The sequence below is a fragment of the Heterodontus francisci genome, chromosome 35 (genome assembly GCF_036365525.1).
Source record: "Heterodontus francisci isolate sHetFra1 chromosome 35, sHetFra1.hap1, whole genome shotgun sequence".
In the NCBI taxonomy this organism is placed as follows: domain Eukaryota; kingdom Metazoa; phylum Chordata; class Chondrichthyes; order Heterodontiformes; family Heterodontidae; genus Heterodontus; species Heterodontus francisci.
Genome location: NC_090405.1, coordinates 51,992,077 through 52,568,792, shown reverse-complemented (window position 1 = coordinate 52,568,792; position 576,716 = coordinate 51,992,077). Strand labels below are relative to the sequence as shown.

The 576,716-nt window shown below is 44.8% G+C and overlaps 13 protein-coding genes across 29 annotated transcripts; 11 read left to right on the top strand and 2 right to left on the bottom strand.

The window, feature by feature from the left end:
• The first annotated feature begins 31,546 nt into the window (after positions 1 to 31,546).
• furina (furin (paired basic amino acid cleaving enzyme) a) lies at positions 31,547 to 150,961 on the top strand. The gene is made up of 15 exons (XM_068015604.1): positions 31,547 to 32,168; positions 93,189 to 93,287; positions 118,252 to 118,347; positions 120,102 to 120,230; positions 120,984 to 121,060; positions 122,505 to 122,593; positions 124,829 to 125,001; positions 125,248 to 125,460; positions 128,022 to 128,122; positions 129,004 to 129,107; positions 133,212 to 133,329; positions 136,396 to 136,575; positions 138,146 to 138,270; positions 138,927 to 139,052; positions 144,424 to 150,961. Exons 1-15 carry the CDS (start codon positions 31,998 to 32,000, stop codon positions 144,990 to 144,992), a joined length of 2,370 nt encoding a protein of 789 aa, XP_067871705.1. The 5' UTR covers positions 31,547 to 31,997; the 3' UTR covers positions 144,993 to 150,961.
• Positions 150,962 to 191,836: 40,875 nt separating this feature from the next.
• On the top strand, positions 191,837 to 262,518 carry fes (FES proto-oncogene, tyrosine kinase). Its single transcript, XM_068015603.1, has 19 exons — positions 191,837 to 192,315; positions 223,759 to 224,000; positions 226,150 to 226,323; positions 230,561 to 230,657; positions 231,369 to 231,552; positions 240,291 to 240,428; positions 240,977 to 241,096; positions 241,335 to 241,457; positions 243,671 to 243,857; positions 246,930 to 247,007; positions 247,871 to 248,080; positions 248,967 to 249,089; positions 249,703 to 249,756; positions 250,678 to 250,796; positions 253,003 to 253,097; positions 253,829 to 253,952; positions 257,659 to 257,816; positions 259,014 to 259,136; positions 260,427 to 262,518. Exons 2-19 carry the CDS (start codon positions 223,776 to 223,778, stop codon positions 260,567 to 260,569), a joined length of 2,475 nt encoding a protein of 824 aa, XP_067871704.1. The 5' UTR covers positions 191,837 to 192,315; positions 223,759 to 223,775; the 3' UTR covers positions 260,570 to 262,518.
• A 1,278-nt stretch (positions 262,519 to 263,796) lies between these two features.
• man2a2 (mannosidase, alpha, class 2A, member 2) lies at positions 263,797 to 308,309 on the top strand. Of its 6 annotated transcripts, none has more exons than XM_068015597.1 (22): positions 263,797 to 265,730; positions 274,454 to 274,708; positions 278,085 to 278,229; positions 279,041 to 279,212; positions 279,716 to 279,843; positions 280,756 to 280,929; positions 281,219 to 281,405; positions 283,609 to 283,786; positions 284,737 to 284,939; positions 287,606 to 287,788; positions 288,269 to 288,383; positions 289,504 to 289,571; positions 289,953 to 290,118; positions 290,955 to 291,191; positions 291,645 to 291,767; positions 292,767 to 292,881; positions 296,807 to 296,940; positions 299,013 to 299,154; positions 299,994 to 300,127; positions 303,756 to 303,950; positions 305,080 to 305,190; positions 305,923 to 308,309. In XM_068015597.1, exons 1-22 carry the CDS (start codon positions 265,524 to 265,526, stop codon positions 306,070 to 306,072), a joined length of 3,522 nt encoding a protein of 1,173 aa, XP_067871698.1. In that variant the 5' UTR covers positions 263,797 to 265,523; the 3' UTR covers positions 306,073 to 308,309. The 6 variants fall into 6 exon arrangements, with proteins under 6 accessions (XP_067871698.1, XP_067871697.1, XP_067871703.1 ...); XM_068015596.1 differs by having other exon boundaries at positions 274,451 to 274,708; XM_068015602.1 differs by lacking the exon at positions 274,454 to 274,708.
• Positions 308,310 to 316,041: 7,732 nt separating this feature from the next.
• LOC137350702 (protein shisa-like-1a) lies at positions 316,042 to 322,526 on the top strand. 2 transcript variants are annotated; one of them, XM_068015594.1, is made up of 4 exons: positions 316,042 to 316,191; positions 317,749 to 317,855; positions 318,884 to 319,091; positions 321,592 to 322,526. In XM_068015594.1, exons 2-4 carry the CDS (start codon positions 317,798 to 317,800, stop codon positions 321,758 to 321,760), a joined length of 435 nt encoding a protein of 144 aa, XP_067871695.1. In that variant the 5' UTR covers positions 316,042 to 316,191; positions 317,749 to 317,797; the 3' UTR covers positions 321,761 to 322,526. The 2 variants fall into 2 exon arrangements, with proteins under 2 accessions (XP_067871695.1, XP_067871696.1); XM_068015595.1 differs by having other exon boundaries at positions 316,042 to 316,350.
• Positions 322,527 to 329,493: 6,967 nt separating this feature from the next.
• On the top strand, positions 329,494 to 358,189 carry LOC137350701 (protein unc-45 homolog A-like). The gene is made up of 20 exons (XM_068015593.1): positions 329,494 to 329,568; positions 330,586 to 330,744; positions 330,877 to 330,913; positions 331,391 to 331,566; positions 332,733 to 332,825; positions 333,441 to 333,608; positions 333,865 to 334,033; positions 334,350 to 334,520; positions 340,001 to 340,172; positions 341,496 to 341,796; positions 342,550 to 342,644; positions 346,719 to 346,860; positions 347,583 to 347,723; positions 348,805 to 348,932; positions 351,348 to 351,414; positions 352,463 to 352,576; positions 353,023 to 353,138; positions 353,846 to 353,963; positions 354,954 to 355,109; positions 356,821 to 358,189. The coding sequence occupies exons 1-20, from the start codon at positions 329,557 to 329,559 to the stop codon at positions 357,091 to 357,093; spliced, it is 2,808 nt and encodes a 935-aa protein (XP_067871694.1). The 5' UTR covers positions 329,494 to 329,556; the 3' UTR covers positions 357,094 to 358,189.
• Positions 358,190 to 359,690: 1,501 nt separating this feature from the next.
• On the top strand, positions 359,691 to 379,563 carry rccd1 (RCC1 domain-containing like). Its single transcript, XM_068015587.1, has 8 exons — positions 359,691 to 360,027; positions 364,391 to 364,624; positions 366,759 to 366,912; positions 368,353 to 368,474; positions 369,732 to 369,851; positions 371,546 to 371,725; positions 373,248 to 373,277; positions 373,750 to 379,563. Exons 1-8 carry the CDS (start codon positions 359,763 to 359,765, stop codon positions 373,896 to 373,898), a joined length of 1,254 nt encoding a protein of 417 aa, XP_067871688.1. The 5' UTR covers positions 359,691 to 359,762; the 3' UTR covers positions 373,899 to 379,563.
• On the bottom strand, positions 377,896 to 393,505 carry LOC137350700 (calcium and integrin-binding protein 1-like). Of its 3 annotated transcripts, none has more exons than XM_068015591.1 (8): positions 393,421 to 393,505; positions 386,234 to 386,401; positions 385,312 to 385,346; positions 384,307 to 384,406; positions 383,640 to 383,793; positions 382,700 to 382,818; positions 378,949 to 379,037; positions 377,896 to 378,216 (listed from the first exon to the last, which is right to left on the bottom strand). In XM_068015591.1, the coding sequence occupies exons 2-8, from the start codon at positions 386,282 to 386,284 to the stop codon at positions 378,195 to 378,197; spliced, it is 570 nt and encodes a 189-aa protein (XP_067871692.1). In that variant the 5' UTR covers positions 386,285 to 386,401; positions 393,421 to 393,505; the 3' UTR covers positions 377,896 to 378,194. The 3 variants fall into 3 exon arrangements, with proteins under 3 accessions (XP_067871692.1, XP_067871691.1, XP_067871693.1); XM_068015590.1 differs by having other exon boundaries at positions 393,406 to 393,471; XM_068015592.1 differs by lacking the exon at positions 393,421 to 393,505 and adding an exon at positions 389,719 to 389,860.
• A 2,561-nt stretch (positions 393,506 to 396,066) lies between these two features.
• Positions 396,067 to 398,999, bottom strand: gdpgp1 (GDP-D-glucose phosphorylase 1). Its single transcript, XM_068015588.1, has one exon. The coding sequence runs from the start codon at positions 398,981 to 398,983 to the stop codon at positions 397,847 to 397,849; it is 1,137 nt and encodes a 378-aa protein (XP_067871689.1). The 5' UTR covers positions 398,984 to 398,999; the 3' UTR covers positions 396,067 to 397,846.
• Positions 399,000 to 400,202: 1,203 nt separating this feature from the next.
• LOC137350697 (tubulin polyglutamylase TTLL13-like) lies at positions 400,203 to 452,704 on the top strand. Of its 4 annotated transcripts, none has more exons than XM_068015584.1 (16): positions 400,203 to 400,576; positions 406,842 to 407,147; positions 415,210 to 415,250; positions 416,251 to 416,369; positions 417,036 to 417,166; positions 418,486 to 418,615; positions 419,140 to 419,283; positions 421,204 to 421,289; positions 422,779 to 423,004; positions 424,177 to 424,358; positions 427,477 to 427,665; positions 428,494 to 428,674; positions 434,545 to 434,739; positions 442,653 to 443,040; positions 445,635 to 445,893; positions 451,859 to 452,704. In XM_068015584.1, exons 1-16 carry the CDS (start codon positions 400,476 to 400,478, stop codon positions 451,869 to 451,871), a joined length of 2,691 nt encoding a protein of 896 aa, XP_067871685.1. In that variant the 5' UTR covers positions 400,203 to 400,475; the 3' UTR covers positions 451,872 to 452,704. The 4 variants fall into 4 exon arrangements, with proteins under 4 accessions (XP_067871685.1, XP_067871684.1, XP_067871687.1 ...); XM_068015583.1 differs by having other exon boundaries at positions 418,459 to 418,615; XM_068015585.1 differs by lacking the exon at positions 400,203 to 400,576 and adding an exon at positions 404,929 to 404,994 and having other exon boundaries at positions 418,459 to 418,615.
• Positions 452,705 to 459,224: 6,520 nt separating this feature from the next.
• On the top strand, positions 459,225 to 463,964 carry ngrn (neugrin, neurite outgrowth associated). The gene is made up of 3 exons (XM_068015582.1): positions 459,225 to 459,415; positions 461,568 to 461,678; positions 462,324 to 463,964. The coding sequence occupies exons 1-3, from the start codon at positions 459,264 to 459,266 to the stop codon at positions 462,982 to 462,984; spliced, it is 924 nt and encodes a 307-aa protein (XP_067871683.1). The 5' UTR covers positions 459,225 to 459,263; the 3' UTR covers positions 462,985 to 463,964.
• A 2,765-nt stretch (positions 463,965 to 466,729) lies between these two features.
• Positions 466,730 to 470,352, top strand: hddc3 (HD domain containing 3). 2 transcript variants are annotated; one of them, XM_068015167.1, is made up of 4 exons: positions 466,731 to 466,876; positions 468,496 to 468,551; positions 469,092 to 469,332; positions 470,072 to 470,352. In XM_068015167.1, exons 1-4 carry the CDS (start codon positions 466,765 to 466,767, stop codon positions 470,203 to 470,205), a joined length of 543 nt encoding a protein of 180 aa, XP_067871268.1. In that variant the 5' UTR covers positions 466,731 to 466,764; the 3' UTR covers positions 470,206 to 470,352. The 2 variants fall into 2 exon arrangements, with proteins under 2 accessions (XP_067871269.1, XP_067871268.1); XM_068015168.1 differs by lacking the exon at positions 468,496 to 468,551 and having other exon boundaries at positions 466,730 to 466,876; positions 469,096 to 469,332.
• Positions 470,353 to 473,061: 2,709 nt separating this feature from the next.
• Positions 473,062 to 508,951, top strand: vps33b (VPS33B late endosome and lysosome associated). Its single transcript, XM_068015581.1, has 23 exons — positions 473,062 to 473,175; positions 474,715 to 474,795; positions 476,911 to 476,972; positions 477,399 to 477,448; positions 478,376 to 478,443; positions 479,660 to 479,705; positions 482,200 to 482,294; positions 482,940 to 483,044; positions 484,118 to 484,214; positions 484,898 to 484,975; positions 485,673 to 485,746; positions 487,890 to 487,976; positions 489,055 to 489,145; positions 490,945 to 491,019; positions 492,468 to 492,532; positions 493,340 to 493,394; positions 496,104 to 496,150; positions 502,190 to 502,322; positions 503,570 to 503,643; positions 504,294 to 504,395; positions 505,009 to 505,084; positions 505,550 to 505,666; positions 506,677 to 508,951. Exons 1-23 carry the CDS (start codon positions 473,086 to 473,088, stop codon positions 506,754 to 506,756), a joined length of 1,848 nt encoding a protein of 615 aa, XP_067871682.1. The 5' UTR covers positions 473,062 to 473,085; the 3' UTR covers positions 506,757 to 508,951.
• Positions 508,952 to 511,041: 2,090 nt separating this feature from the next.
• Positions 511,042 to 552,260, top strand: prc1b (protein regulator of cytokinesis 1b). Of its 5 annotated transcripts, XM_068015578.1 has the most exons (16): positions 511,042 to 511,339; positions 530,133 to 530,265; positions 531,059 to 531,181; positions 531,290 to 531,523; positions 532,474 to 532,644; positions 534,200 to 534,349; positions 535,931 to 536,078; positions 537,410 to 537,546; positions 538,681 to 538,776; positions 539,949 to 540,095; positions 543,054 to 543,164; positions 543,799 to 543,909; positions 545,058 to 545,169; positions 545,990 to 546,039; positions 548,725 to 548,729; positions 549,204 to 552,260. In XM_068015578.1, exons 1-16 carry the CDS (start codon positions 511,326 to 511,328, stop codon positions 549,346 to 549,348), a joined length of 1,887 nt encoding a protein of 628 aa, XP_067871679.1. In that variant the 5' UTR covers positions 511,042 to 511,325; the 3' UTR covers positions 549,349 to 552,260. The 5 variants fall into 5 exon arrangements, with proteins under 5 accessions (XP_067871679.1, XP_067871675.1, XP_067871676.1 ...); XM_068015574.1 differs by lacking the exons at positions 545,990 to 546,039; positions 548,725 to 548,729 and having other exon boundaries at positions 511,042 to 511,164; positions 511,245 to 511,339; positions 545,058 to 545,243; XM_068015575.1 differs by lacking the exon at positions 548,725 to 548,729 and having other exon boundaries at positions 545,058 to 545,243; positions 545,990 to 546,043; positions 549,204 to 549,284.
• Positions 552,261 to 576,716: the final 24,456 nt, after the last annotated feature.

Sequence of the window (576,716 nt, the reverse complement as noted above, 5' to 3'; positions counted from 1 at the left end):
AAAGGTCTGGGAGATCTAACCCATTGCAACTGGGAGGAGTTTGGGACTTTTAACCGCAAAGGATTTCACCATCAAAAAGGACCGTGTAACTTATAAGTGTGGTGTTTTAATAAGCAAAGAAAATACCTTTCTTTGTAATTTGGGGTGTCAACTACTTACAAAGTACTTTTGCGAGTACTATGGCGAGGACTGGCTGCTTAATATACAAGGATATAAAGTGTTCAGAAAAGATAGAGAAGGATTAAAAAGGAAATGGTTTGGCAATCCTGATTAGGGAAGACATTGCAGTGCTGGAAAGGGAGGAAGTCCTTGAAGGGGCAAAGACACAATCCATTTGGTTAGAGTTGAGGAGTAAAAAGGGTATGACCAGGTTACTAGGGGTATTCTATAGGCTTCCAAATAGTGAGAGATATAGAGCAGCAAATCTGGAGGAAAATCAAAGTGATGTGCAAGAACTATCGAGTGGTGATATCGGGGGACTTTAATTACCCAAATATCGATGGGGATAATTTTAGAATAAAGGGTAAGGAGGGGGAGGGATTTCTAAAATGTGTTCAGGAGAATTTCCTTGATCAGTATCTTCTCAGCCCCACTCGGAAGGAGGCATTGCTGGATCTGGTGCTGGGAAATGAGGTGGGCCAAGTGGATCAAGTGTCTGTGGGGAAAGACTTGGGTAAGAGTTATCGTGTATCATAAGGTTTAGACTAGTAATGCAGAAAAGCAAGGAACAAAATAAGGTAGAATGTCTAAATTGTGTTACGGTCAAGTGAGGAAGGGTCAAAGGGCTTCTCTCTTTTCCCTCCCCTTGTTTGACCACAACAGATTTAATTCTTTTTTAAAGTGGATATACTGGCCAATTGGACAAGTTCTCTTGAGTTAACAAAGAAAGAAGTTAACTTTTTGTACTTAAATCAATCTAATAAAATAATAAACAATGCTCCAACTTTCACTCAAACACAAACTAGAGGTTTACACACACAAATAGGTTACAGAGTGGGGAAAGGTAGATTGATTGAGCTAGAGTCCATTTTTTAAAAAGGTATACAGTCTGTGGAGTTTGATGATTCTGCTGACTTCTAGCTGAATTCAGTGGTCCTGCAGCTTTTAGTTTGAAGAGATAGATGACTGGTTCGGTTAGTCTCTTGGAGTTAGCGATGTGGATGATTTCCTCCAATGGGGTTTCTGATCGTTGCCAATCGACCAACGAAAATTATCATTCAACAAAACACATTGATGTATCACTTCCCCACCACGCAAAAGGAAATGTGACGACAGGAACATTTCATTATGAGGCCACAAGTTAAAAAGAAACTGTACACACACACTCATCAGTCTCACTGTCAAAGACATACTTCAGTTTTTTTTCCCGGATGGTTCTGTGCTGAGCTAAACCCTAGATAAAGTGTCAACTGTCACATTATTTTTCTTTTTTTTATTCATTCATGGGATGTAGGCGTCGCTGGCCAGGCCAGCATTTATTGCCCATCCCTAATTGCCCTTGAGAAGGTGGTGGTGTGCTGCCTTCTTGAACCGCTGCAGTCCATGTGGAGTAGGTACACCCACAGTGCTGTTAGGAAGGGAGTTCCAGGATTTTCACCCAGCAACAGTGAAAGAACAGGGATTATAGTTCCAAGGCAGGATGGTATGTGGCTTGGAGGGGAACTTGCAGGTGATGGTGTTCCCATGCATCTGCTGCCCTTGTTCTTCTAGTTGGTAGAGATCACGGGTTTGGAAGGTGCTGTCTAAGGAGCCTTGGTGCGTTGCTGCAGTGCATCTTGTAGATGGTACACACTGCTGCCACTGTGCGTCGGTGGTGGAGGGAGTGAATGTTTGTGGATGGTGTGCCAATCGAGCAGGCTGCTTTGTCCTGGATGGTGTCGAGCTTCTTGAGTGCTGTTGGAGCTACACCCATCCAGGCAAGTGGACAGTATTCCATCACACTCCTGACTTGTGCCTTGTAGATGGTGGACAGGCTTTGGGGAGTCAGGAGGTGAGTTACTCACTGCAGAATTCCCAACCTCTGACCTGCTGTTGTAGCCACGGTATTTATATGGCTACTCCAGTTCAGTTTCTGGTCAATGGTAACCTCCAGGATGTTGATAGTGGGGGATTCAGCGATGGTAATGCCATTGAATGTCAAGGGGAGATGGTTAGATTCTCTCTTGTTGGAGATGGTCATTGCCTGGCACTTGTGTGGCGTGAATGTTACTTGCCACTTATCAGCCCAAGCCTGGATGTTGTCCAGGTGTTACTGTATATGGACACAGGCTGCACTGCTGATAATCTTTAGGTGGTAAGGTTGTAGAAGCCAACGAAAAAGCCTTGCATAATGGGTTTTAAATTTCTCTATAAAGGTCAAAGGACTGTGGTCAGTAGAAGCTACAGTCTCTCTATATCCATTTTCAACATGTACCTCAAAATTTTTGAGAGCCAGCAACAGACCCAGGGCTTCCTTCTCCACGGTAGAGTATCTCCTTTGATGTTTGTTTAATTTTTGTGGGGAAATACCCAACTGGTCTCTCAATACCTAACTCATCATCTTGGAGCAGGATGACACCTACCCCCAGGTCACTCACATCCATTGGCACATTAAACGGTTTGTTAAAGTTTGGAGCTGCCAGCACTGGTTTGTTGGTTAAGATGCCTTTCAGCCTCTCGAACGTCGCTTGGCACCTCCCTGACCACACTGCCTTTGCTTTTTTCTGTAACAAGTCAGTCAGCGGGGCGGCTATAGCGCTGAGGTTTGGGACAAACAATGCGGTAAAACCCCACACATTCCCAAAAATCACATTATTTCCTGTTTGGTTGTGGGGAATGGGAAAATCTATCAGTGCCAGTACCTTGTTTCTCATAGAAACATATAAACATAGAAAATTGGAGCAGGAGTAGGCCATTCAGCCCTTCGGGCCTGCTCCGCCATTCAAATAAGATCTTGGCTGATCGTCTAATTCAGCACCCTGTTCCTGCTTTCTCCCCATATCACTTGATCCCTTTGGCATTCAGAAATACACTGCCTGAAGATGTGGTGGAGGCAGGAACACTCACAACATTCAAGAAGTATTTAGATGAACACTTGAAACGCCATAACATACAAGGCTATGGGCCAAGTGCGGGGAAATGGGATTAGGTGCAGGTCGGCGCAGGCACGTTGGGCTGAAGGGTCTGTTTCTTTGCTGTAAATCTCTATGACTATGACTCTCTATGACTCTAAATATATCTATCTCCTTCTTGAATATATTTAATGACTTGGCCTCCACTGCCTTCTACAGTAGGGAATTCCACAGGTTCACCACCCTCTGAGGGAAGAAATTTCTCCTCATCTCAGTTCTAAATGGCATACCCTTTATCCTGAGACTGTGACCCCTGGTTCTGGACTCCCCAGCCATCGGGAACATCCTCCCTGCATCTAGCCTGTTTAGTCCTGTTAGAATTTTATAGGTTTCTATGAGATCCCCTCTCATTCTTCTAAACTCTAGTGAATACAGGCATAATCGACCCAATCTCTCCTTATATGTCAATCCTGCCATCCCAGGAATCAGCCTAGTAAATCTTCTTTGCACTCCCTCCATGGCAAGAATATCCTTCCTCAGATAAGGAGACCAAAACTGCACACAATACTCTAGATGTGGTCTCACCAAGGCCCCGTATAACTGCAGTACTCAAATCCTCTTACAATGAAGGCCAACATACCATTCGCCTTCCTAATTGCTTGCTGCACCTGAATGCTTGTTTTCAGCGACTGGTGTACAAGGACTCCCAGGTCTTGTTGCACCTCCCCCTTCCCCAATCTATCACCATTCAGATAATCTGCCTTTCTGTTTTTACAACCAAAGTGGATAACCTCACATTTATCCAAGTTATACTGCATCTGCCATGCATTGCTCACTCACCCAACTTGTCCAAATCACATTGAACCCTCTTTGCATCCTCCCCAAGTGAAAGCTCACTTTCCCCCCCAACTTTGTGTCATCTGCAAACTTGGAAATGTTACATTTAGTTCCCTCACCCAAGTCATTAATATATACCATGAATAGCTGGGGCCCAAGCACTGATCCCTGCAGTACCCCACTAGTCACTGCCTCCCTCCTGGAAAAAGACCCGTTTATTCCTACTCTCTGTTTCCTGTCTGTCAACCAATTCTCAATCCATGCCAGTATATTACCCCCAATCTCATGTGCTTTAATTTTCCACACTAACCTCTTATGTGGGACCTTATCAAAAGCTTTCTGAAAGTCCAAATACACCACATCCACTGGCTCTCCATTATCTATCCTACTAGTTACATCCTCTGAGCAGCACTTGCCCCGACCCACAATATTCTTGAGTAGGTTACTTGAGCTTTAGTGAAATCGCTCTTTGCAAGATTTCCCATGAGGTCAGCCGACTGTAACCTTCAGAAGAGGGCTTCTAACTGGTCTAGGTGTCCCCCCCCCCCCCCCCCCAAAGGTATCACTGTACACTAACAGATCATCTAGCTACACTACACAGATGGGCAGGCCAGCCACTACCTGGTTCATCAGCCTTTGGGAAGATGGCTGGGGTATTTCTTAATCCAAAGCGCACCACCCAGCACTGGAATAAGCCATCTCGGGGGACGAAAGCCAAGATCACTTTAGCTTGGGGGGGTTAAGGGAACCTGCCACTACTGCTTTTAACAAGTATATTTTGGTTAAGTAGGTGGCGTTTCCTATTCGATCTATACAGTCTTCCAGGTGGGGAATTGGGTAGGAATCAGCTCTGGTCACTGCATTAATCTTTCTGTAATCTTGTTGAGCCATTGGGCTTGGGCATCAGCATAACTGGGGAACTCCAACTGCTCTGACTGGGCTCAATCAGCTTGTGCAGCATATATTGAATTTCCTCCCGAACTTGGGTCAGTTTCCCGGGACCTAGGCGATAGGGATTTTGTTTTATGGGAGAGGCCTCTCCTACATCCACATAGTCTAGAGTTAGGTTTGTGCACCCTGGTTTGTCCCTGCAGATCCCTTTAAATGCTGTGAGCAGCCTTGTTTGGTCTCCTCTCTGTTCCACATTTAAATAGTAGAGTACGGTGTCTAACCCCTAACATTTCAGTGTTAGCTAATCGGAGGGTAGGGGGTTCAATTTGGGAATCCTCCAGGCCTCCCTCTAACTTGTCCTCACTGTCCCTTTCATTCTCCTCTTTCCTGACTGCCTGGCAGACATAGGAGCATAGGAGCAGGTGTAGGCCATTCAGCCCTGTGCTTGTTTGTCACCTTCCCAACTATGATACCCTTTTAATATATTGATGTGGCACAGCCTTTGCTTTTTCCTACAGTGTCAATTATATAATTCACCTGGCTAATTCTCTTTACTACTCTGTATGGGCCACTGAACCAAGCTTTTAGTGGTTCTCCTTGTATTGGTAATAGCACTGACACATGGTCTCTGGGCTGAAATGTTCTGGCCTTGACATTTTTATCTGCCTGCCTTTTCATAGCTGTTTGGGAGATTTTTAGGTGTGCCTGAGCCACCGCACAAGCTCTTGTGAGCTCTTTTAAGAACATGGAGATGTAATCTATCAGGGAAGGTTCATCCCTGTGTCCCAAAAACCTCTCCTTGATTAGTTTTAGAGGACCTCTCACCTTGTGTTCATAAACTAATTCAAAGGGACTAAAGCCAGTGGACTCATTGGGTGAGTCCCTGGTAGCAAACAAAAGAAATCCCAGTCCTTTATCCCAGTCATGAGGGTCAGAGCAGTATGCCCTGATCATTGTCTTTAGGGTCTGATGGTACCGCTCCAAAGCCCCTTGTGACTGTGGGTGGTAGCTTGAGGACTTTAGCTGAGTTATGCCCAGATTACCCATGACCTTTTGAAAAATACTGGACATAAAATTCGTGCCCTGATCCGACTGGATCTCAGCAGGCAGCCCATATTGGGTGAAGAATTGGGTTAGCCTGCCCACCACTACCTTGGCGGAGATAGTTCTTAGAAAGACAGCCTCTGGAAATTGGGTAGTCCCATCCATAATGGTGAGAAGGTACTGGTAGCGCCCTTTTGTTTTCGGCAGGGGCCCCACACAATCTAGCAGCACTCTGCTTAATGGTTCCCCAAAAGCCAGAATGGGAATTAGGGGTGCAGGTTTTATTACAGGTTGAGGCTTCCCCCACAACTTGGCAAGTGTGGCAAGTCTTACAGAACTCCACCACGTCCTTGTGAAGCTGTGGCCAGTGGAAATGCTGTCTAATGCGGGCTTGGGTTTCCCTGATACCGATGTGTCCAGTCATTGGAATCTCGTGAGCTATTCTCAATATTTCCCTCTGGTACCTAACGAGGGAAATAGAGATGATGATGAAACCAAAAAAGAGGGTGTATGATGCATGTCAGGTGAACTCATCGGGTGAGAGCCAGACCATACACAATAATTTGAGACGGGAGGTGAAGAGGAAAATAAGACTGGCAAAGAGAGAATATGAAAATATAATGGCAGTCAACATAAAAGGGAATCTAATGATCTTCTACCGGTATGTAATAGTAAGCGAGTAGTAAGAGGAGGAGTGGGACCTATTAGGGACAGAGGGCAACATATGCTTAGAGGTGCAGGGCAAGGCTAATATACTTAGAGTACATTGTATTAGTGTTCACTAATGAAATGGAGGCTGACAAAATATCAGGAGAAGCAGAGAGAGTAGAGTCGATTGATAGGATAAAAATTGAGTTGGGGGAGGTATTAAAAAGGATGGCAATGCTTAGGGTAGATAAGTCACCTAGTCCAGATGGTTTGCATCCCAGGTTGCTAAAGGAAGTGGGGGTGGAGATAGCGGAAGGGCTTGCCCTAATCTTCCGATCTTCCCTGGATATGTGGCAGGTGCCAGAAGATTGGAGAGTGGAAAATGTGACATCCTTATTCAAGAAAGGGTGTAAGGACATTCCCAGCAACTACAGGCCAGTTAGTTTAAAATCAGTGGTGGGTAAGGTTTTAGAAACAATAATCAGGGAAAATATCAACAGACACTTCGAGAGGTTTGAGTTAATGAAGGATAGCCAGCACAGATTTGTAAAAGGCAGATCATGCTTGACTAATCTAATTGAATTTTTTGATGAAGTAACAGAGCAGGTTGATGAAGAGAATGTGGTGCATGTTGTTTATATGGATTTTAAAAAAGCATTTTATAAGGTACTGCATAAAAGGCTGGTTAACAAAACTGAAGCTCATGGAATAGGAGGGTCAGTGTCCAACTGGATAAAACGTCAGCTTATAGACAGAAAACAGCGAGTCGTAGTAAAGGGTTGCTTTTCAGACTGGAGGATGGAGACAGTGGTGTTCACCAAGGGTCAGTGCTGGGACCACTGCTTTTTTTGTTATACATAAATAACTTGGATCTTGGAATACAGAGTAGGATCTCAAAACTTGCTGATGACACCAAACTTGGAGGTGCAGCAAACAGTGAGGATGATATGAACTGCCTGCAACAGGACATAGATAGGCTAGCAGGATGGACAGACAGGTGGTAGATGGAATTTAATACTGACAAGTGTGAGGTGATGCATTTTGGCAGAAGAAGTGAGGAGAGGCAATGTAAACTTAATGGCACAATTCTAAAGAGTGTGCAGGAACAGAGGGACCTGGGGGTGCATGTGCATCAATCTTTGAAGTTGGCAGGACATATTGAGTGTGTGGTTAGCAAAGCATATGGGATCTTGGGCTTCATAAATAGAGGCATTGAGTACAAAAGCAGGGAAGTTATGCTAAACTTCTGTAAAGCTCTGGTTAGGCCAGAATGATTCCAGCGATGGAGTGTTTTAGTTGCAAGGTTAGGTTGGAAAAGATAGGTTTGTTCTCCTTAGAACAAAGGAGATTGTGGAGAGATTTAATAGACGTGTACAAGATTATGACAGGGTTAGACAAGGAGTAACTGTTCCCATTAACAAATGGTACAAGGACTTGGGGACACAGATTGAAAGTTTTGGGCAAAAGATGCAGGGGGAATATGAGGAAGCACTTTTTTACGCAGTGGGTAGTAATGACCTGGAACTTGCTGCCCACAAGGGTGATGGAAGTGGAGACAATCAGTGACTTGAAGAGGAAGTTGGATTGCCACCTTAGAGAAATAGACTTGCAGGGCTACAGGGATCGAGTGGGGGAGTGGGACTGACTACATAGTTCCATGGAGAGCTGGTGGGCTGAATGGCCTCCTTCTGTGCTGTAAATGAGTCCATGACTCTATGACTCTATTTAGTTAGTTGGGGATTTTTAGTCTAGTTGTTGTAATAAAAGTTTTAAAACATGATGTCTTGTCAGTTATGAAGATAGATTGGACAAGTTAGGACTGTTTTCCTTGGGGAAGAGAAGGCTGAGAGATGATTTGATAGAGATATTCAAAATCATGAGGGGTCTGGACAGAGTAGATAGAGAGAAACTGTTCCCACTCGTGCAATGATTCGAGAAGAAGAGGGCACAGATTTAAAGTAATGGGCAAGAGAAGCAAAAGTGACATGAGGAAAAACTTTTTCACGCAGCGAGTGTTTGAGGTCTGGAATGTACTGCCTGAGAACGTGGTGGAGGGAGGTTCAAAAAAAACATTTAAAAGAGAATGAGTTAGTAACCTGAAAAAGAAGAATGTGCAGGGTTACAGAGAGAAGAGAGGGGAATGGAACCAAGTGAATTGCTCTTTCGGATAGCCGGTGCGGACTCGATGGGCTGAAGGGCCTCCTCCTGCACTGTAACAATTCTGTGATTCATGTAATTCTTGAAATTGGTTTGGAAGTTCATATCTCATATTTTTTACGTCAATGGTCTCACTGAGGTTGTAAAACTAGTGAGAGCCAGTTCCCATTGAACGAGGGGAGCCAATCCACCAGGAGAGGCTGGAGATTCCTGGAAGCAAACCTGAGAAAAGAATTGCAGGGGCATTTAAAAAAAAGTCCTTCTTTTCATTTTCTTTGGACACTTTATTAATTATAAAAATATTGTAAATGAGCTTAAAAACTGTATTTTCATTGACAGTGGAGACTAATCCAAATGGTAACAAAGTTCATATTCAATTGGCTGTGACAGGCAGTGACCCGAAGCATGGGCCAATGGCAGGAGTGTACAGGCGGAGTGAGAGCTCATAAGAAACTGCCACGATACGCCCAATCAGAATGGGCAACACTGAGTCCTTGTACCCGAGGGAGAGTGAGGGTGTATGGAACCTGTACCCCAGTGGGAGTCAGTGTGTGTGGAACCCGTACCTCAGTGAGAGTCAGTGTGTGTGGGACAGGTACCCCAGTGAGAGTCAGTGTGTGTGAGACAGGTACCCCAGTGGGAGTCAGTGTGTGTGGAACCTGTACCCCAGTGAGAGTCAGTGTGTGTGGAACCTGTACCCCAGTGAGAGTCAGTGTGTGTGGAACCCGTACCCCAGTGGGAGACAGTGTGTGTGGAACCCGTACCCCAGTGAGAGTCAGTGTGTGTGGAACCCGTACCCCAGTGAGAGTCAGTGTGTGTGGAACCCGTACCCCAGTGAGAGTCAGTGTGTGTGGAACCCGTACCCCAGTGAGAGTCAGTGTGTGTGGAACCCGTACCCCAGTGAGAGTCAGTGTGTGTGGAACCTGTACCCCAGTGAGAGTCAGTGTGTGTGGAACCCGTACCCCAGTGAGAGTCAGTGTGTGTGGGACCCCTACCCCAGTGAGAGTCAGTGTGTGTGGAACCCGTACCCCAGTGAGAGTCAGTGTGTTTGGAACCCGTACCCCAGTGGGAGTCAGTGTATGTGGGACCCGTACCCCAGTGAGAGTCAGTGTGTGTGGAACCCGTACCCCAGTGAGAGTCAGTGTGTGTGGAACCCGTACCCCAGTGAGAGTCAGTGTGTGTGGAACCCGTACCCCAGTGAGAGTCAGTGTGTGTGGAACCCGTACCCCAGTGAGAGTCAGTGTGTGTGGAACCCGTACCCCAATGAGAGTCAGTGTGTGTGGAACCCGTACCCCAGTGGGAGACAGTGTGTGTGGAACCCGTACCCCAGTGAGAGTCAGTGTGTGTGGAACCCGTACCCCAGTGGGAGTCAGTGTGTGTGGAACCCGTACCCCAGTGAGAGTCAGTGTGTGTGGAACCCGTACCCCAGTGGGAGTCAGTTTGTTTGGAACCCGTACCCCAGTGAGAGTCAGTGTGTGTGGAACCCGTACCCCAGTGAGAGTCAGTGTGTGTGGAACCCGTACCCCAGTGGGAGACAGTATGTGTGGAACCCGTACTCCAGTGGGAGACAGTGTGTGTGGAACCCGTACCCCAGTGGGAGACAGTGTGTGTGGAACCCGTACCCCAGTGAGAGTCAGTGTGTGTGGAACCCGTACCCCAGTGGGAGTCAGTTTGTTTGGAACCCGTACCCCAGTGGGAGACAGTATGTGTGGAACCCGTACTCCAGTGGGAGACAGTGTGTGTGGAACCCGTACCCCAGTGGGAGACAGTGTGTGTGGAACCCGTACCCCAGTGAGAGTCAGTGTGTGTGGAACCCGTACCCCAGTGGGAGTCAGTTTGTTTGGAACCCGTACCCCAGTGAGAGTCAGTGTGTGTGGAACCCGTACCCCAGTGGGAGACAGTATGTGTGGAACGCGTACTCCAGTGGGAGACAGTGTGTGTGGAACCCGTACCCCAGTGAGAGTCAGTGTGTGTGGAACCCGTACCCCAGTGAGAGTCAGTGTGTGTGGAACCTGTACTCCAGTGGGTGTCAGTCTGTGTGTGTGGAACCCGTACCCCAGTGAGAGTCAGTGTGTGTAGAATCCGTACCCCAGTGAGAGTCAGTGCGTGTGGAACCCGTATCCCAGTGAGAGTCAGTGTGTGTGGAACCCGTACCCCAGTGAGAGTCAATGTGTGTGGAACCCGTACCCCAGTGAGAGTCAGTGTGTGTGGAACCCGTACCCCAGTGAGAGTCAGTGTGTGTGGAACCTGTACCCCAGTGAGAGTCAGTGTGTGTGGAACCAGTACCCGAGTGAGAGTCAGTGTGTGTGGAACCCGTACCCCAGTGAGAGTCAGTGTGTGTGCAACCCGTATCCCAGTGAGAGTCAGTGTGTGTGGAACCCGCACCCCAGTGAGAGTCAGTGTGTGTGGAACCTGTACCCCAGTGAGAGTCACTGTGTGTGGAACCCGTATCCAAGGGAGAGTCAGTGTGTTTGGAACCCGTACCCCAGTGAGAGTCAGTGTGTGTGGAACCCGTACACCAGTGAGAGTCAGTGTGTGTGGAACCCATACCCCAGTGAGAGTCAGTGTGTGTGGAACCCGTACCCCAGTGAGAGTCAGTGTGTGTGGAATCCGTACCCCAGTGAGAGTCAGTGTGTGTGGAACCCGTACCCCAGTGGGAGACAGTGTGTGTGGAACCTGTACCCCAGTGGGAGTCAGTGTTTGTGGAACCCGTACCCCAATGAGAGTCAGTGTGTGTGGAACCCATACCCCAGTGGGAGACAGTGTGTGTGGAACCCGTACCCCAGTGGGAGACAGTGTGTGTGGAATCCATACCCCAGTGGGAGACAGTGTGTGTGGAACCCGTACCCCAGTGAGAGTCAGTGTGTGTGGAACCCGTACCCCAGTGGGAGACAGTGTGTGTGGAACCCGTACCCCAGTGAGAGTCAGTGTGTGTGGAACCTGTACTCCAGTGGGTGTCAGTCTGTGTGTGTGGAACCCGTACCCCAGTGAGAGTCAGTGTGTGTGGAACCCGTACCCCAATGAGACTCAGTGTGTGTGGAGCCCGTATCACAGTGAGTGTCAGTTTGTTTGGAACCCGTACCCCAGTGAGAGTCAGTGTGTGTGGAACCCGTACCCCAGTGAGAGTCAGTGTGTGTGGGACCCGTACCCCAGTGAGAGTCAGTGTGTATGGAACCTGTACCCCAGTGGGAGTCAGTGTGTGTGGAACCTGTACCCCAGTGAGAGTCAGTATGTGTGGGACCCGTACCTCAGTGAGAGTCAGTGTGTGTGGACAGGTACCCCAGTGAGAGTCAGTATGTGTGGAACCCGTACCCCAGTGAGAGTCAGTGTGTGTGGAACCTGTACCCCAGTGAGAGTCAGTGTGTGTGGAACCCGTACCCCAGTGAGAGTCAGTTTGTGTGGAACCTGTACCCCAGTGAGAGTCAGTTTGTTTGGAACCCGTACCCCAATGAGACTCAGTGTGTGTGGAACCCGTACCCCAGTGAGAGTCAGTTTGTTTGGAACCCGTACCTCAGTGAGAGTCAGTGTGTGTGGAACCCGTACCCCAGTGAGAGTCAGTGTGTGTGGAATCCGCACCTCAGTGAGAGTCAGTGTGTGTGGAACCCGTACCCCAGTGAGAGTCAGTGTGTGTGGAACCCGTACCCCAGTGAGAGTCAGTGTGTGTGGAACCCGAAAACCCAGTGAGAGTCAGTGTGTGTGGAACCCGTACCCCAGTGAGAGTCAGTGTGTGTGGAACCTGTACCCCAGTGAGAGTCAGTGTGTGTGGAACCCGTACCCCAGTGAGAGTCAGTGTGTGTGGAACCCATACCCCAGTGAGAGTCAGTGTGTGTGGAACCCGTACCCCAGTGAGAGTCAGTGTGTGTGGAACCCGTACCCCAGTGAGAGTCAGTGTGTGTGGAACCCGTACCCCAGTGAGAGTCAGTGTGTGTGGAACCCGAAAACCCAGTGAGAGTCAGTGTGTGTGGAACCCGTACCCCAGTGAGAGTCAGTGTGTGTGGAACCTGTACCCCAGTGAGAGTCAATGTGTGTGGAACCCGTACCCCAGTGAGAGTCAGTGTGTGTGGAACCCGAAAACCCAGTGAGAGTCAGTGTGTGTGGAACCCGTACCCCAGTGAGAGTCAGTGTGTGTGGAACCTGTACCCCAGTGAGAGTCAATGTGTGTGGAACCCGTACCCCAGTGAGAGTCAATGTGTGTGGAACCCGTACCCCAGTGAGAGTCAGTGTGTGTGGAACCCGTACCCCAGTGGGAGACAGTGTGTGTGGAACCCGTACCCCAGTGGGAGTCAGTGTGTGTGGAACCCGTACCCCAGTGAGAGTCAATGTGTGTGGAACCCGTACCCCAGTGAGAGTCAGTGTGTGTGGAACCTGTACCCCAGTGAGAGTCAGTGTGTGTGCAACCCGTATCCCAGTGAGAGTTAGTGTGTGTGGAACCTGTACCCCAGTGAGAGTCACTGTGTGTGGAACCCGCACCCCAGTGAGAGTCAGTGTGTGTGGAACCTGTACCCCAGTGAGAGTCACTGTGTGTGGAACCCGTATCCAAGGGAGAGTCAGTGTGTTTGGAACCCGTACCCCAGTGAGAGTCAGTGTGTGTGGAACCCGTACACCAGTGAGAGTCAGTGTGTGTGGAACCCGTACCCCAGTGAGAGTCAGTGTGTGTGGAACCCGTACCCCAGTGAGAGTCAGTGTGTGTGGAATCCGTACCCCAGTGAGAGTCAGTGTGTGTGGAACCCGTACCCCAGTGAGAGACAGTGTGTGTGGAACCTGTACCCCAGTGGGAGTCAGTGTTTGTGGAACCCGTAACCCAATGAGAGTCAGTGTGTGTGGAACCCGTACCCCAGTGGGAGACAGTGTGTGTGGAACCCGTACCCCAGTGGGAGACAGTGTGTGTGGAACCCATACCCCAGTGGGAGACAGTGTGTGTGGAACCCGTACCCCAGTGAGAGTCAGTGTGTGTGGAACCCGTACCCCAGTGGGAGACAGTGTGTGTGGAACCCGTACCCCAGTGAGAGTCAGTGTGTGTGGAACCTGTACTCCAGTGGGTGTCAGTCTGTGTGTGTGGAACCCGTATCACAGTGAGAGTCAGTTTGTTTGGAACCCGTACCCCAGTGAGAGTCAGTGTGTGTGGAACCCGTACCCCAGTGAGAGTCAGTGTGTGTGGGACCCGTACCCCAGTGAGAGTCAGTGTGTATGGAACCTGTACCCCAGTGAGAGTCAGTATGTGTGGGACAGGTACCCAGTGGGAGTCAGTGTGTGTGGAACCTGTACCCCAGTGAGAGTCAGTGTGTATGGAACCTGTACCCCAGTGAGAGTCAGTGTGTATGGAACCTGTACCCCAGTGAGAGTCAGTGTGTATGGAACCTGTACCCCAGTGAGAGTCAGTGTGTGTGGGACCCGTACCTCAGTGAGAGTCAGTGTGTGTGGACAGGTACCCCAGTGGGAGTCAGTGTGTGTGGGACAGGTACCCCAGTGGGAGTCAGTGTGTGTGGAAGCAGTACCCTAGTGAGAGTCAGTATGTGTGGAACCCGTACCCCAGTGAGAGTCAGCGTGTGTGGAACCTGTACCCCAGTGAGAGTCAGTGTGTGTGGAACCCGTACCCCAGTGGGAGTCAGTGTGTGTGGAACCTGTACCCCAGTGAGAGTCAGTGTGTGTGGAACCCGTACCCCAGTGAGAGTCAGTTTGTTTGGAACCCGTACCCCAGTGAGAGTCAGTGTGTGTGGAACCCGTACCCCAGTGAGAGTCAGTGTGTGTGGAACCCGTATCACAGTGAGAGTCAGTTTGTTTGGAACCCGTACCCCAGTGAGAGTCAGTGTGTGGAACCCGTACCCCAGTGGGAGACCGTGTGTGTGGAACCCGTACCCCAGTGAGAGTCAGTGTGTGTGGAACCCGTTCCCCAGTGGGAGACAGTGTGTGTGGAACCCGTAGCCCAGTGAGAGTCAGTGTGTGTGGAACCCGTACCCCAGTGAGAGTCAGTGTGTGTGGAACCCGTAGCCCAGTGGGATTCAGTGTGTGTGGGACCCGTACCCCAGTGAGAGTCAGTGTGTGTGGAACCCGTACCCCAGTGAGAGTCAGTGTGTGTGGGACCCGTACCCCAGTGAGAGTCAGTGTGTGTGGAACCCGTTCCCCAGTGGGAGACAGTGTGTGTGGAACCCGTAGCCCAGTGAGAGTCAGTGTGTGTGGAACCCGTACCCCAGTGAGAGTCAGTGTGTGTGGAACCTGTACCCCAGTGGGAGTCAGTGTGTGTGGGACCCGTACCCCAGTGAGAGTCAGTGTGTGTGGAACCCGTTCCCCAGTGGGAGACAGTGTGTGTGGAACCCGTAGCCCAGTGAGAGTCAGTGTGTGTGGAACCCGTACCCCAGTGAGAGTCAGTGTGTGTGGAACCCGTAGCCCAGTGGGATTCAGTGTGTGTGGGACCCGTACCCCAGTGAGAGTCAGTGTGTGTGGAACCCGTACCCCAGTGAGAGTCAGTGTGTGTGGAACCCGTACCCCAGTGGGAGTCAGTATGTGTGGGACCCGTACCCCAGTGAGAGTCAGTGTGTGTGGGACCCGTACCCCAGTGAGAGTCAGTGTGTGTGGAACCCGTACCCCAGTGAGAGTCAGTGTGTGTGGAACCCGTACCCCAGTGAGAGTCAGTGTGTGTGGAACCCTTACCCCAGTGAGAGTGAGTGTGTGTGGAACCCGTACCTCAGTGGGAGTCAGTCTGTGTGGAACCCGTACCCCAGTGAGAGCCAGTGTGTGTGGAACCCGTACCCCAGTGAGAGTCAGTCTGTGTTGAACCCGTACCCCAGTGAGAGCCAGTGTGTGTGGAACCCGTACCCCAGTGGGAGACAGTGTGTGTGGAACCCGTACCCCAGTGAGAGTCAGTCTGTGTTGAACCCGTACCCCAGTGAGAGTCAGTGTGTGTTGAACCCGTACCTCAGTGAGAGACAGTGTGTTTGGAACCTGTAGCCAGTGAATGTCAGTATGTGTTGAACCCGTACCCCAGTGAGAGTCAGTGTGTGTTGAACCCGTACCCCAGTGAGAGTCAGTGTGTGTGGAACCTGTAGCCAGTGAATGTCAGTATGTGTTGAACCCGTACCCCAGTGAGAGTCAGTGTGTGTTGAACCCGTACCCCAGTGAGAGTCAGTGTGTTTGGAACCTGTAGCCAGTGAATGTCAGTATGTGTTGAACCCGTACCCCAGTGAGAGTCAGTATGTGTGGAACCCGTACCCCAGTGGGAGACAGTGTGTGTGGAACCCGTACCCCAGTGAGAGTCAGTCTGTGTTGAACCCGTACCCCAGTGAGAGTCAGTGTGTGTTGAACCCGTACCCCAGTGAGAGTCAGTGTGTGTGGAACCTGTAGCCAGTGAATGTCAGTATGTGTTGAACCCGTACCCCAGTGAGAGTCAGTGTGTGTTGAACCCGTACCCCAGTGAGAGTCAGTGTGTTTGGAACCTGTAGCCAGTGAATGTCAGTATGTGTTGAACCCGTACCCCAGTGAGAGTCAGTATGTGTGGAACCCGTACCCCAGTGGGAGACAGTGTGTGTGGAACCCGTACCCCAGTGAGAGTCAGTCTGTGTTGAACCCGTACCCCAGTGAGAGTCAGTGTGTGTTGAACCCGTACCCCAGTGGGAGTCAGTGTGTGTGGAACCCGTACCCCAGTGAGAGTCAGTCTGTGTTGAACCCGTACCCCAGTGAGAGTCAGTGTGTGTGGAACCCATTTCCCCAGTGAGAGTCAGTGTGTGTGGAACCCATTACCCCAGTGAGAGTCAGTGTGTGTGGAACCCGTACCCCAGTGAGAGTCAGTGTGTGTGGAACCCGTACCCCAGTGAGAGTCAGTGTGTGTGGAACCCGTACCCCAGTGAGAGTCAGTGTGTGTGGAACCCTTACCCCAGTGCGAGTCAGTGTGTGTGGAACCTGTACCCCAGTGAGAGTCAGTGTGTGTGGAACCCGTACCCCAGTGAGAGTCAGTGTGTGTGGAACCCGTACCCCAGTGGGAGTCAGTGTGTGTGGAACCCGTACCACAGTGAGAGTCAGTGTGTGTGGAACCCATTTCCCCAGTGAGAGTCAGTGTGTGTGGAACCCATTACCCCAGTGAGAGTCAGTGTGTGTGGAACCCGTACCCCAGTGAGAGTCAGTGTGTGTGGAACCCGTACCCCAGTGAGAGTCAGTGTGTGTGGAACCCTTACCCCAGTGCGAGTCAGTGTGTGTGGAACCTGTACCCCAGTGAGAGTCAGTGTGTGTGGAACCCTTACCCCAGTGAGAGTCAGTGTGTGTAGAACCTGTACCCCAGTGAGAGTCAGTGTGTGTGGAACCTGTACCACAGTGAGAGTCAATGTGTGTGGAACCCATTACCCCAGTGAGAGTCAGTGTGTGTGGAACCCGTACCCCAGTGAGAGTCAGTGTGTGTGGAACCCGTACCCCAGTGAGAGTCAGTGTGTGTGGAACCCTTACCCCAGTGCGAGTCAGTGTGTGTGGAACCTGTACCCCAGTGAGAGTCAGTGTGTGTGGAACCCTTACCCCAGTGAGAGTCAGTGTGTGTAGAACCTGTACCCCAGTGAGAGTCAGTGTGTGTGGAACCTGTAGCCAGTGAATGTCAGTATGTGTTGAACCCGTACCCCAGTGAGAGTCAGTGTGTGTTGAACCCGTACCCCAGTGAGAGTCAGTGTGTTTGGAACCTGTAGCCAGTGAATGTCAGTATGTGTTGAACCCGTACCCCAGTGAGAGTCAGTATGTGTGGAACCCGTACCCCAGTGGGAGACAGTGTGTGTGGAACCCGTACCCCAGTGAGAGTCAGTCTGTGTTGAACCCGTACCCCAGTGAGAGTCAGTGTGTGTTGAACCCGTACCCCAGTGGGAGTCAGTGTGTGTGGAACCCGTACCCCAGTGAGAGTCAGTCTGTGTTGAACCCGTACCCCAGTGAGAGTCAGTGTGTGTGGAACCCATTTCCCCAGTGAGAGTCAGTGTGTGTGGAACCCATTACCCCAGTGAGAGTCAGTGTGTGTGGAACCCGTACCCCAGTGAGAGTCAGTGTGTGTGGAACCCGTACCCCAGTGAGAGTCAGTGTGTGTGGAACCCGTACCCCAGTGAGAGTCAGTGTGTGTGGAACCCTTACCCCAGTGCGAGTCAGTGTGTGTGGAACCTGTACCCCAGTGAGAGTCAGTGTGTGTGGAACCCGTACCCCAGTGAGAGTCAGTGTGTGTGGAACCCGTACCCCAGTGGGAGTCAGTGTGTGTGGAACCCGTACCACAGTGAGAGTCAGTGTGTGTGGAACCCATTTCCCCAGTGAGAGTCAGTGTGTGTGGAACCCATTACCCCAGTGAGAGTCAGTGTGTGTGGAACCCGTACCCCAGTGAGAGTCAGTGTGTGTGGAACCCGTACCCCAGTGAGAGTCAGTGTGTGTGGAACCCTTACCCCAGTGCGAGTCAGTGTGTGTGGAACCTGTACCCCAGTGAGAGTCAGTGTGTGTGGAACCCTTACCCCAGTGAGAGTCAGTGTGTGTAGAACCTGTACCCCAGTGAGAGTCAGTGTGTGTGGAACCTGTACCACAGTGAGAGTCAATGTGTGTGGAACCCATTACCCCAGTGAGAGTCAGTGTGTGTGGAACCCGTACCCCAGTGAGAGTCAGTGTGTGTGGAACCCGTACCCCAGTGAGAGTCAGTGTGTGTGGAACCCTTACCCCAGTGCGAGTCAGTGTGTGTGGAACCTGTACCCCAGTGAGAGTCAGTGTGTGTGGAACCCTTACCCCAGTGAGAGTCAGTGTGTGTAGAACCTGTACCCCAGTGAGAGTCAGTGTGTGTGGAACCTGTACCACAGTGAGAGTCAATGTGTGTGGAACCCATTACCCCAGTGAGAGTCAGTGTGTGTGGATCCTGTACCCCAGTGAGAGTCAGTGTGTGTGGAACCCTTACCCCAGTGAGAGTCAGTCTGTGTGGAACCCGTACCCCAGTGAGAGTCAGTGTGTGTGGAACCTGTACTCCAGTGAGAATCAGTGTGTGTGGGACCTGTACCCCAGTGAGAGTCAGTGTGTGTGGAACCTGTACCCCAGTGAGAGTCAGTGTGTGTGGAACCCTTACCCCAGTGAGAGTCAGTGTTTGTGGAACCCGTACCCCAGTGAGAGTCAGTGTGTGTGGATCCTGTACCCCAGTGAGAGTCAGTGTGTGTGGAACCCTTACCCCAGTGAGAGTCAGTCTGTGTGGAACCCGTACCCCAGTGAGAGTCAGTGTGTGTGGAACCTGTACTCCAGTGAGAATCAGTGTGTGTGGGACCTGTACCCCAGTGAGAGTCAGTGTGTGTGGAACCTGTACCCCAGTGAGAGTCAGTGTGTGTGGAACCCTTACCCCAGTGAGAGTCAGTGTGTGTAGAACCTGTACCCCAGTGAGAGTCAGTGTGTGTGGAACCTGTACCCCAGTGAGAGTCAATGTGTGTGGAACCCATTACCCCAGTGAGAGTCAGTGTGTGTGGAACCCGTACCCCAGTGAGAGTCAGTGTGTGTGGATCCTGTACCCCAGTGAGAGTCAGTGTGTGTGGAACCCTTACCCCAGTGAGAGTCAGTCTGTGTGGAACCCGTACCCCAGTGAGAGTCAGTGTGTGTGGAACCTGTAGCCCAGTGAGAGTCAGTGTGTGTGGAACCTGTACCCCAGTGAGAGTCAGTGTGTGTGGAACCCGTACCCCAGTGAGAGTCAGTGTGTGTGGAACCTGTACCCCAGTGAGAGTCAGTGTGTGTGGAACCCGTACCCCAGTGAGAGTCAGTGTGTGTGGAACCTGTACCCCAGTGAGAGTCAGTGTGTGTGGAACCCGTACCCCAGTGAGAGTCAGTGTGTGTGGAACCTGTACCCCAGTGAGAGTCAGTGTGTGTGGAACCTGTACCCCAGTGAGAGTCAGTGTGTGTGGAACCTGTACCCCAGTGAGAGTCAGTGTGTGTGGAACCTGTACCATCATCTTTAGTCAAGGAAGGTAGAAAAAACTGGGGGAAATCCGTTTATAACAATCAGAAAAACCAACAAAGGAAATTCGTGCTGCAGAAGAAACCAACATGGCAGGAAGTTTGGTGACAGAATACTTTTTACCTTTTCCAGCGAACCCAGCGTGACCACAGTGTATTTTCCAGAACAGTGATAAGACATCCAGATTAGTTGCTGACACACAGTTAGGCGTCAACTTGTCCTGTGCTGATGTCAGGGCTGCCAAAACCACACAGTGTAGCAGCTGAGAGCTAAGACCATTAGAAATAGGAGCAGGAGTCAGCAACATTACCCTTCAAACCTGCTCTGTCATTCAATAAGATTATAGCTGATCTTCTACCTCAACTCCACGTTTCTGCCCAAGCCCTGAATCCCTTGATTCCCTTGTTTCCCAAAAATGTATTGTGTTCTGACTTGAATTGAGTATTCACAACTCGCTGGTTCGAGAATTCCAAAGATTCACAACCCTCTGAGAGAGGAAATTTCTCCTCATCTCAGTCCGAAATGACCAACCCCTTGTTCTGAGATTTAGTCCTAGACTCTCCAGCCAGAGGGAAACAGTTTCTCAGCATCTACCATGTCAAGCCAATTCATTTCAATGAGATCGCCTCTCATTCTTCTAAATTCTCGGGTATATACGTCTAATCTGCTCAATTTCTGTTTGAAAGCTGATGTAAACACCCTCTGTCAAATTTCTCTTGACCTCCTGAAGCATCAAGCTGAAGAAGATAGATTGAGGGTTGGTGCAAGGACGCACCCTTGTTTTATGCCACTGGAGATAGGGAAGTTGTCAGAGAGTGCTCCATTCAGTTTTACTTGACCTTTCTGTTCTACACGCAGCTGTCGGAGTATCTCCAGGAATTTAGGTGGGCAACCCAGTCTAGATTGTATTTCCCACAGTCCATCCCAGCTGATGGTATCAAAGGCCTTTGTGAGGCCCATGGAGGAAACATATAGGCCCATGTTCTGTTCCCTGGCAGTCTTTTTAATCTACGATGACTCTCATTGCTTACAAAGACCACAGAAGTGCACATCTTGGAACTTCTTTCTGCTGATGATTGTGCCCTTGTGGCCCACACACAGGAAGCACTACAGCTCATTGTGAACCGCTTCTCAGAAGCAGCAAAGGCATTCAGCCTTACCATCTGTCTGAAGAAAACAGAAGTGCTGTTCCAACCCCCACCCCGTGAAAATTACAACCCCCCCACCCTCACCAACACAGATCAATATTGATGACCAAAGTCTCAACACCGTTCATCAATTCACATATCTGGGCAGCGTTATATCAAATGACACCTCCAGCAGTAAAGACATTGACAACCATTTGTCCAAAGCCAACAGCTCTTTTGGTCACCTCTCTAAATGAGTCTCGAAAAATCACTCCTTGCACATTTCCATGAAAATGCAAGGATACAGAGCTGTTATTATCACCACCCTCTTGTACGGCTCCGAATCCTGGGTCCTGTACAATAAACAAATTAAGCTACTTGAACACTTCCATCAGTCCTGCTTGTGTTCCATCGTGAATATCAAATGGCAGGACTACATCACTAATATTGAAGTCCTTGGAAGAACGAATTTCCCCAGCAATGAGAACATTCTCCTACAATGACAGCTGTGCTGGACAGGACATGTCTCACGAATGGAGGACACCAGAATGCCAATAGCAATGCTGTACGGAGAACCGTGCCCGGGGAAGCGGAATCGAGGCGCTCTGTGAAAACTTTTCAAGGACCAGCTGAAGAAACGGCTTTCCTTGGCTGACAATGAACAATGGGAGCAGGAAGCTGCTGACAGGAATGACTGACGTTCAAAGATCAGGAATGCTACACGCAGGTTTGGGTGCTTAAGACGTGAAGCTGTAGGTGAGAAAGGTCAAAAACGGAAGGAAGCTGCTTCTGCTTGGGTTCCCCCAGATTAAGAATTCCTGTGCCGCAAATGGTCAAGGGCCTGCAGATCTAGAATTGGACTGGTTAGCCACCAGTAAGTGTGCCAGCAGCCAGAGAGCCGAATCCCCCCTTGATCTTCGTCTGCAAAGAAATAGCCATTGCTCAATCTCTCTCCATAGGACAACCCCATCGTCCCAGGAATCAATCTAGTGAACCTTTTTTGCACTCTATCTAAGGCAAGTATATTCTTCCTTGGGTAAGATTAGATGAGATTTTCAATCCAGCCCAGTTTTGAAGTGGGTTCCCTGCCAATACCTCAACTTCAACAGCTCTCTCTTCCTTTTAACTTTAATTCTGAGAAGGACAAGAGCAGGCGATGTCGTGGGAACATCATCATCTCCTGCTTGCTCTCCAGGTCAGGCCCCACCTCAGCCAATGCGCTGTCAAGGTGGTGCTGGGTTTTCTCCTTGAGGGGATGGTGCTGCAGCCATGCAGTTACTTTCAGATACTGACCCAGTAAGAATGAAGGAATGGTAATGTACGTCCAAGTTAGGGGGTGATTTTAAAATTCTCATTCTCGTGTTCAAATCTCTCCATGGCCTCAACTCTCCCTGTCTCTCTCACCTCCTCCAGGCCTATAACTCTCTGAGATCTCTGCACTCCTCCAATTCTGGCCTCTTGAGCATCCCCGATTTTAATCGCTCCACCATTGGTGGCCGTGCCTTCAGCTGTCTGGGCCCTAAGCTCTGGAATTCCCCCCCCTAAACCTCTCCATCTCTCTACCTCTCTCTCTTCCTTTTAGCCCTACCTGAAAACCTACCTCTAACCAAGCTTTTCGTCACTGATCCTAAAATCTCTATCTTTGGCTCAGAGTCAATTTTTGTCTGATTGCGCTCCTGTGAAGCACCTTGGGATGCTTACTACGTTAAAGGTGCTATATAAATGCAAGCTGTATTTGCTGATTTGGTAGTTGAGCCCATGTGTAAATGTAGTTCTGGGAGTCAGTGTGGAGGTGAAGTGGAATAGGGGAGCAGAGGGGCAATGAAAACCAGGATGTAATTCAATTCCCCTTTCCAATTGTATCCTTAATACTTGGATTTGATATAATTAGTTTCAGTCTAACAGTAGATGTGAGAGGAATCTGGGAGTGGATACCTGGATCTGATTCAGGTCACTATCCAGGAACTCCTTCTGCAAAGCCCCCACAGTTCAATAGCCTAACAATACCCACAAGGAAAGTACGGTCATTCCCGTGGGGGGCTGTCGGACTCTCCTCAAATCTCCTATCAGGCGAAGGAGGGTGATACGTGAACTGGGTTTTGGGGTGTGGGTGAACTCTGTATGACCCGGTGCAGTTGATGAGCCTAAACAGCATCTCACCACCCAACACCCAGGCTGGTGGGAGAAAGGCAAAGTATTGTTCACCTAAAGATTAAGAGCACTCCCTTGGTGCTCATTGGCAAAGTGGGGCGCTTGGCCATAAGGACCAGATACTCTGTTTAAGTGACATTGGTTGACGGATAATTACTGGCCAGAACGTCAGGGAGAGCTCCCCTGCTCTTCCTTGGATATTGCCATGTGATCTTTTACATCCACCTGAGAGGGCAGACGGGGCCTCGATTTAGCAGGCTGAAATGGGCAGACACATGGCCATTATATTTCATGCAGAAGAGTGTGCAGAATGCATTTTGGGAGATATAGTGAGGCTGTACTATAAACTAAATTGTGCCATGTTAAAGGGGGTGTAAGAACAGAGCGATCTGGCAGGGGGGTGGGGGGGGGTGCAGGGGATGGAGTTTCACATACGCAAATCTTTAAAGGTGGCAGCACAAGTTGATAAAGCTTACAGGATCTTTGGCTTTATAGAGTCATACAGCACTGAAACAGGCCCTTCGGCCCACCGAGTCTGTGCCAACCAACAACCACCCATTTATACAAATCCTACATTAATCCCATATTCCCTACCACATCCCCACCATTCTCCTACCTACACTAGGGGCAATTTACAATGGCCAATTTACCTATCAACCTACAAATCTTTGGCAGTGGGAGGAAACCAGAGCACCCGGCGAAAACCCACGCAGTCACAGGGAGAACTTGCAAACTCCACACAGGCAGTACCCAGAACCGAACCTGGGTCCCTGGAGCTGTGAGGCTGCGGTGCTAACCACTGCGCCACTGTGCCGCCCCTATATTTTGGAGCACTGAGCCGTGTAGCCAGCAGGATATTTATAAATAGAGACATCAAGTACAAAAGCAAAGAAGTTATGCTAAACCTTTATAGAACACTGATTAGGCTCCAATCCAGAACACTGCAGAGAAATAACAGCTCCTGTTAAAATGTGAAGACACTAACATTGGTCAGATATCATGAGCAAGCTTTACAGTCAAAAGGGTAACTTCTGATAATACGAAAGAACATGCATCATTAACAGTGTCGTTTGCACCCACAGGATGTCATAAAGCACTTTACAGCCAGTGAGGTATTTTTAAGTTCCAGTTACTGTTGTAATGTAGGAAATGCAGCAGCCAATTTGTGCACAGCAAGATCCAAAAAAGAGCAATGAGACAAAGAATCATTACAGGTCTGTGCAATGAACAGGGTAGCTATGCCCAGGCTTGCACATAGAAATCTAAAACGACATCAACACCAACTTGGCTGGAAAACTCGTTTTCTTTCTGCTTCTCTTTCCACAGATGCTGCCAGACCTGCTGAGTGGCATTTCTTGTTTTTATTTCAGATTTCCAGCATCCGCAGTATTTTGCTTTTATTACATGGAAAACCTATTTGTTTGTTCTTGTGATGAAATCAGTCTTTTTAAATGAAAATTTCATTATCAATGAAACAAGCCTCTGAATCAGTTGCATGGTTTAAAGTGCTGATTCATACACAGCTTTGGGGTCTGGGCATGGAATTCCCTGCCTGTGCCTCTCTACCTCACTACCTCTCTCTCCTCTTTTAAGACACTCCTTATAACCAACCTCTGACCAAGCTTTTGGTCACCTGTCCTAATATCTCCTTAGGTGTCTCCGTGTCTAATTTTGTTTATCATAGAATCACAGAATTGTTACAGTGCAGAAGGAGGCCATTCGGCCCATCGTGTCCGCACTGGCTCTCCAAAAGAGCAACTCCCTCAGTTCCATTCCCCCGCCTTCTCCCCGTAACCCTGCACATTCTTCCTTTTCATATAATTATCTAATTCCCTTTCTGAATGCTTCAATTGCCTCCACCATGTTCTCAGGCAGCGCATTCCAGACCTTAACCACTTGCTGCGTGAAAAAGTTTTTCCTCATGTCACTTTTGCTTCTCTTACCAAATATTTAAATCTGTGCCCTCTCGTTCTCGATCCTTTCATGAGTGGGAACAGTTTCTCTCTATCTACTCTGTCCAGACCCCTCATGATTTTGAAAACCTCTAACAAATCACCTCTCAGCCTTCTCTTCTCCAAGGAGAACAGTCCTAACTTCGCCAATCTATCTTCATAACTGAAATTCCTCATCCCTGGAACCATTCTCATTAATCTTTTCTGTACTCTCTCCAATGCCCTCACGTCTTTCCTAAAGTGCGGTGCCCAGAACTAGACACAATACTCCAGCTGAGGCCGAACTAGTGTCGTATACAAGTTCAACATAACTTCCTTGCTCTTGTACTCTATGCCCCTATTAATAAAGCTCAGGATACTTACTGTATGCTTTATTGACCACGCTCTCAACCTGTCCTGCATCTTTAATGACTTATGCACGTATACACCTAGGTTCCTCTGCTCCTGCACCCCCTTTAGAATTGTACCCTTTATTTTATATTGTCTCTCCATGTTCTTCCTATCAAAATGAATCACTTCACATTTCTCTGCATTGAACTTCATCTGCCACCTGTCTGCCCATTCCACCAACTTGTCTTTGTCCTTTTGAAGTTCTACACTATCCTCCTCACAGTTCACAATCATAGAGTCATAGAGTCATACAGCATAGAAACAGGCCCTTCAGCCCACCGTGTCCATGCCGACCATAATGCCTATCTATACTAATCCCACCTTCCTGCATTAATTCCATATCCCTCTATCCCTTGCTCATTCAAGTACCTGTCCAGATGCCTCTCAAATGTTGCCACTGTTCCGGCCTCCACCAATGCTTCCAAGTTTCGTATTGGGGATGTTTATAATGCCCCTGTGAGGCACCTTGGGATGTTTTAATACATTAAAGGTGCTATATAAATATAAGTTGTTGTTGTCTGATTATTGACTGAGGGTATGTAAACATCTTGGGGTAGCTGCACCAACAAAGGTTGTTCCTTGCAAACCCTGTAAAAATACACTTCTACATATTATATTAATTTATGTTGTCATTGCTTTGTCATTGTAATGTTTTCTGGCTTCCATCTCAGTGTTCGATGTCCGTCATTAACCACTTTGCTATGCACCTTCATTTGTCTTCAAAACTTGACATCAAAAGTTTCTTTTTGAATTCATCCAAAGCTCTGCTACCTCTGCCCTAACTCACACCAAGTCCCATTTAGCATCAGCCTCTGTGCTTGCTGACTTACAGTGGCTTCTGGCTGGAAATATCCCAGTGTTAAAACTCTCTTGTTTTCAAATCCCTCCATTGCCTTGTCACTCCCTATCTCTATCTCTCCTCCAGCCCCACAACCCTCCGAGATATCTCTGCTCCTCTATTTCTTACACATCCCTGATTTTAATCATTCCACTATTGACGGCAAGGCCTTCAGCCCCAAGCTCTGCAATTTCCTCCCTAAACCTCTCCGTCTCTCTACCTCGCTTTCCTCCTTTAAGATGCTCCTTAAAACCTATTTCTTTGACCAGTACAGTGTAACATCAAAGAAACTGATCCTGAATCTTAGGAAAAGAATGCTTAGGTGCTACATTTTGTCATCTGTGTTAAATGCCTCGGAGACATAGACAACAAACAAAGAGACTGTTGATAAGCTGAATGCATTTGAGATGTGGACAATTGGGAGAATGTTCAGCCTATCAGACAGTAAGAATAATGAGGATAATAAAAGCAAAATACTGCAGATGCTGGAAATTTGAAATAAAAACAAGAAATGCTGGAAATACTCAGCAGGTCTGGCAGCATCTGTGGAGAGAGAAGCAGAGTTAACGTTTCAGGTCAGTGACACTTCTTCAGAACTGGCAACTATTAGAAATGTGAAAGGTTATAAGCAAATAAAGCAGGGGTGGGGCAAGAGATAACAAAGGAGAAGGTGTAGATAGGACGAGGTCACAGAGAATAACCGACCAGAAGGTTATGGAGTAAAGGCAAACAATATGTTAATGGTGTGTTGCAAGACAAAGCATTCGTACAGATAGGGTGTTAACGGACTGAAAACTGAACAGCCACAAGAACAAACTAAGAAAAAATAAAATAAACACAAAAAAAAATAACTAAAAATAAAAGTAAAATGGGGGGCCCGTCATGCTCTGAAATGATTGAACTCAATGTTCAGTCTGGCAGGCTGTAGTGTGCCTAATCAGTAAATGAGATGCTGTTCCTCAAGCTTGCGTTGATGTTCACTGGAACACTGCAGCAATCCCAGGACAGAGATGTGAGCATGAGAGCGGGGGGGAGTGTTGAAATGGCAAGCAACCAGAATCTCGGGGTCATGCTTTCAGACTGAGCAGAGGTGTTCCGCAAAGTGGTCACCCAGTCTGCATTTGGTCTCCCCAATGTAGAGGAGACCACATTGTGAGCAGCGAATACAGTATACTACATTGAAAGAAGTACAAGTAAATCACTGCTTCACCTGAAAGGAGTGTTTGGGGCCTGGGATAGTGAGGAGAGAGGAGGTAAATGGGCAGGTGTTACACCTCCTGCGATTGCAGGGGAAGGTGCCATGGGAAGGGGATGAGGTGGTGGGGGTAATGGAGGAGTGGACCAGGGTGTCATGGAGGGAACGATCCCTTCGGAATGCTGACAGGGGACGGGAGGGGAAGATGCGTTTGGTAGTGGCATCACGCTGGAGGTGGCGGAAATTGCGGAGGATGATCCTTTGGATATGGAGGCTGATGGGGTGGAAAGTGAGGACAAGGGGAACCCTGTCGCGGTTCTGGGAGGGAGGGGAAGGGGTGAGGGTAGAGGTGCGGGAAATGGGCCGGACACGGTTGAGGGCCCTGTCAACCACAGTGGGGGGAATCCTCGGTTGAGGAAAAAGGAGGCCATATCAGAAACACTGTCATGGAAGGTAGCATCATCAGAGCAGATGCGTCGGAGACGGAGAAACTGGGAGAATGGAATGGAGTCCTTACAGGAGGTAGGGTGTGACGAAGTATAGTCAAGGTTGCTGTGGGAGTCGGTGGGCTTATAATGAATATTATTAGACAGCCTATTCCCAGAGATGGAGACAGAGAAGTCGAGGAAGGGAAGTGTCAGAGATGGACCATGTAAAGGTGAGAGAAGGGTGGAAATTGGAAGCAAAGTTGATAAAGTTTTCCAGTTCGGGGCGGGAGCAGGAAACTGCACCGATACAGTCATCAAGGTACCGGAAAAAGAGTTGGGGGTGGGGGCCTGAGTAGGACTGGAACAAGGAATGTTCGACATATCCCACAAATAGACAGGCAGAACCAGGACCCATGCGGGTACCCATAGCGACACCGTTTACTTGAAGGAAGTGCGTGGAGTTGAAGGAGAAGTTGTTCAATGTGAGAACAAGTTCAGCCAGGCGGAGGAGGGTGGTGGTGGATGGGGACTGGTTGGGCCTCTGTTCCAGGAAGAAGCGGAGAGCCCTCAAACCATCCTGGTGGGGGATGGAGGTGTAGAGCGATTGGACATCCATAGTGAAGAGGAGGCGGTTGGGGCCAGGAAACTGGAAATTGTCAAAATGACGTAGGGCGTCAGAAAAGTCACGGATGTAGGTGGGAAGAGACTGGACCAGCGGAGAAAAGATAGAGTCAAGATAGGAAGAAATAAGTTCAGTGGGGCAGGAACAGGCTGAAACAATGGATCTGCCGGGACAGTCCCGTTTGTGGATTTTGGGAAGGAGGTAGAAGCGGGCTGTCCAGAGTTGTGGGACTATGAGATTGGAAGCTGTAGAGGGAAGATCTCCAGAGGAGATGAGGTCAGTGACAGTCCTGTGGACAGTAGCTTGATGTTCGGTGGTGGGGTCATGGTCCAGAGGGAGGTAGGAAGAAGTGTCTGAAAGTTGGTGCTCAGCCTCTGCAAGGTAGACAACACAGCACCACCCTTGTCTGCAGGTTTGATGACCAAGTCGGGGTTAGACCTGAGAGAATGGAGTGCCTCAAGTTCAAAGGGGGACAGGTTAGAGTGAGTGAGGGGGGGAAGAGAAATTGAGATGACCAATGTCTCGCCGACAGTTTTCAATTAAGAGATCGAGAGCGGGTAAGAGGCCAGGGGGTGGGGTCCAAGTAGAGGGAGAATGCTGGAGGCGGGTGAATGGGTCTGCTGGTTGGGGGGAGGACTCCTGGTCAAAGAAGTGAGCCCGGAGGCGGAGGCGATGGAAGAAGAGCTCAACATCATGCCAAGCGCAAAATTCAATGAAGTGGGGGCGTAAGGGGATAAAACTGAGGCCTTTGCTGAGTACAGAACGTTCAGCGTCAGAGAGGGGGAGGTCAGAGGGTATAGTGAATACACGGCAAGGGGTCAGATCAGAAGGGGTGGGGTCAGAGGGAAGTGAAGGGGAAGAAAGATCTGGAGGGGTATTAGTCCCCATCAGCTGCTGGAGCTTGCGCTCCTTAACACCTGAAAGGAAGAAAAAAAGTTTTTTGTTAATGCGTCGGATGAGACGAAGGATAAAATGAAACTGCGGCGTAGAACAGCTTTGAGATAAGATGAGGCGGTGCTGCTGTAGAGAGAGGTTCAGTGTGTACATGTGGTGGCGCATAGCACTGAGTGTGGATCTCAGGATGCGGCGAGAGTAGCAGTCCGAGGAACGTTATATTTCTCGGAGATATCTGTAGTCCTGGGTGGATTCAAAGCATGATGGGTGAAATGGCAGTTGGAATCCACGTGGAATAAGTTGGAGCCGGAGACAGTCACTGAGGAAGGAGATGTGGTAGACACCAGGACGGAAATAGAATAAAGAGGAAGTGCTCAGAATGGTTGGGGAAAAGAAGAAATTAGTGCATAACATCGAAGAGAGAAAGATACAATATTTTGGTCACATCATTAGAGCAAAGACAAGAATTTTGGAAGGAAAGAGCGACGGGAAATGTAGGAGAGGGAAGCAGAGAAAAAAATAGATGGTGGATATAATGGGATGGATGCAGTCGACCTATGCAGAATGTCTCAGGGCAGCACAGGACAGACAGAGGTGGAGATTCATGGCAGTCAACCTTCTGGGGAGAAGATGACACCAATGAACGAATGAATTGCACCAAAAAAACCAAAGACTTTAAAGGAACCTTAACTAATCAAATTAAGGTGACTTTTCCAGAGGTGATGATGCACTCCAGACTCCCTGGTCGCAAAAGGCCTCAAGTGTACCAGCGGACACTGCGTGCTCTCTCTGCAGGGACACCCGGGTGTAGCCGGGGAACAGAGGTATTAGGCTGAATGACCTCCTTAAACATGGCATGGACTCAATGGACAGAATGGCCTCCTTCTGTGCCATAAATGACTCTATGAGCCAATGACCACCTGCTGCCTGGACCTGTTGATGGCCACCTTGGCCAGGCCCAGGAGCAGTGTTATGGATTTATAAGCCTCTCTATGTTTCTGAAAGATTTGATGTAATGCTCTATCTTACAAGCCTTTTTATTCAGTTATGTTGATTTAAAATATGTTGTTCTTTTATAGAAAAGTCAATTATTTAATTGCGTTTGGTGATAAATCTCATTCCTGTCATTTCCACCGATGATGTTGTTATGCAGGCGAACGTTGAGATACAACAATAACCTACATTCATATAGCACCTGGTAAAACATGCCAAGGCACGTCACAGCAACATTATCAAACAAAATTTGATACTGAGTCACATAAGGCAATATCAGGACAGGCGGCCAAGCCCATGGACCAAGGGGTAGGTTTAAGGAGTCTTAAAGGAGGAAAGAGAGCTACAGAGATGGAGTGGTTTGGGGAGTTCCAGAGCTTAGGGCCCAGGCAACTGAAGGCATGGCCGTCAATGGTGAAGCGATGGAAATCGGGGATGCACGCAAGAGGCCAGAATTGGAGGAGCAGAGTGCTCTTGGGGGCTTGTGGGGCTGGAGGAGGTGACAGAGATAGGGGGGACATTTGAAAACAAGGATGAAAATTAAAAAATTGAGGCAGTGCCGGACCAGGAGCCAACGTAGGTTAGCAAGCACAGTGGGTGATAGATGAATGGGACTCAGAGCAAGTCAGGATAGAGGGTGGCACAGTTTCTGATGCGCTCAGAGTTTAGTCACTGTCTTGTTAAACCTCATTTCATATTGAGATATGACAGTTCTGTTTAAATGATATAATTATCCCGTTCGTCATGACAGCCCTGCTCTTGACCTCAGTGATGGTGAGTTAGTGTCAGTGTGGGTGGGAGGGGGGGAAATGAGGAGGAATTGTGGCCATGGCTCTGACGTCATCGGGGAAGGCGGGAAGACACACGTCACAGCGACACGCGCAGGGGCGGGGCCAGAGAGGCGCAGGCGTCACCTGACAGTTTTGAAGGGGTGGGGAAAGTGGGCGTGGCGAGCGGAGGGAAAGAGGCGGGGTTGGCGGGGATGGGCGGAGCCAGAGGGACGCCGGCGTCACCAGACTGTTTTGAAGGTGGGGAGAGTGGGCGTGGCGAGCGGGGGGAAAGGGGCGGGGTTTGGCGGGGATGGGCGGAGCCAGAGGGACGCCGGCGTCACCAGACTGTCTTGAAGGTGGGGAGAGTGGGCGTGGCGAGCGGGGGGAAAGAGGCGGGGTTTGGCGGGGATGGGCGGAGCCAGAGGGACGCCGGCGTCACCAGACTGTCTTGAAGGAGTGGCGAGCGGGGGGAAAGAGGCGGGGTTGGGCGGATGGATTTGTTTTCCTCCTCCCCGGTGCGCGCGGCTGCAGCGGTTCGGTGGTACGCGCATGCGCCGTTGCCGGGCGGGAGCGGCGAGGAGGAGCAGGAGTAGGCGGCGCCGTGCGCGGGGCGGGAGCTGGGGACGGGGATTGTTCGCTGAGCTCTGGGGGTGGGGGGGGAAAGCGGAGGGCAGTGAGAGCCGGGCGGCCTGCACACGCTCACTCAGCCCCCACGCACCATGGACAGCCGGCACCGCCGCTGAGGGAGCAACTCGGGACACCCGCGCTTCATTCTGTTTTACCTCACGGTTCCTCCCGGGTGAGGGGCGGAAGCGAGCGAGCATCCTTTCTATTATTTTGGGGGAGGTGGGGGTCGCCGCCGAGAGCGGGTGAGGGCCGGTCTTGCCCCCCCCCCCCTCCGCCCCCCCAAATCCCTGGACGGAGGGACACCCGGAGTCTGGCGGCGACCGAGCCCGGGGCCCTGAGGCGGCGGCAGCGGCGGGGAGCGGAGCCCGGGGGGACTGAAGCGGACGGGGCGGGACTCGTTGAGCAGAAGTGGCCGGAGCGTTGACCAGCTGACCATTGCAGTCAGTCCAGAGCGGCCAGGGGATGGAGTGGGGGCTGAAGGCTGTCCTGTCCTCCTGGATCCTCATGGCGCTTTGCGCCGCTTCCCCGGCCCCGCCGAAAGTTTACAGCAACACCTGGGCGGTGCGGATCTCCGGGGGGCAGCAGGCGGCCGACAGGGTGGCCGCAGAGCACGGCTTCACCAACCTGGGAAAGGTGAGCAACCCCTGCATTCAAATCGTTGCACACACCCTTTAAAAAGTTAGTCTTCATGGGGATGGGGGGGGGGGGAAGTGCATGCAACTTTATTTTACAACAAATCCGCAGCGCAGCAAGTTCAGATTCCCTAAAAACTTCAATCCTTGTCTCATTGTCCTGACGATATTGCGATTGAAACGATTAAAAGATGCAAGGGCCCCTCTTCAGAGGGAAATTTGATCAGTTTTTTGGTGACATTTCTGTTCAGAAACAGTATTTTCAGGACCGAAATGTCTCCTTTCCCCCATCGGAGCGGTCCACTCACTTCTCTATTTACCTGTACCCTTAAATATACCCCATGCTACAAACAGAATGCATGATAACTTTTAAAGTGGACTTTAATAAACATTTGTAAAATCTAAAATTAAAGAAGGGGGAAAGGACAAGGGAATGGAACTAACAGTGAGCCCTCTCTACAGAGATCTGACAGAAGTGATTGGCTTCTCTCTGCTGTAAAATTAAACCTGATTCTGTTTCGAGTACTCACTTGTAATGCATTCTGTATTATAATAACCCTTTGTATGAAATCTTGTTTTAGTCTCTCCCAATTTGTTTGTTTCTAATTGCATATAATTTGGTTATGGAAATAATTATCCCCGAGTATGCGTTACATTTCTCTGCTTATCTATAAGATCAAGCTAAGTATTTACTACATAATGTCGTGCTTGCAGTAGCCTTTATGCCATCACGAGTCTTTATCATTGAGTCCTGGGGCTCTAATTTGTGTTCTGCATCGTAGGTTGTCGCAGCCCTTTCTCTTATTACTGTGTAGTTCCATAATGTGGGCAAAAAAAATTGTTCCAACTGTCTGTGTGCTTTTGTCCAATATTCTTCAACACATTCTCACTTGGTATTGGAGAAATTAAGGTTTCTGTGAGCGGATGAGTTATAGTTGAATTGAACAAGTGGCTTCCCTCACTACTTTTATGTATAATCCATAATTTTTACTTGTAGGTTCAAATTTTTTTGAATGTTATAGTGGGCTGTTGCAGTAGATTTAGGAGGGTGAAAAATAGTGGAGGCTTAATTTTAAATGCCAGACTCCCTGTGTGTCTGAACAGGTTTTGGGATGAGCCTTGCTCCTCAGTTGGGTCTCTACCTGGCTACTAATTTGGAGTATGGATCTTGTTTAGTAACAAAATAAGCCCTTTTCTTTGATTTTGACTCCCTTTATCACTGTATTTTACCATCATATCAAATCTGTATAGACAATGTTGTTGCACACTTTGCTGCCGTATGTTGCCACTTATTCCTATCTTGTAAAACGAGTGTGGAGCAAACTAGCATTCCTGGAACTCAACAGAATCATGTTTCTGAGACCACAGGACGACGAGTTTCATGCTAATGTACATGAGCTACAGACTTCTAGATGTTAACCAATGGTTTAATACACCTGAGTTCAGAATTATGTTGCAGTTAGTTTCATATTTTGTCTTTAGCTCAGTGATATCTTTGAGTGGGATATGTGAAGTGATGTGTAAGAGCTTTAACTGTTCAAGTTTTATTAAATTAATTTTTAACTTTCCTCGTGAACTTTCTTGTATTCTAAAATGTGTGCACTGGTTTCTAGCATATCCTTAAATTAAAGGTAGTAATGATCTGCACTGTCTACATGCGCTCCTGTTACCTGTGCCAGTTTGGTAGAATTTAATAAAATCTTTACTAGTTGATATGTAGAAATTGGGAAGTAGATTTTTTTCTGAACTAGAAGAGTAGTTTTCTAATGTCAATTCACTTTGTGTTACCTACTATTGCTCGTGAATTTAATAATGTTTGTTGTTTGAAAATGGAAACATTGGAATATTTAGAAATGCTCAAAAGTCCTGGTGAGTTAACTGTCTGCTTGTGATCGAGTGGGGTGGTTTATTCATGTAGTGTGCTGCAGAGTTTCTGTTCCTGTAAATTGTATATTCCTGACTACGGCTGTTTTGTTTGGAGAGGCTGAGGACATCGTATTCCTGCTCCTATTTCTTATGTTCCTATCCACAATTCCGCAGGGGACAGTGGTGGGGTGGGTGGGGGAGGAGATTCACATGAACAATCCTGGGATACTCTTCCATACCATTTGAGCTTCACATTTGGTGAGATGCAGCAGTAGGTTGTCTGCGATTGTCAGGCAGAGAAAAGTGCAGTGTGGGAAGCAGTGAATGCAATTATTGTAAAGTTAGTAAAATAAATGGAAGGTTCAGGTGACAAGTTAAACTGCATGAGTATTGCTTTTTCTTTTAATATTCTCATAAGGAGCCTGGGAAAGTATTATTCATGGTGACTCGCAATCTCTGTGTGCTGCATTAGCTGGTAAAAACCGGTCGAGAGACCTGTTTGAAGTCAAATCTGTAATAAAAGAGGGGAGCGAATCTACTTCCGTGGGGTTAATGTTGGGTAGAAGCATGATGGAAGCTCATGAAAGCCTCGAAAATGTATGTCCGTTGTGACATTGGGTCCTTCATATTGTCAGTTGCTATCAGCAGCAGGAACTCTGCGTCAAATGGCACTCCTGACATTTTAGTTTGATGTCAGCACTCCTTGAGTGAAATAGTTTTTTGACTTCACTAAGGACTATTCATACAGTAATTTTGTATGGTGGGTTGAAACATATTAATCATACTTCCTCCTGCATCAATAGTCACACTGCATTGGGGGTAGAGATACTGTTGCAGCAGAAGTGTTTACTGTTTAATGGTATAGTTCTGTACCGTGATCTTCACATGATACACCCTAAGGAAATCTTTTTGTCATGCTATTGAGTCACTTCTGTATAATGTAAACGGAGTAACTTTCATAAGTGAGCCTGATGAAAAATTCACATTTAATGTTGCCCCAGGCTATGTTTGACCTTTTCATGGAACATGACAATCAGCTGCAGTGGTTTGATTTTATACAGTTGGGAACAAGATAGGCCATTGAACCCCTCAAGCCTGTTTCGCATACAGTGAGATCATGGCTGATCTGCATCTTAGCTCCATACCCCTTAAATCCCATAAAAGGCAGAAGCAGGAGCTGCAGTTATTTTTGCGAAGATTAAAATGCCATGTGATTTTAATGGATAGCATTTTTTTTGGTGTGTAAAAGTCTGAGTACCTTTCTCCCTTTGACTCTGAATTGCAGTGTTTAGGATATGGTGCCGAGAAACCGTTCAGTAACTCACCCAAGTCGCCATGTCTTTTTCACCCGTGAGCTTTGATAGCAATTTGATAGTGAGAAAATCATTTCAGATCAGCGAATGGAACACTGCAATTGCATTTGAGACCTTACTGGTTTATTTATCCATATACGTGCCTCTTGATCTATTTATTCATTGGATCATTATGGAAATCCTGTTGTCTTGATACGCTTTGTAGTGTCCAATTTAACAGCTGAACAACCCTTGAACCCAAACCCAATGTTAGCATTGTCCAAAACTGTAGGATGGAGAGTAAATGGAACAGATCTCCAGTTAAATTTTGTAACCTTTGGATTGAAATATCTGAAGGAATGTGCTTTTTATTATGTAAGGAAATGTGGCATCCAATTTGTGCACAGCAAGGTCCCACAAATAGCAGAGATAAATGACCAGATAATCTATTTGTGATTTTGAGTGAAATTTTGGTCAGGACACCAGGAGAGCTCCCCTGCTTTTCATACAGTGGCATGCAAATTTTAGCATGCACCTGTGAGGTTTAACATCTCACATTTTGGGGTACAGTATGAATAATTGAGATATCACCTGGTAAGTGTAATGTGTGGGAGGAACAGGTACTTTAGTTTAGTGGTTCCCAAGCTAATCACTACTGGAATTCTCTAGATGTCACATTGTGGACTAATTGCTACAGATTGATTGCTATGATTAGGCCGCAGATGCTTCTGTCCATGACCGTATTGATAGGAGTGAGCCCCGCACAGTCCTTGTGGAGACGTTGAGGATACCCTCCATCGTGTTGTGTGGCACTACCACCGTGCTAAATGGGATAGATTTCGAACAGATCTAGCAATGCAAAACTGGGCATCCACGAGGTGCTGTGGGCCATCAGCAGCAGAATTGTACTCAACCACAATCTGTAACCTCATGGCACGGCATATCCCCCACTCTACCGTTGCCATCACGCTGGGAGGCCAACCCTGGTTCAATGAAGAGTGCAGGAGGGCATGCCAGGAGCAGCACCAGGCATACCTCAAAATGAGGTGTCAACCTGGTGAAGCTACAACCCAGGACTACTTGCGTGCTAAACTGCATAAGCAGCATGCAATAGACAGAACTAAGCAATCCTATAAGCAACCGATAAGATCTAAGCTCTGCGGTCCTGCCATGTCCAGCCGTGAATGGTGGTGGACAATTAAACAACTAACTGGAGGAATAAAAACAAGAAATGCTGGAAATACTCGGCAGGTCTGGCAGTATCTGTGGAGTGAGAAGTAGAGTTAACGTTTCAGATCAGTGGTCCTTCATCAGAACTGGCAAATATTAGAAATGTAATAGGTTTTAAGCAAGTAAAGCGGGGGTGGGGCAAGAGATAAGAAAAGAGAAGGTGTTGAAAGGGCAAGGTCACAGAGAATAACTGACCAGAAGGTCATGGAGCAAAAGCAACCAGTATGTTAATGGTAACTGGAGGAGATGGCTCTACAAATATCCCCATCCTCAATGATGGGGGAGCCCAGCACATCAGTGCAAAATATAAGGCAGAAGCAGTTGCAACAATCTTAAGCCAGAAGTGCCGAGTTGATGATCCATCTCCTGAAGTCCCCAGCATCACAGATGCCAGACTTCAGCCAATTCGATTCACTCCGCTTGATATCAAGAAACGACTGAAGGCACTGGATACTGCAAAGACTATGGGCCCTAACAATATTCCAACAATAGTACTGAAGACCTGTGCTCCAGAACTTGCCGCGCCCCTAGCCAAGCTGTTCCAGTACAGCTACAACACTGGCATCTAACTGGCAATGTGGAAAATTGCCCAGGTATGTCCTGTACACAAAAAGCAGGACAAGTCCAACCCAGCTAATTACCACCCCCTCAGTCTACTCTCAATCATCAATAAAGTGATGGAAGATGTCATCAACAGTGCTGTCAAGCGGCACTTGCTTAGCAATAAACCTGCTCGGTGACGCTCAGTTTGGGTTCTGCCAGGGCCACTTAGCTCCTGACCTCATTACAGTCTTGGTTCTAACATGGACAAAAGAGCTGAACTCGGCGAGGTGATAGTGACTGCCCTTGATATCAAGGCAACAATTGACCAAGAATGGCATCAAGGAGCCCTAGCAAAACAGGAAACGGGGGGAAAACTCTCCACTGGTTGGAGTCATACCTAGCGCAAAGGAAGATGGTTGTGGTTGTTGGAGGCCAATCATCTCAGCCCCAGGACATCACTAGAGGAGTTCCTCAGGGTTGTATTCTAGGCCCAACAATCTTTAGCTGCTTCATCAATGACCTTCCTTCAATCATAATATCCAGGCTTGGGCTGTTAAGTGGCAAGTAACATTCGTACCACACGAGTGCCAGGCAATGACCATCTCCAACAAGAGAAAATCTAATCATTTCCCCTTGACATTCAATGGCATTACGATTGCTGAATCCCCCACTATCAACATTCTGAGGATTACCATTGACCAGAAACTGAACTGGAGTAGCCACATAAATACCGTGGCTACAAGAGCAGGTCAGAGGCAAGGAATCCTGCGGCGAGTATTTCACCACCTGACTCCCCAAAGCCAGTCCACCATCTGCAAGGCGTGTGATGGAATACACTCCACTTGCCTGGATGGGTGCAGCTCCAACAACACTCAAGCAGCTCGACACCATCCAGGACGAAGCAGCCCGCTTGATTGGCACCCCATCCACAAACATTCACTATCTCCACCACCGACACACAGTGGCAGCAGTGTGTACCATCTACAAGATGCACTGCAGCAACACACCAAGGCTGCTTAGACAGCACCTTCCAAACCCGTCACCTTTGCCAACTAGAAGGACAAGGGCAGCAGATGCATGGGAACACCACCACCTGAAAGTTCCCCTCCAAGCCACACACCATCCTTCACTGTCGCTGGGTTAAAATCCTGGAACTCCCTTCCTAACAGCATTGTGGGTGTACCTACCCCACATGGACTGCAGTGGTTCAAGAAAGCAGCTCACCACCACCTTCTCGAGGGCAATTAGGGATGGGCAATAAATACTGGCATAGCCAGTGATGCCCACATCCCATGAATGAATAAAAAAAGGTCAGCAATTCTGTTGTATTATGCGACTAACAATGGTAGAAGGTAAACTAGATGGCCCTTGGTCTTTTCTAGTTAGCAATTCTTATGTTCCTGTACCTGAAACATGGCCCTTCTGACAGTACAGCACTCTTTGATACACTACCCTAAATTGTCAACCTAGGTTATGTCCACCAAATCTTTGGAGTTGGGCTTGAATCCATGATTCTGACCCAAGAGAGTGCTGCTATTGAGCCAGGACTGATGCATGAAAACTCCAAATTATAAAAAAAACTGTATGTATAAAGTACATGTTGAGAACAGGACATTTGTGCAAAATTGGCCTCTTTATCTCAGGAACCAGACCTCCTGCTTTCATAGGTTATAAGTTAATCAGTTATTGCATTTTTTTGTATACTCCACTGGCCTCTAATCAGTGGGTGTCCTCTACCAGAAAAAATCAATTTCAAGTTTAAATATTTAAATAGCATCTTCAAGATGTCTTGGATTGTGTACGGTACCATGGTGGGGAACACTTGTGTAAACTTTAAAACGTTGCTTGGATTTTATTTGCCATCTCCCAAATCTGCAAAAAAAAACTGACTGACCACTGTTGAAATTCTTGGATTAAACAAAGCCTGCACTCATTTCCTAAAACTTCAGGCGTGGTTCTGAGTAAAAACAATTACCGTTTACCAGGAAAGAGATGTGGTGAGGTTGAAGTGGTTGGTTTGTAAATGTGTGTTGTCACGTAGTGGTGCGGCTTAAAGCAGCACTTGTTTGAATACTTTTTCTGTGTTTGAAGAGAGTTCATCTTTCGGCTGACTGAAAAAAACCTTTACTAAAGACAGGGACTAAAGTCTAAAGATCAAATACTTGTAAAATTTAAATTGTGATCTGGAAAAAGTAGTATTTAGGATTTTTAAAAAGGCTTCTTGGCCCATGGACCCAAACCTCTAAGATATAATCTGTTAACCAAATATGTCTCCAATTTCAGTAGCATTCACTGTCTTTATTGCCAGGGTAATTTTGCAGCAATAGGTGGTTTTTATGTGTAATAACTGATTCCGATTCAATACTGTTGCAGTCCAGGTTTGTGATTTAAAGTGCTCCAATTCTGGAAATGGTGAATATAAGTAAGCAAGCTTGTAATTGAGTGAAACATTGGAACTTATACAATCCTGAAACTTGACTCTCCATTTATAGTAAGTATAGGGGTGAATGTCAGACAGAAGGAGTATTAATGTGAAGTTTATGTTTATATTAGCTTTTGGAGGTCATTGATACCACCCACCACCGCTTTACAGGATCGTGACATGATTTAGTATTTATTTGTCACTAGGTTAATTTAGCAGATTGGTATTAGCAAGCAACAAGAAAATCGTATTCAGTTAGATTTTACATTGTCTCAACTCATCACCTCGCATAGCACACAGCTGCCCCCGTGACAGGCTGATAACCAGCAGTACTTTACCCTAATTCAAAATGCTTTCTCCAGATGTAACCCAAGTTTGAAAGGACGAACTCCAATTATGTTGCTGGTTTTCTAAATACAAGTGGAAATGTAATATTCATCTATTTTCTACACTCCTGATGTATTGGAATTTTCATAAGAAAAAGCCTTCTGCAAGATAGTTTTTGTTTGCCGTCATTGAATTTTCTTAAGTTATGATTTTAAAAATGTCATAGTTATTCCTGTGCTAAGGTTATTGCCGTGTGGGAATGTAATTTTAAGGATACGAGTGTTGTATCTAATAGTACTATTTTCTTCCAATCACTGCAGTTATTTCTTGCCTAAGAGAAATAAGTGTGAAAATTAGTTTGCTTGCATAGCCAAAGGACAGTAACCTTTTGGTTTCCTTTTACACATTTCAAAAATGTGGTAATTTGGTTTTCTTACAATAACCACGTGTACGTTACATTTTTACTGTTACAGTAAAATTTCACACTAGTGTTAAAACAACTGAGGCAGTGTTAGCGTTGCATTATCACTACAGAAGAATCAACGCTGCAAATGACCTTTGTCATTCCCCATCACATATTGGGTTAGAATGTCATGGTATTCTGCTGCTTTGTAGTGAGACACTGCATAGCGTTCTAATATTTGCATTTGTTTGTGTTATGTTGAAACTTTGTCTTGAGGATTTACACTGCTTACATTGCTTCCAGATGTTATGGGGAAAATATCAAACAATGAATTCACGGAATAGTTCTTCAATTCTTCCTTCCCCCATCCCCGATCCTGTACTGGAAATGTGCCGATTCACCCTGAGGTTTAATTCCACAGATCCTGGCAGTCCATTTATTTCACCCAAGCAATTATTGTTCATGTAAGCCTGTGCTTTTGGAAGCAGGAGGCATTACTGCTGGTAATCCTGTCCTCACCAGCATTTCCAGCAGGGAACTCTGGGTCTATCACTTCCCCCACCCACCCCAGTCCATGATCCAGGGATGTTAAAGCCAATTGTAGCACCCCGCTGTTTCAGCAGCTGAGCAAGTAGTTCAGTACAGACTAGGGATTGAATTTGGGACTGCCCTAGATTTTACAGATCTACTAATTATCTTTAGCAGCTGAGCCATTGAGGAGTCAAATCGGGCTGGTACTGTAAATTGGTGACTAACATCACAACATAGTGCTCAAGATTGTTGGATATTTTGGGAAAAAAATTACTATTGGGAGTGGAGAGTACTCTGCACCACCCATAAATTGGCATGAAAAAACTAGAAAAATTGTTCGGAGGGATTTGGATAAATACAACATTTCACAGGTAGACAGTGTAGTACTTCATGTTTGCACAGTTTGTCTGGCTCTGCTCGAAGAAAATTAGAGAACCATTGGGTGGCAGTATGTTGGAATGTGCCAGATTTTTTTTAGTCAATGTTTGTGTGACACTTTCTCCAGAATAAATACTGACTTTAATCAACTTTTTGACTCCTGGAAGTTTCAATAGTTTCAAAATTTAGCAACTTTGACTTTTACTTGATGATTTAGTACGTTACTCCGAGTGAAGCCAACATAAGAGGGAGATTGTGTGGAAGAAGGGATTGTGATAGAAACATAGAAAATAGGAACAGGAGTAGTCCATTCGGCCCTTTGTGCTTGCACTGCCGTTCAATACGATCATGGCTGATCGTCCAAACTCAGTACCCTGTTCCCGCTTTCTCCCGGTATCCCTTGATTGCTTTAGCCCCAAGAGCTATAGAAACATCGAAGCAGGAGTAGGCCATTCGACCCTTCGAGCTTTCTCCGCCATTCATTATGCTCGTGGCTGATCATCCAACTCCGTAACCTGTTCCTGCTTTCGCCCCATACCCTTTGATCCCTTTAGATCCAAGAGCTATATCTAACTCCCTCTTGAAAACATTCAGTGTTTCGACCTCAACTGCTTTCTGTGGTAGCGAATTCCACAGGCTCACCACTCTCTGGGTGAAGAAATTTCTCCATCTCAGTCTTGAAAGGTTTACCCCGTATCCTTAGACTGTGACCCCTGGTTCTGGACTCTCCCGTCATTGGGAACATCCTGCATCTACCCTGTCAAGTCCTGTTAGAATTTTATAGGTTTCTATGAGATCCCCCTCACTCTTCTGAACACCAGCGAATATAATCCTAACCGACTCGATCTCTCCTCATATGTCAGTCCCGCCATCCCAGGAATCAGTCTGGTAAATCTGCGCTGCACTCCCTCTATAGGAAGACCATCCTTGCTCAGATAAGGAGACCAAAACTGAACGCTATATTCCAACTATATCTAACTCTTCCTTGAATATACTTAATGATTTGGTCTCGGCTGCTTTCTGTGGTAGAGAATTCCACAGGTTCGCCACTCTCTGGGTGAAGAAATCCTTCCTCATCTCAGTCCTAAATGACTTACCCCTTTTCCTTAGATTGTGACCCCTTGTCCTGGACTACCCTGCCATCGGGAACATCCTTCCTGCATCTAGTCTGTCTAGTCCTGTGAGAATTTTGTAGGTTTCGATGAGATCCCCTCTCGTGACTGGGAAATAACAGTCTGGTTTTATTCAAAATTAATTCCTATTTGTGCAATGAAAGTTGGTGGACAGTTTTATTCAAATTGGTCATGGTAGTTGTTCATATTTCCAACCTCACTGACAACTGCACACTCGTCTAGCAGGAACTGCTGCAAAGCTATTGGGAATGAATATTGCATTTTGAGCTATGAAACATTTGAGTGAAGTACTGGTGGAAGCAATTGTAGGAGATGAATAAGGATCATGCAAAACCTTTTATTGGCACAACATTAAAGTGTTATTAACTTAACTTTTCCCTTGAGCATTTTGGTACATAGAAACATAGGAGCAGGAGTAGAATATTAAGCCCATCGAGCCTGCTCCGCCATTCACTTCGAACTTGGCTGATCATCTACCTCAACGCCACTTTCCCGCGCTATCCCCATATCCCTTGATGTCATTAGTATCCAGATATTTAGCGATTTTCTGTTTTGAACATGCTCAATGAGCTTCCACAGCCCTCTGAGTGAAGAAATTCCTCCTCATCTCAGTCTTTATGTAACAACACTAGAATCTCTGTCTGCTCAGACTGGTTCAAATGACTACCATCAGGAAGTACTGCAGAAAATGTTTCCTAAAGGATGGTTATTGGGATTAAATAATTATGGAAATGAAAACAGGGCAGTGAATAATTTTTTACAAGGTTAAACAATATCGGTCTTCAAAATCTTCAACTGTCAGTTTAGAAAGAGTTAGGAACTGGAGACTAATGCATTTCAATTTACCCAACGTAGGGCAATTGAAATGGGATATCGCTGAGGTTTCATTTCCCACAGTGTAATTATTAATTTGAATTACCTATTCATTTTGTGCTAACGGTTTAAATTCCAGCTAGCCTGCATGTTGACAATGACTTGACTGTTCAGCTGTCCGCACTAGTAACATTGAGGGCTTTTTCCTTCTCCAATTTTGAAGGGATTTGGAGAGCTAGAACTTTTGCATACTGTATTACTTGCAAAAAAGTCTTCCACTTTGAGTATTTTTCCATTCTCTGTCAACGGGACAGAAATCCAATCTTCGTGATCAGCAATGCATGATGTCAGTATGCCATATGAGTGTACCTTGCATTGTATTTAGATCTGCATTAGAATTGGAAAACAGCTGTTCTGATGTGCATACTGTATCTGTGTAATCAAACCTTGTTATGAAGCTGAGGTAGCTGGATCCTGTTTGGAACAAGTGTTCAACAATTGGTGTCGACTTGAGTTACAGATTTGTTACTGAAATGTATAGTTCTTTGGAAGTCAGTACTGCATTATCAATTGAATTTTTAATTTCCAAATCTTGTGAAATAGTTTCTAATTAGTATATTTTTAAACTAGCTTTTAATAATGTCTCTGAATATTGAAGATTATTCTAGGCATCTTCTGTGCATTGTCTTTAGTGTTAGTGAATACTACAGACTACTTTGTTGCACTTCTGTATTCTTTTAGCTCAAGTGACATGCAACCGTTGTGGTGGGCCCAAGATGATACATCAAATTTTGAAGTATTTGTGCTGTTAGTTATTTTATTAAAAATCATTCAAAACTGGATCCTTGTGGAATTGACTGATGTATTCCTTTCTTGTCTAAAGGATTTCACCTGCATGTGATGAACATGTCCCAACTTAGCCTGTTGCATTATATGTGAAATGTGTTAGGGTAACTCGTGGCATTACTAAGCAAGACCAGAATTCCATTTGTTTACATTATTTAGTGGGTTAAATGCCTTTTGTTATTGGTGTTCCCAATGCTAGTGCAGTGGGAAACCACATCAATTGAAACAGTAACTTAATCTTCAAATTACTCACAAAATGTTTAAATCTTTTTTCTTTGTATCAGGAGAAATACTGCAGTTTCTTTAATACTAAGGTATTTGTGTGGCTGAACTATAATCTGCAGTAGATAGACTTGTTGGTCCATATAATTGTGGTGAAAGTTAAGTCCGTATGTATTTAGAATTATAGAGTCAGAGAGATACAGCACTGAAACAGGCCCTTCGGCCCACTGAGTCTGTGCCAACTAGCAACCACCCATTTTGACTAATCCTACATTAATCCCATATTCCCTACCACATCCCCACCATTCTCCTACCACCTACCCTACACTAGGGGCAATTTACAATGGCCAATGTACCTATCAACCTGCAAGTCTTTGGCTGTGGGAGGAAACCGGAGCACCTGGCGGAAACCCACACAGTCACAAAGAGAACATGCAAACTCCGCACAGGCAATACCCAGAACTGAACCTGGGTCGCTGGAGCTGTGAGGCTGCGGTGCTAACCACTGTGTCGCCTTGTAATTGTAATTTTTTTTAAAAAATATAGTTTTATATCAGGGATTCAACTGAAATTTTCTACTGCATAGAATTTTACAGCTCAGAAACAGGCAATTTGGCTCACACAAGAAATAGCAGTAGGCCATTTGGCCCCTCGAACCTGCTCTGCCATTCAATAAGACCATGGCTGATCTGATTGTGGCCTTAACCTCACTTTCCTGTCTGCCCTCCCCCCCCCCCCCCCCCCCCCTCAATAACCCTTGACTCCCTTGCAGATCAAAAATCTGTCTAAACCAGCCCTGAATATATTGAATGACCCAGTCACCACTGCTCTATGGGGTAAAGAAGTCCAGAGAGTAATGACCTTCTGAGTGAAGAAATTCCTCCTCACTAGTCTTAAATGGGAGGCCCCATAGTTCCTGATTCCCCCACAAGGGTCAACATCATTTCAGCATCTACTTTCTCAAGCCCCCTGCGAATCTTGTATGTTTCAATAAGGTTACCTCTTGTTCTTAAGTCCAATGAATATAGGCCCAACCTGCTCAACCTTTCCTCATAAGACAGCTCCTTTATCCCAGGAATCAGTGTAGTGAACCTCTGAACTACTCCTAATGCAATTATATCCCTCCTTTAAATAAGGAGACCAAAACTGTATGCAGTACTCTAGGTGTAGTCTCACCAATGCCCTGTACAGCTGTAGCAAGACTTCCCCACTTGATGTTCAGAGACTTGGATGTTCTTGTACAAAGAATGCAGAAAGTTAACATGCAGGTATAGAAAGCAATAAGGAAGGCAAATAGCATGTTGACCTTTAGAAGGGTCACTGACCCGAAACGTTAACTCTGCTTCTCTTTTCACAGGTGCTGCCAGACCTGCTGAGTGGTTCCAGCATTTCCTGTTTTTATTTCAGATTTCCAGCATCCGCAGTATTTTGCTTTTAATTTATTACTAGGGGATTGGAGTACAGGAATAAGGAAGTATTGCTACAATTGTACAGGTTTTTGGTGAAAACAAATCTGGAGTACAGTTTTGGTCTCCACGTTTAAGAAAGGATATACTTGCATTGGAGGCGGTACAGTGGAGGTTCACTAGATTGGTCCCTGGGATGCGAGGGTTGTCCTGTGATGAGAGGCTAAGTAAATTAGGCCTGAATTCTCTGGAGTTTAGAAGAATGAGGGGTGATCTCATTGAAACATACAAGATTTTGAAGGGGCTGGATAGGGTAGGCACTGAGAGATTCTAAAACACGGGGGCACAGTCTCAGGGTAGGGGACTGATCATTTAGGACTGATGAGAAATTACTTCACTCGGAGGGTTATGAATCTTTGGAATTCTCTACCCCAGAGGGTTGTGGATGCTCCATCGTTGAATACAATTAAGGCTGGATAGACAGATTTTTGGTGTCAGGGAATAAAGGGAAATGGCGGAGCAGGCTCGATGGGCCATATAGTCTACTCCTCCTAATTCTTGTGTTCTTGTGTTATACTTCATCTCCTTTGCAATAAAGGCCAACATTCCATTTGCCTTCCTGATTACTTGTAACTGCATGCTGAGTTTTTATGTTTTATGTATGAGGGCACTGGTATTTATGTTCCACGAGTCTCCTCCCTTCTTGCTTCTCATCTGTATATCTTTGCATTCCTTTCTGCTTCATGCACTTATCTAGCTTCCCCTTAAATACATCTAAACTAATCATCATAATTAGTCTGTGTGGTAATGAGTTTGGCATTCTTGTCACACTTCATAATGAAGTTTCTCCCTGAATTCCTTATTAGATTTATTAGTACCTATCTTATATTTATGCCCCTAATGATTCATTTTCTAATGCTTTAAACTTTAGTAAATATAACTGATCAGTTGGCAGAATAATTATTTTAGTTTCTTGGAGATGTGGTTTTTCTGGTCTCCATTATTAAGTTCTGTTCTATATACATTTCTGTTAAAAGTTTTGATTTTGTTGGCAGCTTATGTATGAATTTTGTTCTGTTGAATTAAACCAAAGACCTGCGTGCGTGCTTGGGTAGAGGTAAAAGAGCCTATGTTACTATTTGAAGAAGAGCAGGGGTGTTCTGGTGTCCTGGCCTGCATTTGCCTCTGCCCAAAACCAAATCTGATTATTCATCTCATTGCTATTTGTGGGACCTTGCTATACAAAATTGGCTGCCACATTAGCTTCAGTAACAATAGTAAATACTCTTGAGAAAGTAATCAATGAGCTGTAAAACACTTTGTGATACCCTGAAATTGATAGGTGCTATATAATCAAACTTCATAGCTTTCTTGGAAATTTGGTATCTGAAGTGGCAGCTTGTCAGAAAGGTAGAGCAATAATTATGGGGGACTTTAACTACATATAGACTGGAAAAATCAGATGGGTGGAGGTAGCCTAGGTGAGTAAGTACATAGAATGTTTTTGGGATAATTTCTTGGAAAAATACATTCTGGAGCCAACCAGAGAGCAGGCTATACTAGACCTGGTATTGTGCAACGAGATAGGATTAATTAATGACCTCATAGTTAAGGCGCCCCTAGGTAGCAGCGATCATAATTGAATTTTACATTCAGTTTGAGGGAGAGAAGAGTGGGTCCAAGCCTAGTATTTTAAACTTAAATAAGAGCAGTTATGAGGGCATGAAAGCAGAGCTAGCTAAAGTGGACTGGCAAATCAGGTTAAGGGGTAGGTCAATAGAGATACAGTGGCAGACATTTATGGGGATATTTCAGAATGCACAGAATAGATACATTTCAACGAGAAAGAAAAATTTCAAGGGCGGGACCTGCCATCCGTGGTTAACTGAAACAGTCAAAGATAGTATCAAACTTAAAGAAAAAGACTATAATTGCGCAAAGGTGGGAGGCAGGTCAGAAGATTGGACAGGATATAAAAAAAACAGCAAAGAATGACAAAGATTGATAAGGATGGTAAAATTAGAGTACGAGAGAAAGCTAACTAGAAATATAAAGACAGATAGTAAGAGTTTCTATAGATATTTAAAAAGAGTTAACAAAGTGAGCATTGGTCCTATAGAAAGTGACTGGGGAATTAATAATGGATAATAAGGAGATGGCAGATGAATTGAAAAGATATTCTGCATCGGTCTTCACTACTGAGGATACAGGTAACATCCCAGTATTAGCTGTAAGTCAGGAAATGGAAGGGAGGGAGGTACTCAAGAAAATTACAATCACCAGGGAAGTGGTACTGAACAAATTGTTGGAGCTGCGGGCTGACAAGTCCCCGAGTCCTAATGGACTTCATCCAAGGGTGTTAAAAGAAGTGGCTAGTGAGATAGTTGAAACATTAGTTTTAATTTTCCAAAATTTCCTAGTTTCAAAGAAGGTTCCGCTAGATTGAAAAATAGCGAATGTAACTCCTTTATTCAAAAAGGGAGACAGAAAGCTGGAAACTACAGGCCAGTTAATTTAATCTGTCTTAGGGAAAATGTTAGAAGCTATTAAAGACGTTATAGCAGGGCATTAGAAAAGTTCAAGGTAATCAGGCAGTCAATGTAGTTTTGTGAAGGGGAAATCATGTTTAACCAAATTATTGGAGTTCTTTGAGGGAGTTACATATGCTGTGGTTAAAGGGGAACCGGTGGATGTACTGTACTTGTATTTCCAGAAGGAATTTGATAAGGTGCCACATCAAAGGTTATTGCAGAAAATAAAAGCTCATGGTGTAGGGGGTAACATATTGACATGGATAGAAGATTGGCTAGCTAACAGAAAGCACAGTAGGCATAAATGGGTCATTTTCTGGTTGGCAAGATGTAACGAGTGATGTGCCACAGGAATCTGTGCTGGGGCCTCAACTTTTTACGACTTATATAAATGGCTTGGATAAAGGGACCAACGGTCTGGTTGTTAAATTTGCTGATGACACAAAGATAGGTAGGAAAGTAACTTGTGAAGAGGATGTAAAGGGGCTACAAAGAGATATAAATAGGTTAAGTGAGTGGGCAAAGACCTGGCAAATCGAGTATAATGTGGGAAAATGTGAAATTGTCCAGGTTGGCAGGAAGAATAAAAAAGCATATTATCTAAATGGTGAGAGATTGCATAGCAATGAGATGCAGAGGGATCTGGGTGTCCTAGTGCATGAATCGCAAAAGGTTAGTATGCGTTTACAACACGTAATTAGGAAAGCTAATAGAATGTTATCGTTTATCGGGTGGGGAATTGAGTACAAAAGTCGGGAGGTTATGCTTCAGCTATACAGGGCATTGGTGAGATCACATCTGGAGTACCGTGTACAATACTGGTCTCCTTATTTAAGGAAGGATGTAAACGCATTGGAGGCAGAACAGAGAAGGTTTATTTGACTAATACCTGGAATGGCCGGGCTGTCTTGCGAGGAAAGATTGGACAGGCTAGGCTTATATTTGCTGGAATTTAGAAGAGTAAGAGGCGACTTGATTGAAACATATAAGATCCTGAGGGGTCTTGACAGGGTGGATGTGGAAAGGATGTTTCCCCTTGTTGGAGAATCTAGATCTAGGGGTCACTGTTTAAAAATAAGGGGTCGCCCGTTTAAGACAGATGAGAAATTATTTCTCTCTGTGGGTCGTGAGTCTTTGGAATTCTCTTCCTCAAAGGCCGGTGGGATCAGAGTCTTTGAATATTTTTAAGGCAGAGGTAGATAGATTCTTGATGAGCAAGGGGGTGGAAGGTTATCGGGGTCGGTGGAAATATGGAGTAATCAGTTCAGCCATGAACGTATTGAATGGCGGAGCAGGCTCGAAGGGCTGAGTGACCTCCTACTCCTAATTTGTATGTTCGTATGAAAATGGCTTTTCTTTGTTAATAAAGTACATTTGCTGGATGAGGGCATAGTCTATTAACCAACCACTAGCCATTTGTATCAATTTGTCAGGCTGCTTAGAATATATTTATGCTGGCATCGAAGATGCAAATAATTCCTGAGCTGTGGCTAGACTTTGTGTTGCATGTTGATTACTTAGATGTTGCCAAACTTGTCAACATGTATACATCTGTAGGTAGGAAAGACTGGGAGGTTAAGGAGTTCCATGCTTTCCAAAAATGAGGAAATAATGAAGTGGGTCTTGATTTCAACAGAGCTAGGGCAAATGCATTTGAAGCTTAGGAAGAACAAGAGAAAAGCTCAGAGGAGTAATGACTATACTAATGATTTAAAACTGAGATGATAATGTCACAACAAGATCATTGACTACAATATGCTATTGAATAAAATGTGCACTGTGCAGAAGTCCTGTTGCTGCTCTTGGCTTCTTGCTGTTTTATTGCTGCAGGAATTTGGAATGTATAGACTTGATTATCAATATCTAGGCTTGTGATAAAATTAAAATACTAGTATTGGCATTGATTTTATGTTAATATATTAAAATTGAAAAGCCAAGGTGAAGGTCGAGCCCATGGTGTAGGAGCTACTAAGATCAAAGAAAAGTAAGAGATGTTTGTAAATTGAGAAATGCTGGTTAGGTACACCAAGCTTGAATTTTAAAAGCTTGAAGACCACTGAAGGAGGACATAGAAATTCATGGTTTGGGTTCTGGTAAGGAGTGAACATTGTATTGTATGTACTTTGATCTAAAGTGTATTACAAACAAGAAGTTCACGGTTTGCTTTCCGTTACCCTGCAACTTCCATGGTCTCTTATTCACATTAACAGTACCTATCTGCTTCAACATGCAGAATCCCTTCTGAACAACCTTACTGTAAACTCAGTTAAACTTGAGGTAATTCTGGAAGTAGCTTGTTCTTTGGTGCCCTGATCTTGCTTTTCCACTGTACATGGCTTTGATGTGTGAAAGGCTTTTGCCTTCTTAATTGATGGTATCAGAGCAGAGCCTAATTTTCAATATCTGACTCTGCAGCCTTTTAAAGCATGTTCTACAACTTGTGTCCTCATTTATTTTCCAGACCTGTGCTTGGCTTCATTTTAAATAGAAGCTAAACTAGTCTTTCCCAGGAATGTCTAGTTTGTATGTTACCCAAAATACAATTTTAATAACGTTGGATAAAGTTGCTAAAGTAAGAGTAACATTCTGTTGCAATTTATTTTAAATTTTTCCATGATAGGTGTAAGATACCCATGTGGATTACTTGCTGAACCCCTAGCTGTGCCTCTGGTTGTGAAATAATTAAAGCTTGATGCTTGGTTATGTCTCTGTCATGCAAGAATGGAAGGTCACATCATTCAGGCATGACCATTTGTGTGTGTTCATTTTCTACTTTTTACCTTCCTGTTCCTTCCCCTCTCTCTCTCCTCCCCTCCCCTCAGTCACTTTAAAAAAACACACTTGAGTAAGTTAGCTACCATAAGACTGTGCAGTATTTCTTACTGTTAATGTCTCGTACTCTTAAAAGCATAATCTAGCTGTCACAGATGAACGCATTTGGAGATGAAAGCTTATACTTCATTTTCTGTTTGAATAGGTACTGCAATTGTCACTGCTAAGTTAAAGGAGTATACGTTGACTATAGCTGTGATGGCTCACAGCAGCCAGAGTTCCACATTTGCATTTCAGATAGTAATGAGGGGTGAGGGAAATAATCTATTGCTTGCATAAAAAGAGCAGTACATCAACACTGTCACACAGAATACTTTGGAGAATGAGGCCTGGTGGGTAATATGTTAACCTAATGGATTATGCAGTGAAGTAGTAGGAAGTGCATTTTCCCATACTTGCTCACAGGTTTCATGGGGAAAGGGCCAGGGAATGGGACTAGTTGAGTTGTTCTTGCAGTGAGTCGGCATGGACATGATGGGCCAAATATTAAAATTCTTGTGCTCATCAAGGTCAATGTTGACCGTACTGGAGAATGGTACTCTTTCCATTTCAGGCACCTGGTGTTGGCAACAAATGCTCACTTCAAGGTTAGGTATTGCATAGCAAAGGCAGAGAGTAAAGTATATATTTTCCCAACAGTGTGCCTCAGCTCCTCCCTCAGAAGGTCAACCATGGGCGGCGCAGTGGTTAGCACCACAGCCTCACAGCTCCAGCGACCCGGGTTCAATTCTGGGTACTGCCTGTGTGGAGTTTGCAAGTTCTCCCTGTGTCTGCGTGGGTTTTCTCCGGGTGCTCCGGTTTCCTCCCACATGCCAAAGACTTGCAGGTTGATAGGTAAATTGGCCATTATAAATTGCCCCTAGTATAGGTAGGTGGTAGGGAAATATAGGGACAGGTGGGGATGTGGTAGAAATATGGAATTAGTGTAGGATTAGTATAATTGGGTGGTTGATGGTCGGCACAGACTCGGTGGGCCGAAGGGCCTGTTTCAGTGCTGTATCTCTAAACTAAACTAAACATGACTGCAACAGTGTGACATTCTTTTCATTTTCCATACCAACCATCCTGTGGCATTTCAGTGAGATTGGTGGTGCCAAGAAGGGGGCAGTTTTATGCTGTAGGCCCATTTTCACTCTGGACTGGACTAAGACTACCCAAACTCACATACAGACCTTACAGCCAACAGACAAAGGAGACTTCTATCTTCGAGCCATCATGTCATTTATACAGCACCAGGTAGTTAATGGTTTTGCTTTACTGTTTACCTTTTGAGTATGCTACTTGTGAAAGAAGAGAGATGAAATCCTACCATGATAAATATGTGCATAAAGTGCCTCAGTGAATTCAGGTACTTAAAAGTCTAAGTGACTTGTATGGTATTTGGTGTGAAAACACTTCCCATAAAATATTCTAAAACTCTAAGGAACCACCACTGAAAATGAGTGTTCCTGGTGTGAAGTACAACTCCTTTTGAGAATTGAGATACTGCTAAATTTTAATGCTGCTAGATGGACTATGCGAGCAAGGTTACTTTATTATAAATCTTAATTGTTTTTGTATTTCTATTTGAGGGAAATGGATATTTAAAGTTAATTGAGTAGATTCCTCTTTTTAAAAAAAAAATCCAGTTCAAAAGTATGAGCAAAAATATTTTAAATGGAGTTTTAGTTGTCAGTTATCCATTGGTGCAAATTTACCCCTAAATGTAGAGCTGATGTACTGCCTGGCTCTGGAACAGAGTGACAGGAGCTTCTTTGAATGCCATCTCACTCACTTTGCTGGGCTGTAAACCAGAATTTACAAGTTTGGCGTTGCTGTGAAGGAAACTGCTTCATGCTGCTGAATGTATAGTCAATGCACAAGTATCTTCTAAAACTGGGACTAAAATATAATCAAAAAGATCACATTTGCTAGTGTCACACATGCATTTTTAGCCAATGGAATTAAACTTGAATTTGAAACCTCCTAAATTGGGGATGGCAGTGAGAAAGACGGAGAGTGCAGCAGCAGCTTGGAGTTTATTGTATTAATTTGAAATTCATAAATGCCAGAGAACTGAGGTGATGTGTATTATACTAGCTATTTATTCCAGTGCCATAAAACATTTGGTTAAATTGAAGTCAATTAGCCGAACCCATAAATATGTTAAATCAGCCATTTATTTTAGAGCATTTGACATTTAATGCTGTTCGTTGAATGAATTACTATCCAGTCACCTCAACTTCTAAAGCCGCATCAAATTTGTTATTTAGTTTAACTTTATAATCTTTCCTGAATACTGAATTTTTCAGGAACTATATGATCTTAAATACCAAAAAAAGTAATGGATTTGCTAAACTTCATGTAGGCTTAGAATGTTTGAGTGCAGCATTTGCTCCTCTTCAAATACGTTCTTTGTTTCTCTGTATGGCCAAGATTAGATGCAGAATTTAGCTGACAGGAAATTGTTGCTGCTCTCCCAAGAGCTTCAGTGCAGGTTAAAAGCCGAACCCACAGATCAACCCATGGTTTTTATTCTTTCCATTCCAAGGTAATAGTATTACCAGTCAGAAAAATTCTTAAAACCCAATATTGAAGTGCAAGTAATGTTTTTCAATTTGGTTGTAGTTTTGTACTCTTTGTATATGAATGTTCAACTTAAATGTGCTGAAGTTACATACCTGCAGCCAGCTTTCAGGTTCTGTGATTCCTCTTGTCAGAATTCCAATGATTATGTAACTTCGATTATGTAACTTGCTTCGAATTGGACTTTGGCAATTGAGCTTGTAGTCCAAAAAAGTGCTTTTGGAACTGAATTGTCAACCAGACAGCATGTCTCCTTTTTAAGACTTTGAGCTCGAGGATGTCTTTTAACACTTACAAAATCCAGCCTACTCTATGAACCCAGATATCTCTGAACACAGTTTTCTTTGCCTGCACCATTCCTGTGGGTACCTACCAAAGATGGGTCAGCTTTCGAAAGGATTGAATTTTGCACTGTAGGTGACATTGTTTGCATCCAACAAATCATCATCTTTAACGTTACATAAATTTGAAGTGGAAGCAATTTGTCTTATGTCATTTACACGTTAGTCATAAACTGGCATTTCACTAATGGTTTACTTGAGCACTCTTTTTGATTATACTGTTGACCATAGTTCCATTGTTTTAAAAGAATAGAATTTCCCTGATTAGTTTCATGGGGAGGAGTGGCTGGCAATCAACCTTCCATGAGACCTGTTCCATCATGGACTCCCTTTTTGAACCAAAATTATTTAGTAACCTGACGTTTTGTTTAAAAACGCTCTGTTCCTGTCCTTTATTTCACTACATTTGTACTGTAGGCTCACTTTATAGATCTATCAAGTTAAGGTTATTAAAATGAACATTTGAATTTGTTTTAAATTTCCATTTGTGACCTCCAAGGGGGAGCATCATCCCTGTTGTCTTGCACAGTGACTGTTCTTCTTTCTCCCATTCTACTTTTCTTCCTCTGAGTCCCCATATTGATCCATCCAATTCCGTGCCTATAGATGAAGGTGTTCTCTTTCAGGATTGTGTAATTTGGTATTGTATCAAGGGAATAAACCAGGATTTGATTTTTGGCCCGTGCTGAGTTGATTGTGGTAATAGCCTAGAGAAGAGAAAGCACTTTCATTTATAAAGCATTTTCACATCTTCAGGATCGGTCTCTTATATGGGGGAGCAGACTTGATTGGCCATATGGCCTACTCCTACTTTTTATGGTTCTTATGTCCCAAAACGTTTCACAGCTATTAAATTGTGTTTTGAAATTTAATTTCTGTTATGTAGGGTAATGTTTTTTAATTCATTCATGGATGTTGGTGTCACTGGCAAGGCCAGCAATTATTGCCCATCCCTAATTGCCCTTGAGACTCTACTTGTAGCAAGGTCCCACAAGCAGGTCTTACAAGCCATGACTAACCAGGTTAATCTCCTTTGGTTGAGGGCTTAAGTATTGACCAGGACTCTGGGAGAACTCTCAAATCTTCAAATAGTGCTCAGATGTTTTATATCTACCTTAAATGCAGATTTAACGTCCCACCTCAAAGATGGCACCTCTGATACTGCATTGAAATGTCATCATCTGTTATGTGCTCAAGTTCAGCTGTGGGGCTTGAACCCATGAATTTCTGACTCAGGTAAGTGTGTTACCATCGAGTCAAGCTAAGAATTGAGGTACTATAGCTCGGTCAGCAGAAGTGACGGAGTACCATTTTGCCATTTAAAAAAAAAAAAACCTGGTTGAGAAAAACATGAAGAAACAGTACCTACTCTATAAATCAGAAGTGGCTGCCAGTTGTCATATTAATCCATTACGTTTTTTGGCAGTTTTAACAGAGCGTGCCACCTTTGTTGGAGTAACTAAAAAACTTTTTTCTGTGACCATTGGGGGAATGTGAATGTTAGCTGATCTAGTTGTTTAGTCGTGAAGAACTTAAGTATTGCTGAAAATAGAGACATGTTGTCGAAGCTTTTCGTCTTGCACTCATCATGACAATCTGCAAGAATAATCAATGTAAGGGAAAACCACAACTTGTACTGCATGCGAAGAGAGTGCTGATTGGTTGGCAAGTGAACTCTGGTAGAGGCGTTGCCACGGCGAATGCACCATTTTATGGTGACTGACAGTTAACTGCCAAGCTTTGTTTAAAATTTAAACCAGGCAGCTTGACTCAGATTGATCAAGGCATTGCCCTGAGGAATGAACCAGTGAATGACTGTCTCTTATTTTGTTCAGCTAAAACAGACGCAATGTGTGCACATATTCTTTCTGTCTGCAAAGAACAGGGCCCTGCGTATTAATATATGTAGCTTCCAGTACGTGCAAATGCGCCACACTGCGAGCCTTAATGACTGTCTTAAATTGGTTGTCAGCGTAATTCTTAGTACATTGTGGATTATTTAGCAAATGTCCAATTGCGGAACCACAGCTAATGTTGGACACTGTGTTTTGAGTTTTGTAAGTATGGGCTGGTTGGGTATGGCCTGTATGTCCCAAAGACTGGCGGATAGTTTCAAACAATATGTCCCTTCTGCTGTTCACAATGGGCAAGGTACGGACCAGGGCTCGCAGTGTGGCGCATTTGCACATATTGGAAGCCACATACATTAATACAGAGGGCCCTGTTCTTTGCAGACAGAATATGTATAAACATTGCGTCTGTTTCAGCTGAACAAAGTAAGTGACTGCCATTTGCTGATTCATTCCTCAGGGCAATGCCTTGACCAATCAGAGTCAAGCTGTCTGGTTTAAATTTTAAACAAAGCTTGGTAGTTAACTGTCAGTCACTATAAACAGGGTGCATTCGCCAAGGCAACGCCTCTACCAATCAGCACCCTCCATGTGCAGTATAAGTTGTTTTCCCTTACGTTGGTTATTCTTGCGACTGTCCTGATGAGTGCAGTGTTAGCTGATCTATGCTAATTTATTTCAAATAACTTGCAAGTCTAAAAAGAGTTTTGTGAATAAGTAGAATTTGACTTACTAAATTGTTTTAAACAGTATACTTCAGAGAAACTTTTTCGGATAAATAAAAGCAAAATACTGCAGACGCTGAAAGTCTGAAATAAAAACAAAAAGTGCTGGAAATACTCAGCAGGTCTGGCAGAAACTGTGGAGAGGGAAGCAAAGTTAATGTTTCAGGTCTGTGACCTTTCATCAGAACTGGCAAAGATTAGAAAAGAATTAAGTTTTAAGCAAGTGAAGGGAGAGCAAAGGAGGTGGTGTTTGATAGCGCAGGAGAGATTAAATAACAAAGCTGTCCTGGGACAAAGGCAAAGAGTGTGCTAATGCTTGTGGTAAAAGACAAAGCATTAGACCAGAGAGACTGTTAATAGCAGAACAATGAGCAGCTCTGACTACATGAAAAGCAGGCACATGGTAATAAAATATTAAAAAAACAGTCATGCTCTGAAGTTATTGAATTCAGTGTTCAGTCTGCAAGGCTGTAGAGTGCCTAATTGAAAGATCAGGTGCTGCTCCTCGAGCTTGCGTTGATGTTCACTGGAACACTGGAGCAGGCCAAAGACAGAAATGTTGGCTTGAGAGCAGGGAGGAATGTTGAAATGGCAAGCAACCGGAAGCTTGGGGTCATACTTTTGACTGAGCGGAGGTATTCCGCAAAGCGGTCACCCAATCTGCATTTGGTCTCCCCAATGCAGAGGAGACCACATTGTGAACAGCAAATACAGTATACTAAATTGAAAGAAGTACAAGTAAATCGCTGCTTCACCTGAAAGGAGTGTTTGGGGCCTGGGATAATGAGAAGAAAGGAGGTAAAAGGGCAGGTATTACACCTGCGATTGCATGGGAAGGGGACAAGGTGTTGGGGGTGATGGAGGAGTGGGCCAGGTGTTGCGGAGGGGACGAGCCCTTCGGAATGCTGACGGAAGGGGTGGGGAAGATGCGTTTGGAGGTGGTGGAAATGGCGGAGGGTGATCCTATGGATTTGGAGGCTGGTGTGTTGGAACGTGAGGACAAGGGGAACCCTGTCACGGTTCTGGGAGGGAGGGGAAGGGGTGAGGACAAATATGCGGGAAATGGGCCAGACATGGTTGAGGGCCCTGTCAACCACAGTGGGGGGGATTTCTTCAGTTGAGGAAAAAGGAAGACATGTCAGAAGCACAGTTGTGGAAAGTTGCATCATCAGAGCAGAAGGGCGTGAGACGTGTAGTCGAGGTAGCTGTGGGAGTCGGGCTTATAATGAAGATTAGTATTCAGCCTATCTCCAGAGATGGAGACAGAGAAGTCGAGGAAGGGAAGTGTCGGAGATGGACCATGTAAAGGTGAGAGAAGGGTGGAAGTTTGAAGAAAAGTTGATAAAGTTTTCCAGTTCTGGGCGGGAGCAGGAAACAGCACCAATATAGTCATCAATGTACCGGGGGGGAAAAGTTGGGGGAGGGGGCTGAGCTGAACTGGAACAAGGAATGTTCGACATATTCCACAAAAAGACAGGCATAACTAGGATCCAAAGCAACACTCTTTACTTGAAGGAAGTGAGTGGAGTTGGAGAAGTTGTTCAATTTGAGAACAAGTTCAGCCAGGCGGAGGAGGGTGGTGGTGGATGGGGACTGGTTGGGCCTCTGTTCAAGGAAGAAGCAGAGTGTCCTCAAACTGTCCTGGTGGGGGATGGAGGTGTACAGAGATTGGATGACCATAGTAAAGAGGAGGCGGTTGGGGCCAGGAAACTGGAAATTGTCAAAATGACGTAGGGCGTCAGAAGAGTCACGGATGTAGGTGGGAAGAGACTGGACCAGGGGAGAAAAGATATTCAAAATAGGAAGAAATAAGTTCAGTGGGGCAGGAACAGGCTGAAACAATGGGTCTACCAGGACAGTCCTGGATTTTAGTAAGGAGGTAGAAGCAGATGTTTTGTTTGTTTAAAATGTGCATTTAAACAAACTTGGGAATTGCCTCTAGTTTTTTTTTCCTGTCTTGAACTAGTTTTGTGGCATCAAAGCATGTATAAGCATTTACTTCTAAAGCTTAATCTAACATTCTCAGGTTGGGGTGGACTGGGAAGAATGGTAGGTGTTGTCTAAGTTACAACAAATAAGCAGAATACTCTGAAATTGCCTGTCAGTATTAACTAGATGTATCTGAAGTATTAAGCTAACTTCTATTGGTGGAAGAGACATGAGAAGTCTTCGATAATTACAAGGAATTCATTTAACTTTATTCAGTTGCATGGAGTAACAAACATGCAATAGCGTGCTAAATGAATGGATCTTTAATTTGCTTACCTAAAAACATTAATACGCATTGATGCTAAAACAGTATAGGAAAATTGTCAGTTGGGTAAATATGCTTTAGTGTTGTGCCAATACACTACTTGTGTCCTGCTGTTGAGTAATCACCTCAAATTGCTTGACCATTACCACTGCCAGACGTAGGCCTGTAAATATCAGCATTTTTCTCACTGTTCGATACAGCAAAATGCTCTCCAGTGACAACTCTAGTTTGGCAGGGTGAATCTATAAATGAGCTCCACTGCTGGTGGTGGTTCAAGTGGGCATACTAGTCTGAAAATTTCACATGCTTATTTTGGTTTAAATAAATCAGTGACAACACCTCACTTAAATAGTATATTTTGCTCAGGCTGTAACTGAAAATTATAGGATTTCAGTATGAATAAATTTTATAATTAAGGCTTCAGTACCAATTTATACAAAGCTCCCGGTTACAGCTATGTTCCATGTTGTGCACTCTGATCAGGCAGCTGACTTGACAGTTTATATCAAGCAAATGTAAGGACTTTCCAAGGATTACGTTGAATGTGAAAGATGAGTTAAGCATACTTCTGTATAATTTTCCTTATTTAAGATGACCTAATGATAAATGGGATGACTGTTATTTGTTCTGCATTATTTGCCTTCAGCAATTGTTCATGGATCCAGTGATCAGACCCTCCTCATTCTTCCACCCCGATAACTCTATCCCATTTTTTTTTTACACCTAGCTTCTCGCCTGCTGCAGCCTCTCTACCCCGATACATGTGGATCCTGCTATCCCATTTGACCATTTCTTTAGGCCTGGCTCATTTCCTTCCAGGCCTTGGCAAGGGGTCTTCCATTACATAATAAATCTTCTGTTGCATAGTATACTATTCCTGTTGTTACCACAGCAGTGTATCTTCTGACCAACTATGAACAACACCATGGGAGATGGCCTTTGAATAGTCTAGCCCCTTTTTTGAGATTAAGAAGCTTGGAACAAGTCACACTGGACATATTGACCCTATTTGCATGTAGCAGAGCACCTTTTTTCATAGAGAAGTGAGGAAAGGATTGCATGGTGCAGTTAAAATTGCGTTAGAATTATGATACTGTGGATTATGATTGTGGATCAATCTATATTATAATTTTTTATACCACCACCTCCATTATTGTGTGGACCTGGCTATCATTATTAATGTGGAAAACTAGAACTGTTTCACTGCTGGTTGTCATAGCAGCTGGAATTACAACTGCCTGCCGCAGATGCTTCTGTCCATGACAGTATTGGTAGGAGTGACCACCGCACAGTACTTGTGGAGCCGAAGTCCCGCCTTCACATTGAGGATACCGTCCATTGTGTTGTGTGGCACTATCACCGTGCTAAATGGGATAAATTTCGAACAGATCGAGCAATGCAAAACTGGACATCCGTGAGGTGCTGTGGGCCATGAGCAGCAGCAGAATTGTACTCAACCACAATCTGTAACCTCGTAGCCTGGCATATCCCCAACTCTACCATTACCATCAAGCCAGGAGACCAACCCTGGTTCAATGAAGAGTGCAGGAGGGCATGCAGGAGCAGCACCAGGCATATCTCAAAATGAGGTGTCAACCTGATGAAGCTACAACCCAGGATTACTTGCATGCCAAACTGCGTAAGCAGCATGCGATAGAGCTAAGCAATCCCATAACCAACGGATCAGATCTAAGCTCTGCAGTCCTGCCACATCCAGCCGTGAATGGTGGTGGACAGTTAAACAACTAACTAGAGGAGGTGGCTCCACAAATATCCCCATCCTCAATGATGGGGGAGCCCAGCACATCAGAGCGAAAGATAAGGCTGAAGCATTTGCAACTATCTTCAGCCAGAAGTGCATAGTTGTTGATCCATCTCAGCCTCCTCCTGAAGTCCTCCAGCATCACAGATGCCAGACTTCAGCCAATTCGATTCACTCCGCGTGATATCAAGAAACGACTGAAGGCACTGGATACTGCAAAAGCTTTGGGCCCTGACAATATTCCAGCAATAGTGCTGCAGGCCTGTGCTCCAGAACTTGCCGCGCCCCTAGCCAAGCTGTTCCAGTACAGCTACAACACTGGTATCTACACTGCTATGTGGAAAATTGCCCAGGTGTGTCCTGTACACAAAAAGCAGGACAAGTCCAACCCGGCCAATTACCGCCCCATCAGCCTACTCTCAATCATCAGTAAAGTGATGGAAGGTGTCATCAACAGTGCCATCAAGAGGCACTTTCTTAGCAATGACCTGCTCAGTGACGCTCAGTTTGGGTTCCGCCAGGGCCACTCAGCTCCTGACCTCATTATAGCCTTGGTTCAAACATGGACAAAAGAGCTGAACTCGAGGTGAGGTGAGAGTGACTGCCCTTGACATCAAGGCAGCATTTGACCGAGTATGGCATCAAGGAGCCCTAGCAAAACTGAGGTCAATGGGAATCAGGGGGAAAACCCTCCGCTGGCTGGAGTCATACCTAGCGCAAAGGAAGATGGTTGTGGTTGTTGGAGGTCAATCATCTCAGCTCCAGGACATCACTGCAGAAGTTCCTCAGGGTAGTGTCCTAGGCCCAACCATCTTCAGCTGCTTCATCAATGACTTTCCTTCAATCATAAGGTCATAAGTGGGGATGTTCGCTGATTGCACAATGTTCAGCACCATTCATGACTCCTCAGAGACTGAAGCAGTCCGTGTAGAAATGCAGCAAGACCTGGACAATATCCAGGCTTGGGTTGATAAGTGGCAAGTAACATTCGTGCCACACAAGTGCCAGGCAATGACAATCTCCAACAAGAGAGAATCTAACCATCTCCCCTTGACATTCAACGGCATTACCGTTGCTGAATCCCCCACTATCAACATCCTAGGCGCTACCATTGACCAGAAACTGAACTGGAGTAGCCATATAAATACCATGGCTACAAGAGCAGGTCAGAGGCTAGGAATCCTGAGGCAAGTAACTCGCCTCCTGACTCCCCAAACCCTGTCCACCATCTACAAGGCACAAGTCAGGAGTGTGATGGAATACTCTCCACTTGCCTGGATGGGTGCAGCTCCAACAACACTCAAGAAACTCGACATCATCCAGGACAAAGCAGCCCGCTTGATTGGCACACCATCGACAGACATTCACTCCCTCCACCACCGACGCACAGTAGCAGCAGTGTGTACCATCTACAAGGTGCAATGCACCAAGGCTCCTTAGACAGCACCTTCCAAACCCGCAACCTCTACCAACTGGAAGGACAAGGGCAGTAAATATATGGGAGCACCACCACCTGCAAGTTCCCCTCCAAGTCACACACCATCCTGACTTGGAACTATATCGCCGTTCCTTCATTGTCGCTGGGTCAAAATCCTGGAACTCCCTTCCTAACAGCACTGTGGGTGTACCTACCCCAAATGGACTGCAGCGGTTCAAGAAGGCAGCTTACCACCACCTTCTCAAGGGCAATTAGGGATGGGCAATAAATGCTGGCCGAGCCAGTGACGCCCACATCCCATGAATGAATAAAATAAAAATGAAAACAAAACTATTTTTTGTTCATTTTTTTCTTCATGGGATGTGTGGATCATCATGGAGTTAGATATAAAAGCTATTCTGTTCCTAAATATTTTAAGCAGTGCTTCTCGGAACACAGGGAAGAACAAGCATTTTAATTATTCCGCCATGCCATTGCTTTGAACTCCAAGTTCAATTATCTTTTCGGTTTTAGAACTTGGCAGCCTTCATTAAAGAAGTCCATCTTAATGGAGAATAATCAGCATAAGCTTCTTTGGAGCTGTCTTAAAAATTTTCATGCAAGTCTATTTGGAATCTTTTCTCTTTTTCATTAAATATTCGCTTTATTAAATCTTTGGCACAACTGAGAATCCCACACTGAATAATAATGTGTTGATGCTGCAAAGTGTTCGCAACTTTCTTAGAAAGCTCCTATCAGCCTTGTATTTTGCACAGTGGATGATTCCTGTACCCCTCGATCTGTAGTTTCATTCTGGATCTTGAATTGCCTTTTGTCTAAGAGTCTGTTCAGCCGCTATTGTAATAGTTTTTTTTTGCCAGATGCATATATTCTAGCTATGAAGCGCTTGGAATAATTTATTGATGACTTCTATTTAACCTTCAGCAAAGATACATGAGTAATTTATTATTGCTTAATATTATCATTACAGCATTTAGCACATTGAAAACATATTGCCCTTTCCTTCCTATGTTTCAAAAGCTGTCTGGTTTCAAATGACCCATGGAGACAAGAGATTAACCTTTCCACATGCTGCGTGAATTATTTTCACCAAAAGGCATGTGTTTGCTTGCAAGCCTTGTGAAGGAATTGTTAGACAAATAGTAGTACAGTGGACTTTCCCTTTGAACTATAAAAGGATTAGCCACTGTACATTATCTCAACACCTGTAACTTTGTTTTTATTGAGAAACCTTGGTGAATGGCCAAGGCCCATAATAATGCAGGACACCAATGAGGTTGAAGCAGGAGAGTTGAAAGATAAACACTGGTGACTGGATGGTAGAAAACATGTGTTTTTTAGAAGGCTGTAAATTGTACGGAGAGGGGAAGACTGGAAGCATGGTTGAAATCAACACTCTAGTCTGTTTACCAGTTGGAGTTGCGGAAGAAATCCAGTATTCTTTTGTGATGACTGATGAAAATAAATTCTCAAAGCATCTGTTGCACAAGCAAAATTCCATAGCTGAAATATTTCAGAAGCTTTAGCTGTGGTGTCCAGTATCGCTCACTGCAGAATGATTCATTAATATTATTTCTTTTAATCTAGAGCTGTGGATACTGCATTAATTAGAATTCACCAAGAATTGAAAGCTTGCTAGAATGAAAAGCATTCTAGCACTTATTACATCACTCCAATGCCATCACACACGCATTGGAAATGCACAGGCTGTCATATAGAAAAATGTAGCAGTTCTTTCATGCACAGCAAGATCCCAAATTGTGTCTTTGAACAAGAAGTTTTCAGGACGAGATGCCTGCATATTTGTATGAAATTTTAAAATCCTTGCTTGAGTTCAGAGTCCATGCACTATATAATTTTATGAATTGTTTTGTGCTTTGTGCTGCCCTATGACAAGTATGGAAATATTTTTATTGGTTTATTCTACAGTATTTCTGTAGGTATATTACAAGTATTGGTCTTTGATCTGTATTGGTGACGAGAGTTGGCAGAGGCTAATTATGCTGTCTGTTGCACACTCCTTGCCAGTAAAGAAAAGCTGCATTTTGTGCACAAGTCCTCCTTGCCAGCATCTGAAAGTTTAATTTTAGTAGACAAGCCCACTGTTCTCTTGCCTAACTAAGATCAAATCCCTGTGGATTTCTCAATAGCTTTGGAGGTTCTTAAGTATGGTGCTGGGTTTTCATGTGGAAAACACCCAACTGACCTTAAAAAAAAAAATGTTCAAAATTATATATTAAACAGTTGAAAGCAGTGCTAGAGCTGGTATTGCCTTTCTGTGACATTCTGAGACTTGTGTTGATACAAAGCCAATACTGCATCATACTAATCGAACTGTGTGATATAACTCAGCTGTAACCTGCAGTTAAAACCTTTTTTTAATACAGATGTTTGATTTCTGTTCCAGTTAATGCACTTGCTATCCAAATGAAATATTTTCCTACCCACACCAACCCTTTTCTCCCCTTATTCCCCCACCCCTGCCTAGCAGCTAATATTTCCCTCCTCCTTTCCCATCCCTTTTCATGCTGCTGAGGTCTATTCTGGAACATGTGGACTGAATCTGACATGATGGTACCAAGTTACATCTCGTGCAAGACAGCATAAAGCCTACGCGAAACTTTAATCAAGCACAAATTCATGCAGGTTACAAATGGATCCTAATTCCCGAAGATATATGATAGGTGGTGCTGCTTAAATGCAGGATATTCCTTTGCACTGAGGCCTGCAGCAAGGTGGTGCCTCATCAGCTTGTTACTTCTCTCTCTACAAGAAGTCCTTTTAATTAGCTCACTAAGTAATATTAAGACCCCTTTTTAATAAGGTTAATTTGGTGCTAAGTCAGACTCCCCTCTGCCTGGGTTTCAATATCAAAGATATTGTGTGCTAATTAGTGCACACACCAGCAGGTGAGTGCCCTTCCTGTAACCTGACTGCCATTATTTGAAAAATAATGAAAAAGCTGCAGATTAATTTTTCCTGTTGGATTACATTAGTTCAACCGTTAATTATTTATGATTAGCACATTTTCAGTTACTGGAAAGGATTAAAGCTGCCATATTTCTTAGTAAATTTGAACTGCGATAACTGGTTATAATAGTTCAAAAGTGACAAGATTAGGCATTTAAATTTTTGGTTTGGTATTTTATTACTGCTTTTAAATTTAAGAATAATCAGTTATTTTTTCGAATGTATCGACATAGCTTAATATTGGCCGGTATGCATGCAGTACAGGATGCAGTGTACCAAGATGCACTGCAGCAATGAACCAAGGCTACTCAGGCAGCACCTTCCGAACCTGCAACCTCTACCACCTAGAAGGACAAGCGCAGCAGATGCATAGGAACCTGCAAGTTCCCCTCCAAGCCACACACCATCCCGACTTGGAACTATGTAGCCGTTCCTTCACTGTCACTGGGTCAAAGTCCTGGAACTCTCTCCCCAACAGCACCATGGGTGTATCTACCCCATGTGGACTGCAGCGGTTCAAGAAGGTAGCTCACCACCATCTTCTCAAGGGCATTATTTAGGGATGGGCAATAAATGCTGGCCTAGCCAGTGACGCCCATGAATGAATAAAAGAAAGGATATAATGGAGCTGCCTGTCTAGGGAATCTACTATAATGATGAATTAAGGAGTAACATAGAGGAACCTGAGTGGGTGGTAGAGCAGAAGAATGATAAAATATACTTCTGGTCACATGTTGAAGCTCGCAGTTGCAGGATATTTATAAGAGATACTTTATTTTGCAGTCCCAAATTTCTGATCAATCCAACAAATACTTTGGTGCTAAATATAAAAAGTCAATTGCTTTCCTTTTCAAGTTTGTTCATTTGTTTGAATCAACACTATTTTCCACTTGCTATCAGTTAAGCATTGGTTGTAACTGGTAAGTGTTTTATTTTTTCATGGGATGTGGGTGTTGCTGGCAAGGCCAGCATTTGTTGCCCATTCCTAATTGCCCTTGAGAAGGTGATGTTGAGCTACCGTCTTGAACCGCTACAGTCCATCTGGTGTGGGTGCACCCATAGTGCTGTTAGAGTTCCAGGATTTTGATCCAGCGACAGTGAAGGAATGGTGATATATTTCTAAGTCAGGATGGTGTGTGACTTGGAGGGGAGTTCTAGTGATTTCCCTTTGGGAATTTTTTTGTATGGACCCATATGAGTGATCATCACTGTAGAATTTTAAAGATCTTCATATCTTGCCTTTTTGTGTGGTTGTCATTTTTTAAATTGAATTTTCGAGTATACATTATGATGCATGTTTGAAACTGTTCATTTTGCCTGCAGGAGAATATTTAATTAGATTTCTTGATGAGGCTGTGCAGTACTGTAGCTGTTTGTTTAAGGCTTGAAACAGTTTGTTTAGTTGCAGGGTCTAGAGTTTATTTGAGCTGAGGGAGTAAGGAGGCAATGTTTAACTAATGTGACTGAGTATTTGTTAAGCTGTACTGTACGTAATTTTTCTAATTTGGAAAAAATTCTCACCATGAAATGGCTTGTTTTTCAATTGGAACTTCTCCCTGGCATTTGAGTCCTGGGTGTGAAAACAGATGCTCTGTTGTCAAATCTTGGCTTCCACTTGTAATGTTTCCCCTTGCTTTTGCTGAACGGAAAGGCGCTTTCAAATTTGGCAAATCTAGTTCGATTTAGTTGAAAAGCCATCCATGTCAGAAAGCAACAATATTAACATGTAGGAGTGACTGTCCCAAAAATACTTGAATCACCTGTAAACATGAGCATAACCACTGGGGAGGAGAAATGAAGGAAACAGTTTCCTGTCCCAGGAATTTCTCAGGCATCATTTATGCCGGTCTTTCCTCTTTCTCTCCTCCTGCCTCCAAAATCTTTATATATGATTGTGCCTCACATTGTGAGATCTCGTTCTTAAGTGTTGCTTTCAAGTGCAACCATATAATTAAATCAGTGTATCCAAGGGCTAAAAACAAAGTAAGCCCATGTGCAGGGAAAGAGGGCAGAAAACACAGTATCTGAAGTAGAATTTAATTCAAACCATATTGAATAATTTGATCATTCACAAACATTGGACCAGTTTCTTTCACTGATATTGACATGACCCCATTTGACACAACTTGCTTATGATCCAGAGGAGAATTGGGTACCCCTCGACCAAAGACAGATAAGTTCTGATGAAAGGTCATCGACCTGAAACGTTAACTGTTTCTCTGTCCATTGATGCTGCCAGACCTGCTGAGTATTTCCAGCATTTTCTGTCTTTATTTCAGATTTCCAGCATCCACAGTATTTTGCTCTTGTATCAGTATCTTCCTTCTTGACCTATCTTTCTTCCCTTATTCTGTTTCCCCTGAAGGTGGTAATTCTTTTGGAGAACAGTTCCAGGAGTGCCAAGAGCCTCCAGTACCTTGCTGGAATTCGCATTCTTCATGTTTAATGCTTAGGTGTTGCTTTTCACCTGGGAGTGTCAATGGGCTACTCCAGGAAAGTGGGAAGGAGAGAGAGATGATAAAGGTATATAACTGTGCTCCTGTTATCACACAGTATCCACACAAATAACTGGCATTTATATAGGCATCTTTAATGTAGAAAACCATCCCCAGGTGTTCACAGAAGCAAAACCCAGACAAAAATGAATGCCAAGCCAAGGGAGAAGTGAGTGGGAGGGATGACTAAAAGCTTGGTCAAGGAGGTGGGTTTTAAGGAAGGTATAAAGGAGGAGAGGAATGTGGCAAGGTGGAGAAGTTTCTTCCTGAAGGGAATTGTAGAAGAGGCATAGATGACTGAAGGCATGGTCACCAATGTTGGGTTGAAGGAAGTGGGTATGTAGGACAGGTCAGAGTCAGGAACAGTCCTTGGAGGGTTTAAGGCCTGAGATAGCTGAGAGGGTGGGAAGAGCTCATTGAAGGGATTTGAACACAACAATGAGAATTTTAAATTGGGATTCGTTGGGGGATTGGGAGCCAGTGTAGGTCAGTGAGGACAGGGGTGATGGGTAGGTGAGTCCTTGGTATGGAATGGGGTGGGCAAAACAGTTTTAGGAGAAGTTTATGGAGAGTCGAGGATGAGAGGCAGACCAGGAATATTCAAATCTGGAGGTGGTAAAGGCGTGGATGATACAGGGTTGGAGGTGGGTGATGTTCCAGAAATGCAAGTAAGAGTTCTTTGTGATCGAGAGGATATGGGCTCAGAAGCTTTGGTGTCGAATAGAAGGCCAAGGTTGAAACGAGACAGTAGAAGACTTTCTGTGAGCATGGGTCCTCTGAATCAGAGACCGAAACCCTGGCTGATCGTAATTCTGCTAGTTTCCCTTTAGAATGAGAGAGGCATTGAGGCCAACTAATAATTTTACTGCACTGCTACAAAAGTGTTCTATTGAAATGTTAAAAAAAAAAAGCTTACTGTGCAGAGAAAGTAAATGATGAGTGTTCAGTGCTTTTGGACATCCTGAGCATTTATTAAAATGCTACATATATGCCAGTTCATGTGTTCTTCCTTTTCCCTCCTGCCCTTGTTTCTTCCTTTTTACTCTTTCCTTCCCTAATTTTCTTGTCATTCTTTCTCTTCGCTGCACCCCCCTCCCCCAAACCAGTTAGACAAGCTGCCAAATGCAGTAACCTAATTGCATTTAAAATCTTGTGAAATATACTCTTTATAACAAAAAATAGTCTTGCTGCTCCTTGCTTAAGTTGAATGATTAGATCCTTTCAGCCAGGGTTCAAAAAGCCATCTTGTAGCTGCTCATAGGACAAAGGAGCAGGAGTAGGTCTATGACTCTATTCAGCCCGTTGAACATGCTCTGTCATTCAATTAGATCATGGCTGATCAATGCCACTTTCCCGTGCTATTTCCATTTCCCTTGATGTCATTGGTATCCAGATAGCTATTGATTTCTGTCTTGAACATGCTCAATGATTGAGCTTCCACAGCCTTCTGGGGTAGAGAATTCCAAAGATTCACCACCCTCTGAGTAAAGAAATTCTTCCTCATCTGAGTTTTAAATAGCCTACCCCTTATTCTGAGACTCTGTCCCCTGATTCTAGACTCACCAGCCAGGGGAACATTCTATCTACATCCACCTTGTCACACCCTGTAAGAATTTTCTAAGTTTCAATAAGATCACCTCTCATTCTTTCTTTGAAACTCTAGAGAATGCAGGACCAGTTTCCTCAGTCTCTCCTCATAAGACAGTCTCGCCATCCCAGGGATTAGTCTGGTGAATCTCCGATGCACTCCCTCTATGGCAAGCATATCCTTCCTTAGATGAGATGACCAAAACTCTATACAATACTCCAAGTGTGGTCTCACCAAGGCTGTATACAATTGCAGCAAGACTCCTGTACTCAAAACCCCTTGTGATGAAGGTGAACATAGCCTTTGCCTTCCCAATTGCTTGCTACACCTGCATGCTAGCTTTTAGTGACTCATGAACAAGGACACCCAGGTTCCTTTGGACATCAACACTTACCAACCTTTTACCATTTAAGAAATGCTCTTTCTGATTTTCTACCGAAGTGGATAACTTGGCATTTATTCACATTAATATTCCATCTGCCATATTCTTGCCCATTCACTTAACCTGTCCAAGTCCCCTTGAAGCCTCCTTGCATCCTCCTCACAACTTACATTCCCACCTAGTATTGTGTCATTTGAGATAATGAATGCATTGGTGGTTATCTTTCAAAATTCTATAGATTCTGGAAAGGTTCCTGCAGACTGGAAAGTAGCAAATGTAACCTTGCTATTTAAGAAAGGAGGGAGAGAGAAAACGGAGAACTACAGACTCAAATTTGGAAATATTATATTTGGTCTTTACAGCCAAATCATTTATATAGATTGTGAACAGCTGTGACCCAAGCACTGATCCTTGCAGTACCCCACCAGTAACAGCCTGCAATGCTGAGAATGACCCATTTATGCCTACTCCTTGCTTTCTGTGTGTGAACCTATTCTCGATCCATACCAGTGTATTATCCCCAATCCCATGTACTCTAATCTTGTTTACTAACCTCCTGTATGGGACCTTATCAAAGCCTTCTGAAAATCCAGATACACCACATCCACTGGTTCTCCTTTACCCATGCTACAAGTAACATCCTCAAAAAACTCCAACAGGTTTGTCAAGCATAATTTCTCTTTCATTAATCCATGTTGACTCTGCCCAATCATATTATTTTCTAAGTGTCTAGTTATCACTTCCTTTATAATAGATTCTAACATTTTCCCAACTAACGTCAAACTAACAGGTCCGTAGTTCTCCGTTTTCTCTCTCCCTCCTTTCTTAAATAGCGGGGTTACATTTGCTACTTTCCAGTCTGCAGGAACCTTTCCAGAACCTATAGAATTTTGAAAGATAACCACCAATGCATCCATTATCTCTATAGCCACCTCCTTCAACACTCTGGGCTGTAGCTCATCTGGTCTAGGGGATTTATCAACCAACGATCCAGTTAATTTTCCGAGTACTACCTCTTTATTAATACTAATTTCTTTCAGTTCCTCATTTTCACAAGTCCCTTGGTTCCTAGTATTTCTAGGAGATTTTCTGTATCTTCCTCTGTGAAGACAGACACAAAGTAATTGTTTAGTTTCTTCGCCATTTCCCTGTTCTCCATTATAAATTCTGTCTCTGCCTGTAATGGTCCCACATTTGTCGTTGTTAATTTTTTTTCTTTTTGCATACCTAAAGAAGCTTATAAATGAACCATCCTTTGGAGATTTATGTTTACAAAACAAATTTTTTAGCCGCTGTAAGCTTTGTATAGTTTGTCAAGCTTCAGTGGAAGACTAACAAAGCAAATAATCTTATTACCACACCACTGACTTTATTCATTTATTTTTTTAGTTAGAGATACAGCACTGAAACAGGCCCACCGAGCCTGTGCTGACCAACAACCACCCATTTATACTAATCCTACATTAACCCCATATTCCCCACCACATCCACACCTTTCTCCTACCACCTACCTACACTATGGTCAATTTACCTATCAACCTGCAAGTCTTTGGCTGTGGGAGGAAACCGGAGCGCTCGGCAGAAACCCACGCGGTTACAGGGAGAACTTGCAAACTCCGCACAGGCAGTATCCAGAACTGAACCTGGGTCGCTGGAGCTGTGAGGCTGCGGTGCTAACCACTGTGCCGCCCACTTGCATTAAAGAAAATCACTGATGGGTCCCTTAAGTTTGACCCTACTTAAAAATCTGAGTAGACTGCCATAGTATCCTTGCTTCCCCCTTAAATTAAAATGTTATTAATTCCTAACAGACTGCCTTCAAAGAGACAAAATACATTATCTTGGACACTGGTCACGCATGCCATTAGTTTGACTGTAGATGACAAGTCGATGACCAAATCCCTCTGATTCTCCCCTTTGTTATCTTGCATATATTTACACCAAAAATGGGATTAAACAAAAGATGAGAGGGAAATCCATGATAGAATAATCACCCCTGGACACACTCCAATCTCTTTACGTTTGATACCATCTCTGTTAAATGTTAAACCTCGCAGCTTGTCCATCATGTGCTTTAACTAAACTGTTAGGTGGTTTCAAGGACAGGGCTGTTATTTGATAGCTAAGCACTGTCATTTATTTTTTTTTCCTGAAGGTGTTAGCAGAGATGCTATAAATCACTGTTTCATGTATATATTTTTAAATGGGAACATGCCGTGGGGCATTAAACAAAAAGAAACAGTAGGCTTTTAGATAGATTGAAACCGGCGTATGCAATAACTGGGGAAAATAAATACAGTTCTACTGTATGTGTGCCTGTGATTGGATATTTCCTACCCTTGCAGGAACATTCAGTTCCTAGAGTTCAAGGCTTGGAATGTTTATCCACAGTTTGTACAAAGAGAAAAAACCCTGTGCGCACGACTGTTGGTTACCATGGTATTTGGAGTTCAAGGGACACTGGAGGTCCTTGCACTGAGATTCAGGATTGAGGCCTGAAATTGTCCATGAAAATATCAGATTAACCATGCTACTATTGCATTAATAGGATGCCTGCATGTGGTTTGTATTTTAGGGCAGTGTTGTCAAGAAGAAATCACTGATTAGCCACAGGTGTAGCTATGGCATCATTTTAGCCACATAGACTAATATTCGTGGAAAACACCCTGTGTTCAATATTGGTAAAAGTACTTTATTTGCTATTTTATTTAATCATAAATTTATTTAACAAGCTTCTGCCAGCATTCAGTGAAAAACTTGGCAGCCTTTCTCTTTTGAAGTTTGAATTCTGGCATGAATTTATCAGACACAATGCATCTTAGTGCAGCTTCTAGATACTTGTCCCGCAGTTGCTATTATACTTGGACTCCGTAAGATTGATTGTTGTGAATGTTGACTTGCACGACAAGACACGCTATCCAGAATGGGGTTCGATGTTGCTTTACCTTGGCTAAGACTTACCCTGTTGGAGCTGCTAGTTATTGATTTGATTTTCTTCTGACCTGGAGTAGTTATTCTGCTTGATTTGAGCTGACCACGATAACCAATCCCCTCGCCATTACAGTGTTGCTGAAATCTGGTGTTTTTATCCACATTACACCATTTTTGCAGATAAATAAGCAGTAAGCAAGGAAGAAAACAATAATTAAAAAAAAACATGTATTAGTATTGAGTGTGCCAAAGGCAGGTATATGGAGTTAGGCCGCAGTTCAGCCATGATCTCCTTGAATGGTGGGACAGGCTCGAGGGGCTGAATGGCCTACTCCTGTTCCTATCTTCCTATGTACTTATTTTATATTTACTAATTAAAAATGCAATTAGCCACATCCGCATTCCCAATTAGCCACATGTGTTTTCTGTACACTATATGTTAGCAAGAGTGGGACAAATGTTAAATATTTTTTGTAATACTCTTGGGTGAACCATGTGTGTACAACATTACTTTAACATTGGTGTGCTAGAATGGACGGTCAGACTGGCAACAAACTGATGGGAGTTTTCCCTGTGTAGTTTGAAAAGTAAACTAATTCTGAAGCTTAATTCATATTGTGCATATCGCCTCCAAAAATATAAGTATTTTTAAATACATACTCTTTACCCTTGCTGGATGAATGGATTCTATTATGGGTCAACTTTTTGGTACTCCCAAAGGATGCACCTTTTTTTTTGGTCAATTTTTTCCCCTTCTATTCCTACCTATCCATCGCGTTCTCAGATAAGGAGACTACTAGCCTCTTGGACCATGCTTTCAGCACCTCCCCTAACTGCTCATGTAGTTTGAACTTGATGTCCATTAACAATCCTGTAACTTGCTTTGGGAAATTTTACCATGTGAAGGGTGCTGTATAAATGGAAGAGGGCTGGTTGGTGCCCACATTGGTGTTTGGAGTTGCATTGCTATATTATTAGTTATCTCCTTTTAGGTCATCTTTTCATGGAGCAACCCTTGTTACTTGCTGCCCAACAGAACAACTAAGATCGAAAATTTCCTACGACGATCTATTTCTTATCTGTATTTTTCTTTAAAAATATTTTGTCTAGAATTATGTCTTGAGTGTTTTACTGCTACTGATTTTGGGTGCCACATCACTGCCTTTTCTCCTAAATCTTCGGGGTTTTGAAACCCAACCTTGGGATCACCTAATTAATTCTCGATTTACCTCATTCTCTCCCCTGCTCTTTTCAGCTTCTGTGCCATGCAATGTTGACCCTAGCCCTTTACCTGGATTTCTCAGTTTTTAAAAATGCATACATGTGGTCTTCCTCAGTGAATTTAAAAGCTAAAGCTTTTTTTATATTAACGTTGTAATTTGTTTGCAAAATCATGAGGGGTCTGGACAGAGTAGATAGGGAGAAACTGTTCCCACTCCTGAAATGATAGAGAACAAGAGGGCGCAGATTTAAAGTAATTGGCAAAAGAAGCAAAAGTGACATGAGGAAAAACTCTTTCACGCAGAAAGTGGTTCAGGCCTCTAATGCGCTGCTTGAGAGTGTGGTGGAGGCAGGTTCAATTAAAGCATTCAAAAGGGAATTAGACAGTTATATGAAAAGGAAGAATGTGCAGGGTTACGGGGAGAAGGCGGGGCAATGGCACTAGGTGAATTGCTCATTCAGAGAGCCGTGTGGACATGATGGATCTAATGGGCTCCTTCTGCGCTGTAACAATTCTGTCATTCTATTAATTCACTTTCTTTCAGCAGCATCCTTTCTAGCAATGCCTTTCACTTACAATAGCCATCTCAGCTGTTTCTATTGTAACTCGTGATTCACAATTTTAGTACCTAAGTTTCATGAAAAGCATTTTTTGGCAGCCTTTTCCGAGTACTCCTGGCCAATGTTATACTGCATCTGTTTTAAGTTCCTATATTGCAATATTTATCTCTTTGCTGTTTCAGTAGTCCTGATAAATAGCAGAGTGCACTAGAGTCACTAGATAACAATTGTGAATGGGAACTCTCATCAATGTGGTGTTTTTCTTAAAAGCTCCTCTTTGCCCTCTTTTCACCCTGGAGCTGGGGAAAATTATAATACTGATTCCCCAGCCGAGATCATCTAACTCAGCACAGAACAACAATTGAATCTGGAACTTCTGTGGTTTGTGTGGCTCATCTACTCACTGGATAAACTCGCAGACCTACTGAAGGAGTCTGAGTATTTACTGGAATACCAATTCTACAACTCTGACTAATCTCACTTTTGCATTGTTCTGGAAAGAAACTTGCACAGTTAGCATTAGGGTTATAAAGGGTTTTGACATCATGGTTTCATTAGGAGTCAACTAAATATTTCCATGTATTTATTCTTGGGTATTCAAATTAATTTTTGTAACATTCCCAGAAACACTTGTACATTTTGGTGTAGGAAACTCTGCTGATAGCATTGCCTGGCCAAGGAAAACTGGATTCTCTCTGCTTTTCTAACCTTGCGTTCAGATCCTATCTACAGCACACGTGTTGATCACAGAATTGTTACAACATAGAAGGAGGTAATTTGCCCCATTGTGTCTGCGCTGGTTCTTCAAAGGAGCAATTCATTTAGTACCTTTCCCTTGCCTACTCCCTGTAACCCTGCACATTCTTCCTTTTCAGTTAACTATCCAATTCCCTTTTGAAGGCCTTGATTGAACCTGCCTCCACCCCACCTTCAGGCAGTGCATTCCAGATTGCTGTGTGAAAAGGTTTTTCCTCATGTTGCCATTGCTTTTTTTGCCAATTAACTTTAAATCTGTGCCCCCTCATTCTTTATCCTTTCAGGAGTTTTTCCCTATCTACTCTGTCCAGACCCCTCATGATTTTGAATTCCTCTGTCAAATCTCCTCTCTGCCTTCTCCAAGGAAAACGTTGAGGTGAAGGACCAAGTGTGATAGTGACTTAGAGGTTCCAACTGAAAGTTTGGTTCTTGAGACCAATCCAAACAAGCTTCCTACTTTGGGTAGATCTGTGAATGTCTCTGCTTTTATTGTGCTACTGTACTTGGATGCCAGAGCAGGCCAGGTGCACTAAATTGGTATCGATAGGCATTATGGTCAGCATGGACATGGTGGGCCGAAGGGCCTGTTTCTATGCTGTACGACTGTATGACTCTGATACCAAATTGGTTTTGGGCAAGGGCAGGGAAATGGGCTTGAGTGGATATTTCTTTCAGAAACCCAGCACAAGCACCAAGAATCAAATCTCTGCGATAAAATATAATCTCATTACTGGCCATTCTGTCTTCATTTCACCCTCTGCAGTGAATTTCTAGGCTTAGCCAAGGCTGTCTGGAAATATATAGCTTCTCCAAAAGGAGGGAAATCTAAGGGAATTTAAACCCAGCCTCACTTTTCAGCACTTCCTACTGCCCAATTTTTATTTTATTCGTTCTTGGGGATGATGTGGGTGTTGCTGGCTAGGCCAGCATTTATTGCCCATCCCAAATTGCCCTTGAGAAGGTGGTGCTAAGCTGCCTTCTTGAACCGCTGCAGCCCAGGTGGGGTAGGTACACCCACAGTGCTGTTGGGAAGGGAGTTCCAGAATTTTGACACAGTGACAGTGAAGAAACGGCGATATAGTTCCAAGTCAGAATGGTGTGTGGCTTGGAGGGGAACTTGCAGGTGATGGTGTTCCCATGCATCTGCTGCCCTTGTACTTCTAGGTGGTAGGGGTTGTGGGTTTGAAAGGTGCTTCAGAGCATCTGGTAGATGGTATACACTGCTGCAACTGTACATCTGTGGTGGAGTGAGTAAATGTTGAAGGTAGTGGATGGGGTGCCTTTGAAATAGCTCCTTTGTCCTGGATGTTGTTGAGATTCTAGAATGTTGTTGGAGCTGCACCCATCCAGGCAAGTAGAGAATATTCCATCACACTCTTGACTTGTGCCTTGTAGACGGTAGATAGGCAATGGGGAGTTAGAAAGGTGGGTCACTCGCCACAGAATTCCCAGCCTCTGACCTCTTGTAGCTACAGCATTTATGTGACTGGTATAGTTCCGTTTCTGGTCAAAGGAGCCCCCCCCCCCCCCCCCCTCCAACCAAGGATGTTGATAGTGGGGAATTCAGCGATGGTGATACCATTGAGTGTCGAGGGGAGATATTTGGATTGTCTCTTGTTTGAGATGGTCATTGCCCAGCACTTGTGTGGCGTGAATGTTACTTGCCACTTATCAGCCTGAGCCTGAATGTTATCCAGGCCTTGCTTCATATGGATGTTGGCTGCTTCAGTATCTGTGGAGCCATAAATGGTGCTGAACGTTGCGCAATCATCAGCGGAAATCCCCACTTCTGATCTTATTATGGAGGGAAAGTCATTGATGAAGCAATTGAAGATGGTTGGGCCTAGACTACCCTGAGGAACTCCTGCAGTGATGTCCTGGGACTGAGATAACTGACCTCCAACAACCACAACCATCTTCCTTTGTGTTAGGTATTACTGCAACCAGTGGAGAATTTTCCCCCTGATTCCCATTGACTCCAGTTTTGCTAGGGCTCCTTGAAGACATACTCTGCCAAATGCTGCCTTGATGTCAAAAACAGTCACTCTCGCCTCACCTCTGGAGTTCAGCTCTTTTGTCCATGTTTGAACCAAAGTTGTAATGAGGTCAGGAGCTGAGTGGCCCTGACGGAACCCAAACTGAGCATCAGTGCGCATGTTATTGCTGAGCAAGTGCCACTTAATAGCACTGTTGACAACCCCTTCCAATGCTAGAGTAATGGGAGCTAGAGAATAGATCGTATTCCTTTTTGGAATTGGTGAATGTCATGAAAACCAGGGAATGGAGAGAAAAAAAGAAACTGGAGAAGTAGAAGAAAATAGACCATTTCTGGGCTGGGCACTGGTGACAAAATCAGTCAGGAATGGTGTACTACCTCCACGCTTTCTATTTGGAAGAATTAGGAAAGAGACATCATTGATTCTGGGTTATCACTGTTGTAGCTTAAATATTCAACTATAATAAATATCTACAAAAGGGGAAAAATGTTTGTGGTACAATTTAGAATTTTAGAACCTGAGGCTAGTAAGATTTTATTGCCTCCTAAACTAAAAACATAGACCACTGAATTGTGCTCTGGGTGAAAGATAGGTTGTATTGAAATGCAACTTCAGATGCCAGAGCTAATTTCTGTTTGGACTGTAACGTTTTTGAAGAGTGTGTTGTGCAACTCATATGGCCACATGCCTGCATGTTAACTTAAAGATGTGTCAACACCAGCCTACCCAGGGTGATTGAGACAGTAAACATGAACCACAGTGCTTTGCAGAATGTGCACTGTGTGCTATTTGTTTTCTTTTTAACATGACTTTGACCCAAACCTTGAATGTGCTAATGGAAAATGGATAGTTTTTTTAACTGTGGCTCCGGTGAGCTAAAACTGATGCTTTTGAAAAGACTAGCACTATCTGATTTTAACAAGGGCGGGGAGGGGCGGTAGGTGAGTAAAATGCAAAATACACATCTGAATTAGACAGAAATGTACAAATCCGAGAGTTTCTGAAAAGGGAATATTTTCTTATAATATTGGGGCTGTTAGATGTTATTTCCATAATATACACACAACTCTGTAGTTGGGAAATCTTAGATCTGCTGCATTGCGCATGTTAAATCTACAGTACAAGACACATACTTAAATTGTCTGTTTGTTAGTCAGATTTTTTCAGTATCAGCATAGGTATTGGGGGAAGTTGGCTGAATGTAAGGGAATTCAATTCTCACACACAAACTGAAGCAGTACCAATAGTTATCATGTTGAGAAATAACACGAGTTAGAAATATGCTTTACTACATTAAAGAAGCTATATAAATGCAAGTTGTTGGCCCGATTTTTTAAAAAAAAGCAAACCCTGGGTACTTGAAGTGAAAACCAAAAATGCTGAAAATACACATCAGATCAGTAAGCGGCCGTAATGAGAGAGACACTGGTTAATGCTCTGGGTGAGTCTTTCATCCAGGTCAATAAACATCCACGCTTGAAATGTTCTTAGATGTTGCTATACATTTTCAGCGCTTTCTGAATTTGACTGATTTTCTTTGCTCAGAAAACACTCTACATAGAAATTTTTTTTTTAATGAGCAGGGGTGCAGGTGGGGGGTGAATTTGGTTGTCACTACTAACTTTAGCCACTCTCTCTTCCAGGCTCGCAGCTCCTGCAGTCAGAGTTAAACAGCACAGAAACAGGCCCTTTGGCCCATTGTGTCCGTGCCAGCCATCAAGCGCCTATCTATTCTAATCCCATTTTCCAGCACTTGGCCTGTAGCCTTATATGCTATGGCATTTCAAGTGCTCATCTCTCAACATTTAAGAAGTATTTAGGGTTCCTGCCTCTACCACCTCTTCAGGTAGTGTGTTCCAGATTTCAGCCACCCTCTGGGTGAAAAATTCTTTCCTCAAATCTCCTCTAAACCTCCTGCCCCTTAGCTTAAATCTATGCCCCCTGGTTATTGACACCTCCACTAAGGAAAAATGTTTCTTCCTATCTACCCTATCAATGCCCCTCCATAATTTTGTATACCTCAATCATATCTCCCCTCAGCCTTCTCTGCTCTAAGGAAAACAGCCCTAGCCTTTTCAGTCTCTCTTCATATGCTGCAGCCCAGGCAACATCCTGGTGAATCTCCTCTGCACCCTCTCCAGTGCAGTCACATCCTTCCGATAGTGTGGTGACCAGAACTGTACACAGTACTCCAGCTGTGGCCTAACTAGCGTTTTATACAGCTCCATCATAACCTCCCTGCTCTTATATTCTATGCCGCGGCTAATAAAGGCATATATCCCTTATGCCTTCCTAACCACCTTATCTACCTGTGCTGCTGGCTTCAGTGATCTATGGACAAGTGCACCAAGGTTCCTCTGACCTTCTGTATTCCTAAGGTCCTACCCTCCATTGTATGTTCCTTTGCCTTGTTCGTCCTCCCAAAATGCATCACCTCTCACTTCTCAGGATTAAATTCCATTTGCCACTGCTCTGCCCATCTTACCAGCCCATCTATATCGTCCTGTAATCTAAGGCTTTCCTTCTCACCATTTACTACAACACCAATTTTCGTGTCATCTGCGAAGTTACTGATCATACCTCCTATATTCATGTCTAAATCATTAATTTACTACTACAAAAGCAGTATCTTTTCTCTACTACCCACCAACTAACCTTTCCCACAGTCTAGAGATTAGATGAAAAGACTTTTTTTTTAAATGTTCGTGCAGTGACGCAACCATGCTACAACATTGAAACCAAAAGACTGACGTCTAATCTTGAGGCATGTACCAGTTGAGTGTAGGTAAGTGGTGTGTGCAGTTTTGCAAGCTTTTGAAGCAAAACGAAGTGTAGGGGTTGGGACGTGAATTCTGAGAAGAGGGGCAGTTCACTCAAAAGAAATGGGCACTTGATTGAGCAAATTAACGTTTATCTGTTTTTGTAATGCTAAACTAGATTTATCTGTACAGAAACCCAACTGCCATGGTTGGGGCCAGTGACTCTACAAAATGTTCACTTCCCGTACCAACAAACGTTTTAACAATTTTTCTTCCAAAGAGCAGAAATAGAAAAGGTTAATGACTTCGCTGAAGTTTTTTTTTTAGTACCAATGAGCTTGGATAGTGACTTGTTCAACTTTGTAATTCATTAAAAAAAATTGTACAAGATGCTGTGCCTATTTATTCAGCCTCGATCCTGAGCTTAAACTCTACAATTTTTCATTTTAAGTGACGATTCACAATCCTCCCTTTATTTTACTTGTGGTACAGTTTGACAGTGGCATGATTGCTCTCTATAATCATCTATAATCCAAGTTACAAGACTAATAATTAATGTGTTGTAGGGTTTTGTGAATCCTACACAGGAAGCATACACTATGGATACTAATGGGTATTGTGCTTTTCTGGATAAAATTGTGATTTTGTTTTTTGCAAATTGAAGAAATCACGGCTCAGGTCAACAAGGATAGGTTAAAAGAAGGAAATACTGAGTAAAATTGAGTAATAGTTAGATGAGGTCAAAGTTGGATTTTCTATGTCAGATCATGCCCCCAAGGGGTAGAGTGAGGGTGCGAAGGAATTCATTGTGGGTTTAGGGGTTGGGAGAATAGCATTAGAGAAGGTAGAGTGGGCTATAAAAGTGTTGGATAGAAAGAGCAAGAATTTATATTGTATTTTGTCACTGAAATGTCTTTATTAGCAGCTTTCAGGGCTTTTTTTCCATTTATGCCATGTGCGTGTAGCTAATTAAAATCAGTGGGCAGAATAAGCAATTGTAGTGCCTTTATTCTCTCCAACATTGGGCTGCATGGCGATAATTGTGTCTCGTTCTGACTGAGCAAAGGTAGACTGATCCAAGGTCTTTAATACTTATAGTCACTTAATGCTAAATTAGATCTGACATAATGTACTGCTGGCTGTGTTCAGGGAAATGTGAGTGGATTACTGATATTGTATAGGCATTGTAAATTTGCAATCCTTGTATTGCAGGTTTTTAAAGACCCGTTTATGCTGGAATAAGCAGCTGCTCCATTTCAAAGTGTCCAAGTATTAGCAAGATTCATTTAATGCCACATGTTTCCTAATACGTGCAGACATGTGTCTGGAAACGAAGAGTTACACGTTTTCACATCTACAAAGAAAATTAGAGGAAATTTTCCATCTACAATATAATTCAATGTTTTATAGTTTCATAAGTACAGTGATAGAATGTCTAGGGGGTATGGAAAGCTGAGAACATAAGATACTGCATCTCTGCCGACTTGTATATTAATCTTAAAAAGTGCAGTGCATTCCTACTTCCTCACCATACCCCCCCACCTCATGAGAACTTTTATCCATAGAATGTAGGAAATTATGTTTTATATAATGTCCCATGTAGAAGAAGGCACAGTGTTACTGGAGGACTTCCAGTCTAAATGAGAAAACATATGAGTCCTTGGCATGATGCCCAAATTACTCCTTGCCTTGTTGGGGCAGCTGCTAAAGTAGATTGATGTACATTGGAAATTAATAACACCACTTACTAATGCCTCACTGTTCTTCCTTCTGTTCCCATCTTTCCCTGTCTTTCCCTCCCCCTTTCCAGTCACTCCTGTAGAGTTGCCCTTAATTAGGCCAGTATCCCTTTTGATCTTGGAATAGCAAGTCTGCCGCAACTTTCCGCATTCATGGCATTTTCAGTTTCATTACCCCTAGAATAAGGTGCGATTCTCAAATAAACGTAATGGTGCACTTCAGCTTGTTCAGCCTCTCCATGAATTTAAGCACCTTGGGCTGTTTATGCCTAACTGAGTTAGAGGAGTATATTGCAGCTAAGCCTGACATCCAAATATTTATTTTTTATTTATTTATATATGCTGATATTGCTTGATGTCAACACACACTTCCTTCTGTGGTTACTGGATAGTGATCATGAGCAGGAGCTCTGACTGAGTTCCTCCCAGAGACCAATTGCAGCACCATGCACCATCATACCCGAGATCAGAAGACTGTCAAACAAGGATTTGAACCTTGGACCATCTTAATGCGTGCACTGAGCTATGAGGCAAGCTTACAAGATTTATTATGAGTTTTGCTCTGCTTGAAGAATGAATCTCACTCAAATGACACTAGGGTATTACACTCAGCTTCAGGATAATGAAGAACTTGCATTATATAGGACCTTTCACAACTTCAGGACATCTCTAAGTGGGAGGTGTTGGGGAAGGGCCGAGGAAGAATTACAGGAAATATGGTTTTCAACATCCTGAAATTGGTGTTTTTTTAGTGGGAACATAATTGAGACAAGAGCCTAAATTCACTGAAGTACTTTCACATGTAAAATTCAGGAGATAGACTTCACCTAGTGGAATGAATGTGTATTAAGCTGATGCATTCACAAAAATGTCAGATTTCTGATTCAAGAGGGAATGCAGAAAAGTATGTCTTATGGTTAGACAGAAGGAAGACTAAAGTTATCTGGACCTGAACAGTGCACCAAAAAGCTTGTGTGGAGTGGTGCAGTGAATTAATTGGGGATGGGTGGATCTTTCTTGGTCTTAACTTTTTATTTCTTGCATTGAACAGCAAAATAATGGCTAAGTCAGCCACTTGGCATTTGGTGTCAAGTTGTCATTTAAAAAAAAATCTAGTTCTTCCTGGGTTGTATCTTGTTAAATAAACTTGGATGAAGGGCTGAGGCCCATAGTACAGATTTAAAAAGAGGTGAGATGCAGAGAAACTAGTTGGCTGATGGCAAGCTTGAGTGTTAACCTGTGGAGCAATGGAAGATTGATAAAGACCTTGAGAGAGAATGAATTAGTGTGTGCTGGTGGAGAGAGCACTGTTTAATGTTAGTGTTGGAACAGCTTGGGAATTAAAAGTTGTAATCTGGTGCATAGTCAGTGAACTCTCATATAATTTTACTGTACAGTTACATTGACAGTCCAATGGCACCCATTTAAATGTTCTGGGTGATTGTGAATCTTGCTCCTCGTTGGTGAGTGCTATGTAAATATTCCCTGAAAGAACAGTGCAGCTGAAGCAGCCTGATAGTGATAAGCAAAGACCACAGTTACGTATCTTATGCGATTGGGATAATGGAGAAGGCCTTGTGGAATGTGTTTATAATGGATCAAAGGAAGCATTTGACGTCTGACTGACATTGAACTCATTACTTTGGCTCTGGTTGTGTGCTGCTCCTGTAGATGCTGACCCTTTAAAACAGCTTGAAACTGATACAAAAACAGACCAAGTGAAATAACAACATTTATTTTGGGATAGTGAAGGCAACTCAGTCATTTGGAACTCCAAATCTTAATCTTCAATGCGGTTTCCAAAAGGGCAGGAATCAGTAAAACAGAACTAGCACTAACTTAGCAAACCCCATCAGAGGCCACAGAATAGTCGGTGTGAAAAATACTAAGCAATGGGGAGTGCCATTCTTCAGTTGAAGGTGAGGGATTTTGACTCTTGGACAGTGTCAAGAGCTTTGGCTTATATCTAACCATGCTACCTGATCTGGTGTTTAGTGCAGGCATTAACTATGTGCCCAAAGTGGAAAGTGTCCATTTCCTAAGAGTAAACTGTCTCCTCTTCATATAATTCACAAGTGTTTTCATTTACAATAAAACCTGTTAATTCAAGCTCTGAGATACTAATCATCTAGATGCTCTGAGCTGCAGCAGTGGTATTTTACTGCAGGCAAGAGCCATAGGTATGGCTGTTATTACAAACACACAGCTATCTTTTCAAGAAAGCTAATAGGCGGCCAAGTACAATGTCTCATATTTCAGAAATTTCTTGAGCCTTTAATCTTCTAAAGCAGCAATTGCAACACTTCACCTTGCATTTGGAATACTATTGTATGAATGCATTGTATGAATTGTAAACAAGTTAGACAAACTTCTGACAAGACGTCAGCCTCTGAATCAGAAGTTCAGTGTTTCAAGTCCCACTCTAGGAAATAGAACATAAAATCTAGGCTGACAACCCAGTACAGTACTGAGGGAGTGCTGCGCTGTCAGAGACTTTCAGGTGAGACGGTAAGCTGAAGCTATATCTGCCCCCTCAGATGAATGTAAAAGATCCCATGGCACTATTGGAGGAAGAGCAGGGGAGTTCGTCCTGGTGTCCCGACCAATATTTATCCCTTAACCAACATCACTGAAACATTTGATCTGGTCATTATTACATTGCTGTTTGTGCTAATGGCACACAGTGGCTGCATTACTTTATGGTACTGTAAAGCATGTCCAGAGGTGGTGAAAGGTGCTATATAAATGCAAGTTTAATTTTTGATAGTTTTACCCAATTCTACTGCACTTTAATTTCATTCATTCTCTTTCATTCTTTGTCTCTGTCACTCTGTTGCAGTAGTAGTAGTAGTACTATAGTCATTGGTCCTGAGCTTTCCCCCCTCATTCTGCACTCGCATGTTTTTCTATCCTACACAACTTCCTTTTCCTTGCATACTCACTGTTTTAGAAACCAAGGTTCATTTCAGTGTGTCCTTTTCTAACTCATTCTTTTCCAGAGCCTTAAAACTTTCTTTCCACAGTTATCTTGCTGCCATTTGTAGTGTCATGTTAGCTTAATTGGTTCCACGTTTCTGAGCCAGAAGACCAAGTCTCACTCGAGGTTGACACTTTTGGGTAACTCTGAGGAAGTTCTGCATCGTCGGATGTGTTGGGTTGGATGAGATGTTTATCTGAAGCCCCATTTGCCTGCCCCACATGGATGTTAAAGATGCCATGGTCCTATTGGAAGAGAAACCTGGAATTCTTCATAGCCAGCATTCTTCCCTTTCCTGAGTTACATGCTGAGAATCTGAGAAGTGATTCCTTTTTCCTCAGTATTTGTTGTAAAAGCTTGGCATCTGTTAGTTCCACAAAAAGACATATTAACATTTCAAATGGTAACCCTACGTCTGAATTGTTATTGTTGATTGAGCAGTGCAGTTCCGGAATTTTCTTTGTCTTTTTCTACTATATAATTGCTTTTACAGGTGCCTTGCTATATTCGGTCCCATTCCATTTATTTTATGTTTTATAATCTTAATGTAATCCTGAACTATCTTACCATTATAAACTCATGAGGTTTTAAAGACTATGGGCCCTGACCACATTCCCGCAATAGTACTGAGGACCTGTGCTGCAGAACTTGCTACGCCCCTAGCCAAGCTGTTCCAGTACAGCTACATCACTGGCATCTATCCAGCGATGTGGAAAATTGCCCAGGTATGTCCTGTACACAAAAAACAGGACAAGTCCAAACCAGCCAATTACCGCCCCATCAGTCTACTCTCAATCATCAGTAAAGTGATGGAAGGTGTCATCGACAGTGCTATCAAGCGGCACTTGCTCAGCAATAACCTGTTCAGTGACGCTCAGTTTGGGTTCCGCCAGGGCCACTCAGCTCCTGACCTCATTACAGTCTTGGTTCTCAAACATGGACAAAAGAGCTGTACTCGAGGTGAGGTGAGAGTGACTGCCCTTGACATCAAGGCAGCATTTGACCGCGTATGGCATCAAGGAGCCCTAGCAAAACTGAAGTCGATGGGAATTGGGGAGAAAACTCTCCGCTGGTGGGAGCCATACCTAGCGCAAAGGAAGATGGTTGTGGTTGTTGGAGGTCAATCATCTCAGCTCCAGGACATCACTGCAGCAGTTCCTCAGGGTAGTGTTCTAGGCCCAACCATCTTCAGCTACTTCATCAATGACCTTCCTTCAATCATAAGGTCAGAAGTGGGGATGTTCGCTGATTGCACAATGTTCAGCACCATTCGTGACTCCTTAGATACTGAAGCAGTCTATGCAGAAATGCAGCAAGACCTGGACAATATCCAGACTTGCGCTGATAAGTGGCAAGTAACATTTGCGGCACACAAGTGCCAGGCAATGACCATCTCCAACAAGGGAGAATCTAACTATCTCCCCTTGACATTCAATGGCATTACCATCGCTGAATCCCCCACTATCAACATCCTGGGGGTTACTATTGTCCAGAAACTGAACTGGAGTAGCCATATAAATACCGTGGCTACAAGGAAGGGCAGTTCAGAGGCTCGGAATCCTACGACGTGTAACTCACCTCCTGACTCCCCAAAGCCTGTCCACCATCTACAAGGCACAAGTCAGTGATGGAATACTGTCCACTTGCCTGGATGGGTGCAGCTCCAACAGCACTCAAGAAGCTCGACACCATCCAGGACACAGCAGCCTGCTTGATTGGCACTCCATCCACAAACATTCACTCCCTCCACCACCGATGCACAGTGGCAGCAGTGTGTACCATCTACAAGATGCACTGTAGCATGCACCAAGGCTCTTTAGACAGCACCTTACAAACCCATGACCTCTACCACCTAGATGGACAAGGGCAGCAGATGCATGGGAACACCAACACCTGCAAATTCCCTTCCAGCTATACACCATCCTGACTTGGAACTATATCGCCGTTCCTTCACTGTCGCTGGGTTAAAATCCTGGAACTCCCTTCCTAACAGCATTGTGGGTGTACCTACCCCACATGGACTGCAGCGGTTCAAGAAGGCAGCTCACTACCACCTTCTCAAGGGCAATTAGGGATGGGCAGTAAATGCTGGCCTAGCCTGCGACGCCCACATCCCCATGAATGAATTTAAAAAATAATTGCTAACCGGTAGGTAAATTAATTGACACAAGTTATACAGAAAATAGTAATGTAATTAATCAAAGGTCAAATTGTCTCCTTACTCTTACTCCTGGTTATGTTTTTGACTAAAACTGTAAGCTGTTCGTTAAATTTGCCAACTAGATGCTGAATTTGGAACCTTTTGTAATCTGACATTGGCGAAGATGGTTTGAATTAATGGCTGATTAAAGTAGATCCATAGCTGCAATAGATTTCACAATGGTGGTAGGATAAAGTGTATGTAAAATTGTGTCACGCAGAGTTCATGAAATCTCTTTCACCATAGTGGTTTTATTTGGATTTTCATTTTAAGACTTGTGTGTGGCTTCATTACAACAATGTTGCCATTCTCGATTGACAGTCAGCAGTGCAAGCAAGGCAGGTTTGCTAATTGCTTGTGTAGAAACAAATCAAACAGGCCTGGATCCTATTATAAATATCACATTTGTGTGTGACATGCAGGTGTACTTTTGTACTGCACTGTCATCATAATGTACATGAGACGTGGCATCTTTGTTCTGTTAAACTAGTGTACATGAGTACAATAGTTTGGGTGTTATGGGAACACCAGGAAATTTGAGTCCTCTAAATATTGCTCTCGGCAGGATATTTTGAACTTGATTATTTGTGTAATGCACGACGCATTCTGTATGCTATCATTTGGTAGAATGCAAAGTGGGACTGTTCTCCCCTCACCTTTCCATCTAAAATTAGAATAGATTTAAGAAAACTACTGATATATTTATTATGAATTGCAAAGAAATTGCTTTTACACTGTGCCTGTCATCCTCAGTAAATCCCAAAGCACTTCAGCCAAAGAATTACTTCTAAGGTGTAGTCACTGTTCTTGGGGTAGGTAAACACATCAACTAAATGACTATTTAATCAATTTTGAGGATACTAACTGTAGAATTAATTTTGGAAGAACACTGGGAGAATTTCCATACTCCCCTTCAAAAGGTTCTGTGGGGTCTTTGGCGTTCACCTGATCAGGTGAACAGGCCTCAATTTAATGTCTCATTTGAATGACGATACTATTCCCTTAGTACTGTACTGAAGTGCCAGCCTAGATTTTGAATTCTAGGCCTGGCTTGAAGCCGCCACCTGGAGGGAAAACGTCTACCACTGAGGTTTTTTTTTATTTGTTTGTGGGATGTGGGTGTTGCTGGCTAGGCCACCGTTTATTGCCCATCCTTAATTGCCCTTGACTGGCTTGCTAGGCTATTTCAGAGGGCAGTTAAGAGTCAACCACATTGCTTTGGGTCTGGAGTCACATGTAGCACATGTAGACCAGACCAGGTAAGGACAGCAGATTCCTTCCCTGAAGGACATTAATGAACCAGATGGGTTTTTACAACAATCGACAATCGTTTCATGATCACCATTAGACTAGCTTTTAATTCCAGATTTATTAATTGAATTCAAATTTCACTATCTGCCATTGTGGGTTTCGAACCCATGTCCCCAAAGCCTTAGCTCTGGATTACTAGACCAATGACATTACCACTATTCCACCGCCTCCCCAAGTCTATTCCTTATTTATAGGAATGTTAGTTTTTCCTAAATGGATAATCTAGTCAGCTGTTAAGCTGTGTAGCACTTCAATGTAACACTTGATTCTTGATGACGGATGGAGGCTGTAGTGGGGTCTAAACTTGAGGAAAAGTTCCTCTTGTTCTAAAATGGAATTTTACACTCCAGTATTGGGTACAAATCCAATTTGGTTTGGGAATGAAAGCATTAAATCCTAGCATTTTTGCATCAAATAGTTGCAGAAAAATAGTGACAATGGGTAATGTTAAATAATACACAGTAAATGGATGGCGGTGAATCAATTATAAGAGCAGACTCCATTAATCTCAACTCCTCAATGACCATTTTGTAATCTACCTTTACTCCACAAATGCCTCAACACATTACACATTTCACAAAGGTTGCTGATTATATGCGGTTCATCTAAGTATGGAGTTCTATAGGAATTCATAATTTTTCAACCAAGCCTAAGCTTAGTATCTTTTGGCATTTACTTCAACTGCAAAATTACTGTAAATTAAAACTTGGTGTTGAAAAAGCTTCCAGATTTTCAGATCTGTTTCTAAAATTCAGCATCTCTTGCTGACAGCACTGAGAATTTGCTGGTGTTAGAACTCTCTCTGAAGTCCTTCAGTGTATAAACAGCTCACTCTAGCATTTCAGCAGTTATCTGTTAACATTTTACAGCATCCATTTAAAATGCTAGGATTTATCCACCACTTCAAATTATACATTTTGAAACCTGAAGCTATTTGCACACCTATGTGTTTTAAAAAAAAAATGCTAAAGCTACTGAGCTGAATGGAGCTTTACTGAAAAATGGGAGTGAATATGAAAAAAATCCACATTTGGTTTAGGGAACTGAGCAGTACTAGCAATCGTTGCGGAAAGGACTGGTTATATAGAACACTGAATGTGAGGTAGTCATCCAAATGAGGACCTCAGCTAATGTCTGCTCCTGGAGTTAGTTGCCCATAAACCCCTTTATCAGACAATTGCCTTGTAAACAACTGCTCCATTTCTTGCCTAGCCTATGTTGATTTCTGGTCTGGTAGTGCCTCAATTTAAAAATTCTCATCCTTGTTTTCGAATCTCCCTATGGTTTCGCCCTTCCCTATCTCTGTAATTTCCTCCAGCCCTATAAACCTCCGAAACAAAAACAAAAAATGCTGGAAGAGCTCAGCAGGTCTGGCAGCATCTGTGGAGAGAGAAGCAAAGTTAACATTTCAGGTCTGTGACCTTTCATCAGAACTGGCAAAGGTTAGAAAAGAATTAGGTTATAAGCAAGTGAAGGGAAGGGGGTGGGGAAGAGAACAAAGGGGAAGGTGTTTGATAGGGCAGAGGATGATTAAATAACAAAGCTGTCCTGGGACAAGACAAAGCGTGTGTTAATGCTTGTAGTGAAAGGCAAAGCATTAGTCCAGAGAGACTGTTAATAGTGGAATAATGAGCAGCTACATGACTACATGACGAGCATGGTTAAAAAATAAAATGTTTAAAAAAAGGCCAGTCATGCCCCACTAGAAACCTCTGACCTCTGCTCCTCCAATTCTGGTTGCTTGCACATGCCTGATTTTAATCCCTCCACCACTGATAGCTGTGACTTCAGATGCTTAAGGCCTAAGCTCTGGAATTCCTTCCCTAAACTTTGCTATCTATCTCTCCTTTAAGGCACTCCTGAAAATCTACCACTTTGTCCAAGCTTTTGGTTACCTGTGATAATATCTCTCTGGGACTGGGTGTCAAATAATGGTTTGATCATGCTGCTGTGAAGTGTCTTTGGTTGTTTTACTATATTAAAGGTGCTGTATAAATACAAGTTGTTGCTATTCCATTTAAAAAAAAATAAATAATTTGTCGTTGCTTCATTGCATTTGTTGTGATGCAAAATGGCATCTTAAAAGAAGTCGTAACTGCTGATCACACATACCATTGATCCTGCTTGCATCCAAGTTCAATGCCTACCACCTCCTGTTTTTTATAAAGCTGAGATTTGCACAGCTATGTCATTCAAGTCTGTCAAATCTTGTTAATTTGGAGTGAAACACTCTCTCCTATTAGATGAAAAAATGTAGAGTGCTCTGGTCCAAACATGCCTTGAAAACTGTCTAGTTTTGGTTGAGGCACTGGAGACAGTCGAGGGCTGGAGGCAGTGCAGAGAAGAGCCATGAGGCTGATTTCCCAGTACTGTGTCAGAGCTATAAAAGACTAGAGTAACATGGGCTTTTCATCCTTGAGAGGAGGCAATCTTAGAGGGATATAAGATATTTGAAGGGAATGGAGAAGGTATGTAATTAAATTGAAAATAGATCAGGGATCAGATGTGCAGATTAATCAAAGCAAATTTTGGATTGATGTTGGGAAAGTAATTGCCATGTTTGTATGGAAAAGACTTCCAGGAAACGAGTACAGGGTAAAAAACCTGGAATGTTTTATGAAACAATCCTGCTGGAATGGGGAGATTTAGGATCTCTCAATGAACTAAGGTGGGCTGAAGAGCTTTCATCTGTAATTATTTTGTGAAAATTGTGACCAGAATTCTCTGTCCTTTTTTGAGAAGTAAAAAACAGGTACAGCTCCTACAGTTTGGCCTAACTCCTTGATATTGACATCTCTGCATTCTTGCACAGATTGAACTCTTATCCCTTACTGCAGAATTTCCATCTCGTGTCTATTCTCAACTATACACATAAATACACTTAATTACAAAGATACTCATTACATTTCTCAACTTTCAGATGAATATAACTCGCTTTTGCCAACAAACGGACTCAACTATGCTAAAGAAGACAGAATTCCAACAAGGTCACGTTTGTGTGTTGTGTGCCAAACAAATTCCTGCAAGTTGCATCATAGCATCAGCTGTAAGAATATTGCCCAGTAAGAGTATTCAGGATGTCGACACCTTTTTTGGAAAAATGATAATTCAATGTTGATTTGGTCAACGTTATCAATAATTTAAGGTTTTCTGAATGCTTTAGAGTTCAATGCTAGTGCTGGTAAGTGCTGTTAAACTGTAAAAATGATTTCATCACTGATGGGCTGAGTAATCGTTCAGTCGCTTCAAAGATGAAGTATTGGAGTCAGCTGCAGGCAGTAACAGGACATTGTGTTTGATATCGTTATGTATCATTTACACCCACAAACAAGTGCTTCTGATCTCAGGAGAAGCACTTAGAACAAGATAAAACCAGAATGTTTAGTTGGCAGTTGGAGTTTATTTAGCCCATCATCCATGTATGGTACTAAGTTGGAGCCCCTAAACAAGTTAGCCAATTAATTGGATGTAATTTATGTTGTAAATCTTATTCAAATGACAAATTCTGGTATCACGAAACCCTGCTCCATCAACACCCCCCCCCCCTTCCCCACAACTGCCTTTTTCCTTAAGAAGGTGAGTCATGCTGGCATAAGGTACCATGCATTCTCATTATCTTCTGGTATCTCACTGAAATGACCATTCTTCACTGGGAAATGCTGGACCATCAGACAAGTTGGTGAATTCTTTCCTATTGCTGTGCGTTATATTCAGGCATCTTGTATATAGTTGCATTCCATTTGTTAACACTGCATAGGCAACACGGTGCATGTGCAATTTTCAGAGGGCTTTGACTGGATGTACACAAGCTAGGGACCTCAAGGGCAATCAGTTGTCGCTGGCACAATTGGGAGGGCTTTTAATAGGCAGGGGCCTGGACAATGTGTGACGGCAAGCTAGTTTACCACGAAATTTGTCATACGCAAGTCTGGCTATTGCTCAACATGCACACTTCTACTTTTCTAGATGGGATCACTGGATAATCAAAAGCAGGAATCCTACCTGATCTTGAATTTTCTTCCCCCCCCGCACCCCCCCATAGCCCAAGGCTACTAGGGCAAACTACTGCCCCAGCTGGCATCTATTAACTCTGCACTAACTTGAATTTAACCTAAAACCTTTTGATCTGTGTGGCTGTATTACAGCACACAGTTACCAATTTAACGATCAAAGGAAGCCTGCCAATGTAAACTTGTTGAAATGCTTAATTGGATATCATGAAACATGCCTCCTTTTTGTGTTTTTTTTTTAAAGCAACATTTGATGCTTGTTTGAGTTTACTTTCCCGTTCATAAACTGATCAACTAGGAAAATATTTGACGTATCCAGAAGTTCCACTGGTTCCATGCTGACTCCTGCCTGTTTTATACCCTCCAACATACGCCCAGCTATTTTTACAGGAGCTGATTGGCTGCATATGTACCCTGGGAGGGGAAAAGTCCCTTTTTGGAAGTGAGTCCATCAGGTCCCTAATGGGCCTCAAGAGTAAGGGCACAAAGCCATGCACATTAGAAGTTCCAAGTTCAATTCCAAATCTGTGTTGTGAGCTGATTACAAATGGCAAAGTGGTGGGATATTGGGGGTTGTTTGGCAGTTACAATTGGCCTTTGTGCTTTTCACCTATGGAGGGTAACAGTTCAGGGTTTGATTTGGTTACAGGTGAGGATCGAATGAAGATCAGCTGTGATTCTCTTCGTAGTCAAATAGTCTGCTGCCAAAACTCACGTAAAAATGGCTCCAGAGCAACATACCCTGTATTGTAATAGTCACTCACTCTGCCAAGAAGAAAGAAAAGTTTGCCATAAAATTAAGACTCTATTCTAAAATTATCCTATTGTATTTGTAATTTGAAGAATCTTATTCATGAACATTTGGAAAATGTGTAATTTTAAAATTGAAACTTTCGGTGCTGCAAGTTGGATTTGAACATTGCAGGTTTGTTTTGGAGACTTATCTTCATTGCGCTGCAGCCATTTGTAGCATCCGTATTGCTGCCCTTACAAAGATCAACTCACTCAGCAGAGGCGATGTCTTCAGTAACAACTTGCATTTACATAGCACCACTAATGTAATAAAACATGCCAAGGTTCTTCACAGGAGCATTATAAAATAAAATATGACACAGGAGAGAGAGGTGGGGAAGTCTAGGGAGGGAATTCCAGAGATTATGGCAGTTGAAGGCACGGCTGTCAGTAGTGGACCGATTACAATTAGGAAAGCTCAAGAGACCAGAATTAGGAGTGCAGAGATCCTGGAGGGTTGTGGAGCTGGAGGAGATTAAGTATTGCTCAATACTATACAAAAATACAAATTTTCTCTGCTTCAAACTTTTGTTTGACTTAATGAACATGAGAAAACTTGGCTTTTTATAGGTAATATTTTGGTTTAAGATTAATGAGTCTTTATTTTGTTTCTGCTCTGCAGATTTTTGATGATTACTACCATTTCCGGCATCGAGGATTGGTGAAACGATCATTGAACAAACACACACATCATCAGAATAAACTGCAACAGAGCCCTCGGGTACATAGGAGACCAGGCTTGAATTCATATTTTCCTTGCCTTAAATTGGCCTTTTAGTTTGGATGCTATAGCTCTTAAATTTGTCATTTCTAATAACCTGAGAAATGGCTTCTGTTTAAAGATTGTGTTCCCAAGTTAAATGTAAGGACAATAATACATTTGTGTACATGTTTGCATAAGCAGTATTGTAAATAGAATCTCAGTAACACATCCAGATGTGCAATTTATAGGTTCTGTACTTCCAAAGTTGGATTGCATCTAGAGGGAATAATTTTAAGCTGTATAACACAAGGATGAAATGCTGGTGGTGACAGACCTATTGCTGTTGGTGGGAACAGCTTGAGATGAATTAAGAGTCTCACGTAAGGAAGTGTGTTCATAATTGGAAATGTGATTTCCTGAGCGAGTAGATTATTCCTCCTATTGTATTTTGAGCACATCTGTGTTTCAGGTTCTTCACACCTCTGGTTTGGGAACTAGTCCTGGATCAGTTAAAGGTCTGACTTTTTGGTGTACTGAACTGAATTTGTTTGCTCTAATGTTTCCAGACTAGTTTAGGTATTTGTGACTTGCTGTAATTCTGAACCTGCAGTCAATGTTCATAGTAAGCTTTTGTCATGCAGGCCCCCACCTGCCAAGAATGAGGCACATTCATTTCATCACATGGACATTAAATTTCAAGTTGTTGCAGGGAAGATGATGAGGCATGTTACAAGTGGTTGCCAGGCCCCCTGGCCGGAAAGACATTTTTGCATATTAGCAGACAATATTGGAGCAAAAGAGCTATCCCCTGCTGCCATACAATACGCAGAAAAGACCTGATCAAATCAGTTTCTTCAGGTGACCACCCTGCTGGCCAACCTGGGGAGTTTTAAATTGTAGAGACAGTGTTTGAACTGGCAGAAAGCTGTTTGCTCCTGGATTGAAAGACCCTCTCCTCTCCTGTCTGCTCCCATCTCTTTCTCACGGAACTCCAAAATCCATTGAAGACACATGAACCCCAAGAGAGAAAAGTCTCCTACAGTAAACAAGGTTTAAGGAGAATATTGGGCCCCAACAAAAAGCAAGATCTACTTACAAGCAAGAACTATACAGTGAGCGTGCAGACCCGTAACCAAAAACTCTTCAAATATTGCCTCAAACCTTTCCACTTTATTTCTTCTCTTTTCTGTCTCTATTTGCATGTGTGTATCGCGTATGCATGCTAGCGTGGTCGTGTCATGTATCCGTAGGCGTTAACTGAATTAGAGTTTCTAACTTTAAGTTTTAATAAAATTTCACCTTTCTTCTTTAACCCTAAGAAAGTTTGTTTGTGCTTGTTTCTTTACCTTATAATTGGAAAGTGGTGAACAAGGGTTCACCAAGGAGAAGCTAAAAACACTGTTTAAAAAAATAAAATAAAATAAAACCCTGTTACAGTAAGACCAGGTGAAGGCTGAGAGGGACCCCTAGACACCTTTCTCACCTGGTCATAACACTTTACAGAAGAAACAAAAATCAACCTGGGAATACATGTGAACTTAGAGTGTTTGTTTCCTTTGGGTGGAAGCAGTATTGAGTGCCTGGGAGTGCGAGCATACAAGAAACTCTCCTTCCACTCCCATGCTAATTCTTTGGATTCCATTCGGAATTAAGAAAAAAACTTGAAACTGCTATTCTAGTAGCTCCAGTTATTATACTCCTGACGCCTCAGTGTGCTGTAGTAGTCTCTAAAGCTCATTCCCTTCAACTTGTGTTCTGCTTTCACAGCATTGTGGTTATAATGGAGGAATTTGAGGCTGAATTATACTTGTGCATTTCAGCTTCTGGTCATGGCTTTGTGGATCACACTATCCCCATATCCCCTTATGTCATTTGTTTATCATAAGATCATAAGAACTAGGAGCAGGAGTAGGCCGTCCGGCCCCTCGAGCCTGCTCCGCCATTCAATAAGATCATGGCTGATCTTTTCGTGGACTCAGATCCACTTACCCGCGCTCCCACCGTATCCCTTAATTCCTTTATTGTTCAAAAAGATATCTACCTTAGCTTTAAAGATGTTTACTGAAGAAGCGTCAACTACTTCACTGGGCAAGGAATTCCATAGATTAACAACCCTCTGGGTGAAGAAGTTCCTTCTTAATTCAGTCCTAAATCTGCTCCCTCTAATCTTGAGGCTATACCCTCTTGTCCTAGCTTCACCTGCCAGGGGAAACATCCTCTTTACTTGTATCTTATCTATTCCCTTCATGATTTTATATGTTTCTGTAAGATCCCCCCCCTCATTCTTCTGAACTCCAATGAATATAATCCCAATCTACTCGGTCTCTCCTCATAAGCCAACCCCCTCAACTCCGGAATCAACCTAGTGAACCACCTCTGCACCCTCTCCAGTGCCAGTATATCCTTTCTCAAGTAAGGAGACCAAAACTGCACACAGTACTCCAGGTGTGGCCTCACCAGTACCTTATAGAGCTGCAACATAACCTCTCTGCTTTTAAACTCAATCCCTTTAGCAATGAAGGACAAAATTCCATTTGCCTTCCTAATTACTTGCTGTACCTGCAGACCAACCTTCTGCGATTCATGCACAAGGACACCCAAGTCCCTCTGCATAGCAGCATGCTGCAACTTTTTACCATTCAAGTAATAATCCTTTTTACTGTTACTCCTACCGAAATGAATGACTTCACATTTATTAACATTGTATTCCATCTGCCAAACCTTTGCCCACTCACTCAATGTATCTGTTACTCTGCAAAGTTTCACAGTCATCTGCACACTTTGCTCTGCCACTCATCTTAGTGTCATCTGCAAACTTTGACACCCTACACGTGGACCCCAACTCCAAATCATCTATATAAATTGTAAATAATTGCGGTCCCAACACCGATCCCTGAGGCACACCACTAGTGACTGATTGCCAGCCAGAATAGCACTCATTTATCCCCACTCTCTGCTTCCTGTTAGTCAACCAATCCTCTATCCATGCTAATACTTTATCCCTAACTCCATGCATCCTTATCTTATGCAGCAGCCTCTTGTGCAGCACCTTGTCGAAGGCCTTTTGGAAATCTAGGTACACCACATCCACTGGGTCCCCATTGTCCACCTTGCTCGTAATGTCATCATAGAATTCCAAAAGATTTGTCAAGCATGACCTGCCCTTCATGAACCCATGCTGCGTCTGCCCAATGGGACAATTTCTATCGAGATACCCTGCTATTTCTTCCTTGATAATAGACTCAAGCATCTTCCCCACTACAGAGGTTAAGCTAACCGGTCTATAATTCCCCATTTTTTGTCTACCTCCCTTTTTAAACAGTGGCGTCACATCTGCAGTTTTCCAATCAGCTGGGACTACCCCAGAGTCCAGTGAATTTTGGAAAATTACCGCCAGTGCACCTGCTATTTCTCCCGCCATCTCATTTAGTACCCTGGGATGCATTCCATCAGGGCCAGGAGACTTATCAATCCTTAGCTCCATTAGCTTGCCCAACACTACCTCTTCCGTAATAATGATTGTTTCCAGGTCCTCACCTACGTTCGTCTCTTTGTCAATTACTGGCATGTTATTAATGTCCTCCACTGTGAAGACCGATACAAAATACCTGTTCAATGCCTCGGCCATTTCATCATATCCCATAACTAAATTCCCCTTCTCATCCTCTAAAGGACCAACGTTTACTTTAGCCGCTCTTTTTCGTTCTATATATTTATAGAAACGTTTGCTATCAGTCTTTATATTCTGTGCTAGTTTTTACTCATGTTCTATCTTACTTTTATTGATAGCTCTTTTTGTAGCTTTCTGTTGACCTTTAAAGTTTTCCCAATCTTCTAGTTTCATGCTGCTTTTGGCCACTTTGTATGCTTTCTCTTTCAATTTGATAGCCTCCCTTATTTCCTTAGACACCCATGGCAGATTGCCCCTTTTCTTCCAGTCCTTCCTTTTCACTGGAATATACTTTTGCTGAGCACTTTGAAAAATTGCTTTGAAAGTCCTCCTCTGCTCGTCAACTGTCCCACCGTAAAATCTTTGTTTCCAGTCCACTTTAGCCAAGTCCTCCCTCATTCTATTGTAGTCCCCCTTGTTCAAGCACAGGACCCTGGTATTGGATTTTATCTTCATACTCTCCATCTGTATTCTAAATTCAACCATACTGTGATCACTCCTTCCAAGAGGATCCCTAACTATGAGGTCATTAATTATTCCTGTCTCATTACACAGGACTAGATCTAGGATAGCTTGCTCCCTCGTCGGTTCCATTACATACTGTTCAAGAAAACTATCACGGATACACTCAACGAACTCCTCCTCAAGGCTACCCTGACTGAGCTGGTTCGACCAATCTACATGTAGATTAAAATCCCCCATGGTAATTGCCGTACCATTTTTACAGGCCTTAAACAGTGTTCAAATCACACGCAGCTTCCACAGTGCGGACTGCGACACCGACCACTCCCTGGTGTGCAGCAAGGTTAGACTCAGACCAAAGAAGTTGCATCATTCCAAGCAGAAGGGCCACCCGCGCATCAACACGAGCAGAATTTCTCACCCACAGCTGTTACAAAAATTTCTAAATTCACTTGTAACAGCCCTTCAAAACACTCCCACAGGGGATGCTGAGACCAAGTGGGCCCACATCAGAGACGCCATCTATGAGTCAGCTTTGACCACCTACGGCAAACGTGCGAAGAGAAATGCAGACTGGTTTCAATCTCATAATGAAGAGCTGGAACCTGTCATAGCCGCTAAGCGCATTGCACTTTTGAACTACAAGAAAGCCCCCAGCGATTTAACATCCGCAGCACTTAAAGCAGCCAGAAGTACTGCACAAAGAACAGCTAGGCGTTGCGCAAACGACTACTGGCAACACCTATGCAGCCATATTCAGCTGGCCTCAGACACCGGAAACATCAGAGGAATGTATGATGGCATGAAGAGAGCTCTTGGGCCAACCATCAAGAAGATCACCCCCCTCAAATCTAAATCGGGGGACATAATCACTGACCAACGCAAACAGATGGACCGCTGGGTTGAGCACTACCTAGAACTGTACTCCAGGGAGAATGCTGTCACTGAGACTGCCCTCAATGCAGCCCAGCCTCTACCAGTCATGGATGAGCTGGACATACAGCCAACCAAATCGGAACTCAGTGATGCCATTGATTCCCTAGCCAGCGGAAAAGCCCCTGGGAAGGACAGCATTACCCCTGAAATAATCAAGAGTGCCAAGCCTGCTATACTCTCAGCACTACATGAACTGCTATGCCTGTGCTGGGACGAGGGAGCAGTACCCCAGGACATGCGCGATGCCAACATCATCACCCTCTATAAAAACAAAGGTGACCGCGGTGACTGCAACAACTACCGTGGAATCTCCCTGCTCAGCATAGTGGGGAAAGTCTTTGCTCGAGTCGCTCTGAACAGGCTCCAGAAGCTGGCCGAGCACGTCTACCCTGAGGCACAGTGTGGCTTTCGTGCAGAGAGATCGACTATTGACATGCTGTTCTCCCTTCGTCAGATACAGGAGAAATGCCGTGAACAACAGATGCCTCTCTACATTGCTTTCATTGATCTCACCAAAGCCTTTGACCTCGTCAGCAGACGTGGTCTCTTCAGACTACTAGAAAAGATCGGATGTCCACCAAAGCTACTAAGTATCATCACCTCATTCCATGACAATATGAAAGGCACAATTCAACATGGTGGCTCCTCATCAGAGCCCTTTCCTATCCTGAGTGGTGTGAAACAGGGCTGTGTTCTCGCACCCACACTTTTTGGGATTTTCTTCTCCCTGCTGCTTTCACATGCGTTCAAATCCTCTGAAGAAGGAATTTTCCTCCACACAAGATCAGGGGGCAGGTTGTTCAACCTTGCCCGTCTAAGAGCGAAGTCCAAAGTACGGAAAGTCCTCATCAGAGAACTCCTCTTTGCTGACGATGCTGCTTTAACATCTCACACTGAAGAATGCCTGCAGAGTCTCATCGACAGGTTTGCGTCTGCCTGCAATGAATTTGGCCTAACCATCAGCCTCAAGAAAACTAACATCATGGGGCAGGATGTCAGAAATGCTCCATCCATCAATATTGGCGACCACGCTCTGGAAGTGGTTCAAGAGTTCACCTACCTAGGCTCAACTATCACCAGTAACCTGTCTCTAGATGCAGAAATCAACAAGCGCATGGGTAAGGCTTCCACTGCTATGTCCAGACTGGCCAAGAGAGTGTGGGAAAATGGCGCACTGACACGGAACACAAAAGTCCGAGTGTATCAGGCCTGTGTCCTCAGTACCTTGCTCTACGGCAGCGAGGCCTGGACAACGTATGCCAGCCAAGAGCGACGTCTCAATTCATTCCATCTTCGCTGCCTTCGGAGAATACTTGGCATCAGGTGGCAGGACTATATCTCCAACACAGAAGTCCTTGAAGCGGCCAACATCCCCAGCTTATACACACTACTGAGTCAGCGGCGCTTGAGATGGCTTGGCCATGTGAGCCGCATGGAAGATGGCAGGATCCCCAAAGACACATTGTACAGCGAGCTCGCCACTGGTATCAGACCCACCGGCCGTCCATGTCTCCGTTATAAAGACGTCTGCAAACGCGACATGAAATCGTGTGACATTGATCACAAGTCGTGGGAGTCAGTTGCCAGCATTCGCCAGAGCTGGCGGGCAGCCATAAAGACAGGGCTAAATTGTGGCGAGTCGAAGAGACTTAGTAGTTGGCAGGAAAAAAGACAGAGGCGCAAGGGGAGAGCCAACTGTGCAACAGCCCCAACAAACAAATTTCTCTGCAGCACCTGTGGAAGAGCCTGTCACTCCAGAATTGGCCTTTATAGCCACTCCAGGCGCTGCTTCACAAACCACTGACCACCTCCAGGCGCGTATCCATTGTCTCTCGAGATAAGGAGGCCCAAAAGAAAAGAGTTATTTCTTTGTTTGCCCGCCCCAATGTGATATTATTTGGTGGCCTATAGACTACGCCTATCAATGACTTTTTCTTCTTAGAGTTTCTAATTTCCACCCAAATGGATTCAACCTCATTCTCCATAGAACCTATATCATCTCTCAGCACCCGCCCTGATGTCGTCCTTGAGTATCAGAGCTACACCACCTCCCTTACCTTCCTGTCTGTCCTTCCGAATAGTCTGGTACCCCTGGATATTTAACTCCCAGTCGTGACCAACCTGTAACCATGTCTCCGTAATGGCTACCAAATCATATTTATTCGCGATTATTTGTGCCGTTTACTCATCAACCTTGTTACGAATGCTACGAGCATTCATGTCAAGTGCCTTTATGCTAGCTTTCTTACCCTCATGATTCCCAACATCTCTAATAATAAATCCTGAGTTAACCTTCCTTTCTGCTTCTTTTATAGTCTGCCTTGAACTTAAACCCTCCTGCACACATGTTAGCCTGCTGCTTACCTTTTTATTTATCATCATACTCCCTGTCGTTTTCCCTTTCCCTTCCCCCCGAGTCACTAGTTTAAAGTCCTAGAGGCCACCCTATTTATCCGTTTCGCTAGAACACTGGTTCCAGATCGGTTCAGGTGGAGACCTGAATCGGTACAGATCCTCCCCGGTTCCAAACCTGATGCCAATGCCCCATGAAATGGAACCCCTCTTTCCCACACCACTCCCTTAGCCATGTGTTTACTTCCCTAATATTCTTATCCCTAAGCCAATTTGCACATGGCTTGGGCAGTAATCCGGAGATTATGACCCTCGAGGACCTGTTCCTTAATTTCGCTCCTAGTGCTTTATAATCCCCAAACAGGTCCTCCATCCTAGCCTTGCCTATGTTGTTAGTCCCAACGTGGACCACAACAACTGGATCCTCCCCCTCCAGCTCCAATATCCTTTCAAGCCGGTCAGAGATGTCCTGCACCCTGGCACTGGGCAGGCAACGCACCATGCGGGACTCCCGATCCGGCTTGCAAAGGATACTATCTATCCCCCTAATTATAGAATCTCCTATAACTACCACTTGTCTTTTTGCTCCCCCCTCTTGAATGGCCTTCTGCACCATGGTGCCATGGTCAGTTGGCTCATCCTCCCCGCAGCCCTTTTCCTCATCCACACGGGGAGCAAGTATCTCGTACCTGTTGGATAAGGTCAAAGGCTGATGCTCCTCCACTCCTGAACTCAGGATCCCCCTACCTGCCTCACTTGCAATCACACCCTGTTGTCCCTGATCACTAACTGAATTTGAATTACTTAATCTACCAGGTGTGACTGCCTCCTGAAACAAAACGTCCAGGTAACTGCCCAAATATATAAGTTTTTACTTACCCAGCAGTCCCCTGGTCCACTGAAACAAACGGTAATCTACTTTAAGATTAAACTGACTTCCCAGCTGGTCACTCGCTCGCACTGTCTCTGCTTCTGAAAAAGCTGCTGCACATAAAAAAAATTTTTTAAAAAATTTGTCAATCTCTGCTTTAAACATACTCTATGACTGAGCTTCTACAGCCCTCTGGGTAGAGAATTCCAAAGATTCACAACCCTCCTGAGTAAAGAAATTTCTCCTCATCTCTGTCCTAAGTGGCTTCCCCCTTATTTTGAAATTGTGTCCCCTGGTTCCAGACATCCCAACCAGAGGAAACATCTTACCTGCATCTACCCTGTCTATCCCTTTAAGTATGTTGTAGGTTTCAATGAATTCACCTCTCATTCTTCGAAACTCTCGAATACAGGCCCAATTTCCCAATCTCTCTTCATAAGACAGTCCCGCCATCCCGGGAACAATTCTGGTGAATATTCATTGCACTCCCTCTATGGCAATAATATCCTTCCTTAGGTAAGGGGACCAAAACTGCGCATAGTACTCCAGGTGCGGTCTAACCAAGATTCTGTAGCATTGAAGTAAGACTTCACTACTCCTGTATTCAAATCCTCTTGCGATAAAGGCTAACGTACCATTAGCCTTCCTAATTGCTTGCTGCACCTGCATGTTAGCTTTCAGTGACTTATTGACAAGGACACCCAGGTCCCTTTGTACATCTGCACTTTTCTAATCTCACATCATTTAAGAAATACCCTGCACATCTGTTCCTCCTACCAAAGTGGATAATCTCTCATTTTTCCACATCTTGCCCACTCACTAAATCTGTCAGTCCCCTTGAAGCCGCTTTGCATCTTGCTCACAACACACATTCCCACCTAGTTTTGTGTCATCCGTGAACTTAGAAATACTACATTTGGTCCCCACATCCAAATCATTGATATGTATTGTGAACAGCTGGGGCCCAAGCACTGATCCCTGTGGTACCCCACTAGTCACAGCCTGTCAACATGAGAGACCCATTTATTCCTACTCCCTGCTTTCTGCCTGTTAACCAATCATTAATCCATGCCAGTATTACCAGTGTATACGCAATTTAATTTTAAATGGAGGTAGCATGGCTGGCAGTGCAGTGTTTCCAATCTTAGGTGCAGAGCTGGTGACTGAGCAGGACTGCAAATCCGAATACACTCTGCTTGGGTGGTTTTGGAAGCAGTCACTTTAACCATCTATATCTTCGTGGAATTGAGAATATCGTGATGGATGTTCTTAGGGGCATAACTGACAAGTATAGACTTTTGTAATGTTCCAGTTGTTTAGAATATTGATGAGTGCAGCTGAACTTTTTAATGCGTTTTGAGAGAAAAAATGCCCATTTCAAAATTGGCCCATGTCTTGTACTTTTTTTTTTTGATAGCATATCTCACAGGTGTACAAAGTGTTCAATGATGATTCTTTGAAGCCTCCCAATATTCCAGTATGTAAATATGGTATAACAGCCCAAGAAGACTTCGAAGTTCCCAGGTTCGATTATTGGTCTGCAGTGATCCCAGCAGATATAGCTGTTGGATGCTACAGATTGTTGGTGCTCAGTTAGTGAGAGGCGGAGTAGGAATTAGCTAGGAGTCCCACTACTGCTCACTACCTTGATGTAAAGTGTGAGATCGGTATAGCCTGTTTGAGACTCCCTCCAAAGTGGCATAGCCTGTCAACACTTCCCGATGAAGAATTGCCGTTTGGATGAGGTACTGGAGGGCAACCTTTGAAGCTGTATCCCAGGAGGAGTTGGTGCTTTGAGAAAGTTCCCTGAAAATTTACTGTTTTATTTTTTAAAATTATGCTTTTGGTATTTAGCAATAATTGATGGCATTATTTAGTATCTCTATTCAATTAGATGGGGAGGGTAATAAACCAATCAAGGAAATAAATAGTACAGGGACCTGAGTTGAAATTCGATTAACAAAGGCAGTGGGTTTATTTCCTTTGGTGTAAGCCAACAGGATGCAGCTGGCAGAGGCAAACAATACATGCAAAACATTAGACCTGGGATTTGCGCAATATTCCCACGCAAAGAGGGCAAAGCATGCCAGTTGCTTTGTTTTGTTCCACAGATGTCTGCTTTGATAAAAATGAAAGAGGTTTATGTTTACTGTATATTCTATAACCTTTAGTCTTTTCAGCATCATGTATTCTCTCTTTTAATTAAGAAAAGCAGGTAAGCTGACTTCCTTCTTGCTCACTTAGAGCATACAGGTGGAGCTGGGTGTAACTGCAGCTCCCTTCTCAGATGAGGGAATGTCTATTTTAGCAGTATGTGATGTAAAGACTGCATTAGTGACAGTCATCATTGGGAGTATTACAAAAGCTGCTTACAACAGGCACTTAACTTTTCTTCCCTTGAAATATTTTGGGCTGAAGTATTGCTTAATTCTCCCAACGTGGAGGGTTGCCAACTCGACATGTATTCCTGGAAGTTTCAATCACGTGACCTCATCTCTGATAGCCTTACCCAGACAAACAGCCTTTTTCAAACTATCCCCAGTGTATTCGTTATAAAAATATTAAAATTTTGAAAGAAAATCAAAAGAACACTATTTTTAATGCCCCTGTGATGTTTCTCCTGAGCTATTCACAGGTGTGTCCAGGAGATTAGTCTTCAATTCCTGGAAACTCCCAAAGAATTCTGCAGGGTTGCTAACCGTACAACCTTTGGCCTCCTTGTCTTGAGAGACAATGGGTAAGCGCCTGGAGGTGGTCAGTGGTTTGTGAAGCAGCGCCTGGAGTGGCTCTAAAGGCCAATTCTAGTGTGACTGACTCTTCCACAGGTGCTGCAGATAAAATTGGTTGTCGGGGCTGTTACACAGTTGGCTCTCCCCTTACGCATCTGTCTTTTTTCCTGCCAACTGCTAAGTCTCTTAGACTCGCCACACTTTAGCCCCGCCTTTATGGCTGTCCGCCAGCTCTGGCGATCACTGGCAACTGACTCCCACGACTTGTGGTAAACGTCTCAGGACTTCATGTCGCTTTTGCAGACGTCTTTAAAGCGGAGACATGGACGGCCAGTGGGTCTGATAACAGTGATGAGCTCGCTGTACAATGTGTCCTTGGGGATCCTGCCATCTTCCATGCGGCTCACATGGCCAAGCAATCTCGAGGGCCGCTGGCTCAGTAGGGTGTATATGCTGGGGATGTTGGCCACCTCGAGGACTTCTGCTTTGGAGATACGGTCCTGCCACCTGATGCCAAGGATTCTCCGGAGACAGCGAAGATGGAATGAATTGAGACGTCGCTCTTGGCTGACCTACATTGTCCAGGCTTCGCCGCCATAGAGCAAGGTACTGAGGACACAGGCTTGATACATTTGGACTTTTGTGTTCCGTGTCAGTGCGCCATTTTCCCACACTCTCTTGGCCAGTCTGGACATAGCAGCGGATGCCTTACCCATGCGCTTGTTGCTTTCTGCATCGAGAGACAGGTCACTGGTGATAGTTGAGCATAGGTAGGTGAACTCTTGAACCACTTCCAGAGCGTGGTCGCCGATATTTATGGATGGAGCATTTCTGACGTCCTGTCCCATGATTTTCTTGAGGCTGATGGTTAGGCCAAATTCGTTGCAGGCAGCCGCAATCCTGTCTGAGTCTCTACAGACACTCTTAAGTATGAGATGTTAATGCAGCATCGTCAGCAAAGAGGAGTTCCCTAATGAGGTACTTCCGTACTTTGGTCTTTGCTCTTAGAAGGGCAACGTTGAAAAACCTGCCGTCTGATCTTGTGTGGAGGAAAATTCCTCCTTCTAAAGACTTGAACGCATGTGAGAGCAGCAGGGAGAAGAAGATCCCAAACAGTGTAGGTGCGAGAACACAGCCCTGTTTCACGCCACTCAGGGTAGGAAAGGGGTCTGATGAGGCGCCGCTATGCTGAATTGTGCCTTTCATATTGTCATGGAATGAGGTGATGATGCTTAGTAGCTTTGGTGGACATCCGATCTTTGCTAGTAGTCTGAAGAGACCGCGTCTGCTGACGAGGTCAAAGGCTTTGGTGAGATCAATGAAAGCAACGTAGAGGGGCATCTGTTGTTCGCGGCATTTCTCCTGTAGCTGGCGAATGGAGAACAGCATGTCAATGGTGGATCTCTGCTCGAAAGCCACACTGTGCCTCAGGGTAGACATGCTCAGCCAGCTTCTGGAGTCTGTTTAAAACGACTCGAGTGAAGACTTTCCCCACTATGCTGAGCATGGAGATTCCACGGTAGTTGTTGCAGTCACCGCGGTCACCCTTGTTCTTATAGAGGGTGATGATATTGGCATCGCACATGTCCTGTGGTACTGCTCCCTCATCCCAGCACAGGCAAAGCAGTTCATGGATTGCTGAGAGTATAGCAGGCTTGGCACTCTTGATTATTTCAGGGGTAATGCCGTCCTTCCCAGGAGCTTTTCCACTGGCTAGAGAATCAATGGCATCACTGAGTTCCGATTTTGTTGGCTGTTAGTCCAGCTCATCCATGACTGGCAGAGACTGGGCTGCATTGACAAAAGTTTCCCTGTTGTACAGTTCTAGGTAGTGCTCCACCCAGCAGTCCATTTGTTTGCGTTGGTCAGTGATCATGTTCTCTGATTTAGATTTGAGGAGGGCGATCTTCCTGATGGTTGGCCCAAAAGCTCTCTTAATGCTATAATTCCTCTGATGTTTCTGGTGTCGGAGGCCAGCTGTATACGACTGCATAGGTGTTGCCAGGAGTCATTCGCGCAGCGCCTGGCTGTTATTTGTGCAGCGCTTCTGGCTACTTTGAGTGCTACGGATGTTAACTCGCTGGGGGCTTTCTTGTAGTTCAACAGTGCAATGCGCTTAGTGGCTATGACAGGTTCCAGCTCTTCAAAGTGATATTGAAACCAGTCTGCACTCTGCTTCACACATTTGCCATAGGTGGTCATTGCTGAGTCATAGATGGTGTCTCTGATGTGGGCCCACTTGGTCTCTGCATCCCCTGTAGGAGTGTTTTGAAGGGCTTTTTCAAGTGAATTTAGAAACTTATGTAACAGAATTTCTCATCCACAGCTGTTAGTGTTGATGCGCGGGCGGCCCTTCTGCTTGGAGTGATGCAGCTTCTTTCGTTTGAGTGTAACCTTGCTGCACACCAGGGAGTGGTCAGTGTCACAGTTCGCACTGTGGACGCTGCGTGTGATTTGAACGCTGTTTAAAGAGGCTCGCCTTGTGTCGATGAGGTCCAGCTGGTGCCAACGAAGTGATCTTGGGTGCCTCCATGAAACCTGGTGACAGGGTTTAGTATGAAAGAACGAGTTGGTGATGCAGAGGTTGTGAAATGCACACAACTTCAGCAGTCTCTGTCCATTCTCATTCATCCTTCCAATGCCATAGCGCCCAAGACAGGAGGGCCATATATACAGTTTTAAACAGCTATTTTGTTAAAGTATGGGTGAAATTGTGCAATCCATCTCCAAAGGAGACTCTGGGTTTATTTTGACCAAAAGTTCAAAGCAACTGCTAAATGGGTGCTGTGCTAACAAGATACACCGGTTTGAAAGTCTGGATTTAGCATACAACATTGGTCCTAATTGCTTATTATCATAATTTGAACTTGCTTGGAGGTGTTAAACCAGACACCTGCAGATTTGGCACTCAAGTGAAGCAGTATATATTGAATCCTTGCAAACACTTTCACTGAAGATGTGGAGTACACGGCAAGATACAGGATGCCTCAGGGACAGGGGGAGAGGATGTGACGCTGGCAGTCCTGCTGGAGGAGGCCTAGAGGAGAAGGGATGTCCTGTATCTGCCTATGGAAAGGATACCAACTTTCCCTCCTGTGCCCCTCTCCTGCAGTAGTTGGTGCTGCTCTGCCTGGCCTTCTCCTACTCCTCGTCCAGACCAAGGAGTCTCCAAGCCAGATGCCCATGACCAGGCCCTCCTTTTCTCCTGGAATAGCATAACATTTACTCTTTAGGTGACATTCTTGGGGAATTTCCAGAATAGATGTTGCTAGATTGCCGATGTCTTGACAAAGTGTCCCAGAAAATCTCCCAATGTGTTTCAGAGCTCCTGTTCACGGCTCCAGCAGCAAGTGAACATGAAAGGTTGAGTATCCTTTTAAGTAGTGCTTGGAATCCATCAATGCCTTGTTTACTCCCAAACAGCTGGTCAGTGTTGAGAGAGGGCATTAGGACAGTGCTGGCTACCAAAATGCTGTATAGCCTCCTCAATGAGCAGTTGCAGGCATTTTAAGTTGTAATAACCCCCTTAATCAACTTCTGGGCTTCTTAGTGCAAGCTTCATTCCTTTACCAAAATAGCAGCTCATGCTAAAAGCTGGCTAAACCAGTGCTTCAGCTAAAGACTCTAAAGACTGAGGATCTTTAGCACCTGAACGCACTGCCAAAAATCGCTCCCTCTGTCTCTTGTGAAGCAAACACCACAGCAATGATCAGCAGGATTGTGGACACTTTGTGTTTTCTTTCCATTCCTGGACGCTAATCTGAAGCTGTCAGTCGTGCCCTAACCCTTTTTGTTCTTTGAGAGTTAACCTGTCGATCTGTATTATGGCAAAAATGCAATGTAAGAATCTGTTTGGTTTCTTGTTATTAAAAGCAAGTTTGCATTCCAGCTCAATTGGGAAGGACATGCGAAGGAGACTTTCCTATCTTCGATGCAAATGTTTTTATTTTGACTGCAGAGTGCAGAATACACTTTGCAAAGAGATTGCTTGCAATTCTCTCAAAACGATCGGTCCCTTGTTATCTCTTCATGCTGATAAAGGACTCACTTGTAGACTTAACCACCACTGATGCTCCATTTGCAATAGCAATTAAAGCCAAAATAAAGAGTGATTTGTCTGTTTCTCCCTGCTAACACTTGAATTAAAGAAAACCTATAATGGGTTTACCAAGGTTGGAGACAAGTTGGTGGAGATAAAAGGAAAGGAACAAATTTGGAAATAAAAACAGGGCATATGCTGTCTCAGTACCCAGCAGAGAGGACATTTCAGGTTGGACTCTTAACAAATTACATGGGATCCCAGATTTAATAGAAGGGCCCGAAAAGTTGGAGCTTGCAACAAGATGGTTAAGGTAAACTAAATCACTGGGCTGAGGACAGGGGGGAATCTCAGCTCTGTCTTTCAAAAGCTTTCCATTTTCAAATAAAGAAAAATTGAAAATTGGTATAATAAAAGGATGTTGACCAGAAGTGATTTTTAATGCTGCGGTTTTCTGAAATTTGTGCAAGATTTTGTAACTTGTCCTTGTGTGCCAGGTGCCCTATTTGTGCAGCATTTCTCCATTCTGAAATACCAGAGTATTGCTATTTTCTAACTATCATCTTGAAAGCTTATTGCAGATGAAATCTGGGCCTTGGAGAGAATGGGATCCATGCTAGTGCTTCCAATATCTCCTTTTTCCTTAAGTAAGCAATAGCTCTCACCTCACCCACCATGGTTGACAGAGCCCTTGACCCTGTCCATTCCATTTCACACACTTCTCTCACTCGTTACCCTCCATCCCGGAGCCGTAATAGGGTTCCCCTTGTCCTCACCTTCCACCCCACCAGTCTCCTTATTCAACAAATAATCCTCTGCCATTTCCACCACCACCAGCTGGATGCCACCACCAAACATATCTTCACATCCCTTCCTCTTTAGCATTCCGAAGGGTCTGTTCCCTCCACGACACCTTGGTCCACTCCTCAATCACCCCAAACGTGCTCTCCCTTTCTTATGGCACCTTTCTATGCAAGCGCAGGAAATGAAACACTTGCCCTTTTATTTCCTACCCCCACCATCCAAGCCTCCCAACACTCCTTCCAATTGTAATTTTTTCAATTTAGTATCCAGACTGTGGTCCTGATAATGCAGAGAATGCACACAGTGATCGCCTACATCATCAGTGCGTCCGAACATTTGCCAGCTTGCCAGTATGGGTGTGTGCAGTGATGTCGCCACTTGATGTCAGATGTAATGACATTCCAGTGTTGCCTCACCCCTCGATGGCCATGATCGCCCCCAACAGTGCCCTGCACCCTCCCGCGATCGCCGCCTCAATCCTTCCATACAGTTTCCCGTTCACTCCTACGATTGCTGCTTCCCTTCGCCACTCCCTCTTGCGCCTGACTGCTCACTGGTCCATCCCGCCACACTCAACTGCCTGCCACTCACTTCCCACCATGCTGCTCTTCCCCCACCCCACTGCTGCTTCTCCAGGCGGGGAGGGTGAGCAGACAGGCGTGGTAGAGTGGCGGGATGGAGTGGCGAGCAGTCGGGAGTGCTAGGATGAAGCAGCGAGAAGGCTATCGTGGGAGTGAGCGTGAAACTGTGGCAATTGAGGGATGAGGGGGTTTGGGTTTAATTAGTTATTACTGCCAGATGCCTGAGACGTCGCAGACAATGATATTTCAGTGGATGAGGCTGCATTTGAGTATGTGCCAGTACTGCACCACCTAGTGGTTGCGTTGTCAGCAAACGCAGCCTTTAGTATATTGTATTCACTGCACATGATGTGGTCATTTCTACAATGGGAGACCAAACGCAGACTGGGTGACCATTTTTTGGAACACCTCTATTCAGTCCACAAGCGTGACCCTGAGCTTCCAGTTGTCTGTCATTTTAATTCTCCACCTTGCTCCCACTCTGATCTTTCTCTTGGCCTGCTGTAGTGATCTGATGAAGCTCAATGTGAGCTTGAGGTAAAGCACCTCACCTTTTGACAGGGCACTTTACTGTCTTCTGGACTCAACATTTAATTCAACAATTTTAGATCATAACCTCTGCCCTCATTTTGTTTTGTTTCATTGCTGCCTTTTCTTTGCTTTAGGACGGCTGCTACTCAGGATCCTGCCATTCACACCTTTAGATATATCTTTTGTTTCTTTACTTGTCCCATTACCACTCCCTTTGGCCTTGCACCATTAAACTTTTTATCGTTTAATTTCTCTTGCCCTCCACCCTATCACAGACCTTCCTTTTTGTTCTTCTTCCCACCCTCCCCACTTTCACTTGCTCAAAACCTATTATATTTCTAACATTTCCCAATTCTGAAGAAGATCATTGACCTGAAATGTTAGCTCTGTTTCTCTCTCCACAGATGCTGCTTGACCTGAGTATTTCCAGCACTTCCTGTTTTTATTTCCGATTTCCAGCAACTGCAGTATTTTGCTCTGGTATTGGGAGGGTTGGGGATGGAGAGGGGCCAGGAAGGAAAGAGCCCCAATGCACAAGGCTGATTGGAAAATGAGAAGTATACTATAGAAGGGTCAGCAATAGCAAGGCAGGGTTCGGCCCAGCTAACTACCTGACTCATAATGCAGTTTGTTCTTGCTAAGGTCTGACAGGTACATGATGAGCTAAAGGCTGCCTGCTGTGGTGTAAACATTTTGGATTACAATGAAATGCAAAATGGGTGGATGATGCCATTTCTTTAGCACAAGCGGAATGAACTTCAGAGTTTAATTCACACTTCCTCTCCCCTTTCCCTCCCCCATCCCCAGGCAGCTGTTACACAGGACATGATCAAATGCTGAGAGATCTGAGTTGATGGATGACAAATCATCCCACTGCTTTCCAATTCTGGGGACAGATGTTGGAATTTTGAATTTCACTGCAGCTTAAAATAGATTTTACTGTGCATGATCATTAAAGCATTGAAATTGATTCACTAGGGCTGTAAACTCATTTCTATCTATTATGGGAATGAGCTTAGTTGTGCAGGAACCATGGGATCATGCTATGGTGCTTTAAATGAGATGACAGTGAAAAAAAAATAATGCCATGATATTTGACTTTTATTAATAGCTGGATCATTCCACTCGAGTGCTCCTATCTTACCCAGCCACTTGCTATCTGCTGTATTCCAGCCAATATCTTCAAATATGTTTTCTTCATTCCTTCTGCTTTTGTTGAACTGCATAAGTATTTATGAAGTTGTAATTGTGAGCTGAAATTCTTAAACAACTAAGAGAACTTTGAAGAATTTCCATAAACAGTTAGACTTAGTTTGAGGGATTCCACCTCCAGTCCGAACCCAGATGCAAGCATGTGTTTTCTCTTTTATAAAAAAAAAAATGGGATTGTGTCCATATGTGAAACGAGCCTGATCATGCACAACCTTTAACTGTGACAGCCAAAAACTGTACTTTGGCACTCTGCTTTTCATTCCTCAACATTGCTAGGACTTCCATCAAGCACAGGTGTTTATCCATCTCAAAATAGAACGCTCGTCCCACCTCCTCATCCTCACTCCCAAGATAGGTCGTACTGACAGCTGGCATTAGGCAGCTTTTATGTTTGAGTTTGGTGAGACTTGTGTTTGAGAAGTCTGGCAGCAATAGCACATTGCATGCAATGTGAAAAAACCTTGGGAGTTGCAAGGTAGGGTGGAGGCGAGTGAGTCATCTGACTTGAGATGGGATTGATGATGAGTAATGCAGTTTGAGTTACAAGCTCTTTATGGCATGTCATCTCCGTGATGCTACATGTGACTGGCTGCTTTGAATAAAACTGATATTTCTACTTGTGGAATAAAGGGACAGATGAAAAACGTATTAATTTAGTTTTATGCAATACAGATAAAATTATTTCTATCGTACATTGCTCATAAGCTTAAATACTAACTTTTCTGGTAAGAAATATGAGGGAGTAGTAAATCAATTAATGCTAAAATTTGAATGGAGTGTCTTGTGCTGAATTGCTGGGAAATAATGCAAAAGATGAGTGAAGGAAAAAAGCAATAGGAATAGAACTCTTTAGTGCCAAATTTCTTCTTCCCCTGCGCCCCCCCCCCACCCCTCCCGATATTTACATAAGAAATAGGAGCAGGAGTAGGCCATTCGGCCCCTCAAGCCTGCCCTGCCATTCAATGAGATCATGGCTGATCTGCCTCAGAACTCAACTCCTCTTTCGTGCCAGCTTCTCATAGCCCTCAACTTCCCGATATTTCAAAAATCTATCTACCTCCTCTTTAAATATGTTCAGTGATCTAGCCTCTGCAACTCCCTGGGGTGTAGAGAATTCCAGACATTCACTACCCTCTGTGGGAAGAAATTCATCACGTCTCAGTTTTAAATGAGCGTCCCCTTATTCTGTAACTATGTCCCCTAATTCGAGATTCCCCCACTAGTGGCAATATCTTTTCAATATCTACCCTGTCAAGCCCCCTCAGAATCTTGTACGTTTCAATAAGATCACCCCTGATTCTTCTAAACTCTAATGAATAACGGCCTAACCTGTTTAGCATTCTTGATGAGTTAAACCCTTCATCCCAGGAATCAGCCTCGTGAATCTCTTTTGAGGGCGGCACAGTGGCGCAGTGGTTAGCACTGCAGCCTCACAGCTCCAGGGACCCGGGTTCGATTCCGGGTACTGCCTGTGTGGAGTTTGCAAGTTCTCCCTGTGTCTGCGTGGGTTTTCTCCGGGTGCTCCGGTTTCCTCCCACAAGCCAAAAGACTTGCAGGTTGATGGGTAAATTGGCCATTATAAATTGTCACTAGTATAGGTAGGTGGTAAGGAAATATAGGGACAGGTGGGGATGTTTGGTAGGAATAGGGGATTAGTGTAGGATTAGTATAAATGGGTGGTTGATGTTCGGCACAGACTCGGTGGGCCGAATGGCCTGTTTCAGTGCTGTATCTCTAATCTAAACTGCCTCCAATGCCAGTATATTCTTCCTTGAATATGGGGACCAAAACTGTACTCTAGGTGCGGCCTCACCAACACCCTGTACAGTTGTAACAAGACTTCTCTATTTTTAAACTCCAACCCCCTAGCAATGAAGGCCAAAATTCTATTTGCATTCTTAATTACTTGCCGAACCTGCATGCTAACTTTTTGTGTTTCATACACAAGAACACCCAGATTCCTCTGTGCTGCACCTTTTTTGGATTTTCTCTCCATTTAAATAATCTGCCTTTTGATTCTTCCTACCAAAGTGCATGACTTCACACTTTCCGACAAACTCTATCTTCCAAGTTTTTGCCCACTCACTCAACCTATCTATATCCGCTTGCAGATTCTTTGTCCTCATCACAACATGCCCTCCTACCTATTTTTATATCATCAGCAAATTTGGATATATTACACTCTGCCTCCTCCTCCAAGTCATTAATATAGATAGTAAATAATTGAGGCCCTGGGACTGATCCTTGTGGCACTCCACTAGTTACATCTTTCCAACCTGAAAAAGACCCATTAATCCTGACTCTCTGTCTTCTGTGTGTTAACCAATCCTCAATCCATTTTTTTATTTGTCTAATTCTTAAACTGTTTTTTGATCAGGTGGAGAGTTGTGATTTTTGTGTCTTTGTTCAGCCAACTTAGAATATAAGGGTGGCTCCTGTGAATTCATAAGTTTTTTTTCTCAAGAATGCCTTCTCGGGCAAGCAGTGATGTACTTGGCTGGGTACGAAAGTGTTCACTGACAATACTTACTAACCTTGTGGTCTGGGCTTCTTGGGTTGGCCTCCAAGCAAATTTAACTGGAACTATTCACAGATGCAGTTGTACCCTCTTCTGTAGCATGTCATCAGAATGATGTGATTGGAAGGGTGGCTGCTGTGATTTAACCTGATCTTCCTACCTGTCAAATATTGGGAAATAACGAGATGGAAAACCTAATGATTTAGTTTTCATGTGACACAGATAAAATGACTACACGTTTTCCACTGTATATTGCTGATCAACTTAAATACTGGTTTTTCTGATGAGAACAGGCAATCGCTCTAACATAGTGACTTTGTCATATTTATTCCTTTGGTGAGAATGTCGAAGCATGTAGGCAGCCAATCTTCTGCTAGTGCTGTGTGGTTTGCTAGTGCTGTTGAGGGTGTTTTAAACTAATTTGGCAGGGGGATGGGATACAGAGTGGAGGTAGAGTAGGGGGTGATGCACAGACAAATATAGAAGAGAAACTGAGTCAGTCTGGAAGGCAAAGCAAATATAGACCTGTTAAGACCAGTGAAAAATGCAAGACTGGATTGCATCTATTTTAATGCAAGGAGTCTTACTAGTAAGGCAGATGAATTGAGGGCATTGATTAGCACATGGGAATATGATATTGCTATCACAGACATGGTTGAGGGAGGGGCAGGGCTGGCAGCTCAATATTCCAGGGTGTAGAATCTTCAGGCGTGACAGGGGAGTGGGTGAAAGAGGAGGTGGCATTGCACTGTTGATCAAGGAGTCAATTCCTGCAGTAAGGAGGGATGATATCGTAGAAGGTTCCTCAAATGAGGCCATATGGGTAGAACTTAAAAACAAAAAGGGGGCTATCACTTAGCTGGGAGTGTACTACAGGCCTCCGAACAGTCAGGAAGAGGTCGAGGAGCAGATATGTAGGCAAATCTCAGAGGTGTAAAAATAATAGGGGATTTCAACTTCCCCAATATCAACTGGGATAGTCTTAGTGTAAAAGGCTTAAAGGGGGCAGAATTCTCAAAATGCATACAGGAGAGCTTTTTGAGCCAGTACGTAGAAAGTCCTACAAGAGAAGGGGCAGTACTGGACCTAATCCTAGGGAAAGAAGCCGGACAAGTGGTAGAAGTGTCAGTGGGGGAGCATTTTGGGGATAGTGACCTCTGTAAGATTTAAGGTAGTTATGGAAAAGGACAAAGATGAATTGGAAATAAAAGTACTGAATTGAGGGAAGGCAGATTTCAATATCATAAAACAGGATCTGGCCAAAGTGGACTGGGAGCAGCTACTTGTAGGAAAGTGGGAGTCATTCAAAGATGAAACAGTGAAGGGTCAGAGCCAACATGTAACCGTTAAGATGAAGGGTAAAACCAACAAGTCCAGGGAACCCTGGAGGTCAAGGGATATAGAGGATTGGATAAGGAAAAAAAAAAGGAGGCTTATGGCAGATTCAGAGCACTGAAAACAGCAGAGGCACAAGAGGAGTATAGAAAGTGTCGGGGGGTTGCTTTAAAAAGTAATTAGGAAAGCGAAGAGGGAACATGAATAAACACTGGAGGGCGAGATAAAAGAAAATCCTACGGCGTTTTATAAGTATATTAAGGGTAAGAGGATAACCAGGGAAAGAGTAGGGCCTATTAGGGACCAAAGTGGCAATCTGTGTGTGGAGCCAGAGGAAATTACTTTTCATCTGAGTTCACTATGGAGAAGGACAATGTAGGTGTAGAGATCAGGGAGGGAGATTGTGATATACTTGAACAAATTAGCATTGAAAGGGAGGAAGTATTAGCTGTTTTTGTTTATTTGTTTAGAGATACAGCACTGAAACAGGCCCTTTGGCCCACCGAGTCTGTGCCGACCAACAACCACCCATCTATACTAATCCTACATTAATCCCATATTCCCTACCACATCCCCACCATTCTCCTACCACCTACCTACACTAGGTGCAATTTTGATGGCCAATTTACCTATCAACCTGCAAGTCTTGGCTGTGGGAGGAAACCGGAGCACCTGGCGGGAACCCACGCAGGCACAGGGAGAACTTGCAAACTCCGCACAGGCAGTACCCAGAACTGAACCCGGGTCGCTGGAGCTGTGAGGCTGCGGTGCTAACCACTGCGCCACTGTGCCACTTAAAGGTGGATAAATCTCCAGGTCCAAATGAGATGTATCCCAGGCTGTTATGTGAGGCAAGGGAGGGGATAGCAGGGGCTCTGACACAAATTTTCAAATCCTCTCTGGCCACAGGAGAAGTACCAGAGGATTGAAGGACAGTGAATGTGGTACCATTATTCAAGAAGGGTAGTAGGGATAAACCAGGTAAGTACAGGCCGGTGAGTGTAACATCAGTGGTTGGGAAACTATTGGAAAAAATTCTGAGGGACAGGATTAATCTCCACTTGGAGAGGCAGTGATGGTCAGCATGGCTTTGTCAGGGGGAGATCGTGTCTGTCTAACTTGATTGAATTTTTCTAGGTGGTGACTAGATGTGTAGATGAGGGTAAAGCAGTTGATGTAGTCTACATGGATTTCGGTAAGGGTTTTGATAAGGTCCGGCATGGGAGATTGGTTAAGAAGGTAAGAGCCCATGGGGTCCAGGGCAATTTGGCAAAGTGGATCCAAAATTGGCTTAGTGGCGGGAGGCAGGGGGTGATGGTCGAGGGTTGTTTTTGCGAGTGGTAGCCGGTGACCAGTGGTATACCACAGGGCTCGGTGCTGGAACCCCTGCTGTTTGTAGTGTACATTAATGATTTAGACGTGAATATAAAAGATATGATCAGTATGTTCGTAGATGACACGAAAATTGGTGGTGTCGTAAATAGTGAGGAGGAAAGCCTTGGATTACAGGACGATATAGATGGGCTGGTAAGATGGGCAGAGCAGTGTCAAATGGAATTTAATCCTGAGAAATGTGAGGTGATGCATTTTGGGAGGACTAACAAGGCAATGGAATATACAGTGGATAGTAGGACCCTATGAAGTACAGAGGGTCAGAGGGACCTTGGTGTACTTGTCCATAGATCACTGAAGGCAGCAGCACAGGTAGATAAGGTGGTTAGGAAGGCATATGGGATACTTACCTTTATTAGCGGAGGCATAGAATATAAGAGCAGGGAGGTTATGATGGCGCTGTATAAAACCCTAGTTAGGCCACAGCTGGAGTACTGTGTACAGTTCTGGTCACCACACTATAGGAAGGATGTGATTGCACTGGTGAGGGTGCAGAGGAGATTCACCAGGATGTTGCCTGAGCTGGAGCATTTCAGCTATGAAAAGAGACTGAAAAGGCTAGGGTTGTTTCCTTAGAGCAGAGAAGGCTGAGGGGGGACATGATTGAGGTATACAGAATTATGAGGGGCATTGATAGGTTAGATAGGAAGAAACATTTTCCCTTAGCGAAGGGGTCAATAACCAGGAGGCATAGATTTAAGGTAAGGGGCAGGAGGTTTGGAGGGAATTTGAGGAAAAATATTTTCACCCAGAGAGTGAATTTGGAACACACTGCCTGAAGAGGTGGTAGAGGCAGGAACCCTCACAACATTTAAGAAGTATTTAGATGAGTGCTTGAAACACCATCGCATACAAGGTTACGGGCCAATGCTGGAAAATGGGATTAGAATAGTTAGGTGCTTGGTGGCTGGCACGGACACGATGGGCCAAAGGGCCTGTTTCTGTGCTGTGTAACTCTGACTATGACCAACAGTGAAAATCTGAATAGAAACCAAACAGAGCAGTTTCTTCCATTCCTCAGCTTCACAGTTCATTGCATTATTAAATTAATGCAGAGTGAGGAGTGATCGCAGGTAGTAATGTTAGGAAGTTTCAGGATACCAATCATTTGAGACTCTTTTTTTGTGGTTTGATATTGTCTAAAACCCTCAATCATGGCCTGGGTGGACAGCGTGCCTAACTGGTGGCTGCCTTTCTGAGGTCTGGTAGTTAAGGCTAAACTGACTTGGGCTGAAATTGTGTCTCGAGTGAAAAATGAGTGTCAGCCCCTTAATATTTGTAGTGATCTGGAAAGGAGATGTGAAATGCTGCTTTTCCATTGGCCCAACAAATCTTGAATCATTTTTATAAAAAAAAATACATTGTTTTTAAATTTGTCAGACATGGTTGGAGTGCTTTAAACAGAATGTAAAATCTGTCACTATTTCCTTCCTCTTGAATTTGTATACTAGTTGGTTTCATTAATTTGTTTAAACAGAATTGGTTATATCTTTATAGATGCATAGTTTATTTGATTTCCTCCTAAGATGCAATTTTATTTTTGGAAATAGGTCAAATGGCTGGAACAACAAGTAATTAAGAAAAGGACGAAGCGGGATATATACATAGAACCAAATGACCCCAAATTTCCGGTGCAGTGGTATCTGGTAAGTAATTTCTGCTGCACCAGTGCATTGGAATGGAAAGGTGCAGATTCTTCCCTGTGATTCCCCACATTCAGAGATCCTTTGCACACACTGGTGTAGGCTGCCCATATCTGAAACTGCAGGAGGAAGTAAGGAAATCAGACTGTTTTTTAAAAAAAAAAACAAAAGAGCACTGACAACTTTGAAACCGTTAGAAGGGAAGGACAGCAAATGAGTGAGAGAGCTTTTTTTAAAAAATCTTCATTGCATTTAAGCGAAGTGAATTTTGGTACGTAAATTGAATCCAAGCCCCAACCCATCACATGTAACACTGCAGCTTTCTTCGAAGATTTTGTGGACTTGTGTTTATTGGGAAGAGTATCCTTTTTACTACTAAACATCTTGGTAACTAACCTTAAAATTATAACTAGGCTGTTCAGGGGTGGTGTCAGAACTGTTTCACACAAAGGGGAGTGGAAATTTGAACCCGTGTCCCCAGGGCGTTAGCCTGGGCCTCTGGATTACTAGTCCAGTGACATTACCATGATGCCACCATCTTCTCACCCATCTGTTGAGGCATGTGGTGTCATCACTCAAATTTTAAAACTTGAGATTGATCATTTTCTTTAGGCGAGGGTGTTGAGAGTTTTAGAACCAAGGCATGCAGATGGTGCTCAGACGCAGATCAGCCATGATCTAATTGAATGCAGCACAGGCTGAATGCCCTACTCTTGCTTCTGTGTTCCTATAACTGGAACACTTCAGCCACGCAGCATTCGTAGCGATGTGTTTTGCATTGCATTTTTGTCCTGGATTCATGAATCTCGTGAGCTTTGAAGTCCTGAGAAACAGCTATCAGCAACTGAAAGTAATTTTTAATTGCCTGTATAAGTTAGTTTTCCCCCCCCCCCCCCCACCCCCAGGTCCCACCTTTCCCATATTAACGTGTATGGTACGAAGAATTCAGCAAAACTTGAACTTGTAAATAGTTTTCCAGTTCAGACAGACCCAGCAGGAGTGCATTTGGTAAGGTCTGGTGTGATTTTAAGCACGTGTGGGTCTGTTTTATACATAGTGTGCCCGATTGACTATATGGTACGTCTTGGTGTCTCTGAGCATTTTCAGACATGCCCTATACAGGCATCCTGGGGTGCCAAATGTCTGTCTGTTTTTTCCCTTGATTTACTTCAACCAAATAGTGTTTTTTATGAGGTTTTAAAATTTGTTTTGAAAGAAACACACAGAATCTGTTCTTTGTTTGGCCATTAACTTCATTGAAATACACTACCTGCATGAGGTGGACTAGGTAATGACAGAAGTGACATTTTCAAGTCATTTCACCTGTCATGTGCCTAGGATGGTATCGGTCAGTTTTATGCATTGTCAGTAATAAATTCGCTGATCCACTAAGTAAATATTGTGCATTAATTAAATTGCAGGTTTGCACCTATTCAGTGTGATCAGATATTAATCTGCTGTGTTGTACTACTTAGTGTGGCTAATAAAGCAGCACACTGTGCTAAAGTGCTTACATTCCAGATAAATCATTAGCTACTTGTGTTTATATAGCACCTTTCATGTAAGAAAATGTCCTAAAGAACTTTCCAAAGGAATCTGAGGACTCGCAGCAAGAAGTGGGAGCAAAGTTAGGGGAGGTGGCAAGGCGAAGGCAAAAGGGATGTATTAATTTCATATTGTCAACTCAAAGCAGGGATTCATCTTCATATTTACTAAAGCAGGGAAGCTCACTGTTGGTGTGTTTTTCTATTTTCTAGCGTAACACAAATAGTCATGACCTGAATGTACAAGATGCCTGGAAGCAGGGTTACACCGGGAAGGGTGTTGTAGTCTCTATTCTGGATGATGGAATTGAGAAGAGTCACCCAGACCTGTCAGCTAATTATGTAAGTAAATCTATTTATCATCTTTGGCTGATATCAGGGACCCAAACTAACAATATCGAACCTATTCTTGAGAAAGGAATGCTAATTAGCAAGGCTCCTGGTTTTCAGGGGAAAAAAATGGTGGGAAAAGTATCATAGAATCTCGTAAGAAAAGCTGCGTTTAACTTTGCAAACCCAGTGAATAATTCTTCAATGGGTAGCCCTACCCACTTCCCACCAAAAAAAATATAAGTTCAAAGCTTGCATGGGATCGTTGGCTCTCCAGAAATTCTGACCTCAGGATCCTCTTGACATTTAATGGACCTGCTCCAGAGCATATCACATCATTCAAGTCCAAGCAGCTGAACAGGTTGGGGAAGATCCCATCTGCTCAGTCTACATGGAGTCAAATGTTTCACTTGTAAAGTTGATGTCCAATTTCATGTTGAAACAAAAATAGTTAAACATTGAATAAAAATCCTTTCCCTAGCCTTGATTTTCCTCTCCCCTTAAACATGAAAAGCTCCAATGATGTATTCTTAACTTCCAGACCTGGGCAAGAGAGTGTAGAGGAAAGATGAGTTTAAATACCAGTGTCTGACATTTGTCTGCTTGAACACCTTTCAGTTCTGTTGATATCACTCCATATTCAGTAATTTTGACAGTGTGCTAGCAGGAGTCAACCAAGATTCCATCTTTCGTTCTTGCTGGAGGCTACTGTTTGGTAGTACACAGGGAAGAGGGAACTAAAGCAGTGTTTTCTTCCTGTTCCAGGATCCAGGTGCCAGTTATGATGTGAACAATAATGACCCAGATCCTCAGCCTCGGTACACACAGCTGAATGATAACCGGTAGGTCGCTGCAGTGAAGGATCTGCTGCAGGATGAACTGAGGGGTTTTTACTTCAGCTGCTGGCTGCATCTCAGTATACCAATCGTTTCCAAGCGTTTCCCTGTGGGGATGCCAGTGTCCGTTGATGCGCCCCTGTCCCAATTTCCAAACGATACTAGCTACCCACAGGATAGCGGTGCTATTATTATTTTAGGAAGGACGTGAAGGTATTTTAGAGGGTGCAGGAAAGGTAAGGAAAAAGCAAAGAGAGCAACATTTATCAGTTGGGAGGGTCTCTGCTTGAGGACCAATCTCCTGCCGCTTAGCACAATATAAGCAGCATGAGGAAAGGCGGACAGTTCAGTGTTGAAAATAAACTGACTTCTGAAAAGAAAGCTACTGAAATTTGTCTTGTTTTTGTCTTAATTGGTACTTGTCCCGAAGGACTTTACGATTGGGCAACAATGAATTAATGTTGTCACTGGAATTTTAGTAAACCTCATTTTCTCTCTGAATGAAAAGCACCAAACAGCACAATTATAGATTCTGCCCTTTGGGTTTAGTCTGGAAAAAGCATTTTGGTAATACTGCAATTAAGTACCAGGGATTGATTGAGGACATTGGAGAGAGTACAGAAAAGATTCACGAGAATGGTTCCAGGGATGAGGAATTTCAGTTATGAAGATAAATTGGAGAAGTTGGGACTGTTTTCCTTGGAGAAGAGAAGGCTGAGAGGTGATTTGATAGAGATATTCAAAATCATGAGGGGTCTGGATTGTGTAGAGAGAGAGAAACTGTTCCCAGTCGTAAAAGGATCGAGAACGAGAGGGCACAGATTTAAAGTATTTGGTAAGAGAAGCAAAAGTGACATGAGGAAAAACATTTTCACGCAGCAAGTGGTTAAGGTCTGGAATGCACTGCTTGAGAACGTGGTGGAGGCAGGTTCAATGGAAGCATTCAAAAGGGAATTAGATAGTTATATGAAAAGGAAGAATGTGCAGGGTTACAGGGAGAAGGCAGGCGAATGGAACTGAGGGAGTTGCTCTTTCAGAGAGCTGGTGCAGACATGATGGGCTGAATGGCCTTCTGCGCTGAACAATTCTGTGATTGCAAGTTTGTCATTGGTGGTTGAAGGCTCGGCGATGTGTACAAACTTCTTGTTGCAACAACCTAGGTAACAGAGGGATTTATTTCAGGTGGGGGCAAGTCTGATAAATTATTCTGACCTTCCCAGCACATCTGCGTAACGAGATTTCGTTGACATTGATTATTCCAAAGGAATCCGTGAGTTGGATTCATATTTTAACCAATGGCCCCTATGTGAGCGCAGTTTACGGAGATGGGAATGAAATGCATTGGAGGAGGTGGGGGTGTGAAAATGTAATTATAAAAAATTGTTTTCTTGTACAACAGTTTAAACAATGAAGAATTTGTAGTGATCTCATGTTTGCTATTTCTTCACAGACATGGAACACGGTGTGCTGGTGAGGTGGCAGCTGCTGCCAACAATGGGATTTGTGGTGTGGGGGTGGCGTATAATGCCAGAATTGGAGGTATGTATCAACTGTGTTTCTTTCCTCCACCAATAATTGCCTGCACTCCCAAGCTACTGAATATGCTTATTCTCGCTGTGATATGATTCTATTAATGATGAGAGTCCATTTGGGCCTATATTAACAAATGTGAGCAGACTATTTGGGGCATCGTTACTAGATCTGATCCCATTCATGACCCACTGATCAGAAGCAAGAACCCTGAGTGATTTTTTTTTTTTAATTTGCCCACCAGACACACACTAGTCTAAAGCCAGTGAGGTCAATTGTAATGACTAAATCCTGGTTGAGATCTGCTGACTCAGCACTGGAGACTGAACCAGGGAATTTCTTTGCTGTATCATGGGAAGTGCATTCACCTGCTTAAGCCCATGGGAGTTATAGGTTTGTCCTGTCAGATGCCTTTTAGTGTTTGTTGAGGTAATCACTTAGGCTGTGTTTTAAGAGGTGCACTGGGTAAGTCAGTGTTAGAGTGTTAGTGTAATTATTCCCCCCCCCCCCCCATTCCTATGTGACATGCCATTCCTTAAGTTCAGTGTGAATTTTTATTTATGTGCTGCCTTGCTTTCTGTTTCTCTCAAAGGATTTGTGAATGCCATCTTGAAAAACCTATAGTGAAGAATATCATCTTCCAGGACATGCATGTTTACCCCAGGGCAATAAATTTCTCACCTGAGCAATGTTGAGTGGGAGACATTAAGCCAAAGGAATGACATGAGAGAGTCCTGTGTGGGCAGTCTTTGCTGCCCAGCTACTCGGGGATATTGATGGCCTGGAGCAGGATTGAGTGCTCACCATCTTGACTACACCAAGGTCAAGTGGATAGAAAGGGGAATAAACAAGTGGTGGGGGGGTGGGGTGGGGGAACCTGCTCAAAATATCCCTGTAAAAATGGTAGACGTTATTAACTCTTCATGGCAGTTTCATGTAGGCTGCTGTACAAAGCTGAAGTTATTGTCCTCCCACAGCAGCATGTTGCTATGAATTATCTACTAGTAGGCAGCAAGGTTGTCTTTCAGTTGTGGAAAACTTGTCTAATGAGGATAGAAAGCCTTTATATTAGCTGATGCCAATGGTAATTGTAGCGCATTTGTGAGTCATCAGAGGAATAAAATGTTCTGCTCTATTTTCCTGCCGTGATTTTGTTTTGTATTATCCAACGGTAATTAGTTTAATAGAAAACACCATAATGCATGTTGGAATTTTTTTTAAGGCTAAGTATCTACTTCCAGTTTGTTTTCCCTCCCTTCCCCTCCTCTCCTTGCTGGAGTCAGTACCTTGGGCACCAGTCTGCCTCTGGAATGTTGCCCAAAAGGTTGCTGTTTAGGTATGAGCCTTGTCAGTGAGTGTCAATGTGCCACTTAAACCATGAAGGGTAATACAGTTGAATCCAATCTTTGCACGGCACTTCCTATAGGAAAGTGGATATCATCCAGGAGCAAAAACTATCAATTTTTAAAAAAATTATTCTTTCTTTCTTTCCCTCCTCTCCTCCCACCCACCCCCCATTGACGATATTAGTGGTCGAATGCTTAATGTATTTGTTGTACATTCTTTTGTCCACTGTTTTAATTTAGACGCTAACCAATGCTCCCTGTAATTTGTTTTGAGCCTGCGGGTGATTTCTTTTAACTGTGCCATCCCTTTGAATTTTTTGTGTAGCTATGCACGCATGGTAATTTAAATGGGCCAACATGCCTGCGGCCTGCACTAGGATGTTCAGGTTGCTGTGCAGTCGTGCAGCTTTGAGGGAATGTTGATGTTAACCAGTTTATTAAGAATTAATTCCTCTACTAACCTTGTGGACAAAGGAATGTGGTAAACGACCAGGTTTGAAATCTCAGGCCTTCAAAGGTTTTTTTTTTAAAAAGCTGTTTAAATTTAACTGGATGCTTAAAGTGTTTCCCTCGCCACCACTACTGTATTTTTACAATTGATCATATCAGTAAACGTTCCTCACATTTTGCAGAGTGTGCTGGCAGACTCTTCGACTGTGGAGGCTACATCCCCAGCCTTGTCATGCAAAATTTTTACATGTGTTTCCAGCAAGATGCCAGGACAGAAGAGCAGAAATTCTAGTTTCTCTATCCCCTCTCTTATATGTGTTCTGTTCTGTACTGCTCCTGCCCCTCTGGTAGTTTGTCAGCCATGTTTTGAATCTGGGCTGCCTTGTGGCTCATTCCCAAACTGGGCAGTCCCGCCATTTTAACTTGTATATTTTCTTGGATTCTGAAGGCGTGCGGATGCTAGATGGACAGGTGACTGATGCTGTGGAAGCTCAATCCCTCAGTATGTACCCTCAGCATATTGACATCTACAGTGCCAGCTGGGGTCCAGAAGATGATGGAAAGACAGTGGATGGGCCTGCTAAACTAGCACAGGCAGCATTTTTGAAAGGCATTTCTCAGGTAACGTAACTATTATTTGTTCATGTTGTGCACAATATGTTATTTATAGTGGAATATGCATTTCTGCATAAACTAGTTTGGCCAAATGACCTGTTTCTATGTCGTAAATTCTAGGCAGGGGGTTGGCTAAAATGCATTTCTGATAAAGGTGCAGAGAAACAATGTCTCACAAAATTATACAATTACATTTTGTTTAACATTTCACAAGATGTATGGTGTTTACTTGTTTTTGTGAAATATTTACAGGGACGTGGTCATCTAGGCTCAATATTTGTGTGGGCTTCTGGAAATGGTGGCCGGGAGCATGACAGCTGTAACTGTGATGGATACACAAACAGTATCTACACCCTTTCAATCAGCAGCACGACACAGAATGGGAATGTGCCGTGGTACAGCGAGGCATGCTCCTCAACACTTGCTACTACGTACAGCAGTGGAGGTCAATTTGAAAAACAGATTGTAAGTAGCTGTTGCTGTGTTCAAATCTTATTGTTGGCTAAAGTTCTAAACTTTATTTGTATACTTGTTTCAGTTATTGACGCAATGATGTAAGAATAATTTATGTCCATTTTCAAAATGTTGCCTTAAAAATTTCTTTCTTTAATTGGGTAAATCCCTAATAACAGTGTTGCCTGAAATATTCTTCACATGCAGGTTTTACATAACATTATGAAAGTGACTATTAAGCTGATTCAGTCACAACATTTAAGAGGTTACTTCCCTCTTAAAAATATTAAAGGGCATGCAGTAAGATCAGGAAAATGAGATTAAAATGCACAGCTGAATGAAGCACACTTAACCCTAATAGAATTTAAGCACCGAAAAGAAACTGTCGTTTTATGAAATATACAACGGTGCATCCTAAGGTAGGATAATCATTGCTAAGTTAGCTTAGCTCACTCAGGGTTAGGAAAGAGAAGCAAATTCAAATAAGGTTGCAGTTACATTGGACTGGCAGTAATGGACAAGGTCAGGTAGAATAATATTGTGGGAAAGGATCATTTGGGCTTTGCAACCTACCCATTCAAACCTGAAGGGGTTGTCTTGTGAGGAAAGGTTGAGCAAGTTGGCCCTATACTGATTGTTTACATAAGATTCTGAGGGGACTTGACAGGGTAGATGCTGAGAGGATGTTTCCCCTTGTGGTTGAGTCTAGAACTAGAGGGCACAGTTTCAGAATAAGGGCTCGCCCATTTAAGATGGAGATGAGGAATTTCTTTTCTGAGCATTGTTAATCTTTGGAATTCTCTATCCTAGAGAGTAGTGGAGTGTGGATCATTAAATATATTCAAGGCTGAGCTAAATCTTTTTTTTTTTATCTACAAGGAAGTCCAGGGTTATTGGGGCAGGCAGGAAAGTGGAGTTAAGGCCACAATCAGATCAACCATAATCTTATTGAATGGCAGAGCAGCCTCGAAGGGCCGAATGGCCTACTCCTATTTCTTATGTTCTCCCCATTAGTCTTAACATTCTGTGAGTAATAGCTATATCCTCTTTTCTAACAGTCAAATAGATATAGTTTTTTTTTAACCCTGCCCTGGCTCTCTACCACTACCCTTGCTGGTAATCTGTTCCACAATTCTATCACTATCTCTTTTGTTTAAAAAAGGGCCTAAATATTCTATTTTATTTTGACATGCTTAACTTCCTTGACTTTTCACTGCCATACTAATCAATACTGAAAGTATGAAGAATTTTTTTGTTTTTCTTGAAAATATGGTGTTTTCAAATTTCCAGTGACCCAATGCCCAGTGTATAAAGGTTCCTTCCAATGTAATAACGATGCTCTCATGAACTCGGTCAGTTCAGTTCAGATCTTATTCAATGTCCAGTGAAATGGGCAGCAGTTAAGGTGCTACAGTTGATTTTCAGGTTTCTTAGGGAGGGTAAAAATTGGCCAGGATTCCCACTCTGGATTGCTATCTGGTGATTCATGCTGATGTCCGGTGAAGACTGGATCAAGTTTGGTTGCAATACATATCAAATAGCCTGTTGAAACTCAATTTTGCGCTGATTTTTATAAAATAGCCTCATTGGGCAGGTACCAGAGGATGGCTACTGCCTATGATTCCTTGCCCAACTAGAATCTCTGTCTTCTAGTGAGGGAGGAAATCATAAGCACTACTTTTAAATCTTTCACACCCAACAAAGCCAGTTTCTTCAAAATGAGACAAAATCCATTAAAAGCTGTGGTGGCTATGGAATGAGAAAACTTTGATCTCTTTCCACTCCATCCTGTGTAAGCCTCTCATATGTTGCTAGTTAATACCAGCTGGTGTGTAACAAGCCTTGGTACAAACTGCCTTTATGTTTCGAGTCAACTTAAATGTTGGTGGAGGGAAGACACTGTATAAGTATGTGGGGATGGTGGCATAGTGGTAATGTCACTGCTAGTAATCCAGAGGCCTAGACTAATGCCCTGGTAACAGTGGTTCAAATCCCATGATGGCAGCTGGTGGAATTTAAATTCAATTAATAAATTCAATTAATAAAAATCTGGAATTGAAAGCTAGTCTCAGTAATGGTGCCATTAAACTTTGATCGGTTATTGTAAAAACCTATCTGGTCCCTGTCTTTTAGGGAAGGAAATCTGCTGTCCTTACCTGGTCTGGCCTGTATGTGACTCCAGGCCCACAGCAATGTGATTGACTCTTACCTGCCCTCCGAAATGGCCTAGCAAGCAACTCAGTTGTCAAGGGCAATTAGAAATAAGCAAAAAAAGGCTGGCCTTGCCAGAAACACCCACGTCTCATGAAAGAATAAAAATGATTAATACTATATCGTGCATTTTTGTGATCAGAACACAAAACTCCGAGACTGAAGTAGAAGACTATTTAATGTTTCAGATTGCAACCCTTCAACTGATCTTTTGCTGACAGACCTGTTGTGCATTTCCAGCATTTTCTGTGTCTTTTCCCATGCTCCCAGGACTTGGTGCCAGATTCTAGCTCCTCTTTGTGATGTTTGCATGTTTGGTGGTTCAGTTACCTCATAACAGCTGTTCCTTTATTTCTCTCTAGGTTACCACTGATCTCAGGCAGAAATGTACAGAGTCGCATACTGGAACTTCTGCCTCTGCTCCTCTCGCTGCCGGAATCATTGCCCTTGCACTGGAGGCAAAGTATGTATCACACTGCAACCTCTCGCACAGCTGTTGGCATAACGTTTTTGTGGCATGATGCTACTTAAAGTTTTAATAAATATGGTATTTAAGTTGTAGCTATTTTCTATCAAAACTGAATCAGTTGTGGCTTAATTGTCAAAGTATGAGCTGTAGTAGTAAGACTTTTTTCTTGCCCCACCCCTGTCCCTGTTCCTCAATTTTCTCCCCTTCTTTCTGAGAGGTTCTTGGATATTGCTGGGACGTAGTTATTTGGGTATCATTCAGTTTGTCGTTCTTCACATAAGACTAGACAGAGTGTTGGCAGGTTCTGGGATCAAGAAAATATCAGTTGAGGCCAATTCTGTCTCTATCTGACATGCACCTTTTAGCAGACGTCACTGGGTACCCATCAGGAATCCAAACCGTAGCTTTTATTTTCCCTCACCCCTCTTTAGAGTTTTCCCCCCTCTATCTAAAGCTCGCAAGAATCAGGCCAATGGTAGCAACCCAGTTAATTTCATGATTACCTTGTCTGCTCCCTTAATAAACTTAAGATTAAATCTGATATATTTGATCTAAATTGCTCAGTGCATTTGGCTACTGAGCTATAGAGAGAACGTCAGAGTTTAAATTTCTGCAGATGTTATTTTCGTACAAGATTAGTTGGGATTGTTGAGGATGAGCAGAATTGCAGTGTAACTTGAAGGTCTATACTGCTGGACCCAATTAAATAAAAACTAATCTGCATTGGTTTTGCCGTCCTTTGCAATTAAAAACAGTTTTTAATCTGAGACAGAAGCATGGTAAACTAACATTCCCTGTTGTAAACTGCATGCCAAATAACTAGTGATGCTGAAAATCTAATTTTGTTCGTTCATTTTTTTTCCTTCCTTCTCTAGTAAAAATCTGACCTGGCGAGACATGCAGCACCTTGTGGTACGAACATCCAAACCTTCCCATCTTTCCACTAACGACTGGATTACAAATGGTGTTGGTCGCAAAGGTAACAGAAGCTGTCTGATTTGTCTGCTTATTTCTCATGGTGAGACTCATTGATTTGATTAGAGATACAGCACTGAAACAGGCCCTTCGGCCCACCGAGTCTGTGCCGAACATCAACCACCCATTTATACTAATCCTACACTAATCCCATATTTCCCTACCACCTAGTGACAATTTATAATGGCCAATTTACCTATCAACCTGCAAGTCTTTTGGCTTGTGGGAGGAAACCGGAGCACCCGGAGGAAACCCACGCAGACACAGGGAGAACTTGCAAACTCCACACAGGCAGTACCCGGAATCGAACCCGGGTCCCTGGAGCTGTGAGGCTGCGGTGCTAACCACTGCGCCTCACTTCATCTGGAAATAAAAGAAAAATGAGGGGCAAAAAAAATGCCATTCAACTCAGTGAAGCTGATCCTTGTAGTCCCCTAACTTTCCTATCACCGCAACCACTGCAACTTATACAATTATACTTATTTCTGCCTCTATTATTCAGTCTGGCAGGTTATTCCATGTAGTTGACAATGAGTAAAGAAGTTCTTCCTGATGCCTGTTTGAAAGTTACAAATAGCCCCATACTCTACAATGGGGGAGCCCAGCACATCAGTGCAAAAGACAAGGCCGAAGCATTTGCATCCATCTTCAGCCGGAAGTGTCAAGTGGATGATCCATCTCGGCCTCCTGCTGAAGTCCCAAGCATCACAGATGCCAGTCTTCAGCAAATTCGATTCACTCCACGTGATATCAAGAAATGGTTGAAGGCACTGGATGCTGCAAAGGCCAAGGGCCCTGACAACATCCCAGCTGTAACATTAAAGACCTGTGCTGCAGAACTTGGCCCCTAGCCAAGCTGTTCGAGTATCGCTACAACACTGTCACCTACCCGACAATGTGGAAAATTGCCCAGGTATATCTTGTACACAAAAAGCAGGACAAATCCAACCCAGCCAATTACTGCCCATCAGTCTACTGTCGATCATCAGCAAAGTGATGGAAGGTGTCGTCGACAGTGCTATCAAGTGGCACTTGTTTAGCAGTAACCTGCTCACTGATGCTCAGTTTGGGTACCGCCAGGGCCACTCAGCTCCTGACCTCATTACAGCCTTGATCCAAACATGGGAAAAAACGTTGAACTCCAGGGGTGAGGTGAGAGTGATTGCCCTTGACATCAAGGCATCATTTGACCGAGTGTGGTGTCAAGGAGCCCTAGCAAAACTGGAGTCAATGAGAATTGGGGGAAACTCTCCACTGATTAAAGCCATACCTAACACAAAGGAAGATGGTTGTGGTTGTTGGAGGTCAGTCATCACAGACTCAGGACATCACTGCAGGAGTTCCTCAGGGTAGTGTTCTAGGCCCAACCATCTTCAGCTGCTTCATCAATGACCTTTGTCATAAGGTCACAGGTGGGCATGTTCACTGTGCAATGTTCAGCACCATTCGCGACTCCTCAGATACTGAGGCAGTCCGTGTCCATATGCAGCAAGACCTGGACAATATTCAGATTTGGGCTGATAAGTGGCAAGTAACATTCGCGCCACACAAGTGCCAGGCAATGACCATCTCCAACACGAGAGAATACAACCATCTCCACTTGATATTCAATGGCATTATCATCGCTGAATCCCCCACTATCAACATCTTGGAGGCTACCATTGATCAGAAACTGATCTGGACTAGCCATATAAATACTGTGGCTACAAAAGCAGGTCAGAGGCTGCTGTTATGACCAGGTGAGAAAGGGGTCTAGGAGTTCCCTTTCTGCCTTGTCTGGTTTAACCGTAACAGGGTTTAATTTTTAAAAACACCATGTTTTTAGCCTCCCCTCAGTGCATCCTTGTTCATTGCTTTCCAATTGTAAGGCAAAGAAATCAGACAGGTTTTCTTAGATTTAAACAAGAAAGGTGGAAGTGTATTAATCTTAAACTCTAATTCGGTTAATGACTACAAATATGTGACGTGACCACGCTAGCATGCGTACGCAATAAACACACGCAGATAACAACAGAAGTAGAAAGTATAAAGGGGAAAAGTTTGAGGCAATATCTGGGTCTTATCTACAGTCCTTTGAATTCGATGTGGAGTCTTTAGTTGCCGGTAAGTCTTGCCATTTCGTTGGGGCCCAGTGCACGCTTTAAAATTTGTTTTGATGTAGGAGTCTTTTCTCTCTTGATGTTTAAATGACTTCAGTGGATCCGGAGGTTAGTGAAAGAGAGCCAGACAGGAGAGAGGCTCTTGTTCCAAATTCAGTTGCAATCTGCAGTCTGTCTTCAAACTGTCCTGTGAGCACAATTCAAAATTCCAAGTTGACCAGCAGGTTGATCATGTGACTAACCCCTTATTTGGGAACAGCTGCTTCTGGGGTTTGTGGATTTCAAAGCTCTCGGTAGGGGGTAGTGTAGTGTTGTCTCTTACACCAACAATATGTGGATCACCATTGCCCAGACCAATCTCTGTTAATTGAATCACTGAGCAGTTCCCATTGTCTTTTCCTAGGCGACTGTCTCTTAGAATGCACATTTTTTTCAGCCACTGCTGATCTTTATAAACAAGTCATCTCTCCACTCTAGCAACAGTTTAAAATTAATGTTCATGTGACAAAATTAATATGCCTCATGCTTGGCAGATGGAGGTCTTCATGACGCTGGGAATTCTGCGGCGAGTAACTCATCTCCTGACTCCCCAAAGCCTGTCCGCCATGTACAAATCACAAGTCAGGGGTGTGATGGAATACTCTCCACTTGTCTGAATGAGTGCACTCCAACAACACTCAGGAAGCTCAACACCATCCAGGACAAAGCAGCCCATTGGTAACCCATCCACCACCTTCAACATTCATTCCCTCCACCACCGACGCACAGTGGCAGTACTGTGTACTATCTACAAGATGCACTGCAGCAACTCACGAAGGCTCCTTCAACAGCACCTTCCAAACCTGCGACCTCTACCGCCTAGAAGGACAAGGGCAGCGGATGCAAGGGAACACCACCAACCTCAAGTTCCCCCCACCCCAAGCCACACACCATCCTTCACTGTCGCTGGGTCAAAATCCTGGAACTCCCTTCCTAACAGCACTGTGGCTGTACCTACAGCACATGGGCTGTAGTGGTTCAAGAAAGCAGCTCACCGTCACCTTCTCAAGGGCGATAGGATGGGCAATAAATGCTGGCCTAGCCAGCGACACCCACATCCTATGAAAGAATAAAAAACAAATTTAAATATTCTGTTCTGGTTCTGTTTTCCTGGCTTAATTTGAAGAAATGTTCTGCTTTTTCTATTTAATCAATATTTTGATGAGGTTGTCCATAACTGTCTTGTGTAATCTTTTCCTATGGCTCCTATGAGAAGCCTGTAGGTTCAGTAGATGCTTTTTGTGTGCTCTTTGCCTGCTGGGCAATCTTGCCTCCATGTGTTGATATTCTGTCTCATATGTTTATCATGAGCTTTGGAACTCCCTCGCTAAGTCTTTCTGTCCCTCCACCACCACCTTTTAAGACGGTCCTTAAAACCTACCTCTTTGACCAGGCTTTTGGTCACCTGTCCTCATCTCCTATGTGGCTCGATGTCAAATTTTGTTGGATAATTGCTCCATTAAAGCACTTTAGGATGTTTTATTATGTTAACGGTGCTATATAAATGCAAGTTGTTGTTTTGCCTTCACACACTAGAAAATTAAAAAGAGAAAGCATTTGAACAAAATAGCAGTTAGAAAAAAACGTTTCCTTAAACGATGTGTATTAGGATGTCACAAACGGGATGAGAGATTTGATGGGCGTCCTGTCCTTTACCTAACCCCTCAGCACTTTCCATTCCTTTACCAGAGCTGGAGACAAAGTCTCAACTTGAATCTTTTCGAATTGTCAGACAGTAAAGGATCGCTACATTTTCGACTGATTTTTTTCGCCCCTTTTTTCCTTTACTCTGCACCCCCTTTCTCTTTGCGACCCCCCCCCCCGGCCAATGTTTTGCAGTTGTGCTATGGATTGGCTTTCATAGTATTACAAAAAGCCTGAAACAATCTTATTGTCAACTCAACTATCAGAAAACTAGACAGGAATATTGCCATGATCTATGTTACTGATGTATTTCCCTGTTCTCATAGTCAGTCACTCGTATGGGTATGGGCTACTGGATGCTGGAGCTATGGTTGCATTAGCTAAGAACTGGACAAGCCTTGGAGATCAACGGAAATGTGTCATTGTTATCACCTCCGAACCAAAGTAAGTAGAGATTCTTTGGTCTGGATTTTCCTGATAAATATGCAGACAGAATTCTACCATAATTTGACATTATTTGCCTTTACTCATAGGAACGATGAAAATATGGATTGCAATATGCCTTAAGTGGGATGTTTGTGAATAAACTTCTGCTATGATTGTGAAAGATTCTTCCCCTCCCTTTTCCACCAATTGTCTCTTCCCTATCCTGAAAACATGGATTCCTGCTAGGGGTGTGGTTTCTCTAGTGTTGGGTGTTCCCCAGTTCTTCTGCCTAGTGAAACTTGACAGTCAGTATCAACAGGATATCTTGGAGGATATCCCAGCTATGCCCAACCTTGTCCATGCCTGATGTCTACACACACACTCTTTCCATCAGGGTCACAGGATAGCAACCAGACACAGAGTGTCCTATTTAGGTTTTATGTGTCTGTGGCTAGCTGTACTAGTTATGCTGAATCAGGGATTGAATAGTTTTTTGTGGTGACAGGGTGTCTGACAGATTAGTTGCCACAGGACTGTGGTTGTTGGTATAGTAGCAGGATTAAAAGTTTGTTTGTATGTGTTTGGGTGTGTGTGTATGATTTGGCTGATAACCTAATTCTGATGAAGGGACAATTGTCTATTACCTGTGTGAATAGTGAGACCTTTGCAATAGATCTGCCACAATTATTTGTGCTTCTACCAAACAACCTTTATTCAGGGATATTATAAAAAAGAAACCCTCAGCACTAACTTCAATCAGTTTATCGTTTCTCTATTGAGATGCACTTTTCCCAGAAGTGTTTTGACGATTTTACTAGCTTATACTGCTCATTTTAAAGTATTCTGTCTAGAGTATTTGAATATAATCCTTGAATTCTACTGCATTAATATGGAAAAGGGAAAAATGTCAGTACTTTTTTAAAAGTCAGTCAGCTACAATAAGTGAACCACAAAGCCGAGCAAGATCTCAGATTTGATACTCAGTCTGTGCTGTATTAGGTGATCTCAGACAGGCAGCAGTAGGGGTGCTAAAATCATCTTAAGTCTCTCAAATTAGAGAGGGATAATTGGCCAGGATTCCTGTTGCTGATGGTTATTTAGCATTACCCTACCGAGAGGGTGCAGACTTAGTGTGCCAAGTTTACATTGGCAGTTTCCATTATAAAGACAAACTCATAATGGAAATATAAAAATAGTGCAGCATGTATAATAGGGACAAAATTATATGTGTGCCTTGGTCCAATTATTTCCTGGACTCTCATCCTATTTCACCTGAAGCCTGTGGTTCATCTTGATTCCCTACGTGCAGCACCATGAGAGGTTGACGCATAACCTAACTCTTGTGTGAAATCATAAACCCAGCCTTTTTTGTTTGAGGTTCCGTGTCTGCTATTTAAAGAATACCAGTATTAATGATTGTTAAATAGCAAAAGTAATTTCGCAAGCTAAATTGTTTATACAGTAATATCTCAGTGCAGTTTCTAGGTAGGCGTGTACATGCATGCAGTATGTGGAACGTGAGATGCAGTAGCAACCAATAATGTCTTAGTACCTGTGATAATGGATAATCTAATCAGTATCATTTTCATTAAAAATGCATTAAGCCAATTTGCAGTATCTGATAGTGAGTTCCTGGTGTCTTGGCAGTTGGAACAGTAGATTATATTCATTACAGCATGATGTCAATTGAAGCAACATGTGAATAATGTCAAAATATCCTCTTGAGAATTCAGTGTAATGGGAATTTGTTGACTGTGTTTGTAGCGCAGCTGTAAAAATAGGACAGAAAATTTTAAGTAAACTGCCTGTTTTATACTACACATTTTTGTATTAACTCAAGCAATGCAGTATAACTCGGGAGTAAAGTTGTTTGAATCATACTTTGGCAGGGAGGGGTGGTTGAAAAAGCCTTCAGCTTCACATCATCTGGTATCGCTGCTTTGCACTGATTGTAAACTTACAACTTCGTTAACATTGAGAGTTCGAAATAAAGAACTTGCTGTTCTGTCAGGCCTGCTGGTTTCTGTAATCTAACTGTGGTTTGAGCAGAAGTGATAATGTATCACATGCTTTCAACAGTGATTTGGGAAATGCAGTTTACTTCATGTTACGTGGAAATGTGTTTGCTTGTATATTTTATCACTAATGGCTTTCTTGGAATCTCCACTGACCAGATGTTCTGACTTGCTGATCAAAAAGTTACCATCTGTATGTACTGTTTCATCCTTGAGGTGAAGAATATATGGCCAGCACCCCTGGTGTGCAGAATTCTTAACTATAAAACTTATTGCTTGGACAAGTGGCTTGTTGTGGTTGTCGCTCTGCCCAGGTCTCGCTGTTAGCATTCTTCTACCCTTTGTCTTTATGCTTTCCACATTGACTGTTCTTTCCTGCCTGCCCACTAAATGTGCTACTACTGTACTTGCTGTCTGCATGTTGGTGACTGCTACCTGTCTCCCGGACATTACATAAAAATGCAGTATGCCAGCTCCAAGTTATATTAAACACAGTAAGTGAAGAAAAGACTTGTGTTGTCCTAGCATATCTCTCAAATGATCCAAAGCACTTCATGTATGAGTTGATTGTTTAAGCCAGTTTGCACACAGCAAGGGATGCATGTCAAGCTAATCTGTTTCTTCTGAGGAGGATCTGGGGTATTTGGACTAAGACACTCCCTGCTGTTCTCCAAATAATATGGGATCATTTAATAGTCAGTTGAACCACCAGAGCAGGCAGGCAGGATCTTATTCTATCAGCTCATCTCTGACAGTATATTCTCCCCAATAAAACTCTAGTCAGCTAGCCTAGGTTATATGTTCTAGTCCTAGATGGGGTTTGAAACTAGACAGTTTGATTTTAAGGCAAAAGTTCTACCAGCTAGGACAATCTGAAATATGCAGGATTCAACCTGGAATTTGCGCTACAACGGATCACTAACCCTGGAAATGCTGTATGAGGCTCTGGGCCCCAACTGACTGATCTTGTTTATACTCTGCATGCTGATGGATGATTTAAATGGATATCATGATACTTCAATTCAGCTCAGGAATTTCTACAGTTCTGATGTGCAACTTATCCTTTTAGGGATATTGGTAACCACTTAGAGATACGGAAAGGGGTTGATGCGTGCCTTGGAAGTGCAAATTTTATCCAGTCCTTGGAGCATGTGCAGGCAAGAATCACGCTATCATACAACCGGCGTGGAGACTTGGCTATATACCTCACCAGTCCCATGGGGACAAGGTCAACTCTGTTGGCACCAAGGTATGATGTTGCTAATCACTCGGTGAAATCTGTAGCTCAAAAGAGGTGAGAGAGTGCGCAAAAATTACGAATTATAAATATCCTGTGAATAATGGAAACAGCTCTCAACATGCTGTTTTTTTTAGTTTAAGCACCTTTGTGTTTGAGACCATTTTGTTCATTTGTATCCAGCAGAGAGGAGTTTGAAGTTCAATGTGTTGCATTATGTAGCTGAGGGGGTGGCTGGATGACCCGCTTCCTCCTCTTGCATCCCCAAACCGGGTCAATTAAAGCTCTATGGAAGATAACGGAGTGGGTGAGAATGATGTATCTGTTGAGGATGAACCATGAGAAATCTAGTCCCTAATCCCTGATTCACTGCTGGTGGTCGGCACATATATAGTTGTAAGCCAGTCACCTGGAACGTGCTCCATCCTATCTGACTGGGGTAACCATCGGAGCTTTGATGGCACAACCAAAAGTGATCAGACACAGTCACAGCAATGCACACTAGTACCACTCCAACTCGATCTCCACAGCCACTCTAAAGCTCACTCATTGTTGTGATGTGTACCTCGCCTCATTTTACTAAATTCTGTATACTGTGAGTATGTCACTGAGTTGTACGCAAAGAGCAATGCAGTTTAAAGGTAAGTGATTGTACTGGTATTGAGTCTGTGCAATTGTAAAGAATTCTGAAGGAGTCCTGCTAGTGAAACTTGCTTTTATAAAAATGTCACTAAATAATGGGCTGGTTTTCACTTCAGCAAATGCAGATCTTTTACAAGCTCTGAATATTGCTGGGACATTTCTGTAAAAACTCCATACACAAACATTGCTTAATTGAAACAAATAATCAGAGCAATGCAGTTATTTAGGCACTTTAAAATATAAGAAATTTTAACCTTCCCAGAGTTGAAGGTGAGCTGAATCATCCTGTTTATAGGAAGTTTACCTTTAGGGGAGGTGGTTGGGGAGGGCTATTCTAATACATGGGATTCACATGATTAAGGAGTTTCTGACCTATATCCCATTTTGTCCGACTAAATGGAGCGTGTTATTGGACCTACCACTGCAGGGGTAATCTGAGAGTCTTTATCTCCAACAATGTTTTGTGCAGAGAGTAAACTTGAATCTACTTGTTTATGTGAAGCTCATGATTTAACTGCTGTGGCATTTGGTCTCTGGTATGAGGGACAATGAATTACAGTCCTTCATTCTTACCTTCTAGACTTTCAAGGACAGAAGGAGGACAGAGCACTACCCTAAATGTCATCATCTTGGAGTTCGATTTCAGGAGATCATAATTAAATCCCTGTCCATCACTCAGCAAATAGAGCATAGACTTTACCATTTGTATGTAGAATGCTGTTTTTGCATGATTAGCACTAAAATTGGGAAGGGATATTAAGCATTGCATTGTGCACTTTCAGAAATGAAGTAATGTGTGTGTACAATTACTTAAAAATCCTTTTATTTCTTTTGGGGCAGAGACAAAAGGAAATAATGGCATCAATTTTTCTTAGTATTTTGGGATGGAAGAACCATTGAGCTTTGTACTAATTTACAATTGTGTTTTTATCTGCTGCAGGCAGCGTGACTACTCATCTGAGGGATTTACTGACTGGGCATTTATGACTACACATTCCTGGGATGAAAAACCCTCAGGAGATTGGGTTCTGGAATTGGAGAATACGTCTGGTGCAAATAATTATGGTTTGTGTTTCCAAATTTGGCATTAAGTACCTAGTCTGAAACCCCGTTCCCCCAACGGTCATGTGTGAATCATAGAAATTACACTGCAGAAGGAGGCTGTTGTGCTTGTTGGAGCTACTGCTGTAATGCCTTTTCTCTGCTTTTTCCCCATATCCTTGAATATTTTTGAATATGTAGTTCGCGTTTAGATAATCTTGTTTCTGCCTCTTGTAGTAAATTTCATGTCCTAACAATGCTCCATTTGAAAACATTTCTTCAGTTACCTCCATCATTCACCTAGTGCTGGTCTTCATCTATGACCCCATGTTACTGATTCACCAACCTGCAGAAAGAGTCTTTTCCAGGTTTATGTGCTCAAAAACCTTCATAATTTTCAAAACTGGATCCAGATTTAAAAAGGTAGAATAATGGCAGGTGTATCCCTTCATAGAAAATTTATTAAAGGGCCACACCCTAACTGGTCTCTCCTCCTCCCACTTGCTGTCTTCCAAATGCTGATTCAATCTTTTTCATATTCCCAAAAAATTAGTGTCTTTAATTCTCTCATATAATCGTAGCTTTATTACAGTCCAGATTGTCGTTTAACATGCATGCTTCTAGCAATGTGTAGCAGATATTTGTAATACAGAAACTTTGTGCATTTATTATCTATTCAGGTACCCTGAGACAGTTTACACTGGTTCTGTACGGGACGGCACCAGATGACCACAGGCGGCAGAAATTGACCAACATCACGAGACCCACCAATTGCAAGACGCTGAACTCTCAGCAAGTGTGCGCGGGTGAGTAAGCAACAAATAAAAAGCAGGGGTTTGAATTTAACAAGAGGAATAAAGCTTTTTGTCTCAGAGCGCCCTCTACAAGCAGGAACCGGAAAATATTGACAAATATGTATCAAGAAATCCTTAAGTTCCCCTACCACTGCCCCAAACCCTCCAAAAAACCAGCATTACAGAGAGTAATTCATGGATGTTTTTTATGCTGTTAAATGTTTAACAAGTTAAATAATTCTGACTCTAGGAGTGAACAGTTCCATATTTAGTTTGATTGAGTTTGACTGTTGGCTTTTTCAAAGTGTCAAAAATTAAATGACTAATGAATATAAAATCTTTCAAATTAATTTTATGAAATTGACATAAATTTGACAGAGCTTAGTGAAGTCTTTCTGTAAAGTTATTGGCCTGAATGACTAGTGGTAACCTTCAGAAGTTAGTAGATGCTTATAATGGCACTTCACTTACATTTGCTGCCTAGTATGAGTTTTTTTTTTCTGTTTTTTTTACAAATGATGCGTTGAGCCCCAGTAGATAAAAGATCATCTTGCAGCATTATTGGTTTATCTTACAGGCTGACCATTTGGTGCTAATTCTTCCCATGTAAAGGGCCATTGTGTGCTTGTTGTAAAAAGCCATGGGTAAAGTTTAGTGGAGTGATTGGGGGCGAGGGGAACAGATAAAAAGGAATAAAATGACCACTTATTAATAAACTCTAATTTGAAGTTATTCCCGGTACAGGTCTGAAATAGTTACAAGTGTTCTACCTTAAAAGTGCCTGTATCGGCATTTGTGCTAACTGTGTTAAATTGCTACTTTCATCCCATAAAGAGTACTGTCATACTTAACTAAGATTAGAAACCAACACATCAGCTTATATTATTATGCTAGCCTTGCAGTCATTGCCATGTTATGGTGAGTATAAGCAATGATATAGTGAAACAAACTGTTCAGTCAATTTATTGTTTTACCTTTTAGAATTTTTCTTTTAACGAAACCTAGGTGAAAGACTACAGTTCATAATGCTGAGCATAATGACTTGACAAAGACTTAAGAAAAGGATGGAAAATAAGGTCCGTTGGGAATCGATAATTCCAACTTTGGAAAGAGAGGAAGGGAAGGGTGATGTAAGTGGGAAGTACTTTCCAGGGATCAGACAGCTGTGAGAGTAGGAAGAGTGTTGTCGGATGCAGTATTGGCAGCTTAGGAAAAGCTAGTCAGGAAAGTTCAGGCGAGTGATGACCAGCGTAGTAATTGACTAGAGAGACAGACGGACAAGAAAAGTTGCACCTGGATGTGAAGGGTGATTGGAGGCTGTGGTATAGAATAAAGTCAAGTCAACACAGTGCAGTAATTAGCTCGTGTTTTTGCGGGGCTGAGTGGGTTGGTGCCCAACTCCGTTTGATTCTTTTTTTTTCATTATGGCTTTTGCTTTGCAACATATTTTAAAATTTTCCCTGACTAGAGGTTCTCTCTTTGAGTAAATCTCTTCAGCTTTGCAGCACATCAGTCAGAAGGGGAAGCAGTTCTTTGTGCTCTCAAAGTGAACTTTGATTGTACACTTTGCAGTAAAGTGATAAATTTCTCCATGACCTGTCACTGTTCTCTCAGGGATACGTTGGCACTATGTTTGCTGACCACAGACGTGATGTGTTGAGAGCTCCTCAGATTCGAATGACTTGTAACCAATGTTATGACCAAATACCAGCATGTTTGCTGATTAATTTGTAAAGAAAGGGAGAAGGGGTTGTGTTTACAGGCACACAGACCTCTATGCCCTATTTTTTGAAATATAGGTTGATATGTTTAAAATCTTAAACTTTTAGCTTCTTTACGGCTTAATGGGTGAACGCAGATTGTTCAGATCACAAGGTCCAGGTTCAGTCCATCATGGTCTGTGTTCAGTCAGCTGCTGTTAGCTGGACAGTATCAGGGATGCTACAATTGAGGTCCACATCTCTGGTCTGGGGAGGGGAAAAATTGGGCAGGACTCCCACCCTTGGTTAATCTCCAGTGACTCTCACTGTGTGGGCATTGTGTGAAGACATACCTGGTTGAGTTCAGCTGAAGTTCCCTACATGGTTGAATAACCTGTGAGAATTCACTAAGTGCTCACATGAATGAATGGCTCCTAGGGCAAGATACCAGTAGGGCCTGTGTTTTGCTGAATTTTAGCAATTGAGGTAAACACCTGGATTTTATCACAAGAAAATAATTGGGGAAAATGCTTTGAAAAACTTCAAAGTTTGTCTTCATGCACCCTGCTAAGCATTTTAAAAGGCTTCTGTCTACTGATCAGGTTGCAGGTACAGCCAGTTCTGTTCAGTAAATTCATCGTTCATAGTCTGCTTGCTAAATGGAAGCAATGCCTCAGCTTTGTTTTGAGTTGAATTTTAAAACACTCAAGTTATCTGCTTTTAGATCCATTTTACATAATTTTCAGTGAAAAAGGAGTCTGTTGTTTTGATCTTTTGAGCCGTGTTTCAACGGGGAACATTTTAATAGGTGATTTTAAAAGAAGTTTGTGGGTTTCTTTGAAGTTCACAGGTATATTTTCTCATTTTTAATTTGTCTTTTAGGAATTTTTTTTATAACCTGTTTCGCATTCTTACCTTTTTTCCTACTTGTAATTTTAAAAAGAGAGTAGATTCATAGAAACACCTCTCCTTATTCTATGATTTCTTGTAAAAGGGAAAAGCTCTGTGAATGTGGGAAATCTGGAATGAAAGCACGCAATACAGTTACTGTTTGCTTAGCGAAGACAGCTGATGACTTCAGGTGCAGAGCCTGTATCAGAAGTTCTGAAAAAGGGCGTCCGCCTAAAATCTTATCCTTCCTTCCTTCCTTTCTCTCTCTCGCTCTCGTATACATATATATAAAATATTTAATGGGCACTGTAAATATTTCTAGTGTGTTTTTTTTTTATTTCATGCCTCTTTAAGGTCAGTACTTTAAAAAAAAAAATAAAATGCTGCTTTGTAATTGGTTATGTCCAGCTTCATTTATTTTTAATTATTGCCCATTTGATACTAAAATGATATTTGTCCTGGTTTGTAGCTGGTGCTCTAGCAGCGCATTTGCAAATTTAGAACGAGCTGCATATGCTGTTATCAAGCTAATTTAGTACACCATTGTATTTCTTGCTCGTGCTCATAGTTCCCAGTAAGTTCACATAACCTGTTGTTTTATTCCAGGACTATTGTGCACAGTGTAATTTTCTGCCCCAAAGGTGGAGATGCATTTCAGTTGGTCTACCCTTTTAGGGCCACTAAGTCCAATTGTAGTGAATAAGCACAAACTGAGTTTAATTGCAGTTGACTGGGGAGTTCTTGTAAATGATGAGGTTAGAAGAAAATAATGTTAAATGAACACTTTTATACCTTGAAGTGTGACATCTGAAATGTGATTGATCTCAAAACATATATCGACAGATTTGTATCTTTAAGAAGAGGGTATACTTAAGTCAGTACACTTTAACATACCAATACACTGCTTGTTGGATGCTCCTTATGTTTTCTTGCAGTTTTTCTTGGATTTCATGTCTGAGAACTGCTCTCGGTGCCCTTTGCTTCCAGTGGTCTGGAGTTTGCCTTTACCTACCCAATATCCAAGTAATTTTTAATGAGCCCAGGGTTGAAGCAGAAAACACTCAATAATTATATCATATGCACTCATCATCTAGGTCAACTTTGGAAGGTGATAAAATAAACACCTCACTGTACAGCTTGGATTCAAAATAACCACAGCAACTTGAATTTATACAGTGTTTCACAGAGGCATAATCAGTCAAAGATTGATGCTGAGACAAGCAAGGAAATTTTAGGAGAACTGACCAAAACTTGGTGAGGGATGAGTTTTAAGGAGGTGAGAGGGGGGGGGGGGGGGAAGAGGCGAAGGGGGTGAATTATAACGCAATGGTCCTAGAGGGCTGAAGGCATAGATGCCAGAGGTGAGGTAAAGGGAAGAGGCAATGCACAAATGCCACAGAGTCAGGAATAGAGAGCTTGTGGATGGGATGGAGGAGGTAGGAAATTTGAGTGCTGGGGGCAACACCGTTCAAGGAAACAAACTTATTAGCCAATTTAACCAATAAATGGATGTGAATGGAAGCAATGAAAAATGATTTATAACTATCCCCATTGGAAGATAGGACATAACGAGCAGTTTCAAAATGATAGATAAAATGTTGGCTTCTATCTCAAGGGGTTGGAATTTAAAGTGAGACGTCCAGAGTCTTGGTCAGATCCTGTTTGAAGTACCAAACCTCAGGAAAGATATTGTCCTTGGAAAAGGGTACAGCACATTCGCCAGAACGATACATATTTAAAGAATAAAATTATATGGGGAGGTTGAATAAACTTGGCTTGTATTCTTTTGAGCTTAGAATATTAAGGTGTGATCTAATAGAGGTGTTTAAACTAGTTTCTCTGTATTGACCCTAGTGAATCTCTTTCCTCGGGGGTGGGGTGGGGGGGATCCAGAACAAGAAGGCATAATCTTAAAATTAAGCTATTTAGTTGTGAAATTAGGAAATAATTCTTCAAAGGATGGTGAAAATCTGAAATTCACTCCAAAAGACTGGATGCTAGAACAATTGGAGCTTTTAATACTGAGATCTAGAATTTTGTTAGGTAAAGGTGTCTAGCTATATGGAAGAAAGGCAAAAAATAGTTTTGGATGGACTACGCAATGTGAATATGATATGCAAAATGTACTTTTCAGAAAATAACTGGGAGAAATTAAACACATTAATAAAGCATTTATATACAAATAAAAACAGTAAGGCTTGAATTGAAATGGTCTTGCCCCATTCCGAAGCTTCTGACTAGATGTAATATCAATAATAAATGTATCTAAATGAGTTGCGCCTGAACTTGGCTTTTAACCCTGTCTCGTGACAAAGAAATAAGCCAGTGCCATAATGAACGTTCGACTAAAATGCTTCATTATTGTTGCTCCTAATTCATCACCTGAAACTCCATTCTGCTGCTTCACCAGTGCTTCATCCTCACATTATACAGCTCAAATGTTCTCTGCTGACTCAACCCAAGTTTGAAAGGACAAAACCTCTCACTGTTATAGTTTATCATTCAAGTGAACACAGTAAAAATGGTTATGAAGCTTTGTTTAAAATACTGTGCAGACTCCTCAGACCTTTTCAGCCTTTAGTCTGTTAAACCAATATTAATTACACCAACTGTAAGTGAGCCCTTAGATCCTGTTTTATAATTAAATTCAATCTAGTCTTAAATAATGGGGAATATTTGTTATCTTGGCTGAATCTCTTTGCCTTGTCTGTCTGGAGCCTCACTAGCTGAAAAGTTGTCAGTATTGAAATTGTTCCTGAAGTATTTGTTTCTCTCCTATTCTGTTTTCTCAGAATGCAAAGACATGTTTTTTCTGCATCAACAAAGCTGCGTGGAAAAATGTCCGCCTGGCTTTTACAAAGGACTCATCGATGGTCCCATGGAAAACGACATTGAATCTCCTCAAGTTTTGGCCTGCCTTCCTTGTCATGCTTCCTGCCGCACGTGCAACGGGTTTACAGCCTATCGCTGCCTTTCCTGCCTCCCTCATTCACACTACAATGAAATTGAGTTGAGCTGCTCACCGCAGATGCAAGTCAGCAGGGAATCTCCCCTGGAGAATGAGGAAGTTGTTGAACCGCTGACTGAATCACATGTACCAATATGGTTTGCGTTGACCATCTGTGCCTTCATTATAATGGTATTTTTTATAATATTTATAGTTCTTCAGGTCAGATCAGGATTCCAGTTCAGCAAAGTGAAAGTCTACACTCTACAAAACGGGAAAGGGATTATATCTTACAAAGGAATTTCTGACACCTGGAAGGACGGGGATTTATCCGAATCGGATTGTGAAGAATTTGATGTTGAGGGCCAAAGTGAGAGAACGGCATTTATAAAGAAAATACAAAGTGTCCTCTAATATTCCTCTTTCAAATGTTCCATCCCGTTGCTAATGAAGGGTTATCTGTGTCTCATTTTCATGGACTTCAGGGAAAAGTGTCTTTAGGGGACAAGAAATCCACGCACGCATTTGTATGTGGACGGTGGGTGTTTGAAATGATGTTGGACACGCTCCCTTATAGCTAAACTGTTGACAATACTGGAAATTGGGCATTTTTCACAGCTGTTAACTAGGGTAGGTTGGTGACTTTAGCTCCCAGCAAAACCTGATCAGGGCATAGAATGGTAAAGTGGAATAGAATTTTTTTTACAAATCAATATTATACAGCAAAATTGGTAATTACGGAAATTTTAAGACTCCCAAAATTGACAAGAATGTTATTGTCTGGATAAATTGAAGTCAATTAATTTTGACAAATTTGAAATTGCATTTAGAAGACTTTCCGAAAGTTATTTTAATCACAGCATGATGGAAGAGAGCAGAAGCTTAACTGATATTTGGTACAGTGTCACAACCAGTTTTTGAGTAGTAGAAATAGTTTGTTTCAAGGGGTACCATTTTTGCACTTTAAATTTAAAAAGAAATTCCATCCCTTAAAATACTCAGTGAACGGTAGCTGAAGTTTGAATTAAATTTTAAAATATTTCTCTCAATTAATTCCTTTGACTCGGGTGAATCACCTGCCAATGTGGGGCTGAGGAATTCAGGCCAGTAAGCGCTCAGATTCAAACCCTAGTCTGTGCTGAGTTACGGTACTAATTGTAGTGGTTACGGCTTATTGCTCCTGGGAAGCTTAGGAGAGAAGCTTGGGGTCCTCCTGCTCCTGCTGAAAGTGCGCATGTAGACATCTGAGTCAAGTTTGGGCTTGGCATAGTGACCTGCATGGCCAACTAACCTGATACACTTCCTATTGAAGTTCAGATGTGAAGATTAGCACTTGGGTGCAGTACCATCAGGCTGATAACACCTGTGGAACCATCACCCAGCAACGTCAGGAGAGGAGGGGAGTAAGAAAAATCAGTTTGTTGGCAAGAACTTCACCTTCCAGAGCAGATTGGAATCCAGCAATTTTGGGGCAAATGAAATAATCAGATGTTTAAGAGGAACCGCATGAATTTGTTTTACACATGATGTGAACAATTCATTTGTAACCCAGTTGTTTGAGCTATGGAGTTCCCAACAGGGAACCAGTGATTTATATACTTACAGACCTGGGGTTCAAATCAATGCTTGACTGGGGCAAAGGTGGTCACTGTCTGCTAGGCAAAGTGACCTGTCCTGAATAGAATGAGGCCCAAAGCACAACCTTCCCACTGAATTGGTGATCTCACCTGGAGAGGCCAGAGGCTGGTACAGGAAATGGAAAAATATCATCCAAGTGCAGTGGGAAGCGCTTCTGAAGTTCGTGCTTCGGTATGTTGTTTGGCTAAAGAAGAGAGGCCTTGCCTGACCCAACTTAGGAAATCATTTAATTCCCAAGCAGTAATACGCCACTTTGGGCGCAAAAGATGCCCTCTGAGTAGTATAAATATTTATTGCACATCACATTACTTATTGAGGTGTTGATGCAGCTCACCTCGCTAGCACTTTATATAGTTGCTGGAACTCCTGCTCCTATTTAACACAGCACCATTTTCAAATAGTGTCTCCCAGTTATTTTAATTGAAGGAATTCGGTGCATACTGTATATTATTGGTCAGGGAAATCTGATGAGGGAATGCTGTTGCAGCTGTTCAATGAAGCAAATCAATGCGAGCAGCCTGAAATTGGGCATTAAATGTGATTTAATCTTGAGATTCACATTTTCTTAATGTAGTCTGCAGTCAGTGTGGTATTCAAGATTTGTAGATACAAATGTAATTTTGTTGAACTGTGTTTCTAAATATGCACCAAGTTTAAAGGAGGGGAATTGTTTCGGTATCTCGGCATTTTAAGAGAAATATAACTGGGGCATGGGTAATGGGTTAGATAATGTCCTTTTACTTCTGGCAGCTGAGCTCTAATCTAGCCCAGTCTGGTGGGATGGGAGTTTCCTTTCTAGTTGTAAGGGCCATATTTGAAATGAGTTGGGTCACTCAAATTAATTCCAAGTGGGCACCAAAGTGCCCTTAATTTGGCAGTAAATTGGCAATCTCATTCAAAGTTGACAGGGTGGCTGGTGTGGGAAATAAGGGGAAATGTTTCACTGTGTAGGCAACACTGTTCTGGAGCTGAGTCCCATTGAAGAGACAACGTAGAGGAATCGTTACTTTGTTTCTAACCCATGCTGTACCTGCCCTCAGCGTGTTGGATGCTGGCAAAGACTTGTCTAAAATGGAAAGTGTTCATTTCCGAGCGCCACCATTCCTCCCCATTATGAATGTGAACTTCATAAGAACATGCCTGCTGATGCGTGATTCTGGACACAAGCAGTCACAAAACGCACAGTGGCGCAGTGGTTAGCACCGCAGCCTCACAGCTCCAGCGACCCGGGTTCAATTCTGGGTACTGCCTGTGTGGAGTTTGCAAGTTCTCCCCGTGTCTGCGTGGGTTTCTTCCGGGTGCTCCAGTTTCCTCCCACATGCCAAAGACTTGCAGGGTGATAGGTAAATTGGCCATTATAAATTGCCCCTAGTATAGGTAGGTGGTAGGGAAATATAGGGATGTGGTAGGAATATGGAATTAGGGTGGGATTAGTATAAATGGGTGGTTGATGGTCGGCACAGACTCGGTGGGCCGAAGGGCCTGTTTCACTGCCGTATCTCTAAACTAAAAACTAATCTAAACTAAACTAAAACCTTGGACAGGGTTCCTTCTGAACAGTTTTATAGTTTCTACAATCTGGTCAGTGCTGCTACCTCAGTTAATCCTTAGAGAGTTGATTATTAGCTTTCCCCTTTTACCATTCATGCCTCCTGACTGGCAATAACATTTGTGGCTGTTAGCTGTGAAAAATGTTTATCTTCTCTGCTGTATGTCTGTAAGAAAATACAATGAGCACAAAACATCATTGGGGTGGGTGGGATGTCTTTTTCTTCAAGTGGGGGTATTAAACTGAAATGGGAGTTCAGGACTTTGGGGCAGAAAAACCTTCAGACCATTGAATCCCTCTCAGGGCGATTCACTGATGACATCAAGATTTCCTTCAATGCAGCAAGGCAACTGACTCAGAAAAATAGTTTTAACATTTCATTATTCTTGATTTATAATGCATCAACAATTATGGATAAAGATGTTAAGCATTCAACATCTGAAAGTAAAGCTTCAGGACTAGTCAGGGAATAATGCTCATAGAACTTGTTCTTTCTGCTATAGATGTGTATTTTCCTAATCCATGCCTAGTCGAATGATCCATTGCTCTATATTTGAAAGTGGACAACTAATCCTTTTTATTCCCAATCAGTTTGTCACAGGCTTATGTAGCACACCTACACTACAAGGAAAAAAAATTCAAAGTTAAACCAATGCATCAATGCTATGCCATGCTCTCTCAATGCATCACCTCAGATTGCTTCCACCACTACCCCAGCCAGTGACAACCTTTTTCCATTTAGCACTTCATCCTAGTGTTGCAACAATGCTTTCCCTAGAACACCCAAGTCTGGAAGGACAGAATCTCTGTTTAATGCTCAGGTAGGTGGGCTTTTTCCTCTCATGGTTCAAGTGGGACCTATCTATCAAAATTTCGCACACTTGCTGTTGTACTTCGCAGAAATTCTAGTGGGAAAATTATGCTTTACACAACTTCATATTACCCATATTGTGTTATCACAGTGTAAATGCTGAATTACTGGTTTCACCTGAATTAACAGAGCAGACTTGCCAAGTCTGGAGATTTTGGTGGAGGGGTTAGGATGGAATACATTTTTGCGTTCAGCCAAAATTGAAAGTAGAATATATTGCCAGTGACATAGTAGAATTTAGGTTAATTTTAAACACCCAAAATGCTCCTTTTAACCAGGATGTAGAAGTTTGGGGAGAATTTAATGTTGGAGGGGATTTAATTTTGTTCTGCAGGATAACTTGCTGAATGGGAGTGATGTCTTCAGTGAAGCATTGTGCTTTTATCACAGCCTTGCACATAGTTCTAACAAGCCAAACAAATTGGGCCTCATTTGAAATCTACCATTACCCCTGAGCTGTGTGGTAGAAACCCTGTCCTTGATTACAACATTCTTTTTGATTGACCTAAGCCAGAGCAGCAGTTAGGGTGCTACATTTGACCTCACTACCCCTGCATCAGAGATGCTGAAAAACCTGCCACCGTTCCTGCTCCTGAATATTTCCCATCACACCTGCTGGAAAGAGCATGTGTGGGAATGTCTGGTAAGGGTGGATCTAAAGTTGGCTGTGATGTTGTCTACAGTTGAATAGACTGCTGACTTTTCTTGGCTTTCATATGGAGAAGGGCTGCTTAGATGAGGTATAGCAGGACAAACCAACCCCATTAAGAATTGACACATTCAAGAGCTGAGGGGAGAAAAATTACCATGGGAACAAAAAAGTCACTCTCTGACATTTTGTGCAAAGCATGTTGATCAGTTGGGGTTTTAAATATTTGAGGTTTTCAGATGAAATGATTAGAATCTGCAGTATCAGTCAATTGGGCCTCTGGTATGGAAGTTACAGTCCAATCTCTATACCCCTGAGGGTGTCCTGTATAGTGTTACCAGCCTTGCTAATACAGTTCCTGACTGTGTTATCTATTGACTTTGCACTATATGCACAATATTCTTTCATTTTATTATGAATCTCGAGCACTAAAACAGTGTTGTAAAAGCATTGCTGAAATCCTAATTGTTAAGCAGTGCTGGTTCAGTCTGGCTTCTTTGAACTTGTGTAAAGTGATGGCACCATGTGACTTTTATTTTAATAAAGCAATATGATTGTGGGCCTTAGGTGGGGGGGAGGTATATGATTGTCAATCAATGAATTCAAGAAAAGTAATTGTAAATAATTGTAATATATATATTATAAACCATGATTTAATAATATGCAACCTCTTAATGTGTAAAGGAATTGAGCAGTACGTATGCGTCCATCAGGGAAATCTTGAGTTGAGTTGATTATCCCGGTGCTTTGTTGGATGATTAGAGAAAAACGACTTTGCCTACTCTGTTACTTTGTTTTTGCAGTGCATTGTGGGATACTTGGTGGGATGGCAGGCAAGGGACACAGAGCTGCACCTAAAATGGTGTTGGAATTGCAACAGTCTCCTCATGTGTGGGTGATCTATGAATCCTTGTACAGGTATCGACACCCAAGTTCCATTCCTACCTGTGTTGCACCCGAGCACTTGGTTTGGTGCTGTTTCTCTTTCCTGAAAGGCATGACTGTTTTCCAGATGATATGTTGTGCTCTGGACTGGGAAAGAAGGGAATAATCTTGCCTTTTGCGCCACAAAAGGTGACCAATTTAGACACACTGATCCGTTCCGTCCATTCCCAACACACCTTTTTTCACTGAATATTAAACCGCTCCAAGTTCCCATGTTTGTCAACGCACTTTAAACTAAGTGACTTTTTTGACGAACCCCTGGATGGTTTACCCTGCAAATCACTGCTCTGTGGTATTTGTTCCAGCTTCTTGTGTTCCGACACCTACCATGTTGAAACACAAACCAAAATCTTTGTTTGGAAGGGTTGAGGAAGTAGCTGGTGAAATAGCTTAATACTGTTCTGGGTGGGTTTTTTTAATAAGTTATTGGCGCACTAGCATATACAACATATTGAGGATGAAGAGATCAATCTGGTCATTTTGACCCTTTTGCACAACTCTTAATGGTGAAACTTTATTGTGCAAAAACTATAAATGATTAGTTGTAGCTACCCCAGAGTACCAGGGGCACTCTAATTGACTTGTTGGCAATGTGTAGGTAGACATTAGTTTTATGCATTTCCGGTGATCAATCAGTGACAAGCTTTATCCTAACTAGGTGAATACCAAGTGGCAGAACTTTTTGCACATTTTGTTGGAGATTAAGTGTAGTTGTAGTTCATAATAAATGACGACACTTCAGTGGCTTATGTTCTCCTCTTCCCCTCACAATGTGTAGTTGCATTGCACTAATATATTTTATCATTCCAAATCTTGTCTTAAGCATTATCCATTCACAAAGTCAAGTCTTTAATTGAAAGTGCTTCTTAAGAGACTCTCCCAAGGGCTCGGAGGGTGAAGGTATTCTGCAAGGTAGCAGTGAGCCATAGGTTTCCACGTTTGATTCTCAATCTGTGCTGAGCCATTAATTTCAGGCAAGTTGGAACTACAGTTGGCCTCTGCACCTGAAGATGGGATTGGTGAAATTAGAAGAGGAAACCAGAGTTCCTTGTGCTGATTTGCTATCCAGTGACTTCTGTTGTAAAGTGCACATATGAATGAAGATCTAGGAGCACATCAAGCTATATTATGGTGCCTGCCCTGGTGAAATAGCCCATCAACACACTTTGCCTAAGCTTGCACCTGAAGACACTTGTCAAGAGACTGGAAGACAGCTAGCACCCATGGAACTATTCCCTTGTGTGAGTCAAGTCTTTGGGAGAGATAGAGAGAAAAATTAGGGAGGAGGTGGGCGATAGAAGAGAAATGTGCAGCACCCAAAACCATTCAGACATTAAATTGAAAGGGCTACATTAACTCAGTTGCAGTCTTATTCCACAGTGCAATGCACTAAAACACAAGAGATGCTTGCTGTGATGTGAAGTCCAAATGCTATAATGCTGATATTGTGGATGATTTACTAAGATAAGTGAATAAACATATTTTTGTACAATATTATATAGTGCACAGTAATTTTCTTGTAATATAAAAGTTGCTTAAAACAAATTACTCTTATTATTTAATGGATGTGGAAATATTGTCATAGATCTACTTAAAGAAATTAAAGACAGTTTCAAAGCAAAACAATGTTGTCTTTTCTTTCTAACGCGACAAAAGTCTAATCGTTTTAGGCAGATGTTTTAAGTCTTTTTAGATGTACCTACTGTGTATTAATTCTGGATTTGCAATGAATATTGCAGTTACAACTGTACTTCTTTGGCCTCCTTATCTCGAGAGACAATGGATAAGCGCCTGGAGGTGGTCAGTGGTTTGTGAAGCAAGGCCTGGAGTGGCTATAAAGGCCAGTTCTAGAGTGACAGGCTCTTCCACAGGTGCTGCAGAGAAATTTGTTTGTCGGGGCTGTTACACAGTTGGCTCTCCCCTTGCGCCTCTGTACTAGTTTGGTCTAAAGATCTAGTGTTGCAAGTGATCATTGCAGTGATCTTAGGGTTGGGTTGTGTCACTCTTTGGCGTGCAGGGAGTGTTTTTTTTAAGAGAAGGCTGTGAACAGAGGGAGGTAGACAGCCAACTTCTTAAATATAAAATAAAAACAAGAAATGCTGGAAATAATTAACAAGTCTGGCAGCATCTGTGGAGAGAGAAGCAGAGTTAACATTTCAGGTCAGTGACGCATCACCCGAATTGGCAAATGTTCGAAACATAATAGGTTTTAAGCAAATAAAGCAGGGGTGGGACAAAAGGGAAGGACAGAGGGTCACAGAGAATAACTGACCAGGAGGTCATTGAGCAAAGGCAAACGGTACGTTAATGGTGTGCTGAAAGACAAAGCCTTAGTGCAGCAAGGGTGTTAATTGCCAGAAAAATGAACCGCCTTGGTCCAAAGCACGAACATGAAAAAAAGGTGGGTAGGCACATGGTAAAAAAGTGAATGATGAAACAAACTAAAATGAAAACTTAAAAATATAAAGGGGAGCATGTCATGCTCTGAAATTACTGAACTCAATGTTCAGTCTCACATGCCTAATCAGTAAATGCGATGCAGTTCCTCAAACTTGCGCTGATGTTCACTGGAACACTGCAGCAAGCCCAGGACAGATATGTGGGCATGAAAGCAGGGGGTGGGCTGTTGAAATGGTCAGCAACCGGAAGCTCGCGGTCATGCTTTTGGACTGAGCAGAGGTGTTCCGCAACGCGGTCACCCAATCTTCATTTGTTCTCCCAATGCAGAGGAGACCACGTTGTCAGCAGCGAATACAGTATACTAAATTGAAATAAGTACAAGTAAATTGCTGCTTCACCTGAAAAGAGTGTTTGGGGCATTGGATAGTGAGGAGAGAGGAGGTAAAAGGGCAGGTATTACACCTGCAATTGCATGGGAAGGGGACGAGGTGTTGGGGGTAATGAAGGAGTGGATCAGGGTGTCATGGAGGGAATGAAACCTTCGGAATGCGGAGGGGAGGGGAAGATGCGTTTGTTAGTGGCATCACGCTGGACATGGCGGAGGATGATCCTTTGGATGTGGAGGCTGCGAGGGTGGAAAGTGAGGACAAGGGGAACCCTGTCGGGGTTCTGGGAGGGAGGGGAAGGGGTGAGGGTAGAGGTGCGGGAAATGGCCCGGACATAGTTGAGGGTCCTGTCAACCACAGTGGGGGGGAATCTTTGGTTGAGGAAAAAGGAAGACATATCAGAAGCGCTGTCGTGGAAGGTTGCATCATCAGAGCAGATGTGTCAGAGACGGAGAAACTGGGAGAATGGAATGGAGTCCCTACAGGAGGCAGGGTGTGAAGAAGTGTAGTCGAGGTAGCTGTGGGAGTAAGTGGGCTCATAATGAATATTAGTAGACAGCCTATTCCCAGCGATGGAGACAGAAGTCGAGGAAGGGAAGTGTCGAAGATGGACCATGTAAAGGTGAGAGAAGGGTGGAAATTGGAAGCAACTTTGATCAAGTTTTCCAGTTCAGGGCGGGAGCAGGAAACCGTACCGATACAATCATCAGTGTACAAGAAAAAGAGTTGGGGGAGGGGGCCTGAGTCAGATTGGAACAAGGGATGTTCACATTCGGGAGCTCTGTTCTTAATGATGGTATTAGCGCAGTAGAGAGAGATGACCTAAGTTCAGGAGACCAGGATGGAGAAGCAGTTTGGGTAGAGATGAGAAATCATAAAGGTAGGAAGTCACTTGTGGGAGTGGTGTACAGGCCACTTAACATTAGCCACACTGTAGGACAGGGTATAAAGGAAGAAATAATGGCAGCTTGTCAGAAAGGTGCAGCGATAATTATGGGGGATTTTCACCTACATATAGACTGGAAAAATCAGATGGGCAGATGTAGCCTAGATGAGTACATCAAATGTTTTCAGGATAATTTCTTGGAACTATATTTTCTGGAGTCAACCAGAGAGCAGGCCATACTAGACCTGGTATTGTGCAACGAGATGGGATTAATTAATGACCTCATAGCTAAGGCACCCCTAGGTAGCAGCGATCATATGATTGAATTTTACATTCAGTTTGAGGGAGAGAAGAGTGGGTCCAAGTATCTTAAACTTAAATAAAGGAAATTATGAGGGTATGAAAGCAGAGCTAGCTAAAGTGAACTGGCAAATCAGGTTAAGGGATAGGTCAATAGAGATGCAATGGCAGACATTTAAGGGGATATTTCAGAATACACAGAATAGATACATTTCAATGAGAAAGAAAAATTCCAAGGCTGGGACCCGCCATCTGTGGTTAACTAAAACAGTTAAAGATAGTGTCAAACTTAAAGAAAAAGCCTATAATTGCACAAAGATGGGAGGCAGGGCAGAAGATTGAACAGAATATAAAAAACAGCAAAGAATGACTAAAAGATTGGTAAAGAAGGTAACGGAGTATGAGAGAAAGCTAGCTAGAAATATAAAGACAGATAGTAAGAGTTTGTATAGATATTTTAAAAAGAAAAGAGTTAAAGTGAGTGTTGGTCCTCTAGAAAGTGAGTCTGGGGAATTAATGATGGATAATAAGGAGATGGCAGATGAATTGAACAGATATTTTGCATCGGTCTTCACTACTGAGGATACAAGTAACATCCCAGTATTAGCTGTAAGTCAGGAAATGGAAGGGAGGGAGGAACTCAAGAAAATTACAATCACCAGGGAAGTGGTACTGAACAAATTGTTGGAGCTGCGGGCTGACAAGATATTGATGGACTTAATCCTAGGGTGTTAAAAGAAATGGCTAGTGAGATAGTTGATGCATTAGTTTTAATATTCCAAAATTCCCTAGATTTGGGGAAGGTTCCGCTAGATTGGAAAATAGCGAATGTAACTCCTTTATTCAAAAAGGGAGGGAGACAGAAAGCAGGAAACTACAGGCCAGTTAATTTAATATCTGTCTTGGGGAAAATATTAGAAGCTATTACTAAAGATGTTATAACAGGGCATTTAGAAAAATTCAAGGTAATCAGGCAGAGTCAACTAGTTTTGTGAAAGGAAAATCATGTTTAACCAATTTATTGGGGTTCTTTGAGGGAGTTACATGTGCTGTGGATAAAGGGGAACCGGATGTATTGTACTTAGATTTCCAGAAGGAATTTGATAAGATGCCACAGCAAAGGTTTTTGCAGAAAATAAGAGCTCATGGTGTAGGGAGTAACATATTGGCATGGATAGAAGATTGGCTAGCTAACAGGAAAAAGAGTAGGCATAAATGGGTCATTTTTTGGTTGGCAAGATGTAACAGGTGGTGTGCCACCGGAATCTGTGCTGGGACCTCAACTTTTTACAATTTATATAAATGACTTAAATGAAGGGACCGAAGTTCTGGTTGCTAAATTTGCTGATGAGATAAAGATAAGAAAGTAACTTGAGAAGAGGATGTCAGGAGGCTACAAAGGGATATAGATATGTTACGTGAATGGACAAAAATCTGGCAAATGGAGTATAATGTGGGAAAGTGTGAAATTGTCCACTTCGGCAGGAAGAATAAAAAAGCATATTATCTCAATGGTGAGAGATTGCAGAGCTCTGAGATGCAGAGGGATCTGGGTGTTTTAGCATGAATCACAAAAGGTGAGTATGCAGGTACAGCAAGTAATTCGGAAAGCTAATAGAATGTTATCGTTTATCACAAGGGGAATTGAATACAAAAGTAGGGAGGTTATGCTTCAGCTATACAGGGCATTGGTGAGGGCACATCTGGAGTAGTGTGTACAGTATTGGTCTCTTTATTTAAGGAAGGATGTAAATGCGTTGGAGGCAGAACAGAGAAGGTTTACTAGACTAATAGCTGGAATGGGCAGGCTGTCTTACGAGGAATGATTGGACAGGCTAGGCTTGTATCCACTGGAATTTAGAAGAGTAAGAGGCGACTTGATTGAAACATATAAGATCCTGAGGGGTCTTAACAGGGTGGATGTGGAAAGGATGTTTTCCCCTTGTGAGAGAATCTAGAATTAGAGATCACCCATTTAAGACAGAGATGAGAAAAATTTTCAGTCAGAACGTCGTGACTCTTCGGAATTCTCTTCCTCAAAAGGTGGTGGAAGCAGAGTCTTTGAATATTTTTAAGGCCGAAATAGATAGATTCTTGATAACATAGAATTAGGAGCAGGAGTAGGCCCTTCGAGCCTGCTCCACCATTCATTATGATCATGGCTGATCGTCCAACTCAGTAGCCTGTTCCCGATTTCACCCCATACCCTTTGATCTCTTTAGACCAAAGAGCTATATCTAACTCCTTCTTGAAAACGTACAATGTTTTGGCCTCAACTGCTTTCTGTGGTAGTGAATTCCACAGGCTCACCACTCTCTGGGTGAAGAAATTTCTCCTCATCTCAGTCCTGAAAGGTTTACCCCGTATCCTTAGACTATAACCCCTGGTTCTGGACTCCCCCACCATCGGGAACATACTTCCTGCATCTACCCTGTCAAGTCCTGTTAGAATTTTATAGGTTTCTATGAGATCCCCCTCACTCTTCTGAACTCCAGCGAATATAATCCTAACTGACTCAATCTCTCCTCATACGTCAGTCCCGCCATCCCAGGAATCAGTCTGGTAAACCTTCGCTACACTCCCTCAAAAGCAAGAACATCCTTCCTCAGATAAGGAGACCAAAACTGCACACAATATTCCAGTTGTGGCCTCACCAAGGCCCTGTATAATTGCAGCAAGACATCCCTGCTCCTGTACTCGAATCCGCTCTCGCTATGAAGGCCAACATACCATTTGCCTTTTTTGCCGCCTGTTGCACCTGCATGCTTACCTTCAGCGACTGGTGTACGAGAACACCCAGGTCTCGCTGCATATTCCCCTCTCTGTTTATAGCAGTTCAGATAATCTGCCTTCCTGTTTTTGCTACCAAAATGGATAACCTCACATTTATCCACATTATACTGCATCTGCCATGCATTAACTCACTCAACTTGTCCAAATCACACTGAAGCCTCTCTGCATCCTCCTCACAACTCACCCTCCCATCCAGTTTTGTGTCGTCTGCAAATTTGGAGATATTACATTTAGTTCCCTCATCTAAATCATATATGTATACTGTGAATAGCTGGGGTCCTAGCACCAATCCCTGCGGTACCCCACCAGTCACTGCCTGCCATTCGGAAAAAGACCCATTTATCCCTACTCTTTGTTTCCTGTCCGCCAACCAATTTTCTATCCATCGCAATACACTACCCCCAATCACATGCGCTTTAATTTTACATGTTAATCTCATTTTCGACTTTGTCGAAAGCCTTCTGAAAGTCCAAATAAACCACATCCACTGGCTCCCCCTCATCAACTCTGCTAGTTACATCCTCAAAGAATTCTAGTAGATTTGTCAAGCATGATTTCCCTTTCGTAAATCCATGCTGCCTCGGCCCGATTCTACCACTCTTCTCTGAGTGCTCTGCTATAAAATCTTTGATAATGGACGGAGAATTTTCCCCACTACCGACGTCAGGCTGATTGGTCTATAATTCCCTGCTTTCTCTCTACCTCCCTTTTTAAATAGTGGGGTTACATTAGCTACCCTCCAATCTGTAGGAACTGTTCCAGAGTCTATAGAATCTTGGAAGATGACCACCAATGCATCCACTATTTCTAGGGCCACTTCCTTAAGTACTCTGGGATGCAGGTTATCAGGCCCTGGGGATTTATTGACCTTCAATCCCATCAATTTCCCCAACACCATTTCTCTACTAATGCTGATTTCTTTCAGTTCCTCTCTCTCACTAAGCCCTGTGTTTCCCAACATTTCTGGTATGATAGTTGTGTCCTCCTTTGTGAAGACAGAACCAAAGTATCTATTCAGTTGGTCAGCCATTTCTTTGTTCCCCGTAATAAATTCCCCTGTTTCTGACTGTAAGGGACCTACATTTGTCTTCAATCTTTTTCTCTTCACATACCTATAGAAACGTTTAGTCAGTTTTTTATGTTCCCCGCAAGCTTGCTCTCGTACTCTATTTTCCCCTTCTTAATCAATCCCTTGGTCCTCCTGTGAAATCTAAACTGCTCCCAATCCTCAGGTCTGTTGTTTTTCCTGGCAAATTTATATGCCTCTTCCTTGGATCTAATGCTAATTTCCCTTGTAAGCCATGATTTGGCTACCTTTCCTGTTTTACTTTTGTGCCAGACAGGGATAAAGAATTGTTGCAGTTCATCCATGAGCTCTTTAAATGTTTGCCATTGCCTTTCCACCGTCATCCCTTTAAGTAACGTTTCCCAATCCATCATGGCCAACTCGCACCTTATACCTTCGTAGTTTCCTTTACGAAGATTCAGGACCCTTGTCTCAGAATCAACTGCGTCACTCTCCATCTTGAAGAATTCTATCATATTATTGTCGCTTGTCCCCAAGTGGTCTCGCACCACTAGATTGTCAATTATTCCTCTATCATTACACAATACCCAGTCTAGGATGGCCTGTTCTCCAGTTGGTTCCTCAACATATTGGTCCAGAAAACCATCCCGGATACACTCCAAGAATTCCTCCTGTACGGTATTGAGACTAATTTGATTTGCCCAATCTATATGCAGATTAAAGTCACCCATAATTACAGATGTTCCTTTATCGCATGCATTTCTAATTTCCTGTTTAATGTCATTCCCAACATCACCATTACAGTTTGGGGGTCTATATACAACCCCCACTAATGTTTTTTGCCCCTTAGCATTTCTCAACTCTACCCATACAGATTCCACATCGTCAGAGCTAATATTCTTCCCTCACCATTGTGTTAATTTCCTCTTTAACCAGCAATGCAATTCCACCACCTTTTGCTTTTTGTCTGTCCTTCCTAATTACTGATAATCCCTGGATGTTCATTTCCCATCCCTGGTCATTTTTGCAGCCATGTCTCCATAATCCCAACTATATCATACCCGTTTACATCTATTTGCGTGATTAATTCATCCACTTTATTGCGAATGCTCCACGCGTTAAGGGACAAAGCCTTAAGGCTTGTCTTTTTAACATTATTTGTCCCCTTCGCACTATTTTTCACTGTGGCCCTGTTTTATTTTGGCTCTTGATTTCTCTGCCTATCACTTTTCCCCTTACTGTCTTTTGTTCTTGTCTTTGATTTCCCCCCTCCCTCTGACTCCTTGCAAAGGTTCCCATCCCCCTGTCATTTTAGTTTAAACCCTCCCCAACCACCCTAACAAATACTCCCCCTAGGATGGGGATGGAAGGTTATCGGGGGTAGATGGAAATGTGGAGTAATCTGTTCAGCCATGAACTTATTGAATGGCAGAGCAGGTTTGAAGGGTCGAGTGGCCTACTCCTGCTCCTAATTCGTATGTAGGTATTCACAGAATCACAGAGAATCACAGAATAATACAGTGCAGAAGAGGCTCTTCGGCCCATCGAGTCTGCACTGGTGCATTAAAGACACCAGACCTGTCTACCGAATCCCATTTACCAGCAAGAACAAAGAACAGTACAGCACAGGAACAGGCCATTCGGCCCTCCAAGCCTGCGCCGATCTTGATGCCTGCCTAAGCTAAAACCTTCTGCATTTCCGGAGACCGTAACCCTCTATTCCCATCATATTCATGTATTTGTCAAGATGCCTCTTAAACGTCATTATCGTACCTGCTTCCACCGCCTCCCCCGGCAGCAAGTTCCAGGCACTCACCACCCTCTGTGTAAAGAACTTGCCTCGCACATCCCCTCTAAACTTTGCCCCTCGCACCTTAAACCTATGTCCCCTAGTAACTGACTCTTCCACCCTGGGAAAAAGCTTCTGACTATCCACTCTGTCCATGCCGCTCATAACTTTGTAAACCCCTATCATGTCACCCCTCCACCTCCGTCGTTCCAGTGAAAACAATCCGAGTTTATCCAACCTCTCCTCATAGCTAATGCCCTCCAGACCAGGCAACATCCTGGTAAACCTCTTCTGTACCCTTTCCAAAGCCTCCACGTCCTTCTGGTAGTGTGGCGACCAGAATTGCACGCAATATTCTAAGTGTGGCCTAACTAAAGTTCTGTACAGTTGCAGCATGACTTGCCAATTTTTATACTCTATGCCCCGACCGGTGAAGGCAAGCATGCCGTATGCCTTCTTGACTACCTTATCCACCTGCGTTGCCACTTTCAGTGACCTGTGGACCTGTACGCCCAGATCTCTCTGCCTGTCAATACTCCTAAGGGTTCTGCCATTTACTGTATACTTCCCACCTGCATTAGATCTTCCAAAATGCATTACCTCACATTTGTCCGGATTAAACTCCATCTGCCATTTCTCCGCCCAAGTCTCCAACCGATTGATATCCTGCTGTATCCTCTGACAATCCTCATCACTATCTGCAACTCCACCAACCTTTGTGTCATCCGCAAACTTACTAATCAGACCAGCTACATTTTGCTCCAAATCATTTATATATACTACAAAGAGCAAAGGTCCCAGCACTGATCCCTGCGGAACACCACTAGTCACAGCTCTCCATTCAGAAAAGCACCCTTCCACTGCTACCCTCTGTCTTCTATGACAGAGCCAGTTCTGTATCCATCTTGCCAGCTCACCTCTGATCCCATGTGACTTCACCTTTTGTATCACTCTGCCATGCGGGACCTTGTCAAAGGCTTTACTAAAGTCCATATAGACAACGTCCACCGCCCTTCCTTCATCAATCATCTTTGTCACTTCCTCAAAAAACTCAATCAAATTAGTGAGACACGACCTCCCCTTCACAAAACCATGCTGTCTCTCACTAATATGTTAGTTTGTTTCCGAATGGGAGTAAATCCTGTCCCGAAGAATCCTCTCTAATAATTTCCCTACCATTGACGTAAGGCTCACCGGCCTATAATTTCCTGGATTATCCTTGCTACCCTTCTTAAACAAAGGAACAACATTGGCTATTCTCCAGTCCTCTGGGACTTCACCTGTAGCCAATGAGGATGCAAAGATTTCTGTCAAGGCCCCAACAATTTCTTCCCTTGCCTCCCTTAGTATTCTGAGGTAGATACCATCAGGCCCTGGGGACTTATCTACCTTAATGCTTTGCAAGACACCCAACACCACCTCCTTTTTGACAATGAGATGACTGAGACTATCTACACTCCCTTCCCTAGGCTCATCATCCACCAAGTCCTTCTCTTTGGTGAATACTGATGCAAAATACTCATTTAGTACCTCGCCCATTTCCTCTGGCTCCACACATAGATTCCCTTCTCTGTCCTTGAGCGGGCCAACCCTTTCCCTAATTACCCTCTTGCTCTTTATATATGTATAAAAAGCCTTGGGATTATCCTTAATCCTGTTTGCCAATGACTTTTCATGACCCCTTTTAGCCTTCCTGACTCCTTGCTTAAGTTCCTTTCTACTGTCTTTATATTCCTCAAGGGATTCGTCTGTTCCTAGTCTTCCAGCCCTTACGAATGCTTCCTTTTTCTTTTTGACTCGGCTCACAATATCCAAGGTTCCCGAAACTTGCCAAACTTATCCTTCTTCCTCACAGGAAGATGCTGGTCATGGATTCTAATCAACAGACATTTGAAAGACTCCCACATGTCAGATGTTGATTTACCCTCAAACAGCCGCCCCCAATCTAAATTCTTCAGTTCCTGCCTAATATTGTTATAATTAGCCTTCCCCCAATTTAGCACCTTCACCCGAGGACTACTCTTATCCTTATCCACAAGTACCTTAAAACTTATGGAATTATGGTCACTGTTCCCGAAATGCTCCCCTACTGAAACTTCGACCACCTGGCCGGGCTCATTCCCCAATACCAGGTCCAGTACGGCCCCATCCCTAGTTGGACTATCTCCATATTGTTTCAAGAAGCCCTCTTGGATGCTCCTTACAAATTCTACCCCATCTAAGCCCCTCGCACTAAGTGAGTCCCAGTCAATATAGGGGAAGTTAAAATCACCCACCACTACAACCCTGTTACCTTTACATCTTTCCAAAATCTGTCTACATATCTGCTCCTCTACCTCCCGCTGGCTGTTGGGAGGCCTGTAGAAAACCCCCAACATCGTGACTGCACCCTTCCTATTCCTGAGCTCCACCCATATTGCCTCGCTGCACAACCCCTCCGAGGTGTCCTCCCGCAGTACAGCTGTGATATTCTCCTTAACAAGTAATGCAACTCCCTCACCCCTTTTACATCCCCCTCTATCCTGCCTGAAGCTTCTAAATCCTGGAACATTTAGCTGCCAATCCTGTCCTTCCCTCAACCAAGTCTCTGTAATAGCAACATCATAGTTCCAAGTACTAATCTAAGCTCTAAGTTCATCTGCCTTACCTGTTATACTTCTCGCACTGAAACAAATGCACTTCAGACCACCAATACTAACAATAAGGGACCCAGCACAGATCCCTGTGGTACGCCACTGGACACTGGCTTCCAGTCACTAAAACAGCCGCCTGTCATCACTCTCTGTCTCCTGCAGCTAAGCCAATTTTGAATTCACCATATCAAGTTACCCTGTATCCCATGTGCATTTGCTTTCTTGATAAGTCTCCCATGTGGGACCTTGTCAAAGGCTTTGCTGAAATCCATATAAACTACATCAACTGCACTACCCTCATCTACACACCTGGTCACATGCTCAAAAAATTCAATCAAATTTGTCAGGCATGACCTCCCTCTGACAAAGCCATGCTGACTATTCCTAATCAAATTTTGCCTCCAAGTGGAGATAGATTCTCTCCTTCAGAATTTTCTCCAATAGTTTCCCTACCACTGACATGAGACTCACTGGTCTGTAGTTCCCTGGCTTATCTCTACAACCTTTCTTAAATAGTGGGACCACATTAGCTGTTCTCCAGTCCTCTGGCACCTCCCCCGTGGCCAGAGAGGAATTAAAAATTTGGGTCAGAGCCCCTGCAATCTCCACCCTTGCCTCCCACAGCATCCTGGGACACAAATCGTCTAGACCTGGAGATTTGTCCACTTTTAAGCCTTCCAAAATCATGAGGGGTCGGAACAGAGCAGATGGAGAAAAACTGTTCCCATTCGTGAACGGATTGAAAATGAGCAGACACAGATTTAAAGTATTTGGTAAGGGAAGCAAAAGTGACATGAGGAAAAACCTTTTCATGCAGCGAGTGGTTAAGGTCTGGAATGCGCTTCCTGAGAACGTGGTGGAGGCAGGTTCAATTGAAGCATTCACAAGGAAATTAGACTGTTGTATAAAAAGGAAGAATGTTCAGGGTTATGGGGAGAAGGGAATGCTCTTTCAGAGAGCCAGTGCAAACACACTGGGCCAAATGGCCTCCTGCACTGTAATTTTTATTTAGAGATACAGCCCTGAAACAGGCCCTTCGGCCCACCCATTTTATACTAATCCTACATTAACCCCATATTCCCTACCACATCCCCACCATTCTCCTACCTACCCAGCGTCTGCAGTATTTTGCTTTTATTAACTTCTTAACTATTCTCTTCTGTGTTTGGAATTTTGCCTGGAAGTAGTTGAAAAGCCTTTAACCTGGCAATGTGAATTACTGCCCGAGTTCAAACAAAATTTCAATAAGTACCAGGGATTGAGAAAAGGCTGGTTCCTGAACAGATGTAAGTTTTATCTTTGGTTAAGCCTAACCACGTGGATAGGAAGAAAGCTGATGTACAGATTAGCATGATCTAATCGAGTGATGGAACAGGTTTGATGGACTGAATGGCCTACTCCTGGTCCTCTAATTAATTACTTGCTGAAATTACAGTAGTCACAAAAGAACTTTGGGAATGGCAGGAAGCCCAGAACCCTTCCTTCTCGTATCCCTTTTACCTCCAGAACTAATTGAACTAATTTAAATTAGTTCTTGAATCTATTTATACTGTCTGCGCAAATGGCTAACATTGGCAATTTATATATACATATTTAACATGCCTCTCACTAATGACTGCGTTGTAACCGAGATATTGCACGTGCATCTTGGAAGATGAGGAATTATATTTCTTATTTCTCCTTGGGAGTGAACGTGCTGAGAATTGTTGAGCATTTCTGCACCATCTGTAGACGGATGGGTCCTGACTGAATATTTATTTAAATGTGTTTTTCATTCTAACAGTTCATACTGTACCCTGCTGACTCACTCCGTGGAGTCCAGTAAAGATCGGTCATGTTATCACGGGTCATGTGGAACCCATGTGTCGGCATGACCTTTCAGGAAATTGACAGGAGCGCGGGAAAGTCGGAATAAATTAGATAGTCCTTTTGGAGGAGGAGCTAGCACTTAGTGGACATGATGGGCTGAATGACCTGTGCTGAAATTTCCATTAGTTGACTTGTGCATTGGCTGGTTCATATCCAGTAATAAAAACCACAGATGTTCAACCTGTGGCTTCTGTTCTGGAACTATAGCCCTTGAAGCCCAGGCAAGTTAATCCCATCTGTTCTCATTTTATTTGCTGCTTTGTCCCATTCTTGAAATTCATGAGCCTGGACTTTTGGAAAGGGTTGTTTTGAGTGCTGTTGACCATACGAATTAGGAGCAAAAGTAGGCCATTCGGCCCCTCAAGCCTACTCTGCCATTCAATAAGATCATGGCTGATCTATATCTCCTAAACGATGGCTAGAATGTAGTTAGAATGTCAGTAACCATCCTTCGCATCTCGGGTAGTGTAGATTTTTGCCTTTGCAAGTTGTGGCAAAATTCCTTTGATGGTTGGCATGGGGTAGTGAGATCTTTTCAGAGCTTTATTTAGATCCTTTGGGTCGATGCATACTCTCAGCTTTCCGGGTTGTTCCATTGCTACTATGCTGCTAATCCATTCTGTAGGGGTTGTCACTTTTTTGATGACTCCCTTTTCCAGCTCTTCTATCTTGTCTTTCAGGCTGACCTTGAGGGCAGTTGGAATCTTCCTCGGCAGATGCTGTATTGGTCTTACCCTCTCATCTACTTCGAGATGATATTGTCCAGGAAGACATCCTAAACCTGTAAACACATCGTTGTACTCCTCCAGGATCTGTTCTGTCAATGGTTTATTTTTATTTATTTATTTTTTTTATTTTGAGATACAGCACTGAAACAGGCCCTTCGACCCACCGAGTCTGTGCCGACCAACAACCACCCATTTATACTAACCCTACAGTAATCCCATATTCCCTATCACCTCCCTACACTAGGGGCAATTTTACAACAGCCAATTTACCTATCACCTGCAAATCTTTTGGCTGTGGGAGGAAACTGGAGCACCCGGCGAAAACCCACGCGGTCACAGGGAGAACTTGCAAACCCCGCACAGGCAGTACCCAGAATCGAACCCGGGTCACTGGAGGTGTGAGGCTGCGGTGCTCGCCACTGTGCCGCCCATTTTTTAGTTTAGTGTGCTGTGACACGTTGCAAATCTCTTTTTGCAAGCTTTAGACTTGCTCCGGCTGAAATAAGTGGCTTTTGCTTGCTGTCTATGATCTGCAACTCCAGATCTTCATTCTTGTCATTGCAATGGACTCTCAGAGTAACTTGTCCTCTCGGCATTAGCATGGTGCCATCATATAGCCTCAACCTTACTTTCAAGGTCTTCGTTTTTGGATCGCCATGTTGAGCCACTTTGCACAGGTCTGTGAAGGCCATGATGTTGCATGATGCAACTTTATGTTGACTTGATATTCTCCTTCTGCAGTCATCATTCCAACAGTCACAAACATTTATCACCTATCGACCTGACTGAACCAACTTGTTGTATGTTGTATAGCGATTCATCAGAATCTTCAGCTGACATCTCTCCAGTGGCCATCTGTACCTGCTTGTTGTGTTTCCATCTAGTCAAACACTTGTGTGCAGAATGATTCAGCTTCTCGCAGTGAGAACACTGCTTTCCCCATGCTGGACAAGCCTTCTTTTCCTGTGCGTGATGTCCTGTACAGTATTTGCATCCTGCCCTTTGTCCATGATCTTTCTGCCCTTTTGGTCTGGAATGTCTATCATCATAATGCAAGGCCTGGTCTGTTTTGCTGTGAATATGGTCTAGCTGCTGATTTACAACCTCAGCACTTCTGCGCATGTCGATCGCTTTCCTGACTGTCAGTTTCTCCTCTCTCAGTAGACGTGCTCTCACTGTGGGTTCTCTTATATCTAATACAATCCTGTCTTTAATTAGATCATCTTTTAGTTGCACAAATTCACAGGATTCTGCGAGCTGTATTAATGCAGTTACATATTGATCAATGGATTTTTTTCACCTTGGGCCCTAATGCTGAACACATACCATTCATAGGTTACGTTCACTTGGGGTTCAAAGTGTGCCTTCAAGGCTTTCAAAATTTCTACTGTCTTATTTTGCTCTTCAGAGAAATTTAGGGTGGAATGCACTTTGTAACAGTCTCTCCCCAACAGTGACAAAAGTGTTGGTAATTGCAGCTGCTGTGGTTTGTTAATTCAATCTGTCACCATTTTGTAATTTTGCCATTGCGAGTGGAAGAACCGCCTGTTCTGCTTCATATCACCTTTCATTTGACCAGCGCAAGCAGAGGAAAATTTGCAGCCATTGTCTTACCCTGTGCTTTCAGCTCTTTCTTTGTTCCTTTTAGAACATAAGTAAATAAATTCTAAATCTGCACAAGATCTGTTGGTATCAGGAACTTGAGATATCTGCAGATTAATGGGAGCATGGATTTAAACTTTCATTGTGATCAGGGCACATGCAATAATAGTAACCCAAGGAATATCCTGCTGACACACTTGCAAAGCGGTGACAAACTTGGAGAAGCCAAAAGTTGTCACAAAAAACTAGTTCTGGTAGAGGTGTGTAATAATATGCTTTTACCTCTGTGTGTCACTGTTGCTGAATTTAAAGTGCTGCTCTTTGCTTTAATGATGTTGCTGAATTGGTTTATTGGCAAAACAGTCGTGATTCTGTCCCAGCCAACATTCCTCCCACCATTATAAGTATATAAGAGCAAAATACTGCAGATGCTGGAACTCTGAAATGAGAATAAAAGTGCTGGAAATACTCAGCAGGTCTGGCGGCATCTGTACGGAGAGGAACAGAGTTAACGTTTCAGGTCTGTGACCCGTCATCAGAACTGACAGAAGTTAGAAATGTAACGGTCTTTGAACAGGTGAAAGGGGGGATGAGGGAAGAAGAACAATAAGGAAGGACTGTGATAGGACAGGGGAGTGGGGGTTGGTGAGATTAAATGACAGATATCATGGAATAGAATGTAAATGGAGTGCTAAATAGCTATAGCAAAAGTCAAAGCATGAGTTTGGGAGAGTGTTAATGGCAGAATAATGAACAGCTCTGCCCGAAAGAAAAAACATGAAAAATACATTTTAAGACTAGCACATAGTTAATAAATAAATTTAAAACAGAATATGTATATAAAAATAATAAACAAAAAAAATTGGAGCTCATGGTCTGAAATTATTGAACTCAATGTTCAGTCCGGCAGGCTGTAGTGTGCCTAATCGAAAAACGAGATGCTGTTCCTCGAGCTTGCATTGATGTTCACTGGAACACTGCAGCAATCCCAGGACAGAGATGTGAGCATGAGGGCAGGGAGAATTCAAATGGCAAGCAAGCAGAAACTCGGGGTCATGCTTGCGGACCAAGTGGAGGTGTTCCACAAAGCGGTCACCCAATCTGCGTTTGGTCTTCACATTGTGAGTAGTGAATACAGTATACTAAATTGAAAGAAGTACAAGTAAATCGCTGCTTCACCTGAAAGGAGTGTTTGGGGCCTGGGATAGTGAGGAGAGAGGAGGTAAAATGGGCAGGTATTACACCTCCTGCGATTGCAGGGGAAGGTGACGTGGGAAGGGGACGGGATGCCAGCGATAATGGAGGAGTGGAGCAGGGTGTCACGGAGGGAACGATCCCTTCGGAATGCTGATGAGGGGAGGGCAAAATGTGTTTGGTAGTGGCATCACGCTGGATGTGACGGAAATGACGGAGGATGATCAAAGAACAGTACAGCACAGGAACAGGCCATTCGGCCTTCCAAGCCTGCGCTGATCTTGATGCCTACCGAAACTAACACCTTCTGCACTTCCGGAGACCGTATCCCTCTATTCCCTTCCTATTCATGTATTTGTCAAGATGTCTCTTAAACGTCGCTATCGTATCTGCTTCCACCACCTCCCCTGGCAGCAAGTTCCAGGCACTCACCACCCTCTGTGTAAAGAACTTGCCTCGCACATCCCCTCTAAACTTTGCCCCTCGCACCTTAAACCTATGTCCCCTAGTAACTGACTCTTCCACCCTGGGGAAAAAGCTTCTGACTATCCACTCTGTCCATGCCGCTCATAACTTTGTAAACCTCTATCATGTCGCCCCTCCACCTCCGTCGTTCCAGTGAAAACCATCCGCGTTTCTCCAACCTCCCCTCATAGCTAATGCCCTCCAGACCAGGCAACATCCTGGCAAACCTCCTCTGTACCCTCTCCAAAGCCTCCACGTCATTCTGGCAGTGGGGCGACCAGAATTGCACGCAATATTCTAAGTGTCCTTTGGATATGGAGGCTGACGGGGTGGAAAGTGAGGACAAGGGGAACCCTGTCACGGTTCTGGGAGGGAGGGGAAGGGGTGAGGGTATAGGTGTGGAAAATGGGTTGGACACGGTCGAGGCCCCTGTCAACCACAGTGGGGGGGAATCCTCGGTTGAGGAAAAAGGAAGACATATCAGAAGCACCGTCATGGAAGGTAGCATCATCAGAGCAGATGCATCGGAGACGGAGAAACTGGGAGAATGGAATGGAGTCCTTACAGGAGGCAGAGTGTGAAGAAATGTAGTCGCGGTAGCTGTGGGAGTCGGTGGGCTTATAATGGATATTAGTGGACAACCTATCCCCAGAGATGGAGACAGCGAAGTTGAGGAAGGGAAGGGAAGTGTCAGAGATGGACCATGTAAAGGTGAGAGAAGGGTGGAAATTGGAAGCAAAGTTGATAAAGTTTTCCAGTTCAGGGCGGGAGCAGGAAACGGCACCGACACAATCATCAATGCACCGGAAAAAGAGTTTGGGGAGGGGGCCTGAGTAGGACTGGAACAAAGAATGCTCAACATATCCCACAAAAAGACAGGCATAACAAGGACCCATGCGGGTACCCACAGCGACACCTTTTACTTGAAGGAAGTGAGTGGAGTTGAAGGAGAAGTTGTTCAATGTGAGAACAAGTTCAGCCAGGCGGAGGAAGGTGATGGTGGATGGGGACTGGTTGGGTCTCTGTTCAAGGAGGAAGCAGAGAGCCCTCAAACCATCCTGGGAGAGGATGGAGGTAGGAAGAAGTGTCTGAGAGCTGGCATTCAGCCTCTGCAAGGTGGAGGTCGGTACGCCAGACAACAACAGCACCACCCTTGTCTGCAGGTTTGATCACAATGTCGGGGTTAGACCTGAGAGAACGGAGTGCAGCGAGTTCAGAGGGAAACGGTGAGTGAGGGGGGCAGAGAAATTGAGATGGCTGATGTCTCGCTGATAGTTTTCAATTAAAAAATCAAGAGTGGGTAAGAGGCCAGAGGGAGGGGTCCAGGTGGAGGGAGAGTACTGGAGACAGGTGAATGGGTCTGTTGGTCGGGGGGAGGCCTCCTGGCCAAACAAGTGAGCTGGGAGGCGGAGGCAACGGAAGAAAAGCTCAACATCATGTCGAGGGCAAAATTAATTGAGGTGGGGGCGTAAGGGGATAAAAATTAGTCATTTGCTAAGTCCCTCTGAACTTGCAGCACTGCATTCTCTCAGGTCTAACCCCGACATTGTGATCAAACCTGCAGACAAGGGTGGTGCTGTTGTTGTCTAGTGTACCAACCTCTACCTTGCAGAGGCTGAGCGCCAACTCTCAGACACTTCTTCCTACCTCCCTCTGGACCATGACCCCACCACCGAATATCAAGCTAATGTCCAGAGGACTATCATTGACCTCATCTCCTCCGGTGATCTTCCCTACAGCTTCCAACCTCATAGTCCTGCAACCCTGGACAGCCCGCTTCTACCTCCTTCCCAAAATCCACAAACTGGACTGTCCCGGCAGACCCATTGTTTCAGCCTGTTCCTGCCCCACTGAACTTATTTCCTCCTATCTTCTATTTTTTCTCCCCTTGTCCAGTCTCTTCCCACCTACATCCGTGACTCCTCTGACACCCGATGTCATTTCGACATCCTCCACATGCAGAAGATCATCCTCTGCCATTTCTGTCACCTCCAGCGTGATGCCACTACCAAACACATCTTCCCTTCCCCGCCCCATCAGCATTCCGAAGGGACCATTCCCTCTGTGACGCCCTGCTCCATTCCTCCATCACTCCCAATGACTCTTCTCTTTCCCACGGCACCTTTCCCTGCAATCGCAGGAGGTGTAATACCTGCCCTTTTACCTCCTCTCTCTCTCCTCACCATCCAAGGCCCCAAACACTCCTTTCAGGTGAAGTAGCGATTTACTTGTACTTCCTTCAATTTAGTATACTGTATTCGCTGCTCACAGTGTGTCTCCTCTGTATTGGGTGACCGCTTTGCTGAACAGCTCCGCTCAGTCCGCAAGCATGATCCTGAACTTCCAGTTGCTTGCCATTTTAACTCACCATCTTGTTTTCATGCTCACATTTCTGTCCTGGGATTGCTGCAGTGTTCCAGTGAACGTCAACACAAGCTCGAGGAACAGCATCTCATTTACTGATTAGGCACACTACAGCCTGCCGGACTGAACATTGAGTTCAATAATTTCAGAGCATGAGCCCTATTATTTTTGTTTATCTTTTTAAAATTTTTTTATCATTTATTTTTTACACCATGTGCTAGTCTTAAATGTACAGAGCTGTTCATTATTCTGCCATTAGCTCTCTCTCTCTGGACTCGTGCGTTGTCTTTTGCTACAGCTATTTAGCACTCCATTTGCATTCTGTTCCATGATATCTGTCATTTAATCTCCCCTGGCCCCCACCCCCGTTCTATCACAGTCCTTCCTTCCTTGTTCTTCTTCCTCCCCTCCCCCCTTTCACTTGCTCAAAGCCTGTTACATTTCTAACTTTTGCCAGTTCTGATGAAGGGTCACAGACCTGAAACGTTAACTCTGTTTCTCTCTACACAGATGCTGCCAGATCTGCTGAGTATTTCTGGCACTTTCTGTTCTCACAAGTGACTATTCTGGCTGTCAGTCTCATTGCTGTTTTGTAGGATGTTTCTGGCACTTCAAACTAGTTAAGATCCGCTTTGAGAATTTTTGCGACAGCAATGTCATTGTGACTGAATCTTTAAGCTGTTCGGGTGGTTACTGTGCAACTGTGCTGTTTGCGTTTAAATCTGAAAGGTGCTAAAATTGAAAGGCTATTTGATTCAAGTCGATTTACGTTTTATAGTTTTACTAAAGAAATTGCATTTATGCAACATCTTTCAAGTCCTCAGGAAATCTCAAAGGGCTTCACAGCTAGTGCATCATTTTTGAAGTGCAGTCACTCTCCGTAGGCAAGTGCAGCAGCCAGTTACGCATAGCAAGGTCCCACAAACAGTAAATGGGGATGAATCACCAGTTAATTTGTTTAGGTGGTGTGGGTTGAGGGAAGAGTGTTGGTTAGGAGACTGGAGCCATTTGGAATATGTGCCATGGAATCTTTTATACTCACCTGAACAAGGAACAGGGTTCTTCATTTAACATCTCACTTGGAAAACAGTAGGTTGGGCATGCAGTAGTATGCTGCATGTTGAAATATCCTATTCACAATTCACAAAGTACAACAAGATCCTCGTCACCAGACCTTTTTAAAGCCATCCTCCAGACAGACAGAATTGGCCTGGCTGCAGCTGTTTACTGTAGTACATTTACCCGGGGGATAGGGAGGATAATTCAAAAGTTCTTTGCACCACCCGAAGCTGGTATGTTACAGTGTTACTGAAGACGTGACTGATCTGGTGGATAGAGGAAGTGCGGTGGATGCAGTGTAAATGCACTTCAGAGAGCCTTCAGAAAGATACCACATGAGAGTATTGGAGAAGGTTTAAGAGGTATAGAATTAGAGGGGGTGGGGATAGCAAATTGTGTTTTAAAAACTGCTTCGAAGGGAGAACATTATTTTTTCAAGAGTTGTCTGTTCACTGTTACATCAATGATTTAGATTATAGGCTTAGAGGAAGCGGTGTCCAAATTTGCAAAACTTAATTAGGCATAGTAAATAATTGAGGACCAAAAGAAGCTGATATAAGATGGTAGAATTGGTTAATAAAGTGGCAGATGGAATTAAATGCGAGTTAGTACATTTTGGTAAAACAAAAGTAATTATATTTGAAATCGAAAAATTGGCAACGTGGAAGAAGAGATTAATTTGATGTTAAAGTTCACAAGACTTTAAAAGAAGTAGATAAGGCCATTAAAAAAAAGTGATAGAATTCTGGATTTATGAAAAGCAACACAGAATAAAAAGTTGAGATGCAATGGTGAAAAATATATAAAACCTTGATGAGACCTGAGTTTGAGCACAGTGAGCTCAGTGTAGGAAGGAAGTTGATGCAAGTGACAGGATAAAGTGTAAATTTGTTTAAGATCCCATCTGATATGAAAGAGAGAATTGTGTAAAAGTAGCACTATTTTCATTAGAACAGTGGAGGGTTGAGATAAAGAACAAAGAACAGTACAACACAGGAACAGGCCATTCGGCCCTCCAAGCCTGCGCCAATCTTGATGCCTGCCTATGCTAAAACCACCTGCATTTCTGGGGACCGTATCCCCCTCTTCCCATCCTATTCATGTATTTGTCAAGATGCCTCTTAAACGTCATTATCGTACCTGCTTCCACCACCTCCCCCGGCAGCAAGTTCCAGGCACTCACCACCCTCTGTGTAAAGAACTTGCCTCGCACATCCCCTCTAAACTTTGCCCCTCGCACCTTAAACCTATGTCCCCTAGTAACTGACTCTTCCACCCTGGGAAAAAGCTTCTGACTATCCACTCTGTCCATGCCACTCATAACTTTGTAAACCCCTATCATGTCACCCCTCCACCTCCGTCGTTCCAGTGAAAACAATCTGAGTTTATCCAACCTCTCCTCATAGCTAATGCCCTCCAGACCAGGCAACATCCTGGTAAACCTCTTCTGTACCCTCTCCAAAGCCTCCACGTCCTTCTGGTAGTGTGGCGACCAGAATTGCACGCAATATTCTAAGTGTGGCCTAACTAAAGTTCTGTACAGCTGCAACATGACTTGCCAATTTTTATACTCTATGCCCCGACCGATGAAGGCAAGCATGCCGTATGCCTTCTTGAATACCTTATCCACCTGCGTTGCCACTTTCAGTGACCTGTGGACCAGTACGCCCAGATCTCTCTGCCTGTCAATACTCCTAAGGGTTCTGCCATTTACTGTATACTTGCCACCTGCATTAGGTCTTCCAAAATGCATTACCTCACATTTGTCCGGATTAAACTCCATCTGCCATTTCTCCGCCCAAGTCTCCAACCGATCTATATCCTGCTGCATCCTCTGACAATCCTCATCACTGTCCGCAACTCCACCAACCTTTGTGTCGTCCGCAAACTTACTAATCAGACCAGCTACATTTTCCTCCAAATCATTTATATATATTACAAAGAGCAAAGGTCCCAGCACTGATCCCTGCGGAACACCACTAGTCACATCCCTCCATTCAGAAAAGCACCCTTCCACTGCTACCCTCTGTCTTCTATGACCGAGCCAGTTCTGTATCCATCTTGCCAGCTCACCTCTGATCCCGTGTGACTTCACCTTTTGTACCAGTCTGCCATGCGGGACCTTGTCAAAGGCTTTACTGAAGTCCATATAGATAACATCCACTGCCCTTCCTTCATCAATCATCTTTGTCACTTCCTCAAAAAACTCAATCAAATTAGTGAGACACGACCTCCCCTTCACAAAACCATGCTGTGTCTCGCTAATAAGTTCATTTGTTTCCAAATGGGAATAAATCCTGTCCCGAAGAATCCTCTCTAATAATTTCCCTACCAATGATCTCATGCTTAAAATTATGAAGGGATGAGACAGAGTAGATGGTAGCAGACTTACTTATCCAGTGATTGAGTGGTCTCGAATGGCGAGACTTCGCTATGAAGTTAAATATAAGATTTAGGACAGAAAATAGGAAAGATTTTTCTTAGGATTATGAAGCTGTGGAATGCACTACTACTGTTGGGTATACAGAATTGCATGCCATCACTTCTCTCCCTGCTCCTGCACTGTTACTTCTGGTGTTCCCCCAAAGATCTATCCTTGGCCCCCTCTTATTTCTCATCCACATGCCCCATCATCCTAAAAGACAATGTCAAGTTCCATGCATATGCGGATGATGCTCGGCTCTACCTCACCACCTCCATCCCTCTCCCTGGGAACTGCCTGCGGCTGAACCATACAGGTCGCAACCTCTGTGTCACATTTGACCTCTGAGCTTCTGGCCACGTTGCTGCCCTCACTAACACGACCTATTTCCACCTCTGTAACATTGTCGGACTCTACCCCTGCCTCAGCTTATCTGCTAAAACCCCCGTCCACATCTTTGTTACCTCTAGACTAGACTATTGCAATGCTCTCCAGGACTGCCTCCCATCTACCACCTTCCATAAACATCCAAACCTACTGCCCTTAACCTCACTCTCACCAAGTCCTGTTCACCATCACCATGAAGTACATTGGCTCATGGTTCAGCAACACTTTGATTTGAAAATTATTACCCACCTCCTGCCGACTCTGTAACCTCCTCCAGCCCTATAACACTCTTGTGCGCACTTTGAATTCTGACCTTTTGTGCATCCCCAGTTTTAAATGTTCTGCCATTGGCGGACGTGTCTTCGACAACTGAGGCCAAAGCTCTGGAGTTCCCTCCCTAAACTTCTCCTCCACTCTTCCCTCCTTAAACCGTATCCCTTTGACCAAGCTTTTGGTCACATGTCCTCTCTCCTTATGTGGCTCATTTCAAATTTTGTTTGATAACACTTCCGTGAAGTAGCTTGGGACATTTTACTACTTTAGAGGAGCTATATAAATGTAAATTGTTGTTGAAGCAGTGACCACATCTATCCATTGAGGTTAGATAGCTATTGAAAGAAAGAGGGATAAAGGGAAATGAGGACCAGAGCAGTCACATGGCCCAGTATTGCCCGAGTGGTGGACAAACAACTGGCTGGGCTGAAAGGCTTGTTTTGTGTTGTAATTTCTATAATTCTGGTGCTTTTATAGGCTCTAGAGGACAGCTCTGCTCAAATAGAGACCTCCAATTCCCATCCGCTACTCTTCCCATTTATTTCAGGTGACACAGCTTGTGTTGGAAACCGTAGATCAACAATTTGCATCCTTGCCCAGCAGGGAATCTGGCTCCATGGTTCTGCTTCCAAACAGCGAGCTGACTGCAACCATCACAAAGTGGGGGCCTCTGATTCCATGACGACAGTTATTGTAAGCTTGCATTTGCAAGTGCAGCGGACACCAGATGACTTGTCAGCTTGGCTCAGTTGGTAGCATTCAAACATGAGTCAGATGTCTTATGTTCAAGCCCCACTTTAGGATCTGAGCATGTAATCCAGTCTGACACTCCAGTAGGGTACTGAGTGAGTGCTACGTCATTGGAAGTACTGTTTTTCATTTTTTTTTTTAAAAACGCCCAGGGCAAGCAAACTCCTTTGGGTGGACATTGAAAGAACAAATTGCATTACGAGAAGAGAAGCAAAAAGTGGTTCAACCAGTGCCCTATACAACATTCAGACAACAGCAGCAAAATAATGGATAAACTGCCATTAATCTCAATGCTATATTTGGGATCTTGGTATATGCAAGTTGGTTGTAATGTTAGTTCCATAACAATGACTGCACTTCAAAAAAAAAATTAATTGCTTTGTAAAGTGCTTTGAGACACGATGTAATTTGCTAGATAATTGCAAATTCTTGTTTTCTCCCTAAATCAAAGCAGCATAAATGTCAGGCTTTAGTGACTCCTTCCCTAAAGGAAGAATGCTTTATGGATCTAAACTCACTTCCTCATGCTTTTGTATCATTTCTGAAAGCAGCTAGTCAGAGATCTGCTGACCCTATTGATTAAAGGAAAACACCAGTATTTTGTTTGTATCTCAAAGTTAAGCGGACAAAGGTTAATTTTAATGAGTTTCTCTTTTATTAAAACTTTTTGTAAATTTGCACGGTGAATTGTTTGTTTGCTAAGCTTCAACAATACAACTACAAAAGGCAACATTCACTCAATCTTTTCATTGTTACTGTCTTTGTAACCAGTGCAAAACGTCTATTGCTATTTACCTCATCGAAATGCAAAAATGCAAGCTGGTTGTACTCCAGTTTCCCGTCTATTTTGACCTTGGCACTGTCCTAGTTGCATTTTTTGGAGACTGAGTCAATGCAGCAAGTTACAGCCAACTAAATATTTGACACTTCATCTTGTTGTCTAAATTTATTTATGTTCCAAACACAGTTACACCATCTCACACACTCTAACCCTCCTTCCATTATCCTATTGGCATGCAATGAACACTCTTGAGGAGTGCACCAGGGCATGAGACAATCGCCCCTCCCTTCCCCACAGCACCTTTCCATGCAGGTGCACTAACTTCCCTTTTACCTGCTATCTCCTCACCGTCCAAGGCACCAAACACTCCTCGCAGGTGAAAGAGATTTGCATGAATTTCTTTCAATTTAGCCTACTGTATTCGCTGCTCACAATGCGGTCTGCTGTACGCTGGGGAGACCAAATGCTGATTGGCTGAACGTTTTGTGGAACATTCAATCCACAAGCCTCAACCCAGCTTCCAGTCACCTGTCATTTTAACTCTCCACCTTACTCTCAAGTTGACCTCTCTGTCCTCAGCCTCCTGCAGTGTTCCATGAAGCTCAAAGTAAGAACACAAGCCGACAAGAAACGGGAGCAGCAGTAGACCATGTGACCTGTCGAGCCTGCTCCGCCATTCAGTACGATCGTGGCTGATCTTAAGCTTCAACACCACTTTCCCGCTCACTCACCATAATCCCTTGATCCCCTGACAGAACAAAACTCTGTCTATCCCAACCTTAAATATATTCAACGATGAAGCATCCCCAACCCTCTAGAGTAGAGAATTCCAAAGATTCACAGCCCTTTGAGTGAAGTAATTTCTCCTCATCTCAGTCCTGAATGATTGACCCCTTATCCTGGGACTGTGTCCCCGTGTTTTAGATTCTCCGACCAGCGGAAACAATCTCTCAGTGTCTACCCTATTAAGCCCTTTCAGAATCTTGTATGATTCAATGGGATCACCTCTCAATCTTCTAAACTCCAGAGAATACAGGCTCAATTTACTCAGCCTCTCATCACAGGACAACCCCCTCATCCCAGGGACCAATCTACTGAACCTTTGCTGTACCGCCTCCAAAGCAAATATATTCTTCCTTTAGAGACCAAAGCTGCACAAAGTGCCCCAAATGTGGTCTCACCAAAACCCTGTACAATTGTTTTTATTCCTGTACTCCAATCACCTTGCAATAAAGGCCAACATGCCATTTGCGTTCCTAATAGCCTGCTGTACCTACATGTTAACTTTCTGCATTTCTTGTACAAGCACACCCAAATATCTCTGAACATCAACACTTACAAGTTTCACACCTTTTAAAAAATATTCTGCTTTTCTATTCTTACAACCAAAATGAATAACTTCACACTTCCCAACATTATACTCCATCTGCCATCTTGTTGCCCACTCACTTAACCTGTCTATATCTCTTTGCAGCCTCTCTGTGTCCTTCCACAGCTTACCTTTCCACCTACCTTTGTATCATCAGCAAACTTAGATACATTACTCTCTGTCTCTAAATCCAAGTCATTAATATAGAGTGTAAATAGCTGAGGCCCCAGCACTGATCCTTGCGGCACTCCACTTGAAAATGTGCCAACTTGAAAATGCCCCATTTATGCCCACTCTCTGCTTCCTTTCTGTTAACCAATCCTCTATCCATGCTAATGTATTACCCCCTACACCATGAGCCCTTATCTTGCCGATTAACCTTTAGTGTGGCACTTTTATCGAATGCCTTTTGGAAATCCAGATATACTACATCCACAGGTCCCCCTTTATCCACCCGACTAGCTACATCCTCAAAAAACTCCAATAAATTTGTCAAACAGGATTTCCCTTTAGTAAAACCATGTTGACTTGTTCTAATCATACTGTGCTTTTCTAAGTGCAATGTTAAGACCTCCTTAATAATAGATTCCAGCATTTTCCCAATGACATGTTAGGCTAACTGGCCTGTAGTTCCCTGTTTTCTCTCTCCCTCCTTTCTTGAAAAGTGGCGTAATATTTGCCAACTTCCAATCTGATGGGACCATTCCTGAATCTAAGGAATTTTGGAAAATCATAGATAGTGGATCCACTATCTCTGCAGCTATGTCTTTTAGAACCCTAGGGTGTAAATCGGCAGGTCCTGGGGGGTTGTTGGCCTTTAGTCTCTTAGATTTCTCCAAGTAAGCTCCAGGAGCAGCTCCCCATCTTTGGTTTAGGCACTTTACAGACTTCCAGACTCAAAACTGAGTTCAACAATTTCAGACCGTAATCTCTGACTCCATTTTCTTTTTCTTTGCATGTTTCATTTTTACTCTCGTTCTTCTCGTTTTTACATTCGGACGGCAGCTGTTCTTCATTCTGACATTCACGTCATCTCTAAACACATCATCTGTTTCTTGTTCTATTGTTCTCTTGACCCTGCACCACCAACTCTTGTCATTTAACCTTTCCCGTCTTCCGCCCTATCACAAACCTTCCCTTTTGTTCCTTCACTCTCCACTTGTTTAAAATCTATTACATTTTTAACTTTTCCCAGTTCTGTTGAAAGGTCATCAACCTGAAACGTTAACTCTGTTCTGTGATATATTGAGGTCTGTGTTGAACAAATAGCTGTCTGGGAGGGGCATTATTTTATAATGCTGTACTACTATATTATTTCTGCAATTTATTAAACTTGCAAACAAAGCCTCCTTATTCGAAGCACAAAAGCAAAATACTGCGGATGCTGGAAATCTGAAACAAAAACAGAAAATGCTGGAAATACTCAACAGGTCAGGCAGCATCCGTGGGGAGAAGCAGAAAGGTCACTGACCTGAAACTTTAACTCTGTTTTCAAGTTCTGGTGAAAGGTCACAGATTTTGGGGTGGCACAGTGATTAGCACCGCAGCCTCACAGCTCCAGCGACCTGGGTTCAATTCTGGGTACTGCCTGTGTGGAGTTTGCAAGTTTTCCCTGTGTCTGCGTGGGTTTCCTCTGGGTGCTCCGGTTTCCTCCCACATGCCAAAGACTTGCAGGTTGATAGGTAAATTGGCCATTATAAATTACCCCTAGGATAGGTAGGTGGTAGGGAAATATAGGGACAGGTGGGGATGTGGTAGGAATATGGAATTAGTATAGGATTAGTATAAATGGGTGGTTGATGGTCGGCACAGACTCGGTGGGCCGAAGGGCCTGTTTCAGTGCTGTATCTCTATAAAAAAAAAAATTTCCCCTCTCATTTGTTAGCTCCAAGTTTCCCTCATCGTTATGTCCTGCCTGCTAGCACTACCTGCAGAGGTCAACATTACCCAATACAGAGAAGCGCAATCAAAAAAAACCCATAATCTTATAAGGGTGAGGTGCAAAGGTAGTTCCAATTGAATTGTGGTTGGTAGCCCAGTTTGGTCTTGACCACAGTTCAAGTAGGTTTCTATTTTGACCACCAGTCAGGCCTGAGTTAGCTGTCAGTTCGAGGCAGTAGACTCAGTATAGTTTTAAGCTTCAGCTCTTCAGGATAAGGGACAAAATCACCATTCAGTGATTCATTCTACAAAATCCATGTGTGAATGTGGGCAACAAGACCAGATTCACCAGTGCCACTGCCCAGGACTTGTTTATAATTGTCTAGGCTACCCGTTGTAAATGGGGTACTTGATTGAGATACCAGAGGATGGCTGATGTCTGTAGGAATGGACTTTCAGGAGGGAATGGGGTAACCGTGGCTCACTGAAGTACGGTTCTGACTCTTATCAACTACTAAGTTATATTGAAGTGTCTGCTTAGCTCAGCTGATAACATCCTTGCCTCTGATTCAGTAGATTATGGGCCATGTCGTAACAAAAGACAGCGATTCAGAAAACTGGTGCATCAACCCAGAGGCCACAAGGGACCTATCACAAAATGAATTTCTGCTGGGATCAACCTGTGTATTCAGCGAATGTATCATCTGCCCAGCTTGGAAAGTGAATGTTCTCAACCTCGTTGTTTTCAACATTATTGTTATCCAGCTGAAGGATTTTGACCCAACAACAATTTACTTGGAACTTCTTTTCTCTCGTGTTCCCAAAGTTCTGTTCTAAACACAATGCTTCCCTCCTGTATGTGCTGGAACCAAGACTTTATCAGTCATCTCCTACTCTAACTCCTTTCCTAGCCAATCGTATAACTAGGGTTGCAGATAGGACTTTAAACTAATTAGTGGGGGGAGGGTTCAATTGAAGGGAAGTTTAAAAATCAAAAAGAAACGAGAGCGCAGAGGTGCAGGGTAGTAAAGAAGTAAACGGTAAACAAAGTGTGACAGGAAGGGGCAGAAAATATAAGCAGAAGAGTGCAGCAGAAATTAGAACCAGAATGAGTAATAATGGCAAAAAGTCAAAGCTTAAGGCTCTTTATCTGAATGTAGGCAGCATTTGTAACAAGATAGATGAGTTGATGGCACAAACAGAAAGAAATGAATATGACTTGATAGCAATTATAGGTTGCAGGGTGACCAAAACTGGGAACTCAATATTCAAGGATATTCGACGTTCTGGAAAAATAGGCGAAAAGGAAGTGAGGTAGCTTCGTTAATAAAGGAAGGTATCAGTGCAGTGGTGAGTAGTGATATAGGTGCAGTAGATTGTGATGTGGAATCAGTTTCGGTGGAAATAAGGAATAGCAAGGGGAAGAAGTTATGGGTGGGAGTCGTCCATAGGTCCCTGAAGAGTTGTCTCACTGTAGGACAAAGTATAAATCGGGAAATAATGGAGGCGTGTAAGAAGGGCGCTACAATTGTCACTGGGTGATTTTAATCTGCATATTGACTGGACAAATCAGATTGGCAGAGGTAACAAGGAAGACGAATTTGTAGAGTGCATCAGGGATTGTTACTTCGAGCGATACATTGCAGAACCTACCCAGGAACAGGCTATTTTAGATCTAGTAATGTGTAATGAGGTAGGATTAATAAGAGATCTCGTAGTTAAGGGTCACAACATGATAGAATTTCAAATTCAGTTTGAGGGCGAGTGACTCGGATCCCAAACCAGTGTCCTCAAGTTAAACAAGGGCAATTACAGAGGTATGAAGAAAGAGTTGTCTAAAGCGGGCTGGGTAAATAGACTAAAGGGAAGGTCAGTGGATGAGCAGTGGCAGACATTGAAGCAGATATTTCATAACACTCAGCAAAAACTTATCCCGGTCAAAAAGAAGGATTCGATGAGAAGGATGAACCACCCGTGGTTAACAAAGGTGGTCAAGGAGAGTATCCAATCAAAAACTAAGGCATACAAAGCGGTGAAAACTAGTGGTAGGCCAGAGGATTGGGAATTTTTTAGGAACCAGCAGCAGATGACTAAAAAGTTAATAAAGAGGAAGAAAATTGATGATGAAAGTAACTTGGCAAGAAATATAAAAACAAACAGCAAGAGCTTCGACGAGTATATAAAAAGAAAGAGAATAGCTAAAGTGAGTGTGGGACCCTTGGAGGATGTGACTGGAGAATTGATAACGGGGAACAGGGAAATGGCACATAATTTAAGCCAATATTTTGCATCGGTCTTCACGGTGGAGGACACTATAAACATCCCACAGATATCAGATAAGCAAGGAGCTAATGGGAGGAAAGATCTTGTAACAGTCTCTATCACGAGGGACAAAGTATTTGACAAACTAATGGGACTAAAGGCAGACAAGTCGCCAGGACCTGATGGCCTACATCCAAGGGTTTTAAAGGAAGTGGCTGCAGAGATAGTGGAGGCATTGGTTGAAACATTCCAGAACTTACTGGATTCCGGGAGGGTCCCAGCGGATGGGAAAACCGCTAATGATCGCCCCTGTTCAAGAAGGGAAGGAGACAAAAAGCAGGAAACTATAGGCCAGTCAGCCTAACATCGGTCATTGGGAAAATGCTAGAGTCCATTATTAAGTAAGAAATAGCAGGACATTTAGAAAAGCTTAATGCAATCAAACAGAATCAACATGGTTTTGTGAAAGGGAAATCATGTTTGACATTTTCTGGAGTTCTTTGAGGATATAACAAGCAGAGTTAATAAAGGGGAACCGGTAGATGTAGTGTATTTAGATTTCCAAAAGGCATTCGATAAGGTGCCACATAAAAGATTATTGCACAAGTTAGGAGTTCACGGTATTGGGGGTAATGTATCAGCATGGATTGAGGATTGGTTAACTCACAGAAGACAGAGGGTCAGGATTAATGGGTCTTTTTCAGGTTGGAAAGATGTAACTAGTGGAGTGCCACAAGGATCAGTCCCAGGGCCTCAATTATTTACTATCTATATTAATGACTTGGAGGAGGGAGCAGAGTGTAATATATCCAAATTTGCTGATGATACAAAAATAGGTAGGAGGGCATGTTGTGATGAGGACAAAGAATCTGCAAGCGGATATAGATAGGTTGAGTGAGTGGGCAAAAAATTGGCAGATGGAATTTAATGTAGGAAAGTGTGAGGTCATGCACTTTGACAGGAAGAATCAAAAGGCAGATTATTATTTAAATGGAGAGAAAATCCAAAAAAGTGCAGCACAGAGGGATCTGGGTGTTCTTGTGTATGAAACACAAAAAGTTAGCATGCAGGTTCGGCAAGTAATTAAGAAGGCAAATGGAATTTTGGCCTTTATTGCTAAGGGGATTGGAGTTTAAAAATAGAGAAGTCTTGTTACAACTGTACAGGATGTTGGTGAGGCCACACCTGGAGTACTGTGTACAGTTTTGGTCCCCGTATTTAAGAAAGGATATTCTGGCATTGGAGGCAGTTCAAAAGAGATTCACTAGGCTGATTCCTGGGATGAAGGGGTTGACCTATCAAGAACGGCTAAACAGGTTAAGCCTTTATTCATTAGAGTGTAGAAGAATGAGGGGTGATTTTATTGAGACGTACAAGTGGGTTTGACAGGGCAGATGTTGAGAAGATGTTTCCACTAATGGGGGAATCTCAAACTAGGGGACATAGTTACAGAATAAGGGGACACTCATTTAACAGTGAGAGGCGAAGGAATTTCTTCTGTCAGAGGGTAGTGAATGTCTGGAATTCTCTACCCCAGAGAGTTGCAGAGGCTAGATCACTGAAAGTATTTAAAGAGGAGGTAGATCGATTTTTGAAATCTCGGGGAGTTGAGGGCTATGAGGAGCTGGCACGAAAGAGGAGTTGAGGTCTGGGGCAGATCAGCCATGATCTTATTGAATGGCGGGGCAGGTTTGAGGGGCCGAATGGCCTACTCCTCCTATTTCTTATGTTTAAAACCACCTTCTTCCTTCCTCAGTCTTCCGTTCTCCTACAGTCTCCAGGATTGGCTGTCCCTTACCCACTATGTCAGGAACAACTTTTACGACTTTAAAGGCACTATATAAATATAATGTCCCAAGGCACTTCACAGGAGCTTTGTAAAACAAAATGCCACTGAGCCACATAAGAGAATATTAAATCAGATGGCCAAAAGTTTGGTCAAAGAGGTAGGTCTTAAGGATTGTCTTAATGGAGGAAAGTGAGGTGGAGAGGTTTTGGGAGGGAATTCCAGAGCTTGGGGCCCAGGCAACTGAAGGCACGGCCACCAATGGTGGAACGATTAAAATCAGGGATGCTCAAAAGGCCGGAATTAGATGTGCAGATATTTTGGAGGGTTGTGGGGTTGGAGGAGATTACAGAGATAGTGAGGGACGAGGCCATGGAGGGATTTGAAAACGAGGATGAAAGTTTTAAAATCAAAACATTGCTTGAATAGGAGCCAGTGTAGGTCAGCGGGCACAGTGTTGAGAGGGGAACATGACTTGATGCAAGTCAAAACCCGGCAGCAGAGTTTTGGATGTCCTCAAGTTTACAGAGAGTAGAATGTGGGCGACCAGCTAGGAGTGCATTGGAATAGCCGAGTCTAGAGGCAACGAAGGCATGAATGAGGGTTTCAGCAGCAGATGAGCTGAGACAGGGGCGAAGTTGGGCAATGTTACAGAGACGGAGATAGGCAGTCTTAATAATGGTGTGAATATGAGGTCAGAAGCTCATCTCGGGGTTAAATGTGACAGGGAGGGTTGCGAACACACTGGCTTAATCTCAGACTGTTGCCAGGGAGAGGAATGGAGTCAGTAGCTAGGGAACGGAGTTTGTAGCAGGGATTGAAAAGGGATCCTGTATGTTGGATAAGCAGTCTGATAGTTTACTAACAGTGGAGGGGTCGAGAGAGGTGGTGGTGGTGAGGTAGAGCTGGGTGTCATCAGTATACATGTGAAAATTAGTACTGTGCTTTCAGATGATGTGTGAGCACATAGATGAGAAATAGGAGGGGGCCAAGGATAGATCCTTTGGGAATACCAGAGGTTAAAGTGCAGCAGTGGGAAAAGAAACCATTGCAACTGTTTCTCTAGTTACAATTAGATAGATAAGAATGGAACCAGACGAGAGCAGTCCCACCCAACTGGACGACAGTGGAGAGGTGTTGGAGGAGGATGGTGTGGTCAACCATGTCAAAGGCTGCAGACAGGTCAAAAAAGACGAGGGGGGAACATTTACCTTTGTCACAGTCACACAGGATGTCATTGTGACTTTGCTAAGAGCTGTTTCGGTCCTGTGGCAGGGACAGAAACCTGATTGAAGGGATTCAAACATGGAGTTCTGGGAAATATGGGAATGGATTTGGGAGGTGACAACATGTCCAAGGACTTTGGGGAGGAAAGGGGAGGTTGGAGATGGGACCATAGTTTGCAAGGGCGGAGGGGTCAAGAGTCGGTTTTTTGAGGAGAGGGGGCGATGACAACAGATTTAAAGGAGAGAGGGGCAACACCTGAAGAGAGAGAATTGTTTACAATATCAGTTAACATGGAGACTCTGAGGGGAAGTTGGGTGGTCAGTAGTTTAGTGGGATTAGGATTGAGGGAATAGGCGGTGGGTCTCATGGATAAGGTGAGCTCAGAGAGGGCACAAGGGGAGATAGAGAAACTGGAGAAACATGTGAGTTCAGAGCTAGGGTAGGGGGGACCATTGTAGGAAGTTGGGCCAGGTGGACTAGTGGAAGGGAGCGAAGCTGCAGAGACAGCCAATCGGATTGTCTCAATCTTAGTGACACAGAAGTTCATGAGCTCCTCGCACTTATTGCTGGAGATGAGGGTGGAGGGGACAGGAAAGAGGGGTTTAAGAAGATGGTTTGCAGTAGAGAAAAGAAGCCAGGGGTTATCTTTGCACATCCTGGTTTAACTTGTTGTCTCTCCCCCTCCTCAACCTTGGTGTCTTGAACTATAATCCTTGACCTTTCACCTAGGTTTCTGAACATTAAAGAGTTTTAATCAGCTGAATTAAATAGAGAACCATAGAATCATAGAAAAAATTACAGCACAGAAGGAGGCCATTCAGCCCGTCGTATCTGCGCCGGCTGTAAAAACTAGCCGCCCAATCTAATCCCACCTTCCAGCACCTGGTCCATAGCCTTGCTGGTTACAGCACTTCAGGTACATGTCCAGGTATCTTTTCAATGTGTTGAGGGTTTCTGCCTCCACCACCATTCCTGGCAGTGAATTCCAGACACCCACCACCCTCTGGGTGAAAAGGTTTCTCCTCATGTCCCCTCTAATCCTTCTACCAATCACCTTAAATCTGTGCCCCCTGGTAATTGACCTCTCCACTAGGGGAAACAGGTCCTTCCTGTCTACTCTATCTAGGCCCCTCATAATTTTGTACACCTCAATTAAGTCACCCCTTAGCCTCCTCTGTTCTAAGGAAAACAACCCTAGCCGATCCAAAATTCCTGATAGCTGCAACTTTCGAGCTCTGGCAACATTCTTGTAAATCTCCTCTGTACTCTCTCTACAGCAATTATGTTCTTCCTGTAATGTGGTGACCAGAACTGTACGCAATACTCCAACTGTAGCCTAACCAGTTTTTTGTACCGTTCCAGCGTTACATCCCTGCTTTTGTATTCTATACCTCGGCCAATAAAGGAAAGCATTCCATATGCCTTCTTCACCACTCTATCTACCTGTCCTGCCACCTTCAGGGACCCATGGACATGCACTCCAAGGTCTCACTTCTTCTACCCCTCTCAATATCCTCCACTTTTCCGGATTGAATTCCATTTGCCACTTTTTCACCCACTCAACCAAACCATTGATATCTTTCTGGAGTCTATGGCTATCCTCTTCACTGTCAACTACATGGCCAATTTTTGTATCTTCAGCAAATTTCCCAATTATGCCTCCCACATTTAAGTCCAAATCATTAATATATACCACAAACAGCAAGGACCCAACACTGAGCCCTGTGAAACACCAATGGAAACAGCTTTCAATTCGCAACAACATCTGACTACCACCCTTTGTTTCCTGGCCCTTAGCCAATTTTGGATCCAACCTGCCACATTCCCCTGTATCCCATGGGCTTTCATTCTACTGACCAGTCTGCCATGTGGGACCTTGTCAAATGCCTTAAAGTCCATGTAGAAAACATCCACTGCACTACTCTCATCAATCCTCCTTGTTACTTCCTCAAAAAACTCAATTGTTAGTAAGACATGACCTTCCCTTCACAAATCCATGCTGACTATCCCTGATTAATCCGTGCCTTTCTAAGTGGCAGTTTATCCTGTCCTCAGAATTGATTCTAACAATTTACCCACCACCGAGGTCAGACTGACCGGCCTATAATTATTTCGCCTATCCATCGCACCCTTTTTAAACAACGGTACAACATTCACAGACTTCCAATCGTCTGGTACCTTGCCTGTATCTAGTGAGGATTTGAAGATGATCCTCAGCACATCCGTTATTTCCTCCTTGGCTTCCATTAACAACCTGGGATGCAATCCATCCGGTCCTGGTGATTTATCCACTTTCAAGGATGTCAGACCCTCTAGTACTTCCTCTCTCATTGTGCTGATCATATCTAATATTTCACACTCCTCCTCTTTAACTGCAATGTCTGCATCAACCCTCTCCTTTGTGAAGACAGAGACAAAAACTTTAAGAACCTTGCCCACACCTTCTGCGTCCACACATTAGTTCCCTTGTACATCTCTGATAACCCCTGCCCTTTCCTTAGTTATCCTCTTGCTCTTAATGTATAGAAGAATGAGAAGTTTAAAAGAGCAAAGGGTTCAAATATGTTGAAAGTTCTCTTTTTGAATTGCTATTGTACATGAATAGCACAGTGGAAAGTTGGGAACATGTACAAGGATCTACATCTTTCACAAGCTTGAAACCATTGATTTAACTCTATAGAAGTGGTCTGTAAACTTCTCATGGCTAAAGGTTAGATCCAACTGCACCAGCCTGGCACACTGCTGATGTTACAGAGAGAGAATTACAGAGAATTTACAGCTCAGAAATAGGCTTTATGTTTTTTCACAAGGTGAGCCTTCACCCATCCCTTTTGTATCCTTTTCTCCCAAATATATTTATCAGATTTTCCCCGAAAAGCAGCTATGCTGTTTGCTGAAGTACTCCTTGTAATGAATTCCACATTTTCACCACTCTGTGATAAGAAGTTTCTCCTGAATTGCCCATTGGATGTATTGGTGGTTATCTCATATTTATGACCCCCTAGTTTTGATCTTCCCATAAGTGGAAAGTTCAATCCATTTGTGTTTTTGCATGATCCCATTGACAGCAGCTTGGAAAGGGAACAATAATTCAGCAGGACCAGTCACTAGTCTGAGCAACTCAGGTGAACGTGGGACATGATTGATGATGCTGAGAATGTTGAGTCTCTATCGTTACAACCCAGCTCAGTACCCTCTGCTTTTCCTACTCTCGCCTTCTATGTCTCTCATTCCAGGGTCAGTGACTGTGCTTTAAGCCATAGTTCTCAGTTCTCTGAAATTCCCTTCCTTAAACCCCTTCCCCTTAATGCATCTCTCTCAACCTTCAAAGGCCTCTTCTAAGTCTGTCTTCGACTGTCCCTTTGGACTTTTTATGACCTAACAGCTACTTGTCATCTTTGGCCTCCTTATCTCGAGAGACAATGGGTAAGCGCCTGGAGGTGGTCAGTGGTGTGTGGAGCAGCGCCTGGAGTGGCTATAAAGGCCAATTCTAGAGTGACAGGCTCTTCCACAGGTGTTGCAGAGAAATTTGTTTGTCGGGGCTGTTACACAGTTGGCTCTCTCCTTGCGCTTTTGTCTTTTTTCCTGCCAACTGCTAAGTCTCTTCGACTCGCCACACTTTAGCCCCGTCTTTATGACTGCCCGCCAGCTCTGGCAAACGCTGGCAACTGACTCCCACGACTTGTGATCAATGTCACACGATTTCATGTCACGTTTGCAGATGTCATTGAAGCGGAGACATGGACGGCCGGTGGGTCTGGTACCAGTGGCGAGCTCGCTGTACAATGTGTCTTTGGGGATCCTGCCATCTTCCATGCGGCTCACATGGCCAAGTCATCTCAAGCGCCGCTGACTCAGTAGTGTGTATAAGCTGGTGATGTTGGCCGCCTCGAGGACTTGTGTGTTGGAGATACGTTCCTGCCACCTGATGCCAAGTATTCTCCGGAGGCAGCGAAGATGGAATGAATTGAGACGTCGCTCTTGGCTGATATACGTTGTCCAGGCCTCGCTGCCATAGAGCAAGGTACTGAGGACACAGGCTTGATACATTCGGACTTTTGTGTTCCGTGTCAGTGCGCCATTTTCCCACACTCTCTTGGCCAGTCTGGACATAGCAGTGTAAGCCTTTCCCATGCGCTTGTTGATTTCTGCATCTAGAGACAGGTTACTGGTGATAGTTGAGCCTAGGTAGGTGAACTCTTGAACCACTTCCAGAGCGTGGTCGCCAATATTGATGGATGGAGCATTTCTGACGTCCTGCCCCATAATGTTCGTTTTCTTGAGGCTGATGGTTAGGCCAAATTCATTGCAGGCAGCCGCGAACCTGTCGATGAGACCTTGCAGGCACTCTTCAGTGTGAGATGTTAAAGCAGCATCGTCAGCAAAGAGGAGTTCCCTGATGAGGACTTTCCGTACTTTGGTTGAACAACCTGCCCCCTGATCTTGTGTGGAGGAAAATTCCTTCTTCAGAAGACTTGAACACATGTGAAAGCAGCAGGGAGAAGAAAATCCCCAAAAGTGTGCGTGCGAGAACACAGCCCTGTTTCACGCCACTCAGGATAGGAAAGGGCTCTGATGAGGAGCCACCATGTTGAACTGTGCCTTTCATATTGTCATGGAATGAGGTGATGATACTTAGTAGCTTTGGTGGACATCCGATCTTTTCTAGTAGGCACCAGCTAGACCTCATCATCACAAGGCGAGCCTCCTTAAACAGTGTTCAAATCACACGCAGCTTCCACAGTGCGGACTGCGACACCGACCACTCCCTGGTGTGCAGCAAGGTTAGACTCAGACCAAAGAAGTTGCATCATTCCAAGCAGAAGGGCCACCCGCGCATCAACACGAGCAGAATTTCTCACCCACAGCTGTTACAAAAATTTCTAAATTCACTTGTAACAGCCCTTCAAAACACTCCCACAGGGGATGCTGAGACCAAGTGGGCCCACATCAGAGACACCATCTATGAGTCAGCTTTGACCACCTACGGCAAAAGTGCGAAGAGAAATGCAGACTGGTTTCAATCTCATAATGAAGAGCTGGAGCCTGTCATAGCCGCTAAGCGCATTGCACTGCTGAACTACAAGAAAGCCCCCAGCGATTTAACATCCGCAGCACTTAAAGCAGCCAGAAGCACTGCGCAAAGAACAGCCAGGTGCTGCGCAAACAACTACTGGCAACACCTATGCAGTCATATTCAGCTGGCCTCAGACACCGGAAACATCAGAGGAATGTATGATGGCATGAAGAGAGCTTTTGGGCCAACCATCAAGAAGATCGCCCCCCTCAAATCTAAATCAGGGGACATAATCACTGAGCAACGCAAGCAAATGGACCGCTGGGTTGAGCACTACCTAGAACTGTACTCCAGGGAGAATGTTGTCACTGAGACTGCCCTCAACGCAGCCCAGCCTCTACCAGTCATGGATGAGCTGGACTAACAGCCAACAAAATTGAAACTCAGTGATGCCATTGATTCTCTAGCCAGCGGAAAAGCCCCTGGGAAGGACAGCATTACCCCTGAAATAATCAAGAGTGCCAAGCCTGCTATACTCTCAGCACTACATGAACTGCTATGCCTGTGCTGGGATGAGGGAGCCATACCACAGGACATGCTCGATGCCAATATCATCACCCTCTATAAAAACAAAGGTGACCGCGGTGACTGCAACAACTACCGTGGAATCTCCCTGCTCAGCATAGTGGGGAAAGTCTTTGCTCGAGTCGCTTTAAACAGGCTCCAGAAGCTGGCCGAGCGCGTCTACCCTGAGGCACAGTGTGGCTTTCGTGCAGAGAGATCGACCATTGACATGCTGTTCTCCCTTCGTCAGATACAGGAGAAATGCCATGAACAACAGATGCCCCTCTACATTGCTTTCATTGATCTCACCAAAGTCTTTGACCTCGTCAGCAGACGTGGTCTCTTCAGACTTGTTATACAAATAGCTTTATCCCTACCTCACTCGCCCACATTGAATTAGACAGTAGTCGTGGCCCAGTCTGCCTACTCCATTAGATAACGGCTTAACTCAATGCTAATCTTCAGGTGTTTTCCTTCTTTTGATGTCTTCAGCCCAGCATAGTGCAATCGCTCACATTTCAGATCAGGTTCACAGACTGGCATCCTCACTCTGCCACACACACACACACACAGCCCCTGAGCAATCTCTCTTCATGTTTATATTTAAATGCTGCATGCAATGGACTTCTGTCCCTTTCTTTGTGCAGAAACATCGCCTACCCAATTGAAGTTAGCATGAGGAACAAACATATACATACACCGCCAATTTTCATATGTGGGGAATAGAAGGGATGAGTTACAAGTGTACCGAAAGTACACCGAGCTAAAAATTGTTTGCTCAAATAACAATCCGCATCTTAAAAACTAACTCATAGTGTGAACACTTTGCGAATTTTAATCTGAAAATACAAGTATTATTACGAGTTTTGTCTGCTGTTGCTCACAGTCTGCAGCTCGCTTGTGATCAGTTATTACAATGAAGCCACTTGATGTGGTCTGCCCATTTATAGTTACTGTTTTAGTAGCTGAACTGGAGAAATGGTGCAGACACCACAAAAGGTCAGCGAGAGCTGAATTGCAGATAACAAGCTCCTAGCTTTGGAATAGAAAAGGGGTGGTCAAAATCACCAAAAAAAAAACGCAACAGGAAATGACCACTAAAAAATAAATAAACCCACCACCGACAGAGGTGAGAACACATGCTCTCGACTTTTGTATATGGAATAGAAATAATGTCAAACGGAAAAAAAAAACTTCTATCAAGCATTTTGGATGTTAAATATCTTTTACCACTGCAGTGTGGTGAATGATATTGATTTTGCAGATGTTTTGGACTGCTCAGGTTTTTTAAAAAAAAGAGGTTTTCCAAAAAATAAAATAGAAATTCCACACAGATTGTGGGCCAATTGTTGCTCCCTCTTTTTCAACGTCCGTCTAAAAGTCTGCACAAAACATCAATTTTAAAAAAAAATGAACGTGTGTTGATAGCCAGCAGCTCGAGGGTTAAACAAAACGCATTGAGGTTGGTTTGAAATTCACACTTTGCCAGCGAGAGGAAGGAAACTCAGGGAGTGAGCGTGAGATGAAGAAAGTGCCTATTGCGTGAAACTGAAAGGAGAAAAAAGGAACAGCAAAGAACAAAGTGAAAAACGACAAGCTTTGGAGGCACCGGAGAGAATATTCCAGAGTTTGAAGGTGAAAATGGTAACTGGTTAGGAGGAAGAATCATCACCAGGGTTTGCAGAGAAACTCACAAGAGCTGCTGTCTCATCAGTTTCATCATTCTGGAGTTTAATATCAGTTTGAACGAAGCTTCGACTTGGAACCGGACCGTTTCCTAAAACATATTGGAATTCACCAAACTACTTCAGGAAGAACCCAAACCAGAGCAAAGAAAGAGTTCCTATTCAAGCCTCAGGAATCCATTTCCGGTAACTCCATACTCTATTAACAATTATAATGTAGAAAAGCCGTCAGTCAGTGAACAATAAGTAATGGGAAGGCAGGGCAAAGTGGCTAGATGTGAATTTGTAATCCTTTTTATTTTCCCTGATGTAATCCTGGGCGTTTGGACTTGCTAAAGTTTCGGATGTCCTGTAAAACGCAATTATGCAATTTTTAACTGCTTGGAACCAAAAACTCTGCTTAAGAAAACAAGTATTAATTAAATTACAGTGGGAGGCAGAAGGCTATGGTTTAATTTCTTGGGAAGACAGTCAGGAAACATATGCCTGGTGCTGGGATTAATTAGAGATATTTATATTACCAGGAAGATTAGGTGTGTTGATGGAGCTTTTTTACATTCTGTCTTAATCGAATTTTGATATAATTTCTTCTGAGAAGGGATGTATCGCAGACTGTATACCTGGATACAACGATCTAATTCACCAGGTGTTGTAGCATTTCACTATGACACCTGCATAAAGTGCCACAGTGGGTGTGTAAGAAATTTGCACACTATTTGAAGTAAAAAGCAAGGTGTTCACCTGGTGTCTGGGCCTACATTTACCCCCCAGCTAATGCCACAAAAGGCAGATCAATTGGTCATTTGTCTCATTCGGGTTGTTGGAAGCTTTCTCTATGTAAAATGGCTGCTGCATTTGCCTACAAAAAAAGAAGATACTTCAGAAATATTCCGGCACAGACATGATGGGCCGAAGGGCCTGTTTCTGTGCTCTGTGACTCTATTCCATCACAACTGAAGCACTTTACCATGGCACAGATGTGAAAAGCATTGTATACATTTACATTTGTTCTTTTTACACTGTAGTGAAATACTGATGATTTCAGGCCTGCCACTGGGTGCTGAACTTAAAGAGATGAATTAAGACAATTACATGAGAAGGGTATCACGTAATATTAAAGTATGCTGTTTTCCGTGCATTATTCCCCACCTTCTGTTGCTGCAGTTTCTGGCAGCCTGCCATCTTGTGAGATGATGGTTTGCATCTTGATGGTCAACTCGGTGCTGAACATGGTTGGTGTGACTCGGGGGCCCCATTCTGGCATGGCAGTCTCTGCCACCTTTGCTGCAGGTCTCTGCTTTCTCTGGGTCCTCTTCTCAGCCAGCTGAGCTTTCCATTGCTCCTCACCTCTTCCGATGCCCCCTCCGAACAGAGTCTGTGTCGATGTCTGCCTTCTTCATATCTCACTTGCAGTTGTAGCAGAGATATGGGTGCCCGGCAGGTGGAATTGTGACCCTTGGCCAGTTCACCGTACAGAAGCTCTTTGGGTATATGGCCAAGAACATGGCTGAGCCAGCACAGATGTTGTTGTCTTAGTAATGAGTGTATACTGATAGAATTAGCAATCTCCAGGACCTCTGAGATGACCCTGTCTCACCAAGGAATGCTGAGAATACATCTGATACAGCGAAGGTGGAATGATTCAGCTGTTTCTCTTGCCTATGTTGTTCGTGTCTTAATATGTTAAATCATCCTTATGCTGTACAAAACCTGTTGTTTCATCGATTTTGCACATTTATTCAAACCCTAATCAAAAATGCACAGCAAGTTGTCCCTGGGTAAGAATATTGCTGGACAGACGAGGCAGATTGTGATATAAAAAATCCTCTGGATCATTTCAAGCTCTTCCTTGCAGAGCACTTCAGGGCAGTACTGTGGGAGTGCAGCACTATCGGAGATGCCCTCTTTCAGAGGAAACCTTAAGCCAATTCCCGGCAGCCCTCCTGAGTGGGCTCAAAAGATCCCACAACAATATTTGAAGAAGGGTATGACAGTTCTCCCAAAGTTCTGGTCAGAATTAGCACCGCAGCCTCACAGCTCCAGCGACCCGGGTTCAATTCTGGGTACTGCCTGTGTGGAGTTTGCAAGTTCTCCCTGTGTCTGCGTGGGTTTGCTCCGGGTGCTCCGGTTTCCTCCCACAAGCCAAAAGACTTGCAGGTTGGTAGGTAAATTGGCTATTATAAATTGCCCCTAGTATAGGTAGGTGGTAGGGAAATATAGGGACAGGTGGGGATGTGGTAGGAATATGGGATTAGTGTAGGATTAGTATAAATGTGTGGTTGATGGTCGGCACAGACTCGGTGGGACGAAGGGCCTGTTTCAGTGCTGTATCTCTAAACTACACTAAAATGTATCCCCCAACCAACACCTAAAACAGATTATCCAGTCATTTATCTCACTGCTGTTTGTGGAAGCTTGCTGTGCACAATTTTGCTGCTGCATTTCCTACGTTACAGTAGTGACTATACTTGAAAAATACTTTATCAGCTGTGAGTGCTTTGAACCGTCCTGAGGATGTGGAAGGTGCTATCATTTTGCTAATAAATTTAGTTTCTTCCTTTTACCAACTCCCATTATCTGAACAGCCCCCTTGAAGATAGACAAGACCTTTGTTTTCTTTCATTCTTTTCATGGGATGTGGGTGTCGCTGGCTAGGCCAGCATTTACTGCCCATCCCGGATTGCCCTTGAGAAGGTGGTGGTGAGCTGCTATCTTGAACCGCTACAGTCCATGTGGGGTAGGTACACCCACAGTGCTGTTAGGAAGGGAGTTCCAGGATCTTGACCCAGCAACAGTGAAGCAATAGTTCCAAGTCAGGATGGTGTGTGACTTGGAGGAGAACTATCAGGCAGTGGTGTTCCCATGCATCTGCTGCCCTTGGCCTTCTAGGTGGTAGAGGTCGCGGGTTTGGAAGGTGCTGTGGAAGGAGACTTAGTGATTTGCTGCAATGCATCTTGTAGATGGTACACACTGCTGCCACTGTGCGTCAGTGGTGGAGGGAGTGAATGTTGAAGGTGGTGGATGGGATGCCAATCAAGCAGGCTGCTTTGTCCTGGATGGTGTTGAGCCTCTTGAGTGTTGTTGGAGCTGCACTCATCCAGGCAAGTGGAGAGTATTCCATCACACTCCTGACTTGTGCCTTGTAGATGGTGGACAGGCTTTGGGGAGTCAGGAGGTGAGTTACTTGCCACAGAATTCCCAGCCTCTGACCTGCTCTTGTAGCCACAATATTTATGTGGCTGGTCCAGTTCAGTTTCTGGTCAATGATGACCCCCAGGATGTTGATAGTGGGGGATTCAGTGATGGTAATGCCACTGAACAGCAAGGGGAGATGGTTAGATTCTCTCTTGTTAGAGATGGTCATTGCCCACACTCGTGTGGCACAAATGTTACTTGCCACTTACTAGCCCAAGCCTGGATGTTGTCCAGGTCTTGCTGCATCTGGACACAGGTTACTTCAGTATCTGAGGAGTCGCGAATGGTGCTGAACATTGTGCAATCATCAGCAAACAGCTCCACCTCTGACCTTATGATGGAGGGAAGGTCATTGATGAAGCAGCTGAAGATGGTTGGGCCTAGGACACTACCCTGAGGAACTCCTGCAGTGATGTCCTGGAGCTCAGATGATTGACCTCCAACAACCACAACCATCTTCCTTTGCACTCGGTATGACTCCAACCAGCGGAGAGTTTTCCCCAATTCCCATTGACTCCAGTTTTGCTAGGGCTCCTTGATGCCATATTCAGTCAAATTCTGCCTTGATGTCAAGGGCAGTCACTCTCACCTCAACTCAGTTCAGCCCTTTTGTCCATATTTGAACCAAGACTGTAATGAGGTCTGGAGCTGAGTGGCCCTGGCGGAACCCAAACTGAGCGTCACTGAGCAGGTTATTGCTAAGCAAGTGCCCCTTGATGGCACTGTCGATGACACCTTCCATCACTTTACTGATGATTGAGAGTAGACTGACGGGGCGGTAATTGGCCGGGTTGGACTTGTCCTGCTTTTTGTGTACAGGACATACCTGGGCAATTTTCCACATTGCCGGGTAGATGCCAGTGTTGTAGCTGTACTGGAACAGCTTGGCTAGGGGCGCAGCAAGTTCTGGAGCACAGGTCTTCAATACTATTGCCAGAATATTGTCAGGGCCCGTAGCCTTTGCAATATCCAGTGCCTTCAGTCGTTTCTTGATATCACATGGAGTGAATCAAATTGGCTGAAGTTTGGCATCTTTGATGCTGGGGACCTCAGGAGGAGGCCGAGATGGATCATCAACTCGGCACTTCTGGCTGAGGATGGATGCAAAAACTTCAGCCTTATCTTGTGCACTGATGTGCTGGGCTCCCCCATCATTGAGGATGGGGATATTTGTGGAGCCACCTCCTCCAGTTAGTTGTTTAATTGTCCACCACTATTCACGACTGGATGTGGCAGGACTGCAGAGCTTAGATCTGATCTGTTGGTTATGGGGTCGCTTAGCTCTGTCTATTGCATGCTGTTTGGAACACAAGTAGTCCTGGGTTGTAGCTTCACCAGGTTGATACCTCATTTTGAGGTGTGCCTGGTGCTGCTCCTGGCATGCCCTCCTGCAGCCTTCATTGAACCAGGGTTGGTCTCCTGGCTTGATGGTAATGGTAGAGTGGGGGATATGCCGGGCCATGAGGTTACAGATTGTGGTTGAGTACAATTCTGCTGCTGCTGATGGCCCACAGCGCCTCATGGATGCCCTGATTTGAGTTGCTAGATCTGTTCGAAATCTATCCCATTTAGCACGGTGGTAGTGCCACAGAACACCATGATGGAGGGTATCCTCAATGTGAAGACAGGACTTCATCTCCAAAGGGACTGTGTGATGGTCACTCCTACCCATACTGTCATGGACAGATGCAGCTACAACAGGCAGACTGGTGAGGACGAGGTCAAGTATGTTTTTCCCTCTTGTTGGTTCCCTCACCAGCTGCTGCAGACCCAATCCAGCAGCTATGTCCTTTAGGACTCAGCCAGCAGTGGTGCTGACGAGCCACTCTTGGACATTGAAGTCCCCCTCCCAGAGCGACCTCTGATGCCATGAGATTTCATGGGGTCCAGAGTCGATGTTGAGGATTCCCCCAGGGCAACTCCCTCCCGACTGTATACCACTGTGCCACCACCTCTGGTGGGTCTGTCCTACCGGTGGGACAGGACATACCTGGGATGGTGATGGCGGTCATCACCTTGCCTGTAAGGTGATGTGAGTATGACTATGTCAGGCTGTTGTTGACTAGTCTGTGGGGCAGCTCTCCCAGATGTTAGTAAGGAGGACTTTGTAGGGGCAACAGGGCTGGGTTTGTCGTTTCCGGTGCCTAGGTCAATGCCGGGTGGTCCGTCCAGTTCCATTCCAGTGATTTGATACAACTGACTAGATTTCAGAGGGCAGTTAAAAGTTATGGGTCTGGAGTCACATGTAGGCCAGATCAGGTAAGGACAGCAGATTTCCTTCCCTAAAGGACCCTTAGTGAACCAGATGGGTTTTTACAACAATTGACAATGACTAGATTTTAATTCCAGATTTATTAATTGAATTCAAATTTCACCATCTGCCGTGGTGGGATTCGAACCCATGTCCTCAGAGCATTAGCCTGGGCCTCAGGTTACTATTCTAGTGATGTTACCACGATGCCACCGCCTCCCCTTCTCATCCAATGGATGGTGCCTCTGACAATGTACTGCATGGGAGTGCCAGTCTAGGTTATGTACATGATTCCTGAAGCAGGCCTTGAACCACAATTTTGGTTTCTGAGTCTAACATGCTATCAGCTGAGCCATTGTTACTCCAGTGATTGAAAATTAAAAATAATGTAAATGTGGCAGCAACAGTAACCAGAAGATGATCAATTTCCACTCGGCTTGTTCTGTGAATGGACTGGTTTTAAGTCTAAAATTAACTAACTTTCAGTCCGCACATTTATCTTGGTCTGAGCCAAACCATTTCAAATCAGTTGAAACCTTGCAGAAGTGTTGTGTTTGCTGAATGTGTGCAACGTATTAAAGTATTTCCAATGGAGTAAAGACAATGTGGGAGTATGAAGCAAGACAAGAAGAGTTCAACTGGTCAACCCAGCAAATTCCACACACCACCTACAACCTGCCCCATTGCGGAGCCTGTCCCACCCATTAAATTTGTAGGTGGCAGATTTTGGATTTGCTGGGCTCAAACACACTTCTTGGCAATATTGATGAGTCCAAACAAATATGAGAAAGTGTCCTGGAGTGGCTGTCAGATTCCCATCCTTACTCCCTTGCAGTTCCTTTATTTACTGCCTCCACCTTGCCGAACCTGTACTGTAGGACATATCTCAACTTCTGTCCATTTCCTCCCGTGCCTCCTAAGCTCCAGATACTGAATTCGACACACTCCCCCTCCTCCCTACATCCTCACTGTTGAAATTAAGCTTCATTGCACCATCTCCTACTTATACTCATTCTTTCCCATTGCATTAATTCCTCGGTTTCCTGAGGGTTGGACACAGAAGTTTGCGGGTTCAAGTTCTGTTTAAGAACATAAGAAACAGGAGCAGGAATAAGTCACTCAATAAGATCAAGGCTGATCTACCTCAACTCCACCTTCTCACACTGTCCCCATATCCTTTGATTCCCTTGGTACCCAAAAATCTGTCAATCTCTATCTTGAATATACTCCATGACTGAGCACTTACATCCCTCCGGATAGAGAATTCCAAAGATTCACGCTCGTCTGAGTGAAGAAATTTCATCTCCGTCCTAAATGTCTGACCCCCTATTCTGAGACTGTGCCCCCTACTTCTAGACACTCCAGCCAGGAGAAACAGCCTATCAGCATCTACCCTGTGAAACACCTTCAGAATTTTGTTTCATTCCGATCCAAACATAATGTAGGCTCACACTGCAGTGCGGTACTGAGGGAGGTGCTGTCCTGCCGGTCAGTCTTGAACCAGGTTTGAAGCTCATGCCTTTAGTTTCGTGCTTCTCTCTCTACTCTGGTGAGCAGAGGTTAAACATCGTCGTGCAGTATTTGAATATAAAAACAGGAACTATCCTTCATGCTTTACCTCAAACAACATCACCAGTAAATTGCAGATTAATCAGTAATTATGATTGGAGCATTGCAGAATTTGCATTTTGTCTGCTGACAAAACAGTGAGTGCACGTCACAGCTCATCCCTGTTTTCCTTTAAAGTGCCTCTCTCTCAAATCCTGTTTCCCCCTTGAAACTCATTAGGTTAGATTTTTGTTCTCTTTATTGCTTGCGTGGATTTGGATTCTGCAATCTTGTAAATGTTGCAATCTCTTAAGGAACTGAAATTTGCTGAATTCTATTAAAAACCTCTAATTGCCATTGAGCAATGTGGTATTTACTTTAGATTTCATTACCTCCCCCTTTCATTTGCAGCAGATACTATGTCACAAACAGGGGTTCAGGTACTGTGTCACAAACAGGGGTTCAGGTACTGTGTCACAAACAGTTGTTCAGGTACTGTATCACAAACAGGGGTTCAGGTACTGTGTCACAAACAGGGGTTCAGGTACTGTGTCACAAACAGGGGTTCAGGTACTATATCACAAACAGGGGTTCAGGTACTGTGTCACAAACAGGGGTTCAGGTACTGTGTCACAAACAGGGGTTTCAGGTACTATATCACAAACAGGGGTTCAGGTACTATATCACAAACAGGGGTTCAGGTACTATATCACAAACAGGGGTTTCAGGTACTATATCACAAACAGGGGTTCAGGTACTATATCACAAACAGGGGTTCAGGTACTATATCACAAACAGGGGTTCAGGTACTATATCACAAACAGGGGTTTCAGGTACTATATCACAAACAGGGGTTCAGGTACTATATCACAAACGGGGGTTCAGGTACTATATCACAAACAGGGGTTCAGGTACTATATCACAAACAGGGGTTCAGGTACTATATCACAAACAGGGGTTTCAGGTACTGTGTCACAAACAGGGGTTCAGGTACTATATCACAAACAGGGGTTCAGGTACTATATCACAAACAGGGGTTCAGGTACTATATCACAAACAGGGGTTCAGGTACTATATCACAAACAGGGGTTTCAGGTACTGTGTCACAAACAGGGGTTCAGGTACTATATCACAAACAGGGGTTCAGGTACTATATCACAAACAGGGGTTCAGGTACTATATCACAAACAGGGGTTTCAGGTACTGTGTCACAAACAGGGGTTCAGGTACTATGTCACAAACGGGGGTTCAGGTACTATATCACAAACAGGGGTTCAGGTACTATATCACAAACAGGGGTTCAGGTACTATGTCACAAACGGGGGTTCAGGTACTATATCACAAACAGGGGTTCAGGTACTATATCACAAACAGGGTTCAGGTACTATATCACAAACAGGGGTTCAGGTACTATATCACAAACAGAGGTTCAGGTACTATATCACAAACAGGGGTTCAGGTACTATGTCACAAACAGGGGTTCAGGTACTGTGTCACAAACAGGGGTTCAGGTACTGTGTCACAAACAGGGGTTCAGGTACTGTGTCACAAACAGGGGTTCAGGTACTGTGTCACAAACAGTTGTTCAGGTACTATGTCACAAACAGTTGTTCAGGTACTATATCACAAACAGGGGTTCAGGTACTATGTCACAAACAGGGGTTCAGGTACTGTGTCACAAACAGGGGTTCAGGTACTGTGTCACAAACAGGGGTTCAGGTACTGTGTCACAAACAGTTGTTCAGGTACTGTGTCACAAACAGTTGTTCAGGTACTGTGTCACAAACAGTTGTTCAGGTACTATGTCACAAACAGGGGTTCAGGTACTGTGTCACAAACAGGGGTTCAGGTACTGTGTCACAAACAGGGGTTCAGGTACTATATCACAAACAGGGGTTCAGGTACTATATCACAAACAGGGGTTCAGGTACTGTGTCACAAACAGGGGTTTCAGGTACTATATCACAAACAGGGGTTCAGGTACTATATCACAAACGGGGGTTCAGGTACTATATCACAAACAGGGGTTCAGGTACTATATCACAAACAGGGGTTCAGGTACTGTGTCACAAACAGGGGTTCAGGTACTGTGTCACAAACAGGGGTTCAGGTACTGTGTCACAAACAGTTGTTCAGGTACTGTGTCACAAACAGTTGTTCAGGTACTGTGTCACAAACAGTTGTTCAGGTACTATGTCACAAACAGGGGTTCAGGTACTGTGTCACAAACAGGGGTTCAGGTACTGTGTCACAAACAGGGGTTCAGGTACTATATCACAAACAGGGGTTCAGGTACTATATCACAAACAGGGGTTCAGGTACTGTGTCACAAACAGGGGTTTCAGGTACTATATCACAAACAGGGGTTCAGGTACTATATCACAAACGGGGGTTCAGGTACTATATCACAAACAGGGGTTCAGGTACTATATCACAAACAGGGGTTCAGGTACTATATCACAAACGGGGGTTCAGGTACTATATCACAAACGGGGGTTCAGGTACTATATCACAAACGGGGGTTCAGGTACTATATCACAAACAGGGGTTCAGGTACTATGTCACAAACAGGGGTTCAGGTACTAAATCACAAACAGGGGTTCAGGTACTAAATCACAAACAGGGGTTCAGGTACTAAATCACAAACAGGGGTTTCAGGTACTATATCACAAACAGGGGTTCAGGTACTGTGTCACAAACGGGGGTTCAGGTACTGTGTCACAAACGGGGGTTCAGGTACTATATCACAAACGGGGGTTCAGGTACTATATCACAAACAGGGGTTCAGGTACTATGTCACAAACAGGGGTTCAGGTACTAAATCACAAACAGGGGTTCAGGTACTATGTCACAAACAGGGGTTCAGGTACTAAATCACAAACAGGGGTTCAGGTACTAAATCACAAACAGGGGTTCAGGTACTATGTCACAAACAGGGTTTCAGGTACTGTGTCACAAACAGGGGTTCAGGTACTATATCACAAACAGGGGTTCAGGTACTATATCACAAACAGGGTTTCAGGTACTATATCACAAACAGGGTTTCAGGTACTATATCACAAACAGGGGTTCAGGTACTATATCACAAACAGGGGTTCAGGTACTATATCACAAACAGGGTTTCAGGTACTATATCACAAACAGGGGTTCAGGTACTATATCACAAACAGGGGTTCAGGTACTATGTCACAAACAGGGGTTCAGGTACTAAATCACAAACAGGGGTTCAGGTACTGTGTCACAAACAGGGGTTCAGGTACTATATCACAAACAGGGTTTCAGGTACTGTGTCACAAACAGGGGTTCAGGTACTGTGTCACAAACAGGGGTTCAGGTACTGTGTCACAAACAGGGGTTCAGGTACTATATCACAAACAGGGGTTCAGGTACTATATCACAAACAGGGTTTCAGGTACTGTGTCACAAACAGGGGTTCAGGTACTGTGTCACAAACAGGGGTTCAGGTACTGTGTCACAAACAGGGGTTCAGGTACTATATCACAAACAGGGGTTCAGGTACTATGTCACAAACAGGGGTTCAGGTACTAAATCACAAACAGGGGTTCAGGTACTATGTCACAAACAGGGGTTCAGGTACTGTGTCACAAACAGGGGTTCAGGTACTATATCACAAACAGGACTTCAGGTACTATATCACAAACGGGGGTTCAGGTACTATATCACAAACGGGGGTTCAGGTACTATATCACAAACAGGGCTTCAGGTACTGTGTCACAAACAGGGGTTCAGGTACTGTGTCACAAACAGGGGTTCAGGTACTGTGTCACAAACAGGGGTTCAGGTACTATATCACAAACAGGGGTTCAGGTACTGTATCACAAACAGGGGTTCAGGTACTGTGTCACAAACAGTTGTTCAGGTACTATGTCACAAACAGGGGTTCAGGTACTATATCACAAACGGGGGTTCAGGTACTATATCACAAACAGGGCTTCAGGTACTGTGTCACAAACAGGGGTTCAGGTACTGTGTCACAAACAGGGGTTCAGGTACTATATCACAAACAGGGGTTCAGGTACTATATCACAAACAGGGGTTCAGGTACTGTGTCACAAACAGAGGTTCAGGTACTATATCACAAACAGGGGTTCAGGTACTATATCACAAACGGGGGTTCAGGTACTATATCACAAACAGGGCTTCAGGTACTGTGTCACAAACAGGGGTTCAGGTACTGTGTCACAAACAGGGGTTCAGGTACTATATCACAAACAGGGCTTCAGGTACTATATCACAAACGGGGGTTCAGGTACTATATCACAAACGGGGGTTCAGGTACTATATCACAAACAGGGCTTCAGGTACTGTGTCACAAACAGGGGTTCAGGTACTGTGTCACAAACAGGGGTTCAGGTACTGTGTCACAAACAGGGGTTCAGGTACTATATCACAAACAGGGGTTCAGGTACTGTATCACAAACAGGGGTTCAGGTATTGTGTCACAAACAGGGGTTCAGGTACTGTATCACAAACAGGGGTTCAGGTACTATATCACAAACAGGGGTTCAGGTACTATATCACAAACAGGGTTTCAGGTACTGTGTCACAAACAGGGGTTCAGGTACTGTGTCACAAACAGGGGTTCAGGTACTGTGTCACAAACAGGGGTTCAGGTACTATATCACAAACAGGGGTTCAGGTACTATGTCACAAACAGGGGTTCAGGTACTAAATCACAAACAGGGGTTCAGGTACTATGTCACAAACAGGGGTTCAGGTACTGTGTCACAAACAGGGGTTCAGGTACTATATCACAAACAGGACTTCAGGTACTATATCACAAACGGGGGTTCAGGTACTATATCACAAACGGGGGTTCAGGTACTATATCACAAACAGGGCTTCAGGTACTGTGTCACAAACAGGGGTTCAGGTACTGTGTCACAAACAGGGGTTCAGGTACTGTGTCACAAACAGGGGTTCAGGTACTATATCACAAACAGGGGTTCAGGTACTGTATCACAAACAGGGGTTCAGGTACTGTGTCACAAACAGTTGTTCAGGTACTATGTCACAAACAGGGGTTCAGGTACTATATCACAAACGGGGGTTCAGGTACTATATCACAAACAGGGCTTCAGGTACTGTGTCACAAACAGGGGTTCAGGTACTGTGTCACAAACAGGGGTTCAGGTACTATATCACAAACAGGGGTTCAGGTACTATATCACAAACAGGGGTTCAGGTACTGTGTCACAAACAGAGGTTCAGGTACTATATCACAAACAGGGGTTCAGGTACTATATCACAAACGGGGGTTCAGGTACTATATCACAAACAGGGCTTCAGGTACTGTGTCACAAACAGGGGTTCAGGTACTGTGTCACAAACAGGGGTTCAGGTACTATATCACAAACAGGGCTTCAGGTACTATATCACAAACGGGGGTTCAGGTACTATATCACAAACGGGGGTTCAGGTACTATATCACAAACAGGGCTTCAGGTACTGTGTCACAAACAGGGGTTCAGGTACTGTGTCACAAACAGGGGTTCAGGTACTGTGTCACAAACAGGGGTTCAGGTACTATATCACAAACAGGGGTTCAGGTACTGTATCACAAACAGGGGTTCAGGTATTGTGTCACAAACAGGGGTTCAGGTACTGTGTCACAAACAGTTGTTCAGGTACTATGTCACAAACAGGGGTTCAGGTACTATATCACAAACGGGGGTTCAGGTACTATATCACAAACAGGGCTTCAGGTACTGTGTCACAAACAGGGGTTCAGGTACTATATCACAAACAGGGGTTCAGGTACTATATCACAAACAGGGGTTCAGGTACTATATCACAAACAGGGGTTCAGGTACTATATCACAAACAGGGGTTCAGGTACTGTGTCACAAACAGGGGTTCAGGTACTGTGTCACAAACAGGGGTTCAGGTACTAAATCACAAACAGGGGTTCAGGTACTGTGTCACAAACAGGGGTTCAGGTACTGTGTCACAAACAGGGGTTCAGGTACTATATCACAAACAGGGGTTCAGGTACTATATCACAAACAGGGGTTCAGGTACTATATCACAAACAGGGGTTCAGGTACTGTGTCACAAACAGGGGTTCAGGTACTATGTCACAAACAGGGGTTCAGGTACTATATCACAAACGGGGGTTCAGGTACTATATCACAAACAGGGCTTCAGGTACTGTGTCACAAACAGGGGTTCAGGTACTATATCACAAACAGGGGTTCAGGTACTATATCACAAACAGGGGTTCAGGTACTATATCACAAACAGGGGTTCAGGTACTGTGTCACAAACAGGGGTTCAGGTACTGTGTCACAAACAGGGGTTCAGGTACTAAATCACAAACAGGGGTTCAGGTACTGTGTCACAAACAGGGGTTCAGGTACTGTGTCACAAACAGGGGTTCAGGTACTATATCACAAACAGGGGTTCAGGTACTATATCACAAACAGGGGTTCAGGTACTATATCACAAACAGGGGTTCAGGTACTGTGTCACAAACAGGGGTTCAGGTACTGTGTCACAAACAGGGGTTCAGGTACTGTGTCACAAACAGGGGTTCAGGTACTATATCACAAACAGGGGTTCAGGTACTATATCACAAACAGGGGTTCAGGTACTATATCACAAACAGGGGTTCAGGTACTATATCACAAACAGGGGTTCAGGTACTATATCACAAACAGGGGTTCAGGTACTATATCACAAACAGGGGTTCAGGTACTATATCACAAACAGGGGTTCAGGTACTGTGTCACAAACAGAGGTTCAGGTACTATATCACAAACAGGGGTTCAGGTACTATATCACAAACAGGGGTTCAATGTCTGTCCGCCTGCCATCAATTTGGGTTCATCATTACCCACCTCTGTTTCCGTGCACTGGTTTGTCGGTGGTTTAGGGGACATCCCTCTGGGATATATTGAAATAGTCTTTTGAAACTGCTGTGTTTTAGTTGGTTTGAGCACTTTTATACTTCACAACTGAAAGAATTTTGCTCTGAATCACAAAGATAAATCCATTTGGGTTTTCAATATACTAACTAAAAGCCATCACTTCTCAAAAGCTACTCACCAGTTGTTCCAACTTCCCCCATAGTTCCCATTAACTTCCTACCCTCTCCAACTCCCATTCACTCCCTATCCCATTCACTCACTACCCTCTCCGAATGCCATTCACTCCCTACCCCTCCAAATCCCATTCACTCCCTATCCCCAGAATCCCATTCACTCCCTACCTCTCCAAATCCCATTCACTCCCTATCCCCAGAATCCCATTCACTCCCTACCCCCTCTGAATCCCATTCACTCCCTACCCCTCCAAATCCCATTCACTCCCTATCCCCAGAATCCCATTCACTCCCTACCCCCTCTGAATCCCGTTCACTCCCTACCATCTCCGAATCCGATTCACTCCCTATCCCCTCCGAATCCCATTCACTCCCTATCCCCTCCGAATCCCATTCACTCACTACCCCCTCCGAATCCCATTCACTCACTGCCCCCTCCGAATCCCATTCACGCACGACCCCCTCCGAACCCCATTCAATCACGACCCCCTCCGAACCCCATTCAATCACGACCCCCTCCGAATCCCATTCACTCACGACCCCCTCCGAACCCCATTCACTCACGACCCCCTCCGAACCCCATTAACTCACGACCCCCTCCGAACCCCATTAACTCACGACCCCCTCCGAACCGTATTCACGCATGACCCCCTCGGAACCCCATTAACTCACGACCCCCTCCGAACCCCATTAACTCACGACCCCCTCGGAACCCCATTCACTCACGACCCCATCCGAGCCCCATTCACTCACGACCCCCTTCGAACCCCATTCACTCACTACCCCCTCCGAACCCCATTCACTCACTTCCCCCTCCAAACCCCATTCACAGTCACTGTACATCCTGCATTTCTCCCACTTCATCCTGGAATTGTGGACCAACCACTTACCCCCCTCTCCCCCACCACCACCACCAGGACTGGGTGGGGTCACAATGTCGGGATGGATCGGGGAACACAATGTCGGGATGGATCGGGGAACACAATGTCGGGATGGATCGGGGAACACAATGTCGGGATGGATCGGGGAACACAATGTCGGGATGGATCGGGGAACACAATGTCGGCCATTCTTATCCCAGTATGTGGTTGATTTTCAATATTTCTGCTTTGCAAAGCTAGATGCTGAGTGGGTGCACTGCATGCAGGTGCTTGTTAGAAACCCCTCCTATCTATGTGCCTGCATCAACCCTTTGAAGTGACAAAGAGCACCCTCGGGGTGGCAGGTCAGTGAATGAACACACAGGAAGTTGAGTAAAATGGATCTGTCACAGTGTAACTGCCATACGATCTGATAGTGAGACTGTTGTCTTTTACCAAGTATAAAAAGGAGGTGGGAGTTGGGGGTCAGGTGGGGAAGGTCAGATTCCTGTTTTGAGTCTTGATGATTGTTTTGCTCTTCCTTCATTGCAAACCTGAGTTACTACTAAAGAAAAGAAAGACTTGCATTAATGTAGCGCCTTTCATGTCCTCACCACGTCCCAAAGCTCTTCACAGACAATTAAGTATTTTTGATGTGTAGTCACAGTTGTAATGTAGGAAACGTGGCAGCCAATGTATGCACAGCAAGCTCCCACAAACAGCAGTGTGATGATGAGCAGATGATCTATTTTTTTGGTGGTGACTCATTCATCGTCGGTGATCACTGGGTCCAGATCAGAGATTCTGTTTCATACCAGTGCAGAGCTGAAGGATTCCTGGTGTCTCTCCTGCCCCCGTGCCCCTGCCCCCATGCCCCTCCCCCTGGAAGCAACATCGAATGAGATCTCTTTCCAGGAAACAGGAACTGTCGTTCTAGCTATTAACCTTTCTCATTTATATGTTCCAAAGTGTTGAAACTACGCCGTGTGAGGTTAAAAGGATTGACATTGCCAAATGACTCTGATTCCTGAGGGTTGCGCGGTCCATTGTCATCATTTACATGCGTGTGTGCATTTACAGACTTGCATGTTCATGTCTGTTTGCGTGTATGGCTGTGTATGCATTTGTGTGCTTGTACCAGTTTGTGTGTGCAAGCATGTGCGTGTGTTTTGTCCCTCCCTTTGTTCTGTCTCTTTCTAAATGCTGCTCTGCAATCTTTTTCAGTGTTGAAAGAAGGTGCACACCTGTAGCCTCAGCCTGTTTGTTCTCACTCTGGATGCTGACTGACCTGCTGAGCAATTGCAGCCTTTTCCCTTTCTGCTACTCGTTTTAATTTCCGTTCCCTGGCGCTTGAACCTTTCACTCTGGTGAACAAATTACTTGGAATCAATTCACTTCACAATCACTTGACTGCACTGAAATGAAATTCCCTCTGTGTCTTTTCTTCCCACAACAGGAACAGTTACAGCCTTGCATATCCAACTGGCAGCATTTTTTTTTTGTGTAAGGGAGTATTAAGCTTCACATTCCTGACTACAGGGGCTGCTTATGAGCTTGCACCATCCAGCTCCTACTTGCCAAATGAAGAATTCCACATTAATGATAGAAGGCAGCTGTTAAACAGGAGCAGGTTGGGGAGGTTTGTGGTGAGGAAGGAGAGATTTGACCAGGATGCAGACAGCTGGCTGGGTGCTTCATGTCTGAGCTATGGACTGTACTGCTGGACAACACCAGATGGTTAGGGATTACCAGGACTGCCATGCAAACTGCAGGAATTGAAGATTAATCTCCTGGAGAGAAATAAATACAGACATGAAACAAAATTGTGTTTTCTCAGCTTCTCTGAACACTTTAGTTTTATTACTTAGGAGGATGTTGGAAATGGGATTCGAAAGGCTCTTTGAGCCACAGTCAAGATTAATCCAATCAGGTAACAGAGTTTCGTCTCTTTCCAATTGGCCGTGGAGAGGTGATCCACCTGGAGCAAGGACCAATGGCAGGAGGTGGGGGGTGGGGTGGCTCAAGCTAAGAGGTCATGTGATGAAGCCTCCAGGTGGAGTGGGCAACCCTGTCATGTGGCCAATCTTAAATTGTTACTCAACTGTTGGAAGCCCATCTAGCTTTCCTGATTTACCCCGGTTCTAAACTTTCTGGGAGGAGCTGGAATCTCGGGCCCTACCTGCATATCAGAGAACCATGAACATGATTGTCTGCCATGTCCTAATGTGCATTGAAAGGGTTACGTCTATTTTGTCGTTTTCTGGTTCACAGATGTTGCAAATAGCCACACTTTAAACTTGGAAAAGCTCGAACTTTTCAATTATTTATTCAGTCACCATGCTGCCTGCTGTAGGACTGGTGAAACTGGTTTTCTACTGCTATCACATGACTCTCCAGTGTAGCCGTGAAGTGGCCCCACTGGAACATTTACACATAACAAGTAGTTCCTAGCTAATTAGTTCCTAGCACTTTACAGATAGTATAACAATGTATAACAGAAGGTGTGTGAGCTTCTTCCTCACCAACAGATACTCCGAAAATGACCTTCTTGATGTTGACCTTGAGATAAATCATTAAATGGGTAAAGGGTTTTCAGCCCATTGTGTCCATCCCTTCCTATGTACAGCTTCACTGCCACGGCCCCCACTGAACCTCATTGACTTTAAGATTTGGTGGTGGGGGGGTGGGGGGATCCTCTGTTCACCTTTCTCCAGCTTCAGCGACCCTGAAGCCAGTTGCAGTTACTCCTCCCCCATTCCCTCACCCCCTTACTCTGCCCCACTGTAGTTCTGGCTCGGAGCAGCAAGCTCATCACCCACCTTGAAGAAGAAACAGAATGACTTGTGTTTCTATAGCGTCTTTCACCACTCCAGGACATCCCAAAGTGAAGCCGATCCAGTATATCACTCTTGTGAGAAACGCAGCAGCCAAATTGTGCACAGAAAGATCCCACAAACAGCAATGAGACAAATAACCGAATCATCTGTTTTTTTTCTTTAGTGATGTTGATTGAGGAGCACCAGGGAGAACTCTCCTGCTCTTCAAATAATGCAGCGGGATCTTGTATGTCTCCCTGAGAGAGTAGACAGGGCCTAAAGGCGGACATCTCATCTGAAAGACAGCACCTCCGGCGATGCAGCACTCCCTCAGCATTGGCACTGTGAGTGTCAACCTGGGTAGTGGGGTCAAGAATTTGGGCTGGGAAGTTGAAACCACTTGAAAAGCCGAGAGTGCTACTGACAACCAAGGCTGGCACCTAACAGAAAAGGAGGAGGGGAGGAAGGGCGAGGCAGAGAGAGTCACGAGCAACAGCAACCAGGCAGCACCATGCTCTGCAGGATGGTGCTCCAGCCAAGTGGTCTCCCTCTGGTTCATTAAAAGACCGGGCGATGCACTCACCCATTGAGCCATTGTGGAAACCTTTCCTTTTTGTGAGTATACGATAAGGCAGTGAAACTAATGCAGCAACAAAACTGAGATGATATCTCACATCCTGTGGCCAAAAGTTTCTTGGTACCTGCGAGTTGTGACTTGCAGTTAGTCACAAACGGAGACACTGGGACAACGTTTAGACTGAGAGGGTAAGCAGCTTCGACTCTGTGTATGTTTTCAGGTGTGACCTTATGTTCAGATCAGCTGCTCTCTGAGCTAATGCCCAGCGGCCACTATTATTTAGAAAAGGGCATCCGGCCTTACCTGATCCCATCTTCAGCTGGCACCTGTCTTACATAGCTGAGGTCACTGGATAAAGGTAGTGCTAGAGATACAGAAATAGTAAGGGAAGTCATTTTACAAAAATAATTGTTCCAGCCAGGTGGGGAGGGGGTCTCAGGCTCCCCTCTCACCCTTCCTCTTGTTTGACCATAACAGGGTTTAGTCCTTTTTAAAAACAGTGGTTATGCTGACCACCTCAGTGAGTGTGCTTCCTTTTTCCTCTAATGCGATTGCAAAAAAAAACTATCAGACAGGCTTTCTTAAGTTTAAACAAGAAAGAGGTAAGTTTATTACACTTTACACTCTAGCCAGATTTAAAATACTAAAAATACACTACACATTCACATAAGAGTCTTACACACACACACAAATAGATTACAGAGAGAATAGATTTGGTTGGCGGATTAAAGTCCAGAATAAATAGGATATAAATATAGTCTGTAAATCCAGCAGTCCTCGGCTGAAACTGTACTCTTGAAGTCCTCGCTGGTCAAAGTGCACTGTGGTTGGCTTGCTTTGCTCAGAGTTCCTGAAGGCAGAATTGGTGGTTGAGTCTCTTCCCCCATTTGCTGGCTGTAGCAGTCTGTAGGCTTGGAGGGTACCCCAGTCACAGCCGGTTCTTTTCTTGAAACTTTCTGGGGAGAAAGAGACACACAGGGGGAGCAGCTGCCATCTTCGCTGCTGTGTCCTCAGTTACTGTCTGATTGCTGTCTGTGTCACAAAACTTTAATTTCTTCAGAGCTGAATGGGCAGTCACATGGTTCTATCAATCTCCTTTGTTTCCGGTGAAGTTTTTTCTGGAATCTTCTAATGAAATTCAAGGTGCTACACACCCCAGGGTGTCCATCCACACATAGAGGGGGATTGTCTCTTTTAAAGTCAATGGGTGAGCCTGTTCTTGACAGCCATCCTAATAAAACCATTCTAGGTAATTCAATCACTTAGGACAAGCCATTGTCCTGGCTGAGCTTCTGTTAGACATTTTGTCTCCAGTCCAATCTCCTGGTATTTCAAATGTAAATTGCAGTGGCCATCTTGGCTGCTAGCTTTTAAAAAAGTTAACTTGTAGGATTTTTTCCATTAGCAGTCTAAGGTAAGTTTTCGACCAATGAACTTAATATGCCCCATTTTGCATAAAGGTTTTTTCCAGATACCACCATACCACACAGAATGAAATGCAATGATGGGAGCATTTCATGAAAAGGTTGGAAAAGAGAAAGAGGAAATCACACATTCGTTCTCACTCACTCCCAAGTTCACTCATGAATCTTGGAATTGTTGCAGCTGGTTTTTCTCTGCAACAGCAAGCTGTTTTAATTTCCTTTTTTCTTGGAGTTTGTCTGGGATGGTTATGTGTTGTCAAATAGTATCAATTTGCAATACCCTGGGGATGTGCATCTGAATAAACATATGGTTGTTGGTGAAGCTTGGAGTCTGCAAATTTCCATGATTGTCTAAGGCAAGTTCTCCTGTATGTACAAGATTTAACCCCTCAACTGCTGTTTTTGCAACGCATGGCTTTAACCATTCAGGTTCCAGTATCTAGATAATTTTTCTCCTTAGAGGGGTAGTGGGTAATGAATTGATTTTAAGCCCTGGTGAGGGGTCTGAGATTTCCTCTGGGCCCTCGTTCTTGCTGGAGTCTGAATTGAAATTGTTGGGTTTGATTAACTTTGGGCTTGGGCCCTGTTCATTGGGTTCTTTAGTGGGTAGATCCACCCTGACCTCACTTTAGTTTTCTGGGGATTCACATAAGTACGGTTTACTTTAGGGCATTTGTGTTTCCCCTTTCCCTTCACTGTGGGGATGATCTCTTTGCCAATCTCCCCCATGTCGTCTGGGGCATTCCTGCTCACAGGTAGCTGTCCAGCTTTCACTGCACTCTCCGTGGCACTTTGACTAGGTGAGGCATCACTCTCACTGTTGATTTGCCCTTTTGGGAACTTTCCTTGTCCCTGCAGGATTCTGTAAATGCTGTTAGCAGCCTTGGTAGAGAGCTTCTTTGGCCTGCATTTATGTAGGAGGGTGTGGGGTCAAATATTTCAAACATTTCAGGGTTGGCTAACCGGACAGTAGAGGGTTCCATTTGGGAATCCCCCAGGCTCTCCTTTAACCTGTTCTCACTGCCTTTTTCGTCCCCTCCCTCCCTAACTGTCTGACAGACCTGTGCTTGTCTGTTTTTGGCAGGGGACCCACACAATCCACCAGCCCTCTGCTGAATGGTCCCCCAAAAGCTGGTATGGGAATGAGGGGTGCAGGTTTTGCTGCAGCTTGGGGTTTTCCCTCAACCTGGCATGTGTGGCTAGTTTTACAGTACTCCACCACATCTTTGTGGAGTTTTGGCCAGTCAAAATGCTGTCTTATGTGGCTTTGCTTTTTTGTACACCGACATGTCCAGCTCGTGTAAGCTCGTGGGCCATTCTTAATATTTCTCTACGGTATCTCAGCGGTACCACTATCTGGTGAACCACTGTCCACGCTTTGTCTGTAAGTCTGTGAGGAGGTCTCCACTTCCTCATCAGCACCTCATTCTTTACATAGTAGCAATCAGGGACTTGCTCTGCTAACGTCTTTAACACTGGGTCGGCTTGCTGAGCCTCAACTAGGGAAGATTTGTTTAACCCATCCTTTGAGTCCTCTAACTTCCCAAAGAACATTTCAGACAACCAGACAGTGTGGTCATCTGTCCGCAGTGCCAATTCGGCCTCCTCTGAGGGAGCTTGTTTGGTCATGGACCACACAGTCAGGGGAAATGCTGGGGATCGTCTCCTGCAACCGCCCCGTCTCTCTGACGACCTTCAGTCTCTCTGCCACTACTGGGGAAGCTACCACCTTCGCCCCCACCAGACCATTACCCCGCTCACAGGCAAACTAGGGTCAACCCCCCGGTCCTGAAACTAGGTCACACTCCAGGTGTACCCGATACAAAGGTATGAGCATACACCACTCTCCGATACCATTCACTATCTCCCTAGCATTCATTGCACTCTCTGGGGGAAAGGAGAAGGGATTGGGTTGCCCCTGTATCCCTGAGCATGACTGTGGATTTGCTTGCCTCATTCGAGGTATGGGGTCACTTTTCCTTGGGATACAAAATCCTGATAACCTGCAGGGATTTTGTTAAAGTTTCCTGCACCTACAGCAGTAAGTTTACTGGGTCTTACTGCTGCTGCAGTTAAAGCCACAGCCTGCTCTGCTGTGCTTTCCATCAGGGCCCCTTCTCCTGCACTGGTCTAGTGTGCCCTGATTAATCCTACAGTTTTTCCCTGTAATTCCCAGCAGTCAGCTCAAAGGTGACCTGCCTTGTTACAGTGAAACACACAGGTCTTCAGGAATAACTCCTGCACTCAGCACCTTTTTGTTTTGGCTTGGGGAGGGCCCCGTGTGTCCAGCTTTCCATTCTCACCCAGGGCTCTTTGGGCTCCTGTCACCCTCCCACCCACCTTTTATCCTTTTCTGTTTTGTGGGGGTGACTAGGGAAGGGTTTCCCTTGAGGTAAGGACTTGTGTACAAGGTTAAATTCATCAGCCAGAACTGCGGCCTGCCTGCCTATTTGAACCTTTAGTTCCCCTGTGTGGGTTTTAATAAAAAGGGGAAGTGAGTTTTCAGATTCCTCGAGAAGGATTACCTCTCTGAGGTTTTCATATGTGGGCTGTACCTTAAGTGCCTGTGTCCATTGGTCAAAAGCAAGCTGCTTAACTCTTTCAAACTCGTGGTAAGTTTGGTCAGGCTGCTTCCAGAGGGTTCAGAATTTCTGGCGGTACACTTCCAGGACTAGCTCATAAATCCCAAGGATAGCATTTTTAGTCAACTCATAATCTGATGAACTTTCATCTGGCAGCAGGGAATAAACCTGATGGGCTTTTCCTGTTACCTTGCTTTGTAACAACAGGGTCCAGCTCTCGGGCCGGCCATTTCAACTGTCTTGCAAACTTTTCAAAAGTCACGAAAAATGCTTCCTTAACTTCCTTAATTAACTTTAGAATCAACTGGGAGAACTTTGAGAGCTCAGCCCACGGCCCTGAGCTAAGGCTAGCGTCCTCAGTAGCCATGCTTCCACTGTGGGTACAGTGTCGCCCCCTAGTTAATTCAAGCTGTCTTAGCTCTCTTCTTCCTTCTTCTCTCTTTTTCTCTGTCTTCCCTCTCTCATTCCCTTGCCTTTTCCCTCTCTCTTTCCCTATCTTCCCTCTCTCGTTCCCTCACCTTTTCCCTCTCTTTTTCCCTGTCTTCCCTCTCTCGTTCCCTCACCTTTTCCCTATCTTCCCTCTCTCGTCCCCTCACCTTTTCCCTCTCTTTTTCCCTGTCTTCCCTCTCTCGTTCCCTCGCCTTTTCCCTCTCTTTTTCCCTGTCTTCCCTCTGGAATTCCAATTCAAGTTTCCTCTGTTCTAATGTATGGCCGGCACAGTGGCGCAGTGGTTAGCACTGCAGCCTCACAGCTCCAGGGACCCGGGTTCGATTCTGGGTACTGGAGTATGCGGAGTTTGCAAGTTCTCCCTGTGTCTGCGTGGGTTTTCGCCGGGTGCTCCGGTTTCCTCCCACATCCAAAGACTTGCAGGTGATAGGTAAATTGGCTGTTGTAAATTGCCCCTAGTGTAGAGGGGTGATGGGGAATATGGGGTTACTGTCGGGTTAGTATAAATGGGTGGTTGTTGGTCGGCACAGACTCGGTGGGCCTGTTTCAGTGCTGTATCTCTAAATAAATAAATAATTGTATTTTAGCTAACATTACCCTGTCTGTTTCTGACTCTAACCTTGTTTCTGAATCTTCAAGTTCGAGTGAAAAATGGTTGGCCACAAGTCTTAGGATTTCGGATTTCTTAGCTTTTGCACGGAAAGTGATCCCAAACTGCCCAGCTACATTCCTCAACTCTTCAATACGTAGGGCCTTTAACTTATCCCAAGTTACTACATCCTGGCTTAGGAAGATACTGGCCTTGTATGTGGATCTGTTAGTATTCCAGCAGTGAAAACCACAAGAAAAGCTATACTGAAAGTTTTTTTTGATCGAGTTCAATTTGGTTTCCCACTTCCATTTTCTCGTTTGTCTTTGGGTTACGATCATGGACTAACAGCCCCCAAATTTCCGTTATGACCAGGTGAGGAGGGGGTCTCAGGCTCCACTCTCACCCTTCCTCTTGTTTGACCGTAACAGGGTTTAGTCCTTTTTAAAAAAACAGTGGTTATGCTGACCACCTCAGTGAGTGTGCTTCCTTTTTCCTCTAATGCGATTGCAAAAAAAAACTATCAGACAGGCTTTCTTAAGTTTAAACAAGAAAGAGGTGAGTTTATTACACTTTACACTCTAATCGGATCTAAAATACTAAAAATACACTATACATTCACATGAGAGTCTCACACACATACAAATAGATTACAGAGAAAATAGATTTGGTGGTTGGGTTAAAGTCCAGAATAAATGGAACTTAAATACAGTCTGTAAATCCAGTAGTCCTCGGCTGAAGCTGCATTACTGAAGTCCTCGCTGGTCAAAGTGCACTTTGGTTGGCTTGCTTTGCTCAGAGTTCCTGAAGGCAGAATTGGTTGTTGATTCTCTTCCCCTGGTTGCTGGCTGTAGAAGTCTGTAGGCTTGGAGGGTCCCCTAGTCACAGCCAGTTCCTTTCTCGATAATTTCTGGGGAGAAAGAGACACACAGGGGGAGCAGCTGCCATCTTCGCTGCTGTATCCTCAGTTACTGTCTGTCACAAAACTTTAGCTTCTTCAGAGATGAGCTGGCAGTCACATGGTTCTATCAATCCCCTCGACAGGAGCGAGAGTAACAGGGTAGTGGTTATGGGGGACTTTAACTTTCCAAATATTGACTGGAAATACTATAGTTCGAGTACTTTAGATGGGTCTGTTCTTGTCCAGTGTGTGCAGGAGGGTTTTCTGACACAGTATGTGGACAGGCCAACCAGGGGCGATGCCACATTGGATTTGGTACTGGGTAATGAACCCGGCCAGGTGTTCGATTTAGATGTAGGTGAGCACTTTGGCGATAGTGATCACAATTCGGTTAGGTTTACCTTAGCGATGGGCAGGGACAGGTATATACCGCAGGGCAAGAATTATAGCTGGGGGAAAGGAAATTATGACGCGATTAGGCAAGATTTAGGATGTGTAGGATGGGGAAGGAAACTGCAGGGGATGGGCACAAACGAAATGTGGAGCTTATTCAAGGAGCAGCTAATGCGTGTCCTTGATAAGTATGTACCTGTCAGGCAGGGAGGAAGTTGTCGAGCAAGGGAGCCATGGTTTACTCAAGAAGTTGAAGCGCTTGTCAAGAGGAAGAGGGCGGCTTATGTTAGGATGAGACGTGAAGGCTCAGTTAGGGCGCTTGAGAGTTACAAGCTAGCCAGGAAGGATCTAAAGGGAGGGCTAAGAAGAGCAAGGAGAGGACACGAGAAGTCATTGGCGGATAGGATCAAAGAAAACCCTAAGGCTTTCTATAGGTATATCAGGAATAAACGAATGATAAGAGTTAGAACAGGGCCAATCAAGGATAGTAGTGGGAAGTTGTGTGCGGAATCAGAGGAGATAGGGGAAGCGTTAAATGAATATTTTTCGTCAGTATTTACAGTAGAGAAAGAAAATGTTGCCGAGGAGAATACTGAGATTCAGGCTACTAGGCTAGATGGGATTGAGATTCACAAGGAGGAGGTGTTAGCAATTTTGGAAAGAGTGAAAATAGATAAGTCCCCTGGGCCAGATGGGATTTATCCTAGGATTCTCTGGGAAGCCAGGGAGGAGATTGCAGAGCCGTTGTTGTTGATCTTCAAGTCGTCATTGTCGACAGGAGTAGTGCCGGAGGACTGGAGGATAGCAAATGTTGTCCCCTTGTTCAAGAAGGGGAGTAGAGACAGCCCTGGTAATTATAGACCTGTGAGCCTTACTTCGGTTGTGGGTAAAATGTTGGAAAAGGTTATAAGAGACAGGATTTATAATCATCTTGAAAAGAATAAGTTCATTTGCGATAGTCAGCACGGTTTTGTGAAAGGTAGGTCGTGCCTCACAAACCTTATTGAGTTTTTCGAGAAGGTGACCAAACAGGTGGATGAGGGTAAAGCCGTGGATGTGGTGTATATGGATTTCAGTAAGGCGTTTGATAAGGTTCCCCACGGTAGGCTATTGCAGAAAATACGCAAGTATGGGGTTGAAGGTGATTTAGAGCTTTGGATCAGAAATTGGCTAGCTGAAAGAAGACAGAGGGTGGTGGTTGATGGCAAATCTTCATCCTGGAGTTTAGTTACTAGTGGTGTACCGCAAGGTTCTGTTTTGGGGCCACTGCTGTTTGTCATTTTTATAAACGACCTGGATGAGGGTGTAGAAGGGTGGGTTAGTAAATTTGCGGATGACACGAAGGTCGGTGGAGTTGTGGATAGTGTCGAAGGGTGTTGTAGGGTACAGAGGGACATAGATAGGCTGCAGAGCTGGGCTGAGAGATGGCAAATGGAGTTTAATGCGGAGAAGTGTGAGGTGATTCACTTTGGAAGGAGTAACAGCAATGCAGAGTACTGGGCTAATGGGAAGATTCTTGGTAGTGTAGATGAGCAGAGAGATCTTGGTATCCAGGTACATAAATCCCTGAAAGTTGCTACCCAGGTTAATAGGGCTGTTAAGAAGGCATATGGTGTGTTAGCCTTTATTAGTAGGGGGATCGAGTTTCAGAGCCACGGGGTCATGATGCAGCTGTACAAAACTCTGGTGAGGCCGCACCTGGAGTATTGCGTGCAGTTCTGGTCACCGCATTATAGGAAGGATGTCGAAGCTTTGGAAAGGGTGCAGAGGAGATTTACTAGGATGTTGCCTGGTATGGAAGGAAGGTCTTACGAGGAAAGGCTGAGGGACTTGGGGTTGTTTTCGTTAGAGAGAAGGAGGAGGAGAGGTGACTTAATAGAGACATACAAGATAATCAGAGGGTTAGATAGGGTGGATAGTGAGAGTCTTTTTCCTCGGATGAGGATGGCAAACACGAGGGGACATAGCTTTAAGTTGAGGGGTGAAAGATATAGGACAGATGTCAGAGGTAGTTTCTTTACGCAGAGAGTAGTAGGGGCGTGGAACGCCCTGCCTGCAACAGTAGTAGACTCGCCAACTTTAAGGGCATTTAAGTGGTCATTGGATAGACATATGGAAGTAAATGGAATAGTGTAGGTCAGATGATCGGCGCAACATCGAGGGCCGAAGGGCCTGTACTGCGCTGTATATTCTAATTCTAATTCTAAAATTCTTTGTTTCCAATGAATTTTTTTTTTGGAATCTTCGAATGAAATGCAAATTGCTACACACCCCAGGGTGTCCAGCCACACTTGGAGGGGGGTTGGCTCTTTCAAAGTTAATGGGTGGGGATGGCCTCGACAGCCGTGCTAATAAAGCCATTCTAGATAATTCAATCACTTAGGGCAAGCCATTGTCCTGGCTGGGTTTCTGTTAGACTTTTTGTCTCCAGTCCAGTCTCCTAGTATTTCAAATGTAAATTGCAGTGGCCATCTTGGCTGCTAGTTTTTTAAAAAGTTAACTTGTAGGATTTTTTTCCATGAACAGTCTAAGGTAAAATTTGAGCTGATGAAATTAATATGTCCCATTTGGCATTTGGGTTTTCCTGAGATAAATCATGATCTGTAGTTAAATCTTATTGTTGTGTGGCTTTAATTCGAACAGGACAATGCCATTGTAAAGCTTAACTAAAACCAGTCTTTCACATGCTTACATTTAGATTCACTTTATCACTAAATTAGAGACCCTCGTTTTGGAAACATGGCACCTTGTATCTCTTGTGATCAGCCGTGGCTGAGTCAGTAGTCACTCACACCTCTGAGTCAGGAGGTTAGGAGTTCAAGTCCCACTCTGGAAACTTGAGCACAAAAATCCAGCCTGACACACAAGCGCAGTACGGAGGGAGTGCTGCACTGTCGGAGGGTCAGTACGGAGGGAGTGCTGCACTGTCCGAGGGTCAGTACTGAGGGACTGCTGCACTGTCGGAGGGTCAGTACTGAGGGAGCGCTGCACTGTCGGAGGGTCAGTACTGAGGGAGTGCCGCACTGTCGGAGGGTCAGTACTGAGGGAGTGCTGCACTGTCGGAGGGTCAGTACTGAGGGAGTGCTGCACTGTCGGAGGGTCAGTACTGAGGGAGTGCTGCACTGTCGGAGGGTCAGTACTGAGGGAGTGCCGCACTGTCGGAGGGTCAGTACTGAGGGAGTGCTGCACTGTCGGAGGGTCAGTACTGAGGGACGCTGCACTGTCGGAGGGTCAGTACTGAGGGAATGCTGCACGGAGGAAGTGTCAGCTTTCGGATAAGACATTGAACAGAGTCCTGTCTGCCCCCTCAGGTGGATGTAAAGATCCCTTGGCCAATATTTTGAAGAAGAGCAGGGGAGTTATCCCTGGTGTCCAAGGCCCAATATTTTTCCCTCAAACAACATCATTAAAACAGATTATCTGATCATTATCACATTGCTGTTTGTGGGATCTTGCTGTGTGCAAATTGGCTGCTGCATTTCCTAAATTATAACAGTGACTACACTTTGAAAGCGCTTTGTTGATTGTAAAGCACTTTGGGACATGCAGAGGTTGTGAAAGGTGCTTTAGAAATTCAAGTATTTTTCATTCCCTGGTGTAAGTTGACACGTCATTAAAATTATATTCTCATCACTTCCTCTTGAGGTTCCTTAAATTTAGATTTTTGTTAGTTCTGCAAACGTGAAGGGTGTAACTGGCTTTCAGCGCTAGGGAGCTAGTTAGAAACTTCCCGCAGCCAGCTGGTTTAATTTCCACTTTCTCCTCTGTTGTCCTGAAGGCAGTTTGAGGAACCGGGTTCCCGAGCACTTCGCCCTCAGTACCTCACAGACATGGCCATTCTTCACATAGGAGTGCAGCTGGGGATTCTAATCTGACTATTCCCACCTGGAGGGCATCGCGCCACGTCCGATCCTGGTGTGGCATCCACACACGTTTCAGCAGGGCAATTACTGACATATGAAGGTAGAAAAAAACCAAGGACAATGTCGGAACTTTCAGATGTAGGAAAATGGGCGGGCTGTCTTACGAGGAAAGATTGGACAGGCTAGGCTTGTATCCGCTGGAATTTAGAAGAGTAAGAGGTGACTTGATTGAAACATATAAGATCCTGAGGGGTCTTGACAGGGTGGATGTGGAAAGGATGTTTCCCCTTGTGGGAGAATCTAGAACTAGGGGTCACTGTTTAAAAATAAGGGGTCGCCCGTTTAAGACAGAGATAAGGAGAAATATTTTCTGAGGGTCGTGAGTCTTTGGAATTCTCTTCCTCAAAAGGCAGTGGAAGCAGAGTCTTTGAAGATTTTAAAGGCAGAGGTAGATAGATTCTTGATAAGCAAGGGGGTGAAAGGTTATCGGGGGTAGGCGGGAATGTGGAGGAATCAGTTCAGCCATGAACTTATAGAATGGCGGAGCAGGCTGGAAGGGCCGAATGGCCTACTCCTGCTCCTAATTCGTATGTCTGTTTGCTCAGCTGAGGTCAGTGACTTTATTATACATTCCTGCCTGGTTTTACATTACTGTGTGAGATTTCCAAAACAGATGGGGGAATGAGAGAGAGAGAGAGAGAAAATTATCACTCTCCCCCCTTCCCAATGAATCTGGGAATCTATAAATCGTTACCAACACTGCAAGTGTTAGTAGAGCTGCCCACTCTTAATTTTGGTTGATTTGAATGTACAGTGTTTGGAGAGACCAGTGCCCTCTATCTGATCATCCCTCCATACTCCTCTGTCTCCAGGTGCACTGCCTATTCTCTCTTCAAGTTGCTGATATTCTCAGTCCTCCCTGCCTCCCTGAGCTGTACATTGTGAACATTCACAACCTCTGAGAAAAAGAGTTGAATTAAGATTAGCTTTTCATCCTTCTGGCTTCAAAGTTTAAGGTTCCTGAATCTCACCATTCTGTCTCATCACTTTGCCCAACTATCCAATCTTTCTCCTCCGGGACATCAATCTCTCTGCCCTTTGAGAATAGAAACCCCTGAAAGAATTGTCATGTGTATCCGACACCTTTCTTGAGTTCAGGATGTCCCATGGCCTTTTACAACCAAAGACATTTTTTTTTTGGTGCAGCTACTGTTGTAATGTAGGTAACGCAGATGTCAATTTCTGCACAGCAAGCTCCCACGAACAGCAATGTGATAATGATGTGATAATCTGTTTCTAGTTTTTAAAATTCTTTTATGGGATGTGTGCGTCGCTGGCCAGGCCAGCATTTATTGCCCATCCCTAATTGCCCTTGAGAAGGTGGTGGTGAGCTGCCTTCTTGAACCGCTGCAGTCCATGTGGGGTAGGTACACCCACAGTGCTGTTAGGAAGGGAGTTCCAGGATTTTGACCCAGTGACAGTGAAGGAACGGCGATATAGTTCCAAGTCAGGATGGCGTGTGTCTTGGAGGGGAACTTGCAGGTGGTGGCGTTCCCATGTATTTGCTGTCCTTGTCCTTCTAGTTGGTAGAGGTCATGGGTTTGTAAGGTGCTGTCTAAGGAGGCTTGGTGAGTTGCTGCAGTGCATCTTGTAGGTGGTACACACTGTGCATCGGTGGTGGAGGGAGTGAATGTTTGTAGATGGGGTGCCAATCAAGCGGGTTGCTTTGTCCTGGATGATGTCGAGCTTCTTGAGTGTTGTTGGAGCTGCACCCATCCAGGCAAGTGGAGAGTATTCCATCACACTCCTGACTTGTGCCTTGTAGATGGTGGACAGGCTTTGGGGAGTCAGGAGGTGAGTTACCTGCCTCCGGATTCCTAGCCTCTGACCTGCTCTTGTAGCCATGGTATTTATATGGCTACTCCAGTTCAGTTTCTGGTCAATGATGACCCCCAGGATGTTGATAGTGGGGGATTCAGCGATGGTAATGCCATTGAATGTCAAGGGAAGATGGTTAGATTCTCTCTTGTTTGAGATAGTAATTGCTTGACACTTGTGTGATGCGAATGTTACTTGCCATTTAACAGCCCAAGCCTGGATATTGTCCAGGTCTTGCTGCATTTCTACACGGACTGCTTCAGTATCTGAGGAACCGTGAATGGTGCTGAACATTGTGCAATCATCAACGATGGGAGGCCAATCTAAATATTTAAATTTATTAAAATGCATGAATTAAATACTTTCCCGTTCCGCCGTCTGTCCCGCCCTGATATTGTAGTTGGTGGCCAGCACTCCTGCGCCTTCTCGATGCGGGACACTGGTGGGGAGGGGGGAGCAGGTGAGTATTTCAGTGGGGGAATGGAGGAGCGGGGTCAGACTAATGTGATTGGCGGAGGCGATGGTGGGAAGGGGTAAAGTTAAAAGTTTGTGAACTTTGGGGCGGGGGGATGGTCAGGTACATAAGGTAAGTATTTTGGAGGTGGGGGAAGAGGGCAAGGAATGATTGTGTGGTTATTGGGGGAAAGGGGTGGGAGAGGGGCTAGAAACATGTATGTAATGTTTTTCAATAATTTTATTGAACTATCCCTTTAAAACTTTAAGATTGTAATGATGGGGCTTGAGGCCCTTTAAAGATGGCGCCTGCGCAGTGGTGCTGGATGCCCCCGCCAGGGTCGGACCACCCACCCCCTGCGCATCACCGTGGGGAGTGGGGTAGTTGGGGGGAGGGGGTGGGGTCTGCCTTGGCCATGTATTTGAGCCGCAGCGTTTAATATTGCGGCAGCTCCGCGGAGTAAATCCCGCACGTGCGCGCCCCACCATCTTTGAAGCTCGCGACCGAGATCGGCGGCAAGCTTGTAAAACGCAGCCCGGAGTGTCAGCCTGGATTGTTTTGTGCTGTAAACCCGGAGTGTGGAATTAAACCCACAAACTTCTGACTCAGAGTGAGAGTGCTGGCTGCTGAGTGACAGCTGACACTCTGGAGGTAGAAGCTGATCAGCAGGTTGGCTGGGCTCGTGTTCAGCTGAGCTCCTGAGAGTGGAGGCCTTGTGTTGTGGTGTCAGCTGCTCTTCGATCATTCCTGTCTCCCTAAGCTGTGTTTTGCTTCCTCCTCTGTGTCAGGTCCAGCTCCTCGGGCAATGGGTTTCAGCACTGACCTCTGGTGCCCCCAGGGCCACAACATGCTGTTGCGTTTACAAGATTCAGAGCTGCGGCTGATGGAAATGATGAAGAAGTGGTTGACCAATCGAGTCAGGAGCGACAAGGAATACTCCGGGTTACTTCACCAAATGTTCTCTTACGTGGAGAAACAGGAGAGCAGTCAGCCGGCTGGAGGGCTCGATTACATCAGTCAGATCAACAAGGTAGGAACCCCCTGGCCCAGGGTTTCAAAGACTTTCTCTCATTTGCTGCTGTAACTGCGCTCTGGCTCTGTGCACTGCCCATTGTTGGACTGAGTCAAGAAGACCACAAACAGTGGGTAGCACTCTAACCTCTGAGTCAGAAGGTTGAGGGTTTGATTCCCACTCCCCTGTTTTTGAGCATTAAAATCCAGGCTGACACTCCAGTGCAGTACTGAGGGAGTGCTGCACTGTCTGACGTGCTGTCTTCATGGTGAAACATTAAACTGAGGTCTCGTCCTCCCTCTCAGTTGGACGTCAGAGATCCCGTAGAATGATGTGATCAAGGGAAGGGGAGTTCTCTCCCGTGTCCTGGCCGATAATTATCTCTCTATCAACGTCACTAAAACAGATGATCTGGTCATTTAAGGTGGTGAAAATACGCAGGTCACTTTCACCTGATTTCCTGCACTGTCTCGGCATTTCACAATAAACCAGTATGGGATTAGATACAGAGTAAAGCTCCCTCTACACTGTCCCCGTCAAACACTCCCAGGACAGGTACAGCACGGGATTAGATACAGAGTAAAGTTCCCTCTACACTGTCCCCATCAAACACTCCCAGGACAGGTACAGCACAGGGTTAGATACAGAGTAAAGCTCCCTCTACAAAAATAAAACGGGGTTAGATACAGAGTAAAGTTCCCTCTACACTGTCCCCGTCAAACTCTCCCAGGACAGGTACAGCACGGGGGTTAGATACAGAGTAAAGCTCCCTCTACACTGTCCTCATCAAATACTCCCAGGACACGTACAGCATAGGGTAGATACAGAGTAAAGCTCCCTCTACACTGTCCCCATCAAAAAAAAAAAAAACAGGATTAGATACAGAGTAAAGTTCCCTCTACACTGTCCCCATCAAACACTCCCAGGACAGGTACAGTACAGGGTTAGATACAGAGTAAAGCTCCCTCTACACTGTCCCCATCAAACACTCCCAGGACAGGTACAGCACAGGGTTAGATACAGAGTAAAGCTCCCTCTACAAAAATAAAACGGGGTTAGATACAGAGTAAAGCTCCCTCTACACTGTCCCCGTCAAACACTCCCAGGACAGGTACAGTACAGGGTTAGATACAGAGTAAAGCTCCCTCTACACTGTCCCCGTCAAACACTCCCAGGACAGGTACAGTACAGGGTTAGATACAGAGTAAAGCTCCCTCTACACTGTCCCCATCAAACACTCCCAGGACAGGTACAGTACAGGGTTAGATACAGAGTAAAGCTCCCTCTACACTGTCCCCATCAAACACTCCCAGGACAGGTACAGTACAGGGTTAGATACAGAGTAAAGCTCCCTCTACACTGTCCCCATCAAACACTCCCAGGACAGGTACAGCACAGGGTTAGATACAGAGTAAAGCTCCCTCTACAAAAATAAAACGGGGTTAGATACAGAGTAAAGCTCCCTCTACACTGTCCCCGTCAAACACTCCCAGGACAGGTACAGTACAGGGTTAGATACAGAGTAAAGCTCCCTCTACACTGTCCCCGTCAAACACTCCCAGGACAGGTACAGTACAGGGTTAGATACAGAGTAAAGCTCCCTCTACACTGTCCCCATCAAACACTCCCAGGACAGGTACAGTACAGGGTTAGATACAGAGTAAAGCTCCCTCTACACTGTCCCCATCAAACACTCCCAGGACAGGTACAGCACAGGGTTAGATACAGAGTAAAGCTCCCTCTACAAAAATAAAACGGGGTTAGATACAGAGTAAAGCTCCCTCTACACTGTCCCCGTCAAACACTCCCAGGACAGGTACAGTACAGGGTTAGATACAGAGTAAAGCTCCCTCTACACTGTCCCCGTCAAACACTCCCAGGACAGGTACAGTACAGGGTTAGATACAGAGTAAAGCTCCCTCTACACTGTCCCCATCAAACACTCCCAGGACAGGTACAGTACAGGGTTAGATACAGAGTAAAGCTCCCTCTACACTGTCCCCATCAAACTATTCGTAAGCTTTGCTTTACTTCGTTCTGTTTCTTTCTTGTGGTGATTTTCAATGATGCTGCCTCTGTTAAATATTCTCACTGCTTGTTCTGCAGAGAGAGAGAGAATGTGGTGTGAGTGTCACTCATGTTAAAAATGGCTTGTGTGTTCTTTCAGTCCTGGTCAATGATTGTAAATCAGACGGAGGTTTTGAGTCGGGTGATGCGGAAACATTCGGAGGATCTGAACTCGGGGCCTATTAATAAACTGACACTGCTAATCCGTGATAAACAGCTGCTGAAGAAGAGTTACAGTGAGCAGTGGCAGCAGATCAACCAGGAGGTGATAAAGGTAAGGAGGCAGGGGATGCACCTTCAATATGTTCGAAAAATCCATCCAGAAAACCTTCCCTTTTCTTTCACATGTCTTTAAACATTCGGAGTAGTTTCCTTGTCTTTTTTCCTCACAAATTTTCTCTTCAACCATCCTTTTCCTGAAAGCGTTTGACCCCTTGATTCGGGTGTTTGGTTTTGCTTGGGTTTGTCTTGGTTGTATATAATCCCCCATATGCCCTCTTGGTTATGTTACAACCAGGCGAGAAAGGGGTCTAGGGTTGCCTTTCAGCCTTCACCTGGTCTTACTGTAACAGGGTTTTATTTTTTTAAACGGTGGTTTTAGCTCCTCCTTGGTGAATCCTTGTTCGCCGTTTTCCAATTAGTTGGTAAAGAAACCAGCACAAACAGGCTTTCTTTGGTTTAAAGGAGAAAGGTGAAATTTTAATTAAACTTAAACTCTAATTCGGTTAAAGCCTGTGGATACACACCGTGCCCCACGATAGCATGCATACACGATACACACATGCAAATAGAGACAGAAAAGAGCAGAAGAAAAATAAAGTGGAAAGGTTTGAGGCAATATCTGAAAAGTTTTTGTTACAGTCTTCAAGCTCACTGTAGAGTCCGTCTTTGTAGGTGGATCTTGCTTTTTATTGGGGCCCAGTATTCTTCTTAAATCTTGTTCACTGTCGGAGACTTTTCTCTCTGGTGGTTCATGTGTCTTCAGTTGGTTTCTGGAGTTCCGAGAGAAAGAGATGGGAGCAGACAGGAGAGGCTGTGGTGAGACCAGCCAGGAGAGGTCTTTTCAATCCAGGAGCAAACAGCTTTCTGCCACTTCAAACACTGTCTCGACAATTTAAAACTCCCCAAGTTAGCCAGCTGGGTGGTCACATGACCGACTGGTTTGAGCAGGTCTGTTTGTGGATTGTATTGAAGCAGGGGAAAGCTCCTTTGTTCCAACACTGTCTGCTAATATGCAAACATTTCTTTCCAGCCAGGGGCCTGGCGACCCCTTGTAACAGGCCTTCTCTTCTTCCCAGCAACAATTTGAAATTTAATGTCCATGTGGCAAAATTAGTGTGTCTCATTCTTGGCAGGTAGGGGCTGCACGACAGTTACATAACAACACCATTAGCTAACAAAAATCTACCGATCTCAGCTTTGAAATTTATAATTAACACTCAGTCTCAACAACTTTTGGGGGAGAGATTTCTAGATTTGCTCTACCCTTTGTGCCATGTTTCCTGACATCACCCCTGAGTGGCCTGGCTCTAATTTTAAAGTTAATGCCTCCTTGTTCTGGACTATCCCATCAGAGGAACAAGTTACTCTCTATCAACCCCATTAACTCCTTTAATTATCTTAAAGACCAACAAATACGACACACAACTTGGAGGCTTGACTTCCCACAAAGCCCGTACAGCTCTGGACCTTTACCCAGTCAGCCACCGTAGGGTGATCTGCTTTTGTTCAGGACTGGACAATGCCTGGCCTAGGTCACATCTCAACTTGTGGAGAAATAGTGAAACATTAATGTTTTCAATGTCAGTCAGAGTTCCAACTATTTTCTGCACTTTTGTTGCCTGGTTCCTTGGCCGCGTTGGTGTTTACACTTTGTCTTTCGTTACCAGGGTAGGTACCCAAGCTGGGAAATTCCTGTTGGCGGGGGGGACGGGGGCATGTTGGTTGGAAGGAGTTGGGTAGGGGGAGTCAGGGGAAAGAGTGAGGTTTGTCCCCTTCATCGACAGACGTAGAGTGAAGCGGAAACCCTGCCTGCACAAGGAGAGCATGTTCCAAAATTAGGAGGTGAGCCCGACAATTGCAAAGGGGGATTAAATAGTGGGAATCTTTAACAATCCCGCCAAGCTACAGGGACAGGCAGATTGCCCGTTGATTTAACATCTCATCTCAAGGACAGACCAGAGCTGCTGTCTCTCAGTGCTATGATTGGGTCATGTGCTCAGGTTTGGAGCTTTGACTTTCTGACTCACTGATATTGACCTGGGGGCCAAAGAAAAACCCCTGTCACTTCACCAGGGTAACAGGAGAGTCACCAACTCTGCCTGGATGTATTCCTAGAGGTTTTATCACAACTCCTCCCCCCGCTCCCCCCAAATACATGCCATTGGCTGTCCAACATGTCCAATCCCATTGCACCCCTCCTTCCTTTATTCACGCCATTGGCTGCCCGACACGCCCATCCTCACTCACTGTGCTCCGCCTTCCCACTGTCATTGGTACGTAATCAAGGCGGCACAGTGGCGCAGTGGTTAGCACCGCAGCCTCACAGCTCCAGCGACCCGGGTTCGATTCCGGGTACTGCCTGTGTGGAGTTTGCAAGTTCTCCCTGTGTCTGCGTGGGTTTCCTCCGGGTGCTCCGGTTTCCTCCCACATGCCAAAAAGACTTGCAGGTTGATAGGTAAATTGGCCATTAGAAATTGCCCCTAGTATAGGTAGCTGGCAGGGGAATATAGGGACAGGTGAGGATGTGGTAGGAATATGGGATTAGTTTAGGATTAGTATAAATGGGTGGTTAATGGTTGGCACAGACTCGGTGGGCCGAAGGGCCTGTTTCAGTGCTGTATATCTAAATCTAAAACATTTAAAAAACATAATTTTCTTTCTTGGAGCTATGATCTTTTCCCCTGGGTTTGCTCACAGCAGTGTGCTGGAGATTATTCTGTAATTCCTGGAGACTCCAGGGCAATCCTGGTGGCTTGGTAACCCCCACTCACCAGCCCTACCTTGTTCAAACTCAACAGCTGTCTCTCCCGATGTCTGTGCAGGTAAATGCATGTGCTGGATGAGCAGCTCCACTTGCCCCATGATCCATGGTTCTTTGCCTTGATTCTGACCTAACTCCCTCCCTTAGCCTTCCCAACTCTCTCAGTGCTGCTACTCTCTTCATTGAGAAAAGAGTTTTGCTGCTCGTCGACTGTTAACAGCTTTATTAAGTGCACCAGGAAACTTTGAATCTGGGCGGGTGATTGAGCAGACAGACCCACCTTGTGCTACACACTGTGCCTGAAGAAAGTGACAATGTGTAGTGGCTATAGTTACGGCGGCAAACAAAAGGACTTTGTTGTTGCCGACCTCTGTAATCTCACTGGGCTTGGCCGCCAGAGGATTTCATAGCTACCGAATTCAGGCAAAGATCCACTATGGCCAACAGACCCTGCAGGAGGAACCTTGTGGCTTGTTCAGGCTGCACAGACTCTACCCGCCCATCTACACTCTCCCCTATCACTGACTCTACCCACCCATTTAATCACCCACACCCCATCTACACTCTCCCCTATCACTGACTCTACCCACCCATTTAATCACCCACAGCCCATGTACACTCTCCCCTATCACTGACCCTACACACCCATTTAATCCCCTCCCACAGCCCATGTACACTCTCCCCTATCACTGACTCTACCCACCCATTTAATCACCCACAGCCCATGTACACTCTCCCCTATCACTGACCCTACACACCCATTTAATCCCCTCCCACAGCCCATGTACACTCTCCCCTATCACTGACTCTACACACCCATTTAATCCCCTCCCACAGCCCATGTACACTCTCCCCTATCACTGACTCTACCCACCCATTTAATCACCCACAGCCCATGTACACTCTCCCCTATCACTGACCCTACACACCCATTTAATCCCCTCCCACAGCCCATGTACACTCTCCCCTATCACTGACTCTACACACCCATTTAATCCCCTCCCACAGCCCATGTACACTCTCCCCTATCACTGACCCTACACACCCATTTAATCCCCTCCCACAGCCCATGTACACTCTCCCCTATCACTGACTCTACCCACCCATTTAATCCCCTCCCACAGCCCCTGTACACTCTCCTCCTCCAATCTTACTCTGTTCCTTTCCAGCTAATGGATGCAGCCTCATTTATTGTTCTTTGCTTCCCACGTCCCTGCTGTGTCAAAATGAAGGCCCAGTACTCTTTCTCCTACTCTTAACTTTCCTTTGATGTGAACTCCTCACCTCTCTCAGTCCTCCATCCCCTACATTCCACATCCCTTTAAGTCTCATTCTGTAACTACAGCTTCAATGCATTTCATCTTCCATGTCTTTTCAACTTGGGTGGTGTTCTCACTGAGGATCTTCGCCTTTCACCAGTGTCTCTCAGTAAAGTTAGTTTGTCTGGAATGGCTGAGTTTGGGAATCCTCAAGACAACACTTGGCTTTGTGTATTCTTGTGCTTAAACCAAACTGCTGTGATTTACAGAACACGCAGAGTGAAATTGAGAAACTTAAATCGCAGTACCGGCAGCAAGCCAAGGAGATGAACTCAGCAAAGCGGAAGTTTCAGGAGGCCAGTAGAGGTGAGTGCGACAGCTAAGAGGCAGAGTTAGAGGAAAAAGCACGATACGCCAGGCAGGTAAACATCACAGGACACAGCACCGGAAACTCCCAACGTTAAATCATTCACACCCGCGGGACATTGCTCCTTAAAACCTACCTCTTTAACCAAGCTTTTGGTCAGCTGACCTGATATCTCCTTTTGTGGCTTGGTGTCAGATTTCTTTTGATAATGCCGCTGTGAAACATCTGGGTACGTTTCACTGTGTTAAAGGCGCTATATAAATGCAAGTTATCTTTGTCCTTCAAGGGACATATTTATGAAAAATTGCTTGCTGGTCCTGCAGGATGGCAAACCCGAATTGAAGATGCCGATCTCCTCTTGTCTGAGGTTTGCGAGGGTCCTTTTGAAAGTTGAGGTTCAACTGACTCAACCCCATTTAAAATTGCCTCTATGTTGATGATCCTCACACACTGTTGCATTGATGAAGTGGTGTGGGAAATGATAAATTATCATGTTGGTGTCGTCATGCTATGTTCTTTCTGGGCTGGTCTTGACACTGACATTCAGGGTGTGTGGGTGGGGTGGATTTCACGTGCCTGCTCCCCAACCTGTGGCCGATTGGAAACACTGATTGAGCAAGACTCCCCCACGTTAATATCCCTCATCTTAACGAGCTCAACAATTACATACAAATATTTCTCTGATTGTGTGTGCTTCTTTTTAAATCCAGACAAAGATCGGGACAGAATGAGAGATAAATATGTGAAAGCCACCATGAAGATGCACCTGCTGCACAATCAGTACGTACTGTCTGTCAGAGCAGCAGAGGTTCATCACCAGCATTATTACCAGCAGGGATTGCCAGGACTGCTGGACACTCTGCAGGAGCTACACGAGGAGATGGTTTATATCCTGTAAGTACATTGTCTCATTCCCCCATGCGGGTCACCCGTTTGGGTTCATTGGGAAAAGGAGGAGTTCAGCTTCAGATTCCAAACTAAAGAATCCAACACCTTACAGCTGAGGGGGAGAAATGTTTCTGTTCAATGAGAGAGAGATTGCAGCAAGGAAAAATTTCCATTTCAGACAGCCTCTAACCCCATCAAACACTCCCAGGACAGGGACAGCACGGGGGTTAGATACAGAGTAAAGCTCCCTCTACACTGTCCCCATCAAACACTCTCAGGACAGGGACAGCACAGGGGTTAGATACAGAGTAAAGCTCCCTCTACACTGTCCCCATCAAACACTCCCAGGACAGGGACAGCACGGGGTTAGATACAGAGTAAAGCTCCCTCTACACTGTCCCCATCAAACACTCCCAGGACAGGGACAGCACGGGGTTAGATACAGAGTAAAGCTCCCTCTACACTGTCCCCATCAAACACTCCCAGGACAGGGACAGCACAGGGGTTAGATACAGAGTAAAGCTCCCTCTACACTGTCCCCATCAAACACTCCCAGGACAGGTACAGCACAGGGGTTAGATACAGAGTAAAGCTCCCTCTACACTGTCCCCATCAAACACTCCCAGGACAGGGACAGCAGGGGGGTTAGATACAGAGTAAAGCTCCCTCTACACTGTCCCCATCAAACACTCCCAGGACAGGGACAGCACGGGGGTTAGATACAGAGTAAAGCTCCCTCTGCACTGTCCCCATCAAACACTCCCAGGACAGGGACAGCACAGGGGTTAGATACAGAGTAAAGCTCCCTCTACACTGTCCCCATCAAACACTCCCAGGACAGGGACAGCACGGGGGTTAGATACAGAGTAAAGCTCCCTCTACACTGTCCCCATCAAACACTCCCAGGACAGGGACAGCACGGGGGTTAGATACAGAGTAAAGCTCCCTCTACACTGTCCCCATCAAACACTCCCAGGACAGGCACAGCACGGAGTTAGATACAGAGTAATGAGAAAAGAGTGTGTAATATGAGTTAGAGTAGGGGAGAGTGTGGTGAATCTGACTACCAGTGTGGGTTGGAAGATGGACGTGTAGGACAGTAGGTTTGGAAAGTTTGAGGGACTCGAAGGTAACATTCTGAGAAGCGCTGACCATGTCGAATCTATTTTCGAGTTGCTCTCGTCTTGTGCGTTATTTCCTGTTCATCTGTGGGTTTTAAGTTTGACCCGCTCCCTGTTGTTTTCTCCGTTTGTTTGGAGGTGGCTTTCATGAGATTAATTTGAAGTTGTGTAAAAGCATTTCTTTGTGTTCGATGTTAGTGTCTAGTCGTTGCAGTTATTTCTCTGTCTGCTTCGTTTCCTTTACTGTTTACAACCTGTGGCATTTTCAAAGTTGTTAAGTTCTTCTACTCGGACATTGGGACAGTCAATTCTCAGCGTGTCCTTTTGCACTGATAGTCAGTGCATCTTCAATTAGACAAACATTGGGGGAGAACCTAAATGCAAACTCACATTTTCTCAAATAACCTGAAAAGATAACATGAAAAAAGCTTTGAAAATTATACTGTGCTGATCTCAGCCAGTGTGCTACCGGTGTACATAGTTCAGGAAGGGCCCAGGTCCCAGTCTGTGCTGGATTAATTAATTTCATTGGGTCTGATTTCACTCTTAAAATAATCATTTCCTCTGCAGAAGATAAACTCCTGATAGATGAGAGACAGATTCATACTTTTACACAAGTCACTGAAACACAGTCAATCGAAAGTTAATCCAGGGCCACATGTCATTTTCCATTTTGAATCTTCCCAGTATGGAGTCCCACCAACTGGGAGCACCTTTTGGAAATTATGCATGCTCCCCCCATGCATGTGGGTGATTTTCCAGTGAGTGAGGGCCTGTGCTGGGGGCGTGTGATCTGCAAACCTAGCTTTGAGCCTTAAAGGTGTGAGCTTTATGCAGCTTACTGAGAGTGTGTTGCTGCTTGCTCGGTGCATTTTTAAATGCTCCTGACTAAACTGCTAATTATAATGAACCCAACAGAGCTCCCTCTGCTGCACCACTGTGACATTTTTCCAAATCCCATACCAGCCATCCCATCATTCAGATCCAGTTTGTGCCCTTGGCCCGTGCTCCTTGGAAATTGGATTGAGACTGGCTCTCATTAGTGTTTCTGGGCTTGGGAGAAGGTGGGAAGGGTTAAGGAGAGTGGGGGGTAGTGTGCTTGTTGGGTGCGTGTCTGTGTGTGTGAGTATGTGTGTCTGTGTGTCTGTGTGCACGTGTGCATGTGTGTGTCTGTGTGTCTTGGAGGATTATGTATATATGTGAGTGTAGGTGTGTGTGTGTGTTAGAAGATGATGTGTATATGAGTGTGTGTGTTGAAGGATTATGTATATATGAGAGTGTGTGTGTCTGTGTGTGTTCTAAGATTATGTGTATATGAGAGTATGTGCCTGTGTGTGTGTGTGTGTCTGTCTGTTGTGTGTCTGTGTGTGTTGTGTGTCTGTTGTGTGGTGTGTGTTGTGTGTCTGTTGTGTGGTGTGTGTTGTGTGTCTGTTGTGTGTTGTGTGTCTGTTGTGTGTGTGTTTGTGTGTTGTGCATCTGTGTGTGTTGTGTGTGTGTGTCTGTTGTGTGTTGTGTGTCTGTTGTGTGGTATGTGTTGTGTGTCTGTTGTGTGTGTGTTGTGTGTCTGTGTGTGTGTTGTGTGTCTGTGTGTGTCTGTTGTGTGTGTGTGTTTTGTGTGTGTCCGTTGTGTGTGTGTTGTGTATCTATGCCTGTGTGTGTCTGTGTCTGTGTGTTGTGTGTCTGTGTGTGTTGTGTGTCTGTGTGTGTTGTGTGTCTGTGTGTGTTGTGTGTCTCTGTGTGTGTGTCTGTGTGTGTTGTGTGTCTCTGTGTGTGTGTCTGAGTGTTGTGTGTCTGTGTGTGTGTCTGAGTGTTGTGTGTCTGTGTGTGTGTCTGTGTGTTGTGTGTCTGTTCATGTGTGTGTCTGTTGTGCCTGTGTGTGTCTGTGTGTGTTGTATGTCTGTGTGTGTGTGTGTGTTGTATGTCTGTGTGTGTGTGTTGTATGTCTGTGTGTGTGTGTTGTATGTCTGTGTGTGTGTTGTATGTCTGTGTGTGTGTTTTGTCTGTGTGTGTGTTTTGTCTGTGTGTGTGTTGTGTGTCTGTGTGTGTGTTTTGTCTGTGTGTGTGTGTTGTGTGTCTGTGTGTGTGTTTTGTCTGTGTGTGTGTGTTGTGTGTCTGTGTGTGTGTTTTGTCTGTGTGTGTGTGTTGTGTGTCTGTGTGTGTGGTGTGTGTCTGTGTGTGTGCTGTGTGTCTGTGTGTGTGCTGTGTGTCTGTGTGTGTTGTGTGTTGTATGTCTGTGTGTGTGTTGTGTCTGTGTGTGCTGTGTGTGTGTCTGTGTGTCTGTGTGTGTGTTGTGTGTGTGTGTTGTGTTTCTGTGTGTGTGTTGTGTTTCTGTGTGTGTGTTGTGTTTCTGTGTGTGTGTTGTGTTTCTGTGTGTGTGTTGTGTGTCTGTGTGTGTGTTGTGTGTTTGTGTGTGTGTTGTGTGTTGTGTGTCTGTGTGTGTGTGTTTGTTGTGTCTGTGTGTGTTGTGTGTCTGTGTCTGTGTCTGTGTGTTGTGTGGCTGTGTGTGTTGTGTCTGTGTCTGTGTCTGTGTGTGTTGTGTGCTGTGTGTTGTGTGTCTGTGTCTGTGTGTGTTGTGTGTCTGTGTTGTGCGTCTGTGTATGTTGTGTGTCTGTGTGTGTCTGTGTGTGTCTGTGTGTGTCTGTGTGTGTCTGTTGTGTGTCTGTGTGTTGTGTGTCTGTTGTGTCTGTGTGTGTGTCTGTTGTGTCTGTGTGTGTCTGTGTGTGTCTGTGTGTGTCTGTTGTGTGTCTGTGTGTTGTGTGTCTGTGTGTTGTGTGTCTGTTGTGTCTGTGTGTGTGTCTGTGTGTCTGTGTGTGTTGTGTGTCTGTGTGTGTTGTGTGTCTGTGTGTGTTTTATGTCTGTGTGTTGTGTGTTGTCTGTGTGTTGTGTGTGTGTTGTATGTCTGTGTGTGTGTTGTATGTCTGTGTGTGTGTTGTGTGTCTGTGTGTGTCTGTGTGTGTCTGTGTGTGTCTGTGTGTGTCTGTTGTGTGTCTGTTGTGTGTCTGTGTGTGTCTGTTGTGTGTCTGTGTCTGTGTGTGTTGTGTGTTGTGTGTCTGTGTTGTGCGTCTGTGTATGTTGTGTGTCTGTGTGTGTCTGTGTGTGTCTGTGTGTGTCTGTTGTGTGTCTGTGTGTGTGGTGTGTGTCTGTGTGTGTGCTGTGTGTCTGTGTGTGTGCTGTGTGTCTGTGTGTGTTGTGTGTTGTATGTCTGTGTGTGTGTTGTGTCTGTGTGTGCTGTGTGTGTGTCTGTGTGTCTGTGTGTGTGTTGTGTGTGTGTGTTGTGTTTCTGTGTGTGTGTTGTGTTTCTGTGTGTGTGTCTGTGTGTCTGTGTGTCTGTTGTGTCTGTGTGTCTGTTGTGTCTGTGTGTGGTTGTGTGTCTGTGTGTGGTTGTGTGTGTGTTGTGTGTCTGTGTGTGTTGTGTGTCTGTGTGTGTTGTGTGTCTGTGTGTGTTGTATGTCTGTGTGTTGTGTGTTGTGTGTGTATTGTGTGTTGTGTGTGTGTTGTATGTCTGTGTGTGTGTTGTATGTCTGTGTGTGTGTTGTATGTCTGTGTGTGTGTTGTATGTCTGTGTGTGTGTCTGTGTGTGTGTTGTGTGTCTGTGTGTGTTGTGTGTTGTGTCTGTGTGTGCTGTGTGTGTGTCTGTGTGTGCTGTGTGTGTGTTGTGTGTCTGTGTGTGTGTTGTGCGTCTGTGTGTCTGTGTGTGTGTTCTGTGTCTGTGTGTGTTGTGTGTCTGTGTGTGTTGTGTGTCTGTGTGTGTTGTGTGTTGTGTCTGTGTGTGCTGTGTGTGTGTCTGTGTGTGCTGTGTGTGTGTTGTGTGTCTGTGTGTGTGTTGTGCGTCTGTGTGTCTGTGTGTGTGTTCTGTGTCTGTGTGTGTTGTGTGTCTGTGTCTGTGTCTGTGTGTTGTGTGGCTGTGTGTGTTGTGTGGCTGTGTGTGTTGTGTCTGTGTGTGTTGTGTCTGTGTGTGTTGTGTGTCTGTGTGTGTTGTGTGTCTGTGTGTGTTGTGTGTCTGTGTGTGTTGTGTGTTGTATGTCTGTGTGTGTGTTGTGTCTGTGTGTGCTGTGTGTGTGTCTGTGTGTCTGTGTGTGTGTTGTGTGTGTGTGTTGTGTGTGTGTGTTGTGTGTCTGTGTGTGTCTGTGTGTGTCTGTGTGTGTCTGTGTGTGTCTGTTGTGTGTCTGTGTGTGTCTGTTGTGTGTCTGTGTCTGTGTGTGTTGTGTGTTGTGTGTCTGTGTTGTGCGTCTGTGTCTGTTGTGTGTCTGTGTGTTGTGTGTCTGTTGTGTGTCTGTGTGTGGTTGTGTGTCTGTGTGTGGTTGTGTGTGTGTTGTGTGTCTGTGTGTGTTGTGTGTCTGTGTGTGTTGTGTGTCTGTGTGTGTATTGTGTGTTGTGTGTGTATTGTGTGTTGTGTGTGTGTTGTATGTCTGTGTGTGTGTTGTATGTCTGTGTGTGTGTTGTATGTCTGTGTGTGTGTTGTATGTCTGTGTGTGTGTTGTATGTCTGTGTGTGTGTCTGTGTGTGTGTTGTGTGTCTGTGTGTGTTGTGTGTTGTGTCTGTGTGTGCTGTGTGTGTGTCTGTGTGTGCTGTGTGTGTGTTGTGTGTCTGTGTGTGTGTTGTGCGTCTGTGTGTCTGTGTGTGTGTTCTGTGTCTGTGTGTGTTGTGTGTCTGTGTGTGTTGTGTGTTGTGTCTGTGTGTGCTGTGTGTGTGTCTGTGTGTGCTGTGTGTGTGTTGTGTGTCTGTGTGTGTGTTGTGCGTCTGTGTGTCTGTGTGTGTGTTCTGTGTCTGTGTGTGTTGTGTGTCTGTGTCTGTGTCTGTGTGTTGTGTGGCTGTGTGTGTTGTGTGGCTGTGTGTGTTGTGTGGCTGTGTGTGTTGTGTCTGTGTGTGTTGTGTGTTGTGTGTCTGTGTGTGTTGTGTGTTGTATGTCTGTGTGTGTGTTGTGTCTGTGTGTGCTGTGTGTGTGTCTGTGTGTCTGTGTGTGTGTGTGTTGTGTGTCTGTGTGTGTGTTGTGTGTCTGTGTGTGTGTTGTGTGTCTGTGTGTGTTGTGTCTGTGTGTGTTGTGTGTCTGTGTCTGTGTCTGTGTGTTGTGTGGCTGTGTGTGTTGTGTCTGTGTGTGTTGTGTGTCTGTGTCTGTGTCTGTGTGTGTTGTGTGTCTGTGTTGTGCGTCTGTGTATGTTGTGTGTCTGTGTGTGTCTGTTGTGTGTCTGTGTGTTGTGTGTCTGTTGTGTCTGTGTGTGTGTCTGTGTGTCTGTGTGTCTGTGTGTGTCTGTGTGTGTCTGTGTGTGTCTGTTGTGTGTCTGTGTGTTGTGTGTCTGTTGTGTGTCTGTGTGTCTGTGTCTGTGTGTGTCTGTGTCTGTGTGTGTTGTGTGTCTGTGTGTCTGTGTCTGTGTGTGTTGTGTGTCTGTGTGTGTTGTGTGTCTGTGTGTGTTGTGTGTCTGTGTGTGTTGTGTGTCTGTGTGTGTTGTATGTCTGTGTGTTGTGTGTTGTCTGTGTGTTGTGTGTTGTGTGTGTGTTGTATGTCTGTGTGTGTGTTGTGTGTCTGTGTGTGTCTGTGTGTGTCTGTGTGTGTCTGTGTGTGTCTGTGTGTGTCTGTGTGTGTCTGTTGTGTGTCTGTGTGTTGTGTGTCTGTGTCTGTGTCTGTGTGTGTTGTGTGTCTGTGTTGTGCGTCTGTGTATGTTGTGTGTCTGTGTGTGTCTGTGTGTGTCTGTGTGTGTCTGTGTGTGTCTGTGTGTTGTGTGTCTGTGTGTTGTGTGTCTGTGTGTTGTGTGTCTGTTGTGTCTGTGTGTGTGTCTGTGTGTGTGTTGTGTGTGTGTTGTGTGTCTGTGTGTGTTGTGTGTCTGTGTGTGTTGTGTGTCTGTGTGTGTTGTGTGTCTGTGTGTTGTGTGTTGTGTGTGTGTGTTGTATGTCTGTGTGTGTGTTGTATGTCTGTGTGTGTGTCTGTGTGTGTGTTGTGTGTCTGTGTGTGTTGTGTGTCGTATGTCTGTGTGTGTGTTGTGTCTGTGTGTGTTGTGTCTGTGTGTGCTGTGTCTGTGTTGTGTGTCTGTGTGTGCTGTGTGTGTGTTGTGTGTCTGTGTGTGCTGTGTGTGTGTTGTGTGTCTGTGTGTGTGTTGTGTGTCTGTGTGTCTGTGTGTGTGTTCTGTGTCTGTGTGTGTTGTGTGTCTGTGTCTGTGTCTGTGTGTTGTGTGGCTGTGTGTGTTGTGTGGCTGTGTGTGTTGTGTCTGTGTGTGTTGTGTCTGTGTGTGTTGTGTGTCTGTGTGTGTTGTGTGTCTGTGTGTGTTGTGTGTCTGTGTCTGTGTGTCTGTGTCTGTGTGTTGTCTGTGTGTGTTGTGTGTCTGTGTCTGTGTCTGTGTGTGTTGTGCGTCTGTGTATGTTGTGCGTCTGTTGTCTGTGTGTGTCTGTTGTGTGTCTGTTGTGTGTCTGTGTGTTGTGTGTCTGTTGTGTGTCTGTGTGTTGTGTGTCTGTTGTGTCTGTGTGTGTCTGTGTGTGTTGTGTGTGTCTGTTGTGTGTCTGTGTCTGTGTTTGTGTGTCTGTGTGTGTGTGTTTGTGTGTTTGTGTGTGTTGTGTCTAAATGTTGTGTCTGTGTGTGTGTTGTGTGTCTGTTGTGTGTCTGTGTGTGTGTGTTGTCTGTGTGTTGTGTGTCTGTTGTGTGTCTGTGTGTGTGTGTTGTCTGTGTGTTGTGTGTCTGTTGTGTGTCTGTGTGTGTGTGTTGTCTGTGTGTTGTGTGTCTGTTGTGTGTCTGTGTGTGTGTGTTGTCTGTGTGTTGTGTGTCTGTGTGTGTTGTGTGTGTGTCTGTTGTGTGTGTGTGTTTTGTGTGTGTCTGTTGTGTGTGTGTTGTGTATCTATGCCTGTGTGTGTTGTGTGTCTGTGTGTGTTGTGTGTCTGTGTGCGCTGTGTGTGTTGTGTGTCTGTGTGTCTGTGTCTGAACTTGTGCTGCCTCTCGTACTGAGCAGGATTACCACTGCAACAACACATCATCAGTCGTGTAAAATTACCCAGTCTCACGATGGTCTAACCCCAGCTCACATTCCCTATTAGTGGGTGAACAATCCAAAGTAGAGTGAGTCCTGATGATAGGAAGAGCTGACACCGAAAGATCATGAAGTGCCCTTGTGATGAGCACTTGACTCCCACAAGCTAGTTATCCCTGCGGTATCTTTTCTGACAGTTCCTGCTTAAAACCCAAGGACTATGAGGCCGCTTGATTGAGATGTGGGAGATTTCGACAACACCGGGGGAACACACAGTCCATTCAGCATCAGCACCTTAGATGGAGACAGGAGTAAGAGCAAAAATATGTTGAATGCTGATCATCAAGAGTCTGATCCAGTTAACTGGCAAATCATCACACAAGGGGTGGAAATATATGTTGGTTGATGACACTAAGCTGACAAGTATCACGTCAGCCGCCTGTTATACATCTCCCCGTCCAAATATTCAGATCTGTTGGAGCCAGTGGAACTGAATATCAGGAGTGGAGAATTTCTACGCACGATTTTGGTGAGGACCCAGACTTCAGTGGGTCACCTGTCGGTTTTGGGGGGAGGTTGGGGGATTTGGCAGTTTGAACCCTGGTGGAATATCTTTGATTGGGGGGCAGCGCACTTACTGCATTCTCCTCATCTGTTGCCTTTGTTTCCACAGTAAAGAGATTTTGCAGGAATATCAGGAGATCACCAGTCTGATACAGGAGGAAGTGGTGAGCATTCACCGGGAGATCAGTGACGCCATAGAGGCCATTGACCCACACAAAGAGTACGAGAGCTTCATCGAGCAAAACAGGTCTGAGCTTCCAGCGCATACAACTTTCAGTCCTCACATCTCTGTTGCTCCACCGTTTTGATAGGGCTGCAGTATCTTGTTCCCAATATTTACAGCAATGTTTGTGCAGTGAAATTGGGGCTATTCAATAGTTTTCTCCCTCCTCTCCTGCTTGCTGGGTGCACTAGTCAGTCCCTGTCCAGTACTTTGCTCAATGGCCACACTTCACATGTCAGCCCGGCCAGTTATTGTTGGGGCTATTCAACCATAGAGCTCATCATAGCTGAGCCCAGTGTCCAGACGTGGGGTCACTGTGAGCAAGAACCCTGGCTGACTTCCGCCTCTCCCCAAATCCAGCTCTGCTGGGACACCGTTACTACCCCCGTTAAAGCCCCCGCATCTAACTCTGCAATGATCAGGGTTTGATAGCAGCACCTTCCTGGCCTGAATGTTTTGACACTGCACCTGGGAAGGGCTCTGCAAGTGTGTTCCACCTGAAACTCCCAAACAAGGCCTGTTGTTGCTCTGTCCCACTGTGAATCTGTTTAATTCTTTGCCCTAATGGACAGGTCAGTGGCCGAGCCCCCTCCAGTCGTGACCTTTGACACTAGCCTGCTGGAAGACTTGGATAACCTGCAGGTGGGAGAGTTAGAGCTCAACGATCTGACCATTGAGTCAGTGCAACACAGGTGAGTTACACATCTCCAGACTACTGTGTGTTAGTTAGTGTGTGTGTCTGTGTGCACGTGTTAGTGTTGGTGCATGTGTGGGAACACGTGTGTGCATATTTGCATGTGCCTGTGAACTTGTGTATGTGCACATACTCGTGCACTTGTAATAAAGTGGGATGTCTGGACTGTGAGAGTGGGACTATTTCCTTATATTCCTGGTAGATATTGTACAGATTCATGTTATTTATTGCCCTAGTCTAACATCCATTGAGGAAGAGTTGCAATCTCTGACAGAGATCATTGACAACCGACAGACAACTATCAGACAGATCTCCACAGAAATAACAGCAGAGGAACAGTCGAGTGGCTGCAAGTCACGGTGAGAAAATCCAATAGGCTGACAATGCAACCACTAGGTGGTGCAGTGCTGGCACATGCGCAAATGCAGCCTCATCCACTGAAATGTCACTGTCTGCGATGTCTCAGGCAGCTGCCAGGATTAAAGATGGCGCTGCTCAATTTATCACAAAAAACAAATTAAACCCAAACACCTCACCCCTCAATGCTGCGATCGCGCCTCCATCCCACTCCCAACAGTATCCTGCTCCCTTCCATCCCCATCTGCTCGCTGCTCACTCCCTGCCTCACCACTCAGCCGCTCGCTCCTCACCTCCTCCGCCCCCCCAGCCGCTCGCTCCCCACCTCCTCCGCCCCCCCAGCCACTCGCTCCCCACCTCCCCCATTCAGCCACTCACTTCCCACTTCCCCCCTACCCCTAGCCGCTCACTCCCTGCGTTCCCCCATCACCCCTCGGTGGTTCGTTCCCTGCCCCGGCTAAGGGAGGAAGGGGGAACGAGTGGTTGGGGAGGAGCAGTGGAGGTGGAGAGCGAGTGGCTGAAGCTGGGGGAGAGGTAGGGAGCTAGTGGCTGAGTGGAGGAGGTGGGGAGCGAGTGGCTGAAGGTCGGGGGAGGTGGGGAGTGAGTGGCTGAGGATCGGTGGGAGGTGGGGAACAAGTGGCTGGGGGGGTGGTGGAGGTGGGGAGCGTGTGACTGGGGGTGGGGGGAGGTAGGGAGCGAGTGGCTGAGTGGGGGAGGTGGGGAATGAGTGGCTGAGGGTGAGGAGGTGGGGAGCGAGTGGCTGAGTAGAGGAGGTGGGGAACGAGTGGCTGAGTAGAGGAGGTGGGGAGCGAGTGGCTGAGTGGAGGAGTGAACAGCCGAAGCAAGGTACTGTTGGCGGGGAATGGAGGTGCCGATTGCAGACATTGAGGGATGAAGCAACAATGTCATTACATCTGGCGTCATTGCTTGGTGACATCAGTGCACTCATGCACAGATTCCTACTGGCAAGCTGGCAAACGTTCAGACGCACTGATGATGTTGGCAATCACTTTGCACATGATGTGCGTTGTCAGGAGACACTCTGAATCCAGTAATACTGACCAAAGCTCACCATCTCTTCTAGAATTAGAACACAGCCTAGTCTCAGAGTGAAAAGTCTCTTTTGACATTTTTTAACAGGCTTTTGTGAGTTTCATGATAACAGATCTTTGAGAAATAGGAAAAGACCATTAGGTACAGCAAGGTTTTCCCTTTCTGTAGATGAACTCCACCTACTCACCATCCAGTAATCCCATTGGCACCATCTGTCTTTTGTCTCTCATTCTCTCTCTCCTACTTTCTATCTGTCTTTCTCTCTCATTTTCCCACTCACCCTCATTCCTTGTTGTTTTATTCTCTTGCTCTCTCACCGCCACAGGTCTGCTCTCCACTCACCCTGTAGCCAGTCGCTAGGAAGCCCCGGAGATTATTGCTGTCTCTCCAATATTCCTGTCTAGCCTCTCCCCATCCCTGCCCACACTCTCTCATTGGACAAGCCACTGATGGAGATTGTCAGTTTTGTGATATGAGGAACGATGCTGAGACTGGCCAAACTCATTTCACATGGGGCCAGTATATATTCAGCTGGCAGAGTCTCACCACATCATCCTGCTCTACTTTCAAAAGACTGGCCTGAGAGGGAGAAAGTCAGTGTGCTCATTCGCTGTGCCACCCATCTCTACACCACGTCTTGATATGTCTCTTGCGAGAGGCTGTCCTGTGAGGAGAGATTGAGTAGAATGGACCTTTACTGCCTGGAGTTTAGAAGAATGAGAGGTGATCACATTGAAACATATGAAATTCTTAGAGGGTTTGACAGGGTAGATGTTGGGAGGCTGCTTCCCCTGACTGGAGAGTCCAGAACACGGGGACACAGTCTCAGGATAAGGGACTGATCATTTAGGACTGAGATGGGGAGATATTTCCTCACTCAGAGGGTTGTGAATCTTTGGAATTCTCTACCCCAGAGGGTTGTGGATGCTCCATCATTGAGTATATTCAAGATAGAGATTGATAGATTTTTGGACACTGAGGAGATATGAGGATTGGGTGGGAAGGTGGCATTATGGTGAAAGACCGTCCATGATCATATTGAATGGCGGAGCAGGCTCCAAAGGCCATGTGGCCTTCCTCTGCTCCTAGTCTCCTAGTTCTTATGTTCTAGTGTTGGCTGTGTCTCTTTCTCACTAAATGCTTTCGATCTGTTCCCTTGCAGTGTTTACATCTTCAGCAAGAAATGTGCCTTGGAGGAGAGCCGACAGCAGGTCCAGGTGTTACTGTGCAATAAGGGGAGGCTGGAGGCGCAGCGGCTGCTCCTGGTACAGAAGCTGAAGCAGCTGGGAGATAAGGAGCCCCCGCCAGCCCTGTACTTAGAGGAGGACAGATATTCCAACAACTCAGTCGTGAGTCTGGTCAACACAGAAAGAAAGAGCTTGTGTTTCCTCGCAGCAACTTATAGTGCCGTGAGCAAGTCTCAAAACACTTCACAGCCAATCAGTTACTTGTGAAGTGGTGCAAGTTTGTCCTTTTCAAGTTTGTTCAGCTGGAATTCTGACTGAGCAAAGCAGGAAATGCCAGGAAGCTGTGACAGGCCGTTCAGCGTCTGAAAAGAGAAAAGTATCGGGTGTTGTAGAGAAAATGTTCACACTTGTGGAGATACTCCTTAAAAACTGACCTCAGACCAAGCTTTTGGTCGTCTGTCCTAATATCTCAGCGTCCCGTTTTGTCTGATTAACGCTCCCATGAAGCGCCTTGGATGTTTTACTACATTAAAGGCGCTATAGCAATGCAAGTTGTTGTGTTTGTTGAAACCGGATCTGAGAGGTTATAATTATCAGGAAAAGCTGAACAGGCTGGGGCTTTTTTCTCCTGAAAAGAGAAGACTGAAAAGTGAGCCTGATAGGGTAGATGAAGAGAAAATATTCCCATTTGTTGGGGAGACTACCGGACCATAAATAATACAGTGTCCAATAAATCCAATCGGGAATTCAGGAGAATCTTCGCTACCCGGAGAGTGGTGAGAATGTGGATGAGGTGAATAGTATAGATGCATATAAAGGGGAAGCTGGATAAACATCCAAGGCAGAAAGGAAAAGGAGGATATTTGATAAGATGTGATAAAGAGGGGTGGAAAGCGGCTCATGTAGAGCATAAACACTGGCAAGGACCAGTTGGGCCGAATGGCCTGTTTCTGTGCTGTAAGTACTATGCAATCCATGAAGACCCTTTCTTGGGACTGCTGAAGGGGCTACACACTAAAGGGGTTATTTTACAGCCTATACTGAGGAGTCTCTCCATCAGGACACATCAGAAATTCTTCTCCCTGGCGCCTATACCAGGAAAAACAACAGCCCTGAGGATTGGGAGCAGTTTAGAATTCAGTAAAGGAGGACCAAGGGATTGATTAAGAAGGGGAAAATAGAGTACGAGAGCAAGCTTGCGGGGAACATAAAAACTGACTGTAAAAGTTTCTATAGGTATGTGAAGAAAAAAAGATTGGTGAAGACAAATGTCAGAAACAGGGGAATTTATTATGGGGAATAAAGAAATGGCTGACCAACTGAATAGATACTTTGGTTCTGTCTTCACAAAGGAGGACACAAATATCATACCAGAAACGTTGGGGAACACAGGGCTTAGTGAGAGAGGGGAACTGAAAGAAATCAGTATTGGTAGAGAAATGGTGTTGGGGAAATTGATGGGATTGAAGGCCAATAAATCCCCAGGGCCTGAAGGCCTGCGTCCCAGAGTACTTAAGGAAGTGTCCCTAGAAATAGTGGATGCATTGGTGGTTATCTTCCAAGATTCTATAGACTCTGGAACAGTTCCTACAGATTGGAGGGTAGCTAATGTAACCCCACTATTTAAAAAGGGAGGTAGAGAAAAAGCAGGGAATTATAGACCAGTCGGCCTGACGTCGGTCGTGGAGAAAATTCTAAAGTCCAGTATCAAAGATTTTATAGCAGAGCACTTGGAGAAAAGTGGTAGAATCGGGCAGAGTCAGCATGGATTTACGAAAGGGAAATCATGCTCGACAAATGTAATAGAATTCTTCGAGGATGTAATTAGTAGAGTTGATGAAGGGGAGCCAGTGGATGTGGTTTATTTGGACTTTCAGAAGGCTTTCGACAAAGTCCCACATAAGAGATTAGCATGTAAAATTAAAGCACATGGGATTGGGGGTAGTGTATTGCGAAGGATAGAAAATTGATTGGCGGACAGGAAACAAAGAGTAGGGATAAATGGGTCTTTTTCCGAATGCCAGGCAGTGACTAGTGGGGTACTGCAGGGATCGGTGCTAGGACCCCAGCTATTCACAATATATATTAATGATTTAGATGAGGGAACTAAATGTAATATCTCAAATTTGCAGATGACACAAAACTGGGTGGGAGGGTAAGTTGTGAGGAGGATGCAGAGAGGCTTCAGGGTGATTTGGACAAGTTGAGTGAGTGGGCTAATGCATGACAGATGCAGTATAATTTGGACAAATGTGAGGTTATCCACTTTGGTAGCAAAAACAGGAAGGCAGATTATTATCTGAACGGCTATAAACTGAGAGGGGGGAATATGCAGCGAGACCTGGGTGTTCTCGTACACCAGTCGCTGAAGGTAAGCATGCAGGTGAAACAGGTGGTAAAAAAGGCAAATGGTATGTTGGCCTTCATAGCGAGAGGATTCGAGTACAGGAACAGGGATGTCTTGCTGCAATTATACAGGACCTTGGTGAGGCCACACCTGGATTATTGTGTGCAGTTTTGTTCTCCTTATCTGAGGAAGGATATTCTTGCTACAGAGGGAGTGCAGCGAAGGTTTACTAGACCGATTCCTGGGATGGTGGGACTGACGTATGAGGAGAGTTTGAGTCAGTTAGGATTATATTCGCTGGAGTTCAGAAGAGTGACGGGGGGATCTCGTAGAAACCTATAAAATTCTAACAGGACTTAACAGGGTAGATGCAGGAAGGATGTTCCCGATGGTGGGGGAGTCCAGAACCAGGGGTCATTGTCTAAGGATACAGGGTAAACCTTTCAGGACTGAGATAAGGAGAAATTTCTTCACCCAGGGAGTGGTGAGCCTGTGGAATTCGCTACCACAGAAAGCAGTTGAGGCCAAAACATTGTATGTTTTCAAGAAGGAGTTAGATATAGCTCTTGGATCTAAAGGGATCAAAGGGCATGGGGCGAAATCGGGAACAGGTTACTGAGTTGGATGATCAGTCATGATCATAATGAATGGCAGAGCAAGCTCGAAGAGCTGAATGGCCTACTCCTGCTCCTATTTTCTATGTTTCTATGATCATCCGACAATGTGGCTGGAAAACAGCGAATGGCACTGGCCATATTTCCAACACTCCAACCCATCCTAGGACCCTGAACCATTTAACCTGCTGTTCATCTTTACAGAACCTGCTGCGTCTTTCCAACATTTGCCAGTTTTGATTCTGCTCTAAACTGTTTATCTTCCTTTGAAAGGGGAAAGATAGTGTCAGAACCTTAACCTTGGAAACACTGAAGACTCATTTCTCCGGACTCTTCAAACCCAAGTTTAGTGTAAGTGGCATCTTCTCCTGAATTCCGAACATAAGATTCTTGATAGGTCTTTTTGAGGTAAAGGTACTCGGGTGACAGAACCAAGACAGATAGATACGAATAGAGATCAGCCATGAGCTAATTGAACAGCAGAACAGGCTCGAAGGGCTGAATGGCCTCTTCCGTTCCTATAAGCCGAAATGGGTTGATCATGAACAGAATCGAGCTGCTCAACTGCCCAAATGAGCCACCAAACAGTCTGTTGTGTTTGGAAATTCTCTTATACTCAAACACATTGAGCTAAGATTCAATCAAACCAAAGACTCTCGCTGTGAACAAGATAAGTCCACCCTCCTGGCCACGGAAAAATCTCTCAGCATCCCAGGAGAGACTTGGGATCTTATCCCACCTCCCAACCCGACTCCCCAGGGATATGACCCCCATCTCCCAACCGAACTCCCCAGGGATATGAACATCTCCCAACCCAACTCCGCAGGGATATGACCCCATCTCCCAACCCGACTCCCCAGGGATATGAACTCAACTCCCAACCCAACCCCCCAGGATACTACCTGACCTCCCAACCCAACTTCCTAGCTCGGGAGTGTTGGGGCCAGTTGTTACAACTCCAACTGCTTCATAATTCCTCAAGTTAATTATCCTATTGGAATGGAGGGAGTTTATTCCAATCTCTAACTTTGCACTAAGAATATGTTATAAACTTTAATCCTCTGCTGGATTCCCTACTGACTTCCATAATCCCAAAGACAGCTTCTTCAGAACTACATTTGTAAGAAACTCTTAAGGATTGAAGCCTGGGGTATTGAGGCCATCACTGCCCATCGAGTAAGTGATTCTGACGAGATATATCCTCCTCATTCCAGCTCCCTCCCCTCCTGCCAATTGTACCAGCCGTGCAGAAGCCTCTGTGCCAGCAGACCTGGTATCACGGTGCCATTCCCCGGATGGAAACCCAGCAACTCCTGATCAACGAGGGGGACTTCCTTGTGCGTGAGAGCCAGAACAAGGGGGAGTATGTTCTGTCCGTGATGTCTGCAGGACAGTGCCGCCATTTCATCATTCAACATGTAGATGTAAGTACGAGAGGCAGTGTGCGGCAGCAAGGGCAGTGTTCTAGAAATTTCCCCCAGGACTCTTATTCCCTGCAGCTGATGTTAAGTGATTGCTTGAGTAGTGCTGAATGATGAGTAGTTCCAAGGTAGAAGAGTTCAAATTGGCATCAGTATTCCTGGATAAGAGGAAAGAATCAGTGGTGACAGGAGTTGGGACTGTGGTCCTTCTATAGTGATCCCTCCCCTTGCCACTGGGCGTGGCCATCAGCTGAGGGCAGTGGTCATACTCGGATGTGATGCCTCTAGGGTAGAATAGCCTGTTGAGGTGTACAGTGTAGGCTCACACATGAAGGTTGGCCACCTGGGTATTTGTGGATCAGTGAGCCAGCAAGAGTCAGCACCTTCCTAAAGGGAAGATTGGAAAAACGAAGGGTGAGGTTTTGAACGGGGCACCTGTAGACTGAACCCCAACACAACTCCGTACCTTCGGGAATGGAGAGAGAGAAAGCAGTGAACAAAGCTGTTTCCATAGTTATGTCGTCAGTAGGTGGAGTCATTACTCTGTCTCTCCTGTGAAACATTGTCACATGCAATATGCCATGTACAATGAGCAAGGTACACCATGTTGTGTATGCTACACTATGTATACTGAACACAATGAATACAACTTGTGTTAACGTGCAATTCTAGAAATGATGACATGGAAACATGGCATTCACACCAGTCAGTGTTAGTGTTTATTTTTCAGACTGTAATGAAAAGATGATTACTATATTTTTTATATGAGTTAAGACAAACTATGGAAAATTGGTTGCCAGTTTCAAGTAATGGTGTGTGTTGGTAAAAGCTGAGCTTGGAATTGTGTGAATCCCGTTCTGTTCCTCACTTCACTGCTGTTTCTCAACAGTCCCAGTATCGATTTGATGGTGAGAGTTTTCCCACAATCCCTCTCCTCATCGACAACCTCTTGAAAACCGGACAACCTGTCACCAAGAAAACTGGAGCCATCCTGATCAAACCAATTGTTAAGGTACACTTTACCATCTCCTACCAATGATAACCTCACCAAGATCTCTCTCTCACTCTTCTCATTTACTCTGGATCTCTTGCTTTCTCTCATTTAATCTATTTCTTGCTCTGAATTTCTCTTTCTCATTCCTCTCCCTCTCTCCCTCGCGATTTTTGTCTCTGTCTTTTGCTCCCTGAACCCTTCTATCTCTCTTTCTCCCACTAAATCTATTTCTTACTCTTTCTGTCTCTCACCTCAGAAAACTAAAGCACGCAGTAATGTACCATGCCAATTATAACCCTTTAGGGAATTCCCACATTGAATGAGGAGGTAAAGAAACTGTCTGGTGTGGCAGCAAGCCAAACATAGAAAATGTTTCCTGGTTCGAATGACTTTGAAAAGTTAATTGATCTCAGTTTGGACTAATGGTGCTGGGTTGGAGGCTATCGTGCTCCTGCATTAGGAATAAGAAAAATCAGACAGTGGCCCTACTCCTAACCACTGTCTAGTTACTGTGGATATCAGGCAAACTGTGATGGTTTCTGCAGTCGAATAGTTTGAAGACACCTGGGTGAAGCACTGGGACAGCTGCTGGGGCCTTTAAACTGTACTGACGCTGTGCATTTCTTTATAGGACAAGTGGGTACTAGACCATGAAGATGTCTTAATAGGAGATCGAATTGGTCGGGTAAGTGCCTGGGAGCTGCCTGAATGCCTGATAACATTTACACAGAGTATCACTCCACTACCTCCCACCCCACACCATATTGTATAAAATTGGTAGCTGGGTCTACCTCTCCCAAAAAGCTCAGCTGCAAAAACAGAGCTGTACAGACTAGGAAGGACCCAATGATGGCTTCTGCAGTTGAAGTGCCTGCTGGTGCTCACTGTCCAGGCTCTCTCATTACTACTTGGGTAAGGAGAGCTGTTGGTGTGTGTGCAACTGCATACTTTGTCCTTCCATCCCCTCTCCTTCCCAATACCCCAGAGATTCACTGTCAACTTGAGCTCATCTCAAACTCTGCTGCCTGTGTCCAAACTCGCACCAAGTCCCGTTCACCCATCACCCCTGTGCTCTCTGATCTACACTGCCTCCCGGTCTGGCAATGCCTCAATATTAAAAGTCTCATCCTTCTTTTCAAATCCCTCCATGGCCTCATCGCTCCCTATCTCTGGAACCTCCTCTAGCCCTCCGAGATCTCTGCGCTCCGCCAATTCTTGCCTCTTGTGCATCCCCCCGCGATTCCCATCGCTTCACCACAGGCGGTCATGCCTTCAGCTGCCTGGGCCCCAAGCTCTGGAATTCCCTCCCTAAATCTCTCCACCTCTCTCTCATCCTCAAAGATGCTCCTTAAAACCTACCACTGAGTACCAAGTTTCCCCACCTGTCAAAATATCTCTCCATGTGGCTTTTGTGTCCAATTTTGTCATGATGTTGGTGTGAAGTGCCTTGGGATGTTTTACTGCATTACAGGTGCTATATAAATGCAAGTTCTTCTTGGTGAAGTAGGTTCTGCTGTATCTGGAGGTATCTGTCGGGTTGAGCATGGTGGGGAGGGGTGAGGGTTTGGTGACTTTTACCCATCTTTCCTAATCCTTCTGGTCACAGGGTAACTTTGGCGAAGTGTTCAGTGGGAGAATGAAAAATGACAACACTCTAGTGGCTGTGAAGATGTGCCGTGAAAATCTGCCGGCTGATCAGAAGAATAAGTTCCTTATGGAGGCCAGGTCAGTGCTGCAGGCAATACATGTGGTCTCTGATCCCTGCTTTATCAGCTAAGTAATAATCTGTACAACCAGTGTAACACACAGTGAAAAGGCTGGGCAAACCAACTCCCAACTGACCCTTAGCATGGTGTAATTATCAAGGCCGGTCCAGGAGTGCCCTATTGGTGATGTTCTAATGCTGTTTAAATAACATATCTAATATAAGTAACATATTGGAACGGGAATTGCCATCGCTGTGTGTCTGTCACCAACAATCTGGTGTTTTACAGAAGATTGGGTTCGACAATCCACAGGACTGTATTGCAGTCTGGCAATGGGAGTGACCATTGGTGTCCATTGCTGGGAGTGACCATTCATTGGTGTCAAGTGCTGGGAATCACCATTCATTGGTGTCCAGCAATAAGAGTGACCATTCATTGGTGTCCATTGCTGGGAGTGACCATTCATTGGTGTCCATTGCTGGGAGTGACTATTCATTGGTGTCAAGTGCTGGGAATCACCATTCATTGGTGTCCAGCAATAAGAGTGACCATTCATTGGTGTCCATTGCTGGGAGTGACCACTCATTGGTGTCAAGTGCTGGGAGTGACCATTCATTGGTGTCCATTGCTGGGAGTGACCACTCATTGGTGTCCATTGCTGGGAGTGACCATTCATTGGTGTCCATTGCTGGGAGTGACCATTCATTGGTGTCCATTGCTGGGAGTGACCATTCATTGGTGTCAAGTGCTGGGAATCACCATTCATTGGTGTCCAGCAATAAGAGTGACCACTCATTGGTGTCCATTGCTGGGAGTGACCACTCATTGGTGTCCATTGCTGGGAGTGACCATTCATTGGTGTCCATTGCTGGGAGTGACCATTCATTGGTGTCAAGTGCTGGGAATCACCATTCATTGGTGTCCAGCAATAAGAGTGACCATTCATTGGTGTCCATTGCTGGGAGTGACCATTCATTGGTGTCAAGTGCTGGGAATCACCATTCATTGGTGTCCAGCAATAAGAGTGACCATTCATTGGTGTCCATTGCTGGGAGTGACCATTCATTGGTGTCCAGTGCTGGGAGTCATCATTCATTGGTGTCCAACAATGGAAGTGACCATTCATTGGTGTCCAGTGTTGAGAGTGACCATGCATTGGTGTCCAGCAATGGGGGTGACTATTCCTTGATGTCCAGTGCTGGGAGTGACCACTCATTGGTGTCCAGTGCTGGGAGTGACGATCCATTGGTGTCCAGTGCTGGGAGTGATCACACATTGGTGTCCAGTGCTGGGAGTGACCATTCATTGGTGTCAAACAATGGGAGTGACCATTCATTGGTGTCCAGTGCTGGGAGTGACCATTCATTGGTGTCCAACAATGGGAGTGATAATTCATTGGTGTCCAGCAATGGGAGTGACTACTCATTGGTGTCCAGTGCTGGGAGTGACCACTCATTGATGTCCAGCAAGGGAATGACCACGCATTGGTGTCCAGTGCTGAGAGTGACCACTCATTGGTGTCCAGCAATGGGAGTGACCATTCATTGGTGTCCAGCAATGGGAGTGACCACTCATTGGTGTCCAGTGCTGGGAGTGACCACTCATTGATGGCCAACAATGGGAGTGACCACTCATTGGTGTCAAGTGCTGTGAGTCACCATTCATTGATGTCCAACAATGGGAGTGACCACTCTGGTGTCCAGTGCTGGGAGTCACCATTCATTGGTGACCAGCAATAAAAGTGACCACTCATTGGTGTCCAGTGCTGGGAGTGACCGCTCATTGGTGTCCCTAAATCATGTGAGCAATTGGGGCTGTTTTCACAGACTGGAATAGATTATGCGGTGATATGTTAGAGGAAGTTACAATGATAATGGGATGGGACCGAGCTAAGAGAAACAGTCAGTTTCCAGTGACTGAGGGGTCTAGAACAAGACCAGACATTTAGGACAGAGAGTATGAGAAACGTAGTACGCAGGGGTGTGGAATTAGTGATTGAAGCAGAGACATATTGAAGAATAGATCAAATAGGTGATTGAGGGAAGGGGGAATGAAGGAATATTGGAACAGAGCAGACACACTGGATTCGGAATGGTGCTCCTGTGAGAGGATAAACACAATATGGCTGGCCAGGCAGGCTTGTTTCTGTATTGTAAACTGCCTGTGACAGGTCGGCTGTTCAAGAAAAGGACGATATCTTAACATTCTTTCTGGGTTTTTTTCAGAATCCTGAAGCAATATGATCATCCGAACATTGTCAGACTGATTGGAGTCTGCACTCAGAAACAGCCAATTTACATTGTCATGGAGTTGGTACAAGGTGAGGGAGTCGAGCACTAAGGCACTGACGGCGAGAGGAGTTAAGTGGAGCCGAAAGAAAGTCATTTAACCTTTCAAACCCTTTTCCAACCACAAATCATCCACAATCTGTTCCATCGTCAACTCTGTACAAAAACACTAGTAGAGACCGGGGCTGAATAGACACTTTCTGTGCAGTAGACTCGATGTAATCTCTTTAGGATTGGCAGTTTTGCTCACCTCCTACCTCCAAATCAAAAGGTTGTGGGGGTCAAACCCCTCTCCAGGACTTGAGCCCATGATTTTGGCTGATAACTCGGTGTTGAGAGAGTGCTGTGTTGTCGTTCGGGTTAGGTGTTAAACATGAGGCTCTGTCTACTTGTTCCAGTAAATGTTTGCGGTCTTGTAGCATTATTCGCAGATGATCAGGGCAATTTCCCAGTGGCCTGACTGTTAAATCACTGTTAAACATCATCAATTGCTGCAAGACTTCAAATCACTGCTAAACATTATCAAATCATTAATTCAAAAGCAAAATGCTGGAAATCTGAAATTAAAACAGAAAGTGCTGGAAATACTCAGCAGGTCTGGCAGCAGCTGTGGAGAGAGGAACAGTTAATGTTTCAGGTCGATGACCCTTCGCCAGAACTGTAAGATGTTAGAGATGTAACAGTTTCAGATCTCTGCTGTATTCTATCAAATCGTTCATACTTCAAGAAACAAGCCTTTACACTTGTTACTTTCCCAATTCAGGAGGGGATTTCTTGACATATTTACGCAACGAAGCAAATCATCTTAGCACCAAGGACTTGATAAAGATGGCGGAGAATGCTGCTGCAGGGATGGCCTATTTGGAAAGCAAACACTGCATCCACAGGTTAGTAGAGGACAGCTTGCGGGAACCGGTCTAACCATACAATAGTCATGGGGTCATGCATTGGGTTGATTGTTGGTTTGCTTGTCACTGTGCCTGGTTCCCGCTTCTTGGTTGCCAAATTCGTCCTTTCCCACTCCTGAAGATGATGATGGAGGAGGTTGGTGGATAGAGAGTAGATTCATGGCAGCTAGGTACCCTCCAGTACGTTCCCCATAACGGCCATTATTCATCTATGAGCTTTGACTCTCAAGTGTTTGCTAGCTGTTCGACTACGCTGAACTTCATAATTGACACCAATTCTCACCCAACTGCGGCCACTGGCTCTCAAACATAACTGGAAATTTAGGCAGATCCTCTCCACGATATCCCTAGCCCGGGACACTGAGGTCAACTGGAGTTCACCTGCAGCCACTCCTGTGGTGACCAGCTAAACTGGAGTTCTTTTTTGCTTTTATTTTATTAACTTGGAGTTCTGTTCACAGCTCTAGTCTCCATGTTATGAAAAGGGGATACAGGCTTTGGAAATAGTGCAAAAAACATTTATGGGAATGATAGTAGAACTGGGAGTTTATAACTAGTTGGAAAGATTGAACAAACTGGGGCTCTTTTCTCTCAAAAAATAGAAGGCTGCAGGGTGACCTGATAGAGGTGTTTAAGACTATGAAAGGGTTTGATAGGATAGATGTAGAGAAAATGTTTCCATTTGTGGGAGAGACCAAAACTAGGGTCCATAAATATAAGATAGTCACTCATAAATCCAGTCGGGATTTCAGGAAAAACGTCTTTCCCCAGAGAGTGGTGAGAATGTGGAACTCGCTACCACAGGGAGTGGTTGAGGTGAATAGCAGAGATGTCTTTAAGGGGAAGCTGGATAAACACATGAGGGAGAAAGGAATGGAAGGTTATGTTGATAGGGTGAGATGAAGAGGGAGTGGGAGGAGGCTCATGTGGAGTATAAACATGGATTAGTTGGGCCGAATGGCCTGTTTCTGTGCTGTACATTTGTATGACTCAACTCAGACTGGGAATTAAACCTGTGAATGTCCTGCCCTGTCCAGTTCAGCCACTCGCTGTGAAGGTGCACTTTAGTCTAATTTCTCACTTCATCTGCAACACATTGGGAATGAGGTCGCTATTTGTAGGCAAATAGAGGCAGGAAAGGGATGGAACAGTCAAACTGAGACATCACCAAGGGAATGACCTCAAGTCAATGATCGTGGTCTGTCTGCAGGCTCTATTCTCGCCTCAGTATGGGGGCACAGAGAGTGGAGAGTAGAACTGAGGATTATACCATGAAATAACAAATGCCTGAGGATTTTTTTTATTGTGTTTGGAATCACATTTATTGTCATGCTCACTTAGGTGAGGGATATTAGGTTTTGCAATAGAACACTGTTCTAATGAAGATTCCTTAACCTTGCTGAGTTTATTTTTGGTCGATTCCTGGGTGACAGCCAATAACATGAAACAATTTGGTTCTAAGCTGCAGTCTCAGAGGCTGCAGGATGGGCTGGGATGGGAAATGCTAGAATGTCACATTGACAGAGTAGAGGGATTCTTAATCTGCATTACCTCAGCACCAGGCTAACTCTTCAGTGCAGTACTGAGGGAGTGCTGCATTGTTGAAGGTGCCATCTTTCAGATGAGATGTAAAACTGAGGCCCTCACTCTTGGGTGGATGTAAAAGATCCCACAACACTATTTCGAAGAAGAGCAGGGGAGTTCTCCCTGGTGTCCTGGCCAATATTTATCCCTCAATCAAATCACAAAAACAATTCTTCACTATGGACGTCCAATCTCTCTACACCTCCATCCCCCACCAGGACAGTTTAAGGGCTCTCCACTTCTTCCTTGAACAGAGGCCCAACCAGTCCCCATCCACCACCACCCTCCTCCGCCAGGCTGAACTTGTTCTCACATTGAACAACTTCTCCTTCAACTCCACTCACTTCCTTCAAGTAAAAGGTGTTGCTATGGGGACCTGCATGGGTCCTAGTTATGCCTGTCGCTTTGTGGGATATGTCAAACACTCCTTGTTCCAGTCCTACTCAGGCCCCCTCCTCCAACTCTTTTTCTGGTACATTGATGACTGTATCGGTGCCGTTTCCTGCTCCCGCCCAGAACTAGAAAACGTTATCAACTTTGCTTCTAATTTCCACCCTTCTCTCACCTTCACATGGTCCATCTCCGACACTTCCCTTCCATTCCTCGACTTCTCTGTCTCCATCTCCGGGGATAGGCTGTCTACTAATATTCATTATAAGCCCAACAGCTACCTCGACTACACTTCTTCACACCCTGCCTCCTGTAAGGACTCCATTCCATTCTCCCAGTTTCTCCGTCTCCGACACATCTGCTCTGATGATGCAATCTTCCATGACGGTGCTTCCGATATGTCTTCCTTTTTCCTCAACCGAGGATTACCCCCACTGTGGTCGACAGAGCCCTCAACTGTGTCCGGCCCATTTCCCGCACCTCTACCCTCACCCCTTCCCCTTCCTCCCAGAACCGTGACAGGGTTCCCCTTGTCCTCACTTTCCACCCCATCAGCCTCCACATCCAAAGGATCATCCTCCGCCATTTCCGCCACCTCCAGCCTGATGCCACTACCAAACGCATCTTCCCCTCCCTTCCCCTGTCAGCTTTCCGAAGGGACCATTCCCTCCACGACACCCTGGTCCACTCCTCCATTACTCCCACCACCTTGTCCCCTTCCTACGGCACCTTCCCCTGCAATCGCAGGAGGTGTAATACCTGACCATTTACCACCTCTCTCCTCACTATCCCAGGCCCCAGACACTCCTTTCAGGTGAAGCAGCGATTTACTTGTACGTCTTTCAATGTAGTATACTGTATTCACTGCTCACAGTGTGGTCTCCTCTACATCGGGAGACCAAATGCAGATTGGGTGACCGCTTTGCGCAACACCTCCGCTCAGTCTAAAAACATGACCCCGAGCTTCCTGTTGTTTGCCATTTCAACACTCCCCCCTGCTCTCTTGCTCACATCTCTGTCCTGGGATTGCTGCAGTGTTCCAACGAACATCAACACAAGCTCGAGGAACCACACCTGAATTTACCGATGAGGCATGCTACAGCCTGCCAGACTGAACATTGAGTTCAATAATTTCAGAGCATGATTGACCTCCCCTTTTTCATTTTTAGTTTTACTTTTTTATTTCATTTTATTTTAGTTTATTTCATCATTCAATTTTTTTTGCCATGTGCCTGCCCACTGTTTTTTCCATGTTTTTCCTTGTGGCTAGGGCTTTCATTATTCTGTCATTTAACACCCTCTCTGCACTAACGCTTTCTCTTTCAGCACACCATTAACACACCCTTTACCTTTGCCCCATGACCTTCTGGTCAGTTATTCTCTGTGATCCTCTGTCCTATCAACACCTTCCCTTTTGTTATCTCTTGCCCCATCCCCACTTTATTTGCTTAAAACCTATTACATTTCTAACCTTTACCAGTTCTGATGACGGGTCACTGACCTGAAACGTTAACTTTCCTTCTCTCTCCACAGATGCTGCCAGACCTGCTGAGTATTTTCCAGCACTTTTTATTTTTATTTCAGATTTCCAGCATCTGCAGTATTTTGCTTTTGTTATCACAAAAACAGGTGTGGTCCTTTATTTAAGTGGTGTTTGTGGAATCTTGCTTTGCACAAACTGAAAAGGAAGTTGATTTAAATTATGTTACAGAGATCTGGCAGCCCGTAACTGCCTGGTGTCTGAGAAGAATGTTCTGAAGATCAGTGACTTTGGGATGTCTCGTGAAGAAGAGGACGGGGTCTACTCCTCTACTGGAGGAATGAAACAAATTCCTATCAAATGGACGGCACCTGAGGCACTCAATTATGGTATGTCTTGGGTTTCATGGTTGAGCAAAACTTGGACTAATTTATTTTAACACATATTTAATAAGTGTGAGTATTACTGAGTCAACCTGCCGCTGCAGTGAGTCTTCGCAAATTGATCAACCATACTAAATGCTAGAATTGAGATTGATCTTATCTGCATACACGCTGATCAGCAGTGAGCACTGATCAGGACCACTGGCTGATTTCTTTATCTCTTCCTCTCGCTAGAGGCACTGAGGCTGACTGACTAACTCAGCCCGGACCAGGGATCAACCCTGGGACCCTTTGTGTGACTCAATGCTACCCTAAAACCATGATGTTTATTCAGCTCAAATTGAAAAGTTAGGGCAGACCAGCAGCATTCTTTTTTACACATTGTTTCCCGTTATTTATTCATGTTTTGGGATAGGAAACATTTACACTCTGGGAGCGTAGGTCCTGACTTCGCACAATAGTTCAAAATGAGTGACATCAAATCAATTTCACATCTTATCCCATTTTTATTTCCGTTAAAATCAATGGGGTGGGGAGAACGGGTTGTAAAACCAAATGCCAACTCGCGATAACCGGTTTTCGCTGTCACACAGCGTCAAGAGACAAGTGTGCTGTTTTCTTATTTGTCAAGTCCCCCAATTAAAGTTTGTTTTGGTTAAATTAATCCAGTAACTACTGGGAACCGGCAGGTGAAGGAGCTCATAGTTTCTCTCGATCTACCCTATGTTGTTCTGGTGGGATGGTCCGAAACAAGGAGGCATAACTTTAACATTCGAGTCAGGCCATTCAGGAGTGATGTCAGGAAGCACTTCTTCGCACAAAGGGGAGTGGAAATCTGGAACTCTCTCCCCCCACAAAAAGCTGTTCAGGCTGGAGGTCAATGGAAAATTTCAAACCTGAGATTGATAGATTTTTTGTTGGGTAAGGATATTAAGGGTTAAAGAACCAAAGGCAGTTACAGATCAGCCACGACCTCATTGAATGGTAGAACAGGCTCAAGGGGCTGAATGGCCTCCTCCCATTCCTGTATTCCCAGGTCAGTCAGCATCTGCAGGAGTAAAGGACACTTCATCTTTCTGGTGTAAACCTTTGATCAAAATCGATGAAAGATCTTGACCGCAAAGTATGAATGCTGTTCTGATGCGAACTGACCCTCTTTTTAAACTCTGACTCTGTTCATTTACTGAGTTGATTATATCACAGGGAGGTACACAACGGAGAGTGACATCTGGAGTTACGGTGTGCTGCTGTGGGAGACTTTCACTCTGGGTTCAACCCCTTACCCAACAATGACAAATCAGCAAACTCGAGAGGAGGTTGAACAAGGTGAGAGAATTAACACCAGAGAATCTTGAAGCAATAAGAACATGTCAAAAAAAAACGTTGGTCCCTTTTTCATAAACAACTCCACCTACTCACCTTTTCATTCTGTCCTTTCTGAGGTTTGATGGGACAGTGTAGAGGGAGCTTTACTCTGTATCTAACCCCATACTGTCCCTGTCCTGGGAGTGTTTGATGGGACAGTGTAGAGGGAGCTTTACTCTGTATCTAACCCCATACTGTCCCTGTCCTGGGAGTGTTTGATGGGACAGTGTAGAGGGAGCTTTACTCTGTATCTAACCCCATACTGTCCCTGTCCTGGGAGTGTTTGATGGGACAGTGTAGAGGGAGCTTTACTCTGTATCTAACCCCATACTGTCCCTGTCCTGGGAGTGTTTGATGGGACAGTGTAGAGGGAGCTTTACTCTGTATCTAATCCCCGTTTTTTTTATCTAACCCCCGTGCTATACCTGTCCTGGGAGTGTTTGATGGGGACAGTGTAGAGGGAGCTTTACTCTGTATCTAACCCCATACTGTCCCTGTCCTGGGAGTGTTTGATGGGACAGTGTAGAGGGAGCTTTACTCTGTATCTAACCCCATGCTGTCCCTGTCCTGGGAGTGTTTGATGGGACAGTGTAGAGGGAGCTTTACTCTATATCTAACCCCATGCTGTCCCTTTACACAGAGAGTGGTGGGTGCGTGGAATGCACTGCCAGCGGTGGTAGTGGAAGCAGATACATTAGAGGCATTTAAGCGACTCTTGGATAGGTATATGGATGATAGTAGAATGAAGGGTAGGTAGTTACTTAGATCTTAGAGTAGGTTAAAGGTTCGGTACAACGTCGTGGGCCGAAGGGCCTGTACTGTGCTGTACTGTTCTATGTTCTATATATCTAACCCCCATGCTTTTCCTGTCCTGGGAGTGTTTGATGGGGACAGTGTAGAGGGAGCTTTACTCTGTATCTAACCCCCGTGCTGTACCTGTCCTGGGAGTGTTTGATGGGACAGTGTAGAGGGAGCTTTACTCTGTATCTAACCCCCCTGCTGTACCTGTCCCGGGAGTGATTGATGGGAACAGTGTGAAGCCCAAAATGGGAAGTATTCCATTTTTCGTCATTAACAGTGAGGAATGTTACCTCCTAATGTAACACATGGAGGATGTTCATGTGGATAAGGTAATGCTGAGTTTGCAGAACCAAGCTCCAGAAACAGCACCTTTAGGAGAGAAGGAAAAATATTGCCAGCAGGTGGGGAAATCCACAGCTGATTTGTGAATTTATTTGTTCCTCGTCATAGGCTATCGACTCAGTACTCCTGATTCCTGTCCGGAGGAGATTTACAGTATAATGTGCCACTGCTGGCAGTACGATCCGAAAAAACGGCCAAGTTTCAGCACAGTTCACCAGGAGCTCGTGTCGATTAGGAAAAGATGGAGATGAAAGTGGAAATGACTGCTCATCTGAACAGTCACCCCAACCCCATCAGTGTGAATATTCTGTTACAGAGATTAAGAGAGCTGGGAGTAACACCAAATGTTTATCTTAGTGTATTAGGGATTAAAGCCTGGCTCGGGTATAAAATTAAAACCTGACCTGGGTACGACCCAACAACAACCAACCCGAACACGAACCCGACCTGGGCTGAGTCCTTTTTAAATGCCCGACCCGAAAATAACAAACATATTTTTGAAACAGAAAAACATCATAGACTAAAACAAAAACAAAACAAAACAGAACAGTTCTGCCCGACCCAACCTGAGCCCGAATGCTGGACGCCGAATACAGAGCTGACCCAACCCGAACCCGCCACATGTGGTCAGGTTCGGGTTTGGTAGCCAGGCTTTATTTGGTATGGGTGATAAATGCTGGCTCGCTAGCTGTACCCACATTCAAAGAAAAAAGAAATAAAATAATTCCAAAGAGTTTTTTTTTTAATGTAGATCAGCCAGGTGAGCAACTTTCTGTTGTTGATACACAGTAAAGCTCCTTTTACACTGTTCCAACAGTAAGCTGCTGTCTCTACTTCAGAATAGTCTCCCTACTGCACCAACACGACATTTTCCCATATCCAGCAGGAACTAGAATGAAGCTGTCTGCACTTATCTCACAAAGGGTCCTTAACAAACTGGGGGGGGTGGGGGGGGGGTGGAGTTGCTCAGTGTATGCCCAGTTGACCTTGGAGTGAGACCAAGAGGCTTTCTGTCACCAATGGACGCTGCATAACATTGTCTCATAAACCGTGGGATTGAAATTACCAATGACATCAAAACAAATCTCTTCACAAGTGCCTCCCTTTCCCAGTGTGGGAAGGCTCCATTTAAAGAACCAATTAAAAATACATTATCTTTTTGAGGACTGTATAGTCATTTTGTTCCCACTGCTTACGAGGAAAATTGGGTCATTCCATTGGCCCAAGCGAACTAGAAGAGACTTCATTTCCGTCGGGCATTCTATCTCTTGCCCCTTTGTCCAACCAGTGATCTCTGCTCCTTGCTGGGAAGGTACAGGCAAACGGATCCCTATCTGTTACCTCACCTGAGTAGTCACCAGCCTCCATGCTGAAAAGCTATTCAACTGCAGAGGGATATCACTGCTGAGCCCAACCCTGTCCTCAACCCAGAGCATTGACTTGCAGTAGGAATCACTGGATTAGTGATCCAGTGGCTGAGCCTGGAAACATTTTTTATTAACCTTTCCTTAACCTGATGGGTGCTGAGGCCCATTATAGCATCCCGATTGCTGCATCAGCTGCTAAGACAACACGGACTGCGATTGAACTCGGGGTCTTCCTGTTTTGTGAGGTTTATCTGCTCACTGTCACTGAAGGTGCCCTTTGGGTCGTGTACAGGCCACATTATTAATAATGTATAACCATTGTATAACCTGCCTGCACAATCCTCCTGTACATGTTAACAGATGTTGAATCGTTATCTTGGGGTTAATTATCCTCGATTTTAGAACTGTACACTTCAGGGATGTCAAAACTGTGGCCGAGACCAATTCTGACTCTTGAGCTCTAGAAACCCAGCCCGAGCAGCTTTCTTTAATTTGCGTTTAGATTTCTTCTTGATTCATCCTGTTTGAATTTTACAGTGCTGGAGCTTTGAAAAAGGCCTGTTTTTAGTTTTTTTTTAATCACATGTTCAATCTTAAAATCAGAACACCAGGATCTGTTAGAATCAGTAACAGATTAATGAGAATATTGATTGAAACTTTACATGTGGCTTTCTAATGCTCTATTGTATGCACCCAGGTGGGTCAGTATGATAGAAACCTCAAACGCTCCCACCATACTGTATTCTACTGTGAAAATGAACCACAGAAATGTTAATCTATGAAGTACAATACTCTGCTATGTAATAAAGCTTAAACTGGAGTCCTACACGTTATTAGCTTATATGTTGCGATGATGTACCGTAGTAGAGAATGTAATAGAGACCCAATTAATTACCTTGTGCTGTAGAATAGTGTATAGTGCAATTAAGAATTGAGTTGTAGACATATATATTGTTAGCCTCTCCCTCAGACTAGTTGTGCTGATAATATGGACTGGATTGGGAGTCTCCACTTCAGAAAATAGATACACTTGGGAAGCCCATTCAGCCCATCCATTAGAAAAATGCTGCAGTTCCCCTATCACATTCAGCTCAAGAAGAGCTAGGACATCTCCCAGTGTCCTGACAAACAGTTCTCTCTCAACCAATACCACCATAAAATAAACCATACCTCATCACTGTTTGTGAGAGATCGCTGGGTGCAAAATGTCTGCATTGTTTGCCTAAAATGACTTCAAAAAGTAATTTACTGTCCGTGAAGTGCTTTAGATAGTGTATTGTCATGCAGGGCTCCACCCGCCAAGAATGAGGCTCACTAATTTCGCCACATAAGCATTGATTTTTAGACTGTTACTGGAGTAAAGAAAGAACCTGCTTTTTAAAAGAAAAACAACACCAGATCCTTGGCTGGAGAGACATTTTTTGTACCTACTAGCAGACTGTGTTGGAACAAAGGAACCACTCCCTGCTCCAATTTAATCCACAGTGGACTTTTGATTACCAGATGTTGAAGGTGGAGGAGCTCGCATTCCAGGTTGACTGCTAAGATGGCTGAATACACAAACGGATGCAGTCACACCCGCCCCCAGTCACATGACTAACCTGATGGACAACCTGAGTTTTTTGAATTTGAACACAGAAAGCTCTTTGCTGCTGGACTGAGAACATCTCTCTCCTGTCTGCTCTCATCTCTTTCTCACGGAACTGAAGACCCATTGAAGACACATGAGCCCCAAGAGAAAAAAGTCTCCTACAGTGAACAAGGTTTAAGAAGAATACTGGGCCCCAACGAAAAGCAAGATCCACCTACAAACAAGGACTCTACAACGAGCTCGAAGCACAGTAACAAAAACCCCTCTTCAAAGATTGCCTCAAACCTCTCTCTTTTTCTTCTCTTTTCAGTCTCTATTTGCATGTGTGTATCGCGTATGCATGCTAGCGTAGGGTGCGGTGTGTATCCGTAGGCATTAACCGAATTAGAGTTTAAGTTTTAATAAATTTCACTTTTCTTCTTTAAACCTAAGAAGCCCTGTTTGTGCTTATTTCTTTGCCATATAATTGGAAAGCAGTGATCAAGGATTCACCAAGGGGGAGCTCAAAACAGTGTGTTTAAAAACAAAACCCTGTTACAATAAGACCAGGTGAAGGCTGAGAAAGACCCCGAGACACCTTTCTCACCTGGTCGTAACAGTATTCACATTACAAGTTGGTGTGGCAACGAAGCAGTTTAGATTTTACACTAACGCTAAACTTCTGGAGTGTAAATTGAGTATCAAAACCCAAAGTAACTCTAAAGTGATGCCGAGCAAGACTATTGCCCACAGCGCCTCACTCTGCTTGTCAGATTGGCTGTGACACCAGTTTCAGGCTACTTTTATACTACAACTATGGGAGCAATCAGAAGCAAAACACTCAGTTCATCTGGAGTGTTAATATATCTGGAGGATATATTTAAAAATCTTATGTCTACATGCACTTCCTGAATTGCCATTTTGCAATATAAATTCTTATGTTCGTACTATAATGGAAATTACAGCACTGAAACAGGCCCTTCGGCCCACTGAGTCTGTGCCAACCATTAACCACCCATTTAAACTAATCCTACACTAATCCCATATTCCTACCACATCCTCACCTGTCCCTATATTCCCCTACCACCTACCTATACTAGGGGCAATTTATAATGGCCAATTTACCTATCAACCTGCAAGTCTTTTGGCTGTGGGAGGAAACCGGAGCACCCGGAGGAAACCCACGCAGACACAGGGAGATCTTGCAAACTCCACACAGGCAGTACCCAGAATTGAAACCGGGTCGCTGGAGCTGTGAGGCTGCGGTGCTAACCACTGCGATCCTAAGTTCCTGTGTGCATTGCTACGGGAGATTGACTGGTATATATGGGAGCTGCACGTGGCTCAGTGGGTAGCACTTTTGTTTCTGAGGCGGAAGGTCGTAGATTCAGAGACTTGAGCAGAACATCTAGGCTAATCTAGGTTCTCAGTGCAGTATTGAGGGGGTTCTGCACTGTCGGAGGTGCCGTCTTTTGAATGAGACGTTAAACCGAAGCCCTGTCTGTCTGCCAGGTGGATGTAAGAGATCCCACGGCACTATTATCGAAGAAGAGCAGGGGGGTTCTACTAGGTGTCCTGTCCAATATTTATCTCTCAATTAACACCACAAAAAACAGATTATCTGGTCATTTTATTGTCAGTCCCTCGAAACGAGGATGACTAGTCTGCTAGGCTTTGTGATTTGTGTGCTCTCTGGTGAGTCAGCAGCCCTCATTGCTGCTTGTGGAAGCTTGATGTGTGGATCCTGGCTGCTACGTTTCCTACGTTACCCTTCAAAATTTCTTCATTGGTTGTGGTGTGTTGAGACCTCCAGTGGTTATGAAAGGTGCTATATAAATGTAAGTCTTGACATTATTTAAAAAAAAATTATCTGGTCATTTGTCACATGGCTGTTATGGGATCTTGCTGTGCGTAAATTGGCTGCTTCGTTTCCTATAGTTACTGCACTTCAAAAAGTACCCCCAGTGGCTGTAGGGCACTTTGGGATGTCCTGAGGAGGGCTGTGGGAGGCCTGTTCCTCCAAGCCGTTAGGGGCGCTGTGCCGGGCCCATCGAGTGCGCACAGCGCCGGTCCCCGATGAGTGCGCACTCTCGGTGCCGGGCTCTGCCGAATGCGCAGTCACAGCGCCGGTCCCCGATGAGTGCGCAGTCTCGGTGCCGGCTGGAGGAGGGTGCAGTGGTTGCTGCGCTCCCAGCTGCAGTTCCCCGAGGCCGGCCGCTGTGACAGGAGGTGGGCCATGTCCCTGTCCCTGCGAGGCCCGCGGGCGGGATGCGGCCGCTGAAGCCGACCCCGAGGGGCAGCAGCGGCGGCGGCGGGAGCGCGGGATCCCGGGACACCCGCAGGATGAAGCTCAAGAAGCAGGTGACGGTTTGCGGCGGCGCCATTTTCTGCGTGGCCGTGTTCTCGCTTTACCTGATGCTGGACCGGGTGCAGCACGAACCGGATCGGCGGCAGAGCGGAGTCAGCTTCCCCCGGGTAAGAGCAGCACTGACCCGGAAGTCCACCCGGTGAGCCCCTTCCCCCCGGCCCCCCTCTCCCCCAGTAAACCCCCCTCTCCCCCAAAGCCCAGCCAGTAACCCGGGACAGACTCAGCAGCAACAGTGTGCATTCATTCTCATTCTGTGCAGTTGAACTCTTGAGTAACGTGCATTCATTTAAACATTAAAACACAATATCATCTTTCAGCCAATATGAAACCTCCACTGTTAATCTTTTATGTAGTGAGTTATTGTGATTTGCAATACACTGCCTGAAAGAATTTTTGGAAACCGATTCAATGGTAACTTTCAAAAGAGAATTGGATAAATATTTGACGGAAAATTTTGCAGGGCTGTGGAGAAAGAGCAGGGATTAATATAGCTCCAATATAGCAGAGATGTGATGGGCTGAATGGCTTCCTGGGCTGTATCATTCATATGTTGCAATATATATATATTTACTGTGTGTATGTGTGTGTTTATAATGCAAAATATTTGTTTTAATGCAATATTAAACAGCTAAAATCTAATATTCTGTGTATATTGCCTGTTTTAGTATATGTATAATCAGTTGTAATTTCTTATCTATTGACCCAAAACTGCAAATTGTGCAATGCAACATAATTCATGAGATAAAAGCAATTCTCTTTCCTCAAGTTTTCATTTGTGACGCTGTGGATCAAGGAAAGGATTTCCCCACCCTGTTTATTTTCCCTTTTATCCCTTCTTTCCCTGAAGGTGCTGGTTTGCAGTGGGATGCATACCTTCCTGTGTCTCTCTCAAGTGCTTGTGCTTCAGTGAGCCTGGATGGGGGAGTGGAAGTGGACTCTGTTCGAGTCTGGAGGGTATTGTATTTGAGTCCCGTCCTGCTTCTGACACAAATTTCCAACAAAGAGAGATTGCTGCAGGCAAGAACATTGGCTCCTTTTACTCCTCAACCTAGGGATGCTGTAAACAATTAATAACTCTGCCTGTGACATCTGACACATCCCAAAGATTGAATCTGTCTGTGACTCAGTGCCTCATTATGTGGACCATTTATTCTTGGACCCCCTACTCTAAATTTTTAAACCAATCAGTGACACTGTATTGACAGAAGAGTTCATCCCTCACTGTTGCAGGGATACAGTCACTAGCAGGTGAATAGATCTTCTGGTACAGAATATCTTTTACATAAATACAATGGAATTCTTTGATAGTTCATAGAAATTTATTCTTATCAAATATATGTTACCTGCAATTTGTCAATTCTGCTCTGTGCATCCAGTGCTATTCATTGCACTGTAATAGTGCATAAGGAGTCTCGACTCTCCAGCTATCAGCTTTTCTTGGTCAGTTTTCTCCCCTCTTCCTCCCTGAAGTCCCTGGATCTTGCTGTGGTGCGGTTTTGGGACCACTGGCAGTCATCCTATACCTTGTCTAAGTGACCACTCAGTGTGTGAGCTGATAGCATGTGTCAGCATACTGTTTGAGCGGGGGATGTTACAACTTGCAGGCGTTGCTGGATAACTCAGGCTAGTTTGTTGCCCCTGCTCCCTGCAAGTGTGCTGAGGTTAGTTGTAGTGCCAGGTTGATGCATCACAGCCCAGGGATTGAATCTAGAGCATTCTAGCCCATATGGCTTCGTGCTGCATTAGGCGTCCCTTTATTCGTCAGGCAGTTGGGTATTTATGCTGATGCCCAGTATTATATTCCAGGCTCAGCATTTGATTATCCTGGTGCTCAACTTAATGAATTCTTCTCTCATGGGTGCAGCATTCACCCTCGACTGTCACCATCCCTTTTCAGAATAGCTTTCCATAATTAAAAAGTCTGCGTGTGACTTTGATGTGTAATCATACAGTGCAGATTTTTTAAAAATAACAACTCGCTGGGGGGGAAATAATGGGCCAGGTAGAGAAATGACTGCCCTTCACACTGCCATTTATCCACCCAAATTGACCATGGAGTGAAACTTGTCAGTCAGCTGAAATGCATCTCTAGCATCTGATGTACTATTTAAAACACTCTAGGACACTGTGGCTTGTATTGACCTTCCTCCTATCAGAACAGCTATTGGATTTACCTCCCCAGGGATGCTTGTCTGACTTTTGTGTTATTTTTGGAAGCTAACTGATTGTGTCCTCAAATGTGTTGCCCACTTATTGAATCATACGATAATACATTACTAAAGGATGCCCATCATGCCTGTTTGAAAGAGCAATACAGTTATCTGAAAAGCTGAGCTGAAGGGCCAAAGCCCACAGTGCAGAGGATCATTAAAAGTGGAAGCTCAGAATGGATGAAAATAGTGGCGGGGGGTGGGGGGAGGAGAGCTGAAGGGAGGTTTTGAACCACAAAGCCAATGAGCCAATACAGCATGCAGGGACATTTGGAGTACAGCAGGTATGAGGGAGGAATGGATAGAGGATACTGATCATGCTGTGGATTGTCATGTGTTAGGGTCATTGAAGGTGAGTTGCCATCACATATGAGTCATTGAGATTTTCTGTTCCCATCAGTGCAGAAACCTGTGAATAATGACTGTACAGTCCAGGTGTAGGGCTGGTGGGCTCCCCTGATTAAAACCATGCCTTTCATTTTACGTTTGTTTTTTGAGCTGCAGTTCCTTATTCTGGAAGCAGCTGTTGGTTTCTGTGCCAATTGTAGTCTGTTACCATGTGTCAGCGAATGACACTTTGGTCAACAATTTATTTCAAGGTCTTAACAATATCAAGATCCTGGAATGGTTTTACTGAGAAGAGTGATTAAACAATATTCAGTGGCAGGGTGACTATTTCTAAGACTCGCAAACAGCTAATCAATTAAGTGTCAGATCTTTCGAAATGCATGTGGAAATTTTTCATTTTAAGGTGGATGATTTATTGCAAAAACTGTGTTGTCATGAACGTTTCTGCAGGCAAAAAAATATTTTTCTTCAGGATTATTTTCTAGCATTAGTGTGAAAATAGCCTTCTGAGAAGAAATTTAATTTGTAGTTGGGAGAAAGGAGGAGAGAGTCTGTGAGAGGAAAATAGGTAAATCCGGACTGGGGAGCCTTGGTGAGTATGTGAAGACAAGGGAGGATGGCACAGAAGAAATAGTCCCTTAATTTTAAAGAAACACGACAAAACAAAATCTGTGTTGGATCAGTGAGGTGGTCAGATGGTATTGAGGGCGGCAGTGTTATATAATGTAATGCACGGTATATTCTGCTGAGGTGGACCTCTGTCCCTTTGAGGCCAGAGAATCTAATTGCTGGTAAGTAAACAGAACCTCAGGGCAGTCAGAGTTTAATTGTTGCATGCTGTGAAGTAAACTGCAAATTGAGAAATGCTTTTAAATTTCAGGTGCCAGGTCGGGAGCACCCAACATTACATTTTTTTTAATTCATTCATGGGATGTGGGCGTCGCTGGCCAGGCCAGCATTTAGTGCCCATCCCTAATTGCCCTTGAGAAGGTGGTGGTGAGCTGCCTTCTTGAACCGCTGCAGTCCATTTGGGGTAGGTACACCCACAGTGCTGTTAGGAAGGGAGTTCCAGGATTTTGACCCAGCGACAGTGAAGGAATGGCGATATAGTTCCAAGTCAGGATGGTGTGTGACTTGGAGGGGAATTTGCAGGTGGTGGTGTTCCCAAGCATTTGCTGCCCTTGTCCTTCTAGTTGGTAGAGGTCGCGGGTTCGGAAGGTGCTGTCTAAGGAGCCTTGGTACATTGCTGCAGTGCATCTTGTAGATGGTACACACTGCTGCCACTGTGCGTCGGTGGTGGAGGGAGTGAATGTTTGTGGATGGGGTGCCAATCAAGCGGGTTGCTTTGTCCTGGAAGGTGTCGAGCTTCTTGAGTGTTGTTGGAGCTGCAACCATCCAGGCAAGCGAAGAGTATTCCTTCACACTCCTGACTTGTGCCTTGTAGATGATGGACAGGCTTTGGGGAGTCAGGTGGTGAGTTACACACCACAGGATTCCTAGCCTCTGACCTGCTCTTGTAGCCACGGTATTTATATGACTACTCCAGTTCAGTTTCTGGTCAATGGTAGCCCCTAGGATGTTTATAGTGGGGGATTCAGCGATGGTAATGCCGTTGAATATCAAGGGGAGATGGTTAGATTCTCTCTCGTTGGAGACGGTCATTGCCTGGTACTTAAGGGCAAGTAACATTCGCGCCACACATCAGCCCAAGCCTGGATATTGTCCAGGTCTTGCTGCATTTCTACACAGACTGCTTCAGTCTCTGAGGAGTCATGAATGGTGCTGAACATTGTGCAATCATCAGCGAACATCCCCACTTCTGACCTTATGATTGAAGGAAGGTCATTGATGAAGCAGCTTAAGATGATTGGACCTAGGACACTACCCTGAGGAACTCCTGCAGTGATGTCCTGGAGCTCAGATGGTTGACCTCCAACAACCGCAACCATCTTCCTTTGTGCTGGGTATGACTCCAGCCGGCGGATAGTTTTCCCCCTGATTCCCATTGACCTCAGTTTTGCTAGGGCTCCTTGATGCCATACTCGGTCAAGTGCTGCCTTGATGTCAAGGGCAGTCACTCTCACCTCACCTCTTGAGTTCAGCTCTTTTGTCCATATTTGAACCAAGGCTGTAATGAGGTCATAGAACATAGAACATAGAACATAGAAAAATACAGCACAGAACAGGCCCTTCGGCCCACGATGTTGTGCCGATCCTTTGTCCTCTGTCAAGGACAATTTAATCTATACCCCATCATTCTCCTTTATCCATATACCTATCTAAAAGCCGTTTGAAAGTCCCTAAAGTTTCTGACTCAACAACTTCCCCAGGCAAGGCATTCCATGCCCCGACCACTCTCTGGGTAAAGAACCTTCCCCTGACATCCCCCTTATATCTCCCACCCTTCACCTTAAATTTATGACCCCTTGTAACGCTTTGCTCCACCCGGGGAAAAAGTTTCTGACTGTCTACCCTATCTATTCCCCTGATCATCTTATAAACCTCTATCATGTCACCCCTCATCCTTCTCCGTTCTAATGAGAAGAGGCCTAGAATGTTCAGCCTTTCCTCGTAAGACTTATTCTCCATTCCAGGCAACATCCTGGTAAATCTCCTCTGCACCCTCTCCAAGGCTTCCACATCCTTCCTAAAATGAGGCGACCAGAACTGCACACAGTACTCCAAATGAGGCCTTACCAAGGTCCTGTACAGCTGCATCATCACCTCACGGCTCTTAAATTCAATCCCTCTGCTAATGAACGCTAACACCCCATGTGCCTTCTTCACAGCCCTATCCACTTGAGTTGCAACTTTCAACGATCTATGCACATAGACCCCAAGGTCTCTCTGCTCCTCCACATGCCCAAGAACCCTACCGTTAACCCAGTATTTTGCATTCGTGTTTGTCCTTCCAAAATGGACGACCTCACACTTTTCAGGGTTAAACTCCATCTGCCACTTTTCAGCCCAGCACTGCAACCTATCCAAGTCCCTTTGCAGACGACAATAGCCCTCCTCGGTATCCACAACTCCACCAACCTTTGTATCATCTGCAAATTTACTGACCCACCCTTCGACTTCCTCATCCAAGTCGTTAATAAAAATCACAAACAGGAGAGGACCCAGAACTGATCCCTGTGGCACGCCACTGGTAACTGGGCTCCAGGCTGAGTATTTACCATGTAAGACCACTCTCTGCCTTCTATCAGTTAGCCAATTCTTAATCCAACTGGCCACATTCCCCACTATCCCATGCCTCCTGACTTTCTCCATAAGTCTACCATGGGGGACCTTATCAAATGCCTTACTAAAATCCATGTACACCACATCCACTGGTTTACCCTCATCCACTTGCTTGGTCACCTGCTCAAAGAATTCAATCAGGCTTGTGAGGCAAGACCTACCCCTCACAAAACCGTGCTGACTGTCCCGAATCAAGCAGTGTCTTTCCAGATGCTCAGAAATCCTATCCCTCAGCACCTTTTCCATCAACTTGCCTACCACCGAAGTAAGACTAACTGGCCTGTAATTCCCAGGGTTGTTCCTATTCCCTTTCTTGAACAGGGGCACAACATTTGCCACCCTCCAATCACCTGGTACCACCCCCGTCAACAGAGAAGATGAAAAGATCATTGCCAGCGGCTCTGCAATTTCATCCCTTGCTTCCCATAACATCCTTGGATATACCCCGTCAGGCCCGGGAGACTTGTCTATCTTCAAGTTATTCAAAAACCCCAACACATCTTCCCTCCTAACGAGCACTTCCTCGAGCTTACCAGTCTGTTTCACACCGTCCTCTTCAGTAATACACCCCTTCTCATTCGTAAATACCGAAGAGAAGTACTCATTCAAAACCTCACTTATCTCAGGAGCTGAGTGGCCCTGGCGGAACCCAAACTGAGCGTCACTGAGCAGGTTATTGCTAAGCAAGTGCCGCTTGATGGCACTGTTGATGACACCTTCCATCACTTTACTGATGATTGAGAGTAGGCTGATGGGGTGGTAATTGGCTGGGTTGGACTTGTCCTGCTTTTTGTGTACAGGAAATACCTGGGCAATTTTCCACATTGCCGGGTAGATGCCAGTGTTGTAGCTGTACTGGAACAGCTTGGCTAGGGGTGCGGCAAGTTCTGGAGCACAGGTCTTCAGTCGTTTCTTGATATCACGAGGAGTGAATCGAATTGGCTGAAGTCTGGCATCTGTGATGCTGGGGACTTCAGGAGGAGGCTGAGATGGATCATCAACTCGGCACTTCTGGCTGAAGATTGTTGCAAATGCTTCAGCCTTATCTTTCGCACTGATGTGCTGGGCTCCCCCATCATTGAGGATGGGGATATTTGTGGAGCCACCTCCTCCAGTTAGTTGTTTAATTGTCCACCACCATTCATGGCTGGATGTGGCAGGACTGCAGAGCTTAGATCTGATCCGTTGGTTATGGGATCGCTTAGCTCTGTCTATCGCTTACGCAGTTTGGCACGCAGATAGTCCTGTGTTGTAGCTTCACCAGGTTGACACCTCATTTTGAGGTATGCCTGGTGCTGCTCCTGGCATGCCCTCCTGCACTCTTCATTGAACCAGGGTTGGTCCCCTGGCTTGATGGTAATGATAGAGTGGGGGATATGCCGGGCCATGAGGTTGCAGATTGTGGTTGAGTACAATTCTGCTGCTGCTGATGGCCCACAGCACCTCATGGGTGCCCAGTTTTGCATTGCTAGATCTGTTCGAAATCTATCCCATTTAGCACGGTGGTAGTATCACACAACACGATGGAGAGTATCCTCAATGTGAAGGCGGGACTTCGTCTCCACAAGGACTGTGCGGTGGCCACTCCTACCAATACTGTCATTGTCAGATGCATCAGCGGCAGGCAGATTGGTGAGGACGGGGTCAAGTATGTTTTTCCCTCTTGGTTTCATCAACACCTGCCGCAGACCCAGTCTAGCAACTATGTCCTTTAGGACCCGGCCAGCTCGGTCAGTAGTGATGCTACCGAGCCATTCTTGGTGATGGACATTGAAGTCCCCCACCCAGAGTACATTTTGTGCCCTCACCACCCTCAGTGCTTCCTCCAAGTGCTGTTCAACATGGAGGAGTACTGACTCATCAGCTGAGGGAGGGCGGTAGGTGGTAATCAGCAGGAGGTTTCCTTGTCCGTGTTTGATCTGGTGCCATGAGACTTCATGGGGTCCAGAGTCGATGTTGAGGACTCCCAGGGCAACTCCCTCCCTACTGTATACTACTGTGCCACCACCTCTGGGTTGTCCTGCCGGTGGGACAGGACATACCCGGGGATGGTGATGGCAGTGTCTGGGGCATTGTCTGTAAGGTATGATTCCGTGAGTATAACTATGTCAGGCTGTTGCTTGACTAGTCTGTGGGACAGCTCTCCCAACTTTGGCACAAGCCCCCAGATGTTAGTAAGGAGGACTTTGCAGGGTCGACAGGACTGGGTTTGCCGTTGTCATTTCTGGTCCCTAGGTCGATGCCGGGTGGTCCGTCCGGTTTCATTCCTTTTTATTGACTTTGTAGCGGTTAGATACAACTGAGTGGCTTGCTAGGCCATTTCAGAGGACATGCAAGAGTCAACCATATTGCTGTGGGTCTGGAGTCACATGTAGGCCAGACCAGGTAAGGACAGCAGATTTCTTTCCCTAAAGGACATTAGGGAACCAGATGGGATTTTACAACAATCGACAATGGTTTCATGACCTTCATTAGACTAGCTTTTAATTCCAGATTTATTAATTGAGTTCAAATTCCACCTTCTGCTGTGGTGGGATTCGAACCCATGTCCCCAGAGAAATACCCTGGGTCTCTGGGTTACTAATCCAGTGACAATACCACTACGCCACCACCTCCTTTAAGAAAAAGATCATTTGGCTTTTTCTTTAAAAATAGATCATTTTAGATCCATAACATAGTGCAGAATCTTGTTTGAGGGTAAAACGCTTGGTGACAGACTATCTTTTCTGCTCTTTACATTAAGCATTAGATCTGTGCTTGTGTGCTGAGGCTTGCATAGAGCTCGATTGCCAGCCAGAGAATACTGTGCAGCCAGCAGTATATCTTGGATTTGTGGACTTTGCATTGTTTTGATCAGGTACAACTATCAACCTGGTGGAGCTATTTTGGGTAGTTGTACCGCAGGTTATTTTGAGCCAATCTGCCTGGCAGAAATTTAAGAAGGTAAAGCTGATAAATTCCTGACCAATGTGACATTTTCTCTCCCCTTGTAATATTTCCTCTCTTCCCTTTTTGTTTTCCCAAAGCAGAGTCAAATCTCAGTGCTGCAGAATCGCATTGAGCAGTTGGAGCAGCTTTTGGAAGAAAACCATCAGATAATCAGCCACATCAAGGACTCTGTGCTAGAGCTGACGGAGAATGCAGGTGGTCTTCCAGGCCTGCTCGCCTACCAGGCAAATGGCTCTTGGGCTTTTCCCACAGATAATCACCCAACCTTCCTCTCTGTGTCTCCGCAAGATTGTCAGTTTGCCCTTGGGAATAAAGGGCAAAAAACAGACCTGCAGGTAGGGAAACGGATCAAATGCTGATCCAACATATTTCTGCTGAATTGTATCTGCTAATCTGCATGGATCAATGACGCCATCTTTTATCTAAAGCCTTTTTGACGTGATCAGATTCTGATTGTGAGCAGGCGATTTAATTTAAAACTGACAGCCTTCAACGTGACTGCAGCTTATTATCCAGGTTCCATAATCTCTTCGGATTCCTTCCACTCCTCCACCTCCTTCCCAGCCCCACTCTCTTGGGGCCTCTCCTGAAGGGTCTGACTAATGCTGCCGTAAAGTTATCTGGTTCAGTTGCCCACATGCTCCTGGCAACCAGCCATTCTTCCATTGTGCTGATGAAATGGTGAATGTGAACTTTGTAATTATGGCAGGAAAGCAAATTGTTGGAAATGTGCAGCGGGTGCTTTAATGTTTTGAGTGGAGCCCTGAAACACCAACCTAACATAGTTGGTGCACTGTAATGAAGGTGATGGGTTCAAGCCCCATTCCAGTAAGTGGAAACAATCTAGCCACATTACAGTGCAATACTGAGGGAGCAGGGCACTGTCAGTGGTGCCGTCTTTCAAATGAGACATTAAGCTGAGGCCCTGTCTACATTTTCAATTACACGTAAAAGATCCCATGGCACAACTTTCAGAGTAGGGGTTATGTTCTCCCAGCCAACATTTATCCCCTGACCAACACTGCCAAAGAAGATTATGTCTGTGGGCCCCTGCTGTGTGCTATATGGCTGCCCTGTTTGCCTACATCAGTGACTACAGTTCAAAATTGGTTGCAAAACACTTGGAGGATGTGGAAGATTATGTATAAATGCAAGTTCCTTCTTATCTGGATGACTGTGAAAGCGCTCCCATTGCCTTCCAAGACCAATACAAATAAAAATCGCCTTCTCCAAAGGTAGCCTGCATTTTCTGCCTTCCAGCTGTGATAGTTTGGGCTGTTTTTCTAGTGCCTCCTTCCCCAGGTAAAATGTTTTTGAAGTACAGCACACTGTTATTTGTCCAGAAATACAGATTCCCTGTTCAGCAGTGGGCCAGCTCTGGTTACTGAGATGTAATGTTCCAACATTGGAAACAGTACATATGATGGCAAATGCTGTAAAACTAGTTATTTTTTTGCTAATTTTTAATGAGACTGCTGGTATTGCAAATACAGGAAGTTAAGGAGCACCAGACTGACTCCTAATGTCGAAGGACTGGGTTATGGTGGGGAGAAACATGGGATTTTGTGCCTTGGAAGGCAATAAATGAGTAGTAGCTGTCAGTGTTCCCTCTAATTTCTCTTTGCTTGTTTATTGTAGTGCTTGGTCCCTTTAAGATTGCTATGCAGCCATGCATGCTTGCATGTTAAATCCAACCATTTGTTGTGAGGGATCTGTTTGTACCCTGCACGCTAAGTTCTGGATTGCTGCTCCGCCCTGCAACCGTGCAGCTTGGAGGGAGCATTGGTGCAGGAAAGGAAAATTCTAAATGCAAGTACAAATTAAGGGGGCACAGGTTCAAATCAGCAAAAGACAAATTTAAGACTGATGTTTCTCACACAAGTGATCAATATGTGAAGTGGGCCTGCAGGTAAAGGAGACAAAGAACATGGGCTAAATAAAGCAGCCGTCTCTCCTGAGACCTCTGTCACTGAGGACAAGCAGCAATGTCACAGGAACGCCATTCATCATCACTGCCCATATCCGGGCAGTCGCTCCGTAAGGCGATTGTGACAGCACCATGACCACAAGGACTGCAGAGGTCCAAGGAGATGGCCCACCACCACCACCACCTCATAGCTGCAATAAAAATGGCCTTGCCAGCATCCCGCTCCCCAAGAACAGATCTGTTTTTTTAAAAAAAGGAAACAATAGCTAGATTTGTTTTGGAGGTACTGTTAGTTCTTTCTGGATGCGTGAGCACTTTCTTGATCCATTTTGTAATGATGTGAACACATTGTACCCATATCAGCAGTTACAGTAAGAGTCAACCAAATAACTTTCTCTATTGCTTAGGTACTTTGTAAATAGGCACTGATGTAGAAGAAAGTGACCTTGATAGCTCAGCACTCGGAAGGGACACAGAACAGTTTGTTGCTTGTTTGTAACCTGATCATATGATTCAAGTGATGTAATTCCTGTACTACTGGACCTTGGGATCTGTTATGTATTTCCTCTGGATTCTGGTGTTGTGAAGTCTGGTCTTCTGTGTTTGAAAGAGGCGACTTGATTGAAACATATAAGATCCTGAGGGGTCTTGACAGGGTGCGTGTGGAAAGGATGTTTCCCCTTGTGGGAGAATCTAGAACTAGGGGTCACTGTTTTAAAAATAAGGGGTCGCCCGTTTAAGACAGAGATGAGGAGAAATTTTTTCTCTCAGTGGGTTGTGAGTCTTTGGAATTCTCTTCCTTAAGTGTCTTTGAATATTTTGAAGGCAGAGGTAGATAGATTCTTGATAAGCAATGGGGTGGGGGGGGGGGGGGGGTGGGGGTGGAAGGTGGAAGGTTATCGGAAGTAGGTGGAAATGTGGAGTAATCAGTTCAGCCATTAACTTACTGAATGGCGGAGCAGGCTCGAAGGGCCGAGTGGCCTACTCCTCCTAATTCATATGTTTGTATGTACCTATGTTCATATGTAAATTCTGCATTGTGTAGCATATCTGTGTTTACTTAACCATGTAGTTTGCATGATGTTGGTGGCAGAGAGATTTAAAAATAAAAACCATAAACCCAGAGCATCTGAAATAAAAGCAGACAATTCTGTAAATTCACAAGATGTTCATTGATGTAACCAGTTCTGGTGAGGTTCTGCACCTGAAACATTACCCTGCCTCTTCTCATTCTGGTGCTGAAAATCAGTTTTAATTTCCAGCATTTTCTTGAATGTGCGATTTATTCATTAAGGACAAGCTCGAGATGAGACTAATAACCCAGTGTCCATGAACGTGTCCTTTGGGGGACGCAAACTTCAAAACTACTGAACATTTTCATTTTAAATTGTAATTACTGTTGCCTTCAGGATGCTGCTTTTATTCAGAATTATCCCTCAGTGCAAACTTACAAGATGCACTCAAAATAAACAAAGTAATGAAAGCAGTGTTCAGAGGGTGTATAATCAGTGCTGATAATTGGGATTAATGTACTAACTCAGTAACCAGATCCTTCTGGACTGTGTGGTTTGAGGCTAGAATGAATGATGGGACCCATAGTTCTGTGGTCGACTGGTCATTGTTTTCAAGTTGTGGGAAGCCCCACGCTTGACCACCCATATTTTTATGAACACTGGCAAGTGCCTTGGGTTACCGATTAATTGTGAATAATATCTTCAGGCTGCAATCTGAAATGTGGCTACAGACTGCAGTCTTGGTAAATCCCTGCTGTTTTGCTCTGATAGATGCTGGATGTTTACTCACTCTTAAAGTTTGATAACTTGGATGGTGGCGCTTGGAAGCAGGGCTTTGAGATCACATACGATGAGCATGAGTGGGACAACGACCCATTGCAGGTGTATGTGGTGCCCCATTCCCACAACGATCCAGGTGAGAGGAACACTGGGAGCTGATGCTATTTGGGGCTGGAGGGGAAAATGGGGTTCAGGAGTTGGCCAATGTTAATTCTGTGAATTTGCTTTTTTTTTATTCATTTCTGTACATAAGCAGCATATCTGCTGGCTTTATAAAAGCATTGTCTGGCCTGAGTAACCGTTTAATTCTTTTTATTTAGAGTCATGATTGCTGAGAGTTTGGCTTGTGACCAGTTTAATGAGGGATTGTAAATGTTGCAGTCAGCTGGTAGCTGTTTTTTACATTGGCTTTAGTTCTCCTATTTTGTCAGTCTTGTCAAGATGCTAGCAACACCAGCCTAGACTTGCTACTTGCACGAGCAGTGGTCAGAGACACCTGTTTCCTTTTAACTCCCTCTTGAGTGAGGGGTCGTGGGTTCAAGCCCCCAATCCAGGACTTGAGCACAATCTCAGCAGACACTCTAGTGCAGTATGAGGAAGTGCTATACTGCTTATCTTTCAGATGAGATATTAAACTGAGGTCCTCTCTGCTTGTTTTGTTGGGTCTGGTGGATATTAGATATCTCATAGCACTGTTTGTTGGAGGGGGTGGGGGTAAAGCAGTCAGTTCAGGTGTCTGGTCCCTCAACCAACATGAGAGATTAACTGGTCATTCACCTTGTTTGTGGGACCTTGCTGTTTGCAGGTTGGCTGCTAAGTGCATCGATTTCGTGATATTGACTGCACTCTTGGGTAATTGTATGTAAAGTACTCAGGATTGTTTGAGAAATGTGAAAAGGTGCTATGCATTGAGACCCCTGACTGTTGTAACTCTTGCTTCTGTCCAGGCTGGATAAAGACATTTGACAAATATTACCAGGAGCAGACACAGCATATTTTGAATAACATGCTGGTGAAACTGCAGGAGGACCCAAGGCGTCGCTTTATCTGGGCAGAGATCTCCTTCTTCTCCAAATGGTGGGACAACATTGACACTCAGAGAAGGGCTGCTGTCCGCAGGTACACTGAGACAAGAGGATTCGCTTAAAATTTATTCTCGAGTGAAGACACTGACTTGTGCTAGGAGGCCCCAGTCACCCTCCCACCATACTGTACCCAATAAGCAATCATCAAGCCAAGGCACTGAGTGCTGGCAGGCTATTGACCTGTGGAACAAACCAGCCTGATTCTGTCTTTTCCTGGTTCATGTACTTGTTCCAGCAGAGGATGCTGGAGACTGGTCAGATTTATTTTTCAGTTTTCCTCCCTCTCCCTCCCCCTCCCTTGTTAAAGGGCACTGGGACTATTTGTAGCCAGAATTAATTCAGCAGAAGCATTTGGCATATTGTCACCTCACTAAAGTGAAATGAGAGGTTGATGGTGTTTAACCTCGACAACTAGCTTTGCTGTAGGCTACCATTAGTTTACTTGTGCAGCTCTTCAGTTAGAGCTTGAGTTTAATGTGTGCAGTGACTGATTTATTAGTATTTAGTTGAATGTGTGTTGTTTGGTTTGGTCATCAGGCTGGCAGCTAATGGTCAGTTGGAGTTTGTGACAGGAGGCTGGGTAATGACAGATGAGGCCAACTCGCACTATTTTGCGATGATTGACCAGCTAATTGAAGGACATCAATGGATAGAGAAAAATATTGGTAAGTGTCCACACTGACGAGCTGCAAAGTTGATGTAGAGATGCTTTATGGATTTGAGAGATTTTTTGGTGTGTGTTTTGTGTGTTCATGAAGGTACAGGATATTAATCCTAAAATGGAATGTTTCCCCATTGTCAACATTAAACTTTGTATAAGGTATTGCCCATGCTAACACCAAAAGCTCTCTCTACGCTGTTCCATCAAACACTTCCAGGGCACGTGCAGCACGGGGTTAGATACAGAGTAAAGCTCCCTCTACACTGTCCGATCAAACAATTCCAGGGAAGGTACAGCATGGGTTAAATACAGGGTAAAGCTCACTCTACATTGCCACAACATTTGATGCCTTATATATGTAATATTTGCCATATCCTACATCAGTTGCCTTTTGGCTTTTTGAGTTAGTAGGTTGCCAGTTCAGGGGTACCTTTGTGCCTATGGTTACAGTCCTTTTGTGTGAGAACTTTGCAGATCAGGTTGGATTGGAACCCAGGTCCCAGAGATTAAAGATCACCAAGTTCCCCTTGAATTGAGAAGTTACTGAAACTGCGCAGTCAAATTGCCTACCAGCACTCATTTATAAAGCTCACGTAAAGGAGGTCTGGATGTTGGAGGGCACCTGTGGAACTATACTCACCATCTGTAGCAGAGGAGGAGAGCGTATTTGGTGGGGGAGTGGAGAGAAGGCGATAACTAATTTCTAAAATACATTTGAAATTCCAAATTTACATTGCTGTAGACTGAGGTCAGACATCTGAATGTATTTAGGAGCATTAAAGATTTGTTAATGACATTGTATTTTTGCCCCCTAATGGGACATGCAACATAGTGCCCTTGTTACTCACTGTGTAGGTTATATTTCTTTTGATGTGATCTTTGCCCTATTGTGTGTTCCTACTTCGCATATCTACAGGAGTGATTCCAAAATCGGGCTGGGCAATCGATCCTTTCGGACACAGCTCAACCATGTCCTATCTGCTCAAACGATCCAACCTGACCAGTATGCTGATTCAGAGAGTGCATTACTCCATCAAAAAACACTTTGCAGCCACCAAAAATCTGGAATTCATGTGGAGACAGACCTGGGGTAGGTGAGAGCAGCCCTGCAAGGAATTCCTGTGAATGTTGAAAACCTGAAATAGACACAGAAACTGCTGGAAATGCATACTGCGACTGTAGCTTCTGAAAAAGGAGCTATTTCTCTTCCAGGTGCTGATCTGGTCTATGCATTTCCAACATTCTCCACTTTGCTTTGTCTCTGTGAAGTCGCACATTTGTGGGAGTGGTAATTAACTATTAGTGGGAGTCCTTAACAAATCCATAATGATTTCTGACTAAAATGAGTATTTTGCTTTGCTCCCCACATCTTGTTCTAGACACTGACTCGAGCACAGATATCTTCTGTCATTTAATGCCATTCTACAGTTACGATGTGCCTCATACCTGTGGGCCTGACCCTAAAATCTGCTGCCAGTTCGACTTCAGGCGCCTCCCTGGGGGCCGCATCAGCTGTCCATGGAAAGTCCCACCTAAAGCAATAACCAGTGTCAATGTAGCAGAGAGGTAGGAGCTGACCACGTGGACCTCTGTACTGATTTCTCTCTCTCATTTGTTTTCTCTTTGAGGGGTATGCTTAACTCATCCTCACAAGTCAGCCTTTTCTAATATATGTTTCTCAGCATCATTTGAGCTGTACCTGCTCGCCATTCATGTCTGTGAACACTATTCTGTTAATTTTAACTTGGCTTGCAGTTGCTTCTTGGTGGATGAGCTTAGATGGGTGGAATAGTTTCATTGTACCTGTGTTGTGCAATCTCCATTATGGGAAGTCTGGGTTCATTTTGAAATTGTTTGTGTTCTGTTGTTGAGTTTCCTTAGGTGTTGGTTGATACGTCATTGCATTAGGAAGTTCTTTATGTGATCAACTTGTGGAACAAACATCATAGGGGCAGGAAGGGTTGGTATCGAAGGTAAAAGTCCTTGCAATAATTTGAGAGCCATTTGGATGATGTGATGGAATGTCTGTATATTCTTGGTGGAATAGTCTGCTTTGTTGTATCTATCTCGTGCAGTCTTGCCCAGTTTTCACACTTGCCAACAGGGATCATTGGAATACAAACTGAAGTGGAAACTCTGTTTGATTATTTTTTTTCCCTTTAACTCCACCCAGAGTCATTGAGGCCAATTGTAGAATTCTGCTATCCTGGTTGAGATCAGCTAACTCTACACAGATCAGTCGAATGTGGGATCTTCCTGTCCTAAGTTCATTGGGAGGTGTGTTTTTGTGTATTCCTAGTTTTGTTTTGCTGGTGACATGCTTGATGTGGAAGTCGATCTCCTGTGACACCACAAGGGGAGTCGAGAACAAATATCTTCCAGTATCCAGTCCTGGGCTCCACACAATAGGAACTTAAGGCTTTAGAGAGTGTGTAGCTCAGATTCACTAGGATACAGCCTGGTATGAGAGAATACAAACTTGGAAGTTTTGAAAAATTGTAGCTTGACAGCAGTGCATATTATGGAACAATATAATAGTGTTTCAAAAAATTGTAAAAGGGTAGGACTGGGTAGATAGAAGCAGACTATTTCCAGTTTTGAGGGTTCCAGGACAAGGAGATATTGATAAAAAGATTAACTTTAAGACATTAGCAAGGGACACTTCCTTACAGAGAGTTGTGAGGCTGTGAAATTCACCTAGAATTAATGACTGAGGCAAAAACTGTCAATGTTAAACATTATATTGGTTAGGTGGATGAAGGAAAAGAGGTTGTGGGGATATAGGAACAGTGTGGATAAATGTGATTAGAATTGTTTGCCCACGAGGAGGGTAAAGGCAGACATGACTGGTTGGGTTGAATGGCCTGTTCTGTGTCGTAACTTCTCTATATCTATGCAAATGACGTAAGGTTAGCGAGCAAGGGTAATTAGGACCAGGCCATGCAGATGTAATTCAGACCCCATTTTAATTAAATGTCTTGGATTCTGTCCTCTATATATGTTCCCATTGTAAATTTCTATGTTCAGTCATGAAATAGCCTGTCTAAATTTGTCCAATTTAATTACTTACTTCTAACACTGGACACACTACAGTACCTTCACTGATGGGAGATGTTTACAGTGTGACATTTATTTTTTATTTTTTTTTATTTATAGATACAGCACTGAAACAGGCCCTTCGGCCCACCGAGTCTGTGCTGACCATCAACCACCCATTTATACTAATCCCATATTCCTACCACATCCCCTCCTGTCCCTATATTTGCCTACCACCTACCTATACTATGGGCAATTTATAAAAGCCAATTTACCCATCAACCTGCAAGTCTTTGGCATGTGGGAGGAAACCGGAGCACCCGGAGGAAACCCACGCAGACACGGAGAACTTGCAAACTCCACACAGGCAGGACCCAGAATTGAACCCGGGTCGCTGGAGCTGTGAGGCTGCGGTGCTAACCACTGCGCCACTGCGTAAATATAGGAATTTATAATGGGAAAAATTGACTCGACGTCGGTACATATAAATATATGTATCTGTCTGCTTGTTTTGATTTATTTACCAAGATTCCATATTCATTGTTTTGATATCCCAACTCTTATTAATGTTTCCGTTTTCCTGATAGCAAGTTTCCTTCTCTACGAGGAAAAACCTAGTTGATTGATAGAGTCTAATTTGCTTGTTGCTGATGACAAGCCAGGCTTGCTCTTGCCTTCCTTCCATATCTGTTTAGTTCTCTCTCACGATAGATTCTTGTCTCTCTCCTCTCAGGGCAAATTTACTCTTGGATCAATATCGGAAAAAGTCCAAGCTGTACAAGAGCAAAGTGGTTCTGATCCCTGTAGGAGATGATTTTCGTTATGACAATGCCCTGGAGTGGGACCAGCAGTTCCAGAATTATGCAAAACTTTTCGACTACATGAACTCTCACCCAGAGCTTCATGTACGGGTAAGTACTCTGTGTCGAGGTAAAATCTGGCTGTCCGGATTCCAATGGTTCAGTAGCAAAGTCTCTGAGCTGTACAGACCAAGAAGATCTCTGCTTTCATCCACAGTCTGTGCTGAGCTAGCTGGCTAAGTTAGTGGTTGAGGAAACATTAATTCCATATCCCTCTATGCCTTGCTCATTCAAGTACCTGTCCAGATGCCTCTTAAATGTCGCTACTGTTCCTGCCTCCACCACCTTCTCTGGCAGCTCATTCCAGATACCCACTATTCTGTGTGTGAAAAATTTACCCCTTTGATCCCCTTTAAACCTCCTCCCTCTCACCTTAAATCTATGCCCTCTAGTTTTAGTCACCCCTACCATGGGAAGCAGACTCTGGCTATCTCATAATTTTATATACCTCTATCATGTTCCCTTTCAGCCTCCTTTGCTCCAGGGAAAACAGACTCAGTCTATCCAATCTCTCTTTATAATTCAAGCCCTCCAAACCAGGCAACATCCTTGTGAATCTTTTCTGCACCTTCTCTAGCTTAATCACATCTTTCCTGTAGTGTGGCGACCAGAACTGCACACAGTACTCCAAATGCGGCCTAACCAACGTTATGTACAACTGTAACATGACGTCCCAACTCTTGTACTCAATAGCTCGGCCAATGAAGGCAAGCATGCCATACGGTGGATTGCAGTGTCCTCTGGGTTAGGCAAGGGAAATTGCTGGGATATTCTCTGCTGACAGCCTTTTGGAGAGAGACCTGGAAATGTGTGGGCACTGGGTGAGACCAAATCATGATAGCTGGGAAGGTACTGGAGGGCACCTGTGAAAAAACACCCAAGTAGGAAGTAAGTGCCTTGGTGGGTGGGAGAAAAACATTCGAGGGGGAAGGAAGCTGTGCATTCAGTATCTAGGTCTTCTCTCCTCACGCTGCACTGGATGTCCATTTGTTTGTTTTCAGGTGCAATTTGGAACACTGTCTGAGTACTTTGATGCCGTTTATAAGAAGTATGGTGTCAGCCCTGGTAGCAAGCCTCCGTCCTACCCAGTCCTCAGTGGGGACTTCTTCACCTACGCTGACCGTGAGGACCATTATTGGAGTGGATATTTTACCTCCCGGCCTTTCTATAAGAACTTGGATAGAGTGCTGGAATCGCACCTCAGGTAAGGAGCCTCCAGTTCGTTTGAGAAAGGGCTGTATTGTAAGAGGTTTTGTACCTGGAGTCTTCACATTTTATCTTAATTGGAGAGAAATAAGTAAGTCTTGAGAAAAATGCTACAATGAAAGTATAAAAGGGACAGTAGCAACATGGATATGAAATTGGCTGAGTGACAGGAAACAAAGTAGTGGTTATGGATGTTTTTTGGGTTGGAGGAAGGTTTGTAGTGCAGTTCCCCACGGATCAGTGTTGGGACCCTTGCTTTTACCTGGTGTACAGGGCACAATTTCAAAGTTTGCAGATGATATGAAACTTGGAAGCATTGTGAACTGTGAGGAGGATAGTGTAGAACTTCAAAAGGACATAGACAAGTTGGTGGAATGGGCGGACAGGTGGCAGATGAAGTTCAAAGAGAAATGTGAAGTGATTCATTTTGCTGGAGAGAACGTGGAGAGACAATATAAAATAAAGGGTACAATTCTAAAGAGGGGTGCAGGAGCAGACGGACCTAGGTGTATAAGTCATTGAAGGTGGCAGGACAAGTTGAGAGAGTGGTTAATAAAGCATACAGTATCCTGGGCTTTATTAATAGGGACATAGAGTACAAGAGCAAGGAAGTTATGCTGAACTTGTATAAGATACTAGTTCGGCCTCAACTGGAGTATTGCGTCCAATTCTGGGAGCTACACTTTAGGAAAGACGTGAGGGCATTGGAGAGAGTACAGAAAAGATTCACGAGAATGGTTCCAGGGTTTAGGAATTTCAGTTATGAAGATAGATTGGAGAAGTTAGGACTGTTTTCCTTGGAGAAGAGAAGGCTGAGAGGTGATTTGATAGAGGTATTCAAAATCATGAGGGGTCTGGACAGAGTAGATAGAAACTGTTCCCACTCGTGAAAGGATCGAAAATGAGAGGGCACAGATTTAAAGTATTTATTAAGAGAAGCAAAAGTGACATGAGGAAAAACGCAGCAAGTGGATAAGGTCTGGAATGCGCTGCCTGAGAACGTGGTGGAGGCAGGTTCAATTGAAGCATTTAAAAGGGAATTAGACAGTTATATGAAAAGGAAGAAAGTGAAGGGTTTTGGGGAGAAGGCAGGGGAATAGAACTGAGGGAGTTGCTCTTTGAGTGCCAGTGCAGAAATGATGGGCCGAATGGCCACCTTCTACGCTGTAACGATTCTGTGAAAAGAATAGGGAGAGGCAATGTATACTTAATGGCACAGTTCTAAAGAGTGCAGGAGCAGAGGGACCTGGGGTGCATGTGCATAGATCTTTGAAGGTGGCAGAACATATTGAGAGAGTGGTTAGTAAAGAATATGGAATCTTGGGCTTCATAAATAGTGGCATTGAGTACAAAAGCAGTAAATTTATGCTGAATCTTTATAAAGCTCTGGTTAGGCCCCAACTAGTGTATTGCATCCAGTTCTGGTCACCACACTTTAGGAAGGATGTGAGGGTCCTTGAGATGGTGCAGAGGAAATTTACCAGAATGGTTCCAGGGATGGAGGATTTTAATTACAAGGTTAGCTTGGAAAAGCTGGGGTTCTACTTGGAACAAAGGAGATTGAGGGGAGATTTAATAGAAGTTTACAAGACTATTCTTCTTTCTTTTGGGCCTCCTTATCTCGAGAGACAATGGATACGCGCCTGGAGGTGGTCAGTGGTTTGTACAGGCTTAGGTAAGATATACAAGGAAATATTGTTCCCATTAACTAATGGTGCAAGGACTTGGGGACCCAGATTGAAAGTTTTGGGCAAAAGATGCAGGGGGAATATGAGGAAGCACTTCTAAGCAGCAGGTGGTAATGACCTGGAACTCGCTGCCCACAAGGGTGATAGAAGTGGAGACAATCAATGACTTGAAGAGGAAGTTGGATGGCCACCTTAGAGAAATAGACTTGCAGGGCCACGGGGATCGAGCGGATAAGTGGGACTGACTGCGTAGCTTGGTGGAGAGCCGGTATGGACTCGATGGGCCAAATGGCATCCTGTGCCGTAAATCACTCTATAAGCAAGTCTTGGGGAAAGAGAGCAAAGGCAGAATCGAAACCGAGGACACTGAAGAATAGATGTGGAATAATAGAGAAAGTTAATTGAAGAGGGAGAGTCATTTTTTTTTTTGTTAAATGAACAACAGCACAGGAGTTTGGGCACTTGTTTAGGAATAATGCCAAGGCTGTAGAAAGGGTGCGGGAGAGACGTACCAGGGAGAGTTTTCTTTTTAGTTGAGAGACCAGAGAAACTTGGGCTTCCAGTAGAGCAGTGAAGGTTAGGAAGGGATCTAGTAGAGATGTTCAAAATTGTGAGGAGTTTCAATTAAGTAAATCAGGGAAAAACAATTTCCGCTGTTTGGTTAGTCAGTAATTGGAGGACAGCAATTTAAGATCATCCAAAGAATGAAAGGTTAGCATTTTTTTTATGCAGAGGACTGTAGAATGGTGGAAGAGTAACTTTTAAAACAGAAAGTGGCTTAAATATGTTACAAAGAAAGCTGTCAGAGGGTAAAATCAGGACAGAATAAGTGATTGGGATTACACTCTGAGTTGACACAAGTACAAAGAGTTGAATGACTTCCTTCTGTAAAATTGTCAGATCAACAAGTGTGCATTGGTATTTTTATTGAATGACCCTTGCTGGCCTTCTGTAAAAACCTGTCATTTTATTGTAGAGCAGCTGAGATCCTCTACAGCTTGGCCCTGAATCACGCTCGACGCTCCAGTGCAGACAGTAAATACCCGATTTCTGACTATAGCTCATTAACTGAAGCTCGCCGGAACATCGGCCTGTTCCAGCACCACGATGCCATCACTGGCACCTCAAAAGAAGTGGTGGTCGTTGACTATGGGATCCGGTACGTGTTGCTATGAGGCTGTGTGAACTTAAATAAATTCCCAATTGGTATCAGTTAATTATCATTATTTGGGTCAGTCATCGCTGTACTTTAAGCCTAACTACCAAGAAATCCACACAATTAGGCGTGGAGTATGAACATGGGCAGGTTTGCAAGAGCTGAGGATTGAGGACCCCTAAGTTTGAGATCAATGCACCCAGTGCACTTGTACTTTCATCAGATCCCATTCCTATTTCCTAGCCGAGGAGCAAACTCTGCTGCTTTGCTTTTAGTGTTTATTTTCATGGAAATGTTTCTGTTGCCGATTTGTGCAATAGTTGGCCTGGTTTGTGAAGACGACTGAAGTCTTATTTCAGCAGTTTAAAGCTGCCAAGTAAACCCAGAGGGTTTTATATACCGTTCCTGTTCTTCATGCTAAGCACAAGGCTTTGAGGATATGATAGGATGCTGTATAAACGTTAAACTTTTATTTCTTTTCAGGCTCTTTCACTCCCTTATGAATTTGAAACGAGTGATAATTAATGCAGCTCACTTCTTAATACTCCAGGACAAGAGCAACTACAGATATGACCAGTCTTCACTTTTTCTGCAGATGGTAAATTAACTTTTGGTGTTTATTAAATATAATACCGCCGTTAAAAGCAAAGCTAAAATGAGCACCTATTTACAGAGCCAGAAGTGAGAGGGGGGGAAATTCATCCTTCAGCCAATATCTTATCCACTCCCAGGCTGAGTGCGACACCCCAGAAATCATTGTTGGATTCAGCAATTCAATGCAAATTGGTCCAAATGGCATTCCAGATTCAATCTCTGGTCTGCACTGATCTCATCTGGGTTGCCATTGCAGTTGGCTATGGAGGGGAAATAAAGTCAGCAAGAATTAGTCATCCTTTTATTCCTGCTGGAAAGCATGTGTGTGCAGACATGAGGTGAAACACGAGAGTGCTCCTGTAGCAGTAGACTGTACCTCAAAAGGTAGACAATGGGAAGGACTTTATGGGGAGGAATGAAGGGAGTTTGTATCAATTGCTTGCACCAAATACTATAAAACTACCACTGTTGGTGCTAATGCAATACAGAAATGGTTGTAAACCATGTCGTTTTAAAAAATTTTATATTAATATTTTCCCCCTTAACTTCCTCCTCCATGGGACAAGTGTTTTTTCTGTTTCTTGTGTCCTTGAGGAGGCAGGTGAATTGGTTGCAGCTCTGTTATCCCCAGGCCCTCTTTTACCCTGGAGGATCGACAGACCAACCTTTGTCTCTGACATTAGATTGGATTTGTCATTCTACTCACATTTGCTGCCTTAACGGTTGGTGCTGCAGTCAAACTCACCTGGCAGCAGATTTTCGTTGAGTCTTCTGGTCTACCGTCAGATCATGTCGTTCCTAAGCCGTCCAGCCATTGTGTCAACTGGAACTCGGTGAGTCTGAGCACTGACGTCCATGCTTTACATCTGCTTACTTTTCAAAAGAGCACAGCCCTCTTGTGCACACACCATTAAGCAGGCTTCCATTCAGAGGCAACTGGCATGGAGCCCGGGTCTGCAGTGGTGTGCAGACAAGTGAAAGTGGTATATGTATGTGTCTCTCCTGAAATCCGACCTGGAGTCTGCCACAGTGTACAAGTGCAGTAGTACTACTTTAAGCTATAACTAGCAATTAAGTTAGATTTGCCCTATTTGTGAATTATAAAGTCGCTATTTTAATTTCAGGATGACAAACGGCAAAATCATGATGCGTTACCAGAGAAAATGGTGATAAAGCTGGAGTCTCTTCCCAGGTATAACTTTTTTTTAAAGTCACAGTCACAGAATTGTTCCAGCAGAGAAGGAGGCCATTCAGCTTATCATGTCTGCAGCAGCTCTCCAAATGAGCAGTTCACTTAGTGCTATTCCCCCCGCCTTCTCCCCGTAACCCTGCACATTCATTCTTTTCAGGTAACTATAATTCCCTTTTGAATGCCTCGATTCAACCTGCCTCCAGCACGCTCTCAGGCAGTGCATTCCAGACCTTCACCACTTGCTGCGTGAAAAAGATTTTCCTCATGTTGCCATTGGATCTTTTGCCAATTACCGTAAATCTCTGCCCTCTTGATGTTAAGCCAGTGTGGGCTTGTTTTTGTATGTAAGACTTTATAACACCTTGTATGTTGTTTTCCCAGGTATGTGGTCGTATTTAACCCCATTGAGCAAGAGCGTCCCTCTGTAATCTCTGTTCTTGCTACCTCACCTCAGGCCAGGGTTACATTAATTGATGGAAACAATCTGCCCACGCAGATCAGCGCTGTGTGGAAATCACCGACGGACATGGTAACTGACATATACCAGGTACTGAATAGAATTCTGGGTCACGTGGATTTGAATCCAATTGTGTGTTGACACAAGAATTTCAGTAAATTGTAATGGTTGGTATGAGAAATGTTCATGTGTCCACTTGGACATAGAAGTACGGCTGTTGATTCTGTCCTTCCGAACTTGGTTTTGAGATTTTGTGTTGGCACTACTACAGCGGACTACTGGTTATAGCGTCAGCTTGGCCACTCTTACTGTTGTCAGAGTTGTGAGTTTGAGCATGTAATTTAGGCTGATGCAGTTCAGCACTGAAGGAATGCAACATTACATTATCAAGGAATCCTTCAACTGAGACCCGCTCTGCCTGTTCAGATGAATCTTAAAGATCCCGTGGCAGCACTTGCAGAAGAGCAGGAGGTTTTCCTAAAGGCCTGACCAATATTCATCCTGCAACCAACAGCAGTGTAAACTGATTAACTCATTATTTATCTCTGGTCTTTGTGGAGTCTTGCTCTGTGTAAATTACCAATATAATTATGCACCAGAAGCAATTACTTGTCTGAGGAGAGCTTTGGGATGTACTGGGGACATAATACATTATAAAAATGCAAGCTCATTCTATGAGCCTGTCAGTGGTGGTGATCAGCAGCCAAAGTTAATCTATGCCCTAAGTATGTTCCTTTTACTTCTCACTTCATGAACCTGACCTACTGGTATCAATGCACTAAATCTAATGACATCTCTGGTTATTTGCACTGTGGAGTGTAAGCACAATTCATGCAAGTACGGTGAATTGAACCCCTTTATTCAGTATAACACGATTCTTTTATCAAACAGTCTCTACTATACATCTATTCTCTCTTTCACCACAGATCTCCTTTGTCACTCGACTCTCTGCCTTGGGACTTGCTGTGTTCCAGTTGACCGAGTCACTTACCTACCGAGCGTCAGTGAAATCCAATGTGATCATCTATCTCCGCAACAGAGATGTGACTGTAAATAAGAAGGAGCCATTCAGCGTGAAGATCCTGGAGTCTTCGACTGATGACTTCTTCATCGAAAATCAACACATGCAAGTGTGGTTTAATGGAGTGACAGGACTAATGGAGGTAGGAATGCCGAACATCACTGGCACCCAGTTGTATGCAAGTCCTCCTTGTATGCCAACATGTTTGTAGAAAGTAACTGAACTACCCTTGTTCGGTCCATTTTACTTGGTTTAAGAAACTCTGGCAACCTGTGCTGCAAGCTTTATTATTATTATTCCCTGCATCTCAAAGTTATAGTGGTTGTACATAGAACAGCTTGTGTAGCAAAACTTGGCTGATAAAATAGGAAGTAACAGGTTTATACAGTTGCAAGTTGCAGATGGATCTGGGGTGAGAGTAGGATTGAGTCTTTGTATAATTTGTAATTTTACGTTTAGAACTCGATGCACATTTTCAGTGACGATTAATCCTGGTACATTTTATTCCCTTTGTTTCTGATGTTGGTCAGGTAGAATGTAACCACATTGGTTTGATTGCCTCCTATTTTGCTCAGTAACGCTATTAACTTTTTAGACCATCAAGCGGAAAGACGACCAGCAGAAGCAGAAAGTGCGGATGGAGTTCATGTGGTACGGGACACGGCCATTTAAGGATAAGAGTGGGGCCTATCTCTTCCTACCTGATGGTGAAGCTAAAGTATGGAGCTTTATAACAGCAGCTTTCAAACTCTTGTGGGGGTTGGGGTGGGAGGAGGCTTGCACACTTGGGAAGCCTTGCACATGTTGGCACACTCCCAAGACATCCCTATCCTAATGTCTAAGCCACACTGCTCACTACCCAAAGCAGAATGTTGCTGTCATTGCAGGAAACAATTTTTTATTTCATACAAAAGTGTTAGTAATTGAACAGTTACAGGAATGTTATACCCATTGAACAGAAAGCTGCTGACATGTGGATCCCTAGGGCTCTCCTCGTGGACCCATAGAGTCTTGTTTAAAAATCTGTAAGTCCTACTTCTGACTGACTTGTGGCCCAGAATAATGAAGGCACTTGGTAACATAAACTGTATCCGTGTAAACATTTATGCCCTTCTTGCTGGGAATACAAGATCTGGAATTGTGGAAAAGAAAAATCCTGTTGCTTCCTTAATATATTTTCAAAACTAGAGCATTGAAGTATAAAGTGTGTGCGTTACTGCATCACTTGTAGTTTTGTAACTCATAAGCAGTATGTTTATAAGTCTCTGTGGCATATAAACCATAAAGGTTCCCCCCCCCCAGCCCATGTGCTGTAAACTCACTGGGCTCAGCAGTGGCCTGGCTTAGAGGCCAGGGATCCTATTGCTGCCTGCTGTACTGCCCAATGGAAAGTGTGCACCAGCTGTGTTGCCCCTCACAGTTGAATAGCCTCTGATACTTGCTGTCCGGTCTCGTTCCTGATTCATGAGCAAGCTACTGCAATTGTGCGCCAACAAGTGAACCCTTTTGTCAAGGGGAGGAGCTCAAAGAAAATGTGAATGGTTCCCCTCCCTTTTGTTTAGGGAAAGGGGAAGTTACAGCCCTGTGCTGGACAATAACGTTTAGGGACGGAGAATAGTACAAAGGATAGTGCAAAGTATTACACTTTATTGTAGTGTGGTTCAGATCTGGTCTAATTTGTTGTACTAAATGGCTGCACATGTTTGTCTGTTTTCAGGCTTACATTTCCAAACAGTCTGCAATCACTCGCATTACCAAAGGTCCATTGTTCTCTGAAGTTATCAGTTTCTATCAGCACTTCCACCAGATAGTGCGCCTCAACAATCTGCCAGGTAACAGCAGCTTTCTTTGCTCTTAGCAACACTCTTGTAAAATTTCCCTAGGGTGCGCTGGGAGGAGGAGCCGTAGACACTGAGCAGGAGATGACTGAATGCACTGTCTGAGAGACTTTTGGAGGAGAGGAGAGTACTACAGAGGCAAGGAGATTTCGGAAGAGAATTTCCAAGTGCAGGTGTGACATGGTTGGACCGACACCAATAGAGCTGTGGGGAAAGTGGGGTATGTACAATAAGCTAGAGTAGGAGCAATGGTGGATGGTGCGAAGATCCATTGTGAACAGTGAACCATAGAAAGATTACGGCACAGAAGGAGGCCATTCAGCCCATTGTGTCTGCGCTAGCCGAAAAATCTAGCCACCCAATTTAATCCCACTTTCCAGCACCTGGTCCATAGCCTTGCAGGTTACTGCACTTCAGGTACATGTCCAGATACCTTTTAAATGAGTTGAGGGTTTCTGCCTCCACCACTATTCCTGGCAGTGAATTCCAGACACCCACCACCCTCTGGGTGAAAAAGTTTTTCCTCATGTCCCCTCTAATCCTTCTACCAAGCACCTTAAATCTGTGCTCCCTGGTAATTGACCCCTCCGCTAGGGGAAACAGGTCCTTCCTGTCTACTCTATCTAGGCCCCTCATAATTTTGTACACCTCTCAGCCACCCCTCAGCCTCTTCTGTTCTAAGGAAAACAACTCCAGCCGATCCAATCTTTCCTCATATCTGCAACTTTCTAGCCCTGGCAATGTTCTTGTAAATCTCCTCTGTACTCTATCCAGAGCAATTATGTCCTTCCTGTAATGTGGTGACCAGAACTGTACGTAATACTCCAGCTGTGTTTTATACAGTTCCAGCATTACATCCCTGCTTTTGTATTCTATACCTCAGCCAATAAAGGAAAGCAGTGAAAAGGTTTGAGTTCAGTATTTAAAGCAGATGTGTTCAAGGACAGCAAAGTTAGTGAGGATGGGCTTTGAACATGACTGAGAGCCATACAAGAGCTCTGTACCATTTGTCAGATAATCAGTAGCAGGCTCACATCACCTTTCTCTATTTGATTTGTGGCAATGTGCTGTGTGTCTTACTGACTTCTACACTTTTGATAATTAAAGCATGATTAGAGCTGCAATTTGGAAGTCTGCAAAACAACAGTGGCTGTCGGGTGTGAGGTACATGGTGCTGTATGCATGCAAATTGTTTCTTTCTCACCAGTCATGAGTGAGATTGTTGCACTGAGCAGGCAACTTTACTGCAATGAGAACAGAAAGTGTCGGAAATACTCAGCAGGTCTGGCAGCATCTGTGGAGAGAGAAACAGAGTTAACACTTCAGGTCTGCAACCCTTCATCAGATCAACTTTACTGTTGTGCACCGTCCAAAACTTTCATACTGAGTCAGCCATGGTTCAGTGGATAGCATTCTCTCCTGATTCAGAAGCTTGTGGGTTTGAATCCCACTACGGGGGTTTGAGCACAAAATCCAGGCTGATATTCCCAATGCAATACTGAGGGAGTGCTACACTGTCTGAGGGACCGCCTTTCGGATGTGACACTAAACGGAAGCCCCGTCCACTTTCTCAGGTGGATGTTATATGTCCTATAGCACTATTTCAAAGAAAAGCAGGGGATTTCTCCTATATGTCCTGGCCAATATTTATCCCTCAAGCAGCATTACTAAAAACACATTATCACATTGCTGTTGTGGGAGCTTGCTGTGTGCAAATTAGCTGCAATGCCTACATTGCAAGAGTGGCTACACTTAATGGTACTTCATCAGCTATAAAGCACTTTAGGATGATCTGTAGTCATGCAAGGTGCTATAGAAATGCAAGTCTTCCTTTCTATTTTGTTCGGTTGAAGGAATAAATGAAAAATGAAAAGCGTGATCACAGACGATCAGGCCCTGGGTGCTTGCCCTATTCATTGGGTGGCACTGCCCTTGCCAGTCGCCAGTAATGCTGACTCCTGGCGTAGATGAAATGGTTGCTGGTTGGTTTCAGGAAACACTCTGGGGAAATTCTTCCCTGGGTCCTGAAGACCACTGAGCAAGTTCCAGGATTATCAATGACAAATTACTGATGTAATTGACTAAACCCTTTGTCCTCCAATTCCTCCCTCCCCTCCCCGCACCACCATTTCTCGGTATTGTTGGGAGCGTTAAACCATGCAACAGCGCAGAAGTCCATCTCTGTATATTGGGTTAGTTTCAAAGGTTACAAACTTAATACCACACTAGTGGTTAGCACATAGTCCATTATTAAGCACCAAATTACAGTCACTATTAGATGGCAGGAAACACCACTGCTAATTTGCAGCAAGGTTCCACAAGCAGCAAATAAGGCAAATGACCAGTTAGTATGTTTTTGTGGTATCGGTTGTTGGCCACAACATCAGGAGAGCTCTTTGCTCTGTCAGTAGTGCTACGGCATCTTCATTTAACAGACAGATTGGGCCTTAATGTCTCATCCGAAAGATGGTGTCTCCAGCTTTGTAGCATTGGTGTCCGTCCAGGTTATGTGCTTGCATACTGGATTAGGCTTGAAATGTGCACTGACTAGTGAGAGGGCTGCCATTGAACACTGTCATTCAGATATAAATAAATATATAAAGATAAATCAAGGAACTGTGGTTAGGCAATGTTAGCCTTGATCTTTTAAAAACCTGTAGTTTGTCAGAGGAAAGGTAGACTGAGGGAGCTGAGTTCTGCTGTTGTGGGAGAGAATGGGTTGAGGTAGGCAATGGAGCGATGAATAGTCAACATTGTGAGGTTGTCGAGAGGAGGAAGTGTGTGTAGGATGGCGGGTTTGGGAGGCACAGGAGAGGCTGACGCATTCTGTCCCAAAGCTTTGGCACTTGAACAGACAATACATCCTCTTACATTGTAATCAGTATCCTCTACATCATCTTTGTCAACATTATAGCATTTGTTTGAGGTAATACTGTGACAGGACTGTTTGACCTTGCATTTAAATCTGGGCCTTGCATAGTGTATGTATATATTCTTTGTCCCCCCGGCTATAATTTAACCTCTCCTCTCCTGAAGATGCGTACATTTATGTATATTTTACGTGGGTATATGTGTAAAATGTGCATTCTTTTGGCATGAGATTCTGGCAATGCAACATTTATTGCCTCTCCTTAATTGCCTTGGCTTGCTGCGCTATGTCAGAGTGTGTTGTGCAGGACCCCTGGAGTCATGTGGAGACCATGCCTGTTAGGGCAGCAAATTCCCTTCCTAAAGGACACGATGAGCCATTTGTGTTTTAAATGTGACCTGGCATTTTTCATGGTCGTTTTTCAATTGCTAGATTCCTTGAATTTTGTTTCACAACTCAAGTTTATTAATCCAAAACCATAACCTCAGCACTGGTATACCCATCACTGCTTAACTTGATCTGTCTTCGCTTTAATATCTCTGTGTAGCCCTTCTACAGGGTGCACTGAATAGTGACGATGTGTAGAAGGGGGCAGTTTTAGTGCCATTGTTGGCATCAGGAGGTGGGAATTGCTAAGGGTGAAAATCACCGAGCACGAGTGAAGGTGGATATATAAAACTAGCACATTTCTTGGGTACTGTCATCGCAGTCAGTATGTTTTAATATGAAGATCCACTTCCCCTACTGTTCACAGCAAGATAATTTGGGCGGGAAGCTGATTCAAGCAGTCTATTTTAGACCAAGAAAAAGGTATTGCTTGTTTGAAAGTGGTCTCACTAGCTTTCCTCCCGTTCCCCCAGTGGGTAAATGAAGTATCTGATCTCATCACCAGATCAGCAAGTCTTGCTCCAAGACTCTGCTGAGTTAGCTGATGTCCTCCGGCATTGCAATAGAGCCAAAGAACAAAGAATGATTCCAGTGAATGACTCCTAATATGTTCCATTAAATGCGACTCAGTGATAACCTGCTTGTGCACTCTTGTTCTGACAGGAGTTGAGGGGCTTTCTTTGGATGTTTCCATTGTTGTTGACATTCACGATCAGGTCAACCGGGAGCTGGCAATGCGGCTGTCCACCAATATTGAAAGCGGAGACACATTCTTCACTGACCTGAATGGGTTTCAGGTAACACAGTCCAAAATTACTTCACAGAAAATTGTAGGTTCCCTTCCTTGCTTTGAAAAGCTGAGTTGTTTGTGTGACGTGACAAGACGAGAGGATATTGTACTCTAGCCTTGAACTCGATCCTAGGGTTATACTCCAGTGCAGTGTCCTTCAGAGGGTACATTAAACTGGGATTCAACCTGCCTGTTACTGTCATTCAGGTGGATGTTAATAATCCTGTTACATTATTTCAAGAGCAGGGAGTTCTCTTGCGGTCCTGGCCAACATTAACCAGTAATACCAAAAACAGATTAACTCGTCGCTCATGTTGTGTATTTACATATCACTGCTGTACTTCAATAGTATTTCATTGTGTAAAACATTTTAAGACATTGTTATAAAGAACAAAGGTGTTGTATTTCCCGTAAATTGCCTACTTCCCATTTTATGTCCTTTTTTGTATATTAGGCATAAATCCATTTTTATGTCATAATTTCAAAATATGTTTTTTTAAAATGCATTGACTCCATCTGGTGGGCATTAGTGGATACATTTACTGGCATCATTTATGACCTTGAAACAATTTTTTTTTACATCGTAGCACATGTCTGTATATGTCTTTAAGAAGTACACAGTGCCATATTGTCATTTATGCAACTGTTGGATAAAAGTTTTTTCCTATGTAGGATTGTGCTTCAATGTTTCAATATTTTTCTTAATCTTTTAGTTGGTTAAGAATTAAAATTATATTGTTGACTAAAAATGTTTGGAATTTACTCAGTTCTGTAGCTGACCACATATATTTGGGGTGGGGGAGGGACTCTTTAGAACATTATCCTTACATTGTTATGTGTAAAATATTTTATAAATTATTTTCTAGTGGATCTTTCATGGGGTCAAAATCAATACAAACATTAGAAATAGGAACAGGAGTAGACCATACGGCCCCTCGAGCCTGCTGTGCCATTCATACGATCATGACTGATTTTCTGCCTCAACTGCACTTTCCCGCCTGTTCCCCATATCCTTTGATTCCTGGAGAGATCAAAAATCTACCGATGACAGCCTTGAATATATTCAACAGTGCAGCATCCTCAATCCTCTGGGGTAGAGAATTCCAAAGATTCACAACCCTTTGAGTGAACAGATTTCTCATCTCAGTCCTGAATAATTGACCTCTTATCCTGAGACTGTGCCCCTGTGTTTTAGATTCCCCAGCTTGGGGAAACAATCTCTCAGCTTCTACCCTATCCAGCCCCTTCAGAATCTTGTATGTTTCAATGAGATCCCCTATCATTCTTCTAAACTCCAGAGAATATAGACCCAATTTACTCAGCCTTTCATCATTGGACAACCCCCTCATTCCAGGAACTAATCTAGTGAACCTTCATTGTTCTGCCTCCAGGGCAAGTATATCCTTCCTTGAGTGGGGGAGTCCACAGATGTAATCAGTTCCTATATTAAATTCATGCAGTTTTCTACTTATATTTTTCCAACATCAATTCCTCTGTCTACATTTGTAATGGAAATGGACAATGTAAACTAAAGGCCTGCTCGGGTCTGCAAATGGGACCCGATCCAAGCCCAACAGAACCCCTTGCGAGCCCGCGCCCAACCCGACCCGACCATCAGCTGACTTGCCTTCCATTTTTCACTTTCTTCCTTACCTGCACAAGTTTAAAATAACTAACAAAACCACCTTTAAAGTCTAAAAAGTAAATTAACATTAGAGTCACTTAGCTGAAGTTGTGAAGGAGCGTGTCCAATCCGGCCCAGCCCGAATGCCGGACCCGGACGTACGATCCAACCTGAACCCGACACATGTCGTGTCCCTTCGGGTTCTCCTGACAGTGCTGTTGCGGTGCTTTCACTAGAGGGTACGCAAGTGCAAATTGACAAGTTTGCATAAGTTGCTTTGCAAGAGGCCAAGAGTCAGTAATTAAATTAGGTATGCTTCACTGTAATAGTGTATAACATTTTTAGTGGGGGTATTTGATCCTGGAAAATGTATTGTAGTTTTTAAATGAGAAAGTCTTTGTGCAGCAGTCTGGATCGATCTACATGCTTCTGTACCTTTTTGTTGTTTTTCGTAGATTCAACCTAGAAAATATTTTCAGAAATTGCCACTTCAGGCCAACTTCTATCCGATGTCAGCCATGGCCTACATTCAGGATGATCATTTCCGCTTGACGTTGCACAGTGCACAATCTCTGGGTGTGTCGAGCTTAGGCACTGGTAAGTGACCTGTCTATATGCTAAATGATTTACTGTTGGTACCTGCTGCAGTAATTGTTCCCCCAAAGCCATAACAACAAAAGAATGTGAGCTCTACACCTCTAATGCTGCCCTCTTGAGTGGGACTAGCAGCAGCCCAAGCATTACCTGAGGGTCACAGAATTTTCCATTCTCCTCATTACTCTCATCACACTTGGGGAAGATTGGTAATTACACTTTGCAGTCCTACGATATTACAGTTTAGACAGTGTCAAGACAATTACATATTTTGGGTTTTTTTTTGCTGTATGTTTTGGACAGGGAGTAGGGGTGAAACAAACTGGCACATTTTGGGGAGAGGTGACCCGTTATCGTTCCTTCTAACTTGGCTCATGTAACCAGCGTGTAGCTTCACTCTACAGACTAGGCAGGCTGAGGATTCCATCCATTTTCTACATTGAGTTGGCTGATCTCAGCCTGGGTTGGGAGCAGCAGTGCTGCTGGGAAAAGAATTGTTGTAAAATGTTCCAGGCTTCCTGCCCTTGGTTGCTATCCAGTGCCTCTGTCCTGGGAGTGCATGTGCGAGTGTATATTGAGTGAGGGTCGGGTTGGTCTCGATTAGGAAATCCTCCGTGCCCGCTGAGACCTGCTAACTAGGCTTATGCATGAATAATAACCACTAGGGGTGTTAGCAGAGAGTCACCAGCACTGTAAATCCACTGGAGAAGATTGCCAACAAGCCCCACTCCCCTGAGGGGGAAAGAAATTAACAGAAAAAACATGCAAACTTCACTAAACACTGAGCTATTTCATTCACTTCTGTTAAACACTGAGCATCTTTCTTCCCTTTTCATTCCCAGGTCAGTTGGAGGTTATTCTGGATCGCCGTCTCATGCAGGATGATAACCGTGGCTTGGGACAGGGGCTGAAGGACAATAAAGTGACCTGCAACAGATTCCGTATCTTGCTGGAGAAGAGGGCGACATCAAACAAAGTATTTAATTGTTTTTAAACCCACTTCGTTCAACCTTCTCCGTACGTGGTCTGTTGGCTTAATGTGTACTAGAGGAGGTAGACTTTTAAGTTTTTATAGCAAGTGTTTTCTCTCAGTAGCGGTGTGGTTAAAGGCGCCAGCAGATGTGATGCTTGACCCTTAAAACTTGAGATCTCCGGTTCAGCTGATCTCAGCTGGGGACCTCAATGTCCCTGGGCTAGGGAAGGAAGGGGATAGCAACTGGGTCCTCCATCCTGTTGTCCAGTGACTCCCTCTGGAAAGTGTGTATGACAAGTGAGGACTGAATTGGGCTCAGCTGTCATGTTTGCTCTGGTCAAATAGTCTGCCTGCCCTCACTGAGTGTAAGTACTTGGGCGATTTTGGATAGCCAATGTAGTCTGTGGAACTGTACTGCATCAAAAATTGACACCTCCAGCGGAGGATATTGGTGAGGGGGGAATAAGGAAGAATAGAATTGGACCGATTGTCTGGAATTCTCTGTCTGTCTCTCTCTCTCTCTCTCTCACCTCTCTTCCTGTCACTACTTTCCAATTTAGAGAATAAGTAGCAAGTGTCTGCAGGTGTGAAGCAAAGGTTGAACATGACACATTTGACTTCCTTTTCACATCACGCTATAGAAAGAAGGAAAGACTCATATTAATATAACGCCTTTCATGACTTCAGAATGTCCTAAATTGCTGTACAGCTAATTAAATCCTTTTGAAGTATCGTCACTGTTATAATGCAGGAAAGTGTGCACATGTATATCAGCAGGTGTGCATGCCTGGGTTTATGTACACATCAATAGATGTGTCAGATGAAATGGTCTACAAGATGAAGCGTTGCATTGTCCAGTCACTTTGTTGGAGAGTGGACATGTGTCTTTTGCCCTGTCACTGAGACCTAGATGAAGGGCCCTTGCCTATTGTATGTGCAAGCTGAATCAAGTAGAGAAGGAATGGTTAGGTGATGGCAAGCTGAAGACTAAGGGAAGTGAGGAATTCTACAGTTTTTAGGGCGGCGCAGTGGCTAGCACCGCAGCCTCACAGCTCCAGCGACCCGGGTTCGATTCTGGGTACTGCCTGTGTGGAGTTTGCATGTTCTCCCTGTGACTGTGTGGGTTTCTGCCGGGTGCTCCGGTTTCCTCCCACAGCCAAAAAGACTTGCAGGTTGATAGGTAAATTGGCCATTGTAAATTGCCCCTAGTATAGGTAGGTGGTAGGGGAATTGAGGGAAGGTGGGAATATGGGATTAATGTAGGATTAGTATAAATGGGTGTTGATGGTCCACACAGACTCGGTGGGCCGAAGGGCCTGGTTCAGTGCTGTATCTCTAACTAAATAGAATAAAAGAAACACTGGAACGGAATGAGTTAGGAGTTGGAGACTATATAAGTAGGATGCATTTCTTGTTTTTGTTTCAGATTTCCAGCATCCGCAGTATTTTGCTTTTATTTATATAAGTAGGATGGTTGGGGCGGGAGCAGTGTTTTGATAGAACTGCCTGTTCCCCAAACCTTCCCAGATAACAGGTCTGGGATTAGGAACCTGGGATTACAGACACAAATTGCAAGTACTCCATAGTGTGAAACATCTGGGTGTCTGTGGGTCTACACAGTGAAGGGTCAGTGTTTGTGTTTGTGTGTGTGTGTGTGTGTGTGTATATACACATTGTATAATTAATGCAGTGTCTGTGGGATGTGAAAAGCTATACTTGCCCATTTGCTGTACTGCATTCCTTCATGTTCATCGTTTTCTTCATTCCCATTGCTCCTCTTCAGCACATTGGCTTTCTGTCAAGGCTGCACTCCATGTTACAGGCACTCGCAGCCTCCATCTTTTCCCGGACCAGCACCCATGAGGTAACCTTTAGAGCGGGGGCTGGGTCAAAGTGTAATGTGTAAATTAACTTTGACCTCCTCCGTGCTGTGAGTCATAGCTGCAGTGTGAGATATAGCTGGTAGCTGTTTGTCTGTCTGTCTCTCTGTTTGCAAGCGCTGTAATCTGTCTTGTTTCAGTGTCAAACCAGCAGTTTGCCTTTTCCTCCCTGGGCTAGGGAGGGCAATCGGCCAGGGATCCATTCCCCGATTGCTGTCCAATGATAGTTGCTGAAGAGTTGGATGTCTGAAAATCTGGTAATGACAGCAGTGGGGTTGGCTGTGATCCAGATGAGAGAATTTATTGACACTGTCACTGTGGGTTCACACTTCTGAAGATTCTAAGGTACCAGAGAGCTACTACTGACCCTGAAACTGTACCCCAATTATCAGCCATTCAGGAGAGATAAAACTGGCACAAAATAAACACCTCATGGTACAATATTTATAACTCCCAAGCTGTATGTATGTGTTGCCCCAGTACAAACTGCTTTTTGCCCCCCCTCTGACCCTCCGCAGAACTGCTGCCCCATGTGTCTCTGGGTCATGTGACCGCACCAGCTGAAATCCAAGCGGGGAAACTGCGAAAGGACAGAACAGTGTTTTAGGGTAGGTCTGTGATGGTGTAAAGTCACTGCTCAGTTTATGGCCCAGAGTGAGTATATACATTTGTGCTATAGGTAAGCAAATGCAGGAGGCAGTCTCCGATTGTTCTGTGCCATGGTGCAGTGCCCAGTGACGACAAATCTGCTCCTATTATCTGCTGCGCAGTTTGCTAGAAACTGGGCAATAATGATAGTCAGGATCCACACCACGCCATCTCGCTTCTATTTGAGAATGTCCTGTCTGCAGGAGAGTTCCAGACTAGTAAATACTCCATTCTCCATGGTTGGAACTGGCTCGTGTTCTCCTCTGGGGTTTATTTTGTTCAAAAGTTGATAATTAGCTCCCCCTGATGGTTTAGTAGGTAACTCCAGTGACCAACACAGCACTGAGGCGCACAGTCTAGTACGGTCCTGTGCTATGTTTAGCTATTTTCAGTTTGTGTGGTGCTTGGGCCCACTACAGTTAGCTCTCTGTCCTCCTGAGCTAGGAAAAGGGGAAAAAATCAGCCAAAGCTTCTGCTCCTGGACCCCTACCCAGTGAGTACTGTGTATGGATGTCGAATTGAAGGCAAGATCAGGCTCGGCTATGATGGGCACATCTAATGTCTTTCTGCACTCACTGTGAAGACTTTGGGTGTCCAAACTATGCCCTGTGAACCATGTTGTGGCCCATCAGTCTTAGGCAATCCAGCCATAAAGGTCTGGGTGATTCCTCCCTAATTCTGTTTGTTTCTTTCTTGCTGTTTTGCCCTGTTTGAAACTGGTGGACCTGGAGCATCAGAAATGGCTGTTCTTGATGCTATTCCCTCATTGACAGATAAATCTGAAACCAGAATGCTAACATCTCTTAGTATCAGCAGCTTGCATGTCTAGGAATTGATGGGGACTGGGATTTAAACTTTGTAAGTGGTCTCCCAGGGCACTCTGGTTTGTACGCAGACGTCACTGGGAAACGAAAGCTTAGACCTGGGGTCGTGCTCAGATGGCCCAAGTAGATTAGTGAACCATGGAGCTAATAACCCATCACATTGGGGTGCTCAGGAATGTTACACTGTTTGTGTTCGTTTCTCTTCAACAGCTCCTTGCCTAACTGGATGAACTGTGAGATCCGTAGCAGACTGATAGGTTTTTATTTCTGTTCCTGAAGGTGCAGGACAGCAGGCCTGTGAGCTTTCCCTCTTTGCTCAGTCACATGACCTCGATGCACGTGAACCAAGAGGTCCTGGCGATGCCCATTACTCCACGTCAGCAGAATGTTCCACCCATGAGACCCTGGCGTCCGCTTTCGATTCCCGTACCATGTGACTTCCACATCCTGAATATGAGAACTCTTCAGTCTGAGGTGAGAGGGGATGGTGAGAAAACAATGCAGATCAGTGCTGCCGGTCGCTTAACTTCATTGCTACACCACACCACTGCACAGAGTACCGACACACTTCCCATTGCTTGACCAGCCTGAGCTGCACTGTCCATCGGGGTATTGGCTTACAATGTTACCGGGAGTCGAGTGGGAAGAAGGCTAGCCTCCTGGTGGCAGGTCCAGGTCTCAGACTGGCCACAGAGCCCTGCCAGAGTGCATTACTGAGTCTGCCACAGAGGGATCGCTTGGTTCTTGCAGCCTCCTTTGTCCTCTGGAAGCTGCTTCAAACCTAAAGCAGTTCAGTAAACCTTCCCCTCTCCTGCGGAGGGTAATTAGTCGCTTCTCATTAGACAACTTGACAGTTGAGGGTTTTTAAAAAAAATTCATTCAGGGGATATGAGTGTCGCTGGCAAGGGCAGCATTGATTGTCCATCCCTAATTGCTCATGACTGAGTGGTTTGCTAGGCCATTTCAGAGGGCAGTTAAGAGTCAACCATATTGCTGTGGGTCTGGAGTGGCATATAGTTCAGACCAGGTAAGCATGGCAGATTTTCCTCCTTTAAAGGGCATTAGTGAACCAGATGGGTGTTTACAGTAATCCAGTAGTTACATGGTCACCATTACTGATACTAGCAGCTTTTTATACCAAATTTGTTTAGTAACTGAATTTAAATTCCCCAGCTGCTGTCATGGGATTTGAACTCAAGTCTCTAGATCGTTAGTCCAGGCCTCTGAATTATTCGTCCAGTGACATATCCACTGTGCTACAAATAAAGCCAAATACTGCAGATGCTGGGAATCTGAAATAGAAACACAAAATGCTGGAAATACTCAGGTCAGGCAGCATTTGTGGGGAGAGAAAAAGTTAAGATTTCCAGTCAATAACCTTTCACGAGAACTGGATTGGAGGGGTGAAGCTTCAGCTTTTTACCTTCCACAGTCCCGTTCACGTTAAGTGCCAAATGCTCGATATATGGGTGTGCATTCTCTAGTCAACTCCTGCATCAGTGGAGCTAAAACAATGTCATTATCGTGCAGCAGCTCTCAGGCTATTCTGTATCGAAATGCAGCTCAGTTGCTGAATGGTCCCCTCTCTCATTTTATGCTACAGATGGTTTCAGTCCCTGGCTTAGAGATGGCGCTAATTCTTCATCGGAAAGGGTTTGACTGTGGCCTGGAGGCCAAGAACCTAGGCTTCAATTGCACTACCACCCAGGGCAAGGTATGAAATGCAGGAAGATCTGACACTGGACTTAAAATAATTAAACACAGCTTTAGATGGTTGTTTATATATGACATTGGTTTGTCAAGGTGACAAACTGTCTAAATAGGTGAATTGATGTGCGGGATCAGTGTAACTCTTGAGGTGTCCAGAGCCTGGGGCATTGTATGTTTACTATGAATGCAAATATCTTCAAGAAATAGTGTTACACAATTGCCTGTTTGTATAAGGTTGATCACCTTTTAATGAACAGCGGTAATGTAATCTTTCTGTATTTGGTTCACATGGAAGATGAGGGTTCTCCCAGGAACTCACTTGGCATGGCTTCTCTAGCACTAACTAGGGAAGGATTATCCAGGGGTTCCTGCTCCTGAGTGTTGATCGTTGATTCCCTGTGCCTGAAATGCATCTGTATGGATTTTATCTTAAAGACAGGATTGGGCTATTCTGCATAACTTTACATGGTCGAATAGTGCCTGAGTGCTCATGTCTAGGCCTGTACGTGATGCTCGAGGGTGGGTGATCGTACCTGCTCTTGTACAGTTTGACAGACTATCAGGAGAGAAGGAGGGAGAATTTTTTTTAATATATATCCTGCCATGCAATTTATCAAAACTCACTTGACACATTTGTCAGGTTCATGAAACCAGGAGATAACACTGTCTGGATGCTTGACTTGAAGGAAATGTTGATTGCAACCTAACTTGGTTCTTCGCTCTCTTTCTGTTCCAGTTATCATTGGACAATCTATTCCAGGGTTTGGATATCAGGAGTGTGCAGCCGATGTCTCTGTCTCTTCTGTATCCCACCGAGCCCTTCAACAGCAGCCTCGTCTCCATGCGACCGATGGAGATTTCCACATTCCGTATTCGGCTGGTTTGAATGACTTCCCAACGATGCTTTCTCACGGAGCTAGGAGTTGAGATAGCAGCCAGTTAGCAATAGGAACTGTGGCTGTTCAATCCACAAACCCCAGGGGGTGGGGGGGAGGAAATGTGGGGCAGTCATGGTCAGCGCTGAGAAATGTGGAATTGAGGACAAATCTATTCGAGTCCGAGTGTGTAATTCATGGACTTCAAGTTGCGTGTGTAGCAAAGGCACAGCAACACCACCCCAACCAATGCACTTTTTAAAGAAAAAAGAAACTCTAGATACAATTTGTGCATATACCACTACAGTGTATGTGAATTTATCACTTTTATAAACCGCCCTGATTTAATTGTTAATTCATCACCTTAAAAGCAAGGAAGTAGACACCTTGGAATCTGAAAGGCGAAGGGCGGGGAGTTTGCACGTGACGCGGAGGCACAAAAACCGAGCGTGCAAGAACGGAGACGAGTGTGATTGTAACACTATGGTACACAAGCATTGAAGCAGTCTGTGTACACAAAATCATTGTGTTCAAATCTGCAAGCCAAGCCGAGCAGGCAAAGGGATCCAGTGTTCTGATCTGACTGGTGCATAGTTAGTGTGTTAGTGTATTCCTAAAAATTGCGGCATGGCTGGCAATGGAATTCTCAATGAAGAGTCATAACACTTGAAAGTGAGGCAGGGTAGTCTTTGCCAAGTACTTTTTCTGTTACAGATGGATTTAACGGCAACTGAACCTGGACTCCATGTAAACCAGGGACTGTTGCTTTCTGGTACGTTTTATATAAATAACTTGGAGCCGACTCAGTGGGCAGTTGACATTTAGTTACCAGATTGTGATAGGACTTGTCTTGCTAACAATAATCGAACCTGCAACCATACTAAACATTTGAACACCCTGCCTTCATTCATACACATCTCTTAGGGTATTTGTGCAATAACCTGTAGTTTGGCTGTCTGTCCAGACCTTGAGGTGCTGGGAGGAGTCAGCTTGAAATGAGGATGTCACAATATTTACATCGCAGCATCAGACCCGCAGAAACCTGATTGGAGATTAAACAAAACGCTAAGTACACAGCAGGTCTGATTGGGGGAAAATACAGGTCATTGTTCTGGGAAGTTTATGCCACCTCTATCAAAGTTCTCCCCTGAAACATTCCTTTTGGATATTGAAGGAGCCACTGTGTGTTTTCAGCATTTCTGTGTCCGATGTTCAGCATTCATAGCTCTTCTGATGCAGTGCAATCCGATTCATTTAACTTGTAATCAACAGAAACAGTTACCTTCTCACATTTCTGAAGGTTTCCTCCTTTTTTTTAAAAAGGAGGAAGTTAGCTGCTTTTGGAGATAAATTTAGTTTTCTTAAAAAGGATGTTAATGGCAACATTGGAGTATTTGAATAACTGGCTATTGGGAATTCCTGTTATAAAATGAGCAAAATCCCATGTGAAAGTTTTGGAAACCCTGGAATAATTAGGCCTGAAATTGAAATGGCTGTAACTAAGTTGAACTTTTTTTAAATTGTAAATTTATCATGTTCTGAGTAATATATCAAGTGTCAAAGCAAACCTATGTGGATTATTGAAATTACTGCAACAGCACAGCATCTTTTGTAAAACAAGAGCTCTTTCAGTGTACTGTTATCACAACCAGTCTGACCACTGGGATTTCACTGAAGTTTAACAGTGATGTGTGTGCAATTTTCATGTGCCTACTTGAACTGTGGAAAAATACCAGTGAGGCAGTTATAGATTATGTACTTCCAAATATTTAGGAAAAGCATTTTGGTATAACGTTGGGGTGAGGCACAGGGTTACCAGTCTGTCATGAATAGTGGGTGCAGCGTGCAGGTATAAACTAAAAACGTACAAGTATTTATTGACTTGTGTGTTGCTATTATGGTATGTACTAGATATACAAGCGATTGCAGACTATTTGGTATTGTCAGCTGTTCCTATTGTGACATCCTTAGTTTTAGGGGTTATTTTATTTTTAAAAAATCTAGGACTGTAGTTAGACTCCATGGTTACATCTTCTCTCCATATACTTCCTCATATCTATACCTGTAACAGCTCCACTGATCCTGACAGGATCAGACTAGCGTATTTTCTGTGGCCTACAATGTTGCCTGAATTTGGAGAATGATCACTTTTCAGATATCAGAATGTCAGTTCTGGAGGGGGAGAAAAACACAGCTGCTGTAAATTCTAAACTCAACGAGTCCTCAAATAAAACATTAAAGAAAATCAGCTCTGTCGTGCATTGTAAGCTTCCATTCTGTGTGCACATAGGTTTGGAGATCATGCAAGCGGCAGTTTGAATAACTAAATCAAATTAACTGCGGATGCGAGAAACAGAAAGTGCTGGAAATATTCAGGTCAGGATGCAGCAGTGGAGAGAGAAACGATTAATCACTCATAGAACTTGAAACGTTAAAGACCTGAAATGTTGATGCTTTCTCTTCCATAGATGCTGCCTTGATTTGAAGGTTCTTGCTGCACAGTCGTCTATACCAGTCATTTTTTTCTCTCTTTTTTGCCACACGGGACATAAAAGGCCTGAGCCCCATCCTCAGCCTGTGCTGCATTAGTTAAGGTCAAGCAGGGCCCAGCAATTGGTCACTTTACCCCCATGATTGGGAGGGAGGTGGAAATCAGCTAGGTTTCCTGCTTGTCTCACTGTCCTATTGAAATGCGCATCTGTGTGTTGGATCAGGATAGGGGTTGAATTTCGCTGTAATACCTCCAATATTCACTGATCATGATGAGTGGATACGTACATAGGGGCTAAATTTGGAATGAGCATGAATCTAGCAATATTGTATTTACTGGTGAATATCCAGCTGGCATAAACTTGCAGACTGCTTTATCATTTAAAATTGTCACTCAGATACTGGTGAAGATTGATTTTTAATATGTTCACAGTAAGCAAGCCAATAGCCAGTCTGGTGCCAGATTTATATTTATGGATTTTGCCTGAAAATATTTCTCCGCATTGAGCTGATTGCCAGCTTCCTGTTCTTAATAATGCCTTACAGTGATTTATTGGGCAATATGGACAGTAATTTAATCAACTGAATGCCAGAACACAGATTCCCCACACAAAATTAAAAACAAAACATCAGCATTGTGTTGATTTGTACTTTACCTGTCAGCCCTGTGTCAACGCTGATGTATTAGCTGAAATTTACATCTATCTCATGCTGGTTCAGCTGCACGTTCACTGCATAGAGATGAGCAGCAGCAACCCTGGGCGCTGATAATCCTGATCAGTGGCCCCCATGGAGATCCTAGCTCAACATATACCAGCCATTAAACTGGGACTGTACTGCTTATTCTGCGTGGCCCTGTGTAATGATAAACAGTGATGCCAGTGTTTTGCAACAACTGATCAAACACTAATGATTTTCACTGGAAGAGAATTTAACCCTTTGTAATCTAATTTGGAAAGATTCTCAAAGGAATCTACACTCAATGCTAACTCCTCTCTCCATTAATGCCTGACCTATTGTTTCCTCCAGGGTTTTCTGTTGTCTTACTCCTGAATGTTTCCTTGCATGTTCCTCCCACATTCCATAATGCTTATTTACCCTTGGTGTGATTTTTTTTTCCATAATCCCAGCAGCTGCTTCCACCCACCACTTTCTGTCTGAATTTACACTTCTGAGCATTTTCTACAAGGTATTTATCCAGCCCCTTTTAAAAAAAAAGCTGAGACATTCCCGAGACATGCCAGCATGTTTGGCTGCTCCTCACAAAAGCTTTCAACCCAGAATGCATTCTGTGCTTTTTCTTTAATCACAACGGTCTTCTCAATTGTAGCTCTCCATGCTTTTTGTTTGAATGGGAGCAGGAACTCGGGCTGATAAATTTTCCCCTCTCAACACAGGAACATTTTTTAAATATTCATTCACGGGATGAGGAAATCAATGGCAAGGCCAGCATCTATTGCCCATCCCTAGTTTGTCTTGAGGAGGTGGTGATGAGCTGTCTACTTGAATCACTCTAGTCTGTGTGGTGCAGGTGCACCCACCGTGCTGCTCGGGAGGGCATTCCAGGAAATTGACGTGGTGCCAGTGAAGGAACAGTAATATAGTTCCAAGTGAGGATGGGGTGTGATTTTGGGGGAGCTTGCTGTATATCTTTCATCAATTACTATTTCTCTCTCCACTGTGCGCTATTACTGACCAAGGAAAGACTCCACATCCCTTGCCTCTAGTGACTGATCTCAGTATTTTTAGGGGATTTCACAGTTGATTAGTTTATGGAGGGGACAAATCTACCTGGGTTACCAATCCTGATTCCTATCCAGGAATTTGGGTGCGAGCTGAGGACAATAAGGAGAAACTTTCCAGTGGCTGAAGGAGTAATAACCAGAGGAGAGATTGATGGTGATTGACAAAGGAACCAGAGGGAACATGAGGAATTATTTTTAACACAGTGAGTTGTTCAGAACGGAGGGTGAGGATAGAAAGCTGAAAACTATAACTATATTTTTAGAGTTATGATCTGAAAGCACTGTCTGAAAGGGTGGTGGGAGGTGGTGGCATAGTGGTATTGTCACTGGACTAGTAACCCAGAGACCCAGCGTATTGCTCTGGGGACATGGGTTCAAATCCCACCACAGCAGAGAGTGGAATTTGAATTCAATTAATAAATCTGGAATTAAAAAAAAAGCTAGTGATGGCCATGAAACCATTGTCGATTGTTGTAAGAGCCCATCTGGTTCACTCATGTCTTTTAGGGAAGGAAATCTGCTGTCCTTACCTGGGCTGGCCTACATGTGACTCCAGACCCACAGCAATGTGGTTAACTCTTACATGCCCTCTGAAATGGCCTAGCAAGCCACAGTTGTATCTAACTGCTACAAAGTCAATAAAAAGGAATGAAACAAGACGGACCACCCGGCATCAACCGAGGCACCGGAAACGACGACAGCAAACCCAGCCCTGTTGACCCTGCAAAGTCCTCCTTACGAACATCTGGGGGCTTGTGCCAAAGTTGGGAGAGCTGTCACACAGACTAGTCAAGCAACAACCTGATATAGTCATACTCATAGAATCATACCTTACAGACAATGTCCCAGACTCTGCCATCACCATCCCCGGGTATGTCCTGTCCCACCGGCAGGTCAGACCCACCAGAGGTGGTGGCACAGTGGTATACAGTAGGGAGGGAGTTGCCCTGGGAATCCTCAACATTGACTCTGGACCTCATGAAGTCTCATAGCATCAGATCAAACATGGATAAGGAAACCTCCTGCTGATTACCACCTACTGCCCTCCCTCAGCTGATGAGTCATGTTGAACATCATTTGGAGGGAGCGCTGAGGGTGGTGAGGGACTTCAATGTCCACCACCAAGAGTGGCTTGGTAGCACCACTACTGACCGAGCTGGCCGAGTCCTAAAGGACACAGCTGCTAGACTGGGTCTGCGGCAGGTGGTGAGGGAACCAACGAGGGAAAAACATACTTGACCTTGTCCTCACCAATCTGCCTGCTGCAGATACTTCTGTCTATGACCATATTGGTAGGAGTGACCACCGCACAGTCCTTGTGGAGACGAGGTCCCGCCTTAACATTGAGGATACCCTCCATCATGTTGTGTGGCACTACCACCGTGCTAAATGGGATAGATTTTGAACAGATCTAGCAATGCAAAACTGAGCATCCATGAGGTGCTGTGGGCCATCAGCAGCAGCAGAATTGTACTCAACCACAATCTGTAACCTCATGGCCCAGCATATCCCCCATTCTACCATTACCGTCAAGCCAGGACACCAACCCTGGTTCAATGAAGTGTGCAGGAGGGCATGCCAGGAGCAGCACCAGGCATACCTCAAAATGAGGTGTCAACCTGGTGAAGCTACAAGACAGGACTATCTGCGTGCCAAACTGCATAAGCAGAATGCGATAGACAGAGCTAGGCGATCCCATAACCAACGGATCAGATCTAAGCTCTGCAGTCCTGCGACTTCCAGCCGTGAATGGTGGTGGACAATTAAACAACTAACTGGAGGAGGTGGCTCCGCAAACATCCCCATCCTCAATGCTGGGGGAACCCAGCACATCAGTGCGAAAGATAAGGCAGAAGCATTTGCAACAATCTTCAGCCAGAAGTGCCGAGTTGATGATCCATCTCTGCCTCCTCCTGAAGTCCCCAGCATCACAGATGCCAGACTTCAGTCAATTTGACTCACTCCGCGTGATATCAAGAAATGACTGAAGGCAATGGATACAGCAAAGGCTATGGGTCCTGACAATATTCTGAAGACCTGTGCTCCAGAACTTGCTGCACATCGTGCCAGGTTGTTCCAGTACAGCTACAACACTGGCATCTACCCAGAAATGTGGAAAATTGCCCAGGTATGTCCTGTGCACAAAAAGCAGGACATGTCCAACCCGACCAATTACCGCCCCATCAGCCTACTCTCAATCATCAGCAAAGTGATGGAAGGTGTCATCAACAGTGCCATCAAGTGGCACTTGCTTAGCAATAACCTGCTTAGTGACGCTCAGTTTGTGTTCCGCCAGGGCCACTCAGCTCCTGACCTCATTTCAGCCTTGGTTCAAACATGGACAAAAGAGCTGAACTCGAGGTTAGGTGAGAGTGACTGCCCTTGACATCAAGGCAGCATTTGACCGAGTATGGCATCAAGGAGCCTGAGCAAAACTGAAGTCAATGGGAATCAGGTGGAAAACCCTCTGCTGGCTAGAGTCATTAAAATATACAAACTGGGTGGTTTTATTTTAATAAAAAAAAGTCAACAGATGAAACTCTCCGCCGAACAAAGGCGGTTGAGGGGTAGTGGTTGTGGTTGTTGGAGGTCAATCATTTGAGCTCCAGGACATCACTGCAGGAGTTCCTCAGGGTAGTGTCCTAGGCCCAACCATCTTCAGCTTCTTCATCAATGACCTTCCTTCAATCATAAGGTCAGAAGTGGGGATGTTCGCTGATAATTGCCCAATGTTCAGCACCATTCATGACTCCTCAGAGACTGAAGCAGTCTGTGTAGAAATGCAGCAAGACCTGGACAATATCCAGGCTTGGGCTGATAAATGGCAAGTAACATTTGTGCCACACAAGTGCCAGGCAATGACCATCTCCAACAAGAGAGAATCTAACCATCTCCCCTTGACATTCAATGGCATATCATTGCTGATTCCCACACTATCAACATCCTAGGGGCTACCATTGACCAGAAACTGAACTGGAGTAGCCATATAAATACTGTGGCTACAAGAGCAGGTAAGAGGCTAGGAATCCTGCAGCGAGGAACTCACCACCTGACTCCCCAAAGCCCGTCTACCATCTACAAGGCACAAATCAGGACTGTGATGGAATACTCTCCACTTGCCTGGATGGCTGCAGCTCCAACAACACTCAAGAAGCTCGACACCTTCCAGGACAAAGCAGCCCGCTTGATTGGCACCCTATCTACAAACATTCACTCCCTCCACCACCAATACAGAGTGGCGGCAGTGTGTACCATCTACAAGATGCACTGCAGCAACGCACCAAGGCTACTCAGGCAGCACCTTCCAAACCCGCGACCTCTACCAACTAGAAGGACAAGGGCAGCAAATGCGTCAGGACACCACCACCTGCAAGTTCCCCTCCAAGCCACACACCATCCTGACTTGGAACTATATTGCTGTTCCTTCACTGTCGCTGGGTCAAAATCCTGGAACTCCCTTCCTAACAGCACTGTGGGTGTACCTACCCCAAATGGACTGCAGCGGTTCAAGAAGGCAGCTCACCACCACCTTCTCAAGGGCAATTAGGGATGGGCAATAAATGCTGGCCTGGCCAGCGACACCCACATCCTGTGAATGCATAAAAAAAAGGTGTAAGAATTTGAAAATTGCTACACTGGAAATATCTGAAACAGAAAAGACAGGTTAATGTCCCTTAGAAAACTTAAATAATGTGTTAACTCATTAAAATGGTAAACTGAGCAATTTCACACAAAAATGTTAATGTATTATTTACTTGTCCCACCGGGTGAGGTTCGCTCATTTTTTCATAATATGGTGACATTCCTTTTGAGCCCCATTGTTAACCCTCCCTCCACCTGCTGTAACATTAACCCTGTGTTCACCATATAGTGAGCACCTGATGATACCCGAGGCTGGATGGAGACTGTCCCTTTGTAGTTTGTCGGAAGCAAGTCTGGGAGTGAATTAAACGATGGTGCAGTGATTTTGCACGGTTCTGTGTATTTTTTTCAGGGGAGGGGGAAATCTAGAGTTGATTTTTTTTTTAAACAAGAATTTTTTTTTAAACAGCGTTCTATATTGAAATTTAAAGGTACTTGATTCCTTGATGTGTTCACATGTGCTGCACATAAGCTACAACCAGGCCAGGATGAAACTTGAACGCTTAGTTTCCTGACCAATTTCTGCTCAAGTTATATTTTAAATATAAACTTAATTTAAATAATAACTTAGCACTCTGAAATATCTCAAGTGCGTTAATGGTTTGTTTGCTTGTCATGTAGGAAAAATGCACAGTGCAGTGTGATACTGATCTGCATAGACTGCCTCAGACACATGGGCAGTACAATTAGCCTCAGGAACTTTGAGCTCAGAGTGGGAAATATCGCCCAGGGTCCCTGCTCCTGATTGCTGTCCGGTGAGCTCCCTTCCTTTGCTGGAAAGTGTGGGTGTTTGAAAGTCAGGTGAGGACTGCCATGGCTGAATGAACTGCTGCGACAGGATGATATGCGGAGAAAGGCGTCAACGGGCTGGGGGTGATTGATTCCCCTGAAGCTGGGGGTGGGGGGTGGGGGGGGGGGGGGGGTGGTGAAGTTGATGGGGAGATGGTGGCTCAGCAACTTTTGTTTTAAGATGAGTTCTCATGTTCGAGCTGAAGGCAGTTAAAAATAAGCTGTGTGAGGTTTAATTAGAGGCTAGCTCAATATTTCCATTGCATGACAGTTGTCTGTCTCCTTAATGCTCGCGATGCAACAATTACTGACACAGAACGAGCCGTAAGGGACAGCAAGTTTGTGCCAGAATCTTAAAAGGGTTGTTTTCAGATGCTGAAATAAATTTATTTAATGATCACAATTAATCCAGATAAGTGAGGGGGTTGAGGAGTGGTGTGGAGGGCAAAGCCAACAACATAGCACCAAACAGGGGAATAAAAATATATACTTTTAGGAAATTCACCCGCCACACCTGGGCCAGGAGTGTGGCAGTACATTTACACCTTATCCAGACACATCTTTTGTCCCATTACCACTAGCTTTGGCTTTGTACCATGAAACCTTTTGTCATTTAACCTTCTGCCCTTCACCCTGTCACGGACCTTCCTTTTTGTTATAATAAAAGCAAAATATTGCAGATGCTGGAATTCTGAAATAAAAACAAAGTGCTGGAAATACTGTGACCTTCCCTTTTGTCCTTCTCCCCCACCCCCGCCACTTTCACTTGTTCAAAACCTGTTACATTTCTAACTTCTCAGTTCTGATGTCGGGTCACTGACCTGAAACGTTAGTTCTGTTTCTCTCTCCACAGATGCTGCCAGACTTGCTGTGTATTTCCAGCACCTGCTGTTTTTTGTTGCAAGTTTCCAGCATCCGCAGTATTTTGCTTTTGTGTTGACGTTGCTGGGGCTGGGCTGTGATACCCCTGCAGTCGAATAGCATTTGCCACTGTGAAAGGGACGCCGAGAAAGGACAAGGCTGCCGTGGATTTATCGATTTATTCCCTCTGAGTCTGCCTTTACATGAATTCGGTTCAATATTAGTTCAGTGACTGTGGAATGTTGACATGGGAGGAAGTTGTTTTGGAATATTTCAATTCAATGTAAAATGACAAGCCTTGAAATAACTGGACACTCGGGAGTACAGTTGCTGTGACAGCTGACTGATGGCTGCCAAGGGACTGAATCAATTACATGGAAAGAATTTTCAGAACACGCCCACCGGGGAAGGTGGGGTGTCTCCAAACCAAACAACCAAAGCACCGCCCAGTCTCAGTGCAGGAAGCATTTTAAAATGTACCCAGCCAAATCAGAGAGAAATGTAAAGATCTGGACCGAAGCAACAAATTGAAACAAGTTGCACAGAGGCTCAGGGAGCAGGAATCGTGCAGAGCTGCAGAATTGGGAATTGCAACCTGCTCAGGTGAGGATGCGTGTGTAACAAGAGTTGTTGCCATCTGCCGAACGGGAATCTTTAGTTATGTGTCAGCTTAAACTGCAGCACAAACAGACCCTGCGAGCAAAGGATTTACCGACCGGATTGAACAGAGCTCCAGTGGCTGAGTGAATTTACCTGAAGCAGGTAAGGTCGACCTCGAGAAAGGACAAGGCTGCAGCTGATTTGATATTTTTTTTTCCTCCTCGGTGAATTTCTCGACTGTTTTTTTTAACATGAATTGGGTGAACTTCGCTTATTATTCATTCAGCGAATATCGACACGGCAGGAAACTGAGTGTGCTTTTTAAATATTTAGATCCAGTGTGAAATCATGGTCCCTTAACTGAATTTTTTAAAAAGTTGTTATAATTCCGCTGTAGTTACAGTCTGTTGCGAAACCGCCCGGGAAACCTCAGTCTAAATCTCCACTCCTCGTGCAGTGACTCCGCTGGATGATGCAGCTGTGATGCTCCTGCAGTCGAATAGCATCGACCACTCGCTGGCTCTTTTGTGATGATTGGCCACTTCAGGCAGGTCTCTCTGTAATCTTTAAATCCCACGTTCTTCTGCGAACTAAAACAGATAACTTCTTCAAAAGATCCAAGCGCACAACTGTTACATTCCACCTCACCCCGTTCTGATTAATTTACACTTTGGGGGAATAAAAATAATTCATTAATTTTCACTGTTGTGGCCTTGCTAGAAATTTCTTATTGCTGCTGGTTGGCGCCAGGGATTTCTCCAGCAGCCGATTCTGAAATTAACTCCGTTACACTGGGAGTTGCACTCAGTCTCTGAATAATTTTATTGAGATGCAGGTCATAACGGCAGAGAAGGAGGCCATTCGGCCCCCGTCGAGCCCCTGCTGGCTCTCGGTAGAGCAATCCAATCAGTTCGATTTCCCCGGCTCTATCCCCATTGCCCTGCAAGTTTATTTCGCACAAGTGCCCATCCAATTTCCTCTTGAAATCATTCATCGTCTCCGCATCCACCACCCTCACAGCAATTTCATTTTTTAAGATCTTAAGCTGTAACATTTCGTCATCGTTTTTAAACTTAAATAATGAGAGATTCAGTCGACTCGTGGGTCCTGTTAGATATCTAAAGGATAGTAAAAATCTTGTTACTGTACACACTTCTTGTCAACTGTTCCCATCAAACATGTCAGCCTCCCACCAATGGAGATGCTACAGCGCTACCACTGGTGAGGAGCTGTAATTGCGGCGTGACATGTTTACATAAGTAGTTTCCATGATAAATATTGATGTAAGAATTTACAATAGAAACAATAAAAAAAAAGTATGATTTTAAAATGGGGACTGAATTGTATCTACATGCCCTGGTCTAATGATCTACAGACTGCACGGTTTTGACTGCTCCCAAGTGCAACATTGTGAGAGCTCAACCAACTATATATTAAAATTATGACTGGTCTGGAGTGTAGAATGTCCAGACTCTATACTGTGTATGGAGGATCCATTGTAAATTACTCCTTTTCACTGAGACATTGGACTGGAAATAAATAGTGTGCTTTGTTTTCAAGTGCTAGTTGCCGTCCTTTAGGATGACAGTTAGAGGCTGTGGATGCTACAATGTCACTCTTCAACCAACTCCAGGTTGTACTGCTGCTCTGTGAGTTACTGGCAACAGGTATGTAAAGAAAGAAATTGCAGTTATATGGCACTTTAATGACCTTAGAACATCCCAAAATATTTTACAGCCAATTAAGTACTTTTTGAAGTGTAGTCACCATTGTAATGTTAGAAGTGTGACAGCAATTTGCAAGCAGCAACAATGTGTTAAATGATCAGATTATCTGTTTTAGTGATGTTGATTGAAGGATAAGTATTGGCTAGTGTTGTAATCCAGAAAGCCAGTTGGTGAAGGATAGAACGGAATTCAATTTTTACACACTTTTGTATTTATTTACAGAGTTGCACAATGCAAGCATATGCCTCCTAACGCAGAAATCACAGTTTCAGTCTGTGTCTATTTATTAGGGGATTCAAGTGCCTGGTTAATGCCCACCACCTGCATACAATAGTGCCATGGGATCTTTTATGTGCCCCTGAGGTCCTGGATTAATGTCTCATGCAAGAGGCAGCACCTCTGACAGGGCAGTAGTCCCTCAGTATATTGCACTGGGAGTATCAGTCTAGATTATAGGTTCAAGCCTCTAGTGTGGGACTTACCACTTCCCTGATTTAAAGGTGAGAAGGCTGAGCCTCAGGTGACACTGTCCTAGTCCACATCACCGTTGAGTAACTGATGCTGGGAAGTTGGTGTGGGAAGTGAGTGAGGACAAGATAGGGCTCATTAGTGATACCCTTGGCGGGTCAAAAAGCTGTCGACACTTGCTGTCTAAACTAATGGGATTGAAAATAAGCACTTGAGTTAAATACTAGAGCTGGACTGTACTCCAGCTGTAGCCTGTGCATGCAGAAGTGAAAGGGAGGATATAGACAAGGCAAAAAAAAGAACAAAATGAAGCTTTACAACTAATTATTTGTGCATAATCTACATCAAACTGCATCTGCCACCTATTGGCCCATTTTCCGAAAATATTCAGATTTTTCTGAATCTGGCAGTATTGTTGCCCTGAGTCATCATTGAGCTGTTACTTGATTAATATGAAGCCACAGCACACAATGACCTGACAGTAACCTCTCGATGTCCAGCTTCTGCTTCTAAGTACAGGATCTGTGAGCCGTACCTGGATGCTGCAAAACTGTATCACTCCGGATTCCACTGTCCGAGACTCAATGAAGAGCAGGCACGCACTTACTGCTGTTGGCAGAGCAACCAAACCCTGAAATATTGCTGCAATGAGTCTGAATTTCAGAGCACAATGAAAATCAACCAGACTACGTCCACAAGGAACTCTCTGTACGTATAAGCATGGAACTTATCAAGGTGCAAATGCTGGCTGTTTCAGAGGTGAGGGGGTAATAGTGTGGGTTAGCAGGACTTCTATCTAGCTATTGTCGGCTTTGTAGGGGGGCCTTTAGTGCAGGGACAACTACAAGGCCTCAAGCTCCCCCAGTGGCCCAGTTAAAAGGAAAATAGCTGTTCAATTGAGTCATAGGAACATAGAACATAGAACAGTACAGCACAGTCCAGGCCCTTCAGCCCACGATGTTGTGCCGAACCTTTAACCTGCTCTAAGATCAAACTACCTACAAACTCTTTATTCTACTATCATCCATGTACCTATCCAAGAGTCGTTTAAATGTCCCTAATGTATCTGCTTCCAGTACCACCGCTGGCAGCGCATTCCACGCACCCACCACTCTCTGTGTAAAGAACCTACCTCTGACATCTCCCCGAAACCTTCCTCCAATCACCTTAAAATTATGCCCCCTGGTGATAGCCCTTTCCACCCTGGGAAAAAGTCTCTGACTATCCACTCTATCTATGCCTCTCATCATCTTGTACCCCTCTATCAAGTTACCTCTCATCCTTCTTCGCTCCAATGAGAAAAGCCCTAGCTCCCTCAACCTTTCTTCGTAAGACATGCCCTCCAGTCCAGGCAGCATCCTGGTAAATCTCCTGTGCACCCTCTCTAAAGCCTCCACATCCTTCCTATAATGAGGCGACCAGAACTGAACACAATATTCCAAGTGTGGTCTAACCAGGGCTTTATAGAGCTGCAGCATAACCTCGCGGCTCTTAAACTCAATCCCCCTGTTAATGAAAGCCAACACACCATACGCCTTCTTAACAACCCTATCAACTTAGGTGGCAACTTTGAGCGATCTATGGACATGGACCCCAAGATCCCTCTGTTCCTCCACACTACCAAGAATCATGTCTTTAAGCCTGTATTCTGCATTCAAATTCAACCTTCCAAAATGAATCACTTCAACCTTTTCCAGGTTGAACTCCATCTGCCACTTCTCAGCCCAGCTCTGCATCCTGTCAATGTCCCGTTGCAACCTACAACAGCCTTCCACACTATCCACAACTCCAGCAGTCTTCGTGTCATCGGCAAACTTGCTAACCCAGCCTTCCACTTCCTCATCCAAGTCATTTATAAAAATCACAAAGAGCAGAGGTCCCAGAACAGATACCTGCGGAACACCACTGGTCACCGAGCTCCAGGCTGAATATTTTCCATCTACTACCACCCTCTGTCTTCTATGGGCCAGCCAATTCTGTATCCAGACAGCCAACTTTCCCTGTATCCCATGCCTCCTTACTTTCTGAATGAGCCTACCATGGGGAACTAGGAAGGCGAAGATTAGCAGCATGGGGTAGAAAGTTGGTGAGTTGGCAGATCTCAAGGTGTAACAACTGGTCTCAGAAGCCCTGAGATGGGGCAGGGGTTAGGGTGGAATTCAGCCAATGTTCCTGCTTCTGTTTGCTACACAGTAACCCCCAGTTGGAAGATGCACGTGTTTATGGACATAGGACTGACAGTCTGTCCATAACCCTGGGGCAAAGACAAATAAACGTCTTGCCTTTAATGCCATGGAAGATGTTAGCTAACTAAACACATACATCAGAGGAGCAATGACCATTGCATCAAATAGATGAGCCATGCTAGGAAAGGTTGCTTTATTGCTGTTTGATTCTGTGATTGAGATTGGGTCAGAGAAATTTTCTTTTTTTTAATTCATTCTCAGGGATGTGGGCGTCGCTGGCCAGGCCAGCATTTACTGCCCATCCCTAATTGCCCTTGAGAAGGTGGTGGTGAGCTGCCTTCTTGAACCACTGCAGTCCATGTGGCGTGGGTACACCCACAGTGCTGTTAGGAAGGGAGTTCCAGGAATTTGACCCAATGACAGTGAAGGAACGGCGATATAGTTCCAAGTCAGGATGGTGTGTGACTTGGAGGGGAACTTGCAGGTGGTGGTGTTCCCATGTATTTGCTGCCCTTGTCCTTCTAGGTGGTAGAGGTCAGGGGTTTGGAACATGCTGTCTAAGGAGCCTTGGTGCATTGCTGCAGTGCATCTTGTAGATGGTACACACTGCTGCCACTGTGTGTTGGTGGTGGAGGGAGTGAATGTTTGTAGATGGGGTGCCAATCAAGCGGGTTGCTTTGTCCTGGATGGTGTCGAGCTTTTTGAGTGTTGTTGGAGCTGCACCCATCCAGGCAAGTGGAGAGTATTCCATCACGCTCCTGACTTGTGCCTTGTAGATGGTGGAATTGGTAGTTCTGATGAAAGAACGCTGACCTCAAACACAGATGCTGCCAGACCTGCTGAGTAGTTCCAGCATTTCTTGTTTTTATTTCAGATTTCCAGCATGTGCAGTATTTTGCTTTTATATATATTATAAATGATCTGCTCTTGTAGCCACGGTATTTACATGGCTCCTCCTGTCCTGCAGTTACTTCCTTTGTTAGTCACTAATCACTGGTCTGTTGCTTTTTCCATCCCCCCAGAAATTACGGATCGAGGTCTGCAGTCTTTGTGTACGGCCTCTGTGTTGTGACCCTTTTGTTGACGGACCTGCTTCATTACTACACGCTAGACAGACACAACCTCTGGCGAGATCGGGCTTCCTGTTGTCAGTCTGGATTCCATGAAAACCAGGATCAGGCACAACCCTGAGGCGAGGGTCATCAAGCTGGGTCAAAGGTCATTGCTGGGTCAATGGTCATCAGGTGGCTTGGCAGTTCCTGCTAGTTAACGATCCTCTCATTGCTGGACGTGAATGGACAGCAGGTTATGTGCTGCCTTTTGCATCAGTGGAAATGCAGGCATCCAGTTGGTCTTAAGAGAGACAGGCTGGGTTAGCAGCTCATTATTACGATCATGACTCTAGTCGCCCTCTCGGGTCGTTTTAAAAGATCCCGTGGAACTATTTGAAGGTGAGCAGTGGAGTTCTCCCTGGTGTCTGAGGGCCAATATATACATACCTTAATCAATATCATTAAAAAACAGACGATCTAGTCACTATCACATTGCTGTTTGTAGGAGCTTGCTGTGTGTAAATTGACTGCTGTGTTTCCCACATTACAACAGTGACTACATTTCACAGAGTATTTAATTGGCTGTGATATGCTTTGGGACACCCTGCGATTGTGGAAGACACTAAAGAAATAGGAGTTTTTCATTCTCTTCATGTCTCAGGCTTCAGGCTACCCCATGAGCAATGCCACAGGACAGCAGCAATTTTTAATAGGATAAGATCACACGGGGTGCACTTGTATCCAGGTAACTGTTGTATGGCTCAGTTCAGACAAGACAAATTAAACAGATTTCTTTCAGAAGGTGACATTTTGGAGTCCGTTTGTGAATCATTTAAGATGTGATACCTGGGGGAACGAAACGTGCTCTGGGGAGAAACAGGTGACTTTAGACCTTTGGTTTCCAAAGCTCTCCACCACTGGCAGGTAGTTCCTCACCTCATGTCTGGGTCTGTTGTACACTAATTGATCGAGATTGATTGCTGTGATTAGTCAATAACTCCATTATCGTTGTGTCATGTGACTCCCAGGATGGTAGGGGTGGAACCAGATGGGTCATGACCTTTCGTTGTCCAGTGATTCCTGTGTTCCTATGTCCACTGTTTACTCTGCTTCAGACTTTGATTCTCACCATCCAGCTGCTCTGGATGGTTTGTAATTCTGTGACAGGTCTCCCAGGTTGTATTCATGCCTTGTTGACTCTAGACTTGACTATTCCAACGCACTCCTGGCTGGGCTCCAAAACTCTGCTACCCGTGTCTTAACTCACACCAAGTCCCATTCCCCTATCACCCCTGTGCTCGCTGACCTACATTGGCTCCCGGTCAAGCAATGCTTTGATTTTAAAATTCTCATCCTTGTTTTCAAATCCCTCCATGGCCTCACCCCTCTCGATCTCTGTAATCTCCTCCAGCCCCACAACCCTCAGATATCTGCGCTTTTCTAATTCGGGCCTCTTGCGCATCCCGGATTTTAATCGCTCCACCATTGATAGCTGTGCCTTCGGTTGCCTCGGCCCTAAGCTCTGGAATTCCCTCCCTACACCTCAGTTTCCTCCTTAAAGACACTGCTTAAAACCTACCCCTTTGACCAAGCTTTTGGTGATCTGACCGCATATCTCCTTTTGTGGTTCCGTGTCATACTTTGTTTGATAATGCTCCTGTTAAGCACCTTTGGATGTTTTATTACATTAAAGGCGTGATATAAATTATTATTCCACATGGAAGAGTAGTTGTTGGGTATAGACAGCAGCTGAGTGGGGGAGTTATGTCCCCTGGTGTTGCCTATCAAAAACTGACACTTTCTGATGATCTAACCCCAAAGGTTCTGTGTGATAACGTTCCACTGGTGCTCACAGTACCTGGCCCCAATCGCCACTCTTCCTGTTGACCCTGATCATCTCCTCTCATTTGGCATACACTTTCCAATAGGAATCATTAGATAGCAATCAGGAACATGGGACCCCGGCTGACTGTTTCTGCCCCTCACCTGCTCAGGGACACTGAAGCAGCTGGTACTGACCCCACCCCTTCCTCCTTCCCCCTCCCCGCCCAACTGCTGTGCCCACTGAGATTGGGTATCGGACCTGGAGCTTCTGGTCTATGTTACTGAGTGTTTGGGGCCACACACTCACCCACTGAGCCACCTCAGAACACGTGTCTTTCATTAAATTAGAAGCTCAGTCTTTGTTTTTTAAGATCTGTGTGAACATGGTGACAGACTCAGGACATTCCCCTGGTATTTTTCAGACTGTAAAGAGAAACACACTTTAGTTATTCTGAGCTGTAGTTTAGTGGGTAACGCACTCTGAGTGAGAAGGTTTAAGACCCACACGAAAGATTTGAGCAGAAATATTCAGGCTGACAACCCCCCCTCCCCACCCCAGTGCAGCGCTGAGGGAGTGCTGCGCTGTCAGAGATGCCGTCTTCCAAAGGAAACATTAAACCGAGGCACCATCTGCCCTCTCAAGTGAATGTAAAAGAACCCATGGCACTATTTCAAAGAAGAGCAGCCACCATCTATCCCTACAAACAGATTATTTGGTCATGAAGATATTGCTGCTCTGGGATCATGCTGTGTGCAAATTTACTGCCACATTTTATACGTTACAACAGTGACATTTCAAAAGTGACGATAAAGCACTCTGAGACATCCTGAGGTTTTAAAAGGCACAGTGGCGCAGTGGTTAGCACCGCAGCCTCACTGCTCCAGCGACCCGGGTTCAATTCCGGGTACTGCCTGTGTGGAGTTTGCAAGTTCTCCCTGTGTCTGCGTGGGTTTCCTCCGGGTGCTCCGGTTTCCTCCCACAAGCCAAAAGACTTGCAGGTTGGTAGGTAAATTGGCCATTACAAATTGCCCCTAGTATAGGTAGGTGGTAGGGAAATATAGGGACAGGTGGGGATGTGGTAGGAATATGGAATTAGTGTAGGATTAGTATAAATGGGTGGTTGATGGTCGGCACAGACTCGGTGGGCCGAAGGGCCTGTTTCAGTGCTGTATCTCTAAACTAAACGATAGAAATGCCCGTCGTCTTTTCTTCAACTCAGAATTCTTTTTTGCTCCACAGGACAGGGACAAACAGCTTTCTGTGTCTTCCGTACTCTGAATTGGTTATTTCACATATATCCATAAAAGTTACTTAATTCATACACCACCCTGTTACATCAAAGCCTCTCAGCACCTCATGCATGACTTCCTTCTGAAATGTTTTTTTCTGGGGTTTTTTTTTATAGCAAAATGCAACAACCATTGTACAGCAGCAGAATCCCACTGACCAGCACTGAGATCAATCACTGGCAGTCTCTTTTTGATGGTTTTGGCAACAGATGATCAGTATTGGCTAGGACACTGGGAGAATCCCTGCTCTTCTTTGGATAGTCCTGTGGGCACTATAACCTCTACTCAAACCCCAGAATAAGGCAGTCAGTACCTCAAGTTTAACATCAGAACTGAAATCCAACATCCTGGACAGAGTGGCACTCCCTCAGTACTGCACAGGATTACGCCAGCAGAGCTCAAACTCAAATTCACAAACTGAGCACCGAAGGGGTTAAGAGTGCCACAAAACTGAGCCAAACCAACACCAACTCTTCAAATATACATTCTGTAAATTTCGTGATGATTATGGAGGTAGAATTACCACTTTGCTGTTACAGATAATAGAATAAAATGTGATTTATGATACACTTTGTGTCACTTCAGGGTCTGTGCAACCCAGTAGTTAACAACAGCAATGGGTATTTATTTATTTACCTGATTTTTTTTTTAATTTCCTGAATCAGTGGAAAGGGCACCTCTGGTTGTTTAATCACTTACAGGATAAACCTTGCCCTGGAGCAGAAGTACAGAGACAAGCGGTGAAGATTATTCCATCAGTGAGGGAAAACTGGATATGTACACGAGGGAGAAAGGAGTAGAAGGATCTGTTGATAATGTTAAATGAAGTAGGATTGGAGGAAGCTTGTGTGCCACATAAACATTAGCATAGAGCCACACGGCCTGTTTCTATGCTGTAAATTGCATTTGATTGTATGAAAATTAATTAGGGATGCATCAGAATGTTGGATTGTTTACTTAGGAAAGAGGAGAGTTTAAGGAAAGTTAACTGACAGTTTTCCAATGTTGAACCAGGTAAAGACTTCTTACCATGATGAATGGTTCAATTCCCAAGAGTAACAAGTTAAAAATAAGCAGGTTAGGAGTACGATGGGAGATTATACGACCATACGAATTTAGAGCAGAAGTAGGCCATTCGGCCCTCGAGCCTGCTCCACCATTCAATAAGATCATGGCTGATCTGTTTGTGTCTCGAATTCCACACTCCCATCTACCACTGATAATCTTTGATTCCCTTGCCTAACAAGAATCTATCTACTTCAGCCTTAAAAATATTCAATGACCCCCGCCTCCACCACCTTCCAAAGTTGCACAACCCTCAGAGAAAAAATTTCTCTTAATCTCTGTCCTAAAAGGTTGACCCCTAATTTTAAAACAGTGTCCCCTAGTTCTGGACTCACCCACAAGAGGAAACATCCTTTCCACATCCTCCCTGTCAAGACCGTTCAGGATCTTATAAACTTCTATCAAGTCTCCCCTAACTCTTCTAAACTCCTGTGAAAACAAGCCCAGTCTGTCCAATCTTTTCTCATAAGACAACCCGCTCATTCCAGGTATCAATCTAGTAAACCTCCTCTGAACTGCCTCCAACGCATTTACATTCTTCCTTAAATAAGGAGACCAAAACTGCACATGGTATTCGTGATTTGGTCTCACCAATGTCCTGTATAACTGAAGCATAACATCCTTACTTTTATTTTCAATTCCTCTCGTAATAAAGGATAGCATTCCATTAGCCTTCTTTATTACTTACTGTACCTGCATACTAACTTTTTGTGACTCATGCACTAGAGCACCTAGATCCCTCTGCATCTCGGAATTCTGCAGTCGTTCTCTGTTTTTAAGTAATACTCTGCTTTTTTATTCTTCCTGCCAAAGTGAACAACTTCACATTTTCCCACATTATTTTTTTTTTAATTTCCAAAATATACTTTATTCATAAAAATCTGTAAAAATTACATTTCCAGTTTCTAACAGCACCAAGTCAAAAAATACAAACAGTGCAAAGGAGGTCCGTTTGTTTCATTACAATCATGAGTTGCCTCACAACCCTTCCATTTCACATTTGTCATGCCATTAACATTTTTACATTTAACAGCAAATGAAAATTTTTCCGATACAGTTCGAGGGGTTTCCCATGGATCCAGCCCCTCAGTTCAGCTTGGTGGGGGAACCTTACACTGTGGTCTTTCCCCATTGAGCCTTTGCTGTGGCTGCCCCAAGCTTTAGTGTGTCCCTCAGCACGTAGTCCTGGACCTTGGAATGTGCCAGTCTGCAACACTCGGTCGTGGACAACTCTTTGCACTGGAAGACCAGCAAGTTTCGGGCAGACCAAAGGGCGTCTTTCACCGAATTGATAGTCCTCCATTAGCAGTTGATGTTTGTCTCTGTGTGTGTCCCTGGGAACAGCCCGTAGAGCACAGACTCCTGTGTTACAGAGCTGCTTGGGATGAACCTCGACAAAAACCACTGTATCTCTTTCCACACCTGCTTTGCAAAGACATTCCAGGAGGAGGTGGGCAACCGTCTCTTCCCCACCACAGCCACCGCGGGGGCATTGCGCGGAGGGGGCGAGACTTCGGGCGTGCAGGAAGGATCTGACGGGGAGGGCTCTTCTCACCACCAGCCAAACTACATCTTGGCGCTTGTTTCAAAGTTCTGGTGATGAGGCATTCCGCCAAATGACTTTGGCGCTCTGCTCGGGGAACCATCCGACAGGATCCACCCTCTCCTTTTCCCGTAGGGCCTTGAGGACATTCCGTGCAGACCACCGCCTGATGGATCAGTGGTCAAAGGTGTTTTCCCGCAGAAACTGCTCCACGAAGGATAGGTGGTACGGCACGGTCCAGCTGCATGGAGCGTTCCACGGCAAAGTGACCAGGCCCATCCTTCGCAACACCGGGGACAGATAGAACCTCAGCACGTAGTGACACGTGGAGTTTGCGTACTGGAGGTCTACACACAGCTTGATGCAGCCGCACACGAAGGTGGTCATCAGGATTAGGGCAATGTTGGGTACGTTTTTTCCGCCCTTATCCAGAGGTTTGAACATCGTGTCCCTCCGGACCCGGTCCATTTTAGATCCCCAGATGAAGCGGAAAATGGCTCGGGTGACCGCCACAGCGCAGGAGTGGGGTATCTGCCAGATTTTTGCCCACTCACTCAACCTATCTATATCGGTCTGCAACCTCCTTATGTCCTCCTCACAACATACTTTCCTACTTATCTTTGCGTCATCTGCAAATTTAGCTATCATGCCATCGCTCCCCTCATCTAAGTCATTGATATAAATTGTAAAAAGTTTCGGCCCAGCACAGACCCCTGCGGGACTCCTCTTGTCACATCCTGCCAATCAGAAAAGGACCCATTTATGAATACTGTCTGTTTTCTGCCAGCCAGCCAATCTTCTATCCATGCTAATATGTTACCCCTATACCATGAGCTATTTTGCACCATAACCTTTTATGTGGCACTTTGTGAAATGCCTTCTGGAAATCCAAGTACAGTATGTCAACGAGCTCCCCTTTATCCACAGCGCATGTTATTCCTTCAAAGAACTCCAATAAATTGGTTCGACATGATTTCCCTTGCACAAAACCATGCTATTCCCGATTACCTTGAGTTTTTCTAAGTGCCCAGTTATAGCCTCTTTAATGATCGGTTCTAACACCTTCCCCCGCAAACTAACTGGCCTATAGTTACCTGTTTTCTGCCTCCCCCTTCTTGAATAAAGGGGTCTGATGGAACCTTTCCAGAATCTAGCAAATTTTGAAAAATTAACACCTACGCATCTACTACCTCATTAGCCAGGATGAAGTCCATCAGGACCTGGGGACGTATCAGCCTGCAGCTCCATCAGATTGGTCAGTGTTTGTAATTTCACTCTTCCTTCTACCTCCCAATTTACAGCTGTTACTGGAATGTTTTTGTATCCTCTAAGGTGAAGAAAGAAGCAAAGTATTTGTTCATTTCATCTGCCATTTCCTTCAGGGTTGGGTGCAGGGTGGGAGGGGAACTTTTATGCTCAATTGGTGAAAGTTTTGCGGAAGGCCACTGAAACAGACAGAGTGGCCAAGCGATGCTTTCCATCCCCATTCACGTGAAGAGTCCAGAATCGATAGAACTGTATTGCATTGTCCTGAAGGCTGGAGATAAACCTGAAATTAAAAAGGCAGTTTATAGCAAGTCAGATTCCTTACCAGATATTGGTGCCACAGAACAGCCCCACTGATTGCAGTGCAGCAGTGAGAAGACTCAGTGTGATAGCAATCAATCAATAGATCTTTTTCCAGACATATACTTTATTATAACATTTGTAAAGGCACAATACAATGCAAGGGTGGCAATACATAAAAGTGCAATATAGATCAATTGATTAAATACAGAATGGCCCTTTAGGGTACCTCACTCTACTTGCAATGTAGCTATAGTTACATTGCGTTTTAATATTTTCTTTTGCACACAGCCTGAGGGGTTTAATACTGGTTCAGTCCCTGGGTGTACTAAGGTGGGAGAACCCAACAGTACAAATAACGAATAGGCAATTTCAACAGAAACTTTCTCTGGGTTTTCCCTTCAATGAATGCAGTTGTATTCCTGAGCTAAACCACAAAGGTCACAATGGTGCAGAAAGGTTTTGCAAACAATGTTTAATCATTAGATAAATCCGCACTCATGCCAATGCATTCCAGATCCATGCAGTCCCAGCCCCGCCCCCTGCCGTTGATTGACAGCAGCTGGAGCGCGCGACGCGGTGACATCATCGGCCCGCGACAACTGAACCTCGGCCCGGCCGCAGTTACCAGGGTAACCGGGGTGAAGATGGCGGAGATGGTGAGAGGGGGTTTGGGTTTGTGGTGGGAGAGGAGGGTCTGGGAGTTGGATAGAGGGTGAGAAGGAGCTGAAGGTCGGTCAGTGTGTGTGAGAGGCCCAGAAGCTGCGGCAAGGGTGGTGCAGTGGTAATGTGTAATTCAGAGGACTGGGTTAATACCCTGGGGATAGGGGTTCAAATCCCACTACAGCAGCTGGTGGAATTCAAATTCAATTAATTAAAACAAACCTCAGGTCTCAGTAATGGCGAAACAGAGAAGGAAATCTGCTGTTCTTACCTGGTCTGGCCTACATGTGACTCCAGACCCGCCCTGCCTTCTGAAACGGCCTAGCAAACCACTCAGTTGTACCATCCCGCTGCAGAAAAGTCAATGGACTGCAGCCGGTTCAGGAAGGCAGATCACCACAACCTTGTCGTGGGAAATTAGGGATGGACAATAAATTCTGGCTTTGCCAGCGAGGCCCACATCCCATGAAAAAAAACTTTTATTCCTGATTCCTCAGCACCAAACCTATCCCGCCCTGAGTCAGCATCTGGGTTCAAGTCCTGCTCCGTATATATCAGTCCCCTAGTGTCCGCATAAAACACTCCCAGTGCAGGTACAGCATGGGATTAGATGCAGAGTAAAGCTCCCTCTACACTGTCCCCATCAAACACACTCAGGGCAGGTACAGCATAGGATTAGATGCAGAGTAAAGCTGCCTCTACACTGTCCCCATCAAATACTCCCAGTGCAGGTACAGCATAGGATTAGATAGAGAGTAAAGCTCCCTCTACACTGTCCCCATCAAACACACTCAGGGCAGGTATAGAACGGTTTAAATATAGAGCAAAGCTCTCTTTACATTGTTCTAATAATATGCCACATTCCCAACTCAGTAAGGTGCACCAATGTGGCACCAGCTAGCTTTTTGACCTCTCTGAGTAAGGTTACTAATTTAGTGTGAAATCAGGAGCAACTAATGCCCATGTGGAGCTGGATTGGAACTGCCCAATTTCTCATCATTTTCTTGTCATAGGCCAGTGTGGCACTGCTGCGGGAAGATGGCAACAAACATTTTAAATTGGGAGACTATGAGATGGCTTTGTCCTGCTATACACAAGCCATCGAGCTTTCCCAGGACCTATCAGAGGGCATAATCCTTCACCGCAATAGAGCAGCCTGCTACCTCAAACTGGTGAGTAAAAACAAAATGACCAGAATTTCACAGGTTACCTTTTGAAAAATTGTAAGTTGAGTAATTGTAGTTAGTAATGACTGTGTGTTTAATTAACACTGATTTTTGAATGTTTTTTCCATTATTTATTAGGAGGAGTACTCAAAAGCTGAAGCTGATGCCTCGAAAGGTGAATAATAAGAAATATCTGTGACTTGTGTGTATAAAACATCAGTGCTCAGTGACGCAAAGTTCACTTGGCTGGGAGTCCATGCTGTCCTAGAATGTTTTAACCTCGGATAGTCTGAATACACTGTGTGTGTGTGTGTGTGTGTGTGTGTGTGTGTGTGTCTCTCTGTGTCTGTTGTGTGTACGCGAGAATGCGAGAGAGTGCTGTTGTGCAGCCCGGTATGTGAGGCTGATGGAGTGTGCAGGTGTCACCATGCGAACAAAGTACTGGACCAGAAGCGACTGCAGTGAACCTGGCCAGTCCTAAAAATGTCCATCACTCAAATTCTCTCTTGAATCATTCTACACTTGTGCCCCTCTGGACAGCGGATTTGACCTGTCATTGCCCCTTGTCTAAGGTAGTTAAATCTCTCTGTGTAGATCCGCATCAACTCTCAGGATTTTTGTTCCCTGGCAATGATTGTCCTTTTGTTCTCAGTGATTGAGGCGGATGGGAAGGATGTGAAGGCCCTGTTCCGCAGGAGCCAGGCCTGGCAGGAGCTAGGGAGACTGGATCAAGCATTCGCTGATATCCAGAGATGTGCTGCTCTGGAACCAAAGAACAAAGTCTTTCAGGAATCGCTACGGCAAATTGCAACAAAGGTTCAGGAGAAGGTAAAGGGCAGATGGGGAGGAGGGAGGAGCCATATTAGGTGGTGGGGGAGAGCATTAGGAGAAGGAGTCAAATCAGAAGGGAGAAGGGGCTAGATTGGCAGGGGAGAGAAGTGTGTGCTGATGTAAGATTTTGAATATGTTAGTGAGGATGCAGATCTGGGATTTGCTGTGTATTCCTTTTTAAACCTGCCCTTGTAGATTGCCAGTATCACATGGTATACAGATTGACTTTGGCTTCTTTAAAATGTACAGATTGTTTAACCCTTACAAGATAGCTTACCGTATGTAATCAGTAATGCTGCCATGAAACTATCATCGATTGTCGTCAAAATCCATCTGGTTCACTAATGCCCTTTAGGGAAGGAAATCTGCTGTCCTTACCAGGTCTGGCCTACACGTGACTCCAGACCTATAGCAATGTGGTTGACTCTTAAAATGCCCTCTGAAATGGCCTAGCAAGCCACTCAGTTCAAGGGCAATTAGGGATGGGCCTGCCAGCAACGCCCACATCCCATGAAAGAATAAAAAAGGATCACTGGGATTCCGTATCTGTAACACACTATTAGATTAGATTAGATTAGAGATACAGCACTGAAACAGGCCCTTCGGCCCACCGAGTCTGTGCCGAACATCAACCACCCATTTATACTAATCCTACACTAATCCCATATTCCTACCAAACATCCCCACCTGTTCCTATATTTCCCTACCACCTACCTATACTAGTGACAATTTATAATGGCCAATTTACCTATCAACCTGCAAGTCTTTTGGCTTGTGGGAGGAAACCGGAGCACCCGGAGAAAACCCACGCAGACACAGGGAGAACTTGCAAACTCCACACAGGCAGTACCTGGAATCGAACCCGGGTCCCTGGAGCTGTGAGGCTGCGGTGCTAACCACTGCGCCACTGTGTGAGTCTATCATTCCAAACTTGGGCTGTGTTTGGAGGAGTTCTTGGGGCTGTTCATGAGGCATATCGCTCAATATTGAAATGTCAATTAAAAAAAAAAATCCCCTAAAATTATTGAAATTGTACCAATAATCAAAGATATAAATATCACCTGGGACTGTATCATTGCTGCTGAGCTTTAGTCTGGTGATGTGTTCTTTTTATTCCCAGTGTAATGTCCTCACTGTGCTAAGTCCCTATCTCTCTATTCCAGGTCCGACTTCAGTCTTCCATTGATGCCCAAGTGGAGCAGATGTTTAACATCCTCTTGGATCCTGGCGAGAAAGACTCTGACAAAAAACAAAAGGTCTAAGATTTCCTAAAAGTATTCTGGTTCGAGACAATGTTCTGACATTAAGATGGTGCTGCAGGTAGTGAGTGCCTGGGTCAGGGACATCTGCCCCTGGGTTTGCAGTACGGTGTAATGCTGGGGCTATAATATTTTCATACTGCTTTCACTTTGAACTGTGGAGAAACAGCCAACAATGCATTTATCGATTCTGCTCCTCCATGTGTGAGTTGCATCTGGAGAGAGCATAATGAGTTGTGTAGCATTATTTAAATGACCAGATAGTTATTGGCAATGTTGACAGAGGGATAAATTCCAGCTGGATACAGGGAAAACTCCCCTGCTTTTCTCTAGTGCCATGGTATCTTTTACTGCCTTCTTGAGAAGGCAGGTTTAACGTCTCGACTGAAAGACTGCTCCTCTGACAGTGCAGCACTCGCTCATAGTACTGCATTGGGAGTGTCATTGCAGTTTATGTGATCAACTCCTGGCATGTCTCTGAGGTAACAGCGTTACAAACTGGGCCACAGCTGGAATTTAAATTTTAAACAAAGTACATTTTTGAGTGAGAATTTCTCTTTCTTCCAATTCCAAATTGAAGTGATGGTTTTTAATATTTTCTTTCCCCTGCAGGCTGTTCAGAATCTGATTGTTCTTGCTCGGGAAGACGCAGGAGCTGAAAGGATTTTTCGCAGCGATGGAGTGCGTCTCCTCCAGAAAATGCTGGACACTGAGAATGTGGACATTGTGCTGGCTTCACTGCGGACTCTGGTGGGGTTGTGTTCAGGCCACCAGTCCCGGGTTAGTCAGGCAGAGAAAGATTGGAAAGATAAGAAACTACCCTTAATTCTTTTTAAATAATAAATTGTCTGTGACGCTGGAATCTTGCTCCACAAAGCCACCTTCTGGCTAGAGACTCCATCTTAGTTGACATAGCAAAATTGAATTGGAAAATGTTGATACAAGAGCTTGATGAGAAATCGTACAACTTGCATTTATACAGCACCTTGGTGTTTCTCTAAAAGCCTGTGTTTAAAGCTTTGATTCCTGTTTGCAGGCGATGGTGATTTTGCATACAATAGGAATGGACAGGTTTTGTCGTGTGATGGGCAGTGATAAGGAGCAGGTTTCCCTGGCAGCGTGCAATGTCCTGCAAGGCATGTTCGATTCACTGAAAGGTGGAATAAAAAGTGATATTCGAGGGAAAGAGGAGGCACTGGTTCTCGGTGAGTGGTAAATGTAACAGCGATTTGACTCTATGGGGCAATGATTTCCCATTCTTTATAACCAGAGTTTCACTGTCACTATCTGTTTTCTGCAGTGAAAATACTCTTTTATTTTAGGTTACCTGCATTGTCTTTTAGAAAGGGGTCCCCAAGAGTTCGTTGGTTTGGGGGTTCCCTTGAGAGTATTGTTAGTTACACGGGGTCCAACATGGAAATGTTTGACCATTACTGCTTTGAATATTCCAGTTCTCCAGCATTATAAAGAGTTAATTAAGCTTCGTATTTAGGTAACTAATGATTATTTGCTGATCTTTAGAACCCATGAAAGAGTTGAAGATCATGGTCCACCAGCTGATAGAGATGATGATTCAGCACCAGGTTTCCACCCATGGCAGAGAGAATTCCATAAACCTCCTGATTAAGAATGTTCCACGGAAATCCTTACGGGACCCCAACAACTCCATGACGATCTGGGTAATCGATCAGGGTAAGGTAGAATTTGAAGGAGTTGGGTGCCTGCATGGTTTAGTGTGTGTCAGCGAAGCCAGTTTTTTTTAAATACTCCTTCATGGCTGGCAAGGCCAGCATTTATCGCCCATCCCTAATTTAACTTGAGAACTGAGTGGCTTGCTCGGCCATTTCAGAGGGAGGTGAAGAGTCGACCATATTGCTGTGGGTCCAGAGTCACATGTAGGCCAGACCAAGTAAAAATGACAGATTTCCTTTCCTAAAGGTGAACTGAATGGATTTTTACAACAATCCAGTAGTTACACGGTCAACATTACTGATACTAGCTTTTTATTCCAGATTTATTTAATTAACTGATTTTAAGTTCCTTAGCTGTTGTGGTGGGATTTGCACTCATGACTCTGGATTACTGGTCCAGTAACATAACCAGGATGCTACTCTTCCCCTGTTTTGCAGGGCTGATCAGATACAAAGTTTAAACTCATGTTGCTGTTAATTCCCAAATTTCTGGAGCCTCGGACACTAACTGATACTGGTGTTCTGATTTAGGATTTATTTACCAACGCAGCAACAATGTTAAGAGCAGCTCTTTAAAAACCTCCAGCTCTCCAAGACTCAAATGGGTCAAAGCAGTAAGTGAGAAAGCAATGGGAACAGAATTGAAATAAAAACAGCAAATGCTGGAACTACTCAGCAGATCAGGCTGTATCTCTGAAGAGAGAATCAGGTCCATGACGTTTCATCAGAATAGAACTGGGCTACCTGTGTTTTGAAGAGCTGACTATCTGGTCTCATTGGCAGCTTATGGAGACATCTAGCCTACCACTATAAGAAAACAAAAATATAGAAACTTTGAGAAGTTGTGTGCGGGGGTGGGAGATAAAGAACTAGTGACCAGAGGTTTAAGAAATAAACCTGCAATTTCTGTAGATCTGGCTGTAGTGAGGTGGGAGATTACCAGAGGGAGGAGATTACTGTATTTAGACAGCATTTAATATTTATTGTAGAAATCTAGCACTAGGGACCACATAGTGAAGTGTATCATAATTTAGTAAGGATTTAATAAGTATTTATTTTATATCAATTAACTAATTAGTGATGGAAATGTCAGTTAGAGGGGTGAAGTGCTTCACCTGTGAGATGTGGGAGGTCCGTGACGCTTCCAGCGTTCCAGGCGACTACATCTGCAGGAAGTGTACCCAGTTGCAGCTCCTCACAGACCGCATGGATCGGGTGGAGCGGCAACTGGATGCACTTAGGAGCATGCAGGTGGCAGAAAGTGTCATAGACAGGAGTTTTAGAGAAGTGGTTACACCCAAAGTGCAGGCAGATAGATGGGTGACCGCTAGAAGGGGCAGGCAGTCAGTGCAGGAATCCCCTGTGACTATCCCCCTCTCTAACAAGTATACCGTTTTGGATACTGTTGGTGGGGGATGGCCTATCCGGGGAAAACAGCAGCAGCCAGAGCAGTGGCACCACGGTTGGCACTGTTGTTCAGCAGGGAGGGACAAAGCGCAGAAGAGCAATAGTTATAGGGGACTCTATAGTCAGGGGCACAGATAGGCACTTCTGTGGACGTGAAAGAGACTCCAGGAAGGTATGTTGCCTCCCTGGTGCCAGGGTCAAGGATGTCTCTGAACGGACAGAGGGCATTCTGAAGGGGGAGGGTGAACAGCCAGAGGTTGTGGTACACATCAGTACCAATGACATAGGCAGGAAGAGTGATGAGGTCCTGCAGGGGGAGTTTAGGGAGTTAGGTAGTAAGTTTTAAAAAAACAGGACCTCTAGGGTTGTAATCTCTGGATTACTCCCTGTGCCACGTGCCAGTGAGGCTAGAAATAGGAAGATAGTGCAGCTAAACACGTGGCTGAGCAGCTGGTGTAGAAGGGAGGGTTTCAGATATCTGGACCATTGGGCTCTCTTCAGGGACAGATGGGACCTGTACAAGAAGGACGGGTTGCATCTAAACTAGAGGGGCACAAATATCCTGGCTGCAAGGTTTGGGTTTAAACTAGTGTGGCAGGGGGGTGGGAACCAGAGCAGTAGGACAGCTAGTGAAGTAAATGAGGAGGACATAGTAAATAAGGCCAGTAGGACTAAGAGGAAGAGCAGGCAGGGAGATGTTGCTGAGCACAGCGGGACTGGTGGTCTGAAGTGCATTTGTTTCAATGCAAGAAGTATAACAGGTAAGGCAGATAAACTTAGAGCTTGGATTAGTACTTGGAAATATGATGTTGCTATTACAGAGACTTGGTTGAAGGAAGGGCAGGATTGGCAGCTAAATGTTCCAAGCTTTAGAACTTCAGGCGGGATAGAGGGGGATGTAAAAGGGGTGGGGGAGTTGCATTACTGGTTAAGGAGAATATCACAGCTGTACTGCGGGAGGACACCTCAGAGGAGTCATGCAGTGGAGCTCAGGAATAGGAAGGGTGCAGTCATGATGTTGGGGGTTTACTACAGGTCTCCCAACAGCCAGCGGGAGGTAGAGGAGCAGGTATGTAGACAGATTTTGGAAAGATGTAAAGGTAACAGGCTTGTAGTGGTTGGTGATTTTAATTTCCCCAATATTGACTGGGACTCACTTAGTGCTAGGGGCTTGGATGGGGCAGAATTTGTGAGGAGCATCCAAGAGGGCTTCTTGAAACAATATGTAGATAGTCCAACTAGGGATGGGGCCATTCTGGACCTGGTATTGGGGAATGAGCCCAGCCAGGTGGTCGAAGTTTCAGTGGGGGAGCATTTCGGGAGCAGTGACCATAATTCCATAAGTTTTAAGGTACTTGTGGATAAGGATAAGAGTAGTCCTCGGGTGAAAGTGCTAAATTGGGAGAAGGCTAATTATAACAATATTAGGCAGGAACTGAAGAATTTAGATTGGGGGCGGCTGTTTGAGGGTAAATCAACATCTGACATGTGGGAGTCTTTTCAAACGTCAGCTGATTAGAATCCAGGACCAGCATGTTCCTGTGAGGAAGAAAGACAAGTTTGGCAAGTTTCGGGAAGCTTGGATAACACGGGATATTGTGAGCCTAGTCAAAAAGAAAAAGGAAGCATTTGTAAGGGCTGGAAGGCTAGGAACAGATGAAGCACTTGAGGAATATAAAGACAGTAGGAAGGAACTTAAGCAAGGAGTTAGGAGGGCTGAAAGGGGTCATGAAAAGTCATTGGCAAACAGGATTAAGGAAAATCCCAAGGCTTTTTATACATATATAAAGAGCAAGAGGGTAACCAGGGAAAGGGTTGGCCCACTCAAGGACAGAGATGGGAATCTATGCGTGGAGCCAGAGGAAATGGGCGAGGTGCTAAATGAGTACTTTGCATCAGTATTACCAAGGAGAAGGACTTGGTGGATGATGAGCCGAGGGAAGGGAGTGTAGATAGTCTCAGTCATCTCATTATCAAAAAGGAGGAGGTGTTGGGTGTCTTGCAAAGCATTAAGGTAGCTACGTCCCCAGGGCCTGATGGGATCTACCCTAGAATACTGAGGGAGGCAAGGGAAGAAATTGCTGGGGCCTTGACAGAAATCTTTGCATCCTCATTGGCTACAGGTGAGGTCCCAGAGGACTGGAGAATAGCCAATGTTGTTCCTTTGTTTAAGAAGAGTGGCAAGGATAATCCAGGAAATTATAGGCCGGTGAGCCTTACGTCAGTGGTAGGGAAATTATTAGAGAGGATTCTTCGGGACAGGGTTTACTCCCATTTGGAAACAAACAAACTTATTAGTGAGAGACAGCATGGTTTTGTGAAGGGGAGGTCATGTCTTACTGATTTGATTGAGTTTTTTGAGGAAGTGACGAAGATGATTGATGAGGGAAGGGCAGTGGATGTTGTCTATATGGACTTTAGTAAAGCCTTTGACAAGGTCCCGCATGGCAGACTGGTGCAAAAGGTGAAGTCACACAGGATCAGAGGTGAGCTGGCAAGATGGATACAGAACTGGCTCAGTCACAGAAGACAGAGGGTAACAGTGGATGGGTGTTTTTCTGAATGGAGGGATGTGACTAGTGGTGTTCCGCAGGGATCAGTGCTGGGACCTTTGCTGTTTGTAGTATGTATAAATGATTTGGAGGAAAATGTAGCTGGTCTGATTAGTAAGTTTGCGGACGACACAAAGGTTGGTGGAGTTGCGGATAATGATGAGGATTGTCAGAGGATGCAGCAGGATATAGATCAGTTGGAGACTTGGGCGGAGAAATGGCAGATAGAGTTTAATCCGGACAAGTGTGAGGTAATGCATTTTGGAAGGTCTAATGCAGGTGGGAAGTATACAGTAAATGGCAGAACCCTTAGGAGTATTGACAGGCAGAGAGATTTGGGCGTACAGGTCTACAGGTCACTGAAAGTGGCAATGCAGGTGGATAAGGTAGTCAAGAAGGTATACGGCATGCTTGCTTTCATCGGTCGGGGCATAGAGTATAAAAATTGGCAAGTCATGCTGCAGCTGTACAGAACCTTAGTTAGGCCACTCTTAGAATATTGCGTGCAATTCTGGTCGCCACGCTACCAGCAGGACGTGGAGGCTTTGGAGAGGGTACAGAAGAGGTTTACCAGGATGTTGCCTGGTCTGGAGGGCATTAGCTATGAGGAGAGGTTGGAAAAACTCTGATTGTTTTCACTGGAACGACGGAGGTGGAGGGGCAACATGATAGAGGTTTACAAAGTTATGAGCGGCATGGACAGAGTGGATAGTCAGAAGCTTTTTCCCAGGGTGGAAGAGTCAGTTACTAGGGGACATAGGTTTAAGGTGTGAGGGGCAAAGTTTAGAGGGGATGTGCGAGGCAAGTTTTTTTACACAGAGGGTGGTGAGTGCCTGGAACTTGCTGCCAGGGGAGGTGGTGGAAGCAGATACGATAGCGACGTTTAAGAGACATCTTGACAAATATATGAATAGGAAGGGAATAGAGGGATATGGGCCCCGGAAGTGCAGAAGGTGTTAGTTTCGGCAGGCATCAAGATCGGCGCAGGCTTGGAGGGCCGAATGGCCTGTTCCTGTGCTGTACTGTTCTTTGTTCTTTGAATTTACTGAGTTGGTAGAGAGCATCATCTAGTCTTCATAGAGGAGCTGGCCTAGTCTGATGACCCATTTCTAATACCCATTCAATCCAGTAGAGGTGTGAGTGCTTTGAGAAATTCTCTACTACCTACAAGATCAGGGTCTGCCTATCTCTCCGTGTGCCTCTTTCCGAGACACAAACTCTTAGTGTGGTTATTCAGCCACTTTCACATTGATGCAATGTGGGCATAATTACTGTGTCCCGAAATCACTCCTAGATGGAGTGCCAAGGAATAGGAGAGGCTTTCTGGGAGGTGGAGAATTCACCATGGTTTGGATTCATTGTGAGTGCTGTAAATTCAGTCATATAGAATTTACAGCACAGAAACCAGTCATTCAGTGTAACAAGTCTTATGTTAGTGTTTATGCTCCACATGATGCTCCTCCTCCGCTGCTTTATCTCACCCTATCAACATATCTAATCATCGTCTGTCTGTGCCTATCAGGAATGAAGAAGATACTAGAAGTGGCTGGCACAGTTTCGGAAATTCCCAACAGCCTTTCAGTAACGGACAGTGGTCGGATGAGCATGTCAGTGCTGCTGAACAAACTCTACGACGATCTCAAATGTGATGCAGAGCGAGAAGCCTTTCACACACTCTGTGAGGATTATGTCAGGTAGGGAGCTGGAATATGAAGGTCCAGTTTGCAAATCCTGGACTGTGCTGAGTTAGCTGACCTTAGCTGGAACTGCAATGTGTACACAATAATCGCACTTAGAAACACATTTTCTTTGTCTAATTCTGTGAGCCAGCCCATCATGGAGAATAATCAGCCATGGTTCCCACTTCCAATCTATCCAGTAGCTCTTGCTGGAAGAGAAATATGTCTAATTATTCATTCAGCCTTCACAGTTGAACACTCGTATTCAAATACCTCTGTGACCTTTCCCTTGCACAAAGGGATCTGGGTGTCCTTGTTCATGAGTCACTAAAAGCTAGAATGCAGATTCAGCAAGCAATTAAGAAGACAAATGCTATGTTGGCCTTCATCGCTAGGGGATTTGAATACAGGAGTAAAGAAGTCTTGCTGCAATTCTACAGAGCGTTGGTGAGACCGCACCTTGAGTATTGTGTACAGTTTTGGCCTCCTCATCTAGGGAAAGATATGCTTGCCATAGAGGGTGTGCAACGGAGGTTCACCAGACTTAATCCCTGGGATGACGGGATTGTTTTATGAGGAGAGATTGAGGAAACTGGGTCTGTATTCTCTAGAGTTTCAGAAAATGAGGAGATCTTATTGAAACTTACAAAATTCTTACAGGGTATGACAGGGTGGATATGGATAGGATGTTTTTCCTGGCTGGTGAGTCTAGAGCCAGGGGACATAGTCTCAGAATAAGGGGTAGGCCATTTAAAACTGAGATGAGGAAGAATTTCTTCACTCAGAGGGTAGTGAATCTTTGGAATTCTGTACCCCAGAAGGCTGTGGAAGCTCAATCATTGAGCATGTTCAAGACAGAAATCGATAGATATCTGGATATTAATGACATCAGGGGATATGGGGATAGCATGAGAAAGTGGTAGATGATCAGCCATGATCTAATTGAATGGTGGGGCAGACTCGGCAGGCTGAATGGCCTACTCTTGTTCCTATGTTCCCTATTTCTGTAACCTCCCCCCGGCCAACAACCCTCCGAGATCTCTACGCTTCTCCAATTCAGGCCTCTTGCACATCCTTGATTTTAATCGCACCACCATTGGAGGCTGTGCTTTTAGCTGTTGAGGCTCTAGGTTCTGGAATTCCCTCCCTAAACCTCTCCAAATTTCTATCTCCTTTAAGACTCCCCTTAAAACCTACCTTTCTGAACAAGCTAATTGGTCACCTGTTCTAATATCTCCTCAGTTTTGGTAACAGGAGATTCTGACATGGAACAAAGCAGAAATTGCAGAATAATGCAATTTTAAAAAAAAACTGCAGCTGGAATTTCTTTCTGTGCAGGGACCGCTTTGAGTCTTCAGGAATGGACGGAAAGCTGCAGGCCATCCAGACTGTGTCCACTCTGCTGCAGGGACCCTCGGAGGTTGGAAACCGGGTGCTGGAGATGAGCGGGATCTTGGAGTGTATGATAGCGTTATGCAGCTCAGAGCGGGAAATCGACCAGATGGTTGCTGTGGAAGCGCTAATCCACGCTGCAGGCAAGTCGAAGCGGGCCTCGTTCATCACTGCGAATGGGGTGACCCTGCTGAAGGACATCTACAAAAGGAATGAAAGTGATCAAATCAAGATTCGGGCTCTGGTGGTAGGTTTTGACTACTTCATTGGGTGAAAGCTGAGGGAAGTGGTCAGCAAACTTTGCAAAAGTTTTATAGACAGCCAAGCAGCCCATCTCGTTTCATTTCCAATTCCCAAAGTGGCCTGGAGGCGGTGAGGTTAAAAAATGTGATTTTGTTGCCTCCCCACTCCAGCTTCCTCCAAGCAGCTTACGGTTTTGAGATCCATTGAGTCTGATGAGTTAGCTAATCTCTTCCAGGTTGAAAGGATAGGTGCCTCAGTGCCCCTGGATTAGGGAGGGGAGCTCTGTCCAGGATTGTTATTCCGGTTCAAGTTACAGCACCCACTGCTGAAATTTTGCATGTCTGGGTGTCAGATTTGATTATGATGCCCCTTGTAGTTGAATAACTGCCAAGACTCAATGTCTGGGTTCATTCTTGAGCAAAGGCTGCTTGCTCTAAATGCTTTACTCTAATGATCCAATACCATCAGGAGAGTGTAAGGGACCGACTTGGTAGGAAATAATATTTGTTAAAAATGTCGAGGAAATACTTCGAACTTAAAGTACTGCCCCCATCTCAAAACCTCTCTTCTCCTTTGACCTATCTGATTGTTAAAGGGACCGTAATAAACTTTACTGAGCTTTTCTACATAAAGGACACTTTGATTCCAGCCCCACCATCTCATAGGTACTGTACAAACATTTACTATCCTGCTTTCTGTTGTGGAGGTTGAGCCTGTGTAATGTGACTCCTTCCCTTGATCTGCATCTCTCTTTCAGGGACTGTGCAAGGTGGGGTCTGCAGGTGGAACGGACTACAGCATGAAGCAGTTTGCTGAAGGTTCGACTTGTAAACTAGCGAAGCAATGCCGCAGGTGAGTTGGGTTCTGATATTTGTGATGCTGTGACTGCAGTTGTGATGCTGTGTGCCGATTGCAGGTGCTAGTGAGCATAGGAATAGGAGGATTGATCGATTGAACATGTGGCTGGAGAATTGGTTTAAGAGGGAGGACATCAGATTTCTGAGGCATTGGGACCTTTTCTGGGGCAGGTGGGTCCTATACAAGATGAACAGGCCACACCTTAACAAGACCAGAACTAACATCCTCGTAGGGAGATTTACTAGTGCTGTTGGGGAGGGTTTAAACTAGCTTGGCAGGGGGATGGGAACCTGAGGGGTAGCTCAAATTGGAAGGAACTAAAGCTGGTAACAGAAGGTAGAAAAGTGGCAGGTGAAACAAAGGCGAACATCAACTAGACTTAAAATGCAGAATGTCAAGAAGACAAGGTTAAGGGCACTCTACCTGAATGCACACAGCATTTGCAACAAGGTAGATGATTTCAAGGCCCAAATAGAGGTAAATGGGTATGATCTAATTGCCATAACAGAAAAGTGGCTGCAGGGTGACCAAGACCGGGAACTGAATATTCAAGGATATTTGACATTTCGGAAGGACAGGCAAAAAGGAAAAGGAGGTGGTGTGGCGCTAATAATCAGGGATGGGATCAGTACATTAGTAAGGGGGAGATCTCAGATCGGAAGAACAAAATGTGGAATCTGTTTTGGTAGAGCGAAGAAACAGCAAGGGGCAGCAAACATTGGTAGGAGTTGTTTGTAGGCCACCAAACAGCAGTGGTAGTGTGGGGCAAGGCATTAATCAGGAGATTAGAGAACCATGTGGCATGGGTAATACAGTAATCATAGGTGAGTGAAATCTACATATAAACTGGGTAAACCTAATGAGCACTAATGCTGTGGAGGACGAGTTTCTGGAGTGTGTTAGGGATGGTTTTCTAGAGCAGTATGTTGAGGAACCGACCAGAGAACAGGCTATTTTAGATCTAATATTATGTAATGAGAAAGGGCTAATTAATCTTGTTGTAAAAGAACTTTTAGGGATGAGTGACCATAATATGTAGAATTTTACATTATGTTTGAAAGTGAGGTATTTCAATCTGAAGCCAGAGTATTAAATTTGAACAAAGGAAATTATGAAGGTATAATGGGCAAATTGGCTGAGATGGATTGGGAAAATACATTAAAAAGTATGACAGTACATAGGCAATGGATAGTCTTTAAAGAAATATTATATAGTTTACAGTGACGATACATTCCTTCAAGGCACAAAAACCCCAAAAGTAATGGCAGTCAACTGTGGATAACAAAGGAAGTTAAGGATTGTATAAGATTAAAAGAAAAGGCCTAGAAAGTTGCCAAAAAAGTAGTAAACCTGAGGATTGGAGGATTTTAGAATACAGCAAAGGAGAACGAAGAAACTGATAAAGGGAGAAGAGAATATGAATGTAAGCAAGCAAAAAACATAAAAGTGGACTGTAAAAGCTTGTATAGGTACGCAAAAAGGAAACGTTTGGCTAAGACAAATGTGGGTCAATTACAGGCATAGTCAAGAGAATTTATAATGGGGAATAGAGAAATGGCAGATAAACTAAATGATTACTTTGTGTCTGTCTTCACTGAGGAAGATACAAGAAATCTCCCAGAATTAGAGATCCAAGGGATTAAGGGGAATGAGGAATTGAAGGAAATTAGTATTAGTAAGAAGGTTGTATTGGAGAAATTAATGGGGCTGAAGGTTGTTAAGTCCCCAGGACCTGATATTCTACATCCCAGAGTGTTGAAAGAGATAGCTATGGAGATAGTGAATGCATTGATGATCATCTTCCAAAATTCTATAGATTCTGGAGTGGTTCCTGCAGATTGGAAGGTTAGAAATGTCACCCCACTATTTAAGAAGGGAGCAAGAGAGAAAACAGGGAATTAGAGACCTGTTAGCCTTACATCAGTCATTGGGAAAATGCTAGAATCTATTCTAAAGGATGTGATAAATGGTCACTTGGATAATAATCTGATTGGGCATAGTCAGCATGGATTTCTGAATGGGAAATCATGTTTGATGAACCTGTTGGAGTTTTTTGAGGATATTACGAACAGAATTGATAAAGGGGAGTTGGTGGATGTGGTATACTTGGATTTTCAAAAGGCCTTTGATAAAGTCTCCCACAGGAGGTTGGTTAGCAAAATTAAAGCACATGGGATAGGAGGGAATTTACTGGCATGGATTAAGGATTACTCAAGAGGCAGAAAGCAGAGAGTAGGAATAAACGGGTCATTCTTGCGTTGGCAGGCTGTGACTAATGGGGTACCGCAGGGATCAGTGTTTGGACTCCAGCTGTTCACAATATATCAATGATTCGGATGTGGGGACCAAATATAGCATTTCCAGGTTCGTGGATGACACAAAACTTGGTGGGAATGTGTGTTGTGAGGAAGGTGCAAAGCAGCTTCAAGGTGATTTGAAAAGACTTGGTGGATGACCAAGAATGTGGCAGATGGAATATAATATGGAAAAATGTGAGGTTATCCACTTTGGTAGGAGGAATAGATGTGCAGAGTATTTCTTAAATGGTAAGAGATTAGAAAGTGTAGATGTACAAAGGGACCTGGGTTTCCTTGTCAATAAGTCACTGAAAGCTAACATGCAGGTTCAGCAAGCGATTAAGAAGGCTAATGGTACGTTATCTTTTATCACAAGTGGATTTGAATACAGGAGTAGTGAAGTCTTGCTTCAATTGTATAGAACCTTGGTTTGACCTCACTTGGAGTAGTGTGTAGTTTTGGTCCCCTTACCTGAGGAAGCATATTATTGCCATAGAGGGAGTGCAACGAAGGTTCACCAGACTTGTTCCTGGGATGGTGGGACTGTTCTTTGAAGAGAGATTGGGGAAACTGGGCCTGTATTCTCTAGAGTTTTGAAGAATGAGAGGTGATCTCATTGAAACCTACAAAATACTTAAAGGGAGAGACAGGGTAGATGCAGGTAAGATGTTTCGGGGACACAATTTCAAAATAAGGGGAAAGCCGTTGAGGACAGAGATGAGGAAAAATGTCTTTACTCAGAGGATTGTGAATCTTTGGAATTCTCTATCCCAGAGGGCTGTGGAAGCTCAGTCATTGAGTATGTTTAAAGCAGAGATTGACAGATTTCTAAATACAAATGACATAAGCGGATATGAGGATAGTGTGGGAAAAAGACATTGAAGTGGATGATCAGCCATGATCGTATTGAATGGCGGAGCAGGCTCGATGGGCTGAATGGCCTACTCCTGCTCCTATGTTCCTAGATCAACAGAGCATGGGTCCTGTACCTTTTTAATTGGAGGTGGAGAAAGAAGAATTGCTTGGAGAAAGAATAATAATTATTCAGTAGTTCTAATTTGAATGATATATTATTCATGCTGGTTGAGCTGTGGGACACTGGGGAATAGAACTTCATATTTTAGGCACATATTAGGTACAGATTAAAGCTCTCTCTGACTGCCCTAACAGTGTGCCTGAGTTCCAACCTCAGAGGAGCATCATCTCCTGCATCAGTGCAGCATTTCTGCATTTCCTATACCACCTATGCTATGGAACCTCTCAGTGAGATTGCGAATTATGGACAGTTTTGTGTTGTACTTGCATAACTACTGGGAATTGGATTTTGTGGACCCACCAGTCTGTGCATGTGAAAACCCCCATGGCCTTTTGGTGCATTCAAGTGTGTGTTCGTATTCATGAGGTTGTGTCCTCACCAAATCACACTGCCCCCAACTCCGAGCAGCATTTTTACTGGCCGTAGAAAGATGGACAGCAGTTTGGTCTTAAAAGATTACATAGTGTTGCATGCAGTCTACAACACAAACAGCTGGTCCATGCTGGTGTTTATGCTCCACATGAGCTTCCTCCCACCCCTATTCATCTCACCCTATCAGCATATCCTTCCATTCCTTTCCCTTTTGTGTTTATCTAGCTTCCCCTTCAATATGTTTATACTATTCACCTCATCCACTCCCTATGGTAGTGAGTTCCACATTCTCACCATTCTCTGGGTATAAATGAAGATGCACCGGGGCTCATTTTGATCACACTGCTGTTCTACTCTCGCCAGGTGGCTATGCAATGACTCGATTCAGGCCAGCACACGACGCTGGGCGATGGAGGGACTGGCTTATCTGACCTTCGATGCTGATGTGAAGGAGGAGTTTGTGGACGACCAACCTGCAGTGCAGGCTATGTTTGAGCTGGCAAAGGTAAACAGCCAACTAAATGAGCGATAAAGTGAAAAGCAGAAGCCATGCGTGGTTGATGGTCCGTATTCCAGCCTGCAGCCGCACCATTTGAATTGTTGCAGCAACTGTGACGCTTCCACCCTTTTGAGGTGCTTTACATGTTTGGCTTTCCGTGTAGTTTACAGAGATAGTGTTCAAGTCCGCCACTGACCTTTGTGGGTAAAAACGCTGCACTGCCCAAAAGTTCCCAGGTTTGATCCCTAGTCTGTGCCAAGTTAATCAGCTAGGGCAGTAGTACGGACTGTTATTAGTCTGTTAGTCCTTGTGATTGGGAAGAGAAAAACCGGCCAGCATTCCCACTCCTGATTGTTTTCTGAAAAGCAGATGGATGGGTGTGTGCGCATGTGCGTGTATGAAGTGAGGACAGGATTGGGCATAGCTGTGATACACTGCACAATCAAACAGACTGTAGATGCTCACTGCTTTGGCTGAAAGGGACCAACTGGGTGAAACGGTGGAAGCTGCTGGTGCCTGCTGTGGAACTGAATCCTAGCAGGAGGAATCCTCTTAGGAGAGGATGTGGTTGAAGCACAAGCTGTACTAATTACCTACCTGGGTTGTTTGAGATTGAAAAGCTAATATTTTTATCTTCTGATTTGTAATGAGATGACTGATCAGTGTTTACTGATCTTCCTTCCTTCCCGTTTTGTGTACAATGATCTCTTCCTTTTGTCCCCCGCCAGTTGGAAGATAAAACCGCTCTCTTTGCAGTTGCCTCGACCCTCGTAAACTGCACGAACAGCTACGATAAGGAGACGCCCGATCCACAGCTTCTGGAACTGGCCAAGTACGCTAAGCAGCATGTTCCAGAGGAGCACCCCAAGGTACAATACAGTTTCTCCCCATGTTTAGAAGGAAGGACATCTTGTTGTGCCCATGAGCCTTACAGACCTGCAAAGTTCCAGATTTGGTCCACCAGTCTATGTTGAGTTAGCTGGGACACTATTATTGGGCCTCAGTGCTGGTCGGGATGGGGCGAAGAAATAATCATCCACGCTTCCTGTTCCTGATTTGCTGACTCCTGTGAGAAGTTAATTTGTGAGGAGGTAGGCATAAATCTGATTGCACTCAGTTGTGACTTTCCTCCGCTGTCATCAGGTAGCCTGTTGACTCACTGTCTCAGGTTTACCCATGTAGAGAGCAGCTGGGGTTGTAAACCCATCCCACAGCACAGAACACGGGCCCTTTTTGTCCATCAGATCTGGGCAGCTGATTTTCTCTGTGGCTTACCCAGATTAATCCCACTCCCTACACCCTTTAAAATCCCCTCTAGTGTAATCTAGGGCAATTGGGGATGGGCAACAAATGCTGGCCTTGCCAGTGACGCTCACATCCCATGAAAGAATGAAAAAAATGCACTATCCTGCTCACTTGCTGTACCTTTTCAGTATTCTTTATTTTTTCAAACTAAATAACTCCTTTTATAAAAGTAAAATTATAGAAATGGAGGGGGCATTTCAGTCCTCGGGCTTGTTCCACAATTCAATTAGATCATGGCTGATCTCCTCAACTCCATTTACCTGACTTTATTCCATATCCTTTAATATCTGTACCGAACAAAAATCTCTCAATCTCAGTCTTGAAAATTTCAGTTGACTTCCAGCATCCACAGCCTACGGGGGAGAAAATTCCAGATGTCAGCCTCTGTGTGAAGAAGTACTTTCTGATTTCAGGTCATTGTCAGTGGTTTCTGGCAGACTTTCTCATTCTAACCACCCCACAAGCTAAAAGACATTATTTTTCAATGTGATCCTCAGTTCTTTTTGTTAAGACCATAGCTTTGTGCCCTGTAGTTACCGTCCCAGTGAAACAGTTTCAATGTTATGTGTTTTTTTTTTAAAAATCCAGGTTGCTAAGAGAACGGAAAAATGATTTGGTGCTAAGGTGACATTTTCTGAATTGCAGGATAAACCCAAGTATGTAGGAAAACGGATCGGGAAACTGCTAAAGGCAGGGGTGGTGTCAGCACTGGTGTGTATGACAAAGAAGGAGAGTCCGGCCCTGACAGATTCGTGCAAGGAGATGATTGCTCGGTATGTGTGTGGTTGCTACAATGGCATTAATCAAACAATTGTTGCATAGGAAGTGTTTCACATATAGTGACTTCCCCAGTGCCATGACCTGTTACTTTGTGGGCCAACATAGCAGCTGTATTGTGCACAGCAGGATGCCACAAACAACTACAAGTTTGAGGGAGGATACCAGAAGGACTTCCTGCTCTTCAAATAGTGCCATGGAATCTTGCGTCTACCTGAACCACTGCAATAGACAGCCAGGGCCTCAGTCTAACGTTTCATTCAAAGGATGGCACCTTTAACTCCCTCAGCACTGCATAGGAGGCTCACTCAAGTCCTGGAGTGGGGCTTGAACCCACAAAGAAAGAAAGACGATACTTCCGACAGTGCAGAGCTCCCTTAGTAATGCGCTGAATTACACCAGTCTCTGGAGTGGGGCCTGACCTTACAACCTTATGGCTGAAAGGTGAAAGTGCTACCAAACTCATGTGCAACACAACCAAACTGGAGCCATTGTTTACTGGCTTTACCTACCAACCTGGTTTATTGCTAGGAGTTGAGATTGCTCTCACTCAGCAACAAATAACTGATCAAGCTGGTGGTCCTGTGGGTAGGATGATCTTGGCTGAACAAGCAGCCAACTGTAGTCTTGTGTTAACCAAACACCTGGTCCCTAAGCATTACCTTTGCCAATACACGGCCAAGATGTTTAGGCTGGGGGCAGACTGTGCATTCCGAAAGCAGCAAGCAGACACTAATTATCAAGATTTCTCAGTAGATTGATTTGAGAACTCATAGACTTGGTTAAAGGATTAACTCAAGCTGTTTGTTAAAATTATGGCCGCGTTTGCACATGCGCAAATACAGGCTCTTCAGCTGGAACATCAGTGTCTGTGACGTTCAGGCAGCTGCCAGGATTAAAGATGGCGCTGCTCAATTTATCACAGGAAATGCTTATGGCTAGATTGTTGGAGCAAACTAACCATACATCAAGCTGGATGGAAGCCCAGTAATATGCTATGTAATCCTCAGATCCATTTAATATTTCAGTAATCCTATTATATACAAAAGGAATTTTATGCTTGAATTTCCATTGGAAAATAGTGAATTGTCACCCCGATTGAAAATCGGGCAGAGTATAAAATATGCTGCCAGTTCGTTGTGATTTGTTTATATGATTGAGCAGGACTGATTTCACCCGAACGCAGCTACTAGCTCTGCCCCCCCCCCCCCCCCACTGGCCACTTCACCCCCTCAGCAACTCGTTTTCTCCCCCTTCTCTTCCTCACTAGCCGCTTTCTCCCCCACCCCCGTCAGCCGCTCACTCCAGACCTCGCTGCTCCCCCCCACTTCCCTGGCCGATTATTCCCCGCTCGCGCCACCCCTTTCTCCAGTCGGTCGGTTGGTTGCTCCCCGCACCCCCCCCCCCCCCCCCCGCTGCAGCCACTAGTTATAGGCTGTGCCACTTCCCTCCTCTCAGCCACTTGCTGCCACGTTTGATCAGTCTCCACGCACCGCCTGAAGAAGCAAGGCGGGCCGCAAGGACTGACGTAGAAGCGAGTGGCCGAGAGGAAGGAAGCAGCTCGGCCTGGAGCTAGCGGCTGGAGGGGGCGCGGGGAAGCAGAGAGCAAGCGGCAGGACAGCAGGGTGGCACGAAGTGAGGAACAATCGGCCAGGGGAGTGGGGAGGGGAGCAGCGAGATCTGGAGTGAGCGGTTGAGGGGAGGAAGTGCCGAGGCCTGGAGCGAGTTGCCACGGAGGGAGAGCTGCTAGTGGGGTGGGAGTGAGTGATGGGGATTGAGCTCCAGCCGCAAAGTCTCGCATTCAGCCACTTCCTCCAGCTGAGTGGGGGGATGGATACCCGATGATGCTTTAGCGCGCATGCGCAAAGATGGACCAGGTGCAGATACGCGATGACGTTGGCGCTGCGCGATGACATCATCCTGCGCACACGCCACTTAGTCTTGGCAAGGCGTAGCTGCGCATGTGTGCATCTTGGCGCACTCTGATGACGTCAGTGGGCCAATGCATTGTCAAGAATCACTTTGTAAAATTATACAGGAATTTAACTCTTTTGCCTCCTACCCTTCCCAAGGCTCAGTCTATAATGTACTACCAGTATGGTACTGAACAGATAGTCATTTATGGTACAGAAGAAGATGCCCCACATTTAATTCTTGGTTCGTGATGCTGCCACTAAGGGTGCTAATGTAGGAGCAGCTATTAGTGCTTGCAAGTCGATCTCAACATTACCAACTCCAAGCAACGTTTGGATGGTGTGCTGGTGTCCAGCGCTGGAGAGTTTTGGTCCTTTTCAGTCACTTGCAACCAAGTTAAACATAGTCTTGCTACTGCGTTACTTGGCAGTCCTGTAACAGAGAGCGGAAGCAGGGTAATACTGAACTGAGAGCTTTGTACCCTTTCTGTATTTCAGAGTGTTCCTGGCTCTGGTAGAGGCCCCAGAGGATCGTGGAATCGTGGTAGCTCAGGGTGGAGGGAAGGTGAGTGCGGCAGTGAGCATGTTAGCTCCTCATGATTTTTCCACATCAGTGGGCCATGTGATTCTTGTTTCATTATAAAAGTGCATTATAGCTGTTGTGGGATCTGGACTGGAGACAGTGGTGAGAAGACAGTGCAGATATCTGAGAACAGTTAGTATCTGGAGCTATTCGTTTGTCCTTCTGAAAGTACTGACTGGTGCTGGGATACAATGCCATGGGTAGAACAGTCACTCAAGTTCCCATTCTTTTTGACAATGTGTCCCCAAGTGAAGGCCATCACCCGAAGATCTGATCCTACTGACCCACAGCACTCTCACACTCTTCCTTCCAGTAGGGGTGGAAGGATAATCGGAAATAACGTAGAATATAAAGCACAGAAACAAGCCATTCAGCCCAATTGGTCTATGCTAGTGTTTATATTCTGCATGAACCTCCTCCCAGCCTACTTCATTGCACCCCATCAACATATTCCCTCTGCTCCATTCTCCCTCGTGTTTAAAAGGAAGCTCGATAATTACATCTATGTTATTCACCTCAGTTACTCCTTGTGGTAGTGAATTCCCTTTTCTAACCACACCTGAATTCCCCATTGGATTTATTAGTGACTATCATATGCATGGTCCCTAGTTTTGAACACTCATAAGTGGAAATAATTTCTCTATGTGGGGATGAGTGTGTCTCACTTACAGATCCCGATTGTTAATTGTATATTGGTGTTTAATTGTATGCAGGTAGTGGGCATTAACTGGTGATTCACTCCAGTCTCTTTAAGTAGACTGACTAAAACTGTGGTTGTTGTGTTAGGAGGTGTATGCTTGTAATGTGTAACTCTGTAAATAGATCATAAGGTATGTAGGAATTGGCTCTAGTTCTATCCTTTGCTAACTGGCTTTCTGGAATAGAACGCCTTGTGAGGGAACTGTGACTGGTCTTTAGCACCCCTGCCATCATCGTGACTGAGATCAGATTTGAATTATGTGGTTGACGTGAATGTGCTTCTAGTAAACACATTTAATAACACGGCCTTTTACTTTCTACATTCCCATAGGCTCTACTCCCCATGGCATCAGAAGGCACAGAGGTTGGCAAGACCAAGGCAGCCCAGGCACTGGCGAAGATCGCAATCACCTCTAACCCTGAGATTGCTTTCCCTGGAGAGAGGGTGAGTCTTGAGGATTTATATCCACTGCCAGGATTATTTTTTAGTACTGCATTAATTTTACAGCTTTCAAGGGACAGTCTTATTTTCGATTTCAAAATATTCATGGATTTTAAAGAAATTGATGGTATAATGGGCAAGATACAGGCTTTTCCCAAGTTCAAATTCAGTCCTGAGTAAAGGGATGGACTCCCCTCTATCTGCTCGCTGTAAAGATTTTACGTAAAATGGGTTTGGATGGTCTTATTCCAGTTCCGAGTGAACATTGGGCCTACAACACACATATACCTCTTTTTTGCCACATCATTCACACAAGACTAAGAATGGTTGGTGTCAAAAAAGCCTCAGTGGTATAGTAGGGGGCACTCTGCTGAGGTTGGGACTGTGGCACATTACTGATGCGTTATGGAAATGATCACTGATCAAACACTCTGCTTTCGCTGCCCCAGGTTTACGAGGTGATCCGACCCCTGGTCAGCCTTTTGCACCTTGACCGTACGGGGTTGCAGAACTTTGAGTCGCTGATGGCATTAACCAATTTGGCTGGAATCAATGAGAGGCTGCGGTAGGTGACTGGGTGAAGGGGTGAGTGTGGTGGGGAGAGGCCACTCCAATGGTTCAGTGGATAAGCATTTCCCTTTTATTTTTAAAATAGATGACTCTCCACCTTCCTTCCCCAGTAACTGTTTGCATAACTCTGACCCTTTGGGTAAAAAAGTTCCTTTCCCACAGTAAGCAATTTCCCAGGACCATCTTTGTCAACTCTTACAAATTTTACTTTTCTTAAAAACAGCCCAAATTCCTTCATGTTTTTGTACCTTTGAATCTTTGTTTTGAGTTATTTCTGTTGCTTTCCTCTGTATCCTCTTATGGGCATTAATATCATTCCTGTGGTAAAATGACTGCACTTCAGAAGTAATTCACTGGCTGTAAGGAGCTTTTGGGATGTCCTGAAGTCATGAAAGATGCTATAATTATAAGTCTTTCTTAAGTGAGCAGAGCTGCCAGATGTTCATGGACCCTGAGATGGGCGAGCGTGTGCAGACCCTAAGCAAATGGAATAAATTTAGTACATTAAACAAATTGAACTTCACCACATTACGGGAGCTCCCCTCATGCCTAAACAGGTACCAGCCCCTCAGTAACATGCTGGAGTAAATACTGGATTACTGGAGCGGGCCTTGAACCCAAAACCTTCTGACTCGAGTGAGAGTGCTACCACTGGACCAAAGCTAGCACTTATTTATTGATTACTCTCTTGACTTATTTTAGCCAGAAGATAATTAAGGAAAAAGCCATTCCAATGATTGAGAGCTACATGTTTGAAGACCATGAGATGATCCGATTGGCAGCTACTGAGTGCATGTGCAACATGGTCCTGAGTGAAGAGGTGTGTTATCACTGAATAGTGTTGTTGCTTTCTTTTCACCTTACAGCAGTGTGGTCTGTGGTGTTAGAGTTCCTATCGTGGGTAAATGTAGTATGTGGTAAATACCTGGTGTGGTTTGAATCAGGAAGGCCCCCGATACAATCCCCACTCTCTGTTGACTCATCTATTTATGTTTCTATCGATATAGTTCTTAGGGCTAATGAGATCAAGGGATATGGGGAGAAAGCGGGAACAGGTTACTGAGTTTGGATGATCAGCCATGATCATATTGTAATAGTGGCACAGTGGTGCAGCGGTTAGCACCGCAGCCTCATAGCTCCAGTGACCCGGGTTCGGTTCTTGGTACTGCCTGTGCGGAGTTTGCAAGTTCTCCCTGTGACCGTGTGGGTTTCCTCCGGGTGCTCCGGTTTCCTCCCACAGCCAAAGACTTGCAGGTTGATAGATAAATTGGCCATTGTAAATTGCCCCTAGTGGTGGTAGGAGAATGGTGGGGATGTGGTAGGGAATATGGGATTAATGTAGGATTGGTATAAATGGGTGGTTGATGGTTGGCACAGACTCGGTGGGCCGAATGGCCTACTCCTGCTCCTGTTTTTCTATGTTTCTATCTGTTGGCAGCAGTTGGGAGAAGTACACCTGGCTTCAGTGATCCTGTAGGAGAAAAGCCAACCAGGATGCCTGATCCTCAACATTGTCCAGTGATCCTTGCAGGATAACATAGTTGTGTAGACATCAGGTGAGATTGGCTCTGAGGGTCAAATCTTCTGCTGACACTCAATGTCTCATACTTGGAATAGTCACGTGAGTGAGATACAAGGTCCAATGGTACACACACAACCATCCCTCCAGCAAGGATAGCAGAGGCAAACACTGAAAGATTTTCTTTAAAAAGTAAATAGCCAAAAAAGATTGTTCCTTGAATTATTGTTTTGTTGGGAAAGAAAACTTGTTTTCAGGAGCCTTAACCTTTCCGTTTGGATCTGGTTTCAGGTGCAGAAGTTGTTCCTGGCTGAGGGGACAGATCGTCTGAAACTGCTGGTGTTGTACAGTGGTGAAGATGATGAAAAGTTGAGGTGTGCGGCTGCGGGGGCTGTAGCCTTCTTAACATCACTGCAGCCAAAACTCTGTATCAAAATGACACAGGTGGTGAGTGACTGTACACATCCTGCTCCTCCCTGCATCCTCGCTGTGCTGCACTCCAGACTCATCAACCTGCCTCCTATTTACTCATTCCTTACCTCCCTTCATCTTCATTCCTGCTTGCAATCTGCTGCTCTCCTCTCCCGAGGGCACTGACTTCTGCCGGGATGCAAATGTCTGTTGTCACCCCTCTATCCCCCGAAACCCTGTCTAAATGGCATTCTCCACCTGTGAGCCTAGACCGGGTCTGTCAGCAAGATATTTGACCAAGGAGGGTATCTGCAAAGAACATGAACTTATTTTCACTTGACATCCAAATACACTTTCCAGCAGGGGTGCTGGATATCAGTCAGGAGTGGGAACCTCAGCTGGTGGTATTTATTCAGTTCCACAATCCAGGAGTACTGAGACTGATTGTAGCTCCTACTGCCACTAATGCCCCCCAACCATCCCCTACCCCCCCACCACCCCCAGCCACCAGAGTCCTCGAACAGCTTGGTCTGGACATTGGACCTGTGACGTTCATTAATGCAGGATTCCCTTTGGGAAGGGGTGTAGAGTATTGATTGCAAAAATGTTCAGGAGAAAAATAGCAAAGTCAGATGGCAGCACAAGAGAACTTGGTGATCAAAGCTAGGCTCTTCCTGTACTGTAACAAATTGACGCTGAGCAGCAATTGGTACTTTGTGTTCAGGCATTAAGAATCCAACACATTGTGGATTTTCGTCACTAGGTATAGTTGTTAAATTTCAATTCCTGGATGCACCACTAGGTAGAGCACCCTGTGATGAGAGTGTTTGACTCCCAAGGAAATCCACAGCCACTAAACCACTGCCTCTCCAGGCAGAATGCAGTGTTGAGTTGGCAGCCTTTATGGGATTAAAAGTGGGGTGGGGAAACTTCAGATATTATATAAAATATATGGTCCACATTGATACTGTGGATAAGTATACAACCCCTTGTATTACAGCGCAGGGAGGTCCCAGCTTTGATCCCTGCCTGTGGAAAGTAGGCTGATCTCAGCCAGAGCACTGACTGTGGTGCTTTGATTGGCCTCACAGTCCTTGGTTAAATGGGCCAGGGGAGGGGGCAGAATCCCGACACTTGGTCACTACCAAGTGACCTCTGCTGAAAGACTGCGTGACTACAGATACCAAGTGAAGAATAGGATTGGTCTATAGAAGAAAGACTCGCATTTATACACAGCATGCTCCCACAAACAGCAATGTGATAATGACCGGATAATCTGTTTTAGCGGTGTTGGTTGAGGGGTAAATATTGGCCGGGACACCAGGGGCTACTCCCATGTTCTTTGTTGAAATAGTGCAGTGGGATCTTGTACACAGATGGGATATCAGATTAATGTCGCATCCGAAAAATGCCACTCCGACAGTGCAACACTGTGTAGTGGGAATGTCAGCCTAAATTATGTGCCCATGTCCCTGGAGTGGGGCTTGAACTCATGAGTTACTGACTCAGAGGTGAGAGCTACCCACAGCTGGGTAGACTACAATACCTCTCGTGGTCAAATAGCTTGCAGACACTCACTGACAACGGCCATTAGGAGAGCAGCCAGTGTATGTGGAACTTGGCAGAAACCAGAAGAGGAGAGATAATTGGCACAGTTCTGTTCGTCCCAGTTGCTTCTTTTGAAACAAATTTGCACTGAAACTGAAAGTTACATGTTTATGCTTTACTCTTTTCGCCCCCTCAACAGACAGACCACTGGTTGGAAATCCTGCAGGCACTCGTGCTGAGCTCGAATGTCGACCTGCAGCACCGAGGGCTCGTCATCACACTCAACTTGATGAGTGCGGAGCGGGAGCTTGCAGCCATGCTCATGGAGACGGAAATGTTGGAAATCCTGTCTGCTTTGAGCGGGGACAGAGATGAGAAGAAATGCAAAGTGTCGGCTGCTGCCAAGGATTGTCTCGCCCGAGCAGTGGAGTACGGACTAATAAAATCCAACGTGGAGGGGACCGGCCCTTAAAAAAAAAAACAGACATTCCAGAGACACGTGAACCAGCTTGCAGGCGAGAAACACTCCCACTGTGCGATACACTGCTAACTAATCTTTGGATGCTAAACCATCCTGCACAATGTCTTTATTTACACTAGAGTGCTGCATCTTTCAATCACAGTCCTCTGTTGTGAGGGGCACCAGCCCCACCAAAGGACTTTGTTCATGTAATATTGGATGCATAATTAGGTATTGAAGGGCTTTCCTGCAATGTGAAAATCGCTCGGGAAGAAGAGCTCTCGCTGTGTGGGGTTCAGAATAGCTCACCTTTCTCATTCCAGCTCTCCACCAGATGCCAGCTTTTGGCTCGTTCCCATGGCCAGCCAGACCCTCTGATCCCTTGCTCAAATGACCACTCCATATTGGTGGAATCGATCAGTGAAAGTTAACAGGCTAATTGACCATGGAGGCCGTCGCAGGCAAGGGTGATCTTGACCTCGCCCACAGGCCATTGGACACGAGTGGGGTTGGGGGTGGTTCTGGCTGATTTCTTCCCCCAACTCGGGGATGCTGAGGACAATTTCACCTCCCTGACTGAGATCTGTAACTCAGTTGGGGAATGTAAGTTTCTCTTTCTGCAGCCAAGATGATGTCACAGTTTTTTTAAAAATATAAAGTTGAGAGGGAGACTCAGACTTGATGGAATGATGGAACAGCGATGTAGATCTGCTTCTGGTCTGGCTGGGGAAGTTGTGATTTTTGAATTGAATGGGATATTTCAGTGATTACTGGTGTAGTGCATAGCACTTACAGAATCCACTATAAGATTTTACACATACTGTTTGGCTCAGTTTGTAGCACTTTCATTTGTGGGTTTGAGCCCCATATCTAATCTATGCTGCCACTGTCGGGTAGGGGTTTAGTAAGACCTGTTGTAAGGAGCAGCCCGGGCTCTGCTTCAGCTTTGGAGTCAGTTTGGGAGTTGCCACCTGACTTTCACAACAGAAACTGCTCCACATCAATACTAAACTTGTAGTGTGAATGCAGACTTAGTAGTATTAGTGACTCTCTATAAACCAGCTGCCTGTGTGAGATGAAAGATGATAAATCTGTTTAATTACCAAAATGAGTTTCTTCACTCTGCAGCTTATGCAGTTTTTTTCACATAAGTTGAATGAAGATTGAATATCATCAGTATTGATGCCTTGTGTTTAATTAACTGAAACCATTCAAAGTGCAAAATGCAGACCTTCCTGCGAGGTGAAGTTTGTTAATCTTGCTGTTGTCAGCTAGTGCCTTTTATACAGGTGAAAAGACAGGCAGCTGGTCCATCAAGCCTGCCCCACAGCACAATGGACGAACCATCATGGCTGAATACTTCCCTCCCTGACCTTCTGCACCCACCCCCCAATCCCGGCAGCCATGTAATCTCCTGAGAGGGGGGAAAAAAAAGAGGAGACTCAGGGCCAATAAGGGAAGAAAATCCTCTCTGATCCAAACCAGTCCAGGTGATTGCGCGGACCAAGTCTTGTCTGTGAAGACACTTACTTCAATATGATATGATCTCTGACCCAGTCAGGAACTATTGCAACTCCTTCTTGAAGACGTGTAGTGAATCCGCACCCACTTACCAGGCATTAACACGTTCCAGAGGCTCACTACTCTCAAGAAAAAGAATGACAATGTCCATTCTATTCCTACTTGTGCGTCATTTAAGATATACAGGTTCAACGTTGATGGTATTCACCGAATGTTGACTTGTTTACAATCTGTTGCTGTTCAGTGTCCAAACAATGACATGTAATGTGAAGGGCTAACATTCCACCAATCGCTGAGTCTAAGATTCAAAACTGTAACACCAGCAATTCTAGCGACAGAAAAGTAGTGGAAAAAAGGATTTATTTGAAGGTGTAGAAGATATTGGACAACCACATAAGAAGGATGGTCACTTAACCAAGAACCATAAAAGCTGTGGAACGAAAAAGTCAAAGCCTCAACAGAAGCACAGAAATAAAGGCTGCATCGAAATAAACAACCAGATTTCTGTCCATTGCACTCGTTAAGTTTTCATCAGAATTACTGTCCTGTTCCAATCAATAGTAAACCTAAATAAAAGCCAAGTAGCATTAATGTTCAATTAGTAGAAATTTTCTGTCAGCCAGTGCTGCCTGTAGAAGAATCGAGAGAGGTGGTGATGAGTGAGAGCTGGGTGTATTCAGCTTACATATAGACTGAGATGTTAGTGCAACCTGCACCACTTAACTGCTGCACAATGCAGGAAGAGATTCAGTGAACTTCTTATTCCACTGACAGCGCATCACGTATATGGCTCAATACCACAGCAGGCAAGGCATTATCCCCTTATCCTCCAGAAAAGCTCAAAAATGTTTTTAGCATGGTAGAAGTTTATGGCACACAAAGAGGCCCCTCATATCTGTGTAGAGGGAGTGATGTCAGATTGCCGTGTGGGTGTTGCTGGGAGTGAGGTCAGATTGCTGTGCGGGCGTTGCTGGGAGTGAGGTCAGATTGCCGTGCGGGCGTTGCTGGGAGTGAGGTCAGATTGCCGTGTGGGCGTTGCTGGGAGTGAGGTCAGATTGCCGTGTGGGCGTTGCTGGGAGTGAGGTCAGATTGCCGCGCAGCGGTTGCTGAGTCTGTGCGGTTTGGAGGTTTTGAATTTCGCGGCTGCCGGCGGCCCGGGAATGGCGGCGTCCGGCCACTGGTTTGGCTTCGGGTTTAATCGATTCGGGCAGATTGTTAACCGGAGGGAGAGCGAAGCGGACGGGATGTTACTGGAGCCCCGCAGGGTGACTGCCTGCAGTCCGGGGAAAACCGAGGGCTGGGCCTCGGGCAGTGAGGGAGCTGAGACGGACAGTGAGGAGAGAGGCGGCAGCAGGCCTTGCCCGGTGGAGAGCTCCCTGGTTATAAAGATTAGTCCCGCCTGGAGTCACACTGCGAATCTAACTGGTTAGTACAGGTGAGGGGGCGTGTCCCTGAGGGGGGGGGGTGGGGGTGTGGCCGTGTCCTCCAGGTGAGGGGGGGAGGGGGTGGCCTTGTCCCCCAGGTGAGGGGGGTGGGGGGGGTTGGCCGTGTCCCCCAGGTGAGGGGGGTGGGGTTGGCCGTGTCCCCCAGGTGAGGGGGCGGGGGGGGGGCGGCCGTGTCCCCCAGGTGAGGGGGCGGGGGGGGTTGGCCGTGTCCCCCAGGTGAGGGGGGTGGGGTTGGCCGTGTCCCCCAGGGGTGGGGGGGGGTGGCCGTGTCCCCCAGGTGAGGGGGCGGGGGGGGGGTGGCCATGTCCCCCGGGGGAGGGGGTGGCCGTGTCCCCCAGGTGAGGGGGCGGGGGGTGTGGCCGTCCCCCAGGTGAGGGGAGGGGGGGTGTGGCCGTGTCCTCCAGGTGAGGGGGTGGGGGGGGTGGCCTTGTCCCGCAGGTGAGGGGGTGGGGGGTGTGGCCGTGTCCTCCAGGTGAGGGGGGGAGGGGGTGGCCTTGTCCCCCGGGTGGGGGGGGTTGGCCGTGTCCCCCAGGTGAGAGGGGTGGGGTTGGCCGTGTCCCGCAGGTGAGGGGGCGGGGGGGGGCGGCCGTGTCCCCCAGGTGAGGGGGCGGGGGGGGTTGGCAGTGTCCCCCAGGTGAGGGGGGTGGGGTTGGCCGTGTCCCCCAGGTGAGGGGGTGGGGGGGGGGTGGCCGTGTCCCCCAGGTGAGGGGGCGGGGGGGGTGTGGCCATGTCCCCCGGGGGAGGGGGTGGCCGTGTCCCCCAGGTGAGGGGGCGGGGGGTGTGGCCGTGTCCTCCAGGTGAGGGGGCGGGGGGGGTGGCCTTGTCCCGCAGGTGGGGGGTGTGGCCGTGTACTCCAGGTGAGGGGGCGGGGGGGGTGGCCTAGTCCCGCAGGTGAGGGGGCGGGGGGGGGGGGCGGCCGTGTCCCCCAGGTGAGGGGGCGGGGGGGGGGGTGGCCGTGTCCCCCAGGTGAGGGGGGTGGGGTTGGCCGTGTCCCCCAGGTGAGGGGACGGCCGTGTCCCCCAGGTGAGGGGGCGGGGGGGGGGGGGGGGTGGCCGTGTCCCCCAGGTGAGGGGGCGGGGGGGTGTGGCCATGTCCCCCGGGGGAGGGGGTGGCCGTGTCCCCCAGGTGAGGGGGCGGGGGGGTGTGGCCGTGTCCCCCAGGTGAGGGGGCGGGGGGGTGTGGCCGTGTCCCCCAGGTGAGGGGACGGCCGTGTCCCCCAGGTGAGGGGGCGGGGGGGGGGGGGGGGTGGCCGTGTCCCCCAGGTCAGGGGGCGTGGCCGTGTCCCCCAGGTGAGGGGGCGGGGGGGGTTGGCCGTGTCCCCCAGGTGAGGGGGGTGGGGTTGGCCGTGTCCCCCAGGTGAGGGGGTGGGGGGGGGGTGGCCGTGTCCCCCAGGTGATGGGGCGGGGGGGTGTGGCCGTGTCCCCCGGGGGAGGGAGTGGCCGTGTCCCCCAGGTGAGGGGGCGGGGGGTGTGGCCGTGTCCCCCAGGTGAGGGGAGGGGGGACGGCCGTGTCCCCCATGTGAGGGGGCGGGGGGGGGGTGGCCGTGTCCCCCAGGTGCGTGGGCGTGGCCGTGTCCCCCAGGTGAGGGGAGGGGGGACGGCCGTGTCCCCCAGGTGAGGGGACGGGCGTGTCCCCCAGGTGAGGGGCGGGGGGGTGGCCGTGTCCCCCAGGTGAGGGGATGGCCGTGTCCCCCAGGTGAGGGGGTGGAGGGGGGATGGCCGTGTCCTCCAGGTGAGGGGGCGGGGGATGGCCGTGTCCCCCAGGTGAGGGGGCGGGGTGGGGGGGCGGCCGTGTCCCCCAGGTGAGGGGGCGGGGGGGGGGTGGCCGTGTCCCCCAGGTGAGGGGGGTGGGGGTGGCCGTGTCCCCCAGGTGAGGGGGGTGGGGTTGGCCGTGTCCCCTAGGTGAGGGGGCGGGGGGGGGGGTGGCTGTGTCCCCCAGGTGAGGGGGCAGGGGGGTGTGGCCGTGTCCCCCGGGGGAGGTGGTGGCCGTGTCCCCCAGGTGAGGGGGCGGGGGGTGTGGCCGTGTCCCCCAGGTGAGGGGAGGGGGGACGGCCGTGTCCCCCAGGTGAGGGGGCGGGGGGGGTGGCCGTGTCCCCCAGGTGAGGGCGTGGCCGTGTCCCCCAGGTGAGGGGGCGTGGCCGTGTCCCCCAGGTGCGGGGAGGGGGGACGGCCGTGTCCCCCAGGTGAGGGGACGGCCGTGTCCCCCAGGTGAGGGGGCGGGGGGGGGGTGGCCGTGTCCCCCAGGTGAGGGGAGGGGGGACGGCCGTGTCCCCCAGGTGAGGGGACGGGCGTGTCCCCCAGGTGAGGGGCCGGGGGGTGGCCGTGTCCCCCAGGTGAGGGGGCGGGGGGGGATGGCCGTGTCCCCCAAGTGAGGGGGCGGGGGGGGATGGCCGTGTCCCCCAAGTGAGGGGGCGGGGGGTGGCCGTGTCCCCCAGGTGAGGGGGCGGGGGGGTGGCCGTGTCCCCCAAGTGAGGGGGCGGGGTGTGGCTGTGTCTCCCAGGTGAGGGGGCGGGGGGGTGGCCGTGTCCCCCAGGTAAGGGGGGGAAGCCGTGAGTTCCACGTGAGGGGCGAGACCATGAGTCCCCAGTGAGGGAGCGACTGAGTCCCAGGTGAGGGGAGTGTGTCCTATGTGAGGAGGGCGTGTCCAACGTGAGTGGGAATTTCAGGTGAGTGTCCACCCTTTAGATGAGTGTGACCACTCAGGTGAGTAAATATGCAATTGAGTTGGAGATGCTCTCCACAGATGCTGCCAGTCCTGCTCAGTATTTCCAGCACTTCCTGTTTTTAGTTCAGATTTCCAGTATCCGCAGTATTTTGCTTTTATCTGAGTGTACGCGTGTCTCAGGTAAGTGGGCAAGAACGTGGCAGATGAATTCTATTGTAGGGAAGTGTGAAGTTAACCATTTTGGAAGGAAAGATAGAAAAGCAGAATTTTTTTTAAATGGTGAGTAACTGTATTTAGAGGAACCTAAGTGGATTGTACACGAATCACATTTTATTGCAAGGGGTGGGAGTACAAGCGTAAAGAAGCCTAGCTATGTTTTTGGGTTTGGTGAGACTACACTTGGAGTACCATGTGCAGTTTTGGTCTCTTTGCCTAAGGAAGGACATACTTGCTCTGTCTTTTGCACTCATAATGGGCTCTGCCATCATTTTGGATGGCCTCCTCCTTTGGTTAGCTTTTAATTGTCCACCACCATTCATAACTAGATGTAGTAGGACTGCAGAGCTTTGATCTGATCTGTCGGTTGTGAGATCGCGTAGCTCTGGCGTCGCACCTCATTTTCAGGTACACCTGATTCTGCTTCTGGCATACTCTTCATTGAACCAGGGTTGGTAGCTTGGATTGATGGTACTGGTTGAGTGAGGGATGTGCTAGACCATGAGTTTACAGATTGTGGTTGAATACAATTTTGCTGCTGCTGATGGCCCACAGTTGCTCATGGATGTCCAGTTGTGAGTTGCTAGATCAGTTCAGAATCTGTCTCATTTAGCATGGTGGTCGTGCAACACAACATGATAGAGAGCATCCTCAAATGAAGACAGGACTTTGTGTCCAAAGGACTGTTTCATAGCCAAATGCATTTACAACTGATAGATTGGTGAGAATGCGGTCAAATAGGATTTTTCCCTCCTGTTGGTTCTCTTAACACCTGCTGCAAACTAGTCCGGTAGCTATCTCCTTCAAGGCTTGGCCAGTAGTGGTGCTACTGAGCCAGTCTCGGTGATAGACATTGAAGTCACCCAGAGTACATTAGGTGTCCTTGCTACACTTGATATTTCCTCCAAGTAGTGTTCAACATGGAGGAGTACTGATCCAACTGAGGGAGGGCAGTAGATGGTAATCAGCAGGAGGTTTTCTGGCCTGTGTTTGATCTGATGCCATGAGACTTCATAGGGACTGGATTCGATGTTGAGGACTCCCAGGGCAACTGCCTCCCAGCTATATTACTGTGCCATCTGATGAGTCTGCCCTGCCAGTGGGACAGGACATACCTAGGGATGGTGTTTTTACTCCATATCCCTTGATACGCATAACTAACAAAATCCATCAGTTTCAGTCTTGAAATAGCTTGTCAAAACTCACTGTTTCCTGCATCTCAGAATTTGCAGCACAAAAGTCTGTTTGGCAAATTGCACCTGTGTTAGAAAGAGCAGTGCTTCTATCAAGATGAAGTATGGCCCTTTGAACAGAGTATCTGGGACCAGTACCTTCAGGAGAGGAAAAAGTACAGGTTTATTGATTTGTATCACTGAGTAATTTTATGGTCCGTTCTACTCAAATCAAAATAAAGCCCACAGAACAAGTTCCATCTCATTGACTTTGTTTCAGTTTTGTTTCAGATGATGGATCTGTTTATATCTGTGGTTTTGTTGGTGATCGCCCTTGGCATCAGGTGTGCATTCATAGCCAAGGCCATCAAGGTTGCACAGACATCCTGTCCTCTGAGAAATACTTGCTAATGTTGTGGCAGGACAGAGTGGAATGCCGGGATATCCAAACTCTCTGTACTGGAGGGACTACGGCTGATGTGACTTGGATGAAGCAGTTGAAGGAGGGGGAGAGGCCGAATGCAGGTACAGTAAATTAAAATGCAATGTAGAGCCTTCACCCCCACCCTAATCCTATTGTTCCACTCCTTTGTTTTTTTAACCCCACATGTTTTGCCCTCCCAGGCTATTGATTCCTTATTGTGTATGTTTGCACAGGTGCCAGTACCTTTCCAGTACTTGCCCACATGACAGTGTCAGTTGGAGGTGGGGATTGCAACTGAGCCTGATTGTCCCGCATCCACATATACCCTTCTAGATACAGTTACAGGATTTGATGCAGGGACCCTGACTGATTTTATTTTCTAACCGTGCCTAGTTTTTCTTTTCTGTTACAGGCAATAAAATTGAAGTCAATTGTAATACCCCCAACCAGCTGAGATCAACTCACTCAGCACAAATGGGATTGAGCTTTCCAGCCTGTGTAGCTGAGCTGTTTATTATTGTAACCAGCTGAGCTATTAGACTCTTGTAGCCAGAGCTTCTTGTCTTGTACCTAAATTTTTCTAAGTGTCTTGAATTTTCAAATGGGTATCTCACATTAAAAGTTATTAACATTTAGTTAGTCTAGTGGAGAGATTTGAGGTGGAATGTTGGTCATTGGAATTGGATGGTGCTGATTCACACCTTCATGTAACCTCTCAAGTTTATTTCATTGAAGTAATAAACATCTGTTAATGCTTACATCACAGGTGCTTGCAGTACGGCTGTCAGAGACTTGCTGCTCCTTGTGTCTTTTGCCGTCTGTTCATGACCTTTAAACTTTTGTTGTGTTGCCTGAGCTTAGGATTGAAAATTATTACATCATCATCAAAAAAGAGGCAGGCCTGTCCCAGCGTCTGTAGTGAATGAAGCCCCTGTATTAAAGTGATACTGTATAATCGAGCTGTTAATTTTGTTTTCTCTCTCTTTTCTGTGGGGAGGTGACTGGCCTCCATAGTGACATAACTGAAATCAGGATTTGATAACTGGAAGATCGCAGGTGCAGACCTTTGCCCTGTCATTTGTAATAAAGCATTTGACGGAGCAGTTCTTAAGTAATTCACTGATAAAATTGTGACCCTTAGCACAGTTAGTGAATAACATTGCCTTACAACAATCATACTAGCTAAATTGTTTGAGTGTTTCTAAATAAAACTCAATGGTAAGTGAGTGCTTTCTGACTAGATTGATATTCATAGGTATAGTGCATGTCAGGACACGGGGGAAAAACAGTTTATTTATTCAGAACTAACGTAGTATGATGTGTATATTTCTGTCATTATTCCTGTAGCTGTAAACTGGGTACACTGTACTGCAGCCAGCAGAAAATCCTGCAGCTCAGGACAACATTTAAACTCTATTTGTGGTAGAGGAGTTGGTATTCACTTCCTTATAATCTCATAGTACAGCAGCTGTATAAACATGCTCAACAATGAACTTGATTCTGCTGTACAAATGTTGTAATATCCTACACAGTTCATACTGCAGAGTTGGCCTTCCTATAGTGAGTAAACACAATTAAATAGGAGCTTTTGAGTAGAGGGAGCACTGAGCGGTGATGTGTATCTACCTCAATGTAAATCATAGTATATGAGTTAAAGTTCTCCTCTGATTACACATGGTGTAGGACTGATTTATGCATCAACATTAATTTACCCATTGAAAAGAAAATTGAAGCTGACTGATGTAGCTTGCTGGTTAGATGCTTGGCTGAGGTTGACAGGTCTTGTAGCCCTGACAGTCTCTGATTCTATTCCAAGATGGTAGGGGTGCTGCACTTCGCCTCGCTGCCCCTAAATTAAGAAGCAGGAGCAAAACCAGAACATGCTGGGAAAATGTGGCAGATCTCTCAGTATCTTTAAAGAGAATACCCAATACCTTAACTTTGTTTTACAATTGCTGACAGACTTATGCATTTTCAGTTTTATTATGTGTTAAGAATAAGAATTGCTGGATAGTGATCAAGAGTGGGAACTTGGGCTGAGTTACTACTGTCGAGCCCAGGGTCACAAAGGCCATCAGAAGCACGTCCAGATTAATTTGTTAATTCAGCAGACCCGGAATCTTGGGTCTTCTCTAAATGACTCAGTGCTGCCTTATGTAATTCCTTTAATTACCAGGGAATGGTGGAGGTAAAACACTTACTTTCTCTTTCTCTCTCTCTTTTCCCCCCACTCAGCACTTCCACTGGTCCCTGATGGTTATGTTAATACAGCTCCTCCATTTTATAAACCATTGTCACCACAGCTTTGTGCAAGAAAGCTGGTACTTGGCACTGAGCATGCTCTCCTACTGAGCTTTGATTGGACAGTGTATTCCTGGGGCTCAGGACGGTAAGATTTATCCTTTAATTATGTGTACGCTGTTTTATAATTGAGCCATGTTGTGGATTGTGACCTCAATGTATACAGTCATTAAAGGATCCAGTAGTAATGAAACTGTTGGCTTGAATCTAGTCACTTGAGAATGTATTTTTGTATCTGTTCCCAAGGGACCAGTGTGGCACCCACATGAGTTAAAATACTGTTTGTCACCTCAATTTGAACACAGCCAGATGGTGAAAGTCTCCTCTCTCATTGCTGCTCATAACAGGCTAATGCAAAATAATCTCCTAATGTGGCTCAGTGTCAATTTTGTCTCTTGGGCAGTTTTACTACATTAATGGTGCTACATAAATGCATGTTGTTGTCTTGGATATTAAAGTTTCAAATTCAGTGGTAGTGACTAGATTTTCTGAAAATTGTCCTGGTCATTGAATAAAACTTCCCATTTACTTCATTTTGATTTTATTATCTTTAAAATCAGTTCTGCTTTATCTTTCAAACCATTATTTCAATTCCTCATTACTCCAGATTTCATTCTCGATGCTATCTGATTGAATATTAATTATTTTTTTCTGTGCATTAAGTACTCAGTACTATTTGACCGGGATCATTTTGACAGGACCTCTGGAAACCTGGTCATACCCTGATCTCAGCAGCAGTGGCATACAAATTGGACAAAGATTAGCAGAGGACTGTGTAGTTTTGACTGTAGCAAGCTTAAAAGTAGCTATCTCACAATAATTTCACATCTGAAATATGCTGATAACATGACATAAACTGCCTATAATTATGGTTGATCACGACCAGGACAGCTGGACGTTACCATTGGGATTACTACCCTTGGGCCAGGGTTCCACTCCTGTGGAATTAATATCCACTTAATATCCTTTTGGAAAATGCACGCATTTTGGCAGGATTAGACTTGGCTGTACCTGCTGACATTCGTTATCCAGACTCGCACATGAAAAGTGGCCACAGGTAAGGTGCTGGAGGGCAGTGACCACCAGTAGCAAAGTATAGCAGCAACTTCAAGAGGGGAGAGAGGATATTGCAAAAAGGATTTTAAAAATTGATTTTCTTTCAGTTAGTAAAATGTTTGGTGTTGACGTGGAGCTGATTTGGCATCCCTGCACATGTCATCTTTTAAAATGCCATTGATGACATCCTGTGGTAAATCTGATAGAATACACATCTCTCCCCTCCATTCTCTCAGCTATTTCAACCCTACTTTTTAAACGCTTCCACTCTTCTAATTCTTCCACCTTTAAAAGCATCCTCAGCATTTACTTTTTCTACTATGTTGTTAGTCGCCTAACACTCCCACTACTGTTGTCTGTTTCTCCTCTGTGAAGCCTCTTGGGACATTTACTTTGTTGAAGGTATAAAGAACTTGAGGTTGTTGTAAATATCTAACAATGCTTATTTTTCCGTAATGTGTTATTTTTACAGGCATGGTCAGTTAGGACATGGTAGCGTTGAAGATGAAGCAGAGCCACGTATTGTGGAGGCATTACATGGGCTGGCAATGGCTGAAGTAGCAGCTGGGACCTGGCATTCCGTGAGTGCAAGTGGTAAGGTTCGTCACTGCAACACCAACTTATTTGCAGTTATATTTGCAGATTCTGATATTCCCCTAATACACAATTCTCCAAAACTGTATCTGCTGCCATACTGAAGGAAAATGATTGTGTGGCGTTTATCTTCTCCGTCGGGAAACTTCATCAATATCCTCACTAAAATAAAAGCAAAACACTGCCGATGCTAGAAATCTGAAATAAAAACAGAAAGTGCTGGAAATACTCAGCAGGTCTGGCAACATCTGTGGAGAGAGAAGCACGGTTAATGTTTCAGGTCTGTGACCTTTGCCAGTTGTGATGAAAGGTCACAAACCTGAAAAGTTAACACTGTTTCTCTCTCTCCACAGATGCTGCCTGACCTGCTGAGTATTTCCAGCACTTTCTGTTTTTATTTCAATATCCCCACTACTGCCTCTGATAAAGTGTACTTTTCCCCATGCCCAGATGGCAGACCCTCTTGTTAATTGTATGTTAATTGTTTAATTGTATTCAGTTGATGGACATTAACTGAGGATTCACTTGTGCTCATATATAGGAGCAGAATGAAACTGTGGTTGTTGGGTTAGGAGGTGTATGTCTGCAATGTGCACCTCTGTAAATAAATGCTTATATGTGTGTAGAGATTAGGCTCCAGTTTCAGTCTTCACCGTCTGACTATCTGAGATAGAACACCTGTAACATTTAGTAGGCTGTGCCAAAATAGCTTTTCCTCCAGTTTCTCCTCCTTGCCTTTCCTGCAAGCACTACCTGCGCCTTGGTACCTTGTCCAAGTGGGTATTCTTTGTGAGCCTAGACATTGAGTGACAGCAGGTTACTCATCTAAAGAAGGCATCACAGCTGAGCCTGATCTTGTCCTTATCTGAATGTCGAGAGGTAGACATTTTATAGCAGTAATCTCAAGATCGCGATCAGGAGTAGAAACCCTGGCTCCTTTTCCCTCAGGGATCCATCTGGTGACTTTACTAGGATCAGCTAACTTGGGACAGAGCAAGGATTGACCAGTATACAACACTTGGCATTTAATCCAATGATAACAGTTTCTAAAAGTAATTTGTAAAGGACCCATTATGTACCATAGAGTGAGGTACCACTCTCTCAATAACTGAGAAACCACAGGAATCTAAAGCAGAACTATTATAATAGCTAGATGTTTACCAACATCTGCCATCAGTTAAATATACAAGTCTGGTTTAGCAATGTATTTAATGATAACGTGATTAGACCTTGTGTTTTCTTTTCTAAAATCATTAGCAGCTGGAGACCTGTATGTGTGGGGATGGAATGAGTCTGGGCAGTTGGGACTACCAACAAAATCGCATTCAGTAGCGACGCATCAGAAACCCTGTCAGCTGGAGGGGCTCTCCGGAGAGGGTAAGGAGATTTAAACTGTTGTGTTGCTCTCAAAAGTAAGAATGTTTTCAACAAGAACGCATAGGATTTGTCCATACCATGCTATATATTCTGTATATTACATTGGTACTATGCACCCTAGATAAATACTGTTGTGTAGTGCAACCGAAAAAAAATGTTTGTTCTGTGTGTGGTGCAGAGACTGGCTCGGTCCCTTTACTAATTTTGAACAGCTAGTTATTTCACGCAAGCAGGTATATTTTACTACTTTGCTAATGTCATTGATAAAGTCAGTGTGAGCTCTTCACTAACAGATGGAGGAAAATATTATCTCTGATTGTTTCATATTCCCCTTTCCCTCCCAGTGTAGCTGAAGTGACCTTTCTGTGAGGTGGTATACTCATTTTGCAGTGTGAAAACTTTGTGCGTATAGGTTTCCCATTACATAAAATTACCATGCAGAAATGTGGTGTATGTTCATTAAGCCTTATGTGACCTTTTAATAATAAAAGAAACAATATGTTGTTAATTGTACTTTTCGTTGAAACTGTTCCTTAAAACCTTCTAACACAGCAGCTTAGAAAGAGTTTACACTGTTTATCATGGAATGGTCAGCACCATGAATTACTTTTTTTATCATGATAACAAGGGATTTAGCAGAACAAATAGTTTTTTTTTTCAGCAAACTGCATTTTAATTATGTCAGTTCACAGTATTATCTTTTTTTCCAGCATTCTTCTCTCTGCTGAAGATTTTTGTAGGGATACTGTTTCTTGTGTGCCTGTTGCCCTTCGGCACCTTACCTGAGTGATTATTCTTGAGCTTAAGCAGTACATTTCAGCAGTTTGGTTGTGTGATGCATCACAGCTGAGCCTGATCCTGCCCTCATCTGATGTGGGCATGTGCATTTCCAGCAGGGGTTGCTTGATCGAATCCAGGAATCTTCCTCTTCCCAAACATAGGAACACTGAGAGCAATTGTAGCCTCCCTACTACTGTTGCATTAGCTAACTTAATCAATTGACTGTCAATGCTAAAACCTCTCTGACCCATATGGTTCAGCTACTTGCTGCCTTACCCAACCAAGCCATCCATGTCCAACTGTCCAACAGATTTTAATATCTGCTAACCTAGATCCATCATGCCCCTTTACATTACAGGATTGCCTCCAACGGTAGGTGCAGCATCTGAGGCAGTCACTGTTGCCATTGGAAGTAGCAAAACTCCTCCAGGATGGTGATTTCTCTCTGCTTTGGACCAAAGGTTCGCAACAACATTTGTTATTGTGCCAGCCCTTTTAAGTCAAATTGTGGGTGGGCTGAGCTCTCAGCATGTCTCGACACAACAATAATGTGGCAATATGGTTTTCCCGCAGATGCTGCAAAGTTTTACACTAACTGCATGTGAGAGATTAGCACGTGGAGAATAGTGCTAATATTATTTAGAACAACTACATATTTGTGATACTAATAGTCATGTAGTTGTTATAGAATCTGCTCCATCATAGAAATGAGACAGATTGAGCATCATTGGGAACTGGCAAATTACTCTTATGTGTTTTCATTTGATGTGGTTCAGTAACATTAACTGGGCATCACTTTTAATGTAAGCAGTTATTTTATTTTAAACAGCAATAAATATTCAGTGTTTGTAAGGGTTGGCTGGTGTTTGCATGTTGATGTTGAGCTTAATCTCTAACTTTAATTTTGCACACAGGCACACCGACCCTGAGTGCTGCATGTGACATGATTATAAAATCCACAAATAAAGAAGCAGCCGGGGAAGATCTGAATGTGTTCATCTCAATCCAAGCATTTCCTGCACTGGTGGATTTACCAGAGGAGTTGGAAGTCAGCAAGGTCAGCTGTGGGTCACGACATACTGCGGCCATCACCAGTACGTATCAAGAGGCATGGAGAGACAGTAGACTGGTTTTATTGAGAATGGTAGACCAGTCTGAACTGAACTTTTTTTTTTTGATAGTTTCCTCAGTGTGTAACCCACTGAGCTCCGTTGTATAATTAGTCACTTTAAAGTTGTGTTGATGTAGAATTTTAATATTAGAAGTGATGGGTCTTAGCTGTAGAGCTGAGATTTTAGATTGTGACTGTATCAGAGGTCTTTGCTCTCTTTAAGTCTATTCCCACCCTTAATCACATAGCGTTCCTCAGTGGACAAGTTAAAGAATCTATCTGAATAATAGATCCATGGACTTTTGCTGCCATTCCTTGGCCAGAAAGAGTGCTTTCCTCAATCCAGTTTGCCCTGTTCCTTCCATACTGTCCAGATGAGATGGTAAACTCTAGCTGTGGAGGGTTCTTGATGTCATTCCTGACTGAGATTTGGGTCTCCTGTAATATATTTACCAGATTGTCGTTTTGAAGATAACATGATTTCAGTTTCACACACCATTAATAGTGAGCAGAAAATCTATCCCAAAAAGAGAAAGCTGAAAATTAGAAATAAGAACATAAGAAACAGGCACAGGAATAGGCCATACAGCCTCTCTAGCCTGCTCCACCATTCAATAAGATCATGGCTAATCTGATCTTGGCCTCAACTCCATCTTCCTGCCTGTTCCCCAAAACCCTGACTCCCTGTAGTTCAAAAATTTGTCTAATTCGGCCTTGAATATCTTCAATGACCCAGTCTCCACAACTCTCTGGGGTAGAGAATTCCAAAGATTAGCGACTCTCAGAGAGAAGAAATTCCTCCTCATCTCAGTCTTAAATAGGAGACCTCTTATTCTGGAACTTTGTCCCCTAAATTCAACCACAAGGGGAAACATCCTCTCAGTGTCTACCCTGTCAATCCCCCTCAGAATTTTCTATGTTTCAATAAGATCACCTCTCATTCTATTGAACTCCAAGGAGTGTAGGTCCAACCTGCTCAACCTTTCCTCATAAGACAATTCCTTCATTCCAGGAGTTAAACTGAGTGAAATTGAAAACAGCGTGCTAGAAATACATAACAGGACTGAAATGAGAAAACCTAATTAATGTTCGGAAATTAACCTGTCTTCAGAAGCTGACACGCTCTGTGTTTCTGGCACTATTGTGTCTGTTGTAAACAGTAGCAGCAATTTCAGTAAAGCTCCTGGGTCTTGTTATTTGAGTACACTGTCTAGGAATTTCTACAGAATAAATCAAGGAACATTAATCTGATTATTAAAAAGAAAAGTTGATTTATTTTCATTTCTTTTAAGATGTGGAGGTGTTGGTTATCGAAATTATTACGATCTTTGATGATTTCATCACTAGCAAACCTTAGAACTTGAACTGCCGTTTGACCATCTATATATGTGTGGACTTGGCAAAATATGGCATAGTCTTCCCATTTTATGTCTGTGTGTTCCTAAGTAACTTTGACATTACTTTAGTGTTGACTATTAAACCTTGTTATTTTCCCTCTTTTCCAGAGGGAGGTAAGCTCTTCACCTGGGGCTGGGGTAAGTATTAATCAAATAGACTCTTGATTTGAACAAGTTTTAGTGTTTTTGATTCTGTTGGTGGTATTCTCTGGACTAGAAGATTGAGAGTTTGAGCCCTTATCTAGCCTGCCACTCGTGTAGTACTGAGTTGTATTGTTTTAAATGCTTTCTTTCGAATCAGTTCCTGTTTACTGTTCTGACATATGTTGAAGATGCCCTGGCACTATTTAATGAATGTGCAGCTCTCCTTGTGTCCTTCAGCCCAACCATCGCCAAATCAAATGGACTAATTGTTATTCATCTCAGTGGTGGATTGTGGGATGTTTCTGGTGTAAAATGTCAGCTGTATTTTCCTACATAACAGTTACTATACTTCAAAAACAATTTCTGAGTGAAGCACCTTGAGACTCCATTGTGATGTGGTGCTGTATGGATGCAAGTATACAAGTTCCACAGTAAGTTTTACAGATTATTTGTTTACATTTTCCAGGTAACTATGGACAACTTGGCCATGGACAAGCTGATAGTTCTGATCTTCCAAGGCTTGTTGAGTACTTCACACAAAACCATCTTTCTGTTCTTGATGTTGTCTGTGGACCGTGGAACACTTTTGTGTTTGCACAACAGGAAGAACTTTAAACCTTGGATGAATTGTGTTCTCAGAATCACTGGAATATGGGTTTTTAAGATCATATGAAAAATCAGCACAGTGGCTTAGTGAGTAATTGTGTCGTACTGAACCATATTAACTGGAATCGTTGGTTTTGATTCCTAATCGGTGCTCATGAGTTCGGAAGGGCACAAAGTGGGCTATGTATCCTGCTACTGTGTTGTTTTTGGGTGGCCTGTATTTGAAACTGCACTTGTCCAGATGTCTGATGCAGGCAGGATTGTGATTCCTTCTGTGGAAAAAATTAGTTTGACAATTTTTATCTTGACTTTTGAGAAGAATGGCCATAGGGGTGACCCTGCACGAGTTTGCACTTCCAGGAAGAGGAAATTTCCCAAACATAAAACTTTGCATCAGTATCAGAACAACATTACTGATATGAAGCAACTCATTAGGATCAGAAGATGCTTCTAAAAGACAACAATATTTTGGAGCCTTTGTTAACTTCTTGGTTCCTATTGATGCAGCAGGCATTGCGTACAGGTCAGATTACCTGCCAGACCGTTCCCTTTCACATGTATGCTGTTGTAATATTCCAACTCTGTCTACTCTCATTTCCTCACTATCCATCCCTCCATCTTGCCTCATCTCTTTTCAAAAGCATCCTCAAAACCTATCTGTTCAACTTGCCTTTATTTCTATCCCAGCTCTTAATGTCTGACCCCTATTGCACAATATTAAAATTAAGTATTTTATAACAATAGAAATACATACAGTTATAATTAAAACTAAACTAATACAATTTACAATTTATATAGATGATTTGGAGTTCGGGACCACGTGTAGGGTGTCAAAGTTTGCAGATGACACTAAGATGAGTGGCAGAGCAAAATGTGCAGATGACTGTGAAACTTTGCAGAGGAACATAGATACATTGAGTGAGTGGGCAAAGGTCTGGCAGATGGAATACAATGTTAATAAATGTGAAGTCATTCATTTCGGTAGGAGTAACAGTAAAAAGGATTATTACTTGAATGGTAAAAAGTTGCAGCATGCTGCTATGCAGAGGGACCTAGGTGTCCTTGTGCATGAATCGCAGAAGGTTGGTCTGCAGGTACAGCAAGTAATTAGGAAGGCAAATGGAATTTTGTCCTTCATTGCTAAAGGGATTGAGTTTAAAAGCAGAGAGGTTATGTTGCAGCTCTATAAGGTACTGGTGAGGCCGCACCTGGAGTACTGTGTGCAGTTTTGGTCTCCTTACTTGAGAAAGGATATACTGGCACTGGAGAGGGTGCAGAGGAGGTTCACTAGGTTGATTCCAGAGTTGAGGGGGTTGGCTTATGAGGAGATACTGAGTAGATTGGGATTATATTCATTGGAGTTCAGAAGAATGAGGGGGGATCTTATAGAAACATATAAAATCATGAAGGGAATAGATAAGATACAAGTAGAGAGGATGTTTCCACTGGCAGGTGAAGCTAGGACAAGAGGGCATAGCCTCAAGATTAGCGGGAGCAGATTTAGGACTGAATTAAGAAGGAACTTCTTCACCCAGAGGGTTGTTAATCTATGGAATTCCTTGCCCAGTGAAGTAGTTGACGCTTCTTCAGTAAACGTCTTTAAAGCTAAGGTAGATATCTTTTTGAACAATAAAGGAATACGGTGGGAGCGCGGGTAAGTGGATCTGAGTCCACGAAAAGATCAGCCATGATCTTATTGAATGGCGGAGCAGGCTCGAGGATCCGGACGGCCTACTCCTGCTCCTAGTTCTTATGAAATTCATTTTTGGTTGACTTATTAAAAAGTTTTAACTTTTCTGCAGATTAGTTTGTAAGCATATTTATAGAGATGATGATGGTTTGTGGGCTGAATCCATTCTTTGAGCTCTTTTTACCCAGCCTGTGGACTGCAGCGGTTCAAAAAGCTGGTTCACCACCATCTTCTCAAGGGCAATTGGGGATGGGCAAAAAATGCTGGCATTGCCAGCGATGCCCATGTTCCATGAAATGAATTTTAAAAACTCCTTCCTTCTCTGTTTGTGCACAATGCTGACTTTACTGACAGCCCAAAGCTTGTGCCATTTTCACATCCGATACTGGATTTTGTAACAGTTATTCAACTGGTGTGTAGATTTAATTGCCCCTGACTCCTGCTAAAGAAATCCCTGAGATTAGATGGTGCCATAGTCTGCGTCTGCTGCGAATGTACAAGGGTGGGTTTTGCCGCCTTCCTCTATCAACATATGTGATGATTAGTCCTTGCCTTGTGCATGTTTGAGTATTTGAAGCTTTTCTTCCATTGTTTGATGTTGACAGATTGAGCATGGGTGGTAATATGCTGCATTTATTGCTTGGTTCTTGATCCTGTTACCTTTTAATTTGTGGTTGACCTGGAGTACTGGGCTGAAATACTGTACTCCAGGATTGGACCAGTGTTGGCTTTGTACAGTCTGAAGAAAATTCTCAGGCTGTGTCACACCTCATTCCACAGAGGACTCAAGTTTGTCCCACTCTGACTGACAGGTGGTGATGTCAGCAGTGTGTTGTGTGAAAACCATATTCCTCTGGAATGTTATGCCGCTGAACTCACTCCGTTTTCTGATCTTGACAGTGAGTCCTCAAACCCGTTCCTTGTACTTTTTTTCCTTTTGCAAAACAGCACATAATAATTTCGGTCTGTATTCTGAGTTCTTATTGAAAGATCACAGATCTAAAACGTTAACTCTTTCTCGCTCCACACATGCTGCCTGACCTGCTGAGTATTTCCAGCATCTACTGTTTGTTTGGAGTTGGGATATTCTTCATTGCCATGCTCATTCCTCCAGATTATCCATGCATCTCTGATGCTTATCTGAATCAAGGCTGGTGGAAGCAGATTCAACAGGGAATTTGACATATACATGAATGGGAAAACTTGCAGGCCTAGGGGCAAGAGTGGGATGAGGTGAATTGCTGTTTCAAAGAGCTGGCACAGGCATGATAGCCAAATGATTCTGAAGCTGAGTTCATGGAGGGCAAAGAGAGAGAGCAAGTCCTATCCTCAGTTCAGGTGTTAAACGTCATTGACGAAAATCAGGAACTGGCATTCCCACCATTCAGCAAAACCTAGTGGAAATTGTTCCTTTTGATGCCAATTGTGTGATTTGCCAGGAAATTCAATATCCATTGGGCACAGTCACTAGGAATGTTGTTAAACTATGGCAAAGTCTTTTCCACATCCAGGAACATCATCATGCACTCTTCATAAAGGCTTGGAGGATATTTTCTGACAGTTGTAGCAAATTGTCACTAGCGGTGCTTCTCCTCCTGAACCCTGGCCTGAGTTGAAGATACAATGGGATGACTTTTCCCAGCAGCTTAGCAGGCTGGCAATCAGTAGGATCTGTGTCTGATTTGCAGACCATTATGAACAATTCACTTTATGCTTCCAGCAGTTTGAGAATTAGCCCAGCGTCAACAATTTGCTGAGTTTCACAGCTGCCATGGCCATTGTCTCCCAAGTGCTTTCCTGACCATACAGTTGGTGATGGCTCCAGGAGATGATACATTCTCTCTGTAACAATTAGCTGGGCCAAGAAAGTTGTGTCTGATTGCAATCCATTATCCTCTAGGATTTTTGCAGGGGCTGTATTTGGAGTTTGGAACAATTCTGGTTGTGTTGAGATGTAATTGGTGCATTTCCTTGTCCCAGCTGTCATTGAATTCTTTGATTTGGTTTGATGTGGCAAGGTGATACTTGCAGAATTCGGCTTTCTCCCAGACTCTGTCTGCACTATAACCCAAGGTATACAGCATCAGTGTGTTCAGTAGCAATACAAATCTGAGAATCTTTTGGCATTGGCTTTGAGAAGTTGTCAGCTTCCAGACTGTTTGTTCACCATTTAGCCTAAGTTAGCTGATGTCAGTGGGGGTAATACATTTTGTAGAATATGGAGGGTGAGGGGGAATTTAATGGAAAATAAGAGAAGGAAATTAGACTTCTGAAACATTTTTAGTGGCTAAAACTGATGAGCTGTACAGTGAGTGCTTAGGATGAAAATACTTTTATTCACAGTAAAAATGAGTTTGTCATTGGAAGCATTCTAACCACAAAATATAAACCTGATCATTTTTGAGACATGATTACTTTGAATACTGTAACTCTGGCTTTAAAAATTGATGCTGTGATATAGATTAAAAATTTCCAGTTAAAGATCTGCTCCTCCCACCCCACAAATTAAAGACAGTCAGTTGCTGGAATCAAGAGAACGTTGATCTTTTCCACACGGCCAAAAGTTGCAGGGGAGGTCATGTGACTTTTCCCATCACAGATGATCTGCAATTATTTTACAGGACAATCTTAAAGGAACTGAAAGGCAAATAAAAGTTCATCACAATCTATAGCGGAGGAAATCTGAAACTTGAACTATTTTAACTTTTAATAATTGCTATGTATAGCAATTCGTCATGATGTGGCAAGGTGATATTGCTCCTCTTGGCCCCACCATAAAAGTTATTTTGTGGCATTTTGAGCCCCTGCTTAGGCTGCACAACGCCTGCCACAAATGGATGGAAAGAATGCAGCACATGCTCCATATCGACCTCAAAATGGTGATTGGAGGTTCAGGTGTGTCATATGATGTGCATATCACCAGAGATATGTCAAATAGGCAGGCACTCCAACCCAACCCCACCATAACTGTGTTCTTCTTCAGTCAATAGATATAATTGAATCAGGGTACCAGCTTAAATTGGACAGTAAGTGTTCTATTTTCAGGCTGCTACTGGGCAGAGAGTGTTTAAAAAAATCAGCTTTGTGTCCTGACAGGTAACCAACCACACATGGACATGGACATTTTTCTGCAGAGACTAATTACAATTCCTGAAGTGTTGGCCCAATACTGTTTAATGAGCACACACCAGAAATGGAATCTGGTCCTTTGTTGAATTTAGATTTGGTATTTACAATAGCATTCCATTTCTCAAAAACCACATATCTGATTTAGTGCTCCCACTCAGTTTATAGATGTGATTAAGTTGGGTTTCAGCTAAAATGTGTGTTACTGAAAGCAGAAGAGCCATTACATTCTGTTTACTGTACCTCACAAAGTCAGGTGACCTGGAGACGACGTGCTGAAATTCTGAGAGATTCACAGTCCCATCTTTATCAATATCGGATTCTTCCAAAATCTGGGTGATGCAGTAAGTATATTTAGAATATTTTTTAAAGTATAGGGTCAGACATGACCCATGACACTGTTAGTGGCAAAACCTAGTTATGTAATACTGGATTTTTCCAACCTAGAACTTGAAATTTATAGCTAGCAACAGTTAACCTGAATGTGTTCGTTTTGCCCAATGGCCTTAAAGGAACACACCAGGTTAGTATCTAAACATCACAATCATGCTGCAGCCCTCAAACAGCTAATCAGTGAACAAGAAGCTAGTACTTTAAATGTACTGATGGTTGGTGTTTTATTCACAGAATAAACGATTACTTACACATTGAATGCAAGCTGTATTTTGTCTTTAATCCTAATATTTGTTACTTGCCACTGGTCAAAAAGATGGGATGGTCTGAATCTCCCACAACCACTGTCCATGTTACTAGGCTTGTTACGTTATACAAAAGAGTCAAATCTAACCACAGGCAAGGTCACACACTTGTGATTTTCATATGGAAATGGATAAATCCCAGAATGGCATATAAATTAAATAAAACAAATACCATAACTCCATAGAATGGAATTTGACATCAGTAACACAAAATCTGGGTCTTGAAGCCAGAATCATGGTTGACTACTTTTAGAATTAGAACATTACAGCGCAGTACAGGCCCTTCGGCCCTCGATGTTGCGCCGACCTGTGAAACCATCTGACCTACACTATTCCATTTTCATCCATATGGTCTATCCAATGACCACTTAAATGCCCTTAAAGTTGGCGAGTCTACTACTGTTGCAGGCAGGGCGTTCCACGCCCCTACTACTCTCTGAGTAAAGAAACTACCTCTGACATCTGTCCTATATCTTTCACCCCTCAACTTAAAGCTATGACCCCTCGTGTTTGCCATCACCATCTGAGGAAAAAGACTCTCACTATCCACCCTATCTAACCCACTGATTATCTTATATGTCTCTATTAAGTCACCTCTCCTCCTCCTTCTCTCCAACGAAAACAACCTCAAGTCCCTCAGCCTTTCCTCGTAAGACCTTCCCTCCATACCAGGCAACATCCTAGTAAATCTCCTCTGCACCCTTTCCAAAGCTTCCACATCCTTCCTATAATGCAGTGACCTGAACTGCACGCAATACTCCAGGTGCGGTCTCACCAGAGTTTTGTACAGCTGCAGCATAACCTCGTGGCTCCGAAACTCGATCCCCCTACTAATAAAAGCTAACACACCATATGCCTTCTTAACAGCCCTATTAACCTGGGAAGCAACTTTCAGGGATTTATGTACCTGGACACCAAGATCTCTCTGTTCATCTACACTACCAAGAATCTTCCCATTAGCCCAGTACTCTGCATTCCTGTTACTCCTTCCAAAGTGAATCACCTCACACTTTTCCGCATTAAACTCCATTTGCCATCTCTCAGCCCAGCTCTGCAGCCTATCTATGTCCCTCTGTTTGTAGCAGTGAAGAGAATTTAGCAAAGCATTCACTGCTGCAGTAGGACATTAACTGGGATTTCACAAGAGTTTCAGTAATTATAGTGGTTTATTTACAACATCCTTCGGCACTATCCACAACTCCACCGACCTTCGTGTCATCCGCAAATTTACTAACCCACCCTACTTGGAGGTAGCACTGAATATCCTTGCGTAAATAATAAATTTAAGTCTTAGTTTTTTGCCATTATTAGTAAATAAATTAATCCTAGCAGACCAATATCCCAGAGATAGTAAGTAGCCTCACTCGTTCTGCTAAACCCAAGACATTAACTCTGTTTTTCTCACCACAGCTACTGCCTAACCTGCTGTGTGTTTCCAGCATTTTCTGTTTTTATTTCAGATTTACAGCATCTGCAGTATTTTGCTTTTGTTGTTTCTTGTTGCAAGTGAGAGGCTGTGGAGGGGCATAATCTTTGATTACGACTAACTATCTAACCATTGAAATATGTTTAATTCTTGGCAGGAATGAGTTCAAATACAAAATTAAAATGATTTTTCATCAGAGTAAACACAATGGCGCAGTGGTTAGCCTCACCGCTCCAGCAACCCAGGTTCAATTCTGGGTACTGCCTGTGTGAAGTTTGCAAGTTCTCCCTGTGTCTGCGTGGGTTTCTGCCGGGTGCTCCGGTTTCCTCCCACAGCCAAAGACTTGCAGGTTGATAGGTAAATTGGCCGTTGTAAATTGCCCCTAGTGTAGGTAGGAATATGGGATTAATGTAGGATTAGTATAAATGGGTGGTTGACAGTCGGCACAGACTTGGTGGGCCGAAGGGCCTGTTTCAGTTCTGTATCTCTAAATAAATAAACCACTATAATTACTGAAACTCTTGTGAAATCCCAGTTAATGTCCTACTGCAGCAGTGAATGCTTTGCTAAATTCTCTTCACTGCTACAAACTTCTCTCGGTTCCACATCAACTGCACTTGAAAATTAATGTACAAGGGGCCAAATAAAATTACTTATTTCTTTACAGTTGTTGCTCATCATAAACAAAATCAGAAAATTATCTCCAGTTTAATATGATGGCCATTGGTTACTCTGAGGGGCCTGATTGCCAGTAACTCCTGTAGAAAGGGCATACATGTTTGTTTGGTATGCTTCCTCTAGTCAATTAGTCTGTTGATATTCACCATCTGTGCTCATGCAAAGAATGGGTTAGATACTGGAGGCACAAACAAGAAATGCTGGAAATACTCAGTAGGTCTGCCAGCATCTGTGGAGAAAGAAGCAGAGTTAACGTTTCAGGTCAGTGACCCTTCATCAGAACTGACAGATATTAGAAATGTAAAAGTTTTAAGCAAGTAAAGTGGGGGTGGGGCAAGAGATAACAAAAGAGGTGGTGTTGATAGAACAAGGTCACAGCAAAGGCAAATGTTATGTTAATGGACAGATACTGGAGGCTTGCAAATCATTACTCCAGCCTGATTCTGCACTGGCAGAAAAGATTCAGAGAAAGGAAAAAAAAATAAGAAAGTTGATTTTGGTCCAGCAAATCTGAAGAAGCTGATAAACCTACGCACATAGCTACTTAATGGTTACTTCAAGGAAGTACTATTATCTAACTGTAATCTGATATTGAGAACATTCTGGGTCAAAGGTGCAGTTCAGCTAGAAAAGATCATGATTTATTTAAGCACATTTCTGTGTAATCACTCCAGCTCTCCATTCACGGTGACATTTTCAACGGCCCAGAAGCAGGTTACTGACCTCCACCATTCGGGGAGATTGATGCATAAAAGATGATGAAACCAGGCTAAATAATAAATGAATTCAATAGTGAGTTTGTACTAAAATAGCCCTTGATGTAGCAAAGTACTCCACAGCCAATGAAATACTGTTGAAGTGTAGTCCCTGTTTTAATGTAGGAAACACAGCAAATTGGGATTAACATTTAACTTGATCTCCCTTTCTTCCCTAGCTATAAATACACAGTTCTAGTCTTGTTACCTAAATTCTCACTTAGGTTAATAGAAAGTTGGGAGGAGGAAGAGAAGACTGAAGGAAGTAATGAGATCCACAGTGGGCATTACTAGTTTCTAATTTATCTTCCCTTGTCTTCTACTCTTGCCACACATGGTGTTCTGGCTTTGTACCTAGGTTCCTAATTTAAATAAAGGATGCAGTTTAGTTTTTAGTAGAATTAAAATATGAAGTTTTTCTATAAGGTTTTCCTTACATTTTGAATCAGCTGGTTCATTTCCGGCTCGGACAGTTGAGTATCGGATGTGCCTCCTGTCAGACAATTCACCAATTTCTTCAAATCCTCTTTATCTAAAGTGCCATCATCATCAAAATCTGTAAGCAGTGTAGAAAGAATGTTTTAAACCAATACAAACAAGCTCCAAGTTAAGTCAATATTATTCACAAACTAGAGTTACAATCCTTTTGTGTGAAGCTAACTCAAATACTCCTAACATGATGTGCAGCAAACAGATGGGCTCAGTTCTGCATCTCATATACTGTAATCCGCTGTGCAGAAGTTAAACAGTTTTTCTGAAGGGGCAGGATGGGGGAGCAAAATCACAGGAATGATAAATTCTTCAAGACCACAGCCTTTTTCCTGCTGAATTCTTTGACTCATTGTCACAATACCAGGCTTCCTCCAGTGCCTTCCCCCGTGGTCATTCTGCATATTAAGCTTAAATAATGGATGTTAGAGAAGAAAGTCACAGATACTATCCTTACCCAAATATGCACATTCTAACAAGAGTCATCAGATAGCAATCAGGAGCAGGAACCCTGGCCAATATTCTTCTTCCTGACCCAATTATCATTCCCTACTGCCATACCAGTTGAGATCAACTAACTCGGCTTCTCAACTTAGCTCTAACCTTTTAATAGAGAACGTTCAGTTGGTCTCTAAATATGATAAGAATTCTCTTATTTTTCTCTTACTGGGAACTGAAAGAGCACAGCACTGAATCTCAGCTTGGTCAGGAACCCACAGGCAGATAGCTCTGTGGCTGGAGGCCCAAAGACGCATGGAAAAACAGGTGTGCCAAGGCCACAAGTGAAGGCGAGGTGCTCTACAAGTGGCCCTGGCTGTATTACAGGTACCACTGGATTAAAACAGGCCACAGTATCTGTTCTACTAGCCCCTAGAAGATCAGACTAACCAAAAATTCGGAAAGCGTAGTGAGACTTGATCTCTGGAGTTGCAGAATCACTAAAAACACTGAACATGTCCAAGAAATCCTCGAAGGACATACTGCCATCCTTTTCAATCGCAGTTGAGAACACCGTACAGATTCTTTCTCGGAAAGGGTTAGCCTATAATCAAAACAGAAGAAGCACTTTTTTTTTTTAAAAAGGTAACTTAAAATAGTTTATTGGCTTTGTTACTCAGCTTCACAATTCTGACTATTCACGTGTGAGTCTTGACTGAGAGGGGTAGTCGATGATCTAACTGGAGGGCGTCAGAGCTAAGACCAATCCTGTCCTAAATACTTTGGGGAGCAAGTAGCCATTCTTCATGCGAGAGCCTAGACCATGAATGTTAAGAGGTTGTTTTACCACAAAGGCCATCTCAGCCAAAACCTATTCTCAACCAGTGTTCAGAGAGGCATCTTTCAGCAGATAGTGAGGAGCAATCCTGACATTTTCTGCTTTTGAGCCCAGAAAGCCTTCAACATTAACTCGTTTACTTACACAGAATCCACTTCTATATCAGCAATGCATTAGTGTCTTTGTTAAAGGGCTTTCCTGTTGTGAAAAATTGGAGCAAAAAGAGAGCTCTCCACAGACTGACCATTACACATTACTAGAATCCAAAACATCTCTTACCTTCAACTCCAGCATCTCACAGATTCTGTCCTTTGAAACCCGTGTGTTCTGGAAGTCAGCCAGATCTTTCGAAATCAGCTCCGTGAATAATCGATAAGCACTTTGTGGATCAAAGGGTTAATGGGCATTAATATTTTAAACCTCCTCTATGGAATGTCACAAAACAGTCCATGTAAATTTTTAACTGGAAGTGATTACAATGCAATTTAATGCAAGGCAAAGAGCCAGTTATTCCTCAGCATTCCTGTACACTGGAGTGTGCATTGATTCAGTTGAAATAGCTGAAGACGACAAGGAAATTATTCAAACCTATCATTAAATATCACCATCATTACAAGCAGCTGATTTTATCATCCATCGCGCCCCTTTGTAGTGCTAACTCATATGAACATACAAATTATGAGCAGGAGTAGGCCACTCGGCCCCACTCTGCCATTCAATGAGATCATGGCTGATCTGATTGTAACTTCAACTCCACATTCCCGCCTACCCCCGATAACCTTTCACACCCTTGCTTATCAAGAATCTACCTAACTCGGTCTTTAAAATATTCAAAAACTATGTATCCATCACTGTTTGAGGAAGAGAGTTCCAAAGACTCCTTGCGGGGGTACAGTTTCACAAGTACCAGATTGTATCTCTTACCCCTCTCTTGTGTGAGTCTAGACAGTGAGTGTTGATGGCTATCTGACTGTGGAGGCCTCACACTAAGCCCATTACAGTGTATAGCAAAGAGGAGCAAAAACCTTTACTGATGTTTCTCCCTCCTTATCATGGGAACAAAGCAGCCAATGTCTTGCTGAGATCAGCATAATTCAAGGATTGAATCATTGCTATTGCTGGTCCAGAAGAGCCATTGCTACCCAGAAGTGCATTTAGTCACTAAGCCTGTATCACAGCCTTCCAGCAGTTTCTGAGTTGTCAGATCCCACTGTGGTGAATTGATGAATGATTTCAATATTCTCCACAAACAACAAAAAATAAAATATAAAATCCCCTACTTACTGCAGAATGTCTTGCTTTGTTAAAAACGTCAGTTCCTAAAACAAAAAGGATAAAAAACACATTTCAGTGATGAGCATTTCTGCCACAGACTGTAACAGTGGTTAACTCAAAGTACACTCAGGCAGTCAAACTATTTATGACCCAAATACTGATCAAGGATGAAGGTTCCTGGTCTTCACTGCAATGGGGAGGAAATAAAGCCTTGTACACCCTTCCTGCTTCTTACGATCACAATTCAATTAATTATCAGTTTTGTTCAGTTGACCTCTCACCTTTGGAATCAAGCCCCATTCCAAGGCTGAACTTTCTGTGCAGCATAAAAGGAGCTGCATTGCCAAGAGATGCCGACTGTCAGGCAACACATTAAATTGTCACTTTGTTTGGATAGATCTGAAGCAAAGTAGGGAGCTCTGGTGCCCTAGTCAACATTGTTAATCGAGGAGAGCAGAGTCAAAACTAGGTAAACTGATTATTTTTCTGGTTTGCTAATTGTGAAATCTTACCATGTGCAATTGGCTGTTGTATTTACACCAGGGACTTCACTTCAACAAGTCATGAATATGATGGGAAGCACTTTGAGACATCCTGATAATTTCTATTCATCTTCCAGTTATTTTTTGCTCCTGATAATCTTTCCTCTGCCTGTCTTACGAATATTGTTGCTGCAAAGCCTCATTCTCTTGGCTAAGACAGTAGTAATGAAAACCAAAATGGCCATCTCAAATGGGTTTATAAAACTTTGATCCCTTACTGCGACTATCAACTGCCACCCAGACCAACTTAGTGATTATTCCAATTGCAATGAAATACTTTGGACTTAATACTTGAAATTACAGTTTAATCCAAATTTTTGCCAGGCTCTGATTGAGGATAAGCTTGCCCAAGAAGCGTTTTTTTTTAAAGTTAAATTTTACTTTCTCACCTGATATTCAGAAAGTTGCTCCTTTGAGAGGTGGCTGGCCGATCCCCCCATGTTCCCAATTTGACTCCAAACTTTGATTTCTGGATCCTCTGGGAACAAACACCCGCTGTAGTGCCAGCAGTCTCTCTGAACCCTTGTGCAACTATTTTAATTTAATTAAATCTGGACCTGAAAGGAAAATGGACAGGTTAACATGTGTGAAGATCTTTCTTCAGAACTGGAAATTCAAAAATGGGCGAGTCCCTTTATGGAGGGGAGAGAGGAAGGAGACTAACAATGGGTTGAAGTGGAACTGTAATGCTGACTTTAGTCACAGGCATTTACTGGGTTTAATGAACTGCAAACAAATTTTTGAAGAGGTGAAAACTGGTGGATAATATAAAAGGATGACCTAATGAAATGAAAAGGCATCTAACTAACACATTTATTACCACCTTTCACAAAAGTTCTCCCAAAATGCTACACACGCTGAGTTAAATGATGTAGATACTATTGCTATGTGGACAAATAAGCAAGATCCCACAAACAGAGAGCTGAATGATCAGTTAATCGGTTTCTGGTAGATTTAATTGAGAACAATGTTGGCCCCGGAGTCCTGGGAGACTCCTTGCTCTTCTTTAGGGTAAGGCCATCTAATATTTGATGTTCACCTGCTTCATTTTAATTTCCCAGCCAAGGGACTAAAACCTCATCCTAGATTGTATTCAAAGGTGTGGCATATCTAAGTAAGATCATGAAAAGACAACAGAAACCCTCCAAATTGGAAGGAGATTAAACAGAAAGAGGCATGAAAGTGAGAGGGATAGCCACAGTCTGAAGTTGCTGAAGTCAGTGGGCAGAGCGGACAGGTATAGGAGTACCCAAAAGGCAGATGAGATACTGTTCCTGAACCCTACATTAACCATGGTCTTGCAGGCAACAGAAAAAACAGCAGTAATTGAGGGGAATTTGAAATGGTGAACCTCAGGGAGGTTGTGATCAAATTTTGCGGCAGAACAGATCTGTTTTTGTGTAAGCAAATTACCTTTGCACAAAGAAATTTGGGACAAAATTTGGTAGCACAGAACTTGAGAATTGCTGAAAATAGAGACATGTTGTCGAAGCTTTTTGTCTTGCACTCATCAGAACAATCCGCAAGAATAATCAATGTAAGGGAAAACAACAACTTATACTGTATGAGAAGAGAGCGCTGATTGGTTGGCAAGTGAACTCTGATTGGTAGAGGCATTGCCATGGAGAATACACCAGTTTATGGTAACTGACAGTTAACTGCCAAGCTTTGTTTGAAATTTAAACCAGGCAGCTTGACTCTGATTGGTCAAGGCATTGCCCTGAGGAATGAACCAGTGAATGGCTGTCACTTATTTCATTCAGCTGAAACAGGCACAGTGTGTGTACATGTTCTTTCTGTCTGCAAAGAACAGGGCCCAGTGTATTAATAATCCGCAGTATGCTAAGAATTACGCTGACAACCAATTTAAGATTGTCAGTAGGGCTCACAGTGTGGCGTATTTACATGTTCTGGAAGCTACATATATTAATACACAGGGCCCTGTTCTTTGCAGATGGAAAGAACATGTACAAACATTGCGCCTGTTTCAGCTGAACAAAATAAGTGACAGCCATTCGCTGGTTCATTTCTCAGGGCAATGCCTCGACCAGAGTCAAGCTGCCTGGTTTAAATTTCAAACAAAACTTGGCAATTAACTGTCAGTCACCATAAACTGGTGCATTCTCCATGGCAACACCTCCACCAATCAGTTCACGTGCCAACCAATCAGCACTCTCTTCTCGTGCAGTATAAGTTGCTGTTTTCCCCTACATTGTTTATTCTTGCGGATTGTTCTGATGAGTGCAAGACAAAAAGCTTCGACAACATGTCTCTTTTTTTCAGCAATTCTCAAATTTGGGACAATTCCCTCCTCAGGACATCCTGATATTTCATATTAAAACATTAACTGGAAATTAAGGGGGGAACTGATGATTTAAAGCTCTGACTCCTGACCATTATGCTTTATGCATTATAAATTAGACTAGTGATGGTTTGGCATCTTGTTACAAAGAAGACAATATAATTCTGCACTTCTAATGCTAATTCTTCCGACCGAGAAACGTAATCCTTGCACTGTGCTGAGGTGGCTGATCTTAGCTAGAGTTGAGGTTATGTTACTTTAATTAGCTTCAGTGTCCCAAGCAAAGTAGAGTGGGGGGAAACAGCCAAGATTCCTGTTCCTATTTACTGTAAAGTACATGTATAGGATACCAAATGAGGAGAGAACCTGGTTTAGCTACAATCGCCAGTGAAGCATCACCCCAGATCAAATTTATATAATCTGAGATCAACAGTTTATTGAGTTTTGATCTTTATTGTTTTCACTGACAAGATCGATATTGATATGGAAGACCATTAAGCTATTTAGCTGATCGATCAAGAGAATTGTGTATTATATCATTCCCTTAAATAAGTCCAGGGCTTTTGCCCACACGACCTTATCTGGAACCCTCTCCCATGTGTAAATCATCTTATATGTGTGAAGGATTCCGCTAATTTAAATCCCTCTTGTTCTACTCAATCCTCAGTGAGGATGAAGATTTGGTATATGATTTGAGGACATAGTTGTATGAGCTATTTCTTTATGATTTGGGTGCTGAATAAAGTGCTCAACGTTAAATAGCTTTAGAAGCTTCACAAATAAATATCAGCAACACTGAAGAAACAAAGGGTTAATAGCCTTAAAAAGCAATAGCAGGCATTGAGGTGAATCTACGGAAAACGCAGTAACTTGCATCAGCTTGAGTCTGTTTTTAAGACTGAATGAAGGGAGAAGACCTCAGCTACAAAAGGGTTTTGTACTGTCCACACCACATAGTGCTGAGAGATTTCAAATATCTTCTCACTGGGAACTGACACAAGCCCAATAGTTTGATTTTTTTTTATATTTAGAGAGAGTGACTGCCTATAGCTAGGAACTAAGTTCAGAAAATTAAAAGGCAAACACACAGCCAACGTCTATGTCTATGGTTAATGGAGAGGCCGGAACGGCAGGAAGATTAGATTGCAAATTGGAATACTGTCGAGGTACACTAAAGGTTTAATGGATGTGCAACAGCAAACAACTAAAAGGCTGTATTGAGCCAGCAAGATGTTGTCTAGATGAGCTCTGCTGCTACCAACTCTTGTCTTCCCCAGGCTGAAACTTTCAAGGTAGGAATTATCCAAAGGGAGACAGACTCAGGACATTCGGGCAGAACTTCAAAGGAGGACAAAGAAGAAATTAAATCTGCAGCTAGCTCCGAAAGAGGCAACAACCCAACAAAAAGACATGAAATTTAAACCACAATTCGCACAAAAGCACCCTTGCAAAGTAAGCAACAATTTTCCCAAAGGGGAATACAAGTGCCCAGGTGTTACAAAACCTTAAGTCAAAATTCAGCAGAACTCGTTTATGGGATCCAGAAATTAAAAATACAAGAAGAAAACTCACCCAGCGACAAAGCTGCAGACACGAGTTGAAAGGCAAATTGCTCGGAAATCGTTAAGTCTTAAGAACTAAAGTCTACAGTCAAAGCCAAGAGAAAACAGGACCTTAAATACCCCAAACATCCAAGTGAAACGGATCATGCTAGTCTTTGTTCTCAAATATCCATGTAGGAAATATTATCCTAAAAGACAGGCACAGTCAGTAATCTCACAAGAGCAGAGAAAGTTAATAATGCACAATAATCTAGCCCTCGGTAGAGAACATTGTCTCTCCCTAACGCTGGAATCATCGTCCTAGTCAGGAACAACGAGAGAAGCTTGCCCCTCCCAGAAGGAGGAGTTACATTACCAAAAGCTCAAGAGTAGGAACAGGAGTGTTTGGGGCATTGTGAATGTCCACGTTTCCCAGGATGTGTTGGCTGAAGGAAATAATTTCCCTAAAAGAGGATTGTAACTAATGCAGACCAGGAGTAGAATATTTTGACTGACAACAAGCCAAATGGTCACAAAATTAAATGTCCCATAAAAATAGACGGGCCATTAGCGACAGCTTAGTGAGAATAGGAACACAGTTAGATTCAACTCCATCCTTCACTGCTACTAAACACCAAATAAATCCTTGATATATTTCCAGAAAGTTTTGCATTAACCTGGCGATCCTGCGAAGATAAAATATCTAAACGAATGAAGTACTGAATAACAACACATAGGCACAGGTTGTAACCCAATACATGTCAAGAATCAACACTTTGACAGAGGTCAAATAAACCACCAGTGACTGACTATACCTAAAAGATAAGTGCGATAAATATTAGATTCACTTCAGAGCAAGTGTTATGCTGATGGCGAAACATAAGATAATCCCCCAAGTTAATCCACAAAGGAGAAATCTATTTAAATTATATCACGTTAAAGAATTCTGCTGGTAACGCTTTAACCCAATGAAGATATATTTAAATATATAAAGTTTAATATTGGGCTCATCTGACTACAAGGAAACTAAATTGCTCCCCATTTTGACCCCATGCATTACTATTATCTCTCTCTTTCTTGAGCCTTCTGTTTAACAGTTCAGAATTCCTGATTTTCCTCTCTATTCATGTTAGTTTATATCCTTCCCCATTGCTGGACTCTTTGCGAACATTTTGCTGGCAGTTTTGCTTCAGGTGAAAATTCTTTCAGGATAGCCTTTGCTTGTCCCAATGGCCCAAGAATGTAAACCTTTCCCTTCTGCACTAAGGATTGTATAAGATTAAAAGAAAAGGCCTATAAAGTTGCCAGCAATAGTCGTAAACCTGAGGATTGGGAGGATTTTAGAATCCAGCAAAGGAGGACCAAGAAACTGATAAAGAAAGGGAGAATAGACTATGAATGTAAACTAGCAAAAAACATAAAAACAGACTGTAAAAGCTTCTATTGGTATGTAAAAAGGAAACGTTTGGCTAAGAAAAATGTGAGTCCATTACAGGCAGAGTCAGGAGAATCGATAATGGGGAACAGAGAAATGGCAGAAAAGCTAAATGATTACTTTGTGTCTGTCTTCACTGAGGAAGATACAAGAAATCTTCCAGAACGTGACCAGCATCCTTGCTGGGAGGTTTGCTAGTGCTGTTGTGGGAGGGTTTAAACTAATTTGGCAGGGGGATGGGATACAGAGTGGAGGTACAGTAGGGGGTGATGTATAATCAAATATAAATGTGAAGCTAAGTCAGTCCGTAGGACAGAGTAAATGTAGATCTGTTAAGACTCAGGCAAATAATGCAAGGCTGGATTGTATCTATTTTAATGCAAGGAGTCTTACTAGTAAGGCAGATAAATTGAGGGCGTTGATTAACACATGGAAATATGATATTATTGCTATCACAGAGACATGGTTGAGGGAAGGGCAGGACTGGCAGCTTAATATCCCAGGGTATAGAATCTTCAGATGTGATGGGGATGGGGTAAAAGAGGAGGTGGCATTGCACTGTTGATTAAAGGGACAATTACTGCAGTAAGGAGGGATGATGTCTTAGAAGGTTCCTCTAATGAGACCATATGGGTAGAACTTAAAAACAAAAAGGGGGCAGTCACTTTGCTGGGAGTGTACTAGAGGCCTCCAAACCGTCAAGGAGAGATAGAGGAGCAGATATGTAGGCAAATCTCAGAGAGGTGCAATAATAATAGGGTAATAATAGTAACTTCCCCTATATTAGAGGAGATAGTATTAGTGCAAAAAGCTTAAAGGGGGTGGAATTCTTCAAGTGCATTCAGGAGAACTTTTGGAGCCAGCACACAGAAAGTCCTACAAGAGGAGGAGCAGTACTGAACTTAATCCAAGGGAATGAAGCCGGATAAGTGGTAGAAGTGTCAGTGGGGGAGCCTATTTCAGGGATAGTGACCATAACTCTGTAAGATTTAAGGTAGTTATCGAAAAGGACATAGAGGGTCCAGAAATAAGAGTACTGAATTGGGGGAAGACCGATTTCAATATGATAAAACAGGATCTGGCCAAAGTGAACTGGGAGCAGCTTCTTATAGGAAAGTCTACATCAGACCAGTGGGATTCATTTAGAAGAGAAATTGTGAGGGTTCAGGTGCAGCACATTCCTGTAAAGGTGAAGGGTAGAACCAACAGGTCAAGGGAACCCTGGATGTCAAGGGATATAAAGGATTGGATAAGGGAAAAAAAGGAGGCGTATGGCAGATTCAGAGTACTGAAAACAGCGGAGGCCCGAGAGGAGTATAGGAAGTGTAGGGGAGTACTTAAAAAAGTAATTAGGAGAGCGAAGAGGGGTCAAGAAAAATCACTGGCAGACAAGATAAAGGAAAATCCTAAGGCGTTATATTAGTATGTTAGGGGCAAGAGGATAACCAGGGGAAAAGTGGGGTCCATTAGGGATCAAAGAGGCAATCTGTGTGTGGAGCCGGAGGACATAGGTGAGGTTTTGAACAATTACTTTTCATCTGTGTTCACTATGGAGAGGGACGATGTAGATGTAGTGATCAGGGAGGGGGATTGTGATATACTTGATTAAATTAGCATTGAAAAGGAGGAAGTATCAGCTGTATTAGCAGGCTTAAAGGTGGATAAATCCCCAGGCCCAGATGAGATATATCCAAGGCTGCTACGTGAGGCAAGGGAGGAGATAGCAGGGGCTCTGACACAAATTTTCAGATCCTCTCTGGACACACAGAGGGAGGGGAAGAGTTGAGAGACAGCCTCCACTGTTGCAGGGGAAATCAGCCTCGCTCAGCTAATGTCTCCTGGGTGTTTGAGCTGGAAATGCCGGCTTGTCCGGGCGGTCAGAATCTGGAACAAGAATCCGGCCACTGGCTTCCAAAATGTACGGTGAATTTCTCTTTGTGGGTTTCTGAGCAAAGTTTCTCTGCTGGTTACTCTCGGTCTCAGGCTGTTCCTCTCCCCTCCAAACTTTAAAGAGCCGAGTTCGGGGACAGGCAATTCAAAGAGTAAAGTAATATTTCTCCTGTCTCCGGAGCTGCTGTGTGTTTCTGACCCCGGACTCTCTGCTCCGCCCTGGGCCAAGTTCCCTGTGTATTTCCCCAGCAGCTGCGGGGGCGATCTCCAAGGCAGGGAGCCGGACAGAGGGGTCCGGACCGGCCAGCGGGAGTGGGATACGTGGAAGGAAAAAGTATTTTTTTTTTTAAAGTTCAAAATTTAAAGTAAAACAAGTTCGAAAACTTTACTAACCTGAGTACAACTTACCCGGAAGTCGGAGAGAGATAGCAGAAAGTGGCTCGGCAGAGCCCCCTGTTGCTGCAGTTACAGGAGCAACAGCTCAGGGGGGACTTGAACAGCATCCTGAATCAGGGCTTAAAACACTGGAACTCTCTATCATTGTAGCATGGGCAATAAGTGTCAGCATCAGCAAGGATGTGATAGCACCAGAGAGGGTGTAGAGGAGATTTACAAAGATGTTGACAGAAATTGAGAATTTTAGCTATGAGGAAAGATTGGAAAGGATAGGATTGTCTTCCTTGGAACAGAGGAGGCCAAGGGGAGATTTAATTGATTACATTTAATTATGAGGGGCCTGGATAGAGTGGATAGGAAGGACCCGTTTCCCTTAGCAGACAGACCAATAACCAGGGGCACGGATTTAAAGTAATTGGCAAAAAGATTAGAGGGGAGTTGAGGATAATTTTTTTCACCAAGAGGGTGAGGTAGAAATGCTGGTCACATATAAAATACGTACTTGGATATGCATTTTGAAGTGCTGTAACCTACAAGGTTAGGGACCAAGAGTTGGAAAGTGGGATTAGGCTGGAAAGCTTTTCTTCCGCTACACAGACACGATGGGCCAAATGGCCTCTTTCTGTGCTGTAAGTTTTTTAACGTTTCTGCATCTAGTTTGTGTTGGGAGGGACAGGAAAAAGTTTCTCCGCATCATGGGTGCAGTTTGTGTTTTTTTTTCCACCCTTTGCCATATTTGAACCCGAAGTGCAGTTTTACAGGTGAGAAACAGCACAGGAGAGCCAGCAGGTGAAGGGAAAGGTCACTGCAGCAGGTGAAGGGAAAGGTCACTGCAGCAGGAGAGGTCAAGAAGCCATTGGAACAGACCAGGGAAAGCCTGAAAAAAACCACCCAAGGGTGAAGATCGATCATGAAGCGAGGAAGGAAATGCTCAGCAAGTCAGACAGTGTCTGTGGTGAGAGGAAGGTAGGGTTAACATTTCAGGTCAACGACCTTTCACCAGGACCGACAAAAGCCCTTGGACCCGAATCTTTAACTGAGCTTCGTCCTCCCTCCACAGTTGCTGATGACCTGCTGAGCGAACCCAGCATTTTCTGCTTTTACTTCAATTTCCAGCATCCTTAGTATTTTGCTTTTAGTTCGAATGAAAAGTTGGAAGGCTGTGGCCCAGTCATGGGAAAGGCAGAGAGAGGCAGGTGTGGAACAGGGAACAGTTTAGAACTATAGAAAAATTACAGCACAGGAGGCCATTCAGCCCGTCGTGTCTGCGCCGGCCGTAAAAAATAGCCGCTCAATCTAATCCCATTTACCAGCACCTAGTCCATAGCCTTGCAGGTTACAGCACTTCAGATGCATGTCCAGGTACCTTTTAAATGAGTTGAGGGTTTCTGCCTCCACCACCATTCCTGGCAGTGAATTCCAGACACCCACCACCCTCTGGGTGAAAATGTTTCTCCTCATGTCCCCTCTAATCCTTCTTAAATCTGTGCCCCCTGGTAATTGACCTCTCCGCTAGGGGAGACAGGTCCTTCTTGTCTACTCTATCTCGGCCTCTCACGATTTTGTACACCTCAATTAAGTCACCCCTCAGCCTCCTCTGTTCTAATGAAAACAACCCTAGCCGATCCAGTCTTTCCTCATAGCTGCAATTATCGAGCCCTGGCAACATCCTTGTAAATCTCCTCTGTATACTCTCCAGAGCAATTATGTTTAAATAATTATGTTTAATAATCGAAAGTAAAATAAAGAGTTAAAATAGGTAAGTTTACGAGAAGAAACAAAATAGTAACAAGGCTGGGTGGAGCTCAGAGAGCCACCTAGTAGCCAGAGCCTGTAACTACATCCAGTTGGCACAGCAGAATTAATGGGAAATTGCATCAGCTCAGCCACCTAAATATGGTGGCACATAATGTTTCGGAAAAGTGTCACCGAAAAATTAATGAGCAGCAGGTGGTAAAAGCCCATACCATACCAGTAGCTGCATTCAACCATTGCCAACCATAATCCTTGATTCTGCACTCTGGTCATGTTGTTAAGTTTTTTGTGTTATTAGGCCTGAGTAAATATCATCCACTGTTTTATAAATTCTAGCCATTTAATAACAAATTCTAAGAGTACAGACTTCATAGAAATTTTAGGTGGTCATACATAAAAGTGTAATTGGAGGCACCCAGTTCAGCCTATTCCCTGCAATTTTCCCCTTTAATATTTTTCAAGTGTTTATCCAGTTTCCTCTGAAATGTTGTGGTTGATTCATTGGTCTTTCAGATGAGATGTTAAACCGAGGCACTCCACAACTACTATTAGAAGAGCAGGGGAGTTCTCCCCGGTGTCCTGGCCAATGTTTATCCCTCAAATAACATCACAAAAACAGATGATCTGGTCATTGTCACATTGTTGTTTGTGGGAGCTTGCTGTGCGCAAATTGGCTGCAGCTTTACAACAGTGCCCAAGCATCGAAAGTACTTCATTGGCTGTAAAGCGCTTCGAGATGTCCTGAGGTGGTAGAAAGGCTCTATATAAATGCAAGTCTTTCTTTCAATATCCACCGGTGGAATGGATTCCATATTTGAACACCAGTGTGTGGGAAAATTTCTTCTAATCGTCCAACTTTCCGGTTTGTACACTTTTTCACAAACATAATGTAACAAACAGAGCAGAAATCAATGATTTAATGAATTTCAAAATGGTTCAGTCACATTTATAAAACAAAGTTGAACATAAGACTTCCTTCCAAGTTCTGTAAAAGATAGGAAGAGTGATTCATCGATTCAGAAAACATAAAACAGTTTATAACGATCCCATTCTTCAGTTTTTACATAAAATCCCGCTCAGACTCAGTGATGTTCCAAAGTATTTTCCGCTGATAGCGACTTCAACCAAGTCATAGATTGAGATCTTCTGGAAATGTCCCTACAGGTGTTGGCTGTATATGTTATTGGAGCAATTTATTCCGACTCCGTTATCTGCTCCGTTTCCCATTCTTCCATTCATTTAGTGTTTATCAATCGATATTAAGCATCATTCTCCAAATCCTGACAATATCCAAACGTTTCTCAACGGTAAATCAAAAACTCATTTGCCAATCTCAAGATGCCAACTGCAGCCCCCCTCACCACCGCAGCTGAATCAGCTCAAAGAGTGGGACTTGGCACCTTTATAATTTCTGTGCCTTAGTACAACGTCTAGCCACTGAAGTACCCAGATGTCTCTAAATCATTTAAATAAACGCCAAGCTTAATTCTTGAGCTTAAATTCAAAACACTTAAACTAAAGGTAAACATAGACCGTGTGCACACTGTGCTTTGCTGCTTTGGTCTCAAAAGTGGGGTTTGCAGATCTGTGGAGTGAGGAACAGAATTAAGGGTTCAGGAGAAAAACACTGCGGATGCTGGAATATCTGAAATAACAGAAAATGCTGGAAATGCTCAGATCTGACAGTGTTTGTGGACCGTATACTCTCTGGAGTTTAGAAAATGAGAGCTAATCTCATTGAAACACAAAAGATTCTGAAGGGTTTTCACAGGGTGGACATTAAGTGGTTATTTCCGCTGCTGGAGAATCTAGAACACGGGGGGCACAGCCTCAGGATAAGGACTCGGCTGTTTGTGACTGAGATGAGGAGAAATTCCTTCACCTCAGAGGGTTGTGCACCTTTGGAATTAGTCTGCTCCTGCTCCTAATTCTTACGTAAACAGAGCTGAGGTTTCACGGTTTGCTTCTCTCTGCAAGGATGCTGAAATGTTTCCAGTTTCTATTTCGGTTTTCCAGAAGCCGGTGTGTTTAAAGGTGACCTGCGGGTGCTGCCCGCACATCCAGAGCTGGCGAGAACAGCATCTGCACAAGATCTGTGGGCGGCACAGTGGCGCAGTGGTTAGCACCGCAGCCTCACAGCTCCGGGGACCCGGGTTCAATTCTGGGTACTGCCTGTGTGGAGTTTGCAAGTTCTCCCTGTGTCTGCGTGGGTTTCCTCCGGGTGCTCCGGTTTCCTCCCACAAGCCAAAAGACTTGCAGGTTGATAGGTTAATTGGCCATTATAAATTGCCCCTAGTATAGGTAGGTGGTAGGGAAATATAGGGACAGGTGAGGACGTGGTAGGAGTATGGGATTAGTATAAATGGGTGGTTGATGGTCGGCACAGGCTGAAGGGCCTGTTTCAGTGCTGTATCTCTAAATCTAAAAGACCAGTGCCAAAGTGGAAGCCACATAACAATTGCTGCACTTTAAAGCTGTTTGTTATTAGCTGATGGTTGTCAGAGTCTTCCAGTGATATTTAAAGCAGCTTTCAGAGACTTTTTTCCCGAAGGATTTTTCAGAATTGACCTGAATTTCCATTTTTTTAAGCTGTTAGTCTGGCTGTAAAAACCTCTGAAAAGGTTATGCCTTGTTGCATGAGGTGTAAGTGGGTTTTTTGAAGGGTTTTTGATGGTAACTGGTCTCAATCCTGCAGAAACTCAATGATTTCTGATCGAAGTTGGGAGAATTCCTCCTCAGACAGTAAGTGTTTGCAGATTATTTCCAGCGCCTTCTCCTCGGTCAGGCTGCTGTAATCCTGGGGGTTTTTGATGGGAAAGTGCCCGGCCAGCTCGCACAGAGCCACGTTAAAGGCCGTCTCCTCCTTCACCCCGAAGCAGCTTCTCCGGGGCCAGAGGACGATGCGGACCCCGTCCCGGGAGCCCGGCTCAGCGGCCCGGCTCCCCAGCGGGCAGCCCCGGGTCAGGAACAGGTTGTGAGCCAGCGAGCGGCGCACCAGGAGGCGGGTGAGGGCGTGCACGGCGGCGGCGGCCTGCGGCAGGTCGGTGCCGTCCGTGTAGAAGACCAGGCCGCGGGTCGGGTGCCCGGACAGGAGGTGAACCCGGGGCCGGGGCCCGGCCGCTCCGTTCCGAGGCGAGCCCGGGGCCAGAGGCTCGGTCGGGGCCGACTCCAGCTCCAACCGGTGGCCCAGGTAGTAGCCGTGCAGGTGGAGGTGGTTGACCGAGGCCGAGGCCCCGAGGCTGTTGAATCCGACCCGGAACCCGGGCTCGGAGCTCAGGAAGAGCAGCTCCAGGGCCCGCAGCACCGAGTCCCGGGTCAGGAGCTGCGGGAGGCCCCGGGCCGGCTCGGGCAGCAGCAGGACGTGGCCCCACTCCAGCGGGCTGACGTTGATGATGAGCAAGGGCTCGGGCTGCTCCCGGCGGCCGGCACCGGCGGCGCCTCCCCGGCGGAGGCTGAAGAGGACCTCGCGGGGCGGGATGCGGGTGAAGTTGAAGCGCTCGGGGTCGAAGGGCTGCTGGAGGCTGAGGATCTCCTGCGGCCGCCGCCGCTCCGTCGCCCGCTTGGTGTTGAGCTGGGCCACGAAGCGGCGGGGCCCCGGCAGGAGGCGGCTGGGGAGCTCGGGGCCCTGCAGGCGGTAGCGGAAGCAGCCGCCGGACATCCGCTCCTCCCAGGCCGAGCGCAGCGCCGCGTCGAAGCGGGAAGCCGGACCCGGGCCGCCCCACCGGACCCCGCTGCGGATCAGATCCCGCTCCGTGTAGGCGAACACCGGGGCCTCGGCCCAAGGCCGGGCCGGACCTCCCGCCTCCATGGGCGCCGCCATCTTGTCCTGACGTCAGCAGCCGCCCAAAGCCCCAGTCCGTTCCCATGGTTTCCAGAGGCTGTCCCGCCAAACGCCTGACACAAAAACCCCACTGGATCAAGCATAGAATCAATGGTTACAGCGCAGGAGGAGGCCATTCGGCCCCTCCCGTTTGTGCTAGCTCTCAGCAAGAGCAACTCACCTAGTCGCATAGCCCTGCCTTTTCCCTGTTGCCCTGCAAATTTGTTCTGTGTAGATGATTATCCAATTCCCTTTTGAAAGCCTGGATTAAACCTACCTCTACCACGCTCTCGGGCAGTGCATTCCAGATCCTAACCACTCGCTGCGTAAAAAAAGATTTTCCTCATGTCGCTGTTTCTTCTTTTGCCAATCACTTTAAATCAATGTCCTCTGGTCCTCGATCCTTCCGCAGACGGGAACAGATTCTCTCTGTCTACTCTTGTCCAGACCCTTCATGATTTTAAACACCTCTAGCAAATCTCCTCTCAACCTTCTCCCAGAACAGACCCAGATTCTCTAGTCTACCCTCTCTAATGCGTTCACATCCTTCCTGAAGTATGGAAGACAGGTTCATCGTAACTTCCTTGGCTTTTGCTCTCGCGCCCCTTTTATAAAGCTGCATGCTGGAAATGTGAAATTTTTAAAAATGCTGCAAATGCTCAGTTCTGATGAAAGGACCTTTTTGTCATTTATTTCACAGGATGTGGGTGTCACTGGCCAAGCCAGCATTTATTGCCCATCCCTAATTGCCCTTGAGAAGGTGGTGGTGAGCGGACTTCTTGAACCACTGCAGTCCATGTGGGGTAGGTATACCCACAATGCTGTTAGGAAGGGAGTTCCAGGATTTTGACCCAGCGACAGTGAAGGAACGGCGATATAGCTCCAAGTCAGGATGGTGTGTGACTTGGAGGGGAACTTGCAGGTGGTGGTGTTCCCATGTATTTGCTGCCCTTGTCCTTCGAGGTGGTAGAGGTCGCGGGTTTGGAAGGTGCTGTCTAAGGAGCCTTGGTGCATTGCTGCAGTGCATCTTGTAGATGGTACACACTGCTACCACTGTGCGTCGGTGGTGGAGGGAGTGAATGTTTGTAGATGGGGTGCCAATCAAGCGGGCTGCTTCGCCCTGGATGGTGTCGAGTTTCTTGAGTGTTGTTGGAGCTGAAACGTTAACTCTGTTTCTTTCTCTACAGATGCTGCCCGACCTGCTGGAAATTAAAGGCATTTTGCTTCACTTACACCCATTCCTGGAAATAATTCTGAATTTGCCAGTGGAGAGCCCCCCCCTCACCCCCGGGCCGCCAATCATTGATCCAACAGCAAGTGAGCCAATAAGAAATAAAGATTTTATCAGCCTATCAACTCGCAGTTGCGTCAGCCAATCGGAGCGCTGTTGGTTTCACTTCAACTAATGGACATCGACATGGTCTTTAGCAGCCAATAAAAGCCGCTGGGTGTCACAGTGCGACCAATCAGCATCAGGCAGCGCGGTCCAGCAATGGGAAAGTGGGGCCATTGGACCAATCAGATAAAGCGTCCAGTTGCCATGGCTACGATGCCGCCAGAGCCCTGTGCGCGGCCTGGCCGGGCGGGCGCCAGGTGAGTGAATGAGGGGCGGGAGAAGCGAAAAATTAATCCATTAAATAAATCAGTAAAGCGCCGCGGCGGGCGGCCGTTTGCGTTGTGGAGAGACCGGGGACCGGGGCTGAGAGCCGGCCGCGGCCTTCCCTGCTCCTCGCCGGCCGCTTCAGGCCCATAGCAACGGGCCGCGGCCTTAGCGACCGGTCGCTCTGCCAAGTGAGCAAGCTCTGATCCAGGTTCAACACTGAGTTCACCGGCTTAAAGGCTTCACTTCTGCAGGCAGGTTCGACTCGGCAAATGCACTGTTCCATTCTGCCTGAGAATGGCCGCTGTGGAGCTCCTTGGGATGCACTGCCGCCCAGCAGGCGCTGCACGAATGCAAACTGCTGTTGTTGTGGGGTTTCAATATCGATCAGTGTGAGGTGGTGCATGTTGTTGGAGGAATGTGGAGGCCTTGGAAAAATAGGAGTCTAAATGGGGTAGAGTTGCAAAGGGATCCGGGGTTACAGATGCACAAATCATTAAAAAAAACTGCACTTTAATAAGGATAGAATTGAAAGGCAATAAAGTTATGTTAAACTTGCATAGCACTTTAGTTAGACTGCATTGTGAACAGTTCTGGTCTCCATATTATGAAAAGGATATAGAGGCGCTGGAGAAGGTGCAAAAAAGATTTACTGGAATGATAGCAGAACCAGGAGGTTGTAAGCTATCGTGAAAGGCTGAACAGGCTGGGGCTCTTTTCTCTAGAAAAGAGCAGATCTTTAAAGTTTGGAAGAAGTTTGGTAGGGTGGAGAGCTGTTTCCATTTTTGAGGGAGTCCGAACGCTGGTGCCATAAATATAAGATAGTTACTAATAAGGTTACTAATAGGTTGCAGGAAGATATTGATGGTCTGGTCAGATGGGCAGAAAAGTGGCAAATGGAATTCAACCTGGAGAAGTGTGAGGTGATGCAGTTGGGGAGGGCAAACAAGGCAAAGCAATACACGATTAATGGGAGAATACTGAGAAGTGTAGAGGAAGTGAGGGACCTTGGAGTGAATGTCCACAGATCCCTGAAGGCAGCAGGGCAGGTCGATAAGGTGGTTAAGAAGGCATATGGAATCCTTTCCTTTATTAGCCAAGGTATAGAATGTAAGAGCAGGGAGGTTATGCTGGAACTGTATAACTCATTGGTTAGGCCACAACTTGAGTACTGTGTGCAGTTCTGGTCACCTCATTACAGAAAGTATGTAATTGAACTAGAGGGGATACAGAGGAGATTTATGAGGATGTTGCCAGGACTGGAAAAATGTAGCTTTGAGGAAAGATTGGATAGGCTGGGTTGTTCTCCTTGGAAGAGAGAAGGCTGAGAGGAGATCTGATTGAAATGTACAAAATTTTGAGGGGCCTGGATAGATTGGAGGTGAAGGGCCTATTCACCTTAGCAGAGAGGTCAGTGACGAGGGGGCATAGACTTAAAGTGATTGGTAGAAAAATTAGGGGAAATGAGGAAACAGTTTTCACCCAGAGGGTGGTGATGGTCTGGAACTCACTGCCTGAAAGGGAGTTGAGGCAGAGACCCTCAACTCATTCAAAAATAGTCTGGATATGTACCTCAAGTGCCATTAGCTGCAGGGCTATGGAACAAATGCTGGAAGGTGGGATTAGAATAGGTGGATTGTTTTTCGGCTGGCACAGACACGATGGGCCAAGTGGTCTCTTTCCGTGCCTTAAGCTTTCTATGATTTCTATTTCTAAATTGAATAAGGAATTCAGGAGAAACTTCTTCACCCAGAGAGTGGTTAGAAAGGGGAACACGCAACAACAAGGAATAGTTGAGGCGAATAGCATAATTACATTTAAGGGGCGCTAGATAAGTACATGTGGGAGAAGGGAATAGAAGGATAGGCTGATGTGGTTGGTGAAGTAGGCTGGAGGTGGCTCGTGCAAAGCTTAAACACTGACATGGCCCAGTTGGGCTGAATGGCCAGTTTTTGCACTAGTAAACCTATGTAAAAAGATTACATTTGCCTGTTGAAGTTTTTGTATGTTTTGGCCATGCTCTTCTGCAGTTGCTGGCCAAGATACTTTGCCCTTTGCGCCCACCATTACCACTCCAATGAGCCATTCTTCATTTGAGACGCCAGTGAGTGTGGGAAGGCTGTTCAACTGTGGGGGACCTCACAACCATTTCAGATCCTGCCATCACCCATAATTAGGATATTTGACCAAGCTTTTGGTCACCTATCATAATATCTCATTCTCTGACTTTGTATTAAGCTATTGTCTGTTCGCCCTTCCGTCAAGCACCTTGGGAGGTTTTACTACATTAAAGGTGCTTTATAATGCATTTTGTTGAATTATTATCCGATGGCATGATTTTACTGAGGTTTATAAATTGCATAAGTTCACTCCATTTATTATTTTCTGGACCCCCCACCCCCACAAGCCATTCCCTAATTAGAAAGACAGGCATAGAATCATGTATCCTGCTCAAAGACTTATGTAAACAACCCTCTGTAAACAGTCTCTAGAAGGTTGTGTGAAAATTCATGCTTGATTTCTCTTCTGGTTCTACCGTCATCATTGACTGTTGTCTTTACCTAATTGGAATGTCACTGTCTGGAGGCCTGAGGATAGTTTGGGCATGAGGACACATCCTGTAGATCACTGATACACGGTGCTAGGAGAACCTCCTGCTGACACTACTTTTTTATTTGTTTCATGGGATGTCGGCGTCACTAGCAAAGCCAGCATTCGTTGCCCGTCCCTAATTGCCCTAGAGAAGGTGGTGGTGAGTTGCGTTCTTGAACCGCTGCAGTCCTTGGGGTGTAGGTACACCAACAGTGCTGTTAGAGAGGGAGTGCCAGGATTGTGATCCAGTGACAGTGAAGGGACAGCGATATAGTTCCCAGTCAGGATGGTGTGTGGCTTGGAGGAGAACCTGCAGATGGTGGTGAGCTGCAGCCATCAGCAATCCTGATGTTGGTGGCACTTTGGTCAAGTAATGTTTGAAACATTAAATTCTGAGAGGGCTTGTCAGGGTAAATGCTTAGTGGCTCTTTCCCCATCTGAGGTCATAGGCTGGGATTTAATGCTGGCGACAGGGGTCACGACGTCCGGAAAAAGCAACGAGAACCCTGTCTCGCCTCTTCTGTGGAAGGTCCGCCGAATTTAGTGCCAATTAGGCACTTGGGTGGACAGCAGCAGGCCTTCCACGGGATCAAGGACCCCGATGAAGGAAGTCCTGCCCTTGGAGAGCTGCCGGACAATCAGAGGCTGGCAGCTCTTCCACTGAGCAGAGCCACTGTGGAGGGGGTTGCTGCTGCCGGTGGTGGTGCAGGAATGTTACGGGACCCAGGTCACAGGGAGGTCTCATGTGGTGGAGGTCACGGAGGAGGGAAGTGTAGGGGGACATCAGCAAGGGCAGGGGGTTGGCTGTCATCGGGGCCCCCCTTCCCGATGCTGGGTCCCTCGTTCAGGCCTTAAGTGCCTTTTAATGAGGGACCCCGCCTCCAGAGCCGGGAAGCAGCCCACACGGTTTTTTGTGCCGTGCTTCCGTGCAGCAATAGGGCGCCACCCTCCCCCCCTGCTGTATGGCTAATTGCAGCAACGGGATGAGGTCGGAATTGGGCTTTAATTCCGCAGTTAAGGGCCTCAATTGGCCGCAGGGCGAGAAGGCCATTCACAGGCCTTCCCACCCCAGATTAATTTTGCGGTGGCAAAAGTGGTAAGGTCCGCCACCATCCCACCCGATTTTATGCTCCCCCTGCCTCTAAACAGGCTATGGGGGAGAGCGTAAAATTCCCCCCAAAGTCTTAGGATTTAGGTCTTTCTTTACTTGGGTGGTGGTGAATCTTTGGAATTCTCTACTTCAGAGAGCTGTTGTTGCTCAGTTATTGAGTATATTCAGGACTGAGATCGATAATAAGGGAATCAAGGGATATGAGGATAGGATGGGAAAGTGGAGTTGATATATAAGATTAGCCATGATTGTACTGAATGACAGAGAAGGCTCAAGGGGCCAAATGGCCTACTCCTGCACCTATTTCTAATGTTCTTATGTAACAGCAGTTTAAATAAAACTCCCAGCTCTAGCGTGAGATCTGAAAATGCTGGAAACAGACTGGTCAATTAGAGTCTGTGGAGAGAGGAGCAAAAGTTACTGTTTTGGGATCAGCCCTTGTTAAAAGAAAGAGTTTTTAGCTGAGTTAGAGGGAGTAGGAAGCAAATAAATGCCAGGCATGCATCCACAGTAGCATCCATCCGTGCATGTTCTTTTAATCAAGTTGTTCTGGCTGCTGCACAAACATCACAATATTAAGAGAAGACGCAACAAGTGTTGGAAATTTGAGAGAAAATGCTTCAAATCTCTGTCATGGATCAGAAAAGGGAAAAGACAGATTAACATATCAGGAGCAAAAGAAAAGGCCCTTCATCAGAAGTGCAGAAGGTAAGTGAGCTCCTTTATCAGATTGATAAGAGCACAAGTTAAATGGGATCTAGAGCTGATACAGCTCTGTTCTGCATTTTAAACGTGCAGCACCCTCTGGTAAATTGCCCAAGTGGCATGCGCCTGGATGGTGAATATTGGCTATTCAATCACAGAGGGCACCATCGAATGTCTGGTGCTATCCACCGCCCAGACTGGAGTCGCTGGATCTCAGTTCATAGTAGGAACTCTGGCTGTTTTGGTTTTTGTTTTCTAACCTTTCAAAACCAGCATTGCTGAGTTCAAGTAACAAGTGGTTGACATCCTTCCATCTATGAAAGATGATGGACACGCAGCAAACAATCCATTTAGGTGGACTGTCTTCTCTTGGTGCACCATTGCTGATGGCTGTGAAGGACAATCCTTGAGAGGCAGGTTCTGCCACAAGTGCTGCGTGTGAAGCTGCCAAATGACGCTCTGAGTTGTTGTTTTTGATGTTGGTGCCTGTTGCCAAGCTGCTGTGGTGATTGGTCGTCATGGTAGTGCACACCAGTCCACAGGATATGTTGCTATTTCCCTCTTTTGCCAGCCCGCATCTCCCAAGTGCGATAGTCAACATTTAGAGCCTTCACGTCACGCTTGCAAGCATCCTTAGGGCGCCCCACTGGTCATCTGACCTCAGATACCTCGCCATACAGAAGGTCCTTGGGTATGCAACTGTGTTCCATCCTGCGGATGTGTCTAATCCACCGAAGCCACCTCTGTTTGAATAGTGCCAACGCACTTGGGACCTCTGCCTTTGAGAGGACTGCCATAAGTGTCACAGCCCAACTATCCCACCTCGGCTCTGACCCTGGATTGAGCCTGGGATCTTCCCGATCTATATGTCTCCGTAGCACATCAGCAAGTGGATTTATCCATGAAAGCTTTGGGGACATTTATCAAAATTCTAACAATGAGAATTTGTTTATTGCAACACACACTATGCTATTGGAATGATTTTACAGCAAGTTTTCCAATAACCTGTGACAATACATCACTTTGGCCATTGAACTGCTTTCCAGAGCAGTTGCTGTGATACTGCAGTAAACAAACTGTATCCCCAGTAAGTGCTGATGTAAGAGTACACTCTGTCTGCCATGGGATTTTACTTTCTATTCGTTCATGTCGCTGGCCAGGCCAGCATTTATTGCCCATCCCTAATTGCCCTTGAGAAGGTAGTGGTGAACTGCCATCTTGAACTGCTGGAGTCCATGTGCTGTTAAGGAGGGAGTGCCAGGACTTTGACCCAGTGACAGTGAAGCATTTACAATATAGGTCCAAGTCAAGATGGTGTGTGATTTGGAGGGGAACTTGGTGTTGGTGGTGGTGTTCCCATGCGCCTGCTGCCTTTGGTCTTTTCGGTGGTGGAGGGTGCGGGTTTGGAAGGCTCAATGCTATAATTCGTGAAAAGTGGAAAAGAAAGAATGTGAGGGTTACGGGGAGCAGGCAGGGGAATGGCACTGTGAACTGCTCATTCAGAGAGCCAGTGCAGACACAATGGCCTGAATGGCCTCCTCTGCGCTGTAACAATTCTGTGATTCTGTGACTGATGAAAAGTGGCTACAAATAGAGACCAGCTGAGGACAAGATGGAGCTCAGCTGGAATTCCCTGCCCCAGCCCTTCACCATTGTCAAGATCCAGTTGACATTCACTGCCTCCTGTTGTGGATGTTGCTGCATCTCTGTTGAATTTGAATCCAAGATTGCAAAGCTGAAAGGTCTAAGCCACTGTGCCGCTCACCTAGATTATTTTTGTTGTTGTTGGTCAGTGTGAGACTGGAGGATGTTTTCATAAGCTCCTTTCACCAAGTCTGTACATCTCACAGAATGAATGCTTCTGGGGACAGGAGTGATTCCGAGGAAGAGTCAGCTGAAGAGGAAGCAGAGAATGAGGAAGAGAGTCTGAATGAGGAGTCAGAGGAAGAAATTGAGCCAGTTGAGAAAAAAACTGATGTGTTGAGAAGGAAAGTAACAGTTAAAGAGTTGGTGATGCACATTAAGCAGAGTAAACATTTGGGAGAACACGAGAGACTTCACAAACAAGAGCTGTTAACATCCATGCAGAACCCTGAAGGAAATGACAAAGCCGTTAAAGAGGAAATGCTCAAGAAGAAAAGGAGGAGGAAACGGAGGTAAAACTGGGACTGACATTTTACTGATCCTTCACAATTTTAACATCACTATCTCAATGCTTTCTTGGCTACACCCTCACACTGACCAGTGTATCTCACAGCTATTCCATCACACTGACCAGTGCTCCTCCCTCACACTGACCAGTGTATCTCACAGCTATTCCATCACACTGACCAGTGTATCTCACAGCTTCTGCCTCACATTGACCAGTGTATCTCACAGCTTCTGCCTCACATTGACCAGTGTATCTCACAGCTTCTGCCTCACATTGACCAGTATATCACCCAGTGTCTCTCACAGCAGATTCGGTCACACTGACCAGAATATCTCACAGCTATTCCATCACACTGACCAGTGCTCCTCCCTCACACTGACCAGTGTATCTCAGCTTCTGCCTCACATTGACCAGTATATCACCCAGTGTCTCTCGCAGCAGATTCGGTCACACTGACCAGAATATCTCACAGCTATTCCATCACACTGACCAGTGCTCCTCCCTCACACTGACCAGTGTATCTCAGCTTCTGCCTCACATTGACCAGTATATCACCCAGTGTCTCTCGCAGCAGATTCGGTCACACTGACCAGAATATCTCACAGCTATTCCATCACACTGACCAGTGCTCCTCCCTCACACTGACCAGTGTATCTCAGCTTCTGCCTCACATTGACCAGTATATCACCCAGTGTCTCTCGCAGCAGATTCGGTCACACTGACCAGAATATCACAGCTATTCCATCACACTGACCAGTGCTCCTCCCTCACACTGACCAGTGTATCTCACAGCTATTCCATCACACTGACCAGTGTATCTCACAGCTTCTGCCTCACATTGACCAGTATGTCACCCAGTGTCTCTCACAGCAGATTCGGTCACACTGACCAGAATATCTCACAGCTATTCCATCACACTGACCAGTGCTCCTCCCTCACACTGACCAGTGTATCTCACAGCTTCTGCCTCACATTGACCAGTATATCACCCAGTGTCTCTCATAGCAGATTCGGTCACACTGACCAGAATATCTCTCAGCTATTCCATCACACTGACCAGTGCTCCTCCCTCACACTGACCAGTGTATCTCACAGCCACTCCCTCACATTGACCAGTTTACCACCTAGTGTGTCTCACAACGATTCAGTCACACTGGCCAGTGTATCTCACAGCTACTCCCTCACACTGACCAGTGTATCTCACATTAACACCCTCACACTGACCAGTGTATCTCAGTTACTCCCTTACACTGACCAATATATCTTGTGTTACTCCCTCACACTAACCAGTGTATCTCACGGTTACTTCCTCACACTGACCAGTGCATCTCATGGTCACTCCCTCACACAGACCAGTGTATCTCACCGTTACATCCTCTCACTGACCAGCGTATCTGAGTTACTCCCTGACACTGACCAGTGTATCTCACATTAACACCCTCACACTGACCAGTATTTCTCACGGTTACTCCCTCACACTGATCTTTATATCTCATGGTTACATCCTTACACTGACCAGTATATCTCATGGTCACTCCCTCACACTGACCAGCGTATCTCACGGTTACTCCCTCACACTGACCAGTGTATGTTATGTCTTCTTGTTGTTTTCTGGTTCCCAGATGTTGGAAATAATCACACTTTAAACTTGGAAAGGCTGGAGTCTTTGTTTAATCATTCAGCCAGCATGCTTCCTGCTGTAAGAGTGGTGAAACTGGTTTTCTGATGCATATCACATAACTCTCCAGTGCAGCTGTGAATGTGGCCTCACTGGGACACTTACACATAACAACTAGTTCCTAGCTAATTCGTTGATAGCACTTTACATATAGTATAACAATATATAACATCCTTCTGTCTTTAAAATATAATCCCCCTTTATCAATATAACTGTCTATATAACCAAAGAAGATTATCAACCAACTTTTGGAAATAATCTGAACCCCTTTTTAGAGTCTTTTATAGGCTGGATTCTTTTTTCTAAAAGATATTATTCACGGTATTGCTTGGGTGGCAAGTTGTGTCTCCATCTTGTAGATTTGACATTTATTGCTCTCAGTGGTGAGTTGGCACGCTGTACAGGTGATGTTGTGTCACTTGCTGGTGATGTTGTTAATGTCTCACTGGGTAGTGATGTTTCCAGTGTTGTTGATGGTCTTTTCTGTTGTTCCAGCTCCGGTGTAGGTCGAATATGGATTCTGTTCCTTCTCATTTGGTTACCGGTTTCGGTCTCAATGATATTTGACCTTGGAGTCTCAGCTTCACCAACAACCTTTGCTGGGCTCCAGGATTTCATGATTGGATCCTGTACGTGTACAGTTTGTCCTTTCAATAGTTCAGGTAGGGATTTAGCATGCTTGTTAAAGTGTTGCTGTCCTCTTACCTGTGCTTCAGTGAGTTTTTGTCTCACTTCCTCCTGGTCACTTGAAGGATGTATTTTGCTTGTCAGAGTAGTCTTCTATTTTCTGCCATTCAATAGCTCTGCAGATGATTTCATGTCAGCCTTGAGAGGTGTGGATCGGAGTGACAATAAGGCCAGGTTTGGGTCTTCCTCCATCTCTTGGCATTTCACAAGTGTTCTTTTGACCTTCTGGACATGTCTTTCTATAAATCCGTGTCCCCGTGGGTAGTGTGGTGATGAGGTGATGGTGTTGAACCCATACTGGTCAACGAATTCCTTAAATTCTCTGGATGTAAATTGGGTGCTATTGTCACATATTAACCTTTTCAGGAATCCCTTGCTCAGTGAACAGAACTCGTACTGCTGAGCTGATTGCTGTGGCTCTCAAGTCTTTCACCTTCCGGATAAAAGGGAACTTTGAGTAGTGGTCTACAACTATGAGATACCGTTCTCAATTATGTGTGACTAAGTCGACTCCTACAGTATGCCATGTAGCTATCATCTCCTCTTTTGCTGTGTGTTTCTGTACTTCTGGCATACATTGCTTGTAGACACCATATTTTCAATATCTTTGTATATGCCTATCCAGTATATGATCTAGCTCTGAGCTTACACTTCTCCATTCCCATGTGGCCTTCATGTATCTTTTGGAGAGGTTCTTTCTGCATTGTTTTGGGTAGGATTATTCTGGATCCGGCTGGCAGAACATCATCTTCTAGTGAAAGGTCATCTCTGATAGACCAGTTCTGACGTATTGCTGGCCGTGTGTGCTGTATCTTATCAGGCCATCATGGATCACTTGCTGAGAGAGCATCTGTAACTCCTACTCTTTGCTGGTCTCATCTCTAACTTGACTAAGTTTCGGTAGTGTTACATTCACTAGGTGATGAAACGTTATACCTAGATCTTCTGTCTCGTGTTTCTCCTGTGGTGACAACTGAGATAGGGTGTCTGCCAGCACTATTTCTCTTCCTGGCTTATATTTCAGAGTGAAATCGTAACTCTGAAGCCTCAAGAGTAACCTCTGCAGTCTTGCTGGTGCTTTACATGGATTTTTATTGTCAATCTGCCTCAGTGGACAATGATCACTCTCCATTATGAACTTTCTCCCATAGAGATATATTTGTGGAACTTCTCACATCTATACACGACTGCCAAAAGCTCTCTTTCTATTTTGGCATATCTTGTCTCAACTGATGTTAGGGCTTTGGATGCAAATGCTATTGGCTTTCCCTCTTGTACCAGGGCTGCTCCCGGTCCTTTTGTGGAAGCATCGACTTGCAGAGTGACAGGTTTCTTCCTGTCGTAGTATGACAGACTTGTCTCCTTGCATACTACCTTTTTGAGTTTGTTGAAACTCCTGACATGTGACTCTGACCACTAGTACTCTACATCTTCTTTCATCAGCTCCCATAGGTTTGCTGTGTGTTCCGACATGTGCAGAATAAAGGAGCTCATGTATTGTATCAAACCAAGGAAACTTCTCAACTCCCTCCTATCTCTTGGGGCTTCTATCCCAGAGATGGCGGAGATGTGTACACCATTCTGAAGACCTGCCATTCTGTCACTTTCACAATACATTTGTCTGTGTTTAGCTTAATCCCAGCCTTCATGTAAAAGGTTGTCATGATCTTTTCCATCTACACCATATATCTGGATATCATCTGCTATGCCGACTGCTCCTTTGCATCCCCTGTACGTCTCATCTACTTTCTGTTGGAACACCTCCTGGCTCACTTTGAGGCCAAAGGGTAGATGCAGGAATTTGTCTCGTCCAAAGGGTGTGTTGAATGTTGTCAACAATGAAGATTCTGTGTCTAGCTTCACATTCCAGTAGCCATTTCTGGCATCAAGCTTGCTGAAAACTTTTGCCCCTGCCAGTGCTGGTATGATTTTTCTTAGTGTGGGAATAGGATAGTGATCCCTCTTTATTGCTTGGGTTCAGATCTTTGGGATCTAGGCAAATTCTTAGCCATCCATTTGGCTTCTCTCTCACCACGATAGAATTTACCCAATCTGCAGGCTCTGTGACTCTGGCGATTACCTTCTTTTCTTCCATTTCTTGCAGCTCTCTTTCAAGCTTTCCTTTTAGTTCTACTGGTACGTTACGTGGGGGATGAATCACTGGTTTCATCACTGGGTCAATAGTGATGTGGTACTCAAAATCGTCAAAGCATCCAACCATCTCATCAAAACACCCTGGGTACGTTTGTACCATATCATCTTTGCTTCTGATTGGAGGGCGCTTTTCAATGGGTGTACTGTCTTCAACCCTCAGTGTCGCCTCCTTCACCTCATGGTTTACTGAGATAATCTGCAGCTCTTCACAACTGCTCAACCCCAGGATAGCTGGACCATCTGTTTCCGTGACGTAAAACATACAGTTAATATCTTTTCCTTTGTGTGTTCCTCTGATTTGGGTTGTTCCTAGCTGTCGAATCTCAGTTCCCCTTTATGCTGTTAGCATGACGTTGTTTGGTTTCAGAGCACCTTCCCTTGGATAACCATTATCCTCCAAATTTTCAGGAAAGATCTTCTGGTATAGTCTGAGTGGGATGATGTTACTCTGCGCTCCAGTATCAATCTTCACCTTCAGATTTATCGTTGTGGGCTTATTTCTCAGCCTCTTCCTGATCTGAATGGTTGTGTGAATTTTTTTTCTCTGGGAACTGTCACATCCAGACATTTCATGCAATTGTATGTTTCCTAGGTCTATCATATTCTCAAACCCATCGTCATCTTCCAGGATATGGATGTTTTGGTTTCTTTCACTACTCATTTGCCCTGTTACTCTGTTACTCTGGTTCTGGTGATTCATCTACCAACTTCTTGCCTTGTTCTGCACATCTTTTCCCAGTGATTGGTCTTTCATTAAGCTCTGCAGATTGATCCACATACGGGAAATTTCCTTCTGACTGTCAATTCGTGTGGTCGTCCACAGCTCCTGCACGTCTTGCTCTGTCTGGTGTACATTCTTTTGTTGTTGTTTTACTGCATCAACCCTGCTGCCTTTCCCTTGGCTTAACTGAAGGCTAGCCGTTTGGGTAGTCAGTGTCTTCATCTGTCTGTTCGTGGCTTCATGTGCTCTGGCAGTGTCTACAGCCTGTGATATTGTGAGCTTGTCCTTTCCGATTAGAACTTTCTATACTTCAGGATGTGAAGAACCCCAAATGAGCTGATCTATCAGCCCTCCATCTGCGTCTTTAAATTTACATTTTCTGGCTGCATTTTTCAATCTTGTTACAAAATTGTTAATAGGCTCACCTAGTTCCTGTCTGAGGCCTTGAAATTCATTTTGGTATATCCGACGATTTGATTTTGGCTGGAGATGAGTGCTTAACCTTTCAAAAATTTTGCCCGGGTTTCTGCTGTCCTCTTCACTTAGGTCCCAGCTGTTAAATAAATGTAATCCTTTATCTCCAGCTCATAGAATCACAGAATCATTACAGCACAGAAGGAGGTCATTCGGCCCATCATGTCCGCACCGGCTCTCTGAAAGAGCAACTCCCTCAGTTCCATTCCCCTGCCTTCTCCCTGTAGCCCTTCACATTCTTCCTTTTCATACAACGGTCTAATTCCCTTTTGAATGCTTCAATTGAACCATGTTCTCAGGCAGCGCATTCCAGACCTTAACCACTCGCTGCATGAAAAAGTTTTTCTTCATGTCACTTTTGCTTCTCTTACCAAATACTTTAAATCTGTGCCCTTTTGTTCTCGATCCTTTTACGAGTGGGAACAGTTTCTCTCTATCTACTCTGTCCAGACCCCTCATGATTTTGAATACCTCTATCAAATCACCTCGCAGCCTTCTCTTCTCCAAAGAAAACAGTCCTAACTTCTCCAATCTATCTTCATAACTGAAATTCCTCATCCCTGGAACCATTCTTGTGAATCTTTTCTGTACTCTCTCCAATGCCCTCACGTCTTTCCTCAAGTGCAGCTCCCAGAATTTTACGCAATACTCCAGCTGAGGCCGAACTAGTGTCTTATACAAGTTCAACATAGCTTCCTTGCTGTTGTACTCTTTGTCCGTATTAATAAAGCCCAGGATACTGTATGCTTTATTAACCGCTCTCTCAACCTGTCCTGCCACCTTCAATGACTTATGCACAAATACACCTAGGTCCCTCTATTCAGTGGCTATATGATATAGCTGACCTCTCCTCTTCATTAGTGCCTTTTAGGAAACTACTAAATGTCAATCTGCACTTTTATTTAAACTTCTCAAATGCCTCTACGACATCATCAGCTTCCCAATTCATTATGGGCTGTAGCTGTGCATTCATTCCTGTCCTGGCTGACATTTTTTTTTTTCATTTTCACACGAGTCACTCAGTTTTTCTTTCTCTCTCTCTCTGGTGCTAATTTGGGTCAATTTTCCCAATCTAATTCTTTTAAAATGTCCTCTGTTTACTCACTGACACTCGTTGCCACCATGTTACGTCGTCTTGTTGTTTTCTGGTTCACAGATGTTGCAAATAGCCACACTTTAAACTTAGAAAGGCTTCAGCTTTTCATTTATTCGGCCAGCTTGCTGCCTGCTGTAGGAGTGGTGAAACTGATTTTCTGCTACTATCACATGACTCTCCAGTGCAGCCATGAATGTGGCCGCACTGGAACACTTGCACATAACAACGAGTTCCTAGTTAACTGGTTCCTAGCACTTTACAGATAGTATAACAATATATAACAGTGTCTCTCACAGCTATTCCCTCACACTGACCAGTGTATCTCACGGTTACTCCCTCACACTGACCAGCGTATCTCACGGTTACTCCCTCACACTGACCAGCGTATCCCTCGGTTACTCCCTCACACTGACCAGCGTATCCCTCGGTTACTCCCTCACACTGACCAGCGTATCTCACGGTTACTCCCTCACACTGACCAGCGTATCTCACGGTTACTCCCTCACACTGACCAGCGTATCTCACGGTTACTCCCTCACACTGACCAGCGTATCTCACGGTTACTCCCTCACACTGACCAGCGTATCTCACGGTTACTCCCTCACACTGACCAGCGTATCCCTCGGTTACTCCCTCACACTGACCAGCGTATCCCTCGGTTACTCCCTCACACTGACCAGCGTATCCCTCGGTTACTCCCTCACACTGACCAGCGTATCTCATGGTTAAAACCTCACACTGACCAGTGTATCCCTCGGTTACTCCCTCACACTGACCAGTGTATCTCATGGTTAAAACCTCACACTGCCCAGTGTATCCCTCGGTTACTCCCTCACACTGACCAATGTATCTCATGATTACATCCTCACATTAATCGATATTAATGTGGATCGTATGAACACTGCTCCCATTTTAGAGGAAGGATCCTCTAAAATCTTGCTCTAGTTTGTAGAAAAATGTAAGTAAAGCCTGTTGCCTTGTTGATCCTTCTCGCAGCTCCTGCCTCCCAAACCTTCCACAGTTTTTCTCTATTTTGTCATTGTTACTGTGCTCATTGCATCTCTGAAATGTCCTCTCTTAGTGCTTCCATGTTAAATGACACTGTTCAACACGATCTACTCCCCATATCATCATTGTGTTGTATTTGAGACTTTGAGTATCAGACGGCAATGCTGAGCACAGGCCAGTTATTTCCCACAGTGAAATCTATAACATTTGTCTATTTTATTGAGAGCTCAGCCTCTTCTTTTTTGCAGGTGTGTTGGAATAAATCTGCTTAATTGCAAGTATGAAAGTGGTGAGTATTAATTAAATTAGGGTTAATCAGGGAGCCGGGGCAAGTCACACAGATCAAGCAACACATACTGGCCTTTGCCCCTCCAATTTTCTCCCTTCCTGTCCTGGAGGAGATGACTCATTTTAGAGTGCAACTCCATGGGTGTCCGCTGCTCTCTTGTGTCTTGCACAGGTAGCCTTCTGTGAGCTTAGGCAGTGAGTGTTGGCCAGGATGTCCAAATTTGGGCCTATCTGTGATACTTGCACTAAACATTATGTTCCTGGAGTCCACACACATGGACCTTGCAACAAGAAATCAAGCAGGGGCAGGAACTCTGGCTAATTCTTCCCGCCCACCACCCCTGACCTTTACTCCCTTATTGATACTGGTTGAACAATCAGAATCATAATTAGTGTCACTTGATTGCTACCCAAGGTGAGATCAGATAACTCAATACATACCAAAAATCGAACCAAGGGCCTTTCTGGTGTCTGTGGTTGAGTCCTACGTCAGGCAGTTTATTTAAAATTGCTCTATTCTTATATACAAAAGACTTAGAGACCAAAATAAATTCTGGTAGTCTGCTTCCTAAAGACTCGAGTTCGCTCGGTATTCTGTTTTAATAGCCTATTCCACACTCATTGAATGTGAGGATGACCATTCCATTTACATTGCACTTAAGTGTTAGTTACTGAATTCATTAGAAAGTTTTACAAATTATTTTTTTCTGTCTTTGTCCCATCCTTTTCCCTTCTTTATCTGTTCCAGTGTTACTCTTCTGAATTGTTCATTCACCCTTTGTCTTTTTTATACCTTGCTTTCTTTTCTATTTCTCTGTCTCTCCAGCTCTGTTTCTTTTCACTTCTATTGTTCTCATTCTTTTCTATCTATCTACCTCTGTCTCTATCTCTGCCTCCTTCTGTATCTCTCTTATCACTTTCCTTGCATCTTTTGGTATTTCTCTCTCTCTCTCTGCCATACGGCAATGGTTTATGTCTGTACCTTCTGTTATATGTTCCAGTTCGCCGTGCAGCTCGCCGATATGGACTGAAGGAGGTTGGGGAGGATGAAGAATGCATATTGTACTGGACCGACTCCTCTGTTTCTCATGAAAAAATCATGGAGATGAAATGTTTTCAGGTCAGGATCATGGCACTGAGGAGGAAAAGAAGATAATAAGCAATATAAAGTGATTGGTTTCAGATTAATGAAAGGTAGACACACCAGAGTTCTGGATTTGCAGCTTGCCTTTTGTTTTTGAAGAATAATAAGTTCTAAACTTTTACACCGGCTGAAATGATGCCTTTCTTTTTTTTTATTTAAGCTAAATATTTGCAGGAAAAAACAGAATATATTCTTAGAATTTTGAATTTAATTACAAGAAAAAGTTTATTATCTGATAGGTGATCCTTCTCTCATCTTTAGTTTCCAGGTGTTCTATCTCTATTGCAATCATGTCTCCACCTCTTATCAATACTGCTATGGTCATAACTTCCCTGAATGTTCATCTCTTGCTTCTCCCAACCCATAGACATGCCATTCTGCCTGCTGAAGCAGTGCTTCACCAACACATCTCCTCCACCAATTTATTCATGCCCCATACTATTGAACTCAGTGTATTCCTCAGCCTTCCCTTCATCCTACTATCTGAGGCTTTTAGACGCAGGTCGATGACACCTCATCACTATTTATTTTTTAATTTAACTTGTCTTCTCTCCAGTTGTTCCTGGTCTACATTCCCCTTTCCTTTCAGAGTTATCTGGTGTGTGTGATTGTTGATTTTTGTATTTCTTTACATTTCTGCAGAAAATCAATCACTTCCCAGGAATGAGCGAGATTTGCAGGAAGGATCTCCTGGCCAGGAATTTGAATAGAATGCTGAAACTCTTCCCAAAGGAATATAACATCTTCCCACGTACATGGTGCTTACCTGCTGAGTGAGTGATCTTAGAACTGACAATGGGCTGAATTTTATAGAGCCCTCGACGTCTGGATCCCTGGCGCGGGGTGGGGGGGGTGGGTGGCGGGTGGCACAAGGCCTGCCACCGACCCCGTCACTGGCAGGGCCTGTCCCGATCTTGACAACGGTGGCGAGGCCTCTTGGCGCAACCCCCCCCCCCCCCTCACACCCCCAGCCGCTCGGCGACAGGATCGTAATTTAAATATTCAAATTCATTTACTTACCTGCATTAATGATTTTTCCATCGCCTCCTGAAGTGCTGCCGCGATCTTCATCCCAGTGGCCGTCACTACCGCACCTTCGAGTCCCTGTCCGGGGAAACGAGGCGCACCATTTGTGGGGAGGGGGGGAGGAGGTAAGTTTCTCAGTGTGGAGTGGGGGGGAGCGGGAGGAGATGGTGGAAGGGGCTTCAGGTTAAAGGAAAGAAAGTTCGGGGGGGGGGAAAGGTCGTGATAGAAAATTTACTTTTTTGGGGGGGTAGAGGACAAATAATAAACAGATTATTCATAGTGGGGGGGGGGGTGGTGAGTGGGAGAGGGAATTGTAAGTGTGAATAAAATTTTATTTTAATTTATTGGAAATCCTGTCACTTTAAAACTTTAACTGTAGCTGAAGGACTGGAAGCCCTTTAAAAAATGGCGCCGGTGACTGCGCATGAGGGCCGCCATATTTTATGGCTTGCTGGGCGGTGGCATCATAGAGTCCAGCCCAATGAAATGCATGTGCAATCTTATTGGTGGTTGGGTGAAGATGAGAAGCTGTGGTTGAGTAAAAAAGATTTCTATCGCACCTCATCATATTTCTCAGGATACTCTAAACCACTTAATAGGCAATAAACTATTGGAAGTGTAATTATATATGTGAGTGCACAGCAAGGTCCCACACACAGTAATGAGATGAATAACCAGTTAAACTGTGGTTTATTGGTATTTGTTCAGGGAGGAAATTGGCCAGCTGATTTGGGGATGTTCCCACTCTTAGCTGGCCATTTATAGTATTGTTTTTTGAGACATTGCATTGTGTTGTGTGGGCATCTTGTGAATGTATTGCAGAAGTAGGTGGTTTCTCGTGTTTGGGTTGGGGGAATTGGTAGCTTGTTGAAAAGGTAGGTCAATTGAATTGGTGCTTTGGTCTCCTGGTTATAGGACTTGCTAAATTTAGTCTTTAGTCTTGACCTTTTGGGAACTTGAAGATGAAACCTATATTTGTTGGTGTTATTTAGATGTTTATCATGTGATCTTTTAAATATTCTGTTTGTATACTGTACAGTTTTGGTGATTTTCAAGCCTACTGCAGGATGAAGAAGACCAAGACATATATCTGTAAACCAGACTGTGGGTGTCAGGGCCGGGGGATTTTCATTACCAGAAACCTAAAGGATATTAAACAAGGAGACCGCCTGATCTGCCAACAGTACATCACCAAGGTATTAAAAAGTACACAGTGTGTACCACACAGAAACAGGCCAAGCAACCATTTTTCATCCATCTTTCTCCCCATCGCACTTGAAAGTGACAGCACCACTTCCAGTACTTTAACCCAGTGACCATTCTTTAAATGTGAGTCTGGACAGAAAAGGTTGGCGGGCACCACATCCCCACCATTCTCCTACCACCTACCTACACTAGGGGCAATTTACAATAGCCAATTTACCTATCAACCTGCAAGTCTTTGGCTGTGGGAGGAAACCGGAGCACCCGGCAGAAACCCACACGGTCACAGGGAGAACTTGCAAACTCCGCACAGACAGTACCCAGAACTGAACATGGGTCGCTGGAGGTGTGAGGCTGCAGTGCTAACCACTGCACCACTGTGCCGCAGCATGACCCCAGTAGATTCGTATTCCAATGTTATAGCTATGCATCCCATGATTTGGTGTGAGGATGACGTTTGATATTTGACAAGCATCGTATAGTTTGCCTAATGTAGCCTTCAATGTCCCTTTCACAGCCTTTCCTCATAGATGGTTTCAAGTTTGACCTCCGTGTCTACGTCTTGGTTACATCCTGCGATCCCTTTCGAATTTATATTTACAATGAGGGTCTGGCAAGGTTTGCAACGAGCAAGTACAGCGAACCCTCTAGCAGTAACTTGGTAACTTTCCTTCCTATGTTATCATGTGATTATTGTTACTGTATCTGAGTTCACTTGTATCATTTCTGTCCTCTGCATCTTCTGGACGTACATACAACAGGTCCTTTTTCACAGTAAACATATAGCTGCAAGAAAGAAAGACCTGCATTTATATAGCACCTTTCACAACTTCAGAATTACCCAAAGTGCTTTAAGCCAATTAAATACTTTTGTAGTGTAGTGGCTGTTATAATGTAGGAAATGCGGCAACCAGTGTTTGCACAGCAAGCTCCCAAAAACAGCAATGTGATGATGACCAGATTGACTCTTTTTAGCTGTTAGTTGAAGAATAAATATTGGCTGAGGACACCCCTGCTTTTCTTTGAAATAATGCCATGGGATCTTTTACATCCACCCGAGAGGACAGATGTCTCATCTGAAAGACAGCACCTCGGACAGTGGAACACTCCTTCCGTACTGCACTGGGCAAGCCAGCCTGAATTATGTGTTCAAGAGTGGGCCTTATGACTCAGCCAAGAGTGATGCCACTGAGACATGACTGACATCTTAGCAGGAAAATGTAGAAACCCGTTCTATTGTTTTTCTCTCACTGCTTTTTCTCCCCTCCTGTCCTGAAACTGCTGACTCTTGCCACGGTACATTCCCACAAGTGCCAGCTACCTACCTTCAGTGCCTCCATCAGTGATCATCCTCCATGTGTGAGTGATGTCTAGAGTGCCAGAACTAAGCTGTGCACAAATGGAAAAATAGCTTTGGAATTCCAGCCATTGTTTTTATTTCTTACTCATTGGTTCATCCCATGGGCCTGGAGGTTTGGAAGGGCCTGCTGTTAGAGCTGTTGCCTCATTGGTGGATTAATCCTACATCAAAACCCATTGAGTCACAGTGGGCGTCTAAAGTAAATTACCTTAGTAGTTTTGGGATGTATTCCATTTTAGTACCATATCTCTGCAGCCTGAATAGTAAATCCGAATCTTTCGACAGCTTAGTGCTTTCAAGGGAAGGAAGGTGTTTGGGCATGGTGGTTGTGGGGGAGTAATTTACATTAAAGCTGTTAAGTTGGCCATGTTTGGGGACAACCAGCGGTCTTTATAAACTAATGCAGCTCAGGTTTGAATGATTACAGAGATATAACACCAGACTTAATAGATTATAGTGGTGACCCTCAAGGCGCAGTGGTTAGCACCGCAGCCTCAGCGACCCGGGTTCAATTCTGGGTACTGCCTGTAGAGTTTGCAAGTTCTCCCTGTGTCTGCTTGGGTTTTCGCCGGGTGCTCCGGTTTCCTCCCACAGCCAAAGACTTACAGGTTGATAGGTAAATTGGCCATTATAAATTGCCCCTAGTATAGGTAGGTGGTAGAGGAATATAGAGACAGGTGGAGATGTGGTAGGAATATGGGATTAGTGTAGGATTAGTATAAATGAATGGTTGATGGTTGGCACAGACTCGGTGGGCCGAAGGGCCTGTTCCAGTGCTGTATCTCTAAATAAATAAACAATTGCAACTTGTATTTATATATTTCCTTTGATATAGTCAAATATCTCAAGGCAACTCACAGGAGCATTATCAGACAGAATTTATCAACATACCACCGAAAGAGGTATTAGGACAGGTAACCAAAAACTTTGTGAAAGTAGTTCTTAAGGAGCATCTTAAAGGAGGAGAGAGAGAGGCAGGGAGGTTTAGGAAGGGCATTCCATAGCTTAGGGCCCTAGGCAGCTGAAGGAATGACTGCCAATGGTAAAGTGATGAAAACTGGGGATGTGCAAGAGGCCAGAATTGGAGGAGTGAAGAGATCCTGGAGGATTGTACAGATGAAGGAAGTTCCATAGATAGGGAGGGGGGAGGGGCAAGACCATGGAGGGAGGTTGTGTCACCCCTGTACCAAACCATTGAAGTGTTTTATTTGTCAATAACAGGATGACATCTGCATGCATCTGACAAACTATGCCATCAACAAGCACAGCAAGAACTTTGTCAGAGATGGGGACGGTAGCAGCAAAAGGTAAATTTCTCTGATTGAAAGGAAAAAATTAACAGTAAACCTACAGTCTTTCACCACATTCAGTATGCAGTAAATATATCATAAAGATTCTATAAATGTTGCGCGTTAAGGTGGTGTATGGCTGCGCCTAAAATGCTGCAACACAGAAGGCGGCCATTTGACCCATTGTGCCTGTGCCAGCTCATTGAAAGAGCTGTCCAATTAGTCTCACTGTACTGCTCTTTCCCCATAGCCCTACAAATATTTCCTTTTTGAGTATTTAACTAATTCCATTTTGAAAATTATTTTTGAATCTGCTTCCACAGCCCTTTCAGGCAGTGCATTCCAGATCATCATAACTCACTGCGTAAAGAAATGTTTCTCCATGTTAGCTCTGGTTGTTTTGCCAATTTCCTTAATTCTGTGATCTCTGGTTATCGACCCTCCTGCCACTGGAATCAGTTTCTCCTTATTTACTCAATCAAAACCCTTAATGATTTTGAGCACCTTTAGCAAATCTCCCATTAACCTTCTCTGCTCTAAGGAGAACAACTACAGTTTCTCTAGTCTCTCCATGGAACTGAATTCTTTCCCGGGATTGAAGTGTGTGTGACCAAGCACCACTGGGAAGCTGGTTGGTTTTGGTGGGAATCCTTGTTACTTAAAGCCAAAGCTTTTGCAATCTGAAAGGAACTCTACTTCAGGTATAAATCTGGAGCTATATGCCAGTCGGCATTTCCCAAGACCCAAACTCACTATTCCTATTTCAAAAGATGCCCGTCACTGAAGCCTCATCATCTTCAACTGGCTCTTAGCCACAGACAGGAACATCTCATTGCCCAATTGCAACGTCTTGAAAATATTCCTCCAAAGACCCAGATGTTGATGTTTTAAAAAATTCTTTCATGGGTTGTGGGTGTCACTGGCAAGGCCAACATTTGTTGCCCATCCCTACTTGCCCTTGACAACTGAGTGGTTTGCTAGGCCATTTCAGAGGGCAGTTAAGAGTCAGCCACATTTCTGTGGGTCTGGAGTCACATGTAGGCCCAATCAGGTAAGGATGACAGATTTCTTTCCCTGAAGGGCATTAGTGAACCAGATGGGTTTTTATGACAATCGATGGAGTTTCATGGCACCAGTAGCGAGACTAGCTTTCAATTACAGATTTCTTTTTATTATCAATTAATTGAACTTATTAATTAATTGAATTTAAATTCCACCAGCAGCAGTGGGATTTGAACCCATGTCCCCAGGGACTGAGCCTCTGGATTATTAGCTTAGTGACATTACCACTACACCACCATCTTTCTCTACGATGATTTAGCACATATATCAGGATAGAAATGAAAATTGGACACTCTCTAACATGCGGCCGATCCACAACACGAGATTCACACATGGGTGGCAGATTAAAAATGTACGCCTTGATATCTGATGTATTAGTTAAAAGTAGTACAGTATCTATCTATCCTTGTATTAGTCCATTCATACTGTGTTCTGTCTTATACAGAAAACTGTCCTCATTTAACAAATGGTTGGAGCAGCATGGGCACAACATATCAAAGGTTTGGGCAGACATTGAAGATGCCATCATTAAGACTCTAGTTTCCGCCTATCCGATCTTGAAGCACAATTATCGGACTTGTTTCTCCAGTCACCTCTTTGGCAGTGCCTGCTTTGAGATACTGGGATTTGATATATTAATGGATCGCAATTTGAAACCATGGCTCCTGGAGGTGGGTTAAACAATGAACAAGGTGTGGTGGTACCAAAAGATTGTTGCAAAAATACAGAGTGCTTGGAAAGCTGAAAGAAAGAACTTGCATTGATATAGCGCCTAATCACACTCACAGGAAGTCCCAAAGGACTTCATAATCAGTTAATTACTTCTGAAATGTAGTCACTGCTGTTACATGACAACCAATTTGCATAGAGCCGACAAAGGACAACTAACACGAGTGACCAGTTCATCTGTTTTTGGTGATGCTGGGCAACTCCCTGGACTTCTTTCAATAGTGGCAGGGGCTCTTTGACGGCTACCACAACCACCTTATGGAACTTCAGCTTATTGTTTCATCTGAAGTCAAACACCCCCGACAGTGCAGGGCTCCCTCAGTACTGTACTGTAGGCACAGCCTGGATTACATGCTCAAGTACCTGGAGTGAGACTTGACCACACAACCTTTTGACTCTGAGATGAGAGTGCCTACCCACTGAGCCAAACTGACCTTGAAGGGGTACCTGGGCTTTGAGGGCCAGAGAGGAGCGACTGAACCTTCATATTATGACAATATTTCATTTCTGTGCAGGGTAGATGCTGTCAAAGTAATTTTGTCGAGTTGCTGCTGTGCATCCAGCCATACCTACTGCGCCAGTTGTGGGTGGGTGGATATTGAAGCTAGTGATGGGGGCCAGCCAACCAAACTGCTCTGTCCTGAATGGTGTCGAGCCTCTTGAGTGTTGTTGTGACTGCACCATCCGGGCCATCACACTCCAGATTCCAGCCTTGTAGATGATAGAGGGGCTTTGACGTGGTTAGGAGGTGAGGCACACCCCACTGTGTACCCAGCCTCTGTCCTGCTATTGTGGTCAAGTTCAGCTTCTGACATTCATACACAGCACTTTCCAGCAGAAAATCACTGGAGCAAAAACTATGATTTATTTATTTGGTAATGCAGAGGTATTGAAGCCAATTGTAGTTATTCATTCACTGACCTGGATGCCAGACATCACTTAAGGTTTGTTTGTATAGCTTGTTGTCATACCTGGCAGTCATTTTCCCACAGTGTAATATGGAGTACCCTTGGAAAACAAGTATTGGAATAGACCTGTGGTTTAGTACAAGTATGTTCAGATAACAATCAGCCTGTGTGTTTTGTACCAATGCATCCTACATTTTGCTTTCCAGGTGAACCACTCCCCCAGTTTCACTACAGATTCCAAGCTGGACCGAGAGGTGAAAGACAATCTGCTCTACGACACTATTTGTCTGATAAACCTTGGAGCAAGTGACAAGCAAAAGGTGGCTGAGGAGGAGAGGCGCAGGGTGCAGGAACGCTTGTGGAACCGTCAGGCAACTCGAGAATTAAGGTAGAGGAAGTGGTGTCCAATGTGACACTGCACAATTCTGGCCTTTTACGTATCCTGGACTTCCTTTGCCCCACCATTGGCAGCTGTGCCTTCAACTGTCCAGGCTCTAAGCTCTGGAATTCCCTCCCAAAACCTCTCCGCTTCTCCACCTCTCTCCCTTCCTTTGAGACATTCCTTAAAACCTATCTTTTTGACCAGGTTGGCAAGCCAGCATTGATTACCATCCATAGTTGCTCTTGAGAAGGTGGTGGTGGTGGGACACCTTCTTGAAGCACTAGCAGTTTGATACAGCTGAGTAGCTTGTTACACCACTTCAGAGGCCAGTAAAGAGTCAACCATGTTGGTATGGGACTAGTCACAAATAGGTCCAAACCAGGTAAGAATGGCAGGTCCCTTTCCCTAAGGGGACATTATAACAATCCGACAGATTTATGGTCATTTTACTGGTACCAGCTTTTTATTCCCAGATTGTTTAAACTAAACTCAAATTCTCATACTGCCCATGATGGCATTTGACCTTGTTCTCTGGATCAGTAGTTCAGTAACGTAAGCAAAGTGTCTTCAGTAGAAAACGAACTATTTGACGGTGGAAGCATCGCAGCTGATCCTGACCCTAGAGGGAAGGTTTTCCTCTGAGCTTTCTTTTAGACCAGGGGAAATATTCCTGCTATGTTTACGATGGCCTGAACCCAAAAGGACCAGAAGTATGTGTCCATACAAGGACATTTTCCAGTGGAGGGAGGATGAGGGGGTGTTAATGAATAATCATTAGAAATAGGAAGTACTGTTTGACCTCTGGAACCGCTCTTCCAGCTCAGAGCCATAGCCAATTAGAGCACCTGCCCATAAGTGCATTTAGTACCTGAGCCATTGGGAGTGATACTGACCTTAATGGGTTAAAACCATTCTCAATAACAATTTATTTTCAATAAAATTAATTGTATGAATATATCTCGGTAAAACAATATGACTTTGGTCATAGCAGGGAGCTTCACGAGCAGTACATGCAGCAAGGGCAATAGATCTACAACATTGTCGTCTCGATTTTCTGATCCACACCTGTAGATAATCACAGCAGAGCTCACAGCATTGCCATGCAAAACCTACCACTGTATTCCTACCTACTTTTTCAGATAACTCCCATGACTATGGATCAGTTCAGTTCAGCTAAATGACTTAAATGATAGGTTTAATGTTACCCACAAAACTCTATTGCTTCTCCTATTTTCTTACCTCTTGTCCTGAAAGTGCTGTAGTACAGACTCCAAAAGCATCAGCTATCCTCCTACCACATCACCATCATCCCACCCTTACCCCCCCCCCCCCCGAGCCCCTTCACTCCATCCCTCATCCCTCTACCCCTTCCCCTCCACTCCCTCCTGTCCCACCAACAGCTCACCCAAGTTCCGACTGTTTATGCATGAGGCTTGACAATGAGTGATGGCAGGCTATTCGATTGTGTGGCACATCTTATGAAGCCTGGCTCTGTCCTTTTCTGATGTCATTTACATACACTGGGTTGGAGTCATTAAATAATACGCAAAAAGGAAAACCCAGGCTCTGCTCTTTAATCCCAGGAGCTGAGGTTAATTGTTGTCCTCCTACTTCTACCCTATTTGCACAGACCGGGGATCTAACCTGGGACCTTGCTGATCCACCCAACTCACTGAATTAAAAAATAAGGTTTTCATTTTTTAAAAAGAAATTTTAATAATTGTGATTCCATTCTCAGCTTCCCTCTTTAAGTGTCAGCCCACACTGTGAGTGCTGGCGAGCTGTTCAACAATGCGGTGTCAACATACAAGCAGGGGTCAATGGATCACGATCAAGAACAGGAACTCTGGCCACTTTTACCCTTCTTCCTGGTCCAGGGTCACTGAGACCAATAGTGACACCACAGATTTTTTTTCAAAAAATATACTTTATTCATAATTTGTATAAGTACATTACAGAACCGTTCAAATGTGATATTACATAAAGTCCAATGCAGATTGATTTCTTTCATACAGTACATGGCACCCTGAGGCACCTCACCACAGATACAATTACAGGTCTTATTTACAAATTACATTTACATTCCATTTAAAACATTTTCTGGTGCATACGACCCGACGGGTTTTACACAGGTTCCAGCCCCTCAGTGTGCTATGGTGGCAGAGCCCTAGACTGTGGCCTTTCCCCCATTACCTTTGCGGCACTTACCCCAGGCTTTAGTACATCTCTCAGAATGTAGTCCTGGATCTTTGAACGTGCCAGTCTACAATACTTGGTCATGGACAGCTCCTTGCACTGGAAGAACAAGAAGTTTGTGCAAACCAAAGAACATCTTTCACTGAGCTGGTAGCCCTACAGCAGCAGTTGATTTTTGTCCCTGGGAACAGCCCATAGAGCACAAAGTCCTGTGTTAAGGAGCTGCTTGGGATGAATCTTGGCAAGAAACACTGCATATCTTTCCAGACCTCCTTTGCAAAGGAAGTGGGCAATGGTCTCTTCCCTACTGCAGCTGCCTGCAGGACAGCGTACGGTGGCACTGGGACTCCAGGTGCGCATGAAGGATCTGACAGGGAGGGCCCTTCTTACCACTCGCCAAGCTATGTCTTGGTGCTTGTTTGAAAGATCTGGTGATGAGGTGTTCTGCCACATGACCTTGACAATCTGCTCAGGGAACCATCCAACAGGATCCAGCATCTCCTTTCCCTGCAGGATCTCGAGGATGTTGCGTGCGGACCACTGCCTGATGGACCTGTGGTGAAAGGTCTTTTTCTGCACAGACTTTTCCACGATGGACAGGTGGTACAGCACAGTCCAACTGAATGAAGTGTTCTGCAGCAATGTAGCCATATCCATCCTTCGTAACACTGGGAATAGATAGAATCTCAGCACACCCAGATGAGATTAGCTAACTTGGTAAAGTGCAGCAATTGATCATGTGACTTTCTGGTCACTACCACACCATACTTTGAATAAGACTCCTCCTTTAATAGTGCAGCAATAACTTGCATTTACAAACGCCTTTAACTTGGAAAAAACATCCCAAAGCATATGCAGAGGTGTAATATTCGTGATGATACTAAAATGTCTGATTAACCTTCTGATTTTAATTCTGTTATTTCCACAGACGGGAGCAATACGAAAACCATCAGTTAGTCTGGCTCCAGCAGGTAGAAACGTACGAAAAGGAACACTTGGGAGGATTCCATCGCATTTACCCGAAGTCCGACTCTGACAAATACAGCAATTTCTTTAAACAAAGCGGATCGCTCTTTCAGGAGACAGTCGCTTCCAGAGCAAGGGAAGAATGCGCCAGGTATAGAGTGTGGGCACCTGGGAGGAGAGCCATTCACTAGCAAGGAGGGAGCCACATGATAGTCATTGATATGATGGAAGAGTGCATTGGTTATTAGGCTTGGTACAGAGCTGGGGTAGTATTTCTTGTTTCATATTTAATTGTTATGTCATTTGCCTTTGCAAAATCCTCACAGCATTGGCTGTGGACTTTCAATGATTAATGGACTGTAACACTCAATTCCTTCTACCACCCAGCAGCCTTGCTCGGCATCGCTCCTACTCAAGTTTAAAGCATTACAGTAATCTATATTAGAAATAACTGACAGTAATGACCACATTCCCTCATTATATCTAGACATTGATACAGAGGGAAGTGTATTGTTATTTGTAGGGGAAACTGCTTGGTGTGACAGCTCCATTTTGTTATTTACTTTCAATTTTTTCCCCTCTTGTGATTCGTCCTGGGGGCTAGTTCCATTGGCAACAGTTTCTCTCTAGGGTTTTGTCCATAGGGTCTTTCTTTCATCCGTAAACTTAGATATGTAAATATTGGCATGCGGCCAGCTATGGAAGCAGTACCACTGAGCCCAATCCTATCCTTGCACAGTGTCCATGCAGACACATGTTTCCTGCAGGAATCCTGGCTATATTTTTTTTTTCTCAGCTCCTCATGATCCACAAATGCTGAGGTCAGTTCTGAGTCTTCAGCTATACTGGCTGGGATTGCCTGGCAAGATCTTTACAGGTAGTTGGCACCGGGAATGTTTGAGATGTACAGGAGCTGCAGATGCATACATCTGTGTCGGGTGCGAGTCGATTGATCAGTTATTGGATACTTTGTGATCAGGCAGCAATTGGAGGAGATCCGACTGAAAAACGAACCAAAGGAACTATTGGGAAAGGGAAAGAAATTGAAGGAAGGGAAGGACAGCAGCCTGCAAGGAGAGTCAGGGGGTGAGCCCCCAACACTGAATCTACTCTCCAGGAAGCACCGTGGTGACTCATCCTTCAAGAAGTTAAAGAAAGAGGTACTGTTTCCAATTACTACAACTGTATATTTCACTCAACTGCTGTCCACCTACTGGAGGAACCTTACTGAGAGTATTTTAAATATCTAAGATTGAGTTCCTGATGCTGACCAACCTTGTACATGGATGCTTGAAGGGATAGAAATTCCTCTATGGATTAAGTTAGCTAACCATGGAATTTCATGCACATTAACCAATTTGTTGAAAATGACATTCGGAGGAATTGGTGACCCAAAATGCACCATCTGATAATATTTGCAGTTTGAAGTGATTGAGCCTATGATAAAGCAGATGTGATGAGTTAGGGGAAATATTGGGGAAATAATTTCTCCCCACCCGAATTTCTCTTCACCTCTCCTGAATGTGCTGACTCATGTTTGACAATGATTTACAGCCCGGCCCAAGAGGTGAGTCTAGTCATTGAGTGTTAGTGAGCTGTTTGAATGTGATGGCCAAGCTCGATGTGGGGTGGTGCTCAGGCGGGCAGGCCATGAGGCGAGCAGGAAGCCCCCAGCGTGAGGCCCAAGTGATTTTAACTTTCGGGCCTCATTCTAATATGATTGACAGGCTGCCCAGCATAATCTGAGAGATAAGTCGGATGGCTTGCCCCTCCCCCTCCCCCCCCCCCCTCCCCACCACTAACGTTTTCTGATGGAGTTTCTGGTGGAAGAGGTCAGAACAAGGAGGTGAGATACTGCTCCCTGACATCCACAGGAGCATCTCCAGGGCCACTATGCATTCGGCCTGGACAGAGAGAGAGAGAGAGAGACAGATGTCTGCCTGAAAAATTGGTGGGCCGACTGACAGGGCCTTTTTAAGGAGTCACTCATCCTCTGCAGTCTGCTCTCCCGCAGATCACTGGAAGTGATGAACCTTCAACTCCTCACCACAGGGAGTGGCAGTAGTGCGATAGACACTGTATCTGCTGCCTTCTCTCAGGATGTCAGCACATATGCTCTTTTACTACGTGTCAACTCGCCATGGTGCCAGCCAGTTAGCTGGATCAGACTGCCCAGGCAGCTGGCATGGTGGAGCAATGTCATCAGGGACCTCACGGACTGAACCACCCAGAAGTCACCAGCCACAAGCATCTCAAGGCCGCCTATGTGAGCAACAGCAGCCAGCAGCTTTTCACCAGCTTCACTCACCTCACAGATGTTGTAGAGTTAGGAAACTGTCTTTTAAGAAAGGCACACGAGTTGACATTTGGGTGATTAACGAATGGAAGGAAATTATTGTGTTGGGAATTAAATTCAACACATTTGGCAGTGTGGTTTCATAGCAGCTTCTGGGTCTGCATTGTCACTGTCGTTGATATGAAAGTTTAAATGTCATTTCATATAAAATTAAAGGATAGGTGAAGGATGTAATGAGGACTGTTAATGCAGAGGAGCTTTGTCTCACTTTTCAGAGGAGGGAATGAGCAGGTCACTGTAGGTGCTGACCCTTTCATTTCTGGCTGCAAGGCCTTGTGTTGGCTGTCCATCTGTTTCTACCGCGCCTTCTCCCATGTCAGGGGATGCACCAGCCACTGCGACTCAGTGGGTAGCACTCTTGCCGCTGAGTCAGAGGTTGTGGGTTCAAGCCCTCAATCCAGAGACATCAGCATAAAATCTACACTGAATCTTCAGTGCATTACTGAGCAAGTGCTGCACTGTCAGAGGTACCATCTTTCAGATGAGACGGTCAAGGCCCCATTTATTCTCTCAGCTGGGCGTAATTGATCCCGTGGCACTAGTTTGAAAAACAGCAGGTGAATTCTCCTCTGCGTCCTAACCAATTATTTATCCCTCGACAAAATCACTAAAACCCAGATTATCGGTCATTATCACATTGCTGTTTGTGGGAGCTTGCTGTGCACAAATTGATGGCTGCATTTCCTACTTTACCATAGTGACTGCACTTCAAAAGTACTTCATTGGCTGTAAAGCACTTTGGGACATGTTGAGGTAGTGAAAGATGCTATATAAATACAAATTTGTCTTACTCGTCAGGTGATGTCTCTTATTGTTGCTCTGTCTCCTCCAAGTGCAGTCCCCACTGGCACCTGAACCTCCGCCTCTGCGGTCCTAGGATGTGCTCCTTAATCATTATGGTGGCCCCATGGAACTGATTGCACCTGTGTTGCTTGGATCTTGTGGGTGCCATGAAGTGTGTGTGTAGGGCTATAACTTGTCCACCATGAGCCAACCTATCACATTGGTGCAAGGGTTGTATATTGGAGAGAGGGTTGTGTGTCACAGCAAAATCGTCTCTATACACTTTCCAGCAGCTGTCACTGCATATCGATTAGGAGCAGGAACCCTTGTTTTTTTAAATTATCTTCCTTCCTTACCACGTAGTGCTTGGGTCTGTTGCAATGGTTTACTACAACTGCAACTGAAACTTACTAACTCCACAGAGCCCAGATATTTAATGGGTTAGGTGGCTAAGTATGCACCAGGCCTTCCAGGACACGAAGATCCAAGCTTTGTCTTTGTGGGCCACCTGTGTGTATACATGGAGCCTCAAACTCCACACACAAAGTTTAAATCCATGTTCCTATTAATTTGTATATATCTCAAGTTGCTGATGTTGATTTTGTTGTTCTGATCCTGGAGTTATCCACCAACTAGGTGACCAATGCGAATAAAACACAGCTCTTTTTCAAATCTCTGGGTCCACAAAATTCAAACAGAACAAAGCGGTGGATAATAAGCACAAGTAGGACTGTTGCCTCAGTGTCGTTGCTGGATTGCCTCGTGCTGACCCGAGTCCTGTCCTATATCAGTGGAGCTTGCTGTCTGTTAGTTGATCCTTCTCTCACCCCTAACCTGTGATCGAGGTGGTGGAGGGGGGCATACAAGTCTAATCCTATATCCTTAGTTTTTTTTAATAAGAATCAAACCAGTCAAAGGATTGTACAAGAGGAGAGGTGAAGATGATGACAATTCGTACTGACTTTGATAAATACGTACTATCTTTAATAAGACCAGTCTGAACAGAGGGTGCAGTGGGTTAGAGGCTGTTCTGAACCCACTGGGACCTGGGTTCCAGCCGGGACTGATGGAAGGAGTATCTTCTCTGTCTGTTGGCTGTAAGGATCCGACATCAATGGGATTTGAGTATTTTCAAGGCAGTGCCTATATTGCTCCGAGTTTGGTACTAAATTGGAAATCCCAAGCAAAGAGGGTGGCTGGTACAGGACAAATGAGATAGTGGTGCAATAGGGCAGAATGGACAACACCTCCTTCTGCATATAACTGTGTTTCATGTGATCTGGGGATGCTTGTTGTTGCCATTATGTGCTCGAAATGGGAGTGTTGAATGCCATTAACATCCCTCACCTTGATAAGTACAAAATTTGCTGGAAAATTCGAAAAAGGAACAGCTGGAATAGAGTTGTCCAGTGAAAGATGTTAAATTATACCTCTTTAATTCTGTTATAGGTCACAGAGCAGTTGTTGCCAATGAGTGTCCATCCCATTCACCTTTGTCGGCTGACTTTTCAGGATCTGTCTCTCGAACCTGATTAATCCAAATGCATCAATGCTCTATGCCCTTATCAATAAAAGTGGTTGTAAAAGAATACAATGAGTTACTAATTCTGTTTTAATTATGCTTCACTGATCAAAACATCAGACAAAATTCAGGAACAGGCTGGATACTGCAGTGGGAGGGTTTTGGTAATCTGGTTGAATATTGTTTTAGGATTTATTTTTGTGATCTGATTTAATGTTGACTATAAGATCTCAGGGAGACAGCCTCCACTGGTGGCCTGTGGTACCTCCCATAAGAGAATGCAGCACATTTAGGAATAACAATAGAAAGAATTAATGTTTCAGCCGAACAGATTAGGATCATGTCCTTGGTATTTCTCAATAGTGACCAAGCTGATGATTTTCCAATACACATTCTATGTTTTTATTATGTAACAGGTTCTGTGATGCTTTGTGTGACGCAGGTGGCATATTCCAAATGATGATGTACTTTAATCAGTGAGGTTGCAATATTTTGCTCTTTGTTATTGAAACATTAATGATGCTCAGAAATATTAAACAGCCTCAGAAAGAGGTTGGAAGTTATAAAGGGAGATTTAGGGTATCAGGCGTTGAGTTTCAACAGGCTGATAGATCTTTTCTTCTCTTGAGATTCCCTATGTTGTTGACCTGGTATTTTCAGGACAGGAATTATCTAACTGATGGTGAATGTGGAAATGGAAATCAGATTTACAAATCCTGCATTTATTTGGATATTCCCAATTACTGTTTTCTTTACTCAACCAAAATATCCAAATGTGAATGATTTCCTTATAGAAATTTGGATCTTCCCTGTCAGCACTGAAGCACTTTGAAAGTTAACCCACTCCAATTGCTCAGTGAGTGAAAATGAAGGTCAGAGTTATACTGAGCAGCACAGGCAAGGAAGTTCTCAGGTTCCCTCTCTTGTTTGAGCTAACTTAGCCGATCTCAACTTGCATGATAGGAAGGAAGGTACAGATGGCTTTAGTATCCTTTGACTAAGGAGAGGAAATTTCTGCTTGTTCCTGGTCCTGATAGGGCATTATTGTGATGCCTTCTGTAGTAGAGTATCCTCTGTGTGACCTCACACCTAAACAATGGACACTTGTAAGATATGTCAGAGGGCTGCCATAATTCAGGGGCAAGGTGAAAAAAAAATTGGGGAAGTAAATCAGCATAAAACCTACCTGCATATGTTGTATTTGATGACAGTATCAATTTGATGTTGATAATCAATCAGGGTTTATAGAATTACTTAGCAATTACAACACAGGAACCAGCCATTCTGCTCAACTAGTCTGTGTTGATGTTTACCCTCCACATGAGCACATGATCTGTGATCAATGCACTATAATTCTATTCTACAAAATTTATTTTAGTAGGAAGCTGAGAATGTCAAAGAATTAACATTCTAGACAGTTGCTTCAGGTAGCCTAGTCTTTGTCAGGAAGTGATTGCGGTTACTGAGATTTATCCTACTAAGTTGTGTCACTATTATGTCCTTTCCTTTGGCTCCAACTCCTCCAAAACTCTGCCTCAACCCTCCTATCTTGTCCACAGCAACTCCCACTTACCCGTCACTCCTGTCCTTATCAACCTTAACTGGCTTCCTACCTATTAATATACTGGAATCAAAATCTCTATCCCCCACCTAATCTTACTTCCTTAACCTCTTCAGTCCAGTGTTCTTTCTTTGATCCTCCAATTGTGGCTTGCTTTGCATTTCTCCCTTTCTTCCACTAACCGTGGAGACCTTACCCCAAGTCTCTCTCTCCTTGTGACTTCTCTCTCCATCTTTAAAAGACTTCCCAAAATCTATCTCTGTGATCATGTTTTGGCCAACACTTCCGCTCACTGTACCTTGAGATGTTTCCTATGGTAAATGCAAGTTGTTGTTGGACTTGAACTCACTCCCCTCTCTTCACTATCTACGTACCTATGTTAGGGTACAGTTCCATGTTCGTCAGAAGCCCTTTCAGATACACATTCTGAGTGGTCATTTTTAATAGGTGAGCATTGAGAGTGAGTGTCCGAAGACCCTGCCAAGCTTGGCCCTCACTCAATGTCCACACAGAGACTTTCTGGCAGGAAACACTGAATGGTGATTAAAAGTGAGGATCCTGGCTGGTTTTTCCTCTCCCAGTTATAGTGAAACCATGTACTGCCCCTACTGCCGAACCCAGCTTCCCAGAGGACAAGGTCAGTGACTGAAATTAGCATCCGAACACCATTCACGTTCTGACCCATCCATTAACAGCTGTAAGTGCGATGGCTACTGAAATCTTTTCTCCAAATAAATTCCATAACTTAGTTGCCCATTCCTCTTTTTCTAATAGAAATGTTCTCTATTTTTTGTTGCACATTTTACAGGAGGCCATAGACATCATGAAACCATTGGATATTATTGAAGAGGAGGAGCTGCAGCGACTCAGTGGGCTACTGCAGCGGGAGAACCTCCTCCGAGCTCTGGGTGTTATCGAGCAAGTTTACCGCATATTGCAAAACACTCCAGGTGTTAACTGCAGTGTTCAAACTGCTCCTCCATGTACTACTAGCCAGAATAAAGTGAGTTGCACAGTGTGAAACAGTTAATTGGTAATCCTTCAACTTTGCCCTCCCTCTTGTGGGAGGGCCTTGCCCGCCAGGAAATTCATACCGGAAATCCAGGGGCGCGTGGTGCAGGATCTAAGATCGTGAAGTGCGCGTGCCTGCATTTCCAGCAGGTGAAGTTGCCCACTGGGAGCACAAAGTTTGAAATGACTTGTTTAACATTTGCTTCAATATACATTGGGAATGTTATCTTCCTGCATCTCACCTGAGGGACCATTCTTCATGTGTGAACCTGGATGGCAAGCCAAGCAATTTTAACCTAACCTGCCTGTTGGACAATTGTTGAAATTGGGTGCAATGCTGGTTTTGCACCCTGCCAGATTCTACTACCCATCGAAGTCAATGGAGAGGGATATTGGGCTGAGTGTAAAACCGGCATTCCTCCCCATCTCATGTGATTCTTGCATGACGAGTTAGGTTAAAATGATCCCTGCCTAAGTGCCAGCATCTATTTAGTTGCGAGTGCATCACGGATGAACCTGATCCTGTCTCACTCAATGTTATAATCACGCTTTCTGCCATTGGATAAAGAAAGAGCAAAATAAACTTGCATTTGTATAGCTTCTTTCAAGCCCCAAAGCTCTTCACAACCAATGAAGTACTTTAGCAGTGTAATCACTGTTGTAATGTAGGCAAACATGGCAGCCAATTTGCACACGGCAAGCTCCCACAAACAGCAATGAGATGAATGAACAGTTGGTCTGCTTTTTTTTTTAAAAGTTACTTTGGTTACAGAATAAATGTTCACCAGGAGAACTCCACTGTCCTAATAAGGATGTGTGATCTTTCATGTCTACCTGAGAGGGCAGGCAGGTGCCTCAGTTTAGTGTTTCATCATGAACTAACAGCACTGGGAGTGTGAGCCTAGATTTTGGCTCAACTCTGTTCAGGCAAGAGTGCTACCCATTGAGACATGGCTGATCAGTATCAGAAATGTAAGTTCTGGCTAACTTTTTAAAAATGCTTCCTGGGCCAGAGGTTTAAAGCCAATTGTATAAAACCCCTGTCACTGCCCCGGAAATATTAACAATATTTTGTGCTAGCTCTAGGTCGTTCTCTACTGTACAGCTCAACCACACATGAGTGGTGTAATTCGGCACTGACCATCAGGATTAATGACTCAAATACAAAGGGGAGGTGGTCAAACATTACTAACCCCACCTTCTGACACCCGCTCCTTCCCATGATTTAGTTAAACATTCAGTTCTTCTTACATTTCTTTTATCCCATTTCTTACACAACGTTCTCTAAAAATGGAAGTGGGAACAAAGTCTGAGTTCATTGTGTACAAGTTATATTCATCTGGTCGCTATGTGTACACAATCAGTAATTCTCAAAAATTGTGTACCCGTTCTAAAACATGTTCATTTTGTGTTGATTGAGGTGTACAACATGGGACATTAGTGCAGGGAAATAGAACACTATTCTGTTCTAGGCACACCAGTGTCAGCAACAAGCACTCCCACATCAGATAGAGCATGGATTAGATGCAGAGTACAGCTCCCTCTGCACTGCTTCAACTGACTATGTGCTTTGGTCCTGACCTGAGCAGAGCACCTGACAGCAGCAGTTCCCACACCAGCCATCCAATGACCTCACTGATTAAGATTGCCAAGTTAGGACACAACAGTGCAGAGAATTGGGGGCAATTTTGTGCCACAGGCTTATGCCGACTATGAACTGCATTAGGATTGTGAAAATTCATTTTATGTTGAACCCTTGTAAAGCAGCAGACTTTCATCTGGTCTGACTGCATACCCCACGTCACTACCCAGTTTCCGTAAACATTTTATTTTCAATCAATTCTTGAGCCAAAGTCACACGAGATTTTGTTATTGCTAAGTTTAGCTGTCTGACCATCCATGGAACCTCAAGCCAGAGGTGTGGCAGAAAGACAACAATAACACATTCAACCACTCTGCTCACGTGCAAAGAGCAGACAAAAGTGTTATGGGGAAAGAGTGGGGTGTGGGGCTAATTGGATAGCTCTTTCGAAGACCTAGCACAGGCATAATGGGCCGAAAAGCCTCAGTCTGTGCTACATAATTCTATGAAATCAAGATTATAGGAGCTCAGTAAGGTTGTAAACTGGTGTTTCAGAATGGATTTGTCTGTCCCAGGAGTCACAGAGAACTTGAATTAGAGCAGATAACAACAACAGCAGCAGGATCGTCAGAAGATACAGTATGGAGGGACTTAGCAAGGCAAATTCAGTGCACTAGCTAGTGTGATACTGAGGCATAGAGATCAGACGGTCCCCACATTTCAATCCCTGGTCTATGTTGAGTTGGCTTCTGGTAGCCAGGGCAGTGCTAGGGACAGTATCATAGGCCTCAGCATTTGTTAGCTAACAAGGCCAAAAGCCAAGCCAAGAGTTTCTGTTCTGCATCACTGTCCAAAGTATGTGAACATGAGGCAAGTTGAGCTTGGCAGTGATGCTCATGAGGTTGTAGTGCTCACTTTGGAGAGGAATTGAAGGGCAGCCAGCACCGATGGAACTGTACCCCAGCAAGAGTCATCACATTCTAGAGAGCTTGGGAGAAAAAGTCAGAGAAGAATATGTAGAAAATGTACGTACCACCACAGCTTCATCTGTCTTCCAGTATTAACCTTAGTGAAAACAGATTATCTGGCCATTTATCTCAATTGCTGTTTGTGGGAGCTTGCTGTGCCCAGCATGGCTGCTGTGTTTAGCTACCGAATAACAATGAGCGCACTTCAGAAAAATTACTTGTTTTGCTGTGACGCACTCTGGCATGTCCTAGCAGATGAAAAAATATATATATTAATTATAAAGACCAGCTCTTTCTTTCTCAGTCAACTCAATTTGAATTGGTTTCAAAATGAACTCAGATGATTTAGGTGTACTGAAGAGACACTGTGGCTAAATCTCTGTAGGAGTTGTCCTGATTACCCTTCGTCACTTCGGAAACCCCGGTGGAGGAGGGGGAAATGACATCCATTGCTCTGGGGTTTTGACGGATCTTCCGCCAAAGTTACGATGGATAATCGGGGGGAACCCCTGTGGAGATAGCCGGACGTTACTCTGAAACTGATCAACATGAGGCTGTTAACATGTCTGCAATTCAACAGTTCTTTCTTCTTTCTTTGGCCTCCTTGTCTCGGGAGACAATGGGTAAGCGCCTACAGGTGGTCAGTGGTTTGTGGAGCAGCGCCTAGAGTGGCTATAAAGGCCAATACTAGAGTGACAGACTCTTCCACAGGTGCTGCAGATAAAAATTTGTTTGTCGGGGCTGTTACACAATTGGCTCTCCCCTTGCGCTTCTGTCTTTTTTCCTGCCAACTGCTAAGTCACTTCGACTCGCCACACTTTACCCCCGCCTTTATGGCTGCCCGCCAGCTCTGGCGAACGCTGGCAACTGACTCCCACGGCTTGTGATCAATGTCACAGGACTTCATGTCGTATTTGCAGACCTCTTTAAAGTGGAGACATGGACGGCCGGTGGGTCTGATACCAGTGGCGAGCTCGCTGTACAATGTGTCTTTGGGGATCCTGCCATCTTCCATGCGGCTCACATGGCCAAGCCATCTCAAGCGCCGCTGACTCAGTAGTGTGTATAAGCTGGGGATGTTGGCCGCCTCGAGGACTTGTGTGTTGGAGATACGGTCCTGCCACCTGATGCCAAGTATTCTCCGGAGGCAGCGAAAATGGAATGAATTGAGACGTCGCTCTTTGCTGACATACGTTGTCCAGGCCTCACTGCCATAGAGCAAGGTACTGAGGACACAGGCTTGATACACGCGGACTTTTGTGTTCCGTATCAGTGCGCCATTTTCCCACACTCTCTTGGCCAGTCTGGACATAGCAGTGGAAGCCTTTCCACTGATTTCTGCATCTAGACACAGGTTACTGATGATAGTTGAGCCTAGGTAGGTGAACTCTTGAACCACTTCCAGAGCGTGGTTGCCAATATTGATGGATGGAGCATTTCTGACGTCCTGTCCCATGATGTTCGTTTTCTTGAGGCTGATGGTTAGGCCAAATTCATTGCAGGCAGCCGCAAACCTGTTGATAAGATTCTGCAGACACTCTTCAGTGTGAGATGTTAATGCAGCATCGTCAGCAAAAAGAAGTTCCCTGATGAGGACTTTCCGTACTTTGGTCTTCGCTCTTAGACGGGCAAGGTTGAACAACCTGCCCCCTGATCTTGCGTGGTGGAAAATTCCTTCTTCTGAAGACTTGAACGCATGTGAGAGCAGCAGGGAGAAGAAAATCCCAAACAGTGTAGGTGCGAGAACACAGCCCTGTTTCACGCCACTCAGGATAGGAAAGGGGTCTGATGAGGTGCCGCTATGCTGAATTGTGCCTTTCATATTGTCATGGAATGGGGTGATGATACTTAGTAGCTTTGGTGGACATCCGATCTTTTCTAGTAGTCTGAAGAGACCACGTCTGCTGACGAGGTCAAAGGCTTTGGTGAGAAGAATGAAAGCAACGTCGAGGGGCATCTGTTGTTCGCGGCATTTCTCCTGTAGCTGACGAAGGGAGAACAGCATGTCAATGGTCGATCTCTCTGCTCGAAAGCCGCACTGTGTCTCAGGGTAGACACGCTCGGCCAGCTTCTGGAGCCTGTTTAAAGCGACTCGAGCGAAGACTTTCCCCGCTATGCTGAGCAGGGAGATTCCACGGTAGTTGTTGCAGTCACCGCGGTCACCTTTGTTTTTATAGAGGGTGATGATATTGGCATCGTGCATGTCCTGTGGTACTGCTCCCTCATCCCAGCACAGGCAAAGCAGTTCATGGATTGCTGAGAGTATAGCAGGCTTGGCACTCTTGATTATTTCAGGGGTAATGCCGTCCTTCCCAGGAGCTTTTCCACTGGCTAGAGAATCAATGGCATCACTGAGTTCCGATTTTGTTGGCTGTTAGTCCAGCTCATCCATGACTGGCAGAGGCTGGGCTGCATTGAGGGCGGTCTCAGTGACAACATTCTCCCTGGAGTACATTTCTAGGTAGTACTCAACCCAGCGGTCCATTTGCTTGCGTTGGTCAGTGATTGTGTCCCCTGACTTAGATTTGAGGGGGGGCGATCTTCTTGATGGTTGGCCCAAAAGCTCTCTTAATGCCATCATACATTCCTCTGATGTTTCCGGTGTCAGAGGCCAGCTGAATATGACTGCATAGGTGTTGCCAGTAGTCATTTGCGCAGCGCCTGGCTGTTCTTTGTGCAGCTTTTCTGGCTGTTTTAAGTGCTACGGATGTTAACTCGCTGGGGGCTTTCTTGTAGTTCAGCAGTGCAATGTGCTTAGCAGCTATGACAGGTTCCAGCTCTTCAAAGTGAGATTGAAACCAGTCTGCATTCCGCTTCACGCGTTTGCCATAGCTGACTCATAGATGGCGTCTCTGATGTGGGCCCACTTGGTCTCTGCATCCCCTGTGGGAGTGTTTTGAAGGGCTGTTACAAGTGAATTTAGAAATTTTTGTAACAGCTGTGGATAAGACATTCTGCTCGTGTTGATGTGCGGGTGGCCCTTCTGCTTGGAGAAACTGATCAACATGAGGCTGTTAACATGTCTGCAATTCAACAGTGCGGCGTGGAAATAGTATTCAAACTTAATGTGAACCAAGTAAAACCACAGTCTAACATATTGTGTGGGGCAGTTGCAGTATCGAACAGTCTCATTGCTTTTGGTCAGTTAACTATCTGACACACATGGATATCTATTATCATGTTTAAGAGTCTCCAGACTCAACTACTGAGGAATCCACATAGGTGTAGAATCTTTGGACAGACCCCACTTAGTTACGATAGATTGGAGAAGCTGAAGCTGTTCTCCTTAAAGAAGAAAAGGTTGAGAGGGGATTTGGTAGAGGTGTTCGAAATTATGAGGGGTCTAGAGAGAGTAGCTAAGAAGAAACTCTTCCTATTGGCAGAAGGGTTAAGAACCAGATTTAAAGTGACTGGCAAAAGAATTAAAGGCAGCATGAGGAAAAACTTTGTTGAGCAGCGACTGGTTACAATCTGGAATGGACTGTCCGAAAGGGTGGTGGAGGTAGATTCAATCATTTCTTTCAAAAGGAAATTGGATAAGCACCTGAAGGGAAAATATTTGCAGGGCTGCGGAGAAAGGGCTGAGGAATGAGAGCCGGCAAGGGTTCAACAGCCGGATGGCTTCTGTGCTGTAACCATTTTACGATTCAAAGCTGACAAAAGGTGCAGCTGCTGATTGGCGAGAACAAAGTCATGGGCAGGAATTTAACCAGCTAAAACTGCACCACCTGCCTGCACAGACTATTAGTGAGTATCCTGTTCAGCCACTGGCTTGCAGTTATCTGTACGTTATGTCATAGAAACATAGAATAGAATCATACAGCACAGAAGAAGGTCATTCAGCTCCTCCTACCTGTGCCAGCTCTTTATCCAATTTGTCCTACTCCCTTGCTCTTTCCCCATAGCCCTGCAAATTTCTCATTTTCAAGTATTTCTCCAATTCCCTTTTGAAAGTTACTATTGAATCTGATTCCACCATCCTTTTTAGGCAGTGCATTTCAGATCATAACAACTCACTGCAAAAAAAAAAAGTCTCCTCGTCTCCACCTCCTGGTTTTTTTCTATCAATTATTTCAAATCTTCTGGTTACTCTCCCTCCAGCCAATGGAAACAGTTTCTCCCTATCAGTAGCAAAAAATTGAAACAATGCAGGATGTACCAAGACATTAAATTAAGCCATAGGGTCTTTGGCTGAACCAAGATAACTGGTATATGAAGCAACGGGGGTAAATTCAGAGTAGGGGACATATCTGCAATGGCATGGGGTTATTTTTGTGGTTGGGGCCTGACTTATATTAATTGGGTGAGCTGTCAGAATCTGTAACTTGTGGTCTGTCAGTGCTTCTGTTCCTCTTGGTGCTACACCTTTATCAGTCACAATTAGGTGGCAGGGACAAAAAGGTTGCCCCCATCCTGTTTGTGGAATTTTTATTGAAAAAAAAAATGAATCACCAATCCTCCACATCGGCCAGCTGCAGGATAAATTCACTGCTAGAAATAAATGCAGAAGTACCTCAGAAACTGGAGAACAGGCTAGGATGACTGCCAAGTTAAAGTTGGACTCTGTCTCAAACATATTTGCAAAGTCTCTGGGTGATCCCTGACCTACATCAAGTTGGTTGATGTCAGTTGAGCAGCACAAGGGGTGCTACAGGTGGCTTCAGTCTCCCTGGGCTAGGTGTTGTAGGATGAGGTGGATCCGGAGGGTGGCAGGAAATCAGTTACGAGTGAACTCTGTTGTGTGTGTGCACATAGTATGTTTAGTTTAAGTTTAGAGATACAGCACTGAAACAGGCCCTTCGGCCCACCGAGTCTGTGCCGACCATCAACCACCCACTTATACTAATCCTACACTAACCCCATATACCTACCACATCCCCACCTGTCCCTATATTTCCCTACCACCTACCTATACTGGGGCAATTTAGAGAGAACATGATTGGGTGCAGCTTGATGCTATCAAGGGTCAATTAGTCTGGTGACTCTCAATGTCATAGTGAATGGCGACAGGGAAAGTGGCGAGAATGTAGGAAGCAGGAGTAGGCATACAGCTTTGCCATTTAATCAGATCATAGCTGATCTTCTACATCAGCTCCACTTGCCTGTCTTATCCCCACATTCCTCAATTCCCTTTGTGCTTAATCTATCAGTCTCAACAATTACATCTTAAACTGTATACCAGCCTGAGTCAGCACCCTCCTGGTGAGGGAAATCAGACAAAAAGAAGCTAATAAAGCTAAAATGTGTAAATCCCACTCAGGATGTATATAGATAGTTTTGGTTTGGTTTAGTGTGCTACTAGACTGGGTTTGTGTCCTGTTATTGCTCATCTTGTATGTTTCTTTAACTTTCCAGTCATTCATTTACCAAAGCTCATACAGACCCTTGCAGGATATGGAGAATTTAGCATACATTAGCCCTTTATCCTCTTTTGAAAAAAATGCTGCAGCAGAGCTTGGGATCTTCAACCCTTCTACAATAAACTGGTCAACACTGCTGACTCCCAAAGGCCAGCTTCCTCTCCATGCCAGCCACAAAGGGAATCCCAATATGGGACTCGGACTCTCTCTCCACCGCTTTCACCATCGCTTTCCCATCCGCAAGGGTCTGATGTGGACAGGGGTTAATCATTTACCAACGTCGATTGAAACCGTAATCACAGCAGGGACTGCAGGATCCTCAGAGTTACGACTGAATGCAGTGACAACCTATGCTCGTACACCGAGTGCCAAACTCAGCCCTGGTGAGAAAATGATATATCATTCTCAATTTTTATATGTGTGTATATATTGAATTAAGTTTTTTGCAGAATGTACATTGGTTTTAAAATGGCCAGGGACTGGCTTAGTGAGAAAGTGCACTGCTTGGTGTAGCTTGAGTTATCCAGACCAGAAGGTCCCAGGGTACAATCCTGGGTCGCCATTGAATTAGCTGCTCTCAGTAATAGGCATGTGGAAAATTGCCCTCTGTTGGCCAGGGAAGGAAATCCCTAGGGTCCCAGCCTGCTCCCAATGATTGCCCAGTGACCATGTTACATTTTTGGGTTTTCAAACTGGATATAATCCATGGGGTGGCATTTTAGCTGCCCCCTGGTGGTGGGAACAGGTGGGGGATGCTGGTAAAATGCCAGGAAACCCCATCCGCATGGCTCTGACTCAGTCCTGCTGCTGGGGAAGTTACCCAGTGGCGGGAATGGCAGCGGTTCAGCTGCCAGCTGAATGGATGAGCGCAGCCAATTTGAATGATTGATTAATGGCCCAATTAAGAATGATTTCCTGGGCCGCTGGCGGAGGGGCCCCCAGCCCCATTAGGGAGGCCGCCAGCTGCATAAAAGCAGCCTCCCAGCGGCTTCTTTGGGGGGGGGTGGGGGATGGGGGGTGGGGGCCATCAGAGCCGGAGGCTCCGTGGCGCAGGGAGAGGACAGCCGGCAGCAAATGATGCCCCCGAGGCTTCAATGCTGCCGCTGGAGAGATATCCCCTCTGTTCTCCGGGTCCTGCCTGTTTGGCCCACATAAAAATTTATTTGATGCTCACCCTTCTGAGGGTGCCTCAAAATAGAGGTGCCCTTGCATTCTCCTTGTTGTCTCAGCAGAAGCCACCTCTTGCCGTGGCGCCAGAGGTGCCAGCCCTCTGATTGGCCGGCAGCATGGAAGGTTCACCTGCTATCCCTAAGTGGCCGGCTCCCACCCTGCTGGCCCTTAATTGCCTCCTCCTGGCAATATTGCGGGGGAAGACCCACCTCCCCCATTAGTCTGCTGGCCACCCAAAAACAACCCTGACGATATGACCTTTACCGCTTTGGCAAAATCTCGCCCTTGGATTCAACGTAAGCAGCCGCTGTGATAAGTGGACCTGAAGTGCCTCTTCCCACCCAGTATCTAGACAAAGGGTCAAAGAACCCTTGCAATTGGACACCGACTGACTGAAATATATCATTTGTCAACATGTGATCACAGCTCAGGCTAAAAGGTACTAGAAACATTTATTGAACATTAATCACGTGAGTGAATATTACCCAGTACTGTTGCAGCCCTCTGAAATTCATTCTAAGCTCCAATTTTACTGTCCTGCACGCTACTTTTTATGTCCATTAGTAGCACTTAAGTTGTAAAGACCCGACAGTCCTTGGCTATGCTAATCACAGCTGGGGTTGCAGACAGGGCCTTGGGTTAGGGAATCTGATACCTGATTTCTGATTCCTGCTCCTAATACCATCCCAGTGACCCCTGCTAGAAAGTACAAATGTGTGGATATAAAAGGCGAATAAGGCCAGGCTTGGCTGCCGACACTTGCTGCTTAGGTACACGCACGAGGGAAGCGTGATTGAGCAAGATACTGGATGTTGGATAAGTCCTACCTTTTTAATAGATTCTAAAAGATGGAGACTGTAGCATGTCACTTCATTTATTACTGACAAAACATTAATCTTAAACACCCATATAGAGCAGCACACTTCAGCCTCTCGTCTACATACATATGTAGATTTAATGAGGAACTGTGAAAATGGCTTCACGAAACCCGTTCACGCACTGCATCTTGAAAGAAGTAAAATATCTTTCTAACTGAGTAAAAAACATTGCATGTCTTCATACACCATTCTCTTTATGATCTGCTTCCTATTGGATGCAACATCTTCGGGTGTTTTAAGACCAGCCAGTTATTCGAACTAAAAAAAAGAAATGCTGGAATCACTCAGCAGGTCTGGCAGCATCTGTGGAAAGAGAAGCATAGTTAACGTTTCGGGTCAGTGACCCTTCATCGGAACTTTATTTCAGATTTCCAGCATCCGCAGTATTTTGCTTTTATTTCAGTTATTCAAACTGATTGCCAAACAGGGATGAGAGGCTTCATGACTTTTCACACCATTACTTCCTATCATTGCTTTTCCTGGGCTTTATGGCAAACAACCTTTGTCGGCTCTCATATTATATTTCTGTTTATATTGCACCAATCTCCAATTCTTACATTACCCACTGCTGTGATGAAAGTCCTGTGTTTTAAAAGCCTGTGTGTTTTAATCTTAATAGCTTTAAGCTCAATATTCACCTAGCTTATTTATTTGTATGTTCCTATCTTTCCTATCTTTACAGTACAGTATCCTCGGTCTCGAAATGCATCCTTCCCCATCATTAAGAGAAAAAGATAGGCTTTTAGAGAACACCAATTCTGTCTACATTACTATTCTGTCTTTTGTTAGAAATAAAAGTAATGTAAAGACATATCAATATTCTTTCACTGAACCATTGCCCATGGCACAACAGGAGCCAGGAATGGAGTGCTGGGGATGTGGGGGTGGGTGAGAAAGCAATCTATTGATTACAATGTGTTTCTGTACAGAAAACTCTGCGACGGAGTCAAAAGGCCCCCAAAGAAACACCATACCATCAGGCTCTGGAACCAGCTTCAACATCCCGGTGAATGCAGCACGAGTGAGCAGCACAAGCAGTGCCTCCAATGTGTGGAACATGAAGATGAATACAATCAACACTGCAAGGCATGGCCTGACTGTGGTGTCAGCCCGGGCTCCCATGAATCAACGCGCTCATTTAACAAGACGAGCAAACATACTGAACTTATTCCAAACCGATATCAACAGGTAAATCTAAAATTCTACAACGATACTAATGCCTGTTTACAGAACTTTTAGTTTAAAAATGGCAGTCATCGCAGGAAGTCTCACAACTCTCTGCTTTTAATCAGGTTTGGGTTTGTGATGTGTCTTGTATTTAGTAGGGATCATAATCTGGTATCAGGCTTCCTTGTAGGAGAACACCTGGGCGACAGTATCCATATGATAGAGTTTGGTAGAACCAAAGGTACTGGAAACCTACAATTAATTCCATTTTACAGAACGGGGGGCAGCATTCAGAAAATAGCAGAAGCTTTGGAACAGGTACATTGGTTAACCCGACATGGTGGAATTAAACCAGTACAGGATGTAAATGGGAAATTTTTAAGAACACAAAGAATTGTCCAGTCAAAAGAAGGGAATGTGGAAAGAATGCCAAATGCCTGGTCATGTACAAAGACAAGTGTTTTTCTAAATTAATTGCTTGTAATGCACAACAGAACAAAAAGTATCAGGAACAGCGAAAGACAACTAAGGCGCTCTTCGATCAGCTGAAAGGTTCATGGAAATGAGGGTCATAGACAATTATGGTAGAAATAGAAAACTTTTTTTTAGCTAAGTGAAGAGTGAGAGAACCTCAAAGTCTGTATTGAGTCACTGAAGGATGATCAAGGTCAGACTATGAAGGACTCTCAGGGTATGGCAGAGATGCTAAAGGAATACTTTGCATCGATCTTCACTGTTGACTGACAGAATTAGATGACATTGTTAATTATACTGTTTATATTAATATTGATGAACATATTGTTATAGATAGAATAAGGAACCTTAAAATAGGTAGGGCAGCTGGGATGGATGACATCCACCTGAGTGTCCTCAGAGATGGGACAGTTGATGGGACAGATTTGGGTAAGTATAGGCCCATTAGTTTGACACCAGTAGTAGGGAAGATGCTAGAGGGAATCATCAGGGATGGAATATATGATCACTTGGAAAGAGATAGACATATCAGTGACACCCAACAGTCTCAGAAATAGGAGGTCCTGTCTTACTGCTGTAATTTAGTTGTATTATTTGAAGGAGTCACCAAAATAGTGGATGAAGAAAACCTGGCAGACATTGTCTACTTAGATTTCCAAAAAGCTTTTGATCAGGCACCGCACAAGAGGCTTCTCTACAAGATCCAAGTCTCGGGTGTTGATTGAAATCTGCTGTGCTGGATTGAGAACTGGCTGGAAGCCCATAGTCGGAAAGTGGTTGTAGATGGATTTGAATCTATGTGGGGACTGGTCACCACTGGTGTCCTGCAGGAATTGGTCTTGGGACTGTTGCTAGTTACTGTTTTCATTAAGGATTTAGGTGGAGGTGTTTGGGGAATGATCTGGGAAGGACGTAAAAATAGAACAAGGCCATTTAGCTCCTCGAGCCTGTTCCACCATTCAATTAGATCATGGCTGATCTGTTTCTTAACTCCATCTAGCCTCCTTAGTTCCGTAACCCTTAATACCCTTGCCTAACAAAATAGCAAGTTTCCTGATGAAAGAAAGAGATCTGGATGTTCTAATGCTTTAATCTCTAAAGGTCCATGACCAATGCTGTGAAGTGATAGCTAGAACAAACAGGGCACCAGGGTGTATTTACAGGACAATTCACTATAAAACAAAGCATTTTGTCCTTGTACAAGCCCTTGGTTCAGCCTCAGTTAAAATACTGTGCTCTGCTCAAACAGTGGGTGATATTGAATCTTTGGAAAGGGTGCAGAGTAGGGCCACTGGACTAATTCACAGTTTAAAGCACCTTAGTTATCAAGATAACTCTCTACACTTCACAGCAGCTTACACTTAGGGGTGATTTGATACAGGTGTACAAGATTATGAAGGGATTAGATTGTGTTTGTGTACACGGCTTGTTTCAACCAAATAAGTTTGGGGTCACAATCTCGAGTTATGTAAAGGCAGAACTAGACTAGATGTTAGGAAGTGGTTCTTTTCCCAGGCAATAGTGGACCTGTGGAACAGGCTGCCAGCTCATGTGGCCAATGCTGATTCGCCGACTTCCTTCAAGCAAGAGCTGGACCTGTTTCTGGCTTGGGTGGAGATCACCTTGTACAAGAGGTAGGTAGCGTACAGCATTAATTGGGGCCAGAGTGGTCTACTGGCTAGTTTCAGTTGCCTAAGGGGGTTGGAGAGGGAGAGGATTTTCCCAGATCTCACCCCGCCCTCCTCCAAACCCCTGCACCAAATTGGCCAGTGTTTTTATCTCTTTTCTTCAACTTGCCCAGAAGATGACATGGTTTCCAGGTAGGGTGTAGAATTTCAGTATCATGATACACAAGGCATTGCAATTATATGGGACAGGCTGCATGGATCAGTAGGTCTTTTCCTGCCTGTCATCTTTCATGTTTATTTGTCTCACTATTTCAGTCATAAACCTCACTCCTACGGACTTCCTAACTTTACGCTGTTTATCTGTGGCCAAGTGGGAATTCTACCCCATTGCCTTTCTTTTTCTCTCCATGCAAAAGTACTCTCTGCCTTTCAAGTCACCTCGAACTCAGCAGTTCGCTCGAGCTGGTACATCTAAGCCTGATCCTCCTCAAACTGCAGTCTTTATGTTTCTGGATTGTGTAAACAAATGATGATAATTCTAAATTGCAGGGCTGCTTCTCTTATCAGTTTAAAGTCTTGAGCACATAAATCTAGTCTGACATTTGCAGTGCAGTACTGAGGGACTGCTGCATTGTCAGATGTGCCGTCTTTCAGGGGGGAAAATTAAACCAAGGTCCCGTCTGCCATCTCAGGTGGATGTAAAAGATCCCATGGCACTATTTCAAAGAAGAGCAGGGGAGTTTTCCCCGGTGCCCTGGCCAATGCTTATCCCTCAATCAATATCACTAAAATATTATCTCATTGCTGTTTGTGGGAGCTTGCTGTGTGCAAATTGGCTGCAGCGTTTCCTAAATTACAACAGAGAATACACTACAAAAAGTACTTCTATGGCTGTAATACGCTGTGGGAAGTCTTGAAATTATGAAAAGTGCTATATAAATGCATGTCTTTGGGCTAGATTTTTATGCCCTGCCGAGGCTGGGATCGGAGGTGGCCGGGCACTAAAGTTAGCACCGCTGGTCTGCATGCCGGATTCCTGGTTCCATCCAGCTTCCAGGCCATTTTCTTGGAGGCAGGATAGGGGGAGGGGGGCCATGGTGGGTAGCTAATTAAAGGCCTATTAAGACCTGTTAATGGAGGCCGACTCGGCTCCTGGTGGCGCCGGGGACCAGTTCAGTTGCCTGGAGGCAGCCACCCGGTGGCAGACCGGGAGGCCAATGCTCTAGGCTGGCTTAGAGGCCGCCTCTGCTTGCCTGGGCGCAGCAGCAGCGCAGACCACCCTACAGGGAGCCTGCCGCCCAACTGTAATGGCCAGGCTGCAAAAGCCATTTTTTATTTAAACTTTTAAAAACGTTGGAAAGAGGGTGCCTCCATTTTGAAGAATCCTCTCCCTCACTTACCTTCCATTGCATCCTGCTGCTGCTTTCAATGTGGAAGGCCTCTGATTGGCCCTCTGACTTCAAGAGTCTACCCGCCATCCTTAATTAGACGCGAGCCTGCCCTCTGACCGTTAATTGGCTACTCCAGGGAAAATCACATTAAGGACATTGAGCGCCGAATCTTGTGCTTGGCCCGACGTTGGATTCCATGGTGGGGTGGAGTGGGGTGGTGGGGGGCCAGAGAATTGGAGCAGCAGCAGCCACCACGGAACCCAATGGTGGGAGTGCTGGGCCCGATCTTCCCAGTGGTGGGGCAGTTCCGTGGCGGACCCTCCGCTGTTCTGCGACTCTAGTTGGAATATTTAAAATACCTCTCTGCATACATTACCATGTCATGTGCTGCGATCTTCACATCCATTCCCAATCTTCAGAACGATGTGTGGCACTCGTACGCCTTCGCTTTCCCGTCTAGAAGAAGCTGGCACCACCGAGAAGGGGAAGGGATCATTGCTACATTTTGTGTATAGGTGGGAGGGTATGCTGGAAGGGGTCAACTCTGCATTCAGTGTCTATTTGGGGGAGGGGTCAACTCTGCATTCAGTGTCTACATGAGGGAAGGGTCAACTCTGCATTCAGTGTCTACATGGGGGAGGGGTCAACTCTGCATTCAGTGTAGACGTGGGGGAGGGGTCAACTCTGCATTCAGTGTAGACGTGGGGGAGGGGTCAACTCTGCATTCAGTGTCTCCATGGGGGAGGGGTCAACTCTGCATTCAGTGTAGATGTGGGGGGAGGGGTCAACTCTGCATTCAGTGTCTACATGAGGGAGGGGTCAACTCTGCATTCAGTGTCTATTTGGGGGAGGGGTCAACTCTGCATTCAGTGTCTACATGAGGGAGGGGTCAACTCTGCATTCAGTGTCTATTTGGGGGAGGGGTCAACTCTGCATTCAGTGTCTACATGAGGGAGGGGTCAACTCTGCATTCAGTGTCTCCATGGGGGAGGGGTCAACTCTGCATTCAGTGTAGACGTGGGGGAGGGGTCAACTCTGCATTCAGTGTAGACGTGGGGGAGGGGTCAACTCTGCATTCAGTGTCTCCATGGGGGAAGGGTCAACTCTGCATTCAGTGTAGACGTGGGGGGAGGGGTCAACTCTGCATTCGGTGTCTACATGGGGGGAGGGATTAACTGCATTCAGTGTCTACATGGGGGAAGGGTCCTCTGCATTCAGTGTCTACATGTGGGAAGGGTCAACTCTGCATTCGGTGTAGACGTGGGGGGAGGGGTCAACTCTGTATTCGGTGCATACGTGGGGGGAGGGGTCAACTCTGTATTCGGTGCAGACGTGGGGGGAGGGGTCAACTCTGCATTCGGTGTATACGTGGGGGAGGGGTCAACTCTGTATTCGGTGTCTACATGGGAGGAGGGTTCAACTCTGCATTCAGTGTCTACATGGGGGAGGGGTCAACTCTGCATTCGGTGTCTCCATGGGGGAAGGGTCAACTCTGCATTCGGTGTAGACGTGGGGGGAGGGGTCAACTCTGCATTCGGTGTATACGTGGGGGGAGGGGTCAACTCTGCATTCGGTGTATACGTGGGGGGAGGGTTCAACTCTGCATTGTGTCTACATGGGGGAGGGGTCAACTCTGCATTCAGTGTAGATGTGGGGGGAGGGGTCAACTCTGCATTCAGTGTCCACGTGGGGAGAGGGGTCAACTCTGCATTCAGTGTATACGTGGGGGGAGTGGTCAACTCTGCATTCAGTGTATACGTGGGGGGAGGGGTCAACTCTGCATTCAGTGTCTACGTGGGGGGAGGGGTCAACTCTGCATTCAGTGTAGATGTGGGGGGAGGGGTCAACTCTGCATTCAGTGTCCACGTGGGGAGAGGGGTCAACTCTGCATTCAGTGTCCACGTGGGGGGAGAGGTCAACTCTGCATTCGGTGTCTACGTGGGGGGAGGGGTCAACTCTGCATTCAGTGTATATGTGCGGGGAGGGGTCAACTCCGCATTCAGTGTCTACATGGATGGTTGAGGGGGGGAGGGTCGTTGGTGGGAGGCAACTGTGCATTTTGCCGGTAGTGGGACTACAAAATGCAACCTCGAGTGAGTGTTTCACACACGGTGTGGGCTTTTGTATCGCATTTGAGCCTGACAGCTGGGTTCAGAAGCCTGCAGGGAAAATCCTGCCCTTTTTGTTCCTCCTCCAATTTTCACTCCTCCACCAAAGGCTCCACTTTTTACTGAGGGACGGTTCCATTGTAACCTTGTCTATTCTTTAAATATAAGCCTAAATAGTGTGTGGCACTGGGCTATTTGACTGCAAGGGCATCAAAGGCAAGCCCAATCCTGCCAACTATCAAAATGGCAACTTGGGTTGGTGCCCATGGAATATTACCCCAGTTAGTCAGTGCTTTCAGCAGAGCAGTAGAGAAAAAAAAAACTGTACAGAAAATAAAAGTTAAATTTTGATTAGTAACAAATGTCACCAATTCTTCCTTGTTAGACGGCTGAACTGATTTCAAGGAGCGGATTGCTGGATTCCCTTTCCGTGTCTTCAGGTTGAAGAACTTTTTCGCTACCCGGTGAAGTTTGTGCCTTTAAAGTTCCCTCTCCTCAGGGTGGAATGAGGGGAGGAAAAATAAAAGGAACCTGAGCATGAACTGAGAAGAGAGACGAATGCATTTCATGTTGGCAGAAGGCTATCCGAAAATACTGCACTGGGTCTGAACAGATGCCACAGCGGACAAGGAAGATGGACAGTTTGTCTATGGGTTGATGATAGTCCACAGACCCTTTTCCAAACATTGCACAAAATAAGCAAATAAATGAAAATGATATGTTTTTTTTAAATATTGTGTAACTAAATTATTTCTTCTTATGGGAATACTTGTATTCCTCCTGTGGTAGCTAAAATTTTTGAAGGGTTGTAGCAAGATGTTGCATAGATCCAGCTGCCTCTTTCTGTCCCTGAGGTTTTATTGTCATCAATGTAACATCAAAACCATTAAAAGACTGAAAGGTTGCGGTTTTATTCTTGCCTATATTAAGTTGGCTGATCTTGGCAGTTGCTCGAACTGGCCCCAGCATACATTTGCCCAGACCAGTATTAAAATGATTAAATATAATATTTTTTGATTTGAGTATGCATCCATCGATACTGCTTTCGACTTTTTGTGAGGCAAGGGTTTAAGGGTTATGGATCTAAGGTGGCTGGATGGAGTTATGATCAGCCATGATTTAACTGAAAGGTGGAAAAGGCTCGAGGGGCTGAAAGGCCTCCTCCTATTCCTGTAGATATTGCTGTTCTGAACTTGCCCTCTGGTAGCAAATATTTTGCTTTCTAACTCTCCTGTGAAGTGCTTTGGGACAGTTTTATTACATTAAAGGTGCTATATAAAAAAGTTGTTGTTGTGTTCCTCCTCAAGTTCCACAGCTGTTCCTTGCCACTGAAAACTCACTCCTCTGACGGTCTTCTCCTAACTGCCATCCATTCTTTCCCAGGGCCTCAAAACTTTACAACTCTTACCTCTGTTGGTCTTCCCTTTTTACATTAAAAACCCAAGTTTGGTGTTTTTACCCTTTCGCTTGGGTTAAATTAAACAGAAATCTAAATCACCAAAGTAGTGCAGGAAAAATGCAGTGTGCAGGAAAAAGCAGGATGTCCTACTTTTAGTCTTACTCTGTTTCTCCATTTGCTTTGTTTTATTCTTCTACGCACCCTTTAGCTTTGATTTTCTCTCTGTCCCTTTTATGGATTGCTGACACTTTTTCTCTTCTGCCTCGGTGTCTCAGACTGCCTTGCACTTTTGCTTAGTGTTACAACTGAAGCGGGAGTAATGCACTGTCAATTCAGTCCCATTACTCCACAGGTCACAGCATATTATTAATGTTTCCCACCTACTGGAAATTAGCCAAATTAAACACTTTATTAACCCCAAGAATAAAACACACCAAACCAGGTATCTTTAAACAACAACAAATTAACTATTTATCAATAAAATAAATCTTAAACAATATTGAGATAAATCTATGTTTGAAAAGACTCCATAACCTCTTATTCCTCCTAACCCTCATGTACACACACATACATTCAAAAACCAACTGTTAACTGGTTTTAAAAATGATGTTTTAAATTAGAGCTGTTTCTTAGGAATAATAAAATACTGGGTTGTAAATCTTGGTGGGTTACATTCTGGTTGGTGAGGTATCCCAGAGTTGAACAGTCAGATGCCACTCAAAGTTTCCAGGCGAGTCTGATGAACAGTCTGTAATGACTAGGCATTCATGGCACATCGGCTGCAGCAGACATCACACAGTTCTTTCAACAAGGAGTATAGCAACAGGTCTATTTGGATTTTGAATTAGCAGTAGAAAGTCACTCCTGAGATGGAGACTGGAAGGAGAAGGACTTTGCTACCTCCAACAATGCAAAGGTTCCTTTCCAGGGGTCTTTTCCGCTTTAGGTGAAACACAACGTGTAGGCCAATGTAGATTTTCTGCTGAGAGAGACAAATCCTTCAGTGAGAGCATGCTTCACTGTTCTGCCACATCAAACCAGTTCTAGTCAGTCTTTACACACAGTCAAACTGTTACAATATGGCATGGGACCGCTCTCTCTTGCTGTTGCTTAGGAACAGGCTTGCAGCTCGCACTCACTGTAACTAGTTCATGATCCCAGAGAGAAAAACCCTTCTCAGTCTTAAAGGCACACAGACCCCCTTTAACTTAAAAAAAAACACTTCCTTGAAATTGTCCATAGTTTGTTTCTCCATTCTTGATGGGAGGTGAGTCAGGTCAAGTCCTTGACTGAAGAACCATAATCTGGGTAGTGGAGGACCTGATTGAAAAAATGTTGCAACTTTATTTTCTTATTTCACCCATTCTGCAGATTAGGGGCGGGAGTGTAGTGGCTTAACATGCTGTCCTTTCACCCTGGTCCTTGGGTTTACATAAACTACAACAACTTGCATTTATATAGCCCCTTTTTCTGTAGTAAAGCATCTCAAGAGCATTTTGTAACACAATTTGACACCGAGCCACATAAGAAGATATTAGGACAGGTGGCCAAAAGCTTGGCCAAAGAGGTAGGTATTAAGGAGTGTCTTAATTGAGGTAAGAGAGGCTGAGATGCGGAGAGGGAATTCCAAAGCTTTCGGGCTTTGACAGCTGAACGCACGGCCACCAATGGTGGAATGATGAAAATCAGGAACGTACAAGAGGCCAGAATTGGAGAAGCACAGAGATGTCGGTTGTTGTGCTGGAGGAGGTTACAGAGAAAGGGAGAGGCGAGGCCATGGAAGGATTTGAAAATGAGGATGAGAATTTTAAAAACGAGGTGTTGCCAGACCAGGAGCCAATGTGGGTCAGCAAGCACAGGAGTACTGGGTGAACAGGATGGTGCATGTTAGGATACGGGCAGTAGAGCTTCGAATAAGCTCAGGTTACAGAGGGTGGAAGGTGGGAGGACGGCCAGGAGTGCATTGGATTAGTTGAGTCTAGAGGTAGCAAAGGCTGGGATGAGGGTTTCAGCAGCAGATCAGCTGAGGCAACCAGCCCGAGATGAATGAAAGTCACCTTTCTCTTCAGCTTATTACAACCGTATGTAGATAATGAATGTGGATAGCTTCAACCCAGTTTCTGAGTAGGTGCAGAGCTCTGTTACATGGGATCACCTTAAAGCAATCACAAGATTGTGGGAAATTGAGAAACCCACACTCATGGAGTGGAAGATGCAATATTGAGTTGAAGTTGAAACATACTATTGGGCAAAGCACAGAGAAACTAGCATTAGCAGCACTCAAAACTCATGAATCCTGCAGAAGTTTTAATACAAAGAACAAAGAACAGTACAGCACAGGAACAGGTCATTCAGCCCTCCAAGCCTGCGCCGATCTTGATGCCTGCCTAAACTAAAACCTTCTGCACTTCCGGGGACCGTATCCCTCTATTCCCATCCTATTCATGTATTTGTCAAGATGCCTCTTAAATGTCGCTTGTGTACCTGCTTCCACCACCTCCCCTGGCAGCAAGTTCCAGGCACTCACCACCCTCTGTGTAAAGAACTTGCCTCGCACATCCCCTCTAAACTTTGCCCCTCTCACCTTAAACCTATGTCCCCTAGTAACTGACTCTTCCACCCTGGGAAAAAGCTTCTGACTATCCAGTAATGCTCAGTTATATTGAAGATTTAAAGATTGCATTCTATACCTTTCCCACTTGAGGCACAAGCATTTTTTTAAAAAAGAAAAGGCTTCTGCAAATAGCAGAATTTGCAAACAAATCACTCAATTGACTCCTGCCATGCTGTACTCATCTGAGAGTACTTGTTGCTGCCACTGGATGTAGAAAGTGAGACAACATTCATAACTCAACACCTCAGAACCAAAACAGAAACGACCAAAAAAACAAACCCAGTGGCTTGTTAAAACAAAACAGCTATTAACTGGGATTAGAGATGCTGAAACAGTGTCAATTTCTGGAAACACTGCACTCATACATAACTGTGCTGCAATGCAGAATGACCATTAGTAAGGTTCTTGGCAACCGTTTTGAAAGTGTGTAGGAGCTTCAGCAGGACAACGCTGCAACAGATCAATGGGCCCCTTTCCACTCTAACCTGTAATTGCATCATTGGGCCCAGGAATTTGGGAATTGCCATCAATCAGGGGATGTTGTAACACGTTTGTTAAAGTAAATTTACTTTCTTGAATTATCTGTGAGAGTAGTTTGCACAGCAAAACTCTATTAATAAATTATTGAAAGCACCTTCACTGCACATATGGGTTATCATGTGATATTCTCTCATTTTGTTTTTGATACCTGTAATGACTCAATGATGAAATGATTCTGTGTATATGAATGTTGTTTATTCATCTGTTTTTTTCTGCCTGATTAACTGAACAGCTACACCATCTCCCCAGCATGGATGGCATTTGGTCAGGTTTTGCATACGCAGACAGAGGTTGTAGACGATTGGGACTCCTCTGCTGCCTTGACTGATAGATACTTTGCTTAGAGTGGAACACAGCTCACTATGTTCAATGCCCTGGTCTGTACTGAGGTAGCCAATCTCAACCAGAGCAGCATTAGAGGCTCTGGAAGAGCTAGAAATTGATTCTTTTTTCTGATCTTTGCACAGATTCCCCCCTGCTGGAATATGAATATTTTGATGAGCACGGGGTAGTGTTTGACTGTGATGCCCTTCACGGTTAAGTAGCTTATTGTTCAAGCTCATACATGAAAGGACGAGGTGCTGGGAAGAGGCGCCACATGTGTGGAGAGTGGGCACCTTTGCAACAGGGCGAAAGCCATTTAAAAAGACTTACCATGGAACCTGGTTTCTTTTGACGTTGGATTGTAACAAGGTGAGCTGAAGGCTGGGGCCATAGTGATGCCAACAGCTCAGCAGGGAGGAGCAACCAATTGTTCCAAGTCATTAACAATATGTAGACATCATGGGCTGGATTTTCGATCTGGGGTCGGGAACTCGATGCCTGGAGCATTTCAGGGTCCCGACCACACGCTTCAGCAGCACTGCTCTCGTAACGCAGTCTTGGAATTCAAATGCCCTAATTGAACAGGAGGTGAGCTTGGCATCTCATTAAAGGCGCCGAGTGCCTCCAGGAGGCGGGAGCTGCCTGCCTGGGGCCAGCAGCTAAGGCAGGCGGCAGCCATGTGGGGGACCTGCTGCTCTCTTGCTGGGAAGTGCAGGCAACTCATTAAAGAGCCAACACTGTGACAAGAATGGAAAGGGCCCACCCCAGTCCCATAACAAGCTCCTAAAGGAGCTTAATGGTTCCTTAATTGGAGGCGAGTGGTTCCCCCATTCCTTCCCCAGCCCCCCTCGCATTGAAAAATCACAGACTGTCCTAGAGGCGTCAGGTTCCGGGGACAAACTCAGGGACCGCGATTTTCAAATTGCGTCTCCTTCCATTCCTGACCCCGCTTCCTTTTGAAAATCCGTCCCCGCGTCGGGCTGTGTCAGTCGCTGATAATTGTTAAGGGCTGTTCTGAGGAATGCTGAAGAAAAGCAGAACCACCGATTCATAGGACATGAGTCCATATCTGTGATTCTCCCACATAACAACCATCCATGCTTCTGTGGGCAGTTACTAACTGTAGGCCATGCATATCCCCACAAGAAAGTATATTTAACAAGATCCTTTAATTTGCCATGTGGAGTCTGGAATAATGTCTGTCTCTGAATGACATTCTTTTCCTTCCTTTGCAACATAAGGAGTGGGAGGGGAAATCTATCCCAGCTCAGTCACTACTCCACAGTCAGACAGGTTGTGAACGGAGGCCATGATGCATGATGTCTATTGAGGAATGAGGTAGAAAGGGAGGTGGACTAATGGTGGGCTATATTTTAGGTGTTAGCCGGTTGTGGGCTCAAGTGCCGCTCCAGAGATTGAGCACAAAATCTAGGCTGACACTGCCAGTACAGTGCTGAGGGAGTGCTGCACTGTTGGAGGTGCTTTCTTTCGAATGATATATTAAACCAAGGCCCTGTCTTCCCTCTCAGGTGGATGTAAAAGATCCCACAGCAGTATTTCAGAGACCAGGGAAGTCCTCTTTAATGTCATGGCTGATAGTTAGCCCTCAAGTAACATCAGGGAAATAAACATATTATCTGGTCATTATTACATTGCTGTTTGTGAGATCTTGCTGTGTGTACGTTGCATGTCTCATCACCTCCATTTTACTACCAAATTATTTTATTGGCTGTAGAGTGCTTTGGGATGCTGTGAAAGGTGCTATACAAATGTAAAATCTTTCCTTTTGAGCTTAAAACCAAGTTCCTTATTGGCTGCTGGTAGTCATGTGTATAAATAGGGGAAACATTGAAAAGACATGACCAGCATCTTATCCCAAAGCGTTTCAAAACCAATTAATTATTTGGACGTGTAAAATCACTGTTGTTATGTAGGTAGATGCAGCAGCCACTTTGGTACTCAGTTGGGTCCCAGACAGCAATGTGACAAGTGGCCAGTTAAACTGCTTTTGGCAATGTTGGTTGAGAGGGAAATATTGGCCAGGACACCTGCAGAACTTTGAAAAGTGGGAAGGGATCTTTAAGATATCTAAACCTCTGGAACAAGGCACATATTTTAACATTTCATCCCAAAAAAATGTTGCCTGCACTAGTGCAGCATTTACTCAGTAATGCACTGAAGTTTTTGGCTTAAACAAGACTGGTACTAATTTGACCTACAATAACCCTTTAAGATTATTAAAGTGCAAGTCATTTGTTTTCACAATGAGAGGATGGTTCCAAAATGTACTGAAAAAATTTATTTATTTTTGCAACTTTAAAAAGAGGACCTAATGTTTCACTACGGTGTTTGACCAGATTTCATTGCTGGTCTGTGCTGAGTTAACTGATCACAGCCAGGGAGCAGTTGGGTGAGGGATTATCATTGGCCCATGGTTGGGAATAAAGTGGCCTGCTGGAAATCCATGTTAATGAACTTGGATAAGAACAGGATGAGTTTTAGCTGTGAGAACCCTCATGGTCGGATAGCCTGCTGACATTGGTGAAAAGTGGCTCCTTGGGTGAGGTTCTGGAGGGAACCGTTACCCCCAGCCAGATTTAGCACTTTCAGACCATGAGGAGGGAAGTTTGTAGGATAAAAATAAATTGGTCAGGAGAGCTTTGATTCATGTCTCTGCAGATTTGTGCTTCTGTGACTAGGAACCAGTGAAAGGCGGAACAATTGTGCGGTGCGAGTTGTTTCCCTCGGTGCTGGACTGCGGCGGTTTCCAGCGGTTTCCGGATCCGGACTGTGGCGGTTTCCGGATCCGGACTGTGGCGGTTTCCGGATCCGGACTGTGGCGGTTTCCGGATCCGGACTGTGGCGGTTTCCGGATCCGGACTGTGGCGGTTTCCGGATCCGGGTGGGCGCTTCATGTGGGTCTCGGTGGCGGCTCGCTGGAGCCTCCGGGCTCGGCTGTGGGTTCAGGCCACCGGCTCCCTGCGGGGCCCGGCTTGGGGCAGGAACTCCAGCGGCGGGGCGAGGGGGGCCGGGCCCGTGGTGGAGGAGCTGGAGGAAATAATCAGGTCAAGACAGTTAAATCAGCCATCATTAGTTAACCAGTAACTACCATAATAACCACAGAATTATCATTAAAATATTAATATAACTCAACTGTTTACTAATGGTAACTGCAGTAAGTAATAGTAATTAATAACTAACTGCAAATCAATAATTACCAATTGATAACTAAATACATTAATGAAAACCAAAACAATGTCAACTAGACACACATTTTAATGACAGTACATTAATGCTTCATGTATTTAAAATTATTAATTGATGACTGTATCGGTGCCGTTTCCTGCTCCCGCCCCGAACTGCAAAACTTTAACTTTGCTTCCAATTTCCACCCTTCTCTCACCTTTACATGGTCCATCTCTGACACTTCCCTTCCCTTCCTCGACTTCTCTGTCTCCATCTCTGGGGATAGGTTGTCTAATAATATTCATTATAAGCCCACCGACTCCCACAGCTACCTCGACTACACTTCTTCACACCCTACCTCCTGTAAGGACTCCATTCCATTCTCCCAGTTTCTCCATCTCCGACGTATCTGCTCTGATGATACCTTCCACAACAGCGCTTCTGATATGTCTTCCTTTTTCCTCAACCGAGGATTCCCCCCCCACTGTGTTTGACAGGACCCTCAACCGTGTCCGGCCCATTTCCCGCACCTCTACCCTCACCCCTTCCCCTCCCTTCCAGAACCCTGACAGGGTTCCCCTTGTCCTCACTTTCCACCCCACCAGCCTCCATATCCAAAGGATCATCCTCCGCCATTTCCACCGCCTCCAGCCTGATGCCACTACCAAACGCATCCTCCCCTCCCTTCCCCTGTCAGCATTCTGAAGGGATTGTTGCCTCCGCAACACCCTGGTCCACTCCTCCATCACCTCCAACACCTCGTCCCCTTCCCATGGCACCTTCCCCTGCAATCGCAGGAGGTGTAATACCTTCCCTTTTACCTCCTCTCTCCTCACCATCTAAGGCTCCAAACACTCCTTCCAGGTGAAGCAGTGATTTACTTGTACTTCTTTCAATGTAGTATACTGTATTCACTGCTCACAATGTGGTCGTCTCCACATTGGGGAGACCAAACGCAGATTGGGTGACCGCCTTTGCAGAACACCTCCGCTCAGTCTGCAAGCAGGACAAGGTTTCCAGTTTCTTGCCATTTTAATTCACCAGCCTGCTCTCACACACACATTCCTGTCCTCGGCCTGCTGCAGTGTTCCACTGAAGCTCAACACAAGCTGAAGGAACAGCATCTCATCTTCTAATTAGGCACTCCACAGCCTTCTGGACTCAATATTGAATCAATAATTTCAGACCATGAGCCCCATTATTTACTTTTTTTATTTTTATATATTTTATTAACCATGAGATAGTCTTTTGCTTTCGGGCAGAGCTGTTCATTATTCTGCCATTAGCACTCTCTGGACAAATGCTTTGTCTTTTACTACAACTATTGAGCACTCCATTTGCCTTCTATTCCATGACATCTGTCAGTTAATCTCTCCTGCCCTCCATCCTATCAGAGACCTTCCCTTTTGTTCTCTTCCCCCCCCCCCCCCCCCCTGCCAGCCACCTCCCCCACCTTTCACTTGCACAAAGACTTTTACATTTCTAACTTTTGCCGGTTCTGATGAAGGGTCACAGACCTGAAACGTTAACTCGGTCTCTCTCTACACAGATGCTGCCTGACCTGCTGAGTACTTCCGGCACTTTCTGTTCTCACTGAAATTATCTGATAAATTTAGTATGTTAGTAACTATTTTGTTGATCTGTGTGCTATTAGGATATTCTGTCACTCGTTGATTTGGCAGAGCAATTCTAGTTATGATTGTGTCTAGCATTTCAAAGACTTGTTGGCAAACATGGACAAAAATTCACAATGGTAATTTCAAATGGTCATTTCTTGATAACCTGAAAATGCACCTTAACCTTTGTATTGTAGTCCATTAACCAAACAGCTTGCTTCAGAGTTGCACTCATTTTTTTATAAAAACTAGTAACAAGTACTAACAGATCATAACTATAATAATGAAAACATTCAAACATGTTAAACAATCTGTATTGACCGCACGATTAGTTTGTAATATTTGCTAAAGTTGCTTTTTGAATTGACAAGTAGATTTTGGAAAATATTGCTCTGCATTTTACACCTGTTTGCAGAGCTGAAAAGCGGAAGCTGAGAGCCATTAAGTTTCGGAGAATTCGGGCAGAATTAGGTCTTTCCGGGGCCCTCCCACGGTCACTAACGTCAGAAGCGATGCAGCAGATCAGGTAAGAGTTAAACCTGGGTCTGTTAAACTGTGGTGTGGCAGTGTCCTTTGTCAGCGTGGAACTTTCACTCAAACAAATACATGCAACATGCTGATGCTTCCTGATGACTAAGGTGAGTCAACACCCTGCCGATTGTTGCAAGGAGCGGCACAGATCCAGAATGTTCTGCGCATAATCCCCAGCCTGTGTTAGTTGAGGCACTATAATTGGATTCCGTGGCCTAGGCAAAGGAGAGAGGGGAAAAAATAGCCAGGGTTTGTACAGTCGTTGTGTATTGGTTCAATTAGGCTGCTCGAACTCCCGAGGTTAAATAGCTGGGCGTACATTTGCTCAGCTTGTGCTTGAAAAAAGATTTTTGATGGGGAAAGGGATTGAGGGATATGGGGCAAAGCTGCCTAAATGGGGTTGTGATACTGATCAGCTATGATCTCATTGAATGATGGAACAGGCTGAATGGCCTCCTCTTTCCTACATCCCTTCGTAGCCTATGTAATAAAAGTAACTGTGGTGCATTCGCGCTGTTTCAGAGGGCTACAATTAGCCAGTGTATAAGTTCACTCACTCGTTTCTGTACAAGTTCTTCTCTAACACGCATTGCTAAGTTTCAAATGGGATAAAAATGCTTTGATTTCTAACATGTTTCAGGTTTTTGAGGGAAAGGTTTCCAGAGGAGTGGAATGTGTCACAACTGGCAGAGGGATTTTCGGTGAGTGAGGATGTTATCCGGAGAGTGCTGAGGAGTAAGTTCACCCCTTCATTGCAGAGAAGGATGAAGCAAGATGCAAATGCTCGTGCTGCGACGCTGACTCTCTCTCCCAGAGCTAAACAACTGACTGTCGATTCACCAAGCATAAAGGCACTGGTAAAATCTGAACCGATCACAGATGAAGCAGTCACGCTCAGTCGCTGTCAGGGAGCAGTAACGTTTCCCGTGCGTTCTGACTTGAAAGGTAGAGTGCACAAACCCACTGTAAAGGAGACGGGGAGAATGGATCTTGTTCAACAGAGAGTCTGCAAGCAGCTCAGAATTCAGAGCAGCCCTGACATGATGAAAACCAAGAGTGGTAGAAAGGTGGCTTCCCACGAGGAGAGGGACGAGTGCGATGAAACCTGCAACAGCTCTGACGGGGAACAATTACTGGCTGTTCAAGGGACTGATGAGGAATTGCAGAAACTCACTGCAAGTGGGTCTGAAAACCAAATGAAAGTTGTACAGAAGGGTTACGAGTTTTATGATCAGGAAGGCAATTTTCTTTATAGAATTAGTAACGTAGACTCCTTAAATAATCCCAAACAGGAAACCTAACTTGTACAATCGAGTCACTGATGAAAGAAAGAACTTGCATTTCGATAGCGCCCTTCACGACCTCAGGCCCTCCCAAAGCGCTTTACAGCCAATGAAATATATTTGAAGCGTCATCACTGTTGTAGGAAACGGGCAGCAAATTTGTGCACAGCAAGATCCCACAAATAGTAATGTGATAATGACCAGATAATCTGTGTTAGTGAAGTTGGTTGAGGGATAAATATTGGTCAAGACACTGGGGAGAACTCCTCATCCCTTCGAATGGAGCTGTAGGATTATTTATAGCCCCCTGAGTAAATGTTTATTCTGAAAGACTGCACCTCCGACAGCGCAGCATTCCCTCAGTAAAGTGTCAGATTTTGCGCTCAAGTCTCCGGAGTGGGACTTGAACCCATAACTGGCTGACGCCTAAAATGAAGCCCACCATTTGCACTTCACCTTCCTTTCTACTTTGGCCCTTGATTGATTTCATGCCTGCCAGTTACTCCTGGTTCCTCGTCACATGGCTGTTCTCTGTGAATGAAGGCTGACTATTTAACTGTGAGAAGCATCACAGCCAAGCCCTATCTGGACTTGAGCCAGCACACAGACTCTTAGTGGGAGGTGGAGATTCACTCCACAAGGGTCACCGGATGGTAGTTAGGAGTGGGAGCCTCTATCTGAGAGTCACTGTGATCAGCAGTAGCAGCTGGCTGAGAATTCCGATGGCATGGAGCAGGGAATGAACTGTTTGGTCGATTTCATTTGGAGACACTGGGATAACCAATTCTGTTAAGTTGGGATATGTAAAGTTCCAAAACTAATAGGAGGCACTGCTGTGATTAGTGAATTCCTGGAAGGGCTTCCTTCTGTTTGTTGCCTTTTTGTAAAGCTTTGTACATAGTCTTCCAATATTTCACAAAATAAAATCCTCTGTGTTTTCTATGCCTGTGCTGTTAAACCAGCTGTTATACAATGAAATAAAGAGCTGTCGATATGTGTGTACTGTGTGGTGTCTTTTTGCATAGCTTCAGTCTCTGGTTAGATAGAGTAAAAAGATTGTGAATAGCTGGGGCCCAAGCACTGATCCTTGCAGTACCCCTCTAGTCACAGTCTACCAACCTGAAAATGACCCATTTATTCCTACTCTCATTTTCTGTCTGTTAATGAGTTCTCAGTCAATCCCAGTATATTTCCCCACCCCACAATCCCATAAGCTCTAATTTTACAGAGTAAAGCTCCCTGTACACTGTCCCCATCAAACACTCCCAGGACAGGTACAGCATGAGGTTAGATACAGAGTAAAGCTCCCTCTACACTGTCCCCATCAAATACGCCCAGGGCAGGTACAGCGTGGGGTTAGATACAGAGTAAAGCTCCCTGTACACTGTCCCATCAAACACTCCCAGGACAGGTAGAGAATGGAGTTAGATATAGCAAAAATCTCCCTCCATTTCACCTCAGCCTAAAGTTCAGAACAATAGCCCCACCACTGTGGCATTTGGTTCATTTTCCACACAAGTCACCCTGAAGCCTCTGAGACTGGAGTTAGGACAGTGGATATTATGGACGCATGCACACTAGGAACTAGACAGAGACCACTCAAACTCAATTCATGTCGAATCCTTATCACCAACACAGCAAAATGTTTCCTCCTAGAGTCTGTGCTGGATATGAAGCCAAGGCCTCAAAAGTGAAAGACCTGTGTTTCACCGTCAATTTAACTCAGCAGTAGCCCTCTGACCAGAGTCAGAAAGTTGTGGGTTTAAAGCCTCCACAGGACTTGCCACATTATCTAGACCAGGGTTGTCCAACATACGGCAGGGAACAGAGAAAGAGGAAGGACACGGGGGAAACAACACTGAGGGGGGAACATAGGAAGAGAGAGGGAAAGCAAGAGTGATCAAGATCACTCCCGACACATGGACATCTATCCGTAATACTGCACATGGCTACAAATGTGTGGGCAAACACTGACGACTTGTGCAAGCAAAAAAAAACAGATATCGCACTAAATCAGTGTCCAACATAAGTCAACAAATTAGTCTCATTTAAAGCTTCTTGACAAAAATGTACATTTGTTTTGATTAATACTAAGATAAATTTTTCATGCCTTTATCTTTCCGAAATTATCTCACCAGCCCCCTATGTAAAACACAAATTGTAATGTGGCCCCTACACGAAAAGGTTGGAGAACCCTGATCTAGACCAGCGACCCAGGTTCAATTCTGGGTACTGCCTGTGTGGAGTTTGCAAGTTCTCCCTGTGTCTGCGTGGGTTTCCTCCCACAAGCCAAAAGACTTGCAGGTTCGTAGGTAAATTGGCCATTATAAATTGCCCCTAGTATAGGGACAGGTGGGGATGTGGTAAGAATATGGGATTAGTGTAGGATTAGTACATATGGGTGGTTGATGGTCGGCACAGACTCGGTGGGCCGAAGGGCCTGTTTCAGTGCTGTATCTCTAAATAAATAAATAGACTGACACTTCAGTCCTGGTTCAGTTCTAATGCCCTGCTAGAGTCTACATGTGTGCTGGGATTGGGTGATGCGAAGTACTTGGATTTGAAAGGAGCGCTGTCCGATGGTTGGAATAATCCAACATTGAACAAATCTCAATGCAGTTCACCAACACAAATGACAAGGATTCATAAAATGGTCTGTATGCGTCAGTTCATCAACTAATACCTTTACCTATTCTTCTTCTTTGGCCTCTTTATCTCGAGAGACAATGGATACGCGCCTGGAGGTGGTCAGTGGTTTGTGGAGCAGCGCCTGGAGTGGCAATTCTAGAGTGACAGACTCTTCCACAGGTGCTGCAGATAAAAATTTGTTTGTCGGGGCTGTTGCACAGTTGGCTCTCCCGTTGCGCTTCTGTCTTTTTTCCTGCCAACTGCTAAGTCACTTTGACTCGCCACATTTTAGCCCCGTCTTTATGGCTGCCCGCCAGCTCTGGCGAACGCTGGCAACTGACTCCCACGACTTGTGATCAGTGTCACAGGACTTCATGTCACGTTTGCAGACGTCTTTATAACGGAGACATGGACGGCCGGTGGGTCTGATACCAGTGGCGAGCTCGCTGTACAATGTGTCTTTGGGGATCCTGCCATCTTCCATGCGGCTCACATGGCCAAGCCATCTCAAGCGCCGCTGGCTCAGTAGTGTGTATAAGCTGGGGATGTTGGCTGCCTCGAGGACTTCTGTGTTGGAGATACGGTCCTGCCACCTGATGCCAAGGATTCTCCGGAGGCAGCGAAGATGGAATGAATTGAGACGTCGCTCTTGGCTGACATACATTGTCCAGGTCCATTAGGATGTAGCATATTATTGAGCAAATGGATAACATGATACACAGTCACGCCAATCCTAATGCTGGTATGAGGTGTTTCAGACTCGCCCAGTTATAGATTATTTGTAGAAAGTGCTGGAAATTTTTGACTGGATAGTAATAATAGAGAATGGATGTAAATTACTCACTCAGAGGGTGGTGGGGGTCTGGAACTCACTGCCTGAGAGGATACACACATGAAGTGCTGTAACCTGCAAGGATAACAGACCAAGAGATAGAAAGTGGGATCAGGTGGTGGGGAGTTGGTGAGCTGCAGAGTCCCACTGCAGTTTGTGGTGAGAAAGAGTTTTGGAAAAGTTGTCCTGCCGGGGAGTTTGTCCTTGGGGTTTATTTCCAGGAATTGACTCCTGTTTCCACAGGCTATTCCCTGCTGCTATTTGTGGGCAGGGTGTTTTCTCTGCTCCGCCTTCCAACTCCGCTTTTTTTTGCTGCTGCTCCGGATGCGGAAGGTGCAATGAGTTCTGATGTACAGCGGATTCTCGAAGCCGCTGATTTTGCAGCGAAAAAGCACAAAAATCAGCGGCGCAAAGACCCGGAGGGAACTCCATACATCAACCACCCCCTGGGTAAGGATGGGGGAGAGTCTGAAACACAATCTCCCCAAAATAATGCAGCTTCACTCCTTCAACAAACCAGCTGGAAGCTTGTTGCACATTGAATAAAACTGCAACATTAAACTCTGAAAAGCACCAAGAGTTATCGGTGCGAATACAAGTTACCAGAGGGACTTCTAAGTATAAATTAACTCTCCAGTTTACTTAAAGTCCAATCGCTTGGAGGGGAGGAAGGGAGAAGAGCCGGCGATGAGCTGATTTGGGGATATTTGTACTTAAAGCTAATTTCAAGTTAATTTAGTAAAGTTAAATTGAAGCACAGGACTGGGCTCAACTGTGATGCCTGCCATAGTCAATCAGTCGACTAACGCTGGCTGGCTTTACACGTGAAGACCACCAGCAGGAATACGAGAGGAATGCTAGCCCCCGTGGAACTGTATCTTGCAAAAGGCTGTGATTTTGGGATGAAGAAGGGGTGGGGGAAGGTGGAAAATCAAATGATCCAATCCTATGCTTGGGATGTACCTGGGCAGGTGTGAGAACCAAGAGCTCATTGATGGAGTGTTTGTGTTGTCCTTGTTGCGTGAAAGATAGAAATAAATAGGAATAAATTCCTGGTATAGGTTCGTACCTCCCAGAGGAGGTCAGAGAACTTGTGTGGGGGATTTAAATTTTTTACATGTTTTTATATATATATGTAAGGAAGGTGTTAGTCAAGGCAGAGTGATACAGCACTGAAACAGGCCCTTCAGCCCACCGAGTCTGTGCTGACCATCAGCCACCCATTTATACTAACCTGACATTAATCCCATTTCCCTCTTACATCCCCACCTTCCCTCAATTCTCCTACCTACAATAGGGGCAATTTACAATGGCCAATTTACCTATCAACCTGCCAGTCTTTGGCTGTGGGAGGAAACCGGAGCACCTAGCGAAAACCCACAGTCACAGGGAGAACTTGCAAACTCTGCACAGGCAGTACCCAGAACCGAACCTGGAATCACTGGAGCTGTGCAGCTGCAGTGCTAACCACTGTGCCACCCCATTTGTTGCAGGACTGTTGGTCTCTGCCTTAATCATAGAATGATATTTGGCCCATCAAGCTTATGCCGTCTCTTTGAAAGAGCTATCCAATTAGTCCCACACCCCTGCTCTTTCCCCATAGCCCTGCAAATTTTTCCATTACAAGTATTTATCCAATTCCCTTTTGAAAGTTACTATTGAATCTGCTTCCACCGCCCTTTCAGGCAGCGCGTTCCAGATCATAACAACTCGTCACTCAGCCCTCACCCTCCACTCTGAACTTGCTGCTTGTGCCTCTGCCACCATCAGACACCAATCCACCAGCCACTCCACTGCTGTCCTTTCGAACTCTCTCCAAAATGTTTCACCTGGCTACCTCCTTCCATCCCTGTCTCGGGCTCCTGCAAGTCTACTTCCCTTAACTGTGCCTTATTCCTTCATGTTTTCTCTTCTTCTGAAGTTCAACGGGAAGGAGGTTACATAAATACAAGTTGTTGTTGTCTGCCGTGATGCACATTCATTTCTGTTTCACTGTGTTTAGTTTGAAAGTTGCCGGAGAAGGGCATTGCTCAATGGGATTTCTTTGCTGTTTTTCTGTTTATTTAAAGGTGTTTCCCGAATTTTGACCCATGAAGCTGGAATTACAGATGTGATCATCTTACAGGTAAATGTCACATCAATGATGGTTGCTGCCGTTACACCAAACCCGAACGAGCCATTTCCAGGTTTCTGATGGAATGTTGTCCAGAATTGACTCCTTGTTCGTCTTCAAATAATGGATTTGATCGTTTACATCCACTTGAACAGAGCATCGATTTACTGTATTACATAGAATTACATAGAACATACAGCACAGAAACAGGCCATTTGGCCCAACTGGCCTATGCCAGTGTTTATGTTCAATACGGGCCTTCACCCACCCTACTTCATCTCACCCTATCTACATATCCTTCTCAAAGAATCCTTCCATAATATATCATTATGAAAGATGGCAGCTCTGATTATGCTGCACTCCCTTGGTGCCACCTTCGATTACATGCTCAAGTCCTGAAGTAGGGCATGAACACAGAACCTTCGAACTCAGAGTTGAGCCTGTTACCAGCTGAGCCTTGGCTTAGTTGGTCCTGAGATACCTGATACTGAGTTACATCACAATTTAACCATGATTGAGATTTATCTGTCTTTTCTTTTGCTCTTTTGCAAGGCAGCACTTCTCCATGACACTGTTGAAGATACAGACACTACACTCGCCGAGATTGAGGAGAGCTTTGGAGAGAAGGTGCGGAGTATTGTTACTGAGGTGACAGATGATAAGTCTCTTTCGAAGGAGGAGCGGAAGCAGCAACAGATTAAACATGCCCCTCACTGCAGCCGTGAAGCTAAACTGGTGAAACTGGCCGATAAATTGTACAATCTGAGGGATCTCAAGCGCTGCACTCCAGCAGGTCAGGAACACAGTCCTTTGTGACTGTTTATCTTCCTCCAAGTTTATCGCTCAGGTCTAATTGTTGCATTCCCTAATCTCTGGGGAATCCTTTTAGTGTTGGTGCAGGGAAACACAGCCAGGGTTCCCATTCTTAACTGTCTCTTGCTGGAAACTGTATGTATATAGGGTCGGGTTAGTTGTGATTTCAAATCCCACTTTCGCACATAATCTAGGCAAGCAATACGGAGCAGTAGTGAAGGAATGCTACACTGTCAGAGCTGCTGACCATTGGAAAATACATTAACCCGAGTAAAATACATTAATCTGCCTGTTATTGTGGCTCAGGTGAATGTTGAAGATTCCATGGCATTATTTGAAGAACTGGGCGTTCTCCCAGAGTCCTAGCCAAAACAGAGCAACTGGCCAATCAGCTCACTGCTGTTTGTAGGGACTTAGCTATGGGGAAAGTGGCTGCCACATTGGCTGCCCAAAACCTTAAAAATGATTCTCTGTCTGTACAGCACCTAGGGATGTGATAAGACCCAATGTAAATCCAAGTCTTTCTTTCTGGGAAATAATGAATTGTAACAGTGGGTTGAGGAAATGGAGCCCAATTGCACCCTGACCGATGAAGGGTCACTGACCCGAAACGTTAACTCTGCTTCTCTTTCCACAGATGCTGCCAAACCTGCTGAGTGGTTCCAGCATTTCTTGTTTTTATTGCACCCTGACTACTGTTCTGTTCAATCCTTGTTCAGGATGGACTGAGAAACGCGTTGAAGAATATTTCATCTGGGCTTCCCAAGTTGTTGCTGGACTTAGAGGAACCAATCAGGCCCTGGAAATGAGCTTGGATGCACTGTTCAAAGAAAGAAGCATTCTTACTGGATAATGGGATTCTGTTTGAAGAGTTTAAACTTTGAGACGGAGGATCCGGCAATGAATGTATAATTAGGTGTATTATTGTAAAATCAACAGTTATAAATAACCATCTTGCACCGAGGTAACAGTCTTTAAATCTAAATATTTAGAAACACTAGGATTGGCTTCCTGATGTTTTTCTTTGTTGCTGTGAATTCCTCTCTGTTTTATTCTCTTTAAAACAAGGGTTTATTATTTTGTTGGACTAACATTTTTGTATCATGTTGTTATGACCAGGTGAGAAAGAGGTCTAGGGGTCCCTTTCAGCCTTCACCTGGTCTTACTGTAACAGGGTTTAATTTTTAAACACACCGTGTTTTTAGCTCCCCCTTGGTGAATCCTTGTTCACCACTTTCCAATTATAAGGCAAAGACACCAGCACAAACAGGCTTTCTTAGGTTTAAAGAAGAAAAGTTGAAATTTATTAAACTTAAACTCTAATTTGGTTGATGTCTACGGATAAATGACACACCCACGCTAGCATGCATACGCAATACACACATGCAAATAGAGACAGAAAAGAGCAGAAGAAAAATAAACTGGAAAAGTTTGAGGCAATATCTGAAGAGTTGTTATGGTTCCTCGAGCTCACTGTAGAGTCCATGATTGTAGATAGATTTTGCTTTTCGTTGGGGCCCAATATTCTTGTTAAACCTTGTTCACTATAGGAGACTTTTCTCTCTTGGGGTTCATGTGGTTTCAATGGATTTAGAGGCTTGTGAGAAAGAGATGGGAGCAGACAGGAGAGAGATCTTCCCAGTCCAGGAGCAAACAGGCACTCTGCCCAAACTGTTCGTACAAAGTCAAAAAACTCAGATTACCCAGCAGGTTAGTCATGTGACTAGCTGGTTTGACCATGTCCATTTGTGTATTCGGCCATCCTAGTAGTCAACCTGGAATGGGAGCTCCCCCACCTTCAACATCTGGTGATCAAAAGTCCATTGTGGGTTGAATGTCAGGAAATGGCTGCTTTGTCCTTCCAAGCACCGTCTGCCAATATGCAAACGCCCCTTCCAGCCACGGCCGATCTGTTCAGCAAGTCCTCCCCTCACTCCAGTAACAGTTTAAAATCAATGTTCATGACAAAATTAATGTGTTTCATTCTTGGCAGGTGGGGGCCTAGCATGACAATGTACTTTACTTTTTGTTCATCTGTGCAATTTGATTCTAAAGGATGTATTAGAAGTAATGGGTCTATAAAATCTTCTATTTTTCATCCTCAAAGCTCTTGATAGCAGGTACATTTTATTTGGGAGGGAGTTTCTTTATAAATTTGTTTTGCCCAACACGTGGAAACCCAGCTCCGTGATTGAGTATTCACACTAAATTGTCAAGGAATCCACACAAGAAGAATTTCTGTTTGCCAGATAAGAGAGTGTATTTATTGTGTATAGAAACAGTCCACTCACCTAAATGAAGAGAGCTTACGCACCCGTTTAAAGACCTAAGGCTGAGGGATCCTCAGCCTCATCAGTGAAGTACCTCTGTGGGCTAAAACTGCCCAGCTAACCAGCACAGATCACTGGTAAGCCTCCTGATGCCTTTCCAAGCAGAATCACCCAAACAGGCATGGGATTGTGGGAGTATGTGGAGCTGAGTGAGGAGAATCCCAGTGGCCATTGACAGGTTCACTGGGTGGAATTAAAGAGCTAGTCTAGCTGGTCAATCATACTTTAGAATATCTGCCTGGCTCACGCCAAATCCCGCACAGAATTTCCATATGCAGATATGGCATCTTGAAACTAAAAGGACATTGCTTACCTCTTCCCAGGGAAGATGGTTGAAAAGTAAATCAGTTTGTGTATTTTTGTCCCTAACTACAAAGAATCCATTCTTTCCTTTTTTACCAATCATTCTTGTTTCCCGGTGGTGACTCGAGTTCCGCAGATTGAAACAATTCTCCTGTTTGTCACTGGGGTGATCATTTTCCATCTGTTAGTCTAAATTGTCAGGAGGCATTTTTTTGAGGAGACAACACTGCTAAGATCAGACCTTTCCTCCTACAGTGACCGCACATTCCAGCGATCAGGAGCAGCAAACCTAGCTCCGGTCAACCATAGTACCTCAACTGCCATCCCTTCAAATGGGAGAAAAAGAAAATTGCTTTCTTAGACATGTCAACCTTGATCCTCAAATGTTTGACCCATGCTTTTAGACTTAGACATTTTCAACACCCATTACTGTGAAACCTCTGTGTGAGGACAAACTTGATGAACGATAACCCTGTAAGTTGGTACCTGGGCACATCAATATCTAATGTCAGCTTTAACATGCTTCCAGGGCTGACCCGGTGTCGTCAACATTGAGAAAATGTTAGGAAAAGGAATTATGCTGAAAAATTGACTCAGAATGGAAAAGTAAAGTAAATGGAGCTGTGTTTTTGTTTATGAGTGAGGCACACCTCTCCTGTTGGCTCACTGTGTAACACAGCAATGGTGACCTGATGTTCCTGGGCTGTGTTGTGGTCGCAGTTGGGGTAATGATAAGGGGAGCGGTAAAATGGCCTCAGTGACAGTGAGTTAGAGAAGACTAATACAAAACACCATGAGCCAGGCTCTGCTCTGATCACTATCTAGTGAGTGCTACTGCAAAGTATCTGGCTGTAGCCAGAGCTGAGGAGAGGGTTGAGTTCAGAAGATGTCCCAGTTTCTTCCCCACACAAGGAGAATGGCCAGAGTTGTAAACAGAAGCAGAATAAACTCCCCCGAGCGGGCTGTGAATAATGATGAATTAGAAAAGCGCCATCGCCCGCACTGAGAGGCCTAGCTCCAGGGGAAGCCTCTACTCCTGTTGCTAAGAGACTCCACCGGAAGTGGCGGTGGTGACCCCGGAAACAGTTCTCTGGGAGAAGATGGCAGGTCGTTGGGACGCTCCGGAGCCGCCGGACTTCGACATCTTGAAGCGGCTCGCCCGGGATCAGCTCATCTACTTACTGGAGCAGGTGAGCGACACTGACCCTCACTGGGCCAGAGAGACTGACCCGGGGGTCTGGGAGACTGACCGGGGGGCCGGGAGACTGACCACTGACCAGGGGTCCGGGAGACTGACCCTCACTCGGGGGCCAGGAGACACCCTCACTGACCCGGGGTCCGGGAGACTGACCTTCACTGACCCGGGGGCCGGGAGACTGACCCTCACTGACCCGGGGGTCCGGGAGACTGACCTTCACTGACCCGGGGTCCGGGAGACTGACCCTCACTGACCCGGGGGCCGGGAGACTGACCCTCACTGACCCGGGGGCCGGGAGACTGACCTTCACTGACCCGGGGGCCGGGAGACTGACCTTCAGTGACCCGGGGGCCGGGAGACTGACCTTCAGTGACCCGGGGGCCGGGAGACTGACCCTCAGTGACCCGGGGGCCGGGAGACTGACCCTCAGTGACCCGGGGGCCGGGAGACTGACCCTCAGTGACCCGGGGGCCGGGAGACTGACTCACTGACTGGGGGGGTCCGGGAGACTGACCCGGGGGCCGGGAGACTGACCCTCACTCGGGGGCCAGGAGACACCCTCACTGACCGGGGGTCCGGGAGACTGACCTTCACTGACCCGGGGGCCGGGAGACTGACCTTCACTGACCCGGGGGCCGGGAGACTGACCTTCACTGACCCGGGGGCCGGGAGACTGACCCTCACTGACCCGGGGGCCAGGAGACTGACTCACTGACTGGGGGGGTCCGGGAGACTGACCCGGGGGCCGGGAGACTGACCACTGACCAGGGGTCCGGGAGACTGACCCTCACTCGGGGGCCAGGAGACACCCTCACTGACCGGGGTCCGGGAGACTGACCCTCACTCGGGGGCCAGGAGACACCCTCACTGACCGGGGGTCCGGGAGACTGACCTTCACTGACCCGGGGGTCCGGGAGACTGACCCTCACTGACCCGGGGGCCGGGAGACTGACCCTCATTGACCAGGGGTCCGGGAGACTGACCCTCACTCGGGGACCAGGAGACACCCTCACTGACCGGGGGTCCGGGAGACTGACCCACACTGACCCGGGGGCCAGGAGACTGACCCTCACTGACCGGGGGTCCGGGAGACTGACCCACACTGACCCGGGGGCAGGGAGACTGACCCTCACTGACCGGGGGTCTGGGAGACTGACCCTCACTGACCGGGGGTCTGGGAGACTGACCCTCATTAACCGGGGGTCCGGGAGACTGACCCGGGCCAGGAGACTGACCCTCCCTAACCAGGGGCCGGGAGACTGACCCACACTGACCCGGGGGCCGGGAGACTGACCCGGGGGCCGGGAGACTGACCCACACTGACCCGGGGGCCGGGAGACTGACCCGCTCTGACCAGGGGGCCAGAAGACTGACCGGGGGCCAGACGAATCGAGCGACTCACACCGGGATAGCATGCTTATCTGTACTCATGGCTGTAATTTTGAACATGAGCATGCTCAGTACACAGTGAGCTGTGCTAGTTCCTTTTTTCCATTCCCTCTCCTTTCTAATGCAATCTGCTTGTTTTCAGTTACCAGGCAAGAAGGATTTGTTTATCGAAGCAGATCTGATGAGCCCTCTGGACCGCATTGCAAATGTTTCCATCCTGAAGGTAGGTTAACACTTTGACCACTGAGTGTGAACCCTCTCTGAACCTATCCTTACATCAGCACCAACATTCCTTTGTCACCAAGACCATGTCATCATTCTCCGCTTTCATCCCTGTATAACATTCAGCACAGTCGATCGCACCATCTTTTTCCGCTGTCACCTCTGTGCTTCACCTTGGTGGGACTGCCCATTCTTGTCTGTCTCAGTGCAGTCAACAGATCTCCAGCAGTGGCTATTCCTATAGCTCCTGCACTGTCACCTCTCTGAATTGCCCAAGAATCAATTTTTAGTTGAATCCTGTTTGATATCCGTAGTTACAGGCTCAGCTCCACCTCTCCATTATATTTCTCAATCTCAGAACCATCCTCCTGCTGGCAGGCTGCCTGATGGTTATTAAGACATGAATGGGCCGGAACTTCCTTGCAATTGAATATTGGTTCCTCGCTCAGTTTGAACCTTGGGGTTCTGTTCAACCCATGGCTGAGAGGGGGAGGCAGTGGCGTAGTGGTATTATCACTGGACTAGTAACCCAGAGACCCAGGGTATTGCTCTGGGGACATGGGTTCAAATCCCACCACAGCAGAAGGTGGAATTTGAATTCAATTAATAAATCTGGAATTTAAAAAAAAAAGCTAGTCTAATGATGGCCATGAAACCATTGTCGATTGTTGTAAAAACCCATCTGGTTTGCTAATGTCCTTTAGGGAAGGAAATCTGCTGTCCTTACCCTGGTCTGGCCTACATGTGACTCCAGACCCACAGCAATGTGGTTGACTTTTACATGCCCTCTGAAATGGCCTAGCAAGCCACTCAGTCAGGGCAATTAGGGATGGGCAATAAATGCTGGCCTAGCCAGCGACCCCCACATCCCATGAATGAATAAATAAAAATAAAAAAGTGGATGCTTTTCAGAGGATGGTAGACAGTTGTGTTCCCCAAGGGTCAGTGCTGGGACCACTGCTTTTTTGATATTCATAAATAGATATTGGAATATAGAATAACATTTCAAAATTTGCTGATGATACTGATACCAAACTTGGAGGTGCGGCAGACAGTGAGGATGATACCAAACGACTGCAACAGGACATAGATAGACTCGCAGAATGGACAGATAAGTGACAGATAGAATTTAATACAGAGAAATGTGAGGTGATGCATTTTGGCAGAAGGAATAGGGAGAGGCAATATAGACTTAATAGTGCAGTTCTAAAGAATGTGCAGGAACAGAGGGACCTGGGGGTGCATGTGTAGCGATCTTTGAAGGTGGCAGGACATATGAATATACGAATTAGGAGCAGGAGTAGGTCACTCGGCCCCTCGAGCCTTCTCCACCATTCAATAAGATCATGGCTGATCAGATTATAACCTCAAGTCCACATTCCTGCCTACCCCCAATAACCTTTCACCCCCTGTTGAGAGAGTGGTTAGCAAAGCATAAGGGATTGTGAGCTTCATAAATAGACATAGAATACAAAAGCAGGGAGGTTATGCTGAACTTATATAAAGCTCTGGTTAGGCCACAACTGGAGTTTTGTATCCAGTTTTGGTCACCACACTTTAGGAAGGATGTGAGGGGCCGTGCGAGGGTGCAGAGAAGATTTACCAGGGTGGTTCCATGGATGAGAGATATTAGTTACAAGGTTAGGTTGAAGAAGCTGGGGTTGCTCTCCTTGGAGCAAAGGAGATTGAGGGAGATTTAATGGAGGTGTACAAGATTATGACAAGTTTAAAAGAGGTAAACAAAGAAAATCTGCTCCTGTTAGCTGATGGTAAAAGGACCAAGGGATATAGATTGAAAGTTTTGGGAAAAAGATGCAGTGGGGGATGTGAAGAGAACTTTTTTTACACAGTGAGTGGTAATGACCTGGAACTCGCTGCCTATGAGGATGGTGGAAGCAGAGACGATGAATGATTTCAAAACAAAATTGGATGGGGAACTTGAAGGGAAATAAACTTCCAGGGCTACGGGGATAGAACGGGGGAATGGGACTGACTGGTTTCCTCTACAGAGAGCCAGCATGGGCTCTGTGGACCGAATGGCGGCCTCCTGTGCCATAATGACTCTGAATAAATGATCTAGAGATGGTCGGTTACCATTTTTCTGTTTGCTTTGCAGCAACATGATGTGGAGAAGTTGTTCAAGTTGGAAAATAAAATGGTTCAGGGAGTAAGCGACCAGTGAGTATTACCCAATGCGCCCGGGAGGAGAGGGCCAGCGCGCGTGTCTGTGGGCGATTACCGGGATTCGAACATTGGAATTAGGAGCAGGAGTAGGCCACTTGGCCCCTTGAGTCTGCTCTGCTATTCAATAAAATCATGGCTGATCTGATTGAAACCTCGACTCCATATTCCCGCCTGCCCCCGATAACCCTTCACCCCCTTGCTTATCAAGAATCTATCTACCTCTGTCTTAAAGATATTTAAAGACTCTAATTCCACTGTCTTTTGAGGAGGAGAGGGTCAGCGCGTGTGGGATGGTGTCTGTGGGGGAGTGCTGGTGGTATAATGTGGGTTGACAGTGAGGTTGAACTTCTGTTCATTATGTTGGTGATTCCTGAATCCTGAATGTTTGCTTGATGTATCATTATCTGTTTTCTTTCACAGATTGTGTTTCCTGGTCCGACCTCGGATTGCCAGTGTGAAGCATATTGCAGGTATGGGAGCTCACACGCTGCCTTAAATTGTCTGTGTATTTGATTTTGTACCATGCACTAATCTTGAGCCCAGACTTGTGGACTAGCTACTAGCAAATAAAATAGTGTTTTAGATTGATTACTTCCCACAGTTTTCTTTCCCAATTTGCAGAAAAGCAGTTGGTAGCTTCTGTGGAGTCACTTGAGTTTGGGAGCTAACTTGGAAGCGATTCAGAGCTTCAAATCCACAACTTACCACAAGGTGGAGCAGCATGTTAGTTTACCAAAGTGTTGCAGCAACAAGCTTCCACATCCACTGAACAGTATTCATATGTCCTACAAGGTTACCTCTTTTCCCAAATGTGCTGTTATCCAATGTGTCAGCTTTTGCGAAAGGATTCCCATGGTTAATTACAATAAAAAAGCATACAGGTATCCAGAATTATACATAATATCTTCATAGCCCAGCTGCAAGAAGGAGCAATCTTGTATTTCCATCGTGCCTTTCACAATTTTGTTACATCACAAAGTGCTTCACAGTGAATTGCTTTTGAAACGTTGTTAGCCAATTTTCCCACAGCAAGGTCCTACAAACAGCAATGAGGTAATGAACAGATAACCCATTTTTCGGTGGAGGGTGAGGTATAAATACTAGCCAGCATATCTAGGCGAACTTCCCTCTTTGATTAGTGCCATGGGATTTTTTTTAACATCTTCCTGAGCGTCCAGACAGGGTGTTAGTTTAATGTTTTAGAAGGTAAATTTGCTCATATGATTGATGACACACCTTGTGACTACCATTAATGGCATATACAACAGAATAATCGAATTGGACGATGAGTGTCTTTTGCTTCAATTTTTAAATTGTTGATGGGGACATTGCTTGCCCCTGTACTTATAAACGCAGTATTAGTGTTACCGATAGCATGTGATTCTTTCTCTTTCCAGAAATCGTCAACGCAGATAAAGCTGGTGCCAGGCTGCGCAAATACAAGATCATATTCACTCCTCAAAAGGTGAACAGACAGGACGGAGCCAAAGTCCTCAGCTGTCTTGGGTTAACGAGGGTCACAGCAGAGCAAGGTGTGATAGAGAAACATAAACGTACAGACCAGGGAGCTGGCAGGTTAAATTTTGGTGTTGACTGGCCAACTTCAGCCTCACAGCTCCAGCGACCCGGGTTCAATTCCAGGTACTGCCTGTGTGGAGTTTGCAAGTTCTCCCTGTGTCTGCGTGGGTTTCCTCCGGGTGCTCCGGTTTCCTCCCACAGCCAAAAGACTTGCAGGTTGATAGATAAATTGGCCATTATAAATTGCCCCCAGTACTTGTAGGTGGTAGGGGAACAGAGGGACAGGTGAGGATGTGGTAGGAATATGGGATTAGTGTAGGATTAGTATAAATGGGTGGTTAATGGTCGGCACAGACTCGGTGGGCCGAAGGGCCTGTTTCAGTGCTGTATCTCTAAATCAAAAAAATCAAATTTTGAAGAGTATGAGGAGAAACCCAACCAGATGCTTGCTCACTTGGGGTTTTTGTACTTGCAGATTTCAGATTGCTGCTTTTGGCTGTGAGTTGATGCTCCAGTTTCCAGTGAGTGACACTAGCCTAGCTTCCTGGTACTGCTCCTCCACCCTCGTTTTATTTCTCATTTTGCTAGTCAAAAACACAGCTAGTGAAACCAATGGCATTTTCACAAGACACACACATAGTGGATCATTGCTGTCTCCAGTAGAAGGTGGTTTGGGTCAAGCTGTTTGTATTTCTATGTGCGGCTGCGAACTCTGTGTTTGCTGTGGACAGCTAACAGCTCCTGGTGTGTGCCCAAAGTAATAAAGTTATTGTAACTTTGCAGCAACTCACCAAGGCTTCTTCGACAGCACCTCCCAAACCCATGGCTTCCACCAGCCTTGAAGGACAAGGGCAGTAGGTGCATCACTTCCAAGTCCCTCTCTAAGTCATACACTATTCCAAAATCCTGGAATTCCCAACCCAATAGGACTGAAAGCTGCACTGACTGCAGCGGTTTAAGAAAGCTCATCAGCAGCTAAGGGATGGGCAACAAATTGCCAGTGACGCCCACATCCCGAGAATGAAATTTTAAAAATGCATCTGACAGTAATCTGATACAGTAGCAGTGCCCAGGGTATGCGTCTGGTAGTAGTGAATTGTCATGGCTGTGAGTGTGGTAATGTGGTGAAGGGGATCCGCTATGTAACCTGTCTTGTTTTTCAGTTCTTTATGTGTGAGACTGTGTTGGAGCAGGAGGGGATCTTCGGAGGTAAGCACGCTTTCATCCTCCTTTGTTTTTGCAAAATTGTGATCTGTATTTTCCTGGCTCAGTGGGCAGCACAGGGAAGGAAGTTTGTGGGTTCAAGTATTGTGCCCAATTTGAGTACTAGGCTGACACAGTGCAGTAATGAGGGAGACCTGCCTGCCAGAGGTGTTGTCTTTCTCGGGGGCGGGGGGGCATTAAACCGAGACCTAGTTCGCCATTCCTGTGTTTCAGGTTGTTGGATCCCTATAACGCTGTTGGAAGAAGAGCAAGGAATTTCTCCGGTGCCCTGACCAGCATTTCACCATTGATCAAAACCACCAAAAAAACACGATGAAGAAAAAATATAGTCAATCATCTCCTTGATAATTGCGGGTTTCTGCTGTGTGCAGAATGTCTGCCTGCTTGCCTCTGGGCTTAGAAATGCATTCATGTGTGCAATATTTACGATCTTTCTGAGTTCTGTGATGAGATGCTGTGCAAATGCAAGTCTCTATTTCCTATAGAAAAGACAGCTTCAGGAGGGGCATTTGGGTAGCCTTTGTCTTTCATTCACTCGGTTACTAAAATGGCCTTTGGAAATGGGTGCATTTTCTCAGCATGGAAAAGTAGAGAGGAAGGGAAGAACTTGCATTTACATAGCTCCTTTCCTGTCCTCAGGACATCCTAAAGTGTAATGAATGCTGGACTTTGTAATCTGATTATGTTTTAAAAACTAAGATTTTTAAAAGTTTAAGATGAGTCAGAGAAGTCAGGTGACCTCACCTCCACTCTACTTAAGGACACAACAGAAATCTTGGTTACCAGGACAACAGAGAAGACAGACCAAAGACTTTTTTGGAAAAACAGACTGTAGGGGGAACACCTGAAGAACAATGGGTTTCACTCTCCCAGACTTTCAGGTTGTAAACAAGGGGTCAGTGAATCTGAGGAAGCAAATACACCAGGCAGCTGTTAACACCTGGGAATAATGCAAGACCCAGGTGGCTTGGCTGAAACCAGACTTCCGCATTTTGCGTATTGGAAAAGGACAATGAACTATTGACTTTTGATTCCAGATAAATTTAACAGACTTTCTGAAGGCAGATGGGCTGTACTGAAGACCAGCAGTAGCAACCTCAGAGGAGGCTGTAAGAAAGGAAACCAGTGGTGGTGGCCTCAAAGCAGGCAGTAAGAAATGAAGACAACCCGTGGTGCCAGCCTCGAGAGAGAGAGAGAGATTGGGAACACCTACTCTTGGAAGCCTGATCCAGTGAAAGGCTGCGAAGACTTGAACCTGTTTTGAAAGTTGAAGTTTGCAAAGAAGCAAAAGCCCAACAGGATCACTAGGAATCGCCTTATTCACGGACGTCCAGGTCGGAAGTGCTCGGACATTGGCTTTGAAAAGGTCTGGGAGATCCAACCCATTGCAACTGAGAGGAGTTTGGGACTGTTAACCGCAAAGATTTCTCCATACGTCTGTGTAACGTATAAGTGTTGTGAGGTTTTCAAGTATTTTAATAAGTAAAGAAAATACCTTTGTAAATTTGTAGGTATCAGCTACTTACAAAGTACTGTTCAGTTAATGGGGATTTCTTTTAGTTTAGTTGTTACAATAAAAGTCTTAAAATGTGGAATCTTCTAATGCAATTCTTTAAATTGGTCTGGGGGTTCATATCTTATATTTTTCATGTTAACAGTCTCACTGAGGTAATACCACAAAGAGCTTTTGAAGTGTAGCCACTGTTGTAGTGTAAGCAAACACAGAAGTTAATGTGCACACAACAATATCCCATAGACAGCAAAGAGATGAATGACCAGGTAATCTGTTTTGGTGATGTTGGTTGGGCTGTAAAATTTAGCCAGAACACTGGAGAGAATTCCCCAGCTTTTCATTTGGTGCCATGGGATCTTTTACGTCCACCTGAGAGGGCGGAAGGGGCCTTAGTTTAACATTTCATCCAAAAGACAGCACCTCTAACAGTGCAGCGCTCCCTCGATACTGCACTGGCGTGTCAGCCTAGATTTTGTGTTCAAATATCTGGAGTGGGGTTGAACCCATGACCTTTTGACTCGGGTGAGGGTGAGCCAAGGCTGATACTTAATGCACATACTGTATAGAATCTTCCTGTCGACGTTTTCTACATCCACATTTATAATGCTGCGCCACCTCTGGCGTGCAGGTGCAGAGTGACAAGTTTACATGGGCAGATTCCATTATAAATATGAAAAAGAATAAAATAAGGACTGAATGTGTGATTTGAAAATGGGGATGGAATTGCACCTTGAGGCCCTGGTCTGATTATCGACTGTCCCCCTAGCCCTGCTTCAACTGAAGACTGCACATGGCCTTAATCCTCATTTGCAACATGACAGGAAATGGACCAGTCAAGATTGAAAGACTAGGAAAGATCTGGGTTAGGGGCTAAGTACCAGGAAAAGGGAGCAAATGGGAAACAAATTATTAAATTGTTTTATATTATCTTTTAATTGGTTTACACTTCATGTTGGCTGATTTCAGATGTAACCTTCGATGAGTGGGCCTTTTACCTGCTGCCCTTGGATGATGACCTCATCAGCATGGAGCTGCCCGAGTTTTTCCGTGACTATTTTTTGGTAAGTGCCGGGTTTTGTGCTGACAGCCCTCCAGGGTCTTTCCAGCAAATCCATCTCAACAACAACAACTTGCATTTGTGTAGCGCCTTTAATGTAGCAAACCATCCTAAAGCGCTTCACAGGAGCGTTATCAAACAAAATCTGACTCCGAGCCACATAAGGAGATATTCTGGCAGATGACCAAAAGTTTGGACAAAAGAGGAAGGTTGTCAAGATCATTTTAAAGGAGGAAACAAGGTCTCAAAACGGTTTTCTTCTATCTGCCTCGATGTACGGAAGTGTGTGGGTCAGTTGGTAAAATTACTGCACTGTGTGTATTGAATCACATAGGCTGGTAATTACATAGCACTGAAACAGGACACACGGCTGATGTTTATGCTCCACATGCTCCTCCCACCCTACTTCATCTCACCTTATCAGCATAACCTTCTCCTTATTCTCATGTACCCCCCCACCCTGCCCCCCATGCTCTCTGAAGTGGCCTAGCAAGATGCTATTTATAAAATATAATGGCTCAAAATAGGCCCACCACATTCTCAGAGCAGCAAGGGATGGGCATTAAATGCCATATCCTAAGGACACATTTTAACATGGTTATTGTGATGGGAATTCAGTACCTTGTGTTTCACTGTGTTTGTCCCTCAGGAGGGTGATCATCGGTGGATCTCCACAGTGGCAAAGGCTTTGCACGTATTACACTCCCTGTTTGGACCTTTCATAAAGACTTACGGGATTGGCAGATGTGCAAAGGTAATGGAACATGAAATGAGAATGAATTATTAACCAGACTATTCATCTGATTACTTCTGTAGAACCATTAGTTTACTAATGAACAAAGGATATAGAAAGGTAGGTGGCTAGAGTTACACAAACCCATCCACCTTGTGAATCCTGGTCATTTGTGTTAGTGTACTGCATTGAGACTTGTTCAGTGTTGGATTATTACAGCCATCAGACAGCGCTTCTTTCAAATCCAGGTCCTAGAGGTGAAAGGTCACTATTTAACCCACCATATCACCCAATCCCAGCACACATGTACAGTCGGGTAGGGCATTAGAATTGAACTAGGACTGAATCTAGATAATGTTCTTAATTCCAGCGGAGGCTTTGAATCCATAGTCTTCTGACTGCGAGGTGAGAGGACCACCACTGAGTTAAATTGACTGTGTTAAACACCTTTGAGACCTTGGCTTCATATCCAGCCCAGACTCTAGGAGGAAACTTTTCCACTGCGTTGGTCATAAGGATTTTTCTCTGTCTAGATTCTAGTGTGCATGGGTCCATAATACCCAGTCTCAGAGGCCTCAGGGCGGCTTCAGTGGAAAATGGGACCAAATGCCACACTGGTGGGGATATTGTTCTGAACTTTAGGCTGAGGCTTGGTATGGTGAAATAGAGGGAGCTTTACTCTGTATCTAACCCCGTGCTGTACCTGTCCTGGGAGTGTTTGATGAGACACAGTGTAGAGGGAGCTTTACTCTGTATCCAACCCATGCAGTACCTGCCCTGCGAGTGTTTGATGAGACAGTGTAGAGGGAGCTTTACTCTGTATCTAACCCCGTGCTGTTCCTGTCCTGGGAGTGTTTGATGGGGACAGTGTAGAGGGAGCTTTACTCTGTATCTAACCCCGTGCTGTTCCTGTCCTGGAAATACTTGACACTGACAATGGATCCCTAGCATTGTCACCCATTTTGATGAACACAAAATTGCTACCAAACATGTTAAAATGACAATGTTGCGTTCTGATCATTTTAGATGTTAAGTCACCCTTGCAGGAGTCAAATTATAAGCTCCCTCTCTCTATTTCTCTCTCTGTGGTTTAGATGACGTACGAACTGTGGAAGGAGATTGTGGAGGATTCAGAGAATGAATTGAAATCACGTCAGGCTGAGATTGGTCGAGTTTTCTTTGTTGACAGAGGTGCTGTAATGTAACAAAGATCAGTAATGCACAAAAATGAGTAATGAAGCTGCAGCTTCTGTTGTCAGATTTCCCAGGGCAGTTTGTCATGTGCCATGTCTCTCCCCACTGCTATAGAAGCGACTGACCCTGGCTGCGATGAGGTTCCACAGGCTGTCCTCTGGTATCTTATTCGGGGATGTTGCTTTGGTGTAAGCCTAGAAAGACTATCTGCCTGTGGTGCGAAGGCATCGGAGGCAAGGCAGATCCGGGACTCGCCCAGCATCTGCACACACAACTTACAGCACAGAAACAGCCCATTTGGCCCAACTGGTCTATGTCCGTGTTTCTGCTCCATGCAAGCCTCCTTCCCAACCTTTTTTAACCTAACCTTATGAGCATAACCTTCACACATATGCACTTCTCAGCATGAGTCATTAGGTAGTAATCAGGAGCAGGGAGTGCAGCTGATTTTTACTCCTCCGGGCCACTGAGGACAGTTGTGGTGTATGTACTACTGCCTAGGCTAAAACCAACAAACTCTAAACATTCCTATGACTCTTTACCACTGTAGGCAGTGCTTTTACCTGCTGAGCCACGAGTGGAATACAACTCCTGGGGCAGCTCAACCTGTAAAAGGTGGTAAATCTGTCATTATAACCTTGCTGTGTTTGGAATTTGAACCCAGTGTGCTTTGTTTGTAGATGTGGATTACGTAACTCCTATGTGCTCACAAGTTGTGTACGAGGGACTTGTGGATGATGTGTTCAGAATTAAATGCGGTGAGTGAATCTCCACTTTCCTGTTTGTTACATTTCATTGATGGCAGTGAGTTAACAGTGAATGGTAAAATTCAGAATCACTACAGTTCAGAATTGACCATAATTTATCACAGGCAGAGAGGGAGTGGGCGGTGCAGCGGGTTAGACAGTGACCTTCACCTCAGATTCGTGTGAGTGCTGTGGGATCTTTTACGTCCACCTGAGAGAGCAGTGGCCTTGGTTTAATGCCTTATCGGAAAGACAGCACTTCTGACAGTGCAACATTCCCCCAGTACTGCAGTGTGAATATCAGCCCAGATAGTGCACTCAAGTGTCTTGTGTGGGGGCTTGAACCCATGAGGTTCTGACTCAGAGGCGAGAGTGCTAACGACTGAGCCACTATGGTTGAATAGGCTGTTGACGCTCACTGTCATGGCACACAAGATGGTCACTTAGGCAGCGTACTAGAACACTGTCGAGCAGCAGAGAACCGTAACATAGCGCAATTCAGAGTTGTCCACTGAGCGGGAGTACAAATAGAGAGTGCAACTAAAGGTAATTGGTTTCGGAGTGTGTGACTGTTGCCCCTCAGACTGAATAGGAAGGTAGACTATTCAGACATCACCCTTGACAAGGTCCCTCACTTTCACAGTCCACTGATGCACAGAACAGGGCTGCTTCTCTGGGAATAGTAACTGTGGAATCTGGTAAATTTCAGGGAGTGTGGACTTTGGCTCAGAGGTAACGTCATCGGATAAAAGTGTGAAAGTGTTGCTGAACTCTCAGGACAAGGTGAGTATATGAGTGAGAGAAAACTGTTCAATGGTCAGCAAATTCTACATGAAAACTAACACAACCTCTACAGACTCAGTAATAAAACTGTCATTTGTTCAAAGCCTGGGCTGCTTTATCGCTGAGTAAACTAGTAGTTTTACTGTTTAAAACTCTGGAACTTCTCATTCTTCCTTTACCATTTGCAGCAGAAAGGTGCAAAATACAGCCGGTCAACTGTCCTATTTGTACCTATTTCTTGCAGATGTTTTGTTCTAATTGAATGTTGTTGGCTCTGAGGTTTGGCAATGGTTGATGTTAGCACTGTTGCCTCACTGATGGACAAATCCTAAATCACTTCACCAGGGTCTGTTTGTATCAGCAGTTTGTGGCCTATGAGCTTCATGGTAGGCACCTAAGCAGTCCACAAAGACACATGGGCTTTTAACATGGATGCAACAAAAATAAACGACTAAGACAAAAGCAAAATACTGCAAATGCTGGTAGTCTGAAGTAAAAACAGAAAATGCTGGCAATACTCATCAGGTCTGGCAGCATCTGTGGAGAGAGAAACAGTTAATGTTTCAGGTAAATAGCCTTTCATCACATAAAGGACCCAGTATTTAAACCAGTTGAGGGAATTGATGCTGTGAAAGTAGATGGAGAGTTTTAGGCAAACCCCAATGGTATAATTTACTCACCTTTAGTTCTGCTGCCAGCATGTGTACACCTTGCAAGGTTGCAAATTTTAAGGTTATTTGAGTTTGAAAGATTAAGGAGAATTGGGGAAATGAGTATAATTTACGTAAGTGTAGATCTGGTTTAGATGTCAGGAGATATTTCTTTTGACAAAGAGTCATTAACTGTTGGAACAAGTTGCCAACTCGTGCAGCAAATGTGAATTTGCTGTGTATGTTGAAAAGGGAGCTGGACATATTCCTAACTGTGGCTGTTGTCACTGTGTATAAAGGGTAGGCAAGATATTGGGTGATGTGTCTCCCAGTCACTTTTGTATTCTGGAACTTATTTGATCACCCATGGGGTTCAGAGAGGAATTTCCCAGGGTCTTGTTGACCTAAATTGACGGTGTGTTTTTACTCTTATATTTTTATCTCTTCCTGGAGATTGCATGGGGGCTGAATTTGGTAGTGGTGGGGGAGGGAGGGAAGGTGCAAACAGGGTCATTTTATGCAGAAGTTGCACTATAAAAGAATGGGACATGTGTGATAATGTTTTCCTATCTGCTGCTTTTGAAGATTTATATTGACATGTGAGACACACTGATGCCTAGAGTAGTAAATCACTAGCTGAGCTGAAGTATTCAAAAAGGAACTGGTTGATTCCTGATTGTAAGGATTGTGGGTTTGAGGAAGGCACTGGCTATGGGTACCAGAAACCATTCCTTTTTGATAATCCTATCAATCATTTTTTCCTCCCTATCTCTCAATCCCATCTTTCTGCAGAATAATAATGGTCTCTTGTACTCACACTTCAGAAATGATGTGAGGGTGTTTGAGAGGGTGCAGAGGAGATTTACCAGAATGATTCCAGGGATTTTAGTTACAAGGTTAGGTTGGAAAAGCTGGGTTTGTTCTCCTTAGAGCAAGGGAGATTTATTAGAAGTGTACAAGATTATGACAGGCTTAGATAAGTTAGACAAGGAAAAACTGTTCCAATTAACAAATGGTACAAGGACTAGAGGTCACAGATTGAAGGTTTTGGGCAAAAGATGCAGGGGGAATATGAGGAAGAACTTTTTTACGCAGCAGGTGGTAATGACCTGGAACTCGTTGCAATTAGGGCGGTGGAAGCGGAGATGATCAGTGACTTCACGAGGAAATTGGATGACCACCTGAGAGAAATAGACTTGCAGGGCTAAGGGAATCGAGATGGGGAGTGGGACTGACAGCATAGCTCCGTGGAGAGCCGGCATGGACTCGATGGGCTGAATGGCCTCCTCCTGTGGCGTAAATGACTATAACTCATTTATACTTGCTGCTTCAACTGTCTCCTTGATAACTTATTCAATAACTCTGTAACCCTTTGGGTGAATAAGATTGGGACTCAATGACTGAGTGAGCTGAATGGCCTTTTCTCACTCGTGCATTTTTAACTGTCAGCCATAAGTTGTACATCCTTTGTTTAAACGTTGCTGCTTTTACAGGTTTTCAAAGAGATTCGGAATGAGCACTTCTCCAATGTGTTTGGGTTTTTGAGCCAGAAAGCAAGAAGGCTTCAGAAACAGTATGACGTGAGTATTAATGGAGGAGAGCTGTCATTCATAGTAATACCATCACACATCGGGGTAGAAATTACAGTAGGTGGTGTTTCTACCAAATTATTTTAACTGAACACACGAGTTAACACCTTCATTAAGATACCACACAGAGGGTTGGCACAAGTATGTTTTCATATGGGAGCTGTGCCTAATTTTTTTACCCATCAGATCCATTAATCTGGATGCTAAGTTTGCCCGATGGCTCAGTTGGTACATCACCATCCTGTAAAATGCTGAGTGGTGCAGGCTGCAGTCTAGATTCTTGGCCTGTGCTGATCACAGTTGGGGCAGCATTCAGCACTGAGTGTTAGGCAGGGTGAAAAGTCAGCCAGGCCTCACTGTCCAGCGACTCTTGCTGGAAGGTATGTCATGTGTGGACAAAACTGGCCTGTGGTACCACTCTTGGTTCCAAACTTGCTGACCCTTGGTGTCCAGGTCCACACTTGAAGAAGGATCAATTTGTTGAGGTACTGGAGGATTGGCAGTTACCACAGAACTGTACCCCAACAACAACAACTTTCATTTATATTTGGTAAACTTGGTAAAACCCTCCCCAAAGGTGTTTCACAGGAATGTTATCAAACATGATTTGGCACTGAGTCTTAGAGATATCAGAACAGGGGTGCCACAGAGGTGAGTTTTAAGGAGCATCTTAAGAGACAAAGGTAAAGTGGTGGAGAGGTTTAGGGAGGGGATTCCAGAGATTAGGGTCTAGGCAGCAGAAGGCAGGGCCACTGGTGATGGGGTGATAAGTTTGGATTGGGCAAGAGGCTAGAATTGGAGGTAACAAGAATGGGGGTTGGGGGGGGGGGGGTGAGTGAGGACATGGAGGGATTTAAAAACAAGGATGAGAATTTTAAAATGGACTGGGAGAAAATATAGGTGAGCGAGCACAGGGTTGCTGGTGGATGGTTATTGGTGTGAGTTACTCCAGCAAGAATCAGCATCTTTTGGAGAGGAGGTGAGAAAGTTGGAAAAGAATAAGGAGATTTTTTTCCATGTGTAAGTACCACAGGCCAGGATCTGAGTGACTTCTTACTGTTTCCTACAGAAACGACAAGGGATGGACATTAAACAGATGAAGGACTTTGTATCTCAGGAGTTAAAGAGCTTGAAGCAGGAGCATCGATTACTGAGTCTTCGTAAGTACCTGAGAGGCTAGCCTGGAGTTACATACAGGAACACTGTGCCGCAGGTGATTAATTATTGGTGGCACTCAAACATCTGAGTCAGAGGGTTGTGGGTTCAATCTTCTTCGGAACTGGAGCACAAAATCTGGACTGACGCTCCATTAATGTACGGAGGAAGTGCTGTATTGTCAGAGGTGAAGTGTTAAGCTGAAGCCTTATCTGCCCTTTCATCAAGATATGACGGCACTGTTCAAAAAAGATCAGGGATTTCCAGCAGTCTCCTGGACATTTCTATTTGTGTGATCTTGCTGTGCACAAAGTGGCTACCCATTTGCCCACATGGAAACTGTCATCAAATTTCAAAGTATTATGTGAAACATGGGGGCGTCTAAGAGACGTGATAAAACACACTATAAATACAAGTCCTTTCTTTAACTACAGCTCCTTAAAGTGTGTTGAGCCCATAATCAGATAGTATAGTAATCAACTCTGCTTCTCTTTCCACAGATGCTGCCAGACCTGCTGAGTGATTCCAGCATTTCTTGTTTTTGTTTCAGATTTCCAGCATCCGCAGTATTTTGCTTTTATATTAGTATAGTAATGTCACCTGGTGTCACTTGTTTCTTGGGTATTAAGATTCAACTAAATAATCTAAAAATATCAAAATAATTTATTAATTTAAGACATGGTAAGTATAGCATGCTTGGAAGGAACAGGCGACTTTGAATCTGTGGTTTCCTCGCCTCTGGGTCTGTTGTAGACTAATTGATAGAGATTGATTGCTGTGATTAGGCAATAACTCCATTATCGTTGTATCGTGTCTACCAGGATGGCGGACACATGGACCTTGGCATGTTTTCATCTAGGAATTCCTATGTTTAACTATAGCTGTCTTCCTGCTGAGTGATACAGCCTAGAGCATCCCAGGGTTGATCCCAGATCTCTGCTGGATTAGCTGATGCCAGTTGGAGTGGGATGATCAGCTATTCTAATTTAGGGATCAGCCAGGATTCCCTCCTCCAGGTCAGTGACCAGTGACTGCTGCTGGAAAGTACACATGTGAGGATAGGGTCAGCTGAGTTGTGATGCCCAAGAGGGTGAATAGCTGCTGGCATTAGTGCTTTTAAGTGAGGTTGGAAGTAAATTGGGGTGGGGTGGGAGTGAAGAGCCACTAAAATAATTTACACTGGGCCAAGTAAGCCATAAATTTTTGAGCTGCTTATAACTTACCCTTTTTTTGTTCATATTCAGTCCCCAAAACACTGAACACATTTGATGGAAAACTACTTATATTTCAGCATATAAAAATCCATCTAGTTCACCTTCTACTGTCCTGGTAGTCACATGATACAATGATAAAGGAGCTGTCTAATCACAGCAATCAATCTCTATTAATTAACCTACAACACACCCAGACATGAGGAGAGGAAAACCCCAGTGCTGGAGAGCTTTGGGAAGCATAATTCCAAAATCACCTGTTCCTTCCTGAGCATGTTACACTCACCAGGTGACAGGTCTCAAATTACTCACAGACTGGATCCCAGAGGGTTATTCCCTGAAAGAAATCCATCGAATTGGCATTCCAGTGAATCAATATGAAATACGTCCACTGTCTTCCTAGGGAGACTGTTTCATAGATTGACCACTCGCTCACTGAAATATTGTCTTTGCAGATTAGTTTTGAGTTTAGCCCCTGCCCATCCATATTGAAGCACAGCCCATGTTCTCTGGTTCTGCTGTTCTAGACAAGATATAAGGAAATTCTGTAGAACGTCAGCGATTAATACTTTATCCATTTATTTTTCTCTTAGATATTGGAGCGTGTGAGTCAATTATGAAAAAGAAAACAAAACAGGACTTTCAGGAGCTGCTAAAGTCTGAGCATGGTATGAATCACAGAGTCCCAGCTGGCGGGCGGGGAGCTCACTCACTGTAGACCAGTTGTTGTAAATGAAGGCATCTAGGTGAAGGGTTAAGTTCCAACAGGGTGACAAAGAGTAGTAGAGAATGAGGTGAATGAGGGGGTAATGATTAGAGGACCCCGAGCTAGCATTTAAAACACTGAAGATTATAAGTGGAAGGTGAGGAATTCTGCAACTTGGAGTTGCCTGAGGAAGACAAAGTTTGAGAAGACATATACAATGAATGGCAGGGCCATGGGGAGTGTTGTTGAGCAGAGAGACCTTGGGGTGCAAGTACATAGTTCCCTGAAAGTGGCAACACAGGTAGACAGGGTGGTGAAGAAGGTGTATGGCATGCTTGCCTTCATCGGCCGAGGCATTGAGTACAAGAGTTGGGATGTCATGTTGCAGTTGTACATAACGTTGGTTAGGCCGCATTTGGAGTACTGTGTGTAGTTCTGGTCGCCACACTACAGGAAAGATGTGATTAAGCTGGAGAGGGTGCAGAAAAGATTCACAAGGATGTTGCCTGGTTTGGAGGGCTTGAGTTGTAAAGAGAGATTGGATAGGCTGGATCTGTTTTCCCTGGAGCGAGGGAGGCTGAGAGGGGACATGATAGAGGTATATAAAATTATGAGAGGCATAGATAGGGTAGATAGCCAGAGTCTGTTTCCCCTGGTAGGGGTGACTAAAACTAGAGGGAATAGATTTAAGGTGAGAGGGAGGAGGTCTAAAGGGGATCAAAGGGCTAAATTTTTCACACAAAGAATAGTGGGTATCTGGAATGAGCTGCCTAAGGAGGTGGTGGAGGCAGGAACAGTAACGACATTTAAGAGGCATCTGGACAGGTACTTGAATGAGCAAGACATAGAGGGGTATGGAATTAATGCAGGCAGGTGGGATTAGTATAGACAGGGATTATGGTCGGCATGGACGCGGTGGGCCGAAGGGCCTGTTTCTATGCTGTACGACTCTATGACTATAAGACGGTGCGATGAATCTTAGTTTCTATACAAAATCATAGAAAATCTGATAGAGAAGGAGGCCACATGTCATCTTGCTGAAGTGAGTAATGATATTAACGCAAAAGGCAAAACTGGGATTAGGAAACAAATTTCACCATTTAGGACAATTACAGGAATTGCCTTATGTTAGAAGTTGATAGGTTTTTAAAATTCCAATGTCAAACTGATTGATATATCACAGGAGGAACAACTTCCAATGCCAGGAGTGTCACTTTTCGAAAGGTAACATTTGGGAGGTAACCAGACGGCAGTAAGGGCTTTTTTGGTGTATGTCTGTGCCTCCTGCAAGTGTTTCTTGAAGGAGTGTCCCAAAGGTCAACTTGCCTTTCGTTCATTTACCAATTTTCTGAAGTTCCTTTGTATGCTTTTGGTTGGTGTTCAGTTCACTGACTGACTTTTCCTCTACAGCACTATTGGAGGGATTTGAGATCAGAGAGAGCACCAGCTGTATTGAGGAGCACATTAACAGGCAGGTACGTGCACTGGTATATGTGGCTTGCGATCGCTCAGTTACCCTATACAGGAGGTATCGAGGTTGAGGTACCTGTCTGCAAACTTATATGAGAAATTATGCTTGGGTGCTATTAATTGTGAGCATATAATGTGCAAAGATGTGAGAAAAGACACCAGTAATGAGTAAGCAACGGGTACAGGGCAGGTGATTTCATTTACAAAGACTATGTGAATCTCTCAAACACATGCTGGTGATGGTCATTTCTTGCAGTAAGGTGGCCATAATAGCCTTATTTAATGGACTATCTGTAATTGTTGTTTCCATGGAGTGTACTCTTGGAGAGTGAGCTAAAACTTTAACAAACTCTCACATAAGATCACAGATTCCCTAATGGTATGTTAGTAAAAACAGTGTGTAAATGAGCTAAACAGGCCAGGAACGTCCCAGATTTGATTTCCACTCTATTGAGTTACTGGGACAGGTGATAGGCACTGCCACAATTGACCTCGAGAGAAGGAAAATGAGCCTAGGTTCCCATTCCTGATGATTAACCAGCAATCACTACTGAAAGTGCCTTTGTCTACACATTGGGAGAAGCCTGAACCTGGTGGTGATTTTTCCCAAACTCAGTTGAATACTTACTGTCACCTTGTCAAGGTACTGGAGGGCACTTTAGTGAATGAGTTTTTGGTTGGGAGCTAAAGAGAAGAAAAATCTTTGCTGCTGAATGACAATTTTCTGATCTTGGCATTTTACTTTGCAAAACCTGCATGTCAACCTTCCCCGCACAAATCCCTTTTATTCCTGACTCATTTTGATCTTTCAGATTTCTCCACTCGAGAGTCTCCGGCTGATGTGTCTCCTTTCACTGACAGAAAACGGTGAGTCTAAAGCCTTTAAATTTTGAGTGATTCCTTGAGTCGCAGCCATGCCAGTCTGTACCTTAAAGATCTGTTATCATTAAACTATTAGCTCTGATTTTTTTAAGCAACAGGAAAAGGCTGTTAGGTGCAACAAGCACTTCCCTTTTGAGAGATCAATCCCACTTTCCAACCCTGTCTTTACAAAACCATGTGTAATCATTTCTTGAATCCATTTGTATTATTCACTTCCATGTCCTCTCCTGGTAATCATTCCCACAGCTCTTTTACCATCTGTGTAAGAAAGAGTCCTACATGACTTCCTGTTTTATTCCTAACAACCTAATGTGTAACTTGTGTCATACGAACATACTAGCATACGAGTTAGGAGCAGGAGTGGGCCACTCTGCCCTTCGAACCTGCTCCGCCATTCTATAAGTTCATGGCTGAACTGATTCCTCCACATTCCCGCCTACCCCCGATAACCTTCCACCCCCTTGCTTATCAAGAATCTATCTACCTCTGCCTTAAAAATATTCAAAGACTCTGCTTCCACCGCCTTTTGAGGAAGAGAATTCCAAAGACTCACGACCCTCAGAGAAAAAATTTTGCCTCATCTCTGTCTTAAATGGGCAACCCCTTATTTTTAAACAGTGACCCCTAGTTCTAGATTCTCCCACAAGGAGAAACATCCTTTCCACATCCACCCTGTCAAGACCCCTCAGGGTCTTTTATGTTCCAATCAAGTCGCCTCTTACTCTCCTAAATTCCAGCGGATACAAGCCTAGCCTGTCCAATCTTTCCTCGTAAAACAGTCCGCCCATTCCAGGTGTTAGTCTAGTAAACCTTCTCTACACTGCCTCCAATGCATTTACATCCCTCCTTAAATGAGACCAGTACTGTATACAATATTCCAGATGTGGTCTCACCAATGCCCCTGTATAGCTGAAGCATAACCTCCCTACTTTAGTATTTAATTCCCCTCATGATAAACGATAACATTCTATTAGCTTTCCTAATTACTTGCTGTACCTGCAGACTAACCTTTTGCGATTCATGCACTAGGACACCCAGATCCCTCTGCATCTCAGAGCTTTGCAATCTCTCACCATTTAAATAAAATGCTTTTTTATTCTTCCTGCCAAAGTGGACAATTTCCCACTTTCCCACATTATACTCCATTTGCCAGGTCTTTGCCCACTCACTTAACTTATCTATATCCCTTTGTAGCCCCCTTATGTCCTCTTCACAAGTTACTTTCATACCTATCTTTGTGTTGTCAGCAAATTTAGCAACCATACCTTCGGTCCCTTCATCTAAATCATTTATATAAATTGTGAAAAGTTGAGGCCCCAGCACAGATCCCTGTGGCACACCACTCGTTACATCTTGCCAATCAGAAAATGACCCATTTATGCCTACTGTCTGTAAACAGGAACATTTTTACACCACCTTACTTGACTGTTTTATGCTACATTTTTTGTAGGAGCCGTACATAACAACACTAAACTAAATTAAACAAGGTCACCAACCTCTTTTTTTTTTTCTTCCTCAATTTTCTCTCGAAGTTCATTTTCTAAGTGGTCTGGTTCAATGACATCTACTGGCCCTTGGACATTGTGAATAATTTTCCTGCATTAATTCCCTCCATAATATTGAAAACTTCTAGTTATGTCACCTTGAAGTCCCCTCATTTCCAAAGAAAATTAGCCCAGCATAACTAAACTTAGCAAAACTTAGATACTTGATACTTGGAGTCACCTGATGGTCCCCTCTCAAGTGGACTGCTGCAATTCCCTGCAGCCCTTTGGGTTACAGAAGGGAAAGAGTGGCAGGGCTCCCGCTGCTGGTCACCACACAGCAGAAAGTGGACGAGTGTGGACACCTGGTGTGGACCACATCTTGCTTGGCTGTGATGTCCTTCACCATTGCGCAGCTCACCAACATTTACTGTCGTGGGTCACACATGGCTAATGGCTGCATGAGTGAGGAACCGAGGTACAACCACCACCTGTGGAAGTCTATCCCAGTAAGGGAGACCACACCTACAGAGGGGAAGAAGATTGAGGAAAACGTTAAAATACAAATGAGAAATCATTGAATGCAGAAATACGAACAGAAAATGCTATAACCACAGAACAGAAGTATCAGCATCTGAAAAGAAATCATAGAATAATGCATCGCAGAAAGAGGCCAGTTGGCCCATTTTGCCTGGGCTGGCTCATTGAAAGAGCTATCCTATTAGTCTCACTCCCCATTCGTTTCCCATAGCCCTGCAAAACTTTCCCTTCAAATATTTATCCAATTTCTTTTTGAAAGTTACTGTTAAATCTGCTTCCACCGCCCTTTCAGGCAGCACATTCCAGATCACAACAACTCGCTGTGTGAATAAATTTTTCCTTACCTGCCCTCTGGTTCTTTTACCAATTATTAAAACCGCTGTCCTCTGGTTACAGACAGCTCTCCTGTCCCACAGTAGAAACTGTTTCTCCCTATTCAATAAAACCCTTCATTATTTTGGGCACCTTTATTAAATCTCCCCCTTAACCTTCCCTGCTCTAAGGAGATGGATCATTTTTCTAATGAACGATCTTTTCCTGAAGTATTAGCCTATCTTTTCTCTTTACAGAAGTAGTGCCATAGTTTGTCTTTAATTTCAGATTTTCAGCATTTGCCATTTTTGTCTGATCACCATCTTGTGTGTTTGTATTTCTTATTATTTCCCCTCAGGCCTGATTTCCAAGGATTATCGTTCGTTGAAAACTCAGTATCTTCAGGTAGGCGAAGAAAGATGTCACTGTTATATCAGTAATTGTAAGTCTGAGCCCTTTGGAGTTTTTTTGTTCTTGGGCTGTGGACAACATTGAGATGGTGGTGTTGGACCTGCACTCAGTAGTCCTGCCATTGGACTGTCAGCCTGAATTATGTGTTCAAGTCTCTGGAGTGGGACTTGAACCTACACCTTCTGATTTAGAGAACAGAGCGCTACACACAGCCTTTTTTGGTGCTATGGATTGAGGGAAGAAATTATCCAGGACACTGTTTAGAAGTAGTACTTTGCAACTTTGTGTTTTGCCATCCGCCCTTCCCCAGTGATTGGGATGGTCCTATCAAAAGCATGGGAGAAACAGCCGTGTATTAGGGGGTGGGGGGGGAGGTCTGGGGTGGGGAGAGTGGTGGGCTGGGGAAGGTGGAGGAGGTAGAAGAGGCCAGGAGGAGTGTGTTGTTCAGCCTGCTTATGTCCAAAAAAGAGTCTTTGCGTCTGCAGCACATTTGCCTTTCCTGCAGTAGTGATGATGGGGAAACATCCCTTTACACATGGTCATAGTTATTTATGGCACAGAAGGAGGTCATTCGGTCCATCAAGTCCATGCCGGCTCTCCACGGCATAATAGTCAGTCCCGCTCCCCTGCTCGATCCCCCGTTGCCTTGCAAGTCTATTTCCTTCAAGTGCCCATCCAATTTCCTGTTTCCACCGCCTCTTTCCAGGTTATTACCACCCGCTGCATAAAAAAAAAATTCTTCCTCACATTCCTCTTGCATCTCTTGCCTAAAACCTTCAATCTGTGTCCCCTAGTCCTTGTACCATCAGTTAATGGGAACAGTAAATCTCATTTGTTTTTGGAGGGCTTACTCAGTGCATAGTGAGAAAAGACACTACTCAAAATTGTGCAAAGCCATTTAGATCAAAAAGCCCCTTGTTTAATTCCTGGTCTGCATTGAGTTAGTAAAGCTTAGCCAGGGCAACAGTAGGGTTGTTACAATTAGTGTCAGTGCCAGTGCCATTGGATTAAGAAAGATGGAGGGTGATGGGAAGGGGGCAGGGAAATCGGCCTGCTACTGACTGCTGTCCAGTAACTCGATCTGGAAAGCGAGTGGGTATGTGTTCACATCTGCATGAACATCCAATGAAAACAGGATCAGGACCCACTGTGAAGACCTGCACAGTGGAAGAATGGCCACTTGGGCAGTCCCAAAGAGAGTTGGCACTTTCACGAAGTGTGGGGAAAGCTGACAAAACAAAGGACTCTGTTGTGAAGGTAGGTTGTTAAGCTTCAAAAAAAAATTTTTTTAAATCCATGTCTTCAATTAAAATTTTCTGTTTAATACCAGTTTTATACTGGAGTTATTTCTGATTTGAATATTGAAAGGGTACAATCACCTTTAGCACACCATTTAAAGTCACAAGGAAATATGGATACTTAGCAAAACCTAGGAGAGATATGACTTGATTTGCGACGTTCAGTAATTCACAGGTACAGAATACACTTTTCCCTCACTGTAGTTATGCCCCCTTTTGGAATTAGTCTTCATCCATTTCTCTCCTTTCTCACTTCTACTCCCGTCTTTCTCTCATTCCATTCTCTTTTGTCTGCCTTCTTTGTGTAGGTTTGAGATTCATAATGCAACTCTGATTTTTACACATTCTAAAACCAAGGGTGAGATTTTAACTAACTCAAAACCCACCCACTTGCACAGTTAAAATCAGGCCCCCAAGTGTTTAAACCAGAATGTGGCTTGCTGGAATTTTGACACTATTGAAACTGCAGACTTCTACAGAACCATACTAATAACGATGAACCTGAAACATTCTTTCAGTGGTATGAGAGCAACTGAACCTGGCTGCATGTTCCAAATGGAAGAGTTTTCTACCAGGCTGGGTTTCATTTCCTTCTGCAGTTCTTTCCTTTCATTAGACTAATCTTCCACAGCTTATGAGCTTAGGAACAATTTGTAACCCCAGCCACCATAAGCTCATACCAAACTCAGTACAATTTGGTGAATTTTACTTATGTGAATCCCATGGGCAGCTTTCACACACCTATGCACATTTACTTAAAACAAAACAATCTTTTAACTCACACAGTCACACTCCTGCAATATAAATGTAGGGCACTGAAGTGCTGTCTGTGTGTCTGATTTTGACTGCACTTTGCAAGTGTATTTTCACACTTATTAACTAATGCCAAGCTCTGACCAAGGCTTTAATACTGCTTCCATGTTTGGTGAGAGCCTTCCAACAGCTTTTTGGACTCCTAGGTAGGATACAGGAGAAAGCTTCACGTGACAGGCAACCCCTTACTCATCGCTAGCCTCTAATCTGTCTCAATTTTATCAAAATTTATCTTTATCTTATTAATACTACTATAACTATTATTGCTCTGACTTTTGCTCTCTTCTTCCTTGCAAGCTACAAATACACCAATCTTAATGGCCCTTCTCTCCCTTGCATCCTTGGTGCCGAAATCAATATTTAATTGTACTATATGCTAGCTTACCTCATTCTTTACTAGGACCTCAAAAATACTTCCAAACAGTCTTTTAAAACATAAGCTTGGCAACAACTCCCACTTGATTTGGATTGGAAACTAGTAGAAATTGGAAAATGAATTGCGGGCAGTGATGAAGGCATGGTTGAAGAGGTAAGTTTTGAGGAAGTTACTGAAGATGGATAGAGATGTAACAAGATAAAGGGATTTATTGGCAATTCCAGAGTTCAAAGGCATAACAGCTGAAGGCTCTGCCAGAGATTATGAAGCAGAGAGGGGGACCAGGTGGCAGGAAACAAGACACAATAGACCAGAGTTGGAAAAGCAGAGGAAGCGAATGGCAAGGAGGGCTGAAAACAGTAGTAGGGTGGAGCAAAGCCATGAAAGGATTTGTAATTGAGGATTAGGATTTTGAAGTCAATGTGCAAATGATGGGGTGCCATTGGAAATCACATGGACAAGGTTGATAAATAAACAAGACAATACATTTACCCGATACATAATAGAACATGGGCAGCAGAAACTGGATCAGTTGAAGTTAACGTAAATGAAACTCAGGAAGCCAGCATCAGAAAAACCAAGTCTGGAAGTGATGACAGCATTGGATGAGGGTTTTGGCAATGGTGAGGAATGAGGCGGGGACAGAAATTGGTGCTATGATGTGGGAGAAAATAGGCACTCTTGGTGTTGGACCAGATGCGGGGGTTTGAGGTTCAGCTGAGAGTTAGAGGGCAGTGAGCAAGTCCATTATCCGGAGCAAACATTGGGGTGGGAGCAGGATTTGGAGGTTTGTACCCAATGTTTCTGTTCGAAGATGCTTACACACAAAACAGCTGTGGCTCATCCATGATTTGATGATGTCAGAGAGCACCACAACAAGCGTGGAGGCAGTGGTGATGTTGAAGTGGTAAAGATGGGTGTTATTGGTATTGATTTGATGCTTAAGGAGCATGTAGGTAAGAATAGGCAGAGTGTAGATGCTTAACACCTATCTAATTTATTTCATCTCTAATTTTACTTTAGGTACCTGCACTGTTAGCTGTGGACATCTTTGCTGAGACAACTCATCTCAGCCAGCGCAGCAATAGGGTTGTCATACCTCTGGGTTAGTGAGGGGATAGTTAGGTCAGGGCTCTATTCTATGTCGCTATCTAGGAACTCTTGTTGGAAAGTGCATGCATAGCTGTCAGGACAGTATCCGATTCAAGTGTGATGTCCTCACAGTCAAGTGGCTGGTAGGCATGCTGGGCTCATGGACCAGTCAAGAGACCTTGATTCACACATCAAAAGACTGCTAGCATCTTTGGAGTTGTACCCCAGCACAGGTCAGTGCCATCAGGAGGAGGGTGGGAAACAAAGTAACTCCTCACAACGCAGCTAAGCGCCAACGTCATCAGTGCCTTTCCAGCTGTGCACATGAGCAGAAGTGTCTTCCTGTCAGTGCGGTGCTGCGCAGGCACAGCCTACGTCAGCGCCCAGCTTATCAGGACTAATTCGTGCATGCGCTCTAAAATGTCATCGCGTGCCAGAACGGGGCCGTTCGCTCCCCGCCTCACCGCTTCCACATTTAACCTTTCACTCCCCGCCACCTTCCATCAGCCGCTCACACCCGCCCTTGTTGCTGCCCCCTTCGGCACCGCCCGAAGGAATAGGGGGGGTGGTGGGGGACAGGGGAAGGGAACAAGCTGCCAAAACGGCAAGCTGGGGAGCAAGCGGCCGAGGGGGTTGGGGGGGGGGGGGGTGGGGGGTGATAGGGCGATGCAGGAGCTAGTGCCTAAGAAAAGGGAAGTGGCGAGGCGTGGAGTGAGCTGCCATCTGGAGTGGGAGGAATGGGGGAGCGGGGAGAGAGCGGCCGAGCTGGGGGAGCAACGAGGGAAGGAGCGAATGGCTGAGGGGGGAGCGGCGAAGAGAAGTGCGATGGCTTCCATCTGAATTATAGCCCGGAATCCATTTGCATTGCTGGAATTGTGCAAGAGAATGAGCCCCAAGAATCTATTTTTAAAACCAATATTTTAGAATAATAAGCATCATACAAAGAGCAAATTGAAAGATGAGGTTATTTGGTTCTGTACTAGCACAGGTACTGTTGGGGTGGGAGGGAGGCAGCGATCACAGCCACTGTGGGGTTTGGATTTAAGGCTGCATTTACTTTTTGTGGCAAATTGAGCAGAACCATCTATAATACTGGCAGCTCCAGAGACGTCACAAACAGTGACGTTTCAGTGGATGAGGCTGCATTTGCGCACGTGCCAGTACTGTGCCACCTAGTGGTTGCGTTGTCAGCAAATGCAGCCGGTGGGAAAACAGCAGCCATTTTGCATCCATTACAACACAGCACAAAAGAAAATTCTGAGGCCAAAATCTATTATTTTACAGTTTAGTAATCACCAAATAGAAGTTGGCTAATAGGAATAAAAAAGGGACAAAGCCTTGATTTAAATGCTGATTATTGTGATTATCATTCCTCAAATTTCAACATAGAAGGTAAAGTATACAGAATTGCAAGCCTAATAATTTCCACCAAACCTGGCTATTAGCTTGGTATCTAAGGGATAATATGGATACCCGTTTATCAAACTGGCAAGTTCCTGCTCTCCGCTAAGGTCAGATTCATACGTTACAGTTCACTTTCATTCAAAGGTGCTGAACTCCATTGAGCTTTAATTTCTTCTTGTACCATGATGTTGGATTACTGATAAGGATAAAGGATAGAGTTGGCAGGCAAAGAAACATAATGACTTTCGCCGTCTCTAATCGTGGTTTATTCATTTTTGAAACTACTTATGCTCTGATATATCAGATTTATCTGGAGGCATCAGTGCTGCAACAGAATCTGCTTAAGGTGATCATGTTGATGTCGTGCTTTTCCCGCAGTTGCCAAAAACACATTTAGAACTGCTGGATTTTTGTTCTTAGTGCCATATCCATGGCTGTACTCATCACTAAGCAGGATTGTCCATTCATTTACCCATGGCTAACTGATATATTAAACAAAGGAGGAAATTGACACCCACACACAGAGGCTGTGATTAATCAATACATTGTCGACCCAACTATGAAATTGACAGTGTGATCTGATACACAATGTGATTGAAGCAAACAGTGAGAGTTACTCTATAGCGACCTCAGGCACCATCCATTATTGATCACCTTTACACGGTGTAAAGGCACATCAGCTCACCGGGCACCTGACCAACTTGTCTTCATTGAATATAATAAAACTGTTGGTTTTGCAGTTCCTGATTTTATGAATGGGGACTTGGTCTGTAAATGACAAGTTATGAAATGGGGATCTTTATGATTGTGGGGGATCTGACTTCTGCTGTAATGCTGTGGCAGATATAGTGACCACTGTAACCAGATTGAATCTGAATTGTTTCCATTTAAAGCTTGAGTGGGGTTGTTGACAAGTATATCTTTACTGCATGCTTTATTACAGATTGTGCACAGTACATCTAACAACAATTAACAGCCCACTTCCTTTTGGAGCTCTACTTGTGTTCACTGTCCTGATCTGCAACCCCATTCACATTTATTCCCCTCCAGAGTTATGGTTATGATCACATCCTGACATTCGCCAACCTGAAACAAATTGGACTGCTGACAGAACAGCAGCCGGGAGAGACTCTGACAGCGGTGGAGAGCACCATGGGGAAGCTCGTGACAGACAAGGCAGTCGGTAAGGAGACACTGGAAACATAATTGGCAATATACCAGATGTTGGAAGATTTTAGGAGCTTTATTTGCATCGTACGTAGTGTTCAAGCCAGGCAAGGCTATAACCATGTCATAATGGGACAGTGAAAGGTGCAGTAGATTCTTGAAGACTGAAATTTTCATCACGTCATAAGGGTATGTTTTCTCCTCCATCGTTTTTAAAAATTGTTTTCCTGATGATTCAGTTTGTGGGCATACCACCTAGGGTGGAACTGACTCATACATACCAGACACTTGGATGGTGTTGGGTTGTCTAACCTCAGCTGGAGTGTAGGTAGATGTGTTACAGCAATGCAGGTTCCTGCTTCTTACAGTGTCAGCTGTGGGTAACATTTTTGCCTCTGAGTTTCAAGCTTCACTCCGGAGACTTGAGCACATAATCTAGACTGACGCTGGAGTGCTGCACTGTGGAGGTGCTGTCAGATGAGACATTAAACCAAGGCTGTGTTTGCTGCCTTAGGTGAATGTAAGTGATCCCATGGCACTATTTCAAAGAAGAGCAGGGGAGTTCTCCATGATGTCCTGGCCGATATTTATCCCTCAATCAACATCACTAAAACAGATTATCAGATCTCTATCACATTGCTGTTTGTGGGATCTTGCTGTGTGTATTCTGACTGTCTGTTACCTGCATTACAACAGTGACTGAACTTCAAATGTGTTTCATTGACTGTAAAGCACTTTGGGATGTCCTGAAGCCATAAAATGCAACTTCTAATTTTCTTTTGTCCAGTGCAGATGTGTGGACATTGGGTGAGGGTAGGGTTGGGCTTATCTGTGATGACTCCCTTGTTGAAACAACCTGCCATCTCTCACTATCTGGGTTTGCCCAAGAAAAACAGGCACTTGGACAAGATATCAGAGGGCACATGGTGTCCTTGGGACTGTACCCCAGCAAAAGCCAGTGCCTTCAGGAGTGCATGGGAGGAAGATCTGTAGTATAAATTCTTTTACCAGTTTTCACTCTTAATATATTCCCTGGTCTTCTCTTTGCTTTGTTGTGAAGCTCTGTCCCACCAATGCTGACCATGGCTGCTAATCTGTGTATGGCACAAGCTCAAACAGCTCTCCTTACAGTCTTTGGCACCATACATTGCAGCTCCAACACCATGCTGTCTCTGGGTCCAGTTTCCATTGCATATATATTGTTTGTTTACCTGCCTGGTGATTTTTATATAATTAAATGAAATTTGAAACATTTATTTTCAGGGAAGTTGACTGATGCCTTTTCATCTCTGGCCAGGAAAAGCCATTTCAGAGCTTTGAGCAAACGACTGAACCTGGTAAGCACTGGAATAAACAGTACAAATGAATTGGGAAAAAATGCCCAAGCTCCCCTGATGTTTCACAGGATAAGTGCTGCACCCAGTGTGGAACTGACCAATACTCTCAGCAGCAGAGTCCCTGATTCAGTTAGTGCTGAGTTGACTGATAGTTTACCACAGCACCCCTAAGCTAGGGAGATCACTGATCAGCAGCTGGATTGTACATGTGAGGATACAATTCAGCTCAGTGGTGATGCTTCCTATAGTGAAATAGCCTGGCAACATTCAGTGTGATTTGTTGTCTCCCTTAAAAGATTGAACGGGTTGAGGAGACTTGATGGGGCAAATTGCAGGGAGCTTGTTTACTGAGCAGAATGACTGTTTCCCACTCTGTACTTTGTTATTTTAAACCTACTTCCAGCTCAGACTAAGCAGTGTGGCAGTAATTGCATCTGTAAGCTTATTTGTTTTATTTTAATGAACTCATTTATGATACCTGGGGTTTAGACCACTGCACTTTCACCTAGCAGGCAATTCGCTGTGCACCCTCCACTTTACTAACAATGGTGTAGATTCAATGGCCCGAATGGTTTCCTTCTATACTGTGTACAATGATTTATCTATTTCCCGTGCCATAGCACCCAGCATCTTCTCCCATCCATTTCCAGATCCCCCGCACAGAGGAAGAGTACGATCTGAAGGTGCCACGGGACATGGCCTATGTATTTAGTGGTGCATACATTCCACTGAGTTGCAAGATTATAGAACAGGTATGTTTAATGCTGTCTGACACCTAGAAGGGGAATCCTACATCTAAACAGCAAGGAGAATAAACCCATCTTGCTTTGTTTCTATTTAATTAAATTCATATGAAGCTGTATATTTTGAAATATTTAAATGCATTTCTTTGGTTGTTGTGGAATAAATTAGTTTAGTTTGTTGGGCATCAATATATTTCCTGAATTTTGACTGATTATAACAGTAAACACACGTTGTAAGCAAAAACCTTTCACTAATGAGTGTGTCTTTGTATCTGTGTCTGTGACCGTCTATTGCTGCATTGTTCTGACAAACACCGTAGCTGTATTATTCTCCGCTTACACAGTCAGTGCTTTCGGTCTGTTGGTGCAACCCCACCCCTTGCTCCACTGCCAGTGGCAATGCCTTCAGTCACTACCCCCTTCATCTTGTTACCTCTGTTCCAACCTTCACCTCTGCCTACCTTCCTTCACTTCTCTCAACTTCTGACCAAAGTTTCTTTCCTCCATTTACGCTGATCCTTGGGATATTTTGTTGTGATCAATGTGCTATATGCAGGATGTGCCCGCTCGCTCGCGCTCTCTCTCTCTCTATTCCATGTTCAGAGTTTTTGTATTCCGTCAGGTGCTGGAACGTGACAGCTGGGCAGGAATGGAGGAGGTGTCACGATTACTAAACAGCAATGAATTTATCACTATAGGTAAGTTTCTGAATTGCTCAGATCTGTGACCTGATCAGATGCTGGTGCTCTCTACAGAGTGCACTAAGCTGTTGTGTTGGCTTCTGTTCCCCTCACATCCTAAAGAATGCTGAGGGCTGCTGCTGTACAGATTCATGGACATTGAAAGTCCTCCAGCTCCTTGCTGATCATATATGAGCATGGCCAAAGAGTTGTTGACTAGCTGTTTGACTGACTATCAGGTGAGGACTGAATTATCTGGTACAACTCTATTGGGGCTCGCACATAATGATTTGGTCACTTGTGTGAGGTGTTGGTGTGTGGCACCTCCAGTGGAGCTGCATGGAATCAAGAGGCAGTGTAGTCGGGAGACAGGAAAGGGTGGGAAAAGAAAATTTACTCTCTAACTTTAGCATCTTCTGGCCTAATCCCAGATCGTAGCTCTGTTGATAATGTGTCTGAAGTGCTGTCCATGTTTTTTTCTAGAAAGATCCATGGATGCGGGGTGTTCTGGCAATGCACAGAGAGTCATTCTTGTGGTTTTTCTCGGAGGCTGCACGTTCTCGGAAATTGCAGCACTGAGGTTCCTGGGCAGAGAGAAAGGTAACAATAATTATCTGGGATCAATAAGTGCACAAGTCTTTCCTCAGCGCCTTCCATCAACACTATCCACTGATCGTTCCTGTGAAGCTGTGTATTTAAAATAATGTGAATGAAAGCAGGGGCTTCGCTTCTGTAATGGCAAAATAAAAACGGTTGGAGAAATGAGAGCTGTGGAGATCCGAAAGAAAAATATTTTGGGCCTGGGTTATCACTCAGACCAATGGCTGAGCTCTCCTGGTGGCTCAGTGGGAGAATTCACTGCCTAGCGTGGTAGTGTGCTATAAAGGCTAGAAGCTTCCTAAATTCAATCTCTGGCCTGCACTGCATTAACTGATCTCATCCAGGGCAGCAGTAGGGATGATACAATGGGCAGTTTCCACTGGCGGAATGTTTGGTTGCCACAGGGCACAGATTTAATTGGCAGAAGAACCACAGAAGACATGAGGAAACTTTTTTTTTTACACAGTGAGTTATGATCTGAAGTGTACTGCCTCAAACGGCGGTGGAAGCAGATTCAAAAGAGAATTGGATAAATATTTGAAGGAGAAACAGAGCTATGGGAAAGAGCGGAGGGTGGAATTAATAGCTCTACCAAAGAGCTGTCACAGGAAGGATGGGCCAAATGGCCACCTCCTCTGCTCTATCTTCCCTGGGCCAGGGAAGGGTGAAGAAATAAAATTATCCTGCGTTCCCACTCCTGATTTCTGTCCAGTGGCCCTGCTGGAAAATCTGAGTATGTGGATGCTGGGTTAAGGCAGGATCAGTCTTGGCTCTGACTCCCCTGCCCCCATGGTCTATCTAGGATCACACAAGAGGCAGTGGACAGGCTGGTGTCAGGCTGCTAACAGGCAGTTTTACACCTATGGAGCTTCAGCCAATCATGACTCAATGACATCAGGAGAGCAGGAACGGAGGAGACCAAATTGGCACTTCACACAGCTGCTAGTTGATAGGGGGATTATATTTGACTCCAAACAAATCTATTTTTTCACTTTTTTTTTTAAACATAGGATACAAGTTTGTTTTCGTTACTACAGCCATCACAAACAGTTTTCGGATGTTGGAATCTCTGTTAGAATTACGTTCGTGAGCAGGCACCAGCTTCCTCTCAGCAACAGAGCTACAGTGAGATGGAGCAAAATTAAGTCTAGCAGAGAAGACAGAAGCGAAACTTGCCTCGACCTCATTATGAACTAACTGACTGGAGTCTAATAGCGAAAAGCAGGGCTATAATGCCTCACTAACTTCTGACGAAACTACAGGCACATTGTGAGATTTAAACCTTCACCCGTGGCCAGGGTTTTTTGAGGTACTGAGCCTGTTAAATGGCTATGTGGAAATATGATTCGTGAGCTGGGTCTATTGAAATCCATCTCTTGATTGGTTGGCAGAGGAATTTGAACTTTTATTTAGGGGAGGGCAGAATGGATTCCATCTTAAAAGGCAGAAGTAGTGAATAGGCAACACATTTGCCTCGGCTAAAGCCCGAGAGAGCTGGATTTACATTGCACTGGGACAGGTTTTGGAAGAAAGCTTGAGTTTGGAGATCAGAAAGAAAGAGCTTGTGTTTGTGCACTGTCTTTCACATCCCTGGAGCGCTTTACAGCCAATGAACTTGCTTCTTGGGCAAATGTGGCAATCAGTTTGAAGCACAGCAAGCTCCCAGAAATTTGAGTTTGATAATGACGAGATAATTTGATCTGACATTGGAAATTCCACGTTTGATTCACTTGTCCCCGTGACCAGTCCCTCGGACAGCCAAGAACATAAATGCTGATCATTATTTTATCTATGAGACCTCACCAATTACTGAATGGAAGGGATTTGGAGAACTGGAATTATGTTAAGGAATTGTCAAATATTAAAATTGGGGAGTGAAGGTCAGGTAAGGATAACAGGGAATATACAGGGAATCTGGGTTAATAAAAATGGTTAATGAAAATGTCCAACATCTGCACCTGAAGGAGAAATACAGGTTAATATTTTGCATTGGGTCTCTTCCTTATCTGACAAAGGATCTCAAATGAAACATTTAGCCTTCTCTTCTGGAATATGGTATAGATTAAGAATGGAAGATGATGTGGAATGCCATTTCTGTGAGGAAATGTCATGGTTGCTGCACAGTGAATGTTGAGGGCCCATTTTAATTAAATCAGTTTTATTTTATACCAAAGTTGCTGTAGTACTAGAACTATTCTGTCCTGCAAACACATGAAACCTCTGTAAATAGCCATGATTTGTGCATCAGGTGTTTGAGGGAGTGCATTTATTTAATAGATCCTAAAGTTTAAAATATTCATATCTTTTATATCTTCTACTCTCATGAAGGCACTAACTCCTGGGTTCTGACTTCTGGTACTTCAGCCAATTGATGTTTTCATTCAAGCATGTGGGGAGTGGAGTGGGGGCGTGGGGAATAAGATGGAGAGAATTACAGCAAAGCTAATACTGTCTGCTCTGACACACTTTATATCGGCACCGACTAGACAGAAATCAGGAGTGGGAACCCTGGCTGATCTTTCCTCTCTCAAGTCCAGGGGTGTTTGAGACCAATTGTAATCCCCTGAACTACTGTCCTGTCTGTAATCAGGTGACTCAGGACAGACCAAGCATCGTACCTGGGACATTGCTGATCGTATCACAGTGAGCCATACCAAAGTAGATGCTTTTTAGTTTCTCAGTGATTTTCCCATGTAGAGCACTGTTACTCTGATCTTTTGCATAGCTGTGACTATAAGTTGCTGATTAAAATTAATATCTGCAAAATATATAAAACACATAAAATCATCTATCTTAATCTCCCTGATACGAACATACAGTTTATCTTATTTGTTTCTAAAAATGTGTCCAACTTTTTCTAGCACCAACTAGAAGGGGTAACACTTGGAATTAAAAAATTAACAATTATAAATCGTATCAGAAATAACAATGCAGAGGGAGAGGCCATGTGTTCCATCTCACAAGTGCTCTTCAACTGAAGCAGTTCCCTCTAATTCCATTTCCCTGCCCCTTCCTCGTATGTTTTTACATTCTTCCTTTTCAAATTCTATCCAATTTACTTTAGCATGTTAAAAGTGTAGCTACTTTAGTAGTTAATGTCAAAAGACCTATTTGAATTGGACTGTTGCAGCTTAGGATAATATGCGATTTAAGTACCAGCAACATTTATTATCGGTAAGATTTGAAAGTTTTGGTTTCAGAGGATGTGAAATTTCGGCTGTACAGAATACTGTTAAGCTTTAGAACTGTGAAATTGTGTCGTGCTGAACTGTGTATAATGTGTAATAAATCTATTTAAAAAAAAAAAATGTTTTTTATGCATACTGGGTTGAGGTTAACATCTGAAACTCAGTTGTTTTGTACACTTTTGGGTTTTTCCCCCTATTTTAAAGGCATTGACTATGAACAGGCTGTTCAACAGTGTTGACATCCTGCCTGATTTTAACCTCTCACTAGCAGGTGTCTTGGCTTAACAACTTATCCGAAATTCAGACAGATCAAGCACTCCCTCACTACTACACTGAAGTGTCAGCCTGGATTCTGTGTTCAAGTCTCCAGAATGAGGATTGAACCCACAACCTGCTGACTCGGAGGCGAGAGCACTACCACTGAGCTGATGGAGTTTAGATATTGCCTTTTCAGACTGTGGCTGGTGTACATTTCCATGGGTGCTGGCTGCTGTCCAATATCTCACCAAAGACCTTATTCTTCATGTATGAGCCAAGATCCTCCGTTGGGAGGCTATTCAACCGTGATGGCCCTCATATCACTAGCAATCACGAACAGTATCCATTTTATATATACTGTAAAGTTTCATAATGCATCTGCCATACTTCAAAAGACATATTAGAGTCATCAACAAATCACAACTGAACATTTTTTTTCAGAAAAGTGAACACAGAAGGAACGCTAAACGTTTCCTCTTGGTTTCACTGACCTGGAGATAACCCGACCCCTCCCTGAGATGGTCAGCTAAGCACCTAACAATCTGGAGAATCTTCTGTAAACAACAGTAATTGGTCTTAGTTGACCTCAGAATGTGCTTATGTTCCCACATGGAATACTTAACCGGTAGAATTAAGAAAAAGTCAAGTTTATGAACAAATACCTCAGCTGTACTCCATGTCCCAAGCTACCTGTCAAGACTCACTTCCAGTATTTAAAAATGATCCTTTCCCTACTGATTTTAACAATTTGCAGAATGGTTGAGTTTGCACCAGTCTGACCATTGTAATACAATCTTTGCAAGTTTTAATTCACATTTCCATGAATTATTTTACATGGCTGTAAACAACATAACATAAGAAATAGGAGCAGGAGTAGGCCATACAACACCCGTTACACATGTATAATGTATCCAAATTCGATACCACTATGCTCATTGCTCCTCTGAAAATTCGTATCGTGTTCCTCCGACACTAAATAGTTTGTTCGACATGATATTCCTACTCTCTGTAATCTCATTGGGTTGAATTCTATCATCTGGTACTCTCCAGCACCTTACTTCCCACTGTTTTCCCTTCCACTTCTAATCTACAGGGTTTTTAATTACAAGTTTGCTACCTTTCAACCAGGACTTATTGTTTCATCTTACCTTTTCTCCTCCTTTCAACAGGTTTCTTAATGAGAGAACGATTTTGGAAGGAAAACCTGGGAAGGGATGGGTTTTTTAGAGTGAGGATATTTTTTGATTATTTTTAAAAGTTCTATAGGACACATAAAGCTATAACCAAAGCAGTGGAGCCTTCTGAATGTGGGAAACCACAATATAAAAGGTGTTCTCAGATTTTCCACTGTGAAAATACAGTGTGGTATGCTGAGATTTTGCTAGTTTGTAATGGCTTTGAATTCAGTTCCCCTATATCTATCTATCTATCTATATATATATATATAGAGAGAGAGAGAGAGAGATAGATAGATAGATGCTCTGCACCCTCAGTGATGGCATTACAACCACCCTCTCCAATAATGCGTCCTGCCCCCATATCAGTTTAAAAACAGCTTTGAACCAAACTAAACCAAGAAAATACGATTTTTCTTATTAAAATTGGGGAGTACTTTGAACACAAAGTCCTATTCTTCCCAATTGAGACATATATATAGAGGCCATTGTACCCCATTTGCAAACTGAGGTTACCGAAGCAGGGCAGGTAGATCTGTTAAAATACAGATCAGCTGCAATCCGATTGAATGCTAGAACAGGCTGAATGGCCTGCTGTTCCCATAGGAGGAGAGCGCATGCGCCAGCCGTTCCTGTCTATCGGGTGAGGTCATCGTTACTTTACGCGTGACGTCAGGCGACGTACCCAATGGGCGATTGCTGCGGGTTGGCGGTTGGAAAATTTGAATTAAAAGAGAAGCAACGGTCACAACAGCTCCAGAGACCGAGAGAGAGAGACACCGGCTCCGAGAGGCAAAGGCGGGCGCTCCGGCACCAAGGAGACAGAGACACCGGCACCGAGAGGCCGGGGCGGGCGCTCCGGGACCGAGAGACAAAGGCGGGCGCTCCGGGACCGGGGAGACAGAGACACCGGCACCGAGAGGCCGGGGCGGGCGCTCCGGGACCGGGGAGACAGAGGCACCGCACAGCGAGGCGGCGGGCAGTTATTTCCCTGTCAAACCGGGGCCCAGAGAGTGAGCGGGTCCGCAGCGCTGCGGGATGGTGAGGAAAAGGTGAGCTGTTCCCCTCCCCCCACTCACCTGTCTCCCCCTTCCCCCCCCCCCCCCCCCACTCACCTGTCTTCCCCCCCCCCCACTCACCTGTCTTCCCCCCCCCCACTCACCTGTCTTCCCCCCCCCCCACTCACCTGTCTTCCCCCCCCCACTCACCTGTCTTCCCCCCCCCCCCACTCACCTGTCTTCCCCCCCCCACTCACCTGTCTTCCCCCCCCCCACTCACCTGTCTTCCCCCCCCCCACTCACCTGTCTTCCCCCCCCCACTCACCTGTCTTCCCCCCCCCACTCACCTGTCTTCCCCCCCCCACTCACCTGTCTTCCCCCCCCCCCACTCACCTGTCTTCCCCCCCCCCACTCACCTGTCTTCCCCCCCCCCACTCACCTGTCTTCCCCCCCCCCACTCACCTGTCTTCCCCCCCCCCACTCACCTGTCTTCCCCCCCCCCCACTCACCTGTCTTCCCCCCCCCCACTCACCTGTCTTCCCCCCCCCCACTCACCTGTCTTCCCCCCCCCCACTCACCTGTCTTCCCCCCCCCCACTCACCTGTCTTCCCCCCCCCCACTCACCTGTCTTCCCCCCCCCCACTCACCTGTCTTCCCCCCCCCACTCACCTGTCTTCCCCCCCCCACTCACCTGTCTTCCCCCCCCCCACTCACCTGTCTTCCCCCCCCCCACTCACCTGTCTTCCCCCCCCCCACTCACCTGTCTTCCCCCCCCCCACTCACCTGTCTTCCCCCCCCCCACTCACCTGTCTTCCCCCCCCCCACTCACCTGTCTTCCCCCCCCCCACTCACCTGTCTTCCCCCCCCCCACTCACCTGTCTTCCCCCCCCCCACTCACCTGTCTTCCCCCCCCCCACTCACCTGTCTTCCCCCCCCCCACTCACCTGTCTTCCCCCCCCCCACTCACCTGTCTTCCCCCCCCCCCACTCACCTGTCTTCCCCCCCCCCCACTCACCTGTCTTCCCCCCCCCCACTCACCTGTCTTCCCCCCCCCCACTCACCTGTCTTCCCCCCCCCCACTCACCTGTCTTCCCCCCCCCCACTCACCTGTCTTCCCCCCCCCCACTCACCTGTCTTCCCCCCCCCCACTCACCTGTCTTCCCCCCCCCCACTCACCTGTCTTCCCCCCCCCCACTCACCTGTCTTCCCCCCCCCCCACTCACCTGTCTTCCCCCCCCCCCACTCACCTGTCTTCCCCCCCCCCCCACTCACCTGTCTTCCCCCCCCCACTCACCTGTCTTCCCCCCCCCACTCACCTGTCTTCCCCCCCCCACTCACCTGTCTTCCCCCCCCCCACTCACCTGTCTTCCCCCCCCCCCACTCACCTGTCTTCCCCCCCCCCCACTCACCTGTCTTCCCCCCCCCCACTCACCTGTCTTCCCCCCCCCCACTCACCTGTCTTCCCCCCCCCCACTCACCTGTCTTCCCCCCCCCCCACTCACCTGTCTTCCCCCCCCCCCCACTCACCTGTCTTCCCCCCCCCCCCACTCACCTGTCTTCCCCCCCCCCCCACTCACCTGTCTTCCCCCCCCCCCCACTCACCTGTCTTCCCCCCCCCCCCACTCACCTGTCTTCCCCCCCCCCCACTCACCTGTCTTCCCCCCCCCCCACTCACCTGTCTTCCCCCCCCCCCCACTCACCTGTCTTCCCCCCCCCCCACTCACCTGTCTTCCCCCCCCCCACTCACCTGTCTTCCCCCCCCCCCACTCACCTGTCTTCCCCCCCCCCCACTCACCTGTCTTCCCCCCCCCCCACTCACCTGTCTTCCCCCCCCCCCACTCACCTGTCTTCCCCCCCCCCCACTCACCTGTCTTCCCCCCCCCCACTCACCTGTCTTCCCCCCCCCCACTCACCTGTCTTCCCCCCCCCCACTCACCTGTCTTCCCCCCCCCCCACTCACCTGTCTTCCCCCCCCCCCACTCACCTGTCTTCCCCCCCCCACTCACCTGTCTTCCCCCCCCCCCACTCACCTGTCTTCCCCCCCCCCCACTCACCTGTCTTCCCCCCCCCCACTCACCTGTCTTCCCCCCCCCCCACTCACCTGTCTTCCCCCCCCCCACTCACCTGTCTTCCCCCCCCCCACTCACCTGTCTTCCCCCCCCCCCACTCACCTGTCTTCCCCCCCCCCCACTCACCTGTCTTCCCCCCCCCCCACTCACCTGTCTTCCCCCCCCCCCACTCACCTGTCTTCCCCCCCCCCCACTCACCTGTCTTCCCCCCCCCCCACTCACCTGTCTTCCCCCCCCCCCACTCACCTGTCTTCCCCCCCCCCCCACTCACCTGTCTTCCCCCCCCCCCACTCACCTGTCTTCCCCCCCCCCCACTCACCTGTCTTCCCCCCCCCCCACTCACCTGTCTTCCCCCCCCCCCACTCACCTGTCTTCCCCCCCCCCCACTCACCTGTCTTCCCCCCCCCCCACTCACCTGTCTTCCCCCCCCCCCACTCACCTGTCTTCCCCCCCCCCCACTCACCTGTCTTCCCCCCCCCCCACTCACCTGTCTTCCCCCCCCCCCACTCACCTGTCTTCCCCCCCCCCCACTCACCTGTCTTCCCCCCCCCCCCACTCACCTGTCTTCCCCCCCCCCCACTCACCTGTCTTCCCCCCCCCCCACTCACCTGTCTTCCCCCCCCCCCACTCACCTGTCTTCCCCCCCCCCCCACTCACCTGTCTTCCCCCCCCCCCACTCACCTGTCTTCCCCCCCCCCACTCACCTTTTTTTTTAGAATTGTCACAGCGTAGAGGGAAGCCATTCAGCCCATCGTGTCAGCACTAGCTGTCTGAAAGAGCGATTCGCTCCGTTCCATTCTCCTGCTGCCTTTTTCACATAGCTGTCTAATTCCCTTTTGAATGCTTCAATTGAACCTGCCTCCCCCACTTTCTCAGGCTGCGCATTCTTACCAAATATTTTAAATCTGTGCCCTCACGTTCTCTATCCTTTCATGAATGGGAACAGTTTCTCTCCAACTACTCTGTCCATACCCCTCCATGATTTGGAGTACCTCTATCAAATCACCTCTCGGCCTTCTCCAAGGAAAACAGTCCTAACTTCAATTTATCTTCATAACTGAAATTCCTCATCCCTGGAACCATTCTCGTGAATCTCTTCTGTACTCTCTTCATTGCTCTCATCTTTCCTCTAGTGCGGTGCCCGGAATTGGACGCAGTACTCCAGCTGAGGACAAACTAGTGTCCTATTTAACTTCAATGTAACTTCCTTGCTTTTGTACTCTATGCCCCTGTTACTAAAGCCCAGGATACTGTATGCTTTATTGTTCTCTCAACCTGCACCTTTAATGACTTATGCACATATATACCTAGGTCCCTCTGCTCCTGAACCCCTTTTAGAATTGTACCCTTTATTTTATATTTTCTCCATGTTCTTCCTACCAAAGTGAGTCACCTCACATTTCTTTGCGTTGAACTTCATCTGCCACCTGTCAGCCCATTCCACCAACTTGTGTCACTGAAAGTGGCAACGCAGGTGGATAAGGTAGTCAAGAAGGCATACGGCATGCTTGCCTTCATCAGTCGGGGCATAGAGTATAAAAATTGGCAAGTCATGTTGCAGCTGTACAGAGCCTTAGTTAGGCTACACTTGGAATATTGTGTGCAATTCTGGTCGCCACACTACCAGAAGGACGTGGAGGCTTTGGAGAGGGTACAGAGGAGGTTTACCAGGATGTTGCCTGGTCTGGAGGGTATTAGCTATGAGGAGAGGTTGGAAAAACTCGGATTGTTTTCACTGGAACGACGGAGGTGGAGGGGTGACATGATAGAGGTTTACAAAGTTATGAGCAGCATGGACAGAGTGGATAGTCAGAAGCTTTTTCCCAGGGTGGAAGAGTCAGTTACTAGGGGACATAGGTTTAAGGTGAGAGGGGCAAAGTTTAGAGGGGATGTGCGAGGCACGTTTTTTACACAGAGGGTGGTGAGTGCCTGGAACTTGCTGCCAGGGGAGGTGGTGGAAGCAGATACGATAACGACGTTTAAGAGGCATCTTGACATACATGAATAGGAAGGGAATAGAGGGATATGGGCCCCGGAAGTGCAGAAGGTGTTAGTTTAGGCAGGCATCAAGATCGGCGCCGGCTTGGAGGGCCGAATGGCCTGTTCCTGTTCTTGTGCTGTACTGTTCTTTGCTCTTGTCTATGTCCTTTTGAAGTTCTACACTATCCTCACAGTTCACAATGCTTCCAAGTTTCGTATCATCTGCAAACTTTGAAATTGTGCCCTGTACACCAAGGTCTAGATCATTAATATAAATCAGGAAAAGCAAAGGTCCCAACACTGATCCCTGGGGAACACCACTACAAACCTTCCTCCAGCCCGAAAAACATCCATTAACCACTACTGTTTCCTGTCACCCAGCCAATTTCATATCAATGTTGCTACTGTCCCTTTTATTCCATGAGCTACAAGTTTGCACACAAGTCTGTTGTGTGGCACTGTATCAAATGCCTTTTGAAAGTCAATATACAAATCAACAGCATTGCCCTCATCAACCCTCTGTTACCTCCTCAAAAAAACTCCAACAGGTTAGTTAAATATGATTTTTCTCTTAAATCCATGCTGGCTTTCTTTAATTAACTCGCATTTGTCCATGTCACTGTTGATTTTGTCCCAAATTATCTTTACTAGAAGTTTTCCCCACCACTGCCTGTAGTTGCCTGGCTTATCTTTGCACCCTTTTTTGAACAAGGGTGTAACGTTTGTAATTCTCCAGTCCTCGGGCACCACCCCTGAGTCCAAGGAAGACTGAAAAGTTATGACCAGTGCCTCTACGATTTCCACCCTCACTTCCCTCAGTATCCTTGGATGCCTGTCATCCGACCGTGGTGCATTATCCACTTTAAGCTCAGACAGTCTATCTAATACTTCCTCTTGATCAATTTTAAGCCATCTAGTATCTGAATTACCTCCTCTTTCAACATTGCCTAAGTTGCATCTTCTTCCTTGGTAAAGACAAATGCAAAGTATTCATTTAATACCTCAGCTTTGGCCTCTACCTCCATATGTAAATCCCCTTTCTGATCTTTAATTGACTCCACTCCTCCTTTTATCACCCTTTTACTATTTATATGCCTATGGAAAACTTTGGAATTTCCTTTAATGCTAGCTGCCAGTCTCCTCTCATACTCTGTCTTTGCTTCTCTTATTTGCTTTGTCACTTCCCCTCTGTACCTTCTATATTCTGCCTGGTTTTGAATAATATTTTCTACCTGGCATCTATCATAAGCATGCTTTTTCTTCTTTATCTTAATGTCTACTTCTCTTGTCATCCAGGGAGCTCTGGATTTGTTTGCTCTACTTTTCCCCTTTTGAGGGAACATACCTTGACTGCCCAAACTATCTCCTCTTTGAAGGTGGCCAATTGTTTATCTACCAGTTTTCCTGCTAGCTTTTGACTCCAATTTATTCGCCATTCTTACCCCGTTGAAGTTGGCCTTCCCCCAGTTAATTATTCTCACCCTGGATTGCTCTTTGTCCTTTTCCATAGTCAGCCTAAATCTTATGATCACTATCCCCTAAATGCTTGATACTTGATCCACTTGGCCCACCTCATTCCCAAGCACCAGGTCTAGCAGTGCCTCCTTTCTTGTTGGACTAGCAACACACTGTTGTAGAATATTTTCCTGAGCACACTCTAGGAACTCTTGCCCTTCACTGCCCTTTACAGTACTGTTATCCCAGTCTTCTGTTTGGTTAATTAAGACTACCCTATAATTTTTGCACCTCTCTGTGATTTCCCTGCAAATTTGTTCCTCCATGCTCTTCCCATGAGCTGGCAGCCTATAGACAACAACTGAACAATGTAACTCCACCTTTTTTATTCCTTAGCTCTAGCCAAATAGTTTCTGTCCTCGACCCCTCTGGGGCATCCTTTTTGCCAGCACTGCAATGCTCTCCTTAATCAATACTGCCACTCCTCCCCCTTTTTTCCCTTTCCTATCTTTCCTGCACACCTTATATCCAGGAATATTTAACACCCAATCCTGCCCTTCTTTGATATAAAAACGAAATGCTAGAACCACTCAGCAGGTCTGGCAGCATCTGTGGAAAGAGAAGCAGAGTTAACGTTTCGGGTCAGTGACCCTTCTTCGGAACTCCCCTTCTTTGAGCCAGGTCTCTCTCATAGCTACAACATCATATTTCCACAGAGCTCCTGTATCTCACCTGTCTTATTAACCACACTCCATGCATTCACATACATACACATTAACCCTGATTGAGACTTTATTACTTTCTCCCTTACTTTGACCGCACCCAATATACTGTGCTGCTTGGTATTCCTCTCTAATACTAGCTCCTGGTTCCCACACCTCTGGTTAGTTGCCAGTTTTGCTTCTGTCCGATCTGGGCTCCCTCGCAGGTTCCCATCCCTCCTGACAGTTTAGTTTAAACCCTCCCCAACAGCACTAGCAAATCTCCCTGCAAGGATATTTGTCCCAGTCCTGCTAAGATGCAACCCGTCCATCCTGTACAGGTCCCACCTGCCCCAAAACTGGTCCCAATGTCTCAGAAATCGGATGCCCTCCCTCCTACACCAGTTCTCCAGCCACGTGTTCAAACGCTCAATTCTCCTATTCCTATACTCACTTGCTTGTGAGACTGGGAGTAATCCTGAGATTACTGCTTTTGAGGTCCTTCCTAGCTACCTAGAATCTGCTTTCAGGACCTCCTCCCCCTTGTCTATGTCATTGGTACTGGTGTGGACCGTGATCTCTGACAGTTCACCATCCCCCAGATGAATGTCCTGCAGCCTCTCCGTGACATCCTTGCCCCTGGCACCAGGGAGGCATCACACCATCCTGGAGTCATATTTGTTGCCACAGAAATGCCTGTCTGTTCCCCAAACTAATGAATCCCCTATTACTACTGCTGTTCCACTCCTCTTCCTCCCCTCCTGTGCAGCTGAGCCACCTGTGGTGCCACAACGTGGTTCTAACTGCACCCCTCTGAGGAACAATCACCCTCACCTGTAACCAAAATGGAAATCCGATTAGCAAGCGAGATCATATCGGGGGACACCTGCACTACCTGCCTGGTTCTCTTCGACTGCCTGGCAGTCACCCATTCCCTATCTGCCTGCATACTCCTAACCTGTGGTTTGACCACTTCCCTAAACGTGCTATCCATGTACTCCTCTGCCTTGCAGATGCACAACAGTGACTCCAGCCGCTGCTCAAGTTCAAAAGCCCGGAGCTCCAGCTTCTGCAGCCAGTGACCCTTCCTCACCTGTCCCCCTCTCCTCCTCTAGCCTGTCCCCCCCCTCCCTCCCCTCCCCTCCTCCTCCCCTTCTCCCATTAGCTTGTCCCCCTCTCCTCCTTCCCCCACTAGACTGTCCCCCTCTCCTCCTCCTCCCCCCCCCACTAGCTTGTCCCCCTCCTCCTTCCCCCCCCCACCCCACCACCACTAGCTTGTCCCCCTCTCCTCCTCCTCCTCCCCCCCCCCCCAACTAGCTTGTCCCCCTCTCCTCCTCCCCTCCCCCATGAGCCTGTCCCCCTATCCTCCTCCTCCCCTCCCCCACTAGCCAGTCCCCCTCTCCTCTCCACATACCCCCCCCCCCCACTCGCCTGTCCCCCTCTCCTCCTCCACCCCCCCACTCGCCTGTCCCCCTTTCCTCCTCCACCCCCCCCCCCACTCGCCTGTCCCCCTCTCCTCCTCCGCCTCCCCCACTCGCCTGTCCCCCTCTCCTCCTCCGCCTCCCCCACTCGCCTGTCCCCCTCTCCTCCTCCGCCTCCCCCACTCGCCTGTCCCCCTCTCCTCCTCCGCCTCCCCCACTCGCCTGTCCCCCTCTCCTCCTCCGCCTCCCCCACTCGCCTGTCCCCCTCTCCTCCTCCTCCTCCCCCCCCCCACTCGCCTGTCCCCCTCTCCTCCTCTTTCCCCCCCCCACTCGCCTGTCCCCCTCTCCTCTCTTCCCCCCCCCCCCCCCCACTCGCCTGTCCCCCTCTTCTCCTCCCCCCCCCACTCGCCTGTCCCCCTCCCTCCTCCTTCTCCTCCTGTCCCCCCCCCTCCTCCTTCTCCTCCTGTCCCTCCTTCTCCTCCTGTCCCCCCCCCTCCTCCTTCTCCTCCTGTCCCCCCCCCTCCTCCTTCTCCTCCTGTCCCCCCCCTCCTCCTTCTCCTCCTGTCCCCCCCCCCTCCTCCTTCTCCTCCTGTCCCCCCCCCCTCCTCCTTCTCCTCCTGTCCCCCCCCCTCCTCCTTCTCCTCCTGTCCCCCCCCCTCCTCCTTCTCCTCCTGTCCCCCCCCCTCCTCCTTCTCCTCCTGTCCCCCCCCCCTCCTCCTTCTCCTCCTGTCCCCCCCCCCTCCTCCTTCTCCTCCTGTCCCCCCCCCTCCTCCTTCTCCTCCTGTCCCCCCCCCTCCTCCTTCTCCTCCTGTCCCCCCCCCCTCCTCCTTCTCCTCCTCTCCCCCCCCCTCCTCCTTCTCCTCCTGTCTCCCCCCCCTCCTCCTTCTCCTCCTGTCTCCCCCCCCTCCTCCTTCTCCTCCTGTCTCCCCCCCCCTCCTCCTTCTCCTCCTGTCTCCCCCCCCCTCCTCCTTCTCCTCCTGTCTCCCCCCCCCTCCTCCTTCTCCTCCTGTCCCCCCCCTCCTCCTTCTCCTCCTGTCCCCCCCCCTCCTCCTTCTCCTCCTGTCCCCCCCCCTCCTCCTTCTCCTCCTGTCCCCCCCCCTCCTCCTTCTCCTCCTGTCCCCCCCCTCCTCCTTCTCCTCCTGTCCCCCCCCCTCCTCCTTCTCCTCCTGTCCCCCCCCCTCCTCCTTCTCCTCCTGTCCCCCCCCCTCCTCCTTCTCCTCCTGTCCCCCCCCCTCCTCCTTCTCCTCCTGTCCCCCCCCCTCCTCCTTCTCCTCCTGTCCCCCCCCCTCCTCCTTCTCCTCCTGTCCCCCCCCCTCCTCCTTCTCCTCCTGTCCCCCCCCCTCCTCCTTCTCCTCCTGTCCCCCCCCCTCCTCCTTCTCCTCCTGTCCCCCCCCTCCTCCTTCTCCTCCTGTCCCCCCCCCTCCTCCTTCTCCTCCTGTCCCCCCCCCTCCTCCTTCTCCTCCTGTCCCCCCCCCTCCTCCTTCTCCTCCTGTCCCCCCCCCTCCTCCTTCTCCTCCTGTCCCCCCCCCTCCTCCTTCTCCTCCTGTCCCCCCCCCTCCTCCTTCTCCTCCTGTCCCCCCCCCTCCTCCTTCTCCTCCTGTCCCCCCCCCTCCTCCTTCTCCTCCTGTCCCCCCCCCTCCTCCTTCTCCTCCTGTCCCCCCCCCTCCTCCTTCTCCTTCTCCTGTCCCCCCCCCTCCTCCTTCTCCTTCTCCTGTCCCCCCCCCCTCCTCCTTCTCCTTCTCCTGTCCCCCCCCCCTCCTCCTTCTCCTTCTCCTGTCCCCCCCCCTCCTCCTTCTCCTCCTCCTTCTCCTTCTCCTCCTGTCCCCCCCCCTCCTCCTTCTCCTCCTGTCCCCCCCCCTCCTCCTTCTCCTCCTGTCCCCCCCCCTCCTCCTTCTCCTCCTGTCCCCCCCCCTCCTCCTTCTCCTCCTGTCCCCCCCCCCCCCCCTCCTCCTTCTCCTCCTGTCCCCCCCCCCCTCCTCCTTCTCCTCCTGTCCCCCCCCCCCCTCCTCCTTCTCCTCCTGTCCCCCCCCCCCTCCTCCTTCTCCTCCCGTCCCCCCCCCCCCCTCCTCCTTCTCCTCCCATCCCCCCCCCCCCCTCCTCCTTCTCCTCCCGTCCCCCCCCCCCCCTCCTCCTTCTCCTCCCGTCCCCCCCCCCCCCTCCTTCTCCTCCCGTCCCCCCCCCCCCCCTCCTTCTCCTCCCGTCCCCCCCCCCCTCCTCCTTCTCCTCCCGTCCCCCCCCCCCCCTCCTTCTCCTCCCGTCCCCCCCCCCTCCTCCCCCTCCTCCTCCTTCTCCTCCCGTCCCCCCCCTCCTCCTCCTCCTCCTCCCGTCCCCCCTCCTCCTCCTCCTCCTCCTCCTCCCGTCCCCCCCCCTCCTCCTCCTCCTCCTCCTCCTCCTCCCGTCCCCCCCCCCTCCTCCTCCTCCTCCTCCCGTCCCCCCCCCTCCTCCTCCTCCTCCTCCTCCCGTTCCCCGCCCCTCCTCCTCCTCCTCCTCCCGTCCCCCCCCCTCTTCCTCCTCCTCCTCCTGTCCCCCCCCCCCCCTCCTCCTTCTCCTCCCGTCCCCCCCCCCCTCCTCCTTCTCCTCCCGTCCCCCCCCCCCCTCCTCCTTCTCCTCCCGTCCCCCCCCCCCTCCTCCTTCTCCTCCCGTCCCCCCCCCCCCTCCTCCTTCTCCTCCCGTCCCCCCCCCCCCTCCTCCTTCTCCTCCCGTCCCCCCCCCCCCTCCTCCTTCTCCTCCCGTCCCCCCCCCCCCTCCTCCTTCTCCTCCCGTCCCCCCCCCTCCTCCTCCTTCTCCTCCCGTCCCCCCCCCTCCTCCTCCTTCTCCTCCCGTCCCCCCCCTCCTCCTCCTCCTCCTCCCGTCCCCCCTCCTCCTCCTCCTCCTCCTCCCGTCCCCCCCCCTCCTCCTCCTCCTCCCTCCTCCTCCTCCTCCTCCCGTCCCCCCTCCTCCTCCTCCTCCTCCCGTCCCCCCCCCTCCTCCTCCTCCCGTCCCCCCCCCTCCTCCTCCTCCTCCTCCCGTCCCCCCCCCCCTCCTCCTCCTCCTCCTCCTCCTCCCGTCCCCCCCCCCTCCTCCTCCTCCTCCTCCCGTCCCCCCCTCCTCCTCCTCCTCCTCCTCCCGTCCCCCCCTCCTCCTCCTCCTCCTCCCGTCCCCCCCCCCCCTCCTCCTCCTCCTCCCGTCCCCCCCCCCCTCCTCCTTCTCCTCCCGTCCCCCCCCCCCCTCCTCCTTCTCCTCCCGTCCCCCCCCCTCCTCCTCCTCCTCCTCCCGTCCCCCCCCCTCCTCCTCCTCCTCCTCCCGTCCCCCCCCCTCCTCCTCCTCCTCCTCCCGTCCCCCCCCCTCCTCCTCCTCCTCCTCCCGTCCCCCCCCCTCCTCCTCCTCCTCCTCCTCCTCCCGTCCCCCCCTCCTCCTCCTCCTCCCGTCCCCCCCTCCTCCTCCTCCTCCCGTCCCCCCCCTCCTCCTCCTCCTCCTCCTCCCGTCCTCCTCCTCCTCCTCCCGTCCCCCTCCTCCTCCTCCTCCTCCCGTCCCCCTCCTCCTCCTCCTCCTCCCGTCCCCCCACGCGCCTGTCCCCCTCTCCTTCCCCCGTCCCCCCACGCGCCTGTGTCCCTCTCCTACCCCCCCCCCCCCACTCGCCTGTGTCCCTCTCCTACCCCCCCCCCCCCACTCGCCTGTGTCCCTCTCCTACCCCCCCCCCCCACCACTTGCCTGTTCTTCTCTTTTTTTCTCCCTCCCCCCACTCGCTTGGCCCCCTCCCTTCCCCCACCCGCCTGTCCCCCTCTCCTACCTCCCCCCCCCCCCCCCCCACTCGTCTGTTCCTCTCCTCTTTTCTCCCCCCCCCCCCCCACTTGGCCCCCTCCTTTCCCCCCCCCCACTCGCCTGGCCCCCTCTCCTCTCTTCTCTCTTTTTCCCCCCCCCCCCCCACCTCACTCGCTTGGCCCCCCTCTCCTCCCCCCACCTTCCCCACCACAGATTGATTGTTTAGGAAGATATTTGCTCTAGCAATGGAACATTAGTGTTTCCAAGCATCTTGTGATGTTTCACTACATTAAAGGGGTTCTATATCAATGCAGGCTATTAATGAATGTCGTGGATGGTTAAGTTGGCAATTCTTGTTTCAAATGGAGTAGAATTCCACAAGTAAGCTAGCTGTGGTGCGCCTACATGGTTTGCTATTGATTGCTCAGCCTTTGTTCTGCTCACTAGTTTAATTTGATTGTGTTTTTAAATGATTCTTCTCAGCTTCCTTCCAGCTAAGGCAGCAGAGAGACGTTAAACACTGAAGCTTTTAAAACAGACTTCTAATTAGAATTTGTTGTGATTGGAGAAATTTGGGCATGTGGATCTTGTCTTTTACACTACTAGTATTACAAAATTGTGGTTTATCAAGTTGGATCTCAGAATGAATCAATTCAGAATGTAATCATGCAGTCATCAGGTGGAACCCTGGCTTTAGTTGGAGACGCATTATCTGAAGCGGTGCAGCTACATCTGATGTCGTGGAAAACTACCTCAAACAGTGGTTGTCTTTGCTGTTGGAGATGGTAATTGCAGGCACAATAAGATCACCTCTAAGTGCCCTTAATGCCATCATGAGCCGGCTGGCTACTGGGGATTGACATTGACAGGAACACAAAACTGTCGAACATCTCCCTGTAATATTAATGGAATAGGTTCCAGAGAACTGTACAATAAGCCAGGCCGTCGAGAGTAATTTTGTGTAACTGAAGAATGAACTTTGGGTGTGTCTTCCTCGGCACCATTGGCAGGGAGTTTTTAAAAATTCCAGAGCAAGGAAGGCATTGACTCATTTTAACTGTCTTTAGATTGACATGCTGCATTGCTTTGGATGTAGCTATTTTAGTTCAAATGTATTTGTTCATTACCAAAATTTTAATTTTATTTTTTCAATGTAGAGGTGTTAGAATGTCCCATAAAGCGTTGTGGAATATGTAGCACTGAAGTTAATATAGAGATCAGCAATGATTTTTATCTCTTTTTATTTTTTTAAAAATTTATTTTATTTAGAGATACAGCACTGAAACAGGCCCTTCGGCCCACCAAGTCTGTGCCGGCCAACAACCACCCATTTATACTAATCCTGCATTAATCCCATATTCCCTACCACATTCCCACCATTCTCCTACTACCTACCTACACTAGGGGCAATTTACAATGGCCAATTTACCTATCAACCTACAAGTCTTTGGCTGTGGGAGGAAGCCGGAGCACCCGGCAGAAACCCACGCGGTCACAGGGAGAACTTGCAAACTCCGCACAGGCAGTACCCAGAACTGAACCCGGGTCGCTGGAGCTGTGAGGCTGCAGTGCTAACCACTGCGCCGCCCATATGTAGTTTTGCAAAATGATATAATATGTGACATAAGCTGTAACTGAAGCCCTCTAACCTTCTCCAAATAGGAGTAGATCCTAAGAACTGCAGATAAAAGAAGGCTAATCTGTTCCACCACACAATCCTCAGAAATATCTTCAATGGCAATTTTGGAAGAAGTATAAAACTGTACTCCTTTTAAAAGATCAGATTCAGTGTGTGCTCTCATGTACAAGACATCTACAGCTGTGTTTGGGAGGCGGGTGAAAGAGGAGGAGATTTATCTGTTAGTTCTCACTGCCTCATTGCTCGATTACTGGTTCGAGTTGGATTTAAATAATCAGAGTCTGTCTTGTTTTGCTTTCTCAGAATTGCAAGTCTGGAGGATGAATAGATGGATGGGCTGGTAAGATGGGTGGAGTAGTGGCAAATGGAGTTTAATCCTGAGAAGTATGGGGTGATGCATTTTGGGAGGACTAACAAGGCAAGGGAATATACAGTGGATGGTCATATCCTAGGAAGTACAAAAGGTCAGAGGAACCTTGATGTACCTGTCCATCGATCACTGAAGGTAACAGCACAAGTCGATAAGATGGTTAGGAAGGCATAAGGGATACTTGCCTTTATTAGCCAAGGCATAGAATATAAGAACAGGGAGGTTATGATGGAGCTGTATAAAACGTTAGTTAGGCCACAGTTGGAGTACTGTGTACAGTTCTGGGCACCACATTATAGGAAGGATGTGATTGCACTGGAGAGGGTGCAGAGGAGATTCACCAGGATGTTGCCTGGGCTGGAGCATTTCAGCTATGAAGAGAGACTGAAAAGGCTAGGGTTGTTTTCTTTCCATGGAGCAAAGAAGGCTGAGGGGGGACCTGATTGAGGTATACAAAATTGAGGGGCATTGATCGATTAGATAGGAAGAAATGTTTTCCCTTTGCAGAGGTGTCAATAACCAGGGGGCATAGATTTAACATAAGGGGGAGGGGATTTGAGGAAAAAATTTTTCACCCAGAGGGTGGTTGGAATCTGGAATGAACTGCCTGAAGAGGTGGTAGAGGCAGGAACCCTCACAACATTTAAGAGCTATTTAGATGAGCTCTTGAAACGCCATAGCATACAAGGCTGTAGCCGGAAAATGGGATTAGAATAGGTAGGTGCTTGATGGCCGGCACTCATGATGGGCCAAAGGGCCTGTTTCTGTGCTGTATGACTCTAACAGAAAATACTTTCACATGAACTTGTGAATTCTTAGTGACCCTTTACTACAACGTAAGCCTTTTTAGGCTATCACGTATGATTGTAAATTCATACTGTAACTATATAAGCAACAAAATCCTAAACTAGAGTACCCAAATGAATTACATGCACAATTGGTGGATTCCTTGCAGTGCGTAAAACAACATGCATCAGTCATGCTCACTTTGTTTTTTTTAACCAGGACACCGAGTTTGCATCAAAATGTTGATGGAATTTCACATTCGCGATTATCTAATGCCCCCTTCCCCTTTTTCACTAGGCCAATCCTTAGCCTTGCCTCATCCTTGGTTCTGTACTTTCTCTCCTGTCCCTTCTGAGTTCAGCTTATTAATGAGATCCATCTCCTGCTCCCTTGACCCCATTCCCACTAAACAACTGATCATCTAATTTCCTTTCCTGGGCCCTGTGCTATCTGGCATTATAAATAGTTCCCTTTCCTTGGATATGGTCTCCTTCCCTATCAATACTGCCCTCCTAGGGAGGAATAAAAAGCATTCTCGACCCCCATGTCCTTATGAACTGATACTCTATCCTCAATTTAGTTTTCCACTCAAGGGTTTGCATGTTTTCTCACCACCTAAATCTGTGACCATCTTTTCTGCAAGTCCATATTTGAATTTTTTTAGTCAGCTTTCTATTCTTGACGACACTGGAACCAAGCTAATTGTTGTCACGAATAACCTCCTCTGTGTCTGAGGTGCATGTTACTTTCTGCAATCTCTGACACAGTCGACCATGTAATTGTCCTCCAATACCTCACTTCGGAGACTGCCGTTGCTTGGTTCCACTCTATAGAATTGCAGCCAGAGCATTTCTGGCAATAGCTTCTCATCCTGCCCCTACACCAATATGCTGGATTGCCCTTTGGATTTCTCCTTCGGGTGGAGGCAGAGTGGGTGGGGGAAACCTTCTCACCTACAATGCCCTATTTGGCAACTTCTTCCAATGACATTGAATCGTAGAATGGTTACAACACTGAATGAGGCTGTTCGGCCTATCATGTACATACTGGCTCTTTGCAAGAGCAATTTGCCTAGTTCCTTTTCCCTGTAGCCCTGCGTTTTTTTTTCTCTAAAGATAATTGTCCAATTCTCTTTTGAAGGCCTCGACTGAATCTGCCTGCCTCCACCAGTCTCAGGCAGTGCATTCCAGATCCTAACCACTCATTGCATAAAAAGTTTTCTTCCCGTCACTGTTGCTTCTTTTGCCAATTACCTTAAATTGGTGTCCTGGGGGTTCTCAACCCTTCCACCAAAAGGAACAGTTTCTCCCTATCTACTTTGTCCAGATCTCTCATGATTTTGAACACCCCTATCAAATCTCTTAATCTTCTCTTCAAGGACAATAGCCCCAATTTCTCCAATCTATCCACATAACTGAAGCTTCTCATCCCTGGAACCATTCTGAATCTGTTCCTCATCCTCTCTAATGCATTCCCACCCTTCCTAACGTGTGGTGCTCAGAATTGGGCACAATACTCCAGTTGAGGCCAAAGCAGTGTTTTATGCAAGTTTATCAAACTTCCTTGTTTTTGTACACTGCCCCTAGTTATAAAGCCTAGGATCCCATATGCTTTACCGACAGCTTTCTCAACCTGCTGTGTCACCTTCAACTTTTGCAGATATATCCCCAGGTCCCTCTGCTCCTGCACCCCCTTAAAAATTGTACCCATTATTTTATATTGCCTCTCCTCATTCTTCCTATCAAAATGAATCACTTTGCATTTCTCTGCATTGAATTTCATCTGCCATTTGCCCATTCCACCAGCCCGTCTATGTCCTCTTGAAGTTTATCACTATTCCTCCTCACAGTTCATTCATATATATGAAGCAAAGCAGGTCGGAGCCCCACTGTATACTTTCCTTCAGTTTGACAAACAACTGAACACCAGAGTTTCCTGTCACTCAGCCAATTTCGTATCTGTGCTGTTACTGTCCCTTTTATTCCATGGGCTTTTATTTTGCTGATAAGCCTGTTATATGGCACTTTATCAAATGCCTTTTGGAAGTTCATGTACAACACATCGACTGCATTACCCTCATCAACCCTCTGTTACCTCGCCCAAAAAAAACTTGAGCAAGTTAGTTAAACATGATTTTCCCTCAACAAATCCATGCTGGTTTTCCTTAATTCACATTTGTCCAAGTGACTTTAATTTTGTCCTGAATTATCGTTTCTAAAAGCTTTCCCATCACCAAGGTTAAGCTGAGTGACTGGCTGTAGTTGTTAGGCTTATCCTTGCACCCTTTTTTGAACGAGGGTGTAACATTTGCAATTCTCCAGTCCTTTGGCACCACCCCCTGTCTAAGGAGGATTGGAAGATCACGGCCAGTGCCTCCACAATTTCCACCCCTGCTTCCCTTCCCTCAGTATCCTTGGCTGCATCTCATCAGTTCTGGTGACTTATTGCATTTAAGTACAGACAGCTTATCTAATTCCTTCTCTTTATCACTTCTAGCCCATTCAATGTCTCATAACTCCCCTTTCACTATGACTTGGGCAGCATCTTCCTGGTAAATACAGATGCAACATACTCATTTAATACTTCAGCCATATCCCTTGCCTCCATGCATAAATTCCCTTTTTGATCCCTAATTGGCCCCACTCCTCTCTTTACCACCCTTTTACTATTTACACGTCTGTAGAAGACTTTTGGATTCCCTTTTTTATGTTGGCTCCGGACTCTCTTCATACTCCCTCTTTACTGCTCTTACTACTTTTTTTCACTTTCCCCTCAACTTTCTCTATTCAGTCTGGTTCTTAATTCTATTATCTGCCTAATCTCTGTCACATGCACTCTTTCTACTTCATCTTGACTCTCCATCTCTTTTGTCATGGGAGCTCTGGATTTGTTTGTCCTACTTTCCCTCTTGGGAATATACCTCGACTGTACCCAAACTATCTCCTCTTTTTAAAAAATAGTCCATTGTTAAGTTACAGTTTTGCCTGCCAATCTTTGATTCCAATTTATCTGGACTAGATCTGTTCTCACCCCATTGAAGTTGGTCCTCCCCCAATTAATTTTTTACTCTAGATTGCTCCTTATCCTTTTTCAATAGCCAACCTAAACCTTATGATACTATGATCACTGTCCCCTAAAGTTTCCCCACTGACACTTGATCCATTTGAGCGACTTCATCCCCCAGATCCAGCAATGCCTTCTTCCTTTGTTATCTCTTCTCCTTTGTTGTCTCTTGCCCCACCCCCACTTTACTTGCTTATAACTTTTTACATTTCTAATATTTACCAGTTCTGAAGAAGGGTCACTAACCTGAAACGTTAACTCTGCTTTTCTCTCCACAGATGCTGCCAGACCTGCTGAGTATTTCCAGCATTTCTTGTTTTTATTTCACATTTCCAGCATCTGCAGTATTTTGCTTTTAATGCCTCCTTCCTCATTGGGCCAGAACCTTCCTGATCTAGAAAATTCTGAACACACTACAGAAACTATTCCCCCTCTCTGCCCTTTATGCTATTACTATCCCGGTCTATATTAGAATAATTAAAGTCCCCCCATTATAACTTAGATAATTCTTGCACCTCTCTGTAATTTCCTTGCAAATTTGTTCTTCCTATCTTTCATGGGGTCAAATTTGAAAATGTACACTGACAAAACCCAGCTCTGCCTCTCATCCCTCCACTACTTCTGTGCTGTCAGTGAGCTGAAATTTACTCTTGTAAGATAATGGGAAGATCAAAGCCATGGTCTTTGGCCCTCCACCACAAACTCAGCATGTTTGCCACTAATTCTATTCCTCTCCCTGGCCACTGTCTGATTGAAACAGTTCAAAACCTTAGCTACCTATTTGAGCCTGAGCTGAATTTTGACTCTATCTATCTTCTGTCACAAGACTCTCACTTCCACCGCTGAAACATCACTCCTCCCCCACCCCCATCCCCACCCATCTCTGCTCCAGCCTCAACATCTGCCTCAGCTGTAGCTCATCCATCCCACTCGAGCTTCCAGACTTGACTATTTGAATGATCTTCTCAGCAGCTTCACATCCTCCACCCTCTGTAAACATCAGATCCTAATTTTTGCTGCCTCTGCCCTATCCTGCGCCAAGTCTCACTTGCCTATCACTTCTTCAGTCCCTCAATGCCTTCAACATAAAATTCTTATTTAATTCCTTTCATGGCCACGCCCCTCACCATCTCAAACTTCTTTTCGTCCCAACACCCCTCACCCCCCCGCCCCCCCACCCCAAATTCACATGGCCAACTTCAAGAAAAAAGGACTCATTTTGCTTTTCATTTTAATCTTGCCAAAAAGTTATTTTTTTCTACCATTGCAGCTAAACGTTTGGTCCTGTTTGAGTATATCTAACAATTTATTTATGTAGTGTTTTATTGTATCCAGTAAGTTCCCTCTCCTGTTGAGCTAGAAGTTTCTTTCAAAACAGTGGTGACGGTGAAATAGCATGGAGCCTGGTCTGCCAGTAACAAAGTACTTTTTTTGCCTGAAGTCCTGTACTAAATATTTGTGATTTATTCAGTTATGTTTTAGGATCTATGTTTTTCTGTTGATTTTTGGATTTTCTGGTTTGGGTTGAGATGCAGGTGAAATTGAAAGTCCACTGTTTTGTGCAGCTTATGCTGATATTTTGCTGTCACTGCAGAAATAAACCATTTCACCTCTCTTTGCAGTGATGCACTGGCTACAGAGTCAGTGAACTGTCTCAATGGAGCACTTTTCCATCTGCGGAATATCTGGGAAGAGATAGGGATTCCAGAAGATCAAAGATTGCAGAGAACTGAAGTTGTTAAAAAGCATATCAAGGCAAGTGGCAAACATTATTTTCAGGATTAACTACTTGCACTTTAGTGAAACATCAAGATGCATTCATCAACTGTTCAAACAGAAGCAGTTCTGGTACTGCGACAAGTTTTGGATCCACTTTCGTTACTTTCTAGCTTCAGTGTGTCTTTACCGTGCAATATAGAGTTACACAATAGGAAAACGATCCTCTTGTGATCTGAGCTGGCTATTATCTTTTATAATGTTTTCACACATGGCTCCTTTCCAAAAGCAGATTGGAAGTCAGTGGGAATCGGCCCCATTAAAAATTACACGCTAAAAATCCTTAAGCTACTTTATTTTAATATAGCATGTAAATGTAAGAATGACTGGTGTTATCAAATATCCCCTTTATTAACCTAACTACAGATTCAAGAAAAGAGGTATATATTAAATGTTCTAACTTTTCCTAGTCAGCTTTATGATCTTGATGGGTTCTGCTCTTGAACAGTGATTTACTGTCCACTGATCTAACTTTCTCCTGAGACCTACCTGGCTGACAGTCTGTGTTTATTGTCTTTTTATAATCTGATGTGGTGCAGCTTTAAACAAAACAATTCTGTCAAAATCCCTTGGCTCCTCCATTGTATCTGTGGGATAATAGACTGTGGGCTGTTAATTTCACAAATTGGACCATCTGACTTTCATACACATCTTCAATGCCCGCAGTCTCTGGCTTTTAAAGCAGACTATGTGAATTCACCTAAAACACAAATGTAGCTCATTCCCAAATCTGAAGCATGCGTGGTATTTATCACCCTCAATTTCCATATAGGGCCTATTGGATATGATGATTGCAGAAGAAGAAAGTCTGAGGCAACGGTTGAAAAAGAGCATTGATATGTGCCAGAAGGAACTGCATGCAGTATGCCAGGAACTCAACTTGGCTGTATGCATGGTAAGAGTGCAACTTCACCACAAATCACCTCTTCTTGGAAAGGGGGTTGGGGAAAGGAGAATGAAAAAAAAATCTGTCTTGTTAACCATTTAAACTTGTATCTGACAGCCAGAAAAAGATTGCACAATGCTGCAACTAGAAAAAGATCTGCGGACACGATTGGAGGTCCTCCTGAAACAGAAGAAAGAAAGAATGCTGAAATTAAAGTCCCTTAAAGAACAAGATGAGGAGCTCTGCGACATACTTTGTACAACAGCCTACTCCATTGATGATGACACCGTCCCTAGTCTTGAACAGCTTGATGCATTTCGTGAGCATATTGCTTCACTTAATGTAGAGAAGGTAAAAAAAAAAGTGTAAAATTGCTTTCAGCTAATTTACCAAGTACACCAACATGCTATGTTTGAAGTGTCCTATTAATCCTTACTGTCTTTAGTGTAAATGAGGTGATGCAGCTGTGATCTGGATCTCCCCCACCCCCACCCCTTCCCAAAAGGCTCTGAATGCTGAGTCAATTGAACCTTTCAAGACTGATTTTTTTTTTTGGCTGGGTAAAAGTGATAAATTGCGTTGAGGTACAGATCAGACATGATCTAATTCAATGGTCAAACAGGCTCAAGAAAGAAAAGAAAAAGACTTGCATTTATATAACACCTTTCATGACCACCGGATGTCTCAAAGCAGCTTACAGCTAATGAAGTACTTTTGAAGTGTACTCACTGTTGTAATGTAGGAAATGCAGCAACCAATTTGCACACAGCAAACGCCCACAAACGGCAATATGATGATGACTAGATAATCTGTTTTTGTCATGTTGATTGAGGGATAAATATTGGCCAGAACATCAGGGATAACTCCTCTGCTGTTCATCAAAGTAGCGCCATGGGATTTTTTTTTTTTTTTGCATCCATCTGAGCAGGCAGATGGGACCTCCGTTTAACATCTCATCTGAAAGACGCCACCTCTGACAGTGCAGTTCTCTCTCAATACTGCACAGGAGTGTCAACCTTGATTTTTATGTTAAAGCCCTGGAGTGGGACTTGAACCCGGAACCTTATGATTCAGAGGCTATCAACTGAGCTACGGCTGAATGACCTAACTCCTGTTCAGTTGCTACATGCTTCCTATTTCTCACCATGACCAGCTTAAAATAATTACATGATGTACTATTTAACATTGCAAATCACCATCTGCCTACGCAGTATCAATCTAAACTTGAGTGTGATCATATACTGCAGGTGTGGAACCCTAAACTGTTAAGTTCTCTAATCGATTTATTGTTTTGCTTTTAGGAACGCAGAAGGGGTGAGTTTGTTGAAACAAAGAAAAAAATCATTCTTTGCATGGAGGAACTTGATCAACTGCCAGATACCAGCTTTGAGAGAGATATTGTGTGTGAGGATGAGGATGCTTTCTGTCTGTCCAATGAGAACATTGTCGGTCTGAAAACGCTTCTTCAACAGGTGTGTAAATTAAATGTTGAAACAACTACATCTATATAGTACCATTCTCGTCCTCGGAACAATTAAAAATGCTTTAGTCAATTAATTGCTTTTGAACTGTAGTAAAGTCCCATGACTGAGATAAATCATATTTTTTTTGGATGTGTTAATTAGGAATAAATGTGGACCAGGGCATGAGGAATTTCTTGCTCCTCTTTTGAATTGTGCTGTTGGATCTTGATGACTATCTAAGTAGGCAGATGAAGCTGAGTGATGGGCATACACGGAAATATTAAAAATAATTGTGAACTTGTCTTGTGAGCAGTTTTTCTGAACATTTGCTTTACCTGATATTTGTATCCATTTCAATTTAAATTGAGAGATTTGTGCCCTATCTGATCAGGCTGAAGTCCTTGGAGATAAAATTACAGTGTTGTAACTGTCTCTCAAAGCCATTCCATAACACTGCGGACTTTTTTAAAAAAAAATTATGGCACGAGTCGATTGTTCATCGGCTGCTGTTTATTTATCTAACCGGTTGTAGAACTAAAGTTAGTGGACTTTTTTTTTAAAAGCACAAGTTTCAATATCCTGTCAAAAAAAATCTTTTAACTGCTTGCTAAGCAAGAACTGTTGGTCAGTGTCAAGAAAATTTGAATTTAAACCTGCATTTCTCAAAAGTTTCAGAATAGCTTTATTTGATGCAAACCAGCAATCGTTTACTGAGTGCAAACTACTTGAAATGGTGCAAGTATATGATTAATATGCAAGCTAATTCACTCTGTAACCGATCAGTTTGGCTCATTTGGAGCTTGGTAGTCTGAGTCAGAAGGCATTCAAACTCGCCTCCAGAATTTTAAGGCTATCCAATTTGTTAGCTCAGGGTTTGGATGATTTTTAAAAATTTATTTATGGGATGTGGGTGTTGCAGTTATTGCCTATCTATCAGAGCCAATGCATGGGTTACATTTGTCCTATCTGCTTCAGGATTTGGATTTGAATCCAGCCTTGACTGAGATCAAAGTCTTTTGTTGCTGACTGTAAGTATGTTACATGAACTGAACCTGGGGTAGTCTTAACCTATTTTTTTAACCTGGCTCTCCATACTGAATTAGGAAAGGGTTTGTGTTAACAGGCATTGAGATGGCAGTCGCTTAGATCATGAAAATGACTAGTATGGGGAATGTAAATGACACACTGGAATAGGAGTTGCTCTTGTGTTGAAAACTAGGCACATTGGATCAAAATGCAGGGGCCTTCATCCTGCATCAGACCAACAGCAATACCCTCTTTGAACAACCAATTCAAAAACGATTTAAAAATTCAAAGTTTGCATTCGTCTTACGAACACACGAATTAGGCAGGAGTAAGCCATTTGGCCCCTCAAACCTGCTCTGCCAATCAATAAGATCATGGCTGATCTTATTGGCAGTGCTGCAAATAAGACCTTGAATGTAGTAGAAATGTTGTGACTAATGGCTTTTTTTGTACACTACAATGTGAATGATCTCTGTTGCGTCCTTGTGTCTGGTTATAAGAATATGCCAATAATTAATTGTTACATATTTCTCTTTAGTTGGAAGTGAAGAGAGCTCAGAATGAGACTAAGTGTGCAGAGCTCAGAGATCAAATAACTAACCTGTGGGACTGGCTGCAGATTTCCCATGAAGAGCGTGATACTTTTTCTGTGCACATGATTGGTTCCAGGGCTAAGACAATGCAGGCAGTAAGTACCTGTGCATGTGTGTGTATCAGTGCAAAGTTAGTCATTGAAATTACGCTCAACATTGAGCCAAAATTTGTTGTCAAAATAACGGTGAGGCTAATGGCACTCGTTATCCATGTTTAAATGGTACAGCAACTTCAGGTGAGGACCAAATGTGCAATTAAACACAAATATCCAAAAGTTGCTCTCCATCTTGTGCCACTTCACGAAAACATTTTTGCTGTTTGCCTTACCATTGCCATGTATTGAATATTGTCATATGAGCTAAATTTGTCACAGATATTTCGAGCTAGTAATTAGTAACACAAGCACTCTTAATTTCCAATTAGCCTCCATGGCACTGAATGAACTATTAAAGTATGGAGTCTCATTCCTTCAGATTTTGAAACTTTGAGAGATTTTTTTAAAAAGTTAAATTATTTTTCTTTGTCTTTCTTATCCAATCTTAGTCTTGTTTTTCTTTCCATAGTTGATTTGACATTGAATTCACCCTCTTTCTTGGTCCTTTGTTTGTTTCCCCAATCCTTTAAATCTCATTGGTTAAGGAGGTGCCCTGTTTATTGCCCTGTTTTCCTTGCTGTGCTGTTACCCAGCTTGTACTTTCAGCAACTTTATGGGTAAAATTTGTTTTGAACTGAAGGGTGCAAAAGCAAGTTTAACTAATAGATACCATTAGATGCCCTGCTACAGCAAAGCTTGGCTTATTGACTTAGCAATTCCTTTTGTTTTTAATGGAGGTGTTTAGCCATTACATTTAAAGGGTTGGAAGAAGTGAGTAAAGAGATTGCAGACATGGGCGGCACAGTGGTTAGCACTGCAGCCTCTCAGCTCCAGCGACCCAGGTTCGGTTCTGGGTACTGCCTGTGCGGAGTTTGCAAGTTCTCCCTGTGACTGCGTGGGTTTCTGCCGGGTGCTCCGGTTTCCTCCCACAGCCAAAGACTTGCAGGTTGATTGGTAAATTGGCCATCATAAATTGCCCTTCGTATAGGTAGGTGGTAGGGAATATGGGATTAATGTAGGATTAGTATAAATGGGTGGTTGTTGGTCGAAGGGCCTGTTTCAGTGCTGTATCTCTCTGACTCTATGTTAGGCACTTGCATGTTAATATTTGCAGAATGAAATCTCACACCCTTGCTTGCAGCTTTGCTGCTCACATTGATGAACCTTATCTGATATCTACACATACTTTATCTAAGGTCCACTGGGCACTGATCTGGATTGGGAGCTCAGCCTTCCCGCCTCTCAACCTGCATCCACCACTGCTCTACCTGCCCCACCGTATCAACTGCCATCCATGCTGAGATCAGATAGCACAATGTAACACAAAAATCAACTCTTAAAACCTAGTCTGGATAATTACTTTTATCCTATTGTGGCAGCCTGCTAATATTTGTTAACACCACTAAATATTTGTAATTGTAGCATCCTGTCCTCAGTTAAGTGGGTTTGCTCAGAAAATTGATCTAAAGATAACTGCTTCTATCCAGTTGAAAACTCACAGGAATCTTTAGAATCTAATATTTTATTAAGCAATCCACGGTGATGTATTTAAAAATAAAAGTAGTGTGTTTTGTGGTTTAGTTGCAGACAGAATTGGAGCGTCTAGAGGTACTGAAACTACAGAACATGAAAAATGTGATCGAAGCAATCAGACAAGAGTTGGCAACGTATTGGGAGAAAGGTTTCTTTAGCCCTGCACAGCGGCAAGCATTTGCTCCATACTATGATGGTTTGTTTAAGTTTTAACTTTATTCCAAATAACGTGGGCATTTAATAGCTTTAATACCATGGCAGGACACAGGCCTGATGTCAGTTGAATATTACAGTACCTGATTTCTGTTTCCATAAGCTATGTAGATAGTGCTGATGGTAGATAGATAGTGCTGATGGTAGATGGGTAGTGCAATATTTGTTAAATACATAAGTTAGCCCTGGAGCTTATTTTGATGGTTTTAACCTTTCCTTGCACTCTATTTTTCCTGATTCCTTCAATTCATAATTTATGGGGTGGATGGCAAAAGGTAATTGCAGTCAACTACTCTGAGGATAGAGGTTTCATGAATTTGAGGTTTGATGTGAATGCAATAGTTGGGAGCCTGCCAGTAGGTAAATCAGAATCCACATCGCTTAGTGCATATTTCAGCTATACTCTAACCAGGCTATTATCAAAATATTTAACAACTGGTTGATTTCTATGAACTTTGTCACAATTGACAGTGAAGGTGCTGGCCTGCCTCAGGGTCTGTTAGGCCTTTCCTAACAGCACTGTTGGTGTACCTACACCCCAAGGACTGCAGCAGTTCACGAAGACAGCTCACCACCACGTTCTCTAGGGCAATTAGGGATGGGTAATAAATGCTGACCTAGCCAGTGACACCCACCTCCTTTTCCCCCTCCAAACAAATAAAACATAGTTGCATCCAACTGGAAATGTGACTGAAATCTATGTTGTAAAATAGTGGAAAGTAAAGTGGGAGAGAAGTGGAGGATAGTTGCTGATTTTAGTAATGCAAAACAAGGGTGGTGAATTTGACACTCATTCCATTCAGTTGCCAGTCTGCTTCAAGTTGAGCAGGACCGAGCTGATCTGAAGCTGCAATGCCTTCCGGCTTTGGATGGTGGGAGAGAAGAGGAGCGTGGAAGGCAGATCTAAAGGAGTCATCTAATTTGTGGCCACGCTTTTGTAGGCATGAGGCAAAATGGGTGACCAAAATAAGGGATTAAAAAAAGACATGGACAAAAATAATGGGGAAATACAATAGTATCGTGATGGAAGAATGTCCGTGTCCTCTTCTAGTTTTAGGAACTTATCTGCATGTTAAGCAAATTCATAAGCCAAATCTTTGTTTCTATGTTGACAACTTGAAAAAAGTTTAATCCAATCACTGAGAAATTCCAAGCGGTGATTGGGCTCATGTATGTTTTAAATCTCTTCAATCGGAACTTGAAAGTCAACAGAGCAGCACTTTTTTGATAATTAATTTAGATTGGTGAATGTATATTTCACTGGAGTTGACTTGTATCTTGTTTAAAACATTTTTGTTACCCTCTTCTGAAAAGAGGATTACACAGAGGACTTATTACAGCTGCATAACCTGGAGCTCAATCGACTAAAGCAGTATTACCAAGCACACCAGCAGCTGTTTGAGGGTGTCTGGAAGTGGGAAGAAAATTGGAAGCTTTATCTGGGTTTTGAGGTGAGAAGCCAAAACTTTATATAAAGTAGCACTTGGATTCTGTTACTACTGTTACAACTGAGGTGGGAGAAGTGCACTATTTATTCTAGTCCCACTTCTCCACAGGTCACAACATATATTTAAATTTTCCCACTTATAGATACGGTCAATCTTGTACTCTAGTTTTCCCAGAATAAAACACACCAACCAGGTTTCTTTAATAAGCAACAAAATTATCAGTTTATTATAAAATGAGTCTTAATCAATAATGAAGTAAAACGTACTCCCCCCAAATCTATCCAAGCCCCGCACGCACACATGTACATACATCCTTGGTTTTGATTTGGCGTCCCAATTGCGTATAGACGGCTGTCACTGGGATCTTCTCAGAACAGTTCTTTCCATGCAATGTTGAAGATCAGTTTGGGTTGGCTTCCCAAGAAATGGAGCTACAGAGGCTTCAGATAGGTCTCAGCAGAAATGCAGCAACAAGAGTTTTCAGTTCCCATACATTCGATACGCAGGGTTTCTCCAAATACAGTTGGAAATAGGAAACTGACACACTGTATGCAGGGTTTCTTATCGAGAGAGAGCTGGGTCGTCTTCGGCAGGCAAAAACCAACTCTTTTGTAACAGTTCAAACAAACTAAAAACCTTCCGGAAGTCAAGTCTCCTGACCTCTCTAAATCTTGACCTGTCACTTCTTTGCAAACATCTCCCTAAGTCAAAAACGGCCCCTGCTGGGTAATTATCCACAGACAGGTGCCTTCCAGTAAGACATGTTTACAAGCCAAGTCTGAGAACCTCCTGGTGACTTTCTAAAAAAAAACACAAAGTTCAGTTTCTGTTCAAGGTTCCGGATGCATCAATGTCCATAATTCAACTATCAGTCCTTAAAACATATTTTACAAAAAAAGTACACCCATAACACTATCCAAGTTCATTGTGATTTAAGCAGATTGTACTGTGATACTGCTTTTATTCAAACCCCTGCCACTGAAAGAGTTCTTAACCAAGCAACAAGATTGGCTTATGGCAGCTCAAACTCCTGGCTACCACATAGAGCTGTAAGGTGCACAACTCATTTAACCAGGCTGAAGGAGACATTATCAAAATGAATGACATTTAAAAACAAAAAACTTTTTTTTCTTGCAGAAGAAAGCATCGGATCCAAACCGGTTCACTAACAGAGGGGGCAACCTATTAAAAGAAGAGAAGCAGAGAACAAAGCTTTACAAAATGCTGCCTAAAGTATGTAATGTGATAGTGTGTCAAATATGTCTTGTATAAAAGCCATGGTTCATGTGGATGTGCCAATAATGGTACAACAGTGACACTTTTTGTACCCTTTCCAATGTGATAGCAGTCAAATTCTGTGACTACATGGTTTATTTAAGCAGAGAGTGGTACTGGGTGAAGTAGTTTAGAACAATTGTTCAAAACTCTAATAGGATATTTGCTCAATGAAACTCGTTCTGATTTAATAGGATAATTGTACTCAGTATTTTGACACATTGTTTTCTGCTAATGTCTGGTTTTAAAAATCTGAGGTAGTAAACATCAGAACAGGAGTAGACCATTCAGCCCCTTGAGCCTGGTCCATTGTTTAATTAGACCATGGCTGACCTATACTACACATTCTTTTGCCTGCCTTTGCTCCATATCCCTTATCAAATAAATGAAATTTTCAATTGACTCTGCATCTGCAACCTTTTGGGAGATTTTTACATTTCCACTGCCCTTTTGCTCCTGCTGATTCCACTGCTGACTGGCCTAACTCCACTTTTTGTAATTGGGCCTCCTTGCTATGGAATACCCCAACAGAAAAAATAGCTTTTCTGTCCCTACTCTATCACATCCTATTTATCATTTTAAATGCTTCAATTAGATCATCCCTCAACCACCTAAACTCAAGGGAACACAGCCTAGATTTATCCAGTCTGTGTCCATAATTTAATCCTTTTAACTCCAGTATCATTTTGGTGTATCTATGGTGTAGCTGCTCGAAGGCCAATTTACATTTTGCAGTGTGATGCCCAGAATGGAATACAATCCTCCGGATGGAATCTGACTAAGGCTTTGTACAATTGAAGCAATTCCCTTTTGTATTCCAATCCTCTTAGCTGCATAAAAGCCACATTTCATTTCGCCTTTTTGTACCTGTGCACTAGCTTTTAGTGATTTGTGTACATGGTCACTCAAATCCTCTTTACTTCTCCCATGGTTTGTAGTCTTTTGCCACTAAAATATTTGTTTCTCTGTCTTGAATGTGAAGTGGGTTACCTCTCGAAAATCGAATACCCAGCCAGAAAACAGTATCTGGAGGGGCAGGGGAACCTGTATTCAATAGTTCAAATTTTAAATCTGTGAAAGGTAATTTTACACTTTCTGTAGGAATACTAACAAATTGGTGTGTATTTTAGTTGGAGGAAGAGTTGAAAGTTCAGATTGATGCTTGGGAGCAGGAGCATCATTCCCAGTTTCTGGTTAATGGACAGAATTTCATGGATTATGTGACAGAGCAATGGGAGCTGCATAGATTGGAGAAAGAGCGGGAAAAACAAGAAAGGGTGAGGCCAAGTTTTATTTTAACTTTGTTCGTCATGGTTATATTGTTATAGATTTTGATTTATCCTCTTAGACCTCTACCAATGTCAACTTTTGGGAGGGATTGCAGAGGAATAGAGTTCCCTCCCATCTGCAAAAACAACGTCTAATTCTAAGTCTGGGAAGGTGCTGACAGTAAAGGTGAATGATGTATTGTGCCACTCGGCCTACATATTTAACTGCCAAATGATGAATGCAGTCTTGCATGTAAATAAAAGCAAAATACTGCGGATGCTGGAAATATGAAATAAAAACAAGAAATGCTGGAGATACTCAGCAGGTCTGGCAGCATCTGTGGAAAGAGAAGCAGAGTTAACGTTTCGGGTCAGTGATTCTTCTTCGGAACTGACAAATATTAGAAATGTCAAAGGTTATAGCAAGTGAGGTGGGGGTGGGGCAAGAGATAACAATGGAGAAGGTGTAGATTGGACAAGGCCACATAGCTGACCAAAAGGTCATGGAGCAAAGGCAAACAATATGTTAATGGTGTGTTGAAAGACAAAGCATTAGTACAGATAGGGTGTTAACGGACTGAAGATTGAACAGCAGCAAGTACAAACATGATTTAAAAAAAAAAGCCGTGGGTAAGCAAACTGAACAAACTAAAATGAAATGAAATAAACATACAAAAAAAAAGTTGTAAAAAATGTAAAGAAAAAATAACTGAAAATAAAGGTAAAATGGGGGGCCTGTCATGCTCTGAAATGATTGAACTCAATGTTCAGTCCGGCAGGCTGTAGTGTGCCTAATCGGTAAATGAGATGCTGTTCCTCGAGCTTGCGTTGATGTTCACTGGAACACTGAAGCAAGCCCAGGATAGAGATGTGAGCATGAGAGCAGGGGGGAATGTTGAAATGGCAAGCAACCAGAAGCTCAGGGTTCTGCTTGCGGACTGAGCGGAGGTGTTCCGCAAAGGGGTCACCCAGTCTGTGTTTGGTCTCCCCAATATAGAGGAGACCACATTGTGAGCAGCGAATATAGTATACTACATGAAAGAAGTACAAGTAAATCGCTGCTTCACCTGAAAGGAGTGTTTGGGGCCTGGGATAGTGAGGAGAGAGGAGGTAAATGGGCAGGTATTACACCACCTGCGATTGCAGGGGAAGGTGCCTTGGGAAGGGGACGAGGTGGTGGGGGTAATGGAGGAGTGGACCAAGGTGTCGCGGAGGGAATGATCCCTTCGGAATGCTGACTGGAAGGGAGGGGGAGATGTGTTTGGTAGTGGCATCACGCTGGAGGTTGTGGAAAATGGAGGAGGATGATCCTTTGGATGTGGAGGCTGATGGGGTGGAAAGTGAGGACAAGGGGAACCCTGTCACGGTTCTGGGAGGGAGGGGAAAGGGTGAGGGTAGAGGTGCAGGAAATAGGCCGGACACGGTTGAGGGCCAGTGGGGGGGAATTCCTCGGTTGAGGAAAAAGGAGGTCATATCAGAAGCACCGTCATGGAAGGTAGCATCATCAGAGCAGATGCGTCAGAGACTGAGAACCTGGGAGAATGGAATGGAGTCCTTACAGGAGGTAGGGTGTGAAGAAGTGTAGTCGAGGTAGATGTGGGAGTCGGTGGGCTCATAATGGATATTAGTAGACAACCTATCCCCAGAAATGGAGACAGAGAAGTCGAGGAAGGGAAGGGAAGTATCAGAGATGGACCATGTTTAGGTGAGAGAAGGGTGGAAATTGGAAGCAAAGTTGATAAAGTTTTCCTTCGCAACACCTTGGTCCACTCCTCCATTACCCCCACCACCTCGTCTCCTTCCCATAGCACCTTGCCCTGCAATCGCAGGAGGTGTAATACCTGCCCATTTACCTCCTCTCTCTCCTCACTATCCCAGGCCCCAAACACTCCTTTCAGGTGAAGCAGCGATTTACTTGTACTTCTTTCAATGTAGTATACTATATTCGCTGCTCACAACGTGGTCTCCTCTATATTGGGGAGACCAAACACAGACTGGGTGACTGCTTTGCGGAACACCTCCGCTCAGTTCGCAAGCAGGACCCTGAGCTTCTGGTTGCTTGCCATTTCAACATTTCCCCCCTACTCTCATGCTCACATCTCTATCCTGGGCTTGCTTCAGTGTTCCAGTGAACATCAACGCAAGCTCGAGGAACAGCATCTCATTTACCGATTAGGCACACTGCAGCCTGCCGGACTGAACATTGAGTTCAATCATTTCAGAGCATGACGGGGCCCCCCATTTTACCTTTATTTTCAGTTATTTTTTCTTTTTTACATTTTTTTACAACTACTTTTTTGTATGTTTATTTCATTTAATCTTAGTTTGTTCAGTTTGCTTACCCATGGCTTTTTTTTTTTTAAATCATGTTTGTACTTGCTGCTGTTCAATCTTCAGTCCGTTAACACCCTATCTGTACTAATGCTTTGTCTTTCAACACACCATTAACATATTGTTTGCCTTTGCTCCATGACCGTTTGGTCAGCTATGTGGCCTTGTCCAATCTACACCTTCTCCATTGTTATCTCTTGCGCCACCCCCGCCTCACTTGCTTATAACCTTTGACATTTCTAATATTTGTCAGTTCCGAAAAAGGGTCACTGACCCGAAACGTTAACTCTGCTTCTCTTTCCATAGATGCTGCCAGACCTGCTGAGTATCTCCAGCATTTCTTGTTTCTATTGCAGTCTTGCATGTGTTCTTTAGATTGATTGGTTTAGGCTACCCTTTCTTGAGAGTCTCAATAGCTCTTTTTTTTTTTTACAAAGTCTTTTATCTCCTCCTGTGGAATGCCAAGTTCCAGAGGTGAAAAGATCTCCCATGGACCAGATGTTTAAAGAGCAGATTCTAATTCACCTCATAGTCGCATTCATCCCAGAGCCAAAGATAATCAGTATTCTATAAAATTCCCATACAGTAACTGCAGGTATGTGATTGGGAATTAACATGATATTGTCTGTACTGCAGCAACTGAAAAAGAGCAAGCTGATTGAGGAGGAAATGCTGTATGGCAGTGCCCCCAAAACTCCAAGCAAGCGAAGGCTTAATGCAATGAATACCCCAGGGAAATTACGGAAGGTGAGAAAGTTCAAAACTGTTGTAGGCTGGACTTTTTGTCTTTTTTTTTTTAATATATATATTGCACACACACAATGGGTAATAAAAGCAAGTTATCTTCAATTTTGGAAATTACCTATTCTCACAAGCCTCTTGGTGATTTTTACTAACTGCTTTTGTGTGGGCTACAGATTAGTATCTACCGTATTAATGACTGCTGGTGAAAGCTGGTGTATGATCGTTCTATCTCAATATACCTGTGATTGGGTTAGTTTCATTAAGGGATCCAGGTTCTGATTGAACCCACCCCGTGAGGTTTGCCGAGTGAGCTGCTTGCTATTAATTTATCTTACTCCACAATATTCATAGTCATCAATAGATAATTTAATGCTGCTTCTAGTTGAACTATTCCACGTTGTGGCTATTGAAAGTTGGGTGTTCCTGCATGTTTGGGAAGTTGCATAGCATGGATACACGAGCACTGTTTGCTGCTGTTCTACATTGCTTCTGCTGAGCTGCAGCTCTAAGCTTTTCAGTTTTTTAAATGTAAATTTAATGTCGCCACTAAAACCTAGTTGTGCTTGATGTGCTGTTACCCTTTTTGCCCCACAGACCCTTGCATTAATATTTCCTCCTTTTTCTGGCTTTGTCTTAGCTTAATGGTACATCGATCTCCAGTGCTACCCCCAACAGCACCCTCCGCTCTGCCATTGGTGGTAGCATCTGTTACTCGCCCATCTCCCGACCCCCACTGTCTGGTCGCAAGGTCAGTCACCAGCCTGCATGCTTTTTTGTTTTCTAGGTAAATATGCAATCAGGTTTATAGTTAAGGTTTTAATTAGAGGAGTCAACATCTCCAATTGTTAGCCATATTTAAAATTCAGAATATATTCTATTTTGCCATTTATATCCACTGCTATCTCCTACCTTGGATTAAGACTCTGCAGTAATCTGATTTTTCAAATGCTGACATCTTTTTCTTTCTACCTGTTCTTTGCTAAAGGTTCCTGACCATATTCATGTTCCCATTTTGTCACTGCCTTCTCTGAAGGTGCTGATTATTGCTGGGATACAGTTGCGTGGGAATCAGCAACACTTCAGTAAATAGCCTGAATAATCATCTAGGTGTATAGCTGTTCTGAGTGTTGGCTGGTTGTTTGAGAATCACATTCAAGTCTGATTTGATTGTGTCACCCGACTTCCAAATTGAGCAACACCCCAACTGTTAACTTGACATAGACAAGGTGTGCACAGCTGGTGCATGCCACCTGAGCCATTGGAAGAATCCTAACTGGCAATCTCTTTGGATGACTTCTGGTTAGAATTGTGAGGCAACCTCAGTCTAGAATTAATGCTTTTTGATCTTTGCTTTTATGTAAAATCCTTTTTAATGCAGTCTGACAATAGTATAAAATTTGTTTTCTAACTAGAGTTTGGTTATGTCTCATTGTACATAATAAAGGCAGAGATTGTGTGGGGATCTTGCCTTACTCAGGATTGCTATCCCAAGTTTAATGACCGACTAATACAATATCTCCTTGAAGTGCAGCTCTTGTCCACCTTATGAAATGAACTTTATGTAATTTTTTCATGAATTGTATTATGGGACTTTTTTGTGTAGCAGTAGCAATATGCTGTAGGTGATTCTCAGTCTGTTCTTTTGGTGTTGAGCTATCCTTGTATAACAGTTTTCGTGACCTCTAATTGCTCCCATCAATATTTCACCCTATTACATCAGTTCAAAATGGTCTCCAAAAACAACCCGTTTGAAGGATAGTTATAATTGTACTACTTGGTGATGGATAGGTGAAAATGGGAAAAGATAATTTCAGATGCAAAAAATTGCTGTAATTGTGACATTAATGCTGCTGGCTTCAGTATTTCCAGTCTAATTCTCCTTCCTGCTCTTTTTAGCCAGGACAATCTGCCCGCACACCAGGATGTTCAGCTACAAAGCCTCCACGCCTTGGTCTGATTGAAAGGAACAAAGAGAATATTTCTCACTTAAATGCAACAGCAATGAGTGGTGCGTCCACCATCTCCACCCCACAGCATAATCTCAGCATAAATTCAGTTGCCACCACTTATTCTGAGTTTGCGGTAATTTCAGTTTTTGCAGTCATCTACCAATTGCTGTGGCAGCACACAGTTGGTGTTGGAGGTCTGGAAAGTAGGACAAAGATTCTCTCTCTCTCTCTCTCTCTCTCTCTCTCTCTCTCTCTCTCTCTTTCTCTCTCTCTTTCTCTCTCTCTCTCTCATATATCAACATATAAAGGACTGCCCAATATAACACTTTCTTTTGCATATTTATCTTTTAATATCACACAACACAGTTTTCAGTTATTAGCTGATCATCTTGGGGGTGGGGAATGGTCTAAATTATCCTCCAGTCTGTGATGCATATTCTGGGAGTGATGGAAATGCAGTTTTCCTTGGTCCATTTGGCTGCAGTTTTGGGGCTAGTCATCAATTTCCCTGAACTCCAACTCAGCATCTAAAGTGCAACCTGTTTCAATAGTGTCATGGAGTGTAGATTAAATGTTGGTTTATTTATATGCACATTTATTGCTCCCACTTAGGATAAACTGCTGCTCAACAATCAATAGCTTCAGTTCTTGGGGAAAATCCATTGTTAATGTTTGTTTTTTAGTAGATTTATTTTAATGGTGTCCAACAGTTTGCAAATGGTAGCACAAAACTGTTGAATGATCTTGGTTTATTGAGTTGTAGGACTTTGGGTAGAGGGAGTTTGTGTACTCCTCTGAAAGCAGTAAATATTCCCTGTTTTCTCCATAGCCAGTTACTCTAGGAGTCCTGATAACTTTTATTTTATTCTGTGTTTGTAGATGGATTCAGCTCCACTGTAGGAGCCTGCACAAATATACAGCAGCACTTTGCAGGTCGGTATGGTAACCCACCATCGACGATTTCCAAACTCAATGTAGTGAGAACTAGAGCCATAAAGCCATTAACTACGCAGCCTTGTTCTCATAGCTGTAGGTTCAAACTGCTCTGATATGTGTTTGCTGCGATTAGAAAGGTTTATCAAACTGGATTATTGTAATTCTTGCCCTGAAGATCATGGTTCTCAACCTGCAACACTTCTGTTCGTTCTTGCAACTGGATGCATTAATACACTGAGACTAATGCACCAAGTATTCTCTGTACAATTACTTCTCTAACAACTATTCTGGATGCTGCATTGAAAAACTTTCCATTTTAGAAATGGGCAGGTAACTGAAATGTTCAGAAATCTTTCCCCGTGTAATTTAGTGCATTTCCAATAAGGGCAGTTGAATATTGGGTTTGAGTTCATATTTCCTGACTGTGTGCTGCCATTTTGTTTCTTTGTGATTGCTGATTGTTTATGGCATGCTTGCTTGAAAGTTGTTTTGTATCTGCTTAGTCACTGCTTTTAACGATTTAGCATTCTTACTCTATGGCTATCTTTACTCTAATGCTTTGAAGACTGCAGGAGTAATTACCCTGTATAATGTTACCCTCTTTTTATTTGTGGTCTTCTGATGCATGCTTCCTATAATGGTTATGAAGTTTTATATCAAGGGGACCAGTGGTTTCATTGCAGCCAATGGCTATGAACCACTATGGGCAATATAATTACTTTTATCCTTTTGGGAAGCATATTTTTCCCCAAGTCTGCATTGCTTTATCCTGGGGAAGCTGCGTCTGATGGCCCTTGCATCATTGTTGGAACAATTTTAATTTTTTATCATGCCAATTGTTCTGCAACACAGAAGTGGAAATGCACACGCAAAACGAGCGTGCAATTAGTGTGCTGCATATGTCAGTCATTGCCAGTATCTTTACAAATTCCCTTCAAATTTGCACTCTTGTGCTGTATTTGGGAAAGGATCACGTGTGATGCTGTCGATGATGCACTTTTCCTATCTATGCGCATTAATTTTTTTTCTCGGCAATACTCCATGGCAACTGAACTCCATGTAATAAACAAGGGCGATTCTTGATGGTCGGTAGCTGACCTGTTCTCATGACTCGTGTGTTCTGACTGGATGCAAGATGATCAGCAGCCACGTTTCCCTCTGATGCTTTGTTTCTATTGTGTTTTTGTGCTGCCCTTGGTAATGTAGCGTGTGCGGAATTATAGCTGCACACTGACACATCCCTTTAATGGCTTTGTTTTCTGCTTCACTTTTACCTGCCTAACATGTGTCTCTCTCTTTCTCATTCTGTGCACTGAGCATGTACAAGTCAGCAAGAATTTTGTTTAGTTTTCCTATCCACTTTTAGTTAAATCAGCAATTCAAATCCACGACAGCTGTAATACACTATACCAGGAAATGCTGCTTCCAGGGATTGGTAGATGGTGCTGCTTTAATGGTCAGTTTAGATCCTTTGTTTGTAGTATTTGGGTAAATGATGCACCTGCAAAGACCACAGTTTCTCTACTGCTTCACAACTGAATTATTGCTATGGGATGAATGCAATGTGGACCTAATATGGCAAATGATTTAAGTTACAAGATATGATTGGAGACCCAAAGAACTGTTGCTTAAAAATATAGCCAAAGCACTTAGCCTAGGGATTGGCTCTTATGTAATTTGAATGCTTCAGTTGGCTGAGGCAGAGTGTCGCTGATGCATACATTCAGAAAGGTGAGAGTTAGCTGATAGTCAGGGCTGTAGTAGGGATGTTTATGTTGGTGGTGTTTCTGGGTTAGGGAGGGGAAAATTAGCCTGGATTCCCACACTTGAACATAAACATGAAATCATTTCATCCCCTCAAACCTGTTCCATCATTTTAATTAGATCATAATACCTCAACTCCATTTACCTGTCTTCAGAGAATTCCAGATTTCCATTATACTTGTAGAAAAAATGCTTTCTGATTTTTAAATCCTGAAAAACGCAACTTTAATTTTAAAATTTATGCTCCTTTTGTTCTAAATTACTCCACCAAAGGAAATGACACTTTTTGTATCTATCATATCCAACCCTTTAATCATTTTAAGCACCTCAATTTAGGTCATCCCTCAATCTTCTAAACTAAGAGAACTACAAGCTGTGTTTTGGCAACCTGTCCTCATAATTGAATGCCTGATATAATTCTGGTGAATCTGCCCTGTCACCCCTCCACACATTGGGAGCAGCATGATAGGTCATGACAATCTCCTCTAATCCTGCCATGTCCCTTTTGTCATTTCAGGAAAGTCGGGAGTGTGGGGGATGTACTACATTGCAATTCAAGTCCATTAGTTTTACCCAATTGAAATTTAGCTAAAATAAAAAGTAGAGTTTGCAACATTGGGTTCACACAATTGAGCAATTTTTACCATAGCGTAATCTTGTTTCTTCCTTGGAAAACCATATCCCTTTTGTCAAGTGTAAAAGGTTTTTACTGTAGTCTCCAAGTCTCTTCCCTACTGGCATTATTCAGGTTTTCAGCTCTTATAACGAAGAAAAATGTGTGCAAATTTTCTACGTGTCATTTACCTGTTCTGATATATCCAGCTTTTCACTTCAATCTGAATGCTCCCACTGTATTTAAATGTCATGCAGTATTGGGAATAGTGTTCCACAACTTTTATGAAGTAATTCTTCAGTTTAGGTAATTGAAGTATTGGGAGCTTATTTTAATATTTGAACAAAACACTCTATTAAAGCTTCTAACTGTGTTGGCCCACATGCTCAGTGCTAGAGCCTCAGAGTACTCTTGGAATCTGATCTACACTGCAAACAAAGCTGTTCCTAATGAGAGATACTACTGTGATTTTTGGGTCATGGCATTCGCTACTTTCCTGGTCAAAAAGTCTTTATCACACCTTGTATTATCATTTGCCAGCCTCTTTTTAAAAAACTTCTCCTCTGATGCATGACATGAGTTCTATCCAAGTGCCTCCCTATCGACGCTAAATTGTCTTTGCTGGAATAATGGGAAAGCTTTTTGGTGTCCTTTTTTGAAAAGTTGCTTGCTGAATGGTATATCTAAAACTGAAATTTGCTTGAGATATGATATGTCCTTTTGTGAGCATATTGTGCTAGTTTAATCTGTCAACCTCACATTTCCTTTCCTCTTTTCCAGCGAGAACTTTCAAAAGCTTCCAAATTTGATTGTCGGTCAGGAGTTCTCAACTCGACAACCACCAATATCCATACTTGAGCCAGTGGCAAGATACCAGTGGGGAGCTGGACTGCTTAGAAATGACAACTGCATGTTCACAAGTTGAAATCTGTGTATACTGTATGCATGTTGCAATAGAGCTGGAGTGTTAGGATGTAACTTCACACGGTAAATTGCAAATTACGTGAAAAATACTACAGATGAGCAGAGGTAATGAAAAGCTTTACCTTTTGCTGTGCAGCCTGAATGAAAAGCATTGCCAAAATGGGGAATTAGTAAACATGGATACTATTCTTGGATGTTTTAGTTTGAAGAATTTCAAATGGATCTTTTTTTATTGAATAGCCCTAACGCAGTGCAATACCTTTTTGAAATTAATTATACTAGTATTCCAGATGTTTGTAGCAGTCACTTTTTGGAAAGCTATTGGAGAGGGAGGAGGCAGAAGAATAAATTGTCTGGAGTTTTTAGGGCTCAACTGTAGGAGTGTTTGATCCATAAAACTCTTGTCCAATTTTAAGTGCTAATTTTTCATCCAACTCTCTTTAAAATTGGAATTATTAATTTTTGATCATCTATCTAATCCAATTATTTTGCGGCTTCAAAGGAATCTAAACCTACCCTAATTCCCCGGTTCATGCTAAATGAAGAAAACACAAACCCTTCACTCTGCTAATCATACTATTTTCCTAATTCAATGGGTTTGTGTGGAATGCTAAACTTAACACAATCTCGTGAAGAATTTATGAAGGCAATCTCCATTTGGTAGCCTGTAACTGCTTTCTGTATTCAGCCTTCTCTTGTATCACTCTTACCAGAGATGTTACACAGTGTAATTGGCTATGCCAACTAAATAATGGCAATTTTTTTTCATTTGGGAAATGATTAAGATCTTGAGAATCCAAATAAAGCCTTGCATAAATATTCTATATTGGCATCTAATTGGCTGTAAATTTCATAACCTACCCCATGTTCGCTGTGGTTGCTTTTTCACGTAATCTTAGGTTTTTATGATCCCTTTTAATTATACCCAGTTTTAAATGTTTATCTGCACATTTAAATTGTGTAAATATTTTTATTAAGCTAATCATGAAGTTTTGCACCTTTTTTTTACATCATCACTTATTTATTCTTGTATTGGCCTTCTCTTTTAATGTTTTACAAATATGCTGTAAAAGTTATAAGGGTGGTGAGAGGAGCCTTTAAACACTAACCATAACTTCATAGTGTGTTAGAGAGCTTTAGTTAATTGCTATCAAATAGTGTAATATTAATGCCTGGACTGAAGTCATTTTATCTGCTGTTTGAGAAGCTTCTTGTGGATACATGTTGGATAGTCTTCCCGAATCAGTTCATGGCTGTAGGTACTACATTTTATTCAATCTTAGAGTGAAGAATTTTCAATCCTAAAGCAAGTTTTAATCTTGAGTTAGGTTAAAGGGAAAGGAGAGCCTATGTGGAGTTCCTTCATTTTGTTTGAGCAATCTCATTTTGTTTGTTTTTAAAAAAAAAAATGTAAAAATCATTTTTTTTCCCTATCAAATTGAGTCTGATGAATCTCTGGACATCACCAGGGAGCTGTATGTTGAGTCCTAGAGGTGCCTTCCTTGGAACTAGACTCCATGACTTCAAACTTAATCCCAGAGCTGATCTGGGATTTGATCACTGGGAAGCGCCACTTAAACCTTCTTTCAATGGAATGCTCTGGGGGGTGCAAGGCTACTTCTGCTGGTGGTAATGGGCAAATTGACAGAGGGACCCTGCCACTGGTATCTTGAGACCAAAAAAATCAGGTTTTTTGAATGAACTGGAATAATCTTGATGTATAAAATTTGTCAGTTGATGTGTGTCCTGCAAAATAGATTGCAAAATTGGCATTTATCTTGAATGCCAAGTTTTCTTGCCAACCTATTCACAACTGAAGAGCATTAAAGGATGTTGAACAGTGTATTTTTGTAATTCAGTCGCGCAGTCCAAACAGGAAATTCAGAGTACATAGCAGATCCATCAGCCGAAGCTGTTGCTAAAAGGCCTACAGCTGGAATGTTCTGCCATTTCTCTTCAGATGCTGGTGGATTGACAGGTATTTTACTAATGAAAGTGTATCTGATTCTGTTCTGCTGTAGCTCGTACATCACTGCCATTGCACCAACTGTGCAAAATTGTGCTTTATAGACAAACTATCATATAAAAATGGTGTACTTTGAAATACTACTCTCCTCCCTATTTTCCTACCCCATTGAATTACCTGTTTGGATTTGCTGAAAGCTTGTCCTGTATCCATCCATGAAAAAGTCACAGGACAATGGTTAATTTTGAATATTCCGTCCAGAACTGACTGCCATGAGCAAAATGTGTAGGCAAAATGGACCAACAAAATTATTGCTTGTATTTGTGCTGCAGTATCTCTGCATTTAGAAACCTCTGTTTGTTTTAACCTGAAATCTATTGAACTTTGCAAATTGTTCAGATATTTTCCTGCTAGCAATTAAGAAGTTTGACACTACCTTTATCTTAAAAAAAAAAAAAAATTGTAAATGTCCTTTTGTAAAATCTATAAATGTCTGAAGTGGTAAGGAGTCTGCAAGATACTGGAATGGTGTTTTTGCCAGTTTCAGCCAGGACAGTGGTGGGAGCCACCATTGGCTTTGGTGTCCCAGCCTAAGAAAAGGGGTTAGGATGATATCAAATGGGACTATCCAGTAACTTCTGAGGTGTGTACAAGTTGGCAAAGATAAGATTGAACTTGGCCGAGATGCACCTCACCACATTATTCTGTAGACGTGAAGAATAGCCACACTGAGGTTATTGGAGGGCAGCAGGCACCATGGAGTGCTAGTCCAGTAAGGACAAGGTGGGAGAAAATCTTTTGAGTGATTAAAAAGGCTATAATTGTTAGAATTGGATACTGAAATATATCGTCAGTATTCTGACCATTGGTTTGAGCATGTCTTTAAACTGTACAGTGCTATGTAATAAAACAGTCAAAACTGAACTTTCAGTTGGAATATCTACTAATCTCGTATATAATTCATCTCTCCTGCATAGTAACAATTGAAACTATAGCAGCAAATCATCTGCTGCTGCTTTGTTATCCTATTTATAATCATGTGCAGTCTTGTATTGGTGTTAATAATGAATGAACAATTGATTGGATTGAGGGCTTGTAGGACCACACGTACTAGAATACTGTACGTATAATACAAATACCTGCAATATTGTGACTTGACCACTGCAAACCCAGTCCTGTTGACCCTGCAAAGTCCTCCTTACTAACATCTGGGGGCTTGTGCCGAGGTTGGGAGAGCTGTCCCACAGACTAGTCAAGCAACAGCCTGACATCGTCATACTCACGGAATTGTACCTGCCAGCCACTACCATCACCATCCCTATGTATGTCCTGTTCCACCAGCAGGACAGACCCAGCAGAGGTGATGGCACAGTGGTATACAGTCGGGAGGGAGTTGCCCGGGGCATCCTCAACATCAACTCTGCACCCTATGAAGTCTTGTGGCATCAGGTCAAACATGGATAAGGAAACCTCCTGCTGATTACCATCTACTGCCCTCCCTCAGCTGATGACTACGTACTCCTCCATCTTGAACACCATGTAGAGGAAGCACTGAGGATGGTGAGGGGACAGAATGTACTGTGGGTTGGGGACTTCACAATGTCCATCACCAAGAGTGGCTCGGTAGTACCACTACTGACCGAGTACGAAAGAACATAGCTGCTAGACTGGGTATGCAGCAGTTGGTGAGGGAACCAACGAGGCAAAAACATACTTTACCTCGTCCTCACCGATCTGCCTGCCGCAGATGCATCTGTCCATGACCATATTGGTAGGAGTGACCACTGCACAGTCCTTGTGGAGGATACCCTCCATGTTGTGTGGCACTACCACTGTGCTAAATGGAATAGATTTCAAACATCTAGCAATGCAAAACTGGGCATCTATGAGGCGCTGTGGGCCATCAGCTGCAGCAGAATTGTACTCAACCAAAATTTGTAACCTCATGGCCCGGCATATCCCCCACTTGACAATTACCATCAAGCCAGGAGACCAACCCTGATTCAATGAAGAGTGTAGGAGGGCATGCCTCAAAATGAGGTGTCAACCTAGTGAAGCTACAACACAGGACTACTTGCGTGCCAAACTTCGTAAGCAGCATGTGATAGAGTGAAGCAACCCCATAACCAACAGATCAGATCGAAGCTCTGCAGTCCTGCCACATCCAGCTGTGAATGGCGGTAGACAATTAAACAACTAACTGGAGGAGATGGCTCCACAAATATCCCCATCCTCAATGATGGGGGAGCCCAGCACATCAGTGCGAAAGATAAGGCAGAAGCATTTGCAATAATCTTCAGCCAGAAGTGCCGAGTTGTTGATCCATCTCGGCCTCCTCCTGAAGTCCCCAGCATTACAGATGCCAGTCTTCAGCCAATTCAATTCACTCCGCGTGAGATCAAGAAACGACTGAAGGCACTGGATACTGAAAAGTCTATGGACACTGACAATATTCTGCCAAGAGAGTGTTGGAAAATGGCGCACTGACACGGAACACACAAGTCCGAGTTATCAAGCCTGTGTCCTCAGTACCTTGCTCTATGGCAGCGAGGCCTGGACAACGTATGTCAGCCAAGAGCGACGTCTCAATTCATTCCATCTTCGCTGCCTCAGGAGAATCCTTGGCATCAGGTGGCAGGATCGTATCTCCAACGCAGAAGTCCTCGAGGCGGCCAACACCCCCAGCTTATACACAATACTGAGTCAGCGGCGCTTGAGATGGCTTGGCCAGGTGAGCCACATGGAAGATGTCAGGATTCCCAAAGACACATTGTACAGCGAGCTCGCCACTGGTATCAGACCCACCGGCCGTCCATGTCTCCACTTTAAAGACGTCAGCAAGCGCGACATGAAATCCTGTGACATTGATCACAAGTCGTGAGAGTCAGTTGCCAGCGTTCGCCAGAGCTGGCGGGCAGCCATAAAGGCGGGGCTAAAGTGTGGCGAGTCAAAGAGACTTAGTTGGCAGGAAAAAAGACAGAAGTGCAAGGGGAGAGCCAACTGTGTAACAGCCCCGACAAACAATTTTTTCTGCAGCACCTGTGGAAGAGCCTGTCACTCTAGAATTGGCCTTTATAGCCACTCCAGGCGCTGCTCCACACACCACTGACCACCTCCAGGCGCTTACCCATTGTCTCTCGAGATAAGGAGGCCAAAGAAAAAAAAAAGTACTGCAGACCTGTGCTCCAGAACGTGCCGCATCCCTAGCCAAGCTGTTCCAGTACAGCTTCAACACCTGTATCTACCCTGCAATGTGGAAAATTGCCCAGGTATGTCCTATACACAAAAAGCAGGGCAAGTCCAACCCAGTCAATTACAGCCCCATCAGCCTACTCTCAATCATCAGTAAAGTGATGGAAGGTGTCTTCAACAGTGCCATCAAGCAGCACCTGCTCAGTAATGCTCAGTTTGGGTTCTGCCAGGGCCACTCAGCTCCTGACCTCATTACAGCCTTGGTTTAAACATGGATAAAAGAGCTGAACTCGAGGTGAGGTGAGAGTGACTGACCTTGATATCAAGGTAACATTTGACTGAGTATGGCGTCAAGGAGCCCTAGCAAAACTGAAGTCAATAAGAATCGGGGGGAAAGCTCTCCATTGGTTGGAGTCATACCTAGCGCAAAGGAAGATGGTTGTGGTTGTTGGAGGTCAATCATCTGAGCTCCAGGACATCGCTGCAGGAGTTCCTCAAGGTAGTGTCCTAGACCCAACCATCTTCAGCTGCTTCATCAATGACCTTCCTTCAATCATAAGGTCAGAAGTGGGGATGTTCGCTGATGATTGCACAATGTTCAGCACCATTCGCGACTCCTCAAATACTGAAGTAGTCCGTGTACAAATGCAGCAAGACTTGGACAATATCCAGGCTTGGGCTGATGTGTGGCGTGAATGTTACTTGCCACATAAGTGCCAGGTAATGACCATCTTCAACAAGAGAGAATCTAACCATCTCCCCTTGACATTCAACGGCATTACCATCGCTGAATCCGCCACTATCAACATTCTGGGGCCTACCATTGACCAGAAACTGAACTGGAGTAGCCATATAAATACCGTGGCTACAAGAGCAGGTCAGCGGCTAGGAATCCTGCAGCGAGTAACTCACCTCCTGACTTCTTAAAGGCTGTCCACCATCTACAAGGCACAAGTCAGGAGTGTGATGGAATATTCTCCACTTGCCTGGATGGGTGCAGCTCCAGCAATACTCAAGAAGCTCGACACCATCCAGGATAAAGCAGCCCACTTGATTGGCATCCCATCCACAAACATTCACTCCGTCCACCACCGACGCACAGTGGCAGCAGTGTGTGCCATCTACAAGATGCACTGCAGCAACGCACCAAGGCTCCTTCGACAGCACCTTCCAAAATTGCGACCTCTACCACCTAGAAGGACAAGGGCTGCAAATGAATGGGAACACCACCACCTACAAGTTCCCCTCCAAGTCACACACCATCCTGACTTGGAACTATATCGCCGTTCTTTCACTGTCGCTGTGTCAAAATCCTTGAACTCCCTTCCTAACAGCACTGTGGGTGTACCTACTTTCCATGGACTACAGCGGCTCAAGAAGGCAGCTCACCACCACCTTCTCGAGGGCAATTAGGATAGGCAATAAATGCTGGCATAGCCAGTGACGCCCACATCCCGTGAATGAATTAAAAAAAAGAGCAAGGGACAAGAAGTTTGTGCATAAATATGGGGGGAGTGGAATTGTATGGATTATTGCAATCAATTTAATATTTCTGTTCATAGGATGTGGGTGTCGATAGCGAACAGCATTTATTGCCCATCCCTATTGTCCTTGAGAAGGGGATGGTTTGCTGCTGCAGTCTGTGGTGGAGGAGGAGTTCCAGGATTTACCCCAAATGATCATGAAGGAATGAGAATATATTTGCAAGTTAGGATGGTGTGACTTTGGGAACTTGCAGGTGGTGACATTAGTATGCACCTACTGCCCTTGTCCTTCTAGCTGGTAGAGGTCTCAGGTTTGGAAGGTGTAGTCAAAGGAGGCTTGGTGAGTTGCTGCAGTGCATCTTGTAGATGGTATACACTGCTGCCACTGTGCACTGGTGGTGAATAGGGTATGCCAGTGGTGGAGGAAGTGAATATTTAAGGATGATGAATGGGCAGCCAATCAAACAGACTGCTTTGTCCTGGATGGTGTTCAGCTTCGTTAGTGTTGTTGGAGCAGCAAATGGAGTATTCCATCATACTTCTTATGCGTTGTAGATTGTGGGCCAGCTTTGGGAACTCAGGTGGTGAGTTACTTGATGTGGAATTCCAAGCTCTGATCTGTAATCAATTTAATACTATAGGAACTCCTCATTTAATATTCCTAGATCAATCCTGGTAACTAATGCATTTACCATTATCCACTTGGACCCTGTTTGTTCTTTCATTTTTGTCTGCTTCCATGGCCACGTAATCTCTGGCTCTCTCGATCATGTGCATAAAAGGTGTTGCACAACAGAGCCTGGTTTATTGAACAGGCATATTTTATTCCAAGTAACATTTGGTTTTCCTGTTGTTGACAGACGACAGTACTTTGAAAGAATGTTAGTGGGGTTAAAAGCAAGATAAAGGAATCTACAGTGTGAAGACATTCCTCTGCCATTTCCCCTCAATAGTTTTATTCAGTTGGTCTTCTCTAAGATTTTTGCAGATCAAATGGAAGTAACAATACAAGTGCTGTACCCAATGTATACAGAGTATTTGATAGGGCAGCAATCGTAGCAGTAATCTGCAGCCTCTGTGAACACTCAATTTATTAGGACAAAAGTCATAGTCATAGAGTTATACAGCACAGAAACAGGCCCTTCGGCCCATCGTGTCTGTGCCAGCCATCAAGCACCAAACTATTCTAATTCCATTTTCCAGCACTTGGCCCGTAACCTTGTATGCTATCGCATTTCAAGTGCTCACCTAAATAGTTCTTAAATGCTGTGAGGGTTCCTGCCTCTACCACCTCTTCAGGCAGTGCGTTCAAGATACTAACCACCCTCTGAGCGAAATTTTTTTTCTCAAATCCCCTCTAAACCTCCTGCCCCTTACCTTAAATCTATGTCCCCTGATTATTTACCCCTCCGCTAAGGGAAAAGGTTTCTTGCTATCTAACCTATCAATGCCCCTCATAATTTTGTATACCTCAATCATGTTCCCCCTTAGCCTTCTCTGCTCTAAGGAAAACAACCCTAGCCTTTTCAGTCTCTCTGCATAGCTGAAATGCTCCAGCCCAGGCAACATCCTGGTCAATCTCCTCTGCACCCTCTCCAGTGCAATCACATCCTTCCTATAGTGTGGTGCCCAGAACTGTACACAGAACTCCAGCTGTGGCCTAACTAATGTTTTATACAGCTTCATAACCTCCCTGCTCTTATATTCTATGCCTCGGCTAATAAAGGCAAGTATCCCATAAGCCTTCCTAACCACCTTATCTACCTGTGCTGCTGCCTTCAGTGATCTATGGACAAGTACATCAAGGTCCCTCTGACCCTCTGTACTTCCTAGGGTCCTACCATCCATTGTATATTCTCTTGCCTTGTTAGTCCTCCCAAAATGCATCACCTCACACTTCACAGGATTAAATTCCATTTGCCACTGCTCCGCCCATCTTACCAGACCATTTATACTGTCCTGTAATCGAAGGCTTTCCTCCTCACAATTTATGACACTACCAATTTTTGTGTTATCTGCGAACTTACTGATTATACCTCCTATATTCGCATCTAAATCATTTAATGTGCACTACAAACAGCAAGTGTCCCAGCACCAATCCCTGTGGTACACCACTGGTCACAGGCGTCCACTCGCAAAAATAACCCTCGACCATAGATTCATAGAGTTTTACAGCACAGAAACGGGCCCTTCGGCCCAAAGCGCCTGCGCCAACCATCAAGCACCCGTCCAAAACTAATCCTACTTCCCCGCACTTGGCCCGAAGCCTTGTATGCTATGGTGTTTCAACTGCTCATCTAAATACTTCTTAAATGTTGTGAGTGTTCCTGCCTCTACCATCACTTCAGGCTGTGTTCCAGATTCCGACCACCCTGTGGGTGAAAAGATTTTTCCTCAACTCCCCTCTAAACCTCCTGCCCCTTACCTTGAATCAATGCCCCCTAATTGTTGATCTCTCCACTAAAGGAAAAAGTTTCTTCCTATCTATCCTATCTATGCCCCTCATAATTTTGTATACCTCAATCAGGTCCCCCCTCAGCCTTCTTTGCTCCATGGAAAGAAAACAACCCTCGCCTTTTCAGTCTCTCTTCATAGCTGAAATGCTCCAGCCCAGGTAACATCCTGGTGAATCTCCTCTGCACCCTCTCCAGTACAATCACATCCTTCCTATAGTGTGGTGCCCAGAACTGTACACAGTACTCCAGCTGTGGCCTAACTAGCATTTTATACAGCTCCATCATAACCTCCCTGCTCTTATATTCTATGCTCAGCTAATAAAGGCAAGTATCCCATAAGCCTTCCTAACCACCTGATCTACCTGTGCTGCTGCCTTCAGTGATCTATGGACAAGTACACCAAGGTCCCTCTGACCCTCTGTACTTCCCCGGGTCCTACCATCCATTGTTTATTCCCTTGCCTTGTTCGTCCTGCTTCACCCCCTGCCTCCTGCCACTAAGCCAATTTTGGATCCAATTTGCCAAATTGCCCTGGATCCCATGAGCTCTTACCTTCTTAACCAATCTTCCATGCAGGACCTTATCAAAAGCCTTACTGAAGTCCATGTAGACTACATCAACTGCTTTACCCTCATCTACACATCTAGTCACCGCCTTGAAAAATTTGATCAAGTTAGTTAGATATGATCTCCCCATGACAAAGCCATGCTGACTATCCCTGATTAATCCCTGCCTCTCCAAGTGGAGATTAATCCTGTCCCTCAGACTTTTTTCCAATACTTTCCCAACCACTGATAGACTCACTGGCCTGTAATTACCTGGTTAATCCCTGCTACCCTTCTTTAATAATGGTACCACTTTCACTGTCCTCCAATCCTCAGGTACCTCTCCTGTGGGCAGAGAGGATTTGAAAATTTGTGTCAGAGCCCCTACGATCTCTTCCCTTGCCTCACATAACAGCCTGGGATGCATCTCATCTGTGCCTGGGGATTTATCCACTTTTAAGCCCACTAAAACAGCTAATACTTCCTTCGCTAATATGTTATTTTATATTTATATTTTGAGATACAGCACTGAAACAGGTCCTTCGGCCCACCGAGTCTGTGCCGACCAACATAAACCCATTTATACTAACCCTGCAGTAATCCCCACCTGCACTAGGGGCAATTTATAATGGCCAATTTACCTATCAACCTGCAAGTCTTTGGCTGTGGGAGGAAACCGGAGCACCCGGTGAAAACCCACACGGTCACAGGGAGAACTTGCAAACTCCGCACAGGCAGTACCCAGAATCGAACCCGGGTCACTGGAGCTGTGAGGCTGCAGTGCTAACCACTGCGCCACTGTGCAAGTATATCACAATCCCCCTCCCTGATCTCTACACCTACATAGTCCTTCTCCGTAGTGGACAGAGATGAAAAATAATCATTTAAAACCTCACCTCTGTCCTCTAGCTCCACACACAGATTGCCACGTTGGTCCCTAATGGGCCCTACTCTTTCCCTGGTTATCCTTTTGCCCTTAATATACTTATAAAATGCCTTAGGATTTTCCTTTATCTTGCCCACCAGTGCTTTTTCATGTCCACTCTTCGCTCTCCTAATTACTTTTTAAAGTAACCCCCTACACTTTCTATACTCCTCTAGTGCCTCTGCTGTTTTCAGCACTCTGAATCTGCCATAAACCTTTTTTTTCCTGATCCAATCCTCTAAATCCCTTGACATCCAGGGTTCCCTGGATTTGTTGGTTTTCCCCTTCACCTTAACGGGTATATGTTGGCTCTGAACTCTCACTATTTCCTCTTTGAATGACTCCCACTGGTCTGATGTAGACTTTCCTACAAGAAGCTGCTCCCAGTCCACTTTGGCCAGATCCTGTTTTATCATATTGATAAATTGAGTACCTTTATTTCTGGTCCATCTTTGTCCTTTTCCATAACTACTTTAAATCTTACAGAGTTATGGTCACTATCCCCGAAATGCTCCCCACTGACACTTCTACCACTTGTCCGGCTTCATTCCTTAGGATTAGGTCCAGTACTGCCCCTTCTCTTGTATGACTTTCTACGTACTGGCTCAAAAGCGCTCCTGTATGCATTTTAAGAATTCCGCCCCCTTTAAGCCTTTTGCACTGAGACTATCCCAGTTGATATTGGGGAAGTTGAAATCCCCTACTATTATTACCCTATTATTTTTACACCTCTGAGATTTGCCTACATATCTGCTCCTCTATCTCTCCCTGACTGTTTGGAGGCCTGTAGTACACTCCCAGCCAAGTGATTGCCCCCTTTTTGTTTTTAAGTTCTACTCCTATGGCCTCATTTGAGGAATCTTCTAAGATATCATCCCTCCAAGGAGTCAATTACTGCAGTAAGATCAGCAGTGCAATGCCACCTCCTCTTTCACCCCCTCCCCTGTCACACCTGAAGATTCTATACCCTGAAATATTGAGCTGCCAGTCCTGCCCCTCCCTCAACCAATAATATCATAATCCCATGTGTTAATCAATGCCCTCAATTCATCTGCCTTACTAGTAAGACTCCTTGCATTAAAATAGATGCAAACCAGCCTTGCATTTTTCACTTGTGCCTTAACAGGTCTATATTTGCTCTGCCTTCCAGACTGACTCTGTTTCTCTTTTATACTTGACTGTGCATCACCCCTACCGTACCTCCACTCTGTATCCCATCCCCCTGCCCAATTAGTTTAAACTCCCGCACCCCCCACCCCCCCAACACCACTAGCAAACCTCCCAGCAAGGATGTTGGTCCCATTCCAGTTCAGGTGCAACCTGTCCAACTTGTACAGGTCCCACCTTTGCCAGAAACAGGCCCAGTGATCCAGAAAACTAAAGCCCTTCCTCCTGCACCATCTCCTCAGCCACACATTCATCTGCTCTATCCTCCTATTCCTATACTCACTAGCATGTGGCACCAGGAGTAATCCAGAGATTACAACCTGTGAGGTCCTGCTTTTTAATCTGCTACCTAGCTCCCTAAATTCTTGTTGCAGGACCTCATCCCTCTTTCTACCCATGTCGTTGGTACCAATGTGAACCACGACCTCTGACTGTTCTCCCTCCCCCTTCAAAATGTTCAGCAGCAGCACCTGCACCCCTTGAAATTGCTGCAGAGTTTGAACACTGCAGCTCAGAATTTCCCTCCTTCCCAGCTGCAATAAACTTATCAGGAATGATGATATTGCTCCAAAGCTGCCCTGCATATCTATTGACAACAGCAAGTCTCTGTGGGTTTGTGGCAGCCGCATGGTCAAGCAGCAGCATGGTTCTACTACCAACCTGCCAACACCAGGAGAATCAACACCATTGTCACCCTGAAGATTGAAGGAGCTCTTGTCTTTCCATGCTTTACCCCTCTGCACTGTGCCGATCACATTCAATTAAAATCTCAGCGCAACACTCAGAGTTTGCACTGCCTCACTCTGTAGGGTATTATGGGCCCTGTTAGATGAATCTGGAATTATATTGTAATTGGAGAATGAAGTCCAAAGTGAAAGTTTAAGTCTTCTGAGAAAAGCCAAACTTACCAGTATGTTAATGTGATCTCTAAGATATGGGAAGCTCTGTTTCATGAACCTGTGCTCATTCACCTTTTTTTCTGTTGTGTGTTTCAGGTGTCGAATCACATAAGTTTTGACCTTTTGGCTAAGATCAGGTGTAGTATCTGTTCTTATCAGTACTTACTTGGCAGAGAAGAGACCATGATCAGTGGCTTTTGATCCTGGGTAGGCTTTGGGTAAAATGGCTATAACCAATCTTCGAGCTTCTGGCCAGGGAGTGGATTACCTTGCCAAGGTCAAAGCCGACCTACTGTTTCTGCAGGAGTGTGGAATACCACACCTCAGCACCTACAGGCAGTGGTCGCGATGGTGGTCCCACGGGCAATCGATTTGGTCAGGGGGTAATGATTGCCGTTCCTCCGGCCTGGGTATTCTGCTGCGGGGAGGTAACTCCATCTCCGAAGTTAAGGAGGTGGTGGGCGGTCGCCTCCTCGTAGCAGATGTGATGTACAACAATGCTCTGCTCCGGGTTGATCAACATGTACACCCCGGTTCAATGCAGCGAGCGGCTGACCATTTTCCAGCAGCTCCCACTGCTGCTGGCGACATCCAGGCCGGTCATCCTAGGCGGTGATTTCAACTGCATCATCGATGTAGCTGGACGATCCGGCAGTGACGACAGCAAACTGGACGCTACGTCCAGATTCCTAATAGAAACAGTTAAAGATGCCAAACTGCACGACATCTTCAGCAAACCTGCAGATGGAGCGCAGCGCAGATACACATGGTCACGATCGGGCGGGTCTGCCCGTTCCAGGATTGACTTCCTGTTTGTGTCCCATGCTGTCACGGTCAGATCCACCGTCAAGACGGTGTTCTTCTCCCACCACTGCTTCTTACTGGCCGACTGTCACTTACAGGATGACCAGTGGGTTGGCAGGGGGACATGGAAGCTCAATGCTACACTGCTGACCCCAGAGAACGTTGAGAAACTCAAAAGGGATTACAAAGGTTGGAGGACCGTGAAACCCCTCTTTGAGTCTCCAGTTCACTGGTGGGAAGTGATCAAGGAGAACATCAAGAGGTTCTTTATCTTCAAAGGCGTTCAGAGAGCGAGAGAGAGACAGAGGGAAATGTCCCAACTCCAGAAAAGTATGCAAAATCTGCTCCGGCTGCAGTCGATGGGGGTCGAGGTCAAGGAGGACCTCCAAGAGGTGACGAGCCAGCAGGCCTCGCTCTTTGCCATGGAGGCCTCCAAGATCATCTTCCGGTCCAGAGTCCGCTCCATCGAGCAGGATGAGGCGTGCTCGCGTTACTTCTTCCAAAAGGTACACAGAGAGAGCTGTGTTATCAGCAGCCTGAAGGAAGAGGATGGCTCGGTAACGTCTTCGCAGCCCGACATACTAAGGATCAGCAAATCCTTTTATGCTGGGCTGTATGACGCGAAGCCCACAGACAGCAGAGCCTCCCAGTCCTTCCTGTCATCTATCACAGAGGTCTTAGATGACAGCAGGAGGGAGAGACTGGACAAGCCGCTAACTCTGGACGAGCTGACAAATGCCGTCAAGTCCTTCGAGACGAGTAAAACTCCCGGAAGCGATGGCTTACCGGTCGAATTGTACTCGGCCCTGTGGGACTGGGTCGGCCCGGACCTGCTGGAAGTATACGAGAGTATGTTCCTGGCCGGCAGCATTTCAGAATCCATGAGGAAAGGCATCATCACCCTCATCTACAAGTGGAAGTGGGAGAGGGCAGAAATTGGCGGCCCATCTCACTGCTTAATGTTGATTACAAGATTCTGTCCAAAGTCATCGCCAGTCGAGTCAAGTCTGCTCTGGAGTTGGTGATCCACCCCGATCAGACCTGTACTATACCCGGCAGGAAGATCTCTGATAGTCTCGCGCTACTCAGGGATACGATCGCCTATGTACGGGACAGGAGGGTGGACACCTGCCTCATCAGCCTGGACCAGGAGAAGGCTTTTGACAGGATATCGCACACCTACATGATGGACGTGCTTTCCAAAATGGGGTTTGGGGAGGGAATCTGCAATTGGATCAAACTGCTCTACACAAACATCAGTAACGCAGTCTCAATCAATGGGTGGGAATTGGAAAATTTCCCGATCCAATCTGGAGTCAGACAGGGCTGTCCTCTGTCCCCGGTCTTGTTTGTTTGCTGTATTGAACCTTTTGCTGAGTCTATTAGGAATGATGCGAGCTTAAGAGGGGTGACAATCCCAGGCAGTGGAGGCACTCAGGTCAAAACCTCCCTGTACATGGATGATGTCGCCTTCTTCTGCTCGGATCCGCTGTCCGTGCGCAGACTGATGAGCATCTGCGACCAGTTCGAACTGGCCTCGGGAGCCAAAGTTAACCATGGCAAGAGCGAGGCCATGTTCCTTGGGAACTGGGCTGACCGATCCTTTGTCCCCTTCACCGTCTGGTCAGATTACCTGAAGGTGCTGGGGATATGGTTCGGAAGGGCCGGGGCGTGCACCAAAACCTGGAAGGAGCGAGTAGCCAGGGTACAACACAAGCTGAGCATGTGGGGGCAGCGATCTCTCTCCATTGTGGGTAAGAACCTGGTCATCAGGTGCGAGGCGCTCACGTTGTTGCTGTACATCGCGAAGGTCTGGCCCATACCCCACTCCTGCGATGTGGCAGTCACCCGAGCCATTTTCCGCTTCATTTGGGGATCCAAAATGGTCCGAGTCTGGAGGGACACGATGTTCAAACCTCTGAATAAGGGTGGGAAAAATGTACCCAACGTTGCCCTCATCCTGATGACTACCTTCGTGTGTGGCTGCATCAAGCTGTGTGTAGACCTCCAGTACGCAAACTCCAAGTGTCACTACGTGCTGAGGTTATATCTGTCCCCGGTGTTGTGAAGGATGGGCCTGGTCACATTGCCGCGGAACGCTCCATGCAGCTGGACCGTGCCGTACCACCTATCCTTCGTGGAGCAGTTTCTGCGGAAAAACACCTTTGACCAACAATCCATCAGGCAGTGGTCTGCACGGAATGTCCTCAAGGCCCTACGGGAAAAGGAGACGGTGGATCCTGTCGGATGGTTCCCCGAGCAGACCGTCAAAGTCATTGGTGGAATGCCTCATCACCAGAACTTTCAAACAAGCACCAAGACGTAGCTTGGCTGGTGGTGAGAAGAGCCCTCCCCATCAGATCCTTCCTGCACGCCCGAAGTCTCGCCCCCCTCCACACAATGCCCTCGAGGTGGCTGTGGTGGGGAAGAGACGGTTGCCCACCTCCTCCTGGAATGTGCCTTTACAAAGCAGGTGTGGAAACAGATGCAATGGTTTTTGTCGAGGTTCATCCCAAGCAGCTCTGTAACACAGGAGTCTGTGCTCTACGGGCTGTTCCCAGGGATGCACACCGAGACAAACATCATCTGCTGCTGGAAGACCATCAATTCGGTGACAGACGCCCTTTGGTCTGCCCAACACTTGCTGGTCTTCCAGCGCAAAGAGTTGTCCACCACCGAATGTTGCAGACTGGCACATTCCAAGGTCCAGGACTACGTGCTGAGGGACGCACCAAAGCTTGGGGCAGCCGCAGCAAAGGCTCAATGGGGAAAGACCACAGTGTAAGGTTCCCCCACCAAGCTGAACTGAGGGGCTGGATCCATGGAAAACCCCTCGAACTGTATCCGGAAAATTTCATGTGCTGTAAAATGTAAAAATGTATATGGCACGAGAAATGAAATGGGAGGGTTTTGAGGCAACTCATGATTGTATTGAAGGAAACTGACCTCCTTTGCACTGTTTGTAATTTTTGACTTGGTGCTGTTTGGAACTGTTTTGTCATGTATTTTTAACAGATTTTTATGAATAAAGTATATTTTGGAAATTTAAAAAAACATAAGTTTGATAAATGAGCTACTGGTGAGGAGAGCATTCATGCCTCAATATTCATTTCACATTCTTTGTTCTATGTTCTTTATACTGACTAATCGATTATGTTTTCAGATATAAGAAGGAATTACTGGGTAAATACTGACAAATGTGCTTTTGTTTAATCCTTACAATTTCACAGCTTTTCTCACTCATATGTCGATGCCTCTGAATATATTACAGGCAGACAACAACTATGAACAAGGAGCAGGAGGGAACTTTTTAAAATTCTTTTATTGGATGTGAGTGTCACTGGCAAGGCCAGCATTTGTTGCCCATCCCTAATTGCCCCTGAGAAGGTAGTGGTGAGCCAAAAGCTAGGGGCTGTAGGGTGTGGTGAACCCAGTGTCGCAATGTTTTCAGACATGAATCCCATTAATATAGAGACAAGTTGCGAATTTCCAGCTACATTATAAAGCCATTGAAGTTTAGAAGGAGACACCTCAAAGACATCCAAAAATTGGTGCAAATGATCTAATAAGTCCTGGCAATATCTGAGTAGATTTGCAGAAATAGGGTGGAACTCTAATGGCCTACTCTATTATGGGTTTTTCTGCATTCTAATTGTCGCCCAAACTAGCACTCCTAATGCCTTCAGGATGCTTCGTGTCACGTTGTGGTATTCCAACAGCAGGTTGCTTTATTCCTGGTAAGTGAACTCTAAGAGTTATTGCAGGGTGTTGAGGCAGCCCCATTAATTCATTTGCCCTATCATAAAGATGCCAAAATTCTGTTCAGATTTCAAAAATGGTTGCAGGTCTCCCATGGTGAAGCTTGTATGTTGAACATGTCAAAGTGTAACGGAATGTAAGTGTGACAGAATGTGTCCTTTTAAACTAGACATAATAGGGGTAAATAATTGTTTCTCAAACACTCGATAACACCTTGAAAGGACTGCCATGCATCTAGAATGGCATTTTTTAAAGAAAATGTAAATAACATTTCAAATATCTAGCCACCTTCAGTGGTGGTCATCTGCAAACCTTGTACTTGTATCATTAAAGTTTGACTCTTGGTGATGTGATCCTGTGGCAGATTATGTAGCTGACAAGTTATCAGCTGCATCATTGTCCAAAGCCATCTGATCTAGGTAATGGCACTGAAAAGCACCCAGATCTTGTTTAGTTTCCCTCTTTGAGCTGTAATCCAAAACTATTAAGGCTACATTGCAACACACTGGTTCATGTAGCCTTTACAATTTCTCAAGTGATTATTTTAAAGTTCACATTTTATCCAAGATTGGGATTCAGCCCTGTTGTCAGCTGCCTAGAGAGGCTGTACTGTGCCTGACTGAGCAGGGAGGGGAAACCTGTGGAGTTACATCTTCCCTCACCTTGTCTGGTGATCATAAAATAAACTCTTGGGTAGGTTTCAACAGCCTTAGACAGTTGACTGAGGTTCCTTTCTGAGACTGGTGATTATGCATTTCCCGCGTTGCGGAACTGGATACCAAAAACAGCACATATCTGACATCTGGACTATAATTTAACTTTTGCCTCCAATCCTGCAAATTACAGTTTTGCTCATTTATTGGTAGGGTCAGCGTTTCTCTGACCCACCTTCTAAACTCCCAACAAACTAACCTACGCTCCTTCTTGAATCTTCTCAAACTCTGTATAGCTACTTTAGCACACACCTTTCCAGGGCTTCAAAGCTGTGAAACTCCTTGCCTCCATCAGTCATGACCGTCGTCGACCTGCAGGTTTCTGCACCCAAACTTTGTCTAAGCTAACCATTACGCCTCATTTACCCTTACTTTCTTGTCTACTCTTTGTTCTTGATGTGCTGCATACACAGCTTTAGGTTTTCAAAAAAAGGTTTCTCAATCAGAAAAATAAAGCTTTGATTTGAAATTTGGCACGAGTCATTACAGGACAGAAGGGTGCCATTCGATTCATGGCGGTTCTCTGCAGAGCAATCCAATCAGCCCCACTCCCCTGCTCTATTGCTATAGCCCTGCAAGTTTTATTGCCCTCAAGTGCCCATCCAATTTCCTTTTGAAATCATTCATTGTCTGCTTCCAGCACCCTGGTAGGCAGTGGGTTTGAAGTCATTACCATGTGCTGCGATTTAAAAAAAAAACTTCCTCCCACCCCCTTACATCTTTTGTCCAAAACCTTAAATCTGTAACCCCTAATCCTTGAACCAACAGTTAATGGGATCAGTTTTTCTTTGTTCAACTTATCTAAACCTGGCATAATCTTGCTCACCTCTATAAAATCTCCCTGTGACCTCCTTCACTCCAAGGAGATCGACCCCCAGCTTCTCCTAACCTTGTAGCTAAAATTACTCATCCCTGTAACTATTCTGGTAATTCTCCTTCTCTCAAGGACCCTCACATCCTTCTAAAATATGGTGACTAGAACTGGACACAAAACTCTAGTTGGGGCCTTTGTAAAGCAGAGCTTTGTAAAAGTTCAGCATAACTTTCCTGCTTTGTATTCAATACCCCTACTTATGAAGCCTGAGATTCCATGTGCTTTGCTAACTACTCTATCAGTATGTCTTGCCATCTTCAAAAATCTATGCATATGAACTCCTAGGTCCCTCTTTGCTGCATACTCTATAGAACTGTGCTATTTAATCTATATTGTCTCTCCCCATCCCTTCTGCTAAAATGCATCATCTCACACTTGTCAGCCCATTCTGCTAGCCTATCTATGTCCTGTTGCAGTCCATTGGTAACATTCCCGCTGTCTGCTGCATCACCAAGTTTGGTAGTGTGCAAATTTTGAAATTTTACTCTGTATTCCAATATCTAAGTCATATATATATCAAAAACAGCAGGGGTCCTAGCACTGACCCTTGGGCAACATCACTGTCATCCTCCAGTCTGAAAAACAACAATTTACCATGACTTGCTGTTTTCTGTTCTGAAGCCATTTTTTAAAAATCCAAGATGACACTGAGCCTCCTATTCCACGAGCCTCAATTTTGTAAACCAGCCTTTTATGTGGTACTTTGTCTTTCATTAACTTCTCTGTTGCTTTTTCAAAAAATTCAATTAGATTAGTCAAGAGTGATCTGACTTTTTCACAGATCCATGCTGGCTCCCCTTAACTCAAATCTCTCCAAGTACATGTTTTTTCCCCTGATTGTTTCTAAAACCTTACTTATCAATAATGTTAAACATACTGGCCTATAGTTACTAGGAATGTCCTTACACCCTTCTTTGAATAAGGGTGTCATAGTTGCCAATTGCCACTGTCCAATTGTCTGGCTCCTCCCCCAGATCTAGGGACAATTATGCCAAGCCCTTCTGCTATCTGCATTCCCAGCTCCTTGAGTAGCCTGGGATGCAAGCAATCCAGACCAGGTGACTTATCCACTCTGAACACTGCCAGCTCAGTATAGCACCTCACATTTACCATCAGGTAAGAAATGAGCAACTGTAAAGGATGGCGCAGTGGTTAGCACCGCAGCCTCACAGCTCCAGGGACCCAGGTTCGATTCTGGGTACTGCCTGTGCGGAGTTTGCAAGTTCTCCCTGTGACCGCGTGGGTTTCTGCCGGGTGCTCCGGTTTCCTCCCACAGCCAAAGACTTGCAGGTTGATAGGTAAATTGGCCATTATAGGTAGGTGGTAGGGGAATATAGGGAAGGTGGGGATGTGGTAGGAATATAGGATTATGTAGGATTAGTATAAATGGGTGGTTGATGGTCGGCACAGACACGGTGGGCCGAAGGGCCTGTTTCAGTGCTGTATCTCTAAATAAAAAAAAAAAAATCTGCTGCTCCAAATAACAATTTGATAAAAACAAAGATTGGGCCATGTGTAGAAGTTATGTCAGCAAAGAACTAGGTTAGATGTCATGAACTTTTCACAGAGGGTCATCAGCCTCTGGCATGAATTGCAGGCTCGTACAATGAAAGCAGCTTCACTGCAAATGTTCAAAAGGGAGCTGGATCATTTTCTGGCTGAAGCTGCTTGCACTGTATAAAATGTAGGTGATGTATTAGGATATAGGCCTCATGGTAGCTGGTTTGCTGAAACTTGTTTTGAGTGCCTTATGGTGGGTTGGAGAGGAATTCCCCAGCTTCTCTCTCCCATAATTTTGCGCCTCCCTGGTTGTTGGTGGGTGGAAGGAGAGAACCAACTGTGTAACAGCCCTGACAACCAATTTTCTCTGCAGCACCTGTGGAAGAGTCTGTCACTCTCGAATTGGCCTTTATAGTCACTCCAGGCATTGCTTCACAAACCACTGACCACCTCCAGGCGCTTACCCATTGTCTCTCGAGACAAGGAGGCCAAAGAAGAAGAAGGAAGCTTTTTTGTACCATGATAGTGTGACAGGTTTCATAGACCAGCTGATCTCTTTCTGTCAGTACTTTTGTATGTTTGTAATTTACTTTCGTTTACCTCTGCTCCAATGAAGATGGTGACTCCCGGTGTAGTTTGGATCGATGACTCAGTGCAGTCTAATGGAGTCAACCCTTGCATGGCTAGAGCCAGGATAACAGAGCCAGACTTACTAGTGAGTCAACTCCCAAAACCAGTCCCCCCAGCTTCTGAACTAAACCTGTGCTGATGTCAAAGCAACTAACTGGGAACCATGTTTACTGCATCTGAGGCAGGTGGTGTCGGTGAGACCCTGTTGGATTCACTTTGACTTACTAAAAAAAAAAGGGCAGGGAATCCAGCTCTTTACTTTTTACATTTCCACCTCTCTAATCCATATAAATGAAGGCCATTTGACCTGGGGATCAAACCTTGGACCTTCATCTGGGTCAGTTACTCCTTACCTCAATCAACTGAGCCTCTGAGGGAAGCTGTGTGTAGGGTTAGACAGGTGCAGCTGCAATAACCCTCAGGAAGCTCAACATCAACAAGGACAAAACAGCCTGCTTGATTGGCAGCCCATCCACCACCTTAAACAGCCAGTCCATCCACCACCTTAAACAGCCAGTCCATCCACCACCTTAAACAGCCAGTCCATCCACCACCTTAAACAGCCAGTCCTTCCACCACCTTAAACAGCCAGTCCTTCCACCACCTTAAACAGCCAATCCTTCCACCACCTTAAACAGCCAGTCCATCCACCATTGCACAATAGTTACAATGTACTGTAACGATTCAACCATCACTACTTAGAACGACAGGGACAGCAAATGCGAGGGAGCGCCACCATCTCCAAGTTCCCCTCCACGTCTCTCACACCCCATCCCAACTTGGACATATATGGGCCACTCCATCATCACCAGGTCAAAATCCTGGAACACCTCACCTAACAGCACTGTGGGAGCACCTACCCCACATGGACTGCCGTCGTTCAAGACAGTGGCTCACCACTACCTGCTCAAGGGCAATTAAACGTGGGCAACAAATGCTGGCCTTGCCAACGACACTCACACCTCGAGAATGAATTTTAAAAAAGATACCGACTTACAGGTTCGGCTAACCCTATGAAGGAGTGGGGAGTTTCCGATAACACAAAATTCTTTCAGTCAACGACAGAAGGTTTTGTTACTCCATTTAGCTACCTGGTAATGTAAAAAGTATTTTTGGCAGAGAGGAATATTAATTGCCAATATCTGTTTTTAAGACAACAAGACAAGTTACCATAGCAACTTAGCTGCTTTCATTGAACTGGATAATGAATCAAATGGGTTTTAGATTCCTCATCTGTTCCTTGCTGGAGCCAGTCAGCATTGTACATGGACTAGTTCCTGCTGAATTATTTATATGGGGATAAGTACACTGCATTGTACCTGGTACCTACAAGTCCACAATTATGAAGGAATGGAGTTTGAGGGGCCTTTTCATGCAAGATTCTCAGATTGCAAACTCAATTGAACAATTTGACCTGACATTTGAATGGAAGCTTTTTTATAAACAGAACAATGGGACTGGTTGCACTGATTAACTTGCGTTTCTATCTAATGGATTTCTGTGTATCCAGCCCAGAACTTTCAATTTCAGCTCGCTTTACAAGGAGACGTATTCAGACTTTCAGTTTTGATTGTTGAGGAACCCAAGCGAAGGGCTGAAATCCAAAGTGTAGTGAAAAACCAAGCAGAGAGGGAAGACTGGGTAATGTACTGGTTTGATAGCCCTGAACCAGGGACTTTCTCCATATTTTATGCTTCTGAGAGAAATAATGTGTATTTTGTATTGTAAACCTGTATATTGTGGAAGGTAGGCAAGAATGGGGAGGTGAGGACTTCCACAGTTTTGGGATTTTTGGGAAAGAATGTATTCGAGTTGGAGAGGGTTTTGATGAGTTCTATTTGCCGATACATTTTGTTACAGTAAAATTTTTCTCTCCCTGCCTTGCAACCAATACTGATAAAAGTGTTCAGATGTGTTACATCTCTGAGTTTTGGTTCTACTTTGTTTCAGATGAAGAATCTGCCAATAAACTCCCCTCTGACTCCGTTGCAAAATACTCCTCAGTAACCTCAGATTAGGGGCAGTTGGAAAAACTAGTCACTCCTGATCACTATCAAGTGACTTCCTGGTAAGTTCTCATGTGGACATTGAACAAGGACAAATGACACTCCACTATGTTGCATTACTTGATTGAAAAGCGATACACACTGGCCAGTTCATGCTCAATGGTGCAATCTTGGTCGAGGTACCAGAGGACACCCTAGTGTGGGGCTAGCATCTCCAGGGGAGAAGGGGGGGATAAATTGAAAGGAGAGAAAAAAAAGCAGAATTCAATTTAAACATTGGCGACAGTAATTGTGTGTTATTTCACCCGTGAAAGTGTATGTGTGAAATCTGACCTACAGCCGCTTGTAGCTGAAGGGACCTAATGCAAAAGAAGCTGTGAGCTCCAGTCAGTGCAAGAGCGACAGAGACAGCAACGCAATCAAAGGGAAAGTCACAGGTCTTCACTGAACATTTTCAAGGATGCTGTAGGGCATTGTCTGTGTTTCATTATCAAGCTTCCCCCAACTTGGTGAATGTAAAGGGTAGAGAGACTGTAAGTACACAAAACCTAATTAAAGGAATGAGGGAAATAAGCACATCAAGCCTTGATTATGGGGAAATGTTAAATGAGTTAAAATTGCAGTGTGCAATATCAGTATCAAACCCATTTATGTGCCTGTCTGAAATTCTCTGCTAATTAGATGCTAATTTATTTTAAACTGATTTGCTAAACTAACAGATGGAAGAATTTCATACTGCAATTTCAATGCAAAAGTGACACTACAGCATTCTGAGGTTGAAATGAGAGCCTTGTTTTTCTATAACTGAGTGGCTTTAAGTAAGTTTATGTTGCACTGCTGTTAAGATATTCTGTGTGGTTTTGGAAAGCATGTTTGAAAATGTATACAACATTATGGGAACACCCACCTCCTCCCCACTTTACAGGCTTTAAAGATGTAAAATGGAACTAAATTTAGTGGATTTAAAGCATTGACAGCAAACTTCTAAATTTCATACACTCCATGTTATTTTGTTAACAGATTTAGGATGTAACAGATATTTGTCTGTGAATGTTCTATATTACAGGTAACTGAACTGTTGCCCAACTATCCTGTTAATCCTGTATAAGTGTTTGTCTCTATTTCTCATTCAGTCTCTTGCTCACTCTCAGTTGCCTCTCCATAACTCAATATGGTCAATTCTCTATTCTTGTTTCTCTGTGTAATCTCACTCAGTCTTCCCTCCTTGTCTTATTAAAGGTGTTATTGCTGATGATATGTTGTTGACCTAGTTAACCCAGCACGTGCTTCTCTGTCTCTCCTGCTGTGGTTACACATTACACTTTCAGCCTTCCCCAAGTGATTCAATGGGTTGAACTGCCTGTTGTGGTGTCAAGTCAGACTGAACATTGAAGTAGAAATGGAAACTGCTGTAAATACTCAGCAGGTCATGCAGCATCTGTGGAGATAGAAAGAGTTAATGTTTTAGGTGTGTGACCTTTTGTCAGAACATGTTGACCATTGAGGTCCCAGGTCCAATTTCACAGTTTGTGGTGAGTTAGGTCTTCAGAAGGCTGGCCTCTTTGGGTTCTGTAGCTCTGTATCAGAGGTATTGGGTATACAACATCAACTGAGCTATCTACATCTGCCAATCCAGCACATTCCTCAATAAATTCATCCATGTAGCTAAGTCCTCCTTTTTCAAACGCCATGCTATGAGTCTCCAATCGCACCTTCTCTGCCAAAATGGGGTCAATTGTGACTTTGTGTGCTGGTGTGAATTGAGCGATGGTGTGTGGCACCTTGTTTTACATCTGAATTAGAATTAGAACATGACAGCGCAGTACAGGCCCTTCGGCCCTCGATGTTGCGCCGACCTGTGAAACCATCTGACCTACACTATTCCATTTTCATCCATATGTCTATCCAATGACCACTTAAATGCCCTTAAAGTTGGTCAGTCTACTACTGTTGCAGGCAGGGCGTTCCACGCCCCTACTACTCTCTGAGTAAAGAAACTACCTCTAACATCTGTCCTATATCTATCACCCCTCAACTTAAAGCTCTGTCCCCTCGTGTTTGCCATCACCATCTGAGGAAAAAGACTCTCACTATCCACCCTATCTAACCCTCTGATTATCTTATATGTCTCTATTAAGTCACCTCTCCTCCTCCTTCTCTCCAACGAAAACAACCTTAATTCCCTCAGCCTTTCCTCGTAAGACCTTCCCTCCACACCAGGCAACATCCTAGTAAATCTCCTCTGCACCCTTTCCAAAGCTTCCACATCCTTCCTATAATGCGGTGACCAGAACTGCACGCAATATTCCAGGTGCGGTCTCACCAGAGTTTTGTACAGCTGCAGCATGACCTCGTGGCTCCGAAACTCGATCCCCCTACTAATAAAAGCTAACACACCATATGCCTTCTTAACAGCCCTATTAACCTGGGAAGCAACTTTCAGGGATTTATGTACCTGGACACCAAGATCTCTCTGTTCATCTACACTACCAAGAATCTTCCCATTAGCCCAGTACTCTGCATTCCTGTTACTCCTTCCAAAGTGAATCAACTCACACTTTTCCGCATTAAACTCCATTTGCCATCTCTCAGCCCAGCTCTGCAGCCTATCTATGTCCCTCTGTACCCTACAACATCCTTCAGCACTATCCACAACTCCACCGACCTTCGTGTCATCCTTAAATTTACTAACCCACCCTTCTACACCCTCTTCCAGGTCATTTATAAAAATGACAAACAGCAGTGGCCCCAAAACAGATCCTTGCGGTACACCACTGGTAACTAAACTCCAGGATGAACATTTGCCATCAACCACCACCCTCTGTCTTCTTTCAGCTAGCCAATTTCTGATCCAAAGCTCTAAATCACCTTCAACCCCATACTTCCGTACTTTCTGCAATAGCCTACCGTGGGGAACCTTATCAAACGCCTTACTGAAATCCATATACACCACATCCACGGCTTTACCCTCATCCACCTGTTTGGTCACCTTCTCGAAAAACTCAATAAGGTTTGTGAGGCACGACCTACCCTTCACAAAAGCGTGCTGACTATCGCTAATGAACTTATTCTTTTCAAGATGATTATAAATCCTGTCTCTTATAACCTTTTCCAACATTTTACCCACAACCGAAGTAAGGCTCACAGGTCTATAATTACCAGGGCTGTCTCTACTCCCCTTCTTGAACAAGGGGACAACATTTGCTATCCTCCAGTCTTCCGGCACTATTCCTGTCGACAATGACGACATAAAGATCAAGGACAAAGGCTCTGCAATCTCCTCCATGGCTTCCCAGAGAATCCTAGGATAAATCCCATCTGGGGAAATCCCATCTTTCCTGATTATTTCTGTTGAAGCTGCCAGGTAGGAGGGGAGAAATGGAAAACCGGCCGCTGACTCACTATCATTCAATTTATACTGTTGCAGGGTCAGGATTTATCCCAATATCCCTAATAATCACTTCTAGCAACTTGACTATAAGACTATAACCATAGTCACTTCCCTGTCCTGCCTTGCTTCTTCTTTTGAATGTAGGCACCATAGGGAGCTCATTCATTTCAGCCGTGGGAGTGATCCCAGACTCTAACAAACTGTTAAATGTATGAGCTGGAGGCTCACACAGCATGGCTCCTATTTCTTCAGGCAAGAAGAATATGTTAACTGGCAATTAATCCCAAATAAAATCATTAATCCGTGCCATTTTGGCTGTGGAAACTGAGACCTTAAATGATATGTTTAAAGTATTGTGATGCAGTCATGCAGCTGAGTGTACACATGTCTACAATGTCAGCCCTGACTCATAATATATGCATACTGTCTCCTACCAGCTGTCGAACAGGAGGTCACCAGTGTTTGAGCTGGGACAACATGAGACCCGTGGAGTGAGGGCCAGATTTACCCGGAGGGGAGTTCCCCCATTCAGCAGGAGCAATGGCAGCAACATTCCCCCTCGTAGTAACCCTCATGCTGCTGGTCACCCCACACAGCACAGGTAAGAGTTTCCAATTTAATGACTTTATTGGGTTTCTGCGGGAAATGTCGAGTGCAAGGCTGCCCTGGTGGTCTAGTTCTTCAAGGCAGAGTTCAGCATAGTACAAGGGCAGGCAGGCTAAAAGAACCAGCTGTGGACACAATGCTGGTCAGAATAAGGTCAGAAGTGGGGATGTTCGCTGATGATTGCACAATGTTCAGCAACATTTGTGACTCTTCAGATACTGAAGCAGTCTGTGCAGAAATGCAGCAAGACCTGGACAATATCCAGGCTTGGGCTGATAAGTGGTAAGTAACATTTGCGCCACATAAGTGCCAGGTAATGACCATCTCCAACAAGGGAGAATCTAACTATCTCCCCTTGACATTCAATGGCATTACCATCGCTGAATCCCCCACTATCAACATCCTAGGGGTTACCATTGACCAGAAACTGAACTGGAGTAGCCATATAAATA

Excerpts from the sequence above, each read along its gene's own strand:
- furina (XM_068015604.1), top strand. The coding sequence starts at position 31,998 with ATGGAGTGGGGGCTGAAGGCTGTCCTGTCCTCCTGGATCCTCATGGCG. Across the intron at positions 120,231-120,983 it reads CAGACCTGTCAGCTAATTAT|GATCCAGGTGCCAGTTATGA; the intron begins GTAAGTAAATCT and ends TTCCTGTTCCAG. Across the intron at positions 138,271-138,926 it reads GTCTGGTGCAAATAATTATG|GTACCCTGAGACAGTTTACA; the intron begins GTTTGTGTTTCC and ends TTATCTATTCAG.
- fes (XM_068015603.1), top strand. The coding sequence starts at position 223,776 with ATGGGTTTCAGCACTGACCTCTGGTGCCCCCAGGGCCACAACATGCTG. Across the intron at positions 230,658-231,368 it reads GTTTCAGGAGGCCAGTAGAG|ACAAAGATCGGGACAGAATG; the intron begins GTGAGTGCGACA and ends TTTTAAATCCAG. Across the intron at positions 241,097-241,334 it reads ATTGAGTCAGTGCAACACAG|TCTAACATCCATTGAGGAAG; the intron begins GTGAGTTACACA and ends TTATTGCCCTAG.
- man2a2 (XM_068015596.1), top strand. The coding sequence starts at position 265,524 with ATGCGGCCGCTGAAGCCGACCCCGAGGGGCAGCAGCGGCGGCGGCGGG. Across the intron at positions 278,230-279,040 it reads CCATTCCCACAACGATCCAG|GCTGGATAAAGACATTTGAC; the intron begins GTGAGAGGAACA and ends GCTTCTGTCCAG. Across the intron at positions 279,213-279,715 it reads AGAAGGGCTGCTGTCCGCAG|GCTGGCAGCTAATGGTCAGT; the intron begins GTACACTGAGAC and ends TTTGGTCATCAG.
- LOC137350702 (XM_068015594.1), top strand. The coding sequence starts at position 317,798 with ATGTCACTCTTCAACCAACTCCAGGTTGTACTGCTGCTCTGTGAGTTA. Across the intron at positions 317,856-318,883 it reads CTGTGAGTTACTGGCAACAG|CTTCTGCTTCTAAGTACAGG; the intron begins GTATGTAAAGAA and ends CTCGATGTCCAG. Across the intron at positions 319,092-321,591 it reads ACGTCCACAAGGAACTCTCT|AAATTACGGATCGAGGTCTG; the intron begins GTACGTATAAGC and ends CCATCCCCCCAG.
- LOC137350701 (XM_068015593.1), top strand. Across the intron at positions 341,797-342,549 it reads TCAAGATTCGGGCTCTGGTG|GGACTGTGCAAGGTGGGGTC; the intron begins GTAGGTTTTGAC and ends TCTCTCTTTCAG. Across the intron at positions 346,861-347,582 it reads CTATGTTTGAGCTGGCAAAG|TTGGAAGATAAAACCGCTCT; the intron begins GTAAACAGCCAA and ends GTCCCCCGCCAG.
- rccd1 (XM_068015587.1), top strand. The coding sequence starts at position 359,763 with ATGGCGGCGTCCGGCCACTGGTTTGGCTTCGGGTTTAATCGATTCGGG. Across the intron at positions 360,028-364,390 it reads TCACACTGCGAATCTAACTG|ATGATGGATCTGTTTATATC; the intron begins GTTAGTACAGGT and ends GTTTTGTTTCAG. Across the intron at positions 373,278-373,749 it reads GCTCTTCACCTGGGGCTGGG|GTAACTATGGACAACTTGGC; the intron begins GTAAGTATTAAT and ends TACATTTTCCAG.
- LOC137350700 (XM_068015591.1), bottom strand. The coding sequence starts at position 386,284 with ATGGGGGGATCGGCCAGCCACCTCTCAAAGGAGCAACTTTCTGAATAT. Across the intron at positions 383,794-384,306 it reads GTGAGATGCTGGAGTTGAAG|GCTAACCCTTTCCGAGAAAG; the intron begins GTAAGAGATGTT and ends TTTTGATTATAG. Across the intron at positions 379,038-382,699 it reads TGAACCAGCTGATTCAAAAT|ATTTTGGAAGAATCCGATAT; the intron begins GTAAGGAAAACC and ends TGCATCACCCAG.
- gdpgp1 (XM_068015588.1), bottom strand. The coding sequence starts at position 398,983 with ATGGCGGCGCCCATGGAGGCGGGAGGTCCGGCCCGGCCTTGGGCCGAG.
- LOC137350697 (XM_068015583.1), top strand. The coding sequence starts at position 400,476 with ATGGGAAAGTGGGGCCATTGGACCAATCAGATAAAGCGTCCAGTTGCC. Across the intron at positions 416,370-417,035 it reads TGGAGATGAAATGTTTTCAG|AAAATCAATCACTTCCCAGG; the intron begins GTCAGGATCATG and ends ACATTTCTGCAG. Across the intron at positions 419,284-421,203 it reads AACCCTCTAGCAGTAACTTG|GATGACATCTGCATGCATCT; the intron begins GTAACTTTCCTT and ends TGTCAATAACAG.
- ngrn (XM_068015582.1), top strand. The coding sequence starts at position 459,264 with ATGTGGGTCTCGGTGGCGGCTCGCTGGAGCCTCCGGGCTCGGCTGTGG. Across the intron at positions 459,416-461,567 it reads GAGCTGGAGGAAATAATCAG|AGCTGAAAAGCGGAAGCTGA; the intron begins GTCAAGACAGTT and ends ACCTGTTTGCAG. Across the intron at positions 461,679-462,323 it reads GAAGCGATGCAGCAGATCAG|GTTTTTGAGGGAAAGGTTTC; the intron begins GTAAGAGTTAAA and ends AACATGTTTCAG.
- hddc3 (XM_068015167.1), top strand. The coding sequence starts at position 466,765 with ATGAGTTCTGATGTACAGCGGATTCTCGAAGCCGCTGATTTTGCAGCG. Across the intron at positions 468,552-469,091 it reads CAGATGTGATCATCTTACAG|GCAGCACTTCTCCATGACAC; the intron begins GTAAATGTCACA and ends CTCTTTTGCAAG. Across the intron at positions 469,333-470,071 it reads CAAGCGCTGCACTCCAGCAG|GATGGACTGAGAAACGCGTT; the intron begins GTCAGGAACACA and ends ATCCTTGTTCAG.
- vps33b (XM_068015581.1), top strand. The coding sequence starts at position 473,086 with ATGGCAGGTCGTTGGGACGCTCCGGAGCCGCCGGACTTCGACATCTTG. Across the intron at positions 482,295-482,939 it reads TTTTCCGTGACTATTTTTTG|GAGGGTGATCATCGGTGGAT; the intron begins GTAAGTGCCGGG and ends TTTGTCCCTCAG. Across the intron at positions 491,020-492,467 it reads GCTGCTAAAGTCTGAGCATG|CACTATTGGAGGGATTTGAG; the intron begins GTATGAATCACA and ends TTTCCTCTACAG.
- prc1b (XM_068015578.1), top strand. Across the intron at positions 540,096-543,053 it reads AGCGGGAAAAACAAGAAAGG|CAACTGAAAAAGAGCAAGCT; the intron begins GTGAGGCCAAGT and ends TCTGTACTGCAG. Across the intron at positions 543,165-543,798 it reads CCCCAGGGAAATTACGGAAG|CTTAATGGTACATCGATCTC; the intron begins GTGAGAAAGTTC and ends GCTTTGTCTTAG.